Below are 576,716 nucleotides of genomic sequence, written 5' to 3' on the forward strand. Positions count from 1 at the left end.
CCTGTTCTTAGGAGATCATTTATGTGCAGATTTCTCTGAAGAAAATATAGATATAAATGACCATACTACTTACATTTATATAAATGTCTATTTTCTCAAAAATCATTCCCTAATGTGCTTCTCAGGAGCATTTCTGATAAAAAGAATTTTGATAATTATGAGCCAAAAAAAGGAGACATTAGGACAGATGACTAAACACATGGTCATACAACTAGATTTTGAAAGGTGTTTTAAAGGAAAGGTGTGAAGTGGAAAGACTAAGGGAGGAAATTCTTGAGTTTGGAGGCAAGGTAGCTGAAGATACAATATCAATGAGGGGTGAAGCAAGTTAGAGATGCACAAGAGAGCAGTATTGGAGGAAAGCTGTGTTCTCAGACGGTTGTCAGGCTGGATAAGTTTATAGACAAAAAGGAAGATGAGGGCAAGGAGGAATCTTAAATTCAAGGTGGACTGGGAGCCAAAGTTGCCAAGTACAAGGATGATGGGTAAATAGGACTCAGGAACGTTTTAGGATATGAACAATAGAGTTGTGTATGAACTCAAACATGTGGAGCATGGAAGGCCAGCAGGAAAACAATAGAAATGATGAGTCCGGAAGTAACAAAATTATAAATAAGGATTTCAGTAGCATGTGGGTTGAGGTCGGGGCAGAGACAGGCATTGTTACAGTGATGGGAGTCCACATAAAGCATAGTTAATGGTATTATCCATTTATTGACAAGATAAAGGTCCATGGTTGTATTCATTGTAATTCTGCATTTAGTAAAACATATTAGCTTCATAAGTGATGTTACATACTTTCATATTTTGTTTTGAAAATTGCTGATCAGGCATTCAGAGTAAGCAGCGGTGGAAGGACGGAAATGTAATGTTTCTTTACTAGGCTTACATCCAATTTTAAGAAGAATGGAGCAATTTAAACTTCACGTGCACATGAAATATAGAGAGACAGAAAATATTTGGGGAGGATGTACATCATGTAGCCAGATGCTTTGAAGGCAAACGGGTTATTATTTTACATGTTAAGAAAAAGGCTTTTTGGTTGTCTGTGTACACATCATAAACTGAGGACCTGGTTTCAATTAATGTTGTAAGAAGAGGGGAAATTGATACACTTGAGAACAAATTACAACAAACAGAGTTTATTTGAAAATATTCAATTTGTGGCTTTAAAAGTTGAGTTTATGTATTTCAGTTGTAATGCTTGTCATCAGGTGAGTAACTTATGGATATGGGTAAACAAGTTACTGTTTTAAGTTGAATCAGACATTTTCTGCACTCAGGCAAGCCAAAACACTGAAGGAAGAAATTAGTGGAAGGAAATCTTTTACAGCAGCATACTTTACAACAAGAAACATATCTGATAACAACTGCAAATAGACTGCCTGAGGTGGGTTCAGAAACCAGGGTAATAGAGTGATGGGAGACTGCAATAGGGTAGCCTTGGAATTGGAAGATTGGTTGAAATAGAGACTGTAAAGACAGGGAATTTGGAATTCAGAAGTGGGATCCCCTTACCAGTATAACTTTTTTGTTTGCAGTACCATGAAAGGAGTTACAATTAGTTACTAGTGGAATTATGGCTCTTTTTATCTCTGGTATTCCTAGTGAAAGTTGCTTCCCCACCTCTTAGCATTCTTCTCTTCCCTGATTGCAGTTTACATTCATTATCAGTTTATTGTTACCTTTTGTGATCTTAGAAATTCTCATCGAAAAAGCTACTTTTGCAGAAAGATGAGCAATAATATTCAATGTCAGTGGTCCAACTTTGACAAGGTAAGTACAATAACATTTGTGACATAAGGTGATTAAATGTGAGAGGGTCACATGTCACATGATAAAATGTGATGTGGCCAAATATCATGTGATCAGACAATGTGTGAGCAGGCATTGTGTCACATGATCAAACTGCTAAAAATTATTCCAAAGAACATTCCCTTATTTTCTTTAATGATTTATTTAACCACATACTCCCTTTAAAATAAAAGTTACACAGCTCTGCAGATGCAATGATTTAAAGGAACCAATTTATGTAGAACTTACACAGCTTAAAGATAACATTGCTTCCAGCTAGAATTTATAACTCTAGGTCATAGCTACATTTAGAGAAGTCAATAGCTACCTTGTGTGATGAAAATGTTCCTGCTGCACTATAAGCTAAACCAACAAATATAATGTGATTTTTGCTTGTTTGAAAAAAAAACATTATTTATAAATGGACAAAAAGGTGGGTGGCCATTTGAGAGGTGGGTGGCCCTGCAGGTATAACATTAGCTTTTCTGTGAAATAACTTTTTTTGCCCTTGAGACTATCACTTGACAGCTACTTTTCTTCAAGGCACAGTGTTTTCGACAGACTCTTTCTGTCTACTAAAATCACATCACTTTACAAGATAGACTGTGTCACTCAGATGAATTCAGCCAAGCCGTCATAGTCAAATGAGAACACTTCCACATTTACATGGGTTGAGTTGGTGGCCATTGTGTAGAGAGACAGGGGATGAGAAATCAAATGCTCTAGCACCATTGACGTCCAATTTAAACTATTTGTGTAATCAATTTTTGTTTCTTTCAATTAAGCATTAATCCATGCACCTCCCGTCACAAGCAGCGTACAACTGCTAAGACGAAAAAGCCTTGTATTGTGATAGATCTGAAGACAACCTGAACTCCAGTCCAGCCATTTATTTGCCTAGAGTCAATTTGAGTAGGGTCAGTAGGTTGACTGGACAGCAATAGCACTTTGAGAATTTGGCAAACTGAAACCAACTTGAAAACAAACAGCATTCATCAGCAGAGGTTTAATGTTTCTTGAACTTTTCTCAATCATTACGATAAGTTAAAGCTAAAATACATAGCACTGAATAAACAATAAATAATCATTCAGTTGGTATTAGCTTTTTGTATAACTAAATGAAAGTCACTTGTGAATTGGGGAGGTAAAGATGTAAGCTCAACATTTCTGAATAGCAGCGGATGTGGCATACATGAAAGGAAATCACCCTTAAACCGTACAGAGCATTGAGCTAATATTCATTGGCCTGCAATTTGTTTGGACCTGAAATAGGCAGCATGTTTGGAATATGTGCCAGAGACCAGCAGTAAGAAGCTCATTCGAAATGAGTTATTAAAACTTAGCAGCACACTATTAATAAGCTGCTATAATGTGGACGACAGAAGCAGATCACCAGTTTCACGTGGTCATTGTTGGTACACCCTCACTGCTGTTAGAAAGGGACAGTGAATAAACAGTGATATAGTTGTAAGTCTGTGACTTGGAGAAGAACTTGCAGCTGGTGATGATCTTATGTATCTGTTGCCCTTGTACTTCTTTGGCAGTAGAGTACTTGGGTTTGCAAGGTTCTATTGAAGGAGCCTGGGTGAGTTGCTGGAGTGCATCCTGTAAATGGTACACACTGAGAATCAATAGTGAAGGGACTGAGTGTTGAAGATGGTGACTATCAATTAAGCCAGTTGTTTTGTCCTGACCTGTGTCAAGCTTCTTGAGTGTTCTTGGAGCTGCACCCAGTTTAGGCAAGCATTAGGGTGAGCAGTAGAGAATGTGCAGTGGTCACACATTGGACAGCATGCATCTTATTTTATGTTTGTAAAATGGGCATAAACATATAATTAGACCATTGTTCCACAACTGAGAAAGTAAATCAAGGACTGACTAAAAACTTATCATTGTAGTCACGATTCTTCCTACATGTAACAATTTATTTTATTTCTGTAATATATTTACAAATGATTTGGCACAGGTCACAATCAATTTCCACATTTATAATATGTAAGGGACTTGTTAACCCAATTTATTCTAATGTTGCACAAATGATCTCGGAGAAAGAAAATCGATTTCTTCACTGACTGTAGAAGGAATGCTAAAGAATAAAGAAAGTAAAAAAGTTCACAGTGTTAAACATTAACTTTTACATCTAAGTCTTCAAGGGATTCCTGCTGAGCTGATCTCTCTGCCTCTGTAATCATTGCTAATAACAGATATTAAGTGAGGAGTTGACTGAAAGTGCAATGTCAGGAAATTCACAAAAAGGAGAATAAAGAGACGATCGAAGAAATGGAAACAGTGATACTAGTATCAATACGCAAATGAGCCCATTAATGCACTTCACAGGTTGTCACAGAATGCTAGAATCTGGGCTCAGATGCAACATTCAGCAGATGGAAAGTAAACTTTTTCCAACTCGGCTTAGTGTCCACTGTCACAAATTAAGGATTCCGCCAGTAACTGTCACGTTGCTATTGACATTGGCAAACAGAATGAGAGAATACATGATAAAGTTTGAGAAATGGCAATATAATATTACATGTGTAGACTGGATTAATGGCACAGTGAATGGATTACTCTATTCTGAGGCTGCCATTATTAAAAAGAACCATTGCAACATAATTACTGATGCTCAGTGCAATAACCCTAGTAAACAGAGATGTGTGCTGCTGATCATTCGTAGAGAGCACAAAGATGCAAAATCTCACCCTGAAGAGTTTTACTTATGGATACAGTAATAGTGTGATGTAGGGATGAGCAAAAAACTTAGTCCCAATTTTCACTCAGGGTCTGGGGTGCTGAGTTGGGACAATTCCCAGTTCCACAAATCCAGTAACGGGAAAAAAATAACCTGGAAGGTTAGATTTTCATTCTGGGTTTGTGGAATTGGTGATCAGGAATGAAAGCAGCAGATCTGTTTTGCTGTTTAATTGAAAACAAAGAATGAAATCAAGAACATCTCTCTTACCCTCCCTCCTCACACTCGCTTCCACACAAACATTATTGCAGGTCCCATGAATGTCAAACTCTCCATGCCACCCTATGCTTCTCCACCCATTCCCACTATCCCTTACACTCCAATGCCATCTGATCACTTCTACACAGTCCCATAGACAATCGTAACACCCCCATACCGTGAATAGCCATGTACCCACCACCCTGGCCCTTTCTTGACATCATGCTAACTTGTAGTCCTATATAAATTATTTTGACCATTTATCAGCCCTATGCCAACTCATGCCACCCTAAGTAAAGATCATGATAGGATGTTATCTCAAAAATGCATTTTCTGAAGTCAATATAGGTTTGTCTCCATTGCTCTCTCCCTAGGATCAAAATTCCTGTTGTCATCAAATTTTGTGAAGAAAAAGACAAGAATATGAAATAAACTGAGGGAATATAGGAAAATTCAATTTGTGAGAGTTGGCTTTTCTGCATGAATACCAAATAATTGTTGTGAGACTAACCATCATTAATATACTGTTTCTTTTTAATATAATTATCTGCATTGCAGTCTTTTGCACAAACGTTGCTTCACTGCTTGTCCCTCTATAATAGTGTCTTTCTCTGGCCATTCTTTTTATTTTGCTCAAAAACTTCATGAATCCATGTAAGATTCCGTAAATCCCTGTTTTAGATTAGAATCAGTCTGGCCATTGGGGCACAGACATCCTCACACAGAGCACCTCACACCTTCAATGCATTATCTTGGCCCAATATGGCACATATTGTTAAAGTTCACTTCAGAATGTAACTTTAAGAAAGTTATGGAATTACATATGAAAGAACTGAAACCAACATGCCCATTTAAAAAGATGAGAGACTTAACAAACAATCCAGGTCTTTTTCAATATATAATTTCAGTTACATCACACTGTAAATTTTTGCTATAAATTCTGTGTCCTACGATTTATACTCCACTACCACCTGAAGGAGCAGTGCTTCAAAACTAGCGCTTCCAAATAAATCTATTGGAATATAACCTGGTGTTGTGTGATTTTTAACATCAATCTACAGGATTTAATAAAGTTTCCTTTTGCTTCTTCCAAGTCATTCTGAACATCAATATTCTTTCCATGTCTTTTCAGATCCTTACTGCATACACAGGACAGTTGGCACATTAATTGTTCCATCTTTCAAGAGGCAGCAGCCTATAGGTAAATGGTGAGTCGGAATAGTTAGTTATTTTTCCATTCTGCATAACATTACTGCAAAAAAAGAGAGATGCTATCTTTTTAGAGTCTGGAGGTTTACTACTGTTGCACTGTTCACACAAAGGCTGCCCACTTGCCCAGAAGCCAATCAGAGAGATGTTGCCATGCTAATAACCCCAATCCACACAAGTGTCCTAATTGAAAAACCAATCAATAGCCAGTCTCCAGCAGAGCCGACCTGAACACACTCCACAGTGTCAGTGAGTTTCCAGCACCTTCCTCACTGCCTGAACAAGGTAACACCATCAATACAACTCACACTGAGTTACAGTAACTTGTTTTCAAATTGCAACATCTCCTTCCACAGTCCTTGGTTTAAAGCAGTATCCTTATCCATGGTCCAAAATAAAGAAAAATAAAAAGATAGAACGTAGAACATAGAACAATACAGCACAGAACAGGCCCTTCGGCCCACAATGTTGTGCCGAACATTTGTCCTAGCTTAAGCACTCATCCATGTACCTATCCAATTGCCGCTTAAAGGTCACCAAAGATTCTGACTCTACCACTCCCACAGGCAGCGCATTCCATGCCCCCACCACTCTCTGGGTAAAGAACCCACCCCTGACATCTCCCCTATACCTTCCACCCTTCACCTTAAATTTATGTCCCCTTGTAACACTCTGTTGTACCCGGGGAAAAAGTTTCTGACTGTCTACTCTATCTATTCCTCTGATCATCTTATAAACCTCTATCAAGTCACCCCTCATCCTTCGCCGTTCCAATGAGAAAAGGCCTAGCACTCTCAACCTATCCTCGTACGACCTATTCTCCATTCCAGGCAACATCCTGGTAAATCTTCTCTGCACCCTCTCCAAAGCTTCCACATCTTTCCTAAAGTGAGGCGACCAGAACTACACACAGTACTCCAAATGTGGCCTAAACAAAGTCCTGTACAGTTGCAACATCACTTCATGACTCTTGAATTCAATCCCTCTGCTAATGAACGCTAATACACCATAGGCCTTCTTACAAGCTCTATCCACCTGAGTGGCAACTTTCAAAGACCTATGAACATAGACCCCAAGATCCCTCTGCTTCTGCACCTCACTAAGAACCCTACCGTTAACCCTGTATTCCGCATTCTTATTTGTCTTTCCAAAATGGACAACCTCACACTTGGCAGGGTTGAACTCCATCTGCCACTCCTCAGTCCAGCTCTGCATCATATCCAAGTCCCTTTGCAGCCGACAAGAGCCCTCCTCACTATCCACAACTCCACCAATCTTCGTATCATCTGCAAATTTACTGACCCACCCTTCGACTCCCTCATCCAAGTCATTAATAAAAATTACAAACAGCAGAGGACCCAGAACTGATCCCTGCGGAACTCCACTTGTAACTGGGCTCCAAGCTGAATATTGACCATCTACCACCACTCTCTGACTTCGACCGGTTAGCCAGTTTTCTATCCAATTGGCCAAATTTCCCTCTATCCCATGCCTCCTGACTTTCCGCATAAGCCTACCATGGGGAACCTTATCAAATATCTTACTAAAATCCATGTATACTACATCCACTGCTCTACCCTCATCCACATGCTTGGTCACCTCCTCAAAGAATTCAATCAGACTTGTAAGGCAAGACCTACCCTTCACAAATCCGTGCTGGCTGTCCCTAATCAAGCAGTGCCTTTCCAGATACTCATAAATCCTATCCCTCAGTACCCTTTCCATTACTTTGCCTACCACCGAAGTAAGACTAACTGGCCTGTAATTCCCGGGGTTATCCCTATTCCCTTTTTTGAACACAACATTCGCCACTCTCCAGTCCCCTGGTACCACCCCCGTTGACAATGAAGATGAAAAGATCATTGCCAACGGTACTGCAATTTCCTCTCTTGCTTCCCACATAATCCTAGGATATATCCCATCAGGCCCGGGGGACTTGTCTATCCTCAAGTTGTTCAAAATATCCAACACATCTTCCTTCCTAACATGTATCTCCTCTAGCTTACCAGTCCGTTTCACACTCTCCTCTTCAACAATACGGTTCCTCTCAATCGTAAATACTGAAGAAAAGTACTCATTCAAGACCTCTCCTATCTCTTCCGACTCAATACACAGTCTCCCACTACTGTCCTTGACTGGACCTACCCTCGTTCTCGTCATTCTCATGTTTCTCACATACGCATAAAATGCCTTTGGGTTATCCTTGATCCTATCCGCCTGAGATTTTTCATGCCCTCTCTTGGCTCTCCTAATCCCTTTCTTCAGGTCCCTTCTGGCTATCCTGTATCCCTCCGCTGCTCTGTCTCAACCCTGTTTCCTCAACCTTATGTAAGCCTCCTTCTTCCTCTTTACAAGACATTCAACCTTCCTCGTCAACCAAGGTTCCCTCACACGACCATTTCTTTCCTGCCTGATAGGTACATACATATCAAGGACACGTCGTATCTGTTCCTTGAAAAAGTTCCACATTTCCACGACATCCTTCCCCGACAGCCTATGCTCCCAACTTATGCTCCTCAGATCCTGTCTTACAGCATCGTAATTACCCTTCCCCCAATTGTAAAACCTACCCTGTTGCACGCACCTATCTCTCTCCATAACCAAGGTGAAAGTCACAGAATTGTGGTCACCATCACCAAAATGTTCACCCACTAACAAGCCCATCACTTGCCCCGGTTCATTACCGAGTACCAAATCCAAAATGACCTCCCCTCTGGTCGGACAATCTACATTCTGTGTTAGAAAAGCTTCCTGGACACACTGCACAAACACCGCCCCATCCAATCTACTAGATCTAAAGAGCTTCCAATCAATATTTGGGAAGTTGAAATCGCCCATGACTACTACCCTGTGGCTTCTGCACCTTTCCAAAATCTGTTTCCCAATCTGTTTCTCCACATCTCTGCTGCTATTGGGGGGCCTACAGTAAACACCCAACAAGGTGACTGCACCTTTCCTATTTCTGACTTCAGCCCATACTACCTCTAAAGGCAGATCCCCCTCGAACTGCCTTTCTGCAGCTGTTATACCATTTCTAATTAGCAACGCCACCCCCCCTCCTTTTTTACCACCCTCCCTAATCCTACTGAAACATCTGTAACCAGGAACCTCCAACAACCATTCCTGTCCCTCTTCTATCCACGTTTCCGTGATGGCCACAACATCGTAGTCCCAGGTACCTATCCACGCCTTAAGTTCACCGACCTTATTTCTGATACTCCTTGCGTTGAAGTATACACACTTGAACCCATCTCTGTGTCCGCAAGTATTCCCTGTCAGTGCTACCTTCTTCACAGCCTCCCCACACACTTGGACATCCTGACAAACAGCTAGCCTACTTGCTGGACTACAAGTCCGGATCCCATCCCCCTGCCAAATTAGTTTAAACCCCCCCCGAAGATAGCTAGCAAACCTACCCCCCAGAATATTGGTGCCCTTCTGGTTCAGGTGCAACCCGTCCTGCTTGTACAGGTCCCACCTTCCCCAGAATGCAGTCCAATTGTCCAAATACCTGAAGCCCTCCCTCCTACACCATCCTTGCAGCCACGTGTTCAACTGCACTCTCTCCCTATTCCTTGCCTCACTGTCACGTGGCACCGGCAACAACCCAGAGATGACGACTCTGTCTGTCCTAGCTTTCAGCTTCCAGCCTAACTCCCTGAGCCTTGAATGACCTCCCCACCTCTCTTCCTACCTATGTCGTTGGTGCCAACGTGCACCACGACTTCTGGCTGCACACCCTCCCCTTTAAGGATTCTGAAGACACGGTCCGAGACATCTCGGACCCTGGCACCCGGGAGGCAACAAACCATCCGAGAGTCTCACCCTTGTCCACAGAACCGCCTGTCCGTCCCTCTAACTAGAGAGTCTCCTATAACTAGCGCTCTCCTCCTCTCCCCCTTTCCCTTCTGCAAAGATGTGATCTTTGCAAAAGTCATGAAAGTGTGCATCGCTCATTCAAAATTTTCAGTAGTGGAAATGTTCAATTTCTACATATAGATTATTTTTTCTCTTCAGCGGTTCATGAAGAAGAAAAATGCTTGCGAGAATTAAATGAATCTGATGAACCAGATTGTTGGGATATGAATAAATTACCAGTAGTTACTCCAACATAAATTATGTCTGAAATTAACTCAGATCCAAGTCAGAGACAGACAAACAGCCTGACAAAGTGAAAAATTCAGTTGAAGTCAAGGACAAGAACAGTCTTTGTCAGAGATATTGCTTTCTTAGATTCAGGCCTGGTTGGTCCAAAGTCTGAGTTGTGAAAGTTCAGGAAGAAAAGAGGTTTTCTGTTTGCAACAGGAAACTCGCAGTTATGTTTAATCTATGAATAAATGAAAGACAAGTTGCACAGAATAAATTGTGTGGAACTCAAATGTTATGATGTTTTTTCATGAAGGGAGAAAGGATGGTGTAATAACACCATTTTTAGCCATTTGTACCATAAACACATGCCATAAACACTTTTTCTTAATTCTACAACAATATCACGGCCTCCATCCTCTACATACTGAAGAATGATTGGATTAAATGAGTAAAAATTGCACATGGAGTTTTATCAGAGCAAGGCAAAAGTGGAAAATGCAGAGCTTAAGTATCAATATCCAGCAATCATAGAGGAATTGCAACTCCATACATTTGTAATACAAGGTTAGCAAGCCTTGAATACAAAAACAAATGGCAAAGATTCAAAGAGGTGGCAGGCAATCAAAGAAGTTCAATTGATAGATCAATATTGTACAGGAGGCCCCCTCAATTGTTGCACATGTACCAAGAAAGATGTAAACCAGATGTCTTGATCTACTTTATCGTCTTATTCAATGGGAAACACTAAACAGCGTTTGGCAAGTAAGTACTTGGGCTAATATCGCCCACCTGGAACTTTTTTAAATTAGTGTACAAGAGCATAAGTGAAGGATTTTCTCCCACAACAGAATCCAGATGATTTGGAAGTAGACAAAACAGTAAAATAAAGTGTTATTATAGCATTTGACTGTGCAAAGGGGACAAAGAAAATTAACTGACTGAATATAAAATATTGCAATGTTTTCATAAAAGAAAACCTAACCTTTAAATGTTAGTTTTTAAATTATGTCTTTATGAGAAAGTTAGAATGCTTTTCAATAAAATTACAAACCAGGGTAACAAATCTGGTGATATAATACCAGAACTGCCTGGATTGTGAATAGGGATAATCTCACTTTGCTCTGAAGAATGTTACAAAGTGGATTTATGAAACCACACATTTTTTCCTAAAGTCTGTCGAGAAGAAAATTACTCATGAAAGCTGTGTTTTTAAAAGAAATCCTCCACAGCTTTTCTGTATTGTCTGCATTGTGGTCATGTGTATGTCATCAGAGCAACCATATACAAGTTACTTACCAATATAAAACAAAGAATTGTGGATGTTGGAAATCTGAAATAAAAACAGAAAATGCTGGAGAACTGAGCAGGTTGGGCAACATCTGTAGAGAGATACAGAATTAACTATTCAAGTCCAGTGACCCTCAAGTACAAATTACATGTTGTTTGGATTGGATCTTTTTTTAAATTTGCAGACATATGTGAGAATAGGCTGGTTAAGGTACAAAAGAAATAATAATTGTTGATTAAAACAATTCTTTGTCAATGATATCTATTTTCAGTTCAATTAAGGCATCTCCAAATGTTTAAACTTTCATTATCAGAAGTAGTGTCCATTTCTTATATATCTTGCCAATTTTAGCACACTCCAAATTGATTAGCCAGTTAATGATAGTTATCGTGTCACCATTGTCTCATTACCATTAGTTGCAGTTAGAAAATGTAACAAAATCACTTACAGAGTACTTTGTATATTGAGCTGGAAGCACTGCTACTTTAAAAAGGGGCTGTCTCCAGTTGGATAACCTGATTATACTTATCTATTTACTTCTGACCCCCATTCTTAAATTAAAGCAAATAGTATGTTGAGAGGCTAATTGAGGATATTTGAAATTTCCCACAATTTAAGAAGTTGAACATGATAAAGGACCACAGAGTTATTAAATGTCAACAATGGTATGCCAGAAGCCTTATTACTTTCAGGTCAAACTACACAGCACCTACATCGATGGAGCTGAGGTATCATTAGGCTTCAGTTTAACACACAGCACAGCAATAGCTCTTGAGTATAATTTTCTGATGTCCAACTATGTTTGTCATCAATTCAAATTCAGCTGAATTAAATTACACATTGAAGCTCAACCCATTTGAATAGTTTTATAGAAAATTGCAGTGAGTTGTAAATTCTGAGTTTTCCTGTGTATGCGCAGGATGTGAATTATATATTTGAAATCTTATCAGCAACTATTTTGTAAAATGCAGTCTTTCCATAAAGTTTCATTACTGTTTAATTGCATAGAGTCATAGAGTCATACACTAAAGAAACAAGCCTTTCGGCCCACCAAGTCTATGTTGACTAACAAACACCAAACTACATTAATCCCATTTATTTGCCCTTGGTCCATAGCCTACTATGCCCTTGCATTTTAAGTACTCATCCAAATGCTTACTAAATGTTGTAAGACTACTTGTGTCCATCAGGCAACGTTTCATATATCTGCCACCATCTTTCTTCAGATCTCCTTTGAACCATTTACTCCTCACCATAAGCTTATGCTCTCTGGCCTTCAACACATCTGCCATGGGAAAGAAGTTCTCACAATCTACTCTGTCTGTACATCACATAATTTTGTACATCTCAATCTCAGGATCCCTCTCAGTCCTCTGGTCCAAGGAAAACAAACCCAGCCTATCCAATCTCTCTTCATAACTGAGACTTCTCATCTTAGGCAACATCCTGTGAATCTCCTCTGCACCCTCTCCAATCACGTCCTTCCAATAGTAACACGACCAGAACTGCATTCCACTGTGACCTAACCAATGTTTCTTAAAGTTCTTGTTAAAAATTCCTTGCTCCTATATTCTATCCGCTAGCTAATGAAGGCAAGCATCCCATATATCCTCTTCACCACCCTGTCCACCTGTGCTGACACTTTCAAGGATTTATGGACTTGTTCACCAAAGTCCCTTTGTTCCTCAGCACTCTCTCAGGATCTATCATCCTTTGTATACCATTCCATTATTAGACATCTCAAAATGTATCACCTCACACTTAACAGGATTTAATTCCATCTGCAATTCCTCTGCTCAGTTAACAGCTGCTCAATATCAGGCTGCAGCCTGAGACCATCCTCCTCACAATCAACGCCACTAATTTTCACATCATCTGCAAACGTATTAATTATACCTTCTATACTCACATCCAAATCGTTAATGTACATAACAAACAGTAAGGTCCCAGCACCAATCCCTGTGGTACACCACTGATCACCGTTACAAATTACAAAAGTAACCTGCCACTGTCACCCTTTGCCTCCTATTCATTAGGCAATTTAGGATCCAGTTTGTCAACTTGCCTTGGATCCCATAGTCTCTTATCTCTTGGACTCACCTTCCATGTGGGACCTTGTCAAAGGCCTTACTGAAGTCCATGTAAACCACAACAACTACACTATATACAAGCTATAATAGAAAAAAATTCACATGATTCCCTTTCCTAGAGCTACACAACAATCACTGCATTAAGAAATAATTTATTATGTTCAAACTAAGGTTTGAAATGTTTCTACAAGTTGAGCTGAGACACTATATGAATATGCCTTTCTTTCTGGGTTTGTTAGCATTTAACAACTACATGTATCTTCTCTTTTAGTCTTTCCAGTCTTGGTGCGGTTACCTATGGACCTTGACTTGTCATCAAAATTAATTAATTAAAAAAAATAAGATAACAAACCAACAAAACACTCTTCGGTATGACCATCAGTTTTGAGCTGATTGACTCAGCTAAGAGTGCTGTCCGCAAATTTGGAAAGTTGACCACTTACTAAGACTGTCCAAAAGGTTGACAGCGTCAGACAGTTACTTGGTGATTGTTTCTAAGTTCTAATCTCTTTTGCCCAGATGATAATTATTCACTCAGGCGATTACATTATTGTCGAGTAATTATTACCAGGTGCCCATTCATCTCTGGATAATGTAGAAACCTACAGTCTGGAGTTGCTAGCAATGTTAGTACTTGTGTTAATGATTTCAGCGATGAAAACCGATCTAGAAGGAATAATACAATGATTTGATGTATTATGAAAACTGAGCATCAAGGATCATTCAACAGCACACTCATTGGGACAAAACATGAAAATGAATCGAGCTCCCTGATGTCCAGATGTATGCTTAGTGATTGACACCTTGGTTATGTATTCGGATGGAATGTGTTACAGTAATTGGTGAGTTGTCCATGCCTACCCATTAATTTTGGGGAGGTTTTCTATTGTAGAGTAGAGCTGGACGGGACAAGAATTCAAGTCTGAAATCACCTAAAGATCAATACTTTACCATGATCCCAACTATTCCAGTGAACACATGGTAGTGAAGTTGCAAGCGCAAGTCTGTTTTAATGCTATGCAGGGATAGACGGTAAATATAAAACCGATGTAGTGATGAATGGGGAAATCACTTCCAAGTGCTGAACAGACTTGTTAATGAATCGGGAGACAGTAAGTATGAAAACTTTAGATCTATGATAGCATCATACTGAAATAATCTAAAATTAATTTCATGTGAATGTTAATAGTAAACTGCTGCTCATTTGGTGCTATTAATCACAACTCCATCAATATATGCTGTATAACAGAAAGCTTATATCCCAAGAAAAGTTCAAAGAAACCTTATGTTCCTTCAGATCTCAGTCATACAAAGAAAACTGTTTGTTTCTTAAATCATTCCAGGTGTTTCACCCCTGCTACTTTATCTAGAAGTCTATTTCATTTGAAAAAACATTTATTCCATACATTCAATACTCTTTTGGACAGAAAATTAGTATCAGTTTCCATCAGTGTGATTTAAATAATTGTTAGAGAGTGACTCAATCAAAATTGGGCCATCTGACTGAAACTGGTACGTGCTGTAAGACCTTAGAAATTACAATCAGCTCCAATGCAGAGCTGATCTGCCAACCGGTGGGTGGGTGGGGAGAGGGGAAGTCATTTTGTGGCATTTTTCCTTGAAATTATTCTGTAAAAATCAGGCATTACTTTTCTGTCATTAGCCATGGTGAGAGCAGCTGTAAAACATGAAGTATCTAGGCTCATTTGGATGTCCAGTTTGGAGTGAGAATCTCCAACCATCATTAGGATCCAACCGCTGCTGGCAAATGGGACAAGATTAGCTTAGGTTATCTGGTCAGCATGGACAAGTTGGACCAAAGGGTCTGTTTCTGTGCTGTATGACTCTATGGTGCATTCTATTTTTCTCAGGTGGGCACCTATCATGGCTTCCAATTTCCCAGCCCTCACATGTCTTGGCGGATAGGGTGAGGAGGAGACTGGACCTGGGACAGACTGACCGAAACCTAAGCAAAGTTAGCTCCCTAGCTTATAGGAAGCTTGGTATTTCTTTTTAAAATTGTTTCGACAATGCTGTTCTGTGGCTTTATGAGATGAAAATATTACAGCGTGTAGGAAAAAAAAATTGCTGTCTCTAATCAACACACATTGTAAATGCAAAAAATGGCATATATATAATACTTAGAAATAAGCAAAATTATTGTCAGATGGGTAAAAAATATTGAATTAAAATGAGCTTTTCAAAGCAATATTATTCCTTTTTGTCATGACAGTTATGCATTTTCTTTACAAGCCTTTATGTTCACATAAACTGGAAAGTAAAGTATTTGAAAATAGCACTGTCTGCTTTTGTAAGCTTGCACGGTGTTAAAGGAGGAAAAGAAGGGCAGAAATGAATATAGAATAAATTTAGGCAAATATTTTTAAAGATGGAATTTTGCCGAAAGAGACAAGGAAGGGACTGACAGGAGGAGAAAGCAGGATAGATATACAGAGACATAACACAAACACTCAAGCATACTAATTAGGAGAAAGGATAAGCATTTGTCCACTCTGGCTTGCTACATCACTCAACAGATCATGGCCGATCTAAATGCCGCCTCAACTCCGTATTTCTGTTTACCCTGATAATCATAAACTCCCCTGTTTGTCAAGAATATATGTATCTCTGTTTTAATTCAGTGATCCCACTACTCTCTGTGGAAGAAATTTCAAAAGAATCACAACCTTTTGATAGAAACAAATCTTCCCTATCTCCTTTTAAAATGGAACATCCCTGATTTTTAAACTGTGTTCCCTAGTTTCTCAGCTTCCATAGTTAGCCACAGATGGTGCCCTTCCAAACTATCTTTCCTCCTCACCAAAATCCATCTTTTGTGTTCAAAACGCCTCCTGAATGTCTGCAGCTATAGCTCTACCAATTCATCCCTTAAATTAGTTTCCCAATTCACTTGAGCCAATTCTGTCCCCATGTTCTCATAGTTGCATCATGTCAGTTTAAACATTAGTATTCGATCCAATATACTCTCTATCGGTGAAATTGAGCCCAATGGATCAGAGACCACAAAAGAGGATCGCGGTGAAATTGACAAGTTTAATTAAACAAAGCCATATCACAGAAGAGAAATTGACCAGGCTGACACAGAACTGATTCTCTGTACAGATGGCCAGATGCAGGCATGCTTTATAGGGGTGATAATTGTAAAGCAGTTAAAGTACAATGGTGAAAATTGTAAAGAGAGTAAAACATGAATAAACTGAATGGAAAATTAATCAAGCATCTGGCAGTAGCAATTCATTTGTAATTGACACAGGAAATTCCAGCCATCTCCGTGAGTGGGTTAGAATGTATTCTAGAGGATTCTTCATTATATTTCCCGTCCACGTGAAACGTGTAAATGTCCCTTCTCCTGGCTTTCAGGTGTGTCGATTGTGTTCCTCCTGCGAGCGAAGTCTTCCAGGGTCTCTCGGTCTGCCTCTTTGCTTATGCGGTATCAGTTTCAATGGGAAAGGAGCCTGCCCTTAAAGTGTTGGGACTGCAGTGCTAATCTGAACTGGGAGCTGATTGTGAAAGCTGTTATAGGAAGTGTATTCTCTGGTCTGGGGGTAGCTTGGCCATGTCTGGTTTCTATGTTAGCTTGTTTGGCCAAGACTGGAGCACTCTGGGTAGTTTCTGTATATGTTTGTAGGCTTGATATCTGTGTTTTGCAGGCCAGCTTCTGTGTGTTTTATGTGGCCATGCTGTGGGTGAACAGGGTGGCAGATTTTTTTCACACACTCTTTCTCAAACTGATTGCAACATTCAATCATACTCTGATCATTGCTACCTTGAGGCATCTTCTTTACGGGGTTATGAATTAATTCTTTCTCATTCTACATTGCCAGATATAGAAAAGCCTGCTCTCTAGTTGACTCCAGGACATGTCCTGAAAAGAATACAAACTCATCATCTAGGCTCCTCTTGCCAAACAGATTCATTCAATTGATATGTAGATTTAAATCATCCTTGATCATAGCCGTTTCTTGCTCACAAGGCTCAATTATTTCTTTCTGTAAACTGTGAGCTCAAGTGTGGTTGCTGTTTGGTACACTATAAACCACTCCCACAGCAATTTCCTACCTTTGCTATTTCTTATCCCAATTTAAAACCAATTCTATATCCTGATCCACTGAGTAACTAAGGTCATCTTTCTCTATGGCATTGACATCATCCTTACCTTAATGAGCCACTTCTCCCCATTGTCCTTGCTTCTTATTCTTTCTAAATGTCACACATCCTTCAAATATAATGTCCTAGTCTGACTCTACCCATCTAACTCTATAAAGAAAAACTTTGTAAGTACAAGAAAATATTTGCATGTCAAATCTTTAAAATTAATATTATCATTGGATCTTGTTCATAAACATGAGTGTTCATAAATCAATACATTCCCAGTAACTCCCCTCATTTGCTTGGTTTCATATATTATTGTCATGGTCATTTTGCTCATGTACCCTTCAGACATAACTTGCCTCCATTACAAGCAATTGTTGGATAGTTGCAAAGGCTGTCTGAAGCTCCTCCACCTTCATTATCTGATTTTCCATATTTGCTTTAATTAGTTATCTCATCCTGTACCTGACTACAGGCCAAATCAAAAATGCTCTATCCTAAAGGGGTGAGGGACAGAGGGTGGTCTGGAGAATTGTTTTTCAGACTGGAGGCCTGTAACCAGTGGTGTGCCGCAAGGATTGGTGCTGGGTCCTTTACTTTTCATCATTTATGTAAATGATTTGGATGTGAACATAGGAGGTGCAGTTAGTAAGTTTGCAGATGACACCAAAATTGGAGGTGTAGTGGACAGCAAAGAAGGTTACCTCAGATTACAACAGGATCTTGATCAGCTGGGCCAATGGGCTGAGGAGTAGAAGATGGATTTTAATTCAGATAAATGCGAGGTGTTGCATTTTGGGAAAGCAAATCTTAGCAGAACTTATACATGTATTGGTAAGGTCCTAGTGAGTGTTGCTGAACAAAGAGACCTTGGAGTGCAAGTTCATAGCCCCTTGAAAGTAGAGTTGCAGGTAGATGGGTTAGTGAAGAAAGTGTTTGGTATGCTTTTTTTTATTGGTCAGAGTGTTCAGTACAGGCGTTGGGAGGTCATGTTGTGGCTGTGCAGGACATTGGTTAGGCTACTTTTGGAATATTGCATGCAATTCTGGTCTCCTTCCTATCGGAAGGATGTTGTGAAACTTGAAAGGGTTCACAAAAGATTTACAAGGATGTTGCCAGGTTTGGAGGATTTCAGCTATAGGGAGAGGTTGAATAGGCTGGAGCTGTTTTCCCTGGAATGTCGGAGGTTGAGGGGTGACCTTATAGAGGTTTATAAAATAATGAGGGGCATGGATAGGGTAAATAGACAAAGTCTTTTCTCTGGGGTGGGGGAGTCCAAAACTAGAGGGCATAGGTTTAGGGTGAGAGGGGAAAGATATAAAAGAGACCTAAGAAGTAACGTTTTCACACAGAGGGTGGTACGTGTATGGAATGAGCTGCCAGAGGAAGTGATGGAGCCTAGTACAGTTGCAACATTTAAAAGGCATCTGGATGGGTATATGAATAGGAAGGATTTGGAGTGATATGGGTCAGGTGCTAGCAAGTGGGACTAGATTAGATTGGGATATCTGGTCAGCATGGACGAGTTGGACCGAAGGGTCTGTTTCCATGTTATACATCTCTATGACTCCATGACTATCTCCTGGAATAGTATCATGGTAACTTTCCCCCTCCTTGTTATATCACAGTGCCTGACGAATTAGAATTCAGAGAGAGTAAAGCCATAAAAGTACCAAGAAAGAAGAGGATCTCGTGAAAAGCTATTCAAATATTGAATTAGGAGAGAAGTTCTTTCGCAACATTTCAGGAGAGAAGTGCTGTGCCTTAAGAGTACAATGATAAACATGCAGGTAAATAGAAGCCCAGCGAGCAAAGTTGTGAATGAAATTACAGAGAATGGAAGACACTTTGAGTCCAAAAGCAGGCAAGTATTGTAATTAACAGGAGGAACACCACCACAAGCAGGTTCCTCTCAAAGTCACTCACCATCCTGACTTGGAACTACATCACCATTCCTTCACAGTAATTAGGTCAAAATCCTGGAACTCCCTCATAACACTGGAGGGAATAATAAAAAACAGAAAGTTCTAGAAAAACATGCTTCAAGAGGAAAATGGAACCTGAAGTTAAGCAGGAAGGGGCAATAGAGGGTGAGGAAATTCTCAGTTTGGTAATATGAGTAAACAAATTGAGCGTTCAGATTACTGTCCATTGAAGAAGTTGGGGGGGGATGGGTGAAAAACTGAAAGATTGTAGGAAATTTATCTTCAAACCCAAAGTAAATATCCAGGAGACTTAAAAAAACTAAAACAACTATTTGGTTAATTGAAGAGTCGTCATATTGGGCTTGAAATGTTAACTGTTTCTCTCTCTCTCTCCACAGATGCTTCCAGCACTGGTGAGGTTGTCCAACACTGTTTGACTTTATTTCTGATCTCCAGCATATACAATACTTTGCATTTATTTAAAGCGCTGCACGTGTCCCTACAGCCTGCAGTGGTTTATGGCAGCACATCGATTAGGGTTACATTGGCCCAGCTAGTGACATTCACATTACATATAAATAAACAAACCGAATTGCTTTTGCAGTCTCCTGGAGATTTATTTTAGGATTTGAAGATAAATCACTAAGAATCCTTCACTGCAACCCCACCTCCACCCGACTTGCCCCTTGGGCAGTAATCTGCACACTCTTGCATCAATTTGTTTACTCATTACCCTCTTTTTGTCCCTTGCTGCTAAACATTGGCCTCATGTTCCTCTTGGAGCAACTCAGGTGATTTCACCACTTGCAAAGTGTACTTCTGTTGTCTGTATAATGCTTGGGAGTTTTGCTTTTTCCGTGGGGTTGGCTTCACAGTGTTGTTTGAGAGTCAGAACTCTGTGCAATCAGGAGGCAGGTTGGTGAGTATGCTTGCCAGAGTTCTTGGCTCTTTACATTGTTCAAAGGCCCCTAAGTCTCTCTGTGCCCCCTTTGGCATCACCTCCATAGCGATTCAGTCAGTATCCACTTAATACAGCCTTTTGATTTCATGCAATGGTAAGAGAAAAAAATAACCCTTCTAGAGCATCAACCTTATCATCTAATAAAAGTCTCCATCAAACACATTAGGGTTGCTAATAGGAAAAACTGCATTATATCATGGAAAATAAATCTTATAATACTTGTAATCCTAAAAGTTTGTGTCAGCAAACCATAAAGCACAAGAATATAATCTGTTATTGCAGCATCTTAAAACTGTCAATTTATTCTCAGATTAATTTAACTCCAATCATGTGGAAACCTGTGAGCACTTGAAACTCATCCAAGCATTCTGTTACTGTCAATATCATATACTTGTAAAGCTTATTGGGAGTTGGAAAATTTGCTTCTAAAAAGCGACATGGAATATTGAAATTATACCTTAACAGAATGGACTCAAGAGATTCGGGTGACTTCTTTTGTGGTTTCTGTCGTGACAGACACATTTGAACATATCTCTGTAAACTTATTTAAAATGCAGATGGCCTTATTGACATGTCAGGTCATTTGACAAAACCAGTGATGACAATAATTCGAACATCGGTGGTGAAGGGAGTGGATGCTCGTGGATGTGCTATCAATCAGGCAGGATATCTTGTTCAGGATGGGGCCAAGCTTCTTGAGTGTTGTTGGACCTGCATCCAGCCAGGCATGTGAGGAGTACTTCAACTTACTCCTGACTCGTTTCTTGTACATGATGGGAAATCAGGAGGGAATTTACTTGCCACAGTATTCCTAGCCTCTGACCTGCTGATGTAACCATTTTTTTATGGCAAGTGCAGGATGTTGACAATTGAGAATTCAGTCAATCAGGGTCACCTGGTATGATAATCCACCCAGGCTAATACTAATTCTCCTCATCTCCTCATCTGCATAAAATACCTGAGGCCTTTCATGTGACCTTGCCAAGATGTATTAAAAACTAGTTCTTTTAAAAAGCAGTTCTTTTTCACAAAAGAAAATGGGGCTTGAAGAATACTGGTAAACATTGTTAGTATCAGTTCCAAATCACGGACAATGAAATGAAACACCCGGAAGCAAAATTTCTTGGCAATTTCTCATTAGAACTGATCCAGTTTTCCCTTGAGTGGGTTCTTGTACTTTCATTAAATTATAGCAGGTGCTCATATCATTCAGTTTCCCTTGGCTCGCAACTGTCCAGGAGTTTATACCAGGAAACAAGAGATCCTTAGGGATAGCAGCAAATGCAATACATTACATGTTACTTAAAAAGACAAAAACACTAAATATAAACTTGCCTGCATGAAGCTAATTTGTTCTCATGCATACACAAAGACCAAATACATCTTGAATATTTTAGGACATTTATCATATCTAGTACCAGAAATGCAAGACAGCAAAAAATTGGAAGATACCTAAAGTTCTTGCAGCATAGCATGATGAATTTGAAGAGTTAAATGAGGAAACTGGCAACTTATTTCCAAACTGACATAATTACCCTGTCACCAACACAGTGTGACAACCATGCATTTAGGCATTTAAACCTTTTCTAATCCTAAATGTCTTCCCTTGTTTTTTTCTGTGACATTGAAGCAAACTCAGAACACCATGGAATCAGAAGAATTCAGTTCCTGATAAAGATTTGAAACACAACCCTGCTTTCCCCCCACAGATGCTACCAGATCTGCTGAGTTACTCCAGCATTTTCTATTCTTGTTATGGAATCAGAGCAGCCAGTTTAGAAATTAATAAATGAGTTGGGAAAAATAAAATGCAGCCAGAATAATGGTGGTTGAAATGTAATAAGGATGGTAATGCTGCATGCTGTCAAATAAACAACTGCACAGAAGAAGTTGGTGCTGCACATAACAATGTGCTTGGTATTGAACTAATGAAAGACAAGGTTAAAAGTGATCTAGGAGTCCAATGTTATTTCAGAGGGCTTTTGATAAGTTCCCACATAAGAGATGAGCATGGAAGATTAAAACATTTGGGATTGGGAATAGTATTCTGTCAGCGATAATGAAATGGTTGGCAGACAGGAAACAAAGCGTAGAAATATTCCGAGTCATTTTCCGAGTGGTAGCCAGTGACCAGTGGGGTACTGCAAAAATCAGTGCTTGGGCCGCAGCTATTCATAATATATGAATGAATTGGATGAGGTAATTAAACGTAATATCTCCAAGTTTGCAGATGATACAAAGCTGGGGGGTGGGGGGGGGGTGAACTGTGTGGAGGATGCAGAGATGCTTTAGTGTGATTTCGGCAAGTTCAGTCAGTGGACAAAAGCTTAGCAGATGAAATTTAATGTGGATAGGTATGAGGTTATCCACTCTAGTATCAAAACCAGGAAGACAATTTATTATTTGAATCACAATAGATTGGGAAAGGGGGAGGTGCAACAAGACTTTGCTATCCAGTTGCTGAACATAAGCATGCAGGTGTAGCAGGCGGTGAAGAAGGCAAATAGTATGTGGGCCTTCAGAATGAGAAGGTTTGAGTAGCGGAGGCAGGATATCTTGCTGTAATTGTACAGGTGAGACCACACCTAGAGTGTTGTGTGTAAATACTGTCTCCTTATCTGAAAAAAGATATTCTGACTTTGGAGAGAATGCAGTGAAGGTTTTTCAGATTGATTCCTGGGATGGCAGGACTGACATATAAGGACAGTGGATCCCGAAGAAGTATTCATTGGAATTTAGAAGAATGAGTGGAGATCTCATAGAAACCTATAAAACTCTGACAGGATTAGATAGGGCAGAAAATGTGTTGCTGGAAAAGCGCAGCAGGTCAGGCAGCATCCTAGGAACAGAAGAATCGACATTTCGGGCATAAGCCCTTCTTCAGGAATGAGGAAAGTGTGTCCAGCAGGCTAAGATAAAAGGTAGGGAGGAGGGACTTGGGGGTGGGGCTTTGGAAATGCGATAGGTGGAAGGAGGTAAAGGTGAGGGTGATAGGCCAGAGTGGGGTGGGGGCGGAGAGGTCAGGAAGATGATTGCAGGTTAGGAAGGCGGTGCTGAGTTCGAGGGATTTGACTGAGACAAAGTGGGGGGAGGGGAAATGAGGAAACAGGAGAAATTTTCAGGAATGAGGAAAGGACAGGGTAACTGCAGGATGTTCTCAATGACCAGGGAATCTAGATCCAAGGGTCACAGTTTAAGAATAAGGGGTAGGCCATTTAGGACTGAGGTAGTGTCAAAATTTCTTCACCAAGACAGTGGTGAGTCTGTGGAATTCTCTGCCACAGAAACTGATTGAGAATGCTTTCAAGAAGGAATTTGATCCAATTTTTAGGACTAAAGGGATCAGAGGATATGGGGAGAAAGTGGGAACATGGTCCTGGCTAAGATCAGCCACAATGATATCAAAAGACAGTTTGCAAAATGTCCTACTACTGCTCCTATTTTCTATGTTTCTATGCAAGACAAAGCAGCATCAAAGTCAACAGAATGCTTAAATATGCAGTCCCAACAGGAGAATACAACACAGAGGAGCTTGTGATCAAACTGTGTGGGACTCTGGTTGGACCACGTACTCCCAGTGGCAGCTAGTATTCCAATTTTTGAGGTACTCTCAATACATCATTTCCATTCTCAAGAAGTTCAGGAGAAATATATTGTGACAATTTAACTTGTGGATGCAGCCACAACAGTAATCAAAAGGTCAGTGGTCCTTTCCTGGTGCATTATAAATGTTTTTAATCTACATGCTGAAACATGTTATGTCACACCTTTACTGTAGGTGGTATTTCAGATGATGTACTCCGGACCACAGTCAGCACCTTTACAGTGAGAGTATAGGTCTATCCCTGAACATCTCTATGATGATAGTCCTCTGCCAACCTGGCACAACATTGTAGAACAAATCTTCAATCATCAAGGTCCACAGGGAGGCCTTAGAGAACATTGACCACTTTCAATGTGTCCTGTCCGCGAAAGCAGCGATTGATGAAGAGGTCCAGCACTGCCTCCAGTGTGCTAGTGCAGCCTTCGGTCAGCCAAGGAAAACAGTGTTTGAGAACAACATCAGAACCATAGAGTCACAGTCATAGAGATGTACAGCATGGAAACAGACCCTTCTGTCCAACCCGTCCATGCCGACCAGATATCCCAACCTAATCTAGTCCCGATTCGGAGATGCCGGTGTTGGACTGGGGTGTACAAAGTTAAAAATCACACAACACCAGGTTATAGTCCAACAGGTTTGATTGGAAGCACACTAGCTTTCGGAGCGACGCTCCTTCATCAGGTGATTGTGGAGGCCCTCCACAATCACCTGATGAAGGAGCGTCGCTCCGAAAGCTAGTGTGCTTCCAATCAAACCTGTTGGATTATAACCTGGTGTGGTGTGATTTTTAACCTAATCTAGTCCCACATGCCATCACTCCAAACCCATATCCCTCCAAACCCTTCCTATTCACATACTCATCCAAATGCCTCTTAAATGTTGCAATTGTACCAGCCTCCACCACATCCTCTGGCAGTTCATTCCATACCTGTACCACCCTGTGTATGAAAAAGTTGCCCTGTAGTCTCTTTTATATCTTTCCCCTCTCACCCTAAACCTACACCCTCTAGTTCTGAACTCCCTGAACCCAGGGAAAAGACTTTGTCTATTTACCCTATCCATACCCCTCATACTTTTGTAAACCTCTTTAAGGTCACCTCTCAGCCTCCGACATTCCAGGGAAAGCAGCCCCAGCCTGTTTAGCCCTTCCTTGTAGCTCAAATCCTCCAACCCTGGCAACATCCTTGTAAATCTTTTCTGAACATCCTTCTGACAGGAAGGAGACCAGAATTGCATGCAATATTCCAAAACTGGCCTAACCAATGTCCTGTGCAGCCGCAACATGACCTCCCAACTCCTGTACTTAAAATGTGTTGCTGGAGAAGTGCAGCAGGTCAGGCAGCATCCAAGGAGTAGAAGAATTGACGTTTCGGGCATGAGGGCTCCTTGGATGCTGCCTGACCTGCTGCGCTTTTCCAGCAACACACTTTCAGCTCTGATCTCCAGCATCTGCAATCCTCACTTTCTCCTCCCAACTCCTGTACTCAATACTCTGACCAATAAAAGAAAGCATACCAAACTCCTTCTTCACTATCCTATCTACCTGCAACTCCACTTTCAAGGAGCTATGAGCCTGCACTCCAAGATCTCTTTGTTCAGCAACACTCCCTCAGACCTTACCATTAAATGTACAAGTCCTGCTAAGATTTGCTTTCCCAAAATGCAGCACCTCGCATTTATCTGAATTAAACTCCATCTGCCACTTCACAGCCCACTGGCCCATCTGGTCAAGATCCTGTTGTAATCTGAGGTAACCCTCTTCGCTGTCCACTACACCTCCAATTTTGGTGTCATCTGCAAACTTACTAACTGTACCTCTTATGCTCGCATCCCAATCATTTATTTAAATGACAAAATGTAGAGGACTCAACACCAATCCTTGTGGCACTCCACTGGTCACAGGCCTCGAGTCTGAAAAACAACCCTCCACTACTACCCTCTGTCTTCTACCTTTGAGCCAGCTCTGTATCCAACTGGCTAGTTCTCCCTGTATTCTATGAGATCTAACCTTGCTAATCTTTCTCCCATGGGGAACTTTATCAAATGCCTTACTGAAGTCCATCTAGATCACATCTACCGCTCTGCCCTCATCAATCCTCTTTGTTACTTCTTCAAAAAACTCAATCAACACAGAGATTATGGTTTTCAGAGCTGTGCTGGTTTCCGCCCTCCCAAATGGCTCTGGGATGTAGATTATCTAGACACCTTAAGGTACTGGTGCAGTACCACCAATGCTGCCTACGCAAAATCCTGTGAATTTGCTGGGGAGAAAGACACACCAAAACCAGTTTCTTCGATCAGGTGAGCATCAAGGCAATGACCACCCTCGATCGGGGTGCAATGAGCTGGGCATGTCATCTGCATGACCAACCCAAGACTCCCCAAACAGGTGCTCCACTTGTTATGAAGATGTGGGTGTACTGTACCTTCAAGAGAGTTAAAAGCTAGCAAAACAATTGACAGCACCAAGTGTCCTCAATAAGGTAACAATGTGACACTTGGTCAAAAGCTAGATTAGCTGGGTTGTCTGGAGACAATTAGGCCAATCAGCTTAAATTATACTCCCAAAAAATACCAAACTCCAGTCGAGTTTGAATTTAATATAATATCAATCATAAAAGCCGATGTTTTGAGGGTATAAGGGAAAATTTAACAGTTGGGAGGAAAACTGCCACACTACCAGCACGTAGAGACTGCCTGGAAAACAGTTCTCTTAAAGGTACCTTTATCGATCTGTAACCTTTGAAGCAGAATCCCCAAGAAGAAAAGAAGACAGGAATACAGAGAAGAACCAAAAGCGGCCTGGTTTTGAGATAAGAAGTTCTGTTTTGTGAATCTTAATCGGGAATTTTATCAGACCAGTATCGTAGAGGGAAAAGTAAAAGACAGAATAAAGGAAGGAGTTGTAAATAGTTGTTAGTTAATTATTCTCCCTTATACTTTAAGAAATAAAGTTGTTAATTTTTACTTTAAATGGTTCTTGGTCTATCGAATTTCACAGATTACTGCATGGGATAAATCGTTTCTGTGTTGCTGGTTTAGGTTAAGCAGGAGGGTTTATCCCATATTGTAACACACTCCCAGCTTTGAAATGGCAGGCGAGCCCCAGGTGTACAGAGGAAGCGTTTCAGTGATACGCTCAAGGACTCACTGGTGAAGTGCAGTATTCCCACAGATACCTGGGAATTACTAGTCCAAGACCATCCAAAGTGAAGGATGAGCATCCAGCAAGAGCCTTGCCATCAGTAAAAATTGGAAGCCAAGCAAAAATAGCTCAATGAGCCCGCTGCCACAGCAATGCCCCAAACACCCCTTCCCATGACCACCTTCTGACCCAAGTGTAATAGAGCCTGTGGAAGTTGCATCCATCTGTACAACTACCTACGGATCACCCTGAATGGAGAAGTGTCATCCTCATCTGTGAGAGACCGCAAATGATGATGCAGGTGGGACATGAATAAAAGCCGCCTGACCTAGAGATAGGAACGCTCCCACTGTGTCATAAGACCACCACTGGCCATTAAATGCTCTGTCCTCTTAACCACTTACCTGAAGTGTACAAATTTCCTGTTGACAGTAGAAGAAATAAAAGCCTAAGACACTAATTTAAAAGAAAACACGTGGCCTCAAGTGCTTTAATTGCTTTCTTTCTTCCAGCATCGAATCCTGCATTGCTCATAGCAGTTTCTCCTTGCACTGCATCTTCCTCTTCTCTCCAAGCCTCTTTTGGTATTTGCATTGCCAAAAGCAGTGAAGTTAATGGTTACAATATGAAGTAAAAGCAGACAGGAAAACAACTAGTTCTCAGGCTCCACAAACTCCATACTTTGGTGAGTTCCTGAAATTTGAGGAAATTGTGTTAACTATTAACAATAGAAAAATATGCAATTATCTTTTAAATTTTTATTTATATAAACTATTGACCAGATTGCTTGACTCCATGAGATTTCTTCAAAAGTGCAGCTCAAAATCTGGTAATGAGGCAAATGGGCATCCACTCCCTCGACCACCAATGCTCAGCAGTAGAGTGCGTACTACCTACAAGATGCACTGCAGAAATTCACCGAAAACCTTTAGACAGAAGAGTGATGATCACCAACAATCTGTCTTGGTCCATCCACATTGACATGACAGTCAAGAAAGCACAGCAACTTCTCTACTTCCTTAGGTATTATGGTTTCTTGACATTCAATTGCAGTGCTATCACAGAATTCCAACCACCAACATTCTGGGGTGACCAGGGACCAGAAACTTAACGGGACCAGCATATGACTTCTGAGTCTACAAATCAGGTCTGAGTAAGTCACCAGCAGACGTTTCAAAGCTTGTCCACCACCTACAAGACACAAGTGTGCGATGGAATACTCTATGCTAGTCTGGATCAGTACAGCTTCAACACGTTGAAGAAATCAATAATAACCAAAACAAATACGAGACACAATTGGCATCCCAATCATGCCTTCCACCATTGGTTTCCAATGGAAGCAATGTGAACTATATACAGATGCAGTGCAGCAACTTGCCAAGCATACTTCAAAAGCACCCTCTAAATCTATGATCACATCCACCTAGAAGGAAAACATCAGGAGTCAAATGGGAACACCACTATCTACATGTTCCTTTCCAAGTCACATGCTATCCTATTTCAAACTTTATCATTATTCTTTCATTGTCTCTGGGTTTAAAAGCTGGAAATCCCTTCCTAACAGCTTTGACGATGTACCTGCACAAGAGGTGCCTCAGTTAAGAATGTGGTGCGGGAAAAGTACAGCAGGTCAGGCAGTATCTGAGGAGCAGAATTAACATTTCGGGCATAAGCTCTTCATTAAGAGGTGCCTCAGTATTTTACAAATACAGAACACAGCAGCACCGATAAAGCAATCTCCAATGAGCTGACCTTGTCAGTGACGTTCACGAGAAAGAATAAAAAAGGTTGTAAATGGCAGCTAACCTGCAGTTTATGCTGGGATTTAAATCAACAAGAACTGTCTACTTGGACTTGGTATTTTAATTAGAGTCAAGGTTATATTTGCAATGTTATCTTTAATGTAACAGGCATCATGAATGCAGTTTTATTGTCTAATTGCCAATTCCCATCTTAAACAATGCTTTGATATTCATCCCCTTACATGCAAGACATGTGTGACATTTATAACATTTTTCAGCCTTTACACAAAAATTGATTTTACAGCAAATGAACTAAAATGTGCAATACCAGCATTATTTTTTAAGAATTCTTTTTATCTGTTCATTTGTGGGAATTAGGTGTCGCTAGCTGGCTAGCATTTATTGCCCATTCCTAGTTGCCCTCAAGAAGGTAGTGGTGGATTGTTTTCTTGAACTGCTTCAGTCCACTTGTTCTACGGAGGGAATTCCAGGATTTTGACCCAACGACAGTGAAGGAATGGCAATATATTTCCAAGTCAGGATGGTGAGTGGCTTGAAGGGGAACTTGAAGGTGATGGCGTTCCCACAAATCTATTGCCATTGTCCTTCAAGATGGAAGTGGACATGGGTTTGGAAAATGCTGTCTGAGGATCTTTGGGTGAATTTCTGCAGTGCATCTTGTAGATAGTACACACTGCTGCTGCTGAGCATCAGTGGTGGAGGGAGTGGATTCTTGTGATGAAGCGCCAATCAAGCGGGTTGCTTTGTGCTGGGTGGTGTCAAGCTTCTTAAGTGTTATTGGAGTGGCACCAATCCAGGCATTGGGGAGTATCCCATCACACTCCTGACTTGTGCCTTGCAGATGGTGGACCAACTTTGGGGACCCATGTGGTGTGTTAATCGCCACAGTATTCCTAGCCTCTGACCTGCTCTTGTAGCAACTGCATTTACGTGGTGACTCCAGTTGATCAATGATAACACTCAGGATGTTGACAGTGGGGGATTCAGTGATGGCAACACCATTGAGTGTCAAGACACAGTGGTTAGATTGTCTCTTGTTAATCACGCTCATAGCTTGGCATTTGTGTGGTGCAAATGTTACTTGTCACGTGTCAGCCCAACCCTGGATATTGTCCAGATTGTGTTGCATTTGGACATGGACTGTTTCAGTATCTGAGGAGTCGCGAATCATGTAGAACATTGTCCAATGATTGGCAAACATCCCCACTCCTGACCTTAGGCTGGAGGGAAAGTCACTGGTGAAGCAGCTGAATTTGGTTGGGCCTAGGACACTACCCCAAGGAACTCCTGTAGAGATGTCCTGGAGCTGAGAAGATCGATCTCTAATCACCATGACTATCTTCCTTTGTGTCAGGTATGACTCGAACCACTGGAGAGTTTGCCCCTGGATTCTCATTGATTGCAGGTTTGCCAGGGCTCCTTGATGCCACACTGGATCCAACACAGTCTTGATGGCAAGATCTGTCATTCTCACCTCACTGGAATTCCTCTCTGGAATTCATCTTTTGTTCATGTTTGAACCTAGGCTGTATGGAGGTCAGGAGCTGTGTGGTTCTGGTGGAACGCAAACTGGGTGTCACTGAGCAAGTTATTGCTGAGCAGGTGATGTTTGATAGCACTGCTGTTGACACCTTCCAACACTTTATGGATGATCAAGAGTGGACTGATGGGGTGGTAATTGATCAGGTTGGATTTGTTTTAGTTTTCATGTACAGGACATACTTGGACAATTTTCCACATTATCAGGTAGATGCCAGTGTTGTAACAGCTTGGCTGGTGGAGCGACAGGTTCTGGAGCACAGGTCGTCAGTACAATTGCTGGAATGTTTTCACAGCCCGTAGCCTTCACAGCATCTGGTGCGTTAAATTGTTTCTTGATATCACGAGGAGTAAATTGAAGTGATTGACGACAGGTATCTGTAATCATAGAATCCCTACAATGTGGAAACAGGCCATTTGGCCCAACAAGTCCACACTGACCCTCTGAAGAGTATCCCAACCCATTCTCCTATCCTATTACTCTACATTACCCCGATTAATGCACCTAGCCTACATATCACCTGACCTGCACATCTTTGGACTGTGGAAGGAAACCAGAGCATCCAGAGGAAACCCACACAGACACGGGGAGAATGTGCAAACTCCATACAGACAGTTGCCCAAGGCTGGACTTGAACCCGGGTCCCTGGCATTGTGAGTCAGCAGTGCTAACACTGAGCCACTGTGCCGCCCAAATACTGGAGATCACTGAAGGAGACTGAGATAGATCATCCACTCGACACTTTTGGCTGAAGACTGCTGTGAAAGCTTTAGCCTTATCTTTTGCACTGATGTACTGGGCCCTTCCATCACTGAGGATGGGGACATTTGTGGAGCCTTCTGCTCCAGTGAGTTGTTCAATCGTCCATCTCATGACTGGATGTTGCAGGAGCTTAGATCTGATGCTAGTTGTGGGATTACTTAGTGTTGTCTATCACTTGCTGCTTCTAGTATGCCTGGTGCTGGTCCTGGCATGCCTTCCCACACTCTCCACTGAACCAGGTTTGATTCCCTGGCTTGATGTTAATGGTCAAGTGGGGGATATGTTGGACTGTGTAGGCACAGATTGTGCTGGAGTACAATTCTGCTGCTGTTGATGGCCCATAGCACCTCACGGATGCCCAGTCTTGAGCTGCTAGATCTGTTTGAAGTCAGTCCCATTTAGCATGGTGATAGTGCCACACAACTCCCTCTTGACTGTATAGCACTGTGCTGCCACCTCTGCTGGGTCTGTCCTACTGGTGGGACAGGAAATATCCAGGGATGGTGATGGTGGTATCTCGGATATTGTCTGTAAAGTATGATTCCATGAGTATGATTATGTCAGGCTGTTGCTTGACTCGTCCCTATGAGACACCGCTCCCAATTCTGGCACTAGCCCCCAGATGTTAGTGAAGAGGACTTTGCAGGAATGACAGGGCTGTTTCTGCCATTGTCTTTTCCAGTGCCCAGGTCGATACCAGATGATCTGTCTGGTTTAATTGTTTTGAGACTTTGTTGCAATTGGTACAACTGAATGGCTTGTTAGGCCAATTCAGAAGGCAATTGAGAGTCAACCACATTGCTGTGGGTCTGGAAACACATGTAGGCTAGACCAGGTGCGGATGGCAGATTTCCTTCCCTGAAGGACATTAGTGAACCAGATGAGTTTTTCCAACAATGGACCATGAGGAAAGAAGACTCACACTTTATTTCAGAAACAGTGTAAGTACTTTTTTATTTTTGTTTGTGTAATAAAAGTCCCTTACATCACTACAATACTTGAAGGGCTATTAATATATTGGATGTACACCTTTCACATTCAAACCATAATCAATTTTGAAGAGTCAATACCAATACCATAGTGTGAAATACAGATAAATAATTGTATAAGTAACAATGGAAACATTTTGTTGCCTTGACACAATCTTAGTTTAAAGTTCAACCTCTGCCCTTTTAGATTAAATAGAAAAGTATAGGAATCAGGAACGCTGTAGCAGTGATACATTTCGGATCATCTCTGCTGTCCCAGGGAGCTCATCTTTTAGGTGATGATGATTGGTTTGGAGAAAATGGAGGCCTCTGAAAAGCCCTTTCCAGCCTTTATCCTCTAAAAAGGGAAAAGCAAATGACATAAATTCAGATAACTTTAACAACATCTCAATATAATTTCTTAAATTAAGTAGGTGCCAGCAATGCACTGCCTATTTTCTTTCCAGATAAAGTTAATACAAGGTATAAAAAATCTTGGCAACATTTAAATGGATCACACCCACATCCTATGACAAATGCCAAGGACACAAAAATATTGTATGTTAAATGATTTTTAAAATTCCAAAACACCAAGAAAGGAGATGTGATCAAACAAAGCTTCAAATGTTGGGAGAGAAACAAAAGTGCGTCATCTTCAAAAATTTAATATTTTTCAAAATGTCTGCTACCAATAAATCACAATGCTTCTAACTTTTATATTCATAGTTCTACCTGACATATCTTCCAGGTGAATATCAGAGTTGGTTTGGGAGGAGGTGGTTAGAAGTAACTTAGATAGATAAAGAGACTGCAAGTAACTGTATTCATAAATATTCTCATTCAATGTGTTCTCCAAATTATTTAAATTATGTGGTCCTTGCAAATGAATGGCTTCACAGTATATCAGACATGGGTACAATACTGTCCCACATTCATGGGAATAAGCATGGAATGATTTAGAGCAGATTCTGGTCCAAGGCTCTGTGCAATGGCGAAAGAGATTGAAGCAGAATAGTATCTATGCTGGGTTACTCCTCTTTCCCAAATGTGGGATTTAGCAATGGGAAACAGATTTTATCTATCATTCTGATCACAAGGCATTTTGTAATGGAAGGTGATGGCAATGGTGAAAACGTGGCTTATAGGGTTGTTGAGCAGCAAAGTAATTGTGCCAGAATTTGGCCTATATTTCCAAATATTTTAACAGGTTTAACAAGACTATAACAGATCAATTTAAATACTTGCAGATCTTGTCTCTTTCTGCTTGAGTAATGGAAAGTTTTCTCATCACAGAAATGCACAGTGAGAGTTGATTGGCATAAGAGTTGAGAATTCTCAGTAACTGGATCAATGGTGCTGGAAGAGCACAGCAGTTCAGGCAGCATCCGTGGAGCTTCAGCAAAATCAACGTTTCGGGCAAAAGCCCTTCATCAGGAATAAAGGCAGAGAGCCTGAAGCGTGGAGAGATAAGTTAGGGGAGGGTGGGGGTGGGGAGAAAGTAGCATAGAGTACAATAGGTGAGTGGGGGAGGAGATGAAGGTGATAGGTCAGGGAGGAGAGGGTGGAGTGGATAGGTGGAAAAGGAGCTAGGCAGGTCGGACAAGTCCGGACAAGTCAAGGGGACTGGAAGTTTGAAACTAGGATGAGGTGGGGGAAGGGAAAATGCGGAAGCTGTTGAAGTCCACACTGATGCCCTGGGGTTGAAGTGTTCCGAGGCAGAAGATGAGGGGTTCTTCCTCCAGGCGTCTGGTGGTGAGGGAGCGGCCGTGAAGGAGGCCCAGGACCTCCATGTCCTCGGCAGAGTGGGAGGGGGAGTTGAAAAGTTGGGCCATGGGGCGGTTTGGTTGATTGGTGCGGGTGTCTCGGAGATGTTCCCTAAAGCTCTCTGCTAGGAGGCGCCCAGTCTCCCCAATGTAGAGGAGACCGCATCGGGAGCAACGGATACAATAAATGATATTAGTGGATGTGCAGGTAAAATTTTGATGGATATGGAAGGCTCTTTTAGGGCCTTGGATAGAGGTGAGGGAGGAGGTGTGGGCACAGGTTTTTACAGTTTTTACCTATTCTCAGTAACTGTCAAGTAGGCCCATCAGGCATAAAGCTATGACATATTCACTGCAGTTTGTGATTTCTGTTCTCCAATGTTGCAGTTGTGGAAGAAGAGATTTTGTAGAGTCTACTGAGAAGGTAGTACAGTTCATGATGATTTTGAATTGGCTTTCTCATATCCAGCCATACTTCATTCTTATCCCATTGTTGCTAAGTCAATAGCAGCCTACAGTCTCTTTGCAAAGCCCTTTTCAGGATTACAATGCCACCCAGCAAACATGATACACAAAGAAACTGGTCTCACAGCCTTCTAATTTGGAAAAGTAAAGCTTTTAATAGGTACAATGGGATTCTGGGTAATCCATGATGGAGGACGGGAAATATTTCTGACTGTAAGAGCTGCTCCTTTTTTTGAGGTATTTTAGGTGCTGGAGGTGATTTCCTCAAATTCCAGGAGCAGTAATTACTGTTTTATTTGCTGCTGCATTGTTTTGGAACTTTGGAAAAAAAAGCCAAAACAACAGCAGTTTTAAAAGGGAGAAGAAAAGACAAAGGAAGCACATGGTGAGGACAGTGCAGGAGAAAGAGAGAGAGAGAGAGAACCTGTACAGTTACTGCCTTTGCTGTTTTTGAATTCATGTATCGCTGGACATCGGAGTGCATCTGGGAAAATTAACAAACAGTGAATTTCACAACTAATCTTGCAGGAACCGGTTTGGGCGAAGTTCACAACAAAGAATCAGATAAGTTAATCGTTGTTTTAAGTCTGTCCAAGAGAAAGGCTGCATTAGTGAGTACAGTGGATTCTTTCTTGATTATATGTTTTTGGAGATAAGTCTCTTGATTAAACTTAAAATATAAGCCATAGCTATTAATTTAACCTGGTGCAGTGTTTTGTAGAGGAATAAGACTGCGTTATTTTCTGGGTCTGTAGATTGTGGAGGAGCAAAAATGGTCTTTGCAGTGATATGTACTTCTTGTCAGATGTGGGAGTTTAAAGAGAGTTTAAGGGTTACTGCGGATTACATCTGCCGTAAATGCTGTTGGATGCGAATCTTATCAGATCGAGTGGAGCAGTTGGAGAGACAGATAGAAGTGATGAGGAATTTGCAACAGCAACGGTATGTGATGGATGGCAGTTATAGGAAGGGGGGAGAGTCTCAGGTACAGTCACATAGATGGGTTAACTCCAGGAAGGGTAAGAGAGGTAGGCACCTAGGGCAGGAGCCTTTTGTGAATATACCCATTCCAAACAGGTATGCTGTTTTGGAAAATGCAGGGGGTGATGGATTCTCAGGGGAACGTAGCACGAACAGCCAAGTTTCTGGTATTGAGACTGGCTCTAATGCAACGAGGGGTACGTCGGCTTCCAAGAGATCAATTGTGTTAGGGGATTCTGTAGTCAGAGGTACAGACGGACGTTTCTGTGGCCAGCACAGAAAAAGCAGAATGGTGTGTTGTTTCCCTGGTGCCAGGATCAAGGATGTCTCAGAGATGGTGCAGAATGTTCTCATGGGGGAGAGGGACCAGCAAGAGGTCATTGTCCACGTTGGAAACAACGACATTGGAAGGGAAAAGGTTGAGATTCTGAAGGGAGATTACAGAGAGTTAGGCAGAAATTTAAAAAGGAGGTCCTCAAGGGTAGTAATATCTGGATTACTCCCAGTGCTACGAGCTAGTGAGGGCAGGAATATGAGGATAGAGCAGATGAATGCATGGCTGAGGGGCTGGTGTATGGGACAAGGATTCACATTTTTGGATAATTGGAATCTCTTTTGGGGTAGAAGTGACCTGTACAAGAACGATGGATTGCACCTAAATTGAAAGGGGACTAATATACTGGCAGAGAAATTTGCTATAACTGCTTGGGAAGATTTAAACGAGTAAGGTGGGGGGTGGGACCCAGGGAGATAGTGAGGAAAAAGATCAATCTGAGACTGGTACAGTTGAGAACAGAAGTGAGTCAAACAGTCAGGGCAGGCAGGGACAAGGTAAGACTAATAAATTAAACTGCATTTATTTCAAGGAGAACGTGAGGTCTGCAGATGCTGGAGATCAAAGTTGAAACTTTATTGCTGGAACAGCATAGCAGGTCAGGCAGCATCCAGGGAACAGGAGATTCGACGTTTCGGGCACAGGCCCTTCTTCAGGAATGAGCAGAGAGTGTTCAGCAGGAGAAGATAAAAGGTAGGGAGGAGGGACTTGGAGGAGGGGAGTTGGAAATGTGATAGGTGGAAAGAGGTCAAGGTGAGGGTGATAGGTCGGAGTAGGGTGGAGGCGGAGAGGTCAAGAAGAAGACTGCAGGTCAGGAAGGCGGTGCCGGGCTGGAAGGATCCGGCTGAGACAAGGTGGGGGGAGGGGGGATGAAGAAACTGGTGAAGTCCAAGTTCATCCCCTGCGGTTGGAGGGTTCCCAGTCGGAAGATAAGACGCTCCTCCTCCGACCGTCGGGTTGTTGTGGTTTGGCGGTGGATGAGTCCAATGACCTGCATATCCTCGGTGGAGTGGGAGGGGGAGTTGAAATGCTGTGCCACAGGTTGGTTGGGTTGGTTCGTCCGGGTGGCCCAGAGGTGCTCTCTGAATCGCTCCGCAAGTAGGCGGCCTGTCTCCCCAATATAGAGGAGGCCACACCGGCTGCAGCGGATGCAGTAGATGATGTGGGTGGAGGTGCAGGTGAATCTGTGGCGGATATGGAAGTTTCCCTTGGGGCCTTGGAGAGAAGTGAGGGGGGAGGTGTGGGCGCAAGTGTTGCACCTCCTGCGGTTGCAAGGGAAGGTGCCGGGAGTGGTGGTTGGGTCGGTGGGGGGTGTGGATCTGACAAGGGAGTCGCGGAGGGAGTGGTCTCTACGGAAAGCTGATAGGGGAGGGGAGGGAAATATATCCTTGGTGCTGGGGTCTGTTTGGAGGTGGCGGAAGTGACGGCGGATGATGCGCTGTACATGGAGATTGGTGGGGTGGTAGGTGAGGACCAGTGGGGTTCTGTCCTGGTGGCGGTTGGAGGGGCGGGGCTCAAGGGCGGAGGAGCGGGAAGTGGAGGAGATGCGGTGGAGGGCACCGTCGACCACGTCGGGGGGGAAATTGCGGTCCTTGAAGAAGGAGGCCATCTGTGTTGTACGTATTTTGAACTGGTCCTCCTGGGAACAGATGCGGCGGAGACGAAGGAATTGGGAGAATGGGATGGCGTTTTTACAGGGGGCAGGATGGGAGGAGGTGTAGTCCAGGTAGCTGTGGGAGTCGGTAGGTTTGTAGTAGATGTCCGTGTTGATTCGGTCGCCTGAGATAGAAACAGAAAGGTCTAGGAAGGGGAGGGAGGAGTCCGAGACTGTCCAGGTGAATTTGAGGTCGGGGTGGAAGGTGTTGGTGTAGTGGATGAACTGTTCAACCTCCTCGTGGGAGCACGAGGTAGCGCCGATACAGTCATCAATGTAGCGAAGAAAAAGATGGGGGGTGGGGCCAGTGTAGTTGCGGAAGATGGATTGTTCCACATACCCTACGAAGAGGCAGGCATAGCTGGGGCCCATGCGGGTGCCCATGGCTACTCCTTTTGTTTGGAGAAAGTGGGAGGATTGGAAAGAAAAGTTGTTCAGGGTGAGGGATTGGAAAGAAAAGTTGTTCACCCTGAACAACTTTTCTTTCCAATCCTCCCACTTTCTCCAAACAAAAGGAGTAGCCATGGGCACCCGCATGGGCCCCAGCTATGCCTGCCTCTTCGTAGGGTATGTGGAACAATCCATCTTCCGCAACTACACTGGCCCCACCCCCCATCTTTTTCTTCGCTACATTGATGACTGTATCGGCGCTACCTCGTGCTCCCACGAGGAGGTTGAACAGTTCATCCACTACACCAACACCTTCCACCCCGACCTCAAATTCACCTGGACAGTCTCGGACTCCTCCCTCCCCTTCCTAGACCTTTCTGTTTCTATCTCAGGCGACCGAATCAACACGGACATCTACTACAAACCTACCGACTCCCACAGCTACCTGGACTACACCTCCTCCCATCCTGCCCCCTGTAAAAACGCCATCCCATTCTCCCAATTCCTTCGTCTCCGCCGCATCTGCTCCCAGGAGGACCAGTTCAAAATACGTACAACACAGATGGCCTCCTTCTTCAAGGACCGCAATTTCCCCCCCGACGTGGTCGACGGTGCCCTCCACCGCATCTCCTCCACTTCCCGCTCCTCTGCCCTTGAGCCCCGCCCCTCCAACCGCCACCAGGACAGAACCCCACTGGTCCTCACCTACCACCCCACCAATCTCCATGTACAGCGCATCATCCGCCGTCACTTCCGCCACCTCCAAACAGACCCCAGCACCAAGGATATATTTCCCTCCCCTCCCCTATCAGCTTTCCGTAGAGACCACTCCCTCCGCGACTCCCTTGTCAGATCCACACCCCCCACCGACCCAACCACCACTCCCGGCACCTTCCCTTGCAACCGCAGGAGGTGCAACACTTGCGCCCACACCTCCCCCCTCACTTCTCTCCAAGGCCCCAAGGGAAACTTCCATATCCGCCACAGATTCACCTGCACCTCCACCCACATCATCTACTGCATCCGCTGCAGCCGGTGTGGCCTCCTCTATATTGGGGAGACAGGCCGCCTACTTGCGGAGCGATTCAGAGAGCACCTCTGGGCCACCCGGACGAACCAACCCAACCAACCTGTGGCACAGCATTCCAACTCCCCCTCCCACTCCACCGAGGATATGCAGGTCATTGGACTCATCCACCGCCAAACCACAACAACCCGACGGTCGGAGGAGGAGCGTCTTATCTTCCGACTGGGAACCCTCCAACCGCAGGGGATGAACTTGGACTTCACCAGTTTCTTCATCCCCCCTCCCCCCACCTTGTCTCAGCCGGATCCTTCCAGCCCGGCACCGCCTTCCTGACCTGCAGTCTTCTTCTTGACCTCTCCGCCTCCACCCTACTCCGACCTATCACCCTCACCTTGACCTCTTTCCACCTATCACATTTCCAACTCCCCTCCTCCAAGTCCCTCCTCCCTACCTTTTATCTTCTCCTGCTGAACACTCTCTGCTCATTCCTGAAGAAGGGCCTGTGCCCGAAACGTCGAATCTCCTGTTCCCTGGATGCTGCCTGACCTGCTGTGCTGTTCCAGCAATAAAGTTTCAACTGCATTTATTTCAATGCAAGGGGCCTAACAGAAAAGGCAGATAAACTCAGGGCATGGTTAGGAACATGGGACTGGGATACCATAGCAATTACAGAAACATGGCTCAGGGATGGGCAGGACTGGCAGCTTAATGTTCCAGGATACAAATGCTACAGGAAGGATAGAAAGGGAAGTAAGAGAGGAGGGGGAGGGGCATTTTTGATAAGGGATAGCATTACAGCTATGCTGAGGGAGGATATTCCCGGAAATACATTTAGGGAAGTTATTTGGGTGGAACTGAGAAATAAGAAAGGGATGATAACCTTATTGGGAGTGTATTATAGACCCCCTAATAGTCAGAGGGGAATTGAGAAACAAACTTGTAAGGAGATCTCAGCTTTCTGTAAGAATAATAGGGTAGCTATGGTAGGGGATTTAAAGTTTCCAAACATCGACTGGGACTGCCATAGTGTTAAAGGTTCAGATGGAAAGGTATTTCTTAAGTGTGTACAAGACAATTTTCTGATTCAGTATGTGGATGTACCTACTAGAGAAGGTGCAAATCTTGACCTACTCTTGGGAAATAAGGCAGGGCAGGTGACTGAGGTGTCAGTGGGGGAGCACTTTGGGGCCAGTGACCATAATTCTATTCGTTTTAAAATAGTGATGGAAAAGGATAGACCAAGTCTAAAAGTTGAAGATCTAAATTGGAGAAAAGCCAATTTTGACGGCATTAGGCAAGAACTTTCGAAAGCTGATTGGAGGCAGATGTTCGCAGGTAAAGGGATGGCTGGAAAATGGGAAGCCTTCAGAAATAAGATAATGAGAATCCAGAGAAAGTATATTCCTGTCAGGGTGAAGGGGAAGGCTGGTAGGTATAAAGAATGCTGGATGACTAAAGAAATTGAGGGTTTGGTTAAGAAAAAGAAGGAAGCATATATAAGGTATAGACAGGATAGATCGAGTGAATCCTTAGAAGAGTATAAAGGAAGTAGGAGTATACTTAAGAGGGAAATCAGGAGGGCAAAAAGGGGGCATGAGATAGCTTTGGCAAATAGAGTTAAGGAGAGTCCAAAGGGTTTTTACAAATACATTAAGGACAAAAGAGTAACTAGGGAGAGAATAGGGCCCCTCAAAGATCAACAAGGCAGCTTTTGTGTGCAGCCACAGAAAATGGGGGAGGTACTAAATGAATATTTTGCATCAGTATTTACTGTGGAAAAGGAAATGGAAGATATAGATTGTAAGGAAATAGATGGTGACATCTTGCAAAATGTCCAGATGTCCAGGTAAGTCTAGGAAGAAATGCAAGATATTCCAAAAGTATATGTAGGAGAACAGGATAGCAAGGAAAGAATAGGGCCCATGACGGACTGAGAAGGCAATCTGTGTGTTGAACTGGAGGACACTGGTAGGGTTTTAAACAAGTACTTTGCATCTGCCCTCACTCAGGAAAACAGAATGTAAATAAGGGCAGCACGGTGGCACAGTGGTTAACACTGCTGCCTCACAGCACCAGAGACCTGGGTTCAATTCCCACCTCAGGCGACTGACCTTGTGGAGTTTGCACGTTCTCACCGTGTCTGCGTGGGTTTCCTCCGGGTGCTCCGGTTTCCTCCCACAGTCCAAAGATGTGCAGGTCAGGTGAATTGGCCATGCTAAATTGTCCGTAGTGTTAGGTAAGGGGTAAATGTAGGGGTATGGGTGGGTTGCGCTTCGGCGGGTCGGTGTGGACTTGTTGGGCCGAAGGGCCTGTTTCCACAGTGTAAAGTAATCTAATCTAATCTAATCTACAGAATATGGGGAGAAGGGCTGTAAGGTTCTTGAACAGTTTGACACAGGGGGCATTAGAGGTATTGGTGAGCTTAAACGTGAACAAATGCCCAGATTCCGTTCAGGTGCGTCTCAGGCTGCTTTGGGAGATGAAAGAAGAAATTGCAGAGGCTCAGATTTTTAAAATTTTTTTCTGGCTATGGGGAGCGCCAAAGGACAGGAAGACAGCTAATGTGGCTTGACTTCTCAAAAGGATATGAAGGATAAACCAGAGATTTGCAGACCAGAGGTAGGGAAACATCTCACTTCAGTGGTAGGGAAGGTACTGAAAATATTCTGAAGGAGAGAATTAATCTCCATTTGGAGAGGCAAGGTTTTATTGTGGGTAGTCAGCAATGTTTTGCCTGAGGGAGGTCATGCTTAACAAATTTAATTAAACAGATACAAAGGAGGTGATCAGGTGTGTCAAATGAGAGGAGTGCATTTAATGTAGTTTATAGAGATTTCAGCAAGGCCTTTGACATGGTCCTTCAAGTGAAACTGATAAAGATGGCAAAACATGTGGGACCCAGGGTAATTTGGCAAGATGGATTCAAAACGGGCTTACTGGTAGAAGTCTATTTGTGTGACCGTAGACCAGTGTCTGGTCACATACTGCAGGGATCAATGCTGTCCCTTATTGTCCATTTTATATATATAAAGAAAGGTATAGATGAGAATGTCAGGAGAGGGGGAGATGATTAGTAAGTTTGTAAATGACATGAAGATTGTGAGGTGGCTGCTAGTGAGGAAGAAGGTTTTAGATTACAGAAAGATTTAGGAGGATTAGTCAGATGGGCAGATCAAAGGCAAGTGAAATTTAACACGGAAATGTGAGAGGTGATGCACTTTGGAAGAAAGAAAGAAACAATGGAGTACTTTAGATTAGATTAGATTACTTACAGTGTGGAAACAGGCCCTTCAGCCCAACAAGTCCACACCGCCCCGCCGAAGCGCAACCCACCCATACCCCTACATTTACCCCTTACCTAACACTACGGGCAATTCAGCATGGCCAATTCACCTAACCTGCACATCTTTGGACTGTGGGAGGAAACCAGAGCACCCGGAGGAAACCCATGCAAACACGGGGAGAATGTGCAAACTCCACACAGTCAGTCGCCTGAGTCGGGAATTGAACCCGGGTCTCTGGTGCTGTAAGGCAGCAGTGCTAACCACTGTGCCACCGTGCCGCCCACAATGAATGGCAAGACACCAGGAAGCTCAGAGGAACAGGGATATCTTTGGGTGTTTATCCACACATCCCTGAAGCCAACAGAACAGTTATTAGGGTAATTAAGATGACACATGGGATGCATGCCTTTCTCAGCTATGGCACAGGGAGGTTATGTTGCAGCTGTCTAAAACTTTAGTCAGTCCACAACTGAAGCACTATGTGCAGTCTGGTCACTGCACTGTAGGAAGGATGTGATTGTACTGGAGGGAATGCAGAGGAGATTCATCAGGATATTGCTTTGGTTGCAGCAGGATAGCCATGAAGAAAGATTAGATGGGAGAGGTTGTGTTTTTTTTAGAGCAGAGAAAGCTAAGGGAGGACCTGATGAATATGTTGTATAAAAGCTGTATAAGATTATGAGGAGCACGGACAGGATAGATAGGAAGCAGCTGTTCCTCTTGGATGAAGGGTCAACAAGGGGACATAATTCTTAAGGTGAAGGGCCGGAGATTTAGAGGGAATATGAGGGAAGGCATTTCACTGAGAGGTTGGTGGGAATCTGGAATGCACTGCCTGAGAGGGAAGTAGGATGGAAAACATCACAGCCTTTAAAAAGTACAAGGATCAGGATTTATATGTTATATTATTCAAAGCAATGAGCCTAGTGCTGGAAAATGGGATCAATGTAGATAGGCCAGTGCAGACTCAATGGGCCAAAGGGCCTTTTCTTTGCTGTATAATTATTTTACTTTATACTCTGGAAGTGCAGCTGTGTCCTAAAGGTTTTGCCTGATTTGTAGTCTAGTAATTACCTCAAACCACTGTAACCTAAAATTCAGGTCTTTGAGAAATGTTATGACTGTATAAACAAAAGGACCATAAGACCAATGTATTTTATCAGATGTATTCCTCTGTGAAGTGCTTGAGATGACTTTAAGATGCTGTATAAATGTAAGTTGTTGCTTGCCCCAATAACAAGCTGCACAAGAATTCTGATGGTGAGTACAATGCATTGGCACTCAGTAGGTTAAAATAGTACCATTGAAATATAGGTATTTGCAATATTGCAGCAATGTCAACGACTTAATCTGGACATGGTGAGCACTAAACCATCTAAATTATGGAAAAAGCAACTTTGATATGAAGACTTATATGCTACATTATGAAATAAAGCAAGAAAACGTTTATTTACAGATAAATATACTAATTAGGCCAAGGAGGCACTTTGGCTCCTCAAGCCAATCAAGTTTTATCTGTTTGTGTTTGAGTTTAACATTCCCACTTTTAATTTTGTTGCTTAGCAAGAACCTATCTACTCGCTTAAAATTATTTAATGACCCTATCTCCGGCACCTTTTGAAGCAGTGTTCCAAAGTCACACAATCCTCAGAGATAAGGTTCTCCTCATCTCTGTCCTAAAAAGGACAGTCATGCCCCCTGGTTCTGGACTCAACCACAAGAGGAAATATCCTGTCCAGTTCTATCTTGTTAAGATTGTTCAGGACCTTATTTAGTTTAGCTATTTATTATTATGTTGCCAATTGTGAAAATAAACTAATACAACACTACTATTGTTCTTATTCGCCTCATATTCTCAATTCTGTTTTGGTGATTAATACTTAAGCAGATTGATACATGCAAAGTAAAAACCAAACTTGAATTTAAAGCGTACTCTGTCAGTCCTCAGGATACCACAAAAATCTCCATAGCCAAAGAATTAAGCACTTTTGAAATGTTCTCAATGTTGGAAAGTAAATATAAAGCAGCTTTTTCCAAAATAAATATTTAGTTGGCTGAACAGTTGAAATTGTGTCAATTCATTAGATGCATTAAGTTCATATTCAATGTGAACACAGCTTTTGATAATTCCAGCAATAGAAAGAATTTTTTGAAACACTCCAGTAATGGCAGCACAAATGATGCTCCTTTTTTTCTCTGAACGTTATGTACTTTTGGCAATAAGCTAGCCCATCAGATTGAAATTCAAGCTACTCTTTATGTTTCTCTCTTTTTTCAAATGATATAATTTTGACTGTTAAATTGAAACAGCACATATTACTTAAAACAAATAACAGGAGGTAAGTTAAAGGTAATTGATGCTGAAATACTCAAACATCAGCGTAACAATGTTTCCCAAATTTCTGGTTATGTGAATGCCTTGTAACTGACTTGCAGATTTAATCTACACACATTCACATTGTTAACATGTCCTTTTGATCCTGGGGTTTCTTACCTGTCACATTTAATAATTTATCATTTTCCGCACAGCATCAAAGCACTTCCATTTATCTGGTATGTAGAAGGGTTCAAAGATGTGCGGGAAAGGTGTGTCATATCCACAGACTCTACTGATCGGTGCCTCCAGATTAAGAAAGCATTCTTCCTGTAAATTGCAACAAAAAAGTAATATGAGCCAAAGGTTTCAGTAGCAATCAGATTTTGTTTACAAAAATTAACCTTCTAGGTGGTTCAGCTACACCCACAAAGCACAAAGTGTACTCTATTTAGTCCCTGCTCTATCTAGTACGCGTTTGTGTTAACAAATACTGTTTCTGATATAGTGTATTGTGCTCTGAGCACTTCTGGCCCAGAACTGATGTGGTAACATCATATCAACTGGTTTAGTTTTCAGTGTCTGACATTTCTTTTCTCCACATTGCAAATCCATCCATGTTCCCTTATCTGCATAACATTAATCTGACTCATGAAAGGCAGCTTTAGTTTACAGAAAAAATATGCAGCATGTCTCACAATGATATTATTGTTCCTTTTTGTGTTTAATAGGTCATATAATAAGAAAGGATTGACTTCAAAGCTTTGTTCATTGAGTTAAAGAATTCTCTCCAAGGGACATTGAAAGCATCTACTACAGCAGTGCTTCCTGGTATAATGTCCAAAGGTGAGAACACACATTTCTCACTTATGTAAAAATAATCTATGCAAGTTCTGCTTGTCATCACTCTATACATGTTCAGAAAGCAAACTGATCTCAACTATTGGGTCCCTATCCTCAACATTTTATCAAAAACACTGTAATATAGTAAGAAGAAAATATATTCTATGATTTTGCACTGCTTTTAAGCAATAATTTACATCTATACAGGTCAGCACGGGGGATAACAAGTTGCTATTTTGATTAAACAACAAGGATACAGAAAGTGGCACTTGTCATAATGCATGAATAGCATATTCCATTAATGGCAATTGCTGCTGATAATATCATGTTGACATTACTGATAGGATACATGATATTCCACAGTTCCAGAATTCTGCAGATCCTGAAGCAATCCACATTTATGAGCAGTAAAACCTGCACAACATCCAGGTATGGGTTGATAAGAGTCAAATAGCATTCACTTCACACCAAATGCCAGGCAAAGACTTTATCCAAGAGTGTTTAACTATCTCCACTTGATATGTATTCAATTATACTGCTATCATCAAATCCCATACTATCAACATCCTGTGGGTTACTATTGACTAGGAAAAAACTCAACTGTACCCACCATATAAATACTACAGTTACTATAAGATAGATGTTCTGTGGCAAGTGTTTCACTACCTGATTCACCAAGGCTTTTCCACCACTGAAATGGCCAAAATATGGTTGTGATTAAATACGTTTGGTTAAATGTATCTGTAACACATTCATAAAGCCCCGAAAAGGACAAAGGAATCCTTTCGATCAACATCCAATCCATAATTTTAAAATCCACTTCCCTAACTGCGTATCTGCAGTGTATATTATCTATAGGTTGTACTCAAGTGAGTATCTAAGGTTACTTTGGTAGAACCTTCCAAACCTATAGCCTGCATCACCTGGAAGGACAACAATAGGTGCACAGGAGCACCATTATATTCAGGTTTCCTCCAAGTCAAACACCATCCTTATTGTGGTATATGTCGCCCTTCCTTCACTGTAATGGAGTTAAGATCCTGAAATTTCCAACGTACCAATATTATCGAAGCAGGATCATGAGAAGATCTGCAATGACCAAAGAGGGCCCTGACCATAGTCTCAGTGCGCGTAAAGTTTAAAAAAGTGGACACTTAATTGCATTACAGTTATTGACCTGATAAGAAGGACATTTAAACCTTCAATTCCCTTTACTGCTGTCTGCAATTCAGTATGGTTTAACTTTTCAAAAGGTAAATGTATGTTTTTAAAGCTCCACTGCTGTGTCGTCAATTTAAAGATACTGACAGCAGACTTTCATGGGTTTAAGCTAAGAGGATTATTTATTCACATAATTGCCCAAAAGCTCTATGTCTGTCACACACCACACACTTGAGAAACATTCAATGTCAGAAGGTAGTACACATCAATATCTATTAAACAAAAATAACAGTTGACAGTTGATTTGTCCTAGTGCATCAGTGAAAAAGGAATATTTTATTCCATTTTTCATCTGAATTTAAGCTAAATTCAAATAACTGTAGATGCATATTCAGTTTAAGTATAGGGCTCCTTTGAAGAGATGACTGTCCAGCAGGTCAGATATAAAGGCATCCACAGCTGTTGTATTAGGTAAAGGTAAAGCTTGTACTAAAGTGTAGTACTGATGGTGTGCTGAACCATCAGTGGTCCCAACTTTTGAATGAGACATTAAATTAAACCCCTAGTTGTGCTCTCAGGTGCATTTACAATGTTCAAAAGCAGTACTTTGAGGAAGGATAGGGAAGTTTCCCTGATACTTTTTCCAATATTTGCTCATTAACATTAAAAAAATCAGGTTATTATCACAATGCCATTTATGGGAGCTTGCTATGTGCAAACTGGTTAGCATATTTTCTACTTCATAACAGTGGTCACATTTCAAGTGTACTTCATTGATTGTAAAGTCCATGCAGACATTCTGAATTTCAGTAAGGCATAACATTAGTGCAACTCTTTTTAAAGATAGACTTCAAAATTAATTTCACTGTGCTGTTCTTTTGCAAAGTATACTGATCTTTAAAATTCACTCTTCTTGTAAATGGTTAAACAAAACTTCAACTGCATAACATGATTGCACATCGAAAGGCACCACTGATAAAAACATTATTAACATGCATTCACTGTGAAAAATTATAAAAAATCTTGAATCAACTTTCTTCTTAGACCATATAGGAAGATGGTTATGGTTGCTCGAGGTCAGTCATCTCAGCTCCAGGACATCTTTGCAGGAGATTCTCAGGGTAATGTCCGAGATCCAACCATATTCAGCTGCTTCATCAATCCCTCTGTCATAGGTCAGAAGTGGGGATGTTCGCCAATTATTGCATAATGTTCAACACTATTCACGACTCCTCAGACATTGAAACTGTCCCATCTTCAATTATAACAAGATCTGGACAATATCCAGGTTTGGACAGACAAATGGTAAATAACATTCATGACAGAAAAACGCCAGGCAATGACAAGTGCAGTAAGAGACAATCTAAACATCACTCTTGACATTCAATGGTGTTATCATCACTGAATACCTCACTATCAACACCCTGAGAGTTTATCATTGATCAGAAAGTCAACTGGACTAGCCACAGAAACACAGTGGCTACAAGAGCAAATCAGAAGCTAGGAATACTACAGCAAGCAACTCAACTCTTGATTCACAAAAGTCTGTCCACCATCTACAAGGCATAAGTCAGGACTGTGATGGAATACTCCCCACTTGCTGAAATAAGGGCAGCTCCAAAAACATTCAAGAAGCTCGATAGCATCTAGGACAAAGCAGCTTGCTTGATTGGCATCACATTTACAACCATCCACTTCCTCCCCACTGATGGTCAGTAGCAGCGATATGTACTATCTACAAAACGCACTGCAGAAATTTGCCAAAGCTCCTTAGACATCATCTTTTAAACCCTAACGACTTCCATCTAGGATAAGGTCAGTAGATATATGGGAACAAGAACACCTGCAACTTCTCCCTCAAGCGACTCAATGTCCTAACTTGGAAATATATCAATTCCTTTACTGCCACTGGATCAAAATCCTGGAATTCCCTCCTTAACGGAATTGTGGATCTCCCTGTAACAAATGGACAGCAGCTGTTCAAGAAGCCAGCTCACTAGCAACTTCTCAATACCAACTCAGGACAGGTGATGAATGCCCATGTCCCATGAGTGAATTTAAGAAGTCCCCATGCATGACCTTTCAAAAGTCTAGCTGAAGTCCAAGTAGATTATATCAAATGCTTTGTCCTCATTTACTAACTCATTGAAGTATCACGATGAAATTCATCTGGACTCAGAATCTTTTCAGCATGCATCGCCATCAAATTACCGAGCGCTACTTCTCTCATGATTGCAATTCCTTTTCTCCCTTATGTGCTGTAAACAGTGGGATTGATATTAGGTACAAGATATAGGGACTCTAATATGAGTACTGTGGGAATGTTTTTTTTTAGTATTTCCAGGAGTGTGTATTGAGTACTATACAAATGCTGTTTCATCTCTTTTCAAGGTGTAAAGGATTGTTTGGGATTAAAGGGGTTATAGTTTTATTGTGTGTTTTAAAAATTATTGAATACCGAACGTGTGTTGATTTGGTTTATTCTGCTTTATCTTCATTTCTTTTGTTAATAGACTTCTGTTTTATTGTTAAAGCAAATTCTGCCACATTGCCTATATTTCATTGAGAATCCACTTTGTTATCAAAAATAAATCAAAACCTGATCAATCAAGCCATATTCCTGTCTGGAATCTGACATTTCCCACAATAACATCAACTGGGAGTATAACACTTGTACCTCCTGACTGAAAATCATTACTGGAATTTTTTAGTATCCTCTACAGTGAAAACAGAAACTAAATATTTGATCATTTCACCCATCATTTTCTTATTATTCACTCTTAAGATGACCAATACTTATTTTGCTTATTCTTTTCCTTTTTAAATACCTTTAGAATCTCTTGCTATCCCTATTTTTTACATTCATAGCCACCTTTCTCTTGTCCTCTAATTCTTTTTCCTTATTTATTATTTTGTCATTTGCTGCTGTTCTTTATATTCTGACCAATAACCCAGCCTGCCACTCAACTTTGAGCAGGTCCATGCTTCTTCATCGAGTTTAGTGCCATCCCTAACTTCTTTAGTTAACCACGGGTGGTAGATCCTCACTTAGGACTTGTGTTGAGGGAGGAATTTACTTATTCAAAGTATTCTGAAATAAATGTCTGCCATTGTATATCCACTGATCTATTCAATGGCCTAGTATGTCAGTTCACTTCAGCGAGATCCGCTTTCATGCCTACATGGTTGCTTTTATTCAGATCTAAAGTACCAGTCTTAGACCCGATTTTATCCCTTTCAAACCAAATGCAAAGTTAAGCATATTGTGGTTGTTGCGACCTGGGGCTGTCTTAATTGTGTGGTGATTATTTAATGCTGTCACATTACACAATACTAAGCCTAATACATGCTACCCTCTGAACAGTTCCCTAAATTAAATCAGATCATTCTCCTCAGTTTTCCTGAGAGGCTGATGGATGTTAGGAAATTTGTTTGAATTGAAGCAGCTCTTATGATGATTCTACTGGATATTGCAGAGGCTATGAATCTGCACAATATTCTGGTACACTGAAGACTTGTGTCCATGACTAACCGCATAGCTTTTCAAGCTGGGAGAATGGGTACAGTTATTGACAGCCAATCATTTCAAGACATGGCTGCTCGGGTGCCCCATGGTGAAGTCCAAGGCCAAACCACCTTCAGCTGTGTCATCAATTAATCCATCTTATGCAGATGTTTGCTTACTATTCATAGACCCTCAGGTACATAATCAGTCTAAGCATAGCAAAACCTGGACAGCGTTCAGTTTGATACGTACCAAGTAACATCTGTGCCACAGAGTTCAACGACCAGTGCCAAAAATACAGAATCTAACCATTCCCCCCAAGATACTCAAAGCTATTATCATTGCTGAAATCGCTATTATCAACATCCGAGAGGTTACCACTGACCAAATAGACTAGCCATATAAATGTGATCGCAAAAGTAGATCAGACATTGGGAATTCTGTGGCTATCATCTCCTGGTTAGGTGAGGTGCCGAAAGATTGGAGGTTGACTTAACATGGTGCCACTATTTAAGAACGGTGGTAAGGACAAGCCAGGGAACTATAGACCAGTGAGCCTGACGTGGGTGGTGGGCAAGTTGTTTTAGGGAATCCTAAGGGACAGGATGTATATGTATTTGGAAAGGCAAGGACTCATTAGGGATAGTCAACTTGACTTTGTGTGTGGGAAATCATGTCTCACACACTTGATTGAGTTTTTGAACAAGTAACAAAGAGGATTGATGAGGGCAGAGCGGTAGATAGGGTCTATGTGGCCTTCAGTAAGGCATTCGACAAGGTTCCCCATGGGAGACAGATTAGCAAGATTAGATCTCACGGAATACAGGGAGAACTAGCCATTTGGATACAGAACTGGCTCAAGGTAGAGGGCAGAGGGTGGTGGTGGAGGTAAAAACAATGACTGCAGATGCTGGAAACCAGATTCTGGATTAGTGGTGCTGGAAAAACACAGTTCAGGCAGCATCCGAGGAGCAGTAAAATCGACGTTTCGAGCAAAAGCCCTTCATCAGGAATACAGGCAGAGTGCCTGAAGGGTGGAGAGATAAATGAGAGGAGGGTGGGGGTGGGGAGAAAGTAGCATAGAGTACAATAGGTGAGTGGGGATGGGGATGAAGGTGATAGGTCAGGGAGGAGGGTGGAATGAATCGGTGGAAAAGAAGATAGGCAGGTAGGACAAGTCATGGGGACAGTGCTGAGCTGGAAGTTTGGAACTGGGATGAGGTGGGGAAAGTGGAAATGAGGAAACTGTTGAAGTCCACATTGATGCCCTGGGGTTGAAATGTTCCAAGGCGGAAGATAAAGCGTTCTTCTTCCAGGCGTTGGGTAGTGAGGGAGCGGCGGTGAAGGAGGCCCAGGACCTCCATGTCCTCGGCAGAGTGGGAGGGGGAGTTGAAATGTTGGGCCACAGGACTACCTGGTCAGGTCCACATCCCCCCTACAACCCACCCTCCCGTTCTGGCATCATCCCCTGCCACTGTTGGAATTGCAAAACCTGCACCCACACCTCCTCCCTCACCTCCATCCAAGGCCCTATTGGAGCCTTCCACATCCATCAAAGTTTTACCTGCATATCCACCAATATCATTTATTGTATCCGTTGCTCCCAATGCAGTCTCGTCTACATTGGGGAGACTGGACGCCTCCTAGCAGAGCGCTTTAGGGAACATCTTTGAGACACCCGCACCAATCAACCACACCGCCCTGTGGCTCAACATTTCAACTCCCCCTCCCACTCTGCCGAGGACATGGAGGTCCTGGGCTCTTCACTGCCGCTCCCTCACCACCCGACGCCTGGAGGAAGAATGCCTCATCTTCTGCCTCAGAACACTTCAACCCCAGGGCATCAATGTGGACTTCCTCATTTCCCCTTCCCCCACCTCATCCCAGTTCCAAACTTCCAGCTCAGCATTGTCCCCATGACTTATCCTACCTGCCTATCTTCTTTTCCACCTATCCACTCCACCCTCCTCCCTGACCTATCACCTGCATCCCCACCCCCACTCAACCTATTGTACTCTATGCTACTTTCTCCCCACCCCCACCCTCCTCTCATTTATCTCTCCACACTTCAGGCACTCTGCCTGTATTCCTGATGAAGGGCTTTTGCCTGAAACGTCAATTTTACTGCCCCTCAGGTGGTGGTGGAGGGTTGCTTTTCAGACTGGAGGCCTGTGACCAGTGGAGTGCCACAAGGATCGGTGCTGGGTCCACTGCTATTTGTCATTTACATAAATAATTTGGATGCGAGCATAAGAGGTACAGTTCGTAAGTTTGCAAATGACACCAAAATTGGAGGTGTAGTGGATAGCGAAGAGGGTTACCTCAGATTACAACGGGATCTGGACCAGATGGGCCAATGGGCTGAGAAGGGGCAGATTGAGTTTATTCAGATAAATGAGAGGTGCTGCATTTTGGGAAAGCAAATCAGAGCAGGACTTATACACTTAATGGTAAGGTCCTAGGGAGTGCTGCTGAACAAAGAGACCTTGGAGTGCAGGTTCATACCTCCTTGAAAGTGGAGTCACAGGTAGATAGAATAGTGAAGAAGGTGTTTGGTATGCTTTCCTTTATTGAGTACAGGAATTGGGAGGTCATGATGTGGCTGTACAGGTCTATTGGTTAGGCCACTGATGGAAATTGCATGCATTCCGTCTCCTTCCTATCGGAAGGAATTTGTGAAACTTGAAAGGGTTCAGAAAAGATTTACAAGGATGTTGGAGGATTTGAGCTATCGAGTGGCTGAACATGCTGGGGCTGTTTTCCCTGGAGCGTCGGAGGCTGAGGGGTGACCTTTTAGAGGTTTACAAAATTATGAGGGGCATAGACAGGGTAAATAGAAAAAGTCTTTTCCCTGGGGTCAGGGAGTCCAGAACTAGAGGGCAGAGGTTTAGGGGTGAGAGGGGAAAGATATAAAAGAGACCTACAGGGCAACGTTTTCACACAGAGAGCGGTACATGTATGGAATGAGCTGCCAGAGGAAGTGGTGGAGGCTGGTAGAATTGCAACACTTAAGAGGCATTTGGATGGGTATATGAATAGGAAGGGTTTGGAGGGATATGAGCCGGGTGCTGGCAGGTGGGACTAGATTGAGTTGGGATATCTGTTTGACATGGACGGGTGGGACAGAAGGGGTCTGTTTCCATGCTGTACATCTCTATGATTTTATCTAAGGCACAGGTCACATTTGTGATAGATTCCCTTAACTAGTCTGGATGAGCTTGTCTCCTACAATACTAAAGAACTTAACACAATCCAGGGCAAAGAAGCTCAGCTGGTTGTAACCCAATTTTACACATTAAACGTCCACTCCCTCCAACATCAGTACTGTGGCTCCACTGAATATTATCCACAAAGTTGCACTGCAGCAACACACCAAGGCTGTGTACCATTTTAGTCTCCTTATTTAAGGAAGGAAGTAAATGCATGGGAGATATTTCCAAGGATTAGATTGATACCTAAAATGTGAAGGTTATGTTATGAAGAAAATTTGGACATAGAGTGATAGAGATGTACAGCATGTAAACAGGCCCTTCAGTCCAACCCGTCCATGCTGACCAGATATCCCAACCCAATCTAGTCCCGTCTGCCAGCACCCGGCCCATATCCCTCCAAATCCTTCCTATTCATATATCCATCCAAATGCTTTTAAATGTTGCAAATGTACCAGCCTCCACCACATCCTCTGGCAGCTCATTCCATACACGTACCACCTCTGTGTGAAAAAGATGCCCCTTAGGTCTCTTTCATTTATTTCCCCTCTCACCCCAAACCTATGCCCTCTAGTTCTGGACTCCCCAACCCCAGGGAAAAGACTTTGTCTATTTACCCTGTCCATGCCCCTCATAATTTTGTAAACCTCTAAAAGGTCATCCCTCAGCCTCCGACGCTCCAGGGAAAACAGCCCCAGCCTGTTCAGCCTCTCCCTATAGCTCAAATCCTCCAAGCCTGGCAACAGCCTTGTAAATCTTTTCTGAACCCTTTCAAGTTTCACAACATCTTTCTGATGGGAAGGAGACCAGAATTGCACGCAATGTTCCAACATGGCCTAACCAATGACCTGTACAGCCGCAACATAACCTCCCAACTCCTGTATTCACTACTCTGACCAATAAAGGTAAGCATACCAAACGCCTTCTTCACTATACTATCTACCTGTGACTCCACTGTCAAGGAGCTATGAACCTGCACACTTTGTTCAGCAACACTCCCTAGGACCTTACCATTAAGTGTATAAGTCCTGCAAAGATTTGCTTTCCCAAAATGCAGCACCTCGCATTTATCTGAACTAAACTCCATCTGCCACTTCTCAGCCCATTGGCCCATCTGATCAAGATCCTGTTGTAATCTGAGGTAACCTTCTTCGCTGTCCACCACACCTCCAATTTTGGTGTCATCTACAAATTTATTAACCATAACTCTTATGCTCGTATCCAAATCATTTATGTAAATGACAAAAAGTACAAGACCCAGCAACGATCCTTGTGGCATTCCACTGGTCACAGGCCTCCAGTCTGAAAAACATCCCTCACCACTACCCTCTGTCTTCTACCTTTGAGCCAGTTCTGTATCCAAATGGCTCGTTCTTCCTGTATTCCATGAGATCTAACCTTGCTAATCAGTCTCCCATGAGGAACCTTGTCAAACGCCTTACTGAAGTCCATATAGATCACATCTACCGCTCTGCCCTCATCAATCCTCTTTGCTACTTCTTCAAAAACTCAATCAAGTTTGTGAGACATGATTTCCCACATACAAAGCCATGTTGACTATTCCTGATCAGTCCTTGCCTTTCCAAATACATGTACATCCTGTCCCTTAGGATTCCCTCCAACAACTTGCCCACCACTGACATCAGGCTGACTGGTCTATAGTTCCCTGGCTTGTCCTTACCACCCTTCTTAAAAAGTGGCACCACGTTAGCCAATCTTCAGTCTTCCGTCACCTCACATCGATGATACAAATATCTCAGCAAGAGCCCCAGCAGCTTCCCATAGAGTTCTAGGCTACACCTGATCAGGCCCTGGGATTTATCCACCTTCATGCGTTTCAAGACATTCAGCACTTCCTCCTCTGTAATATGGACCTTTTTCAAGGTGTAACCATCTATTTCCCTACATTCCATATCTTCCATATCCTTTTCTACAGTAAACACTGATGCAAAGTACTCGTTTAGTATCTCCCCCATTTTCTGTGGCTCCACACAAAGGCCACCTTGCTGATGTATGAGGGGTCCTATTCTCTCCCTAGTTACCCATTTGTCCTTAATGTCTTTGTAAAAATCTTTTGGATTCTCCTTAATTCTACTTGCCAAAGCTATCTCATGTCCCATTTTTGCCCTCCTGATTTCCATCTTAAGTATACCCCCACTGCCTTTACACTCTTTACTTCTACTGGAGTTTACAGGAATTAAGGATAACATCTTGAATGGTTACAGAAAGGATGTTCCCCTGTGGCATATCTAAACCAGGGGCATTGCTTAAAAACAGGCACACATTTGGGATAAACCTATGGCACTGAACCTGATATATTCATTACAACATTACAGACATTTTTAACATATGGTATCATACGCATTTTCCTACTTTTGATCATTTCAGAACAAAGAAAATGCTCAGCATCTGATCAAGGAAGGCTATGAGTGAAGAACATCAGGGATCTATAGTAATAAAGCAACAGTATGGAATCAGTGCAAGACAGAGAGAGTGAATGCGAATTGAAAGAGGATGCTGAGACCTGTTGCTTCCTGCTCCATGTGGGAACCAAGAACACATCATGTGCATTTGGGGACCAGGTGTTCAGGAAGTATCTTCAGCTGCTTGAGCTTAAACTTTGGATTTTAGATGGAAGGGCAGCTGGAGTCACTGGATCAGAATGGATGAGAGTTTTCTGGATTGTAATTTCCAGAAAGTGCTCATCCTATAGACAGGGAGAGTTCAAGATAGAGAATGAGAGACCGTTCAGAAGAATAGGAAGTGGCAAGAAGTGCAGGAGTCTTCGGGGTCGACGTCACTCTCAAACCAATACACATTTTTGCAAACTGCTGGTTTGCCGTCCCTGAACTGGTAGTTCAGAATCTAGGGTTAATGTTCTAGGGTGTGGAGGCGCCGGTGTTGGACTGGGTTAGACAAAAATCACATGACACCAGGTTTATTTGTGTGTGTGTGTGTGTGAGTGAGTGTGTGAGAGAGAGAGAGAGAGAGAGAGTGTGAGTGTGTATGTGTGTGATAGAGGGGAAGGGAGATAGAGAATGTGTGCATGCGTGTGGGTGAGAGAGACTGTGTGTGTGAGACACCTACCATGTGTACGACAGGTACTCATGTGACTCAGCCAATGTTGTCTACCTCATATGCTGCAGGCAAGGTTGCTCCAAGGCAAGGTATATTGGCTAAACCATCCAGACGCTACGGCAATGGATGAATGGATACAGCGCAACAATCACCAGACAAGGATGTTCCCTCCCTGTGGGGGACACTTCAGTGGTCAAGGACATTTGGCCTCGGATCTTCAGGCAAAAGTCCTCTAAGGTAGGTTTCAAGACACACAACAACAGAGTTGCCAAGCAGAAGCCAACAGGCATGAGGACAGGCCCAAACAGGATCTTAGGTTTATGTCGTACTACAGGTGACCCCATCACACTATATACTCTCACACACACATTCACATGCATATACTCCCTCACACTCAAACACACTCTCTCTCATGCCCTCTCGAACACAACACACACACACACTCGCTCACACTCACCCACTAGCTCACACATACTCTCTCTCAAACACACACACACACTCATACTCACTCACATACATTCACACACACACTCATATTCACTCACATACACACACTCCCACTCACACACACACTCAAATGCAAACACATACATACTCTCAAACTCACACACACCCTCGCACTCACACGTACACAGTCACACTATCATACTCTCATACACACACTCATGTGCACTCTCTCTCACACTCACACATATACACACTCTCACACGCACACAAACACAAACACATTCTCACATTCACACACACACTCACATGCAGACACTTTCTCACACACACTCTCAAGCACAATAGACACACATCTCTTAAGTACACACACACTCATACTCTCACACATACACACACAAATACACACACTCTCACTCATACATGCATACATATTCACTCCCATACACACACACATACACTCTCACTCACACACACACATACACTCTCACTCACACACACACACACACTCTCACACACACATTCTCACTCACATACACACACACATTCTCACTCACATACACACACACATTCTCACTCACATACACACACACACATACTGTCACACTATCACACTCGCACACATACATGCATACTCACTCCCACACACATACACTCACACACACATATATACTCTCACTCACAAACACTCTCACTCACACATGCATACACACACTCTCACACACATACTGTCACACTATCACACTCACACACATAACATGCATACTGACACTCACTCCCATACACACACACATATACACTCTCACTCACATGCATACACACTCTCACACACACATACTGTCACACTATTATACTCACACACATAACATGCATACTCACAATCACTCCCATACACACACACACACACACACACACACACACCCACGCATATAGACATACTATCACACTCACACACACCCACGCATACGGACACACTATCACACTCTCACACACCCACACATGCAGACACACTATCATACTCACATACCCACGCACACAGACACACCATCACACTCACACACACTCAAGCATACAGACACACTATCACACACTCACACACCCACGCATGCAGACACACTATCACAATCACACACACCCACGCATACAGACACACTATCACACTCACACACAAACCCACACATACAGACACACTATCACACTCACACCCACGCATACAGACACACTATCACACTCACAGACACACCCACGCATACAGACACACTATCACACACACACACATACAGACACACTATCACACACACACCCGCATTCAGACAAACTATCACACACACACCCACGCATACATACATACACATATGCATACAGACACACTATCACACACATACACACTATCACACACACACACCCACATATACAAACACACTACCTCACACACCCACGCATACAGACACACTATCACACACACCCACGCATACAGACACACTAGCACACACCCCCACGCATACAGACACACTATCACACACACCCACGCATACAGACACACTATCACACCCACCCACGCATACAGACACACTATCACACTCACACACACCCCCACGCATACAGACACACTATCACACTCACACCCACCCATACATGCAGACACACTATCATACTCACATACCCACGCACACAGACACACCATCACACTCACACACACTCACGCATACAGACACACTATCACACACTCACACACCCACACATACAGACACACTATCACACTCACACCCACGCATACAGACACACTATCACACTCACACACACACACCCACGCATACAAACACACTATCACACACACACACCCGCATTCAGACACTATCACACACACACCTGCATACAGACACACTATCGCACACACACACATCCGCATACAGACAAACTATCACACCCACACCCACGCATACATACATACACATATGCATACAGACACACTATCACACACATACACACTATCACACACACCCACCCACATATACAAACACACTACCTCACACACCCACGCCTACAGACACACTATCACACACACCCACGCATACAGACACACTAGCACACACACCCACGCATACAGACACACTATCACACACACCCACGCATACAGACACTATCACACACACACACCCACATATACAAACACACTACCTCACACACCCACGCATACAGACACACTATCACACACACCCACGCATACAGACACACTAGCACACACACCCACGCATACAGACACACTATCACATACACCCACGCATACAGACACACTATCACACACCCACCCACGCATACAGACACACTATCACACACCCACCCACGCATACAGACACACTATCACACACACTCACGCATACAGACAGACTATCACACACACTCACGCATACAGACACACTATCACACACACTCACGCATACAGACACACTATCACACACACTCACGCATACAGACACACTATCACACACACTCACGCATAGACACACTATCACACCCACCCACGCATACAGACACTATCACACACACACCCACGCATACAGACACACTATCACACACACCCCCACGCATACAGACACACTATCACACACACTCACGCATACAGACACACTATCACACACACTCACGCATACAGACACACTATCACACCCACCCACGCATACAGACACACTATCACACCCACCCACGCATACAGACACACTATCACACTCACACACACCCCCACACATACAGACACACTATCACACTCACACCCACCCACGCATACAGACACACTATCACACTCACACCCACCCACGCATACAGACACACTATCAAACTCACACCCACCCACGCATACAGACACAGTATCACACTCACACCCACCCACGCATACAGACACACTATCACACTCACACCCACCCACGCATACAGACACACTATCACGCTCACACCCACCCACGCATACAGACACACTATCACGCTCACACCCACCCACGCATACAGACACACTATCACGCTCACACCCACCCACGCATACAGACACACTATCACACTCACACATACACACTATCACACACACAGATCATCACACTCACACATACCCACGCATACAAACACATCATGCTCACACATACCCATGCATACACACTATCACACTCACACACACCCACGCATACAGACACACTATCACACTCACACACACACGCACGCATACAGACACACTATCACACTCACACACACGCACGCATATAGACACACCATCACACTCACACACCCATGCATACAGACACACTATCACACACACCCCCACGCATACAGACACACTATCACACACACCCCCACGCATACAGACACACTATCACACACACCCCCACGCATACAGACACACTATCACACTCACACACACACCCACGCATACAGACACACTATTACAATCACACCCACCCACGCATACAGACACACTATTACAATCACACCCACCCACGCATACAGACACACTATTACAATCACACCCACCCACGCATACAGACACACTATCACACTCACACCCACCCACGCATACAGACACACTATCACACTCACTCATACACACTATCACTCACACACACACCCACGCATACAGACAGATCATCACACTCACACATACCCACGCATACACACACATCACACTCACACACATGCACGCATACAGACACACTATCACACTCTCACACACCCACGCATACAGACAAACCATCACACTCACACACACCCCCACGCATACAGACACACTATCACACTCACACCCACCCACGCATACAGACACACTATCACACTCACTCATACACACTATCACTCACACACACACCCACGCATACAGACAGATCATCACACTCACACATACCCACGCATACACACACATCACACTCACACACATGCACGCATACAGACACACTATCACACTCTCACACACCCACGCATACAGACAAACCATCACACTCACACACACCCCCACGCATACAGACACACTATCACACTCACACACACCCCCACGCATACAGACACACTATCACACTCACACACACACCCACGCATACAGACACACTATCACACTCACACACACACCCACGCATACAGACACACTATCACACTCACACACACACCCACGCATACAGACACACTATCACACACACACACACCCACGCATACAGACACACTATCACACACACACACCCACGCATACAGACACACTATCACACTCACACACACACCCACGCATACAGACACACTATCACACACACACACACCCACGCATACAGACACACTATCACACACACACACACCCGCATTAAGACACACTATCACACACACACACCCGCATTCAGACACTATCACACACACACATCCCCCCGCATTCAGACACTATCACACACACACACACCCCCCGCATTCAGACACTATCACACACACACACACCCCATGCATTCAGACACTATCACACACACACACACCCCCGCATTCAGACACTATCACACACACACACCCCCGCATTCAGACACTATCACACACACACACCCCCGCATTCAGACACTATCACACACACACACACCCCGCATTCAGACACTATCACACACACACACACCCCGCATTCAGACACTATCACACACACGCACCCCCCGCATTCAGACACTATCACACACACGCACCCCCTGCATTCAGACACTATCACACACACGCACCCCCCGCATTCAGACACTATCACACACACGCACCCCCCGCATTCAGACACTATCACACACACGCACCCCCCACATTCAGACACTATCACACACACACACACACACCTGCATACAGGCACGCTATCGCACACACACATCCACATACAGACGCATACACACACACACCCACGCATACAGACACACATACATACACACGCATACAGACACACATACATACACACGCATACAGACACACATACACACCCATACAGACACACTATCACATGCATACAGGTTCGCATACAGACACGCTATCACACACATGCATACAGACACGCTATCACACTCACACCCACCCACGCATACAGACACACTATCACACTCACACCCACCCACGCATACAGACACACTATCACACTCACACCCACCCACGCATACAGACACACTATTACAATCACACCCACCCACGCATACAGACACACTATTACAATCACACCCACCCACGCATACAGACACACTATTACAATCACACCCACCCACGCATACAGACACACTATCACACTCACACCCACCCACGCATACAGACACACTATCACACTCACTCATACACACTATCACTCACACACACACCCACGCATACAGACAGATCATCACACTCACACATACCCACGCATACACACACATCACACTCACACACATGCACGCATACAGACACACTATCACACTCTCACACACCCACGCATACAGACAAACCATCACACTCACACACACCCCCACGCATACAGACACACTATCACACTCACACACACCCCCACGCATACAGACACACTATCACACTCACACACACACCCACGCATACAGACACTATCACACTCACACACACACCCACGCATACAGACACACTATCACACTCACACACACACCCACGCATACAGACACTATCACACTCACACACACCCCCACGCATACAGACAAACCATCACACTCACACACACACCCACGCATACAGACACACTATCACACACACACACACACCCACGCATACAGACACACTATCACACACACACACACACACCCGCATTAAGACACTATCACACACACACACCCCCCCGCATTCAGACACTATCACACACACACACACCCCATGCATTCAGACACTATCACACACACACACCCCACCGCATTCAGACACTATCACACACACACCCCCCGCATTCAGACACTATCACACACACACCCCCCGCATTCAGACACTATCACACACACACACCCCCCGCATTCAGACACTATCACACACACACACCCCATGCATTCAGACACTATCACACACACACACCCGCATTCAGACACTATCACACACACACACACCCCCGCATTCAGACACTATCACACACACACACACCCCGCATTCAGACACTATCACACACACACACACCCCGCATTCAGACACTATCACACACACACACACCCCCGCATTCAGACACTATCACACACACACACACCCCCGCATTCAGACACTATCACACACACACACACTATCACACACACGCACCCCCCGCATTCAGACACTATCACACACAGGCACCCCCCGCATTCAGACACTATCACACACACGCACCCCCCGCATTCAGACACTATCACACACACGCACCCCCCGCATTCAGACACTATCACACACACGCACCCCCCGCATTCAGACACTATCACACACACGCACCCCCCGCATTCAGACACTATCACACACACGCCCCCCCCGCATTCAGACACTATCGCACACACGCACCCCCCGCATTCAGACACTATCACACACACGCACACACACACACACACCTGCATACAGGCACACTATCGCACACACACATCCACATACAGACGCATACACACACACACCCACGCATACAGACACACATACATACACACGCATACAGACACACATACATACACACGCATACAGACACACATACATACACACGCATACAGACACACATACATACACACGCATACAGACACACTATCACATGCATACAGGTTCGCATACAGACACGCTATCACACACATGCATACAGACACGCTATCTCACACACACCCACCCACGCATACAGACACACTATCACACTCACACCCACCCACGCATACAGACACACTATCACACTCACACCCACCCACGCATACAGACACACTATCACACTCACACCCACCCACGCATACAGACACACTATCACACTCACACCCACCCACGCATACAGACACACTATCACACTCACACCCACCCACGCATACAGACACACTATCACACTCACACCCACCCACTCATACAGACACACTATCACACTCACACCCACCCACGCATACAGACACACTATCACACTCACACCCACCCACGCATACAGACACACTATCACACTCACACATACACACACACTATCACACTCACACATACACACTATCACACACACACACCCATGCATACACAGATCACACTCACACATACCCACGCATACACATACATCACACTCACACATACCCATGCATACAGACACACTATTTCACTCATACACACGCACGCATACAGACACCCTATCACACTCACACACACGCACGCATACAGACACACCATCACACTCACACACCATCACACACACACCCACGTATACAGACACACTATCACCCCCACCCCCACGCATACAGACACACTATCACACTCACACACACCCCCACGCATACACACTATCACAATCACACCCACCCACGCATACAGACACACTATCACACTCACACATACACACTATCACTCACACACACACCCACGCATACAGATCATCACACTCACACATACCCACGCATACACACACATCACACTCACACATACACACTATCACACTCACACACACCCACGCATACAGACACACTATCACACACACACACGCACGCATACAGACACACCATCACACTCACCCACACATACTGACAAACCATCACACACACACCCACGCATACAGACACACCATCACACTCACCCACACATACTGACAAACCATCACACACACACCCACGCATACAGACACACTATCACACACACACCCACGCATACAGACACACTATCACACTCACACACACCCCCACGCATACAGACACACTATCACACACACACACCCGCATTCAGACTCACTATCTCACACACACACCCGCATTCAGACACACTATCACACACACACACCCGCATTCAGACACACTATCACACACACACACGCACGCATTCAGACACACTATCACACACACACACGCACGCATTCAGACACTATCACACACACACACACACATCCCCCCGCATTCAGACACTATCACACACACACATACATCCCCCCGCATTCAGACACTATCACAGACACACATCCCCCCGCATTCAGACACTATCACACACACACACACATCCCCCTGTATTCAGACACTATCACACACACACATCCCCCCGCATTCAGACACTATCACACACACACATCCCCCCGCATTCAGACACTATCACACACACATCCCCCCGCATTCAGACACTATCACACACACATCCCCCTGCATTCAGACACTATCACACACACACACACCTCCGCATTCAGACACTATCACACACACACCCCCCCCCGCATTCAGACACTATCACACACACACCCCCCCCCGCATTCAGACACTATCACACACACACACACCCCCCGCATTCAGACACTATCACACACACACCTGCATAAAGGCACACTATCGCACACACACATCCACATACAGACGCATACACACACACACCCACGCATACAGACACACATACATACACACGCATACAGACACACATACATACACACGCATACAGACACACTATCACATGCATACAAGTTCGCATACAGACACGCTATCACACACATGCATACAGACACGCTATCTCACACACACTCGCACATACAGACATGCTATCACACACACTCTCACATACAGACACGCTATCACACACGCACTCTCACACAAACACACGCTCTCACACACGCACTCTCACACAAACTCACGCTCTCACACACATATAAACACACACTCACATATAAACACACACACTCACTCTCACACTCACACATATATACACACATACAGACACACTATCACACTTACACTCACTCTCTCACACACATACATACTCTCATACTCACACACAGAACCTCTCACATACATACACACTCTCATACTCACACTACTCTCACACCCACACGCATATACACACTCTCACACAAATACTCTACAAACCATCACACTCACACACACTCTCACACATACACACACTCCCACACCTTCTTCCACACATACTCTTTCAAGCTCACACACACACCTTCTCCCACACTCTCTTTCAAGCACATGCATACACTCTCCCATACACACACCCTCTTTCAAACACACATACTCTCTCCCTCACACTTACACACCCACGCCTGCGCATATCCTCTCCACCCACCCACACACACACACACAAATCCATGAGGTGACTTTGCATTTGCAGCTATGTATTTGCAAATACATTAGATTTTGTTCAAAAAGTGCACGATTTGTAGACAGTCAGGCAATTTGGCATTTTATAAATTCCTACTTTGTAAATAACTCCAGGTTAAGATAGAGACAGATTCTAAACAGGACCTCAGACTTAAAATGCATTGTCGGACCTGAGATGTCACCTCTTTGACACCGATAAAACCTTAAATTATCTCAGGGTAGTGACTTGAAAGAAATTCTGGGATTTGCATATTAATTGAAACCTGCACCTCCATTCTAACTGATCAAAGATTTGACAGCAATCTTAGGTTTGTTCAATTCAATTGCATCAGTTGTATGATCCTTTGATCTTTTACTTATAAATTCTGTGTCTGAGGCCTCCCTCTCTCACTAGCACCTGAAGGAGTAGCGAAGCTCTGAAAGCTTGTGTTTTCTAATAAACCTGATGGATTATAACCTGGTGTAGTGTGATTTTTGGCAATGTTCTGGGGACATGTGCTCAAAAATCGCACCTTGGTAGAAGCTGAATTTTAATTTAATAAATATCTGAAATAAAAAGCTAGCTTAATAACAGTTCACATGCACAATTTAAAGTGGCATATTTCATGCAAGTGCTGCTGTCAGTAAACACAGCCTAAAAACAATCAGCTTGAAGCAATGCAGTCTTGCCAAGGTACTAATGGGTAAGGGACTGCACAAAGGGAAACAACAAAGTGTAGTAATTAAATCATTTTCGCAGTTTCCTTAGTTCATGGGACACACAAGCATTTCTGTAACCATTACTGTGAATTCCACATAGTGTGTTGTCTGCTTGGTGTCATGGTAAATTATATCACAGGGAGGTTACAGAATATTCTGCAAGAGGAAGAGAGTAATATGGAAATTGTGGTACAATTGCTGACGAAGGCATAGAGCTGGCAGGTAGTAGGGTCCTATAGTCAGATTTTTCGGAACATATGAACATACATATGAATGTATAAAATTATATCAGAGGTAGGCTATTTGGCTTTTTAAACCAGTTCCAAACTTTCTTAAGATCATGGCTGAGTTACTTGTGCCTTGATTTCCACTTTCATATCCAAATCAAAGACCTTCGATTCTCTCCTGAACAAGATTTTGCCTTAAAAATAACGAATGGTCTCTCAGACGCAGTATTCTAAAGTTGTACATCCTTCAGAGAAGAAAATTCTTTTTATCTCTATCCGCAAAGGGTGACCCTAATATTCAAACAATGTCTCTTAGTTCTGCACACATGCACAGGAGGAAAAACCCTTTCCACATACACTTTACTAAGATCAATTGGATTATACTTCAACCAATACACTGCTTACTTTTCTAAACTTCAGTGGAAACAAGCCCAGTCTGTTCAACTTTTCTTTAAGTTAACCCAAACAATCCAGGAATCCAGCTTGTAAATGTCCTCTGAACTGCCTTCTTTAAATAAAGAGACTGAAACTGCATTTGAGATGTGGTGTCATCAATGCCCTACATAACTGAAGCATAACATTCTTACTATTGAAGAAGTTCGGAAGAAGGATCACTGAACATAAAATGTTAACTCTGATTCCTCCCCACAAATGCTGCAGACCTGCTGAGCTTTTCCAACAATTTCTGTTTTTGTCTCTGATTTCCAGCATCCACAATTCTTCTGGCTTTTTTATTCTTTTATGTTCAATTTCTCTTGTAATAGAGGTCAGTAATCCATTAAACCTTCTTAACGACTAACTATACCCGCATTCCAACTTTTGTGCACTAAAATATCTAGATATCTATGCTCCTCAGAATTTTGTCATGTTTTCCATTTAATAATACATTCCTTTGTTATTCTTTCTGCAAACGTGAACAATTTTACATTTTTCCACATTATCGTCAATCTCCCAGAGTTTTGCCTGTTCACTCAACTTAGCCGTATCTGGTTGCATCTTCATGTCCTCTTCACAATATACTTTCCTACAAATCATCTGCAAATTTAGCTAAACCATCTTCATTCCGCTCATCTAAGTCATTGATATAAATTGTAGAAGTCCCAGCATAGACCTCCGCGGACTCCAGTTGTTATATTGTGCCCATCAGATAAAGACCCATTTATGCTTACTCTGTTTACTGCCAATCTTCTATCCATGTTACTATGTGTTACCTCTGTACCACGAGCTCCTTCAATATGACAATAAGCTTTGATGTGGCACTTTGTCAAATGTCTTCTGGAAATCTAGGTAATCCAATTTAAGGCTGAGATGGATAGCTTCTTGATCAATAGAGAAATACGGGTTCTGGGGAAAGGGCAGGCAAGTGGACGTAAGGAATGTCAGATCAACCATGATTCTATGGAACAACAGCAGGCGTGAGGGAACAAACAGCCTACTCCTGTTCTTATTTCTGATGTCTGGAGGCACCATTTTAAGCACAGCTCGTGTTACACTATTGAAGAACTCCAGTAAATTAGTTAAACATGATTGACCATTCTCAAAACCATGCTGACTCTTCCTATATGCCCTATATTTTCTTAAGTGACCGGCTATAACCTCTGTGATGATCAATTCTAACACCTTCCATACAATTCTCATCAAGTTAGCTGGCCTGTAGTTTCTTGGCCACCTGCCCTTTTAGAAAAGAGGGATTAAATTTGCTGCTTCCCAGTCTGATGGAACCTTTCCAGAATCAAGCAAATGGAAGAAAAGTAAAACCAACATGTCTTTTACCTCAAACACAAACAGAAACTTGCTTGAAATACTCAGCAGGACTCGCAGCATCTGTGCAGAGAAAATGGAGTTAACATTTTGAATCCAGTGACATCTTTTAAGATCCTAGGTTGAAGTTCATGAATACATGTGGACTTGTCAGCCACAACTATATCAGTTTTGCTCATTGCCGGTTTGCTAGTGATTGTAATTTCACCAAGCTCCGCTTGATTTACAGCTAGTGGAATACTGTAATGTTTTCTGTATCCATAATCCAAAATGGAGGACGGGAAAAATTTCAGGCTATAACAAGTTGTTCCTTTTTTGAGGTGTTTTAGGTGTTGGCGGTGATTTTGTCAAATTCTAGGAACAGCAATTAGTGTTTTATATGCTGTTGCGTTGTTTTGGAACTTTGGCGAAAAGAAGTCAAAACAACAGCAGTTTTAAAAGGGAGAAGAACAGTCAAAGTAAGTGCATGGTGAGATCAGTGCAGGAGAGAGAGAGAGAAAAAGAAACCCACATTGCTAACTAACAGAGTTAGCAGTTACTGCCTTTACTGTTGAATTCATGTATCGCTGGACATGGGAGTGCATCTGGGAAAATTAACAAACAGTGAAATTCACAACTGATCTTGGAGGAACCTGTTGGGAGAGGTCACAGCACAGAAACAGATAAGTGGATGTTTTAAGCACGGGCCTTAAATAAGTGAGTAGAGAGGGTTCTTTCCTGATTATATGTTTTATTGAGCTATGTCTCTTGATTAAACTTAAAACATAAGCCATAAGTATTAATTTAAACCTGGAGCAGTGTTTTGTTGAGGAACAAGACTGTGCTGTTTTCTGGGTCTGTAAATTGAAAAAAGCAAAAATGGCCTTTCGTAGGGTGATATGCTCTTCTTGTCGGATGTCGGAGGTTAGGGAGGGTTTACAGGTTACTGAGGATTATATCTGCAATAAGTGCCATTGGTTGCGAATCCTATCAGATCAAATTGATCGGTTGAAGAGGCAATGAGGAATTTATAAGAGCAAGGGGATGTGATGGATGGCAGTTATAGGAAGGGGCAAAAGTCTCGGATACAGTCACATATAGATGGGTTAACTCCAGGAAAGGTAAGAGAGATAGACAGAAAGTGCAGGAGTCTTCTGTGGTTATCCCCATTTCAAACAAGTATGCTGTTTTGGAAAATGTAGGGGGTGATGTTTTCTCAGGGGAACATAGCACAAACCGCCAGGTTTCTGATATTGAGACTGGCTCTAATTTAATGAGAGGTACGTCAGGTTCCAAGCAATCGATTGTCTTAGGGGACTCTCTAGTCCGAGGCATAGACAGACGTTTCTGTGGCCAACAGTGAAAAATCAGAATGGCGTGTTGCTTCCCTGGTGCCAGGATCAAAAATGTCTCAGAGAGGGTGTAGAATGTTCTCAAAGAGGAGAAGGGCCAGCAGGAGGTACACATTGGAACCAATGACATAGGAAGGGAAAAGGTTGAGATTCTGAAGGGAGATTACAGAGAGTTAGGCAGGAATTTAAAAAGGAGGTCCTCAAGAGTAGTAATATCTGGATTACTCCCGGTGCTCCGAGCTAGTGAGGGCAGGAATTGGAGGATTGAGCAGATGAGTGCATGGCTGAGGAGCTGGTGCATGGAAGAAGGATTCACATTTTTGGATCATTGGAATCTCTTTTGGGGTATAAGTTACCTGTACCAGAAAGACGGATTGCACCTAAATTGGAACTGGACTAATAAAATGGCAGGGAGATTTGCTAGAGCTGCTTGGGAGGATTTAAACGATTAAGGTGTGTGTGTGTGTGTGTGTGTGGGGGGGGGGAGGGAGATACTGAGGAAAGATTTCAATCTGAGACTGGTACAGTTCAGAACAAAGGTGAGTCAAACAGTCAGGGACAAAGCAGAGAACAAGGTAGGACTGATAAATTAAACTGCATTTATTTCAATGCAGGAGGCCTAACAGGAAAGGCAGATGAACTCAGGGCATGGTTAGGAACATGGGACTGGGATATCATAGCAATTACAGAAACATAGCTCAGGGATGGACGGGACAGGCAGCTTAATGTTTCAGGTTACAAATGCTACAGGAAGGATAGAATGGGAGGCAACAGAGGAGGGGGAGTGGCGTTTTTGATAAGGGATAGCATTACAGCTATACTGAGGGAGGATATTCCCTGAAATACATCCGGGAAATTATTTGGGTGGAACTGAGAAATAAGAAAATTGAGAAACAAATTTGTAAGGAGATCTCAGTTATGTGTAACAATAATAGGATGGTTATGGTAGGGGATTTCCAAACATAAACTGGGACTGCCATAGTGTTAAAGATTTAGATGGAGAGGAATTTGTTAAGTATGCACAATAAAATTTTCTGATTCAGTATGTGGATGTACCTACTAGAGAAGGTACAAAACTTGACCTACTCTTAGGAAATAAGGCAGGGCAGGTGATTGAAGTGTCAGTGGGGGAGCACTTTGGGGCCAGCGACCATAATTCTATTAGATTTAAAATAATGATGGAAAAGGATAGACCAGATCTAAAACTTGAAGTTCTAAATTGGAGGAAGGCTAATTTTGATGGTATTAGGCAAGAACTTTCAAAGGCTGATCGGGGACAGATGTTCGCAGGTAAAGGAATGGCTGGAAAATGGGAAGCCTTTAGAAATGAGATAACAAGAGTCCAAAGAAAGTATATTCCTGTTAGGGTGAAAGGGAAGGCTGGTAGGTATAGGGAATGCTGGATGACTAAAGAATTTGAGGTTTTGGTTAAGAAAAAGAAGGAAGCATATGAAAGGTATAGACAGGAATGGCTGGAAAAGGTATAGACAGGAAAAGGTATAGACAGGAATGGCTGGAAAAGGTATAGACAGGAAAAGGTATAGACAGGAAAAGGTATAGACAGGAATGGCTGGAAAATGGGAAGCCTTTAGAAATGAGATAACAAGAGTCCAAAGAAAGTATATTCCTGTTAGGGTGAAAGGGAAGGCTGGTAGGTATAGGGAATGCTGGATGACTAAAGAATTTGAGGTTTTGGTTAAGAAAAAGAAGGAAGCATATGAAAGGTATAGACAAGATAGATCGAGCGAATCCTTAGAAGAGTATAAAGGTAGTAGGAATATACTTAATTGAGAGATCAGGAGGGCAAAAAGGGGACGTGAGATTGCTTTAGCAAACAGATTTAAGGAGAATCCAAACAGTTTTTACAAATACATTAAGGACAAAATGGTAACTAGGGAGAGAATAGGGCCCCTCGAAGATCAGCAAGGCAGCCTTTGTGTGGAGCCGTAGGAGATGGGGGAGATACTAAACAAGTATTTTGCATCAGTATTTACTGTGGAAAAGGACATGGAAGATATAGACTGTAGGGAAATAGATGGTGACATCTTAAAAAATGTCCATATTACAGAGGAGGAAGTGCTGGATGTCTTGAAACACATAAAAGTGGATAAATCCCCAGGACCTGATCAGGTGTACCCTAGAACTCTGTGGGAAGCTAGGGAAGTGATTGCTGGGCCTCTTACTATGATATTTGAATCATCGATATTCACAGGTGAGGTGCCAGATGACTGGGGGTTGACTAACGTGGTGCCACTGTTTAAGAAAGGAGGTAAGGACAAGCCAGGGAACTATAGACCATTGAGCCTGATGTCGGTGGTGGGCAAGTTGTTGGAGGGAATCCTGAGGGACAGGATGTACATGTACGTGGAAAGTCAACGAATGATTAGGGATAGTCAACATGGGTTTGTGCATGGGAAATCATGTCTCACAAACTTAATTAAGTTTTTTGATGAAGTAACAAAGAGGATCGATGAGGGCAGAACGATGGACGTGATCTATATGGACTTCAGTAAGGCATTTGACAAGGTTCCCCATGGGAGACTGGTTAATAAGGTTAGATCTCATGGAATACAATGAGAACTAGCCATTTGGATACACAACTGACTTAAAGGTAGAAGACAGAGGGTGGTGGTGGAGGGTTGTTTTTAAGACTGGAGGCCTGTGACTAATGAAGTGCCACAAGGATCTGTGCTGGGCCCTGTACTTTTTGTCATTTACATAAATGATTTGGATGCGAGCATAAGAGGTACAGTTAGTAAGTTTGCAGATAACACCAAAATTGGAGGTGTAGTGGACAGCGAAGAAGGTTGTCTCAGATTACAATGGGATCTTGATCAGATGGCTCAATGGGCTGCCAACAGGCAGATGGAGTTTAATTTAGATAAATGTGAGGTGCTGCATTTTGGAAAAGCAAATCAGAGCAGGACTTATACACTTAATGGTAAGGTCCTAGGGAGTGCTGCTGAACAAAGAGACCTTGGAGTGCAGGTTCATACCTCCTTGAAAGTGGAGTCACAGGTAGATAGAATAGTGAAGAAGGTGTTTGGTATGCTTTCCTTTATTGAGTACAGGAATTGGGAGGTCATGATGTGGCTGTACAGGTCTATTGGTTAGGCCACTGATGGAAATTGCATGCATTCCTGGTCTCCTTCCTATCGGAAGGATGTTGTGAAACTTGAAAGGGTTCAGAAAAGATTTACAAGGATGTTGCCAGGCTTGGAGGATCTGAGCTATCGAGTGGCTCAACATGCTGGAGCTGTTTTCCCTGGAGCGTCGGAGGCTGAGGGGTGACCTTATAGGGGTTTACAAAATTATGAGGGGCATGGATAGGGTAAATAGACAAAGTCTTTTCCCTGGGGTCAGGGAGTCCAGAACTAGAGGACATAATGAGTAGTAATTACCTGGAGGGGTTCGGTTAGCTCAGTGGCTGAATGGCTGATTTGTGATACAGAGTGATATCAAAAATGAGAGCTCAATTCCTGGACCAGCTAATGTTATCGTGAAGGAGTCTCCTTCTCAACCTCTCTCCTCCCCTAAGGCTTTGTGGCAGTCAGGTTAAACCATTTGTCGCCTCTCTCTAATGATGGTCTGCTAGCATTGGGAGATCAGAGAATATAGGGGCAGAAATATGCCATTTAGCCCATCAAATTTGACCATGGCTGATGTATTTGTAAACCCCATTCTCCTGCCTTCTGTCCATAATCCTTAATGCCCTTGCTAGTCAAGGACCTATCTATCTCTGTCTAAAATATACTCAATGACTTGGCCTCCACAGACTTTTGTGGCAATGAATTCCATTGATTAACCACCACCTGGCTGAACAAATTTCTCCTCATCTCAGTTCTAAAGGGTTGTCCCTTCACTCTGAGACTATGCCTTTGGGTCTTAGGCTCTCCTAGTAGTGGAAACATCTTCTCCCCTTTCACTCTATCCAGGCCATATTCTATGGCAATTTTACCTTTAATTACCTGGAACATGTAGAATTATGTGGATGGTGGAAGCAGAGATGCCATATGATTTCAAAAGAAAATTGGATGGACACATGAACTTGCAGGGCTACAGGGACAGAGCAGGGACTGTAACAAATTGGTTTGTTCCAAACAGTCAGCACGAACTCTGTGGGTTGAATGTTGGTGCTACAGTGCAATAATGACTCTAAAGCAAAGATTTCTTTTTTTTTTTAACTTGGCTGTATTATTCGTAAATAAAACACTCCTTAATTATTGTCACAAAACTATATGAATAGGAAGAGTTTGGAGGGATATGGGCCAGGTGCTGGCAAGTGGGACTAGATTGGGTTGGGATATCTGGTTGGCTTGGACGGGTTGGACCGAAGGGTCTGTTTCCATGCTGGACATCTCTATGACGCTATTATTGTTGCCAAATGGTTGGGGCCATAGATTCAAATCCCTTCATGGCTGCTGGTGAAATCTGAATTCAATTGATAATAATCCAAATCAAAAGTTACTCTCAATTTACGAATGTCAATAAGACTATCACCAATTGATGTAAAAACCCATCTGGTTCATTAACATCCGCTCGGGAAGAAAGTCTGCTGTCCCCTTTCCTGGTCTGATATACGCGTGACCCCACAGCAACATAGATGACTATTAATTGCTCTCTGAAATGACTGAGGAAGTCACTCACTTCAAGAACAGTTTCAGGAATGGGAAACAAATGCTGGCCTTGCCAAAAAAAGTATTCCATGAAAAAAGTTACAAAAAATTTCAGTATAGAAGTACATTGGCAAGACCACATTCACAGAGATACTGAAGTTCACATCAATGAGATGAATTGTTAAATATTGTAATTCTATATCAGATATCCTAAATAGCCCAGAAGTAGTTGTAATCAGAAACCAGTTCCCATCAATCACAACATGTATAATTTTAAGAAGTGTCACTGTTTATCTGCTTTGTTAATAATTATGGAAAACATATTTGTACTTGCTAGCAAAAGAAATATCAGTAGGCAGAGAATTTTTTTTATTATAAAGAAAATGGCATGAGCTGAAATAAAATATATGAACAAATAGATTGATCAGTATGTTAAAAAGGAAGATATGTATTAGGATGGCTTTTCATCAGAAGTGTATAACTTGCATGCTGCGGGTACATTTTGATGTTTTGATTAAAATCATGGTGCATGAATGAAGACTACTTTTGGATGCTTAACCATGTTTCTTACCATCAGTGGCTATTACCATACAAGGGTCATGCTGGCATAGTTTGAATATAGAAATGCATCTTGGTTAAATTAAAGGATTACATTTCACAGGAGACATGATTGATGGATAACTCTTTATAACTAAAATGTGCATATATTACATACTTTAATTGACATGTTTTGGACTTAGTCATAGAGTCACAGAGATGTACACCATGGAAACAGGCCCTTCGGTCCAACTTGTCCATGCCGACCAGATATCCCAATGCAATCTAGTCCCACCTGCCAGCACCTGGCCCATATCCGTCCAAACCCTTCCTATTCATATATACATCCATATGCCTTTTAAATGTTGCAATTGTACCAGCCTCCACCACTTCCTCTGGCAGCTTATTCCATATACATACCACCTTCTGAGTGAAAACGTTGCCCCTTAGGTCTCTTTTATATCTTTCCCCTCTCACCCTAAACCTATGCCCTCTAGTTCTGGACTTCCCCACCTCTGGGAAAAGACTTTGTCTATTTATGTTATCCAAGCACCTACGATTTTATAAACCTCTATAAGGCCACCCCTCAGGTTCAGACGCTCCAGGGAAAGCAGCCCTAGCCTGTTCAGCCTTTCCCTATAGCTCAAATCCTGGATCAGAGTGGTGCTGGAAAAGCACAGCAGTTCAGGCAGCAATCAAGGAGTAGGAAAATCGATGTTTTGGGCAAAAGCCCTTCATCAGGAATAGAGGCAGAGAGCCTGAAAGGTGGAGAGATAAATGAGAGGAGGGTGGGGGTGGGGAGAAAGTAGCATAAAGTACAATAGGTGAATGGGGGTGGGGATGGAGATGATAGGTCAGGGAGAAGGGTGGAGTGGATAGGTGGAAAAGAATATAGGCATGTAGGACAAGTCATGGGGACAGTACTGAGCTGGAAGTTTGGAACTGGGGTGAGGTGGGAGAAGGGGAAATGAGGAAACTGTTGAAGTCCACATTGATGCCCTGGGGTTGAAGTGTTCCGAGGCGGAAGATGAGGCGTTCTTCCTCCAGGTGTCGGGTGGTGAGGGAGCAGCGGTGAAGGTGTCCTCAGCAGAGTGGGAGGGGGAGTTGAAATGTTGGGCCACAGGGCGGTGTGGTTGATTGGTGCAGGTGTCCCGGAGATGTTCCCTAAAGCGCTCTGCTAGGAGGCATCCAGTCTCCCCAATATAGAGACCACCACATCGGTAGCAACGGATACAATAAATGATATTGGTGGATGTGCAGGTAAAACTTTGATGGATGTGGAAGGCTTCTTTGGGGCTTTGGATGGAGGTGAGGGAGGAGGTGTGGGCGCAGGTTTTGCAATTCCTGCGGTGGCAGGGGAAGGTGCCAGGATGGGAGGATGGATTGTTGGGGGGTGTGGACTTGACTAGGTAGTCATGGAGGGAATGGTCTTTGCGGAAGGCGGAAAGGGGTGCGGAGGTAAATATATCCCTGGTGTAGGGTCCGTTTGGAGGTGGCGGAAATGTCATCGGATGATTTGGTTTATGCGAAGGTTGTTGGGGTGGAAGGTGAGCACCAGGGGGGCTCTGTCCTTGTTACGGTCGGAGGGGTGGGGTCTGAGGGCGGAGGTGCGGGATGTGGACGAGATGTGTTGGAGGGCATCTTTAACCACATGGGGAGAGAAATTGCAGTCTCTAAAGATGGATGCCATCTGGTGTGTTCTGTGGTGGGACTGGTCCTCCTGGGAGCAGATACTGCGAAGGCAGAGGAATTGGGAATACGGGATGGCATTTTTGCAGGAGGTTCGGTGGGAACAGGTGTAATCCAGGTAGCTGTGGGAGTGGGTGGGTCTGTAAAAAATGTTAGTGTCAAGTCGGTCATCATGAATGGAGATGGAGAGATCCAGGAAGGGGAGGGAGGTGTCAGAGATGGTCCAGGTAAATTTAAGGTCAGGGTGAAATGTGTTGGTGAAGTTGATGAATTGCTCAACCTCCTCATGGGAGCACGAGATGGTGCCAATGCAGTCATCAATGTAGTGAAGGAAGAGGTGGGGAGTGGTGCCGATGTAACTACGGGAGATGGACTGTTCTACGTAGCCAACAAAGAGACAGACAGCTGGGGCCCATATGGGTGCCCATGGCTACCCCTTTGGTCTGGAGGAAGTGGGAGGATTCAAAGGAGAAATTGTTGAGGGAGAGGACTAGTTCAGCCAAACGAATGAGTGTGTCAGTGGAAGGGTACTGTTGGAGACGTCGGGAGAGGAAGAAACAGAGGGCTTGGAGGCCCTGGTTATGGCGGATGGAGGTTTAGAAGGATTTAATAACCATGGTGAAGATGAGGCGTTGAGGGCCGGGGAAACTGAAGTCTTGGAGGAGGTGGAGGGCATGGGTGGTGTCTCGAACCTATGTGGGGAGTTCCTGGACTAGGGGGATAGAACAGTGTCAAGGTAGGTAGAGATAGGTTCAGTGGGACAGGAGCATGCTGAGACAATGGGTCGTCACCTCGTGCCCCCGTGAGGAGATTGAGTAATTCATCAACTTCACCAACACATTTCACCCTGACCTTAAATTAACCTGGACCATCTCCAACACCTCCTCCCCTTCCTGGACCTTTGCCCGAAACGTCGATTTTCCTGCTCCTCGGATGCTGCCTGAACTGCTGTGCTTTTCCAGCACCACTCTAATCTAGAATCTGGTTTCCAGCATCTGCAGTCCTTGTTTTTACCTATAGCTCAAATCCTCCAACCCTGGCAACATCCTTGTAAATCCTTCCCGATTCCTTTCAACTTTCACAACATCTTTCCGATAGGAAGACTTCTTCTCTAAATAACAGATTTCTCTCCCACTTTTGTACTTGCCACAAGTTATGTTTTTGAAAATATCTTTTTAAATCTCTGACATCTGTGCATTTGGTGTTCACTACCATTCCTTATTTTCTTTGAGAAACTGATTATCTCAACAGCATATCACATTTATATAGCACCTTCAATGTATTAAGTGTCCACTGCTATGGAAACTCTGCTAAGGATAATGCTGGGAAAAGGCTGAAACTTTACCTTGTTGTTTACGTTAAAATCTTTCTCAATTGTTATCGCTAAAAGAAACACAGAAAATGCTGGAAAGACTCAGCAGGTCTGGAGCAATTGTAGAGAAAGAGTTTTGTTTCAAGTCCTATATAACTCTTCTTCAGACAGGAAAGGTGTTGGAAAACGTGCTTTAAATACTTTTTAAAGAGGCAGAGGAGGAACAGGAGGGCAGATGGTGTAGAGCCTCACTGTAAAAGACAAAGGGGTTGTTAATGGTGGTGAAAGAGAAAAAGAGACGCAAAATGGGTGTAAATTAACATGTGAAAGGGAAAGAATGGGTCGTCTCTTTCAACAGAAAAGTAAATGCACAAACAAGATAAAGATGTAGAGGATGGGGAGAGAATGTAAGAAAAGCAGAGAACAGGTATAATGCAGTCAGTATTTGAAGTTATAGAGTCATAGAGATGTACAGCATGGAAACAGTCCCTTCGGTCCAACGGGTCCATGCAGACCAGATATCCCAACCCAATCTAGTCCTACCTGCCAGCCTCCAAACCTTTCCTATTCATATACCCATCCAAATGCCTCTTAGATGTTGCAATTGTACCAGCCTCCACCACATCCTCTGGCAGCTCATTCCATACACGTACCACCCTCTGCGTGAAAAAGTTGCCCCTTAAGTCTCTTTTATATCTTTCCCCTCTCACCTTAAACCTTTGCCCTCTAGTTCTGGACTCCCTGACCCCAGGGAAAAGACTTTGTCTATTTATCCTATCCATGCCCCTCTTAATTTTGTAAACCTCTATAAGGTCACCCCTCAGCCTCCAATGCTCCAGGGAAAACAGCCCCAGCCTGTTCAGCTATGGAATTCAATGTTGAGACCTCAAGGCTATAAAGAGCCCAAGTGGTCAATGAGTTATTGCTCCTCCAGTTTTCGTTGTACTTCACTAAAAGATTGCAGTAGGTCTAGGACAGAAATGTTAGAATGAGAACAAGATGGTTTCTTGAAGTGACAAGCAACTGAGAGGTTAGAATCATTCCTATGGACAGAATGCAGGCGTTCCACAAAGTGATCTGCTTTTGGTCTCGTCAAACGTAAAGATGACCAGAACAATAGCTAATTTTTCTGCTTAAGCAGATTTCGAGCATTTGCAACACTTTACTTTTATATATACTTTAGCTCTATTCGTTTTTGTCTTTAGTCTTTTTCATGTCAAAGCTTCTTTCAATTAGAATCCAGGCACCAACAAGTCAGCACTCTTCTCTGATGTAGTATAAATGTTGATTTGCCCTTAAACTGTATGCCTGTAAAATGCCTTGATGAATGCCAGACAAAAATTTTTCTAGGCGAAAGTGAGGACTGTAGATGCTGGAGATCAGAGTCAAAATGTGTGGTGCTGGAAAAGCACAGCTGGTCAGGCAGCATCTGAGGAGCAGTTAACATTCCTGATGAAAGACTTATGCCGGAAACATGAATTTTCCTGCTCCTTGGATGCTGCCTGACCTGCTGTGCTTTTCCATCGCCACACTTTTCGACTTGAAAAAGATTTCTATGCAAGGACAGCAAACAGTCAAGTAATAATGGAATTACATTCTTTATTACAAGATGAATTGAAAATAAAATAAGGATGTTATGCTTCAGTAATGTAAGTCTGGAATAAAGGAAAACTGAAAGAAATGCATTGGAGATGCCAGTGTTGGACTGGGGTGGACAAAGTTAAAAATCACACAACATCAGGTTATAGTCCAAGAGGTTTATTTGGAAGCACTAGCTTTCGGAGCGCTGCTCCTTCCTAATGAAGGAACCACCTGATGAAGGAGCAATGCTCTGAAAGCTAATGCTTCCAAATAAACCCGTTGGATTATAACCTAGTGTTGTGTGATGTTTAACTTTGAAAGAACTGCAGATGCTGTAAAACAGAACAAAAACAGAAGTTTGCGGTAAAAGATCAGCAGGTGTGGTAGCATCTGTCAAGAGAAATCAAAGTTAACATTTCGGGTCCAGCAACCCTTCCACAGAACTGACAGATGCTGCCAGACCTGTTGCGCTCTTCCAGCAACTTCTGTTTTTGTTTCTAGAATAAAGTTGTTTTAGGATGAAAAGTTGGAGAGATTCGGCTTGTTTTCACTTGGACTTAGAAGAGTCGGGGGTGACTTGGTTACCTGAAGGGTGGCACGGTGGCACAGTGGTTAGCACTGCTGCCTCACAGCACCAGAGACCCGGGTTCAATTCCCACCTCAGGCAACTGTCTGTGTGGAGTTTGCACATTCTCCCCATGTCTGCGTGGGTTTCCTCCAGGTGCTCCGGTTTCCTCCCACAGTCCAAAGATGTACAGGTTAGGTGAATTGGCCATGCTAAATTGCCCGTAGTGTTAGTTGAAGGGGTAAATGTAGGGGAAAGGGTCTGGGTGGATTGATCTGTGGAGGGTCGGTGTGGATTTATTGTGCCGAAGGGCCTGTTTCCACACTGTAAGTAATCTAATCTAAACTGTCTCACCTTCTCAACCTTGCCCCTCACCTGAGGCGTGGTGACCCTCAGGTTAAACTCACCATCTGTCATCTCTCTCTCTCTACTAAGAAAATAGCCATATGGGACTATGGACACTTGACCATAAGGTGGTGAATAATGTTGACAAGGTGGAAGTTGAAAATATGTTTACTCTTGGGGTGAGGTCAGAACTGGGGGGACAATTTATAAAAAAAATAGTGAGTACCATTTTAAGACAGAGATAACGAGAAATTATTTAGACAAAATAGAAGCAGGCCATTCAGCCCCTTGAGCTTGTTCCACCATTCAATGCAATTTTGGCTGATCTGTAGTCTAACTTCAGATATCAGCCTTTGGCCCATCTCCCTTAATAACTTAATAACAAAATGTATCTATCTCTAATTTAAATTAACAACTGGTCTAGCATCTAACAGCGGCACGGTGGCTCAGTGGTTAGCAATGCTGCCTCACGGCACTAGGTGCTGAAGGTTCGATTCCAGCCTCGGGTGACTGTCTACGTGGAATTTGCACATTCTCCCCATGTCTGCGTTCATTTCCTCCGGGTGTCCAAAGATGTGCAGGTTAGGTGAATTGGCCATGCTAAATTGCCCATAGTGCTAAGTGCTTTAGTCAGAGAGAAATGGGTCTGGGTGAGTTACTCTACGGAAGGTCAGTGTGGACTGTTTAGGCCGAAGGGCCTGTTTCCGCACTATAAGGAATCTAATCTGATCTAATCCACTGCCGTTTGTGAAGGAGAGTTTTAAACATTTACCAATCTTTGTATGTAAAAGTGCTTCCCAACAGCCTGAATGGTCTAGTCCTAATTCTTTGACTATGCTCCCTAATTCTTGAATTCCCAACCCAATGAAATCTTTATCTAGCTTATCTTTATATATCCTGTCTTTTCTTGTTCACAACTTGAAGGTTTTGATCAGATCACCCCTTAACCTTCAAAATTCGAGAGAAAATAAGCCTAATTTGTATAATCTCTCCTCATAATTTACCCCTGATGTTCAGATATCATTCTTGTAAACCTAAGTTGTACACCCCCAAGGAGGGATCTGTGGAACTTTGGAACTCTGCCCCAGAAGGTGTTGACGGCAGGGTCATTTAATATTTTTAATGCATAGGTAGACTCACGATAAGCAATGGAATCAAAGATTATCAGGATAGTTGGGAATGTGAGAACTCAAAACACAAACTGATCAGCTTTGATCTGATTGGATGGTGAAGCAGGCTCGAGGGAATCAAATGGTCTACTTTCACTCTTAGTCATATGTCTGTCAGTGAAAAGATGTGAGTTAGGTTATGTGCAGCAGAGTTCTAGATGATCTCAAATTTACAGCGGGTAGCATGTGACAAGTCAGCCAGTGAGTTCCAATATTCAAGTCTTGATGTAACAAAGGTAACAATGAGGATTTCAGCAGCAGTGCAGTTGAGACAGGGGCAAAGTTAGTTAAATTCCAGTCCATTCAGAGCAATTGATTATGTCTCACTGAACACCACTCCCAAGCCTTTTCCTTTTTGATTGTATCAATCATATTAAAGCAATTTCAATGTAAAATTATGCAGAACTCTTTTTATTATTTCATTATATCTCAAAAACTCCTTCTGCTTATTCTGGTGTTGCAAATGATTCCTCCCACAGGTACCTTTTGCAATTTTTGTTTTTACCATTGCACATTAGCTAGAATTCATATCTATTATTACTGTCATGTAACCACAGATGAATTATTTTCCTAGAATTAGGATGTAGACTACAATCTGGTTAATGCGAACACCACGTTTTCTTGAAACAAGCACATTAGAATAAAATCCTGTAAAATCTGGGACATGGATTCAAATTTGCTTCATGTATAAAACAATTCTGTTATCCATCAGCAATATCAATTACTGCCTAAAAACTAGATGTGAATGTAATCAAGCAGAGGCACATTACACTAACTTGGGGAGGTGGTGGTGGAATATTGTTATCACTAGACTATTAAACCAGAGCCCTGGATAATACGCTGTCAGGACCCTGGTCCGAATCCTGCATGGCTGATGGTGGAATTTGAATTCAATAAAAACAAATCTGGAATTAAGAGCCAAATGAGCATGAATCAATTACTGAATGCTGGGAAAACTCATCACTAATATCTTTTGAAGAAGGAAAACTGCCATTTTTACTTGGTCTGGTCCACGTTATCCCAGAACCAAAGTAATGTGGTTGACTCTTCACTGCCGTCTGGGCAATTAGGGATGGGCAATAAATGCTGGCCCAGCCAGGAATGCTCAAACCTGGGAATAAATGAAACAAAAATAAATTATACTGACCACACAAGGTCTTATCTGAATATTGTATGAAGGAATCTGTTACACATATACCTATAGGATCTGAAAATGTAATCAACTTGGTGTCGACACTGCATTCTATGTCAACATTGTATTTTCATTGTCAGAAAAATCTTTTAGAAATAAGCATATTTGCTACTGCACATTTCTTCTTCATAGCATTTCAGACTTTATTACAAGTCCTGATAAGAACAAATTATAAACCGACAACAGTATTCCTATTTACAGTACAGCCTTAAATTAAACATAATTAGCATCGTGCCCTGTTTTAGGAAGTGGTGAGCAATTGCAGTTTTCAATGGGCTGAGCCAATGCCCCAGTGCCAACAGTTGAATAGGTTGTATGTATTGAAAAGAAAGACATTTACACAGCGCTTCTCATGACCAGTGGATGTTTTTAAATGTTTTACACCCAAAAACATATTTTATCAGTAAAGTTGTCACAGCAGCCAATTGACACATAGCAAACTCCCCCAAATAGCTTTACGATAACAATCTGTTTTTGCGAAGTTGATTGAGGGATAAATATTCCTGCTCTTTTTCAAATTAGTGGCACAGAATCTTTCACATTCATTGAGCAGGGAGATGAGCTCCAGTTTAATACCTTACCAACAGATGGCATACCACAGAAGGTTCCCACTTATTTCTGCACTTAAGCTTTGGAGCAGGATTCAAACCTGGAACCATGCATTAAGAATTCTAACATTAGTGGTGGGAAACTGCTGGAGTGCATAATCAGGAATCTATAATCAAGGATGGGATATGCTGTGTTCCTATGAAATTGCGTTTCAACTTAGACTAGCCCAACCTTCAACCTTCATGATAAAGGTATGGTCTTGCAACAGTGCCATGGAATGCAATAATCAGCTTTTTGTAGTTGTCTCTGGTCAGTGGCTATCCTTGTTGAACTACAACACAAGGAACAAATGGTCAAAATTTAGAAATAGGCAGAGGAGTAGACTACTCGGCCCTTCAAACCTGCTCCGCCATTTAATAGGATCATGGCTGAAAATCCCTGCATAAAGATGCATTATCCAGCAAAGATGAATCAAAGGTGAGGGAGGCAGAGTGAGGAGTGGGTTAAGGTGCACAGAGGAGTAAAGTGGAAAGAGCCTGAGAGTGGTGAGAACAGTCAGTCGAGGTAAGAAACTGATGAGCCTAAAGGGCAGTATCAATATTGCCCAAACATGGGTCCATGTCAGGTACTGGCTGTTGTGCACCAGAAGGTAACTCTACTTAATAGTGAAATCTACAGTTTTCTTGAGAGCTTTATTTCAGCTTACCACACATTATAAAATTTTCACACCACTAATTATTAGTTTTTTTAATTAGCCTGCTCAGGGAGCTATTATTGTGTGTTTCTGAAGCAACTGCGCCTCCTAGTTAAGAGGTAAAGACACTACCACAGTGCTACACGAACCCTCTATCACTGTTTATTTATAATACATATTTTCTAACTAACCTATTCAAAGGTGTTACCACACATGTCTGGAGGAGGGACTTGAATCCAGGAGTCTTGGCCCAGAACTTTGGACACTACCACTGCGCCACAATGTAGTTGTTCCCCACATTTATGCAACCCATTTACCCTGAAACTAACACGTCCATCACCTCTTTCTTCTAATTGATTAATATTCGGAACATAATAGCAAAATGGAAACTTGATTTGCACACAGAAATGGTTAGGTTGATGGTTAATCTTTCTAATTGGTCTCAGGCAATCCTTCAGACCATATTAGATGATGACTTTGGCTAGCATGATCTTCACAGGGTTTGAGTTCATCCATAATACTTCAGTTATCCCTGCTGAGTACGATCTTGGACAATTCCTTTACAATGCATGGAACAGAAAAGACAAGTTCAACCTGGAAGTTCAGTCATGTCCCACATAGTGGCGAGTATGGCACTGGACACTATTATTCAACAGTGAGCTTAAAAACACATGATTTCTTCGGAAATGAAGAAATGCATCCAACTTTCTTGTAGTTCTTAGTAAATGTTTACCATGAGGTATGCCAGGCCACACAATTCTCTTGACTAAACTGGTGTCAACAAATAGTGATGATGCATGAATAGACTGAAACTAATGTAACATGAAACATTTAGAAGTAAAATTTAAATTTGAAAATTACGTATGCGTTCTCAGTAAGCTTCATGTTAATAGAAAATGCAGTCGGACAGGAAAGTTGTGGCTGTGTTGCAGGGCCTTCCTGTTTGAACAGGGGATTCCTTTACAGCCTACCTGCACCTACTGGAATGTCAGCTGATGACAGGTCTCATTATGGAAAAGCTCACCTATACCAATCAAGTGGTTGCAGATATCTCCCCTGCACACCACCAGCACTTTAAATATTAATTGTAATCATGTGGGAACAGCAAAAAACAAGACAGCAGAAGTATGTGGATTCAGTATGTGGATGTACCTACCAGAGAAGTTGCAAAACTTGATCTACTCTTGGGAAATAAGGCAGGGCAGGTGACTGAGGTGTCAGTGGGGGAGCACTTTGGGGCCAGTGACCATAATTCTGTGCATTTTAAAATAGTGATGGAAAAGGATAGACCAGATCTAAAAGTTGAAGTTCTAAATTGGAGAAAGGCCAATTTTGACGGTATTAGGCAAGAACTTTCAAAAGCTGATTGGAGGCAGATGTTCGCAGGTAAAGGGACGGCCGGAAAATGGGAAGCCTTCAGAAATGAGATAACAAGAATCCAGAGAAAGTATATTCCTGTCAGGTTGATAGGAAAGGCTGGAAACTATAGGGAATGCTGGATGACTAAAGAAATTGAGGGTTTGGTTAAGAAAAAGAAGGAAGCATATGTCAGTTACAGACAGGATAGATCGAGTGAACCCTTAGAAGAGTATAAAGAAAGTAGGAGTATACTTAAGAGGGAAATCAGGAGGGCAAAACGGGGACATTAGATAGCTTTGGCAAATAGAATTAATGAGAATCCAAAGGGGTTTTACAAATATATTAAGGACAAAAGGGTAACTAGGGAGAGAATAGGGCCCCTCAAATATCAGCAAGGCAGCCTTTGTGTGGAGCCGCAGAAAATGGGGGAGATACTAAATGAATATTTTACATCAGTATTTACTGTGGAAAAGGATATGGAAGATATAGACTGTAGGGAAATAGATGGTGACATCTTGCAAAATGTCCAAATTACAGAGGAGAAAGTGCTGCATGTCTTGAAACGGTTAAAGCTGGATAAATCCCCAGGACCTGATCAGGTGTACCCGAGAACTCTGTGGGAAGCTAGAGAAATGATTGCTAGGCCTCTTGCTGAGATATTTGTATCATTGATAGTCACAGGTGAGACTGGAGGTTGGCAAACGTGGTGCCACTGTTTAAGAAGGGTGATAAGGACAAGCCAGGTATATAGACCAGTGAGCCTGACCTCGGTGGTGGGCAAGTTGTTGGAGGGAATCCTGAGGGACAGGATGTACATGTATTTGGAAAGGCAAGGACTGATTCGGGATCATCAACATGGCTTTGTGAGTGTGAAATCGTGTCTCACAAACTTGATTGAGTTTTTTGATGAAGTAACAAAGAAGAGTGATGAGGGCAGAGCAGTAGATGTGATCTATATGGACTTCAGTAAGGCGTTCGACAAGGTTTCCCATGGGAGACTGATTAGCAAGGTTAGACCTCATGGAATACAGGGAGAACTAGCCATTTGGATACAGAACTGGCTCAAAGGTAGAAGACAGAGGGTGGTGGTGGAAGGTTGTTTTTCAGACTGGAGGCTTGTGACCAGTGGAGTGCCACAAGGATCGGTGCTGGGTCCTGTACATTTTGTCATTTACATAAATGATTTGGATGCGAGCATAAGAGGTACAGTTAGTAAGTTTGCAGATGACACCAAAATTGGAGGTGTAGTGGACAGCGAAGAGGATTACCTCAGATTACAACAGGATCTTGACCAGATGGGTCAATGGGCTGAGAAGTGGCAGATGGAGTTTAATTCAGATAAATGCGAGGTGCTGCATTTTGGGAAAGCAAATCTTTGCAGGACTTATACACTTAATGGTAAGGTCCGAGGGAGTGTTGATGAACAAAGAGACCTTGGAGTGCAGGTTCTTAGCTCCTTGAAAGTGGAGTTGCAGGTAGATAGTATAGTGAAGAAGGTGTTTGGTATGCTTTCCTTTATTGGTCAGGGTATTGAGTACAGGAGTTGGGAGGTCATGTTGCAGCTGTACAGGACATTGGCTAGACCACTGTTGGAATACTGCGTGCAATTCTGGTCTCCTTCCTATCGGAAAGATGTTGTGAAACTTGAAAGGGTTCAGAAAAGATTTACAAGGATGTTGCCAGGGTTGGAGGATCTGAGTTACAGGGAGAGGCTGAACAGGCTGGGGCTGTTTTCCCTGGAGCGTCGGAGGCTGAGGGGTGACCTTATAGAGGTTTACAAAATTATGAAGGGCATAGATAGGATAAATAGACAAAGTCTTTTCCCTGGGGTTGGGGAGTCCAGAACTAGAGGGCATAGGTTTAGGGTGAGAGGGGAAAGATATAAAAGGGACCTAACGGCCAGCTTTTTCACGCAGAGGGTGGTACGTGTATGGAATAAGCTGCCAGAGAATGTGGTGGAGGCTGGTACAATTGCAACATTTAAGAGGCATTTGGATGGGTATATGAATAGGAAGGGTTTGGAGGGATATGGGCCGGGTGCTGGCAGGTGGGTCTAGATTGGGTCGGGAAATCTGGTCGGCATGGACGGGTTGGACCAAAGGGTCTGTTTCCATGCTGTACATCTCTATGACTCTAAGTGGCATCCATTTCCTGTGCACCTCAGGAATAGCATTCCAGTTAATATTCTACCTGTCACGATAATATGACTTCAACTATGATATTACTGACAATTAAAATAAACAACTATTTTCTATTTGAATACAATACATTATTTGATACAGATTAGCTACATTTTTTATTTCTTCAAAAAAAACCTTTTGAAAAGTTAACTAACATTCTAATACAATACAAAGATCACAGGTTCATTTAAATAATCATAGAATTCGTACATTCGGCCCATCAAGTCTGCACCAACCCTCCGAATAGTATCCCACCAAGACCCATACTACCAACGTATCCCCATAACCACGCATTCACCATGACAAATCCACCTGGTCTGCACATCCCTGGACACTACGGGCAATTCAGCATGGGCAAACCACCTAACCAGCACACCTCTGAATGTGGGAAGAAACCAGATACCCAGAGGAAACCCACACTGACATGGGGAGAATGTGCAGACTCCACACAGACATTCACCCGAGGTGGGAATCGAACCCAAGTCCCTGGCGCTGGGAGGCAGTAGCGCTTAATGAATGATGTAAAATGGGTACAACAATATGTTGTACAATTTCCTTTATGTGCATAAGAGCATTTGATTTGTCAGAGGATATAGACAGGTTGAAATGAGTGGGAAGAAAATTAGCAGCTTGAATTAATGTAGGAAAGTGAGATGTCGTGCCCTTTGGTAGGAAGAATAAAAAGCCAGAATTTTATTTAAACCACGAGATACTACAATAAAGACCAGCACAAAAGTAACTTTGTGTTTTTGTTCTTGAAGCACAAGAAGTTAACACGGACAGAAATTGCTGGAGAAACTCAGCAGATCTGGCATCACCTTTGAGGAGGAAGCAGCGTTAACATTTCGTGTCTCTTGACTCTTCTTCAGAAACCTCCATCAGAAAGCTGGCAAGCCTTGTCAAACTAACTTAGACATACTTCAGTAATGTTTCTGTACTGACAAAAAGCAGAACAAACCAAAGGTGAAATGGAACTTTTTAAATATATTTGATTCTGAGCAACGCAACAATGCTCATGTAGCTTTAATCATGACACTGCAGAGGAAATAGTCTACAGGAGATGATACAGAGTTAAGGCAAACAAAATATCATTCTAACTTACGGAGAGTTATGACATTTAGCTACTTAGCTCAATCAAGAGCAAACTTGACATTGTTTTAAAATAAGGAAAGATAAATTACAAAGTAAAAAATAATATATAGAATGGACATCAAAATTAGGAAACAAGCGATTAAGAAAGGAATGTGCTCCTCCGACCATAAATGTGAGAGATAAATTGCCATCTAGTGCAAGAAACGCATATATGGTTGATTCTTTTAAAAGGGATTTGGAGCAAATTCTATTATGGTTATTATATAAAATCTGAAGAAACGTGTTGACAAATGGAGCTGTGGTTTTTAAAGATGTGAATAAGAAAGCTACCTCAGTACGGGAGAAGTTTGATTAGTTGAATGTTTTTGTTTTCTGGTACATAAATCATAAAGAGACATTGTAAACTAAAGGGCACAACTCTGATGGTGGTGCAGGAGTAAAGGGACCTGGTATACAAGTATGTACTTAAGTCTAGATCAGAGTGGTGCTAGAAAAGCACAGCAGGTCAGGCAGCAGCCGAGGAGCAGGAAAATCAGCGTTTCGGGCAAAAGCCCTTCCCGAAACGTCGATTTTCCTGCTCCTCGGATGCTGCCTGACCTGCTGCGCTTTGCCAGCACCACTCCAATCTAGAGGAGAAAGTGAGGTCTGCAGACGCTGGAGATCAGAGCTGAAAATGTGTTGCTAGAAAAGCGCAGCAGGTCAGGCAGCATCCGAGGAGCAGGAAAATCGGGCTTATGCCCTGAAGAAGGGCTTATGCCCGACACGTCGATTCTCCTGTTCCCTGGATGCTGCCTGACCTGTTGCGCTTTTCCAGCAACACATTTTCAGCTCCACTCTAATCTAGACTCTGGTTTCCAGCATCTGCAGTCCTTGTTTTTACCAAGTATGTACATAAGTTACCGAAGGTAGTACAACCATTGAGTGTGTGTTAATAAAGCATGCAGCACTTTCGGCTTTATCATTTCAAGCACTGAGTACATGAATAAGGAGATTATGTCGACACTTGTTCAGCTTCTGCTGGAATACTGTGTCCAGTTCTAGACACCACACTTCAAAGGTGAAAAAGGTAAAGTTGTCATTGCCTTACCACACCATAGGGATGCTCTCCTGTGAAAGAGAAACAACTGCTACTGTTTTAACCTGAAGGTTACCGCCCCTCAGGCAATGGGATGGGTTTAGGAGGAGAGTCCTTCACGGTGACCTCAGAGGGTGCAGGAATTGAACCCACACAGTTGACATCACTATACCTCACAAACCAGTTATCCAACCCACTGAAAGATCTGATAGCATCGGAGAAAGTTCTGAAATATTCACAAGAATAGCTGCAAGGATGAGAAATATCAATCATGAAGACAGATTAGAGAACTTAAGAAAGTATTCCTTGAAAAAAATAATTTTGAAAGGCAACTTGATGAAGATGTTCAAAAATCATGAGAAGTCTGAATAGACTAGATGGAGAGAAACCATCCTCACTCATGAAAGTGTAAAGAAGGAGTTACTGATCTACTGGTGAAAGAAGCAAAGATGACTTGAGGAAAAGCTTTTTACAAAGCGAGTGGTTAAAATCTGGAATTCACTATCTGAGACTGAGAGAGAGGTGGGTACTGGATGTTTTTGATAATTGAATGCTGCAGGAAATAATAATTAATCTCACTTTTGATTTAAACTTACAAGCTAGCCTGTTGTGTATCGGCTCTTTAAAATTATTGCACTCAAGAGGATAAAACATTTGTTTTAAAATACATCCTGTTGTGGTCAGTTGAGAGGTGGGCAAGGGAGAAATTATCGCACAATCCCCCTGTTTGTAACAACATACATTCTAACTGGCAGACAGAGTTAAAGTTCAATCTGCCATCTCAATGTTTTGCTTTTTCCTTTAAAATTCAGGGTAAAATGTAAGGGATACAGAAGATAATCACATTTTCATCGGTATTATATTTTCATTAGAAGTACAGAAGTCAGTTGCATTTGTTGCACTAATGCTGCCTTTACTTGGCTGCTTTATCAAGTGTTCTTCAGATTCCAGATTGAGACTCTGTAATTGTACTCAGATAAGAGGATATCACATTGCTATAGCAACTACTTTCAGCACCCACATAACAACAATTTTGAAAGTTAATACTCTAAGATTTTTTAAAAAATGAAATGAATAAACCAATGATCGACGTATTCATTGATCCAATAAAAAGTTGATGAAAAGGAACTCCAGCTGTATATTTAAATATTTTCTTGTAAAAAAATACAGCATTTAAGTGTAAGAAGATTTTAAAAACAACTTCTATTATCAGAGAAGTGTTTTAATACTGGAAGAGTTTATCTGCACCTTCTCAGCCGTTGTAACACTGTATCCTGCACTCTTCTTGTATAGTACAGTCTGCTGTAAAGCACATAAGACAACACTTTTCACTGTAACTCGGTACAAGTGACTTTAATAAATCAAATCAAAAATCAGATGCCTGAATTTGAATGAATTTGCAATAGTCTCTTGCTTATAATGGCAAACCACTGGTGAATGATAAAAAACATTCTAAATCTCCTTTCTCATTATCCCCCACCCATTGATCCAACAGAGGGTGAGTTCAGCTTCTGCTTGTACGTATAAATACTTTGAACTTAAAATATTTCCAGTGAACATTTGATTTTTTAATGAAATAATATCAAATAAATGTAGAGATTTAGGAATCCAAACGGTGGGCACTCCATTAATGGGAGAACACTGCTGCTTCACAGTGCCAGTGACCCGGGTTCGATTCCAGCCTTCGGCAACTGTCTTTATGGGGTTTGCACATTCTCCCTGTTTCTGCATGAGCTTCCTCTGGGTGATCTAGTTTCCTCCCACAGTTCAAAGATGTGCAGGCTAGGTGGATTGGCCATGTTAGATTGTCCATTGTCTCCAGGGATGTGCAGGCTAGGTGGATTAACCATGGGAAATGCAGGGCTACAGGCAAAGGGTAGGGGTTGGGTCTGCGTGGGATGCTTTTCAGAGGGCTGGTGTGGACTCGATGGGCTGAATGACCAACCTCCACACTGCAGAGATTCTATAAATTGACTATGGCAGGGTACATAAAAGTTAGTCATTCTGCACAGAAACAGACCCTTCGGTTCAACATGTCCAGGCTGACCAAGTTTCCTGAACTAATCTCATGTCTGCCATTGGTTAGAATTTTTTAAAACCTAAAAGTCTGTGTCAAGTTCCTTTAAGTGGGAGCTGGTGTTGTTGCTAAAAAGGCAACAATGCATCTGGGAACTGAGCAAATAAAGCCAAAAACTGCGCATCTTCTTACCTTACACAGTTGGAGGATCGTCAAAGTAACAGCACATGGACTAAGAAGGAAGTGTAAATTAAAATTGGTGAATTCAACATGAGTCAGGCACAGAAACAGAGGTAGAGGGAAAGAAAAGATACATTAAGAGATGGAAAGTGGAACAAAGAGAGTCAGAAAAGAAAGATAAGACATTTTTAACTTTAAAAATCCTAAACAACTAAATCCTGATGGGGTGAAGCCTTGCACATGCAAGTTATTTTTCAAGAGGTTGACTGGCAGTATTTAATGTTTATCATGTAGACTTCTGTACTTACACTTGAAATTAGTTAAGTTTTGCAAATATCGCACTTCTGAGTGTACAGTGCCAAAGCAGGAAACAAATGCTGTTTTCACAAAGCTAATAGTATGGCATTGTTGCTTGGACTTCCAAGTTTAATTTTACATCGTCCATCAGCTAAAGTCACATTAGTGCTTAAATAACACTAAGTGTCTATAGTCTCACCATTCTGACAGCAAATTATGGATAGTTTTTTTCGTAGCTGAATGGGAAACTAATTTCATGTAAAGGTAATTAAAGTTAGCAAGCAGAAAGATGGACTGTTGTAAGAGGCTAGCATATTTTGCTAGACCTAGTCAGAGGCTGTTGATAAAACTGTTCATCAACAAGATCTACTTCAGGTGAAATGAACATTCTGCATTATATACCTCTATGAGTTTACCACTAGAATCTTGACGTACCCACAGACTATGAGCAAGTCCGTGATTTCTTACATACCTAATAAATCCTTCTTAATCAATACGTTCTGAAGCAGGGTCACTGGATCTGAACCATTAACTCTGTTTGCTTCCCATATATGCTGTCAGACCTGCTGAGCATTTTTCAGCAATTTCTGATTTGGTTCCTCAATCCATGCTGAACTTTCAACTCTACTTTATTCATTCAGTGGATGTAGACTTTATTAGTTCATCCAGCATTGATTGCCTATCCCAAACTGCCCTTGAGAATTTATTGCTCTATACTGTTGCTCTATACTGCAGAGTATTCACTGAAAATAAGATAGCCTATAAGGTGATTTTGTAAATGTTCCGCATGAATTCTATCAAATGGACCACCTCATGTAATGATCTGGAGCAGGTGCAGTCAATGTCAAATGGCATGTCAGAATGTGTTTTTGCCTTTATAATTCAGTTTTTATTTAATCAAAGTGAAAGAAGAGCCCAGTCAATCTAACTTCTTCATTAATCCCCTCACTGTTACATCAATTTTCCACACTCGCCTCCAACTTGCCTCTTGGTGCTAGCAGCCTCTATCACAGGAATTGAAGTTTATAAGATTGTGAACGGCGTTGATAGTGTGGAAAGTATGAAGCTTTTTCCCAGGATGGAGGGGGTCAATTACCAGGGGACATTGGTTCAAGGTGTGAGGGGGAAGTTGAAAAGATATGTGCAAGGGAAGATTTTCACACAAAGGTGAGTGCCTAGAACATGCTGCCTAAGGTAGTAGTAGAAGCAGACACAATAACAGCATTCAAGACGCACCTGGACAAATACATGAATAGGAAGAGAATAGAAGGGTATGGATCCTGTAAGTGAAGACAGTTTTATATGGAAAGGCAAAATGTATTGATGCAGGCATGGAGGGCTGAAGGGTTTGTTCCTGTGCTGTGTTGTTCTTTGTTCTCTTTGTTCTTATCAAGCCCTTTATGTCTGTTCCACTATTCAATTAGATATGGCTGATCTACACGTTAACTTTCTCCATCTGTCTCAGTTCTATAACTCTTAATTTCTTTGCCATACAAGTATCTATCAAACTCAGTTCTTACGTTTCAATTGATCTAACTTTAAACTCAGAAATTTCTACTGCCATTTGCGTGAGAAAGGACTTCCTTAAATAATCTTTACACTTTTTTCTCAACAACTCATAATCACATAAGACTTGCTCTCCTGCTTTTTGATCTTTCAGATATACTTCAGATCTTTATCCTTAGAGTTCAAAGTCTACATTGCAAATAAGGATTTTGCCTTTTCTTTGTTAATTTGGATTTCAGGAAGTAGAGCACGGTATCTCAGACACAGGATTTTCCACCAAACTTTATGCCTAGGTCACATGATTATAATTGTTCTGACAATACGTAAAATTAGTTGGGCACCTATGACAAGATGATGAATTGTTTAACATTTATAATCTTGGTTAACGGGCTTGGGTTGAGACAAAGGTTTGAGCTTAAATCTCCCAGACTTTACTAGGTCTATGGACCGATTCTGGTATCAATTACTGTACTGCCAGAAGTGCTATCTTCTGGATGTGATAATACACCAATGGTCTTTCTGACCTCTGAAGTTGACGTAAAGTATCACGCAGCACTTCTCAGGGCGGAGGATTCCTAGCTAATACTTATCCCACAACCAATATCAATAAAACAGACTGATTATTTATTTAATTGTTTCTTGGGGAACCTTCTGGGCACTTAAATTGTCTGCTACCAATTCCCATATTACAAAAGTGGCTATACTTGATTAGATAAGGACTGGCGCAGTCTCAGAGAACTGGCAGATAGCAAACATTATATTTACAATTAAGAAGAGAGCTATTACTGGTCCAAAAAAAATCACAGGTATGCCATCTTAGCATTGGTAATAGGAAAAAAATAGAATCCCGCTAAAGGAGGACATAAGAAACGTACATCTAAAAATGTAACAGTGAACTCCCAGAATGAATTTTAAAAGCGTTAGTCTTGTTTACTCAACCTTATTTAATTCTTTGAAGAGATAACAGAGAGATTAGACAAGGATGTACATGTAATTAATCTAAAATTCCAAAAGATCCTTGAAAGGCCACAAAATAAACTAATGAATACGTTTCAAGTATGAAGCAATGGGGGACATTATCAGAATGGATAGCTAATGGAATGAAAGACAAAGTAGAGCACAGCTTTTCCAGCACCACACTCTCGACTTTGACCTCCAGCATCTGCAGTCCTCACTTTCTCCCTATTCAAAGTGGGAACTGGTGGGTCACTATTAGGATCAGTGCTAAGACCACACTTACTCACAATTAATATCAATAATTTAGAGTTTGGAATTAAAAATATTCTAAATTTATAGATCATTCCAAGTTGAGAAGAATTGTCAATACTGAGGTGGACAGTGACAAATTATGAGACAAACAAGTCACGGATTTCAAAACATTTGAACGTGGGCAGTATTGCATTTTGATAATAGTAAGAAACACACATATTACTTTATCAACACACACTCATTGATTTCAGCACTGACATCACGTTGCTTTTTAGCACAGTTCCTTCAGTTTCAGTTAGAGGCTACCAGCTGAGGTTCGCACTGCTTTCTAGCACAGAAAGAGAGGCAAGCAGATTGCCACAACAGAGCACACTGAACAGTAAAGGGAGTGGGCATGTTGCTGTGCAGGTCATGTGCGAGTAGTTTATGTGATAAACACACTACATGTGCTTCAAGCAAATGACGACATGTGAAAGTCCAATGGGAGTAGTCCTTAGTGGGGTGAAAGGGGTCTACAGGAGGTGCTGCTATACTCAATCAACCATTCATCCAAAACAGCATGTAGCATTCTTGGTCCTACCAGAGTCCAGGGATACATGTCCGTGCAGACCAGGGATGAGCCTCAGTCAGTCCTGTAGATCTAGTGCAAGCAATCGGGGAATACAAGCTAGATTATTCGCTGCTGCTGACACATCAATCCGAGAGCTGGACTGGAGTTAGTTGAAGCAGGTTGCTAGGGCCAACTGCAGTGATCATATCTTCACTGATCCAGTAATACCACCTATCTAGCTTCAAATTGCATTTCATCAACAGGTCATTCATTGCAAGAATGCACATTTCTGAATTATGGCTTTAAGCAACCACGTCCATTACACTGTGTGCACTATTTACCTCCTTGTCATATTTGCTGAGCAAATTTAGTCAGCAAAAGCACTTAAAAGCTGCTTCGCAGCTTCCCATGTCAGGCACTGAAGGATGATACTTCGCAGTTCATGTGCATAATGAACTGTTAGTCTGCAAGGACATGGTTCTCAATGTGGAAAGAAGCCTTTTTTTGGGGTTGGGTTGGTGGGGGAGGGGGTATTATCACATTGGCTTTCTGGCAGAATTCTACTCCCCAAGCATAGCATGAAAACTTTGGTTCTGCAACATACATTTAGATACAATTACATACTATGTGTTATGAAGCAGAAGTTGAGCCCCCCTCTGATAACTAAAACTGAAATACCCAGAGAGGCTTGTCTTGCCTCATAATCTGTTAAAAGAAATGTGACCAGTGGTATAACCTACCTCTCACCCGCCAATCTGTTATAAATGAGTGGTTAAAAGAAATGAAATCCTTTCACTCACTCTATAATCAGCAAGTAACAATTTATTTATCTAATTCCAACAGTGAACAAATTAACAGAACCACTAACAAACCAAACAATTCCCCTCTAAAATAATAACTATTCCCTAATAAAACAAAATTCTAATGGTAAGCTGTCCCAATGAAATGGAAGTTCTTAGTGAGTGAGTAGCAAGTACAAAGGGCAGGAAGGGTTAACAATTTGGGAAGAAGAGGTGGGAGAAAGCCATGGAGTAAACATGATGCACGTGACAGTGAGATTTGTTGTCCATGAACTTTAGTGAGATGTGTGTGCAGTGGCCGAGTTAAGAGTAAATGGTGGCCCTGTGGGTGAGGTAGTAGGAAAAAGATGGTGACACATACCATTGCAGAATGCAAAATGATCATTAACCATTCTCCTGTACTGTATGGCATCCCATCTGACTCAGGGCATTACACTGACCTGGGTTGCTATCTGGATCTGGGCTGGCTTCACCTGGTGGTGTTGTAGCTGTGACAATCCACAGAGAAACTGGATGGTGTTCCTCTCTACCACAGTCCGTCTAACTCCGTCTCCAAAACTGGGAGTGAGCTGCTTTTCCTTTGTGCTGTAATGGTGTCAAGCACTACATTGTGAGGGCCAGTTCCTGGCTTAGCTTGGCGTGTCTGAAATCATGTGTATCCAGGCTTTAAATATGGCAATGAGGAGAAAGTGAGGTTTGCAGATGCTGGAGATCAGAGCTGAAAATATGTTGCTGGAAAAGCGCAGCAGGTCAGGCAGCATCCAAGGAGCAGGAGAATCGACGTTTCGGGCATGAAGGGCTCGTACCCGAAACATCGATTCTCCTGCTCCTTGGATGCTGCCTGACCTGCTGCGCTTTTCCAGCAACACATTTTCAGCTTTAAATATGGCATCACCAGTGTGAACGCCTGAGAGAAAACAGAACTACCTCCTCTCCTGCCACACAATTCTATACAAAGGGGACCCAAATAATTAATCATGTGAAGAGCGGAAGATTACTTGAGAAGAATTGCTCTGAGCCATGCCCAGCCAGGCAGCATGTATCTCATTCACCAAAACACTAAATGTAAGTGGGAAAATTCCACCCCAGATGTTCAAGTACCTCTTTGCAGCAAGAGAATAACAAATGTGAAATAACCCAAAAAATGCTGCAGACTATTTGTTTTGGATTGTAAGTACATATAATCCAAGAATGATACAGAGAAGGTTTCCTCCGGGTGGTCCGGTTTCCTCCCACAGTCCAAAGATCTGCAGGTCAGGTGAATTGACCATGCTAAATTGCCCATAGTATTAGGTGCATTAGTCAGAGGGAAATGGGTCTGGGTGGGTTTCTCTTCAAAGGGTCGGTGTGGACTTGGTGGGCCGAAGGTCCTGTTTCCATACTATATGGAATCTAATCTAAGGAGGTCATTCTGTCCATCAGGTCTGTGCTGTTCCTTGGTAGAGCTATTCAAATTAACCCCATTCCTCAGGTTTTATAACCATATAGCTTTTATTCCCACGTCAGATATTTGTTCAGTAACTTATTGAAATGAAGTCTGCTTCCAACACTATTTCAGGCAGTGCATTCTTGATCACATCAACCTACTATATATGATAAACAATTCCTCTGATTCTTTTGCCAATCATTTAAAATCCAATCCTTCCATCTCTAAATGCAGTGATTTTGAAAATCTCTATAAATTCACCTTAAACCTTCTTTGATCCAAGGAGGATAATCCAACTTTGCCAGATAATTGATGTCTTGCATCCCTTGGATTATTCTAACATCTCTATTCTGCAACATTGCTAAGGCCATGACTGAAATGCAATGCCTAGAACTGAATACAATCCTCCAGCCATGTCCAAGAGTATGTCATAAAAGTTCAACATGCCTTCCTTACTTCTGCACTCTATGGCTATATTGATAAAGTCATCTCAATTGGTTTTGTTGCCTTCAAAGATTTCTGTTTCTGTGCCCCATTAAAAAACACACCATTAGCTTATGTTGCTTCCCCATATTCTTCCCACCATAATGAACCATTTCACATTTCTCTGCATTACTGTCATCTGCCACATCTGTCTTCTTCACCAATCTGTATCCTCCTCTACTGTTATTTTTCCAAGTTTTCAAGTTAAATTAATTAAGCTAGAAACTCCAATTGAAATACTTCCATCTTGATATAAAGTCTGTAAATGCATTTGTCTTGGTGAGGACAGTAAATGTGAGCAGCTATATCCAAAATGCTTTGATTGCTGTCCTCTTGGTTAGAAGAATATGGTTTTAATATGAACTGGGCCACAATTTTCTGGCAAATAGACAGTTTATTGTGTGCTGCTGCTGTTAGCATGTAAAATGCTCAGCAATTTGTGCTGAGGAAAACATAATCCATAAGATGATATCTTATTTATTGTAAACTACTCAACAATGTGAGCTGTTCCACCATTAGGCTAACAAATTCTAGAGTTCAACATTAATTTCCACATTATCCGCAAGAGATTGTTGAGTTACCTATTAAACATTGAAATAACTGCACAGAGGCCAGTAGCCATTACCAAGTTACCGTTTATTTACATGTGTACTATACATAGGCTATGACCAGCCAGCTCAAAGCCAGTCACTAGCCTGGGGAGATCTTCTAAATCGCGTGGTTAAATCTGTCAGCCAGAACTCCCCGATTGGCCTCGGGTAACAACGCATAGTGAGTGGCCCTCATTCCAATCACTACAAACATGCTACAGCAAATAAGAGCTGGTACAACATGGGGGCTATTTAAGTGATGAGATTTATGTTGCTGCAATGCCATTCAACCTCTTACACCTGGAAAAAAACCTTAAACAGTGGAATCTCATTCCTGTAGATAATAATAGCTCTTCAAAAGGATCCTTAAAGTTTTTATGATTTTTTTCTTACATTTCCTTTCTGAATCCAGTATTTGTTACTATTTTTCATTGGTTTAAATTGGTATGTCTACAGGGAAGGACACTGAATTTCTTCGACCAGAGGTTAGTGAATTTATGGAACTCATTGCCGCAGAGGGTATGGAAGCCAAGTCATTGAGTGCATTTAAGATAGAGATTGATAGTTTCTTGATTAGCAAGGGGATCAAAGGATAAGGGAAAAGGCAGGAAAATGGAGTTAAGAAATGTCTCAGCCATGATCAAAAGGCTGAGCAGACTCAGTGGGCCAAATGGCTGAATCCCATGACTAATCCACCTAGCCAACACATCCCTGGACATAAGGGAAATTTAGTACAACCAATTCACCTGACTTGCACATCTTTGAAATGTGGGAGGAAACTGAAGCACTAGGAGGAAACCCACACAGACACGGGGAGAATGTGCAAACTCCACTCAGCCAGTCGTCCGAGGTAGAATTGAACCCGGGTCCTTGGCGCTGTGAGGCAGCAGTGCTAAGTCAAAAGCTATTGGCTGCAATTCAAGGAAGACCTGACAAAATGCAAATATAGATTCTCCCAGAGAAAAAAAAATGGTTCCGAGCAGTTTAGGAAATAATTTAATACAATGAAAGAATTTAGTTTGTGAAACTTTGACATCAGAAGTGTTTCGTTAGAACTCTATAGGCTATTAAAAAAGCAGAGAAAGTCTAAGATCTCAATGACATGCAAAGTCAAACAAAAAGACTTCACATATCATAAAACCAAACTTAGAAACAGTTCAGTAAAACTTACAGATTTGATAGGGAAGGAATTTCTCTTGATTCTGATTAATGGTAAAGGGATTACTTTGGGTAATAGATGGGATCTTGATTTGTCATGTGTTTTGAAATCTCTCGAACTGTATTATATATAGATAGCTTAGTTTATTTTACTTTTATTTTCTTTTGTATTAAACTTCTGTTTTATTTTTAAAACAAAATCTCCAATCCTGTACGTTTATGTTTCAGAAAAAGACTGCCACTTTTAAAAAATAACAAACCATGGTCTATCAAGTGGAAGTTTATTTTGGAACCTGACTTGTCAGTAGTCACATCAGTTGGGATCACAATAATACAAAGCAAGTCGCCTTGCTTTATTTAAAGTCTCATCTGCAAAGACCTTTTTCCAAAAAAATCTACACATGCCCTAAACCAGCTGACCCTTTCTGATTCTTTAGAATACAATACAAATTTGTTCCAACTATCTAATCCCTTTTGTTATACATGTTGTGTTAATTTATCCTTTAGTTTACTGATAGCACTCAGAAATTCACCAGCAGGAGCACCTCTGTTTCTTGTCCAATTTCAAGACTGCTTCATAGACTTTCTTTCACTGTTCAATCTATTTAAGCTATACCCACTACTTGTACTTTGATGCTTTTTGGGACTACTACATTAAGATCTCTGCCTCACATGGTCAATTTTATTTTCCCCCAGCAGGTTATTGTTTCCTAACACAGAGTCAGTCTTGGACACATTATTAGAACTTGCACTATCCTCTCTTTTATTTCATTTCTTTATTCAATTCAGCTAGCTGTAAGGTTCATCCCCCTTACTGGTACAGAACCAGATGAGACAAAGAAAATTTGATGGTGAAGTTCTGTTATTCAGCCAAAGACAGAACAGCTTATATTTCTTAAAACAGAGACATTGCAGTACTGGAGAAATAAAATGTTTCAGAGGGGGAAAAGGACAAAATCAATTCAATTAGAGTTAAGGAATAAGAAGGATGTAATTACTTTGCTCAGTGTAATCTGTAGACCACGAGCTAGTGAAAAGTATATAAAGGAACAAATCTGCAAGGAAATTACAGAGAGGTGTAAACATCACAGAATGGGGTACATGACAGTGGGGTTACATACAACAGACAGTGATCATTATGTCACAAGGTTTAGGATGATGGTGGAAAATGATATTGGTCAATCCAAAATAAGAATAATCAATCAGTGAAGATTACACTTCAATGGGCAAGTACAGAGCTGAGCTAGACTAGATCAAACATAGAAATGTTAACACTGTTTATCATCCTGGTTTCTTTTGAGTTTCCCAAGTAATTTCTGTGTCTGTTTCAGATCTCCATCATTCTCAGTTCTTTGCTTTATATTAGACTAGATTAACGGTTGGCAGGACAAACAGCAGCTTGTTTCAGCAGCAGGTAGAGCAGGAGCATCGACCAGGGGGCTGATGGGAAGGTGAATCACTGATTTCAAAACTTACTTTGAGCGCGAGGCCCTCCATTTTTGTTTTAGGAGCAGGAAAAGCAGAAGTGTCGACCGGGGGCTGACAAAAAGGTGAGTCACTGATTAAAAAACTTACCTCGTGAATAGGCGGTGCGCGCGCTGAGCAGGAGTGGACACTGGAATGCAGAGTAAGTGAAATAATATATCTGGGTGGTTGTGTTACCCAAAATACTACAGGTGTCCCACCCATCCTCCTCCTCCTCTAACCAATAAAAAAGGTTCTGTGCGCTGGATTGGTAAGTTTTTCTTAATATTCTTTATTTTTCTACAGTCTCTTTGGGAATTTAGAATAGAGAGAATGGCGGTTAGGGCAGCTGAATGTTCCTCCTGCAGAATGTGGGAGGTAAGGTTCATCACCAGTGTCCCTGCTGACTTCATCTGTGGGAAGTGCACCTAATTCCAGCCCCTTGAAAACCACATTAGGAAACTGGAGCTGGATGAACTTTGAATCATTCGGGAGGTGGAGGGGGTTATTGAGAGGAGTTACCGGGAGATAGTTATATCTCAGGTAAAAGAAAAAGGTAGATGGATTACAGACAGGGGACAGAAAGGGAACCGGCAGGCTGTGCAGGGAACCCCTGTAGCCGTTGCCCTCAATAACAAGTATACCGTTTTGGATATTGTTGGGGGGGGGGGGTGACAACTTACCAGGGGTAAGCCATGAGGTACAGATCTCTGGCACAGAGTCTGTCCCTGTTGCTCAGAAGGGACGGAGGGAGATGAGCAGAGCATTAGTCATTGGGGACTCCATAGTTAGGGGTACAGAAGGAGGTTCTGTGGGAATGAGAGAGAGTCAGGTTGGTGTGGTGCCTCCCAGGTACCAGGGTTCATGATGTCTCAGATCATGTTTTCTAGGGGGAGAGAGAGCAGCCCCAAGTTGTAGTCCACATAGGCACTAACGACATAGGTAGGAAAAGGGTTGGGGATTTAAGGCAGTAATTTAGGGAGTTAGGGTGGAAGCTTAGTGCTAGAACAAACAGATTTGCTATCTCTGGTTTGTTGCCCGTGCCACGTGCTAGCAAGGCGAGGAATAGGGAGAGAGAGGAGTTGAACACGTGACTACAGGGATGGTGCAAGAGGGAGGGTCTCAGATACTTGGATTGTTAGGGCTCATTCTAGAGTAGGTGAGACCTCTACAACCAGGATGGTCTACACCTGAAGCAGAGGGGTACCAATATCCTGGGAGGGACATTTGCTAATGCTCTTCGGGAGGGTTTAAACTAATTCAGCAGGGGGATGGGAACTGAAATTGTAGTTCCAGTCTCCAGGAAGTTGAGAGTGGTGAAGTCAGAAATGAGGTTTCAAGGGAACAAGAGTTAACTGGCAAGCAGGAAGGTGGATTGAAGTGTGTCTACTTCAATGCCAGGAGCACTCGAAATAAGCTAGGTGAACTTGCAGCATGGGTTGGTACCTGGGACTTCAATGTTATGGCCATTTTGGAGACATGGATAGAGCAGGGACAGGAATGGTTGTTGCAGGTTCTGGGATTTAGATGTTTCAGTAAGAATAGAGATGGTAAAAGAGGGGGAGATGTGGCAGTGTTAGTCAAGGACAGTATTACAGAGGCAGAAAGAACTACTGAGGTAGTATGGGCTGAGGTTAGAAATAGGAAAGCAGAGGTCACCCTATGGGAAGTTTTCTATAGGCCTCCAAATAGTTCCAGAGACGTGGAGGAAAGGATAGCAAAGATAATTCCAGATAGGAGCAAGAGTAACAGGGTAGTTGTTATGGGGTCTTTAACTTTCCAAATATTGACTGGAAATACTATAGTTTGAGTACTTTAGATAAGTCCGTTTTTGTCCAATGTGCGAGGGATGGTTTCCTGACACAGTATTAGACAGGCCAACAAGGGACGAGGCCACATTGGATTTGGTACTGGGTAATGAACCCAGCCAGGTGTTAGATTTGGATGTAGGTGAGCACTTTGGTGATAGTGACCACAATTCAGTTATGTTTACTTTAGCAATGGAAAGGGATAGGTCTATACTGCAGGGCAAGAGTTATTGCTGAGGAAAAGGCAATTACAATGCAAATAGGCAAGATTTAGGATGGGGAGGGAAAGTGCAGGGGATGGGCACAATTGAAATGTGGCGCTTGTTAAAGGAACAGCTACTGTGGGTCCTTGATAAGTATGTACCTGTCAGGCAGGGCGGAAGTGGTCAAGTGAGGGAGCTATGCTTTACTAAAGAAGTTGAATCTCTTGTGAAGAGGAAGAAGAAGGCTTATGTTAAGGATGAGATGTGAAGATTCAGTTAGGGTGCTTGAAAGTTACAAGTTAGCCAGGAAAGACCTAAAGAGAGAGCTAAGAAGAGCCAGGAGGGGAACATGAGAAGTCATTGGTAGGTAGGATCAAGAAAACCCTCAAGCCCTCTATTGGTATGTCAGGAATAAAAGAATGACTAGAGAAAGGTTAGGGACAATCAAGAATAATAGTGGGAAGTTATGTGTGGAATCTGAGGAGATAGGGGAAGCACAATATTTTTTGTCAGTATTCACACTGGAAAAAAAAGAATGTTGTCGAGGAGAATACTGAGATACAGGCTACTAGATAGACGGGATTGAGGTTCCCAAGAAGGAGGTGTTAGCAATTCTGGAAAGTGCGAAAATAAGTAAATCCCCTTGGCTGGATGGGATTTATCCTAGGATTCTCTGGGAAGCCAGGGAGGAGATTGCCGAGCCGTTGGCTTTGATCTTTATGTCATCATTTCTGGCACTATTCCTGCAGACAGAGTGGAGGGCAGCAATGTTCAAAAATGGGAGTAGAGACAACTCTAATAACTACAGACCAATAAGCCTTACTTCAGTTGTGGGTAAATTGTTGGAAAAACTTATAAGAGTTAGGATTTATAATCATCCAGAGAGGAATAAGTTGCTTGAGGATAGTCAACATGGTTTTGTGAAGGGTAGGTCATGCCTCACAAACCTTAGTGAGTTCTTTGAGAAGGTGACCAAACAGGTCGATGAGGACAAAATGGTTGATGTAGTGTAAATGGATTTCAGTAAGGCTTGTGATAAGGTGCCCCACAGTAGGGTATTGTACAAATTATGGAGGCATGGGATTGAGGGTGATTTAGCAGTTTGGATCAGAAATTGGCTAGCTAAAAGAAGACAGAGGGTGGTGGTTGATGGGAAATGTTCATCCTGGAGTTCAGTTACTAGTGGTATACCACAAGGATCTGTTTTGGGTCCACTACTGTTTGTCATTTTTATAAATGATCTGGATGACAAGGATGGGTTAGAAGGATGGGTTAATAAATTTGCAGATGAGATTAAGGTTGGCAGAGTTGTGGATAGTGCAGAAGGATGTTGCAGGTTACAGAAGGACATAGACAAGCTGGGCTGAGAGATTGCAAATGGAGTTTAATGCGGAAAAGTGTAAGGTGATTTACTTTGGAAGGAGCAACAGGAATGCAGGGTACTGGGCTAATGGTAAGATTCTTGGCAGTGCAGATGAGCAGAGAAATCTCAGTGTCCTGGTACATAAATCCCTAAATGTTGCCACCCAGGTTGATAGGGTTATTAAGGCAGATGGTGTGCTAGCTTTTAGTGGTAGAGGGATTGAGTTTCGGAGTCACGAAGTCATGCTGCAGCTGTACAAAATCTGGTGTGGTTGCACTTGGAGTATTGCATACAGTTCTGGTCACTGCATTATAGGAAGGATGTGGAAGCTTTGGAAAGGATTCAGTGGAGATTTACTCGGATGTTGCCTGGTATGGAGGGAAGGTCTTACAAGGTAAGGCTGAGAGACTTGAGGCTGTTTTCATTAGAGACAAGAAGGTTGAGAGGAGATTTAATTGAGACATATAACATAATCAGAGGGTTAGATAGGGTGGACACTGAGAGCCTTTATCCTCAGATGGTGATGGCTAGCACAGGGGACATAGTTTTAAATTGAGGGGTGATAGATATCAGACAGATGTCAGAGGTAGTTTCTTTACTCAGACAGTAGTAAGGGCGTGGAACACTCTAGTAGACTCGCCAACTTTAAGGGCATTTAAATAGTCATTGGATAAGGATATGAATGACAATAGAATAGTGTAGGATAGATAGGCTTCAGATTGCTTCCACAGGTTGACGCAACATCAAGGGCTGACAGGCCTGTACTGCGCTATAATGTTCTATGAAATAATGAGTTACCTTCAAAGAGGAGATGGCTTGGGCACAGTAAAGGTATATTCCCTCAAAATGGAATTATTGAACAAACAAATCAAAGATAAATTAAATTAAAGAAGAAAAATGTCCTTATGATAAATGTCAGATAGCGAATATAGCTGAGAACCAAGCTGAACAAAGGAGGTTCAGAACAGAGGGCTGATAGAAAATACAAGAAGCAGAGACAGATTATGACAAAAAAAAGTGTCAGCTAACATAAAAGGAAACCCTAAAGTCTTCAATAAGCAACATCAATAGTAAAAGGGTAACAAAAGTAAGTGGACTAAAAAGAGCATTTACACTTGAATTCAAGAGGTGTGGCTAAGGAGTCAAATGAATGCTTTGCATCTGTCTTTACCCATGGGCAGATACTGCCCTGTGAATTTTAATGAAATTCAGTCACTAGAAGTTTTTAAAGTTGAGAAAGGAGATACTGAATAAACTGTCAGAACTTAAAGCTAATAAAACACCAGGAACTGATCAGATATATCCAACAAAATTGAAGTAAATGAGAGTGGAAATTGCACAGACACTGGTAATAATCTTTCAACCTTCCCTGTATTCAGGATGGTGTCATAGGATTAGGCAATTGTAAACATTACATTCTTATTGAAAAAAAGGTTTTAAAAATCGGCCCAGTAATCACAGACCAGTCAGTTTAACTTCGGAACTGGATAAGCTTATTCAGTTAACGTTAATAGGTACATGGAAAAATGCGGATTAATTTGGAAGAGTGAACACAAATTTGTTAAGGAAAAATCCTGTCTAACTAACTTGCTGGAGATTTTTGAAGAGGTAATGTGACAGGATTGATGAGAAGGCTGTTGATGTAGTTTATATAGATTTCCAAAAGGCAACTGATACAGTGTCACACAACAGACTTGTGAGGAAAGCGACAGATTATAGAACACAAGGGTCAACAGCAACATCATTACAAAATTAGCTGAAGGAAATGGAGAGTAATGGCATTTTAATAATGGTACTTTTGGGCTGCAAGAAGATTTATCGTAGAGTCCCTTGTTTTGGCACATTTGCTTCTCCAGATATATAAAAGGTCTTGATCTTAGTATGCAGAGGACAACATCAAAGTTTGCAAAGAAATTGCAGAACTTCAAAAGGACATTGACATGTTCATGAAGTGGGTGGACAGATGACAAACGAACTTCAAAGTGGAGAAGTGTGACGTGATGCACTTTGGTATAAAGAACATAGCAAGACAATATGATCAAAAACATACTATTCTAAAGAGTACGGAGAGCAGAAGAGACTGAGGTTCATATGTACATATAAGTCATTAAACTGGCAGTACAGGTCGAGAGAGCTGTTAATAAAGCGCACAGTAGTCTAGGCTTCATAGTTAGGAGCATAGAGTATAACAGCAAAGAGTTATAATGAACCTGTACAAGACACTAGTTAGATCTGAGCTGAAGTATTGCATACAGTTCCGGATACCACACTATAGGAAGGATGTGAATACACTGGAGAGGATGCAGAAGATGTTTATAAGCACGGTCCCAGGGATGAGACACTTCAATTATGAGGAGAGACTAAGGAAGTTGAGATTGCTTTCCTTGGAGAGGAGGAGGATAGGAGATTTGATAGTTTTTCAAAATCAATGGGATCTAGTTAGATGGATAAAGAGAAACTGTTCCTACATGTGAACAGATCGAGAACCATAAATTTAAGTGCTTTATATAGAATGAAATGTGAGATGAGAAAAATACTTTTCACACAGCAGGTGGGTTGGTTATGGAATGCACTGCCTGGAAGGGTACTGGAGGAAGATTCAGTTGAGGCATTCAAGAAGGCATTTGAATGTTATTTAAACAATATGCAGGGGAAATGGGGAAATAACAGGTGATTGGCACTTAGTTAAAATTCTGTGTTGACACAACAGGCCAAACAGTACTCCTCTGCATTTTAATGATTCTGTGGTTTATGTTGCAGAGGGTGGTTAATCATGGAACTAAATGTTGCAGAGATCAGTGGAAGCCAAGCCAATGAGTGTATTTAAGACACTCACAGATACCAATAGGATCAACGATAGCAGGGAGAATGGGTTTGAGAAACATACACTTGATAATCGAATGGCGAAGCAGACTCGATGGGCTGGCTGGCCTCATTCTACTCTTATGTCTGATGGTCACTAAAGTTTTTCCCCTCCTGTTTGTCAGAACATATGCAAGAATGACAAATTTCAAAGAGTCACAATTCATACCATTGCACAAATGAATGCAAGTGACCAACACTTCAACTCCGATTAGCGGAGATCTTGCCTCTGAGAAATCAATGTCGACTATTAGGTCACCAAAGTATAAATCAGAATGGTTACAGATTTGTTTAAACTTGCATTATTAAACTGATTCTTAATGTAGCCATTAGTGATATACATTCACATGAATGTATCAGTTCTTTGCAAACAAAATGAATATGCTCAATGTTCAGACATGTACTTTTTTTGGAATGCCTTGGATCCTTGGGACATACTGTCTAAAAACAAAAAATGCTGGAGATCACAACGGGTCAGGCAGCATCCATGGAGAGAAAGGAGAAAGAGAGGACTGCAGATGCTGGAGATCAGAGCTGGAAAAGCGCATCTTTTTCATCATACCAAATGCATCTTACATGTAATTTGATCTACCCATTGTCCAGCAACATCTTGTATTTAAAACAGTCATCTTGTTTATAAGTTCCTCACTCCTTTCTATCACTGGATTTTAAGTCGAGACTTTTTTTTAACACAGTCGGTTTGAATATAACGCGATACTTCCAGTCTTGTGCGATCTCGCAGAAATCACGCAGTAACTGCCATTTGAGCTAAGGGGGCCTGAATCGCATTATAGCCAATACAGGTATGGAAAATTTGCATTCTATAAATAATGGTCTAAATTCTTTAATCGGGTTAAAGCCAATTCATGTTGAAGAAACACGCATTATAGGAGAACCGACTGTGTATTTGTTCATGGAATTTGGGTGACACTGGATAGGCCAGCATTTATTACCCATTCCTTAATGCCCAGAGGATAGTTAAGAGTCAACAGGTCTGAGTCAAACATAAGCTGAACTAAGTATTCCAGATTATCGAATTCAAATTTCACCTTCTGCCCTGGTAGGATTGGAACCCACGTTCCTCGAGCATCAGCTTCTCATTGAATTACTAGTCAGTTAAATTAGCACTATGCCACCGCCTCATGACATCCTCAGAGAAATCTGTGTTCCTCAGGTAATAGTCCTATACTCTCAAATTTCTTCTGTAAACATCCAGATTCCTCATGCTTCCTTTAAGGCATGTATTTAAGCCTATCCATCGCACCATTCTAATATACCCTTTAGTGGTTTGGTATCAAATTTCGCCTACTAATGCTCCAGTGAAGTACTTCAGGGTATTGTACTACAGTAACAGTGCTATATAAATGCTAGTCATTCTTCTTTCAATTAAGCACTTTAGAGTCATCTGCACTCAAAATGTAGGTCAACAATTTTAAACCATGATTTCTATATTCTTTCAACTTTTAGAAGCATAGAGAGCTTGTTAAGCAGAAAAAGTTACAAAGTTTTTCTATGACTAAATGTCAATGCTTTTTACTTCTCTTTGCTGTACAAAGTCAGGCTGGTGACATTGTGCTGCCAAGATGGATTTGGTCATCAGTAGCTCAGCACAGGAAACTGCAGACATGTGACAAGTCTTTTTGAAAACATTAAATGGTGTCACTAGACAGAAACATCAATAAACTCACTTCATCCATTTTTAATTATCTAAATGCAGTATGACATACAAACATTGTTAGAGCCAGCAACAAATTGAGTTCAGAAGCAGTCATAGGATTCAAAATGTTGACTTGGTTCTCTCTCCACAGGATCCTGCCAGACCTATTGGATTTCTCCAGCGATTTCTGTTTTTGTTTATTTCATATGTCCAGCATCCACAGTTCTTTGTTTTATTTTTAAAAACATACTGTTTCATGGCCAGAGTGTAAAAACCCAAAATTTCTCTAGCTCACTGAATGGCCAACCCATTAATTGGAGACAGTCCACTCTCAATTTCTCTATTCTCTTTAGAAAAAGTGATAACTAAATTGTGCGTAGATCTAAATAATTCGAAGGAATGCAAACTTTCTTTTTTATAAAAAGATTTTTATTTCTTTCCTTAATTTTTAACTTATAGAAAAGACGCTTTTTAAGTTGAAGATGTGACTAATTCAAATTCATTTCTGAAAATAAAATTCTGTGTAATACTTCCAATGATAATGTAATCCTCATTAAACTTAAATAGTCAATAATACACCATGTAGCACCAAACACCCAAAGGGCTCAGCCAAGATTTAATTAAATTAGGTTGATAGATAACACAAAGTGAGCATCAGGCAGAAAAGCAGAGGTTTGATCACATGCAACACACACAATCTGACAAAACGTTTAGTTCAAATCCCAATATTTTCCTTAGTGTGACAAGAATTACACCATTTCAAGGATTAAAGGAGCTTTAAAAAGTCTGCAGTCACATTTGTATTTCATGGTGTGAATACACAATCAGTTAATTGCCTGGGAATGCATACAGTATAAATATTTAACAGATTTATTTCTGTTTTCTCCAAACAGCACAGGATTAAATTCAATAATTAAACACAACATTTAACTGGTAAAAGTCTTCAAAAACATTTGACACCTCGAAGGTGTTTAATAATTTGGATTGCCATGTTGTCTTTTTATTCAGTTAGGCTCACAAGAACTGCTTGGTTTATTTACTAAATAGTTTTCTTTTAGAAATTGTTCGACTTATTTTAAGAGTCAAGAAGTTGTTTTTCACCAGTTTCAGATGTAGGCTTACATAGCCACATTATTGTTGCATGGTGGCAATGCACCACAGCTAAGGGGCAAACAACAGATATGATAGTGAGTACTGCAATTGTTTCTGGGCGGCATTATTGACAAGGAGGTTCAGAGTGGAACGTTTCTAATTATGTCAACAGCATTTATACCTGAAGGAACAGTCCTTATCATTACAGCCCTGCCACTCTTCTTCCTCCCATCTTGTGCACCAGAACCATCCATCATGCCACAGGCCTCATCCTGAGATGTTGCCACCCCAAAAGTATCCAAAGCAATACATCTGCTTGAGAAGGAGATGGCCACAGTGGTCCTCCTGCACTACCTGACTTCCTCTACTCTGCATGGTGATCAGCCATCCTCTTCATGCCTGTTCAGTTTTCACCTGTTATGTGACAACATTGAAAGTGTTGTCCATGATAATTTCAGTCTCCTGGGTGCCCCATAGTGAGTCTACCCATGGATCCAGTTCTGAAATCTCGTTGCCAGTAGTTACAGATTGACATAATTTCTTCACACAGGGTTAGCCAGTAGTTATAGAACAATATAACGTTTTCACACAAGGTAGGCTAATAGTAATGATCAATACAATTACTTCACACAGGGTCATCAGGTTCACTGGAAGTGTCCACGACTTCCCAAGAGAAGCTTAAGAAGAACATAAGACAACCCTTCATTAGAAAGCTGCTGGAAAATGGTGGCATTGTACCAATGACAACAGGTGGGGAGGGAGTGAAATGCTGACAAAGGGCTACTGAACTCGAAACGTTAATTCTGTTTTTCTTTCCATAGATGCTGCCAGATCTGCTGAGCTATCCAGCACTTTCTGTTTTTGCTCCAGATCTACAGCATCCACAGTTTTTTTGCTTTATTATATTGTTCTGCATCCTTCTTATGTCATCCTCACAACATACCTTTCTATCATTATGTCATCTGCAAATTTAGCCACCGTGCCTTTGTTCCCCTCATTTAAGCCATAGATATAAATTGAGTACAGGCACCTATTGTACCCCACCTGTCTCAATCTGCCAACCTCAAAAAAACCCATTTGTATTTAGCTTAATTTATTATCTACCATTAACTCTTCATTCTCACCTCCAGAAGACTAACATTCAGTTTTTCTTTTGCTCTTTACACACCTACAGAAACTCTTGCTATCTGTTTTTACTTTTCTAGCTAATTAGCTTCCTCTCATGTTCTATTTATTCTGATTAACCCTTTAAACATTGTCATTCTTTATTTTCTGAATGGTTATCTAAGCTGCCGATCTTTGTATAACTATATGCTTCTTCCTTACATTTATTTACCTTAACTTCCTTTCATAAATATCAAGAATAAAAGGTTAGCCTCTGTAATGATAATCACAAAACTCCCAGATTACCATAAAAACACATTGTTTTAAATAATTTTCCAAGGGAAGGAAATCTGCCATTCTTACCTGGCCTTTGCCTACATTTGATTCCAGATAAGCATCTACTCATTGTGGTTGACTCTTAACTGCTCTCTGAAATGTGGGGACCGTGGAGATAATGAGGGAGTCATGGAGGGAATGGTCTCTGCGGAATGCTGGAAAGGGTGGGGAGGTAAATATATCTCTGGAAGTGGGGTCTGGCTTTAGGTGGCAGAAATGGCGGAGGATATTGCCACTAACCCACCCTCCACTCCTAGCACCTTCCCTTGCCATCACAAGAGGTGTGAAATCTGCGTCCACAACTCCCCTTTCACTTCCACCCAAGGCCCCAAAGGTTCCTTCCACATCCAGCAGAGATTTTCCTGCACTTCCAAATACCTCATCTACTGTGTTCGTTGCTCTCGATGTGATCTCATCTACATCAGGAAGACAGGATGCCAACTTGCTGAACATTTCAGAGAACATCTCCGGGACACACGCACTAAACAATCCCACCGGCCTGTGGCCGACTGCATCAACTCCCCCTCCCACTCTGCCAAGGACATGCAACTCCTCGGCCTCCTCCACCACCAAATCCTAGCCAACTGACAACTGAAGGAAGAACACATCATCTTCCACATTGGGACCCTCTAACCACATAGAATTAATGCCAATTTCACCAGTTTCCTCATCACCTCTCCCCCCACCAACTCGGGACTGCCCTCTTGAACTGTCTAACCTGCCCATCTTCCTTCCCACCTATCTGCTCTGATCTATCACCATCACCCCATCTTCATCTACTTATCCCATTCCTAGCTGCCCCCAGACCCATCCCTCTCCCATTTATCTCTCAGCCCATTTGGGCCCTCCCCCACACATTCCTGATGAAGAGCTTATGCTTGAAACGTCGCCTTTCCTGCTCCTCAGATACTGCCTGACGTGCTGTGCTTTTCCAGCGCTACACGTTTTGACTCTGTTTTCCAACGTCTGCAGGTCTCACTTTCTCCTGCCCTCTGGAATGGCCTAATGAGCAATTAGGTTGTGCCAAACAATTACAGCCAAATCCTGAGAGAATAAAATTTGATGGAACTCTAGCATGGACCTAGAGGTCATAAGTAACACAGGCATACTCTACTCAGTCTACCCTGCAAAGTCTTCCTCTTCAACATCAGGGCTTCACTTAGAAGGTGAGAAATGAAATAGTTCCTCAGTACATACAGTTACCATGTCCTAGAGTTGTAATCTAATGCTTAATTACCTTCACATACTTTGAATTGTAAAACAATTACTCCTATGAAGTGCATCAGCAATAATGTTATAAAGCTGAAACCAAAGTTTTTCAAAAATACAACAATGTGTGACTATGAGCAATGTTCTTTTTGAACAACTTCATTTTTTTTCTCTTGTATTAATTCTACATGGTTTAGGAGAATGCAGTAGATTATTTGCACAAATTACATTTCTAAATGAACAGTTCATTAAAGTTGCACTGACTGTCTTTAAGAGGCTTATATTTAAATAAATGAATGAATTGACAGTGTGTTAAAATTCAATTACTTCACAACAGTCCAGCTCTACTAAAATGTATTAATTATGAGGAGTGGAGTTTTGAAGCAGGGTTGAACAGATGTACTTTAAAACCTACAATGTTTACACAAGACAGGAGACATAGGCTGCTTAACCCTGTCTTCATTACTGGCTGAAAGCAGTTTTATTTACCATTTCCTATATACCATTATGTGTGCATGTCATTTGCTACAAACGTCAATCTATCTCAATAACTTTAGTAGCTAATGTGACCTATGTCTGAAATCTAGATATTACTAATAATTGATTTTTAGTTTACATGATGATATGTCACAAACCATAGGTTGCAGTCCGTCAGCAAAACATCTTGGAGTTTCAACTCGAATTGCTGTGATGACATTCTACAATTACTGTCAGTCAAATTAAGAAAATATTTAAAAGAAATCAAGTAAAATGTCAAACTGATGAAAATGACACGTTGATCTATCATGCCAAAAACAAATTGCATCACGTTCATTCACACCGTTTTCAATGATTAAGAAAGTTGATTTGGGAAAAGATGCTACTGCTGGACCCGAAAAAGAATAAAACTCTGGAGGAAATGGAATCCCTGTGAAAATTCTGAAACTTCACAAGTATCGTCCAAGTCGAACACCAGTCACAGTTAAAGATTTAACTGTTTTTTAACTGCTGCTAGACAAATTGGACAATGTCTAAACAGCACTATGCTCCCACCTTCATCACATGGAGTATCATGGTTGACTAACGCAAATATCATCATTGCCTTCTCTTAGGCAACTTGGAACAGTTAATAAATGCATAGCCAAAAATGCGCAATTCCACTGAATGATTTTTTTAAAAAAGCGGAGGCATCTGGATCACAAACAAAATTGAAGAGAAATCACACTTGGAAACGAGATTAACTGCAGATGCAATGAAACTCCAGTTAAACAAATATAAACAAAGTTAACAGCTTGCTGCTAAGTAAACTGCTTTGATTGAGTACTGTAATCTGGATCATCTGTTATTTTTATAAAGGGAGAATTCAAAGAGTTTCTTAAAATACACAGAAAACGACAGGAAAATAGAATTACTGTAAAGAGGATTGTTTGAGGACCAGACAGCATGTCAGGGAACAGACTACAAATCTATAATTTTATGAATAGCTAGTAAAATAAAATTGTGTGAATGAAAGATTGAAAATAGAATAAAAACAAAGGCAGATTTACAGATCAAGCACAGTCTTCATCTTAAGTTTTGCTGGCAAAAGAATGGAAGAGAGGTCATGATTAGAAACATCTTAAATTTAAAACATTTGAGATAAACAAAAGCCACATTTTAGTGGGTTTAACTTATTCCACACACACACACACCCACAAGATCATGCAATTTCATAATGTAATGCTTGACCAATGCTGGATACGCCTTTAATATGCAATATCAATATTTTACACGGTTATGGAACAAAGCCCACTTAGGCAAAAGCTTAATAGAGTAAATATAGCTCTGTACATGGTTTAGGCTTATTTAATTTAGCTTGCCTTCTTGTGTGTCCTCTACAAACACACATACTCATTCAATCTTGCATTTAACCATTTAATTAAATCTCATACCTGCACGAGTTATTCAAGTTACTGCCAAACTGGTAGCGGAGTAGCAGCGCTGCATTCGAACTCCTGGGTCGGAGCTCATCTACTTTCATCTGATTTCTTTGTTTTTTTTTAAACTTTTGCTCTTTTTCATTTTTCCATTTTTGAAAGATTTTCTTGACATCTTCGGCAGGGTGCCAGCAGGCCCTGCCTCCCAAATGTGTGTGGCAGCAGCAGCAACAGAGTCAACTCCTCCCAGTACCAGCAGCAGCAAGACTCATGGAAGAGGATATTGTGCCTGGCGTGGAGTGGGGGACCAAGCGCAGCTTGGAAAGGAAACCGAGTCCAGCGGGGGGTGGGGGAGACAGAGCCCAATGTGGAGGGGAGAGCGAGCCCAGTGTGGAGGGGAGAGCGAGCTCAGTGCGGAAAAGAGAGCGAGCTCAGTGCGCGGTCGGAAAGAGCAAGCCCAGTGTGAAGTGGGAGAACACGAGCCCAGTGCGGAGTGGGGGAGAGTGAACACAGTGCGGGTGGGAGGGGAGAGCGAGCCCAGTCCGGGGTTGGGGAGACCGAGCCCAGCTTGGGGTGGGGCAGACCGAGCCCAGCGTGGGATGGGAGAGACCGAGTCCAATGCGGGGTGGGGGAGAGCGAGCCCAGCGTGAGGTGGGAGAGAGCGAGCCCAGCGCGAGGTGGGAGAGAGTGAGCCCAGTGCAGGGTGGGGAAGAGTGAACACATCATGGAAGAGTGGGAGGAGAGAGCAAGATCAGCACAGAGTAGTGGGAGGGGAGAGCGAGCCCAGTGTGGAGGAGTGGGAGGGGAGAGCGATCCCAGAATGGGGCAGTGGGAGGGGAGAGCGAGCCCAGCATGGGGCAGTGGGAAGGGAGAGTGAGCCCAGTGGCAGGGGAGAGCAAGCATAGCGTGGGGAGGTGGGAAAGCGAGCCCAGCAAATGGAGGTGGGAGGGGAGAGTAAGGACAGCACAGGGGTGACAGTGAGCCCTGAAGTGATGTGAACAAGGTCGACCCAGAGTTTAAAAATGTCACCTGCGGATCACTGAAGTTGTTGCTGGCTGGCTCCAGTGCTGGTGATGGCAGGAGGGCACTATGGCAACATCAACCACGGTGATAGTCTCTGACATTGGTCGGCCCAGCGTCTAAAGGTGGCACCAGAGATTCGGTGACATCATCATTAATTGGGTCTGGTGAGGCAGTGGTGGTTGTGAGCCAGCTCAGATCTAGTATGTAGCTGTGTAGCTGGACTTCTGTTTAAACTATATCTTTTCATTTTTATTCATTCAAGTGCTGTAATCAGTCAAGAACTCCACTATCATGGAACCACCAGGAAGGTACAAGGTGAGCTACAAAGACATTGCCCATTTCCAAATGGATGAAACAACTCAGCCTCTTCCAGAGGCTCCCAGCATTACTGATAACAGTCCTCAGTCCATGCGATTCTACTGCACATTATCAAGTTATGGCTGAGCCACAATTAGACAGCATCAGCCAAGTTGTTGTAATACAGATAAAACACTGCCACCTAACTGACAGTATGGAAAATTGTCCAGTTATGTTGCACCCACAAAAAAGTGACAAAATATAATCTGGCCAATTACTCTGCTACATCCTCAATCCCACAACAACATGGTCGCTCTTTCTAGCGTTTCGCTCCAAAGTGCAATTTTTCCTTCCATATTGATCACTGCAATCATGTTTCTCAGTTCTTGTGTTTTATTACCTTACACTCAACAGGACAAACTAAGAATGTCAAATTTATAATACACAAGGAAAAGGTTTTGATGAGTTTCCAAGTCAACTCTGATTGGCCAAGTAATGGCTATGGAGGAAATAACTGGGAATTATGGGTTCCCAAAGCTCTGGGGTATTCATTAAAAGCATGAGCCCTTCTCTTTGCACATGAACACACAGAAAATTCAGTCACTTAAAGGATTTAAAGCTGATAAAAGGAGGGCTTAAAGTTGATAAGGCACCAGAACTGGGTGAGATGAATCCAAGGAAACTAAAGGAAGTGAAAGAAGAAATGGCAGAGGATCTGGCAATAATCATTCAATTTTCCCTGGATTTGGGCTGGTGCTGGATGTTTGGAGAATTGCAAACATTGGGCCGTTGCTCAAGAAAAGGTTTTAAAGATTGGCCCAATAATCACAGACAAGTTAGTTTAACTTTCATGGTAGAAAAACTTCTAGAAATAATTATTCGAGATAAAATTAATAGATACATGGAGAAAGGTGAACCAATCAGAAGAATCAGCATGGATTTGTTAAGGGAAAATCATGTTGAACTAACTTGCTCAAGCTGGCTGAAGAACTAATAGATAGCATTGATAAGGTAATACAGGAGGTTTATGTGGTGCATGTACATTTCCAAAAGGCATTCAATATTGCACCACATAACAGATTTGTGAAACAAAATTAGAGGAAGACACGAGACAGTTACTAGGAGTAAGTTACTACATGTACAAAACTGACTGTGGGATAGAAAAATGAGAGTAATGGTTAATGGCTATTTTTCAGACTGGCAGAAGATTGGTCAGGTCAGGTATAGGTATTGGGACTTGTGAAAGTATTTCCCTCAAATCCCCTCTAAACCTCTTTTTGCCGATCTTGGTTGTGAATCTCTCTACCAAGGGGGAAAGTTTCTCCTTATCGATCCTGTCCTCCATCCTTCATAATCCTTCAGCTTCGTCCATTCTAAGCTTTTATAAACTGTGGCATTGTTTTGGAACTTTGGGGGAGAAAGATCTAAACAGCAGCACTTTAAAAAAAGAGAAAGAGAGACAAAGGCAGGGATCACATGGCAAGTCAGCAAAATGAGAAAGAAACCTATGCTGCTATCTGACCCAGCAGTGAATCCACACAGCTACTGCCTCTCCTATTTGAGTCAAATATCTTTGGACATCGGAGTTTGTCTAAGAAAAATGAACAAACAGCGAAACTGACGGCTGACCTTAGAGAAACCTGTATGGGAGAGCTCATAGCAGGGGAGCAGCTAAGTGAATAATTTTAAGAGTAATCCTACTGTTCTTTTTTTGTAAATCTACAATAGTGAATGGAATGGGTTCGTACTTCATCATATGTTTTATTGAGAACTGTCTCGATAGAATGTAAGAAGTGTAAGACAGGGGTATTAAGTTAGCCTGGTGCAGTGCTTTTTGGAGTAGTACGACTGTGCTATTTTCTGGGTCTGTCGATTGTTAAGGTGGGAATATGGCCTTTAGTAGAGTGATGTGCTCTTCCTGTCGAATGTGGGAGATGAGAGAGAACTTCCATGTTGCTCAGATTATGTCTGCAGCAAGTGTGCTTGGTTACGAATCCTATCAGATTGCATGGATCAGTTGGAGCAGCAGTTAAAGGCAAAGAGAAATTTATAAAAGCTAGGGGGTGTGATCGATGACAGTGTAGGATGAGAGAAAAACCACAGACACAGTCAGATAGACACATTATCCCCTAGAAAAGCTAGGAGACGCAGACAGGTTATGCAGGAGTACTCTGTGGCTGTCCCCAGCTCAAACAGGCTTTGGAAAAGGTAGGAGTTGATGGACTCTCAGGGAACGTGCACAGACAGCCAGGTTTCTGGTACTGAGACTGGCTCTCAAGTAACAAGGGTCAGGTTCCAAGCGATCAATTCTCATAACGATTCTCTGGTCAGAAGCACAGACAGATATTTCTGCTGCTGACAGCAAAAAATCAGAACAGTGCGTTGCTTCCCCGAGGCCAGGATCAAGGATAGCACAGAGAAGGTGCAGAACATTCTCAAAGGGGAGAAGGACCAGCAGGGAGTCGTTGTACACACTGGAATTAATGACATTGGGAGAGAGAAAGATGAGATTCTGAGGAGAGAATATGGGAAGTAAGGCAGGAATTAAAAAAGGAGGCCCTTGAGAGTAGTAATTCCAAATGCCACACACCTGTAAGAGTAGGAATGGGAGGATAAAGCAGATGAATGCATGGCTGAGGAGCTGGTGCAAGGAGAAGGGTTCACATTTTTGGATCATTTGAAGTTCTTCTGGGATAAAAGTGACCTGTATAAGAAGGATGAATTGCACCTGAGTTGGAAGTGGACTAATATACTGGTGGGGAGATTTGCTAGAACTGCTCAGGAGGATTTAAATTAATAAGAAGAGGGAGGGGGTGGGACCCAGGGAGAGAGTGAGGAAAGTGATCAGTCTGAGACTCGTACAGTTGGGAAAAAGAGTAAGTCAATCAGACAGGGCAGCAGGAACAAAGCAGAGAACAAGGTAAGAATGATAAATTAAACAGCAGTTGTTTCAATGACGTCTAACAAGGAAGACTGGTGAACTCAGGGTGTGGTTAGGAACATGAGCCTGGGATATCATAGCAATGATAGAGACGTGGCTCAGAGATGGACAGGACTGGCAGCTTTATGTTCCAGAATATAGATGCTATAGGAAGGATCGAAAGGGGGACAAAAGAGGAGGGATAGTGGCGTTTTGATTAGGGATAACATTACAGCTGTACTTAGGGAGGACATTCCTGGGAATATGTCCAGGGAAGTAACTTCAGAGGAACTGAAAAATAAGAAACGGATGATCACCTTACTAAGATTGTACTATAGTCAGCAGGATATGTAGAAACAAATTTGTAAGGAGAGCTCAGTTGTCTGTGCGTGTAATATGGTGGTTATGGTAGGGGACTTTAACTTTCCAAACGTAGACTGGGACTGCCATTGTATTAAGGGTTTGTATGGAGAGGAACTTGTTAAGTGTGCACAAGAACATTTTCTGATTCAGTATATGGATGTACCTACTAGAGAAGGTGCAAAACCTGACCTACTCTTGGGACATAAGGCAGGGCAGGTGACTGAGGTTCAGTGGGGGAGTACTTAGAGGTTACAGACTATAAATCTATTAGTTTTAAAATGGTGATGGAAAAGGATAGACTAGATCTAAAAGTTATCGTTCCAAATTGGAGGAAGGCCAATTTTGACGGTACAGGTACACAATACTTTATCTGAAATTCTGAAATCCAAAATTATTTTCGTGGAATGTGGAGCGTCATTTTCGACCCAACTCCACATCCACTTGAACCACGTCACTCAGATGTGACGTGGTGGCATGGCCCAGTGCTGGCAGGCATCAGTTGTGTCTCAGCACTCTTACTATTCACTTCCGAGCTCTGTGGGAAGCTATGGAAGAGATTGCTAGACCCCTCTCCCTATAGCTCAAATCCTCCAACCCTGGCAATATCCTTGTAAATCTTTTCTGAACCCTTTCAAGTTTCATAACATCTTTCCGATACGAAGGAGACCAGAATTGTAAGCAATATTCCAACAGTGGCCTAACCAAGGTCCAATACAACCACAACATGACCTCCCAACTCCTGTACTCAATACTCTGACCAATAAAGGAAAACATACCGAACGCCTTCTTCACTATCTACCTGCGACTCCACTTTCAAGGAGCTATGAACCTGCACTCCAAGGTCTCTTTGTTCATCAACACTCCCTAGGACCTTACGATTAAGTGTATAAGTCAACTTAAGACATCTTGTTGGACTTGTAATGTGATATTTATATAATTGATAGCCACAGGTGAGGTGCTGGAAGACTGGAGGTTGGCTAACATGCCACATTTAAGAAAGGTGGTAAGGAGAAGCCAGGGAACTATCAACTGGTGAGTATGACATCAGTCGGTGTGCAAGTTGTTGGAGGGAATCCTGGGGAATAGGATTTACATGTACTTGGAAAGACAAGGACTGATTAGGGATAGTCAAAACAGCTTCATGTCTCACTAATTTAACTGAGTTTTTGAAGAAGTAGTGAAGAGAATTGATGAAGGCAGAGTGGTGGATGTGATCTATAAAGTGTTCGACAATGTTCATCATGGTACACTGGTTAGCAGGGTTAGACCACATGGATTACAGGGAGAACCAGCCATTTGTATACAGAACTGGCTTGAAGGAGACCTGGTGGTAGAGGGTTGTTTTTTAAACTAGAGGCCTGTGACGAGTAGAATGCCACAAGGATCAGTGCTGGATGCACTGCCTTTTGTTATTTATTTAAATGATTTGGATGTGAACATAGCAGATAAGATTAGTAGGTTTGCAGACACCACTAAAATTGGAGGTGTAGTGGACAGCGAATAAGGTTACCTCAGAGAACAACGGGATCTTGATCAGATGAGCTAATGGGCTGAGGAATGGCAGATGGAGTTTAATTTACATAAATATGAGGTACTGCATTTTGGACAGGCAGAACAGGGCAAAACTTATACACTTAATGGGAAGGCCTTGGGGAGTGTTGCTAAACAAAGAGGCCATGCAGTGCAGGTTCATAGTTCCTTAAAAGTGGAGGCGCAGGTAGACAAGGTGGTAAAGAAGGCATTTGATATGCTTGCTTTTATTGGTCACTGCATTGAGTGTAAGAGTTAGGAAGTCATGGTATGACTATTCAGAATATTAGTTAGGCCACTTTTGGAATACTGTGTGCAATTCTGGTCACCTGCTAAAGAAAGGAGGTTGTGAAACTTAAAAGGGTTCAGAAAAAGTTTACAAGGATGTGGCCAGAGTTGGAAGATTTGAGCTATAGGGAAACGCCAAATAGGTTGGGGCTATTTCCCCGGAACGTTGGAGGTTGAAGGATGACCTTATTGAGGTTTATAAAACCATGAAGGACATGGATTAGGTCAATAGACAAGATATTTTTCCCAGAGTGGAACAGTCCAAAATTAAAGGCCACATGTTTAAGGTGAGAAGGGAAAGATTTAAAGGGGACATAAGGGGAAATTTTTTCAGGCAGAGGATGGTGTGTGTATGGAATGAGCTGCCAGAAGGAGTGGTGGAGGCTGATACAATTACAAAATTTAAAAGGCATCTGGTTGGGTATATGAATTAGAAGGGTCTAGAGGGATATGGGTCAAATGCTGGCAAATGGGACTAGATTAATTTAGGATATCAGGTCGGCATGGACGAGTTGGACCAAAGGCTCTGTTTTCATGCTATTCATCCCTATAACAACATCACCAGCCTATATCATCATAGCTGAATTGCTCCAGCACAGATAACATTCTGGTGAATTTCTTCTGCACCCTTTCTTGAGCTGTCAGATCAATCATGCAGTCTGACAATCAAAACCACAAACAGTACTCCAGCTCTGGCTTCATTGAAGTTCCATCAAAACCTCCTTGTTCTTGCTTCCTATCTTAATCCTTCCACTGTCACCATGGTTTTGCATGCTTCTCTGAGATCCTGACGGTTTGTGACAGGATGGCTTCTAAAAAGACCCTTCCCCTTGTAAGAAAGACTAGCGCTAGGAACGCATGGTTAAGAATAAGAAGCTTGCTTTTAAGACAGAGATTAGGAGAATGCCTTTTCTCTTAAACAGTATGTAGAATTCTCTTCTCCAGAAGTAGTAGAGGCTGGACCTTTAAATTTATTTATGGCTAAATTAAAGTTTTGATAAGCACGAGAGTCAAGTACTTTGGGGGCAAGCAGGAAGTGGAATTGTAACCACGATCAGATATGCCACGACCTTACTGATTGACAGAGTCAGTGTGAAGGGCTAAATATGGCTGACTCCTGCTCCTAGGCCCTATGTTCCTATGTAGTTTAATTAGTTAAACTATATGTTAAATGCAGCATGTGTGTCTTTTTAGCACTGGTCTAAAAAACTGCAGCTCAAGAACCTATCTACTTTGCTAGCTCACCAGTTATAGCAGCTGAGAAAAAAAGCAGGAATTCCTTGTCCCCTGCTCTGAACTCCCATCTGAGCACTCTTTCCTCCTTGCATTAAGTCTTTGTCATCTCTACCCTTTGTCCAGTTACAACCCTGTCTGGCTATAGAAGGCTGGTTAATCACACCCAAATTACAACTGCTAAATCAGCTATTCTTACAGTAATTAACATCTATTCATATCGCCATTGTTGATTGCTGGACAAATACTGCCACTGACACGCAACTTTAATTAAAACAACCTTTTCAACTAGTTCATTGTTTATAAGTTTTAAATTTGTCTCGAGAAATTATCTGCCAGAGGTTACACCAGAATTTTAATTTATCACTCATCCTTGATGTGCTCCCATTCTCATGGGAGAATGGGAGCACATCAAGGATGAATGATAATTCCTTCTTCTTTGGAAGAATAAATATATATGTACTGGCACAATTCCAGGTAGGTAAGCTGCATGTCCCAACAAATAACTGACTGATTCAAAAAGGTGTTCCTTCTGTTGGCAATATATTGTACTCAACCATACAACACTTCAAAAACCCAAAATAAAAAAAACTGATGTTCAGAATACTGCAGCGAGTAAACTCACCTCCTGACTTCCCAAAACCAGTCTACCATTCTCAAGGTATATGTTAGGAATGTGATGGAATGCTCCTGAAGGCAGCTCACCATCACCTTCTCAAGGGCAGATAGGGACAGGCAATAAGTGCTGCTAGCCAGAAATCCACATGTCCCACAAAAGAATTTTAAAAATGCAATTCTATTATGTAGCAGCATGTGCTAATTAATCTCGAGTTCACTAATAACACATTAACAGTCATAGAGTCATGGAGATGTACAGCATGAAAAAAGATCCTTCGGTTCAACCCATCCATGTTGACCAGATATCCTAACCCAATCTAGTCCCACCTGCTAACAAACAGCTCATATCCCTCCAAACCCTTCCTATTCATAAACTCATCCAGTTACCTTTTAAATATTGCAATTGTACTAGCGTCCACCACTTCCTCTCATTCTGTACACTTACCACCCTCTGTGTGAAAAAGTTGCCCCTTAGGTCCCTTTTATATCTTTCCCCTCTCACCCAAAACTTATGCCCTCCCCCACCCCAGGGAAAAGACTTTGCCTATTTATCCTAATAATTTTGTAAACCTTGACAAGATCACCCCTCAGCCTCCAATGCTCCAGGGAAAACAACCCCAGCCAGTTCAACCTCTCCCTATAGCTCAAATCCTCCAACCCTGGCAATATCCTTGTAAATCTTTTCTGAACCCTTTCAAGTTTCACAACATCTTTCCGATACGAAGGAGACCAGAATTGCAAGCCATATTCCTACAGTGGCCTAACCAATGTCCAATACAACCGCAACATGACCTCCCAACTCCCGTACTCAATACTCTGACCAATAAAGGAAAACATACCGAACGCCTTCTTCACTATCTTATCTACCTGCGACTCCACTTTCAAGGAGCTATGAACCTGCACTCCAAGGTCTCTTTGTTCATCAACACTCCCTAGGACCTTACCATTAAGTGTATAAGTCAACTTAAGACATCTTGTTGGGCTTGTAATGTGAATCATTTACACTTGCAAGAAGCAACATATATTCACAGAATAGCAGAATTGTTACAGTGCAGGAGTCGGCCTCTTGTCCCACTACATCTGCACCAACCTGAGTATTTTAAGTTAATGCTAATCTCTTGCCTTTTCCCCATAACCCAGTGCATCTTTCCTCAAAACTGAAATGTCACATTCCTGAAAGCATGGTTGTAAACAGCTTCTGCATCATTCACAACGTATTCACAACCCTCCAATAGTGTGGCATCTTGACTTCTAACCAGTGTCACATATAAGACCATCAAAACCTCCTGACTCTTGTACTTCACGTCCTCAGTTATGAAGCCTATAATACTGTGTGCCTCTTAACAGCTTCTCCATCTGTTCTACCATGTTTTTTGATGACTTATACACATATACATCAATGTCTGTTTGCTTCTGCATATCCTTTAGAATAGTACTCTTCATTTTATAACATCCTGCTAGCTTCTTTGTACCAAAGAGCATCATCTGCCTTGAACTTCATTTGCCAACTATCTGCCCACCCCACCAATGCGTCGCTGTTCTTCTGAAATTTTACACTGTCCTCTTCAGTTTCCAATTCCCCCAAGTTTGGTGCTATCTGAAAACTCTGAAGTTGATCCTGCATACTAAGATCTAGATCGTTTACATATATCAGGAAAAACAGGAGTTCCAAAACCGATCCCCAAAATCTCAACTACAAATCTTCTACCAGTTCCAAGAAATAACCATTAAAGAATATTCTATTTTTTCCTATCCCTCAGACACTTTTGTGTCCACATTGCAACTCTCTCTTGTATTTCTATAACTTACTTCACAGGTCTATTGTGTGGCAGTATATCAAACATCTTGTTGAATTGCTTGTGCATCACATGAACAGCCATCTTTATTAATCCTTTCTATTATTGCTCTCAGACCAATGTTCACATCAACTCATTATCTTTTGAAATAACTTATGCACTCATGCTATCTTTTTAAATATTTCTAGCTAGCTTACTGACACATTACTATTACCATCTTGGTGCAGTCAGGCATTATGTAAATACTTTGGTCATTCAGTAGTATAGTGAAGAGCAGAGATGGTGAGGATATATAACACTGATTCAGCCTCAGTTAGATTATTCTGTCTGGTTCTGGGCACTACACGTTCGGAAATTTACAGAAGTGTAAGAGATAGTGCAGAAAAGAATCACACAACTGTTTCCAGTGATGAGCAACTTCAGTTACATGGATAGATTGAAGAAGCTGAGGTTTTTTCTCTTGGGAAAGATTAAAAGGAGAATAGAGGTGTTCAAAATGATGGCAATCTGGATAAAGGAGATAGGGATATACGATTCCCTTCAACAGAAGGATCAAAAAAGGTGACTGACGAAAGAAGCAACAGTAATGCAATAAAAAACAATTTACTATGCAGCAAGTGGATAGGATCTAAAATCTCCATCTTGAGAACATGGGGGAGACAGGTCCAAGAAAGACATATAACTACAAAGAAACCTTGATTATTCAAAGGACACAGGTGAGAAGTATTTCGTTCAGTTAATCAAATTCCGGATAACTGAATGCCAGATAACAATTTAGCCAAGCATCGGGATCTTGAGATCTTGACGGATAATCCAATATTCAGATAATTGAATGCCGGATAATCGAGGTTCCTCTGTATTTAAGAACCAGAGTGTAGGGTTACAGGGTAAAGACAAGGGAGTGGGACTGGAGGAATTGCTTATACAGAGAGCCAGCTTCAACAAGACAGGCTGAATGGCCTCCTGGTGTGTTACAATTAATCTATGGTTCTAACTGTAGGCTCTGCTTTGTAGTGTAGCAAGCTAGAGCTCCAGCTTGTCCTGCCATATTTCCACTGCAATTTTATTTTGAAATGTTTGCGTGAAAACTGTTTCAATCTTTAAACAAACTTGAACACAAACTTGAAGGAATGCCTCCCTCTTGCAAGGCAAAGCACTTCCTCAACCATTACATCCCCCATACTTCTACTGGCCAAACCAAAAACCACAAACTTTTGAAATTACTATCCCTCCCTAAGAAAACTTAACACTATTTAAACAACTGCTTTCCTAGAATCCTATTGGAGTTGCAAAGTCAACACACTAAAGAGGCAGGAACACAAAATACTTAGACTTAAATTGATGTTCCATCTGTTTTGTATATACATATAGTTTACGAGGAAACAATATCTCAAGGGTTATTCCTGACAGCCCTGAATAGAACTAGCTAACCTACAACTGATTCTTCAGAAAGTTTCCTTCACATTCAATTGAAAAATATTGCAGATATATAGAATACTGGCTAGTATATGAACAGAAAAACATTGGTTAAGATTTCCAGCTGACCAGTATTCTCAAGTTCTGACAAAAGATCACATTTGAAAATCTGGCACATTTTTTATCTGCTTCCACATTGAATTAGAGAGACCATGGGCTAGATTTTCCCTCGTGAGGATAGGAAAGAGATTTCGGGACAGCTTCTAGGTTCTAGAATGCTTAGGGTCAGGTGATTAGGTTTTGGACAAATTATTGACCCATGATTTCCTTTCTCTGCATATTATCTCTGCTTTTGAAAGGAGGCTATACTATTTCTTTAATTGACTGTGCTAGGTGCAGTAATCCTAAGCAAGCTTCCCCTACGACTCTAAGGTGATCTTGAAACTCTTAAGAAAAGCTTTCAAAGTTTCTTTGCAGCAATTCCTTTGTCCATCACGAGAATTCACCCCAAGACAAACTTCTTCTGGAGAAGGATAATACATTACTACATGCTGGATGTATTGGGCTTAATTTATTCCTAATAAACGTAAACAATTATTCTGCTAAACCCCCAACCTGCCTCTGCAAAAATGGCCTAGAGGCAAGAGAAAGCAAGGGAACCAGCACTACAGGATGTTACTGATCTTGGCTCCACCAGGCAAATGATCCAGCACTGGGAACATTTCAGAATCATTAGATACTATACTAGATGACCAATAGATGTGCTATGTATAAATATAAAGAAAAGAAAGACTAGACCATGCACTCCTTTATGCCTGCTCTGTCATTTGATATGATCAGAATTGATCCTCGACAATTCCACTTACCTGCCCAAGCCCATACTCTTTGACCGCAACAACATATTAACAGTTCTCAGGTATAGAAAATTCCACAGATTCCCAACTCTTTGGGGAAAAGCACTTTGTTCTTATCTCAGTCTTAAATGACTATCCCCTTTTCCTTAAGTTTTATTCCATCAGTTCTAGGTGCACCAGCCAATGGAAATATCACCTTCACAACTACTTTATCAACCCTGTTAGAATCTTGTGTTTTAATTATTCTAAACTCCAATTTAGCTATGGTCAGTGAGGAAAGTCCTTGGTTATCTAACAATCAGAAAAAGAAAATTTGCTTTTATTTAGAACCCCTCAGGATCTTAAAGCACTTCACATTCAACAGATACTTTTAAATTATGGGGAGATTCCAGTGAAGTTTAACACAGAGAAATCTCAAAAAACACTCAGGTAAATGGTTATTTCATTGATTCATTCATTAGTGACGTCAATAAAGTATAAATGCTGGCCAGGACTATGGAAGAGCTTCTCTACAATAGAGAAAGGATGGAATATAGGATAGTTTGGCAGCCAAAATCACACTGAACCCTAACTACTCCTCCTATAGCTAAAAAAAACTATTGAAGCTAGAAGTAGCAACATGAACAAAAACAAAAAGACAGAAAGCCAAATTTCAGATTGGTAAAGCTGCCAAATGATTGCCAGAGGCGAGAGCTGGAATGCTAGCTTTAGTGTAAACCTTGAACGCTTTCAACAGATGTCAGTCCCCTTGGCAATGTGGAACCTGTGTAAAGAAGATTTGAAAGTGAACAACCAGGTATACCTTCATAACTGTACGCATGTACATGCAACTTGAAAAGTTGCTTCTTCACAGCAGACAACTGATGAGGAAGAAGTAATTTCACCAACTGCACAAGGAACTGAACATCAGCCTTAGAGGTCGACTCTTCCTCAATCAAGGATCTGCAGCAATAATGATCACTTAGAAAGATCAGCAACTGCTTTTAAGAGTACAAAAATTCATTTCACGTAAAGCCATTAGAATCAACAAAGTAATATATTTATCGTATCAGCTTGAGATGAATTTGAATTTGAGTCAAGGGTGGCAGAAGAGGACAAGTTTTTTAAAAATGCCAAATATTTACCTAGTTCGCTGGCAGATATCTCACTTCCTCAGGGCACATCGATCAAAAGGTAAAAAAACATTGAGAAGGTAAATTTGTAAAGTCAATTTCTTCCTCTTATTTCTATGCTTTACAGAGTGGAAACCTCAAATTACTAATGATTTGAATAAATTTTTATCCGTTCCAAAGCAAACAAAAAAAAGGCCACGATTCCATCTACTACCCAGCTTCAATCCTCCTCTGTCTGGTTTTGAAACTAGCAAACAGGTGGCAAGCCAAGCACACTCCTAAAATAAGCATCAGGTTCAATACTTCCACTCACAGATAACTTTATAACTCCAAACTTCAACACTCAGAATCCAGAATAAATTGTCGAAGCTTCAAACCCTATATCTATACCTTGGACAGACACAAAATGTATGATGGCTTTGGAATCTAAAACATCCATAGGATTTGAAAAGCATTTTTCACGTTTTCGAAAATGAAAATAATATGAGTGCAGAAAAGCAAAATCTCATTCAAAATACAAATTTATACATTTGATTGTTAAAAATAATCAAAAGCTTGGGATGAAACATATTTAAAGACCAGGAACATAGTAAAACCACTTCACAATACATATTAGGATGGAATAACCAGATTTCAAAAGAGATACATAACAAATCCAGTAAGCAAATAAACTTATTTGCTATAAATTATTCAGTTAGCCATAACAAGTAAAATTTAATATGCTTTAATTTTGTAGAGTACTTATTTTTCCTCAAAAGACTGGCATATTTTTGCACATTCACAAGAATTTGTGGTAAGCAGCAGGAGAATAGCCAGGAATTTAATCCAATGAGACCTCTAAATTTAATTGTGATACACGTAGAAACAATAAAATTGCTACGACAAGTAACCAGTTTGAGGAAAATTTTCCAAACTTGAAAGATCACCATAGGGAAAAACAACATGGTGAAACAGAAATGGACATAAACACATAAAATATAAACTCTAGATGCAACATTTTCTATCTTAAGTGGAACAGTTGCACTACCATCAAATAGAGTGGTGCTGGAAAAGCAGGCAGCATCCAAGGAGCAGGAGAAGTGACCTTTCAGGCATAAGCCCTTCATCAGGCACTATGGCAGTATAACCACTATGGCAGTATAGGTATGAATAGCCACCACACAGTTAAAGACCTGCCTTCATATTAAGGATATCTTCCATCTGGTCATTTAACCAATTAAAGTGTTTCCATTAAAATTTGTCATGTGAAGGCCCTCTTGTCGCAAAGCAGTAGTGTCCCTATCCCTGGTCCCAGAAGCCTGTGTTCAAGTCACACCTGCTCCAGAGATGTGTTATAGCAACTGTGAACAGGTTGACAAAAATACCTTTTTTTAAGAACTTGTCATTGATGCACCTTAATTATGCACAGGAGTTTAATAAGACAGGAGAAGGTAAATAGCCTGGTTTAAATACGATATACCAAGTGTAACAAACCACACTGGATATTACTGAAAGTTGTTCTTTCACTTAAGTCAGTTTTGCATTTTTAGAAACAAATTTTTTTTTCAGAAACTTTGAGGACTGAATATAAATTAAAATTTGCGAACAATGGAGGTTCAGTTTGAATCCAGGTAAAGGTTTTTGATGCAGAAAGACTGTGGATACTATCATCTTCATCAGAAGGATGGAATAATTCAGCACAAGGTTATTTTCACAGATGCAGTTAATACTAATGAACAACGGAAACATCATCATTCATCAAAATATACTTAAGTGGCAATGGAAAATGATCTTCCCTCAACTGCTTATTACTTTACTTCACCCAGTGAGACTAATGAAATTAACCTCTATGAGAAATATGAACATGAGGGTAAGGTTGCAAATCATGTGTCCATAATTCCAGTACTCCTGTTAAACTCCTAAAGAAAGGAACTATTTGATCCACTGGTCAAAATGCAGTCAACAATAGTTACCAGTTGAAATGATTTGAACTACAGCGCAAGCAATTTGTAAAACCTTTAAATAATAAAAAATTGATCATTCATTCATTTAAAACCAAAATACTGCAGATTCTCAAATAAAAACACGAAGTGTTGGAAAATTCAGCAAATCTGGCAGCAGAGATATCGACTTAATGTTTCAAGCTAAGTATCATTCTTCTTCAGAATATCCGAGAAGTCATATTGGAGCCGAAAGATTAACTCTGTTTCTCTTTCCACAGATGCTGCCAAATCTTTTCATACTATGGTTGTTAGCAGGTGTGTGCATGTGTATTATTAGGTCTGTGGACTACATAAAATCATCAGAATATCAGACACTGCTATATAATGTTTTTCAATTACAGCTCTGCCAAAATTCACTGGAAATTCTCACATTCTAAACTACAGGAATACAGAATCAAAAGCCATGAATCAATTCATGAGAGTCTTGAAATTAACAAAACAATTTGCTGCAAGCATTTTCTTGTGAAATCCTCAATAAATATCCAAATGGTTTGTAGCTAAACAACATTATACAGAATCATAAATCATTCTCAGAAGAGCAATTAATTAGAAAAATGAAAATATATCCTGAAATTTGTAAGACCACTGAAAGTATAGGTTAGATATGAACCATAATCATAGCCTTTCATAAAAAGAATTATGTTGGCAAAGTACACCGGAAAAATTTGATCATCTTGGCTCAAGTTTGGCTATGAGTTTCTATGCAGGACTTTCATGCATATTATGGCTTTAACACTGGTTGCTTCTGAGGATTTTGTTTGCACACTTGAATTGAAGTTCCCCAAGGAAAGCAGAGCAATGGTGAACAATCAAGCTTGTAGTTCAGTGATGAAAGGGTCAAGTGTATTCGAATCCACAAAATGGTCTAGTTAGATACAGGCTTTATGAACAACAAAACTGAATGAGATGTAAGACATGATGGTATGCACCTGCCTCTCACCTGAAAGTTTAGGCTTAAATTACTTTATGCAAAATCTCAATCTTAACTGTGAAATTTCCAGTTTTGATCTCTGGTCAGTGCCAAGTTTGAAGATTTCAGACAGAACTGACCACTGGCTGTTTTTATCCTGACAGTACAGAAAACTGTCCAAGATGTCCACTTGCAATTTTTGCTCAGTACAGTGGCCCCATCTTAGCAGAAATGCATTCATATGGATATCTTAGAGAGGATCTGGAGTCCAGTTGTAAACTTACCTATGTTCAGATAATATGCCTGCTCACTCACTGTCAAGGATGATTCTCAAGCCAATTAGTCATTTGGGCAAGGTTTAAGAAACTAACAGCAGACTGAATCAGCACCTTCAGGGCAAGATGGTATAGAAGAATAATGGAGGTAGTGATTTAGAAATAAATTGACAAAAATGAAATGTGGAATTGATACTTGTTGAAATGGTTAAACACAAATTTGCCATTTTTAGAGACACTCAGAAGTTGCATCATGTCTTCAAATTTCATGATGTTTGCTAATAAATTCCCAATTTCAACCACTCTATTGAGTGGTGTTGTACCTTTCAGCTAACCTTCCCTCAAGGAGAGTATCATTTTCGTACTATTCTCCACTACTGGGAGTCCAGTCAGCGCAGCCCTCATGGAAGCTTCCAAAGAAGTTGCACATCTATTGTTAAAATGTAGTTGATGTATAGTATGGGGCAGAAGACAAAACCTGTACCAAACATTGGAAACACGATGTCATCTTTTAAAATAAATTACAAGATGTGTGACAGATCACATTTTGCTAGGTTGATAACTTGCTCTTTCCCTTCAAAGTGTTCAATTTAGTTATGTCTTACTTCAGTATAATGTGGAAAAATAACACCTTTCCAACTTTTTTAAAAAAACAAATGAAACCAAATCAGATTTTTTTAACTTTCAGTGGATTGACAGACTTTGGAATTCTCTGCCTCAGATGGAAATGGAAGCAGGGTCAGAGAGTATTTTTAAGGCAAAGGTAGAAGGATTCTTGATAGGCAAGGAGATCAAAGGTGATACATGGGAATGTGGAATTCAAAACAGAAATAGATCAATCACAACCTTATTAACTGGTGCAGCAGGCTCAAAGGACTGAATGGTCTACTTCGACTCCTATGCTGTTTACTCATATTGTGTTTGTATGATTTCACAACACTCTGTACTATGTACTATGTACTGGTGTCCATAAAGTAAATCAAAGCAATTAAATACCTTCATTCATTTATTGTGCAACCACAGATATTTACTCACACACCTGAACAGTGGAACTGATCTCTGCAGCAAATCCTCCTGTTACTGGAGCTTCATGGCTAATCAGCAACCTTCCAGTTTTCGCCACAGACTAAAACAGAAGCAAAAGAAGGGTGATTCAACACACAAATACAATGCTTTGACTGTTATGTTGGTACATGTGAGACAATATAGATGCATTTCCCAAGAATGTTTATGGAGGTGCAGTTCTCAGACCAATTTAAGTGAATATTGCAAAGATAATTTATTTTTCCAAATGCAATACTATTAAAGTATGGCACCTAAATTCATAACAGCTAGTATGGCTCTGACAAATCACAATCTAGTAGCTAAATTATTATTTACTTTCACCACAGCTTGAAAATTTTACTGATACCGCAGAGTAATGTTATTTGAAGATCCAATATGTAATTTTAAATGCTGACTTTTGCCTTTTAAGTTTGGCAATGACAGTAAAGGCCAACTTTACAGTTCTAAGAAAACAGTTTTAAAATGTTAACTTTTCACCCTGTATGATGATGAGACACACACACTGGTTATTATTCATTTAAAAATGTCAAGCATCACAAATACAATTTAAAAATAAATATTAAAAGTATGTGGAACCTCAGCTTCTTGCAGAAAAGGAAAATGTAAAATGTACAACAGATTCCCAACGTAATTCTACAAGATGCAGAATAGTTGACTAACTTTTTAAATAACTACTCTATGTCAAGATGTGAGCATTGTTGGAAAAGCCAATATTTATTGCTTGACCTAAAATTGCCTTTAAAAAGATGGTGAGATACAGTGTTTTGTTGCTGTCCATGGCGTATACTCACAGTACTTTTAGGGAATGGAATTTGATTCAGCGCCAGCGAAGGAATATCAGCTATACAGTTCCAAGTCACAAAGGTATGTCGCTTGGACGAGGACGTGAAGATAGTATTGCTACCATAAATTTGCTCCCCTTGTACTTCTAGGTGGTAGAGATTGCAGGTTTGCAAAATGTTATCACACGAGCCTTGGTAAGTTGCTTTTCTGCATCGAAAAGATGCTAACACTATATACTGGAGGTGGAGGAATTAACGCTGAAGTAGGTGAATGGTTATGAATCAAGTGAGCTGTTTTTCCCTGGTTGGTGCCAAATATGAGCATTGTCAGAGTCACTCTTATTGAAACAAGTGGAGCGTACGTCATCACATTTGTGGCTTATGCCTTGCAGACTTTGGACATTCTCAGAAGCTAGAATACAAGTTACATATTGTAAAAATTCCCAGCCTTTGATCTGCTCTTCTGGTCAGTTTTTATGTGGCTGGTCCAGTTCAATTTCTGGTTGATAGTATCCACCAGGATGCTGCTAGTTGGGGAATCAGTTACAATTCCCTTGACTATTAATGTCAAGGAATGGTCAGATTCTCCGGTATTGGAATTGGTCATTACCTGACAATAGTTTAGGATGACTGTCACCTATCATTTATCATCCCAAATTTGAAGATATTGCACAAATCTTGCTGCACATGCATATGCACTCCTTCAAGAGTAAACAGCCAACATGAATTTACGAAAGGGAAATCATGCTTGACAGATGTACTGGAACTTTTTGAGCAAGTAACTAATATGAGTTGATAAGGAGAAGCCACTGGCTGTGGCTTGCTACAACTTTCAGAAAACTTTCAAGAAGGTCACACATATGAGATTAGTGTGTAAATTTAAAGTGCATGGGATTGGGAATGGAATACTGACATGGAGAGAATTGGATGGCAGACAGGAAACAAAAAGTAGGAACAAATGGATCATTTTCCAAGTGGAAGCCAGCAACTAATGAAGTACCAAAGGGATCACTGCTGGACTCCAGTTATTCACAATATATATTACTGGTTTAGATGAGGAAACTAAATGTAAAATCGCCACGTTTGCAGATGACACAAAGCTGTGTGAGAGGCGGAACTGTGAAGAGGATGTAGAGATGTTATGCATAGCTTAGACAAATTAAGTTAGTGGGAAAATGTATGACAGATGAAGTACAATGTGGAAAAATGTGGGGTTATCCATTTTGGCAGCCCACAGCCCAGAAAATTCAACAGTGAGTTCTCCAATTTCAAATAACCTCTCTTTCCATCTCTCAACTCCCTTTCCAGCCCCTCTCCCTCCCTTCCAACCGTTCCTTCCAGATACCAACTGGATTCATTTCTTCCATCAACCAACCAGGTCATACCCCCTCCCTGTGTTCACCTATCCTACCTCACCACCCAGCAAGGCTCCCCAACCAAAACCCTCTCCCATCACCATCCCCTTTTTCTGCAGCTCCCCTTATATCCACCCCAAATCCTGAAGAAGGGTTACACCCAAAACATTGACTTCTCTACCTCCTAATGCTGCCTGGCTTGCTGTGTTCTTCCAGCCTCCTGCATGTCTACCTTGGATTCCAGCATCTGCAGTCTTTTTTGTCTCTATCCATTTTGGTGGCAAAAACAAGGAGACACATTGCTATCTGAATGGTGATAGATTGGGAAATGGGAAAGTGCAATGAGACCTGGGTATCCATGTACACCATTGATGAATGTAAGCATGGAGGTGCTGAAGACAACAAATGGTATGTTGGCCTCAAAGTGAGATGATCTGAGTATAGGAGCAAGGATGACTTGCTGCAATTATACGGGTCTTGGTGAGACTATTGTGAGCAGTTCTGGTCTCCTTATCTAAGGAAGGATGTTTAGCTATGAAGAGAGGACAACATGGTTCACCAAACAAATTTCTGGGATGGCAGGACTGATGCATGAACAGATACTACATTGGTTAGGGCTATATTCACTTGTGTTTAGAAGAACAAGAGGAATTCTCACTGAAATTGATAAAATTCTAACAGGACTAGACAGGGTAAATGCAGGAAAGGTGGTCCAGATGTCTCCAAAGTCGAGAACTAGGGGTCACAGTCTAAAGATACAGCGTAAGTCATTTAGGACTGAGATGAGGAGAAATTTCTTCATCAGAGAGGGTGAGCCTACAGAATTCTCTGCCACAGCAAGCCATTCAGGCTAAAACACTGAATGTTTCCAAGGAAGAGTTTGAAATGTAGTTCTAAGGACTAAACAGATCAAAGGGGAGAGCATATTACATTGAATCTGATGATAAGCCACAATCTTACTGAATGGAATAGCAGGCTCAAAGAGCTTAATGGCCTATTCCTGTTCATTTTTTTCTATGTTTCAGTATCTGAAGGATCATGAATGGTGCTGAACATGGTGTAAACTTCATTAAACATGGCCACTTTTGGCCCTATTTCAGCAAGAAAGATCATTGATGAAGATTGCTGGGCTTAGGAAGTGCTCTTGCAGCCATGTTCTGAAACTGAGATGATTGATTTCCAAAAACCATGACCACATTCCTTTATGCTGGGTTTGACTCCTGTCAGTAGAGACTTGATCTACTGCTTCCCATTGACTTCAGTTTTGCTAGAGTTCCTTAATGCCAAACCTGGTTAAAAGCTGCCTGGATATCAAGTGCAGTCACTCTCATCTCACCACTTAAGCTCAATTCTTTTGTCTATGCTTTGACCAAGGCTGTAATGAATTCAGAGACAAAAAGTTTTGGCTGAACACAAAAAGAGAGTCAGTAAGCAGACAATTCCTGCACATGATAGCATTCAATGACACCTTCCATCACTTTTCTGATAGACTGTAGGCTATTGGGACAGAAAGTAGATTTGTCCTTTTTTTGGACAGAACGTACCTGTACCTGCCAGTGTTGTAGCTGTACTAGCTAGCAGCATGACACAGGTGCCCGAATTTTGTAAGGACCCTTTGCATTTGCAGCATCCAATGCCTTCAGCCATATCACATTAAATAAATCAAATTGGCTGAAGACCTGTACCTGTGACATTGATGATCTCAAGAAGACGCCAAGATGGTCATCTACTTGACACTTCTGGCTAAATAGGGATACACATGTTTTGGCATCATCTTATGCACTGATGTGTTGGGATCCCACATCATTGTCGGTAGAGATATTAATGGACCATCCCACCTTGGTTAATTGTTCACCACAAATGGATGCAGCAGGACTGAAAAGTTTACATTTGACCCATTGATTGCTTAGCTCTATTGCATGCTGCACCCACTGTTTGGCATGCAAATAGTTCTGTCTTGTAGCTTAACCAGATTGCCACCAATTTTTTCATTATACTTGTGCTACTCCTAGCAAACTTTGTTGAAAATCACCATTAAAGTAGAATTGATTCCTGGTTTGACGGTAATTGTAGCGTGGGAATAATGCTGGGTCACAAGGTTACAAATTACTTATATGAATGGGTAGAACTTTTATATATAGAGGTTGGTGTGTATATGGAATGAACTGCCAGAGAAAGTGGTGGAGGCTGGTACAATTATAATATTTAAAAGGCACCTGAATAGGAAGGGTTTAGGGGGATTAATTTAGGATATCTGGTTGGCATGGACGAGTTGAACTGAAGGGTCTGTTTCCATGCTGTATATTATATGACTCTAATACAAGGACAGGTAACTGAACTCAGGTCTGTCCTGATGTTTTCTTCCTTATGAGCCACCAAGTTAAAACCCACTTGTTCATTCGCTGTAGTCTACTTCTTTTTTCCAAATTCATTATGTAATTCCCCTTCAAAACAAAAAGCATAATATTTGCTTCAAACATTATTTGTGGTTAAGAATTTTACGTTCTAATAATCCTCCAGGTGAAGAGGATTTTCATCAACTCACTTTATTTTATTGTGACTGTCTTTAATTTGTTTCTTTGGATTATTGCCCAACTAAACAGATTAAATAATGCAAGTTTATTTCACAAATTTTTCATAAGATGTGAAAATGATAAAAAAAACGTGGAATAGGAGTGGTGAATCAGAAAGAAAAACTGGATGAGGTCTTGTTAGCAGCTGTCTGTGAAGTATTTTATGCATTTTTTTCATGTGCGCTTATAATTAGTAGCAGTCTGTGGTCTCTTTGCATGTTCAACTTGACGGAATTATGATGAGAATCCATTCTGAACGAAAGCAGAGACAAGCAACTTTTTAGAAAAAGGAAAATGTTGTGATATATATTTTAAAAGGCATTCACCTTTTGACCATCTCCAATGATAGTGAGTAATTATTTTTGTTACAGATAATTAGTCCAATGCAATTCAATCACATGAAATGAAGCACTGGTTCAGGCGATCATATGTACATATTATCCTGTGTATAAGTACATCAAAATTGTTAAAAATCACACAACACCAGGTTATAGTCCAACAGGTTTAACTGGAAGCACACTAGCTTTCGGAGCATCCTGGTGTTGTGTGATTTTTTAACTTCGTACACCCCAGTCCAACACCAGCATCTCCAAATCATCAAAATTGTTGGTTTTTCTAATGGATTCTATTGACTACCACTTCAAGATTAAAACTGAAAACATTAGAAATTCACCAGGGTCTAGCAGCTTCTGTGAAGGGAAACTTAAAGTTAACATTTGTGTGTGGGAAATCATGTCTCACAAACTGCACGCAATATTCCAACAGTGGCCTAACCAATGTACTGGACAGCCGCAACATGACCTCCTAACTCCTGTACTCAGTACTCTAACCAATAAAGGAAAGCATACCAAATGCCTTCTTCACTATCCTATCTACCTGCAACTCCACTTTCAAGGAGCTATGAACCTGCACTCCAAGGTCTCTTTGTTCATCAACATGCCCTAGGAACTTACCATTAAGTGTATAAGTCCTGCTAAGATTTGCTTGCCCAAAATGCAGCACCTCCATTTATCTGAATTAAACTCCATCTGCCACTTCACAGCCCATTGGCCCATCTGGTCAAGATCCTGTTGTAATCTGAGGTAACCCTCTTCGCTGTCCACTACACCTCCAATTTTGGTGTCATCTGCAAACTTACTAACTGTACCTCTTATGCTCGCATCCAAATCATTTATGTAAATGACAAAAAGTACAGGACCCAGCACCGATCCTTGTGGCACTCCACTGGTCACAGGCCTCCAGGTTGAAAAACAACCCTCCATCACCATCCTCTGTGTTCTACCTTTGAGCCAGTTCTGTATCCAAATGGCTAGTTCTCCCTGTATTCCATGAGATCTAACCTTGCTAATCAGTCTCCCATGGGGAACCTTGTTGAACGCCTTACTGAAGTCCATATAGATCACATCTACTGCTCTGCCCTCATCAATCTTCTTTGTTACCTCTTCAAGTTTGAGAGACATGATTTCCCACACACGAAGCCATGTTGACTATCCCAAATCAGTCCGTGCCTTTCCAAATACATGTACATCCTGTCCCTCAGGATTCCCTCCAACAACTTGCCCACCACCAAGGTCAGGCTCACCGATCTATAGTTCCCTGGCTTGTCTTTACCGCCCTTCTTAAACAGTGACGTTATAGAGGTTTATAAAATCATGAGGGGCATGGATAGGAAAAATAGATAAAGTCTTTTCCCTGGGGTGTGGGAGTCCAGAACTAGTGGGTATAAATTTAGGGTGAGAGGGCAAAGACATAAAACAGACCTAAGGGGGCAACGTTTTCACACAGAGGGTGGTACATGTATGAAATGGGCTGCCAGGGGAAATGGTGGAAGCTAGTACAATTGCAACATTTAAATGGCATCTGGATGGGTATATGAATAAGAAGGGTTCGGAGGGATATGGGCTGGGTGCTGGTATGTGGGACTAGATTGGGTTGGGACATCTGGTCGGCATGGACATGTTGGACCGAAGGATCTCTTTTCGTGCCGTACATCTCTCTGACTCTATGACTCAATAACACTTTAGATCTCTAACCTTTCAATAGAAAAGTTACAGAAGTAATAGATTTGGAGCAATTGAAAGAATGAGCAAGTGAAAAACAACTAAAAGGAAGGCCTGAGAGAGACAGGAGGCAGAGGAGATCAAATGACAAAATGGTTCATGGCGCAGGTTAAGGGAATGGAAGTGAAGCAAGTAAAGCAACAAGAAGCAAATGGGGATGGTTATGAAATGTGATATTGCCAGTGAATCTCAGATCCCAAGACTGATCCCAAGTGTCTTGCAGAGGCATTGATAGAAGGATCCTAAATAGTTGCTGTCTAAATCACAAGGGATGGAAATGAGAGAAAAATGTTAGAAATAAGCTATCAAAGGAACATTAGACAAAAAATGGAGGGAGGGGAAGTGTTTTAAAACCGCTGAACACAATGTTCTGTCCCATAAAATGCCCTGCGCCTTGAGCTACATCAGAAAATGTGGCAGGCCAAGGTCAGAGTGGGAGCAAGGTGGAGAACTAAAACTTCAACTCAACATTCTATCTTGACGTGTATCTCAAACAATATAAAACAATGCTCAAGTCTCCACCTTGCTCCCACTCTGGCCTTGGTGTCTTTGATCTGTAATAAAGCTCACGCTAGTTCAAGGTAAGGCACCTAATTTCTTGTGGGAGTACTTTACAGCCTTCTGAACTCAGTGCTGAGTTCAACAACCTTGCAACATAACTTCTGCTCACCATTTTGTTCAATGTTTCTTTGCGGGGTTGAGTCTTTTTTTTCTCTCATTTCTCCCTTATTTCTTTTTATCTGCATTCGATTAGATCTGCCACTCATATCTCCTCCAGAATGAATGCTTTTACTTGGTCTATTATCACTCCCTTTGGCCTGCAACCAGCATTTCTGCCAGTTAATCTGCCATTTGATATTTTCTTTTTCCAATCTTTCCTGTTTTCACTAGTTCTAAACTGATTACAATTCCAATTTTCCCAGTTCAGATGATAGGTCACAGACCTGAACAATAACTTTGTGTCTCATTTCACAGATAAAACCCGACCTGGTTAAGAATTATCAGCTTTTCTGTTTTTTTAAATCCTCAGAATGGTGTGTGAAAGGAGGCCATTCAGTCCATCAAGTCCACACCGACCCTCTGAAGAGCATCTCATCCAGACCCACCCCATCCTTGTAACCCTGCATTTCCCATGGATAATCCACCTAATTTGCACGTCATTGGACTGTGGGAGGAAACCCACACAGACACAGATAGTCGTCCAAGGGTGGAATCAAACTCCGGTCTCTGGTACTGTGAGGCAGCAGTGCTAACTACTGAGACACTGTGCCATCCCTGTACTTATATTCGTGTCATTATTACCATAGGTTGAAACAGGTTACACTTCATTTTAATATCTATGATTGTGATTTGAAATAAATAAGTTTGAAAGTCATTAGACTTTTAAAATAATACTTACAAATCCATACAGAAATTTGTGATCCAAATATTAAATTCCACTTAAATATGGATATGAACTTCAAACTTTCCTGCTTGAATTCAATTTTAACACAGAAGTAGTCACTTAATGCCTCTTTTAATCCTCTTTCCCACTTAAAAATTAAATTACTTGAATATGTGCAAGAATTAACAGCATCTGAAATATAGAACGATAGTCTGTTTGGCTGTTTTTTTAAAACAAAGCAAAAGCATGATAACAAATCAATGAGCATGTTTAGAACAAATGGGCATATCTATTTCATAACAGACATTGATTGGAAACACTTCATTATTTATCCAAGACGATATATGCAGATTTGCTAAGATTCCTTTCTGATAAAATACCCGTCTGCCAGCTGCTGCAAATGTGGATGCAAATATCTTCCTGCATTATTTGTGGGTTTCCAGAAATTAACAGATAGAAATGGGGAAAAGGCTACTCAATACATGAAGATGGAAAGAGAGAAAAACAAAACAAAACTGGAATTCAAGGAAACTGAGAAGACAAAAAATAATTAAACAAGAAGTGACTGAGAAATTAAGACATAAAATAAGGAGTGAGCAATGGAAAAGAAAGAAACAGAGCATGGGTAGAGGAATTGCAGTGTAAAGGTTATCTCTGATGACTCTGATGGCATTCAGCTTTCAGAATTGCAAATGTAAATGATGTAACAAGGTATAACAATTGCAACTATGAACTGTTGAACAAGCACACCATGACTAAGGTGTCTCCTACTTATATACTGCAATGTAGCACAAGGATTCTTCAGCATCACTTTCTGAATCCAGGACTTCTCTTACGTTGGAAGAGAATGGGAGGAACTGCAAGGATGCATGATCATCTCGAGGCTCCCTTTTAAATCACACAACATGTAAATATGGATATATAGTGCTGTCATTGTTATTAGATCAATTTTTTTCAACAGCATTCTGGCGCTACCTTCACATGGACTGCAGCGGTTCAATATAGTGGCTCACCATGACCATCTCAAGGTAATCTGTAATAGTCAACAAGCACTGACTTTGCAACTGTACCTACATCCCAAGATTGTATTTGCAAGTTGTTCCCTCAAGGGAGAAGGTTGCTGAACAAAACAAAAATTGACAGGAAGGTGGCAGAAAAGTACAAAGCTGGGAGGTAGACTGAAAACATTAAAATATATTTCAGTTACCAGAGTTATTGAGTTTTTACAGCAGAGAATGAGGACTTTCAGCCCATCCACAATGGTCATTAAACATCTATCTATTCTAATCCATTTTCTAGCACTTTGGCCTGTAACCTTACATATTATGGTGTATCAAGTATTCACTGTTTCATTTTTGCTATTTTAATAGTCACATTTGAACTTGAGACCTAAATGGCATAAACAATTTTTTTCTCTACTAATTTCCACTCCCTCGCTGCTGAAAGGTTCGTTATTCTGTTATACTTCCGTGAGAACAATACATTTTTCCATGCCATGCTAAATGGCCATTATTTATATACAGGTACTGACAGAAAGTGTGGGCAGGTTGTCCAAATATAGTGGATAACAGATCTTAGCATAATTGGCCTTTTATTTGATATTCAATCAGGGTCACGATAAGTAATTTTTGTCTTTAACTAATCATCTCCAAGCCTACATGGCTGAGCATTCAATTACACCAATTGTTGCACCCTTCCTAATTGAGGAAGCCAATGACAGAGACCAAGGATTAAAGTTGGATTTCAAAAAATTCCATCATAAAGCAAAATATTGCTGGCAAAACCATCGATTGTTGCCCTTCCAAAATTCCGCTCAAGAAGTTGTTGGTTCTCCTAATATATTTTGCTTGGTTAACAATTGAAAAGTACAGTGAGACAGTTCTACTGTTTTATTAATGTATATTCAGCTTTTTTGTTAATGTCTGCATGTAATAGCTATAAAACAAGCTGCACATTAAAAATTGAATCCTAAACCATAGGGATTAAATTCTCATTATGCCATTTGGGAGTTAAATGTAACAAATCACTTCTTCCAAATGACAGAAATAAAACCTAAATACTTGCGTATATGTCACGCGATACTTCAGTAAAAGCAATTTCTCTCTTTGTATATACAAGGGAGACTAAATAATATTTTATTACCCTGTGGAACTTTCAACACAGAGATCAGACAGATCCAAGAAGTGCAAGCCTTTAAATCCAGGATAAAGTAAGCATTTCCATTTCAGTACTTGGAGTGAACAGCTCATTTCATCATTTCTTCCAATAGCACAATTGCTGTATGAGTTTAACGTGACTTACTTTACTGTTCCAATAAAGACAAACGGTGGGACCAATAAATCCTGTGAACCCTGAATATCAAGGCATATACAGAATTAGTTAAAGACAAAAATGGCAGATATCAAAGGTTGAAAACAGCAGAAGTCCTAGAGAAATACAGAATGTGCAAGGGGAAACTTAAAAAGGAAATTAGGAGAGCACAAAATGTAAAGGAAAAATGAAGGTAAAATAAAACAAAATCCTAATTTATTTTATCAGTCCTTTAATGGTAACTAAGCAAAGAGTAGGGCCCATTATGGACCACTGTGGTAATTTGTGTATGGAACCAGTGGAGTTAGTGCTCACTAGTGAGAGGGAGGTTGTCGGTATAGAAATCAGGGAGACTGACTGTGATATAGTCATAGAGGCATACAGCAAGGAAGTAGACTTTTCAGTCCAACTCATACATGCCAACAAAGTTACACAAACTAAACTAGTCTCATTTGCCTGCATTTGGCCAATATGCCTCTAACCATTTCCTATTCATGTACATGTCCAAATATCTTTTAAACATTGTAACTGTACTTGCAACTACCACTTACTCTTGCACTTCATTCCATACATGAACCATCCTGTGTGTGAAATAGTTGCCCTTCAGGTCCCTTTTAAATATTTCTCCTCTCACCTTAAAAATATCGTCCCTAGTTTTGGACTGCCCTATCCCAAGGCAAAGGCTTTGTTATTCACCTTGTCTTCCAGCAGCCATCTTTGTAAGGCACCCAGTCCTTAAAGTGGAAATCTGTGAATTATCAAGGATAGAAGCATCATGGCAGCCACAAGGATACTTGATGGAGACCTCTACGATGCAGTGCTGATAATTACAGATGACTTGTATATTGACTGAATGGACATGCTTTCCATTGAAGAAGTCAGCTGTGTTCTCATATGACACTCTTAATGCACTACGTATACATTCTACAGTGTTCTGCACCTGAAAGAAGTCAGTCATATTAGTAAAGCTTATTGCCTAGGTTGCAACACTGACCTCATCATGGGAAAAACAAATGAAGTGGCATGATCCTGTACAATTGCATCATTAACAGCCTTGGTATAAATATGGGTTGAGGATTGAGAGATCCTCACAAAATTTCATTGGAACTGTAATAAATGGATCCAATCGCAGCAGTAAAGTGCATTCAAACCACACACAAACATCAGTTCAGGATAGTCCTTGAAGCAGTGGGGCACAGAGATCCTGACAAGGAGGGCCATGGGATATCTGTACATGAACCTTTACCTAGAAGCATGCAGCAGAAATCATGTTGCTCAAAGTGGCCAGTGGCAGCCTGGGACTCCTTTCAGCAGCTTCGGTGACAGTTTTCGTCAGCATTGGTCTGGATCTCCTTATGGTGGCTTCGACATCTTTGACTCAATGTGGCTTTTCTTCGGCATCATGGAGGTCCAGTCCAGGATTCCTACAGAGGGGCTGTGTCCTCGGGTCCACAGCCGTGAAAAGAACTAATTTCTCTTTATTTTTAAATTTCATTTTTTAAATTATACTATTGTGGAAGGACTAGTATTCTGAACATTTTACTTTCATTTTATTTCCAAATTATGACTGTGACTTTATACTTTTGAAGCTCTATAATGCTGCGTTTTTATTTCTTTATTTTTCTATTTTAGTTTCCTAAGAATTTGTACCTTGGTACCAAAGATGGTGCCATGAGTGGTGTCTTGTAAACTTTTCACTGTATTCATGGGAGTACATTACAATAGAGCTAATTCTAATACAGAAGGAAATTGCAAGTGCAGTAGGTTTAATGAAACATAACTCCACTTCCTTGATGTTGCCTAAGAAAGGCAGCATTGCATCTAAGAGTATGTTGTCAAACACTTACAATAAAAGGTGAGAGGAAATCAGCTCCGTGTCCTTGTGCAGCCCAAGACCTTGGACTGCCTTTGTGAATTGCAGACAGCCCATTACATATTTAAGGTCACCCGTGATTACTGTTGCCTCACAGAGAGGAGTATGACCAATTTGCAAAGTAATGGTCACATAATTGCCTGTGGCCTAGATTTTTATTCCATATAGTTGGTCACTGCATGCAGTTCCAATGCAGAATCATCTGATTACAGTCTTCAACCTGTACTATGTAAGTGCTTGATTAGTTCAATTGTCTCTTGAAGGGCGTCTCACATGTCCACTTCCTCACAGAAAGAAGGCTGGCATTAGCATTTGTCATCTTCTAGATGGGGACAGAAAGCATCATGGGGAGAATTACTTAGAGAGTTCTCAATCTGGTAACTTAGGTGATGTTCTTTGTGCTCCATGTTGATTCGATCAGGTCTGAGCTTCCACATATTCCCTCACAACTCTTTTGTTTGAGACTTCATCTACCAACATTAGATTTGAAAAATTTGTCGTATCGGACTCAAAACATTAACTCTGTTTTCTCTTCACAGATACTACCAGATGTGCTCAGTTTCTCCAACATTTTCCGTGCTTATTTCAGATTTCTAGCATCCACAGTATTTAGCTTTTATTACCTCCAAACCCCGTTCCTACAGCTTTGCTACGCCCACCATTCTAATGCACTATCACCCAAAGGCAGCTTTGGTGGTGACCATTGATGACACCTCCCAAAGAAATTTGTGCTCTCCAATGCTCTTTTGTCTCTCAAGACAGTTTAAGATAGTTGAGTTGCTCTCACTTACCATTCTCAATGGATGCAGGATGCTAGGATACAATCTCCACAATAGACTTTCCAACTTGCCCAGTATATAAGTGGCTCCTGATAACCTTTCTTGAATTTCACTGAACAAAGCCCCATTGCAAACCATGGCACACCTCCCTGACTTGGAATGTCAGCTCTGACTAATATGCGACCAGACCCCAGACTGAAGCTTCCTAACTGAATTAGTGGGACTGGTGGCAGTGGACACAGTCTGGCCTGTGTCCTACTTCCAACTGTAATGATACAGATCCCTGACCTTGAATGGTCCACTACGTCCAAGCACGGAACTGAGATTGAGCAGTGTGCTTGACTGACTCATGGCAGAACATCTGAACTGATGATAGTTCCCTTTGATTTTATTGAGGACTTCTCCCTGTTAACATTTTTCCAGGGACATTTGGTTTGAAAATATTCAGTCTGTTTACTGTGAAGGCTACAGTTACAGACATGACATTCACACAGCATGGTCTCATACAGTAACATGTCCACCTCATTGACTGATCACTGCTGCCTACCTTGGCAAGAACAGCAGAAGTGTGAGGCTACAAGTTCTGAAGGATGTGACAATACACATAATGGCAAGGCAAGGATAAGATGTATGAGCATTCAAATAGATACAAAGTGAATGAGTGCTTAAGAGAGTGAAGTTAGAGCCCTGACATGCATTATGTTTTGATTGTACCTACATACAATGCGGCCTGCTGCAGCATTGCAATGAAAGGAGTTAATGAGTTCCAAAGTGCAGAATTAAAGTAGTGAACTGTGCTATAAGTGAGTTGGAAATGTGTTGCTGGAAAAGCGCAGCAAGTCAGGCAGCATCCAGGGAACAGGAGAATCGACATTTCGGGCATAAGCCCTTCTTCAGGAATCACGATTCCTGAAGAAGAGCTTATGCCCGAAATGTCGATTCTCCTGTTCCCTGGATGCTGCCTGACCTGCTGCGCTTTTCCAGCAACACATTTCCAGCTCTGATCTCCAGCATCTGCAAACCTCACTTTCTCCTGTGCTATAAGTGAATCAGACATAGAATCACAGAATCCCTACAGTGTGGAAACAGGCCCTTTGGGCCAACAAGTCCACACCGACCCTCCGAAGAGTATTCCACCCAGACCTTTCTCCTATTACTCTACATTTACACACAACTAATGCACTAACCTACACATCTCTGAACACTATGGGAAATTTAGCATGGCCAATTCACCTAACCTGCACATCTTTGGATTATAGGAGGCAACCGGAGCACCTGGAGGAAACCCATGCAGACACAGGGAGAACGTGCAAACTTCACACAGGCAGTCAACTGAGGCTGGAATCGAACCTGGGTCCCTGGCACTGTGAGGGAGTAGTGTTAATCACTGAGCCACCGTGTCGCCCCATGTGCCATGAGGGTGTGGTGAGGCTTTTGCTTTGCTGATGCCAACTCCATGTCCCAAGATTTTGGGCAATTCTGCCCTGGTGGGTGCCTAGAGGAGCAGGCAGTGAGCTGAAGTTATCAGGTACCCACTTACAGCATCTACTTTCTATCCATGAAAATACTGCCAAACGTTGCAGATGCTCGAAATCTGAAACAGAAATAAAACTACTGGAGAAACTCAGCAGGTTTGGCAGCATCTATGGAGAGAAAAGCAGGGTTAGTTCTTTAAAAGAGTCAGTGGATCCAAAACGTTAACTCTTTTCTCTCCACAGATGTCACCAGATCTGCTGGGTTTCTCCAGCAATTTATTTTTCTGATCTCCAGCATATGCAGTTCTTTATTTCATTCTACATAAATTTCCTAGCCTCATTTGGGAAGTAAGAAGTTGCTTTTACTTTGATAAATTCCCTGCAACTCAGTCTCTTGTTTACTTTCCCTGTGCTCACAACAGTTTTCATCTTTGGTCTCTCAGCTCCACTCACAGCTACAGTTCTACTACATTTTCAACCAAGTCTCCTTTCTCTGTAACTTGTGACAAGAACATCACTTCCAAACTCAGCATTTTCCTTTTTGCTGTACACTTGTACTAACGGAAGGAGTAATTTTTAATTTCTTCCAAGAAAATTGTTTCTCTAAGGTTCTCATTTATTGTTTCAATCCTATATTTCACACATCCAAAATCAAAGGTATTTTACTTTACCATCTCAAATTCTTTGCAGGTCTGCCCAGACTGTTTCCAGATATGCTGTTTGTAAGCCTCAGAAATCAGCTTGTGTACACTGAGAATAGCCCTCTTTGCCACAACATAATCTGTTGGGAAACTCCTCAGAAAGTATGACATGAGTTTCAAAGTCTCTTCCTATCAATGTGTTTTGCATGAGCAATGTCAAGCTTTCTTTTCTCTGCCTCACTTGCTTAGCTATCTTTTCAAAATTAACTTAAAAATGCCTCAATATCCATTTCATCAAGTTTTAGCAGGAGCTCAAACTTAATGGCTCCCCATTGGATCATGGATTAACCTTGAGTATTCAAGCAATTATGTTGCCTCACCAATATCTGGCACAGAACTAACCAATGACAGAAGCCAGATCTCCTGCAATGATATCTGGAAACTGAGATTAGCCTTCCACCAGCTTCCTTTGTACTAGGTGTGATTTCAACCAGTGGAGATTTACATCCCAGCATACAAGGTAGGAGCAAAGTAGATCATTTGATCCTCAGGCCCTCTGTGCCACTCAATGAGATGACAGTGTTTCGAATTCTACATTCACAGTTACGACTATGCTTGATTCCTGTGCCTAACCATCTAGCTACCTTATCCTTAAAAATATACAATGACCCTGTCTGCGTCAGCTTTGAGGCAGAGAATTCCAATGTTATCCAATTCTCAGAGAAGAAAAATTTCCTCATCTCTCTCCTAAAATGGTAACCTAGGAGAAAATGAAGAAGGGCTTATGCCCGAAACATTGATTCTCCTGCTTCTCGGATGCTGCCTGACCTGCTGTGCTTTTCCAGCACCACAATCTCAACTAAAATGGTAAATCTCAAGCTTAAAACAGTGCTTTCTTGAATTCATTTTCATATCCTTCATGTCAAGACCATTCAGGAGAGAAACATAAAAAATGTGATCAGGAGTATCCCTTAGCCCTTTGAGCCTGTTTCACCATTCATTATGATCATGGCTGATTCTCTCTCTCAATGCCATATTCCCACTTTCTCTGCAAACACATTGATGCCTTTAACATAAATAAATTCCCTTCTCTCTCTTGAATATTTTAAGTAGCTTGGTCTCCACAGCCTTCTGTGGTAGAGAATTCCACAGGTTTGCTACTCTTTGAGCAAAGAAACTTTTCCTCATCCCAGTCCTAAATGGTCTACTCTATTTCCTGAGATTATGTCCCTTGGTTCAAGACTCCCAACCAGGGAAAGTATTTTCCCTGCATCCAGTCTGTCTAGCTGTTTTAACTTTTTAGGCTTCAATAAGATCTCCTTTCATCACAGAGTCATAGAGATGTACAGCATGGAAACAGACCCTTCAGTCCAACTTGTCCATGCCGACCAAATATCCCAAATTAATCTAGTCCCATTTGCCAGCATTTGGCACATATCCCTCTAAACCATATATTCATTCATATGCCTTTTAAATGTTCTAATTCTACCAGCCTCCACCACTTCCTCTGGCAGCTCATTCCATATACACACCACCCTCTGCATGAAACATTGCCCCTTAGGTCCCTTTTAAATCTTTCCTCGCACACCTTAAATCTAGGCACTCCAGTTTTGAATGCCCCTACCCTCGGGGAAAAAACTTTGACTATTCACCTTATCCATGGCCCTCATGATTTTACAAACCTCTAGAAGGTCACCCCTTAGCCTCTGATGCTCCAGGGAAATTAGCCCTACCTATTCAGCCTCTTCATATAGCTCAAAATCTCCAACCCTGGCAACATCCTTGTAAATCTTTTCTGAACTCTTTCAAGCTTCACAAAATCTTTCTTTTAGCAGGGACACAAGAATTGAACACAATATTCCAAAAGTGGCTTAAACAATATCAAGTACAGCCACAACATGACACTCCAACTCCTATACTCAATGCACTGACCAATGAAGACAAGCATATCAAACACCTTCTTCACTGTCCTGTTCACCTGCGATTCCACTTCCAAGGATCTATGAACTTGCACTCCAAGATTTCTTTGTTGGGTACATTCCCCAGCACTTTACCATTAAGTGCATAGGTGCTGCTCTGATTTGCCCTACCAAAATGTAGCACCTCACATTTATCTATATAAACCTCAGCCCTTTGGCCCATCTGACAAAGGTCCTGCTGTACTTTAAGGTGTCCTTCTTCACTGTCTACTACTCCTCCATCAGCAAATTTACGAACCATATTTCCTATATTTTCATTCAAATCATTTATATAAATGACACAAAGAAGTGCACCCAGCACCGATCCTTGTGGCACACTGCTGGTCACAGGCCTCCAGTCCAAAAGTATTCCTCCACCACTACCCTCCGTCTCCTACCTTCAAGCCAATTTTGAAAGCAATTGGTTAGTTCTCCCTGTATTCCATGTGATCAAACCTTGCTAACCAGTCTACCAGAAGAAACCTTGTTGAATGCTTTATGAAATCCAAATAGACAATGTCTACTGCTCTGCTTTTATCAATCTTCTTTGTTACTTCTTCAAAAAACCAAATCAAGTTAGTGAAATATGATTTCACAAGCACAAAGCCATATTGACTATCCCTAATCAGTCCTTGCCTTTCTAAACACATGTAAACCCTGTCCCTTCCAACAACTTGTCGACCAATAATGTCAGGCTCATTGGTCTACAGTTCTCTGTTTTTTCCTAACCACGTTTCCTAAACAACAGCACCACGTTAGCCAACCTCCATTCTTCCAGCACCACACCCATGGCTATTGATGATACAAATAGCTCAGCAAGGGGCCCAGCAATCACCTCCCTAGCTTGCCACAGAGTTCTATGGTACACCTGATCAAGTCCTAAGGATTAATCCACCTTTATGCATTTTAAGATGTTCATCACCTTCTCCTCTGTAGTATGGACATTTGTCAAGATATCACTATTTATTTCTCCAAGTTCTCGAGCTTCCATATCCTTCTCCACAGTAAAGCCTGCAGGATCCTCTGACTCAATTTCTTAACATGTCTTGGTAAAGGAGCTCATGAATTTTGAGTAAGCAGATTGAGGAGAAGCTGGCCCCGAATCTATCATGCTGCAGAAGCATGAACAGCAGCTCGGAGACCAGGAGCAAAGGACAGCTGAGGTAGAACACAGAGTCGCAGTAGTGGAAGCTGATACCGGTTCCTCCAAGGATAGGATCCAAGCCCTGGATAGGCAGTCTTTAATTTGCTTGACCAAGTTGATGACCTCGAGAACAGGGACAGGTGAAAAAATATTCGGCTCATTAGTCTGCTGGAGGATAGGGAAGGTGAGTGGCCAGCAGAACTTATTGAGGACTGGTTGCCAAAATTCCTTAACTTGGAGGCTGGAATGAGAGGCTTGAAGATCAAGAGGGTCACTGGGTCACGGCGCAGAGGTCAGGTCTCGATCAATGTCCTCATCCTATCTTGGTGCTGTTTCATCATTGCAGAGATAAGGAGAGAATCGTGGAAGCTTCCAGAATCCAGGGAAGGATCCGAAGGCCCTAGTTTACGAGGACTCTAAGATCATGCTCTTCCAGGACTTCTCAGTGGCGGTGATCCAGAAAAGGAAATCCTATGATGGCGTCAAGAGAAGACTGAGGGAGCTTGGGACCCAGTACTCTCTGAGGTATCCGGGAGTGCTTCGGGTCACCTTAGATGATCTGTACATCTCTTTGACACGTCAGAGAAGGCAAGAGACTTTGTGGACGAATTAACTTAATATGAACAATTTAGTATGTACAAATAGTAGTATTGTTTGGGTATGTCTTCATTTTTGTTCTTGTTAAAAAAAAGCAAGTCTGGTCTGGGCTTTCTTTTCCTATTTTTTTCATTGGTAATAATCTTGGCTAAACTACATTTGGTGGTGGTTTAGATGTGTACTTTCAATTTCTCAGTTAAATTATACCAAAGGATGGGTGGGGTACCTACCTTTTTGTTTCAAAATTTCTTTATTCACATTGCTATTTCATGGTGTATTTTCTTTCTTTTCTGCTTGTGTTTACGGTGCGGCTCTAGCTAGAATTACGGAAAATGGTTGGGATGGCTAGATGCCTACTAACAGGCAGTTTATGCCCAGTTCAGGTATTTAAAAGTCCGGGCTGCAGTATTGGCAGCAGGATGGGAAGTTGAGTTTTGGGACGTGTAGTTGCCCCCTTTGGGCAGGGGGTGAGTTCCCCTATTCAGTGCCGTTGGCACTTTATATGTTGGTTTGTTTTGGGGTTTTTGTTGTATATAGTCTTTGATAGCTTTGTAGATTTGATAACTGTAGTCGTTTTAGTTTGTATATTCGATAGATCTTGCAACATTAAGGCTCAGCGATTTGTGGTTCGAGTCCCACCTCTTTGGAATCTAAATGTTATTGCTGAAGGTTATGGCGAATGACTTGATCAAATGGTGTACCTGGAACATCAAAGGGAGTCACTCACCAATTAAGTGGAAAAAGGTACTCTCAAGTCTTAGAAAGGAAAATGTGGATATTGCTTTATTACAGGAGATACACTTGGATGATAGGGAGCATTTGAAACTACAGCAAAATGGCTTTGATCAGGTTCACCCTTCATCTTTTAATACCAGAAATAGGGGAGTGGCTATATTGGTTAGGAGGAATCTCCCATTTAAGTTACTGGAATGTGTTAAAGATACACATGGGAGGTTTGTAATTCTCAAAGACCTGAAAAACAGGGAAGAATAAGGTGTTTTAAATGTTTATTGCCCTCCAGCCTATCCCCTCAAATTTCTGGTAGATGCATTTTCTAAACTGATCAGTCTTGAATCCTGGCATAACATACCAGGGAGAGATTTTAATTGTCTCATGGATCCCATGGTAGACAGGTTGCCCAAAGGCCCCCCGATTACCCTCTGTACAAACTAAACAATTAGTGGATCTGTGTGTGGAGTTAGGGTTGGTGGACGTCTCCACCCTACAGGCAGGGATTTTATGTTGTTTTCAACTGCACAGATGTCACACCAGGATTGATTTTTTTCTGACTCCCGTGGCAACCCTGGACTTGGTAGCATCTTGTATGATTGTAATATTACCAATTTTACGCCCATGTACCTGTTAGTTAAGATTAAGGATGTTACAGTGAGCCTGAGGCACAGGCGAATGGATCCCTTTATCTTTAAGGAAAATAAGTTTGTGGAGTACTTTTCTGGGGAATTTCAGGCACTCCTTGACATTAACTCAGCCTAGGTTAGTAGTCCATCCATCCTTCGGGAAACTGCCAAAGCCTATGCTGGGGGTTAGTTATTTCCTACTCTGCCACTCGGAAACGAATAGCAACATCTCCTCGAAGCACGGTTGAAGGCAGCTGAGTAGACTTACTTTGACAGGCCCTCGTTGGTCAAGCTAGAGAGGATTACGGCGCTGCAGTCTGCATTGAATTCCGTGCTCACGCAGACAGCAAAGAAGGAGCTTACTTCCGCAAAGCAAAGGTTATATGAGCATTGTGACAAACCGGGCAAATACCTAGCATATCTCGACAGGAAAAGGAGCGCCCTTCGAGCCATTAGATCGATTATGGAAGGGTCTGGGAACCTAACATGCGATTTCAAAAAGATTAATGTGGCATTCCAGAGTCTTTACTCTACGTTATACCAATCTGAGGGCTGTGAGGAGGGGCACACCAAGATGGAGTCCCTTTTCAAGTATCTGGAGCTCCTAGGCGTGATTCTCGAACAAGAGTTTTTTCTCAATCCCCTTTATCAGAGCAAGAGGTGCAGGAGGCTGTGCCCAGTCCTGATGGACTTCCCAGCAAAATCTATACGGAATTTATAAACACATTGTCAGGCCCAATGCTCAACATGTTCAATGACTCATACAGCCATGATCGTCTCCCGCCATCTCTAAGAGAGGTCAATATTTCACTTATACTTAAAAAAGGGAAGGTCCAGGAGGACTGTGCTTCATACAGGCCCATTTCACTCTCAAATGTAGACTTCAAAATCCTCTCTAAAACTCTTGCATTAAGGCTGGAGACTGTGTTACCTTCTATTGTTAAGGAGAACCAGATGGGCTTCATGAAGGGCCACAGATCCTCCACTAATTGTAGGAGGCCACTTCATGTAATTCAATGTAATGTAATTCAAGTGTGTCAACAACAGTCAATACAGGAATTGGTGATTTCTCGAGATGCAGAGAAGGCATTTGACAGAGTTGAGTGACTGTATCTTTTTTATACTCTGGAGCAGTTTGGCTTGGGCGAAGAATTTATAAGTTGGGTAAAGGTTCTCCACAGTGACCATCTCGCTGCGGTCATCATCAATGGGGTACGATCAAGCAACTTTAACATTTTCAGGGACATCCGGCTGTCCACTTCACCACTGTTTTTTACGTTGGTGATTGAACCATTGGCGGAGGCTATTCGTAGGGATCCTAATATATCGCCTCCAGAAGTGGGGCCAAAATTACATAAGATTTTGTTGTACACAGACAATGTCCTTTTTTTTGCCAAATTCAGCAGTTTCGGTGCCTCACCTGATACAATGCATCAGTTCGTTTGACACCTTTTCTGGGTACAAGATTAATTTTGCAAAATCAGAGACTATGCCTGTGGGTGGTCTTACGAAGGTGCTAGGTCTTAAGGGAGACCCATTTAAGTGGTCACGGGGGGTTTTGTGTATTTGGGCATATTCATCACTCCAGTTCTGGATCGGTAATTCTGTTCAATTATTCGACAAAATCAAACAAGACCTTCAAAGATTGGAGGTGCTACCGGTTTCATGGTTAGGTCGGATTGGCATATTAAAATAAATATTCTCCTCTGTATTTTGTACCCTATATGGATGCTCCCCCTAATTTTCTGCACAAGAAAAAAATATCTTGTTAGGTTAGGCATCTGAAAATCCCCCAGCCCTGTCGGGTTGGCGCAAGATTGTTATGGAGCATATCCCCTTGGATTTTCTCACAAGTATGGTACACCACAAGACTGAGAATTTTTATAAGACATGGCGGCCCTTTTTGGAATACCTGGACAGAGATTTGTCTGCCACACTAATAAGGGCTTTTATAAAGCCATAACAATTGTGCTTTACAAGTCCAATATCCAGACAGGGGGAACTAAGAACGTATGGCGATGTGAAAACTAATGCTCTCGATATTCGAGAGTTGAGCGTTTTGTTTGGCTGAGCTGAGTTATTATTATTTATTAGCTTGTTATTGGTTATTATTTACTTAGTTAAGGAGTTAATTGGAGTTTTTCTTATATTTGTATTTTTCTATACATATTTATACATTTGTACATGAGGGCAATTTGGGTTTTTTTATTTGTTTTGGTGTTCTTTCTTTGTATTGTTTTGAATTATGTTGTTTTGTATTTGTTGTAATATTAAAAAATCTATTTTTCAATAAAAACATATTTTAAAACAAAAAGGAAGAAAGCAGAAAAGTAAATGTAAGCCCCTTAGAGAATGAGGCTGGGAAAATAATAATGGGGAAACCAAGAAATGGCAAAAGAGTTGAGTAAATACTTTGCATCGCTACTCACAGAAGAGGACATTAATAGCATTTCAAAAATATTAAACAAAGGGTCAGAAGGTAAGGTGGAATTAAATATAATAACAATCACTAGACAAAAACGTAATATCAGCACTAATAGGGCTAAAGACTGATAAGTTCCTGAGACAAAATGTGTTGCTTAACATTCTAAAGGAAGTAGTTAGAGCAATAGCATATGCACTAGTAACAATTTTCTAAGAATCCTTAGATTCTGGTAAATCACAGAGAATTGGGAAACCGTGTTAGCATCTGTTAACCTGACATCTGTCATGGGAAAATGTTACTGTCTGAAGTAGAGATACATCAGGCTATTTAACAGGATAATATGATACGGGGTAGTACAGGAACATAGAAATTAGGAGTGGGAGGAGGCAATTCAACCTTTTCAGCCTGCTCTGCCAATTAACATGATCATGGCTAATCTTATCTTGGTTTCAACTCCACACTTCTGCCTGCTCCCAATCGTCCTTTATCCCACCTTTCATCAGAAACATATTTATTTATTTCTTGAAGCTGTTGATTGATTCTGCCTCCACTGCACTCTGGCAGTGAGTTCTGAGATTCACAAATGAATCTCATGCTGATTGACTATAGTATGGTAACATGGATAGAGGATTGGCTAACTAATAGAAGATAAAGGGTTGGCATAAAAGGGAATTTTCAGTACTACAACCTGTAACTAGTGAAATGCCAAAGGGAAGAGTGCTGCGGACCACAATTATGTACAATATATACTCATGACTTTAATGAGAAAAATGAATGTACTGTTGTCAACTTTGCAAATGACACAAATGTAAGTGGGAAGGCAAATGGTGAGAATAATGCAAACAATCTACAGATGGATATAGACAGGTTATGAGAATGAACAAAACACTGACAGTTGGAATACGACATAGGAAAATGTGAGGTTTAGCAGGAACAGAGAAGCCAAATATTTAAATGGAGAAGAATCCAGAAAGTTGTAGCACCAAGGGATTTGGGAGTCCTCATACATGAATCACAAAAAAGCTAGCACGCAAGTTCAGCGGGTAACAGGAAAGGCAAATAGAATATTGTCCTTTATTTTAAAGAGAACAGAGTATAAAAGTTGTAAAGTATTGCTAATAACAATAAAAAAGCACTAGTCAGACTACACCCAGAATACTGTACATAGGTTCGGTCACTTTATCTAAGGAAAGATATTAGAGACAGTCCAGTGAAGGTTCCCTATGCTGCTTCAAGGTATGGATGGATTTTCTTATAAGGAAAGGTTGAGTAGGTTGGGCCTGTTCTAATTGATGACTAGGAAGACCAGAACCATGGCCACAGTTTAAAGATATGTAGTAGGAGATTTAGGACGGAGTTCAGGAGAAATTTCTTCACCCAGAAAATAGTGGCCTGTGGAATTCCCTGCCAAGAAAGTGGCTGAGGTCAAAACATTGAATGATGTTCTCAAAAAGGTGTTAAACTATAGCTCATAGGACTGAATGGATCAAAGGTATGCCGTGGTCATTAGTATGTTCGCCGAGTGGGAAGTCGATTTGCAGAAGAAGTAGAACACCTTTATAGAGTCTTCACTAAGAACTGATATCCCCACAACTTTATCCGCAGATACCTAGCCAACAAACAACATGGCGAGGACATGCCATGACCCACTAGCCATGCTACCTTTCTGACTATTTGGATTCATGACAGCCTCGCTCAGACAACAACTTATCAGAACAAAAGATCCTATACCCATCATGTGCAAGACAAACTTAATTGACAAGATTCCATGCAAAGACTGCTTGAAACACTTCATCGGGCAAACAGGCAGACAACAAGTGATCTGCATCCACTAACACCAACTCGCCACTAAACGCCACAACCAGCTGTTCCTGGTAGCTATAATCACAGATGACAAGGACCACAAATTCGACTGGGAACCATAGGACAAGCTGAACAGAGGACAGCCAGAGAATTTCCAGAGGAATGGACTCACCCACAGACTCCATCAACAAACACGTAGATCTAGAACCAATATATCAGCCACTACAACAAACAACCAAAAACAGCAACCGGAAGCAGCAGGGACGAAATCAAGTAAATTCCAGAAGACACAATACAGCAGTGCTTCACGATGCTCCAAAGCACTGAAGATGTCACCTAGACATGGGACAAAATATCTGAAAATCAACTTCCTCATCCAACATACCCACAACTACAGCAACTAGCATCCGAGCTACAAATCTGTGCACAAACCTTGGATCAAAGATATAAGAAAAGCAGGAACAGGAGTTACTGAGTTGGATAATCAGTCATGATCATACTGAATGATGCAGCAGACATGAAGGGCTGAATGACCTACACCTGTTCCCATATTCAATGTTTCTGTGAAGCATATCAGATTCTTACAGCGCTTCACAGGATATATACATATAGATTGTTCCACTTTGCGGGAGAGTTTCAGATGAGAAGGGATAATTTCAGAGTAGAGAATCCTCCATTTAAGACAGAGGTGAGAAAACGTTTCTTCTCCCAGAGAATACTGCATCAGTGGAATTATTTTATTGAGGTTTGGTCATTAATATTCAAGGCTGAGATAGACAGATTTTTAATCAGGAAGACAATGAAAGGGTACAGAAAAAGGCAGGAAAGAAAAGCTGAGGATTATCACATCAGCCAGGATTTCACTGAATGGTGGATCACAATGGCACCCTTCTGCTCCTCTGCTTTATAATCTTTCATATATTTATGGATTTTATCTTGTAATAACCATTGTTAAATATAATTTTGATAAAGCATCAAAGCCTTAAGTCCCTCTACTGCTGAACTATCCATCAAGCATAAGAGAAAGTTGAACTGTCGCTAGCATCCAATCTGGCTATTCTAACTAACAGTGCAGGTTGATTTGTCCAATATGATTGATTACCCTGCATCTGGTACTTATTTCCACCTTCTTCAATAATTCATTTAGAATCTGTGCATTTTAGTCACCATGTTTCCAACATAACAACAGTGATTGCATCACAATATCTAGTGAAACTTGACTAATTGGAGATTGTACTTTATTAGATACAATTTTCTTCAAATAACAAAAGCAAATTAATATGAATACTGTAAATCTGAGTTCAAAACAAAGTGCTGGTCAGGCAGGTCAACCATTAAACATGGAGAGAGAAACAAAGTTAAGATTTCGGCTGTCAGGCTTGAAGACTTGACTCTTTTCTCGCTACAAATTCTACCAGACCTGCTCAGCGTTTTTACATTCTTTTTGCTTCAAATAAATTGTGACTGAAACATGGATGTCAATAACTCAGCATCCATATATATACTTTAAGCAGGTTAACATGCCTTACAGATCAAATATCACACAGACAAATGAAAGAAACCAGATTGTTGAATAAAACAGTTCATCAAAGTGTGTAGAATACATTAAAATCCAATTGTAAGGCAGTAACTCAACTGAGCAATTTGCACAATGTTACAAAAGCAAAGATAACATCATACCCATAAACTTCCAAGCAGGTGAGTCGTAGTTCTCACTAAACTGTTTGCTACACTGATAACTTGCCTGAACATTTCAGGGTGCAACATTTTAGTGATATTACCACAGATAATATTTAGTGGAATAGTGAATTTAAGACACAGGAAGGAGAAAGTGAAGACCGCAGATGCTGGAGATCAGAGTCAAGCGTGTGGTGCTGGAAAAGCACAGCAGGTCAGGCAGAATCCGAGGAGCAGGAGAATTGGCGCTTCGGGCATATGCCCTTCATCAGGAATTAGGCTTGTGGGCGGGGGACTGAGAGTTAAATGGGAGGGGGTTGGGGCTGGGTGGGAGCTGAGAATGCAATAGGTAGATGAAGGTGGGAAGGTGATAGGTTGGAGAGGAGGGTGGAATGGATAGATGGGAAAGACGGTGGACAGGTCAAGAGGGCGGTGCGAGTTAGAGGCTTGAGACTGAGTTGGTAGTGGGGGAATGAGGAAACTGGTGAAATCCACATTAATCCCATGTGGTTGCAGGGTCCCAAGGCAGAAGATGAGGCGTTCTTCCTCCAGGCGCCGGTTGGTTAAGAGTTTGGCAGTGGAGGAGGCCCAAGACCTGTATGTCCTTGGTGGAGTGGGAGGGGGAGTTGAAGTGTTCAGCCACAGGGCGGTGGGGTTGGTTGGTGCGGGCGTCCCAGAGATGTTCTCTAAAACGATCCGCAATTTGGCATCCTGTCTCCCCGATGCAGTGGAGACCATATCAGGTGCAACGGATACAGATGACATTAGTGGAGTTACAAGTAAATTTCCATCAGATGTGGAAGGATCCTTTGGGGCCTTGGATGCAGAAGAAGGCGCAGGTTTTGCACTTCCTGCGGTGAGAGGGGAAGGTGCTGAGAGTGGGGTGAGGGCTGTTTGGGGGGGGCGTGGATCTGACAAGGGAGTCAAGGAGGGAATGCTGATAGGGCTGGGGAGGGAAATATATCCCTACTGCTGGGGTCTGTTGGTCAGAGGATGATGCCATTTCCAGAAGTTGCTCAGGTGGAAGGTTTTTATCAGAGGGGTTTTATCAGAGAGACCATTTCCTCCGTGACTCACTTGTTAGATCCACGCTCCCCCCCACCCCACCAGCCCACCAGCCCTCACCCCACTCGCGGCACCTTCCCCTCCCACAGCAGGAAGTGCAAAACCTGCACTGACACCTCTCCCCTCATCTGTGTCCAAGGCCCCAAAGGATCCTTCTACATCTGATGGAAATTTACCTGTAACTCCACTAATGTCATTCACTGTATCCGTAGCACCCGATATGGTCTCCTCTACATGGGGGAGACAGGACGCCAACTTGCAGATTGTTTCAGAGAACATCTCCGAGACACCCGCACCAACCAACCCCACTGCCCTGTTGCTGATCACTTCAATTCCCCCTCCCACTCCACTAAGGACATGCAGATCCTAGGCATCCTCCACTGCCAAACTCTAACCACCCGATGCTTGAAGGAAGAACACCTCATCTTCTCCCTTGGGACCCTGCAACCACACGGGATTAATGTGGATTTCACCAGTTTCCTCATTTCCCCTCCCCCCCACCTTGGCACCACCCTCTTGACCTGTCCACCGTCTTTCCCATCTATCCACTCTACCCTCCTCTCCGACCTATCACCTTCCTACCCACCTTCATCTACCTACTGCATCCTCAGCTACCTTTCCCCAGCCCCATGCCCCTCCCATTTATCTCTCAGCCCGGCCAGCAGGCCTCATTCCTGATAAAGGGCATATGCCTGAATCGTCGATTCTCCCGCTCCTCAGATGCTACCTGACCTGATGCGCATTTCCAGCACCACACGCTCAAACTTATGATACAGGACATACAAACTTTATTTCAAAGGCTAATAATGTATATATGTCTTTTAAAGTTACTGCCACTTTACAAGTAACCCAACCCTAATTTATGCACTATTTTGCAAAACAGTGGTCCAAGCATGAATAGGAAGGGTTTGGAGGGATATGGGCCAGGCACTGGCAGGTGGGACTAGACTGGGTTGGGATATCTGGTCGGCATGGACAGGTTGGACCGAAGGGTCTGTTTCCACACTGTACATCTCAATGACTCTAAGTATATAATTTTGACTCTATACAAAAGATTTATTCAACAGTTGCTAATTTTAGTGATCTCATCTTTTATTCAAGGTATAAGTTTGATAAATATATTTTTTGTGTTATTTGAAACTGAATTTTTACAAAGAACCAAAAAATAGGTTCTTTGACTTCCAAGCCTGCGCCGACACATTTTGCCCCTCAATACTAAAACTGTCTTCACTTACAGAATCCGTATTCCTCTATTCTCTTCCTATTCATGCATTTGTTCAGGTGCTTCTTGAATGCTGCTATTATGTCTACTTTTTGAATGATTAAAATGAGGCGTGATAGACTACTTATGAATATTCTCTTTTAATATGTCATAGAATTCCTTAGCATAATATATTGCACATCTTGTGCTATGCAGGCACACATCTGTAATAAATCAGGTAAGTTTCCAGTAGTTAGTTCAATTTCAATAAGAATTTGCACTTGATACAAATTAAACAAAATCAAGAGCTCCATCTTGGTTGATTAAAGCAAGTGATCTGCTCCTTTGGCACTAGCCACAGCTCCAGTGCAAAATAAAAGTCACTGAGCCCTGCTGCATTGGACTGTCAGGCTAGAAAATCCTGAAGATATGACTTAATACTAACTGCACTGCCTGCAACTTTCACAATCCATGTATTCCTTCCCAATTTCCACAATTACAGGCTTCTTGCTGTTAACTGGTACAATTACAATAGGAAGATTAAATATATCATATTGTGAACAGTATAGTCCCCTTATCTACGAAAAGACTTGAGACAATCCACAGAAGGTTCATTAGGTTGTTCACGGCTATAGTTAGTCTTAAGTTTGGGTCATTAACTACATTTAAGGTTAGGAATAAGCAATTTTTAATTAGTAAGGAATCAAGGGTTTTGGGGAAAAGGCAAGAAAGTGGAGTCGAGGATAATCAGATCAGCCATGATCCTATTGAATGGAGGAGGTAACTCAATATGCTGAACAACCTTCTTCTGCTCTTAGGTTTGATGGTCTCACAACATTTTTATTGATTATTACCAGACGTGTTAATAATGTGCACTGCCTGGTATCAACTCTGGAACTTCTCTAAAAACAAATATCCAACTATGAGAAAGTCATTGATGACTTCATTTCCCCTGCCTCTAGTGGTATCAGGGTTAACCAGACATGCAAAATGTCACCATAATTAGCCACAATATTTTATAATTGGTTACAAAAGTATATTAACATTTCAAAAAGTCATAAATTGTTCAATGGAAAGAAGCAAGTTCACTTCACTGCAGTAGCAGGCAGCAATGAAAGCCCTAGTAGAAAGAACAAAGTTGTAGACTATTATTTAAATGGGAAACAGCTTAAAAATATATAGCACAATGGGACTTGGGTCTCCTAATTCAGGACTTTCTTAAAGTTAACATGAGGTTCAATTGACAGTTAGGAAGACAAATATAACGTTAGCTTTCATTTTAAGAGGGGTAGAATACAAGGGCATTTCTGCCTGGTAGTCGGTGGTGAGTGGTGTTCCACAGGGCTCTGTCCTTGGGCCTCTATTGTTTGTAATTTTATTAATACTTGGATGAGGGGATTGAAAGATGGGTCAGCAAGTTTGCAGATGACACAAAGGTTGGAGGTGTCGCTGACAGTATAGGGGGCTGTTGTAGGCTGCAGCGGAACATTGACAGGATGCAGAGATGGGCTGAGAGGTGGCAGATGGTGTTCAACCTGGATAAATGCGAGGTGATGCATTTTGGAAGGTCGAATTTGAAAGCTGAGTACAGGATTAAGGATAGGATTCTTGGCAGTGTGGAGGAACAGAGGGATCTTGGGGTGCAGGTACATAGATCCCTTAAAAGGGCCACCCAAGTGGATAGGGTTTTTAAGAAAGCATATGGTGTTTTGGCTTTCATTAACAGGGGAATTGAGTTTAAGAGTCGTGAGATCTTGTTGCAGCTCTATAAAACTTTGGTTAGACCGCACTTGGAATACTGCGTCCAGTTCTGGTCACCCTATTATAAGAAAGATGTGGATGCTTTGGAACGGGTTCAGAGGAGGTTTACCAGGATGCTGCCTGGACTGGAGGGCTTATCTTATGAGCTCGGACTTTTTTCATTGGAGAAAAGGAGAAGAGGGGACCTAATTGAGGTATACAAAATAATGAGAGGCATAGATAGAGTCGATAGCCAGAGACTATTTCCCAGGGCAGAAATGACTAACACGATGGGTCATAGTTTTAAGCTGGTTGGAGGAAAGTATAGAGGGGATGTCAGAGGCGGGTTCTTTACACAGAGAGTTGTTAGAACATGGAATGCGTTGCCAGCAGCAGTTGTGGAGGCAGGGTCATTGGGGACATTTAAGAGACTCCTGGACATGCATATGGTGACAGAAATTTGAGGGTGCATACATGAGGATCAGTGGTCGGCACAACATCGTGGGCTGAAGGGCCTGTTCTGTGCTGTACTGTTCTATGTTCTATGTGTTATTGAGTCTGGATCTGGACCCAAATGAGTCATTGTTGTAGAGCACCATCATAGAATATAAGACTCAAATGTATTGCAACTTTCTGTACTGCAACCATACAGTGGTTCTAACTAGTTTAACCACTTACTCACTGCAGCAATACAAGAACACTACACATATTACTCAGTGAAGTTTCATAAAGGCTGCCGTTTTACAACTGCTCTGCTACCAGATCATTTGTCACTGCAGAAAATACATTCATGAGATTATAAGCTTATTAATGCGAATAAGGATAATGTTCAAACAAAAATTCTATCTACTCCGATGCAAGGTCAATGACATTTGACATCAACTGCAATTTGCTGTCCAAAGATGTTAAATGTACCAAGCATTTTCATTTCAAATTACTAGCATCCACAGTAGCTCGGCTTTTGTACTTTCACTATTTTCTGCCTCAAGAAAACAGAACATTAAAATGAACAACTCGACTAATCATATCAGAATGGTAAAAGCAATGTGCCCAATCTGCATCAAAATGAAACTAATAAAGTACAATTATAAATGACAGCCTGGAACATGCTTTTCTGCCTCTTTTTCACCTGAAGGTGTTACTTATCGATTGCACTCTCTTCCAACACTGGACAGATTTTGTTTTCCAAACAAATGTGTCTATCTGAGACATGGCTTTAAAGCAACACAGGCTGTAGAAATTTAAATGCAAAATGACAAACTGACCTTTATATGAAATCCCATTGAAATTCAGCTGCTCAAGTGAATTCATAAAACAATGAATCACTCCATGGTACACTCAGGGATTCAGTCAGTAAACATTTCATTTTAACAGCTGTGAATTTAAATAGCAAATAAATCCCATGAAATATAATTACAGGAAAAAGTAAATATTCCGAATAAAAAGCATTGGAGTAATTGTCAAAACGGAAAGATATTGACAATTACTTTGAATACTGGATGGGAAAATAGCTTCACAAAGGGGAAGCCTATGCTTACAAAGGCAGTTGATTATAATAGTCAAATCTCATTCACATACTATTGTTTGACTTTTGAAACTTTGAGATGGCAAACATGTTGGAGGGGAGTGATGAAAGTCAAACATGCTGCTGTGCTAAAGTAGCAAGGCAACAAGAGATTCCAGTTTGTCAAAAGTTGGGGGGAAGGGGTTGCTGAGGACAAGGGGTTTATGGAGAGAATTCCAGAACTTAGGGCATTGATGCTGAGAATGTGGCTGTTGACCAATGGTGGGACAAGTTAAATCTGAGAGCTTCAGAACACCAGAAATGGAGGCGTGCAGATATTTGAGCAAGTGACGGGGGGGCGGGGGGGGGGGGGGGGGGGGGGGGGGGTTACACTTGATATTTCCATATATGCAATGCTAGATATGGTTCTTTTGGCATCAAATCAAAGGTTGGAGTCGGCTTCATATCTGAAATCATTTAGAAGTTTAAGTCATTTTCAATACTGCAGATAAACATATATTCAAAATATCATTGTTAAACCTTATATAAAGAGTACACTTCTCTTCAGCTGCAAAAGGTTTCAAAGAAGAGGTTCTTCAAGCATTTCCCTGTTTTTTTTTATCATTTACGCGATGACGTGTCACTGGCTAGGCCAGCATTTATTGCCCATCTATTAGTGCCTTGGGGGCAGTTAAGAGTTAACCACATTGCAGTAGGTCTGGAGTCACATGTAGGCCAGACAAGGTCAGGATGGCTGGGTTCTTCCCTAAATGGGGTTATATCCAAAAATCAGCAATGAATTTATGTCATCATTAGACTCTTAATTCCAGATTTTATTTTAACTGAATGCAAATCCCACCATCTTTTGTGCCAAGATTTGAACCCAGGGTCCCCAGAACATCATGTGGGTATTAGGATTTAGAGTCCAGCAATATTATCACTAAGCCGTCGTTTCCCCCAGTTAGATTCAGTGAGGTACAATACATTATAAATCTCACCACTGAACTAGGTCAATATGAAGTTACTTAAAGGGTGAAAAACTGAACACGAATGAGTTGTTTTGTCAGAAAGGGGCAAATATAAATTTTGAGTTAACATTTTTTAAAAACCTGCCCCCAAGCTTCTCCGAGGAATGACCACCGAGTAGAGGGGATAAAGCACTCTTTGAGAGTCATTCTGAGAAACTGTTTAACTGGTCACCTTCCCAGCCTACAACAATAAAAGATACAATCTCTTCTTACTCATAAACACAGTGTGAAAGGCAATTAAACAAAGTCCTTAGGGCTAAGTAGGAGGAATCAACCTACACACTCGATCTTTGACAAACTGCTCCGCTGAGTAAACATAGCTATTATGAACACAAGCTTTTCAGGTCATCCAAAAGCCACCCACAACCATGCATCTCTTACCAAATTGAGCCAGATAAATATACAATATATCAGAGTTATTTGCACAGCAACACCTCACATTTACCAAGCGGTATAATCTATTGACTATCTCACTGCATATAAATCCTTTTTTCGCATGTTTTTTCTACTTTCATATTATCTTCAAGTCTTACAATTTTGCACTTTAGCTAAGTGGCCTAGCAATAAGTGGAGGGTCAAGCAATTCAGTTTCATTTAACTCAACGTTTCCATCTGCAGTCGCCTGAGCAGGTTGGAGGTAACATACTAACACGGATAGATGACTAGCTGGCTGGTAATGTTCTCTGTAAATTGCATACGTGTAGTCTCTCCGATGGCCCATGCTTGGCGATCAGCGTGCCCGAGTCGTTCGCAACATTGATTTCCAATTCTGAAAGTCAGGGCCTTGGAAGGATGTGAGGTCTGTGCGGAATAAAATTAGGGTAATGCTGCTGGCTGGTGCAAAACAGGGAACATACAAAAATGGGTCTTAGTTTATCTGATTGGCAGGATGGGATAAGTGCATCCCCATAATGGTCTGTACTGGGGCTTCAGCATTTTAACAATTTATATCACTGATTTAGATGAGGGTAGAGAGACTCTTACAGTGCAGCTGCAATGTCCTTACTTGCAAGTTAGAAGGGCTGTCAGTCAATTCTCCTGCTCCTTGGATGCTGTGGTGCTGTGTTTTCCAGCATCACACTCTCAATTTCTCCTTGCAAGTTAGAAGGTCCAGGTTCAAGTTCACCTGTTTGAGCTGAACAGGTTGATTAGAATATATATTACAAAAGATGAAGGTAGCAAGGCAATGGCAGTTACATCTACAGATGACACAGAGATAGGTAGGAAAGTATGTTGTGAAGATGACACAAGGTTGCAAAGAAATATAAAAAAATTGAGTAAGTGAGCAAAAATACGGCAGATGGTGTATAATATGAGAAAATGAGAAGTCCATGTTGGCAGGAAGAATATTGAAAAATATTACTTGAATTGAGAATTACAGCAGAGTTCCAAGGAATTGAGGGATTTAGGAATCCTGGCATACATGTCAGAAAATGTTAGTATGCAGATGCATCAACTGATTAAGGCCAGTGGAATGGTGCTCTTTATTACCATAGGAATTAAACATAAATATAAGGAGGATATGCTTCTGTTCTACAGGGCATTGATGAGATCACATTTCAAATAATGTGTGCAGTTTTGGCCTCTTTATTTAACAAAGGTTGTAAATGCATTGGAGGCATTCAAGAAGGCTTACGGGATTGATACCTGGAATGAGCCGGTTACCTTATAAGGAAACACGAGATAGAAAGGGCTTCACTGGAGTTTGGAAGAGCATAGGACAACTTCAATGAAGTATATAAGGACCCAAATTATCTTGAAACGTGGAAACAAGAGGCCTTTTCCTCTTCTGGTTGAGTGCAGAACCAGAAACAATGCTTAAACATGAGGGGTTGTTTTAGGAGAGCCGAGAATTTTGGAGCACTCTACGAAGAAAGTAGAGACAGTGCCTTTGAATATTTTAAAGGCAGAGTTCAATTAAATGTGGAATTCAAAACAAAAACAGATCAGCCATGATCTTATTGAAAGGCGGAGCAAGTTTGAAGGGTTGAATGGCATACTTCTGCTCCTAATTTGTACATTCATATACTAATTAAGAGGAAAACAGTCTTCATCTTTTGCATTTTGCAAAGCATTAAATGCTTAATTCCTAAACCCTGTAAAAAATTTGAATAAGCTTATAGTCAACTAATAAAAAGTGCATTTTGTGACATGCTTGGAAGAATGGTCAATAAAAAGTAATTGTCAGAGGTAGTTGAAATATATAATTTAAGTGCGATTCGAAAAGAGAACTGCATGAAAAATCAAAATAATCAGTGGAAGAAAAATAATTAAAGGCGAAGGAAAGGCAAGTGCATTTCCATTATCACTCTGGAATCTGTAAAGTGATACATACAGAGTAATATCTAAGGAGAGGAAAAGGTTTGTGTCCTGCTTGCAGTAGAAGTTTTAGGAACGCCTAAAGATAATTAACACCAAACAAAAGTCAGTTTTCCAAGTCAGGAGAATTTTTTCCAAATTTAGTTATAGATGTCTCCAACTCAGAAAGCAGTTCAGTTGTGGACTTGCAAAATCTAAATAGATGGGCAATATCCTTCACAAATTAACCAATTCAATAGCATACAACACTCTTTAAATTACAGCAAGGCAAGCTTTTTGTAAAATGTCTTGGAAAAAAAGTCAGTTTTGATGATCTTATAATCTGGTTGAAAAAATATATAGACTTTAGGGAGCCTGCCTCTCCGGTTAAGAAATCTACAAAGAAATCTACATCTGTTTGGTGAATACAAGTAAAGCATTCTTCATGTGGCTTTGAGCACCTTGAGAGACCAAAAATGACATGATATTTATAAAGAAAACAGTTGGTTAATATCCAGTAATATTCACTACAGAAATATTTAATTATATTATATCCAGTTGATCAAAGCATAACAATAATTGACTAGCTCACTGGAAATAGCTGCCTTCAAAGTTGATTGAGTGCAATCATGAATGCTATTTTGTGAATCCAAGGTTATCATTATGAGTGGCTGATGGCAAGTGTACTCAGTTGCTTAAGTGGTTCCAGAACCACCTATACTCTATTCATATACACTCCCACATTAGCACATGTTCTCTAACTGTAATGAACATTTAACATCCATTTTGCTGAAATGTTTTACTGGTTACTTCAATTTGCATCACAAATTTATGCATAAGAGATCTTCCAATAGCTAAAAAAAATTCAAATGGATATACTGCAATTTTAAAATAAAATTACATTGTACCTTTACTATTGCTCACTGCAACCATTGGTGAATTGCTTAAAACTGCTAATCACATTTAGATTGAACACACTCTGTGATAACACAGCAAACTATGAGCGAAAGGTATGTAAATTTTCTATTACATGTATACCAATCCAGATCAGTGTACCCAAAGTTGCTAAAGTAGGTGAGGCATACTTGCAAAGGAGCTGGCCACAATTTTCACATTCTCTTTTGACACAGGGATGAAGCCAGCTCTAAAGATTTGCAGGCATTGCTCCCTTATTCAAAAAAGGAAGGGTGATCCCAGAGACCATAGGTTAATCAATTTAATGTCGCTGACAGGTAACCTTTAGAAACAGTGACAGATCATAGAACAGTACAGCACAGATACAGGTATAAACCCTTTGGCCTACCATGTATGTGCCAACCATTATGCCTTCTAAACTAATTCCGTCTGCCTGCACATGATCCATATCTCTCTATTCCTGCCTGCTCATTTATCCATCTAAATGCTTCTTAAATGTTGTTATTGTACCTGATTCTACCAGCTCCCTTGGCAGCACGCGACAGGCACCTATGACCTTCTGTGTTAAACACTTACCTTGCACATCTCCTTTAAACATTCCCCCTCCCCTTAAACATATGCCCCCTTTCCCACCCTGGGAAAAGGACTCTGGCTATCCACCCCATTCGTGCCTCTCATAATTTTATGTATTTCTATCAGATCGTCTCTCAGCCTTCAACATTTTAGTGAAAACAATCCATCACATCTTCTTATAGCTAATACTTCCCAATCCAGACAAATCCCAGTAAATTTCTCTTGCAGCCTCTGAAAAGCCTCCACATCCTTCCTATAGTGTTGCAATCAGAACTGCATACAACATTCAAAATGCAGCCTAACTAAAGTTTTACACAGCTGCAATGTGACTTGGTAACCAACAAAGGAAAGTATGCCTTACGCCTTCACTTCATCCATTTGTATAGCCACTTTCAAGCTGCTATGGACTTGCACCCCAAGATCTGTCTGTGTATCAATGTCCCTGAGGATCCTCCTATTTCCTGCATACTTTCAGCTTCCATTGGACCTCCCAAAATGCATCATCTCACACCTGTCTGAACTAAATCACACCTCCATTTCTCTGTCCAATTTCCAACTGATCTATATCCTGCTGCATCCTTTGACACCTTTCTCACTATCCATGACTTCCTGATTTTTCACGTAATTTGCAAACTTACTTATCAGACCATCTACACTTTCAGCCAAATCATTTACACAGCACTGATCCTTGTGGAACACCACTGGTCAAAGACCTTCAGTCAGTAAAATACCTTTCTACAACTACTTTCTGTCTTCTATAACCAAGTCATCTTGTAATTCCACTTACCAAACTCTCTGTGGATTCCATGAGACTTAATCTTATGAACCAGTCTACCAGAAGGAACCTTGTTGAATGCTATAGTAAAGTCCATGTAAACAATACCTACTGTCCTACCCTCATCAATCATCTTTGTCACTTCCTTGAAAAACTCAATCAAATCTGTGAAGCAAGACCTTCCCTGCAATAGCCTTAATGATTATTCCTAATAAGTCAAGTTGCTGACTATCCCCAATAGCTCCATGATCTGCAAGAAAATTAGTTTGTTATACAAGCATGGACCAACAGACAGTAAAGCTGGACTTGTGAAGGGAATAATCTTTAAATAATGAGATAAAGATTTTTGATGACATAGCAGAGAAAATGAAGGACAGCAAAGTAGTTGTTAAAATGCTACAGAGTTTTAAAAGTCATTTGATGAAGTAACACATTTGTTAACAACATTAAAGTTCATGGAATAAAAGGGGCAGGAGCAAGAAAGAAAAATAGCTATGGAATGGAAGACAGATTTGTAGACCAGGGCTGTTTTTCTGACTCAAGGACATGTTATACACATCAGTGCTCCTCAGGGTTCAGAACAGGGACCACTGTTGTTTTTGATATACATTCATAATTTGGATTCAAGGGTTCAGGGCACAATTCTGAAATGTGCCTATCACACAATACTTGCAAACATTAACAGTTAGGAGAATAAAATAGACACGGGCAGGCTGAGTGAATGAGCAGACATGTGACAGATCAAATTCAGTGCACAGGGGAACCAGAGTTGAATTATGCTAAAAATCAGCAAGATGTCAATTTCAGGGTGTTTCATGGAGCATTTCCCTTAATGAATTTCAGCAAGTTCTCTCATGTAATTCTCCTCCATTCACCTCCTTATGTATGCACTTGTACTACCGTGTGTTCACCAGCAGAAATACCACCACCAGGACCTGCAATCTCTGTGGCTGGCACCATATTCAAATCTCACCTATGGACCTGGTCCATTGCTGGCAGCTATGAATAGTTCTTCATGGTGCAGCAGGGAGAGGGAAAAGAAGAATAGGTTCTGAGGGTACATAAGTAGCATGGGTGACTCTTCTCTGGTAACAGAAGCTTATCTTCATAGATGCCTTGCCATTCTATATCACCACCTGCCTGATAATCATTGAAATTTCAGCTTTAAAAATCAAACCACAAAGGCAAACCATCCTTAATGCTATAGCATGTAAAATCATGTTTGAGGAAGTCCTACAATTTCTCTAAAGCCCAGACAACATCTTGGTAAACCTTTTCTGTACCCCATCAAAAGCCTCCAAAGAACTGTGGCAAGAACTGTAAGCAATACCCCTGTATTCCAAATGTGGCCTAATTGAAGTTCTATACAGCTGTAACACGATTTGCCAATTTTTGCACTCTGTGACCCAACCAATGAAGGTAAGTATGCCATATGCCTTCTTGACCATATTATTCACTTGTGTTGCCACTTTCAGAGAACTGTGGACCTGTATGCCCAGATCCTTCTGTATGATATCAAAGAGTTCTGTTGTTTACTCTATATTTTCCTTCTGCATTAGATCTTCCAAAATGCATCACCTTGCATTTTTCCATCTGTTATTTCTTCATCCAAGTCTCTAGCTTACCTATATCCTCTGGCAATTCTCCTCACTATCTGCAGCTGCCCAAATCTTTGTAGAGGCTTTTAGTTGACAAAGGTGTTGTGTGTCAGTGCAGGTTTAGTGGGTCAGAAGACCTGTCCAAATGCTGTACGTTTTTGTTCTTCAATTGTGTTTCATTGAGATTGCTACTATCACTTTGTAATGACCAATGACATTGCTAAGTTTGCATGTGGCTAGAAAATCCATCCCAAATAGTTGATTACTCCATACATTTCACATACAGAAATCTTTCACTTGTATTATGCATGTGCTTGATGAAATTGTTTCTTGAAGGGTCTCACATCACTTGCAAGTAGAATGTGTGTTCTCAGACAGCCAAAACTATGTTTCATTTCCATTTTGCATTTGCAGTTTGATGAGAAAGTAAAACAACCCAGGTTGCACTTTGCAGAATGTGTTATTGACTCTCTCTGGTAATCTAGGAGACCCAACAAGCCTTCATGTTCTTTTCTTCTTTGCATTTCTTTTGGCCCCATCAATTCTGAGCTTCCACACGTTCCCAACCTACTCTTTTCACTGAAGCTTTCCTCTTCCAACATTACGCTCTGAGGCCTGGGCCTACGGCCTAGTCATCCCAAGTACTGTTCCACCACAACCCCATTCCCATTGAAGCAAGGTGGTTGTGACCTTCAAATGACCCTCCAAAAATAACCCATGCTCTAGAATGTATGATCTTCTCCCACCTTTATATACTGAGTTGCCAGCCATCTCAATAATTGTTAGCTCTTATATCAATATGTTGCCTCCAATCTTCATAATACTGATTTCACTAAATTCCCGGCCATAGCAGTAGCCCGAAAAACCCATCCTGACTTTCAACAAATATAACCTTCAGGGCTGACAATGATCTACTCACTGACTGATGAGTGAGAAGACCCCTGAACAATTTCTGCGTAGCTCTCCAAGTGACTTATCACTAATCTGAACCAGTTGCACCGGAACCGTAGAACTGACCATTCCCCAGTGTGTTTTGATACAACCCATGAATATGACAAGCCCAAGTGGCTAACTGATCACAACCAAGTCCCTGGAGTGAGATCAGACAATGCCTTTGACTTACTGTGCCAGAATCCTCTTACTGACCATTGTCCCCATTGACTTGACCAGGGATTACTTCTCTTAAGCTTTGAGGCCAGTTATTGAAGCACATGCAATATGTTGTCACCTAAGTGGCTGGTGTGTGCTGCAAGTGTGAGATTAATGTAGCTTGATGCCATACAGCAACACTTCACCCTCCTGATTATTCCTTGTTGGCTTTGTATCTGTGTTAAAAAGCAAGGCAGAAAAGAATACTGAGATTCTGTACATTCTAAATGAGGCAGCAAAGTACAAAAAGGCAAGGCAAGAGAAGGCAGAGATGCTGTGAGCATTCATGCAGGTGCAAAATGAGTAAAAGTACAAAGGATCCTTGATTATCCGAATACCAATTATCTGAAAATTGGATTATCCAAAAGAGATCTCGAGGTCCCGATAGAAACATTACATCAAAGACGTGTTTATAACACTGATCATGTCTCTTGTTTACAGTGATCAAACAGGCATCGTCTCCAAATGACTGACTGCCCACCCTCTCTCTCTCTCTCTCTCTCTCCCCCCCCACACTTTCCCTGGAGTTCTACACAAGGGTGTACCCTAAACCCCTCTTCTCCAGATAAAGTCGCTAACATTGGCCTGTACAGGGCAGAGGTGGAACCTGTCAAAATGTTGCAGTAAAAAGTTGTGCGTGTGTGTGCGCGCGCGCACGTGCAGTGCACACTGTTTGAAGACTTACCCCACATATGCAGTAGCAGTCTTGTTGTTGATGCACAGTCCGGCTGCCCCGGGGGGTACAGTGTTGGGGGTGGGCGGGTTTTGACGTGTTTGGGGGGTGGTGTTGGACAGGGGGGGGGGGGGTGGTGTTGGGGGCGGGGGGGCAGGCAGGCAGCAGTGTTGGATGGGGGAGGGGGGGGAGCTCATACGCGGTGTGCTGCTGCAGTCTCCTGAACGGGGAGCAGACTTTAAAAACTCCGAGCCCCAGAGGAAAGGCATTTAATTAACCGAATAATCGATTATCTGAACGAAATATTGCCCACCCATCATGTTCAGATAATTGAGGTTTCCCTGTAAATGATAAAGTCACCATAGTCCGAGTCGACTATAGGGCTGCTATCTCATTACAGAGAGATGACTTGTGGTGATTTAACCTGAAGGTCACCACAAGTCAGGCGAAAGGAGAGTTGATAATGAGAGTCCTTTATGGTAACTTCAGTCAGCGCAGAAAATGAACCTATACTGATGGTATCACTCAGCACTGCAAATCAGCCATCCAGCTAACTGAGCTAACCGACCTCCAAAGTCAGTAAGCACTCTGAAAACAAGTGGAGAGTTTTGAGTCACATCCTGCTCCAATGAATGAATTGGGTGTCCGTCCCGTGCGCAAAGGAACCTAGTAGCAGTATTACTATGCAAAATACTGGTGCATCCAAAGTGCAAAACTGCAGTGGAAAAATGCATTCTAAGTGAGGTAGAGGTGTGCCATGATGGTGTGATGTGGCTAATGTATGCCTGATGCCAACCTCCAGCATGCAGGCAGTCACTGTTCTTCAAGCATGTCCTGAGGTGCCGGGAACTGCTGGTCAAATGGGAGGCCCAGAGGAAAATGTGGCTTACTAGTGCCATCAGATGTCCACTGTGATTATCAGGTTGGGAATCACTGCCATATTGAATTCTCTCTGGCACATGGGAGGAGAGCAAATTACAAATACATTCGGTGAGAATGATATGCAAATTCGTGCAAATTAGCCTCTCCTGCTCACTTGTGAGATTCTCAGCTTGCTGTTCAAATCTTGGGTGGAAGATCAGACTCCTCAGACTATATCTTTCTAAATTGACTCAATTGCCCACATTGTTCAGGGGCTGGGTAAATTCTGCCCATACTGAAGAACAACATATAAGAGTATAATTTTAAATAGAATTCAAAACCAAAAAGACCTGGGATACGTGTGCATAAATCTTTATAAGTGACAGAGGTGATTAATAAAGTACAAGGGATTTACATAGAGACAGAGTATGAACATTCACAAGTTATGCCTCACTTACAATAACTCATCACACATCAATTATTAGAGGGCACAGATTTAAAACAATGAGCAATAAAATTTGATGATACGAAAAAGTATTTTCACAACAAGTGGCATGGGTTTGGAATACACTGCCTAAGAAGTTGATGGATACTGACACAAATGCAGTCTTTGAAAGGAAAACAGAAAATTCATGAAGGAGATTACACTGAAGGGATAAAGAGTGTTGGGAATAATTGGCTTTCTCTTCTAAACAGTTATGAACATCTATGGGATCAAATGTCTTTTTCTTTTCTATGCCATATTAACTGACTTCACATAGAACATAGAAAGGTATAGCACAGAACAGGCCCTTTGGCCCACGATGTTGTGCCAAGGGTTAATCCTAATGTAAAATAAAATAACTTAACCTATGCAGTCCTCAACTCACTGCTATCCATGTGCATATCCAGCATTCGCTTAAATGTCCCTAATGACTCTGCTTCCACCACCACCACTGGTAACGTATTCCAAACATTCACAACTCTCCGCATAAAGAACCTTGCTCTGACATCCCCTCGACATCTTTTTCCGAATATCTTAAAACTATGACCCCTTGTTCCAGTCAATCCTGCCCTGGGGAAAAGTCTCAGCTTATTGACTCCATCCATTCCTCTCATTATCTTGTATACCTCGATCAGGTCACGTCTCTTCCTCCTTCTCTCCAGAGAGAAAAGTCCAAGCTTATTCAACCTTTCTTCATAAGGCAAGCCCTCCAGTCCAGGCAGCATCCAGATACAAAAATTTCTGTATCTTTCCTATAGTAGAGCAACCACAACTGGACACAATATTCCAAGTGGTCTCACGAGGGACTTGTAGAGCTGTAACAACACCTCGCGGGTCTTAAACATAATCCCCAGTTAATGAAAGCCAAAACACCATATGCTTTCTTAACAACCCTATCCACTTGGGTAGCAACTTTGAGGGATCTATGTACTTGCACACCAAGATCCCTCTGTTCCTCCACACTGCCAAGAATCCTGCCTTCAATCCGATTTTCAGCATTTGTGTTCAATCTTCCAAAATGCATCATTTCACATTTATCCAAGTTGAACTCCATCTGCCATTTCCCAGCCCAGCTCTGCACACTGTCTATGTCACGCAGCAGCCTGCAATAGTCCTCAATACTATTGTTGGCATCTGCAAATTTACTAACCCACCCCTCAATCTCCTCATCCAAGTCATTTATAAAAACTAGCCACGAAACGCCACGACCAGCTATCCTTAGTAGCCACACACGCAGACGACATGCAACATGAATTCGACTGGGACAACACTACCATTATAGGGCAAGCCAAACAAAGAACAGCCAGGGAATTCCTAGAAGCATGGCACTCATCCACAAACTCCATCAACAAACTCCATCAACAAACACATCGATCTGGACCCAATATACCGGCCACTACAGCGGACAGCTGAAACTGACAACCGGAAGCGGCAGGGACAGACCACTATAAATGCTGGAGGAAACACCACAGAAGCGCTTCACAGAAGGCTCCCAAGCACTGAGGATGTCACCTAGACAGGGGACGAAACGTTTGCAACAAAAATTTCCAGCTCGGCGAACAGAACCACAACAACGAGCACCCGAGCTACAAATCTTCACCCAAACTTTGATCATTTATAAAAACTAGGAAAAGCAGAGGTCCAAGAACAGAGCCCTGCAGGACCCCACTCAACACTAACCTCCAGGCAGAATACTTTCCATCTACAACCACTCTCTGCCTTCTGTCAGCCCCAATTTTGAAACCAGATAGCCAAATCTCCCTGTATCCCATACTTCCTGACTTTATGAATGAGACTACCATGGGGAACCTTATCAAATGCCTTACTGAAATCCATATACACCACGTCCATTGCTCGGCCTTTGTCAACCTGTCTTGTCACCTTCTCAAAGAACTCAATAAGGTTTGTGAGGCATAACCTGCCCCTCACAAAGCCATGCTGATTGCCTTTAATCATGCAACGCTTTGCCAAATAGTCATAAATCCTATCCCTCAGACTTCTTTCCAAAACTTTGCTGACCACAGATGTAAGACCGACTGGTCTATAATTGCCAGGGGTTTCCCTATTAGAGTCAAAGAGATGTACAGCACCGAAACAGACCCTTCAGTCTAACGCGTCCATGCCAACCAGATAATCCAACCCAATCTAGTCCCACCTGCCAGCACCCGGCCCATATACCTCCAAACCCTTTCTATTTATATACCCATCCAAATGCCTCTAAAATGTTGCAATTGTACCAGCCTCCACCACTTCCTCTGGCAGCTCATTCCATATACGTACCACCCTCTGTGTGAAAACGTTGCCCCTTAGGTCTCTTTTATATCGTTCCCATCTCACCCTAAACCTATGCCCTCTCTAGTTCTGGACTCCCTGACCGCAGGGAAAAGACTTTGTCTATTTATCATATCCATGCCCATCATAATTTTGTAAACCTCTATAAGGTCACCCCTCAGCCTCCGACGCTCCAGGGAAAACAGCCCCAGCCTGTTCAGCCTCTGCCTGTAGCTCAAATCCTCCAACCCTGGCAACATCCTTGTAAATCTTTTCTGAACCCTTTCAAGTTTCACAACATCTTTCCAATAGGAAGGAGACAGGAATTGCACACAATATTCCAATAGTGGCCTAACCAATGTCCTGTACAGCTGCAACATAACCTCCCAACTCCTGTACTCAATACTCTGACCAATAAAGGAAAGCATACCAAACACCTTCTTCACTATCCTATCTACCTGTGACTCCACTTTCAAGGAGCTATGAACTTGCACTCCAAAGTCTCTTTGTTCAGCAACACTCCCGAGGACCTTACCATTAAGTGTATAAGTCCTGCTAAGATTTGCTTTCTCAAAATGCACCACCTCACATTTATCTAAATTAAACTCCATCTACCACCTCACAGCCTATTGGCCCATCTGGTCAAGATCCTGTTGTAATCTGAGGTGACCCTCTTTGCTGTCCACTACACCTCCAATTTTGGTGTCATCTGCAAACTTACTAACTGTACCTCTTATGCTCGCATCCAAATCATTTATATAAATGACAAAAAGTAGAGGGCCTAGCATCGATCCTTGTGGCACTCCACTGGTCACAGATCTCCAGTCTGAAAGACAACCCTCCACCACCACCCTCTGTCTTCTACCTCCGAGCAAGTTCCATATCCAAATGGCTAGTTCTCCCTGTATTCCATGAGATATAACCTTGCTAATCAGTCTCCCATGGGGAACCTTGTCGAACGCCTTACTGAAGTCCAAATAGATCACATCTACTGCTCTACCCTCATCAATCTTTTTTGTTACTTCTTCAAAAAACTCAATCAAATTTGTGAGACATGATTTCCCACCCACAAAGCCATGTTGACTATCCCTAATCAGTCCTTGCCTTTCCAAACACATGTACATCCTGTCCCTCAGGATTCCCTCCAACAACTTGCCCACCACCGACATCAGGCTCACTGGTCTATAGTTCCCTGGCTTGTCCTTACCACACTTCTTAAACAATTTCACCACGTTACCCAACCTCCAAGTCTTCTGGCACCTCACCTGTGACTATCGATGATACAAATATCTCAGCAAGAGGCCCAGCAATCAGTTCTCTAGCTTCCCACAGAGTTCTTGGGTATACCTGATCAGGTCCTGGGGATTTATCCACCTTTATTACCCTTCTTGAAAAGAGGAACAACATTCGCCTCCTTCCAATCCTCCGGTATTACTCCCGTGGAGAGTGAGGAGGAAAAGATCTTCGCCAGCGGCTTAACAACCTCCTTTCTTGCTTCCCGGAGCAGCACAGGATAACTCTGGTCTGGCCCTGGGAACTTATCAATCTTAAAGTTTTCCAAAATTTCCAGCACATCAACTTCATCAATCTTGATCTGGTCAAGCCTGTATCCCAGCTTCACAGTATAAATCCAGTTGGCTATTCATTTCAAACCAGACTCATGAACTGACTATTCCAGGCATCTAAGATCAAACTTGAGGCCACTGAATTTAATGATGCATAACATCATGTGTCATTAGTAGGCCTTCCATAGCATAATTGATGAGTAGTTCAGGATTGAGTACAGTTTCTGACAGTTTCTGACAGTCTCAATACAGTTTAAATTTGATACTTGTTCATGAATTACATGAATGTAAAATATGTACTAAGATATATGTGAAGCCATAGCCACACTCAGTTCTGGTCACACATAGCTGAAATGCCTGGGAACTCACCAATGTTACAAACAATGGAGAATACAGTCATGACAAATATCAAAGAAACCCACACAATCAACCAATACAAAGCTCAGGCAATTCCACACCAGTTGACGGCACAAAGTCACAACCACTAATAACAGGGGGCTGGCTCCAATTGGGAATAATGTCTCAAATAACTGCCTGAGCTAATTGTACTTACTCTATATACAAACCAACATCCAAAAAACTTCATTTACAATTGCATTATATGGCAGGTTTCACCTATAAATAAAGTTAATGAACAAGCAAAGAATGCTTACAGCACAAAGGGCACGCTAATTGACCCATTCTATTTGTGCTAATTCTCTGAGACTAACCCAGCAAGTCTCACACGTCCACCCGTTCTTCAAGTCCTGCACGTGTTTTCCTCTTCAGGTGCTTATCCAATTTCTTCTGAAAGATATGATTGCATATGCCTCTAACTAATCAGTCAGTGCACTCCATAGCAACCAATCACTGTGTGAAAAGGTTTTTGCTTGTATTACTGCTAAAATGATTCACTTGCCAAACACCCAAATCAATATCCTCTGATTCTCAATCTTATGTAAGGTTCTATCTGCATTGTCTGGACCTCTTATGATTTAATGTCAAATCTTCCCTCAATGTTTTCTTTTCCAAGTTTCTCTAATCAATCCATGTAAGTGAAATGCCTCAGTGCTGGAGTCATTTTCATCAATCTTCACTGTACCCTTTCCACGGTCACAACATCATTCCTAAAATGCTGTACCCAGGATTGTATATAATATTCCAGTTGAAGGTAAAGCAAAGTTTCAAAAAGATTAATCCTTGATTTTGTACTCTCAATGTCTAAAAAGTAAAGGATTTCATAAGCTTTTTTTAACAACTGTCTCAACCTACCTTACTAAATTTATAAGGAGAAAGTGAGGTCTGCAGATGCTGGAGATCAGAGCCGGAGATGTGTTGCTGGAAAAGCGCAGCAGGTCAGGCAGCATCCAGGGAACAGGAGAATCGACGTTTCGGGCATAAGCCCTTCTTCAGGAATGAGGAAAGTTTGTCCAGCAGGCTAAGATAAAAGGTAGGGAGGAGGGACTTGGGGGAGGGGGGTCGGAAATGTGATAGGTGGAAAGAGGTCAAGGTGAGGGTGATAGGTCAGACTGGGGTGGGGGCGGAGAGGTCGGGAAGAAGATCTCAGGTTAGGAAGGCGGTGCTGAATTTGATGGATTTGACTGAGACAGGGTGGGGGGAGGGGAAATGAGGAAACTGGTGAAATCCGAGTTCATCCCTTGTGGTTGGAGGGTTCCTAGCTGGAAGATGGCCTCCTTCAAGGACCGCAATTTCCCCCCCCGACGTGGTCGACGATGCCCTCCACCGCATCTCTTCCACTTCCCGCTCCTCCGCCCTTGAACCCCGCCCCTCCAACCGCCACCAGGACAGAACCCCACTGGTCCTCACCGACCACCCCACCAATCTCCATGTACAGCGCATCATCCGCCGTCATTTCCGCTACCTCCAAACGGACCCCACCACCAAGGATATATTTCCCTCCCCTCCCCTATCAGCATTCCGTAAAGACCACTCCCTCCGTGACTTCCTCGTCAGATCCACACCCCCCACCAACCCAACCTCCACTCCCGGCACCTTCCCCTGCAACCGCAGGAGGTGCAAGACTTGCGCCCACACCTCCCCCCTCACCTCCCTCCAAGGCCCCAAAGGAAACTTCCATATCCGCCACAGATTCACCTGCACCTCCACACATATCATCTATTGCATCCTCTGCACCCGATGTGGCCTCCTCTATAGTGGGGAGACAGGCCGCCTACTTGCGGAGCGTTTCAGAGAACACCTCTGGGACACCCGGACCAACCAACCCAACCACCTTGTAGCTCAACATTTCAATTCCCCCTCCCACTCCACCAAGGATATGCAGGTCTTTGGACTCCTCCATCGTCAGACCACAACAAAACGACGGTTGGAGGAAGAACGCCTCATCTTCCGGCTAGGAACCCTCCAACCACAAGGGATGAACTCGGATTTCACCAGTTTCCTCATTTCCCCTCCCCCCACCCTGTCTCAGTCAAATCCATCAAATTCAGCACCGCCTTCCTAACCTGAGATCTTCTTCCCGACCTCTCCGCCCCCACCCCAGTCTGACCTATCACCCTCACCTTGACCTCTTTCCACCTATCACATTTCCGACGCCCCTCCCCCAAGTCCCTCCTCCCTACCTTTTATCTTAGCCTGCTGGACAAACTTTCCTCATTCCTGAAGAAGGGCTTACTAAATTTATATACTAACTTTATTCCTGCGTCTTTAGAATTGGATCTTTGATATTGCATCTCATTATTTTTCCACTTAAAATGTATCCGTTCACAATTCTGTACATTAAATTCCATCTGCCATGTGCTCATCCATTCCACCATGCTACTTGCTCTTGATTGTCACCAACAAAAGCATGATGGCCAATATTTTTGTGCTGCATTTGCCATGTCAACGCTTCATCCAAAGGTTTAATTTGCTAATTGTTAAGCACACTTTTCTCACGTAATATAAACTGACACTCCCTTTACAATGTGACATTCTAGCATCTGTCCTCATAGGTGCATGATAAAAAGACCGTAAGACATGGCAGCAGAAGCAGGCCATCGGTCTGCTCTGTCATTTAATGAACATATGGCCGATCTGATAACCCTTAACTTCACTTTCCTGCTGTATCTCCATAATCCTTGACCCCCTTACTAATTAAAAATCTACCCATCTCAGCTTCTAGTGCACTGTCGGCATTGACAAATTGACCTAAGGGTCTGTTTTGGTGCTGCACATCTCTATGACTCTATGAATGAACTAGCCTTGACAACACTTTGCAGTAAAGACATTCACACATTCATTACACTCAGAGAAGTTTCTCATTTGTATTAAATGCATGATCCATTTTTCTAAAATTATGCCATACAATACTAGAATCTCTCACAAGGGAGGAACAAGCCTATCTGCACCCACACTGTCAAGCCTCCTAAGTGTCCTATATGTTTCAGTAAGTTTTCTCTCATTCTCCTAAATTCCAATGAGTACAAGCCCATATGACTCAACCTCTCCTCATATAAAAATCTCTCCATACCCAGAATTACGCTAGAAAACCTTCTCAGGACTGATTCTAACACCAGTATATCTGTCCTCAGATAATGGACCCAAAACTGCTCATACTATTCCAGCTGTGATCTGTTTGGGCCTTGCGTAGTTTTAGCAAAACTTCCCTACTTTTATCTTCCATTCCCTTTGAAATAGAGGCGAACATTCCTTTTGTCTTTCCTTTTACACAATGAATTTTAATGTTAGCATTTTGTGATTGATGGATAAGGACTCCAAACACTATATTGTTCTATAACGTTCTGCAGTATTTCTCCACATAAATAATATTCAGCTCCTCTGTTCTTCCTGCCAAAATGCATAACTTCACATCATTCTCATAAAGCTTAAGACTATAAGAAACAGAAACAGAAGACCACCATTTGGCCCCTTAAACCTGTTCTGCCATTTAATAGAATCACAGCTCATCCAACATTCCTCAGATCCACTTTCCTCCCCTTTCCCATAACACCTAATTCCCCTACTGATCAAGAATCTATCTATCTCAGTTTTAAATATGAACAAGAACTCTGCTTCCACAATTCCTTGTGACAAGGAGTTCCAATGACTCTCAGTCCTCAAAGAAAATATTGTTCCTTACTTCACTCTTATATTGACACTGCTTTATTCTGAGATCATGCCCTCTGATTCTAGATTCTCCCATAAAGAGAAATATCAGCTCCATAAGAATTCTATAAGTTTCAATGAGATCACCTTATATTCTTCTCAAATGAGTAGAGTCCCAACCCTGTATAACCTTTGGTCATAAGACAATCCCTCCATACTGGGAACATCCTAGTAAACTTTCTCTGAACTGCCTCCAATGAAATAATATCTTTCCTTAAATCAGGATCATAGCTTCTCAAAGTACACCAGATGTGGTCTTACCAGTATTGTATACAGTTGCAGCAAGACTTCCCTTCAAAACCCTCTTGTTGATAATTAGTTATAAAGCTATACAGCATGAAAACAGACCCTTCAGTCCAACTCATCCATGCCAACCAGATATCCACCATAAGCCTATGATCTCTAGTTCTGGACTCCACTTGGCCCAGGGAAAAGACCCTATCCATGTCCCACATGATTTTATAAACCTGTATAAAGTCACCTCTCAGCCTCTGATGCTCCAGGGAAAATAGCTCCAGCTTGTTCAGCTTCTCCCTGAAGCTCATTCCCTCTCCCTAAAGCTCAAACCCTCCGAACCTGGCAACAACATTCAAATTTTATAGTATTCCAGAAGTAGCCTAACCAATATCCTGTATTGTCGCAAAATGATCTCTCAACTCCTATACTCAATGCACTGACCAATAAAGGCAAACATACCAAATGCCTTCCTCACTACCCTGTCTACCTCCAACTCCACTCCCAAGGAACGATGAACCTGCACTCCAAGGTCTCTTTATTCAGCAATACTCCCCAGGACCTTACGATTTATTTTTTATTCTCTTCAACTTGTCCAAGTTGAAATATTTTACGGTTGAAATGAAACCATGATATAATAATTGGTAGAGCCAATTCAACGGGTCAAAATGGTCCCCATAAATGATTCAGATTGCCAACTGCAGATGAAGTAATTAATCCAGACAGGTGCCATTTTGTAAAAGCAATATTATCAAAGCACAGTTGATTCACAACTTTTAATTTTGTACACATATAAGGTTCAATACTTCACATGTTATCTCGATAAATAATCTCCTAACTCTTAATAGCATTGGCATAAAATCCATTGTGATATTCTGGATCACACAGATCAGCAATATCTTAATTTCATATTTTTGTTTAGTGGAATATTTCTTTAAGGCCATGACAAAAATCTTATATTTTCAGGTGGGATAAGTGCTTTCCTTTGCATGACTTAGTATGTTGAGGTTTCATGTGGCACACATTTATATAGCCATGAACATACACTGCTAAAAATAACTCCTCAGTTACCATGGAACCATGCAAGAGTCTAGGAGTATTGGATGACTCAAGTCTCCCAGACAATTTTAGTGGCTGTCAACTTAATTATATATCAAAAAACTTTTCCTCTGCAATGGAAGGTTGAGCTTGAGACTCAGCGGTGATGCGGTGGCCACCACAGTCTAAAAAGCTACTCTGGTTTTTGCAAATATGTACAAAAGAATGCAAACTCCCCTCCCTCCAGAAAGTGGGCTCCATTGACTTGACATCTTCCAATTTTAATTCTTCAGATAATTGCCAGGAATTTTATATTTTGTATCAAACATAATGCAATAAGTATAAACAAAGAATTGGAAAGAGGGAGGAGGGGAGGAAATTATTCAAAGATGTTGCCTTGGTTAAAAGTAGATTTCATTCTATCTTCCTTCAAAATGTCCAGCTGTTAACAGCTAAGAAATGTAAAAATTAAACATCTTGAAATCTGTCTATCCTCAGAACTGTCTGAAATTGAATCTCTTTGAAGGGGGGGTCCTGCAATAACTAATGCAGAAACTTCTTAATTATGACATGAGAGACCGTTGTTGACAAAATTTGATAAAATACTAAGAGGTATTGATCTATGGTAAAACAGTATTTGTACGCAATGCTATTCCAAAGAAATAAGTAACATCTCCTAGGTTAACATAAAGCCACTGATAGGTCACCAATGCTGACAAGAACCTTTTCAACATTCTGGTTGAAATGACTCCAACTGCAAGAACCTGTAATTAATTTCCTCCATTTGAACATCAAAAACTTTCAATACAATGCTTCAATGTTAATTAGAAAGCACATATTTTGAAGTTCTACAAACCCCATTGGCATTGTTTGAATAAATCTGCTGTCATGTTAACATCTTGAAAGAATCCATCAATACCAGGATTTTAATATCTTTTGTTCCATGATGACAATAATATTCCAACCCAGGAACAAAACGGCAATATCTTCTCCTCAAGCAATAAGAAAAAAAAACTTAGAGAAAATACTACATGAATAATATAGGTCTTATCAATAGTCTCCTTTATCCAGCTAAAGTCTTCAGTCATAGAATTTTACAGCATAGGAGGCCATTCAGCCCACTGCAACTGTGAAAACTCTGAAAAATCTATTATGCTCATCTTTGCTCTATAGTTCCTCATACACAATTAAGATTTGCTTCTTCAAAAATTTGTTCTCTTTTTTGAAAGTAATTCTGAGTGTTGCTTTTACTCTGGTTGTTAGCAAATGTCCTAACAAACCATACCATACAACAATATTTAACATTTCCTTTTGTTCTTTGCTGATGTTAATACATTTTTTATTCTTAAGTTAACATCTGGATAACAAAGATACTATGTCAGGCTCCTACGTATTGACTAAAGCTCCACCTTCAACACCACGTACGAAACAAACTCATCTCCAAACTGCAAGACCTAGGTCTCAACTCCCCGCTTTGAAACTGGATCTTCGACTCCCTGATCCAGAGATCACAATCACTAAGAATAGGCAACAACACCTCTTCCACCATAATTCATAACACAGGCTGCATACTGAGCCCCTTACCATACTCCTCATACACTCTTCACTGTGTGGCCAAATTCCACCCCAACTCTATTTACAAGTTTAATGCCAACACCACCATTGTAGGTCGGATCTCAAACCACGATGAGATAGAATACAGGAAACAGATTGAGTGCTTAACAGCATGGTGTAAAGGCAATAACCTCTCCAGCAATATTAGCAAAATGAAGGAGCTAGTCACTGACTTTATAGACGGAGTGGACAGCATGTCCCTGCCTACCTCAATGGTGCTGAGATGGAGATGGTTAAGTGAGTTACGCTCCTGGGAATGTTGATCACCAACAATATACCTTGGTCCACCCACGGTGATATAACGGTCAAGAAAGCACAACAACATCTCTAATTCCTGAGATGGCAAAGGAAATTCAGCATGTCCACAAAGGCTCTTACCAATGCACCATAGAAAGCATCCTATGTGTGGCATGGCAACTGCTCTTCCCAAGATCACAAGAAACCACACAGAGTCATGAACATAAGCCAATCCATCATCATACCAGCCTTCGATCTGTTGACTTCACCTATACTTCCCGCTGCCTCATGAAAGCCACCAAGCTAATCAAAGATCCCTCCCACCCCGGTTATACTCTCTTCCACTCTCTGCCATCAGGCAGATATAAAAGCTTGATTACACATATGAACAGATTCAAGAACCGCTTCCTCCCCACTGTTATCAGACTTTTGAATGGACTGCTCAAATGTTAATGCTGATCTTTCTCTCTGCACCTTTTCTGTGGCTATAACACTATATTAGGCATTCTATTCCACTACTTTGATGCACTTTGTATGGTACGATCTGCCTGTACAGCACATAAAACAATACTTTTCATTGTATCTTGGTACATGTGGCAATAATAAATCAAACTCAAACAAGTCGATAGGCAGTGGAAATGTCATTCCATATTCATCTCAGCAAAATCTCTCATAATATTGTACACATCTATCAGATGTCCTCAGCACGCTGTTGTAGTGAAAAGAATGCAGTTTCCTTGCTCTCTCATTAAAGTCTCATCACGAGCATCAATACCAATCTCAAGCATGCTGACAGTCTTCCAGAAGTAACAGACTAAATCTAGACAATATTCTACCAGCGATCAAGGTAGTAATGCCTAAGAAAATGATCATTGATTTAGACAGAACTGACAAAACAAGAAGTGATATAAACTAAAGGCAACAATTTCAAAATGTATATCGGAGCAGATGAAGCCTTTTCTTTAACTGCTGCAGTCCTTGGATGTCTATTAGAAAGGGTGTTCCAGGATTTTTAAGTCAAATTTCAGTGAGACTTGAGAGGGAAACATTTAGATGGTGGCACTCACTTGACCTTCTACATGGCAGAGGTTGCAAGGTGCTGCCAAAGAAGGTTTGGTGATCTTATCAGTGGTGCAGGGAGTGAACGCTGAAAATGATGACTGAGGTATCAATCAAGCAGGCTGTTTCATCTTGTACAGATTCAAGGTTATTGAGTGCCACTGGGGCAAGTGGGGAGTATATCATCACATTCTTCACTTGCACCTTGCAAATGATGGACAAGCTTTGGAAAGATAGGCAGAGAATTACTTTCTGCAGGATTCCTATCCTCTAACTTGCTATTTGTACCCATATTGCCGGGTCTATTTTAGTTTCTCGTCAATAATATTCCCCAGGTTGTTGATAATGGAGTATACAGTAAATTCTTAAAAGGAGTCATGCTTAGATTTTATATTTTTGGAGCTGGACATTGCCTGGTACTGTATGGTGTAAACATCACTTGCGTGAGCATGAGCGTGGAATTGGGTGTCCAGGTCTTGTTGCAGATGGACACAGAATGTTTCAGAAACCGAGTTGCCATGAATGGCGATGAACATTATGCAATTAGAAAAATGTCACTTCTGACTTCATCATGAAGGGAAGGTCATTGATAAAGCAGTGAAAATGGTTGGGCCAAGGACACCACCCTGAGAAACACCTGCAGTGATGTCCTGGGACTGAGATGACAGTTGTTTGTGATGTACATAAATGATCTGGAGGAAGGTATAGGTGGTCTGATTAGCAAGTTTGCAGGTGACACAAAGATTGATAGAGTAGCAGATAGTGAAGGGGAATGTCAGAGAACTCAGCAGAATATAGATAGATTGGAGCATTGAGCGGAGAAATAGCAGATGTAGCTCAATCCGGGCAAATGAGAGGTGATGTGTTTTGTAAGACACAATTCTAGAGTGAACTATACCGTGAATGGAAAAGTCCTGGGGAAAATTGATGTACAGAGAGATCTGGGTGTTCGGGTTCATTGTATCCTGAAGGTGGCAACACAGATTTATAGAGTGGTCAAGAAAACATACAGTATGCTTTCCTTCATTGGATGGAGTATAGAGTACAAGAGTTGGCAGGTTATGCTACAGTTGCATAGGACTTTGGTTTGGCCGCATTTAGAATACTGTGTACAGTTCTGGTCGCCACATTACCAGAAGGATGTGGATGCTTTGGAGAGGGTGCAGAGGAGGTTCATCAGGTATGGAAAGTGCTAGCTATGAAGAGAGGTTGCCTGGTATGTAGGGTGCTAGTTATGAAGACCAGTTGAGTAGATTAAGATTATTTTCATTAAAAGATGGAGGTTAAGGGGGAGACCTGATTGAAGTCCACAAAATTATAAGATATAGACAGGTTAGATAGCAAGAAGCTTTTTTCCCCAGATTGGGAAACTCAATTACTAGGGGTCACGAGTTCAATGTGCATGTAAAGTTCTTTACGCAGAGGATGGTGGGTTCCTGGAATACGTTGCCAGCGAAGGTGGCAGAGGCGGGCATGATAGCGTCACTTAAGGTATTTCTAGACAGGTAAATGAATGGGCAGGGAGCAGAGGGGTACAGATCCTTGGAAAATAGGTGACAGGTTTAGATAGAGGATCTGGATTGATGCAGGCTTGAAGGGCCAAAGGGCCTGTTCCTGTGCTGTAATTTTCTTTGTTCTTTGTTTCTACTCCAACAATCATAACCAACTTGCTTTGTGCTTTATACCAGCAAAGAGTTTGCTCTCGACTCCAGCAATGTTAATACTCCTTGGTGCTATATGTGGTCAAACACTGCCTTAATGCTATAGGCAGTCGTTCTCACCTCCCCTCTGGAGTCCAGGTCTATTGTCCATATTTGGACAAAGGCTGCAATGAGTCAGGAGTTGACTGGCCCTTGCAGAACTCAAATTGAGCATAAGTGTAAAATTTTAGCTCTGCAAGCACTGCTTTATATTGATACTGATGGCCCCTTCCATTACTTCATTAATGATTCAGAGTAAAACAATGGAGTGATATTTGGCTAACTTGCATTTGTCCTATTGTGGGCAGAATATATCTGGGCAATTTTGCACATGGTCAGGTAGATGCCAGTGTTGAGGCTGGAATGAAACAGCTTAGCTAAGGTGTGGCTAGTACTGGAGCACAGGCCTTCAGTAGAATTGCCAGAATGTTTTACAGCTTAGAGACTTCATAGTATTCAGTAACTTCAACCATTTCTTTGTAGCATGTGGAGTGAATGAAAATTGTTGAAGACTGACATCTGTAATGCTGGATATGTCAGCTGGGTGTCAAAATGGATCATTCACTTGGTACTTCTGGCTGAAATTTGATGCAAATATTTTAGCTTTATAAATGATGTACCCATTCACCTATCATTGAGAATGGGGATATTTATGAAGACCTATTAGTCGGTTAATTGCCCAACATCTTCAAGGTTTCTTTTGGTAAGTGCAGAGCTTACGTCTAATTTGCTGGTTGTGGGATCACATTGCCCTGATTCCAGGGTTTTGCATTAAAGTAGTCCTGTTTGACAGCTTACCAGGTTGAATCCTACCTTAGCTATGCGTGTTGCTGCTCCTGGCTCAGCCTCCTGGACTTTCATTGAGGCAAAGATGATTTCCTGACTTGGTGGCAAATGTAGAGAGAGGGACATATGCTGGATAATGAGATTGCTTATAATGGTTGAATATAATTATGCTGCTGATGGTGGCCCACAGCAGGTCACTTGTGTTAGTTGCTACATCTGTCAAAGTCTGTCCCATTCAGTATGTTGACAGTGCCACATAACACTGGAGGGTAGCCTCAATATGAAGATGGGACTTTGTCTCTTCAATATTTGTATGGTGGTCACTCTTGCTGATGTTCCAAAGGACGGAAATGTATGTGACAGATAGACGAGTGACAACAAAGTCAAGTAAGCATTTTGCTCTTGTTGATCCCCTTACTACTTGCTGTAGACCCAGTATAGAAGCTACATCCTTCATGACTTAGACACTCAGTAATTAGTGGTGCTGCAAACCTCTCTTGGTGATGGCTTTAAAGTCCCCCATCCAGAATACATTCTGTACTCTTGCCACCCTCAGTGCTTGCTCTAAGAAGTATTCAACATGAAAAACTATTAATTGATCACCAAGGGATGTGGGTGGTATGTGGTAATCAGCAGGAAGTTGTTCTTTCAAGGTTTAAATTGTTTCAGTCTTATTTTAGACATTAGCACTGATGGTACACTTATGAACACACTTGCGTCTTCAATTCAATAGTTACTCAAGCGGACCCAAGTCTTTTCTCGTTGAATTCTTTTTGAGTTTGAGTTGCCTTTCTATCTTTTTTCTCACATGAAGAGAAAAAGGGTGGGGGTGGGAGGGTTGAATGCTTTCAGTTTGCAGGCTTTGGATGTTTCTCTCTACTGTCCTCTGGCAGTTACAGTTTTCACACTCTGCAGCTGAAAGCAATCAGAGGGCTACCATCAGGCAGAATCTCCTCAATCGCCATTCAATCGTGAAAGCTACCCCTCACTTCTTAAAAACAAAGTGCATGGCACAGCTCAAAAATATGATGCACTTGACTTGCAATTTGCAAAACTCTCCTGGAATTTCAGTTAAATGCAGTCCAGCTTCCATTTCAGTTTATACCCCAAAAAAGAAAAAGTACGAGGCCTCTTACAGGATAGATTGAAGAAGGTGGGGCAGCTCTCCTTGGAGAAGAAAGGCTTAAGAAGTTTGATTGAAGTAATGAAATTCACAACAGGTCTGAGCAGAGTAGTGGGTATGAACTGTTTCCATTGGGAGAACAGTTGAGAACCAGAGATCACTAAATTTAAGGTGATTTCCAGAAGAAACAATGACAGCATGAGAAAGATATTTCATACAGGGCATGATTAGATTTTTAAAAATCTGTTTGACAGGGGGACCATGGCAGATTCTTTGTGGCCCTTCAGAAAGAGTTGTACTTTGTAGGGCTGTGCAAAAATGTGGGGAAGTGAGTCTTGATGAGTTGCTCTTGTACAGAACCCACATGGGCAGAGAGAGGCCACATGTCTCCTTCTGTGCTGAAATCATTCTATAGTTCCACAAGGACCTGGGAGGTGAACTCAAACCAAGTATCAAATTCATGGGACCAGGCAACTCAAAGTCAGTTCTACATGCACATAATTATTATTTAACTGATTCGTCCCATTTGGATTTAATTAGCATGAATAATTTAAAATGACTGGCTGTCAGCAACAGATAGATAAATTCTAAATCAGAACACAAGATGCTAACCCAAGTTAGCATCCACAGCTTGAGATACACACAAATTAACTGGAACAGGAAATTAATCTTGGCATGGTGGGTTCATGCTATGCACCCGGGTTGCTCACAAAATCAAAAAGCCTGGAAACTCCTCAACCAGCTTTTCACTCCACAGGGAATGCATTTGAAATTTCTGTATATTACACTATTAGTCTTTTTTTAAATCAGAACCAACAAACTGTTTTCCTATTGCCAATTTTTAACTTCATGCATATATGTGAAAATGTTACAATCATATGCTTGCTTGCCTCATTTTAGCATCTGTTTGGCAGTTGCTTTAAGAGCTCAAGCTGCTGAACTGTATACAGTGGATTCCATTCAACTCATTATCAAAAATCATGTTGATTTTAAACTGGAATTAACTTTCAAGATACCAATAAAGGGTTATACACAATCATTATGCATGTTACTTGCAATGTTCCTTCAAGACAAATTCACAGCAAATTAGCAAACCAATGTGAAAGTAAATGTGGTTCAAATGTTGATGACTATAACATCTCCTAAGGAACACGGAACAAGATATCGGTTTTATTTCATTGTTTGTTAACGTAGCAGAAAATGGCAATTGGTACTACAAACCTTGAATATTGCAAAAGTTGCAGATTTTCTAAGTTTTCTTGATCTTGCATTCTTTAGAACAATTTGAAAGAATAAGTGGAATCTAAGAGGAAAACCAACATTTATAATGCATGTTAGTAGAGTGCTGAACGGCTCGCATTTGGAATCTAAATGGTAGAGGTGTTGCCATGGGAAATGTAAGGAGTCTGTTATTTTATTTTGTAGTCTTAAAACCTGTGAACTGATATGAGAAACTGCTGTTTTAAAAAAATGCTTGAAAGAGCCGCTGCAATTTTGGAAATAAGTAACCTTATTGTCAATTATCTCAAGAGGGTTGGAATATAAAAGCACTGTTGTGCTATTGAGACTTTATAAAGCTCTGGTTAGGCCCCATTTGGAGTACTGTGTCCAATTTTGGTCCCCACACCTCAGGAAGGACATACTGGCACTGGAGCGTGTCCAGCGGAGATTCACACGGATGATCCCTGGAATGGTAGGTCTAACATATGAGGAACGGCTGAGGATCCTGGGATTGTATTCATTGGAGTTTAGAAGATTAAGGGGAGATCTAATAGAAACTTACAAGATAATACATGGCTTGGGGAGGTGGATGCTAGGAAATTGTTTCCGTTAGGCAAGGAGACTAGGACCCGTGGACACAGCCTTAGAATTAGAGGGGGTAAATTCAGAACAGAAATGCGGAGACATTTCTTCAGCCAGAGACTGGTGGGCCTGTGGAATTCATTGCCACGGAGTGCAGTGGTGGCTGGGACGCTGAATGTCTTCAAGGCAGAAATTGATAAATTCTTGATGTCACAAGGAATTAAGGGCTACGGGGAGAATGCGGGTAAGTGGAGCTGAAATGCCCATCAGCCATGATTGAATGGCGGAGTGGACTCGATGGGCTGAATGGCCTTACTTCCACTCCTATGTCTTATGGTCTAACCTGTCATCCATGGTAGGCATGACGTAAACAATGTTTGAACAAGAAATACAGCAATTGGAATTTAAACTGCAGATAATTTGAAGCCAAGGAGATGTAAAAATGCAGTTTTTGCTGGCAAAAGTTGTTTGGTCTATAGACTAGTGACTAACAATGACAGATACCTATTTGCCTGTCAATAACAGTGTGACAGTTTCTCAGGTAACTGAACAGCTTGAAGTTGTCAAAGTTACAGAAAGGGAGAAATATTCAGTTCTTCCTCAGCTCAGAAGCAGTTTCTCTGTTTTCTGCAGTCAAAATTCACTGTAAAGCTGAAGAACACTATTTATCTTTCTGTATGTTATATTCTGTAATTTCTAACTGATAGGTTAGATCATTTTTATAGGCGTGCCAGCTACCTTGTGTCTACCAACCAGTGGAATAAACTGGAGAAAGATGATTGAAGCAACATGCTGGCCAGCATAAAAATTATAAGCATTGACAAAGGGTCAGATAGACTCGAAATGTCCGCTCTTTTCTCTCCTTACAGATGATGCCAGACCTGCTGAGATTTTCCAGCATTTTCTCTCTTGGGGTTAAAAATTATAAGGCTCATTTCCAACAACAGAACCTGAAGACAAAGATTAGTGAACTGTCTTTCCAGGTTTTCCTTTCTGTCCATGATCTATTTTACCCTGTCCATGCTTTTTATAAATCTGGGTCTAAAATTTCAGTAAATTGTGTAGGTTTGCATATTTATAAAATCTTTAACTTTTGTGGTCACTCAAGCAATAGTGGGACTTGGTTTCCCACAAAAAATTAAAACAGATAAGTTGTCTCTAATTGGTCACAGTTTTGCCCTAGAAAATGAGCCAACATTTGGCATCTTTTATTTGAGCTGAAATAAGCGCAGTGTGTGTAAATGTTCTTTCTGTCTGCAAAGAACAGATGTATTGACGTAGTTAGCTTCCAGTACACATCATGTGCAACATGCCAAGAGTCAGCCTCATGATCCCAAAATTGGCTGTCAGTGTAATTGTTCACACACCAAAGACAGTCAGTAAAAATGTTATGCAACAGTGGAATCACATCTAATGTTTGATGCAATGTTGCAGGTTTATTAACCTAAGGCTTTAATGAGGTAATATCAATCCCTTGCCTATTGTGAACAGGATGTTGTTATCAAGTCAAAAAGAAAAATTCTGTTCGTCACACAAATTAGTGATATGGTATGTGAATTTTAGCACCAATGTGATACCAGGTATGTAAGGCTATGCATGCAAAGACTGGCAGTTCATAACGAACAGCATATCCCTTCAGCTGTTCACAATGAACAAGCTACTGGTTGCAGACAGAGATGTTAGGGATATATTTCTATTCTTCTTCTTTGCCAGCCCAGTAACCTTTCTTTTAATACACAGGACGAGGGCATCGCTGGCTAGGCAACATTTATTGCCCATCCCTAATTGCCCAGAGGGCAGTTAAGAGTGAACCACATTGCGGTGGGTCTGGAGTCACATGTAGGCCAGACCAGGTAAGGTTGGCAGTTTCCTTCCCTGAACAACATTAGTGACTCAGATGGGTTTTTCCAACAATTGACAATGGATTCACGGTCATGATTAGAGTCTTAATTCCAGATTTTATTGAATTCAAATTCCACTGTCTGCCATGGCTGGATTCAAATCCGGGTCCCTAGGAAATTATCTGGGTCTCTGGATTAACAGTTCAGCGATAATACCACTATCCTTCAAGAGCAGTGTTATTCATGGTGATCTATCCTCTAGCACTAACTAAACAATTTTTTTCCAGCCTCTCTTCAAATTCTCATGAATTTTTTTCTTTTTGAATCAAGCAACTGTTCCCACCTTTGCTCCTGCATGATGAATGAGAGATTTGGGGTCTCTAGTTGCTCCCTTTTCCCTGAGCAGAATGTCTCTAACTGAGGGTTCTCAGGGATATCTAAGAGACCTTTCCCTTCTGAATGACCATCGTCATGGCAACATGCATCCAGGTAGAAATACTGACTTTGCTCAAGACACCATATTCTTTCATAGTCGAAGTAAACAAACACATAAAAGTACAACTGTTTATAATATATATTGTTAATTCATTTACTGCATTCTAAATACTGCACACATTTAAGCAAAGAGCCATTAAACGAACTACACCTTCCTAGCCCCTGAATGACATAGGCAATGGTGAGTCAATTGGGAGAATAGAAAAATGAGTTTCTTGATGCTGAGAAAAAGATCTGATTGTTCACTCAAAGTTTAAACAGTGAAACAAGAATTCGGCTTGTCAGTAGCAAGTAGCCAATTTGCATGCATTAATATTTTATTATCTGCTATTCTCACCTAATGTATATCCAGTTTCCTGTTCTTCAAAGCGGTAGAGAGAAAGTAGATAGAGTCATAGAGATATTCAGCATGGAAATAGACCCTCTGATCCAACCAGTCCATGCCAACCAGATATCCCAACCCAATCTAGTCCCAACTGAAAGCACCCGGCCAATATCCCTCCAAACCCTTTTTATTCATATACCCATCCAAATGCCTTTTAAATATTGCAATTGTACCAGCCTCCACCACTTCCTCTGCCAGCTCATTCCATACCTGATACTCTTTGGAGGGAATTTTGAAGACAGCAATTATCAACAAAGTAGTAGTCTGAGCAGGTACCAGGTGACAAGAGCTCACCAATTGCTCCTCCAGGCCTCACCCAGATGTAATCTATAGCATTTCTTCACATCTGCAAAGCATGCGACAGCGAAGGACATTGGGTACATGTATACATAAAGTGTGGGTTCAAAAGTGGCATGATGAGTTCTAGAAAAACTGGAGTCAATGGGAATCAGGGGAAAATTTCTGCTGGTTGGAATTACATTAGGCACAGGAATTTTACCAGTTCCAGGAGATCCTCAGGGTAATGCTCAAGGAGAACAATCTTCAGCTACTACAAAGACCTTCCCTCCATCATAAAATCAGAAGTGGGGATGTTTGTTGATGATTAGACATGGTGTGAGTGTGTCTGACACTCTTGATCACCTGCACAGACTTATTATTCAGCCTGTCAACACTCCATTCACACTACTTGTATGATCTTTTGATCTCTCTGATTATAAATTCTGCGCCTGTGCACTTCACTTCACCTGACGAAGGAACAGTGCTTCGAAAGCTTGTGATTTCAAATAAACCTGTTGGACTATAACCTGGTGTTATGTGACTTCTGACCTTATCTTCTTTATGATCTTGATACTTAAATTAGATGCAAGTTCATTAAACTTGAAGACTATGTTAAAATATATAAAACAAAAGGATTTTGGAAGGACAATGGATGTCATTGATATATTGTGGTTTGACCATTTAATATTTAATATGAGCAAATGTAAGCTATTGTACATTGGAAGAAAGAATTCCACGAGTATATAATTAACAGAATTAGCCATGCAAACACTGTGAAAGACCAAATATTTGGCAAGTGGGTAATTTTCAAAGGTCATTTAATGTGAATAAACAATTTAAAAAGCAAGTAGCATTTTTAGGATCTATCGTCAGCCACAATACTGGAGGATAGGTTTACAAAGATTATACTGAGGTTTTACAATGTAGTGTACAATTCTGGTGACCTTATTTCAAATCCTATATTAGATGGAGGGCAGAATTTAGAAACAAAAGTGAATCTACATTTAAAGGATAAACTATGTATAAAGGTTATGAAGTTTAAGGTCAATATGTTAAACATATTAAAGATATTTAAAGTATTAAGTGGCTCAGATGATATGACTCCATTTACTACATAATGAGCAGGAATTTCTTCTCTCAGAGATTAGTGAATATGTGAAATTCTGTACTGCAGAGGACTGTCAAGTCTGTATCATTAAGAATATTCAAGGCTGAGGTAAAGAGATTTTTAATCAGTAAGGGGATCAAGGGTTATGGTGAACAAACAGGAAAGCGGATTTGAAATTAGCATCTCATTGAATGGTGGAGCAGACTTGATGGGTCAAATGGCCCATTTCTGTTTCTACATATCATGGTATTATGATACATCACAAACAACCCTAAGAAGCAAATGTGGGTGATGCACTTCGCATCCAAAGGTTGATCTCACTTATATCTGTTGCCATTCTTAACTTATTGTTCAGCATGTCGATTTGGTTTCCCCCTGTACTTCAATATAATGTGCCTTCTCTCAAATCCACTTCTTGGATAAATTGAACTAACTGATTTGTTGCAAAGCACTGAAACCATTTAGTTTGGCACTTGGAAGTAGCTTTCCAAGGTACATCTGTGCATTTTATAATCCAGCTCAGCCTTATACAATATGTACAACTAAATATTTGTTTGTATAGACATAAATGGCATGCATACTTTGAAATCTAAATGGATTCTGAATGAAAAAATATTCAAAAAATATCTGTGCATTTACAGCAAAATTAATTGTAATTTTCAGACATTTACAAACCTTTCAATATTTTGATAAGTTCTTCAAGCATTTCCAAATTTTAAAACTGCTTTGAATAGCATGAAATTTTAACTTAATACAAATTTGCCTTCCAACATGAAATTTAACAGTTAATCTGCAGAACTGATCTAAAATATCCATAACTCATATTCAAAACACTATAAGCATTTTCCAGCCACCATTTATGCCATCAACTGTTTTTGGGTCTGTTTATATGCTGTTTGATCTTTTTAAACTTTCCATACACGGCACATCACAATCCACATAACTTCAAAAGCAAAACTTGCAAGGAATTCCCTCAAGGGCTCAGGATTATACACAGATGGGGAAAATAGTGTAACTGTTGATAATCCTCAGCATTCAAATCTGCTATCATTCCCAAATTATTTCACCACAAATCAACCTTTTAGTGACCTGTGAATTTTCTGATTTTAAGTAGATCATAGAATTTTTCATTTCTAATACAGTGAGAAGACCAACATGCAATCCCAAAAATTTAAGATTTATTATAGATAAAAGATTTACAAGGATGTTGCCAGGATTGGAGAGTTTGAGTGGTCAGGAGAGTTGAATAGGCTGGGGCTGTTTTCCCTGGAGCATCAGAGGCTGAGGGGTGACTGCATAGAGGTTTATAAAATCATAAGGGGCATGGATAGGGTAAACAGACAAAGTTGTTTCCTTGATTTGGGGAGTCCAGAACTAGAGGGCATAGGTTTAGGGTGAGAGGGAAAAGACTTAAAAAGGAACCTAAGAGACAACTTTTTTCACGCAAAAGGTGGTGCATGTATTTGATGAGCTGCCACAGGAAGTGGTGGAGACTGGTCCAATTAGAGTATTTAAAAGGCATCTGGATGGGTACATAATTGGGAAGGGTTTAGAGGGATATGGGCCAAATACTGGCAAATGGGACTAGATTAATTTAGGATATCTGGTAGGCATGAACAAGTTGGACCAAAGGCTCTGCTTCCATGCTGTAGCTCTCTATGACTCCATATGATGTTTCTTAAATTTATAATTAGTTGGAGAATAATTCATAAGTCATTCACCAATTCCGTGGGCTTTGTTTCAATACAAATCCCAGTCATGACTATCAACTGAGAGAAACGGAGATTAACTGAATCAAAACTGTGCATCAATTACAAGAAATTTACATAGAATAAAATATAATAGGGAAGAGAGATGAGGAGACAGATTAAATTATTAACACAATTTCAATCAAAGAAAGGTTTAAAGGGACCTGGAGCATAAAAAGGGGTTTTAAAACCTCTATATATTTTTCACATATCAAAAGACAAGTTTAAAGTCAAAAATAAAATGCAACAGTTGAATCCCCCACTATCATCAGTCTGGGGGCTGTGAGTGACCAGAAACTCAACTGGACTTATCATATAAATATAGTGGTTGCAACAGCAGATCTGAGACTAGGAATACTGCAGCATGTAACATATCTCCTGATATGTTCACTATATACAAGGCACAAGTCATTGGTGATGCAACATTCCACACTTGCTTGGGTGAGTGCAGCTCCAACAACCATAAGATGTTGGAAACCATCCAGGATAAAGCAGCATGCTTGATTGACACCACACTCACAAACATCCAATCCTTCCACCACCAATACTCAACAGCAAAACTATAGACTACTTATAAGATGCACTGCAGAAATTCACCAAAGGTCCTCAGACAGCACCTTCCAAACCCACAATCACTTCCATCTGAAGGACAAGAACAGAAGATAGATGGGACCACCTCCACCTGCAGGTTCCCAAACAAGCCAGTCACCATCCTGACTTGAAAGATATCATTGCTCACTGTGTCAAAATCCTGGAATTCCCTCCTTAAGAGCACTGTGGGCCAATCAACACCACAAGAATGCAGCTCATCACCACTTTCCCAAGGGCAAATCAGGATGGGCAGTAAATGTTGGCTAGCCAGCAATGTGGGTATTGTGATGGCAAAGAGAAGGACTAATGATGTTAGAAATTAGTATTTTGTATTTGTACATTTGGCTACATTGATCAGTCTGTCTACAGAGTGTCTTGAAGATGGCACAGAGAGGATTTAAGGTTGGAGATTATAGAGTAGTGAACCATTAGGAATCAGAGGTGCTTCTGATTTGGAGTCACTTCAGGCATTTACAAGTGAGCCTCTTCTTTAGGCTGGGGAAATCCGAATTCGTTAAGAACTGGGAAGATCCACCTAGCCAAATACTGGTGGGATAATGTGAGAAACACCTCATTGCGCAAGATAACTGGGAAACGAAGGAAAAGCTGAGAAAATTCCAAGGAGCTGTGACACATACTGATCTATTTCAAGGAGATTTGAATGGACTCTGAAAGAACTATACCATAAAAAAAAGAATTTTTAAGTTGAAACTTAAAAGAGAATGGTGAGAACTGTTTGGAATTTTGGTTTTAAAGTTCTTATGAAATACTCTTGTTGGCTTTTCTTTCCCTCTTTAAAATGTGAAATCTTATTGCATGGTATTTTCAGTTGCATGTAAGCCAAAGACATAGTTGGGAAAATATAAAAATGGAAATGTTACGAAATGAACTGGTTCCATGGAAAATTAAGTCTACACTGCATATCCAGATTGTGTTGAAGCTATTGCTATTTCTTTAGTTCAATGTGGCATCACTGGCAATGCCAGTATTTGCTGCCCATGCCTAACTGCTTTTTAGAAGGCTGTCTGGGACATTTCAGAGGGCAGTTAAAAGTCAACCACATTATTGTGGCTCTGGAATCACATGTAGACTTGATTAAGCAAGATTTGGAAGTGCCGGTGTTGCACTGGGGTGTACAAAATTAACAATCACACAACACCAGAGTATAGTCCAACAGGTTTATTTGGAAACACTAGCTTTCGGAGCACTGTTCCTTCATCCAACCACCTGATGAAAGAGCTGCGCTCCAAAAGCTAGTGCTTTCAAATAAACCTATTGGACTATAACCTGGTGTTGTGCGATTGTTAACTTTGATTAAGCAAGGGGAATTACTGCAGGACATTAGTGAACCAAATTAATTTTCACAGCAATTGATCATAGCTTCAGGGTCACCATTATTGAGAATAGCTCACAATTCCATATTAATTTACTGAATTTAGATTCTACCAGGTGCCAGTTCACTAACACTGACATTTTGCCATCATCTCCCTGTGGTTGCTTATTGGACAATAAAAGCAACTTCTACTACTAGTTTTTCAGATTCTAGTTTTGATGAAGGGTCACTGGACATGAAATGGTGAATCTGATTTCTCTCCACGGATGCTGCCAGACCTCCTAAGTTTCTCCAGAAATTCTGTTTTAATTCAGATTTCATCTAGTTTATTTTAGTGATTAACTCACTGCCACATCTCTTCCAAGTATGCCAACCTTGAAGAAGTTTTGCTCCTCTCTCCAACAGGATTTCCACTCTAATCTTTCTTCTTGTTCACCGTCATTACTTTCATTGTTGCTCTTGGTGTTTGACTAGGTATTTGCCAAAACTTACTTTCACAGCCAACATCTCATTGCCATATCCTGAGACCATACTTGGTTCCATGCATCACTATATGCACACTCTCAACTTTTCTCTCCATCAGTGCCTCCTCACACCATCTCATAACTCCCCAGACCCCGCGCCTGCACCCCCTCCCCTCAAACCATTCCTCTTTATTCTCCAGTTGGTTCAATGTTCGAACTTTTTTTCTTCTATTCAGGCATTGAGGAATACAAGTTGCAATGACTCAGAGGTATCCATGCCTCTCTGGATCCTTCTTGCCCTTCCCTTCCCACTGTTTCCATTCCCCCTCCCAACCCTACTGCAACAGGTATGTACTATCTATTCTGACCTTCTGCTCTCTGATGCTGAACTATAATCAGCAACGGAGTTATTTTTAATCCCTCTGCGCCTCCACCTCAATAGATTATAGGCACCACATGATGGTGAAATCTTCTTCTGTTGCCTTCTCCCCCGTGTCCCATTTCTTTGGACAAGAGGCCTCTCCCTGTCCCACAGACAAAATGCTGCAACACTCTGCCATCTCAAGTCTTTTACCTGCATTCAACCTGTTCATTGAGAGAGCTCCTGCTGATAGGACACCAGTTGCCTTAATTTCTCTGCCCCTCTCACCCATTCAATCTCCCTCTGAACTGACTATACTCTGTTGTCTCAGCTCCAACCCTGGACATTGTAATCAAGCCTGCCGACGGTAATGCTGTTGTTGGCTGATGTATTGACCTCTACATTGTGGAGGCTGAGCGCCAGATCTCAGACACCATCTTATGTCCCTTTGGACCATCATCGAACATCAGGCTATTGTATCCACAACAGTTACTGAATTACAAGGTATCTGGGAATCTCCCCCCAACAGCCTCTGAATTCAGTCCCCCAACTCCATACAGCCCACTTCTACCTTCTTCCCAAAATCTACAAACTGGACAACCCAGACTGACCCACTGTTGCTGCCTGTTTCTTCTCATAGAACTTATCTCTTCCCAACTTGACTAAACTTTTTTCTCTCTTTATCTAGTCTTTTCCAGTTACATCCCTGATTCTTCTGAAGCTTTATGTCAGTTTCAGATATTTCAACTGACATGCACCAGCTGCCTCCTCTTTACCATGGGCATGCAATCCCTTTACATGTACATCTCCCATCAGAACGGTCTCAGGGTTTTATACTTCTTCCTGGAAAAAAGACCTGAACTGTCCCCATCCACAACCACCCTCCTCCAACTGGCCAAGCTTATCTGGTTCCAATGAAGGGTCACTAGACCAAAAACATTGACTCCGTTTTCTCTCCACAGATGCTGCCAGAACTGCAGAGTCTCTCCTGCAATTTCTGTTTTTCTTCCAATTTCTGTTACTATTGACACGTGTTACAAAATGCTAAGAAAACCAAAAACTTGCAAATGAATTGGGACTGTACTGAGGTCTCTAGATTACTGTTCACTACAAACAAATCAAGAAGAACGAAACGCACACCAGCGTATTAATTTAATCAACTCTACAGGAGATTTCTCTAGGACTGACTGGATACAAAGACCTTCATCAAAATATAGGAAAACTCAATCAATTAAAACTAGAGCAGATACTAGCAAAAGAAACAAATGTCCTTCTATTTTATTTAATTTGGAATTGTCACTGATGTTAGAGTGCAGTAAGGAAGAATTTGATATGCAGGTGGCAGACCTGCACTCTGTTTCAACCCAGTGTGTTGCTGACCCTGACATTACCTCAAAAAGCAGACAATGTTTTAACATATATACTAAATACGTACTGTGATGGCAAATGTAAAATAAAGCATAATATCAACCTTGCTCAATAGTAGCACTCAAACTGAAGCTCCATGTAAAGTTTGCATACAGAATCTAGTTTGAGATACTGTTAGAAGGGTCTTTCATCTTAAAAGATATTAAAACAAACTTCACCTTCCTTTAAAATTGCTCACAGTAGTATTTAAAGAGCAAGCATTTATTCCATGAAACTAACAAACATTCCTTTTTAAAATAAATACAGATTATCTGGTTGTTGTAAAAGCTAGAACAACATGATTGCTACATTTACCTATATAAAAGGACTATGCACATTTTTTCAGGGGGCTCTGAAGTGGGTCAGATGAAATATTCTTTGGAGGGTCAGTGCAGACACGATGGGTCGAATGGCCTCTTTCCTCACTGTAGGGACTCTATGCTTTCTTCTGTTTTATTAGTGGAATCTCCAGTTTGGCGTTAATCATGATACAATATAATCTTACAGGATAGAAATATCACAAAATAATTTATGACATCAGCTAAGTCTTAAGTACTTCTAAGTCTGAAGAGTCCTTTGATTCCCTTTTGCTTTTGCGCTGTGAATTGAAACTTGTTTCTGATCTAAAATTGAAACTTTTTAGTTCTCCATTAAATAGCAAATGCATGACGAATCTGGAACATATGTTCCTCAAATTTCTGATCAAAAGCAGAGACAATTTTGGATTTTGGGGAGTGATCTCATACTCTGGGATCTTTGCTTGATGTACAAGTGAGTAATAATTAATTGGTGATCCAGTTTATTTCATTACAATAAATGTACATATGTTTCCACTTAATCCTGTTGACAAAATGTTGCCTTTTGAAACGACACTGACAGAACATTTGAGTTCAACTTACTTGCAGACTCATTAAAATTAAGTAAATGCAATAGTGAATTCAAAATGACTAATTATTGAAAGGCAGAATACTCCTTAAATTGCTCATGTTGATCAAACAACTCAATTTGCTGGACAGCTGGTCCCTGAGGCAGAGTAGCACCAACAGCATGGGTTCAACTCCTATTTGAGCTGAGGTTACCGTGAAAGAATTTCCTTCTCAAATCCTCCCCTCACCGGAGGCGTGGAGACCCTCATGTTAAACCAGCACCAGTCACCTTTCCCTCTAATGGGAGAGCAGACCTATGGTCTGGTACTACTATGGTGACTTTACTAGATGTGACAGTTGAATGTACAGTTAACGGAGAGCTTCAAACCAGTGTCTACAGAAAAACAACACACACGGACCAAATACTAAACTTCAAAAGCAATCACCCCAACATCCATAAAGCTGCATCAAGACATTATTTCAATGAGCTACATCACACTGCAGCACCCAAGAACTACAAAAAGCAGAAGAAAAATATCTACACAATGTTTTCAAGAAAAACGGATACCCAATCAACACAATCCATCAATTCCCCAAAATCAAACCCAAACAAGCAGACACAATGCAACAAAAAACTATAGCCACATTACCTTACATCAAAGACATATCAGAAATGACTTCCAGACTACTCAGACCCCTTGGCATCATGGAACCTAATAACATACTTAAACAGCAACTAATGAACCTAATGGATCCATCAGATATTACCAGCAAAACTAACTTCATTTACAAGATACCATGCAAGAACTGTAAAAAAAAACCTATATCAGACAAACGAGCAGGAAACTTGCCACCAGGATACATGAGGAACAACACATATATCCCAGGACAGACGAAACAAAGACACACGCGAGAATTCTTAGAAGCATTCTAAGCAGAACTCCATCAATAAACTTAACGACTTGGATTCAATCTACCTTCCCTTGAAAAAGAGAATCGGAAATGACATTACCCACTTTAAAAAACCAAGACCTATAAATAGAGGCGGGACATACCACCAGCCTTTCACCAGAGTCTTTCACTGATGCTGTTGCTTAGTATAGTGATGAAACATCTGAAAACAAACCTTCAAGCTCAGCGAGCTAACTTACAGGCTTATCATCAACCTGAGCTACAAATCTTCTCAAAAAAGGTGAGTTTACCTTTATTACTTCAATTAGAAATTCAATTAGATTCAGGTCAGGTCATAAAACCGTTTCCAGACTTCAAATCATTGAAATGAGCAACTTTGGGTACATCAGGAAAACCAGGTATGCATGAAGAAAGGTACGGTGAAAGGTACGGTGGTATGTGAAGAATTTCCATAAGCATATAGGAGACCCCACAGACTGACTGTGAAGTCGCAACTGAAACTTGGTTAAATATCTAAATATTTATATTAAATAATCTAATTATTTATCTAAATATCTAACAACTGATACTGCCTCCTTCACACTTTCATTCTAACCAATTCCAACCAATCGCTGTATAAGAAGATTTCCTCATGTCACCTTTTGTAGTTTGGGCAATCACCTTGTATCAGTATCTTTTGGTTATTGAGCCTTCTGCCAATTATTTTGCTTTAAAATATGAAACCACTTCTTCAATGTTTTTACAGTCGATATAAGACCACAAATACCCTTCCGGAAGTAAGCATAATTATATGTTCCTACAATATAATTCATCCTATCCAAGTTTAGGCATTTTAATAACATGTTTGTTGCATTTCATCTCAGAATTCCACCTCAAAAGCTAAACTAAAGACAGAATTGGTCTTTCACTTCATTTTCATTCCTGATTGAGAAAACTAAATCAGCTAGTAAACAAACATACAGTACATTCTATGGACCTAATAATAGCTAGAATCAATTAAATACTAGCCACAGCTATAACGTTATTTCATACTGCAATTGCTAGTCCAAGTTTAATTACCAGTTTTTACATAAACAACCCTGAGTTCACCCTACCATTTATATGTTCACAAGGAAGAAGTAGTTAACTTATTTTTCGTTGGATATATTCATATGGACAAAAGACAGTTGGCTAGTTTGAAAGATACTGGCAAAACACCAATTTGGTGTAACAACTCAAATAAAAAGATTGTACTCTTCATCTCACTTTTGACAATTCATTCCTGTAATCCATATCCCACGTATCATGACAGAAAAAATGAGCGAGATATCCAGTAAGGAAAAAAAAATTCAAGGTAACAACTATGTCCTATAACTGCACATTACCTGCAATGGTTCTCCTCTCATTCCTGCAACATTATCTGCCAGTATTAACTGAAAGTATGTAAGGTTTGTGTGCTTAGAGTTTTCTTCCAACTAGTTATGAGAAAGACACAAGCTGTTATCCAGAGCTTACTTGATGACAAAAGAGATAGAAATTAGTACAAAAAAGTAACAAGTCTGTTTATGACAGATGTCAGAAAATACAATTGACAACAAGAAGCAAGATCAAGAATATGCAGTTTATAAAGTCCTAAGAGTACTTGAGGTGTTATGTGTTTACCTGATACTGGATAACAAAGAGCTGGGAAGCATTTTCGGGAGCTGGTAAAGATATGATGGGCCAAATGATCGCCTCCTGTATTATAAGATTTTATTATTCTACTCAATGAAACCAAAGTTACCTAATTGTATCATCAGTAGTAGCAAAATTAGCTGATATCTTTGAGTTCACAGTCACTGAATGCTTTTTATTTCCAACTTGCTTTATCAGTGGGCATTGTCCTTCAAGACAGGAACGGGGAGAAAGTAAGCATTCCAGTTCAAGTGTCACAAATTCATCATTTCTGCTCAAAAGCACATCCTAGAACACAGCACACTTGTGTATCTCCATGTTCGACAAGGTTCCCCATGGGAGACTGGTTAGCAAGGTTAGATCTCATGGAATACAGGGAGAACTAGCCATTTGGATACAGAACTGGCTCAAAGGTAAAAGACAGAGGGTGGTGGTGGTGGAGGGTTGTTTTTCAGACTGGAGGCCTGTGACCAGTGGAGTGCCACAAGGATCGGTGCTGGGCCCTCTACTTTTTGTCATTTACATAAATGATTTGGATGCAAGCATAAGAGGTACAGATAGTACGTTTGCAGATGACACCAAAATTGGAGCTGTAGTGGACAGCGAAGAGGGTTACCTCAGATTACAACAGGATCTGGACCAGATGGGCCAATGGGCTGAGAAGTAGCAGATGGAATTTAATTCAGATAAATGTGAGGTGGTGCATTTTGGGAAAGCAAATCTTAGCAGGACTTATACACTTGATGGTAAGGTCCTAGGGAGTGTTGCTGAACAAAGAAACCTTGGCGTGCAGGTTCATAACTCCTTGAAAGTGGAGTCACAGGTAGCTAGGATAGTGAAGAAGGCGTTTGGTATGCTTTCCTTTATTGGTCAGAGTATTGAGTACAGGAGTTGGGAGGTCATGTTGCGGCTGTACAGGACATTGGTTAGGCCACTGTTGGAATATTGCATGCAATTCTGGTCTCCTTCCTATTGGAAAGATGTTGTGAAATTTGAAAGGATTCAGAAAAGATTTACAAGGATGTTGCCAGGGTTGGAGGATCTGAGTTACAGGGAGAGGCTTAACAGGCTGGGACTGTTTTCCCTGGAGCGTCGGAGGCTGAGGGGTGACCTTATAGAGGTTTACAAAATTATGAAGGGCATGGATAGGATAAATAGACAAAGTCTTTTCCCTGGGATCAGGGAGTCCAGAACTAGAGGGCATAGGTTTAGGGTGAGAGGGGAAAGATATAAAAGAGACCTAAGGGGCAACTTTTTCACGCAGAGGGTGGTACATGTATAGAATGAGCTGCCAGAGGTTGTGGTGGAGGCTCGTACAATTGCAACATTTAAGAGGTATCTGGATCGGTATATGAATAGGAAGGGTTTGGAGGGATATGGGCCAGGTGCTGGCAGGTGGGACTAGATTGGGTTGTGATATCTGGTCGGCAAGGACGGGTTGGACCGAAGGGTCTGTTTCCATGCTGTACATCTCTATGACTCTATGTATGGTTTTATTCTTTTTTCCAACATGGATAATCACAGGTGACTGTTCCATCCTAATACGTGGTCATCTGATTGACAGGTTTCAGTCATTTGACAACATACTAATTTCGGTTCAGAATAAGTATTCCTTATTGATGCTTTAATGAGCTAAACGCAGCCCAATGATTGTAGCCATCTTAAATCAATTCTTTTCCTTCTTTTAAAACCATTTTAGTCCATAAAAAGTCCATGGTATAAAAGTCAAATAATGAAAGTGAAAAATGGAGAGTCCATTTTTATCACTATTGAAAAAAGTTCTAACTCCCAGAATTACTATGAATTAAATATTGAGTCTAGATAAGGTTATGGCCAAACAATCCACAGAATACCTCAAGTAATATGTTTTTAAGACAGCTCCCACAAGTTTCTTAATTAACTGTCTGAGCATTAATGACACGGCAGGCCATCAAATACCATTAAAAATTGATAAACAGTTCAAATTTTTTAATTTTGATGATCTGGCCCTGAAACTCCCACTAAAGCAACTCCATTGTGGACCACCTCAGCCATTGCTTATATTTTGACATTTCATCCTCATTTCTTGGGAAATACTCCCCTGAATTCGAGAAACTGCACTCCACATTCTCAGCTTTACTGAACTATTAATTGTACATGGACTTCTCTCAAGCAACACCATGTCCCCCAAGCACTTTCGCAGCATTTCTGAGCCCAAACTCCAATGACTATCTGCACCAACTGTCTCCTAGGATTTCTCTGAATCCTAACTAAAATACCAGTGGTTTTCTCAGTAACAAACCTTAACAGCAACACTTTTCTGCATGAAGCTAGTTTCTGGTGCTCCCTCTCATACTGTCTCACCCTTCAACCACTAATAACCCTGAACTGTTCTTTACTTCTCACCGAACTATATGGACTAGCCAACCAAAAACCTCTCAACAATCCTAACCTTGCTCCTAGATGGCACTAAACATAACTAATATTTTGGAACAGTCATGAGATTTTTTTTAACATTCATCAGGGAAAATGGACCAACAGAACTCTTCTGATTTCCCAATTGTGCCATGGGACCTTTCAAATCCACCTGAACAGACACAAAAGTTTACCAAAGAATACTGACCGTTAGGAATAAAATAATCAAACTATAACTAAAACATTATTTCGTTCAAGCCTGACTTCAAACCATCACATTGCTGAACTTGGATGAACTTTGCAGAATGCTTTGCGATATCCAGCGTATTCTGAATGAAGCACTAGGATCCAACATTTTGGAATAGTTTGGCTATGGCCACAGGTAATTCTGCTGCATAAATCGTCAGTATTATTACTGGAATGTTGCCAGGGCCTATAGCTTTTGCAGCATCCCTTCAGCCATTTCCTGGTATATCTTTTGAAGTGAGTCAAAATGGCGAAAGACTGGCATCCAATACTGGGGAACTGAGGAGGAGGCTAAGATGGATCATCCAGCTGACATTCCTGGCTGATAACTGCAAATGCTTTAGCTTTGTCTTTTGCAGTGGAAAGATGGCCTCTCCATTTGTCCCATGTCAGTCTTTGAACCACATATTTATCTCTCAAATCAGATTTTTTTATGCTAATTTAGGTGTGGGTCAGATAATAATGCAGACATGACCACCTTTGAGGATCCAATTCTTAATTTGACACCTATCTCCTCATAATGACTATTCAGAACCTCATTTGCTGCCTTGCCTTTATCACATACAACCACCACATTCCTTTGTACACCTTCTCCTACCTCTCACCCCCAACAAATCCTTAATCGATTTCCTATGCCATGGTCAATTAACCCTCCATCCTTCAACTCTCTCTCTTATCCAGAAATCTGAAAGGAACTCAAACCTGTTGAACAATTGAATGGCTAAGACTCCTGCACTCTCAGTCCCCTTACCTATTCATTTATGCATTCACTCTCTATCTCTGAACACTGACCAATCAGACAATCGAAGCCGAGGGGAAGCAACCACCTTCTGGTGCAAAGAAACCAGGTTATTTTCACACCTCCTTAATGTGTCGCAGTGTCTATAGTTCAGATCCCATCTCAAACTCTTAGAGGATGCTGCTCAAACTTCAAATTTTTGCTTAAGATGTGTTTTCTCTGGACCAAACCATGAACCATGAACTCTCAGGTGCTGCAACTGTCGGAGATTACTTGCCCTGCCATCCTTTACTGTCTTACAAGGAGGATTTGAATATATGCTGTGTGGTAAACATCAACATTGTGTCATATAGCTGCACAGCATGGAAACACTCTTTGGTCCAACTCATCCATGCCAACTGGATACCCTAAATATATGTGATCCCATTTGGCCCATAACCATCTAACCCATTCCTATTCATGTCCCCATGCAGGTGCCTTTTAAATGTTGCAATTGTACCAGCCTCCACCACTTCCTCTGGCAGCTCATTCCATAAACAGATTACCATCTGCATGAAAACGTTGCCCTTTAGGTCCCTTTTAAATCTTCCCCCTCTCACCTTAAAACTATGCCCTCTAGTTTTGGACTCCCAAAATCCAGGAGAAAGATCTTAGCCATTCACCCTATCCATGCCCCTCATAATTTTATAACCTCTATAAAATCACCTCACAGCTTCCGACACTCAAGGGAAAAAAAGCCCCAGCCTAATCATCCGTTCCCTATAGCTCAAACCCTCCAACCCTGGCAACATCTCTGTTAATCTTTTCTGAAATCTTTCAAGTTTCACATCCTTTCTATAGCAGGGAGACCAGAATTGCATGCAGTATTCCAATAGTGGCCTAACAAATCTCCTGTACAGCCGCATCATGACCTCTCAACGTCTATACTCAATGCACTGACCAATAAAGCGAGCATATCAAATGCCTTCTTCACTATCCTGTCTACCTGCAACTCTATTTTCAAGGAACTATGAACCTGCACTCCAAGGTCTCTTTCTTCAGTAACACTCACCAGGATCTCATCATTAAGTGCATAAGTCCTGCCCTGATTTGCCTTTCCAAAATGCAGCACCTCATATTTGTCTAAGTTAAACTCCATCTGCCACTCCTCCCTCCATTGTTCCCAGCTGATCAAGACCCCGTGGTTATGATGAACAGGATTTAGATTCAGGCTATAATTCTATGATAATATCAAATAAAGATACATTAAAAACAAAACGGTGCAATAAAGATCAGAAACAAAAATACCAAGTAGATTGCCAGAATTTACTTAATAAGCGGAAAGGGAAAAATTAAACTAAAAGAATGAGAAAAAAAAGAGAAAATAAAATATGTAATTAAGAGAAGAAAGTTTAATTGTAACACATCCAAAAAAACAATATGTTGTTTGTGGAGCAGTAGACTTTAGAGTTAAGGCAGAATAAAAATAAATTAATCTAAAAGAATTAAATAGATCCGTGCATAGTGTCTGGCAAGCCAAATGGTGTTAAAATTGAGAGAGACAAACTATATTGCTCATCATGAGAGATGGTGAACAACAATGTAGCAAAGAAAAAGAATAATTAATTATATAGCAGTAATTTGTTCTAACTTAGCCTTACATGACAAACTAAAATCTTTGAATGAGATTAGATCATGACTGGGATTAAGCAAACTGTAAACTTTTGCAGCACCACAGCACATAAGTAGCTTTATAAAACTGACATCTCATTTTCAGGTATGCCTGGTGACGCTCCTGGTCTTGTCACTGAACCAGGGTTAATCCTCTCGGTTAGCGGTAATGGTAAAGCAGAGATATGAGTCAAGATTTGAATGGTGCTGGAAAAGCACAGTCGGTTAGGCAAAATCCAAGGAGCAGGAAAATCGACATTCGGGCAGGAGCCCTTCAAAAGGAATGCTGATTTTCCTGCTCCTCGGATACTGCCTGACTTGCTGTGCTTTTCCAGCATCACTCTAATCTTGACTCTGATCTCCAGCATTTGCAGTCCTCACTTTTGCCCTGCAGCAGAGATATGCTGAGCCATAAACTCAGTTTGTGGCTGAATAAAATTCTGGGTTTTTTTTGATAACTCACAACACTTCTTCATTGCCCATTTCTGAGTTTGGAGAAATGCTCAAAATCTATCCAAATCAGTACGGTGGTAATGACTCAGAATATAATAGAAGATAATCTCAATGGGAAGGTGATGCTTCATATCACAAAGACATTGCAGTCATGCCTATAAATACTTCAATGGACAAGCCCATCTGCTACAAATTGATTAGTGAGGACGAGGTAAAGTATAATTTTCCCTCTTGTTGATTCCCTCAGCAGTTGACTTAGGCTTGATTCATCAGGGAAAATGACTTAAGGCATTGATGATTTAGCAAAAGGGAAAATGGGCAAGTGTGCTAAACGAGTTACAACTGTACAAAATTTGAAGCTTTTACAAAGAATTTGTGACAGATTTGAATTTGTAATTCAGTCATATAGAGAAAGTTCATACAAAGCAAAACAAGCCAGATGTACTTCAATACAAATTACCATCAATAACTGCAACATTGACCCTGGAATGAAACAGGGGTTCTAAAAGGACCCAAATATACCTCTTGTCTAGGAATTAATAGAACTTAAGTGAAATGGAACAAGCAAACTTAGAAAGGACTACTCATGCAATGATCATGTAAAAGTCACATAACAGATTGCTAAAATTGGTTCTTGCAACCAGCAAAGAGGATTTTTGGCATTTATAACCAGGTTCTGCTTCTCCAACTGATCCTTTGGTTGCTTGCTTCATTTAGAAATTTGTTATGATGCCTCTTTATTAGTCAGTTTTGTATGATATTCAAAATACCATCAGAATTCCTAAGAACCTTAACCTAACTACATGCAGAACAGACCCAGACAGATTTAGGTACTTGAATCAAGCCTTCAAAATGCCAACACTGTGGCCCATGATGTCTCAGTGGTACAATGCTAACACAAAGCGATGTCATCAACATGACTGTAAATCATACCTTTGGTCTCTTAGGATCTAAAGATTTGCCTCTCTGGGGTTAAAAATTACAGGCAAAGTATTGTGCTTTAAAATGAAGGCAGAACTGACAAGTCCTACTGATTACAATAAACTATATGATGCAAGAGTGAAATCCTTTTCTCCTGATGTGAACGATAAAATCACTCAAGAGTATACATAGTTATATGGCTATAATCAAATATACTTTGGCCTCAAATCCTCTTTATAAACTACATGTCTGATCATCTTGCTGTCAATTGTCCTTAGGGAAGTGGATGAAATGGCTTCACTTTTTTCTTAAATAATACGTCAGTGACTTCTTTTATATACCAGGGATACAATGTTCCATTCCCTTGAACGAAGTGGGTAGTGGTGAGAAACATGGGAAGATGTAGTATAAATGAAAAACTCAGAAGTTCAGTATTGTGAAAAAAAGACCTTCTGAATTGCTTCTTGTGGCTTAAACATTAAATGTCAGAATGCTGCTAATGATTGGCAATTACCTTATTTGACACATTTGCATTCATTACTAGCCCACCTCACTTCTATATAGCTTCTAATTCTCTTGTCCCCAGGGAAACTAAAAACACCAATTCCCGACATGAAAGTCTGAGTGGTTACCTGATGGCAGCAGTTTGCCATTTGTTTCTCTGGGCATTTATCAACTCTGTCTTTATCACCACATCCCTGCATACCATGAGCACTGTCCTGCTCCACCTTTCATCCACAAAACTCGGCACCAGCAAACTACCAGTCTCACCACATCATCATCATTATCATCATCATCAAGGGGCTTTCAGACACATCACTTCAACCCTTCCACGAGTTTACTTTGAACTTCAAGAACACTTCCAACTTGCAAGCTAATAGCAGGTGGCTTATGCAGGAGAACGCATCATCTCATGTGCTGGATGCATCACAGGGCACTTAGCTCACTTTACATTTACTTGGAGGCCACCAGCCTTTGTGGCTTTTCAGTACAGAGGGAGAGATAGACAGGTAGTCACAGTTAGAGCACTAAACAGTAAAAGATATAGACATGTTGTTATACGACACTGTGTTCTGTGATTGTCACAGCTACAGCATGTGACAGTAGCTTCAGTGGTGAACACATTGCTTCAACCAAATGGTCATGACTGAAATTCAAAGGGATCCAGTCCTTAGTAAAGTATGATCAATCAGGGGATACTGCCACATTCATTCAAGGGTAATCCAAATGTTTCCCTAGTTACAGAAACTTCTGAATAATTCTGATGAATAAAATTAGAAACATTTCACACATGCAATGATAGCTGTAATTGCTGTCAAACCAAAGTAAACAGATTATTTGCAAAGCATAAAACATATACACTTGTAGGTACAAATGGACACATGTCAAATTTTATCATCATCCTTTTGTTTCTTCCTGCGTTGCTGATTTTAAAATAAATATTCCACTTTAAACAGTAAGTACAAATATCTGGACAACAGGATAAGAAAATCTGCTGGCTAAAAGATTAGATTAGATTAGATTAGATTAGATTAGATTAGATTAGATTACTTACAGTATGGAAACAGGCCCTTCGGCCCAACAAGTCCACACCGCCCCGCCGAAGCGCAACCCACCCATACATTTACCCCTTACCTAACACTACGGGCAATTTAGCATGGCCAATTCACCTGACCTGCACATCTTTGGACTGTGGGAGGAAACCGGAGCACCCGGAGGAAACCCACGCAGACACGGGGAGAATGTGCAAACTCCACACAGTCAGTCGCCTGAGGCGGGAATTGAACCCGGGTCTCTAGCGCTGTGAGGCAGCAGTGCTAACCACTGTGCCACCGTGCCGCCCACAAAGTTAAATACAAGGATTTTTACAATGCTCCCTGCTGAGCAAGGACGTATAGATACCGTTATGGATACAGGATATTATGGAAAATTGGAAGAAATACTGTCTGTTTATGCTCTTCATTAAAATGTGAATAGATAAAATATATTGAGAAACACATTAGCCTAGTTTGTAGTTAAAACAGCAGCAAAGCCTGGGAAGCAGTACAGTCTAGGATCTGGCTACCATCTTAAAATCCTCACAAACGTATTTTGAAAAGTTTCTGTTGCAATAATCAATGATCTGAAAGTATAGGCCACCAAGCCCTACCTTACAAACAGTCTCAGCATCCCAGGGTAGAATTGTTCTTAAGTCAATTACTTCACATGACACTCCCAGCTTCTCCTGAGCCATGCTGGCCACCTCTCTCATCACATGAACCTACAAACAGAAACAGTCAGTTTAGAATTACCGTAAACAAATTTATTTCCTGTTGTAGTTTGAACGTTTGTCAGTTATACAGGCCATAAGGAAAAATTTAAAGCAACAAACTTAATTTTCTTCACTCTCTTATTTTTGATATTTTTAATTGTTTTCTTTTCAAGAAGCCAATTGTGGGATTTAGATGCCTTTTCTCATCCAGCTGAAGCCGTAACTTTTTAAGTCAGAAACTTACCACCATTTAAATAATAGAAAAAAATACTGACAAAACTATTCACTTTAAAATTCAAATATTGCTTTGGACACTAGGATTGTAAATCCTACAAATGTTACTGAATTCGCTTGCTCTTATTAGGAAAGAGGTGAGAATGAGGTTCTTATGAGGATAAAATCTTCAGGTCAAGAGCAGGAGACCTCAATCTCCTGTACAAGAATTCCATCAAATGCAGAAAAGTTGACAGATTTACACTTGACTGAACATGCCAAGAAGATCCATTTTGTGAATTACATTTTTCTAGTATGAATACATCTCCATAGAATTAAGCCCTACTTAAAGGACATGATAAATTAAAACCTAAATTGAAGTTTAAAGTACCCAATTCAAACTAATGCCATGTTTGCTGCAGCTGAACTTTAAAATACCAAATTACAGGTATGAAGTGCTTCTCTCTTTTTTCCTAGCAACGTAAATCATGGAGGACAATGCCAGCTGTGCCAATGAGGTACTTTCAGTTTCTATATTTATCTCAATATGTAACTATTTTGATTGAGATTCATAACTTATTGCCATTTGCTTTTTTACTGAAACCATTGCAGTATTGTTCTATGAACTCCGATCCAACAAAAAATGAACTAATGTCTTTCAAATTCATTGTACTTTTGACCCTGGATACAAATTAAGATAGAATGACTGGGTTTATATCCCTTATGTCAAAACATTGTTTCAGCATATTGAGCCACCAAGGTCTTTATTTTTAAGTTAAAGAAAGTTACATTAATTATTAATCTTCTTCACAGACCAGATAATTGCATTTTTAACTACAATACCTCTCAAATTAGTGACTTTTCTTCATCTCTGCCCCACCTCTCCTCCAAATACTAATCAACATGGTTATCATTGTATAATAAGAATCCACAAATACCTTTGTGGTCAGCATCCCCACTTGCACTATTGACCATATTATAAGGAACACCAGTCTGTAACTGCACATGATCTCTGACCTGCAGACACAACATACACTACTTACACATCCCACAGAAATAGCTGAAAGGCTGTTGCCACAACTTGATTTTTTTCCACAACTGTGCATGCTGCACCTACTTCTGTAATCATATCCAGTTATTTCCTGAGCAACTATCAGCCATCCAATACTGCCATACTTCTCACCATTGCAAGTTGCTCCTTTATTCAACTTTTCACTCTTAAAGTCTATCCCCTGTCATCACTGCTTTGCTACCTCCTTCCCTGCCTTCAAAATCCACTTTCTGAGCTTCCATTCAAACTGATTATCCGCTTCCTTCAAACTCCTGCTAGGTAATCAGTGACCATACACTGTTCACTGCCCTATAAAATGGTTTGATGTCTCATGGTATGGAATAAGGACCAAAGAAATGTTATTAACTGTTGTTCTATTAACAAGCCTTTTGCAATTTCTTTTAACTTATTCAAAAAATACAAAGAACCAAAAGTATGTTACAGTCATCATTCATTTATTCCTACTTCAAAGCATTTGAAAAGATGAAAATTAATTTTGTAGCTATATTACAAAGTGCAAATGATATTTAAGACTTAACATATTGTGTGTGTGTGAGACTTTTGTTGATGAAACATTTTTAACATATTTTCAGGATGGAAATGAGGCGAACAGATACTCAGTAATTAGACAGCAACCCATGAATTTGCATGTAATGCTAGTCTTGAAACCATATGAGCCACAATAATTAAAAGCAAAGATCAGAAAGTGTACTCAAAGGAACATTGAAGGGTTAGCAATTACTATAAAGTAGCTGATGGTCTAAACACACTTAACGAATAAGGTTCTCACTTAAAATCAGAACTCACTTTTTTTAACTGCTAATCATCCACATGTAAGTTCTAACACATTTTTATTCACTTGCTAGATGTGTCAGCTGTAGCTATCACTCATCCCCCAACTGCAAACAGTTTGTGGATTAAACATTGCAAGGAATGCAAGGGATTAAACAGAACAAGCAACCAAAACTTGCTCATTAATAGCAAGCACGGTATTTCTCAATAGACATTACTTCCAGTATTTCAGAGGGTTTATGAGGAAAGCAGGAAAACTTTTAATTGTCATATACCACTCCAATGTTATTTGAAGAAATACATCTAACTCTAAGGTCAGGTTCTGCTCTCAAATTTTGTAAAACACTGGTCTCAGTAACTCCTAAGGACATTCTAAACCACAGTACCCATTTGAATGCAAAGAGTTCAAACTGACTTTCAGATTTCTTCTAAAGTTCTTCTGACGCATCTTAACCATACTTGTTGATGTAATAGCTTCCAGCAGCATCACAATGGCTGCCCTATCAACAACTCCATTTCAAGGAGGATTGCCTGCTTTTCCTGTCACTGCTCCAGCTGAAAGAAGTTGCCATCTGAAAATGTCAGAGCTGTTCTCTGACTCCTGACCTCTGATCTACTATTCCAAAACACAAGGCTTGATTTCAATTCAGTAAGGGGTTGATTCCACAGCAATGAAGATTATCAGTCACATGGTTCAAATCTCATCTCAAGAAAGATAAAACAATGAATGCACTGTGCTTTCTGATAGGGGACTCGGCTTTACTTAAATGGACTAATGCTTTATATTTGTCCTATGAAGTTTGAGGGACCATTTAACAAAACTTAGGAGAATGAGATGTGACCTCATTGACACATTCATGGTGCTTGACAGGGTAGAAGCAGAGAGGCTGTTTCCCCTTGTAAGAGAGTCTACGATCGGGGACATAATCTCAAAATAAGGAGTTGCATGTTTAAGGCAGGGATGAGAAAGAACTTCTCCTCTCAGAGGGCTGTGAATCTGTGGAATTCTTTATTGCAATGGGCTGTTCAGGCTGGGTGATTAGTAAGGAAATTAAGAGCTACATAGAAAAAGGCAGAAAAGTGGAGGTGACAATTATCAGATCGGCCATGATCCCACTGAACAGTGAAGAACTATGATGGGTTGAATGACCAACCTCTGACATCTTGTGGTCTTATAGTACAACATAAAACAGAGCCACTCCAAGCAGCAAGGTGCTACCTTTTCAAGCTGCTTGTGCCATTTTAGAGTCATAGAGTCATAGAGATGTACAGCTCTTCGGTCCAACCTGTCCATGCTGACCAGATATCCCATCCCAATCTAGTCCTACCTGCCAGCACACGGCCCATATCCCTTCAAACCCTTCCTATTCATATACCCATCCAAATGCCTCTAAAATGTTGCAATAGTACCAGCCTCCACCACATCCTCTGGCAGCTCATTCCATACACGTACCACCCTCTGCGTGAAAACGTTGCCCCTTATGTCCCTTTTATATCTTTCCCCTCTCACCCTAAACCTATGCCCTCCCCCACCCCCAGGGAAAAGACTTTGCCTATTTATCCTATCCATGCCCTTCGTAATTTTGTAAACCTCTATAAGGTCACCCCTCAGCCTCCGACGCTCCAGGGAAAACAGCCCCAGCCTGCTCAGCCTCTCCCTATAGCTCAAATCCTCTAACCCTGGCAACATCCTTGTAAATCTTTTCTGAACCCTTTCAAGTTTCACAACATCTTTCCAATAGGAAGGAGACAGGAATTGCACACAATATTCCAATAGTGGCCTAACCAATGTCCTGCGCAGCTGCAACATAACCTCCCAACTCCTGTACTCAATACTCTGACCAATAAAGGAAAGCATACAAAACGCCTTCTTCACTATCCTATCTACCTGTGACTCCACTTTCAAGGAGCTATGAACCTGCACTCCAAGGTCTCTTTGTTCAGCAACACTCCCTAGGACCTTACCATTAAGTGTATAAGTCCTGCTAAGATTTGCTTTCCCAAAATGCACCACCTTGCATTTATCTGAATTAAACTCCATCTGCCACCTCACAGGCCATTGGCCCATCTGGTCAAGATCCTATTGCAATCTGAGGTGACCCTCTTCGCTGTCCATTACACCTCCAATTTTGGTGTCATCTGCAAACGTGCTAACTGTACCTCTTATGCTCGCATCCAAATCATTTATGTAAATGACAAAAAGTAGATGGCCCAGCAACGATCTTTGTGGCACTCCACTGGTCACAGGCCTCCAGTCTGAAAAACAACCCTCCACCACCACCTGCTACTTTTGAGCCAGTTCTGTATCCAAATGGCTAGTTCTCCCTGTATTCCATGAGATCTAACCTTGCTAATCAGTATCCCATGGGGAACCTTGTCGAACACCTTACTGAACTCCATATCGATCACATCTACTGCTCTGCCCTCATCAATCTTCATTGTTACTTCTTCAAAAAACTCAAACAAGTTTGTTAGACATGATTTCACACGCACAAAGCCATGTTGACTATCCCAAACCAGTCCTTGCCTTTCCAAATACATGTTCATCCTGCCCCTCAGGATTCCCTCCAACAACTTGCCCACTACTGAGGTCAGGCTCACTGGTCTATAGTTCCCTGGCTTGTCTTTACCACTTGTCTTCTTAAACAGTGGCACCACGTTTGCCAATCTCCAGTCTTCCGGCGCCTCACCTGTGACAATCAGTGATACAAATATCTCAGAAAGAGGCCCAGTATTCACTTCTCCAGCTTCCCACAGAGTTCTCAGGTACACCTGATTTTGTTGCTTGAAAACCTCTGCTATTTTTAAACAAAGTGAGCATGTGAAGTCAATGTGGTAGAGGAATGATGGAATTTAATAGATTTTTCTGCAGCATACAATATCTCCACCAAACAGAATCTGTTTAATCAGAATCTCTACTGACTGAAATAAACAATACATATGACCAAAACTGTAATAATGTCTCCGAGTTATTTCTCCAGCAAAATGTAGTGATTGGAGGATAGATACATGACACAAAATTGCACGTCTGATATGAATCATATTGATTCTCAGAAGTACATTCTCCAGGTAAGACTGATGGTGCCACTAGTCATCACCTTCATTCTGCCCTGAATTTATGGTGTCACTATAAGCTGCCATTTTTAAACACTGCTCAATGCGTCAAAAAAACCCTCTTCATCGTCCAACAGAGATTAAATAATTTTCTAACATAATGTAGAAAGATACCTTACCCAACCAAATATCTTACTGATAAAGATCTCGGAGAAGTTTTCTCACTGATATGAATGTGTATAGCTTTTAAAACTACACTACTCAAAGCAACTGTGTAAAAGGGCCAACAAATCGAGACACAGTGGTCATTAACAACAATTTTAGCACCTAAAATCATACACATTAATTATCTTTGACCTCTAAATGCAGCACTCAAGATGGATATTCGCATGTAGCGTCTTCACTATGTTGGTCCTCTAGGGACTATTTCAACCTACTTCCAAACCTATGCTATGCAGTAGTGGTAGCACCACGGCCTCTGCAGAAGGTCCAGGTTTGCCTTAGGATGGTGATGGCCACTGGGAGTGTTTCTCTCTGACCAGGCTTAAAAAGCATTTCAAAGTCCACCTTTTTCAATTGTGCATTTCAATTGTTCAACTTTCCCAACACACTTATTCCTACACACAATCACTTATAGGAAATTGCCACTTAGCTTTTTGTTAAACTGTTCATAACAAGGACAGCACGGTGGCTCAGTGGCTAGCACTGCTGCCTCACAGACCAGGGTCTCAGGTTCAATTCCATCCTCGGGCAACTGTCCGTGTGGAGTTTGTACATTCTCCCTGTGTCTGCGTGGGTTTCCTCCAGGTGCTCCGGTTTTCTCCCACAGTCCAAAGATGTGCAGGGCAGGTGAATTGACCATGCTTAACTGCATAGGTTAGGTGCGTTAGTCAGAGGAAAATGGGTCTGGGTGGGTTACTCTTCAGAGGGTCGGTGTGGGCTTGTTGGGCCGAACGGCCTGTTTCCTCACTGTAGGGAATCTAATCTAACCCTATGTAAATATAGCCTGTTACATTTTAATTCCAAGAATGGCTCAGTATTATTCTGTGGGCACAGAAACAAACACTTCTGGAAATGTAATTAAACATTTGAAGCTGTGGTTAAGTATCCCCTGATATAATATAGTTTGAGTCATAATCAAGAGCTTGATGAACTGCAGATTGGCTCAATAGAAAGTAAACTTTTAGAAACATATGTCATAAAACAAGGGCGAGTAAGATATGGATATTAAGAGCCACAATACCTCCCACTTTCTCCCTGCCCCCCCCCAAAAAATCCTAAGGAATTTGATTTTTACAATATATCCATTCTTAGACTGTTAAAATAGTGGTGTTTACACTAGCAATTAGTACATAATACTAGCAATGAATCTTTCAATTTCTATCACAAAAGTGTCATAAACATTTTGAGGTAATTGCAAAGTTTTTTTTGAGAATGTAAACTGGAAACATCACCACATTGAAAAAACATTCATACGGCTTTAACAGGTGTATTTTGTCCCTTTTTTCAGAAGAAAGGTTGAGACAGAGGCTGGAATCGAACCCGGGTCTCTGGCACTGGAAGGCAACAGTGCTAACCACTGAGCCACCATGCCACCTGTTGAGCCATCACCTGTAATGAGTTTATTATTTCGAGTATCTTGATCGAGTTACAGATAAGCCATTTTTTTTTGTCTATTTGTTAACTATAGTGTATGAATAAATGGTTATTTGTTTCAAGCCTGAGAGTGTGACCAATCGAATTGCATCCAGAATGCAATGCTTTATAAAATAAGAAAACCTTAAGGTCTTGGCTAACTCCTTGACATATTTTGAAATGATTTGGTCTGGGTATAGAGTCACTGAATCCTACAGCACAGAAACAGACCCTTCAGTCCAACCAGTCCATGCTGACCATAATCCCAAACTAAACTAGTCCCACCAGCCTGGGCTTAGCTCATATCCCTCCAAACCTTTCCTATTCAAGTACTTATCCAAATATCTTTTAAACATTGTAAATGTACCGGCAATCACCAGTTCCCCTGGAAATTCATTCCTCACAGAAACTCTGCCTAAATAAATTCCCATCATGTCTTTTTTATATCTTTCTCCTCTCACCTTAAAAATATACACTCTAATCTTGAAATGTCCCATCTTAGGGAAAGACACCTGCCATTCACTTTATCTAAACCCCTCATGACTGTATAAACCTTGATAAGGTCACCCCTCAACCTCCTATGCTCCAGTGAAAGACGTCCCAGCCTATCCAGCCTCTCTTTTTAACTCAAACCCTCCTTTCCCAACAACATTCTGGTAAATCTCTTCTGAACCCTCTCCAGCCTAATAATATTTGGGCGGCACGATGGCACAGTGGTTAGCATTGCTGCCTCACAGTGCCAGAGACCCGGGTTCAATTCCCGCCTCAGGCGACTGACTGTGTGGAGTTTGCACGTTCTCCTCGTGTCTGCGTGGGTTTCCTCCGGGTGCTCCGGTTTCCTCCCACAGTCCAAAGATGTGCAGGTCAGGTGAATTGGCCATGCTAAATTGTCCGTATTGTTAGGTAAGGGGTAAATGTAGGGGTATGGGTGGTTTGCGCTTCGGCGGGTCGGTGTGGACTTGTTGGGCCGAAGGGCCTGTTTCCATACTGTAAAGTAATCTAATCCAATCTAATTCTTCCTAAATCCTGGTGACAAGGAATGGACACTTCACTCCAGAAGATGCTTCATCAACATCCTATACAACCTCAACATAATGTCCCAATTCCTATACTCAAGAATCTGAGCAATGAAGACAAGTGTGTTAAACGTCTTCTTAACCACCCTGTTTCTCTGTTCAACACCACTACTCACTGTCCTATGGTTAACTGTAAAAGTCCTGCCCTTGTTTGTTTTACTAAAACGCAACACCTTGCATTTATCCAATTGAAATTCCATCTGACACTCTTCAGCCCATTGGCCTAGTCGATCAAGGTCCTTAACACCATCAAATACCTTAATCAGTGCAATCACAATACAAAGGAACACAAGTTAATTTGAAAACTTCAGATCTAGATAAGTTAAATACATTGTTAAGTGCAAGAATTTTTAAACATAACATTTTTAAGCAAGGTTAAAAATCAACAACTCCACATTATAGTCCAAAAGGTTTTTGGAAGCACTAGCTTTTGGAGCACTGCTCCTTTGAAGGAGCAGTGTTCCGAAAGCTAGTGCTTCCAAATAAACCTATTGGATTATAATCCAATAGGTTTATTTGGAAGCACTAGCTTTGATTGTGTGATTTTTAACTTTGAACACCCCAGTTTAACACCAGGATCTCCAAATAATTTTTAAGCAAGCAGGTTAGAACAAAGAATGAAATACATAAAAGATGCCAATGACAAACTGACAAAATAAGTATCAGATCAGACATGAGCTCAGTGAATGGTGGAACTGACCTGATGGATTGAATGGCCTACTTCTGTTTCTATTTTTATGGTCTTATCCTGGGACAAAAAGTGTACATCAGAACTGAAAATGATCATTTATTCATTTTGTAGCAGGAAACTACATATTAAACTAATACTACACACTAAGGGTGGAAGATATGAATTTGGGATCACCAAGATACTAATAATGCACACTAAGGATGGAAAATATGAATTCAGGATCACCAAGATAATTGACCTATTAAAATTTTCAACAACCATCAAAATTTGAAATCAACAATTCAAAAATATTGCAGATATTAAAGAGAATGGAGAAATGCAATCCAATTCACAAACAAGCCAGATGTCAGTATTAAAATATATAATAGCAAAGCAAAACTTTACTACACAAAAAACAATATTACTAAATAGAAACAATTTTTAAAAAATAGAGTCCGACAGCTGTTTTTTTGTTTGCTATTCAAAATGACAAACAAATATATCCCAATCCTGTAAAGTAAGGTCATGTGCATAACCCAGGCAATCCTATTAGAGTCAGAGAGGTACAGCATGTAAACAAACCCTTCAGTCCAACTCATCCATGCCGACCAAATTAATCTAGCCCCACTTGCCAGCATTTGGCCCATATGCCTCTAAATCCTTGCTTTTAAATATTGTACCAGCCTCCACCATTTCCTGTGGCAGCTCATTCCGTATACACACCACCCTCTGAGTGAAAAGGGACCCTTTTAAATCTTTCCCCTCTCACCTTAAAACTATGCTCTCTAGTTTTGGACTTCCCCCAATCCAGAGGAAAGACCTTAGCCATTCACCCTATCCATGCCCCTCATAATTTTATAAACCTCTATAAGGTCATCCCTCAGCTCCGATGCTCCAAGGAAAAAAGGTCCCAGCCTAATCAGCCTCGCCCTAAAGTCCAAACCCTGCAAACCTGGCAACATCATTGTACATCTTTCCTGAGCCCTTTCAAGTTTCACAACATTCTTTCTATAACAGGGAGTCCAGATTTGCATGTAGTATTCCAATAGTGGCCAAACCAATCTCCTGTACAGCCACAGCATGACCTCCCAACTCCTATACTCAATGCACTGACCAATAAAGGTGAGCGTACCAAAAACCTTCTTCATTATCCTGTCTACTTGGGACTCCACTTTCAAGGAACAATGAACCTGCACTCCAAGGTCTCTTTATTCAGCAACACTCTCCAGGACCTTACCTGATTTGCCTTTCCAAAATTCTGCACTTCATATTTATCTCAATTAAACTCCATCTGCCACTCCTCGGCCCATTGGCCCATCTGATCAAGGTCCCATTATACTCGAAGGTAACCTTCTTCGTTGTTCACTACACCTCTAATTTGTTGTGTCATCTATAAACTTACAAACCATACTTCCTATGTTCTCACCCAAACCCTTTATATAAATGATGATTATTATTACATTTTATCAGAAAGAAGATCACAATAATTTGAAGCTAGTGTGGATTTATGGAGTCCAGTTCTGTTCAATTAGACTGGTTCTCGTTCTTGATTCTGAAACTTAATAGGTAAGTTTAATTATGTAAATATTTGATCTTTCAGATAAGGTAATTCACAAGAGTCTTCAGAAAAAACCACAGCTCTCAGAAATTAATCGTAAATTGTAAATATTTGAAACAGTGAGACAAAAATAACTAGGAACTAATCTTCTACAATATTATTTTTAATTAAGCATCAGCAATTAGGAATATCACTTTTGTAACCTCTGTTGTTCGTGTTAAGTAATGAGATTCCCAAGAACACTGCAAACAGATCATGTAAATTTGCAAATTATACAAATCATTGTAGGCATACTAGAATTTTTTATTTTATAGCTCAAAGACATCTATAAAGACTTAGTCATAGGGTAAATGGAAAGTAGATTATATTTAATGTGGAGAACTGCAATGTTCTGCGTACCAATGAAAGATCAAAAACAATTTAATGGAACAATGAAAGCAAAAACAACTTTTTAAACATGCTAAATCTATGTGTGATGGTTGTGTCATTTGAAATATTATTGCCCTGTAAGACAATGTCTGCCAAGATGAGTAGAATATTAGTTTATGAACTATTCACAAATCCAAGACATTGCAAAGGTTACTGCTAGTTTATAAAATATTAGTGAAATGATAAATGCATTTTCAAAGGGACATTACAAAGCACAGTTCAAAAGAGCAGCAGGAATGATTCATATTTTTTGAATCAGTAACAATAGAAAGGTTAACTGAAACATCATGTGTCAAGAACATCCCACATAGCTACTGCAATGATGCTTTCACAGGAAGCACCAATGAAGTATTTTTGACTACACACAGAGGTTCTTATTGTCCAGATGATAGCATTGAAAAAATACTGACAAAGGATGCCTCTATCTTAACAACTGTCTATGTTCAACAGCTACAATGTCAACTAAAAGCAATGCAGCTCCAAAAAATTACAATGTCCAAGTGAGAGTCCATAGAGAGTTTGCCAATGTCTTTTAGAGTCATTAGAGCCCTTAACTTTGGAGACACTGGCTCCTTACAGTCTGCAATGAGACATCGCCTTAATCACAATGTATATTATATAATTGCATTAAGCTATTCATCAATGCTCTATTTGCCATAACTAAAATGTCTATCACCTATCATGAGAAGGTGTTGAGTAGCTTAGGCTTGTAATCATTTGGGTTTAGAAAAATGAGAGGAAATCTTACTGATACATATATTATTTCTTGAAGGTTTGAAAGGATAGATGTGGAAAGGCTTTTTCCCACTGTGAGACAGTCTAGAACCCAGAGACTATAATTTCAGAAAAAAGGTAGTCCTTTTAAGACAGGGATGAGGAGGAATTTCTTCCCTCAGTGAGTAGTGAATCTGTCTACCACAGAGGACCTTTGAGCCTGAGTCATTAAGCATATTCAAGGCTGAGACAGACAGATGTTTAATGAGTAAGGGAATCAAGGGAATAAGACAGCAAAATAGAGTCATAGAGATGTACAGCACAGAAACAGACCCTTCAGTCCAACTTGTCCATGCCACTCAGATATCCTCGGTTAGAGAAAGTGAAGACTGCAGATGCTGGAGATCAGAGTCGAGAGTGTGGTGCTGAAAAAGCATAGCAGATCCGGCAGCATCCGAGGAGCATACGAATTGACGTTTCAGGCAAAAGTCCTTCATCAGGAACGCTCATTCCTGATTAAGGCTTATGCCCGAAACGTTGATTCTCCTGCTGCTCAGATGCTGCCTAACTTGCTGTGCTTTTACAGTACCACACTCTTGACTCAGATATCCTAGATAAATCAAGTCCCAATTGTCACCATTTGACCCATAAGCCACTAAACCCTTTCTATTCATATACCCATCTGTCTGCCTTTTAAATGATGTGATTGTACTTGTATCCACCATTTCCTCTGGCAGACAGTAAGGTTACACTTTAAAAAGTTGAGGAACATCACATCAGTCATGAACTCAGGGAGTAGCAGAGCAGATGTGATGGGTTGAGTGACCTATTGCTGCTCCTATGTCTTGTGGTCTGATGTGGAGCATGGAATTGGAACATACATCCATGTACTTGATTAAGTAAAATTACTTATTTTACTCCTATAAAATTTGAAGATTGAGATCCATTTGAATATCCATCTGGATACAGATTCACACATCACTCTTCTCAAACTGAGTGATATCAAGGGCAGAGCAAAGGCACCAAGATGCATTATTTTTCACAGGCGGATATTAAACAGGAGAGATCAATTTCACAAAACGTCAGAATTAATACAGTACAGGAGGTAAACATTTAACTCACTGTGTCTGCACTGACTTTCCATGTAAATAAGTACCATTCTCCTACCTTTTCCCCAAACCCTGTACAATGTTTCTACTCAAATAACGATCCAATACTTGTAATCAAACTGTCACCACTACACTGCCAGGTAGTGAATTCCAGATCTATTTTCTAAGAAATGAACACTTGCTCACATCACATCGACTTATTTTGCAAATTACTTTAAATCTGTGCCGTCTCATTCTCAATTCTTTTCGGAATAGTGTTACAAAAGAGCCTTCATATTCAATATTTTCTGAAGGATTTAATTTTTGAAGGATTGTGGAAAGTTGAATTTATTCAAAAACTTTGTGGAAAGACCTGGAATGGTTTAAAGGATACTGTGAAGATTAACTTTTCACTAAATAAAGCTTCCTAAGAATTACATGACTTTTTTTTTTCACATGACTGGTGATCACTGTCCAAATACCATGTGATGTTGAAGACTTTTATCTAATATCCTCTTAAAGGAAATCACTGGTAAATTTCCAGTCTATCGTCATTAATGAAATTTCTCAACCCAGAACTTCCAGCTTTATTTCTATATTTTCTACTTAAAACTAACAGGTTTCTTAGATAAGTTCAGTGTAACGTCTTTGCTCTTGTATTGTCTGCCCTGGTTAATAAAGTCTAGAATACTGCATACTTTAGAAGATGCTCTATTCTTCTGTCCTGCCACCTGAAAGACTTATACACATACACATCCATGTCTCCCTGCTTCTTCAGAATAGTTAGTTAACAAATTAATTAACATAACATGTACTGTACTCCATCTCTGCTTTTCAAAGCCACTTTATTTTAACTTGATTTTATGTCAAATACAGAACACCATCTATCTTGCTTCAGAATACAATATGCACAAATACTGACCTGAGTTCCCCAGGCAACAAGGGTAACATCATTTCCCTCCTCGAGAACCTCTGCTTGCGAAAGAGGGATTTGATAAGCTTCTACAGGAACTTGCTCCACTGAGTAAATGTAGATAAATAAAAGAAAATAAATATATTAATTTGTATATTATCATACAAACAGAAAATACTGTAAATACTCGCACTTCACAGGTCACAGATCTGAAATGTTAACTCTTGTTTCACTCTACTGGTCCCACTTGATCTATTGAGTATCTCCAGAATTTTGTTCTTACTTCAGATTTCCAGCCTTCACAGCTTCTAGCATTCACAATATTTCAGATTCTATTAGTTTGTGTACTGTTCACTAGTATGATTAGCACTTTATAATGAAGTTCACTTTTACAAAAGCATTCAAAGAAAGTACTTTTTCCTAATAAACAAAAACATTTTATAAGTGCATTAATAGAAATTTTTAAACAATCATATGTTCCATAAGAATAAGAACCTCCCTCATCTGGAATACATGTTACCAAGTCACTCCTGGATTCCGGAACTGTCTGTGTACAGAAATGACATCTCACACAAAAGTAATACAGTCAACTCTGACATAACACGATAGTTCCATTCTCGTGCGATCTTGCATTATAAGAAAAATGCACAATAGCCACACCATTTAAACTTATGGGACCAGAATCACATTATAGCCAATACAGATAAGGAAATTTTGTGTTCTACAAATAACGGTCTAAAGTTTTCAACTGCGTTAAAGTTAACTCACGTTGAAGAAACACACATTACAGCAGAAATGACTGTACATCTGTAAATTTTGATCACTGAAGCAACAAGAATGCATGTAACCCAAAACTGACTGCATCACCTTTTTGTTTGAGTAAATCCTCATAATTAAGATGAGAATTTCTTTCCTGGTTCTCAAAATATCTACAGTTACATATAAATACAGGTTCTAGTCGCCAGGGAAATAGGGATTAAGAGAACATTCCATCAAGGATATCCATTCCATCCGAAAGCGACTTCTTGAAAGAAACATTCAAGCAAGGTCACCGGGATTTCATTTGTGATAAAATCTCTCTCTGTCTGATGCTATCTCAGGATGACCCTGAGGTATTTACAATTTTTATTTAAAAAGCCTCCACAAATATAGAAGTGTTAACAGTACATAGGCACTAGATTCACTGCTAAGTGTTCTCCACAACCTTTCTTTGTGCAAATTAAATTACATTTTCTGTAAATACATTCCAAGTAAACTGAAATTGTATTGTTATTCTAGAGAACGCACTGCACAGCAATTTTACTTTCTGTTGATTCAGTTAACAAAAATCAAAACAATTCAGAAGAACAAAAAGATAAGCTATATACAATACTGCATAAACAATAATTCATATTGCAAACTGATTGGTCAGCTATGCAGAATGAACAATTTTGTCACATTGCATCCATACATGAGTTCGCCAACTGGCAGATTTAGCTCTGAAAATGTGGCAGGTGAAAAGTTCCATGACTTGTACTCCTCTCAGAGACAGCACAAGTTGCTTTCCAACAATGCTCCTCACTGGATTGAGAAATTGGCAGAAAGTGAGGATGGGCTGACAGCCATTGTACAATTGGCTCCAGATGTTTCAGACATTGGATTACCCTCTGTTAAGAAAAGCCAGGCTACAAGCATCTCAACACGGTTGCTACCATAATTGCTCTTTCTACATTTGCAGGTTTTTAATCAGCCTCAGAGTGACCTGTTGTCAAACAGAAGGATTAGAACAAACGCATCATATAAGGAGAATTATGAGCATAGGTGATGGAAAACTGGGATACACATGAGGAAACATTCATTTTATTTTAATCACTGATTACATTTTGTGTGATTAGATTAGATTACATTACAGTGTAGAAACAGGCCCTTCGGCCCAACAAGTCCACACCGACCCGCCGAAGCGAAACCCACCCATACCCCTACATTTACCCCTTACCTAACACTACGGGCAATTTTAGCATGGCCAATTCACCTGACCCTGCACATCTTTTGGATGAAAAAAAAAGTCCACACCGACCCGCCGAAGCGAAACCCACCCATACCCCTACATTTACCCCTTACCTAACACTACGGGCAATTTTAGCATGGCCAATTCACCTGACCCTGCACATCTTTTGGACTGTGGGAGGAAACCGGAGCACCCGGAGGAAACCCACGCAGACACGGGGAGAACGTGCAAACTCCACACAGTCAGTCGCCTGAGGCGAGAATTGAACCCGGGTCTCCGGCGCTGTGAGGCAGCAGTGCTAACCACTGTGCCACCGTGCCGCCCACAATGTTGGATGTTGGTAAGATTCTTGCTAGAGCTATAGAACAATACCAAGACAAATCAATTTGAATGGATGGAATGTGTGCTGCTGGCTCCACAAGAAGCAGAATTTGAAGAAGCTTATCGTTAATTGCATGGTGCAAAGTTATCATTTACTGGAAATGAATGTTTCAATCAACATCAGAGCTAAGTTAAAAACAGCAACGGTTGGAGAAACTCAGCAGGTCCAGCAGCATCTGTGAACAGAGAAACAGAGTTAACATTTCTTTGAAACTCACTGCTAAATCATTGTTCACCTACACTTCAAGAATGCCATTGGTTTCTTGATATGAATTTGGATCACACAATGATGCAGCACAAAACATATTACAGTCACTTCAGTCCTGGTGTACAGAATCAGCCCTCCGAAGTAGTCCAAACAGCAAAAACAACAGTTTACATTTAGATCATGTCTTTAATAAAATAAAGAATGCAGGACACTTTATACCAATGTTAAGAAGTCAAAACTTCATGTCAACCAACAAAAGCCAATATTAAGGTGAGTGGAAACAAACATGGTCAAAGATTTTGGTATTAACACACAGTAAAATGGCGAGGGAGGTAAAGAGGTTCAAATAATTGCTAAATGAGTTCCATTTGCAAATATAAGTTCCTGATATACACAGTAGATGCTTGTTTGCTTCATAAGAACAGAAGAATTAGAAGCAGGAGTAGGCAACACAGACCACTGAGCCTGCTCCACCATTTAATGTGATAATGGCTGATCTCATCTCAGCCTCTGTTCCACTTGCCTACTTGACTTTTCAACTCATTACTAATTAAAAATCAGACTATCTCTGGATATGTAGGAAGATGCTACCCTGACAAAAGTGGTGGCACACCTGTGAACATGAGCAGACGCCCTCTTTTGCTGTGGCATTTTTGAAGATTAAAAGTGCAGGTAGTGCCTTGGTGTTCCTGATAGTGCCTGGCAGAACAGCCTGCAGCACAGTGCCTCACCAACGTATTCTACTAACAAAAACACATCATATTGCTATCTCAGCTCTCAAGATGCAAGCAAGAAAAAATACAGTTATTTGAAGGTTTCAATGTTCGGGTCATTTGGAGCAGCCAAACAGAATTCCTTCTATATAAAGCCAAAAGAAATGCAGATGCTATAAATCAGGAACAAAAACAGAATTTGCTGGAAAAGCTCAGCAGGTCTGGCAGCATATGTGGAGACAAATCAGATTTAATGTTTCAGGCCCTCAGAACTGTTCTGAAGAAGGGTCACAGGACCCAAAATGTTAACGCTGATTTTTCTTCACAAATGTTGCCAGACCTGCTGAGCTTTTCCAACAACTTCTGTTTTTGTTCCAGAATTCCTTCCAGCTTCCTTTTCTGCATTTAAGACAATATAAAGCTATTGACTATTGTGACTTGAGAGCATTTCCCATTGCTGCCAAATTTAACACTTCACAAACATTGAAAGATGACCAAAACTGACTATCAAAAAAGAACAGAAATTACAATTAAGTCACAACAATGGAGACTACAGCAAATCACTTTGCTGGGAAATTCAGCTTTGCCAGAAGTCATTTTATACTTTTTAGGTAAAGGTTCTAAACAGATAAGCGTGGCCTACTGATGAAAAACACTCTGCGAAATCAGGTGAAAGAAGAATGCAATTTATGAGATCAGCAATACAATTTTGCAACACAAGTATATTCTTTTCTCATATTTACTCATGAGATTTTGTCATCAATTGAAGAAAAATTTATCTCCACAATATGTTAATCGTCACCATGGAAGTTAGCAAACATTAGCACTCTCACATTATCTGTCATCTAGAATTTTGCAAATAATCTATTTGCTAAGAGATTACATAGTAGATCTGTGGTGGTAATGATATTAAACATCAAGAGGATGTGACTAGAGTCTCTTATTGGAGGATGATAATTGCGTGGCGCTATGAGATGCAAATAGAACTCATCATTTATCAGTTAACTATCATATTATCCATGCCTTTTTACAATCTGGCACAGACTGCTCCATTATCTGAGGAAATGAGAATGCAGTTGCATTGCATACCACTGCAACAGTCAGCAACCAGTATGAATTCTTCTCACAACATAGGGCATGTCATTGATAAAGCAACTGATTTGAGTTGGACTGCTCTGAAGAACTTCCACAGAATGGTGTGGGGTCGAGATGACTGATCTCCAACAATCATAAACATCTTCCCAGGTTTTACCTCTAGCTCCTCCATCAAGTTTAATGGAATTCTGCCTTGGTGCCAATGGCAGTCACTTACATCTCTGGAATTCAACTCGTGCATTCTTGGACTAAGGCTAGTTAAATTTATGGTATGCTGAGGATGGTACTGCTGAGACACAAAGTGAGCACTGTTGAGCAGGTTAGTGATACGTAAATACCAAGTTGGTGGTCATGTGGTCATTTTGTTGATGATTATGAATAGAATTATGAAGAGTCCTACTAGGCCCAAAGTGTTAACTCTGCTTTTCTATCCATAGATTCTGCCAGAGTTGCTGTGTTTTTCTGTATTTGTCTCAGAATCTACAGTATTTTGCTTTTAATATATTATTATGATGAATAGTTTGATGGGATAGAAAGCAATTTGCCTTCCTTTTTTCAAATTTCACAGGTAATTGATGCTAGTGCCGTAGCTGTACTGGAATATCTTGACTGAATAGAACACAAGTCTTCAGCACTACTGCCGGGATGTTGAAGGGACCAGTATAGCACTGAAGGTGATGTTACATGGAGTAAGTATTAATCAAATGGCCAAAGACTGGAAGCTGTGATGCAGGGAATCTCAGGAGAATCATCAAACTTAAGAATCATCCACTCTGCACTTCTGTTTTTTATATCATGCCGTGTTCCGCAGACATTCACAATGGGAACTTCTTTTTCATTTTTATTCATTTTCTTATCAGATCCTTCTTTTTTAAAAAATGGGATGGCACTTATTGTTGATTTTGAATTGCTCAGAGGGCAGCTGAGAGTCAATCACATTGCTTTAGATCTGGAGTCATATATAAATGTGTCTGACCAGTTAAGGAGGACATTAGTTAACCAGCTGGAGTTTCATGATAATCAATGGTGGTCACAGGGTCACCATTAGGGCAGCATTTAATTGAATTCAGATTCGGTATCTGCCATATTAGGATTCGAACTCATGTCTTCAGAATATTAAACAAAAACAAAGTCTTGGAGAACCTCAGCACAACTGGCAGCCACAGTCAAGAGAAAAACAGAGTTAACGCTTTGAGTCCAGTGACCCTTCACCAGGATTTTCAGATCTCCTGCATCCACAGCTCTTTGTTTTGTTTTTCCTCACAATATCAGTGAGAGGTTCTGGATTGCCACTCTCAGGTCATTACCACTGCCACTATACTACTGCCTCGTCTGAGATGTACAGGAAGCAGTCTCCTCCTATTAAACTAAAACAAAGAGCTGCGGACCCTGGAGATCTGGAAATAGACAAGCAGAAATTGCTGGAGAAATTCAGTGGGTCTGGTCTGGTGGTATCTGTAGGTCCAGTTCTGATGAAGAGTCACTAAACTCAAAATGTTAATTCTGCTTTATTCCCACAGATGCTGTCAGACCTGCTGAGTTCAGCCAGCAATGTTTGCTTTTGTTTCAGATCTCCTCCTTTTTCTCATTTAATTGTCTATCACTACTCACAGCTGAATGGAACAAGACTGCAGAGATGTGACCCAAACCATTAGTCACGGAATCAAACAACTCTATCCAATGCTGCATCCATTTTATTAGCACACTGCATCTTCATTATAGTGAAGAACAGAATAGTGGTGGTAGCATTGGAATATACGTTTACCTGCAAATAATTGGCTCAGTCAGCGATGTCGAAGGAGGCCTGTCAGAATATAGTAAACCAAGATTGATACTGAGATGCTTACAGACAATTCTCGGCACTGCACAAAATGTCCAAAATGCTGGAACATTTAAAAAAATTGCTTTCAAACATTTTTAGAAAGTACTGGAAAATTAATGCGTCCTAGTGGGAAGGAGGGATAGGATGTCAGTCATTGAAGGAAAGCACCTGGAAATGTGGAGAGGTACCGTCTCAACTTGTAATTCATCCCAATGGTTTTTCCAGCATCAGCCTTATAGTATGAATTCTGGCAGGCTCATGGTGGTGATTTGTCTAGGGTCTGATTGAGTGCTTTCAGAGGGAAAAGGATGAGAAAGAAAAAGGACGGCTGCTACAAGGCTCATCACACACAAATCTGGGTCAGCAGTTGCAGCGTCTAGCAGAATCGCCCCAAAAGACTGGCATGGATCTAGATATAGGTGTGAACCCTGTAGTGCAAATTACTGCTTGACTTCCACTGAATCCTAACTCAATGGGAAAATCCTAATATAGGCAAATATTATTTTAATGCCTTCATCAATGCTGAAACAAGATTGATTTCAGAAATTATATTAAACATGACTTTTTTATATTATTTCTTAAGCTGAACATATTAATCTTAAAAGTTATCAATTAAAAAACTGAACTTTACAAAGCATTACCTTATTTACTCGCAACTCAACTATTTGTCATTCTAAATGCATACAATACTGCCACCACCTGTTAACAGTAGGAATAGTCTCTGGAAAGCAGAGTTTATTGTAAATTTCAGTCAAAAAACTGTGGCGCTGGAAAAGCACAGCAGGTCAGGCAGCATCCCAGAATGAGGAGAATCGACATTTTAAGCATAAGCTCTTCATAAGAAATGTGGGGTGAACGGTGGGGGCAAGGGGGCTGAGAGAAAAATGGGAGCGAGGTGCGGCTGGGGGGCGTGTAGCTAGGAATGCAACAGGCAGATGAAGGTGAGGTGATGGTGATAGATCAGAGAAGGAGGGTGGAGTGGATAGGTTGGAAGGAAGATGGACAGGTAGGATAGTTCAAGAGAGTGGTGCCAAGTTGGAGGGTTGGATCTGGGATAAGGTGGGGGGGAGGGGAAATGAGGAAACTGGTGAAATTGACATTGATTCCGTTTGTTTGGAGGGTCCCAAGGCCAAAGATGAGGTGTTATTCCTCCAGTTGTTAGGTGGCTAGGATTTGGCAATGGAGACGGCCCCGGACTTGCATGTCCTTGGCAGAGTGGGAGAGGGAGTTGAAGTGGTCGGCCACAGGGCGTTGGGGTTGTTTAGAGCTTGACCCAGAGATGTTGTCCCACATTGAGATGTACTGGAGGTTATTGTTAAACACATGGAAGGGAAAATTGCAGTCATTGAAATAGGAGGCCATCTGGGATGTTCTGGAGTGGAAATGATCCTCCTGGGAGCAGATGCGGCGGAAGCGGAGGAATTGAGACTAAGGGATAGCGTTTTTACAGGACAGGGTGGGTGTGAGGGAGCTGTAGTCCAGGCAACTGTGGGAGTCAGTGGGTTTGAAGTAGATGTTTGCGTTGAGCTGGTCGCTGGAAATGGAGATGGAGAGGTCTAGCAAGTGTAGGGAGGTGTCTGAGTTAGTCCAGATGAACTTGAGGTCAGGGTAGAAAGGGTTCATGAAGTTGATTAACTGTTCAACCTACCCGTGGGAGCACGAGGTGGCACCAATACAGTCATCAGCATAGCTGAGGTAAAGGTGGAGAATAGTGCCGGTATAGCTGTGGATGATGGACTGTTCCATGCATCCGACAAAGAGGCAGGCATAACTCAGGCCCTTACTTTCAATTCCTCTATCTCTGACGCATCTGCTCCCAAGAGGATCAATTCCATTCCAGTACATCCAAGGTGGCATCCTACTTCAAGGACCGCAATTTCTCCTCCCACATGGTCCAGAATGCCCTCCAGCGCATCTTCTTCACCCTTCACCCTTCAACCCCACCCCTCCAATTTCAACAAGGATAGAACCTCCCCGGTCCTCACTTTCCACCCCACCAATCTCCAGATACAACGCATTACCCTCTGCCATTTCTGCCACCTACAGTCAGACCCTATCACCAGAGATATACTTCCTTCCCCAACCCTTTGAGCACTCCACAGAGAACATTCTCTGCGCGACTCCCTCATTAAGTCCACGCCAACGCCAGCCCCACCAACCCACCTTCCACTCCTGGCATCTTCCCTTACCACCGCAAGAGGTGCAAAACCTGCTCCCACAACTCCCCCCTCACCTCCACCCAAGGCCTCAAAGGATCCTTCTACATCCAGCAGAAATTTTCTTGCACATCCAAACACCTCATCTTCTACATCAGTTTCTCTCGATGTGGCCTCCTCTACATCGGGGAGACAGGACACCAACTTGGAACATTTCAGAGAACATCTGTGGGGACATACGCACTAAACAACCCGACCAGCCTGTGGCCGTCCACTTCAACTCCACCCTCCTCTCCGACCCATCACCTACATCCCCCCCCTCCTTCATCTACCTGTCGCATTCCTCGCTACCTTCCCACCAGCCCCAGTATTACTTTCTTTCACCTTGTTTATATGCACACGAAAGGATAAAGATCCCTTAGCTTTTAAGAGGAGCATCCTACTCCATGTAGAAAAATAATGAGCTCTTATTTTATTGAATAGAATTTATTCTACAATATTTTATTGTAGAATTCTACAGAAGGTACTGTGATATCCCAGCCTATTAATATATTAGCTGGGTATATTGAAAGCAATTAATATATTATCAACTATAAACATATGGCATTGTATGTACTTTGCATTTAGTGCTCCCACCTATTGGTTTACATAAGTCACACTCTGAATATTATATTTCCATGAACAGGCCTTGCAAATTAGAATCTGAAACCAATTAGCATTGGGTCAATCTGTAGGTGTAGATCAACTAAAATAGTTCAACTACCAAAAAATTGAGACTCTTCATGTATTTTAAAGCCATGTGGTGAGAACTGGCATGGTTCCTGCAGATCTATAAAACTTATATTTATGAGTCAGAGGAACAGAATGTACCACTTCAAGACTGTAACTGTTAAAGCTAAGGAAAATACTTACTCAGTCGCAACAGTAACCAACCCACCAGTAGCAGCTTTAATTTCACACTGAGTTGGAACATATTTCACAGTAGCCTGGACACTAAATATTTTGAAATGCCGACACATTCACAGTTCTATCAAAATCATCTCTTAGCATTAAATATCAGTTCTTATATAAATCAGTTTTCTCAATTTCCAGGAAGTCATCCATTTTATCCCGTCCTGTAATAACCAATTTATAGTGCTGAAATGCTTCTAGTTGAAATTGTGCCACAACATGGTGCAGCCAACAACTTTTTAGATTCTTCAATTTATTCTCAAGGACCTACAACAACATCTGAATCGTATATACATCACATGCAAGTCACAAAATAAATCACCACATCCAAGCTCCATGCCAAGTCCCCTCCTAAAAAAACTAAAACCTTACATTGACATACATTGCTGTTCATTCAGTGTTGCTTGAATTTCACGTTACACCACTGTGGGAGCAACTATAAGAGTACTGCAGAAGTTCAAGAAGTGTCACCATTGGTAGTGCTGTGCAATACATGCAGCTTTAGCAGCATTACTCAAATCCTGAAGAACAGTTATTTGTCTTTCTGCATTTATGCAGACATATATATATATATGAGAGATCTATATATATGCACGCGCACACACACATACATATACATGCATATACATGCATCAAGCCACATAAATCCTCATACATGTGCATGCAAGCATACACACATACACATGTGCATATGCACATGTACTCAAATACATATTTTGTATAACAAAACAGAAATTGCAGGAGAAACTCAGGTCTGGCAGCATCTGTGGACAGAAAGCTGAGTTAACGTTTCAAATGCAGTGACCCTTCTTCAGAACTGAAGTAGTATTCATCACAAGTCTTTTTTTTAGATCACTGCTGAACTGTGCATTATCCTTTGATACTTTTATCCAAATATTTATCAGTCCCAACCCAGGATAGAGCAGAAAGATCAAGGCTAGCCCTCAAAAGTCTATAGAGAGCTGGCAGAGGGGGCAGACTTTACAACGGAGGCACCATCTTCCCTCTCAGATGGATATAAAAGATCTAATTATACAGTTTCAAAAAGGAGAGTTGCCCTGACTGTTCTTTTTCTGCCAATATTTATCAGTCAGCATCACAGAACAGATTATCTTATTATTATTATATTGCTGTTTGTGCAAGCTTGAAAATTGGCTGCTGCTTTTTCTCACATTACAGTGGAGATGGTTCACTAATTGTAAAGCATTTTGAAATATCCTATTGTAACAAAAGATACCGCATAATGGAAGTTTTTTCTAGTCTTGAATATATTAATTGACGAAGCATACATCTTTTGATGAAATTTCTCCAAATTTCCATCATATTCTTTTGGTGAAAAATGATTCCTGACTTTACTCCAAAATACTCAGTTTTAATTTGAAGATTATGCTACTTGTTCACAAGCCCCCCCATCAAAAAGTATAGGTTCTCTGTAGCAATTCTAATGAATTACAATCTTCCTTAAATATTTCAATTAGATTTCGACTCAACTTTTTAAACACTGTATTTGTACAAGGTCTCCTCCTAATTTAATACTTAAAGGCCTAGAGTTATTCAACTGATTCTAAGCTATAACCTTTTCAAGGACATTTCTGGGAGGCTGTCTTGCGCTGCAGTGATGGTGTCGCTATCGCTGAACCAAGAGTCCTGGGTTCAGGTCTCACCTGTTCCAGATGTATGTAATAACATTGCTGAACAGGGTTAATTAGGAAAATAGGTTAAATAAAAAAGGACACATCTTCTTTGATGACAGTCAATCCTCAAAACTGAAAGCAATACTTCAGGTTAAGCATGGCCAAGGCTCTATATAACTCAAGTATCATTTCCTCACTTCCATAGTCCATCTAGACTAAGATAAAGATTAACATCCTATTTAATTTTTGGCTACTTTTTTTGCACCTGTGTACTAAATGGTAATGATCTACGCACACATATGCTTAAAATACATCAGTTCTTCTGAAAATCAGTCTTTATCAAATGCAAAGTAGATGCTCTCATAAATCCACATTGAATGCCATCTCCCATAGCTTTGCCTACATATGTCATCTATTTATACCCCTTTATAACATCCTATTGCAACATACAGGACTTGCTGCAACTGCTCAATTTGTACATTCAAATTTGCAGGTGGCACAACTCTATTCCTTCGTTCAAGCACTAACATATCAGGAATAACTGAGTACAGGTTCCCTGGAAAACCACTGGCTGCCACATCCCAGTAATCAGAAAATGTATATCCCAGTGCTATTTTCTATCTCTGAGCCAATTTCCAATGCGTGATTAAAACAAATCTTTACTGCTGTGAATTTAACTACTTAAACAATTTTGGATGTCAATTGTACACTTCTATTTTCATTGTTCTTGTCATCTGAAAATTGTGATTTTTGAATTCATGGCTTGTGTTACTTGATTACTCTTCCTCCCTTAACACATCTTTTCCTTTCAGTGTAAACAGCATAGAAGGATTTCAAATCTAACTCAACATATTAAAAAAGCAGAAAATAATTTCCTTAATTAAAATAATGCCAGGCTTTTACAAGTGCACCATAGAATTAGTGGACATAGTTGAATTCAAGCAGAAAGCTAATATAAACATCAGAAAAGATGACAAAAAGGAACGTCTTATTTGAGCTCCAGCTTAAGTAAATTTCTGGTTTTGACATCTGCCAAATACATCTGTATTTTCCAATGAATTCGAACATTAAATTTTTCAACTTATAAATTTGCAATTATTCCAACAAAATTAGTAAATGTAGTCTCTGGTAATCTTGTACTAGAAACACAGAACATCCTACTCTTGGAAACTTACCAGCAGCTCTATATAGAATTTTAGGTTCAAAGAAGATACAAGGATTTTTGTCTTCGATGCATGATAGTAATAATCCCTTGGCTTGAATGGGACTTCTTGGAATAACCACCTGTAACACAAAATTATTTTAATAATTTTTCTCACATTAGTACAATAGGAACAACCTGTCTACTAGTCATGTTCCAGACATGGCTCCAGTAATTACTTGTGCTAACTTCACACTGAGGCTTTTTTTTTCCAGAATATCTATTGCTCAATTTTCAGATTAAAGTTTAATTAATGGCCAGCTCATGATTGTAGGCATTAAGTAAATTTCACACATTGAAAAGATAATATCAGAATACTGTTAAAACACAAAGTATTTTTTTCTAAAGTCATCATTTCTAGACTGCTTTGAAAACAAGTGGATTTACAGTTTACACATCTTGACTGGTAGCATTCCTTTAATGTGATCTAACATCATGAATCAAAATACGAACCAGGTGTCACTGACACTGGGAAACTGGGGTTTAAAGGAAAAAAAAGGTTAATTATCTTACAATTATACTGGCAGCTCATCCATTTCCTCACAGGCTAAAACATCATACCACAGGCGCAGGAGTTAGGAATGACGAGAATACTAAATTTTCAGCAGAGATTAATATACATGATATATTAATTTGGAAATACAAGAGACTACAACAAAGTTAAAGCAATTAACTTGAAGATATAAGGTTTGAAAAAAAAATTCTAATTTTGCACTTCATATATGGCAAATAGATTTGGTAAGTCCATAATGTGTAGAAGTGTTGCCATGGAGAATTCACCAGCTCGATGTTAACCAGCAGTTAACTGCCGAACATTTTTAAATTTTAAACCAGGTAGGCTGACCTTTAACTAATCGAGGCATTGCCCCTGAGAAATAAACCTCAGCCTGTCACTGGCTTGTTGAGTTGAAAGCAGAGCAGCGAACAGACAATTTTGTTCTGTCTGTATAAATTATACACAGCCTCCAGTACACACAAATGCACTAAGAGCCTGACTGACAACCTTAGCCACACACAGCTGTCACGGAACCTTTTCAGAAACTGGTCATTTAAGAACTGCTGAGAGAAGGTTTTCCAGAAGCTTCTTAGGAGAAAATCAGGTTTTCAGTTTTCACACCAGATTCCCAGATTTTCAAAAGAGGTGAAGAGGAAGAGTTGACTCAACAGGTTACACATGAAATGAACTCCAAACACTTAAAAATAAGCCACAACTGCTGATAGTCATAAACTCAACAGTTTAAAGACAAGGCATAAAGACACCAATCTGTCCATTACGTCAGCAAAATGAAGGAGCTGATCATCAACTTCCAGAAAGTGGAGTGGAGGGTATGCCTCTGTCCATATCAATGGTGCTGAGGTAAGGTGGTCAAAAGCATCAAGTTCCTGGGAGCAATGATTACCAACAATCTGTCCTGGTCCAGCCCTGTTGACACAGTGGTCCAGAAAGCACAACATCGTCTTTACTTCCTCAGGAGGCTAAGGAAATTTGGCATATCCACACCAATTTTTATAGGTGCACCATAGAAAGCTTTCAGTCTGGATGCATCACAGCATGATATGGCAACCGCTCTTCCAAGACCACAAGAAACTACAGAGTTGTGAACACAGCCCAGACCATTACAAAAACCAGCTTTTCATCCATTGACCCCCCTCTATACTTCCTGCTGCCTGGGAAAAGCAACCAACACAATCAAAGACCTTTCCCAACCAGTTGTACTCTCTTCCACCTTCTTCCATTTGGCAGAATATATAAAAGTTTCTATACACATGTGAAATGATTCAAGAACTGCTTCTTCCCCAATGTTATCAGATTTCTGAGTGGAACTCTCAAATGTTGTATTTAATGTTGATTTCACTCTCCTTGCACCTTATCAGCAGCCATAACCTTCACTCTGTTCTATTACCCTAATGCACTTTGTATGATATGATCTGCCCATACTGCACGCAAAACAAAACTCTTCACTGTACCTAGGTACATGTGACAATAATAAATCAAATTAAATCAAATCAGACATGTATCATTGAGATAGCACAGGAAATCAAACGTCACTCTTCCCAGCAGTGAGAGTCCAGTCCAATAAAAAAAGAGAGGCACTACAAGACTTGGGGCTTAGCAATGAGGTGGGCAAATTAGATCAAGTGTTCGTGGGGGAACTGTCAATGGACAGTGATCACCATATTGTAAGGTTCAGTATAATTGCGAAGAACAGTGAACAATCCAGAGTAGGAGTAATTAACTATTTCAGTGGGGCAAGAACAGAGAATAAAATCGCTAGAGTGTGGAATCAGGCCATTCGGCCTAACAAGTCTACACCAACTCTCTGAAAAGCATCCCACCCAGTTTCAGCTCACGATCCTATCCACATAATCCCCATGGCTAATCCACTTAACCTAAATATCCCCAGACACTATGGGCAATTTAGCATGACCAATTCACCTAACATGCACATCTCTGGACTATAAGAGGAAACCAGAGCTCCTGAGGAAACTCACACAGACACAAGGAGAATGTGAAAACTCCACAGAGACAGTCGCTCAAGGCTGGAATTGAACGCAGGTTCCTGGCACTGTGAGGCAGCAGTGCTAACCACTGAGCCACCATACCACCCCAGACTACAACCAAGGACGGGCAAGAAAGACAGTAGCTGAATAATGGGCTTCCTTCAAAGAAAAGATGGATCGGGCACAGTCAAGGCAGATTCCCTCAAAAGGGAAAATAGGGCAAACAAATTGCAAGTTCTCTGGATTATAAAGGGGATTTAAATTAAGATAAAGATGTGACAGTGTCATAAGCCAGGTGTCAGGTAGAAAATGCAACTGAGTATCAAGCTAAACGTTCAGAAGGGAGGAGTAAAATCAAATAAAAGAAGAAATCAGGGAACATGAAAATCCCACAGTCATTCATAGGCACATCAATCGTAAATGGGTGGTAAAAGAGGAGGGGTATCATTTAAGAACAAAAATGCGGATTTATACGTGGCATCAAAGGCATGTCTTCATTTACAAAACAGATGCGGCCCAGAAAAAGGAGGAAACTCAATCACACAGCAGTTTTAAAGTTGACATAGAGGTGGCACTGGCTCAGCTGTCAATGCTTAAAGTTGGTAGGATACTAAGATGAGTTGCATCCGAGGGTACTGAAGGAAGTAAAACTGGAAATTACAGAGGCAATAAAAACAATCTTCCATGGAGTCAGGTGTGAAGCTACAGAATTGCAAACATTACATCTTTGGTCACAAAAAAGATTATAAAGATAAACCTAAAGTTAAACTTTGGGTTTGGAAACTTACAAAAACATTTATTTGGAATAGGGTTAATAGTCTTGTGAAAAAATGTGGGTGAATTAGAGTCATAGAGTCATAGAGATGTACAGCATGGAAACAGACCCTTCAGTCCAACCCGTCCATGCCGACCAGATATCCCAAACCAATCTAGTCACACCTGCCAGCACCCGGCCCATATCCCTCCAAACCCTTCCTATTCATATACCCATCCAAATGCCTCTTAAATGTTGCAATTGTACCAGCCTCCATCACATCCTCTGGCAGCTCATTCCATACACGCACCAACCTCTGCATGAAACGTTGCCCCTTAGGTCTCTTTTATGTCTTTCCTATTTCACCCTAAACCTATGCCTCTGGTTCTGGACTCCCTGATCCCAGGGAAAAGACTTTGTCTATTTATCCTATCCATGCCCCTCATAATTTTGTAAACCTCTAGAAGGTCACCCCTCAGCCTCCGACGCTCCAGGGAAAACAGCCCCAGCCTGTTCAGCCCCTCCCTGTAGCTCAAATCCTCCAACCCTGGCAACATCCTTGTAAATCTTTTCTGAACCCTTTCAGGTTTCACAACATCTTTCCGATACGAAGGAGACCAGAATTGTACGCAATATTTCAGCCGCAACATAACCTCCCAACTCCTGTACTCAATACTCTGACCAATAAAGGAAAGCATACCAAACGCCTTCTTCACTATCCTATCTACCTGCAACTCCACTTTCAAGGAGCTATGAACCTGCACTCCAAGGTCTCTTTGTTCAGCAACACTCCCTAGGACCTTACCATTAAGTATATAAGTCCTGCTAAGATTTGCTTTCCCAAAATGCAGCACCTCAAATTTATCTGAATTAAACTCCATCTGCCACTTCTCAGCCCATTAACCCATCTGGTCCAGATCCTGTGGTAATCTGAGGTAACCCTCTTCGTTGTCCACTACACCTCCAATTTTGGTGTCATTTGTAAACTTACTAACTGTACCTCTTATGCTTGCATCCAAATCATTTATGTAAATGACAAAAAGTAAAGAGCCCAGCACCGATCCTTGTGGCACTCCACTGGTCACAGGCCTCCAGTCTGAAAAACAACCCTCCACCACCACCCTCTGTCTTCTACCTTTGAGCCAGTTCTGTATCCAAATGGCTAGTTCTCCCTGTATTCCATGAGATTTAACCTTACTAATCAGTCTCCCAAGGGGAACCTTGTCGGACGCCTTACTGAAGTCCATATAGATCACACCTACTGCTCTACCCTCATCAATCTTCTTTGTTACTTATTCAAAAAACTCAATCCAGTTTGAGAGACATGATTTCCAACGCACAAAGCCATGTTGACTATCCCGAATCAGTCCTTGCCTTTCCAAACACATGTACATCCTGTCCCTCAGGATTCCCTCCAACAACTTGCCCACCACCAACTTCAGGTTCACCGGTCTATAGTCCCCTGGCTTGTCCTTACCATCCTTCTTAAACAGTGGCAATCTGCATTCTTCCAACACCTCACCTGTGACTATCGATGATACAAATATCTCAGCAAGAGACCCAGCAATCACTTCTCTAGCTTCCCACATAGTGCTCGAGTACACCTAATCAGGTCCTGGGGATTTATCCACTTTTAACCATTTCAAGACATCCAGCACTTCCTCCTCTGTAATCTGGACATTTTGCAAGATGGCACCATCTATTTCCCTACAGTCTATATCTTCCATATCCTTTTCCACAGTAAATACTGATGCAAAATATTCATTTAGTATCTCCCCCATTTTCTGTGGCTCCACACAAAGGCCGCCTTGATGATCTTTGAGGAGCCCTATTCTCTCCCTGGTTACCCTTTTGTCCTTAGTATATTTGTAAAAACCCTTTGGATTCTCCTTAATTCTATTAATAAGAACCAGCATGGGTTTCTAAGGGGAAATCATGTCTAACTAATTTACTGGCTTATTTTGAGGTAACAGAGAGGCCTGATGAAGGAGATGGTATCGAAGTGGTGGACACTGACTTCCAAGAGACACTCACATGATATACTTGTGAGCAAAGTTACAGGTCAGAGAATAAAAGGGAAGTAACAACCTTGATAACAAATTGATGGATGGATACAAAATAGAGCATAATGATTAATGGGGTTTGTTTGGGTTAGAGGAAGATTTGCAGTCCAACAAAACTTGAGAGTATTGCAAACAGTGAGGAGAACACTGTATAAACTCAACAGGGCATTAAGAAGTTGGTGGAGTGGGTGGATTAGTAGCAAATAAAGTTTAATGCAGAGAAGTGTGAAGTGACACACTTTGGTACAAAAACATAATAAACACAGAATACCAATTTAAAGGGTGCGCAAGAGCAGGAAGATCTGGGTGTATAAGTCATTAAACGTAACAAGTCAAGTAGACAAAAAAGTTAATAAAGCATAACGTAATTTCATAGGAAGGACAAAGAGCACAAACAGAATGATTGTGCTGAACTTGTACAATCCATTAGTTACACATCAACTGAAGCACTACATCCAGTTCCTGTAGCCACACTTCAGGAAGGATATGAATGAATTGGAGAGTGCCACAAAAGTGCCCTAGGCCCAAATATTTTCAGCAGTTTCATTAGTGAACCTCCCTCTGTCATAAAGTCAGATGTGTGTGGAGGTTCACTGACGATTACATAATGCTCAGCACCATTCATAACTCCTGAGACACTGAAGCAGTCCATATACAAATGCAGCAAGATCAGGACAATATCCAGGCATCTGCAGAGAATAGCATTTGTGCCACACAAGTGCTAGGCAATAACCATCTCCAACAAAAGAGACATATAAACATTGCCCCTTGACATTCAATAGTGTTACCATTGCTGAATCACCCTCTAATCAACATCTTGGGAATTACCATTTATCTGGAACTGAATTGGATCAGGAATATCAATGCTGTGACTACAAGAACATGTCAGAGGCTAGTAATCCTGCAATGAGTAACTCAATTCCTAACTCCCATTGTCTATCCATCATCTCGCACAAGATATCAGTCAGGACTGTGATGGAATATCTACACTTGCCTGCATGAGTGCTGTTCCAACATTACTCAAGTTGCTTGACACAATCCAGGACAATGCATGCAACTTGTTAACTGGCACCTCATTCACAAAATATACATTCCCAACATCACTGATGCGCAGGAGCAGCAGCTTACACCATCTACAAAATGTAATGTAGAAGTTCACCTAAGCTCTTTAGACAGTACATTCAACCCACAAATATTACCATATAGAACAACACATGGGAACATAAACCAAGCAACCCATCAACCTGACTTGGAAATATATCACCACTCCTTCAGTGTCACGGAGTCAAAATCCTGGAACTCTCTCCTCAATAGTATTTTGGATGCACCTACACTAATTATATTGCATTAGTTCAAGAAAGTAGCTCATCACAGTACTCTGGAGAAATTGTGCAGAATGGTCCTGAGCACAGGATGATATTGTGATACTTCCTCTTACTACAACTATACATAATTCCTGAAATGGCGTCTTTGAGAGTGATGACCACATTCTATCACTTCCAAAGGACATCAGCTTCCTTTTTCTGTTACTAAGTAGTGTCATTTGAGTCATTCACAGCCTATTGTTATATAAGGCATCAAGAAACAAGGAAGACCATCAAACTCATAAGCTGATGTAGAGAAGAACCATCAGCTCAATCCCTACATTCAGATGACTGATCCATGAAGAATCAAAAATTTGATTTCTTTTAACCCGTGGAGGCAAATGGCTAATCACATTAGCGTTATAATTTCAAGCTTTTCCCTGACAGTTGATAGATAAAAGGGCACAAATTCAACAACTTAAATGAAGTTTGAGACTATTGCCAGGCATTTTTCCAATGAACAAGTAATGCATATGGCCCTTCAAAACAATGGATCCAATGAGCCCAAGCAAAACAGAAAAAAATGCAAATCAAGAGAGTAAAGTGCTTACATGTTGCAAGATCTAAAAGAAAAGCTCAAGGCCAAGATTTGTAAGTGGAAGTCGCATTCATGAGGCACAAGTACCAGGAAATGAAATTTCGAACAAGGCAGCAAAGTAACATACACTCGACACTCAATGGCATCACCAGTGTCAGGATCCATCAGTAACTATCAGAACTTAACTGGGCTACATGCGGTAGCAAACCAGAGGCTGAGCATTCTGCAGCTAACTCACCTATGGACTCTTAAAACTTCTCCTCCACATAAATGGTACAATTCTGCACAGATCAATCAAATCCAATCCCTGTTGTCCTGCTCAACCCCTGTGGTTGTCTACCTTTACCTTCTTCAATTGCCCATTTATTTTCCTTTTCAAATAACTGACTGTTTTTCACTTTTATTACCTTATGGGCAGCACAGTCAAAGTCATTAACACTGAGGAACAAAAAGTTGGGGGCTCCGCACATTCCCCCTGAATCTTTTGTCCAAAAGCTTAAATTAATGTCCAGGTTTTGTATTATTAGCTAATGGAAGCAATGTAATAATCTTACATATTTATATTAAGCATCCCTTCAATTTCCTTTGCTCTAAGGAGAACAAACCCAGCTTTGCCGATTTAACCTTGTAACTAAAATCCACAATCCTTGGAACTAATCAGTCAAATCTCTTCTGAAGTCTCACATTTTACCTAATGTGCGCTGGCCAGGACTGGACACAATACTCTACTTGGGGACTAACCGGTCATTTATAAAGGTTCAGCATTAACTTCACTTAGCAGGCAATGCCTCCATTTATGAAACTAAAAATCCCACATGCTTTGACCATTCTTTCAAGGTTCTGGCTTAGTGGTGCTGGAAGAGCACATCAACGTTTCAGGCAAAAGCCCTTCATCAGAGAATACAGGCAGAGAGCCTGAAGGGTGGAGATTTTACTGCTCCTCGGATGCTGCCTGAACTGCTGTGCTCTTCCAGCACCACTAATCCAGAATCTGGTTTCCAGCATCTGCAGTCATTGTTTTTACCCATTCTTTCATGGTGTCCCATCACCTTTGAAGATCTTTGCATATATACTGCCAAAATGTGCATACTCTTTATGCTGGCTGTTTATGGAGTTTTGATACCTCTGTGCAGGGGTGAAAATGGCAGCTGGGAGCCAATTAATGAGTACATTTCGGGGGCTTCTCATTTTCACTGGAGCTATTTAAGGTGTGGGCTAGTTCAGTAAAAGAGCTCACACCTTGCATTATTGACCTGCTCAGCTCCATTGCGAGACAGGCTCGTTTTATGAACCTTACTTTTTTCATGAGTCAGGCTGACTTTGAAAGGACTCATGGTTCACAGCACCTCAGAGGTGTTGTAAACCATACTGTAGATTAGGGAACCTTTTGAAAGGTTACGTTGAAATGAGGCCAAGCCTTATTGCGTAATCTGACAGCCCAAAATCCAATAGTGTGTTGAAACAGCTGAGTCCCAGGGAAAACATTGCTTGACAACTGCCTGATCTATTCAGCCTATTTTGTAGTCTTCATTTACACAAAATAAATAAGTTTAAAAGCTTGCAGCTTCTGCTATTGATATTTTAAGGGTTCTCGACAATGAACTCTTTATTAGACTGTAACAACAGGAGTTTTTGTTTCATAAGGTGGCAATTTATGAATGAAGTATACTTTTTCCTTAAGAAAACAATTTCTACAGTTGCTATAGGGATGATTTGTTCCATCCAGTAGGTGAATGGGCACAGAAGAGCCATAACTTGGCAGGGAAAGTCTGATCAGTCATAGGGATGAATGGGGGCATAGCTTGGAGTGAAGGATATTTCGGACCATGGGTGGGCAGTGGGGAATATCTTGGCATGAATGGCCTTGGGTCTATTTGGGTAAAAACAATGACTGCAGATGCTGGAAACCAGAATTTAGATGAGAGTGGTGCTGGAAAAGCACAGCAGTTCAGGCAGCATCCGAGGAGCAGTAAAATCGACGTTTCAGGACAGTATTCCTGATGAAGGGCTTTTGCCCAAAACGTCGATTTTACTGTTCCTCGGATGCTGTCTGAACTGCTGTGCTTTTCCAGCACCACTCTAATCTAAACTTGGGCCTATTTGGGGTAGGTTGGGAGGCATGGCTTAGCATGGAGTGTATAAGGGGTTATGGGGTCACACAAATGGGTCACAAGAGTATGGAGCGAGGAATGGAGGACTTTATAATTATTATAAAAGGGATGAAGTCCCATAACAGCTTAACAGGTGGTAGCCCCATATCTGCCTCTAAACTCCCTCCAAGGTTACAGCCCACAATTACATCCTTCCCCACCTCAATCCTGAAATGAAATCTAATTTTTGCTGGTACTTTCTCCTTGGGCAGACACCAAGCCTGGAAGTATCTAGTCACCCAGTACCTGCCTCCAACCTGAAAATTTGAACTGCGTCAGTAAGTCTATACTGCATTGCCCTATTCTTTCTGCTCAAAACATACCACTTCAAATTCCATCTGCCATTTGTCAAGCACTTCTCTTTTGCGACACTCCTTAACAATAACTTGGTCACTGTCCTAATAATGATCTGTCCCAAAAACTTCAACAAATTTTTAAACAGTAACAAATAGGTATCAAATGGGTATGAATCTCTCCATTAGATTTTAATTCCTACTAGTGTTCAGTAATTGGACACAGAACTTTGATGTTTCTAATATCATGTAGCACAATGTTGCTTACAGAAATATGAGAGTTTTAGTACAGCATTTCTCAGCTTTTCACTGGATCACAACTCTAAATGTGCTGGATATAATTTGGTAAAGAGAAGGAAGTAATACCGATATTTTCCTTCAAAATAAAGCTTGTTCCTATGAACAACAACCAAATCTAATTTAACTACTCTGGTAATACTTGCTTTGGAACACACACTGTTTTTCTTGGCGCACTGTTACCATTTATTTTTTCAAATGAATTGCCTAGAGAAATAATGATCTGGTGTAAATTGTACAAATGTGCAACTGTACGCAGAGTTTGGCATACAAATACAATACTAATCATCATTTCCCTCAATTTATAAATAGAAACTCACTCAGACTCACCTTCAGTTCATTTCTAATTTCCACTAAATAAGTTCAATGTTAATAAAGAGTGTGTTAGACTGCACTTAAGTTCAATGTTCTCATTAATCACCAAATTTGTACAGATACTTGGTGTTAGGTCTTCTGATCAATGGCTGAACCATTGAAAATGAATGGTGGATATGGCTTCTAAAAATTTCAACACTTTATAACTATTTGGAATTTACTTGTATTCCCAAAGGGAACATCCTTAAATGTTCAACAAATTAATTTTGCAAAGCTCTGCATACACCTTATCCTATTGGGTAACTCCATTTGATTTCAACAAGTCAATGAGCATACTGAAAACAGCAAAGGGTACGGACCCTGACAATATCACAGTGCTGAAGGCTCGTGTTCCAGAACTAGTCATGTCTCTCGCCAAGTTGTTCAGATACAACACAACATTGGCAGGCACCCAAAGTGGAAAGGTCCACAGATACCTTCACAAAAATCGAGACAAATTCAAAGGACAAACTAACATCACATTACCATAATTTCAACATGACTCTGACAAAGTTATGGAAGGTGTTATTGACAATGCTGTCACATGGAAATGACCAATAATCAGCTCACCAATGCTCAGGCTGAGTTCTAATAAGGTTGATTTGCTATTGACCTCATTTCAGCCTTAGTGCAAATGTGTGTGTGTGTGTGGGGGGGGGGGAATACTGCATTCCAATATTATATGAATGATAGTCATATAGCACAGAAATAGACCCTTCGATCCAACTCGTCCACACCGACCAGACATCCCAATCTGACCTAGTTCCATTTGTCAGCATTTGGTCCATATACCTCTAAACCCTTTCTACTTATATACTCATTTAGATGCCTTTTAAGTTTTGTAATTGTACCAGCCCCGCACCACCCCCCATTCCATCACTTCCTCTGGCAGCTCATTCTATACACACACTACCCTTTGCATGAAAAAGTTTCCTCAGATCTTTTATAAATCTTTCCCCTCTCACCCTAAACCCATGCCCTCTAGTTTTGGACTCCCTCCACCCTAAGTAAAAGACCCTGGCTATTCACTCAATCCATACCCTTCATGACTTTATAACTCCCTACAAGGTTACCCCTCAGCCTCTGACACTTCAGGGAAAATAGTCCCAATCTATTCAGCTGCTTCCAGTAGCTCAAATCCTCCAATCCCAGTAACATCATTGTAAACCTTCTCCGCATCCCCTCAAGTTTAACTACATATTAAATCTGTCTCAGTGTGACATTATATTTCCCTCAGAAGTCAATGGGAATGGGTGGTACATTTCACTAGCTGGATTTGTAGACATATTTTCTGAAAGGATGGCAATAGCTATTGCAGACAAATCAATTCAGTCTCTGGACATTAATGCAGGAGATCCTGAGGGCAGTTTACAAGGTCCAAGTATGAGTAGCTGCTTCATCAATAACCTACCCTTCATCATAAACTCTGAAGTGCAGATGTTTACCAATGTCTGTATGAAGTTGGAAATCACACACGACCAGGTTATAGTCCAACAGGTTTAACTGGAAGCACTAGCTTTCGGAGCGCTGCTCCTTCATCAGGTGGTCGTGAGGTATAAGGTTGTAAGACTCAGAATTTATAGCAAAAGTTTACAGTATGATATAACTGAAATTAGATGTTGAGAAGATCTGGATTGTTTGTTAAGTCTCTCAACTTTTAGAATGACCATGTTGGTTTCAGGTCTTTCATATGTAAATCACAAAACATTTTTTAAAAGTTACATTCTCAAGTGAACTTTAACAATTGGTATCTGTCAGCCCAGATAATGTATTGAAGGTTTGGGGTCCCCTATGTGACACTGTCTGTGCCAAATGTTTAGACTGATTCAAATCTAAAAAAATGTATTTACAGAATCTTACATCGATTCATGCACATGTTGGCGGGGGGGGGGGGTATGCTTGTGAGTGTCTGTGAGAGAGTGGGTCTGTGTGTGTGAGTGTGACTATAAACAGGTATGTTTGTGAGAGGGTATGTGTGTGGGTGTGTGTAGGAGTGTGTGTCTGTGCGTGTAAAGGAGTGTCTGTGTGTGTGTATAGTGCAATGGAGTCACCTGTAGTGTGACATGAACCCAAGGTATCCATGAGGCCATCCCCATGGATACCGAACTTAGCTATCAGCCTCTGCTTGGCCACGTTTTGCTGCTGCCTGCCCCGAAGTCTGCCTTGGAGGATGGTCACCCGAAGATCTGAGGTCGAATGTCCTGGACCACTGAAGTGTTCTCCAACTGGGAAGAAACACGCCTGTCTGTTGATTGTTGTGCGGTGCCCACTCATCTGTTACCGTAGCCTCTGCTCAATCTCACCAATGTAACACACCTCAGGGCATCCTTGCTTGCAGTGTATGAGAAGGACAACATTGGCTAGGTCGCATGTGTACCTGCCACTTACATGGTGGGAGGTGCCCCACACGTAATGGTGGTATCCACGTCCACACACACACACCCTCTCACAGACTTATACCCATTTTACAGATACACTCAAATACATGCACCCACTCTCTCACAGACACTCACAACCCTCCCCCCCACCCACACACACATCCCTCCCCTCAACCCACACACACATCCCTCCCCTCAACCCACACACACATACATATAAAAGTTTATGGGATGAATTTGTACTTGCAGAGTTACATTTTACTTCGCTCAAGAACTGTATGAATCCATATAAGATTCTGTAAATTCACTATTTTAGATTAGAATCAGTATGAACATTGTGGTACAGATAGTATCACACAAGGGAACTCACACCTTCAATACATTATCTGGGCTGACAGACACCAATTGTTAAAGTTCACTTGAGAATATAACTTTTTAAAAAAGGTTTTGCGATTTACGTATGAAAGAACTGTACCAACGTGGTCATTCTAACAGATGAGAGACTTAACAAACAAACCAGGTATTTTTCAATATATAATTTCAGTTACATCACACTGTAAACTTTTGCTATAAATTCTATGTCTTACAATCTTATACTCCACAACCACCTGATGAAGGAGCAGTGCTCCGAAAGCTAGTGCTTCCAATTAAACCTTTTGGACTATAACCTGGTGTTGTGTGATTTTTAACTTTGTACACCTCAGTCCAACACCAGTATCTCCAAATAATGTCTGAATGAGCAGTGTCCACCATCATTCGCAGCTCCTCAGATAAAGCAGTCCATTTCCACATGGACCAAGATCTGAGCAAAATTCATTCTGGAGCTGAGAAACGGCAAGAGACATCTGCAACACAAAAGTACTCAGGAAGGAAGAGAGACAATTAAAAGAATTACTTAGTAACAATTAAGTCCATATACCCCTTGCAGTTGTCTGAGGTAAAAGGTAGGAAGACTGGGGAAGAGAAGTTTTAAAATGCTATTTTAATTGAGTTGGGATTATTTTTCCCAGAGCAAACACAGAAAGAGAGGAAATGTTCTAGTTATAATTTAGTTACGGTTCAGAGGAAGATTTTTCAGCACAACATGCGTAGTGCAAAGGGGGAGAAAAAATACTGCATTCCATTAGTAGGTGAATCATAGAGTAATACAGCACAGAAACAGACCCTTCACTCTAACTCGTCCAAGCTGACCAGACATCCCAATCTGACCTAGTCCCAGGTTACTTTTTCCCTGGGTTACGTTTTTCTGGAGTAATTAACCCAGAGCAAAGATTGTGCAAAAAAAACTTTTATTTATATAGTGTCTTTAGCGCATTAAAATGCCTCAAGATGCTTCACCAATGCATCACAATGGTTAGAATTTTCTAGTTTGCATTAGTCATAGCATTCTCTTCCTGTACAACGATCTCCAAAAATGATAACATTTGGGCAAAATCCACCATTTACAAAAGACAGCCATCTTAGCTATTTATGTACTGGTACTTCCCATGGATCCATTTCTTGTGCTGGATCACTTGCAGTGGGGTGCAGATCAGTCAGGTTTCCAAGAGTCATTATGATTGGCAGCATTTGCTGCTTCAGTTGCTACCTCCCAGCAGGTTATCCCTGCATAGCATTCCAGGGCCAGAGTAGGCGGTCTCATACTGGATTCACCATATACAGATCATTCCATGATTCATTACCACTATCTGAATCCAACTCACTCACGCCATTACACACTGACATTTCAGGTTCCACAATACTCTGAGAGGGCTGCTTACTCCACACATCACCAGACTTTGGGAGCCCAACAACTCCGTTCTGCAAACCATTTTCCAAAGCTCTCTGCCAGCTACCAGTTTAACAACATAAATGTGGTCACCTATGAGGAGCTGCTTGCTGACTCTCAAGGATCCAGGATCCGAGATGCCCTGTACCATATTCTAACCTCTGATATTCTGAATCTGACGAAATGCCTTTAAGCTGATTGGAAGGTCAATCCTGTCAGCCTTGTGATCATTCAACATTTTCCTTCTCAGCGGTTTTCTCTCTTCTAGATGCCTAGTTTAACCTCGTGAGATGCTTGATTCAGTGACACAGCCATTTCCACTGGAAGGTATGGTGAGTACCAGACTGTCATAAGTGTAGGGTTATATGATAAGCATAAACCAGCACCAGAAAGTAACTCAGGCCACTTTTGTTTAATCTTGGAGATGGGAGAGGGGGGTGGGGAGTTAAACCAATGGTCTGGAGATTGCGGGTGAATCAATGATACTGTATAGCATCCTCCAGATGAACAATGCCATAAACCATGCAAATCTCTGTAGGATCTTGCTCCTGAAGTTCATATCATTGATGATCACTCATGATCCTGATCACTGTGAATCCACAATGGAATACAGTAACAGACAAGCCAACCATATACTAATACTCTGGCTATTGTAAAGGCCTTTTGGTCATGGGTGGAAATAGCCAACATGAATTTGACAAAGTCATTTGTAAGATGAAGAAAGTTCAAAACGAAAGCACGTGGGATTAGTTAAAATATACTGGCACGGATTGAGAATTTGTTAGCAGATAGTAAACAGAGATTAAGAATAAATGGGTAGCTATTCAAAAAAAATAGTAACATTATGGATGAATAATATTTCCAAGTTTGCTGATGATACAAAATGAGATGGGAATGTGAGTGGTGAGCAGGATATGAAAAGACTTCAGGACAATTTAAACAAGTTGAGTGAATGGGCGACTACATGGCAGATGAAGCATAACATAGATAAATGTAAAGTTATCCAGATCAGTAAGAAAAACAAAATAGCAAGCATATTAGTCAAATGGTGATGGATTGGGAAAGGTTGGTGTACAAAGGGACCGGGGTGTCTTTGTACACTGGTCATTGGAAGTAAGCAGGTTCCACAGTCAGATGGAGATGACTGGCTTGAGCCTTCAAGAACTGCGATGGTGCAGGAAGATAAAAGAACAACCTAATTCTCTCCCTCTCAAATACCATAAGGGTCCTATACGCGCTGACACACCTCCAGTGCATGGAAAGTCATAGCACTCAAAGATATAGGCAAAGTTGAAAAAAGTGTAGTGAGGCTGATACAGATTTGATGGGCCGAAAGGCCTTGTCAGTGCTATAGACTCTACAACTTTATGACTCTAACAAGGTCCAGGAATCCTGAGCCCATTTGCCAATCTTGTAATGTGTTTCTCATACTGGCCACTGCATTTGCTTTCTACGTCACCCAGATACCTCTTAACATTTTTGACTCCAATACCAGTGATATCTTCAATTTTATTTCACTGGAATATCAATCAAGTCATCATCTATTAGAAACCCCAGTCTGTGAAAAGTAAGACTGATGACAGATCTTAATGAACATGCTAATCAAGAAAGAGACAATGATCAACTTACTCAGCTCAGCAACATGTTCTGGGAAAAACCGTGGAGTAACACTTGACACACCCACTCCTGTGTCAAATAGGCGTGATGCTTCTACACTGCTATATATCAAGCTGATTCTTTGGCAAAAGCCCCACTGCTGTACATAAGACTGAGGCCCTTCCTAAAGGAGCTCCTCCTGACCTTCCACCTCATCAACATCCACCCCAACTTAGCTCACAGCAGGAAGTCCAAGTAGTTCAACATTTGGTGAGAAAGGAAGACTATTGCACTGGATGGGATTTTTGCCTGACAACAGCCGTGGCTGCGGTTGTTCAGGGCAGAATTCTTCACAGTGCCTAGCTTTGTCACAATTCCAACAAATGTGAGACTTACCCTCGGGAAAACTCAGGTACACAGCTTATCACAAAGTAAGAACAGCTTGGATTGGAATTGCACTTGCTGTGCAGCCTGCTGATCCATGTCCCTCATCAGCCAGAGGTCTACATCCCCTTCTGTACCAATAATCACCTGCCTGATGGCAATTTCGTTCCTGGTCTTCAGAGTCCCAGCTTTCCCCATGATCCAGATGCTGTGATCGAACACTTCAAAAAGGACAATTGAAGTTTTCCATTATTAAGCTTCCAAAATTCCATTTGAAGATTCTCAGTCCTTACCACATCAGTTAAGCAGCCCTTCAGCTACATGTCCGTGGTTGGTTTGAAGGAGGTTCAACATCTTCACTAATTCCAGGCTAATGGAGACCAGGACTTTTCCTTTGTCTTGCATATGGTCTTAAAATCTTTGCTGCAGCATTCTCCAGAAAGGTTAATCAGTACCTCAAAAACTTACTTCTTTGAACATTTGCCAATATTCCTCGACTGACTTTTCCACAAAAATGTTATATCATGAACAACTCTCACTCTAAGCTGCTTGGGTCTGTCCACAGCAATTAGCACGCCAATTCCATTCACAAATTGTCTTCCAGTTATAGAGTCATAGAGATGTACAGCATGGAAACAGACCCTTCAGTCCAACCTGTCCATGCCAACCAGATATCCCAACCCAATCTAGTCCCACCTGCCAGCACACGGCGCATATCGCTCCAAACCCTTCCTATTCATATACCCATCCAAATGCCTCTTAAATGTTGCAATTGTACCAGCCTCGACCACATCCTCTGGCAGCTCATTCCATACACGTACCACCCTCTGATGAAAACATTGCCCCTTAGGTCTCTTTTATATCTTTCCCCTCTCACCCTAAATCTATGCCCTCTAGTTCTGGACCCCCTGACCCCAGGGAAAAGACTTTGTCTATTTATCCTATCCATGTCCCTCATAATTTTATAAATCTGTATATGGTCACCCCTCAGCTTCTGATGCTCTGAGGAAAACAGTCACAGCCTGTTCAGCCCCTCCCCATTGCTCAAATCCTCCAATCCTGGCAACATCCTTGTAAATCTTTTCTGAACCCTTTCAAGTTTCACAACATCTTTCAGATACGAAGGAGACCAGAAATGCATGCAATATTCCAACAGTGGCCTAACCAATGTCCTGTACAGCCGCAACATGACCTCCCAACTCCTGTACTCAATACTCTGACCAATAAAGGAAAGCATACCAAACGCCTTCTTCACTATCCTATCTACCTGCGACTCCACTTTCAAGGAGCTATGAACCTGCACTCCAAGGTCTCTTTGTTCAGCAACACTCCCTAGGACCTTACCATTAAGTGTAAAGTCCTGCTAAGGTTTGCTTTCCCAAAATGCAGCACCTCGCATTTATCGGAATTAAACTCCATCTGCCACTTCTCAGCCCATTGGCCCATCTGGTCCAGGTCCTGTTGTAATCTGAGGTAACCCTCTTCGTTGTCCACTACACCTCCAATGTTGGTGTCATCTGCAAACTTACTAACTGTACTTCTTATGCTCGCACCCAAATCATTTATGTAAATGATAAAAAGTAGAGGGCCCAGCACTGATCCTTGTGGCACTCCACTGGTCACAGGCCTCCAGTCTGAAAAACAACCCTCCACCACCACCCTCTGTCTTCTACCTTTGAGCCAGTTCTGTATCCAAATGGCTAGTTCTCCCTGTATTCCATGAGATCTAACCTTGCTAATCAGTTTCCCATGGGGAACCTTGTCAACCGCCTTACTGAAGTCCATATAGATCACATCTATTGCTCTGCCCTCATCAATCTTCTTTGTTACTTCTTCAAAAAGTTCAATCAAATTTGTGAGACATGATTTCCCACGCACAAAGCCATGTTGACTATCCCCAATCGGTTAGGAGAAAGTGAGGACTGCAGATGCTGGAGATCAGAGCTGAAAAATGTGTTGCTGGAAAAGCACAGCAGGTGAGGCAGCATCCAAGGAGCAGGAGAATTGACGTTTCGGGCATAAGCCCTTCTTCAGGAATTCCTGCAACACATTTTTCAGCTTATCCCTAATCAGTCCTTGCCTTTCTAAATACATGTACATCCTGTCCCTCAGGATTCCCTCCAACAACGTGCCCACCACTGAGGTCAGGCTCACCAGTCTACAATTCCCTGGCTTGTCCTTACCGCCCTTCTTAAACTGTGGCACCACGTTTGCAAACCTCCAGTCTTCCGGCAACTCACCTGTGACTATCGATGATACAAATATCTAAGCAAGAGGCCCAGCAATCACTTCTCTAGCTTCTCACATAGTTCTCGGGTACACCTGATCAGGTCCTGGGATTTATCCACCTTTAACCGTTTCAAGACATCCAGCACTTCCTCCTCTGTAATCTGGACATTTTGCAAGATGTCACCATCTATTTCCCTACAGTCGATATCTTCCAAATCCTTTTCCACAGTAAATACTGATGCAAAATATTCATTTAGTATCTCCCACATTTTCTGTGGCTCCACACAAAGGCCGCCTTGCTGATCTTTGAGGGGCCCTAATCTCTCCCTAGATATCCTTTTGTCCTTAATATATTTGTAAAAACCCTTTAGATTCTCCTTAATTCAATATGCCAAAGCTATCTCATATCCCCTTTTTGCCCTCCTGATTTCCCTCTTCGGTATACTCCTACTTCCTGTGTACTCTTCTAAGGGTTAACTCGATCTATCCTGTCTATACCTTACATATGCTTCCTTCTTTTTCTTAACCAAACCCAGCATCCAGCATTCCCTATACCTACCAGCCTTCCCTTTCACCCTGACAGGAATATACTTTCTCTGGATTCTTGTTATCTCATTTCTGAAGGCTTCCCATTTTCCAGCCATCCCTTTACCTGCGAACATCTGCCTCCAATCAGCTTTTGAAAGTTCTTGCTTAATACCATCAAAATTGGCCTTTCTCCAATTTAGAACTTCAACTTTTAGATCTGGTCATCTTTTTCCATCACTATTTTAAAACGAATAGAATTATGGTTGCTGGCCCCAAAGTGCTCCCCCACTGACACCTCAGTCACCTGCCCTGCCTTATTTCCCAAGAGTAGGTCAAGTTTTGCACCTTCTCTAGTAGGTACATCCACATACTGAATTAGAAAATTGTCTTGTACAGACTTCGGACGTTCATGCAGAAGAAAACAAAGTTTAGTGGGAATGCTGATCATGAATGACACCTGCTCACACACATAACCAACTGTGTATTCTCAATATGGTCTTCAATCAAGAGCTTCTGTTCTTCCCCTGAAGCTGCTCAGCTTCCTACTCACTGGCAAGATCAGAAGCACCTCTTTTTTCCTCTGTAGTTTCAAGCAAATGCATATGTGGTGTCTCTGTCTATGTTTGGTCTAAAAGCCTCAAATCATAACTGTACCAGCTTCAGCCTCCCTCATGGACATTGCCCTCTTTCAGCCTTGCTCCCCAAGACTTGATGCCTTATCTGTGGAGTCTGCCAACTATGCCAGAAATGTAACAAGAGATTTTAACATATGGACGGCCCAAAAGTCATGAAGCACAGATTCTTTATTCCATTGGCATCAGGTCTTTACATACATCAAGGGAAATTATGGGCACTTTCTGGCAAACATCCTTCCCTCCAGAGAGAATCCACTTGAATGCTTGAGCTCCTTTGCTTGGTGCCCTCCCTCACTATCACCACCTTGTGCTGGAGGTCCTACACTATAAGCAGGAATAAGATTAATGACTTGATTATTTGTTTTAGTATTTTTGCTTGAACAATAAATATTGCCCATTACTCCAGGCAAGCATCATGTCTTTCTTATAAAAGAACTACTGCATTTATAGCTTCTGCTGGCGTAGGCAATTTTTTAAAACATGCTGATGGTCAGAGGGTTATAAGTGGTTGCAGATTGGGTAGAAAGACTGAGCTCCAAGACATATCAGCAAAATATTGCAGACGCTGGAAATTTAAAATTAAAAATACAAGATGCTGACACTTCACAGAGGCTGCAAGATCTGCTGAATATTTCCGAATATTCGGTTTTCATCCAAGATTTCGCAGTCTGGTAAGCAATTGCAGGTATATTTGTGATACTGACCTGTTCCAAGCATGGCAAGACGAAAAGGTGTACTTTAGTGCCGTGCATGATGGGGTGCCAATAGCTAAAGCCAGTTGCCTCAGCCTAATGCAAACTTATATCTAATTCAATTCAGTTGCTACTAGCTATTCAAGTTTTCAAAACTCAACTATACTAGTTTTGCATTTTATACAAAGGTAACCTTTTGGTCAGGAATTTGAAATAGAATATTTGGGGAAGGTGATAGAACAGAGGCAAACACAAGTAATTAGGGGAGTGAAAATAATCTGAATGGCAATATGCGATCCACAAACCTAGTCTAAATGCAGCCCAAAGCTAAACATGGTCCCTTTTCTTGCTACATCTCACCATTTCCCAAAACGCAAGGAAAATACACAAAACAGCAGGGAGACAAACCTAAACATGAAAAGCAACAAAAAGTCTTTAGTCTGTATTACTATATGCATCATGTGGAGAATCATGTTAAAAAATCTTACAACCAGTACGCAGTTCTTGTTTGTAACACTTACCTCATGAAGAAGTTACAATCATGACACATCTGAATCAGCAGACAGTAGACTTGGAATTGTCTTTAGATTTTAGCATTTGTTCAGTTCTATATTTACCATAATTTGCTTTTCAGACCACACAATGCTAGATGTCATTTCTACATGTTCATTCTCGGTAATAATGCAGATACATTCAACTTTTACTCAAGTTTTACAAGTTAGCTTCACTTCCTCAGTCAGGCAAGTTTTGGTTCCATTTTACTCCCTACATGTCAATATATTCCAACATATAATTAATTTTACACCTTGGTTCCTTTTGCCCTCAGAGATTACAGCAGAAGTCTGAAGTTCAAAGAAAATGCATTCCATTGCTATCTAAGAAAGTTCAACCTAAACTTCAATCAGTGATCTAATGAAAATTACATAGGTTTCTGTTCAAACTCTGGAGATCACTAGCAGATATTTTGTAGTTAAAGTCACTGCACAAAAAGTAACGTGGTTATGTAGATTATAAATGCTTACATGAACTTTCACGTTTTAGCTTTAACTCTTAGTCTTTATTATTAAATGTGGATAATAACAATACATAAGCAAGGCAATATTCTTTGTACTACTTGTAAGAACTGCATTGTAAGGTGTGGGTTTTTTGCCCCTTTATTATTTATTTTTGAGTTTAGATTTTTTAAGTTGAATTTTCTGTGTGTTTGAAAGATTTTAATGATTAATTTTTAAGTACTTCTGTAATCATGGTGATTTATTTAAAAAAACACTCAGACATTTTAGAGACTAAGGAGAATTTACTTACATTGGAAGAGGCTATGAGAGAATAAAGTAAACAGTATTGTGCATTAAGCTTTCAGATGGAATTTTTTGAGCTTAAAGGAAGTCTGTAACTTGAAAAAAAAGGTTTTCTTTGGTTTCAGTTTGGGCAATTCTGCAAGGTACTTTTGTATGTGTGAAGCAATTGATCTTGATGAAAGAATAAGATAGGGATATCTCTTGAAGAAGAGAGACAGTTTAGATTTGTTAATAATAGGATACCTTAGATTAAGGAATGCAGTAAAGTTCCAGGCTAGGAGGAGTTACTTCAACCTCAGCAAGTTTATACTGATATTTTACATCTAAAGATATTTATAAAGATATCTACTTATTTGACAAATCAAGCAAGAGGATATCAGATTCTCAGAACTGGGAGTCAAAGTCACAGTTAAATTAAGCCCGACAAAAGGGATAAAGAAAGAAAGAAAGAAAGAAATGATCTCTGATGTGAGTACAGGTAGTTCTTCTATAATGCAATGGTTGTGTTCTTGCGCAACCCCACATTACAGAAAAATCGCACTTTAGAAAAGCGTTTAAAGTGCTGGCGATATAATCTCATTACAGCCAACACATGTCTTAAAAGTTTGCTCTTTAGAAACAGTGTCCTCAATTCATCAACTGCATTACAGCGAATTGATATTAACAAAACATATGTTATAACAGAACAACCTGTACTGCAAAAGGTTGCTTTTGGATTAATGAGAGTATTTTTTTGCTGTGTGTTTCCAAATCTTTGTGTGTTATACTTAAAATTTATAATTTTTCTTCATTTTTCATAATAATTTTCTTTTATTGTTAAAACCAAATCTGCAGTATTAGCAACAGTTAGAGACCACCTCCTTAAAAACAAAACAAAATATGATTTCAGTCTGGAACGTAATGTGTCCAGTACTACCTTCAAGCAGGCATCATAACATAATCAAGCATGCCTTCTGAGCCTATACTTTTTACATTGCAATTTGTGCTAAGAGCGACCATATATACTCAAGTAAAAGTCGATCTCATGTACAAGTCAACCCCCTATTTTTAGCCAAAAATCTGGAATTTTCCACATTTTGCATGTAAAACTTGATCCTGGTTCTTCACAGATAACGGATCAACATTTATGAGTCAGTGTGCCGGTCAGTGTACTCCGGTCCAGGTTTCCAATCTGCCGGTCATCCTGCTCTGATATGGGTCTTCCACTCTGCCAGCTGTTGTGTTTTGCTCCGGGCTTTCAGAATGACTGTAATTCATTGTGGTTTTTTTCTTTACTCATTTAGAGAACAATTGGGCTTCTGCTAATGATGGCACGAATTTTGATGGGCACAAAGTTTAGCCACTCAAAAGTAATATACATGTAATAGTCAATCCCATAAATTTAACCTTTAAAAATAGTCAAAAAAGTAACTATTACTCAAATATATATGGTCTTCACTTTTAACTTCCACAGAAGTGGGTGACTACACAATCTACAGCATTTCAAACATCTGAGACACAAATCAATTAGGCATTTCTATTTAAGATTCACAGAAGAAAAATCTGTTTTAGAAAGGATTTAGAGATTTTACTAATGTTAATCATCAGTATTAAACATTCCATCACACTAGGTTGGTGAAAAATGAGCATGCACCAATTTTCTGGACTAATTCCTACCCCTTAATTGCATCTTGGTATTTTCATGACTTGTGTATGCACCCATGATCAGTAAGAAATTCTGCGGGAATTTCTAACCAGTCCAAACGCAAAAGAGACAGACATTTTCCAACAAATACAGTATGGCAAACTGCCAAATTTAGTGAAGATAGAAGTAAGTGAAAGGCTTATGAGGCCAGTAATTAAGCACATCAAAGAATATTAAATGGTTTTTTCATGTACTCAAGAAAGGTAGAAACTTTGGAACTTGGTTTGAAAAATAATAGCAACTTCAGCAAAGTAATTCATGGGTGATAGCATCTATGCTATCAAACAGTATTTACTCATCATTAACCTTATCATCAAGTTCAGTTGGCCCCAGACCTCATTAGAGTCTTGGTTTGAACATAGACAGGTGAGAAGAGAGTCACTGCCTCTAAAATTAAGGCAGCATAGTATCTAATATGACATTAAGGGTTTGCCCTAAAACTAGAAAAGTCATCAACAGGCTCTTGTCATATCTAGCTCAAAAGTTTATTGTTGTTGATCATCTGAGCCCCAGGAAATCATTGCAGCTGCTCCCCAAGGGCAATGTACTAGATACAACCATCTTCAGTTGCTTCATCAATGTTACTGTATCAATAACCATCCTTCCATCAAAAAAAATCTGAAGTTGGCATATTCACTGATGACTACACAATGTTCTGTTCCATTCACATCTCTAGTAGCTAACCAGTCCAGGCTCATCAGATTTTGACTGATAAACAGCAAGTAATATTCACGCCACAAATGTGCCAGGTAATGGCCATCTCAACAAAAGTTTCACAAGCTTTCATCATTACTCAGCAGGATTACCATGAATGTTTGCTCCACCATCAACTTTCTAGGCATCTTTGTTGACCAATAACGGAACAGGACCAGAAACACAAAAGCTGTGGTTACAAAAGTAGGTGTAAAGATCGCAACTTTTTCTATCCCCCACTTTTAGATTGTGCAATAAAGAAAGGAAGCTATTGCTTTAAACCAATATAGGTCTGTGTAAAGAGATGGCTACAGTTTTAAAATCATGCTTGTTGTAGAATATTGAAAGTTGTATGCAGTGTTGCCTTTCCTGGAACAGTGAATGCAAAAGTAGATAGAACAAATCTAACGGGTTATGAACGAAGGCACAAATGCTTGGCAACAACATTTTGACTGAATCCTGAGTACAAGAGTGTCTGTTCTACCAGTGCTCAGCAACATCCAACCTACAAAGAGAAAGCACCAAAAATCTCTCTCTCTCTCTCTCGGTCTGTCCTGTGTGTAGATATTAGATGTCTTTAGTAACAGAAAGGTGACTTCCTCTGATGTTCTTTGGCAAATTGTCCATCAAAAGAATAAAAATGCCTTTGAAGATATCGATGATAAATAATTATCTGAACAAGCCCCAATATTATTCCATTATGTGTGGTGACCAGAGCAATGGCTAAACATGCCCCATAATCTGAGGTTAAAGTAATACCACAAGCAGATGTGAAACTAGCCAAAACTTTTCTTCAAGGATGAGGATAACTCAAAGGAGGTATTTGGCATGTCTTCACTGATGAAAGCTCAGAAAGCAGATCCTGCATTAAACAAGTTACCACAGTCAACTCACATTGAACAAAGGCTGAAGGATTCCCAGAGTGCAATTATATTTTAAAGGATATGGAGGCACCCATGTTATAAGAAGATATTGCAAGTAACGCATGAAATTCCTGTGGCAGCACATTTAGGAAAACAGAAAGTATTGATAAATAGGCATTTTGCCTGGTCAAAACTTTCTAAGGATGTAGTACAATTTGGAAAACATGTTAAACATGTTTTCTAGGTTGCTTGAGAATCTCAACATTAATTAAACCAGTATCTTCCATAGTTAGACTAGTTGTTGAAGGACCATTCAGTCAAGTGTTATTAGATTGTGTAGGACCATTACTAAAACCAAAACAGGACACCTATATATCCTTACAATTATGAATACGACAACCTAAGGTAGTAGGAAGAAAATTAACTTTTTTTTACTCATTATGGCTTATCCACTAATGGACAGTACAGCAGGTGCATGGAACACCATTATCTGCACTTTTTTCTCTAAGTCCTGTGCACCGTCCTGACTTGGAAAAAAATTGCCATTTCTGCAACATGGCTAGATCAATATCCTGGAACTACATGGAGATCTCAAAATACAAATATCAAACCCACCCAAAGTCTAGGGTTGCCTATACAGGAGCGAAGAAAATCATACTGTACTTACTTTTGGATCGTAACTTGAACTGAACCTTCAACTGGACAGTAGATATTCACCGTTCCTCCTCCATTGACTTTGATTTCTCAATGATTTTCTAAAACTGCCCATAACTTTTGCTATGGGTCTGTATCAATACATGGAAGCTGATCAAATGAATTTTAACTAGTTAATTTACAAAACTAAAAATTAAGCTGGCCATGGACACTCACCTTAACTCCAGGAATATGGGAAAAGAAAGCCTCAGGACTCTGCGAATGATAGAGCGATCCATGACCAACACAGCCCCAAGGTGCACGAATTGTTAAACTTCCACAGTCAAATAAGTTGCCAGAGCGATATCGATACTTAGCAGCTTCATTAACAATCTGAAAAGAAATCAGAAAACAGTGAAACTACAGTTTTATTTCAATGCCTTAGGTAATCTTCTCTGGAATGTATTTTATCTGTACACATGCAACAGGGAAATAGAAGCCATCCTATTGTAAAACGGCCGAAAGATTCAATACTTAATATTCAAGCGATTCACAAATCGTTCAGTTTATGTTAAAATACAAGGCACATAGCAAGTGAACAAAATCAGTAGATCTGTCAACATCTGTGGAGAGGGAAAAAAAAAGAGTTAATGTTTCAAGTCTAATGAATCTTCTTTGTAACTGAAAAGAACTGGAAAACTATGGCTTTTATGCTGTCGATAAAGGGGGATGGAATGCAGCACCTTCCACTGGGGTGCCTCCAACATTTTCCTTATTCCTCAACTGAGGATTTACCCCCATCATTTACTGAGAGGGCCCTAAGCCATCCCCAACTCACTTTCCACACATCTGCCCTCACCCCTTTTCCTCCCTCTCAGAATGTTAAGCTTCCCCTATCATCACTTTCCATTCCACCAGTCTCCTCAGTCAAAGGGTCATCCACTGTTATTTCACAAATTCCAAATATATAAAGTCATAGTTACAAAGTCATACAGCACAGAAACAAATCCTTCGATCCAACCAGTCCATGCCAAACATAATCTCAAACTAAACTAGTCCCACCTGTGCTTGGCCCATATCCTTCCAAACATTTCTTATTCATGTACCTATCCAAATATTTTTTTAAAGAACTAAAACTGAATCAAAGTAAAAATCTTATACAACTAAAACATAATAACTGTAATAAGTCTAGAAGTAAATCTTGAAATAAGCCTGAATCTCGGGAGCAGCTGCAAGATCCACGCTACTCTCAGTCCACTATTTTAGAATCATATCTTCCCTTCTAGTCCATTGTCAGCATTCCTCAGGCACCACTCCCTCCATTACATCCTGGTCCATTCCTTGCGCTTTCTCAACCCTATGTGAAATATTCCCAAGTAATGGCAGAAGGTGTAACACTTGCTCTATTACATCTTCCCTTCTCATAATCCAAAAACCTCTCCCAATAAAGCAGCAGTTTACTTGAACTTGTTTGAAACGTGTCTGCTGTACTTACTGCACATAATGCACTCTACTCTTCATTGGCAAGTATAAACACAGAATGGGTGATCACATTCTAAAACACCTCCAATCTGCCTGAAGAACAATCTCACCCTTTCAATTATTTATCATTTAAATGCACCATCTGGCTCTCATGCTAACTGAGCCGGCTAAAATTCTCCAACGAAGCCAAAAGGAAGCTGGTACAACAGCGCCTCATTTTGTGCTCAGGCATTTTACAATCTCTGGGACTCAAAATCAAGTTTAACAACTTCAGAGTATGAGTACTATTCTCAATTGAATGCCACACATAGTTCTCCCAATGTCTTGATGGCTTACCACAGCTGATTCTCACCACAGCTGATCTATTTTCTACTATTTGTACCTACTATGAACAAAGATTTTGCATCTAGAATTAGAGTTAGGTTCAATGTCTACATCTCTCCGATGATACTATTACTTTCTCTGTCTTTTGCTCTGGGCATGCTCAACTCGCTCCTCCTCCCCTTTGACAACAGCATTAAAACGATCACCCTCAGGTCTCCTTCAGTTCAATTAAGTGTCAATGGCCTTGAAATTTGTTTTTCTCTCTCTCCACAGACGCCATCAGCACTTGCTTCAGATCTCCTAGATATGCAGTATTTTCCCATGGCAGATAGACTTCAGCTCGATTCCCTACAAGAGAAGTAATAAATGCAAAGGTAAAATTCAAAGAAAACTTAATTTAGGTTACCTTTTAAATAAATCACAAAAGCTTTTTCCAAGTTAACAAAAATGTACCAACAGCAAACTTCTGCACATATATGCTCCTGATTAGAGTACAATGATTAGAATACCTAAAGTGTGGAAACAAGTCCACATCGACCCTTCAAAGAGTAACCCACAAAATCCCATTTCCCTCTGACTGATGTACCTAACACAATGGGCAATTTAGCATGGCCAATTCACCTGATCTGCACATCTTTGGACTGTGGGAGAAAAAGGGAGCACCCGGAGGAAACCCACGCAGACACCGAATGTGCAAACTCCACACAGACAGTCGCCCGAGGATGAAATCGAACCTGGGACCCTGGTGCTGTGAGGCAACAGTGCTAACCACTGAGCCACCATTCTGATCTGTAAAACAGCATATGTAAAAGGAATAGACTGGCAAAAAAAATTAAAGAAGCGCAAGTATTGCTGGGTTTCTTTCAGAATCAAGAATGTAGTGCTGGAAAAGCACGACAGGTCAGGCAGCATCCGAGGAGCAGCTTATGCCCAAAACATCGATTCTCCTGCTCTTCAGATGTTGCCTGACCTGCTGTGCTTTACCAGCACTACACTCTCGACGCTGAGCTCCAGCATCCGCTGTCCTTACTTTCTCCTGGGTTTCTTTCAGAAAACAACATCTTGAAATTAGTTTATGAATATTTGAGGTAAGGGTACCAAACCCAAGAGGAAATGGTAAATTTGAAACTATGGTTCACAAAGCTTTCCATGGTAAGGTATTTTCTTATGTTATGTAGTAGATTAACTGATAGAGAATGATCCTGTGATTAAGCAAAAACTCAATCATCAACGTATCATGTGTCTCATGACAAAGCAAAAATGGCACCAAATCTTGAATGCTTGTTTCCAAATCAAATATGTGTAGTTCAAGACTATCAAAAACAAATGCAGGAATAACAGTACAAAAAGCATAAATGGGAAGAAATGACTGGATAAAGAAAGAAAATGTTTTTGCAATATAATTGACGCCAGAATTACAGCAGAACATAACCAAGTGCCACCTGGTCTCAGAATTTGCATCTCAGTATCCCCTCTCACCACGTCCACGGCTTTGAGAGAAAGCATGCTGGAAAATCATCAGAATTGACAGAAATTGCATTAAATATTGAGGTAATGTCTATCTGGCATAGTTTAAAAAGTAATATGATTAACATCATTATAGTCTTGGTAGTTTGTTGGAACATAAAGAAAATCAGTAAATCTACAGGAATTCAGTCATTCTTTTTGATAGGAATAACATACCTGGTCAAAAGCTGGAAAGATATAGTCTGCAAATTGTATTTCTGCAATGGCTGTGGCTCCTGTAACTGCTATACCAATTCCAAATCCCACAATGCCTTGCTCACAGAGAGGTGTATTGAACACACGCTCTTTTCCTAAGATAAAGAACATTTTGTGACTACAACAAAAAACTGTAAAGAAACACTAAAAATGTCAGAAGCTCAATTAAAAACAACTGTGATAATATAATTGAAGTTTTTAAAAATCTATATAATCTTAAAGATTTAATGTGAACCCATTCAGAAAACATTTTCAAACAGATTTTGTTAGCTTAGAGTCATAGAAATGTATTGCAAGGAAACAGACCCTTCGGTCAACTCGTCCATGCCAACCAGATATCTAAACCCAATCTAGTCCCACCTGCCAGCAACTGGCATACAAAATATCCCTCCAAACCCTTCCTATTCATATACCCATTCAAATGCAGTTGTATCAGCCTCCACCACATCCTCTCGCAGCTCATTCCAATCACATACCACCCTCTGCGTGAAAAAGTTACCCCTTAGGTCTCTATCATATCTTTCCCCTCTCACCCTAAAACGATGCCCTCTATTCCTGGACTCTCCGACCCCAGGGAAAAGACTTCGTCTACTTATCTTATCCATGCCACTCATGATTTTGTAAACCTCTATAAGGTCACCCCTCAGCCTCCGACGCTACAGGCAAAAAAAGCCCCAGCCTGTTCAGCCTCTCCCCGTAGCTCAAATCCTCCAACCCTGGCAACATCCTTGTAAATCTTTTCTGAACCCTTTCAAATTTCATAACAACTTTCCGGTAGGAAGGAGACCAGAATTGGACGCAATATTCCAACAGTGGCCTAACCAATGACTTGTACAGCCGCAACATGACCTCCCAACTCCTGTACACAATAAGGTAAAAACAATGACTGCAGATGCTGGAAACCAGATTCTGGATTAGTGGTGCTGGAAGAGCACAGCAGTTCAGGCAGCATCCAAGGAGCAGCGAAATCGACGTTTCGGGCAAAAGCCCTTCATCAAGTCACAATACTCTGACCAATAAAAGAAAGCATACAAAATGTCGCCTTCACTATCCTATTTACCTCTGAATCCACTTTCAAGGAGCTATGAACTTGCCCTCCAAGGTCTCTTTGTTCAGCAACACTCCCTAGGACTTTGCCATTAAGTGTATAGGTCCTGCTAAGATTTGCTTTCCCAAAATGCAGCACCTCGCATTTATCTGAATTAAACACCATCTGCCACTTCTCAGCCCATTGGCCTATCTGGTCAAGATCCTGTTGTAATCTTCGGTGTCCACTACACCTACAATTTTGGTGCCAACTGCAAACTTACTAACTATACCTCTCATGCTCACATCCAAATCATTTATGTAAATGATAAAAAGTAGAGGACCCAGCACTGATCCTTGTGGCACTCTACTGGTCACAGGCCTCCAGTCTAAAAAACAACCCTCCACCACCACCCTCTGTCTACTACCTTTGAGTCAGTTCTGTATCCAAATGGCTAGTTCTCCCTGTATTCCATGAGATCTAACCTTGCTAACCAGTCTCCCATGGGGAACCTTGTCAAACGCCTTACTGAAGTCCATATAGATCACATCTATTGCTCTGCCCTCATCAATCGTCTTTGTTGCTTCCTCAAAAAACTCAAGCAAGTTTGTGAGACATGATTTCCCATGCACAAAGCCATGCTGACTATCCCTAATCAGTCCTTGCCTTTCCAAACACATGTACATTCTGTCCCTCAGGATTCTCTCCAACAACTTGCCCACCACCGACGTCAGGCTCACCGGTCTACAGTTCCCTGGCTTGTCCCTACTACCCTTCTTAAAGAGTGGCACCACGTTAGCCAACCTCCAGTCTTCCGACACCTCACCTGTGACTACCAATGATACAAATACCTGAGCAAGAGGCCCAGCAATCACTTCCCTAGCTTCCCACAGAGTTCTAGGGTACACCTGATCAGATCTTGGGGATTTATCCACCTTTATGTATTTCAGGACATTCAGCACTTCCTCCTCTGTAATATGGGCCATTTTGCAAGATGTCACCATCTATTTCTCTACTTTCTATATCTTCCATATCCTTTTCCACATTAAATATTGATGCAAAATACTCGTTTAGTATCTCCCCATTTTCTGCAGCTCCACACAAAGGCCACCTTGCTGATCTTTGAGGGGCCCTATTCTCTCCCTAGTTACAAAGCCATGCTGACTATCCCTAAGCAGTCCTTGCCTTTCCAAACACATGTACATTCTGTCCCTCAGGATTCTCTCCAACAACTTGCCCACCACCGACGTGGTGGATTCTCCTTAAATTTATTTGCCAAAGCTATTTCATGTCCCCGTTTTACCTTCCTGATTTCCCTCTTAAGTATACTGGCAGTTTCCTTCTCTAAAGTACCCCACTGTTCCTAGGTGAACTAGATAGGTTGTTACATCAGTGGTTAGACTGGCTCTTTCTTCCAGAATTTCACTAAATTCAAATTTCATTATCTGCCATGGTGGTATTCAAACCCACGTCCTCACAGCATTAATCTACAGTTGTGGATTGCTAGTCCACATTACCACTGCAGCACAGTATCCCCCCAAAAGCCAAATAAGAATAATAATTTGTTTAAATGGGAGAAAAACAGGAAATGAAATAAAACAAAACATTATTTAATTTATACAGCATGTTATTTTTAAATGGGAGAAAGTGAGGACTGCAAATGCTGGAGATGAGAGCTGAAAATGTGTTGTTGGAAAAGCACAGCAGGTCAGGCAGCATCCAAGGAGCAGGAGAATCGACGTTTCGGGCATGAGCCCTTCTTCAGGAAGCCCTTCTTCACCTTATCACCCTCGCCTTAACCTCTTTCCACCTATCGCATTTCCAACGCCCCTTCCCCAAGTCCCTCCTCCCTGCCTTTTATCTTAGCCTGCTTGGCACACTTTCCTCATTCCTGAAGAAGGGCTCATGCCCGAAATGTCGATTCTCTTGCTCCTTGGATGCTGTCTGACCTGCTGCACTTTTCCAGCAACGCATTTTCAGCTGTTATTTTTAAATGACTACAACTCTCAAATACATTCAACATTAATGTAGTTCACAATGGTGTGATTCTGCTATCTCACCATTCCAAACAAATTCCACAAATAGCATATGGCACTGATTCATTCCACTTTTCACACTTTAGTCGGACCACAGTGTGCCTAAACATGATGTGCAGAACTTTATTCGTCTACATTGCTGGAAATTATTTGTATCATAATTTAGAAAGGGCATGATTTACAAAGTGTACTTTCAGGAGACTTAAGGCACACAAGTACATCAGTACAAGATGATTTTGCACCACGCCAGCACTGCAGTTCTAATCTAAATTCAGGCTGAAACAAAAATTACGGCTGGACAGGGCACCAATGCAAAGTATTAAATGTCCTAGCGGAGGAAGTCTTACTCTTTAAAAAAAGCCAAAGAACTGCGGATGCTGGAAATCAGGAACAAAAGCAGAAATTGTTAGAAAAACTCAGCAGGTCTGGCAGCATCTGCAGAAACAAAGCAGAGGTAATGTTTCAGGTCCAGTGATCCTTCTTCAGAAATCTAACAACTAATTGCAATATACAAATTTAGTAATGGTATAAAGCTGACATTATATATCAGCAATAAACTTATAATGTAGACATGGACTTAAAGTGTAGTTATACTGATTTGATAACTGTATTCATCTCACTAGCAGGGGCTGCAATTCTGATGCTAGCCACAGTTGAAAAGTGTGGCGCTGGAAAAGCATAGCAGATCAGGCAGCATCCGAGAAGCAGGAGAATCGATGTTTCGGGCAAAAGCCTTTCATCAGGAACAATTCTCGTTTCCCTCCTTCTCTAGCCAATGCCTCCCAGTTCCAATTTGGATACTCTCTGTCCCAGCTCCAGCTCCAGCTCCAACTCCTGGATAGAGTGAAATCACTTGTGTTGTGTTCCTCTGCCAATCACAGACTGTTTCTCTCACTTTTCCTGCTAAACGTCTCAGGTTTATGCCTGAAATGTCAATTCTCCTGCTCCCCGAATGCTGCCTGACCTGCTGTGCTTTTCCAGTGCCACACTTTTTGACTCTGATCGCCAGCATTTGCAGTCTTCACTTTCTACCTGATGCTCGCCACAGACCAAACTAGGCCTGTCCAACAGGCAATCCTTAAGCAACCATGTGACCCACCAGTGAGTTCTTTGTAGCCTCCAGAGCCTTTCGTTATAATCCAGGTATGTGAAACCACAAGGTTTCAAATAAAGCTGCTCCCTTAATTAGAGACAATCTCTCTCTTCTGTTTCTGCTGAGAGGTTTAGCACGAAAAGTGAGAGAAACAGTCAGTGACTGGCAGAACACAAGTGATTTCACTCTATCCAGGAGTTGGAGCTGGAGCTGAGAGGCACTGGCTAGAGAAGGAGGCGAACGAGAATCAGTTTGTTGAGCAGAGTCTCCATTTTGTGGGTGTTAGATTGTTATCTGAAAAGGAGGAATGACAGTCAAGCCTCCATTAAGGATCTGGGAATGAGACAAAAATTGGAACCGTCAAATTTGGGAGCATGGACATGACAGTTGGACCATAATGAAAGAGGTGGTGGAATGAGAGTGGCCTTAGTGAAGCAGCATTAACAGGAGCTTGATTTATTTATTTGTCCACCTTCTAAGGCAGTCAGCTAAGGGGATAATTTTATCAATGGTGGGACTAGCTTCAGGCAGGCTTCCCTGTTTCTCCAGGCATCAACATTTTGCCAACGGCAGATCAACCATCCACCAGGGCAGGGCAGCCTTCCAGCAGCAGAGAAGGGTTGCATTTTTTACTTCTAAGGGGAGACTATAGGCAGGAAAGGCAGGACCTGGAGCCCCATTGATAAATCCAGAGGATAGAAAAGGTAGCAATGAACAGCACAGACCAGGAAAGCTGGCTGACCAGGAGGGTATATCAATGGCTCGCTGGGCAAGATTTTTCCCCTTCCTTCCCCAAAAAGGTATCCACAAAGCAGGCTTGGAGGTAAATAAACCCCAGTCCAAAAGGCAACCAGTTTCAAATCTCCATTTTCATGTGAATCCCAATGAGGCTAGTGCAGAATGTGCCCCATCAGACGCAAACCAAAGTAAGTGTTAATTAAACCCAACTCCTTTCCTTGGCCTTGGCTTCATCCTCTTGGCAGCTGATCAGGGCGTGGGGCCTAGTCTTTTGCTCTAACTCTGATTCTTAGCCAAGAAGGTAAAATAGAATTTTGTTAATCAGCCACAAGACTAACTTCCCTTTTAAATTCCAGATCTACGGAACTCAAATGTTACCATCTGCCATGGCAGGATTTAAAAGTCCCGTGGCAATACCAAAACTCAGTCAGCTGCCCTCTATTCCGTTGCTTTGCACTATTTAATGATTTTTTAAAAAATTAATTATTCATTACATTATCAATTTATTACTTTGGACTTTTCCTCCTTGAAATTCATGTTTACTGTTTCTGAAAGCCTGATCTCTCTGAAATGTGCACACTGGCCCCTCCCAAGAACAGAAAAATTGCAATGTCCACCACTCCATGCAAATAGGTTGGACAATACTACAGGTCATTCTGCTATAATGCAACCTCTACAACCTCGTGCTGTAGAAAATCACGCTATAGAAGATCGCTAATAGAAAATTATGATATGGAGGTGCCAGTGTTGGACTGGGGTGTACAAAGTTAAAAATCTCACAACACGAGGTTATAGTCCAACAGGTTTATTTGGAAGCACTAGCTTTCGGAGCGCTGCTCCTTCATCAAGTGGTTGTGGAGTATAAGATCATAAGACATTCTGCAAGAATTATATTTTATTTTGCTCAAAAAACTGCATGAATCCACGCAAGATTCTGTAAATCACTTTTTTTAGAAATAGAATTAGTCTGAACATTGGGGCACAGACGGCCTCACACATGGCTCACACCTTCAATGCATTATCTGAGACAACTTGGCACCTATTGCTAAAGTTCACTCGAGAATGTAACTTCAAAACAAATTTGGAATTTACATATGAAAGAACTGAAACCAACATGGTCATTTTAACAGATTAGACACTTAACAAACAGTCTAGGTCTTTTTCATTATATAATTTTAGTTGCATCATACTGTAAAATTTTTCTATAAATTCTGTGTCTCACTATCTTATACTCCACAACTACCTGATGAAGGAGTGTCGCTCCGAAAGCCAGTGCTTCCAAATAAAACTGTTGGACTATAACCTGGTGTTGTGTGATTTTTAACCTAATAGAAAATCACTATACGCATTCAGTAGAAAGTTTGCATTATCCAAACAACATCCACAATTCGTCAATCACGTTATAGCCAATTTGTGCTGCCAAAATATGCGTAATTGCAGAACAACCTGTATACTAAACCCAGTCCAGTAAACACATTAACAAAGTTCTGTTCACTGGTCTCCAGTTGCTGGTGACATAAAAGAACAGCTAACTGGCCCATCACTCTCTCACAATTAAAATATCTGAGATTAAATCAGATATTTGAGACTAGGGGTCACAATCTAAGAATAAGGGGTAAGCCATTCAGGACTGTGATAAGGAAGAATTTCTTCTCTCAAAGTTGCAAACCTATGGAATTCACTACCACAGAAAGCTGTTGGGGCCAGTTCGTTAGATATGTTCAAGAGGGAGCTGGACATGGCCCTTGCGCCTATAGGATCGATGGGTAGGGAGAGAAAGCAGGAATGGGATACTGCAATTGCATAATCAGCCATGATCATATTGGATGGTGGTGCAGGTTCCAAGGGCCGAATGGCCTACTCCTGCACCTATTTTTGTAACGTTCCTAAATCTCAAACAACTTCTTACACCACTATATCATTGATGCAAAGCAAGATCACAATCACTCAGCACATGAATTGCCTAAACATCAGTGAAATTTCTCCTCAGTGAAATGTCCTGTCCTTCAGTGGAATCACAAAAAGCAAGGAAGATAATTGCTTCAACACGAGTACTTGCTAACATACCCAGTTTCCCAAAGGCACATAACTGATACATTTTTCTTTCAATATAAATAGACTTTAAAAACCACCCAAAACGCAAATATAAGCTCCATTGTAATATGTTTCAAAACCACAAACCACATTTTATTATGTCTTCCTTGGTAGACAGCAGAGCAGTTGAGAAAAAAAAAATGAAAAATGATCAGACTCTGCAATTTTAATCTGCCTCAAAACCAATAAAGCTTGATTTTATTTCTGTGAGGTCGGGATATTTTCATATTTTCTAAAATATCAAAAAAGTAAATCCCTTCTTAATGTTCTGAACCCATCTGAATTCAGAAAATATATACCATAATATTTGCAATGGATTTGTCTTTTTATAGACCAATCATTTATTTGGTGATCAAAAGATGCATTACTCTTCCACACCAAACTCAACTGCGTTGTCAGCGATTCAAAAGCACTTTTAAGATCACTTGTGAAAACAATACACATTAACTACATCATTTTGTCAATTACTCAGAAGCTTATTATCTGCTGACATTACACTAATAATTAATCTCCAATGACGCTATTAAGAATCTCAAAGGCATAACATATTGCAGTGTCAGGCAAAGGATTTTAAAACTAACAATTCTCAAAAACATGCAATATAAAATATCTTGCGCAAAATAATGGCCAATACTGGTAAAGCCACATTTATTGCCCGTCCTTAGCTGTACTAAGTAGTACTGCCTTCTCCTTAAATGTGCCCAATCCTTTTAGTTGCATAATGGCATTATGTACAGAAGTCCAGGCTAGTCTTCCAATTACAGAGAGTGAAGTGATATCCAAGTCAATGATATGGAATTTTGAATGGAACTTTGCAAGTGTCAGATATTGGCGCTTTTCTATGGTAGAGGTTGGTAGAGGGGAATGCTATCTTGGTGCAATTCTACTTACAGCAGCCACAATGCTGATCAGTCAGTGAACGTGGATATTGAATCCAATGCCAGGGCTAAATCAATATTGTTGAATTTGTCTTGAGTGTTGGTGCAGCTACATCCACCCAAGATCAGCTATTATAGTATTAATTGGTGAAGCAGGCCCAAGGGCTAATGTGTCATACTCTATTTCAATTCAGTTCTTGTGTTCAAACATCTCAAAGCACTTCACATACCATGAATTACCAATTAAGCAGAAGAATGGGTCCTACGGATAAATGCAAAAAAATTGTATGCAGCATTTTGAAAGCCTCTCACATCTTTTTTTTATATTGCTATCCTCCTACTCTGTTCCTGCGCTGCATTATCAATTTTGCATTTATCAAAGCATCTCTTACAATCTCTACACAAAAATTCTTCTCAAATTTGAATGTTTTCTCTTCCAAGTACTACACACACAACAGCTTCTTAAGAAATGGCCATCCTATGAAACCCACAACAAGTCTGAGGTCGTTCCTGGAAGATAGACCAGAATCTAATTTCTACATTTTAAGAGTTCTAGGTTGGGTTACATAAAAATACATTTATGACATGATGTGTATTTATGTGTTTAAGCCCAATAGTCAAACAGAAGCAACAGAAAAATTTTTACAGGAATGAAAGACTAAGGCATGTAAAGTAGGGGTGGAGGGATGGAGGGTGCCTAAATAAGACATGAATATAAAACAAAGGCTTTACATATGAATCTCTGAACCATAAGAGGAATTTACTGATTCCACATATAAAACTTAAATAGAAACAAGCCAGCCACTGGTGTTTATTCCCTAAAGACGACTTCGTGGATGGTGCCTAAGACTTTTTCATTATTTCTATTTTCTTCTATCATGGGATAAAACAATTTCTTTTTCTGTTCCCACATTGTTTTCTTTCATGAGTGTGTGCCACTCTTAGGATTCCCTGTCCCTACTTCCAAAGTCTATATTTACAGGAAGTAATTAGGAACATGCAAAGATTCATCTAGACAGAAAAGTTGGAAAAACATCTTTTTCGAGCACCAGTTATGTCAAAACAAGAAGAATACAAATTGTAAGAAAATTGAACGAAAGAAAACAAAAGAACAATCCAATGAAAAGCATTTAATGAACATGAAAAATGCCACTGCTAAGGAGCCCTGAAGAAATTGATAATAGTTTCAGAAAAAAATTGAACTTCTATTTATTAGCTGAAAGGACAACGCAAGCAGATTTCAAGTTTAAAAATAACATTTACTGCTCCAATCACTAACGACAAAACACTTCTTAATTAAAACAATGGGTTGAATTGTGCAGGTGTTTTTGTCTAGTTGCAGGTTTCAAGGTTTTTGGGACGTATTTCACTGTGAAGCGAAACATAATTTCTCACCATATTTTACCAAATGCACTTTATTACCTACCTTCCTGTGCTTATGGTATCCCTCTTGTCCAATTCTATCCCCATCCTGCCACCCACCATTCCAAAAACAACTCAGCCTTGGAGAAACATGACAATGCAGAATTGCTGGGTAGAAACTAATAGCCAAGTTCCATATTCATGAGGACAGCATCAACTGTGATCTTGGATTCACGTTGCACTACATGTAACCCCACCATAATGGTTCAGTGTTTGTAAAATCTTCCTTCCTGTTCGGTTTTGACACCACTACCTTAATTACTTGTTATTATCTCTCTACCTTAATTATACAGTTTTTGATTATTTGTTACTTTGGTTAGATCCTCATCATGCGATTCTGATACCTACTCATGTTATTCCAGGCACTTGGTTTGTTTCTACCACCAACTTTTATTTTTGATTATTTGTAATTATTTCCCTGCCTTAATTAATCGGTTCATAGGTCAACCCTTCACTTGTTATTCAGCTATTGACACTTTACTCACACTGTTTGTACTTATCTGTTGACAAACTTCATTACCTGGAATTATAGAACATAGAAGAATACAGCGCAGTACAGGCCCTCGATAATCTTGCCATTATCTCTCCACCTCTATATTCTGTGCCTGCGTGCTTCCCCCCAACTTCACCTGACAAGGAGAACTACTCTGAAAGCTTATGATTTTAAATAAACCTGACGGACTATAACCTGATGTCATGAAACTTCTGACTTTGTCCACCCCCGTCCAACACCAGCATTTCCACATCTGTCCACTGTATGTCACGGATCCCATATTTGTGTTGTTTTCCTTTCCCAATATGATCTCACATGGTGCTGGATTTCCTTCTAGCTTCAGCTAGGCATACCTCCTAGCTTTGTTTTAGCTATTCATAAACTAGATTTTTCAAATTGGCTTCCACTTACATTTCACATGATAACTGATAACTGGTGGTATTTCACTGTTTAAGATAGATGTCTATCCAAAATCTCTTTCTTTCATTTTTCGAGTTCACTGAAGATCACTCAAGACTATAAACTGTAACTTCCTAATATCACAAAAGTGTTACAATGTAGAAGGCCATTCACCCTATCAGTCCTGCACTTTAACCAAACATCATGGCTTAGTTCCATTCGCTTACCTTTTCTTGCAATCCTGAATATTATTTCTATTAGAATAATCTTCCAATGCCCTCTTGAATGGGGTTACACCGGCATCTCTAACTCTTGACTGGGCGAATTGAACAGCCTGCACCAGGTTTTCAGGCAGTGCATTCCAGATCCAAACCTTTTGCATAGTGAATAAGCTTTGATTTCTCATCTTTGTTTTGCATATTACTTTAAATCTATGCTCTCTCATTCTTTCATTCTTTATCCTTTCACCAGTGGAAATATTTTTTCCCTGTCAACTCTGTTCAAACCATTCATGATATTGAAAACTTCAATCAAACCGCCCCTTAGCCTTTGCCTCTTTAATCACATATGGTATACAATGGTCAAGTGGTACTATGACTTGATTATTAATCCAGAAATTTAGGTAAAATGGTGGAATAATTATCTGGAATTAAGAGTCTAACAATTACCATAAAACCACCATCAATCGTTAGAAAAACTCATCTCGCTCACTAATGTTCTTCAAGGAAAGAAACCTACCATCTTTACCTGATCTGGCTTACAGATGACTCCACACCCACAGCAATATGGTTGACTCTCTTAAAATGCTGAAAAATGTGTTGCTGGAAAAGCGCAGCAGGTCAGGCAGCATCAAAGGAGCAGGAGAATCGACATTTCGGGCATAAGCCCTTCTTCAGGAATCATTTCTGAAGAAGGGCTTATGCCCGAAACGTCGATTCTCCTGTTCCTTTGATGCTGCCTGACCTGCTGCGTTTTCCAGCAACACATTTTTCAGCTCTGATCTCCAGCATCTGCAGTCCTCACTTTCTCCTCTCAATTAAAATGATCTGGTAAACCAGTGAGTTCTATCAATCATTATGAAGACTCAAAAAACACATGACTCCACCAATTCAAGAAGATAGCTCACCACCACATTCTCAAGAACAACCAGGGACAATAGTCACAACCCACAACTGAGTTTTAGAAAATCCTTCCTAGAGTTGATGCTTCTTGGTTTACTTCAAAGCCTGTAATTCGCATGGCAAAATGGGCTTTCTCTCCCCTCCTCTCAATGGCAACGAGAAACACACTAATCTTGAATACGAGTGAAATGCTCATCAGATATGTGTGAATACAACTGCTTTTCAGCTTAAACACAAAGGGATAGGCTCAAGCACAGCCCAAGATCATGAAGGGTCTTAAGAAAATGAGGGTTTTTTGCTCAGGGACTCAGAAACAACTGCTCTTGTCTCCATGTGTTTACATTCAGCACTTGTAGTTCAAGAAAATAATCTGACTCTCTCTTCAACTTTTATCAGTGAAACCATCCAAAAAGGCTCCAACGTAGGTCCATGATACCTTTCATTCAATCTATATTTAAATGGCAATGTATAGTGTTAAAACATCATAATCTTATAAGCTTCTCACTTGTAACATAACAAACTAATCAAAACTACTGCGAAAATAAAACTGCATCTTGTTCACATCCTTGCCTTTCAGTGACTAGAACCAGATATAGCACACAGTGTAACCAAATCTTTATGCTACTTAAATATTACTGTCTCTAACAACTCTTCCTTATGGTCATCCAGTTCACTATTCTTAAATCCTGCTGTGTGTTGATTCCGCTTGGTTCCATTCACCATTGCCACTTCATCATTAAACTATTTCAACAACCCATGGAGGTCAGGACATTTTTTTAACCTCATGCGGTAATTGTCCATATTAAAATCTGCCATTGCCCCATTCAATTACAAATTTTGTAGATTGTGCACTGTTTCTTTGAAGTCAACCATCCATCCTATTTTGATAAAATCTCAAATTTAGCAATGTACTTTAACTTTCAGCATTTAAGTTACTAACGCAAATTAGGAATAATAGCCATCCAAATAGGACAACTTACTCAGATTTCCACAACACCAAGATATAACTCTGCAATAGAACAGAACTTTCTAATGCTTATCCAATTTTTAATCCACTTTCCAAACTTCCAATAGCTTCCAGTGTCATGAGTCTTTTACATGGAATTTTGTTGTCAAAAGCTTTCTGAACATCTTGGCATGCTAATTATCGGATCTTCCAAAGTTCATTTGAATGCCACTATCTCAAAATATATAGAAAAATTGGTCAGGTAAAAATATACTTTCCTTAATTTAAACTGAATGTTCTTTACATTATTTTTGTAATAACAACTTATAGCACCATAATATAATGAAACATCCCTTTGCTGGACCCCTTGCTGAGATATTTGTATCATTGATACCCATAGGTGAGAGGCCAGTAGACTGGAAGTTGGCTAACATGGTGCACTATTTAAGATGATATGGAAAAGCTAGGGAACTATCGATCAGTGATCCTGACATTGGTGGTGGGAAGTTTTTGAAGGGAGTCCTGAGGGACAGAATTTACATGTATTTGGAAAGGCAAGGACTGTTGAAGGATAGTAAACATGGCTTTGTGCATGGGAAATCATGTCTCACTAGCTTTGATTGAATTTTTTGAAGTAAAAAAAGAGGATTGATGAGGGCAGAGCAGTGGATGTGATCTATATGGACTTCAATAAGGCGATGAACAAGATTCCTCATGGTTGACTGGTTAGCAAGGTCAGATCACAAGGAATACAGGGAGAACTAACCATTTGAATACAGAACTGACTCAAAGGTAGAAGACAGAGGGCGGTGGTGGAGGGTTGTTTTACGACTGCAGGCCTGTAACAGGGGTGTGCCACAAGGATCGGTGCTGGGTACACTGCTTTTTATCATTTATATAAATGAGTTGGATGTGAACATAGGAGGTAAGTGGCACCAAAATTGGAGGTTTAATGGACAGCAAAGAAGGTTATCTCAAAGTGCAATGTGACTTTGATCAGGTGGGCCAATGGGCCAAGTAGTGGCAGATGGAATTTAGCTTTGGTAAATGTGAGGTGTTGCATTTTGGAAAGGCAAATCAGGGTAGGGCTTATAGACTTAATGGTATAAGTGGAGTCCTGGGAGTGTTGCTGAATAAAGAGATCTCGGAGTCCAGCTTTACAGTTCCTTGAAAGTGGAGTCGTAGGTAGATAGGATAGTGAAGGCAGCTTTTAGTATGCTTGCCTTTACTGGTCAGTGCATATAGGTCACATTGCAGTTGTATAGGACATTGGTGAGGCTATTTTTGGAATACTGTATGTAATTCTAGTCTCCCTGCTACAGGAAGGATGTCGTGAAACCTGAAAGGGTCCAGAAAAGACTTACAAGGATGATGCCAGGGTTAGAGGCCGAATAGGCTGGTACATTTTTCCCTGGAGCATCGGAAACTGAGGGGTGACCTTATGGAGGTTTATAAAATCATGAGGGGAATGGATAGGGTAATGAGACAAGGTCTTTTCCCAGGGTAGTGGAGTCAAAAACTAGAGGGCATAAGTTTATGGTGAGAGGGGAAAGATTTAAAATGGACCTAAGGGGCAACGTTTTCACACAGAGGGTGGTGCACGTTTGGAATGAGCTGCCAGAGGGAGTGGTGGAGGCTGGTACAATTACAACATTTAAAAGGCATCTGGATGGATATATGAACAGGGTTTAAAGGGATAAGGGCCAATTGCTGGCAAATGAGATTTAATCAATTTAGGATATCTGGTCAGCATGGACAGGTTGGACTGAAGGATCTGTTTCCATGCTGTATATCTATATGCCTCTTCACAGGAGTGTTAACAAGCCACATAACAATCCATTTGATCGGAAAACAAAAAATAGTCCAAGAGGGAGGTTTTACAAGTGTCTCCAAAGAGGAAAGAGTATTACTAATTCTACTGCTAATTTTAGTGTTCATTTCAATATAATTTATAAAATAATGTAAACAGTTATATTATTTTATGAAAAAATGTGTCCTGGCCAAAGTCTGTTTTAATACCGACTTGAAAATAGGTACCATATTACCCACTAATGTCTTCTGATACTTCCAAAATCAATAGCTCCACCTTAACGATGTTCAAGGTATTAAAAATCTGATCTCCCTTCTCTTCGAACATTAGTTTGATCTGGTCTATGAAGTTCTTTTTTTATTTGGGGCTTCAATGCAGTCTGGCTGGAAATTCACTTCACTTTTCTAATCATTTATGCTACTTGGGTTATCCAAGGAATGCTGCCTGATGCTCAATAGGTTATTGTTTCATCTCTGGAAATATCACATTCCCCATAGTTAAGAGCTGTTCAAGGGTACACTGGCTGCAATTTTGTGCAAGTGCATATAAAGCAATGGATATCTATTGCCATCTATTGGTCAGAGAGCTCTTTACGGTGCAAGTGACAAAAGTCTTCAAAACAAGCTACCCATCTCATTAACTAAAATTCCATAACCTTATCAGAAACCATAAAGCACGAGGAACAATCCTGAGTATCGGCTTCAAACTAATTTTCCATGCTTCAACTTGAGTTTCCCACTGTAGGGATCTATGTGAAACACAATTGTTTTTATTTCAAAAATATACTTTATTCATAAATTTATTTTGATATCTATACAATTGGTGATGCCATTCATACGTATACATTCCATTTCTTTACATACAGAGATCGGAATTAATCATTCGTATATACAAGTTTGTACATTGACCATCCAGATATTTTGATGGGGCGTCAGTGGGGCCCAATTTCTGAGTGGGCCCCCTTGTTCTTAGGCAGCCAGACTTTACACGGTGGTCTTTCCCCACCGGCGGCAGCTGCCCCAAGCTTCAGCACGTCCCTCAATACGTAGTCCTGGACCTTAGAATGTACCAGTCTGCAACACTCAGTCAGGGTCAGTTCCTTCAGCTGGAAGATCAACAGGTTTCGGTCAGACCAAAGCGCGTCTTTGACCAACCTGATGATCCTCTAGGCACAGTCATAGAGTCACAGAGTCATAGAGATGTACAGCATGGAAACAGACCCTTCAGTCCAACCCGTCCATGCTGACCAGATATCCCAACCCAATCTAGTCCCACCTGCCAGTACCCAGCCCATATCGCTCCAAACCCTTCCTATTCATATACCCATCCAAATGCCTCTTAAATGTTGCAATTGTACCAGCCTCCACCACATCCTCTGGTAGCTCATTCCATACACGTACCACCCTCTGCGTGAAAAGGTTGCCCCTTAGGTCTCTATCATATCTTTCCCCTCTCACCCTAAACCTATGCCCTCTAGTTCTGGACTCCCCAACCCCAGGGAAAAGACTTTGCCTATTTATTCTATCCATGCCCCTCATAATTTTGTAAACCTCTAGAAGGTCACCCCATAGCCTCCGACGCTCCAGGGAAAACAGCCCCAGCCAGTTCAGCCTCTCCCTGTAGCTCAGATCCTCCAACCCTGGCAACATCCTTGTAAATCTTTTCTGAACTCTTTCAAGTTTCACAACATCTTTCCGATAGGAAGGAGACCAGAATTGCAAGCAATATTCCAATAGTGGCCTAACCAATGTCCTGTAATGCCGCAACATAACCTCCCAACTCCTGTGCTCAATACTCTGACCAATAAAGGAAAGCATACCAAACACCTTCTTCACTATCCTATCTACCTGCAACTCCACTTTCAAGGAGTTATGAACCTGCACGCCAAGATCTCTTTGTTCAGCAACACTCCCTAGGACCTTACCATTAAGTGTATAAGTCCTGCTAAGATTTGCTTTCCCAAAATGCAGCACCTCGAATTTATCGGAATTAAACTCCATCTGCCACTTCTCAGCCCATTGGCCCATCTGGTCAAGATCCTGTTGTAATCTGAGGTAACCCTCTTCGCTATCCACTACACCTACAATTTTGGTGTCATCTGCAAACTTACTAACTGTACCTCTTTTGCTCGCATCCAAATCATTTATGTAAATGACAAAAAGTAGAGGGCCCAGCACCGATCCTTGTGGCACTCTACTGGTCACAGGCCTCCAGTCTGAAAAACAACCCTCCACCAACACCCTCTGTCTTCTATCTTTGAGCCAGTTCTGTATCCAACTGGCTAGTTCTCCCTATATTCCATGAGATATAACCTTGCTAATCAGTCTCCCATGGGGAACCTTGTCGAACGCCTTACTGAAGTCCATATAGATCACATCTACTGCTCTGCCCTCATCAATCTTCTTTGTTACTTCTTCAAAAAACTCAATCCAGTTTGTGAGACATGATCTCCCACGCACAAAGCCATGTTGATGGTCCCAAATCAGTCCTTCCTTTTCCAAATACATGTACATCCTGTCCCTCAGGATTCCCACCAACTTGCCCACCACCGAGGTCAGGCTCACTGGTCTATAGTTCCCTGGCTTGTCCTTACCACCCTTCTTAAACAGTGGCACCACGTTTGCCAACCTCCAGTCTTCCGGCACCTCACCTGTGACTATCGGATTATACAAATATCTCAGCAAGAGGCCCAGCAATCACTTTTCTAGCTTCCCACAGAGTTCTCGGGTTGATGTGCGTCTTGGTGTGTGTCCCTAGGAACAGACCGTAGAGCACAGACTCCTGCGTCACGGAGCTGCTTGGGACGAACCTCCACAAACACCACTGCATTCTTCTCTAAATTTCCTTTGCGATTATTACCAATCCTTCAAAGTATCAATGTTCCCACCAATCCACTGTCAATTCAGAGAAAGCTTACTTCTTGGGATCAGTTTTCAAATGTGGTTACAACTGTGCAATGTGAGATATTTGAACAATGCTACCCTTCAATCTAAAAAGGTTTGAACAATGTTCAAAAAAAATGTCCTGGCCATGCGCTCTCAATGATTTAAGTAAATGCATTCATTAGTGTAGCACCAAGTCATGAATATAAAAATTCCCAATGGTCTATGCATGTATACCTAACTTCAACCAAGACAGCAGAAGGGGTGATGTGACTGGACTCTATGTCCTCTGGAAAGAAAGAAAGAAAGTTCATCACTCCTCCTAATGGTCACCCCATATTCTTTGATGGAAAACATTGAGCGTATCATATTGGATTTTGGCAACGATCTAGATAAAAGAGCTGAATAATATTCAACACCCAGGCTCATATCTGAAGTATGGTTGCTTCAATAAGTTAACAGAAGAAAGCCAGTGCCTGAGTAAATTAGTGTGGAAACAGGCCCTACAGTGTGGAAACAGGCCCTTCGGTCCAACAAGTCCACACTGACCCTCCCAAGAGCAACCCACCCAGACTCATTCCCCTATATTTACCCCTTCACCTAACACTACAGGCAATTTAGCATGGCCAATTCACCAAACCTGCACGTTTTTTGGACTGTGGGAGGAAACCAGAGTACCCGGAGTAAACCCACGCAGACAAGGGGAGAACGTGCAAACTCCACACAGACAGTTGCCCGAGGCGGGAATTGAACCCAGGTCCCTGGTGCTGTGAGGCAGCAGTGCTAACTACTGAGCCACCATGCCGCCCATAATTGTATCACAACAGTGATTTTAAGACATGAATAGTAAAGGATAGAGATTATGTGCTGCACTGTATTAACTTGGAACTGTGCACCATAACATTGAGCTCTTTTTTTTTTAATTTGTCGAGCAGCTATCTAAATTAATCCAAAATAATGCAAAATCCATCACATATGGGCTTAAAGACCAGAGGTTAACATTAATAATATTGAACAGTAAAGAAATTGGTGAAGCAGGTAATAAATGGTGATTTATGCATAATACATAATACAACATAGAAAATGTGAGAATGGATATATTCACTCTGACAACGTACAAACTGGCTCCTGACTAACTCAAGGTATTTCAACCACAGAATTCCTAATAACATTTTTTTGAAATTCGATAAAAATGCAATTCTCTTAACTACATTATAAGGGAAGCAATTCATTATTAATTGCAAATGATGTTTGGAATTGAATCATATACGTTTAATTTGCTACTTTTGGCTGAGTCCAATGAATACCAGCAATGGTTAGTAATTAGCACATATAACAAGCTATCAAAGGCTCTATTCAACAGATTGAGTCTGTATTCAATTATCATTGGCATATTACACTCTCTTGTTTAACAGAAACTAAAATTGAAACACAGCAATTGACTTCAGGCTATCAGATTCAAAGTGCATTTGCTTGTAACTTGCTTAGACATACAGCAGAAATCAATTTTAAAAATTAAATTAAATTGAAAAACAAACATGTTTCTTTTTTGTCAGCAATTCCACATATTTGCAAACAACAATATGCCTCATTACAAACTTCTGTTTGTAGTAGATTTTGTCTCAGGATTAGCACCTATCCTGATCTCTGGGCCGCTTACAACCTGAAAAGCAACTTTACTGTCCATTTGTAGTACCATTCGATTCGAAGATAGCAACTATAACTCCTTTATTGGGTGCAGGTGGTATAAACCAAGAAATTATAGACCAGTTAGTTTAACTTCTGTCATATGCAAAACATTAGAAGCTATAACAGCGCACTTGGATAACATAGGCCACACAGCTAGGTAAGAAAGTAAGTTATGAAGAGGATATATTGGTGGTTACAAAGAAATATTGATAGGTGAACGAAGAACTGGCAAACTGAGCATAATGTAATAAAATGTGAAATTGGCAATTTTTGGCAGGAGGAATTTAAAAAATGCAAATTACCTGGATGGTGAGAAATTACAAAGCTCTAAGATGCAGAAGTGACTGGGAACCTTTGTCCATGAGTTACAAAAGATCACTATGAATGTACAGCAAGAATAAAGAAAGCTAATACAGGTAGAATGTTATTTATTGCAAGGAGAATTGAAGACAAAAGTGTGGAGATAATGCTTCAATTGTATAGAGGACTGGTGAGACAACAACTGAAGCACTGTATATAGTACAGCTTATTTAAGGAAAGATGTGTTGGACGCAGTTCAAAAATATTTATTAGACAAATAGACAAATACTTGGAATGAGAAAGATTTCCTCATGAGGAAAAGTTGAACAAGACAGAATTATATTCACTGGAGCTTAGAACAGTAAGAGATAAGTTGATTTGAAATTTGAAATCCTGACGGGTTGTGACAGGGTAGATGTAAAGAGGATGTTTCCTCTTATGGGAGAATCGCGAACTATGTCACTGTGCAAAAGTCAAGGTTTTAAGATTAAGATATATTTTAAGATAGATTCTTGCTCAGGAGGGATTGGAGGATTTTATGGGATAGACAGGGCAATGTGAATTTGAGGTTACTATCAGATCAGCCATGATTTTATTGAATGGCAGGGCAGTATACAGGAGCTCAATGGCCGATTCCTGTCTTGTGTGCTTATGTATGTTTGTACAGCAAACTACAAGGGTCTGGAAGAGAGGGGGAGACGGCAAGGGGGCTTAAGGAGTTGGGAGATAAGGAGATTAGAAGGGAAGAGGGGAAATGGAAGATACAAAGGAGTAGGAACAGTTTCAAACATCTCAGCAAATGAGCCAACGTTGAAGGAAGAGCTTGAAAATAAGAAACCACAGTAATGAATTGTTTGCAAATTAATTCAGAATCTCTAGCTTAAAGCTGCATTTGTTGAGAGCTAAAAAAATGGAGAAAACAGAGGGCATACTTTTGCCTTGATCAGTATGGAAATTATTGAATGAAACTTTGAAATTGATGTCTGAAATGCCGTGAAAAGGAAGAAAACTATTCCAGCTTTGAAAATACGTGATGGAGTGGGAAGATGTTTTAAGGTCATGGCATTTGGCATATAGAAGTATATACAACAATTAGGACAGGTCATGAGGACAGTGCTGAGCTGGAAGATTGGAACTGAGATAAGGTGGGGTAGGGGAAATGAGAAAACTGGTGAAGTTCACATTGATGCCCTGGGGTTGAAGTGTTCCGAGGTGGAAGATGAGGCATTCTTCCTCCAGGCATCAGGTGGTGAGGGAGTGGCGGTGGAGGAAACCCAGGACTTGCATGTCCTCGGCAGAGTGGGAGGGGGAGTTGAAATATTGGATGATGGTAAGTGAGAACTATGGGGACCCTATCGCTGTTGTGGGAGTGAAGAGAGGGAATGAGGGCTGAAGTGCAGGGGATGGGTCAGTCAGAATAGAAATTGTTCAGCCTCTTTTCTGATAGCTGTAAGTCATCCATTTTCACAGCCATACATCAAGATTCTGAGAATATCTATGAGTGAGAAGATGATTACATACCAAAACGTCATTTTCCATGATGATGTAGCTAGAGGCGGTTGGGAGGAAAGGCACTCAAAGTTTGACTTCAGCGATGCTTGCAAGTGCAACACAGAAGTGCTAGAAACCTATTACTGCACACTGTAGCCACTAGTTGAAGAAGTAGGAAAATGGTGAACCTTCTGTGGACCAGTATGCATCATTACGATAACCAATAGCTATAAGATTGCAATAGATGCCATCACATAAAACAACATATAACAAGGCCCCTTCGTAGTTTCACATGCCTGCCTCTCAAGGAGTGGTCTCTAGCAAAGAGGCATCATTTGAAGACAGCCTTTTCCATCTGAAGTGGATTGTTGGCTGTATGTCTACCAGCTTTCAAAAATGGAAGGATGCCAATAAAAAAGTGACTGAATAGGGGCTTGATTTTGCAGTGCTTCGGTGCCAGCCTCTACTCAAGAAATAACTATTGTACATAAGTTTCCTGAACACAGTGTTAAAAGCATATGAGGCTGGTGTGTGTGAAGGTGACAGTTGTGGAGCAAAGTCAATTCTTTCAAACAAGAACCTTGCTTTACTTTTGGCAATAAGTTATTTGCATTTCTTTAGTTACAATTGGAAAGAAAAATAAGACCACCTTTTCATAGCTGAGGCAAGATTCCTACAAGTTTATGTGGTAAGTTTAAATCTCCAAGAGACTAGTCAATTAGCAACTCACATTGTAAACTTGTCCACAATAGCTGCCTTTATTATTGGTCTGTAATATGCATGGCGTAGCTAAATTGAACAGGAATCTCTTTTCAGCACATTTTTTTTGTCTTTGCATTTTAACCATGGAGAGGTTCCTTTGCAAATTTTCTCACATTCCAGATTCTCCAAAATGCATTCTACTGAAATATTCAAAATAAGTACTAATTTTTCCTCACACAAGAATATGAAAAAGAGAATTGTAGGACATTCAGCCCTTAAACCTGCCTACACTATTCAACAAGATCATGGCTTATCTGTCCCAGTCTTCAATTCTTTGTGCCAGCTCCTCATAGCCCTCAACTCCTCACAATTTCAATATTCTACCTACCTCCTCCTTAAATACATTTGATGATCCAGCCTTCACCATTCTCCATGGGGAGAGAATCCCAGACATTCACTACTATCCGATGGAAGAAGAAATTCCTTTACATCTGTTTTAAATGAGTGACTCTTCACTCTGGAACTATACCCCCTAGTTCGAGACTGCCCCATTAGTGCACATTACAGAAGAGGAAGCGCTGGAGGTCTTAGAAAACATAAAGGTGGATAAACCTCTGGGACCTGATCGAGTGTATCCCAAGACTTTGTGGCAAGTTAGGGAAAAGAAATTGCAGGACCCATTAGCAGAAATATTTGTATCATCTATAACCACAGGTGAGGCACTAGATGACTGGAGGGTGGCTAATATTGTGCCTTTATTTAAGAAAGGTTGTAAGGAGAAGCCTGGGAACTATAAACCACTGAGCCTGACTTTCGCGGGGCAACTTTGAAAGATAGGGTTTACTCGCATTTGAGAGGCAAGGAATGATTAGGATAGTCAGCGTGGTTGTTTGAGAGGGAAATCATGTCACACAAACCTAGTCGAATTGTCTGAGGAAATAACCAAAACCAATAACCAAACAGAGTTGAGGAGAAACTTCTTCACCCAGAGAGTGGTAGGTATATGGTGGCCAAGTCTCTGGATACTTTCAAGAAAGAGTTGGATAGAGCTCTTAAGGATAGTGGAATCAAGGGTATGGGGATAAGGCAGGAATAGGATACTGACTGAGGATGATCAGCCATGATCATAATGAATGGTGGTGCTGGCTCAAAGGGCAGAATGACCTACTCCTGCACCTATTGTATATTGATGAAGGCAAAATTGCAGACTTTGCTTAAACGGACTTTAATAAAGCCTTTGAGAAGGTTCCACATGTAGACTAATTAATAAAGTTTGATCACACGGGATTCAGTGTGAGCTTGCCAATTGGATACAAAATTGACTTGACAGTAGGAGACAGAGTGTGGTGGTGGAAGGTTTTTTTGGACTGGAAGTCTGTGGCTAGTGGTGTTCTACAGAGATCAGTGCTGGTTCCACTTTTGTTTGTATTTTATATAAACAATTTGGATAAGAATATAGGAGGCATTGTTAGTAAGTTTGCAGATGACTCCAAAATTGGTGATATAGTGGACAATGAATGCTGTCTAAGATTACAAAAAAATCTTGACCAATTGAGTCAATGGGCTGAGGAGTGGCAGATGGAGTTTAATTTGGATAAATGAGAGGTTTTGCACTTTGGTAACAAACAGGTGCAAAATTTATACAATGAATGGTCGAGCCATGGGCACTGTTGTAGAACAGAGACACCTCGGGGTTCAGGTACATAATGTTTTGGAATTTGTATCACAGATAGACAGGATGGTTAGGAAGGGATTTAGCCTGCTTGCCTTCATTGCTCAGACCTTTGGGTATAGGAGTTTGGATGTTACATTGTGGTTGTATAGTGTGTGGGTCTCTTCTGGAGTACTGTGTACAGTTCCAGTCCCCCTGCTATAGTAAGATGTGGAGGGCCTGGTGTTGGACTGAGGTGGATAAGGTTAAAAATCACACAACACCAGGTTACAGTCCAACAGGTGTATTTGGAAGCATTAGCTTTTGGAACACTGCTCCTTCATCAGGTAGTTGATGCCACCTAATGAAGGAGCAGCACTCCGAAAGCTAGTGCTTCCAAATAAACCTGCTGCAGTATAACCTGGCGGTGTGTGATTTTTAACTCTGCAGTAGTAAGGATATTATTAAATTTGAGAAGGTTCAATAAAGATTAACCAGTATGTTAGCAGGAATGGAGGGTTTGAGTTATAAAAATAGGTTGAGACTTTTTCCACTGGAACACAGGAGGTTGAGGGGTATTCTTATAGAGATTTATAAAATAATAAGGGCCATAGATAAGCTGAATAGCAAGGGTCTCTTCCATAGAATAGGGGAGTTCAAAACTAGGGGGAATATTTTTAAAGTGAGAGGAGAAAGGTTTAAAAAGGACACAAGAGGCAACTTTTTTTTAAACACAGAGATTGGTTCATGTGTGGAATAAACTGCCAAAGGAAGTGATGAATGCAGGTACCGTTACAACATTTAAATAACATTTGGATAAGTACATGATTAGGAATGATTTGGAGGGATATGTGCCAAGCACAAGCAAATGGGACTAATTTAGTTTGGGAACATGGTCAGCGTGGACTGGTTGGACCAAAGGGTCTGTTCCCATTCTCTATGATTCTAGTGGAAGCATCCTTTGAACATCTCCCATGTCACAATTTTCCTTATTTCATTAACATCACCCTTATGAATACAGGCCTAACCTGTTTAGTTGGTCTTGAAAAATAAACCCCTTCATCCTGGAATCAGCTGAATGAATCACCTTTAAACTGCCTCTAATGCAATGTATCCTGGCAGTATTGTGAATAGCACTGTTGCCACACAGCGCCAGGGACCTGGGTTCCATTCCAGCCTTGGGTGGCTGTCTATATGGAGCTCACACGTTCTCCCACTATCTGCGTGGGTTTCCTCAAGTGCTCTGTTTTCCTCTATCAGTCCAGGGATGTGCAGGTTTGGTGGGTTAGCCATGGTAAAAACCCCATGCGGAGTTACGGGGATGGGGTTGAGATCTGGGTCTGGGTTGAATGCTCTTTAGAGGGTTGTTATAGACTCGATGGGTTGAATGACCTCTTTCCGCACTATAAGGATTCTATGATTCTATCCTTTATTAAATACTATACATTCTCCAAAACCGCAGTTGGAACAACATTCCTTGCCTTTAAATTCCTAGCAATAAAGGCAAAAATTTTATTGATCTTCTTAATCACTTGCTGCACCTGCGTAACATTTGTGTTTCATGTACAAGAACATCCAGATCCTTCTATGCTATATACTTTTGAAGTCTTTCACCATTTAAATAATTGCCTGTCTTTAGATACTTCCTAAGTGCATGACCTCACACTTTTCTATATTAAATTCCATCAGCCAAGTGTTTGCTCACTTGCTTAACCTACGTCTACTTCCTTCAGATTCCTTATGTCTTCATCACAACTTCCATCTAATTTTGTACTGTTAGCAAATCTGAATTCATTAAATTCTGAACCTTACCCCAAGTCATTAACATACCTGGTAAATAATTGAGGTCCTGGGACTGATCCTTTTGGCACTCCACTAGCTACATTGACAAACTGAACAAGACCCATGAATGCTGACTGTCTTCAGAGTGTTAACCAATCTTCAATCCATGCTAATACATTTTAAATCAATTTATATTTATTATCACATATATTACAAATACAGTGAAAAGTGTTGTTTAGTGTTGCCATTCTTTGACACCATCTTAAAACACATAAAATAAGGCAAAATACAGAATATAAAGCAGAATACATTACTCCCAATACAGTGTGCACAACTTGTACAATATCCTTTTATGTGAACTTTATCAAATGCCTCTGGAAACCAACAGACACTACTGGTACTCCATTGCAAATGTCTTTGTTATATCCTCAAAGAACTCAAGCAAAATTGTCAACTATGATTTGCCTTTCACAAAACCAAGTTGCGCCTGTGTGATTATGTTAAGCTTTTCTACATATCCTATGATTTGGTAAGGCATTTGATAAGGTACCTCATGGCAAGCTGATATAAAAGGTCGAGTCTCACGGGATTCAGGGTCTGCTGGCTAGATGGATATAAACTGGCTTGTCTTAGAAAACAATGGGTGGTCAAAGAGTGCTTTTCGGAATGGAGATCAGTAACTAGTGGTGTTCTGCAGGGATAAGTGATGGGACCTTGGTTGTATGCAAAGTATATAAATGATCTGGAAGTAAAATGTAGGTGGTCTGTTTAGTAAGTTGCAGAAGACACCAAAAGTGGCGGAGTTGCACATAGTGAGGAGGATTGTCAAAGGACACAGCGGGATGCAGATAGAATGCAGATTTGGGCAGAGAAATAGCAGATGGAGTTTAATCCAGGCAAATGCGAGATGACTCATTTTGGAAAATCAAATTCACGTCCTAATTGTACAATAAATGGCAGAACCCTTAAGAACACTGATATGATTAGATTAGATTAGATTCCCTGCAGTATTGAAACAGGCCCTTCGGCCCAACCAGTCCACACCGACTCTCCGAAGAGTAACCCACCTAGACCCATTTCCCTCTGACTAATGCACCTAACACTATAGGCTATTTAGCATGGCCAATTCACCTGGCCTGCACATCTTTGGACTGTGGCAGGAAACCCATGCAGACACTGGGAGAATGTGCAAACTCTACACAGACAGATGCCCGAGGCTAGAATCAAACCTGGGACCTGGTGCTGTGAGGCAGCAGTGCTAACCACTGAGTCACCATGATACAGAGAGATCTATATATAAAGCTCCACACATCCCTGAAAGTGACAACCCTTGTGATAATGTGGTCAAGAAGGCATAAAGCATGCTTGTCTTCATTGGCCAGTACATCCATTATAGAAGGTGGCAAGTTATTATACATCTGTACAAAATTTTAGCTGAAAATGTGTTGCTGGAACAGCGCAGCAGGTCAGGCAGCATCCAGGGAATTCCTGAAGAAGGGCTTATGCCCGAAACGTCGATTCTCCTGTTCCCTGGATGCTGCCTGACCTGCTGCGCTGTTCCAGCAACACATTTTCAGCTCTGATCTCCAGCATCTGCAGACCTCACTTTCTCCTGTACAAAATTTTAGTTTGGCCACATTTGGAATACTGCATGCAGTACTGGTTGCCACACTACAAGATGGACATGGATGCTTTGAGTGAAAGGAAGTTTACAATGATGCTGCCTGGGTTGTAGGGGTTTAGGTATGAGGAGGGGTTGGATAGATTCAGATTGTTTTCACTGGAAAGACTGAAGCTAAGGGTCATGCAGAGAGACAAGAGAAGCTAGCACTGTTCGCCGAAGAGAAGCAGAAGTTAAAGAGATGTCAAAATACATCTGGAATTACAAAATTGAATTTCAGGATGGCTTTTCCTGTAAACGGTGTAAAAAGATTGTTTTAATTTATTTGCTCCTGGAATGTGGATGATAATAATGATAAAGCTACATTTTTATTATCTATCTCAAGTCATCGTGAAAAACTATATGTGGGTCTTCTCCTTGAACTGTCCTTAAGTTAATGGTGGTCTACAATGAGTAGAAGTGGTCATGGAACTCGGAAACACAGTCAAATTGAGTTTGATCAATTGCTTAATCCTGTCGTGCGATGATTTTCTCTTGACCATAAGAAATAGGAAGAGAGGTAGGCCATTCGGTCCCTCAAGCCTGCTTCACCATTCAATAAGATCATGGCTGATCCGATACTCCTCACTTCCATTTTAGGAGTGGCACAATGGCTCAGTAGTTAGCACTGCTGCCTCACAGGACACAGGTTCAATCCAGCCTTATGTGATTGTCTCTCTGGGAATTTTCACATTGTCCGCTTGTCTGCGTAGTTTCTTCCAGCTGCTCCCCAATCCAAAGATTTGCAGGTTAGGTGGATTGACTGTGTTAAATTCCCCATTGTGTTGAGGTTAAGTGGATTAGCCTTGTTAGACGTAAGGTTACAGGATGGGTTGTGTGCCTCGGTCTGGGAGGGATGCTCTTCGGAGGATTAATGCAGACTCCATGGGCTGAATTGCCTCTTTCCACACTACAGGGATTCAATGATAAACCTGCCCTTTCGCTATAACCCTTGATTCTTCTACTGATGAAGAATCTATGTTCCTGGATCAAGGTGCCAGACACTGTGATCAGTCAGAAAATAATGTTTACTAACATTGAAACTAATGAAACAAGTTGTCAAATTTGTGTCTGCCTAAATTAAATGCACACTAAGTAGATTTCCAGCCCATTAGGTTTACCTGAAAAAGGTACAGAATGTCAAGACTGAGGGACACTTGCCCATACCCAAAATACAGCTGGAGTTTAATCTTCTCAAACCATACTTAGCTTAATTTATACAGAATATCTATAAACTTTTCATGGCTTATATGGCTATAACCTCCAATATCCTCCAGGCACTGGCCAACACAAGTCAGCTGGGGGGAAAAAAAAATCACAACATCCTGTTATTCACATAATACTCCCAAGTCCCATTAATGAGCCAGATCAGATTGTTTCTTTGTGGCAAACTTGGCAGTCTTGATTTCATTTTTCCAATTTTTTCTTCTACTTGATGGGAAAAGGTATTCCTCTATTAATTGTTCTCCCAAATTTCTAGTTTAAATTTACAATCTCTTTAATGGTTCACACCTTAGGTTCCCATTCACAATCAGACAACAAAGTTGTGCACTGCCCCATAATGTTCCAGCTTAAGAAATAATAGTCATTATTTTAAAGATAGATAATTGAGAAGGGGAAGCCATGTACATACATTGATTCAACTAAGGCTCATAAATCCAGCAAAACAATGCTGATGTGTTACTTTCAATTTTCCTACAATTTTGCATCACAAATACAAAGTTAGCCCCTTACTATATCAAGTATATAACACTTTCATATCCAGTAAGAAGCCCAAGAAAATAGCACCCACAAAACAAATTAGCGAGATGCAGCAATCTCTAACTGTTTGAAAACCACTGAACAAAAACAATTAACCATTTAGTCATTGTTCATCCAAAGTGTTCGCTGAAATATAGCAGTGACTTAGGCTGAAAAACTCACTTAGTTTAGAGCAAATTGCACACCCACAATTTGGCCATTGGCAGTAAATTGCCTCACAAAACTAAACAAGTCAACTAATATTAAGAAAACTGTACACAGTGTTCACGCAAAATATTTAATAGATATATTCCAACAAAATAACCACTCCCAACACAAATGTTTCAAAGGAAATGTAGAGGACAAAGAAAGAAAAGCCAAATTATTTTATATTTTTCAGCACGGAGCTCAGCCAACAAAAATTTCTGTACGAGAAAACAAAGAACTGCAGATGCTGGAAATCGGAAACAAAAACAGAAATCGCCAGAGAAATTGCTGCAGAACACAGTTCTGTAAGATGGATTACTGAACCTAAAATGTTGACTCTGGTTCTTTCTTCAGCTAACATGCCCAGTATCATTGCCCTACAAACTGGCTTTTTCTTTTAAAATCATCTTAGATTCACAAAATGCAAATTAAATTCATAATATTCCTGGATCTCGAGCTCCAGGGAACAACACACAAACATTCAATCCATGACAAGCAAGTGTACACTCAAATCAGACCACAAAGAGTTTCCACCAGCTTCCATCTTCTCTCCCTCACTCTCTGTGTATCCCTTGAACCCTTGGGCCAGTGAATGTAATTTATAGAAGAGTGTTTCCTCTCTCTCTCACACACACATGAACATAGAGTCATAGAGATGTACAGCATGGAAACAGACCCTTCAGTCCAACACGTCCATGCTGACCAGATATCCCAACCCAATCTAGTCCCACCTGCCAGCACCCAGCCCATATCCCTCCAAACCCTTCCTAATCATACACCCATCCAAATGCACCACTTCCTCTGGCAGCTCATTCCATTCATGTACCAGCCTCTGCGCGAAAAAGTTGCCCATTATGTCTCTTTTATATTTTTCCTCTCTCACCCTAAACCTGTCCCCTCTAGTTCTGGACTCCCTGACCCCAGGGAAAAGACTTTGTCTATTTATCCTAACCATGCCCCTCATGATTTTGTCAACCTCTATAAGGTCACCCCTCAGCCTCAGACGGTCCAGGGAAAACAGCCCCAGCCTGTTCAGCTTCCCCCTATACTCAATTCCTCCAACCCTGGCAACATCCTTGTAAATCTTTTCTGAACCCTTTCAAGTTTCACAACATAGAACATAGAACAATACAGCGCAGTACAGGCCCTTTGGCCCTCGATGTTGCGCCGATCCAAGCCCACCTAACCTATACTAACCCACTATCCTCCATATACCTATCCAATGCCCGCTTAAATGCCCATAAAGAGGGAGAGTCCACCACTGCTACTGGCAGGGCATTCCATGAACTTACAACTCGCTGAGTGAAGAACCTACCCCTAACTTCAGTCCTATATCTACCCCCGCTTAATTTAAAGCTATGCCCCCTAGTAATACCCGACTCCATACGCGGGAAAAGGTTCACACTGTCAACCCTATCTAACCCCCTAATCATCTTGTACACCTCAATCAAGTCACCCCTAAACCTTCTTTTCTCTAATGAAAACAGCCCTAAGTGTCTCAGTCTTTCCTCATACGATCTTCCTTCCATACCAGGCAACATCCTGGTAAACCTCCTCTGCACCCGTTCCAGTGCCTCCACATCCTTCCTATAGTATGGCGACCAAAACTGCACACAATATTCCAGATGCGGCCGCACCAGAGTCTTATACAACTGCATCATGACCTCAGGACTCCGGAACTCAATTCCTCTACCAATAAAAGCCAGACAACATAGAGTCATAGCGAAGAATAGCATGGAAACATATCCTCCAGTCCAACCCGTCCATGCTGACTAGGTATCCCAACCCAATCTAGTCCCACCTGCCAGCACCCGGCCCATATCCCTCCAAATCCTTCCTATAGGAAGGAATCAGAATTGCACGCAATATTCCAGTGGCCTATCCAATGTCCTGTACAGCTGCAACATGACGTCCCGACTCCTGTACTCAATACTCTGATCAATAAAGGAAGGCATACCAACATCTTCCAAGTTTTTTACAATATCAGTTTCAGCCTGTGTTTTCCTAGCTTGTAAGGGTAATGAGACATTCACATTCCAGAACAGTTAAGATTAGTGAGCCAAGCTTCATAAATTCAAATCTGTTCAGTGTGGTACACATGAAAATGTAACAGGATCGTTCTATTACTTGAATATTCCACTCAGCTTATTAAATTACATGTCATTTTCCTACTGAGTATGAGTTTCGTTAAGGGTCTTCAATATAAACCAGAAACTCAGTAATCCAACATCCCACTGTGAAATATGCGCAGCTTCCAGCCCTCGGGGAAAGAAGGAAGTACTGCCACACATTCCACAAGTGACCAAATGTTTTCACCTTATTTATACCATTGACACTAAGAACAGATGTCCTTAATTCTTCTGAGCAAATGCCACCCTCCCACCCCACCCTCTGTGATCAAGCGCTTTTCCGTATTTCCTGTAGCAGATGTGTAAGGCTACAATCCTTCTCAATGTTACATGCCACATTTCAGTCCAAGCCTGGATATTGTCCAGATCTTGCTGCATTTAGACATGGACTGCTTTAGTATCTGAAGAGTTGCGAATAATTTGGCCAAACTAACACACAACAGAGAGGACACCACAATACACAGTTGCGAATAATGTTGAACATTGCGAAATCATCGGCAAACATTCCCACTTCTGACATTACGATGGATGGAAGATCATTGACAAAACAGCTGAAGATGAATGGATCTCAGACACTAACTCCAGAAACTCTTGCAGAGATGTCCTGGAGCTGAGATGACTAACCACCAACAGCCACAACCATCTTTTTATATGCCGGATGTGACTCCAACCAGTGGTGAGTTTTCCTTTAATTCCCATTGATTTCAGTATAGCTAGGGTTCCTTGATGTCAAAGGCTGTCATTCTGCCCTCACATCTGCAATTTAGCTCTATTGGCCATGTTTAAACTAAGGCTGTGATGAGGTCAGGGGCTGATTGGCCCTGGCGGAACCCAAACTGGGTATTACTGAGCAGGTTTTGGCTGAGCAGGTGCTGTTTGATAGCACTGTTGATGATACCTACCGTCACTGTACTGATAATTGAGAGTAGATAGAAAGGGCAGTAATTGACTGGGTTGGATGGTCCTGCTTTTTGTGTTTAGGACATATCTGGGCAATTTTCCACATTGTTGGGTAGATGTTAGTGTTGTAACTGTACTGGAAGATATTGACCATAGGAGTAGCAAGTTCTGGAACACCATTCTTCAGTACTATTGCTGGAATGTTATCGGGCCCATAGTCTTTGTAGTATCCAGTGTCTCCAACCATTTCTTGATGTCACATGGAGAGAATCGAATTGGCTGAAGACTGATATCTGTAATGCTGGGGACCAATGGAGAAGGCCAATATATATTATCCACTTGATACTTCTAGCTGAAGATTGCTGCAAATACTTCAGCCTTATCTTTTGCATTGATGTGTTGGGCTCTTCCATTACTGAGGATAAGGATATTTGTGGTGCTTCCTCCTCCAGTGCATTGTTTAATTGTCCATCATTCATTCACGAATGGATATAACAGATCCGCAGATCACTTCGTTCTCTCTATCACTTGATGCTTATGCTGTTTGATAGTTTCACCAAGGTGACACCTCATTTTTAAGTATGCCTGGTGCTGCTCCTGGCATACCCTCCTATAGTCTCCATTGAACCAGGGTTGATCCCCTGGCATAATGGTAATGGCTCAGTGGGAGATATGCGGGCCATAGTTGCAGAGTTTTTTGGAGTATAATATGCCTTTGAAGGGCCATAGAACCTCGTGGGTTCCCTGGTCTTGAGTTGTTTTATTTGCTCAAAGTCTGTCCCATTTAGTATGGTGATAGTGCCACACAATACAATGGGGGATTTTCTCAATGTGAAGGTGGGACTTTGCCACCCACTTGAATTGCCCTACCTGTCCACCTGTCTTCCCACCTAATTGTTCCACCCTCCCCTCCAATCTACCACTATCAGCCCTCCACTTGCATCTGCCTATCGCCTTCCCAGCTACCTTTCCCTCATCCCCACTCTCCTATTTATCTCTCAGCCCACTTCCACACCTCTACCACATTCCCGATGAATGGCTTATACTCAAAATGTCGACTCTCCTGTTCCTCGGAAGCTGCCTGACCTGCTGTGCTTTTCCAGCACCACAGCTTTTGACTCTATTGACTAATCGACCTAGAAGCAATCATTTACATCACTTAACGTTTTACATACCTCAGGAAGTCAGCCCTTAACCACAAGAGGTGTTATCTGAAATATTAATTTAGGATACCATTGACTGGACATATATTTAAATGTTCAATTGTTTTGAAAAAACACTTAAAGGAGACTCACTGCAATGGCAAAATTGTTGCATTTTCAAAGAAGGCAAGTTGCTCAACAGGAGTCACGAAGTGTACAATACTTTCAGACAGAGGTCATATTCATCAGTTTTGGAATATAATAAAGCTATTAGATTTTGAACACAGACAGAGATAACTTGCCTGGAACAACAATCTAGTTCTCTCTCATGAGACAGTCAAAAACCTATTGGAAGATTTATTCACTATAAGATACTTAAGGGAGAATTCCAAATCAAGTGTACTGTCTCCTGAAAATAATTCAGCTAGCCATAACTGGTCCAAAAGACAGTCCAGTCTAAAATGACTAATTACAGAGCAACATTTGGACAAATCAGTAACTGGTTACTTTCCCCGAATTTAACTATGCTTGGCCAAAATAACTTTAAGGAAACACTCTGTAATACTGTATGTTTATATTTTTCAAACTAGACTTGGAGAGGGTGGGAGCATGCACATGTGTAGGTGTCAAGATGTGCATGCATGTTACTGTGCGTGAACGTGTATGTTAGTTTTCCTGAAGGGTAGTTCCATATATTTGAGCAGTTTAAAACCTTTTGTTAATAATGTTTTTACATCTATGGTCAAGTAACTTTAATTTGCAATAAACTAGTTCCTCACTTGTTACTTCATAAACTTGGCTTACTTGTTTCTGCTACTAAGCTATTGTTGGGAATATTATTTATGTGGTTCTTTGTCTTTACTGGAAAACCTGGCTTTGAAAAGATCAGGGGACCTCTATACTAATGATTGCCTAGGGAATCTGCAAGCTGCAAGTCTCTCTCCTGAAATCCTTTTCTGAGTAGAAATTTCCAAATGTCTGCATTTCTGACTATTCAATAAATGTGGATAAGTGTGGACTAAATTTTCTTCTCACTGGCAATAAATTCACAAGTAGTTAGGAATAAACTTGAATTATACAGCTTCCATCACAACTTCAGAGTATCCAAAACCAATAACTAATCAACTACTTTTGAAGTGTAATTATCATTATACTGAAGGTCAATCGAACTAGTGAATTATGGATCTAGCATTACTTCTGTAAATTTCAGATATTCAATGGTCCTAACAAACTAAATGCACCCTAACAAACTAAATGCAAAATAACAATCAGATCCACAATATTTTGACACATAAGTGATAAACTGACTGTCACTTCAAGTCCTTTCAATTAAATTTTGTTATTTGACTTCTGAATTGAAAAATCAATCCGAATCTAATGCAAAGCCTTACATCAATCACATATTGTGCATCCCATTTAAAACGTGAATCAAATTAAATAGAGTTACACAATAAATATGCAGGTGAGCTTTCAACTACATGAACAGGCCAGTGGAACACAGATGCTAACTGCTTGATTGTTCCAATGGAGAAGACTGAACCAAGTCAACGTAGACCCCGTCAGCACAGGGACAACAGACTGAGAAGGAAATCAGCTCTTTGTACAGCTGTTAATCCAAGGTCATCTATAAGGTGGCCCAGTCAACAATCCAGACTAGAAAAAGTTTGATGAGCAGAAAAGGGAGCTCACAAGAGAAGAACAGGAAGAAGGAATTCAACAAAGGTCCAGGTTCTTTTATTCAAGCACAGACTACTGATTCAGGTCTAAATTGCCAATCAATGACAACCCGCCATTTCAAAAGTAAATTATCTCCATGCAGACAAAGATATGGCCAGGTAAATCATTAATAGGATTGGAACTCAAAACTTCTTCCATAGTACTGTAATTTAGTCCATCAACTATTCCTATCAAGTTTGCTCAAATAATTCTAACTCTGAATGTTAGAAAATGTATTATCATTAATGATGATTCAAATGGAGCAACAGTCTTTTTTGTAGCTGTGATGTTAGCTGAATTCCTTAATGGGTTACTAGAGATGTTAACAACTTATGCCCTCAGTTAAAGTATTTGGGTTCCTGAAAATCATGTTTTTAAAGTGAATCAGCTTGAAGGAATCAATGATAAATCCAGAATTAGGTTCCTTCAAACAGTTCTCACCTAGAAAAATCAATGCAGTAGTTGAATTACATGTGCAGCAATGTTCCTTCCTTGCCGATAAAACTTGCGTAATAAAATGCACCAATATGCAGTACAAAATATTTTAACAAGTGCAGTAATTTTAAATATGCTAGCCTTCTTCTAGTAGCAGAAAGGTGCTGTTGCAGTTAGCAATTCAATTCCCAGGTCTATCTACACCACTTTCTGCGACCAGACAAACCTCAGAAGTTCAGTGAGAGTTCAAAATGGGAGCAGAGCAGCTGAAGAACACACTTCCAACCAAGGTACAATATTAAAGCAAATCAAAACTGAACAAAGACTTACTGTAATATAGAAAGCTCATAACTTACCATATTTATCCCTGAGTCCAACTGTACACCGAAAAACTCCACCAAAGGCAACGTCTTCTCCAAAGATCACTTTAAAAGCAATTAAAAATTTGTTAAAGATGTAATGCTCAATAATATATGCAAAATTATGAAAAAGGTTTGGACAAATGAAAACAAAACCACAAATATCGGTAAAGTGATTCAAAGTTGAATCAATGCACATAGGACTTGCTCTCCAATAAATGAGATGCCTCATCTAATTATATCTTTCAGACACTTTTCTGTTTGTGCTTATGAAATGTATACACATATATTATGTTCTGATACTGCCCAATTCCTGGTTGAGCAGTAGCACTCTTGTCTAAGTCAGAAAGTAGTAGATTCAAGTACTACTCCAGTCAAAATTGCAGCTAACATAATAATACAGTAGGGGGAGATGTTGATTTTCAGATGCAAGCTTCAACAAAACAGTTGTAAAAGATTCAAAAATACATGTCAAAAAGTATAGGGAGGGGAGCTCTATTCTAACGGTGATGAAGGTTCATAATGTATCATTATTTAGTTTCTGGAGTAACTGAACAGTATTTAATTTCAGTTCTATGAAGGTCTGACTTTCTTTTATAAAAAAGGTCACAAAATTATAAATGCAAGTTAAAATGGTTCACAGGTAAAGGGACAGCTGGAAAATGGGAAGCCTTCAGAAATGAGATAACGAGAATCCAAAGAAAGTATATTCCTGTTAGGCTGAACGGAAAGGCTGGTAAATATAGGGAATGCTGGATGACTAACAAAATTGAGGTGAACATGTGTTGCTGGAAAAGCGCAGCAGGTCAGGCAGCATCCAAGGAACAGGAGAATCGACATTTCGGGCATAAGTGCTTTTCCAGCAACACATTTTCAGCTCTCATCTCCAGCATCTGCAGCCCTCACTTTCTCCTAAAAAAACTGAGGGTTTGGTTAAGAAAAAGAAGGAAGCATATGTAAGGTACAGACAGGATAGATCGAGTGAATCCTTAGAAGAGTATAAAGGAAGTAGGAGTATACTTAAGAGAGAAATCAGGAGGGCAAAAAGGGAATGTGAGATAGCTTTGGCAAATAGAATTAAGGAGAATCCAAAGAGTTTTCACAAATGCATTAAGGACAAAAGGATAACTAGAGAGAGAATATGGCCCTGAAAATGTGTTGCTGGAAAAGCGCAGCATGTCAGGCAGCATCCAAGGAGCAGGAGAATCGACATTTCGGGCACGAGCCCTTCTTCAGGAATGAGGAGTGTGGGTCAAGCAAGCTAAGATAAAAGGTAGAGAGGAGGGACTTGGGGGAGGGGCATTGGAAATACGATAGATGGAAGGAGGTTAAGTGAAGGTAATAGGCCGGAGTGGGAGTGGGGGCGGAGAGGTCAGGAAGAAGATTGCAGGTTAGGAAAGTGGTACTGAGTTTGAGGGTTGGGACTGAGACAAGGTGGGGGAGGGGAAATGAGGAAACTGGAGAAATCTGAGTTCATTCCTTGTGGTTGGAGAGTTCCTAGGCAGAAGATGAGGCGCTCTTCCTCCAGCCGACGTGTTGCTATGGTCTGGCGATGGAGGAGTCCAAGGACCTGCATGTCCTTTGTGGAGTGGGAAGGGGAGTTGAAGTGTTGAGCCATGGGGTGGTTAGGTTGGTTTGTCCGGGTGTCCCAGAGGCGTTCTCTGAAACGTTCCGCATGTAGGCGGCCTGTCTCCCCAATATAGAGGAGGCCACATTGGGTGCAGCGGATGCAGTAAATGATGTGTGTGGAGGTGCAGGTGAATTTGTTGGGGATATGGAAGGATCCCTTGGGGCCTTGGAGGGAAGTAAGGGGGGAGGTGTGGGCGCAAGTTTTACATTTCTTGCGGTAGCAGGGGAAGGTGCCGGGAGTGGAGGTTGGGTTGGTGGGGGTGTGGACCTGACAAGGGAGTTACGGAGGGAGTGGTCTTTTCGGAATGCTGATAGGGAGGGGAGGGAAATATATGGTGGGGTCCGTTTGGAGGTGGCGGAAATGATGACGGATGATATGATGTATATGGAGGTTGGTGAGGTGGTAGGTGAGGACCAGTGGGGTTCTGTCCTGGTGGCGATTGGAGGGGCGGGGCTCAAGGGCGGAGGAGCGGGAAGTGGAGGAGATGCGGTGGAGAGCTCTGATCTCCAGCATCTGCGGTCCTCACTTTCTCCTAGAGAATATGGCCCCTCAAAGATCAGCAAGGCGGCTTTTGTGTAGAGCCACAGAAAATGGGGGAGATACTAAACGAGTATTTTGCATCAATATTTAATGTGGAAAAGGATATGGAAGATATAGAAAGCAGGAAAATAGATGATGACACCATGTAAAATGTCCACGTTACAGAGGAAGAAGTGCTGAATGTCTTGAAACACAAAGGTGGATAAATCCCCAGGACCTGATCAGGTGTACCCGAGAACTCTGTGGGAAGCTAGGAAAGTGATTGCTGGGCCTCTTGCTGAGATATTTGTATCATTGGTAGTCACAGGTGAGGTGCCGGATGACTGGAGGTTGGCTAATGTGGTGCCACTCTTTAAGAAGGGTAGTAAGGACAAGCCAGGGAACTATAGACCAGTGAGCCTGACGTCGGTGGTGGGCACGTTGTTGGAGAAAATCTTGAGGGACAGAATTTACAGGTATTTGGAAAAGCAAGGATTGATTAGGGATAGTCAACATGGCTTTGTGCGCGGGAAATCATGTCTCAAAAACTTGAGTGAGTTTTTTGAGGAAGTAACAAAGAGGATTGATGAGTGCAGAGAGGTCGATGTGATCTATATGGACTTCAGTAAGGCGTTCAACAAGGTTCCACATGGGAGACTGATTAGCAAGGTTATACTTCATGAAATACAGGGAGAACTAGCCATTTGGATACAGAACTGGCTCAAAGGTAGAAGACAGAGGGTGGTGATGGACGGTTGTTTTTCAGATTGGAGGCCTGTGACCAATGGAGTGCCACAAGGATCGGTGATGGATCCTCTACTTTTGGTTATCTACATAAATGATTTGGATGTGAGCATGAGAGGTATAGTTAGTAAGTTTGCAGATTACACCAAAATTGGAGGTGGAGTGGAGAGAGAAGAAGATTACCTCAGATTACAACAGGATCTTGACCAGATGAGCAAATGGGCAGAGAAGTGGCAGATAAATGTGAGGTGCTGCATTTTGGGAAAGCAAATCTTAGCAGGACTTATACACTTAATGGTAAGGTCCTAGGGAGTGTTGCTGAACAAAGAGACCTTGGAGTGCAAGTTCATAGCTCCTTGAAAGTGGATTCGCAGGTAAATAGGATAGTGAAGGTGACATTTTGTATGCTTTCTTTTATTGGTCAGAGTATTGAGTACAGGAGTTGGGAGGTCATGTTGCGACTATACAAGACATTCATTAGGCCACTGTTGGAATATTGCGCGCAATTCTGGTCTCTTTCCTGCCGGAAAGATGTTATGAAATTTGAAAGGGTTCAGAAAAGATTTACAAGGATGTTGTCAGATTTGGAGGATTTGAGCTATGGGGAGAGGCTGAACAGGCTGGGGCTGTTTTCCCTGAAGCGTCGGAGGCTGAGGGGTGACCTTATAGAGGTTTACAAAATTATGAGGGGCATAAATAGGATAAATAGGGAGTCCAGAACTAGAGGGCATAGGTTTAGGTGAGAAGGGAAAAATATAAAAAGGACCTAAGAGGTACCTTTTTCACATAGAGAGTGGTACGTGTATGGAATGGCTGCCAGAGGAAGTGGTGGAGGCTGTTACAATTGCAAAATTTAAAAGGCATTTTGGATGGGTACATGAATAGGAAGGGTCTGGAGGGATATGGGCCGGGTGCTAGCAAATGGGACTGAAAAGGAAACCAATTTTAACTGAGCCAGATGAACAAGAAATTTTAGCATAAAGATAGATGTGATTGTTCATGGAAGTCTGGTTATCTGCAACATTATTGCTGGAGTTGAAAAGAATAAGTTTTTTTTATAACATCTGTAATTCCACTATTTCTTGTATAGTATAACTTAATATATTTTTCCCTTCCATAAAATGTTTGGTCTTTTGAATAAAGACCTTATTTTGGGATCACAACACAATGCACAATTTTCTCTCAAATCAATTTCACTAAGCAGATTATCTGGTCTTTATTGATATTTGAGGAATCTATATTGTTTGCTAATTAGCTGCTACATTTTTGTAACGTTTCAACAATGATTGTAGACTTACTTTATGACTGTAAAATCTTGTTAATTTTTCAATGATTTCCAATACTAGCAACTTCCATCATCACTAAAATTTTGTCAGAAATAGCTAACAAGATACACACTCTGAAAATGCAAATAGACTAGTTCAGCCTGAGTCAGTGACGTGTGAAGAGGTTAGACAATATACAATAGACAATAGGTGCAGGAGTAGGCCATTCTGCCCTTCGAGCCTGCACCACCATTCAATATGATCATGGCTGATCATCCTGAATCAGTATCCTGTTCCTGCCTTATCTCCATAACATCCATAAAGGGGTTAGGAGAGCTAAGAGAGGGCATGAAAAATCTTTGGCGGGCAGGATCAAGGATAATCCCAAGGCCTTTTATGTATATGTGAGAAACATGAGAATGACGAGAATGAGGGTAGGTCCAATCAAGGACAGTAAGGGGAGACTGTGTATTGAGTCGGAAGAGATAGGAGAGGTCTTGAATGAGTACTTTTCTTCAGTATTTACAAATGAGAGGGACCGTATTGTTGAAGAGGAGAGTATGAAATGGACTGGTAAGCTAGAGGAGATACTTTTTAGGAAGGAAGATGTGTTGGGCATTTTGAAAAACATGAGGATAGACAAGTCACCCGGGCCTGACGGGATATATCCTAGGATTATGTGGGAGGCAACAGAGGAAATTGCAGAACCGTTGGCAATGATCTTTTCGTCTTCACTGTCAATGGGGGTGGTGCCAGGGGACTGGAGAGTGGCGAACGTTGTGACCCCGTCAAAAAAGGGAATAGGGATAACCCCAGGAATTGCTGGCCAGTTAGTCTTACTTCGGTGGTAGGCAAAGTAATGGAAAGGGTACTGAGGGATAGGATTTATGAATATCTGGAAAGACACTGCTTGATTAGGGACAGCCAGCACGGATTTGTGAGGGGTAGGTCTTGCCTTACAAGTCTTATTGAATTCTTTGAGGAGGGGACCAAGCATATGGATGAGGGTAGAGCAGTGGATGTATTGTACATGGATTTTAGTAAGGCATTTGATAAAGTTCCCCATGGTAGGCTTATGCGGAAAGTCAGGAGGCATGGGATAGTGGGAAGTTTGGCCAATTGGATAGAGAACTGGCTAAACGGAGGAAGTCTGAGAGTAGTGGTAGATGGTAAATATTCAGCCTGGAGCCCAGTTACAAGTGGAGTTCCTCAGGGATCAGTTCTGGGTCCTCTGCTGTTTGTAATTTTTATTAATGACTTGGAAGAGGGAGTCGAAGGGTGAGTCAGTAAATTTGCAGACGATACGAAGATTGGTGGAGTTGTGGATAGTGAGGAGGGCTGTTGTCGGCTGCAAAGGGACTTAGATATGATGCAGAGCTGGGCTGAGGAGTGGCAGATGGAGTTCAACCATGTCAAGTGTGAGGTTGTCCATTTTGGAAGGACAAATAAGAATGCGGAATACAGGGTTAACAGTAGGGTTCTTAGTAAGGTGGAGGAGCAGAGGGATCTTGGGGTCTATGTTCATAGATCTTTGAAAGTTGCCACTCAGGCGGATAGAGCTTGTAAGAAGGCCTATGGTGTATTAGCGTTCATTAGCAGAGGGATTGAATTCAAGAGTCGTGAGGTGATGTTGCAGCTGTATAGGACCTTGGTAAGGCCACATTTGGAGTACTGTGTGCGGTTCTGGTCGCCTCATTTTAGGAAAGATGTGGAAGCTTTGGAGAGGGTGCAGAGGAGATTTACCAGGATGTTGCCTGGAATGGAGAATAGGTCGTATGAGGATAGGTTGAGAGTTCTCGGCCTTTTCTCATTGGAATGGCGAAGGATGAGGGGTGACTTAATAGAGGTTTATAAGATGATCAGGGGAACAGATAGAGTAGACAGTCAGAAACTTTTTCCCCAGGTACAACAGAGTGTTACAAGGGGACATAAATTTAAGGTGAAGGGTGGAAGGTATAGGGGGGACGTCAGGGGTAGGGAGTGGTGGGGGCATGGAATGCACTGCCTGTGGGAGTGGCAGAGTCAGAATCATTGTTGACCTTTAAGCGGCAATTGGATAGGTACATGGATAGGTGCTTAAGCTAGGACAAATGTTCGGCACAACCGTGGGCCGAAGGGCCTGTTCTGTGCTGTATTGTTTTATGTTCTATGTTCTAACCCTTGATTCCACTATCCTTGAGAGCTCTATCCAACTCTTTCTTAAATGAATCCAGAGACTGGGCCTCCACTGCCCTCTGGGGAAGAGCATTCCACACAGCCACCACTCTCTGGGTGAAGAAGTTTCTCCTCATCTCTGTCCTTAATGGTCTACCCCGTATTTTTAAGCTGTGTCCTCTGGTTCGGCACTCACCCATCAGCGGAAACATGTTTCCTGCCTCCAGAGTGTCCAATCCTTTAATAATCTTATATGTCTCAATCAGATCCTCTCTCAGTCTTCTAAAGGTTAGAGTTGATGGTGAGGATTTGGAAAATGTGAAGCCGATAATGATCCAGGATCAAGATGGCACACTCAAGTCTGGCCAACCTTGTAGATGAGATTCGGAAAGCTCCTCAAATTCAATGCTACAAGTAAAAATGTTAGCAGTTGCTTAGATAGTTTGTCATTGTAGATATAAAATGTTTAGCAGAAGTAAGCCATTCAGTCTATTTAGTCTGCTCTCCCATTCAATGAGGTCATGGCTTATCTGAAAATCCTCAACTCCATTTTCCTTCGCCATCAGCCTTGATTCCCTTACTGGTTAAAAATCTGTCCATTTCAGTCTTGAATATACTGAACAACACAGTCTCAACAGTCCATAGAAGAGAAGAAGCCAGATAAATCTATTTGAAGGCCTAAACCAAAAATAAGATACTGCTCAGAGCAAAAGGGCAAGGGTAATGGGAGAAAAGAAATTCAGACAAGTAATACAGATAAATTTAGGAAAATAATGCACAATAAAAAATTATGAAGGAGAACTGACGGAAACAGTAGGGCATAAAGTGGCATGTAGGAGAAGGTAACAGAAGAGAAAGTGCGTAGATCAAGATAAGGTCTAACAATGAGAGCTTGAAGGTTACTCATAATACTTAATGTTGATCAGCTTCACTAGAATCAAATAGGATTTTTTAAAAAACAGAAATACAGCATAACATGACTGAGTGGTTTCCAACTATAAAAACTTTTATTAGCTTTGAAGTATAATGGAGCATTTTAAGAGATCTAATCGGCAAACTCTTTCTTTCATTGCACTATTTAAGAATGAGTATCTTTCACTTTTTTTTTAAATTGTTAAATGCCTGAAAACCTACTTCAATGTTTACTATTCGAATCTGTAACTGAAGAGGTGTCAATCTCCAAACCACATATTTAAAATACAGGCTTCTTCTCAATGCTCAAATATAAATGCTACTTTGTATCCTACTCGAATCAAACACAACTTGATTTTACAGGAATAAAAATTGGAAAGGTTTTAGAAAAGAATTGTTCCACAATTTAATAGCTCAGGGGCAAAGCTAAAAATTACCCCACATTCACTTCAGCTTACAATTTTACAAAGAGAACCATTTAAGTAGGATTTTATTCACATTTTAATTGAGGTTTTTAAACTTTAGATTTTGTGAAAGCTAGTTGAGAGTGAGTGAGCAAGAAACAGACTGTCCCATTGTTTACATATGATTCCCTTCATGTAAATTGCCTTTAATACAGCCCCTGAATTACTGAGTGAAACAATCGTCTTCTTTTCAGTTACAGTTCCCAGGTATGAGATACGAAATGCACATTTCAAGGAGTTTGGAAGGAAATTAAAAGGACCTCAAAAGCAGTGATCTCATTTAATCTTTGTGTCACTTATTAGTGAGGACAAAAAAAACAGAAGGATTGCTTAATAGAGCAGGTAGCTGGAGAATTGGTTGGTACAGGATGGCTGGTATAAGGGAGATAGAGTCAGATTTCTGAGAACTTGAAACCGGTTCTTGGGCAGGTGGAATCCTGTACAAGTCAAAAAGGTTACACCTTAGTGAGATTGGGACTGATTTCCTTGAACAGAGATTTGTTACTATCAATGGGTTCACTTTAAAGTTGCTCGTCAGAGAGATGACTACCTGAGGGGTAACACAAATTGGAAGGAGGTAAACCTGGTTACGTTAAGCTGAAAAGATAGTTACGGAGACTAAAAGAGTGGAGAAATAAAGCTGAACATCAAGTATGCTTCCAATGTGGAATGCTGTCAAGAAGACAAAGTTAAGGTCGCTCTTCCCGAATGTACATAGCATTCACAATAAAGATGATTGAATGTGAAAACAGAGATACAGAAAATCCCCAAGTTACAAATGGTCTATAGTCTTGAGTAATTTCATAAGTCCATTTGTACGTAAGTCAAAACACAACACAATACAATATAAAATAGCCATTCATATGTATAAGAAAATATTCAATCTTTAAAATTAATACTAATTTGGGATTTCATTCAAAAATTAGAGTAACACAGCATAGAAACAGGCCCTTCAGCCCACCATATATATGCCGGGCAGCATACATCAAGCTACACAAACTACATTTACCTGCACTTGGTTCACAGTTCATTATGCCCTGGCATTTTCAGTACTTATCCAGATGTTTTTTAAATGTTGCAAAGGTATCTGCCTCCACCACCCTCTCAGGCAGTACATTCATATATCTACCACTCTCTTGAGTGAAAACATATCCTCTCATATCGCCTCTAAATCACCTGTCTCTCGCCTTCAAGTTATGCCTTCTGGTCTTAGACACACCTGCCATGGGGAAGAGATTCTCTCAAACTATCTTATAATTTTGTGTACCTCAATCATATCCCTCCTCTCACCACCACCTTCAGCCTTGTCTTCTCCAAGGAAAGCAAACCCAGTCTATCCAGTTTCTCTTCATAACAGAGATTCTGCATCCCAGCAACAGCCTGGTGAATCTCCTAAACACCCTCACTTCAGTGCAATCACGTCCTTCCAATAGTGTGGCAACCTGAACTGCCTGTATTCCATCTGTGGCCTTACCAAAGGTTTTATAAAATTGTAACAGGATTTCATTGCTCTTGTATTCTGCACCCTGGCTAATGAAGGCAAGCATCCCATATGCCTTCTTCACCATCATTACCTTTGTTACGACCTTAAGGGATCTCCAGACTTGTAATTAGATTAGATTAGATTACATTAGATTAGATATCATTACAGTGTGGAAACAGGCCCTTCGGCCCAACAAGTCCACACCGACCCGCCGAAGCACAACCCACCCACACCCCTACATGTACCCCTTACCTAACACTACGGGCAATTTAGTATGGCCAATTCACCTGACCTGCACATCTTTGGACTGTGGGAGGAAACCGGAGCACCCGGAGGAAACCCACGCAGACACGGGGAAAACGTGCAAACTCCACAGTCACTCACCTATGGTCCCTTGTTCCTCAGTACTCCTTAGGGACCTACCATGCATTGGTTATGCTCCTCCCTTATTAGATCTCCCAAAATGCATCACCTCACACTTATTAGGATTAAACTCCATCTGCCATTGCTTTGCCCAATTTACCAGCTGATCAATATCAGACTTTAACCATCTTTGTCACTATTCACATCACTACTAATTTTCGTGTCATCTGCAAACATACTAACCATATCTTCTGCATTCACACGCAAGTATTAATGTCAGTAATAAACAGCAAGGATCCCAGCACTGATCCCAGTGGTTCACAAGCTTTCAATTACAAAATCAACCCAGCATCAGCGCCCTCCGTTTCCTATTTGCAAGCCAATTTTGGATCCAGTTTGCCAACTTGCCTTGAATCCCATTGGCTCTTAACTTCTGGATCAGTCTTTCATGCAAGTTAAGACATTCATAAATTGGGGACCACTGTCCATGGGTATGACCTAATTACCATTTCAGAAACATGGCTGCATGGCCACCAGAACTGAGAACTGAATGTGTTATTTAATGGGTAGGAAGTTCGGACAAAAAGGAATAGGAGGTGGATCTGCAGCAATAATGAAGTTCTAGTAGAGTTGATGCGAGGGGGAAGCAGTGGGTGCAATTTATTTGGACTTCAGGTTTTCAACAAAGTCCCATATGAGAAATTAATGTGTAAAATTAAAGTGCATGGGATGAGGTAGTGTATTGAGATGGATAGTAAAGTAGCTGGCAGACAGCAAACAAAGGATAGGACTAAATGAATCTGTTTTCCAAACAGCAGGCAAGACCAGTGGGGTAAATCTGGGATCAATGCTTGGATCCCAGCTATGTACAATGTATGTTGGTTTAAATGAGGAAACTAAATGTAATATCTCCATATTTGCAGACAACACAAAGCTATGTAAGGTAAATTGTGAGGATGTTGCAGAGATGTGATTTTGACAAGCAAGTGGGCAAATGCATGGTAGATGCAGTATAATATGGATAAATATCAGGTTATCCATTATGGCAGCAAAAACAGGAAGTCAGATTAACTGAATGGCTATAAATAAAGAGATGGAAACATGAAATGAGATTGCAGAATCTTCATACACCAGCTGGTGAAGAGAAGCATGCAGGTACAGCAGCATTAACAGCGGCATAAAGTATGGTGGCCTACATAGCGAAAGAATTCAAGTACCGGAGCAGGAATGTCTTACAGCAATTATACAGGGCCTTAGTGAGACCACACCTCCAATACTGTGTATAGTTTTGGTCTCCTTATCCGAGGAAGGATGTTCTTGCTATAAAAACAGTGCAGTGAAGGTTCACCAAACTGATTTTGTTTTCATTCATTCGTGGGACGTGGGAGACACTGGTTGGCCAACAATTAATTGCCCTTCCCTACCTTGCCCTTGAGGTGATGGTTCTGGATTAGTGGTGCTGGAAGAGCACAGCAGTTCAGGCAGCATCCAAGGAGCAGTGAAATCGACGTTTCGGGCAAAAGCCCTTCATTTTATCCTGATGAAAGGCTTTTGCCCGAAACGTCGATTTCACTGCTCCTTGGATGCTGCCTGAACTGCTGTGCTCTTCCAGCACCACTAATCCAGAACCTAGTTTCCAGCATCTGCAGTCATTGATTTTACCTTGAGGTGATGGTGACCTGCCTTCCTGAACCGCTGCTCTCCACCTGCTGTGGGTTGACTCTTAGTGCCATTAGAGATGAAATTCCAGGATTTTGATGGTCACAGTGAAGGAACAGTGATACATTTCCAAATCAGGATGGTTAGTGGCTTGGAGGGGAACTTGCACGTCGTGGTGCCTTCATGTATCTGCTACCCTTGTCTTTATAGATGGAAGTGGTTGTGGGTTTTCAAAGTGTTGTCTGAGGATCTTTGATAAATTTTTCAGTGTATCTTGAAGATAGTATACACTGCTGCTACTAAAAGTCATTGGTGGAGGAGTGGATGCTTGTGAATGTGGTGGTAATCAAGTCGGCTTTGTCCGAGATGATGTCAAGGCTTTTTTTGAGTGTTTTTGGAGCAGCACTCATCCAGGCGAGTGCAGGTTATTCTACCACTCTCCTCACTTATGCCTTCTAGATCAAGGATGGGTTTTGGGGAGTCGAGAGGTAAGTTACTCACCGCAATATTCCTCACTTCTGACCTGTTTATATGATAAGTTCAGTTAGGTTTCTGATCAATGGTAACTCCCAGGATGTTGATAGTGTAGGAATTCAGTGATGCTAACACCACTGAATGTCATGGGCCAGGGGTTAGATTGTCTCTTATTCCTAGGTTAGCAGGATTTGCATGTGAGAAGAGGTTGAATCGGTTAGAATTATATTCATCATAGTTCAAAAGAATGGAGGTGGAGGTGGTTATCTTATATAAACATAAAATTCTAACAGGACCAGATGGGGTAGATGCAGGAAAGATGTTGCCAATGCGAAATCCAGGAGTCAAAGTCTAAGGATATGGGAAAAATAATTTAGGATTGGACAGGTAGGGTGGAGGGGGAGAATAATTTTTCAAACAAAGAGTGGTGAATCTGTGGAATTTGGCATCACAGAAAGTAGCTGAGGACAAAAAAACTGTATGATTTCAAGGAGCAGTCAGATATAGCACTTGGGCTAAAAGTTGGGGGCGGTGGGGGGGTTTGGAGGGGAAAGAGGAGGTTACATTGGAACTGTACAAAATGTTGTGGTTCTGATCGCCAAGCTGGGAATTTGTGTTGCAGACGTTTCGTCCCCTGTCTAGGTGACATCCTCAGTGCTTGGGAGCCTCCTGTAAAGCGCTTCTGTGATCTTTCCTCCAGCATTTGTAGTGGTTTGAATCTGCCACTTCCGGTTGTCAGTTCCAGCTGTCCGCTGCAGTGGTCGGTATATTGGGTCCAGGTCGATGTGCTTATTGATTGAATCTGTGGATGAGTGCCATGCCTCTAGGAATTCCCTGGCTGTTCTCTGTTTGGCTTGTCTTGTCATAGTAGTGTTGTCCCAGTCGAATTGACAGCTGGAACTGACAACCGGAAGCGGCAGAGACAAACCACTACAAATGCTGGAGGAAAGATCACAGATGCGCTTCACAGGAGGCTCCCAAGCACTGAGGATGTCACCTAGACAGGGGACGAAACGTCTGCAACACAAATTCCCAGCTCGGCGAACACAACCACAACAACGAGCACCCGAGCCACAAATCTTCTCACAGACTTTGAACTGTACAAAATATTGGTGAGACCACAGCGACAGCATTGTGTACAGTTCTGAAATCTACATTATATAAGGCTGAGATTGCATTGAGATGGTGCACAGGAAACTTACCAGGATGGTGGGAAAGATGGAGAGTTTTAGTAATAAGGAGAGATTGGACAGGCTGGATAAGGCTTGGTTAGACTTAGAGTACTCTGCAGTTTTGGTCTCTTTATCGTAGGAATAATATTATTGCCATAGAGATGGTACAATAAAGACTCACCAGACTTGCTCAGAGGATGGCAGCACTGTCCCATAACAAGAGTTTGGGCAAACTGGACCTGTATACTGTAGCGTTTCGGAGAATGAGAGGTGATCTCATCGAAGTTTACAAAATGCTTATAGAAATATACAGGGTAGATGCGGGAAAGCTGTTTCTCCTAGTTGGAGAGCCCAGAACCAAGGAGCACAATCTTAAAAAAAGGAGGACATCATTTAGGACTGAGATAAGCATTTTATTTACTTCAGTATTCTCTATTACAGAGGGCTATGGAAGTTCAGTCTTTGAATATATTTAAGGCAGAGATTGTTAGATTTCTCCTTACCAATTACTTATAGTGTATTATGGATGGTGTACATAAATGATATTGAAATGTTTGATCAGCCATGATCGTATTGAATAGGAGGTCAAGCCGAATGGACTGAATGGCCTGTTTCTGTTCCTTTGTAAAACATCAACTATTTTGAATGGACTTTAAATAACATTTTGTTAGGAATCTGGGAGCATTTCCAATCACAGGAAGTGCTTGTCTAAAAATGTACATACATTCCATTGAGAAACTGGAATGTGGAACTGTGGATTATCTGTTGCTGACCGGAAAAGCAAATAATTGTGGATAAAGTCCAATTTTAGGAGACATGGGTGAATTTCATGATCCTTAATTACTGGACAACAGACTTGGAAAAAACACTGGGATCTGTCCTATTCAATGCCCAGCAGATGTTTCTGGGATTAAGTTGTTGTTTGTTTTCACAGATCTGAGGTGTGAGTTGTTGAAGAATATTGCAACAGAAAACCAGTCTCTCTGAACGTCTGTTGCTATGCTCTACATCTCTATGAGAGAAAGTGAGGGCTGCAGATGCTGGAGATCAGAGCTGAAAATGTGTTGCTGGAAAAGCGCAGCAGGTCAGGCAGCATCCAAAGAACAGGAGAATCGACTTTTCGGGCATAAGCCCTTCTTCCTGAAGAAGGGCTTATGCCCGAAACTTCGATTCTCCTGTTCCTTGGATGCTGCCTGACCTGCTGCGCTTTTCCAGCAACACATTTTCAGCTCTGTACATCTCTATGACAATGACTCTATGACACATAAGGTGAAACGATCATAAGCTCTCTCTCTGTGAAATAGTTTGAATCCCAGATAAAGTTTTAAACATCATAACTCCTGTTTCCCATTTGAATTTGAAATTTCACTGAAGATCTTCCATTGTTCTATTACTGTCAGCATGTTGTTCCTTTCTTTGATTATTTTTTCTAAATTCATAATAGCTTCACAGTGCCATGTTGTCTTGTTTGTTCATGAATGTGTGAGATGGGAACTAAGGGGACTTAGTTTAATTCGGTATTGTAGCTTAGTTGATAACCAGTTTTGCCGCTTGTACGAAGAATAAGTTTATTTATAATGAGTTCTTTTTGAACTTATTGAATAAACCTGGTGAAGGTCTCACTTGCAGTAAAAAGGAGAAACAAATAAACAAGTTTGCTGATTAAGATAACAGTTAGATTTTAATACAGCTCATGGGGTACTGACGGTGGATTTCCATTGCACTCCTCCCCTCATTCAAAGCAGAAGGCTGGCCATTTAAAGGATATTGCATGAAATATTCATTTCAACAAATCATTTTAAGAGGTTTTAAAATTGTAGATTGACTTGTCCAGATTACAATTGACAACATTATTAAAATAGCCACCATGCACTGACTCAGGTTGAGAGACAGGGCCTGTGCATTTATTTATACAGCTCCAATATTTAATTATCTAAGAAAACAGTAATTTTTCAGGAAACAACAAAAAAATTGAGTCTTTGCTGAGATCTATTAGAAACATACAATATATGGTACCACTAGAATCTGCCTTTGCCCTGTGGAAAGCCCACAAGGATCTATCAGTGAATAATATCTTACAATCCATCCCTGCCCTCGTATTGTCAAACGTCATGGCGCTGAGACTTCACAAGATTTATGTTGCAATCCTAAAGCTGTTCCTACAATGTGAACAAAATCCAAAATAGCACCCATTATACTAAACTATATGGAAATCCCCAAAATATTAAGTAAAAGTATCACAGAACATATGCATGCTAATATTTTGAAAAATTAATAGGATAAAAAGTAAAAGATAAATAAATTAAAGGTTATCAGCTTTTGCATACAAGCATGTATACCTCAAATGATTTCACAAAATATATTTTGCCAAATTTAATGTCAAATCCAATTAAAACAGAAAAATCTCAAAATATAAAGTGATGAAACATTTGACTTTTTTATTCACTATAAATCAGTGACCCCCCCGCCAAAGCAACCTTTTATAAAATGACATGTTCCCCAACTCAGCATATGCAACACAACGGAGATCTGCTAGTTTATAGCATAATTTTGAGCATTAGAGATGCATGCACGAGTTGTTACACTGACAAAATGTGCCACTGTGGTATTTTGATCAAAAACTGTGAAAGGTTAATTCAATAATTTTTTGCACAAAAATGAAACAAAGTTGTGCAGCTTCCTTTACCATATTTTATTTGATGAACAGGTTTCTCATTGACGTGATAAAATATCAGTTTCTCTTTAATTATTCCAGAAGCACAAGCAGCATCCAGATCCGAACATGTAAAACTGAATTACCAAATAAAATATGCTAAGTATCAGCATTACACTGTTCTAACAAAGTGCCAAATTCCTATTACTGTATAAAGTGTGATAGACTTCACAGCAAAACTCCAGAAGGTGCAAAAGAAAAACACCACTGGCCGAATACAACAGGCTCTGCAAACTTTAAGTTACTTTTATTGAAACTGTTCTTCCTCTGTCAAATAAAAAGTAGTGGGCAGAACCAAAATACTAATCAAAATGATATATCAATATAATCTGTAAGTGCACACTGTGTGACATGTATGCAGATTTTTTTATATGACCTTAAAGTGATTTGGTATGCCAAGAGATACAAGTACAGAAGAGGGAACATGGGAGGTAGTCTTTTGTCCTCTTGTTTGTAAAGTCCTTTGAGTACAAAGGAATTGCAATTCTAATTAGGAGGAAATGGTTACTGGGAATGGCTTTAAATAAATAGAATTTCAGAAAGTAATTATTTTGTTTTCCTGTAATACTTTTTTATACATTGCTACAAAATAGAGAAATGTGCAACCAATCACATCACAAAACATAATCAACTTTTACTCCTTTCAACTGATTGATGGGAGTGTCCTACTTTTTTGTTTTAATTAGCTAACAAGAAACATTTCAGGTAGATCTGCTCCATCTGTAGCACATGCACTATTTAGAAGACTACAGAATACCCCAGTTGCACGATCGTGTCTTTATGGCTTTTCAACTCTAACTAACTGAACTCTGTCCTTGTCCTCTCAAGGACACTACATTATTATAACTATGTAACCACAGTTTCATTTGTTCTTCATCTTTCCTTAGCGCATGGTATCCTTAAGCATTAAGTAGCTTACCTTCACCATTTTTGTGATCTCCACAATCCTTCGAGCACGTTCCTACCTGATACTACTTCATTCTGGAGTACTATGCAATACTCTCACATGTCTTATTCCACTTTTCTACTTCTATATACTAGTGCTCATCTCCCTAAATATTTAGTTTAAATCCTACTCAACTATATTTCCTGCAAGGGCATTAGTCCTGGTTGAGATGTACCGCGTCCTTTTGGAATCAGTGCCTCTTCCTCAGAGCTGGTCCAAATGTTCTAAAAACATAAATGCCTCCCTCACCCGTGCAATGCATCCACCCAAGGATCGATTCTCCATCTTTTTAATTCTATTCTCACTAGCATGTGGCACAGGGTTGAAGTGGCACTTCTCAGACATCAGGTTTTGGATATCCATGTTAACCACACATCAGTCTTCTTCCCAAGTTGTTGTACCATTTGTGCACAAGTAACAAGGTCCAAAATTCTTGTTATAATTTTGACAGCAAACTTGGTCATATTATTTTTAGCATGTTGTTTAGGTGAGAGCCGTACAAGAATGACAACGATGAGGGTGTTTCACAATTTTCACTAAGCACAGGAAACAAACTAAAGGTTTCTGTAAGACAACAGTTGGTAATGGAAGAGGGAAGAAGTTGTAATTTGACAAACCAGTTTTTCCTGTAACACCAGAAGCATGCAATAGCTAGTTATCAATAGTACCCATTGTAAGAGACAGGACACATAAATGCAATTAACCATGTCCAGTTTCAAAATTAATTCATCTTTAGCCTAGATCATATTTTTGATCTTACTTTGAAGAAAACCAGCAAATAAATTCACAGATAAAATGCATAAATGAAAACATACATTGTAAGTATCATAGCTATTTTCTTTATCTAAAAATTGTAGCTTCCTACTGTATTTATTTTTATAGCTGGCCTGCAATATAAGCCAACACCATGAAAACGACCACCTCCCACTTCCGCAAACCCTACTAAAGAAAAACAACCCAAAGAGTTGTATTTTCATGCGGGTTGGTAGTGTTCCCCAAGACGTGAGCCTGACAATCTCAGATGACAGCAGAGGCCTCAAGCTGCAAACACGTGCTGGATGCAAAGCCTGCCTCCATGCACCAATGCTCCTGTGGAAAATTAATTTAAAAAAACAAGTGAAACTAAATACAGCCCTCCAGCCATTCCTCATATGCCTCTCTCTCTCCCTCACACATTCATGCTAATCCATGCCACCTTATTAATCACTACCTACCCAAATACCACCTCTTACTCACAGTACCACACTAATACAATCTGTTTTCCCCATACACTTCTCGCCACCTAATGCCCTGTACCTATCTGCATAACTGTTCATATTCACCATGCCATCCTGAGCTCCTGTATCCAATCAATGATCCTCACAAGATGAATGCAAACCTATGCCTCTATACTCACGCCTATGTTCCATGTCAGCTTTGGCAGTTCTAAATATGTGCACAAACCTTTTAAGCATATTCATCGATAGTTTTAACAATCCCACAGGGTACCGGGTCTGCAAATCTCCTCTAAATCCACCCACTTACCACCCCACCTCTTCCAAGAACATAACATCTCAGCAGCCTTATCTGGAGGAATACCTTAGCTCCCCAAAAGCCACCCAAGAAAATGCACAAATAAAAAGGTATGGTCTGCTTTGCTCATTCTGGATAGTGGTAATAGCAAAATGGGATTTAAATGTCGACAGCTGTTTGCTAGCCATTTTAACTATTTCCATGAATTATTGTCATGAAACCTGAGCTGACCACAACACGGGCAGGACTTCCAAATTCCAGAGATTTTTACTGTGGAAGTCTGGGTCTATCAATTTATATCTTAATACGGCATGGCAGAAAAAGTTGGAGTAAATGGGTCTGGGTGGTTGCTCTTTGGAGGGTCGGAGTGGATTTGTTGGGCCGAAGGGCCTGTTTCCACACTGTACGGAATCTAATTTAATCACACATAAATAATTAATTAAATAAATAAATAGATACAGGACTTCTTCCCCCTCTCATAAAATGGGTTACATCTCAAATTAACCTATTTAAAGTATCACTATCTCCATGGGCTTGAAGAGGAAGACACAAACATAATGTCCTATAATAGCCCACTATTTGCTTCAGAGCCAATGCTGGATTGCATTAATGCATGAACGATCCACCAGAAACCACTTAAAAAAGCAGGGGATAGATATAGATGATCTAATGAAGAACATTTCCTGATTTCACTTCCATCTCTCAACCAGTCACACCCCACAACCTAATAAAGACAACAAAAGAGAAGTTACATACTTGCAGTTGGATCTTTTGCCAAAATGTTGTCCAAGGCACTTGTAATGGATTGAAAAAGGTTCATCTTCTGAGTTGGACCTTCAGAAAAAATACAATTTGGTTTCATTACAAACTTCAACACTGAATAATGACTTTAGATTACATTGTTCATAAATTTAAGTTTTTCAACAAACTTTTATTATCCTAAGGCAGAAGAAAATATTAAATATTGTCATTTTATATTTCCAGCATATCATTTCAGAAATGCACTTATACTTTCACACCCATTTCTTGATCATGGACCAATAGATCAGTAAGCTGATGCGAAAGTTTTTGATTTGTCAATAAAAGTTCTTGAAAAAAATATCAATTTGTCACTTTCATTTATGCAATGACTGGTTTATGCAGATTGTCAACTACTTCTTTCGAAATATAGAAAGGCATCTGTAATAAAGTATGAAAACTGGCAAACACAAATAGTAATGAATCAAATTTTGGTGGACAAGTAAGAGCACATTCATTACAGCAAATTAATTGATTAATTGATTTATTGTCCAGTGAAGAACAGTGAAAAGGTTTTGTTTATGAGCAGTACAGGCAGATCATAGTAGGCAAGAATGTTCAGATCAAAAAGACTTGCACAGAGGCATACAGGTTATATTGCACAGAGCGTGCGCTGGGCAAGATCAACATTAGCAAAATCAACGATATTTGAATCTAGAAAGTTCATTCATCAGTCTAATAATGACCAGGAAGAAGCTGTTCCTGAATGTGTTGGTGCCAGTTCAGCCTTCTGTATCTTCTATTTGACAGAAGCAGTTGTAGGAGATCAATACCGGGGTGTGATGGGTCTTTGATGATGTTGGTCCAGCCTTTCCGCAGCCATGAGTCATGTAAATGGAGTCCATGGATGAAAGGTTAGTTTCCATGATAGTTTCGGCTGTGTACACCACCTTCTGTAGTTTCTTACGGTCCTGGGCAAAGAAGTTACCATATCAACCCATTATGCACCCAGATAGTATGTTTTTAATTGTGTTTCTGTAGAAATTGGGTGAGGGCCCTTATGGACATGTCAAATTTCCTGAGCTGCCTAAGGAAGAAGAGATGTTGTTGTGCCTTCTTGACTGCTGTATCCACGTGGTAAGTCTAAGACAGCTTGTAGGTATCGTCAATCTGAGGAACTTGATGCTCTCCACCTTCTCAACTTCAGTTCCTTTGATATAGATGGGGGCATGTTCTCATCCTTTGTTTCTGAAGTCGATGATCAGTTCTTTAGTTTTGCCGATGTTGAGAGAGGTTTTTCTCATTGCACCACATCACCAAGCCCTCTACTTCCCTTCTGTATTCAGAACATGAAAAGATATAAACTACTGGTCAATTTACCTGCTTGTCTAATATCTCCCACTGATATCTTGCACCACTGATCTCCCTGATATCTTTAAAAGACTTACCGGATTTGCATACTATTCCATGTCACAAAATTCACATTTGCAGCTCCACTCTAAATTATCTGTTAGTGGTCACACTGGACTAAAGTCTTCTGGAGGGAGGAAAGGAGAAGTAAATAATAAAAAGAGGAAAAAATAAGTATAGGCTTTTGGATATGTTTCAAAGTCATTATTCTTAAACCAATTTTAAATTCTGCAACATGTCATCACTAGCCTACTACTCCATGTTGTTCAGAAGTACACTTATACTTTCACACCCATTTCTTGTTCATGGAACAATAGATCTGTGAGCTGATGCTTCACATCTGGGATCTAAGTCCAGAACTGTATTATTAGTTTGCTATTTTTTCTTGGTTATTTAGTGGGGAATCGTAAACCTTTCAAGTTATCATTTAATTTTTTGAATAATAAAATAAAGTTAGTTAGGTATAATAGATGCCCTTTTGCATAATGGCCAATAATTATAATTAAAATACAAGAAAAACAATATAATTGTTAATATCAACTAAAACTACATAGAAAGGAATTCGAGAGCATGGAACTTGAGTTCGTTGCCAGTGATATAGGTGGAATACACAAGAGATTATTGTTGCAACAATATGGAATCTGGGGACTATAAGACTATAGATAATGGTTTAAAAAAAAAAGAGGAGCAAGATCATGAATTAATTTAAGCGTAAGGATTACACTTTCACATTTTATACATTGAGAAACTGGAAGCCAATGCAGATTGGCATGACAGAGATATCAGTGAGCTGAATTTAGGCAGGGTATGATACAGGCAGTGATTTGAACAAACTGAAACGCTTGAAGTGGAGACTGGTTAGGTGAGCATTGAAATGGATGAGTTTGGAGCGAACAAAGTACACTGAAAACTCTGACATACTAGGGGGATCTCGACTTACAAACACTCACTTATAAATGTGATCCCATTCAGGGAGGTAATTTTAAATATTCAACATACAAAAATTTCCTTTACTTATGAGCAGCTGCTTTATATTGTCCTACACTGTGCGCCAGCTTGCATACAAATCAACTTGCAAATGGAATCAGGAACAGAATCCATTCACAACCCGTGTGCTGGTTGTCTTTATATGAGGAGTTTCAACATCTCATTGATTTGAAAACAATCCATGTCATCTAATGGTTTTAATTACAGCATGGAAACACACTCCTAAAGTTAAACTATCATCCTTGACCTCGTCAGCAGTAGCGGCAGCATCCTTCCAACTAAGCAAACAATCTATTTCAAATGAGATGCCTTCATATGTACCTGCTAATTGCTAAAGATGCCAGTTCTTATGCAGCAGGTTCTGTCACAATTGCTGCACGTGAAGCTATCAAGTGTGGTTGATAATTGTTTTCAGCACTGGTGTCTGACACCAAGCTCATGTAACACCTGGTCCTGGTGGTGGCACATAAATTTTCCTCTGATGTCAGCTAGAGACGCCCAGGTGCAATATTTAGGGTGTTCACATCACACTGGCTAGTATCCTTGAAGTGGAGCTTTGGACTACCCTAACAGTCATCTGGCTTTGGCTACCTCACCATACAATACCTTGGATGCATGACTGTCTTAGAACATAGAAAAGTACAGCATAGAACAGGCCCTTTGGCCCACAATGTTGTGCCGAGATTTAATCCTAATGTAAAATATAGTAACTTAACCTATGCACTCCTCAACTCACTGCTATCCATGTGCATGTCCAGCAATCGCTTAAATGTCCCCAATAACTCTGCTTCCGCCACTACAGCTGGCAACGTATTCCATGCATTCACAACTCTCTGCGTAAAGAATCTACCTCTGACATCTCCTTTATACATTCCTCCTAATATCTTCAAACTATAACTTCTCGTACCAGTCAATCCTACCCTGGGGGAAAGTCTCTGGCTATTGACTCTATCTATTCCTCTCATTATTTTGTACACCTCGATCAGGTTTCCTCTCTTCCTCCTTCTCTCCAGAGAGAAAAGTCCGAGCTTATTCAACCTTTCTTCATAAGGCAAGCCCTCCAGTCCAGGCAGCATCCTGGTAAACCTTCTTTGCACCCTCTCCAAAGCCTCTGTATCTTTCCTATAGTAGGGCGACCAGAACTTAACACAATATTCCAAGTGTGGTCTCACCAGGGACTTGTAGAGCTGCAGCAAAACCTTGCGACTCTTAAACTCGATTCCCCCTGTTAATGAAAGCCAAAACACCATATGCTTTCTTAACAATCCTATCCACTTGGATGGCAACTTTGAGGGATCTATGTACCTGCACACCCAGATCCCTCTGTTCCTCCACACTGCCAAGAATGCTGTCTTTAATCCTATATTCAGCATTCAAGTTCGACCTTCCAAAATGCATCACTTTGCATTTATCCAGGTTGAACTCCATCTGCCATTTCTCACCCCAGTTCTGCATCCTGTCTATGTCACGCTGCAGCCTGCAGTAGCCCTCTATACTATCGACGACACCTCCAACCTTTGTGTCATCTGCAAATTTACTAAACCACCCCTCAACCTCCTCATCCAAGTAATTTATAAAATCTACAAAGAGCAGAGGCACAAGAACTGAGCCCTGCAGGACCCTACTCAACATTGTCCTCCAGGCAGAATAGTTTCCATCTACAACCACTCTCTGCCTTCTGTCAGCCAGCCAATTCCGAATCCTGATAGCCAAATTTCCCTGTATCCCATACTTCCTGACTTTGTGAATGAGCCTAACATGGGGAACCCTATCAAATGCCTTTCTGAAGTCCATATACACCAAATCCACTGCTCGACCATCATTGACCTGTCTTGACACCTCCTCAAAGAACTCAATAAGATTTGTGAGGCATGACCTGCCCCTCACAAAGCCATGCTGACTGCCTTTAATCACACTATGCTTTGCCAAGTAGTCATAAATCTTATCCCTCAAAATTCTTTCCAAAACTTTGCTAACTACAGACATAAGACTAACTGACCTGTAATTGCAAGGGAATTCCCTACTAGCCTTCTTGAAAAGAGGAACAACATTCGCCTCCTTCCAATCCTCCGGTATGACTCCTGTGGAGAGGGAGGAGGCAAATATCCTCACCAGCGACTTAGCAACCTCCTTTCTCGCTTCTCGGAGCAGCCTAGGATAAATCTGGTCTGGCCCTGGGGACTTATCAATCTTAGTGTTTTCCAAAATTTCTAGCCCCCAAAAGTTCCCTTTCCTTTGTGAAAACTAAAGCAAAAAACTCATTTAGGGCTTCCTTGATCTGCTCAGATTCCACGCACAAGTTCCCTCCACTATTCCTGATCAGGCCCTACCTGATCATTCTCTTTTTACTCATATGAGAGGAATATGTCTTTGGGTTCTCCCTAATCCTTCTTGCCAAGCCTTTTTCATCTCCCCTGCTGACTCTCCTCAGTCCATTTCTGAGCTCCTTTCTCGCAAGCCTGTAATCCTCTAAAGCTGTGCTAGACCCTTGCTTCCTACACCTTACGTAAACTGCCTTCTTCCTTTTGACAAGAAGTTCCTCTGTTCTCGTCACCCAAGGTTCCTTAATCTTAACCCTTCTTACCTGTCTCAGAGGAACAAATTTGTGCATCACTCGCAACAACTGCTCCTTAAACAGTCTCTACATGTCTGCTGTGCCCTTTCTGTAGAACAATTGCTCCCAGTCTGTACTTCCCAACTCCTGTCTGATAGCATCACAATTTCCTTTTCCCCAATTAAATATCTTCCCTCGGTAACTGCTCCTTTCACTCTCCAAGGTTATGCTAAATGTGAGGCAGTTGTGATCACTTTCACCAAAGTGCTCTCCCACCATGAGATCTGACACCTGTCCTGGCTCGTTGCTGAGCACCAAATCCAAAATGGCTCTCTCTTAGTCGGTCTGTCTACATACTGAGTAAGGAAACCCTCCTGAACACAGCTAATAAAAACGGCTCCATCCAAACCATCGGCACTCAGGGAGGTTCCAGTCGATATTGGGAAAGTCGAAATCACCCATAACAACAACCCTGCTACTTTTGCATTTTTCTCGAATCTGCCCGCCTATGAGATCTTCAATCTCTCTACTGCTATTAGGTGGTCTGTAGAAAACCCCCAATGCGGTGTCTGTTCGCTTGCTGTTCCTAACTTCCACCCATACTGACTCAGTAGACAAACCTTCCTCAACAACCTTTATTTCTGTAGTTGTTATGCACTCTCTAATTAGCAATGCTACACCTCCTCCTCTTTTTCCACTCTCCGTGTTCTTTTTAAACGTTCTAAACCCTGGAACATCAAGCAACCATCCCTGCCCATGTGAAACCCACGTCTTCATTATGGCCACAACATCGTATCCTCAAGTACTGATCAATGCTCTAAGTTCGTCACTCTTATTTCAGACACTTCCAGTCTGTATACGTGCCAAGACCAATCTAGCAACCTTTATTTGACAAGTGCTCCCAAATTTGGGAGCCCTGTCTTCAAAATGACTGCCGCATCCATGATTTTGACCTGCAAGGATATATACCACAGACAGCAACTTTTACATTGTTCAGCATCTTTTCTTAATAGCTGCGTAGTCACTGTTTCACAACCATACAAGAAGGAGCTGAGAACACAGGGATAACAAATCATCAACTTTATCCTAAGCATCACCAGATGTTACTCTGTATGCATTTTAAGAGTCAGCTAACAATAGTTGCCAAGTGTGTATCAAGTCTTGCATCAAGGGACGGATCGTCTGTCACCATGGGCCTGAGATGGCTGAATTTGCTGACCACTTCCAGCAGGGTGTTATTTAGTAAGACCAGGGTGGAGGTTCAAGACCTCATTCCATGATCAGTTTTTATGATGCTTATAATCAAGAACAAATCCAGACACATGAGAGACTGTCCATCAGTCCTGGTCTCTCAGTTTCCATCTGAGAGTCTAGCACAGTAACAGTGTAGAGGAGTTCTCTTGATCAGGCCACAATGTACTTAGTCTTCATTTTCAGTCTCGATAGATTGTAGAGCTTACTGAGTTGATGCAAGTGGACTCCCTCCATAATCACAGGGAAAGCAAAGATTAGGAGCACAGAGAAGAGAGCTAGAAGCAGCCCGATTTCACTCCATTCTTCACTCAAGTTGTTAGAAGTGAAAACAAAACATACAGTACAATGTACATTGGCATAGAACACACAGTTGAGACAGAGGTTCCATGGTTAGCCAAAACCACATAGAGTTCTGTCCTGTTGATGGCATTAAATGTCTTCCTGAGATCACAGAAAGTACATTCAAGATGTACATCCTGTGCCCTACAATTCTCTTGTAACTGGGACATAACGTTTGTGCCCACAGTATACTTGCCAGTGCAGAAACCACAATGTGTTTAACTAAACATCAGCGTAACATATTGGAATCTCACCTATGAAGCAAAGATGATACAATCTGGACTGCACTGGAACTTCACCAACCTCAGGAATGCTGTGCCGTCAAAGATTATTTTTATTTTAAAATGAGACATTAAACTAAGATCTGATCTTCTATCTCAGGTGGGTACACGGAGGTTGCACAGAAGTTAAAGGGGACCTCAAAACCAGCAAAATCAGAGATTGGTTCATTGCACTTTACTACGAGAGAGTGTTCTTGCGTTCCCTTACATTGTAATATTTACGTAAATAATGTTTGCATTGATTGTGCGGCACTTTCCGAGAGTGAAGGCTTATATCACAGTACAATCATCATACACACAATAAGTCACTACCACAGGGTTACACTCCTGCTGGGGAGGGTCATATTAACAGTTGTTTTGGAAGTACCGAACTTGATGAAAAGAGAGGCGTGCTGCCGAATTTCCGCCCGATCAGTTTGGCAGCAGCTCTCTCCTTTCATAAATATTGTGGGACCATACTGTCAATGGAGCAGGGGTGGGTTTAAAAGCTGCAAAGAAGGAAACGTTCAGCTTCCACAGAAAGAGCCAACAGAGTCTCGAGTAGACCGAACTTTCACCGGGATGCAGTGGGCATTGCGCGTCGTGCACTGTCAAAAACTCCTTTCCTGCATGTCACTGTCTCCCCTGTGTTGCTAAAGGGGACCCCTGCCCTATCATCATTGTCATTGATTCGATGCAGTGAGGTGAGTCGGAGCTGTGTCCTCCTCTCAACCCCGGCTGGTAGGACAGACCAGCCCCTGTTCCCCCCTCCCTCAGTCCCTCCCCTCCGCTCTCACCATACTGAGCGGGCTCGGGCTCCGGCACGAAGGTGAAATGCGCCACCGACCGTTGGGCCGTTGTCGTCACTGCCGCTCGCACCAGCCTCGCGCCGTTGCGGTGAAGCGCCACTCGTGCCAGCCCCAGCGCAGCCATAGCCGCCATCTTCCGCCTCGTCCAGCAGACGGTGCCACAGCCGCGGCCTCACCATTGGCTGGTGGCACCCCTCCGCCGTCATCGACGCAGGATATAGAACTTTGTTTTGGCCGCGATGCATTCTGGTCATTGTAGTTCCTCAAGGGAAAAGTGTAGGCAAGAGACGAATGGGAGGCAGAGAGAGTACATGGAGGCAAAAGTGTACAAGGGCAGGTAGGTGAGGTTGACCTTGTACAAGACACCTGTTCGGCCTCAACTGGGGTATTGTCTACAGTTGTGGGCGCCACCCTATAGGAAGGATGTGAATGCATTGAAGAAAGTGCTGAAGAGATTGACATAAATGAGAAACTTCACTATTAAGGATATATTAAAGAGGTCAGGATTGTTCTTCTTGGAAAGATGAGGGTGAGAGGAGATTTAGTAGAGATTTTTTTACAACGTGCAGCAAGCTGGACAGTGTGGATAGGGTGAAGTTGTTCCCACTTGTAAAAGAAACAAGACGGAAGGGACACACATTTATAGTTATGTGCAAATGAAGCAAGGGTGATGTCAAGAAAAAAAAGTTTCCACACAGTGAGCACTTATGGTATGGGACGGCACTGCCCGGAAATGTGGGTGGAGGCAGTTTCAGTTGAGGAATTCAAGAGAGCAATATATAATTTCTTTTGATAGAAATTATGCATAAGGATATGGCAAAAAGGAAAGAGGCACTAGGGAATAGTCAAAGGTGGAAGACAGAGGGTGGTGGTGGTGGAGGGTTGCTTTTCAGATTGGAGGCCTGTAACCAGTGGAGTGCCACAAGGGTCGGTGCTGGCTCCACTACTTCTTGTCATTTATATAAACGATTTGGATGTGAACATAGGAGGTATAAGTGAGTAAGTTTGCAGATGACACCAAAATTGGAAGAGTAATGCACAGTGAAGAAGGTTACCTCAGAGTACACTGGGATCTTGATCAGATGGGCCAATGGGGCTGAGGAGTGGCAGATGGAGTTTAATTTAGATAATGCAAGATGCTGCATTTTGAAAAAGGAAATCAGAGCAGGACTTATACACTTTAGTGATAAGATCCTGGGGAGTGTTGCTGAACAAAGAACCTTGGAGTGCAGGTTCATAGTTCCTTGAAAGTAGAGTCGCAGCTAGATAGGATAGTGAAGAAGGTATTTGGTATACTTTCTTTTATTGGTCAGAGTATTGAGTATAGGAGTTGGGAGGTCATGTTGCGGCCATACAGGACGTTGGTTAGGCCACTTTTGGAGTATTGCGCACAGTTCTGGTCTCTCTCTTATAAGAAGGATGTTGTGAAACTTGAAAGGGTTCAGAAAAGATTTACAAGGATGTTGCCAGGGTTAGAGGATTTGAGCTATAGGGAGAGGCTGAATATGCTGGGGCTGTTTTCCCTGAGAGTTGGAGGCTGAGAGGTGATCTTATAGATGTTTATAAAAGCATGAGGGGCATGAATAGATAAATAGACAATGTCTTTTCCCTGGGTGGGGGAGTCTAGAAGTAGTTTAGGGTGAGAGGGGAAAGATATAAAAGAGACCTGAGGGGGCAACTTTTTCACGCAGAAGGGGTGCATGTATGGAATGAACTGCCAGAGGAAGTGTTGGAGGTTGGTACAATTACAGCATTTAAAAGCATCTGGATGGGTAGATGAATAGGAAGAGTTTAGACAGATATTGGCCAAGTGCTGGCAAATTGGACTAGATTAGGTTAGGATATCTGGTTGGCATGGACAAGTTGGACCGAAGGGTCTGTTTCCGTGCTGTACATCTCTATGTCTCTATAACTGGTGCACGCACAATGAGTTGAATGGCCTCCTTCTGCACCGTAAAAATTCTGTGAAAGGGGTGGAGAGAGGAGTAGTGGAAACACAGAAGGGTGAGGAGGGGGAGAGAGAGAGAGAGAGGATCAGGACAGGGTGAATAATGTAGTGAATAATTTTGAAAATCAGCTATAACTCTTTCTCCCCATCCCCACTAAATATGACTTTCTAATTTCCCTTTTCCGGGCCTCTTCAAGTTCATCATCTTTGCAGGAAATATGATTGTGTGGGCTCAGGCTAGCTTTCTGTAGACTCCAACGTTAATTATCCCCTTGGAGCATGGGTGGTAACCAAATCAAGATGCATAGAGAAAAGAGGAGAAAGAATGTGTGTCTGCAAACATGACCAAGTCACAAGGCATAGGAACATTCAGAACTGATATGGTTTCAAGGGCATGTAGATGAGAGTGATTCATTAGAAATCATTTTCTGTGATGAACCCAACTTTAACAGCCTTCCGCTTAACAGGAGAAAGTGCAGATTTTAGCTAGGGGATATTGTCCATATTGGCAAAGTGGGCACAAAGCCTTCCATGGATGGACCTTTTTCACAATATCTCGGAGCTGCAACCAGCATTGTCTATGGAGGTTTTGTTGCAACAGGAGATAAAAACAGAAAGGTTTTTATTCTCTTCCTACCTTGATGGTGCACCTGGATCTGAATGAAATAAAGCTGTAATTGATATTTTTGGCATTAAAACATTTACACAGTGATTTGTTCAGAGCGGCTTCTGGAGGAGGTATTTGAGATACTGCAGCTGGTACATTCTACTTTATTGGTAAAGATTATGGTTGTGACATTCTGCAACTCGAATCAAGGACTCAACCTTCTGCTCCAGTGTTTGTTTCTCATCTGCCTCGATACATAGGGACATTGCTCTTGCCTCCAAATCAGGCGAGAGCACTGTTATTGGAGAGAGTATCTCATTCACAAGCCACTCACACATAGAGGTCTACTGCTGTGAACCACAGCTGGGAAGCCCTGATGTGGCACTGTCTGTCAGACTCTGGAGTTCTTTGTTCTTCTCCATCAGGCCTCTCTTGTGCAAAGACAAATTGAAGATTCCATTTTTGGCACTGATAAGTAAACTTTGCCGCATTTTCTGAGTAATACATGCCACTATACAGATTTATCTCAGTTCTGAGGGACTATACCTGTGGCAAGGTCAAGACTATAGCATGGTTTCCTGAGTGTAATTGTCCATGTGCCTAATGGCCAGCTGAAACAATGCACCAGATCCTCTCCAGGCAGTCTAAGGGCCATGTACCCAGCTGAAGCTAACCTACCACATGCCTGAAACTAACCTGAGCAGCATCCATTGTGGCCTACGCCTTGCTCATTGCTTGCACATGCCTATTAATACCTGATCACCCCAATAAACCCTAATGCTGCAACAAAGAGAGAGCTGGCATTTAATACAGTTTGCTTTTAATGCACGTATGTGGGCCAGTTGATCACTAATCTCTGAAGAAACAAGGGGATTTAAATGAAGCAGCAAAACAATTTCATGCAGATTAAAATACTGGATATGAGGTTGAGATGATGCTAGCTGTGGGAAAGTGCATTCAACTTTTGGTGCCTTGCTCATCCTTCACTGCAGGTTCAAATCTGAAGCTCTGCCCAGCTTTCATTCTGATTCATCAGTAGCACTCCCAACTGTTCAATGCACATATGTTGTATATAATAGTTGTGAATTTGTCACTTCCAAAGGGCCCCAAAAAATTAGGATGCTGTAGTTAGTTTCAACCAGGCATTGGGCATGTGGCTAGTCATATTTAGCTAGGAAAGGCCAGTTGTGACCAGTTTCAATGGAGCAGTGGAACAGCCTGTGGCCAGTTACATTAATCCAGGCTTGAGTCATCCAGTTCCACACTGTACTCTATAAGAAGGAGAACAAATGATCATCTGGCCATAGAGAGAACACAGGTGAACATCAACAGTGGGAATTGTCAGCAACTAGAACAGGTTGAACCAAGAACAGCAGTGTGAGGAGTTTCCAGATAACACACCAGAGCAAACTGCGGAGGTCCAGTGGTACCTCGATTGCAAGAGGGAGCCTCATACTGCATCATTGGTGGGATGAGACTATCAAGTGAGGTGCTAGATTGGGATGTTGGAAACTCCGAGCCATTTTCTTCTGAGTCATAAGGGAGCAAAAAGCAGGAAAAATATAGAAACAATGAGATGCTGATCCTTTTAGGGCAAGTGAATGAGTTCGCAGTGCTCCTCCTGGAGTGTTAGACCTCTGCAACTGAGAGTGGACTGCATGTTATCATCTGCTGAGAAGTCATGACAAATTATGCTTCAATTATTCCCCTCAGCAAGAATCTGTCAAAGTGGGTGGTTGGAATCCTGGATGACCACAGATGTGAAGTTACAAACAGAGGACCATAATGCAGGTATAATATTGCATACTGCGTTGTTTTGTGGCAACTGGAAGTAATTGCACATGCACATGCAACAGCTGTGCATGCATGCTGCTGGCAAATCCTAACCAGCCATGGCTCTGTGATCAGGAGAAAGTGAGGACTGCAGATCAGAGATCATGCTGGAGATCAAAGTCAAGATTGTGTTGCTGGAAAAGCACAGTAGGTCAGGCAGCATCCGAGGAGCAGGAAAATCGACATTTCTGTCATAAGCCCTTCATTAGAAATGACTCCTGATGAAGGTCTTATGCCTGAAACATCGATTCTCCTGGTCCTCGGATGCTGCCTGGTCTGCTGTGCTTTCCCAGCAACACACTCTTGACTCATGGCTCTGTGATCGATGTTATGTATGTAGTTGGGAGTATGTGCTGCCCCTTTAGGAGAGTGAGTCAGGTGACCTGGAGGGGAGCTTGTGGGGGGCAGTCTAACTCCTACAGTGTAGCTGTAAAGACATGTAATAAACTGTTCCTGATTCAATTTCTACAGTCCTACTTCATGATCTTTATATAACTCATAATTAGACCCACATATGAACTGATGATGATATCGAGTCACAGCCTAATAATTGTGTGCTTCCGCAATTTTTAGAAGGAAGGGAAGAATGTCGCCAGTCTTTGAAAACAGCATGGGATTGAGGAGGTAGCATGGTAGACTTACTGTGAGACAGAACAAAACATCTATGGAAGTAGTTGTGAGGAGAATTGGACTGCAGTTGATGCTGGGGAAGAAGAGTACTCACCAGAGAGTGGGCCAGGCACGGCAGTTGTGAGGGGACTTAGGCTGCTGCCAATGGCTGAAGAGGGGAGCACTCACCCAGGAGTTTACCGCAAGCAGTATGGAGAGTGTCCACCAAGAGGACTCGGACTGCATGTGGCTCCACCAATTTAGACTCCAGTGGCGGGAAAATTTTCCACTGGCAGGAAAACAAAATGTTGGGCCAACCTGGAGCAATGGGACTGTTTAATGAAGCGATGGAAAGTTGGATTCTGTACACCAAATGTTTTAATACATATTTGAAGGGAAGCAGAGTGGCTGAAGATTTAACAGTACCAGTTTGCTTGAGCACCATTGGGTCCAACCAGAGAAATCAGTGGAGAAGATCTGTATCGAGCTATATAGAGTGTTGGAAAGTCAGTTTGTACCAAAGTACTGAAAATAACGGAACGTTCAGTTTTTATAAAGAAGTACAACATGAAGGAGAGTCATTGCCCAATTCTTGGCTGCCTTAAAGAGGTAAGCAGAATATTGCAACTTGTAGGGTTCCTCCAGGATGCTTTACTGGACTGGTTGATTTGTGGCTTCTGCCATGAAGCCATTCAACAGAAGCTGCCAACAAAGAGAGACCTAGATTTCTAGGCAAGCTTCAAAATCACTATCTTAATGGAGTTGACAGTCAGCAAAACAATGCAGTTGTGTGTCGCTTCCCAGGAGCATAAAGCGGAAGCTCAGCAAAGTGTGTACCAACCACAGAATGATGTCGATGAGCCAAGTTTGGCCATTAGAAGCTGAATAAATATTATATTTGTCCAGGATCTTTTGGAAACTCATGGTTGAATCTGCCAGCCTATTAACCATTCCTCAATTCAATTTTAATTTTTGTAACCAGGATCATTCAAATAATGCAGGGTAGTCATGTTTTACCCACATATAGTGGTAATTCTGCACACTTGTCCCTTAACTGTACTTTCACCAGTATATAGTTCTTTCCTGTATGTCTTCAAGGAAACCCTGGGTGAAATGAAAGAAGTCGAAATTAAAATACAGCTGAAGACAGAGACTCATCCACGGAGTCTGAAGGTGTGTCCAGTATCATATGAATCTGGGAACCTTGAAATCAGGGGCCACCAGTGAATGGGCCACTCCAATTTTTCTGGTCTTAAAAACAGATGTCACGGTGAGGATTTAAGGTCACAGTCCTTGCTGTGAGTGCAGATCAATACCTCCTTCCAATCATAGAAGGCCAATTCAGTGGACTGGTATGGGGAAAGAAATTCTCAAAAATGGATTTGTCACAGGTCTACTTGCGGATGGGGTTTGCAAAGGAGTCTCAGCCACTCTGATGATATTGATACACAGGGGGACTTTCAACTACAAGCTACTCCCTTTTGGCATCACTGGCACTATTCCAGAGGGCCATGGAGCACATTTTAAGTGGATTGTCAAGAATCCAGTATTATCTGGATGGTAATTTGGTTACTGGCTGCTCCAAAGAGGAGCATCTGAGAAATCTAGAAGAAATCCTAAAAAAAGGTTGCAGGAGCACAGTTTGCAAGTAGAAGTGGAGAAATGTGAGTTGTTTAGGGCTTCTAACCATTACCTGGGCCATGTAATCAATGGCAAGGAACTACAAAAGGAACCCAAGAAAATGGGGGCCATCTTGAAGGCCCCTAGATTGTGTCACAACTGAAATCGTTATTGGGACTTGTCAATTATTATGGTAAATTTGTCTTGGATTTTGCAACCATGCTAAAGTTCTTGCATCAATTGCTGAAGAAAGGGCAACTGTGGATGTGGATCCCAGGGAGACGCAGGGTCACAGTGCTTAGCACTGCTGCCTTACAGCACCAGACATCTAGGTTCAATTCCAGCCTTGGCCGACTGTCTGTGTGAAGTATGCACATTCTCCCCATGTCTGTGTGGGTGTTTCCCAGGTACCCCAGTTTCCTCCCACAGTCCAGAGATGTGCAGGCTAGGTAGATTGGCCATGCTAAAAATAATTGTCCCATGTTGTCCAAGGATGAGCAGGTGAAGTGGGTTAGCCTTGCAGGATTACGTGGATGGGGAGGAGTTCTATGATTTTATGTCAAGAGGCTTACCAGGAGTTGAAGCAAACCTTAACTATATCAGAAGCGTTCATTCATTTGATATCAAGTTACCTGTACAGTTATCGTGTGATGCCTCACCTTGTAAGGTTGGTGTTGTACTTTCACACATCTTACTGAATGGAGAGGAAAGACCCATTGGGTTTGCATCAACATCACTAACAAAGTGGGAGAAAAATTAAGCACAAAAAGAAGGATTTGGCATCTTTTCAGTGTTAAGAAGTTCACTCATTTCCTTTACGACAGGTACTTTATGCTGCTGACTGACCACAGGTCACTAAACATCATTTTTGGCCCTTATACAGAGTTACTTTAAATGGTGGCAGCACGCTTGCAGAGCTGGGCACTGGCTCTGTCATTATCCTCGTGAAATCAGATACCGACAGGCAGAGAAGCAAGGCAATGCAAATGGCTTGGTAAGGCTGCCACTTCGGGGGGGATACAGATCTTCCTGAATGATAACTGAAAGTTATGTGCCCTTCCTAGGCAGACAGGTTTCGGTGTCAGTGAGCCAGGTGTAGAATGCTGGAAATAGCTGGAAATATCACAGAGTCAGAGATTGGCGCGATTCCATCCGTCAACAAATGGCCAGGTGGAGAGATTTGTACAAACCCTGAAGCAGGCCTTAATGGCCTCACAAGGAGAGGGTTCACTGGGACAGATAATCAATGAGTTCCTCAGCAAGCATTGGAACACACCACACACGATGACCCAATGCTCCGGTGTCCTTAATGTTCAATCATCAACTGAGAACCATGTTTGTTTAAACTGTAGCTGGAAAGACCACAGAGACGGTAGAGGGAAATCAAGAAGGATAATTGGCCAGAAGGGCAAGAACCCCAAAGTTGAAGATAACCAAAGAGAAGAGATTGGTTTGGCCAGAAATTATACGTCTGTGGAGAAATGAATTCCAGTGAGGGTAGTGGCACAAACAGGATCGTTGTTGTATATGGTGCAGACCAGGAATGAGCAGATCTGGAAGAGACACATGGACCAGCTGGCCACTGCATCTCACTACAAGAGGATATCCCACATAATTCAGAGCTCTTCTGGATGGAGCCAGTGCTCTTGACAAGTCACATGTCTTCAAGCCAGCATTAGCCATACCCAGTGAGGATACAGCAGCTACATCACAGGACAACGGCAGTCAAACAGAGAGGGACACATCTGCTGAATGGCAGAGGCTTCCAGAAGTCTGGGAGACTACACCAGAAAGGACTGCTGAGACCAGGAGACGATTTTCGAGAACCCACTGTCACCCTGAGAGATTAACCATATTGATGTCGACTAAGGAAGGGACGGCTTGCAGCGAGAGCAGGAATGGTCATTCTCCCACGTTTTGCATGCTTTCGTAAATATTCCTGACTATGGACATATGTTGGCTACGATGTCTATAAAATATTTACAATTGTGGTGTATATAAGTTCATTAATGTGAGATTTTGAAACAAAGGGGAAGGGAGGGGAAACCTTGGGGAGCATTCTAGGACCAAATATGTAACTGTAAAAATATATAATAAACTGATCCTGGTTCAATTTTACAGGCCTACTTTGTGGTCTTTTTATTACTCATAATTAGTTCCAGATAGTCAGCAATTGAACACGGTGACTGACCTTGCAAGGAAACAATTGAAAACACTGGTGCAGCATTGGTCTGTAATTGCCGAGTTCAGTTCAGAAGAAAAGGCTGTCCCACTATGTTCCCCTCAGTAAGGTCCTACGTAACTCTCATGCACTGACCCTCTGTATAGATGCTGCACATGAACTCAACTGCGATGTTGAAGAGGATGCTGTGACCAGTGAGGGAGCAGTGGGAAATGTTTTTGATGAAACATTCAATGAGCTACAACATGGGGACTGTTGGCATTCATGTCATAAATTTTCATGCGTAGTATGGACATAGAAGACAATTTGAAGTTACAAAGGCACTTTTAGAAACCAGAAAATAGTGGTAGCTGTTATATATGGATCTGAAAGGGTTAATACCGAGGGCTGCCAGAAGCACCATACAGTATAATGGTGTCATGTGCACTTGTGGGCAGAACATCATGGATAATACATTTAGCAAAATTTTCAATTTTAATCAAAATTAAAATTAATTTTTGAGGAAAAGATATGTGTTAATATATGTGAACAAAGCTAGACTTACTGAACTAAGTTATAGCCCAGCAATTGTCAGTTTCTGTGTTAGTAAATAAAGGATAATTTTCAGCTCATTCTATCCTCCAGTATCTTTGCCAGCCTGTTGCCCAAAACTTAAAGGTGTACCATTTCTGAACCATTTTATTGCTTACAAACTCTCCATGTCTGGACCTTCTGCCCCTGCTGGGAGAAGAGCTAAATAAACTGGGGTCACAGCCCATTCTTCCATTGTCCTGGGGCATTGAGACATGCCATGTCTGTTTTTACCCAACCAGGACAGCAAACATTCAAGGGGATCCCATCTGCTGCTCTCTCCTTACTTAGCTTTCGAGCATGGATCCTGGGATGGACAGTAACACCGATCTTTGAAAACCCGCAGGCAGTAAGCAAGCCACCCCTTTTCTTTGTGGACCCCTAATTAGCATCTTCATCAGTTCCGCCATTTCTTCCTGTGTGATGGTAGATCTGCGGAATTTCTTTTGGAATTCTTGGCTCACTGTTGCAAAGCTATGGAGCCAGATACACTGGATACATTCACCATTCTCCCTTGGAGTTTACATCCTATTTATAGACACTATGCCATTCCTGGACAGTTAATAATCTACAAGGTACCCAGGTCAAAAAATGAGTGATGTCAGAATGGGGATGGCTGGGTGGAGTCGTGGGGAAGGGGCTACAGGCTCAACGGGGCCAGGATGAAGCTTTGAACACCCCTCATCAAATGTCATATCCCTCAATTAGAGTGTTGAATGAAGGGCTCCTCAGAACTCTGCAAGCAACACTAGAATGCTTGATTTTCAAGTTTCTCACATAATGAGTCCTATTGCTTACTTTGCCCAGTTATGTACTTAATTGGTAGTGGAGTGGGGAGAGTTTTCTGGACAGAAGCAAGAAGCTGAAAATGTTCACACCCATTGTCTCCCTGTCCAATTACATTTCCATGAACATCGAACCCACGTTAGGGTGGCATGATGGCTCAGTGGTTAGCACTGCAGCCTCACAGCACCAGGGACCCAGGTTTGATTTCAGCCTTGAGTGACTGTCTGTGTGGAGTTTGTACATTCTCCCCATGTCTGTGTGGGTTTCCTCCCACAGTCCAAAGATATGCAATCAGGTGAATTGGCCACACTAAATTGCCCATAATGTTATGTGCATTAGTCAGAGGGAAATGGATCTGGGTGGGTTGCTCTTCGAAGGGTTGGTGTGGACTTGTGGGGCCTAAGGGCCTGTTTCCACACTGCAGGGAATCTAAAAAAAAAAGAATGTTCTGAAACTTGAAAGGGTTCTGAAAAGATTTACAAAGATGTTACCAGGGTTGGAGGGCCTTGGCTGTAGGAAGGAGCTGATTTTTTCCTGGAGCATTGGAAGCTGAGGGGTGACCTTACAGTGTTTATGACATCTTGGGTGGCACAGTGGCTCAGTGGTTAGCACTGCTGCCTTACAGTCCCAGGTTCAATTCCAGCCTTGGGAGACTGTCTGTGTGGAGTTTGCATATTCTCCCCGTGTCTGTGTGGGTTTCCTCCAGTTTCTTCCCACAGTCCAAAAATGTGCAGGTTAGATGAATTGGCCATGCTAAATGGCCCATAGTGTTAGGTGCATTAGTCAGAGGGAAATGGATCTGGGTGGGAGGGTCGGTGTGGGCTTGTTGGGCCGAAGGGCCTGTTTCCACGCTGTAGGGAATCTAATCTTAGTAAAGGATATTTAATTCTGGATTGTCTCTCCAATCTCTTCATTAGAGGAAAATTATAACATGGCATTATGACCATCTCCATTGCACTTTTCCCAAATTTCTTTGTTAATATGCTTACTGATTATGTTTGATAAATTTATTAGAGCCCTTTGAGGATTTTCTTTTAGATTACTTACAGTGTGGAAGCAGGCCCTTCGACCCAATAAGTCCACACCGCCCCGCCGAAGCGCAACCCACCCATACCCCTACATTTACCCCTTACCTAACACTATGGGCAATTTAGCATGGCCAATTCACCTAACCTGCACATCTTTGGACTGTGGGAGGAAACCGGAGCACCCGGAGGAAACCCACGCAGACACGGGGAGAACGTGCAAACTCCACACAGTCAGTCGCCTGAGGCAGGGATTGAACCCAGGTCTCTGGCGCTGTGAGGCAGCAGTGCTAACCACTGTGCCACCGTGCCGCCCAATGTAACAAGCATGTGTAGCCTTATAAATGCCCAGTCAGGTGTAGCAAGATTTCCGTACTTTTATGCTCGAGAGCCCTTGCAACAATGGCTACCATTCCAATTTCCTTCCTAATTATTTGTTGTACTTTGTATGCAAATCTTTTGTGCACAAATATGCCCAGATCCCATTGTTCTGTATTATGCAATAGATGGAATATATTTGGATATCCAGAAGCATTCAATAAGATGCCATATAAATAGTTATGACACAAAATAAAACTGCATGGTATTGGACTTGACATATTAGCATAGATAGGTGATTAGCTAATTAACAAGAAACATGAAGGCATGATAAATGAATTATTTGTCAACCTATAGGGGAGTGCCACAGGGATCAATTCTGGGGCCTCAATTGTGCAAAATCTCTATTTATAACGTTGATTAAGTTACTTTACTCAGAGAGTAGTAGGGGCTTGGGATGGCCTGCCTGCAACAGTAGTAGACTCGCTGATATTAAGGGTATTTAAATGATCATTGGACATGCATATGGATAATAATGGAACAGTGTAGGTTAGATGTCGCAGGTTAGGTGTCGCAGATTGGTGCAACATCGAGGGCCGAAGGGCCTGTACTGCGCTCTAACGGTCTATGTTCTATGAATGTATTGTAGCCAAATTTACTAATGATGCTAGGATAGGTAGGCAAGCAAGGTGTGAGGAGGCTGCAAAAGTCTAATAAGTGTCACAATAGTGGCAGGCTATAGGCTTTATATTTGAATTCTATCATCTGATCTTGATGCCTGAGACTTTAATGGACTGAAATAGTTTTAAAAGAAAAGTTCTGATTTAAGACAGCCATAATGACCACCTGACCACAGGTTGTGCTAAGCTTCAGAAAATCCTTGTCGGAGTAACCAAAATTATCTGAAATGAAATTAACTCTTTTATCAAAAGAGACTGAAACCAGTCAGTTATGAAGAAACATTTACCTCTTATTTTTAATTTTCAACCATGTGAAACATTTCACATATTGGAGATGAAATACTTGCCTGTGATTATTCAGCTTGGGTGAAAGATCCCAGACATGAAAATACTTAAATAAGATATACTTCAAACAATGCCTTTGGCAGAGGATTGAAGATAGATTTGTAATAGCACTGGAAAAAGCTGTGTCATTCCCTCTACTCTCAGGAAGGACAAAGTAACCGCTGACAATACAACTTAAAGAAACATCGAAACATGGACATCTGTGGTTAAAAGCTCACACCTCCAGGATATCCCTAAGGACTCAAAACTACATATTCTTTTATCTTTCCCCTATTGAATTGGATACTGTCTCCTTTCTAACTTTGTATGTTTGTATGTGTACTCTTTATTAATTTTCTTGCAGTTAGTAAGTAATAAAACTTCTTTTCAAGAGAACATTGCAATTAGCTCCTTAGAACTATATTTTAATTAAAGTGAGGTGTAGCTGCATGGTAAAAAGATCATTATATCTTTGTTACAGTCAACCAAGAAAGTTGAAAAGGGGGAACCTGAGTGAGTGGATAGAGAATTGGAAGATTGAGTGTATTGTAAGAAATTTGAACTTGACCGTTATGGCAGGAAGATGAGAATGATTAATTGGAGAAATAGTGCAGAATGCTGCAGAACAAAGGGATCTCAGATACCATTCCACACAAATGATTAACATTAAAGTACAGCAATACATTAGGAAGGCAAATGGAATGTTGGCCATTATTGCAAGGAGTATGAAAGTGCATAACTCTTACTACAACTGTGCTGAGCACTAATGGTACACCTTGTTATTGTTTTGCTCACCTTACTCAAGATGGCCTAACTTCCATTGAGAAGGTTCATCCAACTGATTCTGAAATGATGAGGTCATTTTATGAGATTGAGTAGGTTAGACCTATATAAATTGATGCTTACAAGAATGAGAGGTGACCTTATTAAAATATCAAAGCTTCTGAGGGTTCCTGACAAGATAGATGCTGAGGGGATTTTTCCTCTCATGGATAATCTAGAACTAAGGAACTGTTTGGAATTTCCTTCCCCAGTGAGTGCTAGAATATGTTTGAGGCTGAGTTAGAAAGATTATTGATAATCAAGGGAGTCAAAGGTTATAGGAGACAGTAGAAAAGTGGAATAAGGCTGCAGAATGATCTTGTTGGCTGGTGTAGCAGGGGGTTGTTGGGAGGGCGGGGGGGGTTCAAATGGTCTATTTCTATTCCATTTCTTGTGTTCTTATTACATGTTTAAACAACTTGAGGAAATTAATAGTATTTCATGTAGGTTGATTCACAACTTCAGTTTTATTAAACAAAACACATAAATAAGCACTTGTTAATGACATGCCTCTATGTACATACACAAAGGTAGTTACTATACATATTGCACAGGTAGCTGCTACAGGTTTGCTACATACAAAAATTACATTCACAAGTTACACAAGTATTGAGACAATTCAAGTGTGTCAGATAACATTCTTGCAATTCAATTCAATTTCACACAGAGCATCTCGAAGAGTAGTTCATTCATGTTCACTTTGCCCAGGACTGGTCTGAAAAACAGTTCCGTTACAGAAGTAGTGCTGACCGTTCTGAGAGTGGAGAGAATCAGTAGAATTTGAGCAAACCTGGCCTGATCTCCATTGTTCACCATTGTGATAAATTCATTCAGGGTGTGCTGAGCTTCCTGCTGCAGAGCCAGGATATATTGAGGCATCCTTAGGCTGGGAACATCTGTAAAATAGGATGATTAAGGGTAATTTAAGATGGAAACAAAATTCACAGGTGTTCCCTGTTCTGTTTTGAAACATTGGTAGTACAAAACAAGTAGTATTGTATGATTGCCTTCATGCTCCCTGCCAGTATTGAAACTTTAGCAGTCGTTGGGACTACAATTCAAGACATAACAGACAATTGATATGACATATAATACTACTCCTATCCAAGGCAAATTTTTATCCCATGCACAGTCAACTTATCACTATTAGCCTAATTTCTCGTGACCTGACTGAGTTTGGGAATTAGTCATATCAACAGGCATGAAGATGAATCTACACTCTGTTATTAAATGATCAATGTTTCTTACCTGCAAGTGAAATTAGTTTAAAATTTATTTAGTTTAAGTCTTTTATAAAACTGAAATGTGAAATATGTTCAAACATTTCATGTAATAAATAGAGTTATAAACAATGCAACTGGTAACTGGGCAAGAACTTTCACTGAGCATGCCCCATAATGAGGAGATACCAAATAGAGACTAGGCACTTCACCACGAGGAATCAGTGAAAATATTGAAGATTCAGATACCACACGCTTCTCGTAATTTCCCGGTGGTTGGAGCATTAGCAGAGACTAGCACAGAAATATTGGACTGTTCACCTTTATATTATATGAATAGTACATTGGAATGGAGTCAAGAGATTTGTGCGTGGGAAATCATGTCTCACAAACTTGATTGAGTTTTTTGAAGAAGTAACAAAGACGATTGATGAGGGCAAAGCAGTAGATGTGATCTATATGGACTTCAGTAAGGCATTTGACAAGGATCCCCATGGGAGACTGATTAGCAAGGTTAGATCTCATGGAATACAGGGAGAACTAGCCATTTGGATACAGAACTGGCTCAAAGGTAGAAGACAGAGGGTGGTGGTGGAGGGTTGTTTTTCAGACTGGAGGCCTGTGACCAGTGGAGTGCCACAAGGATCGGTGCTGGGCCATCTACTTTTTGTCATTTACATAAATGATTTTGGATGCGAGCATAAGAGATACAGTTAGTAAGTTTTCAGATGACACCAAAAATGGAAGTGTAGTGGACAGCAAAGAGGTTACCTCAGATTACAACAGGATCTTGACCAGATAGGTCAATAGGCTGAGAAGTGGCAGATGGAGTTTAATTCAGATAAATGCGAGGTGCTGCATTTTGGGAAAGCAAATCTTAGCAGGACTTATACACTTAATGGTAAGGTCCTAGGGAGTGTTGCTGAACAAAGAGACCTTGGAGTGCAGGTTCTTAGCTCCTTGAAAGTGAAGTCGCAGGTAGATAGGATAGTGAAGAAGGTGTTTGGTATGCTTTCGTTTATTGGTCAGTGTATTGAGTACAGGAGTTGGGAGGTCTTGTTGCGGCTGTACAGGACATTGGTTAGGCCACTGTTGGAATATTGCATGCAATTCTGGTCTCCTTCCTATCGGAAAGATGTTGTGAAACTTGAAAGGATTCAGAAAAGATTTACAAGGATGTTGCCAGGGTTGGAGGATCTGAGCTACAGGGAGAGGCTGAACAGGCTGGGGCTGTTTTCCCTGGAGCGTCGGAGGCTGAGAGGTGACCTTATAGAGGTTTACAAAATTATGAGGGGCATGGATAAGACAAGTAGACAAAGTCTTTTCCCTGGGGTCGGGGAGTCCAGAACTAGAGGGCATAGGTTTAGGGTGAGAGAGGAAAGATATAAAAGAGCCCTAAGGGGTAACTTTTTCACGCAGACAGTGCTACGTGTATGGAATGAGCTGCCAGAGGATATGGTGGAGGCTGGTACAATTGCAACATTTAAGAGGCATTTGGATGGGTATATGAATAGGGTTTGAAGGGATATGGGCCGGTTGCTGGCTGGTGGGACTAGATTGGATTGGGATATCTGGTCAGCATGGACGGGTTGGACTGAAGGGTCTGTTTCCATGCTGTACATCTCTATGACTCTAAGAGAAAATGTACAGAGAAAAAGGAAGAAAAACATTCTGGTTGGATCATCTAGGATATCTTTCTCCACATAAAAGTATCCAGCCTTCACTGAAAAATGTTAAAAATTAATTACTGAACTTTTATGGCATGATGAGGTAGATAGTTATTTGTGACTATTTTAATCAATTGATTGAACGTTTCAATAGGTCAGTATGAAATTAATAGATTTTTATATGATAACGAGCATTCATTTTTACATTAAAGGGTTAATAAATTAATTTTTTTAAAAACACGTAAATATTTCTGTGCATAAAGTGACAAATGAGCTGGTAGAGGACCACCATCCTTATTATCACTTTTTATTTTAATGGTGAAAACTTGCAGAACATCTTTTCCTGAATTATGATCTTTCTACAAACACACTTCTACAGTTATAAGAAGATTTTTCATAGACTTGAAGTTATATATGAGAGCACAAATTTCTTCTCTTTTTCTGACTCCCACCCTGTCGCCCCCCCTTTACTGTTCCTCCCTGAATCATGCATCTTCTGTGTGTGAAAGGAACCCCATCATCAGCATTCACCATGAATGAGTGATCAGTTTGTGCAAAGAATAATCTAACTGTTCTCCTCCCACTGTACTGGAAACTCAGCAGAAGGAAGTCAAACTTGTCGCCTATTTCTTGGAAGCAGAATGTGTCCCTAAAGGACATTAGTGAACCAGATGAGTTTTTCCTGACAATTGACAATGGATTCATGGTCATCATTAGATTCTTAATTCCAGGTTTATTTTTTTGAAATCAAGTTCCACCATCTGCCGTGGCAGAATTTGAACCCGGCTACCCAGGACATTACCTGGGTCTCTGGCTTAACAATCCAGTGATAAGACCACTAGGCCGTTGCCTTCCCTATATTTCTGAGCTATTACATTTTTCCCCATTACACACACCCCAGGCCTCTATCAGTAACACTTTAAGATATCTGCTGGAGGGCAGGCAATATTCACTATCTCCTCCAGCTCCACAATCCACCAAGCTATCTCCACTTCTCCCATTCTAGCCTTTTGAGCATTCCTGATTTTAATCATTCCAGCGCTGGCAGTTATACCTTCAGTTGTCCAGGTCCCTCACTTGTTCTATCTTAAATCGTCTCACAACATGATACTTAGCAATATGTGTAGCCCATTCAGCCTTTCATGTCTGTTTCACCAATCAATGAGATCATGGCCAATTGGGTTGTGGTCTCAATTCCACTTTCTTGTCTGCCCCCATAACCCTTAACTCCCCTCTCTGTCAACAATATATCGAAGTCTGCATTAAGTAAATTCAATGACCTAGCCTCCACTGCTTTCTGGGGAAGAGACATCCACAAACTAACAACCCTTTGACAAAAAGAAAAAATCTCCTCCTCTGCACTTATTTTTGTGTCCCTGAACCCCACTAGAATTGTGTTCTAGTCTCCATCAACAAGAAGGAACATCCTTCCAGTATCCACCCTTTCTATTCCCCTTAGGACATTATATGTTTCAATAAAATCACTTTATTCTGATAAACTCCAATAGGTATACACCAAACCTGTTCAATATTTCTTCATAAAATAATCCCTTAATCGCAGGAATGAGTCAAATAAATCTTCTCCGAGCTATTCTTTCAAATGTAATGATATTGCTTTTTCAAATAAGGAAGCAAAACTACACACATTACCTCTGATATAGTCTCACCAAGGACCTGTCCAGCTGCAGTGAATCTTCCCTTTTTTTATATTACATTCCCCTACAACAAACTTGAACATTCATTTGCTTTTGATCCTGACACCAATGATCTTAGTTTGTGCAGAAATCTTTGACGTGGCATCTTATAAAATGTTCAGAACCCAAGTACACCCTCTGTACAGATTTCTTTTCATCCTCTCTTCCTCACTTTCTGGTTTAAAGACATTCCTTAAAAGGGAAAAAGGAAAATTTTGGCCAATATTTTAATTTGCACCCTATGACTTCCCTAAGTGACTTAGTGTCAAATGTTTGTTGGTAATGCTCCTGTGACTCACTTTAGGAAGTTTTACTATATTAATGGTGCTATATAAATACTGGTCATTATTATTGTTGTAGCTAAGGAATTAATATATTCCTCTTTTCTGAACCACTGCTGATGTGGCACAAGCTGCAATCTAATGAGAACACACTAGAATTAGCAGGATTTCCTCTGACTTTGGCTGTTTTGGTTATATGTCAGAATTTAATTTGTGTTGTTTAAGAGAATCATAAAAGTTGTGCATTGGAAGAGGCCATTCAATCTGTTGCAGTAATAATGATGTTATTTCTTGACCCAGAGCTATGTCCTGTACTTTCATTTTTCTGCGTTATCTCCATGTCTTACTATTATTTTATTCCTTGTAGGTTGCCTGAGTTTGAATCTCAGCCTCAACTGATATTAAGCCGTTTGATTCCACTCAACCATTCATTAACATCACTCTGGTTTGCACTGCAAGCCTAGTAACTTTTCCTTCCACTCCCCCATATGTTGCCCACACAAGAAGGAACCAACTTGCCAAATTAAGAGGTTCCCCCACAAGCTGAAGGTTGGTACAATAAATAGTTGTGAGCCTGAATTACTACAGAACTTCTCATGGAAGAACCAGGAATGTTGTCAATTGTTCTGTAGAAAACCATCGGATGCAATACAACTCTCTGCAATTAGAAGGAATTTTCTGAGTGCAGAGGTTTTAACCAGACAAGGAATAACATGAGGAAGAATTGCAAAATTACCTTGTGAAAAACTTGAGAATTATCTATTTTGTGGTAAGTAATTATAAAGTCAAGTCAGCATCGTTAATGAAATTCTGTTTCTTTCTTACCTGGATTGAAAAGTGTAATGCCTTTGAGATATGCATATTCTTTGTTGCTGACATCCATGTTCCAGAGCTTCATAAGAAATATCTTCACTTTTTGAACTTCTGCTAGAGAAGTGGCATTCAAGACTGTCTCCGAGTTCTGCCCATCTATCACTTTCTGATTCAAGAGAATCTTTCTCAGCAAGCTGGGTGCCACAGCCTCAGCCACCTCAAAGTCTACTCTTTCCTGAGCTAACCCCAAGACAAAGAGTGGAGCCCAGCAATTCTGCACCAGCAGGACCTGATCCCCTTCAGGTAGTTGGCAAAAAGAGGGCAAGTTCTTAATGAAATTCAAAGTCTTTAGAAGCACCTCTGAGGCTCGTCTGCAAGTGAGTTCTGGCGTTTTGAGAACAACTTTTCTTCTAAACTCACAGGAGCATCCAGGAGCTGAGGAGTGATGGTGATGTCGATAGTGGCACAAGCTTGATTCGCTGGGATGATCTTTGTTGAGAATGCTGTATAGTATGCTGCTCTGTGATCTCTGCCCACAGTGGCATTTATCAAAACTCACTGACTGGGATACACAAGCCATTGTTAACTGCCTGCAATCTCACTGAAGCTTATCTGCCTTCACAGTCACTGAACTCTGTTTTATAGGCTCAGTGAAGCCCCTGCTGTAAAAGTACCTTGAACTTCACCTGCCCTCGACTACCATTTATAGACAAGTGAGGCGTGGCTGATTATTACATTTCTTTTTCAATGTTGATTGGTTGCCCAATTTCTCTGAATGACAGAAATAGTGAGAGCTTTATCTCCACAAGGCTAATAGAGGATATATTATTGGTCATCATGTATGCTGCTGTGAAGGAGACATCCGTACCTTGGTACCAACAACCTCTTCATGCTGCCAAATAAGGTGATGTAATTCTTTTACAATCATAAGAGTTTTATCAAATTCATGCTGTCCTTGAAAACAACCAAGCCAAAAACGCAACGTTTAGCTGTCAGTTCCATTTCCTATGGAAGTACTTAAATTATCTTGGTGTCAATGTTAAAGTTAAGATTTAATTGATGTGTGTCTGAAAACCTGGCAGTCAGTAGTGCAACGCACTGACATGCTGTATTTTACAATTGGGTAACGTGGGTTCACATCCACAACGCCCCAAAGGGGAAACTTCAGATTTATTTCGACCAGCAGGGGTCAGCTCTGGAGCGAAGGTCAAGAGCTTCCCCAAAAGAATGAAAAATCACAGGGTCAAAAAGCAAAGCCTTTCCTGACAGCTTGCAAAAAGCATTCATATGATATGGAAGCAAGTCAGCTGCCTGTTGAGACAACATTTTCAAAGTTTAACAGGGCAGTCATGCCACTGTGGCTCAGTTCATAAAGCAGATTGATCCACACAGACTATGTAATACCTTTATTTCATTCCCTCATAATTGATCTCTAAAATTAAAGTGCCAGTAACATTGTCACTCCCTCATTTAGACTTTTCTTTTAATTCATTCACCGGATATGGATATTGCTGGCTCGGCAGCATTTATTGCCCATGTCTAATTGCACAAAAGATTGTTAAGAGTCAGTCACCTTGTGAGCCTGGAGTTACATATAGATCTGACCAGGTAAGGACAGCAGTTTCTTTCCCTAAAGGACTTTAGTGAACCGAATGAGTTCTTCTCCTAACAACAACAATTTCATGGTCATCATTAGAATTTTCATTCCAGATTTTATTGAATTCAAATTCCATGATCTGTCAGGGTGGAATTTGTACCAGGCTTCCAAAATACTTCCTGGGTCTCTGAATCAATAATCTAATACCACAAGACCATTGTCTTCCCTGGCGGGACAAACAAGATGGTCGAGTGCTCACGACAGACATCTGTTCAATAAAACTGGGCATGAAACAACGATTTATGTAGGTAAGCGTAAAATAATTTTCATACTTTATGAAGATTGCATACAAATAATTTCTGTCTGTCACACTGTGGTCCTCCTCATCCATGTGAGGTTAAAAACCCACTTGAACATCTCCTGACTATGTACACAAGGGCTGATAGTCAAACCCTAGAGAGCTGCCTCAAGCCAATTGTTCCAAGTGGGCAGCTCATCATTTATATGTGAATGTGATCTGTCCATTAAAATAGCAACAACCCAGCAGAAATAGATTACCAATTCTGGTTGGGTATATTTCTGAAGATTTCATATGAATCCCTGACTGGCAAACATAAAGCAGAGTTGGAATAAATGGGTCCTTTTCAGAGTATTGTGGACCAGGCGAGAGCCCTTCAAAATATTTTAGGAAGGTAGCCTAGCCCTAACGTTTTCTTATTTTAAAGGCAGATGTGAAGTGGGTATTCCAGATGTGATGCAACTCGTCAAACCACTTGACTTTAAGCAAACACAGTTTACTAAAAAACTACAGTTAAAACCTGAGCATAGGAAAGCGGAATTTAGAATAACGCGACCATTGGAAAACTCAACCAACCCGATCCAGTAGCTTACTAATTAACTGTTCCAAAACAGTAAAATCCCATAAACACACTCCTTGCCAAAAGGTAAGTTCAAACACAGATTCTCACAGGCAGGAGGGAACAACATCCAGAGAGAGATTTCAAAGTAAGTCAAAGGAATCCTTTACTGAAGTTAGGCTCTCTCCTGGAATCACATGTCTTGTGACTGCTACAGCTAAAAACAAACTAGAAAAAGACTTGAACTGAGAGAACTGGTCACTCCACTTCCATTCCTGATGAAGGGCTTTTGCCCGAAATGTCGATTTTCCTGCTCCTCAGATGCTGCCTGACCTGCTGTGTTTTTCCAGCACCACTCTAATCTAGACTCTGGTTTCCAGCGTCTGCAGTCCTTGTTCTTACCCACACCCCTTCCATTGTTAAATTAGCACCTCTGCTTTTACGACCTCTCTTCAAAAAAACCAAGGACAAAATAACCTTTTTAAAGTGACAGCATTGTCACAATAGTGGTGGGCAGTGACGAGCAGGGTGCCGTAGGGTTCAGTGCTGGGACCTCAGCTGTTCGCCATATACATTATCGATTTGGACAAGAGAATTGAATGCAACATCTCCCAACTTGTAGACGACATTAAGGTGGGTAGCCGTGTGTGCTGTGAGGAGGATGCTAAAAGACTGTAGGGTGACTTGGACATTCTAGCTGAGTGAGCAAATACATAATGTTGATAAATGTGAGGTTATCCACTTTGACTATAAAAATAGGAAAAGCTGATTATTATTTGAATGGCGGCAGTTTAGGAAAAGGTGAAGTACAATGAGACCTGGGTGGCATGCTGGCCTTCATAGGCAGAGAATTTGAGTGTCAAGTAAGGATGTCTTGTTGCAACTATATAGGGTCTTGGTAAAGCCACACCTTTAGTATTGTGTGTAGTTTTGGTCTCCTTGTCTGAGAAAGGACATTGAGGGAGTTCATTAAGGGTTCACCAGACTGCTTCCCGAGATGGCAGGACTGACATTTGAAGAAAGACTGGATCGACTGGGCTTGTACTTGCTGGAATTTGGAAGAATGAGGGAGGATCTCATAGAAACTTGTAAAATCTTGATGGGACTGGACAGGTTAGATGCAGGAAGCATGTTCCCGATTCTGAGGAAATCCGGAACTGGAGGTCACAGTCTAAGAATAAGGAGTAAACGATTCAGGTCTGAGTTGAGGAAGAATTTCTTCACTCAGAGGGTTGTAAACCAGTGGAATTCTCTTCCATAAGAAGCTGTTGGGGCTAATTCATTAGATATACTCAAGAGGGAGCTGGACATGGCCCTTGTGGCTAAAGGGACAAAGGGTATGGGGAGAAAGTGGGAATGGGATACTGAGATTGCATGATCAGCCATGATCATATTGAATGGTGATGCAGGCTCGAAGAGCCAAATGGCCTACCCCTGCACCTATTTTCTATGTTTCTATGTAACACCCACATTGAATACCTCATCCCGGATACTCCTAGCATTGTTCCATCTTCTAGGTGCACACTGCCTTTCTGTGCCAATTCGACAATAAACAGACTCTGTGGATCTGATATTCACATGGAGGCCATAATTTGTCAAAGAAGCCAGCAAAGCATGTGATAAGTAGACCTTGCTGATTTCAATGGCTAAATGTCATCTGAGAGCTGGAGACTATACCTCACAGTTAGTGGGGAATTGGGACCATGATATAGTGAAGAGTGGGGGTGAGGAGCTAAGGGGAGCTTGGAATAGACCATGACTGGGATGGTTGTGGCATTGATCAGGCTATAACCCAAGTAGTGGTGGTGGTGGGGTTTATGTAGCCTGTTCAAGGAGCACTCCTGATGCTCATGGCCCACAAAAGCTGAAATTTTGTTAAAAATTCAACTTACCTGCTCGGCCTTTTCTAGAAATGGATTTGACTTGTGGCAGGTTTGACCATCCTAATTCCCTTAATTCAGATCTCTGGTCGCTTAATAAAGGTTGGGTACTTCTGGGATAACTGAAGCAATTGTTGACTTCTGTGTCATCACCAGGACCACCTGTTTTCATCTCCATAATATCAGAAAACTTTGTCCCTGACTCATCTACTACTGAAATCCTCAGTCATGCTTTTGCAACTTCAAGACCTGACTATTCAAAGCATTTCTTCGGTTTTCCACATACTGCTCTCAGTAAACTTGAAGTTGTCTAACTGTCTGCTGTCCCATGTCTTATGTACGAAGTCCTTTCAGCCCTATCCTAGGTTCTACATCCTCATCTCCTGAACCAAAGTAATCTCCAACTACTGCACAATAGTTTCATTCATGATGCTACCCACTCAGCTTTATGTAGTTTTCTATTTTTCTTGAATGCCGTCTACCTCTCAATATTCAAGTTCCAATTCTTGACCTCCTGCGACCATGTCTCTGTAATAACTATTATCTCAAACTTATTTACTTCGATGTGCACATTCAGATATAGAACCTTTAGTTTTTTTTTCCTTAATGTTATTATCTTTGTGATGTATTGTCTTGATTGTTCATGCATTCCTAGGTTTATTTTTCTAAATATTCATGCTAATCTTTCACCCACATTTCCCATATTACTCTCACACCATTTCACGACTCTTTGATATATCACAACTTTCCACATCCTTCCAGATTGATCCCTTGCCTCCATGATTTAATTTAAAACAATATCAATTACCTGGGGGCCAAAAATTATAGATTGAAGATAAGAACATAAGAGATAAGAGCAGGAATGGGCCATTTGGCCCCCCGACCACCTTAACAATTAAACAATATTGTGGGGCAACTGATAATGATTTAATTTCATTTTCCATAAGATCATAAGAATGCAGGATGAAAGGGGCAGAAGTAAGCCATTCAGCCCATCAAGTCTGCTCTGCCATTCAATGAGATTATGACTGATTCAACAATCCTCAAAATCACTTCCCTACCTTTTTCCCATAACCTGATTCCCTTACTCATTAAAAGTATGTCTACCTCAGCCTTAAAAATACTTAACGGTTCAGCCTCAACATTCTCTGTGATAAAGATTCCACAGATTCACACCCTCTTGAGAGAAGTAATTCTGCTTAACTCTGCCTTGAAAGGGTGACTTTTATTCTGAGATTATAGCCTGTATTCCTAGACTCTTCCACAAGGGGAAACAATCTTTCCTCATCGAACCTGTCAAATCTTCTAAGAATTTTGTATGTTTCAGCAAAGTCACCTCTTATTCTTCTAAACTTCAATGAGTACTGACCCAACCTACTGAACTTTTCATAAGAAAGTCCATCAGACTAATGGACCTTCTCTGGACTGTCTCCAATGGAATTATATCTTGTCTTAGGTAATGTTCCAGTTATGGTTTGATTAGTGCCTTGTATAGTTTTAGCAAGACTTTCGACTATAAAAGCAAAGAACTGTGGATGCTGGAAATCTGAAACAAAAATAGGAAGTGCAAGAAACGCAATAGGTTTGGTAGCATCTGCAGAGAGAAAAACTGAATTAATGTTTCGGGTTTGGTGACCATTAGTCAGAACTGAGCTGTGAAAGGGTGATATTATGCTGATGAGGGATTGGGGAGTAAGTAAACTACATGGAGGTGAGGCCCAAAGAAAGAGAGAAAATATGGATAGGAAAACAGATTGCCAATGCTAGCCTAAGAGAGACATAAATATTAGGTAGGGTGCTAATGAGAATTTTTAACAGTTGAAAATGGCTTAGCTGTTCTGGGAGCAACCCATATAAAACAGGACCTGGTGTTGGGATGGGATGGGGGCTGTGGTGACAGACATAGAGGAAGAAGGTGTTTGCATATGAAATTGCTAAACTCAATGTTGTAGAGCCGTGCTGCGTAGAAACAGGCCCTTCGGCTCACCATGTCTGTACCCACCAACAAACACCAAAGTATGCTATCCCATTTACCTGCACTTGGTCCATAGCCTTCTATGCCCTAGCACTTTAAGAACTAACCCAGATGCTTCTTAAGTGTTGCAAGGTTTCCTACCTCCACCATCCTCTTAGGCAGCACATTTCATATTTCTACTATTCTCTGGGTAATTGTTTTTCTCAGATCTCCTCTAAACCACTTCTCACCTTAAACTTAAGCCCTCTGGGCCTAGGGAAAAGATTCTTATGATTCTGTCCATACCTCTCATAATTTTGTATATCTCAATCAGATCACCCCTCTACTCCTCTGCTCCAAGTAAAACAAACCCAGCCCATCCAGTCTCTCTTGATAATTGGGATTTCTCATCCCAAGCAACGTCCTGGTGAATCTCCTCTGCTTCATCTTCATTGTACAGAACAATCTCGATTATCCGAATGAGACGGGCAGGGTGTATTTTGTTCAGATAACTGGTTGTTTGGATAACTGATCTGATCGTAAACAAAGGAAGCCATACTGAACATAATTACATAAAAAAGCCTGTTTACAGAGTTTTTTCATTCAATCGATAAAATGTGTACCAACACTGGATATTGCTTAAAATTCATATTTTACGAATAAAATCACTTTTTGGCTAGAGTTTGACTGAAATCTGTGAAATTTTGTACCAACATTTTCCTCGGTTTTATCCATGTCCTCGATAGCAGCCAGCATCTTTCTGTTTGGTGTTGGCCTGCCATCCAGAGGAACTAAGTGTTGGCCCCCCCTCCTTAGCGACTGCCAAGCCCTGAGAGAGAGAGGTGCAAAATACAGGGGGAACACAAGAGAGAAGGAAGATTTTTTCACTGACTTCTGTTGCCAGCCTCTCATTAACTTTTTTAAGGGGGGGTAATCTTCGTGTTTCCTCCCATCAACTTTTCCTCCTGTTTATTTTCACATGTGCTAACTCACTATGATTTGCCTTCCCCCATCAAAAAATACTACATTAAATTTTCTTGTCAGCTGAAAGATATTGAACTACTTATTGTTTGGAAAAAAAGAGTTGTCATGGGAAACAGGAGGAAAAAGCAATAGAAATGAGAAGTGCAAACGCATTTTTTAACTTAACTCTCCCGAGAATGAGCTAAGGAAACAAATTGTTGGGTTTGCAAAATGGAGCGAGTCAATGTTGAGAGGGAATCTTGCTGTTCGAACGCACAGCTCAGGCTTGTGTGTCCACAGTCACAAACCTTTGTCCTCAGGGAGAATATGTATCGGAGAGCCTTTTTATAAAAGTGTAAGACTTAACTCTAACATCGCATCTCGAGTATATATTTGAAGTTAATTATTTATTAAATCAATTAATGGCACAAAGCTCCTCTGTTCTCATCATCCAACACTCCTTAATCTTACCCCTTCTTGCCTGTCTAGAGGAACAAATTTATGCATCACTCGCAACAACTCCTTGAACACTGTTGTGCCCTTTCTGTGGAACAATTGCTACCAATCTGTACTTCCCAACTCCTGTCTGTTAGCATCATAATTTCCTTTTCCCGAGTTAAATATTTTCCCATGGTAACTGCTCCTTTCCCTCACCATGGCTGTGGTAAGTGTGAGGCTGTTGTGGTCACTGTCACCAAAGTGTTCTCCCACCGCGAGATCTGACACCTGTCCTGGCTCATTGTCGAGCACCAAATCCAAAGTGGCCTCTCCGCTCGTTGGCCTGTCTACATACTGAGTAAGGAAACCCTCCTGAACACATCTAACAAAAACAGCTCCATCCAAACCATCGGCACTAAGGAGGTTCCAATCAATATTGGGAAAGTTGGTGTCACCCATAACAACAACCCTGCTACGTCTGCGCTTTTCCAAAATCTGCCAGCCTATGAGTTCTTCGATCTGCCTACTGCTATTAAGGGGTCTGTTCCCTAATGAGGTGACTGCTCCCTTACTGTTCCTAATCTCTACTCATACTGACTCAGTAGACAAACCTCCCTTGGCAAGCTTCAATTCTGTAGCTGTGATACATTCTCTGATTAGCAATGCTACATGCCCTCCTCTTTTCCCTCCTCCTGTTTTTTTTTAAATGTTCTAAGACCTGGAACATCCAGCAACCATTCCTGCCCCTGTGAAACCCATGTCTCTGTTATGGCCACAACATCATATTCCCAAGTACTGATCCATGCTCTAAGTTCGTCCCTCTTATTTCTGACACCAGGCTTTCCCCTGGTAGGCTGTCCCCACCAGCAGTTTCCAAAACGGTATACTTATTGCTGAGGGGAACGGCCACAGGGATCCCTGCTCTGTCTGTCGGTTCCCTTTCCGCCTCCTGACTGTAACCCAGCTGTCCTTATCCTGCACCTGAGGAGTAATCACCTCCCTGTATATCCTCCCAGTTTCCCCCTCAGCCTCCCGGATGATCCGCAGTTCATCCAGTTCCAGTTCCCTAACTCGCTTTTCAAGGAGCTGGAGTTGTGTGCACTTGCTGCAGATTTGGCCGGCAGAGAATTCTCATGTCTCTCATCTGCCACATTCTGCAGGAGGGACATGCAACTGCCCTAACATCCATATCCCGCTACTCTGAAAGCCTACACAGTACTAAACAAGGAAGAGAAAATAAAACCTGAAAAACTTACCGTGTGTACAGATTCTTATTAAGGCTAGAGGAGGTGGGTGGGAGGGAAGCCCTATGGTGTAGAGTCTCGGTTTAGATCACACCCACTTAAAAAACAATCACTGACCTTCCCAGCAGGCTCTGCTTCTTCCGCTCTCTGCTCCCACCACCCAAACTCGAAACGTTTCGATAACCGAGGTTGTTCTGTAATCACATCCTTCCAATGGTGTGGTGACCAGAACTGCATACTGTATTCATCTGTGGCCTAGCCAATGTTTTATAAAGTTATATTCGACGTTTCGGGCAGCCTGTGCCCGAAACGTCGAATCTCCTGTTCCCTGGATGCTGCCTGACCTGCTGTGCTGTTCCAGCAATAAAGTTTCAACTTTGATCTCCAGCATCTGCAGACCTCACTTTCTCCTTTATAAAGTTATAACAAGGCTTCCTTGCTCTTTTATTCTACATCCCAGCTCACGAAGGCAAGCATCCTGTATGCTTTCTTCACCACCCTGTCTATGTGTGCCAACACCTTCAGGGGTCTATAGACTTGAACACCAAGATCCCCTAGTTCCTTAGTACTCCTTAGGGACCTACCAATCAGAGTGTATATTCATCCCTTACTAGACGGGTGGAGAGTATTTTGTTCGGATAATCGAATGCCAGATAACACAGTTTAACCAAGCATTGGGACCTTGCGATCTTACCAGATAATCCGAAAGTCAAATAATTGAATGCTGGATAATCAAGGTTCCTCTGTACCAAGTTCATCTGTGTGTGGCCAAAGAGACCAACAGAGTAGGACTAAAAGATTAATCAGCAGAAAGAAATTACAGTATGAGAGGAAGCTGGTTAGAAATGTAAAAATGGACAGTAAGATTTTTTACAGGGATCTTAAAAAGAAAAGAGGAAATAAAGTGAATGTTGGTCCTCTAAGAATGAGAATGGGGAATAGTAGATTTTAAGGAAATGGCAGACAAATGAATAACTAGTTTGCCTCTGTATTCACTGTGAAGGATACAAAGAAATCTCAGTAACAGCTGTATATTAGGAGGTTTAAGGAGATAGGAATTTGGTGAAATGACCATCACTAGAAAAGTACTAATAAACAAACTAATGGGGTTGCCCAGATGGGCATCATTCTTAAGGTCTTAGAAGAGGTGGCTACTGGGGTTGGTTAGCTAAGCTAACTAGATGGATGGTTTGTGGTGTAGAGTGATTCCAAAAGAATGGCTTCAATTCCAGCACCATTTGAGCTTATCTTGATACAGTCTCCTACTCACACTCTCCCTTGCATGAGGTTTGGTGATCCAGTTCTCTTTCTCAGAGAACAGCCAGCCCTATTGTCCAGTATGACTGTGGCAACTTTACTTTAAATTAGCTAACAGATACATTCACAAAATTCTAAGGATTCTGGAGAGGTTCCATTAGATTAGAAAGTAACAATTATAGCCCCCTATTTAAGCATGGAGACAGGCAGAAAACAGGAAACTATAGGCCAGTTAGTATGTTGTGTATTGTGGGGAATGAATTGGAATTGCTCACTAAGGAGATTATAGCTGGGCACTCAAAAACCTATGGTAGTCTGTAAATCAGAATGGTTTTGTGAAATGAAAATCCTTTTGAACCAATTTGAGGAGTAATATGCACTGTGGATATTTATCTGTGTGTGTGGTAGGAATTGACACACTGTAATTGGATTCCCAAACTTGTGACAAAGTGTCACATCAAAGGCTATTGATAGAGCAGAAGCTTATGATATAGGAGTAACATTTTAGCATGGATAGAAGGTTGGCTGACTGGCTGGGAGAAAAGAGAGGTATACATGGGTCTTTTTTAATTGGCACTGGTGCCTCAATCTTTTACAATTTGTGTCAATGACTTAGCTAAGAAGAATAAAGGCATGGCAGCTAACTTTTCAGATGACCACAAGGGTAGGTAGGAAAGTATGAAGTGAGGATATTCACAGATGATTGCACAATTGTGACTCCTCAGATACTGAAGCAGTCCATGTTCAAAAGCAACAAGATCTGGACAATATTCAGGTTTGGGCTGACAAAGTGGGAAACAATATTTGCACCACACAAATGCCAGCAATGACCATTTCCACTAACAGTCAATCTAACCACTACTCCTCAACTTTCATGATGTTACCATCACTGAATTCCTACTATCAACATCCTGGAAGCTACCATTGATCAAAAACTCAAGTGGACTAGCCACATAAACACTGTGGCTACAAGAGCAGGTCAGAGGCTGGGAATACTGCCAGCCTCCTGACTCCCCAAAACCTATCCACCATCTCCAAAACATAAACCAGGAGTGTGGTGAAATATTCCCCATTTGTCCAGATGAGTGCAGCTCTAACAACACTCAAGAAGATTGACACCATCCAAGACAAGGGCTTTTGCCCGAAACATCGATTTTCCTGCTCCTTGGATGCTGTTTGAACTGCTTGCTTTTCCAGCACCACTCTAATCCAGGATCTGGTTTCCAGCATCTGCAGTCATTATTTTTATCTCCAAGACAAAGCAGCTTGTTTGATGGGTGGCACAGTGGCTCAGTGGTTAGCACTGCTGCCTCACATTACTAGGGTCCCAGATTCAATTCCAGCCTAGGACAACTGTCTGTGTGGAGTTTGCACATTCTCCCTGCGTCTGTGTGGGTTTCCTCCAGATGCTCCGGTTTCCTCCCACAGTCCAAAGATGTGCAGGTCAGGTGAATTGGCCATGCTAAATTGCCCATAGTGTGAGGTGCATTTGTCAGAGAGAAATGTGTTTGGGTGTGTTACTCTTCGGAGGGTCGGTGTGGAATTGTTGGGCTGAAGGGCCTGTTTCCACACTGTAGGGAATCTAATCTAATCTAAACATCCACTCCTTCTCCACCAATGAAGTTTGGTAGCAGCAGTGAGTACTATCTGCAGAAATTCACTTTTGATCCTTAACACTATCCAAAGTCATGACCAGTACCATTTAGAAAAGCAGCAGATACATGGAAACACCATGACCTTCAAGTTCCCCTCCAAGCTACACACCATCCTGACTTGGAAATAGATCCCTGTTCCTTCACTGGGTCAAAGTCCTGGAATTCCCTACCTACGGACATTACGGGTCTGCCCACAGCACATGGACTGCAGCAGTTCAAGAAGGCAGCTCATACCACCTTCTCATGGGCAGCTAGGAATAGGTAATAAATGTCGACAAGCTTGTGACACCCACGTGCCACAAGTGAATTTAAAAAAACATTTTTTCTGTCTCAGAGAGTTGTCTGACTTTAGATCCCTCTGCCTCAGAAGGGAATGTAAGCAGTGTCGTTAGATATATGTAAGATGGAAGTAGAGTCATAGATGTCTGCAGCACAAAGAAAAGGCCCTTTGGCCTACCAAATCTGCGCCAATCAAAAACAACTCCCGAAACTATCCAAATCCCATTTTCCAGCCCTTGGCCCGTAGCTTTGTATGCCTTGACATTGCAATTGAACATCTAAATACTTAAATGTTATGAGTGTGTCTCCCTTAAAATCATAGAGTTTCAGATTCAACTCTGGGTGAAAAGAAAATTATCACATCCCCTCTAAACTTTTTATTCTGGGTATGAAAAACTGAGCTTCTTCCCTCCAGAGAAGATAGGTCTGGTTAAAGACAGTATGAAATAGTTTACTTTCTTAACTTAAATTACCTGGCTTGTTGAACTAAGACCTGGCTCAATTGTCTCTGCCTGTTAAAAGAGGATGACGTGCAATGTTGAAGGGCCCCTGAAGATGGGAAAGGGAAATAAGCAAGAGAAAGCTTTTTCTGTTAAAAAAAAAGTTACTTTGTTTGTGTAACTCAAAGAAGACTCTGCAATTTGGCATTCCACAATATCTGATTGTGTGTGCAGTATACAGCCCTCTCCTTTATTTGTCATTTCACCATGGGCAAAGTCCAAGATCAATATATGTTTGCTTTGGCTTCCTATTGGAAGCATTGAACATATTTATTTCCTAAAAGGCAGAGCAGGTTCTGGCTAAAGATAAGCTACTGTGTCTGACCTGCAATGCACTTTAGTACGTGCATCCTTGCTCACTGCAAGTAGCTTTTTATCACTGATGTCCATCAGCTAACATTTATAATGATCCCATAAAAGGAAATGTGATCTCCTTTCTGAAGGCTGCTATTTTCTGATAAAACTGTCATATCATATTATAAATTTCCATCTACAGTGAGAAGCATGAATTGTGAGATCGAAGTAAATTAAACTTACAAATTGTTTTGCAAATTGTTCAATTTTTTTTTTGGAACTTAACTTCAGAATTTTCCAATGTGGAAATTGGTGGCATTTTAAAGCCAAAGTCAATAATCATTCTAAGGGCACAAAATATTTATCATCTTGGCAATAATACAAAAATCATAGTAAGTTCCAGATGGTGGAGGTTGTGGAGAGGGAAGCACTGCTAAAGGACAGTCTGATGGCAGCCAGCAAAAATGATGTAAGGCCAAGAACCTTGGCCCCTAGTCACTCCATATTCAAAAAAGTGCAGATTTTGCATAACCTTTTGTGGGGTAGTTTGTTTCGAGGCTACATGGGCAGCAGAAAAATTGGAGCGAGCAAGTGTTCTTTCCAGAGCAGTTCACAATACCTGAAGAGAACAATAAGAGACATGGTAGCTCCTCTTTAATGTAGAGGGGCCTAATGCTAATTTTGCATAACCACAATTGATGGTGGCAATAGATCCAAGGAAAATGAGTCATTCCATTTTTTAGGTAAATTTGGGACCCCAGAAGTCCCTGAAACAGGTCCATTTTGCCTCAGTGTTCTCACTTTAAAATAAGGCTAGTAATAAACCATTTCCACCCAACCATTTCTGCACAGAACCCTATACATCTCCATAGACACTCCCCGCCACCTCACCGACTGCCATTGACATCCCTCCAACAAGTCCTAGCCTTCACTTTTCACCCTATGCAGACTACTCCCCTAATGACCCCAATTTGACTTAGCTTGTTCCAAGTGTGTTGTCTGTGCTCCTTCTTTACGCTGGGTACATTCCCAGCAGTGGCTAACACATTATAGTCTTGGCCCACTGATTGTCCAGCATCTCCTGGAGATGTGACCTTGCCCCTTAAAGAAATGGAAGCCCCAGTTTATTGTTTGCTTAATGGAAGTAAAATCAAGTTAGTGGATCCCAAAAAACTGGATTGCTGCAGTTTTCAAGCCTGTCACTGGGGTCAGTGCCACCTGAACAATATCCCAGTCTAAACATTTCACACATCTACTTTGCCGTTCATTCATTCATTAACTTCTCAAGGACCAACATGTCAATTTCCAACACACAACTGGATTACAAAGTCCGTTTTCTCTGCTTGTTCTTTTCATAAGTTTTCTTATTTTAACAACTTTGTCTTTCTGTCTCTGTCTCTCTTCACCCTCTTAATTCACTCTCCTTCTTTTAACACTGACATCATTGTGCCATTATTCCTTCAACATTCCAGCAATTTTCACAAATGTAGTGTGATGTGGAAAATGAATTAAAAAGGCTAACTAATGTTACTTGCTTTACGATGCCCATTAAGAGTTTCTAAGCCAGAGAATCTTTCTGTGATGTCTTTACAAGTTAATGATCTTAAGAAGAGTTTGGGAGGTGACACAAGACATAAGAATGTAGTTTAATTGGTTTACACCTCTCATTTAAATTCTGAGATGAGATTGTTGTCCTGAACTTTCTTTTCCAGGGCATACATTCCTTAATCTGTACATATTGCAGAGTTCATGCAATAGCTTTATTTTTATTTTGTGTTCATTATATTTATTATATTACAAACATTTCTAAACAAACTTACATTATCTTTTGTTTTGTAAAAAGGTGAAAATCTATATTTTAAAGTAGAATGTACTAGGATTGTTTGCTTGTTTAAATCATTGGTTTGCAATTCTGTTTGCCATAATAGACAATTTGGACTTGTACATGGACTATGCTATGTCTCCTGATCAAATGAGTCACAATCTATTCTTCAATATAAGGACCAATGGATATGACTTCAAATCAGTACTTCTGATAATGATTGAAAACAAAAGCAGTAGGAATAAGCAAAGAAAAGAAGAATACAGAATTCTGGAATGAAGGCATTTGACCCTGACTCTTACACAAAATAATCCAATGCATCTCATTTTCCCACTTTTTCCCAATGCCCTCTATTTTTTTATGTTCTTCAATATTTAATGCCATGTTTGTCACTATAATATAGACCAGGGCAGGAACAATGGGAAGAAAAGACAGGCAACTTGCAAAGGTGAGAATGGACAGCTGAATAATGAACCATAGCTGAATATTGCCAGTCTCTGAAAGTGGACTGGGAGGAAGGATACTTCATAAAATGGGGGAAGAGTGCTGACCATGTTCTCACTCCCATGGGATATTACCAATGCTGCAAAATTCAGTAAAGTTGCTCCTAATAACTAATTAAATGGTCAAGCAATGACCAATTCCCACCCTAACTAGTATTTTACATGAGGAGAACAACATGTCAACCAAGCAAATTTCTTGGAGGAAAGAGGAAGGATGAGGAGTCCTCCTTTATGGAACCCAAAGCAACCGGTTGGCAATGTCTGTCCTTTTAGCTATAGTGTTGCCACTACAGGTTACATATGTTTGATTGTCAGGGCATTCTTGACTGGCCCCTTCATGACACCTAAATAAATTTACATTGCATTCATATAGAATTGCCCTCTCTTCTCCCTGCAATCTCAGTCCAGGATATGACAATCAGGAATGCTGCTGAGGTTACCAAGTTTCCAGTTATTTGATTGACTTGACAGCTCTGCAAGATGGACCACTGTCTTAAATTGGTGGCTTCACCCGTATGGTGCCAAATCCACATTTGTTTCCAGTGATAGGACTATGTACCTGCTGTGAAAATTCCTTGGAGTGGAAAGAATAGAAGGACTGAAATTGGGAGCATCAGGCAATATGTCTAAGTAATTGGAGGAAGAAACTTCCAGGCCCAATTTTCTGGTAATTTAGATTCCCTGGTTTAAGTAGAATAGGATCAAGTTTTCCAGTTCCTGCATTTTCTGAGGAACTCATCATCAGGTGTTCAAGCAGTCTATTCAAGACATGTTATAAGGCTCATTTATGAAACTGAACAAAACAAACTCATCCAATTCCTTGACTGTCACTGAGTCAAAATCCCGGAATTCTTCCCGAACAACATTATGGATCTACCTACAGCAAATGGACTGCCGCAGGTGAACAAGGCAGCCCACCGCCATTTTCTCAAGAGCAACTAGGGAGGGCAATACGTTCTGGCACAGCCAACAACACCCACATCCCATGAGTGAATAAAAAAGACAGGGATTAGTGCTGGGGCCATAATTATTAACAATGTGTGCAATCATAGACTCAGATTCATACTGATCTTCAGCCCAGATTTACCTGGACCGTCTCAGACTCCTCCCTCCCCTTCCTAGACCTCTCCATTTCTATCTCGGGCGACCGACTCAATACAGACATTTACTATAAACTGACCGACTCCCATAGCTACCTAGATTAGATTAGATTAGATTTTTAGATTACATTACAGTGTGGAAACAGGCCCTTCGGCCCAACAAGTCCACACCGACCCGCGGAAGCGCAACCCACCCATACCCCTACATTTACCCCTTACCTAACACTACGGGCAATTTAGCATGGCCAATTCACCTAACCTACACATATTTGGATTGTGGGAGGAAACCGGAGCACCCGGAAGAAACCCACGCAGACATGGGGAGAATGTGCAAACTCCACACAGTCAGTCGCCTGAGGCGGGAATTGAACCCGGGTCTCTGGTGCTGTGAGGCAGCAGTGCTTACCACTGGGCCACCGTGCTGCCCAAACCTCCTCCCACCCTGCCCCTGTAAAAACGCCATCCCATATTCCCAATTCCTTCGCCTCCGCCGCATCTGCTCCCAGGAGGACCAATTCCAATATCGAACAACCCAGATGGCCTCCTTCTTCAAAGATCGCAATTTCCCCTCAGACGTGGTTGATGATGGTCTCCACCGCATCTCCTCCACTTCCCGCTCCTCCGCCCTTGAACCCCCCCCCCTCCAATCGCCATGAGGACAGCACCCCACTGATCTTCACCTACCACCCCACCAAACTCCAGATACATCGTATCATCCTTCGTCATTTCTGCCACCTCCAAACAGACCCCATCACCAAGGATATATTTCCCTTCCCTCCCCTATCAACATTCCAAAAAGACCACTCTCTCCGCGACTCCCTTGTCAGGTCCACACCACCCACCAACCCAACTTCCACTCCCGGCACCTTCCCCTGCAACCACAAGAAATGCAAAACTTGCGCCCACACCTCCCCCCTCATTATTCATCCTCTTTGTGAAAAAGTTGCCCCCCAGGTCCCTTTTAAATGTTTCCCTACTCACCTTAAACCTATGCCCTCTAATTTTGAACTGGAGAAAAGACCTTGACTATTCACCTTGTCTATCCCCCTCATAATTTTATAAACCTCTGTAAGGTTGACCCTCACTTTCCAATACTCCAGGGAAAAAAGTACCAGCCTCTCGTTATAATTTAAACTGGTCATCCTTATAAATCATTTGTACCCTTTCCAGTTTAACAATGCCCTTTCTATAGCAGGGCAATCAGGCGCAGTACTCTAAATGTGGCTTTACCAATGTCTTGTACAGCTGTAACATGATGACACAATCCTGTACGCAATGCTCTGACCGATAAAAGTAAGCATGCCAAATGTTTTCTTCACCAACGGTCTACTCGTATCTCTATTTTCAAGGAACTGCACCCCATGTCTCTGTGTTAGACAACACTCCACAGGGCCCTACCATGAATTGTATAAGTCCTACCCTGGTTTATCTTACCAAAATGCAATACCTCATGTTTAATTGAATTAAACTCCACCTGCCATTCCTCATCCCATTGGCCCAGTTGATCAAGATTCCATTATGGTCTTAGATAACCTGCTTCACTTTCCAGCATAACACTAATTTTGGTGTCATCCACAAACGTACTAACATTATTTCATTTTTCTCATCCAGAACATTTATATAAATGATGAACAACACTGTATTGAGCACCAATCCTTATAAGTGCATTGCTGGTCACAGGCCTCCAGTCTGAACAACAACCTTCTACCACCATAATCTACCTCCTACTGTCAAGCCAATTTTGTATCCAATTGGTTGGCTCTTCCTGGATCCCATGTGATCTAACCTTACTCACCAGTCTAACATGCAGAACTTTGATGAAGGCCTTGCTAAAGTCCATGTAAACAATGTCTACCACTCTCCCTTCATCCATCCTTTTGGTCACCTCTTCAAAACGCCCAATCAAATTTATAAGACACAATTTCCCACGCACAAAGTCATACTGACTATCCCAAATCAGTCCTTTCCAAATGCACATAGATCCCATCTCTCAGAATCGCCTCTAATGACTCACCTGCCAACATTAGGCTCCTTGGTCTATAGTTTCCTAGCTTTTCCTTGCAGCCTTTCTTAAATAATGACAGAACATTAGCCATCCTCCAGTTTTCTGGCATCTCATCTATTCATGATTTGGATGAAAGAAGTGAGTGAACTGTTGCCAAGATTATTGATGACACAAAAATAGGTGCAAAGGCAAGTGCTGAGGATGACACAGAGTCCACAGAGGGATGTAAACAGCGTAAGCAAGTAGTCAAAAACTTGGTAGACGAGTATATTGTGGTAATGCACTTTGTCAGGAATATAAAGAACTGAAATTCAAATGGATAAAAGATTGTATAACATTAAAACAAATTAAATTAAAGATCAAAAATGTCATTCAACAAAGGCAATGGAGTAGGAACGGTTGTAGAAAAGAAAGAAAGCATTAGTCCAGAGTAGGTGTTAATGGCAAAATTATGAACAGTTCTATCTGAAATCAAAAACATAAAAACAAGATAGACTGGCCTTGGCTAAAAGAAAACATCCAAATGGAGGACAAAGTTCATGTCAGAAGTTGTTTAACTGAACGTTGAGTCCAAAAGGCTGCAAAGAACCGAACTGGATGATGAGGTGCTGTACCTGCAGCTTGTGTCAGTAGCTAGAAGACAACAAAGTGATCTTGAGAGCAAGGTGCTGAATTAAAATAGCAATATCTATCACATTTCTACTTCCCTTCAGTTGCTAAGATGAATCATATTTGATTTGAAATGCTAACTGTTTCTCTTAACTGATAGCGCCAGACCTGCTGAGTTGTTCCAGCACTTCCTGTCTTTATTGGCAGACAAGTTTCTGGGCTGATGCGCATTTTATGAAGATGACTTGGACTAGAATCTGCTTAATCAATTCTATGTGGTTGTCTAGAATTTAAAGAAACAAATTATTCAAGGAAGGAGATAGACTGTCATTGTGTATACGAAAGTAAGGAGGACTAATGTTTAAAACTGGTTGTAAGTCCTTGTGATAGTGGCGGTGTGCCTACAGTGGTGTTAAATTTGAATTTTCACAATACTGATCTAATGAATCAGATACAGTAATACAAGTCCTTAATTGCCAGGATGATGTATGACTCAGAGAAGCAATCGGACCAAGCAGTTGTTACCACAATATTGCCGCTCTTGTTTTTCTTAGTAGTGAAATTTGCAGTGGACCAGGAAACCATTAAAGTTAATTTAGTGAGATATAACTATTGCACCTTGTTTCTTTTGCAGCCACAATATTTTGGTGGTGAAAAGATCAGATACTGATCCAGTGGCAGAGACAGTATGGCAGGATGGTTCCACTAGTAGATGAGACAAGGACTCAAGGACACACCATCAGAGTGAAGGGACGACCCTTTAGAACTGTGATGAGGAGGAATTTCTTCAGCCAGAGGGTGGTGAAGCTGTGGAACTCACTGCCACAGAAGGCTGTAGAGGTCAAGTCATTGAGTGTCTTTAGATAGATATATTCTTGATTAATAATGAGATCAGGGGTTGCAGGGATAGGGCTGGAGAATGGGGTTGAGAAACATGAGCCATGAACAATAGTAGAGTAAGCATGATTGGATGAATGGCCTAATTGTGCTGCTATGTTTTGTGGTCTTATGATAGGATGTTGTTCAGATTTGTGAGTGTTGTCGTGGCTCCACTCGTCCAGGGAAGTAACGATCACAAATAATCACATTCCTAACAAATTTTGCACATGTTGGAAAGCTTCTGAGTTACAACATTCACATGCTGTACACTGTCCTAATACTGGTGTGAATGAAGATTTTAAAAATTCATTTTGAGGGACGTGAGCATCGCTGGCTGGCCAGCATTTATTGCCCATCCCTATCCGCCCTTGAGAAGGCAGCAGTGAGCAATTCACCTGCTGTGGTTGACTCACAATGCCATTAGGCAAGGAATTCCAGGATTTTGATCCAGTGACAGTGAAGGAAATGCGATTTTTTTACAAGTCAGGATGTTGAATGGCTTGGAGGGGAACTAGAAGGCGGTGGTGTTCCCAATTATCTGCTGCCCTTGTCCTTCTAGTCAGAAGTGGTCGTGGGTTTGAAGGGTGAAATCTGAGGATCTTTGCTGAATTTCTGCAGTAAATCTTGTAAAAATAATACACAACACTGCTACTGAGCATTGGTAGTGGACAGAATGAATGCTTATGAATGTGGTGCTAATCAAGTGGGCTGCTTTGTCCTGGATGGGGTCAAGCTTCTTGTGTGTTGTTGGGGTTGCACTTATCCAGGCAAGTGGGGAGTATAATACATTGAAAAAAATTCTTTAACTAAATGACAAAGAATAGGTGACATGATGGCACAGTGGTTAGCACTGCTGTCTCACAGCGCCAGAGACCTGGGTTCAATTCCCGTCTCAGGCGACTGACTGTGTGGAGTTTGCACATTCTCCCCGTTTCTGCGTGGGTTTCCTCCGGGTGCTCCAGTTTCCTCTCACAGTCCAAAAATGTGCAGGTTAGGTGAACTGGCCACGCTAAATTGCCCGTAGTGTTAAATGTAGGGGAATGGGTTTGGGTGTTTTGCGCTTCAGCGGGTCGGTGTGGACTTGTTGGGCCGAAGGGCCTGTTTCCACACTGTAAGTAATCTAATCTAAAAAAAAGAGGCAATGGAGAGAATTTTGTCTGTACTGTACCACCAACAACTGGATTGGAACTGTGTGCGACTTCCATTCTCTTGCTTTTCCCATTTCCACGTGATTACAATTAACATTTAAAGTGATAGCAATATGCAGAGCAGGTATAATTCTGCAGTAAGGGATGCTTTCCCTTGGAGAAACCCACTGATACCTGATGATGCTGCAGCTAGAATTGGATCTTAAATGAGCCTTTGGGTCAAACAGGAAGAGAGGCTGCACCACGGCCAGAATTATCCTGCCGACCCAGTTGCCATTGACATAAAAGTTGAGAACCCAAAATTGTCTTAGGTATTTTTTTAAATTAAATCACTTACAAGTATTTTACACTACTTTAGTTTTATTTATTCATGTGTGCATCATTGTTATTTGCTGATACCAGCTTAGTCAGAGAGCTCAATGTACCAATATACCTTGAGAGTTGCAAGGAGGTAGGGACCTTCTTTAGCTATGGAAGGATCAATGCTGTGATTCTTTATTCACTTGTTATTGAATACTCTTGTCGATGTCCAATATTATATTCACCAATCTGTGGGATTTGGCTGAACTGCAGGCTAATCCTCCCTTCTACACATTTTAAAAGGACATTGTCTGAGATCATTGTCTGTGAATTTGAAATGTTAGAAGTGAATTCAAAGCCCTGTAAGGATTCTGTCAAGTAATGCTCTGAAGGAGATCCACATTTGATAGGTCCGTGTTTGAACAGTGCGAATATTGCCTTTTAGACCACTAATTTTCTACAAACAATAAGTTGTTCATTATAGAGGAAACAGACACACTTCTACATTTCAACTAAAAAAAATGTTGTTATGCTTGCATCTATATGTATTAGTTGTCTATGATTGAAATAGTGTATTGCAGTCATTCAGCTCCAGCAACCTTTTTCCAACTGTACAAGGATGTCACAAATTTGGCGAGGATGTTCTTTTTATCACACTTCATCCAGTCCCTTGCCCTTGATGTAATTATAATTCCATATTTAAATGATAAGGAGAGCTATGTATCACAATGCACCTGTGTGTTTTATAACACATCTCTTGTGCCAACAGACTGCAGTTTAAACACTAACAGTTTAGTTTCTTTGGCATTGTAAGTGGGCCTTGCACATAATGTTAGAAGACAAATGAGTTATATTAATCTTTAATGAAAGTATTACAAAATTGCATTTAAAAATGCATATGCAACTTCAAAGTGTCCACATGTCCTGGATTACCAATAGTAAACTTTACCGTCAACATAGACTGCAGTAAATCAAGGAGACAGCTCACCTCTACCTTTTCAAGGGCAATTAGAAATGGTAATGAATGACCCAGCTAAAAATGGCCTCATCTCACGCATGAATTTTAAAAAAAACTCCAGTGCTATATCATGAGAGGCATGGATAGGGTGAATGCACTCAGTCTTTTTCCCAGAGTTGGGGAATCAAGGAGTAGAGGGCATCAGTTTAGGGGAAAGAATAAAAAGGAACCTGGTGGGCTCCTTTTTTACACAGAGGGTGGTACGTGCATGGAATGAGCTGCCAGTGGAAGTGTTTGAGGCGTGTACATTAACAACATTTAAAAGGCATTTGGACAAGTACATTGATAGGAAATAAGAAGGATAATAAGAGCCAAGTGCAGGAAAATGGGATTAGTGTGGATGGACATTTTGGTTGGTATGGAACAATTTGAGCCAAAGAGCCTGTCTCCGTACTGTAGGACTCTATAACTCAATGACTCTATTATTTTTGGTGCACTATTTATTATATCTGCTGTCCTCTTTGGATTAATTATATCATTTACTATTACTCTACAATGGGAAGGTGAAATATGCTAACTTCTGTCATAAATACCTTTGCAATGACCCCTCAGTTCAAGGGCAATAGATGGAGATCATTGACATAATTTCTAATGAAAGTTGGTGAATGGAAAAATCCAAATATTTTCTCTACTTATAGAATCATACAGCACGGAAACAGTCCGTTTGGTCCAATCAGTCCACGCCAAACATAATCCCAAAGTAAACTAGTCCTACCTGTCTGCTCCTGGTCCATATCCCTCCAAATCCCCTGTTCATGTACTTATTTAAATGTCTTTTAAATGCTGTGATGATGCCTGCATCCACCACTTCCTCAGGAGGTTCATTCCTCACATGAACCATCCTCTGTGTAAAACATTTACCCCCCATGTCCTTTTAAAATCTCTTTCCTCTCACTTTAAAAGTATGCCCCCTTGTCTTGCTAGGGAAAGACATGCACCCACATTAATCCTATCTATACACCTCATGATTTTATAAACCTCTATAAGGTCACCTCTCAACCTCCTATGCTCCCGTGAAAAAAGTCCCAGCCTATCCAACCTTTCTTTATCATCAAACCTTCCAAACCCAGCAACATCCTAGTAAATCTCTTCTGAACTCACTCGAGCTTAATAAGATATTTGTATAACAGGGCGACCAGAACTGGACACAGTATTCCAGGAGAGGTTTCACCAATGTCCTGTGTAACCCCAACATGACTTTCAATTTCTTTACTCAAAGGACTGGGCAATGAAGGCAAGCCTGCTAACCACCTTTTCAACCACACTGTGACGCAAACTTCAAGGATTTATGTACTTGAATCGTTGGGTCCCTTTGTTCTACGACACTACCCAATGCTCTACCATTAATTATATGAGCTCTATCCTTGCTTATTGTACCAAAATGCAACACCTCATATTTATCCAAACTGAACTCCATTTGTAATTTTTCAGCCCATTGACCCATTTGATCAAGATCCCTTTATAATCTTAGAAAGCCTTCTTCACTATCTACTATGCCCACAATTCTCAAATCTTTCATTGAGAATAATTGATGCAAATAAATTTGGTGATATAGTCATAGAAATATACAGCACAGAAACAAACACTTCAGTCCAACTCATCCATGTTGACCAGATATCCTATATAAATCTAGTCCCATTTGCCAGCCTTTGGTCCATATCCCTCTAAACCTTTCCTATTCAAATATCCATCCAGATGTCTTTTAAACGTAATTATACCAGCCTCCACCACTTCCTCTGGCAGCTCATTCCATGCACATACCATGCTCTGTGTGAAAAAGTTATACCTAAGGTCCCTTTTAAATCCTTCCCCTCTCAGCTTAAAACCTTTGCCCTCTAGTTTTGAACTCCCCCACCCAGGAGTCTTCCATATCCCTCTTCACAAAAAGCGCTGATGCAAAATAAGCGTTTAGTATCATCACCATCTCCTGCGGTTCCACACATAGGTTACCTAGCCGATCTTTAAGGCTCCCTAGTCTCTCCCTAGTTACCCTTTTATTCTTAATGTATTTGTAGAATCACTTTGGATTCTCCTTAACCCTATTTGCCAAAGCTATCCCATGTCCCCTTTTTGCCCTCCTGATTTCCCTCCTAATTATACTCCTACTTCCTTTATACTCTTCTAGGGAATCACTCGATTTCTGCTGTCTATACCTGGCTTACGTTTCCTTCTTATTCTTGACCAAAACCTCAATTTCCCTCGTCATCTAACATTCCCTATACCTACCAGCCTTGCTCTTCACCCAAACAGGTACATACTTTCTCTGGATTCTCATTATCTCATTTTTGAAGGCTTCCCATTTTCTAACCATTCTTTTACGTGTAAACACCTGCCCCCAGTCAACTTTTGAAAGTTCTTGCCTAATACCATCAAAATTGGCCTTCCTCCAACTGAGAATAGTAAGTTTTAGATCTGGTTTATCCTTTTCCCCCATCACTATTTTAAAACTAATAGAATTCTGGTCACTGGCCCCAAATTGCACCCACTGACACCTCAGTGACCTGCCCTGCCTTATTTCCCAAGAAAGTTTTGCACTTTCTCTAGTAAATGCATCCACATACTGGATCAGAAAAATTTCTTGGGCACACTTATTAAATTCCTCTCCATTCAAGCCCTTCACACTATGGCAATCCCAGTCTGTTTGGAAAGTTAAAATCCCTTACCATAATCACCTTCCAGATAACTGAGATTTCCTTACAAATTTGTTTCTCAGTTTGCTACTGACTATTGGTGGGTCTATAGTACAATCACAGGAAGGTGATCATCCCTTTCTTATTTCTCAGTTCCACCCAAATAACTTCCCTGAACATATTCCCAGGAATATCCTCCCTAACTACAGCCATAATGTTAACCTTAATCAAAAATGCCACTTGCTTTCCTCTTTTGCCTCCCTTTCAATCCTTCCTATAGTATCTATACCCTGGAACATTAAGCTGTCAGTCCTGTCCATCTCAAGCCATATCTCTGTAATTGCTATGATATTCCAGTCTCATGTTCCTAACCATGCCCTGAATTCATCTGCCTTACTTATTAGGCCTCTTGCATTGAAATAAATTCTGTTTGATTTGTCAGTCCTACCTCGTTCTCTGCTTTGTTCCTACCTTCCCTGTCTGTTTGACTTACTCTTTTTCCCAACTGTACGAGTCTCAGACTGATCACTTTCCTCACTATATCTCTGAGTCCCATCCCTCTCCCCCTTCTTACTAGTTTAAATCCTCCCAAGCAGCTCCCAAGCAAACCTCCCCACCAGTATATTAGTCCACTTCCAATTCAGGTGAAATCATTCTTATCCAGGCGACTTCTACCTCAGAAGACATTCCAATGATCCAAAAATGTGAATTCTTTTCCTCTACATCAGCTCCTCAGCCATGCATTCATCTGGGTAAAAACAATGACTGCAGATGCTGGAAACCAGATTTTGGATCAATGGTGCTGGAAGAGCACAGCAATTCAGGCAGCATCGAGGAGCTTCATCTGCTCTATCCTCCCATTCCTACCCTCACTAACTCGTGGCACCAGCAGTAATCCAGATATTACTACTCTTGAGGACCTCCTTTCTAAATTCCTGCCTAATTTCCTAAGTTCTCTCCTCAGAATCTGATCCTTTCTTCTTCCTATGTCATTAGTTCCAATATGTACAACAACCTCCTGCTGGTCCCTCTCCCCTTAGAGAATATTCTGCATTTCCTCCGAGATATCCTTGATCCTGGCACCAGGGAGGCAATACACCATTCTACTGTCTCATTGCCAGTTTCAGAAACATCCATCTCTGCCTCTGAGTAGAGAGTCCCCGATCACAATTGATCACTTGGAACCTGGTGTACCTCTCATTACATTAGAACCAGTCTTAATACCAGAATCCTGGCTGTCAGGATTATCTGAGAGTCCATTACTTCCTCTATTTTCCAAAAGACCAAACTTGTTTGAGATGTGGATAGCCACAGGAAACTCCTGTACTCTCTGCCTTCCTCTCCCACTTTTCCTGGAGGTCACCCATCTATCTGACTGCATCTTCAGTTTATCTCCCTCCCTTTAACTGCCAACCATCACATCCCCTACCTACTGTTAACTCCTCATTGCCTCCAACTGCCAATCCAACCAATCCATGTGATCTGATAGGATTCACAACAAAACACACTCCCTGCAGACATAATCATCAGTAACATGGAAATTCTCCCTTAACACCCACATCCAACAGGAAGAGCACATATTTCCAGATGTACATGTTAACACACTTTGTGACTTAAGTTTCTGAATAATTTTGGATTAATATGTGTTTTATCTATTAGTTAAAAATCACACAACACCAGGTTATAGTCCAACCAGTTGGACTGTAGCCTGGTGTTGTGTGATTTTTATCTTTGTCCACCCCAAACAAACACAGACACCTCCACATCTTGTCTATTAGTGACTGTGTATTGATGAAAATTACATTCTTTCTGTCACCTGGTGGGAATATATTGTAACTCAATGGGCTCAATTTTACTAAATTTTTAATTATTACTGCTTTTCATTATATGGCCATGGAACCTTAAGAAAATGGTTATAGTTTAGGTATACAATATTGCAAGTATACTTGCATTATACAACTTTGTTCAACATTATATTGTGTTTAGATCTTTGATCATTAACATGACACCATTAAACATATTGTGGCTATGCTAATGACAATCTTCAATGAAGATATCAACTGTCATAATTATCAAATTCATATTCACAATAATATTATGGCAGTAACACCCCACTGCATGTACATTTGCTCTTCTTGATAACCCTCCATGTCAACCTAGTAAGCTTTGTACTTCCTGAAGTTCCTACACAAACCTATCCATCAGAGTCTACATTTCCCACTTTACACCACCAGATCTATAGAAAGTAAACATGCTAGGTCAGTTAGTGGATTGTTCCCCTATGGAAGCTAGAGTTCTGCACATCATTGAAGACCCCTGTCTGCCACATGAACCATTTTTCGCCCATGCTTCATTATTGCCCCTTCTTTATATGTTGAGTTGTCCTTCTTCAGTATTGCAATACTCTGTGCACCCCAGTTTTCTAACTCCAGTCCACAATTAAGTTACTCAGTCTTCATTCAGCAGCATTAGTCACCTCATAACATCCCTTGAGAGACCACCTAGACTGTCCTTGGCCCACCTCTTTTGAATGACTTAGTCAGACAGCTCCAAGTGATGACCGACCTTGCAGCTGACTGAAATCTGTACAACTCCCTGACTGTGATCCTGTGACTCCCTGAACTGGTTGCAATGGACCCTCAGGGCTGACCATGATCCACGTCTTGGACTGTGGTGATGCACACCCTCTGACCATGACCATCTCAATTGGCTGCCTGACTGTGCTCAATTCTCTGGACTGATATTGGAGGCTGTCTTTGAGTTTTTCCCCTGACTTGACTGAAGACTACTTCCTTTAGACTTTGTGAAATATCCATTTCCTTAAAGCATATGTAGTGTGTTTGGTGCATACGTGGCTGACGCGTAGTACAGGTGAGAGATTGATGTAATATGGAGTCACCCAGCAAGATGTTCACCCACTTGAGTGATCAATGCTGACAACAATGTCAAGCTACTGACTATGTGTCTACACTAAAATGCATGTCAATATTGGTACATTGTGTGCTTTTTAAGCTCCAGCTGAGAAGCAATGCCAAAGCAGGGTGATGCAGGGATGGTGTGATCACCCAGGTAGATTCTAAGTAAGGGAGCACTAAGATTACAGACAAGGAGCCCTGAGATGACCTCTGATCAAATCCATGAGCTGGTTGTCTGACCCTGTGCACAAAGTGTCCTTGCAACAGCATTGCAATGAGAGGTGCTCCTGTGTTCCAAGGATCAACAGTAAAATCCATAGAAATACTGTAAGTAGGTTGAAAATGTGCCAAGATTGTGTGGAGAGGCTGTTACATTTTGGATGTCAGTCACTGTCCGTGGATTGTATCCTGAAAGATTGGTACTAGTTGTGCAAAATGGAGGTTCAGAGGAGCAAGAGGCCAGCTGGATTCATCAGTTACCCATTCTGACATTCATGTCAGGAGTTCTCGGCATCTAGCTTCTACCCAGAAGATTGTAAAATGGAAACCTGCATGTGATGAAGTGAGATGCCATTGCAACGAGGATGATAATGAGGGTACTAATCTCTATTAATAGGCCTCTTGCCAGTCAAAAATGGGAATCTCATCTTTTTGTCCAGAACTTTGTTTGAAACTATGACCCATTGCTCCCATGATCAAGAAAGGCTCTGCTCAACTTCTCAAACACTTCTCCAAAATTTCTGATGATAGTCCACATTGTTCAAGGCCTGGGAAGATTCCAATTTAAGTGTATCCCTGAGGTGAAGTAAGAGGACTCCGACAATGAATCTGTCATGTCCACAATTGTAAGATGCCTTAGGACAAATGGAGGGCTGCTTGATTGAATGTTACAGTTCAAGAAAGCTCATATCTTGGAGGATAGTGGAAACATAGAGTTTTGGAGAGTTGTAGCACTGTGGTTTGTTCCTAGGAAGTGGAAGAAGCATCAAGGTTTTGATAAGTAAAGACTTTCTCAGGAAAGTCATAAGAAAAAAAGAGGAGGTGCAGTAAACCTGTCCACAGGAACTCCATCTTCACATTGCCCGAGAGTTACCACTCATGGACACGGTGGGTTAAAGCATTCCGTGTGTTTACACAGACTTTGGGCAAGCAATCGTCAAAGTACCACAGCGCAAACTCTGAAAGTTCTCAAAGAACTGCAATAAATAGTTTTGCTGATTGTAGGCATAAGCTCTGTATCCCCATAAAGTATAAATCATCTGCCCTTTAGCAGAGTCTCTCTCTCTGTCTCTCTCTCTCTCTGTTTCTCTCTGGTGTTACTTCTAATTCTAGCTCCTTTATATTTGTGCTTTTTGGTTCTCTCTTTCAGAAACTCCAACAATTGATTAACATGAGTTGGTGAGGTGCTGAATGCTGACGTATGTCCAGCATGTGAAGCAGTTAGGAAATGAAGTTGTGAAGTGGTCACATTAGTCTGTATAGTGATGGGCAGAGATCTGACAAAAGGAGTATAATGTAGGAAAATGTGAAAATTTCCATTTCAACAGAAAGAATAAAATGTTTTGCAAATGGTAAGAATTTGCAGAGCTCTGAGATGTAGAGGGATCTAAATGCCCCAGTGCATGAATCACAAAAGGTTAGGTTAGTATGCAGGTACTGCAAGTAATAAGGAAAGCTGACAGAATGTTGTTACTTATTGAAGTGAACTTGAAAACAACAGTAGGGAGTTATACAGGGCATTGATGAGGTCATATCTGGAGTACTATGTATCGTATTAGATTCCTTATGTAAGGAAAGATGAAATGAGTTGGGGACAGTTGGGAGAAGGTTTATTTAACTGGACTGAGCTGGGTTTCTCATGAGGTGAGGTCGGACAGGCTATCTTTGTATCTGCTGGAGTTTTGATGCATCAGAAGAGATTGATTGAAATATATGAGATCCCGAGGGTGGATGTGAAAGGAATGTGAGAGAGTCTAGATCTAGAATTCACTACTTCAAACTCAAGGGTCACCCTTTTAAGACAGTTTTTTTTCTTACAGAACATTGTGAGTCTTTGGAACTCTGTCCCTCAAAAGGTGGTGAAAGCAGAATCTTTGATTTTTTTCAAGGCAGTGGTAGATAAATTCTTGTTAAGCAAGAGGGTGAAAGGTGATTCAGGATAAGTGGGAACTTGGAGTAGTCAGAACAACCATGATCTATTTGAATGGTGGCTTGAGGAACTGTAAGGTCTGTCCTCTCTCTCTGTTTTCAGAAAAATTGTCTTGAAAGAAGCATAAACAAAAAGGAAAGAAACGGTTGCTAGTACAAGGTATGCAGTTAAAGGCTTCTGTGAAAAGAATAATGACCCTCCTGTCCAAAAAACTCACTTTGATTCTTACAAATTCACACTGCAAAGGACACTCAGCAAAGGTCTAATCATTGTTTTATGTTGCTTATATTTGATTATTATTGTATTTCATCAAGAACCTGAGCTATGAATAACCAGAATTGCTTGTATGTTTAAACATTTTTTGTGTTTACTGCCACAGTTTATAGCCACTTTATCTGTTGCATGTTGGATTTTACAGCAGGACTGCAGGATTTGAATTATTGCCAGCTCACTTTGCTGTGATATCTGATCCACGTGACACTATCGTTACAACAGCTATAGATTTACTTATGTCATAAACAGAAAGTTCAGGGTCGTGAACAAACAGTCAAAAAGTCCCACTCATTTGGGCTTTTTGTGACGAAGAGAAGGAAATTATAACTTCCAGGCCTTGTGTAGCAGAATCACAGTAAAATTATTTTAACCTGAAGTCTGCAAGAACAGTCAAAACCACCTTATGTTCAACACAGCAAGCTGCCATGAGCAGCTGGTTTCCCAGACAAATTTTATAAGGAAAATAAACTTAGGCAATAAGCTGTATGTCTTAGTGTTTATTTTATACAGACGGCTGTTTTGTATCCGTTCCAAAGTATTTCCTTCCCTTATTGAAGATATAACCTGCACCATGCTAATCTGACTAAGATAATGTCAGCCATTTCCAAAACGTTGTACAGTGATTGTGAGAAAGCATATTAATCAATTAAGTTGTGATGTGGACCTCACATAAAATATACAAAGTCTTTTTGTGCTGAAGTTTCCCTTCCCTGGTGAGGTGAGGCAAGAATGAAAAATCCAAATTATGACATTGAGAAAAACGTTTCTGATTTTCCCTTAAGCCTTGAGTGCGACTCCAAAAAAACACCATTCAGTGTTAGCTATCTTATTTGCACACACTTGCATCTTATTAAAGTCCAAACTTGACTTGTTTAAAAGTCACTTCCAATTTTCCTCCTTTCCCTGGGAAACTATATGACACAAATTCCAGGCAGGTAACTCAAAGCAGGGACTCGATGGCTGCAGTTCACCAAATGCTTGCTCTTGTCATTATCCAACTGGTTCTTCACAATAATGGGCCTACATATTCTGTAGCCACCATCTTCCTTTGCCCTTTATCCACACAAGTCAGTCTTGGCAAACCACCAATTGTACCATATCATTATTTCTGCTGTTCAACCAACTCTCACCACTTCAGCCTTTCAACACTTCGTTATGGAGCTCAAGGTCATAGACAACTTGTATGTTTCTGTCAAGTTATTTTTCATGCAAGGACATCGATGCACTTCATGCATCTACACATGATGCTTCTTAGTGTGCTTCCTTAGTGATCACTTACCTTGAGCTTACTTGGAGGCTGCCAGTCTCTTATAGAACATAGAACATAGAAGAATACAGCGCAGTACAGGCCCTTTGGCCCTCGATGTTGCGCCGATCCAAACCCACCTAACCTACACTAGCCCACTATCCTCCATAAGCCTATCCAATGCCCGCTTAAATGCCCATAAAGAGGGAGAATCCACCACTGCTACTGGCAGGGCATTCCATGAACTCACGACTCGCTGAGTAAAGAACCTACCCCTAACATCTGTCCTATACCTACCACCCCTTAATTTAAAGCTATGCCCCCTTGTAATAGCTGACTCCATACGTGGAAAAAGGTTCTCACGGTCAACCCTATCTAAACCCCTAATCATCTTGTACACCTCTATCAAGTCACCCCTAAACCTTCTTTTCTCCAATGAAAACAACCCCAAGTGCCTCAGCCTTTCCTCATACGATCTTCCTACCATACCAGGCAACATCCTGGTAAACCTCCTCTGCACCCGTTCCAGTGCCTCCACATCCTTCCTATAGTATGGGGACCAAAACTGCAGAGTCTTATACAACTGCAACATGATCTCAGGACTCCGGAACTCAATTCCTCTACCAATAAAAGCCAGTACGCCATATGCCTTCTTCACCGCACTATTTACCTGGGTGGCAATTTTCAAAAATCTGTGTACATGGACACCAAGATCCCTCTGCTCATCCACACTACCAAGTATCTGACCATTAGCCCAGTACCCCATCTTTTTGTTACTCTTACCAAAGTGAATCACCTCACACTTAGCTACATTGAACTCCATTTGCCACCTTTCTGCCCCGTTCTGAAGCTTATCTATATCCAGCTGTAACCTGCCACATCCTTCCTCACTGTCAACAACTCCTCCGACTTTCGTATCATCCGCAAACTTGCTCATCCAACCTTCTAGCCCCTCCTCCAGGTCATTTATAAAAATGACAAACAGCAATGGTCCCAAAACAGATCCTTGCAGAACACCGCTAGTAACGGCACTCCAAGATGAACCTTTACCATCAACTACTGCCCTCTGTCTTCTTCCAGCCAGCCAATTCCTAATCCAAACCTCCAACTCACCCTCAATGCCATACCTCCGTATTTTTTGAAGTAGCCTACCATGAAGAACCTTATCAAATGCCTTACTAAAATCCATATACACCACATCCACCGCTTTCCCCTCGTCCACCTCCTTAGTCACCTTCTCAAAGAATTCAATAAGGTTTGTGAGGCACGACCTGCCCTTCACAAAACCATGCTGACTATCCTTGATCACATTATTCCTATCCAGATGTTCATAAATCCTATCCCTTACAATTCTCTCTAAGACTTTGCCCACAACAGAAGTGAGACTCACCGGCCTATAGTTACTAGGGTTATCCCTACTCCCCTTCTTGAACAAGGGAACCACATTTGCTAGCCTCCAGTCTTCTGGCACTACTCCTGTAGACAACGAGGACATAAAAATAAGAAGGGCTTATGCCCGAAACGTCGATTCTCCTGTTCCCTGGATGCTGCCTGACCTGCTGCGCTTTTCCAGCAACACATTTTCAGCTCTGATCTCCAGCATCTGCAGACCTCACTTTCTCCTCAAAGATTTCAACCTACTGCGAATCCTCTTACAAGGATGCCTTCCTTGAAGAAGCTCTCTTCCTCCCTCTACAAAGATTTCAGTGAGTCCCTCTCTCACTGCACCCCCCAGGTCATCTCCTCTGCACAGAAGCTCTTCAGCCACATTCTCAAACAGACTCGCTACCACAGCTATATCTCCTTCCTCAGCACCTGCCTACGGAACTGACTGATCCCGCACGGACTCCGGACTACGTTCCGACCAACAAAACTTGGACCCAACCAGGACAACCAGTACCTACAACAAATCCAAAGCCTCCAGCAACAGACCTCCCTCCGGATCCTCTGCTCCACGCTTGCAGCCATGCGCCGCTACCTACATTCCCTGCAACTCGACCTACCCCAGCTCAGGACAACAGTCATTCCTGAAGAAGGGCTTATGCCCGAAACGTCGATTCTCCTGTTCCCTGGATGCTGCCTGACCTACTGCGCTTTTCCAGCAACACATTTTCAGCTCTGATCTCCAGCATCTGCAGACCTCACTTTCTCCACATAAAAATCAAGCTCTGCAATCTCCTCCCTTGCCTCCCAGAGAATCCTAGGATAAATGCCATCAGGGCCAGGGGACTTATCTATTTTCACCCTTTCCAGAATTTCCAACACCTCTTCCCTACATACCTCAAAGCCATTCATTCTACTTAATTGTGACTCAGTATTCACATCGGCAACAATGTCCTGTTCCTGAATGAATACTGACGAAAAGTATTCATTCAGTGTCTCCCCAATCTCTTCAGTCTCCACACGCATATGCTTCACATTGCTTCCTTAGTGCACACTCACTGAGCTCAGCACTGATTTATGGTCTCAGTCTCCATGTGGGTCACATTGCTTTCTTATTGGTCATGCTCTTTAATGCACTGTTTCAGACTGCCATCCTTTGTGGCTTGCATTGATTTTTAACACAAAGCGAGAGGCAGGTAGCTTCTCAACAATGCTAAACAGTCAAATGTTGAACATGTCACTGTGTGACATTATGTTGTGCTAGTGTTACACTTGTGCCATGTGCTAACAGTTTATATGACAAGCACACTGCATGTACTTCAAGCACAATTGTGAAATTTAAAGGGGAACAGTCCTTGGTGGAGTCTATAGTCAGTCAGGGTTAATGGCACAGTCAGCCAAGGTGGTCACTGATTCTAATCCTGGGGGGTTTGGCCATGATTAGTCAAGCACTTGGTCCTATCAAACTCCTCAGATCTGTATTCTTACAGTCTAGGGACTGGGCCATGATCAAGTGCAACTACTCATCTGGGGGGGTGGACCAATTTTTCTTGCAATGAGACAAAGGGAGGGATTGAGGATAATGAAAAGGAATTTCATTGGTTGTAAATTACTTTTGGATGCCTGAAATTGTGGTAAGCACTATATAAATACAAGTTTTTCTTCTTTTGTGAGACAATTATAACAGCAAATATGTTTCTAAAATATTATTAATATATATAACATACATTATATATTCTATATGCCATGTATAATAAAGCATAATATATGTTAGGTATATGTCTATATATAAACATAAATATGCTGCAAGAGAAGCAAGGGTGAAGTGAGGAAGAATTTTTTCACTCAGCGAGCAGTTACGATACGAAAATCACTGTCTGGAAGTGTGGTGTAGACAGGTTCACTGAAGGCTTTAAAGAGGGGATTGGATGATTTCTTAGATAGAAATAATGTGCAAGGATATGAGGATAAAGCATAGTATTGTCATTGGTAATGATGTTCAGTTAACAAGCTGATGCAGGCACAATAGGCCAAATGGCCTCCTTTGGCACCTTAAATTCTGTGATTCTGCGATTAAATTACCAAGAGTAGCAGTGATTACCTTGGTTGCAGTGATGATGGGATAATCCAGAATTACTTGATTATTGTCATTGACCCAATCAGTCTCAATCTGCTTGGTTACAAATACATGAAAATGTCAGTTCCAGCTCCATCTCAGAGTTGTACATGGAGATCCAGAGGCATATGGAGAATTCAGTTTGAACCAAGGCTATACTGAGGTCAGGAACTGAGTGGCCCTGGTAAAACCCAAGCTGTGAGTGAGCAGATTATTGTTAATGATACCTTCCATCACTTCACTGATGATTGAGAGTAGACCAATGGAGTGATAATTGGCCAAGTGAATTTGTCCTGCTTTCTGGGTACAGGGTATACCTGGGTAATTTTCCACATTATTGGATACATGTCAACATTGTAATTGTATTGGATCAGCTTGGCTGGGGGAGCAGCAAATTGTGAAGCACATTTCTTCCGTACTATTGCCGAAATATTGTCAGGATCCCACAGCCTTTACCACATCCAGTGCCTCCAATTATTTCTTCATATCATGTGGAGAGAATTGAATTGGCTATGTAGGATGTGAAATGATGTCTGTAGATTGGGAGTTTACATAAAATGTGAGAATTTATTTCCCCCAGATGAACAGTCTTCAAGATGGTTTATTTGACCTGAAGTAGGCTTGGTTATTAGTCTGAGTTCTGGCTATTATCTCAGCAGCTTGTTAGATTCTTAGTAGGCTGAGGTAAAAGGATCAGAAATGTATAATTCAAACTTTTTCCTAAGACTGTGGAAGTTTTGGTCATGTCAATGAATGGGTCAGTATTAATTTATCGTTCAGTTTCTCCCCCTCTAATCAAGGATGCATTTTTCACCATAGAGTGTATATGGGGCTCCTAACAGTCTCTTTATTATCAGCTCCTTGTCAGCAGCCATACCGTGTGCTGTTCTTTTTATGTTTGTTAACTGCAAAGTCCACACAATGAGGGTGTGAGATTCCAGGAAGATGGTGTTTATTCTCTGCTCTGGTAGTTGTTGGTGGTACTTTCCAGAATTGTAAACAGCTTGGAGTATGTGAGCAGCTGTGACCATATTTTAATCCAACACAGTCCATTTAAAAATTAAGCAAGAGCTTTTTTTTTAAATGATGAGTTATTTTGTGGACCTGACAATACAGTTACGTGGACGCATTCGGCTGAATCTTCTTGTTTTAGGCTGTGTACAGGTTACTTTGAGCTGTTTTCTTTGCTGGAGTTCTAGTCATGAGACTCAGTGTGATTTCTCACCATATCTTACCCTATTTCTAAGTTCTAGAAGCTTACACCTTCTCAAAAGCACTTACCTAAGCATCAAGAAATGACTGAATTTGTGTTTTAAATTGGAATGAATCTTACCAAGGAGCTAGAGCTGCTATTTCATGTTGTAAGCACTTATTAATTAATGCTTCTGCAAGGCCCAAAAGGGGAATAATTTAAATTATGCAGTTTCACTTCTGCACTTCTAAACTGTATACTTATGAACTATTTTTTCGTTTTACCTTTATATTCCTTCTTTTCTCTTATGGTAAATTATTTTTCCCTTTATCTTTCTTTATCTAATTTGACTATAATTCATCCTGCCTCTTTTTTTTAATTCTCTAATTCTTTTTCTCTACCCTTAGATTTCATTGGTTAAAGTGCTTGAGGAGAGAGATCTGCCATTCAGGTGCTTCCAGATTGCCTGCTCGCACCACCGAAATCAAAATGCACATCCTACAATTTGCACAATGACAACACTGAAGGTTCTCGCTTCAAGTAGCCCTCTTTAACTTGATCGATTTAAAGTTTTCAGTTGATGGGGTGGTAATAAATTCCAAATAAGATTTTTATTGAATTCAAATGTTAACTTTGTTTTCTCTCCACAGATGCTTCCAGACTTGCTGTCCAGCATGACCTGTTTTTAATTTGGATCTTTAGCATCCGCAATTCTTTGCTTTTATTTTAATGGGGGGGGGGGTTGTATTTAGTGTCAAGAGCTTTGTTTGAACTTTTTTTTATTATTCACTCCCAGGATGTGCATGTCAGAGCCAATATTGATTACCTGTCCCTGGTTGCTCTTGAGGAGATGTTGGTGAGCTGCCTTCGACTGCTGCAGTCCATTTTTACAAATTATAGAATCTTAGTGTGGAATCAGGCCATTTGGCCCAATGAGTCAAAACCAACCCTCCGATAGCATCTCACACCCACCTCCTCTACCCTATCCCTGTAACCCTGCATTTCCCATGGACTGTGGGAGGAAACCCACGCAGACATGGGGAGAATGTGCAAACTCAAACGGGCAGTCACCTGAGAGTGGAAACTAACCCAGGACACTGGTGCTGTGAGGCAGCAGTGCTAACCACTGAACCACAGTGTATGTTTCTCACTGAGTATGTGATAGGGTAGCATAAAAATATTGGTGCCATTTTGGAATAAAAACAGTATAGGTCAAAAGATAAAATGCTGGAGAAAGTTATCTGGCCTGGCAGCATCTGTGGAAAGAGAAACAGAGTTAACATTTCAAGTCCAGTACAACTTTTCTTCAGAACTGAAACGTACTGGAGTTGGTGGCTATAAACTGCCGAAAGAGGGGAAAAGGAGCGAGTGGACCAAATGGTGAGGATGCTCAGAGCAAAAGAGAAAGAAAATGAGCATTGTGTAAAAGAGGGACAGAGATATAATATAGGTGTAAATGATAGGTGTGAACAGGAGAAAATGGGAATTCTCTGTTGAGAACAAAACAAGCAAGACACAAACAAGAGGCACAGTGGGGTCTGGGGGGAGTGGTGTTGTAATCAGAACTAGAAGAGGCTGGAATTGGTGGGTGTAAGGCTGCTGACAGAGGGGGAGGAGTGTTGTGGAGGGAATAGTCCTGGAGAATGCTGACAGTGGAGGGGAAGTCATCTTTGATGGTAGTGTCCTGCTGAAGGTGGGAGAATTTAGCAGAGGTTGATCCTTTGAATGTTTTGAAACTGATGCAGTGGAAAATGAGGACAAGGGAATCCTAGTATTGTTCTGGGAAAGTGGTGAAGGGATAAGGGCACAGGGTGAGGAAATTGAGTTGATAGGGTTAGGGTTCTGGCAACTCAGTGGGGTTGGGATGGGGCCGAAGAATTGGAGAACTAGAAGAATGGTATGAGGAAGTGTAGTCAAGTAGAAGTGCCATTTTGGGACAATCTCTTATTCTCTCTAGCCACTGCCAAACTGATGGCAAGTTCTCCTATGCACTGCCTCTCCTGCTTGCTGTTAATGACCCTCAAACTTGAAACAGCTCTCACTGTACAGGTTGCTACCTGTCACTTACCAATCATGCACAGACTATCACTCACAAGGACTCGGGAGGGTCAGCAGTAGCCAGGAGAGTTGGGGAGCACAATTAATGGTGAGCAGAATGGTCAAGATGTGGCAGAGGTTGTGGGAAGGTTGTAACATAGGAGCTCAGGAACTAGGCAATTCAGCCCTTCGAGCCTGCTCCACCATTTAACATGATCTTGGCTGATTTTATCTTGGTCTCAACTCTGCTTTCTGCCATTGGAAACATATCTATTTCTTTCTTGAATGAGAGGGGTGAGGAGCAGATGAGGTACCAAGCAGGTGGCAAGTAGAAAGAGTTAGTATTTTTGTGTTTTGTAAATTTATTTTAGTTTTAAAAATAATTTCATTTCTAAATATAGTAATTTAAGTGTGAAATTCATAAATGATGATGTTTAAATGTATTTCTAATGATAAAGGTGCTGCAGGTGCTTTTACATTGGTGGGAGTAGGAAAAAGTGATTTGTGAATGCTGTTGTTTTAAATTGCACTTTTCTGGAACACAACTACCAATGTTAAGCGAAGAGTTGCCATAATATGGTTTAACAAATAAGGGGAAAAGCTCACATGGTGCTTGCTGTGAGATCTGCCACTCCGGCAAATTCCGAGCCATTAATGTGTTCGAGTGTGAATCAGCAGCTATTACAAACTCAGATCAACAAGATGGAAGGTCACTGTACTAACACATGCACAAAAAAAGTCCAAAAGTTAAAAAGGTTTCTTTGGCTTTATGCTGACATTGGTCAGATGCCATAAAAATATCCATCAACAAGGAGATGTAAAATAAATGAAACATTTCCAAACCTATTATTGCTACTTCTGGTTGCTTGAGTAAGTCAACTTGATCAAAATGAGGCTACTTATGTATAATCACTATCACCACGTTGCTCTATCTTTATGGTGCAGAAAGCTGTTCAAACTGAAAGGAAACTCGTTGCAATAAAATATCTTGAGAGATATTTTGCAATATTAATTAGTATGGCAGGCATGGTGAAGTTATTGACCTTTCAAGCACAATTCCAATTGCAGCTTTTAGAATGAATGTTGTTTTGTTCAAGTTAAAAGAATAGGATTTGAATGGTAGCAGATTAAAGCATTGTTATGTGAGTTATTCCTTAGGACCAATATGTACAGCTAATGATGCCTTGGAAATCCAACCAGTGCAGCAGATCCTCAATCTCTCACTTTATAGAACCATGGAAGGGCTATAGTACAGAAGGAGGAGGCCATTTGGTCCATCATATCTGTGCTGGCTCTCTGCAGTAACTCAGCTTGTCCCACTCTCCCACCCTTTTTTTTCATATACAGCCCCACAACATTTCTCTTCAGATAAAGATCTAAACTCCTTTAAAAGCCATGATTGAATCTATATCCATTAAACTCTCAGGCCTCCATTCCAGATCCTAACCATTTGCTGCATAATATAGTTTTTCCTCTGTCGCCTTTGTAATCTTTTGTCAATTATCTTCAATTACTTTTCTCTATTCCCAATTGTTCAGCCAGGAAAAACATATTCTCCCTATTTACTCTGTCCAGATCCATCATGATTTTGAAAATCTTTATCGAACTTCTTCTCAACAAGGCAAGTAGGATTTGGGAGGTCCAGGGTAGGGAGGCGGGAGAGGTATGGATTCGGGGCTTCATTGAGCACTGGTGACACTATGCAGTTGTTACTGTTAGGGAATCTGGAATGACCAGAAAATAGGATCCTCCCAACTGATAGTCTTTCCACATGGCTGGGCCTGTATAGGCAGAATGGGTAAATGGTCCTTAATTGGATATCAAAGTCACAGTTGGCCTCCAAGTGGGTCAGCCAATGGCCATCAGGCATTTAACTTTTAAGATCCTAACTCCATTCAGGGAGAGGTGGGTGCCGCAGGGAGTGGAGTGCATCATTTCTCCCTCCAACTCTATTTTGATTTAGTCCCTACCCTCCCCTTCACTGTTTTTGATCACACAGCACTGCCCTCTGATGTGAAGGGCAGTGTTTATCACTGGCTACCCGGGTGTTTTCCTTTCTTCCTGGTGGTGGAAATTGAATAAAGATTCGTGCACTTTGTGTCTTTCACTGTGTCTCAAAGAAAGGAAAAAAAAAAGATCCTAACTCCAACATAATTTGAGGTATGAAAAATTGCTGCCCACAAATGTCCGATAAAGTGTGTCTGCTGAGACCCAGCACAATCCAACACTTCTGTTTTTGGGCTATGTATTTTTTTTCTCTCTCTTGTTAAGGGCAAGTCCCTGTTTTCTACATTTTTCTTTTCAAAAATATATTTTATTTATATAAAAAAAAGATCCTAACTCCAACAGTTGCTGGCCATTCGGAGGCCAGGAATGGTGGCCACTGCTGGGACTGCAGCCAGACCAGACCAATGAAGGTGAAGAAGGCCTTGAATTAAGTAAATTTATGGGCCAGTACACCAATACTGAGCGAAGGGGAGAGAAGGAGGTCAGTGTTGCAAGGGTTAAAATCTCACAGAAAATTGTAATTTACCATTTGAGTTCTCAGTGGAAAGCATTAATGAAATAGTGAAATATAAACAGAAAATGCTGCAAAAATAAACTCAGCATAATACCATCTGTGTAAAAAGACAAACGGAGTTAATATTTTAGATTTGTGATAATTCATCAGGAAATAAAATAGAGTGCACTGAGATGCCTGAAAAGGCAACTCTTGAAAGGGAGATTCTCTTTCTTGGAGTTTTCAATAAATATCATTTCCCTCAAGCAAATGGTCTGTTTTGCAACAATAACTACATTTCAAAAATACTTCATTGGCTGAAACATTCTGAGATATTCAGTTGCCATGGAAAGTGCTGTATAAATGAATGTCTTTTTCTCTTGGATGGTAGCTGTAACCTGATTAATGTGCCTGTAATAACAGCAGAATGTGTACAAGACTGTCATTTTCACAATAGTTTGCATGAATAAACCTGATGCACTTCATATAGAAAGCAACAGATGTTTATAGGGTTCAAATGGGAGTAAAGTCCAAACTAAATCGCCATGTACCAGATGGTGCAAATTGTCTTATCCATACATAATGTCAATTAATGAGCCATGGAGATACAGAGCAGCATTGTATTGCTCACACTTTCAGGGGCCGTTATCGAGCTTAGGACCGCCTGATACAGTAAACAAGATCCAGGCATTGCGTAGGAGACTGTGATCGTACTACAGTATATTGTAAAATCTGATAGCCGTTCAAAAGAAAACTGCATTTATTCAACATCAGTTTATGAGAAATAACAATAAAAATAGACTAAAGGAGAATAAGAAAGTAAGTTTAGAAAAGGAAAGCTAAGAAAAGTGTGGTTAGCACTGCTGCCTCACAGCACCGAGACCTGTTTTTGATTCCAGCCTTGGGTGATTCTAAAAGATTCTATGATTTTAAAAGATGTGCAAAACAACTCTCAAACAGAAAAAGGAACAGAAAGTATTTTGGACCGTAAGACAGAGGCGTAGAAATTAGGCCATTCAGCTCATCGAGTCCGCTCCACTATTCAATCATGAATGATCATTTCTCAACCCCATTCTTCTGCTTTCTCCTCATAACCCTTGATCCCCTTTACAATCAAGCTCCTATGTATTACCCTCTTAAATATACTCAATGACCTGGCCTCTACAGCCTTCTGTGGCAGTGAATTCCATCGATTCATCACTCTCTGGCTGAAAAAGTTTCTCCCTATCCCTGTTCTAAAAGGTCTTCCCTTCACTCTAAAGCTGTGTCCTTGGATCCTAGCCTCTCCTACTAATGGAAACATCTTCCCAACATCCACTTCGTCCAGCCAATTCAGTATCCTGTAAGTTTTAACTCAATCCCCCATCATCCTTCTAAACTCCATTGAGTATAGACCCAAAATCCTCAAACATTCCTCATACAATTCTTGTGAATCTCCTCTGAACAAGCTGCAGAGTTAGTATACCCTTCCTTAAGAAATATTATTGAAATTAGGAGAATTATTCAAGATGAGGTAAGAGGATTTTCAATTTTGACAGGATAATCAAAACATAATGGAGCTAAATGCTTTATCTTTACACAAGAGTACGATATCACAGAGAAGGATTTAAATGCAAAATAGGTGACATAGTAATGTATATTTCAGCTGTGGGAAAACCAATCTGACAGGGTATATCCTAGAATCCTGAATGTATTGAGGGAGAAAATGACAGTGGCTTTAGAATTGATGGCCTATAAATTTAGCCACTCAGTGTCCATTTTTCAGGCACTAACTGGTCTACTAAGTCCTCAGAATGGAGCTCAGGAAGTGGATGCATATATCTGGTTGACGTATGGCATTTGCCTTATTGGTGGAAGAAAGAAAACTGTCACACAGAGTCCATGTCTCAGACAGGTATTCAGTTCCTTGAGTGTTAAATAATGAGGGTTCATATGTGTTTGAGATTCCCATTGCAATATTGCTATCCCCTAAGGCATCTTACACCAACATTTAATAATGCCAGACTTTGTGATCACCTGCAACCTTCAGCATAGCTTTTTCAAATTTACCAACTTCAGTGTTGCTACGGGGCCTAGCTGTACCTGTTATTTTGTGGGTTATATGTGGGTTATTCCTTGTTTAAGTTTAACTCGGAGCACTTTGATCAAATCTTTTCCAATTTCATGAAAGAATATTAGTTCCATTCTCTAGTCTCTCAATTAATGGAAATCAAATTTTCTTCCAATGTCTACCTTCTCATGTCTTTGGATGGTCCATCATTGACTCTTTTTTTCCCTTCCATGACTTCTATATCTTCATTACTGGCATAGGCATTCCATTTAAGCCCAGTGGATCCTGTATGAACATACAAGTGAGGAGCAAGAACAGGCCACTCATCTCCTTAAGCTTGTTCCTCCATTCAATAAGATCTTAGATGATCTGATTATGGTCTCAACTTAATGTTCCTGCCTGACCCCAGAACCCTCTGAGTGTCGTTTGGTCAAGAATCTATTTACTCCTGCCTGAAATATATTAAGTGACTCCCCTCCCCCCGTCCTCTGGGAAAGACAGGTTCGCAGACTCATGATCTTTTAAGATAAAACATTTCTCCTCATTCTCTATCATAAATAAAGTGACCCTTTATTTTATACTGTGTGCCCTGTTCTAGACTCTCACACAACAGGAAACATCTTTTCAGCTTATAGAACATAGAACATAGAAGAATACAGCGCAGTACAGGCCCTTTGGCCCTCGATGTTGCGCCGATCCAAGCCCACCTAACCTACACTAGCCCACTATCCTCCATATGCCTATCCAATGCACGTTTAAATGCCCATAATGAAGGAGAGTCCACCACTGCTACTGGCAGGGCATTCCATGAACTCACAACTCACTGAGTAAAGAATCTACCCCTAACATCTGTCCTATACCTACCCCCCTTAATTTAAAGCTATGCCCCCTTGTAATAGCTGACTCCATACGTGGAAAAAGATTCTCACTGTCGACCCTATCTAAACCCCTAATCATCTTGTACACCTCTATCAAGTCACCCCTAAACCTTCTTTTCTCCAATGAAAACAGCCCCAAGTGCCTCAGCCTTTCCTCATACGATCTTCCTACCATACCAGGCAACATCCTGGTAAACCTCCTCTGCACCCGTTCCAGTGCCTCCACATCCTTCCTATAGTATGGGGACCAAAACTGCACACAATACTCCAGATGCGGCCGCACCAGAGTCTTATACAACTGCAACATTACTTCAGTACTCCGGAACTCAATTCCTCTACCAATAAAAGCCAGTACGCCATATGCCTTCTTCACCGCACTATTTACCTGGGTGGCAACTTTCAAAGATTTGTGTACATGGACACCAAGATCTTTCTGCTCATCCACACTACCAAGTATCCGACCGTTAGCCCAGTACCCCATCTTTTTATTACTCTTACCAAAATGAATCACCTCACACTTAGCTACATTGAACTCCATTTGCCACCTTTCTGCCCAGTTCTGCAGCTTATCAATATCCCGCTGTAACCTGCCACATCCTTCCTCACTGTCTACCACTCCTCCGACTTTCGTATCATCCGCAAACTTGCTCACCCAACCTTCTAACCCCTCCTCCAGGTCATTTATAAAAATGACAAACAGCAATGGTCCCAAAACAGATCCTTGCGGAACACCGCTAGTGACAGCACTCCAAGATGAACCTTTGCCATCAACTACTACCCTCTGTCTTCTTCCAGCCAGCCAACTCCTAATCCAAACCTCCAACTCACCCTCAATGCCATACCTCCGTATTTTTTGCAGTAGTCTACCATGGGGAACCTTATCAAACGCCTTACTAAAATCCATATACACCACATCTACTGCTTTCCCCTCATCCACCTCCTTAGTCACCTTCTCAAAGAATTCAATAAGATTTGTGAGGCACGACTTGCCCTTCACAAAACCATGCTGACTATCCTTGATCACATTATTCCTATCCAGATGTTCATAAATCCTATCCCTTACAATTCTCTCTAAGATTTTACCCACAACAGAAGTGAGACTCACCGGCCTATAGTTACTAGGGTTATCCCTACTCCCCTTCTTAAACAAGGGAACCACATTTGCTAGCCTCCAATCTTCTGGCACTACTCCTGTAGACAACGAGGACATAAAAATCAAGGCCAATGGCTCTGCAATCTCCTCCCTTGCTTCCCAGAGAATCCTAGGATAAATGCCATCAGGCCCAGGGGACTTATCTATTTTCACCCTTTCCAGGATTTCCAACACCTCTTCTCTACATACCTCAAAGCCATCCATTCTACTTAATTGTGACTCGGTACTCACATCGACAACAATGTCCTGTTCCTGAGTGAATACTGACGAAAAGTATTCATTCAGTGTCTCCCCAATCTCTTCAGCCTCCACACACAACTTCCCACTACTATCCTTGACTGGACCTATTCCTACCCTAGTCATTCTTTTATTCCTGACATACCTATAGAAAGCCTTAGGGTTTTCCCTAATCCTACCAACTAAGGACCTTTCATGTCCCCTCCTTGCTGCTCTTAGCTCTCTCTTCAGGTCCTTCCTGGCTACCTTATAACTCTCAATCGCCCCAATTGAACCTTCACGCCTCATCTTTACATAGGCCGCCCTCTTCCATTTAACAAGGGATTCCAATTCCTTATTAAACCACGGCTCCCTCACACGACCCTTTCCTCCCTGCCTGACGGGTACATACTTATCAAGGACACTCAATAGTTGCTCCTTGAACAAGCTCCACATATCAATTACACCCTTGCCTTGAAGCTTACTTTTCCAGGCCACACATCCTAAGTCATGCCTCACCGCATCATAATTTCCCTGCCCCCAGCTATAACTCTTGCCCTGTAGTGCACTCTTATCCCTCCCCATCACTCGAGTAAAAGTCACCGAATTGTGGTCACTGTCCCCAAAGTGCTCACCTACCTCTAATTCTAACACCTGGCCTAGTTCATTACCCAGAACCAAATCCAGTATGGCCTCACCTCTTGTTGGCCTATCTACATATTGTGTCAGGAAACCCTCCTGCACACATTGGACAAACACTGACCCATCTAACGAACTTGAGCTATAGCTTTCCCAATCAATATCAGGAAAGGTAAAGTCCCCCATAACAACCACCCTATTACTTTCACTCTTCTCTTGAATCATCCTCGCAATCCTTTCTTCTACGTTTCTAGGACTATTAGGGGGCCTGTAAAAAGCTCCTAACAGGGTGACCTCACCTTTCCTATTCCTAACCTCAGCCCAAACTACCTCTGATGGCGAGTCTTCATCCATCGTCCTTTCCACAGCTGTAATACTATCTTTGACAAGCAATGCCACACCTCCCCCTCTTTTGCCCCCACCTCTGACCCTACTAAAAGATTTAAACCCTGGAACTTGCAACAGCCAATCCTGTCCCTGTTCTACCCATGTCTCCGTAATAGCCACAACATCGAAGTCCCAGGTACCAACCCACGCTGCAAGTTCACCTACCTTATTTCGTATACTTCTTGCATTGAAGTATACACATTTCAAGCCACCTTGGCAAGTTCCTTCAGGATCTTATATATTTCAATAAGATCAATAATCATTCTTCTAAACTCTGATGGCTAAAGACACATGTCTAACTTTCCTTAGAGAAAATTCCCCTCAACCCAGAAATCAGTTAAATGAACCTTCTCTGACTTGCTTCTCATGAAACCATCCCTCACATTTCTCATTTAGCCAAACCCTATAAGATTCAGCTCAGAGTCACTTCTGAACCTCAAGTTAGATCGGAGAAGATGTAGAGATTATTTTTAAACTACATAGAACTTAGCACTGAATTTGCAATCTTGACCAACCAAGAGTGAGTCAGCTCCCATCAGGAACAATCTTTTATACTTTGATGGATGAAGCTTATTGCTTGATTTTAGTTAAATGCTTTCGGATACTAACCCCGTTATACATCGCTCTGCATTTCACAGTTTTGCAACCTTTCATCATTACCTTAACAGTAAACATTTAGTGATCAATGGTGATGGGCTGCCCAGGATGTGCCACATTCAAAGGGACCTGATAGTTTGGCTTGCAGTGGGTGAGGGGAGTATGGATAACAAGCCTGATCCTGGGACTCATAATGCCTAATGCACCCTGTATCACCTTTAGTGCTGTCTCATTTCAGAGTGCACGTTCCAAATGGTTATTGTCTGACATGATCAGACAGATATCACCCAGAGTGGATAGAGTCAGTGCTTTTTATTCCAGACCACAATGTGTTGAATGGTCTGGATGTCTTTAGAAGGTCAAAAGCATCAGTCACACACTCACAGAGTACAGGATAAGTCATCTGCAATAATTACATTGTGCAAATGAAGTGCATGTAGTGGGGTGTTTGGGAGGCAAATGCTGGTCACAAGTAATCTTGACCATGTCAGCAATCATTGCAGATTGAACATGGTCAGCTTTGTGAAGCAGAAGTAATCACAGGTGACCTTTAAAGAGGCACCATCAGGACAGGAAGCACAAAACCAATGCAAGATGTCACAAACTGCAGAGGGGTACTTGATCTCTATTGATCTATAAGTATGAGAAATCACTTGTCATGGGTGATGTGGGGCCAGCAGGAGAACAGTCCAGTACTCATGCAGCACTTGTGGTGTTCAACTGTCTTTTTGCCAAATAACTGTTGGTCTTTTCACTGGAATAAGGTCTAATGTCAAAGTTCCATATTGTGTCATTACATGATCCTCCCTGTCAGAGGGCTCCACATCTCACAGTATGGAAGACTATGCAAAGCTGTCATTGTGCACAATGCGAATGCTGACTGTCCACATTACATTCTCCGGTTCCTTATATTCCCCACAGAGATTCCTTGTAAGTGTGACTGATGGATCCATCTACAGCCAGGTTGATTACCACAGTTATTGCATTGCTGAGAATTCATAGGTTCATAGAATCCTTACAAAATGGAAACAGGCCCTTTGGCCCAACAAGTTCACACTGACCCTCTGAAGAATAACTCATCCAGACCCATTCCCCTACGCTATTATCCTACATTTACCCATGATTAGTGCACCTAATCTACACATCCCTAAACTCTATGGGCAATTTAGCATGGCCAATTCACCTAACCTGCACATCTTTGGATTGTGGGAGGAAACTGGAGCAGCTGGAGGAAACTCACACAGATACGGGGAGAATATGCAAACTCCATACAGACAGTACCCGAGGCCGGAATCGAACCTGGCGCTGTGAGGCAATAGTGCTAACCACTGACCCACCATGTCACCCCAAGTGGAACCTCTAGCTGCTGCTGAGGAACCTGCACAATGAGAGCAGCCGAATGTCCCCTCAGGATGCAAGGAAGTACAGGAGAGCCTGAGTCTATCATCCTCGATAACATTTCCTCATTTCCACTGCGAGGTAAGATATTGGGCAGGCTGAGAATATCCGGGGACACTGTCACAGAGCTATGTTAACTGCTGCATTGGGACATGCAACCCAAAGCAGCATGTGGCCATCCTATCCTGGTGACTATCACAATGACAGCTGCATTGAACTCTTATGTGTCTGCCTTCTTTCAAAGAGCTACTGGGGACCTGTGAAGCCTCTCTCAATCCTTAGTTCACAAGTGTATGCATGCTGTTACTGATGTAATTGGTACCTGGTCACAGCACTTTATCTCATTCCCCCACTGCTGCAGCCTGCGCTGGAACCTTTGGCACAACATAGCTGGCACCCCCCATGGGTTAGAGTGTGATAAACTGGATACATATTGTTCAGAGAGGGCTAAATCTGAGCTGGTCAGTGGAAAATGCTTCCTTTCCATCAACATGCAAGTGATCTGTGATCATTCGGTTGAGCTTAGGAACTTGTCCACAGTACTCTGGGAGCTGCTACAATGTCTATATCCTTGAGAGTTCTTGTGCCCCCTCTGCATTTGAGGAGCCAGATGCGTTACTGGGGCACAAGGGGTATCCATTGCAATTATGGCTGGTGACTCCATTACACAACTTCAGGCCGAGCATAGATTCAACCACCAGGGGAAGATTGGACATAAGGTTCTGCTGCTTGGTTCAGTCTGGTGAGGAACTGTTTAATACATTCTAGACAGACTGTGCCGCATAATGCTCTGCACAACAGGTACTGGCAAAAAGGACAATTGATGGAGGCCAATGAGCTGAGAGCAGTCTTCCAGGAAGGAAAAACTCAAGAGAGTTGAACAGAACTAATACCACCTTCTGTAGCAATGGACACTACAAGCCAGGCAGGACTTAATTGTCACACTGAGCTGGCTGCACTGATCATTCATTAACTATAAAACTGTGAGATTTTGACATCAGGTAGATCATTTCTGTTCCAAGACGCAAATGCAACTTCTGATTGTTTATTTTCTTGTTACTGTTGGTGCATAAAGGTGAATGCTTCCAAAGTCTTCCCTGTCAGTGATGGTCTCATATTGAACATAGATAGGATATTACGCTCCAGTGAGTATTGGGAAAGTTTTGCAGAGATTTAGAGGGTTGTAAAAGAGAATGTGGCTAAGGAAAAGTAATTTGTGTGGCTTATTGCTTACATCACAATAGGAGTAGGAATGGGAAAGGAAGTATTGGCTGTGCCCTTAGAAGAGTTGGTTTGTGAATACTGGGTAAAACAAGGACTGCAGATGCTGGAAACCAGAGTCTAGATTAGAGTGGTGCTGGAAAAGCAAAGCAGGTCAGGCAGCATCCAAGGAGCAGAAAAATCTACGTTTCGGGCAAAAGCCCTTCATCAGGAATAGAGGCAGGGTGCATGCAGAGTGGAGATATAAATGAGAGGGGGTGGGGGTGGGGGGAAAGTAGCATAGAGTACAATAGGTGAATTAGGGTGGGGATGGAGGTGATAGGTCAGAGAGGAGGGTGGGGAAGGTAACAAAGAGTACAATGGGTGAATGGGGGTGGGGATGAAGGTGATAAGTCAGAGAGGAGGGTGGGGGAATACTGTCCCACATGAAGTATAAAGGTCAACTGCAGTCTGCCAGAGTATGACTGGTTGCATGACGGAGGGTCAAAAATGGCACCAGCAACAGGCAATCCAAGGATATGACAGCGGTGATGAGTATTACTGCCTACAATTTATTGGAGAATTAGGCTTGCATCAAATGAGAGGGGGAGGTTAGTTGTTAATAAATTGAGTTTGGGATGATCACATGAGAATACTGACTAGGCCAAAAGTGCCAATATATATTAAGGTTCAGTCTTGTATTTCTCTTGCCACAGATTCTACCAGGCCTGCTGATTATTTTTAGTATTTTCTTTTATTTCAAGAGATTTTACATTTTTGTGGGTGGCACGGTGGCACAGTGGTTAGCACTGCTGCCTCACAGCGCCAGAAACCCGGGTTCAATTCCCGCCTCAGGCGACTGACTGTGTGGAGTTTGCAAGTTCTCCGGGTGCTCCGGTTTCCTCCCACAGTCCAAAGATGTGCAGGTCAGGTGAATTGGCTATGCTAAATTGCCCGTAGTGTTAGGTAAGGGGTAAATGTAGGGATATGGGTGGGTTGCGCTTCCGCAGGTCGGTGTGGACTTGTTGGGCCGAAGGGCCTGTTTCCACACTGTAATGTAATCTAAAAAATCTAATCTAATGCGTCACAGAATCATATAATGCAGCCAATTTGAAGCAAAGCTAAACAAGAAAATTGAACCATTCACTGTATTTATAAGCAGTTCATTCTGCTGTTCTGAAGTCAGTGTGTTTTTTACTGTCAGAGCTGGAGGAAACCCGCACCAATGACATCTGTGAGTAATGACTGAGAGTGCTGGTGGCCCTCAGGTTAAACCACCACCAGTCATCTCTCCCTAATGATTGTGGTGATTGCACCTTTTTTTTGCTTAAGATCAGGTCCGACTCAATTTATTCACAGAGCAAATCTGATCTGACTTGGGAATATTTGCTGCTAACCCAGACTGCCAGAAAAAGGGAAGGTGTTCCATTCTTAAAATGATTTGCTTCAAAGAAGGCTAAAAGATCAACAATTTTAAGATAAATCAGGATAGCAAATACTTAACCATTGTGACTTAATCTTGGGGGTGTTGGAGATAGTGCAGTATCACAGGGCACTGGAACATTAGGCCACGTCAGGCTATTGATTGGTAGGTTTATGTCTGAAATTGACCAGGTGCTCAATTTCTTATCTCAATCACTCTGTTACATCGAGATATTGAATGAAGGCCATTTTTTTTTTATCTGCCAGGAAAGGAAGAGTGAATTAAGAGTCAGTAATTGGCCATGTATCTCAATAACCCATTTCAGAGGGCAATGCTGGAGACCATGCTACAGGCAGCCTGCCTACATCTTCAGAGAAATACTGCACGTTGAATATTTCTTAATGTCTTGCCATTTTTCTTCAAGAAGCTGACATTTGTAAATTGCTTTAGTAGTTTATTATAATTGATGAAATTCCAGATAAAATTAGAGACCTGTCACTTACCTCCATTACAGACCCTCCCAGAATTTAGCTGAAAAGTAAAGAAAATTGGCTCATAATAATTTCATGAAATAATGAAAACAAAGCAGACCCGGTACTGTGAAGAGTTTAATTCAGCATCAGTTAATTTTTTCATCAGGAATGAGCATGCCTGATGAAGGGCTTTTGACCGAAGTGTCGATTCTCCTTGCTCCTCACATGCTGCCTGATCGCCTGTGCTTTTCCAGCAGCACACTCTCAATTCTGATTTCCAGCATCTGCAGTCCTCACTTTCCTATCAGTTAAAGTTTGCCTATTCTAAGGTTTAATGTACTTTTACATGCCAGATGAGGAAATCAGCATATCAATGTATTAAAAGTGTGTAATGTGAGAGTCCCAGTTATATTTAAAAAATACTCGTGACTTAATGCAGTTAATTGGTTGTGAATACTTCCCTCTCATGGTCATTGAAGAGACAAACCGATAACTTTCAATAAGCAAACCGTAAATGTGATCATTTAAAAACAATTAGAAAGTTTAATCCCAAAGGTTATGAATAATAATCTTGAATTTGCCCAAGAACCAAATTGATGGCATATTTAACTTGTGTTGTGTTAACATAGTCCTACCAGACAAGAGGGGCTGCTATCTCATTAGAGCAAGAAGCAACTGGTGGTGATTTAACCTGAGGGCCACCAGACCTCAGGCAAGGGAAAAGAGTGAGAAGGAGAGTCCTTCATGGCAACCTCCAACTGGTGATAGGAATTGAACCCACACTGTTGGTATCATACTGCTCTATAAACCAACAATCCAGCCAACTGAGCTAAACCAACTCTTGCATATTTAACAAAGCATCTAATTACATAGATCTTATAGAATAGAAACAGGATATTCAGCTCAACTTATTAATTCTAGACCTTGAACTTGACATGAGCCTCCCGCGAGTCAAAACTTTTCCTGCTGGCCTAGCCCCACATCCCTCATTCCATGCTCCCTTCAAGTGTGTATTGGGTCTTCCCTTTAATATATGACAACTATCTGTTGCGACCATTCCACATTCTCACTATTCCACCTGTTAACAAATTTCTCCAACATTCTTTATTTGATCTGTTCATATCTTCTTGTTCACCGTCAGATGTAAACAGCTTACATTCATAATTTTAAGTACTTTCTATTGAGTGTCTTCTTGCCTAAGCATAGTATACTCACCTTTTTTCTGATGGTTGCACTCTTGTTCATTTTTCCTGCACTTTCTCCACAGCTCTAATATCATTTTTGTAATATTCAGACCAGTACCACACACTGTGCTTCAGGTGTGATCTAACCAAGGTTCTATCTTCTTACTTTTATAAACCATTCCTGCACAAATGAACCTAATACTTTGCTCGCATCCTTTGTGGCTCTATCAACTACAGTGTGACATTTATTCATTCACTCTGTAAATCTGTTTGTGTCTTCTTTGCTTTTGTGTATTTCGACACATTAGATTTACCTACAATTTGCTATAATCTGCAAATGTTAACAATATATCTCCATAATCAAGACTATTGACATGTTAGCTGAATTTGAAAGTAAATAATTGGAGTATGTTCCAACGTGTGCTGACAATACCCACCTTTCATCAAATTTTTAAACTTAAGATGGAGAAAGAATCGAGGCAGTCTTTTTCTTTAACCATTGTTCAAGGTAGGGCTTCATGCTTCAGGACTACATCTCCAAAAACTGGAGACAAATCCCAGGTTTTTCTGTCCATTGAAATAAATCAATACGAAAATATTGGGAAGCTCGACATTAGCAGGCCAATGTCAGGAGCAATAACAATGATTGGTCCCATATCTTTTGTTGAAAGTAACTGCAAAAGGACGTCTGCTCAGGGCTGGATGGAAGTTACAGTGTGTAGGGGAAAAGCTACTCCACATGGGTACGACTGACAGAGACAGGACCGTAAAAGAGGTTCAGCCCAGTTAGCATAAGGAGCTGGGCACAACATAAAGAAGCAGTACCTCAAAGCTAATAACCTCTGGATGATAATTACCTGAGCCACATGCAAATTGGCACATTGCCAATGAGATCAGAGAAATTAATAAATGACTCAAAGACTGGCTGGGTGTGACGATGCTGCTCCCTTAACAAAGTTGTGTTGTCATTGGTTTTTCTTTTCAGGGGGTCGTAAAGACAGAGGTTATGATATGTCTAAAATATCTACTTGAAAAAGCTTTTAGATTAAAAAAAACACTTCTACGATGAAAGGGGAGCGGCCAGTTCTTCCAGTTCAGGGTTAGGTTTGGTTTTAGCAAGCTGTTTTGTCTCCAACTGCTGGTCAAGTCTTAGCTGGGAACCCAGGGAAACTGCTGGGAACCCAGAGAAGCTGCTGGAGATCCAGAGAAGCTGCTCCATGCTGATCCTCTCTCTGTCTCTCTCTGACACCTCTCCTGTAAGAACTTATATTTGAATTTTCCGTTTTGCCAAGTGGTATTTATGGGATGTTGCAAGTATTTGGAACAGCATCATTAAGTTGAGATGGAGTCGATCAGGTGTTCAAATAGTTATGTTATTCTAAATTTGGTTTTCTTTTGTTCATATGTAAATAAATTCTGTTTTGTTTAAAACTAAGTGGTTGGGTCAGCTGCATCACTCCAGGAAAATCCACTGTACACCTACTTCAAACAATTAGAACAGTTAGGGTCTTGGCTACTTTCTTAAACTAATTTGAGGGGGTCTGACCTGATCCATTACATGGGGTAGAAGATGGTTCCTGTTCAGGGGCACTAACACTACCACTGGGGAAATTAGAGTCTATATCATTGAGATGATCTACATTTGAACCATGCTGGAGCCATTGGCCTCGGGAGATGTTTAACAAGGAAAGCGTGGGTTTTAAAGAAAATAGTGGGTGTAAGGAATCAAATTTGGGAAGTAATAACTAATCAAACAGTAGAGGCTACAAAATAGAGAAAAGTAATCAGGCATGATAAATTGTAACAGGAAGAAATAGACAGTATGAATCCAGAAAAAGGCTAGAGTTACAAAAACACTGAAAGACAGAGTCATAGCGTAATATAGCACAGAAACAGGCCCTTCAGCCCAACGTGTCCATGCTGACTAGATTTCCTAAACTAAACTAGTCCCATTTGCCTGCATTTGGCCCATATCTCTCTAAACCTTTCTTATCCATGAGCCTAGATGAAGGGCTTATGCCCAAAACGTCGACTCTCATGCTCCTCAGATACTGCCTGACCGGCTGGGATTTCCAGGGTCACACTTTCTAACTCTGATCTCCAGCATCTGCAGTCCTCACTTTCTTCTATTCATGCACTTGTCCAAATGTTTTTGAAACATTGTAATTGTACCTACCTGCATCTACTATCTCCTCTGACAGCTCGTTCCATCTATGCACCATACTGTGTGGAAACATTGCCCCTCAAGTCCCTGTTAAATCTTTCCCTTCTCACCATAAACCTACACCCCATAGTTTTAAGTTGTGGGATAAAGAACTTGGCTATTCACCTTAAACCTATGCCCTCACAATTTTATAAACCTCTAAGAGGTCACCCCTAAGCATCCGCGCTCCTGCAGAAAAAGTTCCAACCTTTCCTGAAAACACAAACATTCCAGACTCAATAACCTTGTAAATCTTTTTTGCATCCTTTCCAGTTTAATAACATCCTCCTATAGCAGGATGACCAGAATTGTACTCACTGATCCAAATGTGGCTGAATCAATTTCTTGTATGGCTGCAATACGACTTCCCAACTCTGGTAACCAATGTTATGACCGATGGAAGCAAGCATGCCATCTTCACCACCCTGTCTATCTGTGACACCAATTCCAAGGATCTGTATCTGAATCTGAATAAGTTGGCATGGTGGCTCAGTGGTTAGCACTGCTGCCTCACAGCACTAGTGATCTAGGTTCAGTTCCAGCCTTGGATGACTGTCTGTATGGAGCTTGTACATTCTCCCCCTGTCTGTGTTGGTTTCCTCTGGGTGCTCTGGTTTCCTGCAGATCAAAGATGTGCAGGTCAGGTGAATTAGCTATGGGAAATGCTGGATAATAGGGTATGGGGGTGCGTCTGGGTTGGACACAGATTGGAGAGTCAGTGTGGACTCGATGGGCTGAATGGCCTTCTTCCAAAATACAGGGATCCTGTTACATTTTCATGTGTACCACACTGAGCAGATTTGAATTTATGAAGCTCGGCTCCCTAATCTTAACTGTTCTGGAATGTGAATGTCTCATTACCCTTACAAGCTAGGAAAACACAGGCTGAAACTGATATTGTAAAAAACTTGGAAGATGTTGGTATGCCTTCCTTTATTGATCAGAGTACTGAGTACAGGAGTCGGGACGTCATGTTGCAGCTGTACAGGACATTGGTTAGGCCACTCTTGGAATATTGCGTGCAATTCTGATTCCTTCCTATAGGAAGGATTTGGAGGGATATGGGCCGGGTGCTGGCAGGTGGGACTAGATTGGGTTGGGATACCTAGTCAGCGTGGACGGGTTGGACTGGAGGATATGTTTCCATGCTATTCTTCGCTATGACTCTATGTTGTGAAACTTGAAAGGGTTCAGAAAAGATTTACAAGGATGTTGCTAGGATTGGAGGAATTGAGTATCGGGGGAAGCTGAACAGGCTGGGGCTGTTTTCCCTGGACCGTCTGAGGCTGAGGGGTGACCTTATAGAGGTTGACAAAATCATGAGGGGCATGGTTAGGGTAAATAGACAAAGTCTTTTCCCTGGGGTCAGGGAGTCCAGAACTAGAGGGCACAGGTTTGGGGTGAGAGGGGAAAAATATAAAAGAGACTTAAGGGGCAACTTTTTCACGCACTCCGTTATCTCACTTTTTAGATTAGAATCAATCTAAACATCATGGCATAGACAGAGAACACAGGGGGCCAACATCTTCAACATATTGTCTAGCTATCACCATTGTTAACAGCTAACCCAAGAATGCAACTTTTTTAAAAAAAGGTTTTGTGATTTACACATGAAAGAAGTGAAACTATCACTGTATTCTAACAGATGAAAGGCTTAACAGACAATCAATTTTTCAATGTATAATTTCATTTACATCACATTGTAAATTTTTGCTATAATTCTGTGTGTTAGAATTGAGCCCTCCACCATCACCTGATGAAGGAGCGTCACTCCGAAAGCTAGTGTGCTTCCAATTAAACCTGTTGGACTATAACCTGGTGTTGTGTGATTTTTAACTTTGTCCACCCCAGTCCAACACTGGCAGATCCAAATCATGTACTGACTGACTTATGCCACTAGATGGAGACTATGGCCTCAGATTGAATTTAGGAAAGCAACAAGGATCTGGAGTGGAATAGAGTTAGAGGGGAAGGAAGAGCAGATCTGGAGTCTAATGGGCAGGAACAGTAGCACCTAACGGAGAGGACAAGGCTGGGAAGTGAGACAGGCCCAGACTGGAGCAATCTGGGATACCAGGCTGGGTGATGAGACTGGGAAGCAGACAGTGCCCCTTGTACACAGTTTAAAGGAAAGAGAGAGAGGTTCTGGGATGTAGGTGGTGCAACATTGGATGCTGATTTGTGTTGGCAATACATGCTGACAAACCACACACAAAAGAAATGCTATAAGAAGGCATCTGGGGTAACATTCTGGGTTATAGATGCTATAGGAAGGATAGAAGGGGAGGCAAGAAAGGAATGGCAGTGGTGTTTTGATTAGGGAAAATATTGTGACAGTACTTGGAGAGAATATTCCTGAGGGATTGTCCAGTGAGGCTATATGAGTGGAACTGAGAAATAATAAGGGGGTGTTCGCTTTGGTGAGATTGTACTATGGTTTCCACCACCCCTGCCTCTTCCCAGTGCACCTGTATATTGAAGTCTCCCAAGACCTTATGAGGAGTGCCTTTCTTACATGCCTTATCTAACGCCTGATTTATTTTCTGCTCCACATCATCACTACTGTTGTTAGGAGGTCTGTACACAACTTCCATCGAGGTCTTTTTCCTTTGTAGTTCCTCAACTCTACGCAAACAGATTCGATAACTTTCGACTCTCTATCATTTTTTGTTATTGATTTAAGTTCATTTCTTAGTAACGAGGCAACCTCACCCCCTCTACCTATCTGCCTGCCCTTCCAATAGGACATGTATCCTTGGATATTTAGTTCCCAGCCCTGAGACTTGCAGCCAAGTCTCTGTGATACCCACACCATACCTGCCAAATCAATCTATGCTACAAGCTCATTTACCTTGTTTCATATACTGTGTGCACTGAAGTACAACACCCTTAGTCCTGTGTTGACTGCTCCTCTTGCCATAGTTGTCCCCTTATCTGCTGTGCCTAAATTTAGATTCCTGACCATTTCCACACTCTCTGTCCTATTATTTGTTCTGGAAACATTAATCGCTGCTGAATCCTTCCCCCTCCCTGTTTTAACTTCTTCCATTAGTTTCCAACCGAAACCCCCACCACATCACCTGTTTAATTTAAAGCACTATCCACATGCGTGTTTATGCAATTTGCCAGGATTCTGGTCCCAGTATGATTCAGGTGGAGCTTGTCCCATTGGAACAGCTCCCTCTTTCCCCAGGACTGGTGTCAATGTCCCATGAATTCAAACCTGTTTCTCCCACATAAATCTTTAGCCATGTGTTCACCTCTTTAACCTTGTTGACCCTGTGCCAGTTAATTGATGGTTCAGGTAATCCAGAGCTTATTACCTTTTTGGTTCTGCTTTTCGATTTAGTCCATAACAGCTCATATTCCCTCAGCAGAACCTCTTTCTACCTCTCAGCATTGGAAACTATGTGGACCAAGACAACTGGATCTTTCCCCTCCCACTCCAAGTTCCAGCCCAGATGAGGTATCCTACACCTGGGCACCAGCAGAAAACACAGCTTCAGGACTCTATCCTGGCCACAGAGAACAGTGTCTATTCCCCTGACTATACTATCCCAGATTACAATTCCATTTCTCTTTTCTCCCCTCTTGTATGGCTCCCTGTACCACAGTGCTACGGTCAGTTTGCTCATCCTCCCTACTACCCAAACTTTCAGCTACACACGGAGCAAGAATTTCAAACCCATTGGACAAGCTCAAGGGCTAAGCCTCCTTTAGCCTTATCTCCTAGATGTCTCTACCTGCGTCACTCAATCTCACGCCCTCCTGTCCCTGACCACATTTGAGGGGGTTAATCTAAGTGATGTGACTGCCTCCTGAATTGTAGCATCCAGATAACTCTACCCTCTCCTTGATATGTCTCAACTGTTGAAGCTCAGATTCCAGCTCATCAACTCTGAGCCAGAGTTCCTCAAACAACCAACACTTGAACGACGATGGAGTTTATCAGCTCCCACATTATGCAGGCACAGCACATCAGTTGGTCCTGCAACTCCATTTTAATTATTTAGTTCATAATTTGATTTTTAAAAATTACCTAATAGTCTTTTAGTTTGTAACCTGTACAACATTTCTCCTATTTACCTTCAGTCAAAAAGTAACCTGTAATAGAGTCTAATTAGTAACTATCACCAACTAATGAACCTATGGTTTTTCTGCAGTATTGTTGTTTTGTGCTAGGTCCCTGATCCTGGGCTTCAAGTTATCCTGTTAAAAACACAAAAAACACTTTGCAAACCATGAGCTAGAAAAAAAGCCAGTAAATAGCACCTCTTTCCATCTGCACCAACTTCCCAAGGTTGCCTCCAAATTTCCTCAGTTATATCCTCACTTGGAATGTGTCTCACTCTGGACAGGATTTCTCCTTCCTGACTGTGTGAAGCTTACTGATTCAGGTGGCTTTGTTAGTCTGTACAGCATGGGCAGGATCCTAACATTCACAAAGCAATGTGCCTTCTTGGATTTTCCCACTACAGGAAGCAGTAGCCTTTTGATGACATCTATGTTGCTGCAGACCATAGCAGCAACATATTATTTGCTTCACTTTCCAACGTTACATGTTTTATCTTTAACCATCAAAGACTGGCCTGATAAAGGATGGTAAAAGAGTCCCATTTCAGGATGCGGGTGAGACTGTTTTCTAGCCAATCATCTTTCTTTATTGTCAGAGCAGCCTCATCCTCACTGTGGATCACACAGAAGACAACGCCATGGCTTAAAATCAGTCAAGCTATTCATCATCACAGATGAACTCTTATTGACCAGCCACTTTGCCAGGGTGATTTTCCTTCTTATAGAATTGAATGGAGATCAGAAGATGCTTTGCACAAGCTGCCCTGAACTATATGGAGCCAACTGCTCTCATTTACTTTCTTACTGGAACATCTAATTGTCAAATTATTCCAAGTTGTTCGTATTTTCTTTCAAAATGGCCAACAAACTTGTTGGTAGAAGAGGCATTTGGATGGGTATATGAATAGGAAGGGTTTCGAGGGATATGGGCCCTGGCAGGTGCTGGTAGGTGGGACTAGATTGGGTTGGGATATCTGGTCGTCATGGACAGGTTGGACCGAAGGGTCTGTTTCCATGCTGTACATCTCTGTGACTCTATGACTTTGATGTTGCTGGCTGGTCAGAATTTATTGCCCATCCCTTGTTGTTCTTGAGAAGGTTATAGTGAGCTGCCTTATTGAATCGCTGAAGTCTTCGTGCTGTAGTTTGACCCACAATACCTCAGAGAAAGAATTCCAGGATTTTGACTCAGGCACAGTGAAGGAATGGTGAGTCGTGATGGCTTGGAGAGGAACTTGCAAGTGGTGGAGTTCCCATATATCTGCAGTCTTTGTCCTTCTAGATGGAATGTCGTGGATTTGGAAAGTGCATTCTAATGATCTTTGGTGAATTACTGCAGTGCACCTTATAGATAGTACACACTATCTACAAGCTTCTGACCTGCTCTTGTAACCACTGTGTTTACTTTGCAAGCCCAGTTGTTTTTGGTCTATAGTAGCTCCCAGGATATTGATAGTAGGGGACTTAGTGATGTTAACACCTTTGAAAGTCATGGGATAGTGGTTGGATTGATACTTATTGGAAATGGTCATTGCCTGGCATTTGTGTGAACCTAATGTTACTTGTCACTTGTTAGCCCAAACCTGGATATTGGTGTAATTGACCATGGACTGCTTCAGTATCTGCGGAGTCATGAATAACGGTAAACATTATTCAATCATCAGCGAACATCCTCTCTTGTGACATCATGAGGAGATGATGGCCTAGTGGAATTATTGCTAGACTGATAGCCCAGAGACCGAGATAATGTTCTGGGGAACTGGGTTTGAATCCTGGTATGGCACGTGGTGGAATTGAATTCAATAAAAAACTGGAATTAAGGGTCTAATGATGACCATAAATCCATTGTCAATTGTCAGGAAAATCCCATCTGGTTCACTAATGTCCTTTAGGTAAGGAAATTACTACCATTACCTGGTCTGGTCAACAGGTCACTCCAGACCCTCAGCAACGTGGTTGACTCTTAACTGCCCTCAGGCATTTAGGGATGGGCAATAAATGCTGCCAGGTCAGTGACATCCTTATCCTGTGATTGAATAAAAAAAATGGAGGGTAAGTCATTGATGAAGAAGCTGAAGATGGTTGGGCAAAAGGACACTACCCTGAAGAACTCCTGCAGAGATAGCCTGGAGCTGAGATGACTGACCTCCAACGAACACAAATGTCTTTCTATGTGCCAGGTATGACTTCAACCAGTGAAGATTTTGCTTCCTGATACACATTGGTCCCAGTTTTGCTAACACTCCTTGATGCCACACAGTTGAATGCAGCCTTGATATCAAGGGCTGTCATTCTCAGCTCACCTCTGGAATTCAGCTCTTTTGTCCAATCTGAACCCAAGGCTGTAATGAGGTCAGGAGCCAAGTGGCCCTGGCAGGCCTCAAACTGGGCATCGCTGAGCAGGTTATTGCTGAGCAGGTGCTGCTTGATAGTACTGTTGATGACATCTTCTATCACTTACTGATGAGCAACAGAGGACTGTTGGGACGATTAATGCCTGGGTTGGATTGTCCTGCTTTTTTGTGTATAGGACTCACTAGAATAGTTTTCCACATTGTCGGGCAGATGCCAGTGTTGTACTCTACTGGAAGAGCTTGGCTAGGGGAGCATTAAGTTCTGGAATAGTCTTCAGTACTTTTGCCAGAATATTGTCAGGTCCCATAGCCTGTGAAGTAGCCAACCATTTCTTGACATCACAAGGAGATGAATCAAATTGGCTAAAGACTGATATCTGTAATGCTGGGAACCACTGCAGGAAGCTGAGATGGATCATCCACTCAGCATTTCTGGCTGAAGATTGCTGCAAAAGCTTTACCCTCATCTTTTGCACTGATATGCTAGTCTTTTCCATCATTAAGGATGCGGATATTTGTGGAGCCTCCTCCTTCAATGAGTTAATTGTCCACCATTATTCACGACTGGAAATGGCAGGACTGCACAACTTAGATCTGGTCAGTTTTTTTGTGGGATCGCTTAGCTATTGCCAGGATCACTTGCTGCTTATATTGTTTGGCATTCAAGTTGTCCTGTTTGAGAGTCACAGGATTGATACCTCATCTTCAGATATGCCTGATCCCCTGGCTTGATGGTCATAATTGAATGATGGGATATTCCAGGCCATAATTTTACAGATTGTGTAGGAATATAATTCTGCAGTTGTTGGTGGCCCACAGTACCTTGTGAATGTCCAGGATTGACTTGCTAGATCTGTTCAAACTCTGTCCCATTTAGCAGTGATCGTGCCGCACAATACAGTAGAGGGTATTCTCAATGAGAAGACGGGACTTCATCTCCACATGCATGTTCTCTGCAAGGTCTGTGCAGTAATCATTCTTAACGGTACTGTCATGGACAGATCCATCTTCAGCTGGCAGATAGATGAGGATGAGGTCAAATATTTATTTCCTCGCTTTGACAAAGGGTCACTTAGACTTGAAACGTCAGCTCTTTTCTCTCCTTACAGATGCTGCCAGACCTGCTGAGATTTTCCAACATTTTCTCTTTTTTGATTTATTTCTTCCTGTTGGTTCCCTCACCACCTACTGCAGAGCTAGTCTAACAGTGATGTCCTTTAAGACCTGACCAGCTCGATTAGTAGTATTGCTGCAGTCACTCTTGGTGGTGGACATTGAAATCCCATACCCAGAGAGCATTTTGCACCCTTGCCACCTTCAGTCCTTCCTCCAAGTATTAATCAACTTAGAGAAGTACAGATTCATCGGCCGAGGGAAGATGTACGTGGTAAAAAGCTGGGGGGTTACCTTGCCTATGAGACTTCACGTTGAATACACCCAGGGCAAGTCCCTCCTAACTGTATACCACAGTGTTACCACCTCTGCTGGGACTGCCCTGCCAATAGCGATAGTGGTACCTGGGACATCATTTCAAAGGTATAATTCACAAATACATATATGTCAGGCTATTGCTTGACCTATTTGGGAGAGAGTGCTCCCAATTTTGGCATTAGTCCCCAGATGTTGGTAGAGTCGAAAGGGCCAATTCTGCTGATGTCTATTCCGATATCTCGGTCTGTCCAGTTTCATTGCTTTGTTGAGACTGTGCGATGGTTGTTACAGCTGAGAAACTTTTGGCCATTTCACTTGCAAACCAGACCGGGTGATTATGTCAGATTTCCTTCCCTGAAGGACATTAGTGAACAAGGTGGGTTTTTCTGAGAATTGACAATGATTCCATGTCATCCAGATTTTGTTCTTTAAAAATGGAATTCAAACTCCACTGTCTACCATGACAGGATTCAGACCCAGGTCCCCAGAACATTACCCAAAGTTTCTTGATTAATAGACTAGCAATGATACCACTTGGATATCATCTGCCCTAAGTGAATCCCCTAGATTCACTCGGAATCATTTTGCTCCTTATTATCTGCTTTCTGCTTCATTCCATGATTTTCCACTTGCTGGATCAACTTCACCTTCTCTCCCATTGATGGTACACTTAATGTTTTCCACAGGTTCAGCCATACTGTCAGTTTTTGCACAACCTTTTACAGAGAAACCTCAATATCAAATGATGGCTTACCTAGCACTCCGTGATTTTACACTTTACTGTGATTGATCAGCATGGTCATCATCACATACAAACTTTCAGTTAATGGAGAGCTTTCTGTATCGAATTTCAGTTAATCACAGCTATCATTCTAGTAGTTTTGCTATTCTTCCAATAAGACAGCCTCAACACAGCTGACATTTCATATCATGCCAATTTGATTCATTGGAATACCAGTGGGTATGACTGACCCATTTCAGTTTATGTACAATGGTGAATCTCAGGATGGAGATGGAGAAAAATCAGAAATGGAAATGCCATTGAACATCAAGGGAAGATTATTAGAGATGATCATTGCATGGCATGTATGCTACTTGTCACCCCAAAGTTTGCTGGATTCGAAGACAGATTGTTTCAGTTTCTAAAGAGTTATGGATAATAATTGCACTTCATCATTCTGACCTTAGAAGGAAAGAAGTTGGTGAAGCATCTGATGACATTTAGGCCTAGGACACTCCCCCTGAGGAGCTCCTGTAGATATCCTGGAGCTGAGATGATTAACCTCATACAATCTCTGGGCCAGGTACAAATCCAACAAATGGAAAGATTTTCCCCAAATCCCATTAACTGAAGTTTTGCTTGGGCTCCTCGATGCCACACTTCGTCAAATGCTGCTTTAATGTCAACAGCAGTCACTCTCACCTTACCTCTGGAATTCATTTTTGTAACAAGGCTGTAATGAAGTTGGGTGCTGAGCAACCTTGGCAAAACTAAGTTGAGCAAATCATTATCAAGTAGGTGCCACTTGAGAACACTGCAAATAACATCTGCCATCAATCTTCTAAAAATTAAGAACAGACTAATTGGAAAGTAATATTATGAGGTTAGGTGGCCTGGTTGGATTTATCCTACTGTTTGCAAAGGGCAAATCTACTTAATTCTTCACATTGCTGGGTAGATACCAGTGTTATAAATGTATTGGAACAGCTTGGCTAGGGAATTTAAAATTCTGTGGTTCTCTTTAACTTTAATTGAGAGATTGAAAGCCCAAACTAAAGCTTACCAGTCCCAATTAGTTATAAGACCATTAAAAAGTAGTTTGCAGTCTAGTCACGTTGGGATGCCAGTTGTAATACTTGTTGACTGAGCACAGGTCTGTTGTTCTGCTGACTGAAGTTTTTTATGGCTTTGATCTTCTTTGTGCACCAAACCATTAAAACTTTGGCTTTATTAACCTTGCTAGCCACTAGCCTCTGTGCATGATCAAATGCATCCTGAACTGTAATTGTTTCTTTGTTCATGAATAGTTTGTGGTCAATCCTTGGCCAATTTCGAATTGGTTTCTCTACAAGTAATAGTGATCTTATTGATATCACTTCTAAATGTTTCATTCTTTCACATGTGAAATCATTCTTCTACGATCATTCCCCTTTTTATAGGTCAACACTGTTATTTAGTTCTGTAGAAATTTATCATAAGATAGCATTATTGAACATGTACTTAACTAGAATATTTTGAGTTACCCAGTGATTAGCTATCACCAACTGTCTCAAATTAATTTCTAGACGTTTCGTTACCTTACTGGATAACATCTTCAGTGGGCCTCAGGTGAAGCAATGCTGAAAATTCCTGCTTTCTATTTATGTTTGGGTTTCTTTGGGTTGGTGATGTGATTTCCTGTGGTGAAGTCACTTCCTGTTCCTTTTCTCAGGGGGTGATAGATGGGGTCTAACTCGATGTGTTTGTTGGTGGTGTTCCGGTTGAAATGCTATGCTTCTAGGAATTCTCGTGTGTGTATTTGTTTGGCTGGTCCTAGGATGGATGTGTTGTCCCAGTCGAAGTGGTGTCCTTTCTCATCCGTATTAAGCTAATGTACCAGGATACATGAATACCAACAAGCCACAAAAAGACATGACCCTGTCTCACTAGTATCCTCACATCCTACCACCCCCTGAGAAAAGGAACCGGAAGTGACTTCACCACAGGAAATAACACCACCACAGGAAATGACATCACCAATCCAAAGAAACCCAAATATATAAATAGAAAGCAGGAATTTTCAGCATTGCTTCGCCTGAGGCCCACTGAAGATGTTACCTAGTAAGGTAATGAAACATCTGGAAATGAACCTTGCAGCTCAGCAAGCAAACCTACATCCAAAACCTCAAGTTGAGCTACAAATCTTCTCAAAACTCGCTGTTGCAAATTAACTAAGAAAATGAAAACAAATGGCTCTATGGTTAGCACTGCTGCTTCACAGCACCAAGGACCCAGGTTCGATTCCAGCCTCAGGCAACTGTCTGCGTGGATCTTGCACATTCTCCTTGCATCTGCATGCATTTCCTCCCATAGTCTAAAAATGTGCAGGTCAGATGACTTGCCCATAGTGTTAGGTGCATTAGTCAGAGGGAAATGGTTCTGGGTGAGTTACTCTTCAGAAGTTCGGTGTGGACTTGTTGGGCCAAAGGATCTGTTTCTACACTGTAGGGAATCTAATCTAATCTAAAAACTACTACACCTATATGTATATACACAGACCCATTACTTATTTTGTCACAAAACCAATTCATTTTAAAACATAGTTGTGTTTGAGTTAAAACTGTATGCACTTCAAAAAACATTAATACGTGTTGGTGAAAAGTGTACATTAGCTTAAACCATAAAACAACAATAACATATTATTTTGGGCCATATGGTTTCTTCCTCACAGGAATGGTTTTACAACTAAACATTTAACAGAATACAAGTAGGAACATATAACCAGAAGGATGCCATTTAGGCCCTCAAGCCTGTTCCACCATTCAATGAGGTTATGACTGACTTGTGACCTGAAACCATATACCTGCCTTTGGCCCATATCTCTTAATATCTCATACTTTGCATAATAAAAACTTAACTTTGATTTAAAATTTACAACTGTTCTAGCATCCACTATACTGTGTTGTAGAAATGCTTCCAAACATCTCTCCTGAACAGTCTAGTCTGAACTCAGACTATGCCCACTAGTTCTCAAGTCCCCAACAAATGGAAATAATATATCTTACCTGTCTTTTCCTGTCACCCCTTAACATTCGAAATTCTAGAGAAAATGGGTCTAATTTGTGTAATCGCTTCTCATTATTTAACCTTTGAAGTCCAGGGATCATTCTTGTGAACTAACATTGCATTCCCTTCAAGTCCAATATATCCTTCCTCAGGTGTGGTGCCCAGATCTGTTCATAGTACTCCAAGTGAATTCTAACGCGTGTTTTGTATAGTTGCAGAAAAACCCGTGTTCTTGTATGCCAGTGCTATAGATATAATGGTCAGTATTCCATTAGCCTTCTTAATTTTTTGCACCTGTTTGTAGCATTTTAAAGATTTATTCACCTGAATTCCCAAGTCTCTTTGGAAATCCACTGTATTTAACTTTATACCATCTAGAAAATATCCTGAACTATCCTTCTTCAGTCCATAATCTCACACTTGTTTTCATTTAACTCGATCTGCCATAGTTTTGCCCATTCACTTAGTCTATAAATATCCCTCTCTAATTTTATGCAGTCATCTACAGTCTATAATGTCATCAAGTGTGGATATGTGACTTTCTATCATTTATCCAAGTCACTAGTAAATAATATGAATAATTGAGGTCCTAATGCATCCTTGTGGGACACCACTGGCCACATCCTGCTTATTTGAGTACTTACCCATTATCCCTATGTTCTGTCACCTGCCACTCCACCAATTGTTAGTACTTTGCTCTTACTTCTGTGGGCTTCAACCTTTGTTATGTAGGATTTTATATCAAACTTTATCAAATACCTTCTGAAAGTTCACAACATTATAAACATTCCCCTGTCCACTGCCTGAGTTACTGTTTAAACAATTCAATGAGATTCGTCAGCATGGCCTGTGATGAATTTATGTCAGCTATCCCTGATTAATTTAAAATTTTCAAGGTGTTTAGTTACCCCATCCTTGATCATGGACTCCAATAATTTCCCCACCACAGATGTTAGGCTAACTGGTGTGTAATTCCCGAGTTTTCCTCTTTCACCCTTAAAAAGCAGAGTGATGAGCAACTTTCCAATCCAGAGGGACAACTTCTGTGTGGAGAGAGCTCTCAAAGGTTATGATTAAGTATATACAATGTGCTCTCCTAGTTCCTTTACCTCTCCAGTGCCTGTTCATCATCTACAAGGCACACTTTGAGAGCGTGATGGAATACTTTTCCACATGTGCGGATGGGTGCATTTCCAGCAACACTCAAGAACTCAGCATCATTCAGAACAAAACAATCTACTCGATTGGCATGCTGTTCATCATCACATTCAACATTCACTACTGTCAACAATGAAAAAGAGGAGTTGCATTCTTCCAGAAGAGGGTACAGCAGGTGAAAGTACAATAGGTTGCATCTCAACTGCCCATTACTTTCAAAATAGTTTTAGTTTTAGTAAATGGAATAAAAAAGCAAAATTCAATGAAACAGCAATCATATATGCTTTACTTAAAACATTGAAGAAAATATCTGATTGCAAGAGATTCATGGACAGATGCATGTGTTGGACAACAAATATTTTAGGGGCAGCAACTGACGTTCCTCAACAAGGTGCACTGCAGTAATTCACCAAAGTCCCTCCAATCAACATCTTATAAATCTACAACCCCTATGATCTAAAAGGACAAGAGCAGCAGATGCATGGGAATAACACCACCTTCCAATTCTCTTCCAAACCACATACCATCTTGACTTGGAATAATATCACTGTTGTTGGGTCAAACTTATTTCTAACAGCAATGTGAATCTCATTACACCTCAAGGACTGCAGCTGTTTAAAAAAGCAAGGCTCCATCACCTTCTGGAGGCCAGCTGGGTTTAGGTAATAAATGGTGGCTTAACTAACAACACCTACAAATTTAAAAAACAATATAAACTTCAGTGGACCAAATGACAAAAGCTCCTTCCACAGAAGCTCCTAAATCTAAAATTTTGACAACCTAGAAAGAGGATTACAGCAAATATATTGGAACATCACCAACTGTAAATTCTAAGGTGCACCATCATGTAATCATTACATGATTAAAAAAGTTAATGAGGAGATTCAAGATGGCGGTCACCCAGCAGGTCTGAGTCTGGAGTGCTCTGCCTAAGATTCGGGCAAAGTGGGGCACCTGCCTTCACCACACCCTTTAAATCATTTAAAATAGCTTTTGTCTAGCATAGATAGTCATTTTACATCAAACTTGGACAGTTTGGTGTTGTTTTAAAATGACTAAGGGCAAACATTCCTGCAGTTCAAAACAGGCAGGGGCCCCTCCCCCACCCCCTCCCACAGCAGCAGGGACCCTCCCCCACCCCCCTTCCACAGCAGCAGGGACCCTCCCCCAACCCCTCCAGCAGCAGCAGGGACGTCCGCGGCCACCTCAGAGGACTTACCTGCAGAGGCGAGCCTGATCTCCGGGATCAACAAGATGCAGGAGAGGATCGACGCCTTCATTGAAGAGTCCAGGTCCAGGTGAGAGTCGTTCTCGGTTGTGCTGCAGAAGCATGACTGAGAATTCGAAAAACTTGAACAGCACGTCAGGGGGTCGGAGCAACAGACCACAGCCTCGGAGACTGCTGCTGAGTCGTCTGTGGGTCGGGTATGGGCTTTCGAGCAGCGAATCTGGACCTTGGAGGAGCATATCAACGACCTCGACAATCGGGGCCATCAAAAAAAGATTCGATTGCTGGGTCTTCCCGAACGGGAAGAGGAAGGCCGGCTTGTAGACTTTCTGGAGCAATGGCTCCCACAAATATTAAAGTTGGAGTTGGGACTGGGCCATGGTGTGGGTGGAGTGGGCCCACAGGGTTGCTGTACATGGGCCCAGGTTGGACCAGCGCCCCTGCCCGGTTCTATTCCAACTCCGATGTTATAGAGAAAAACAACTGCTCCTGGAAGCCTCCAGAGTCCTGGGGAAAGATCCCCAGGCCATGATGCACAAGGGTTCCAGGATAATGTTATTTCAGAACTTCTCTCCAGACATGATCTGCAAGAGGAGGGCATTCGATGAGGCGAAAAGGCGTCTAAGAGACCTAAATATCCAATACTCCATGCGCTACCTGCCAACGCTGCACTGCAGCCATGAAGGATCTGTATATAACTTTGGATCACCGAAAAAAGCTATTGTTTACCCTTTTTTCCTTCTTCATCTCTTTTCCATTATCTTTCCCTGGGGGTGGGGGAGCATGGGGGAGCTTATTCCTTACTGTATCTTTGGTTTCTTTTTTACAGGTCGTGTGGATTATTCGATTTGTGTGGGAGGGGGGGCTTGTTTTGTTCTACCTCTCTTTAGAGTGGGATTTTCTTCTTTTGCCATTTTACTTAGTTACTTAATACTTGCTGGGATTGTAACTTTGTAGTTTTATATATTTATATTTTGTATTATGCTTGCTAAAAGCACCTAGGTGTTGGTGTTGGGGGGTGGGAGTCACTCACTTTTAACTTTGGTTTTATAGAATACTTGAATTTGTCTACTCCATTGTATAACGCCTGGGCCGAGGGCGGGGCACTAGTTAGGAGAGGTTATGGTAGGGTTATTGACAGGTAGTCACGTCCTCTGGGAGCAAGGGGGAAAAGTCTCCTTTCAAACGTGTATTTTTTTTTACTTGGGAATAGTTTTTAATTGTATTGGTGTAAATGTTTTAAAGGATTTTTGCATTTGTGAATTTTCCATGGTCTTTATTCAAGGTGTTTTGGGTCGGGTTCTTCCTCCTGGGGGGTCTCGGGCTTGACTGGATGATTATGGCTAGCCATTCGCTTAGGTGGTGCACCTAGAATGTCAAGGGGAGTAATTCACCAATCAAAAGGAAGGAGATATTATCAAACCTCAAAAAAGAATGGGTTGATATAGTTCTCTTACAGGAGACACATCTACTTGACAAAGACCACTTAAAGCTACAACAGGGTGGATTTGATCAGGCTTTTTTCTCATCTTTCAGTTCAAAAAGTAGGGGAGTAGTCATTCTCATTCAGAAGAATCTTCCTTTCCAGATCTTGAGCCAGATAAAAGATGAGTCTGGACAGTATATACTGATCAAAGCCCTAATATATGGAGAGGAATATGGAATTTTGAAGCTTTATTGCCCCCCCGTGCACCCCTTTAAATTTGTACCAGAAGCGTTCTCTAAGTTGATGACTTTTGGGATCCGCCATACAATTATAGGAGGAGTTTTTAAACTGGATTATGGACCCAGGAACAGATAGGATACCGAAGAGTACTATGGGTATATCTCTGAGATCTCGACAACTGGCAGATCTGAATAAGGAGCGAGGGCTAGATGATGTGCCTTCACCCCCAGGGTAGAGACTTTACTTTCTACTCTAACCCACACAAGTGACATAGCAGGATTGATATGTTTTTTGCTCCTTCGACCCTTTTGAATTCCATATTTTCTTGCAAAATAGGTAATATAGCTATTTCTGATCATGCTGCAGTATATATGGAAGTCAAGACTAGGGACGATAGGATAGGCCCTCGACATTGGCGTATGGATCCTTTCTTATTGAAGGAAAGCAAATTTATAAAATATTTTTCTCAGGAATTCAAAACCTTATTGGAAATTAATTCAGGTACGGTCAGTAACCTGTCGACGATGTGGGAGATCATTAAGGCTTATGCGCGAGGTTTGGTCATCTCATATTCTGCGACTCTGAAACAACAAAAGGGAGAACAACAGTGCCTGCTCAAGGCTCGCTTGAAGGCAGCTGAGACAGCGTATGTTAATAGGCCCTCTATTACTCAGCTACAAAGGATCACAGCCCTTAGGGCAGCCTTGAATACCGTACTTACCCAAACAGCAAAGAGGAAAATATTATTCGCAAAGCAGAGATTATATGAATATGGCGACAAGCCCGGCAGATACTTAGCGTATCTTGCTAATGAAAAAAAATGCTCAAGTTATCACGTCCATTAGGGAAAGTGCTGGTACACTGATTTCTGATTGTAAAAAGAGCATACAGCCTTTAGAAAGTTCTATTTTGAACTGTATAAATTGCAGGACTGTGAGGATAGAACTAAGAAGATGGAGTCCTTCTTTAAGAACTTGGCATTTTCCGGCTTAACCTCAGAGCAGGTATCGATCTTGAATGCCCCCCCCCCCCCCCAACAACTCAGGAAGTACTCAACGCAATTAGACAGCTTCAGAGTGGCAAAATACCTGGACCAGACAGATTCCAAATTGTTTTATAAAGAATTATTGGGGAACTGGCTGGGCCACTTAAAGACATATATAATTACATGACCCTCACATAGTCAGGGCTGCCACCTGTCTTCATTGCAGGCAAATATATGTCTCATTCTTAAAAAAGGAAAGGCCCCAGAAGATTGCTCATCATATCGACCAACATCCTTGCTAAATGTGGATTTTAAACTTCTTTCTAAAATGTTAGCATTAAGATTAGAGAGGGTCTTATCATACATCATAAAAGAGGACCAGACGGGGTTTATTAAGGGCCGCAGATCAACTAATAATATTAGAAGGGTCTTAAACATGATACAAGCCTGTCAACAGGGAAGAATACCGGAGTTAGTTGTCTCCTTGGATGCAGAGAAGGCATTTGATCGTGTAGAATGGTCATATCTTTTTTATACACTGGAAAGGTTCGGTGTCAGAGAGGTATTTTCTAAATGGGTCTCAGTATTATACAATGACCCCAAAACAGCTGTGATCACCAATGGTTTAGGTTCAGATAGCTGCAGTGTTGGTAGGAGCTGTCATCAGGGATGTCCTTTTTCACCATTACTATTCACATTAGTAATCGAACCATTAGCAGAAGCTATACGAACTGACCCTAACATAGCGGTTCCTAGGGTTGGTTCGGGAAACATAAAATCACTCTCTATGCAGATGATGTCCTCCTTTTCTTAAGTGATCCTTAGATATCTGTGCCCCGCCTAATTCAAGTGGTCAATCTATTTAGTATGTTCTCAGGCTTGACAGAGATCTTGGGTAAGGAGATTAGATTGAATCCAGCGTCTCTACTCTTGGGCTTGCACAGGAGGAAACTATTTTCAATTCTCTCCTTTTGTGCAAGGAAAGATATCTTAGTGAATTGGGCAGCTGAAGGCCCTCCAGGACTTTAGAACTGGCACAGTTAATCATGGAATATATGCCCCTTGACTTCCTCTCAAATATGGTGCACCAAAAACTATTGTACTATTGTATAAAACTATTGTATACAATATTGTATAAAATATGACAGCCCTTTTTGAACTATATCGACACGGATATTTCGGCCATGTTTTCCAGGGTTTTTGGCTGGCTGTGGTAATGGTTCTGGCTGGTCCATAGACCCCCGGGAGGAGGAAACCGGTATAAATACGGGTGTAATCATGACCTGATGTAAATCCATTTTGAACATGGACTTAGTTATTTAATTATTCTGTTGTTTATCGCTAGTAATGTATGATATCCTATTTTATGTTTTGGTTGTTTGTAGGATAGATCATTAGTTAGTTGGGTTTTCTCTTTTTGTTTTTGTTATTATTATTAATTTATTTTCTTTTTACTTATTTATTTAATTTTATATTGGTGTTTATATTGTGTATTACTTTTGTAAAACAAATTTTTAAAAGTTTCTTTTCAATAAAAATATCTATTAAATAAAGCTAATTTGGTGAAAAACCTGAATTGAAAAGGAAGACTATAGCAAGTTTTATTCACCATTATTTAAACAACATGTTTCAAGTGAGCAATAAACAATATATGAAACTACATATAATCTATTCAATAATTACCATATAGTTTCTGATGTTAACTGATATGTTTAGTGTGTGAGCATGAATGGGTTATATTTTTTACAAAAGTACTTTTCACACTATAACATTGTCGTAACTTAAACCTTAGAATTTCACAAATTGTCAGTCAACTTCAACTTTCCCTCAGTTAAAGCAAGACAACTAGATTTACATTTGAATACTCTTTTCCCCTCCTCTCAATAAAAGGTATCCGTTTGAACATATTATCGAACAAACTCAAATTCTTCAATGACCAACTCATGTTTTTCATAGTTTTTGTACAAATCTCGAATTTGAGAGGGGAGAAAATACAATCAGGTATATCTATTAGAGGAACAAACAAATATTACCCTATCCAGATATTTGTGGTGAATTAACCACAGGCTACTATTTCGGGTGAAGAATAGTGTATTTTCTGACAGGATATTTTTATTTGCATTTACAAATTAGGCCTTACATGTTCATGACAATTACAATCGGATGATTATATCTTATTGCCTTTAACAGACAAGAGTATTTGTATACTTAGACCAAGTTTTATGTCTGCTTCAGTTCAAAATATTCTACGTGATCAAGATGATGTATATGCAGGTAGCTGGGTGATGCAATACATTGCCCTACCAATAAGGCTAAGCATAAAGGTTCTCTGCAAAAGATAAGGAAACCTTGAGCTTGACACCTCAAAATTTTAATTGAATAATCAATTAAATACAAATTTAAGGCTTTAACGTTTAAAAAAATAAAAGGGGCAGAATAGGTTAAACTCTTCCTTTTGACCTTCGATACCCATGTTTGATTTCAACCTGAAAAGGGTCAGAGTAAAAATCTTTGAATACAAGCTGACAACAAATTAATTTAAATGGTCTCCATTTAGCTCATAGGTCTAGATAATGTAGGGGAAGACAGCGAGAAAGATTTGACAATCTCACACACCAATAAATGATAAAGCTAAATGCAGAAAGATCAGACTGTACAATGTTGGCCAGTCTTCCAAGCTTGGCTAAATTTAGAGGCAGCTATGGTTTGCCTCTAACCTCTGAACATGACATGAAGAAAAATATTGTTATCTCACAATGAGGAAACCTTTACTCTTTAAAAACAGTCCCAAGTTCTTAGGGCAAACCTCTTTTTGTAAATCAGTAGAACATTACTGCTATTGGTTGGATGGCAAGATGACATGATACTACACAGGATGCATGTTATAAACACAGATAAGAGCACAGACATCCACAAGACAATTTTCAAATAATTAAATTGGTTTTCCATCTCTCTAAGTCAAAGAGACATTGTCCACTCCCATTCCTTGGTGTCCGCGATTCTCTGCCTTGATTCACAGGTTTCAGACGAATGTATCATTATATTTGTTATACATTGTGCTGGGATGACTTTCTAAAAGCAGACATATCGAGATCATGGCCATTGTTGCACTGCTCCCACAAAGTCTACAAAAAGTTGGGAAAAGGTTAGGATGCTATAGCATTGCTATTTTGACACTTAAAACCATGAAATCTTAGTTGTGTTGATATATTGTACAAAATAAACCTTACCTTTTCAACAAATAAAGGAGAATAGAAATGTAGTTTGAGTAAACAGGCAGCCCAAATTGTTTGCTGCACTTCGATAAAGTGTTAACTTTAAAGTAAACAAATTACTCCATGCAGAAGCATCGATAATTCTAATGCAACTATACCACTTAATTACTTTATTTAAAAAGTATTGTTCTGAACAAAAGAAACATGATCAGTATTTAAGAAACCATTTCTACCAATCCACAAGACAACCCCATTACTGTATTGAGCTTTACTTTTGACAATGAGCACTGTAACATGAAATACACTGTAAAATCAGATCATGGCCTTAGTTAGGAGTTTAAAAAAAAAATCCTAGCAACCATTAGTTAAATATACTGGTTTGTGCACTGACTTGTGGAACATAATAAACATTCAAGACTATTATCAATTAATATTTCAGTTAAAGCAAATTTAGCAGACAAGAAATTTCAGTCAATTACAGTACTCCAAAATACCACCAGCTATGGCACATTGTACAAAAAATATTTTTTGGCACAAACAGAAACCAAATAATTTTAAGATACACTAAAACATCTCTATAAACAGAAATCTGTACAACAGATAAATTTCCTTAGCTTAGTTCAGCTGTTAGCGAAAGTGAAAAGGTTATGAATTGTGACTCTCCTCAGAATTTAAGCATATAATCTACAGTGTGGTACAGTAGTAATGTTCCCCTATCTCTGAGCCTGGAAGCCTATATCCAAATCCCACCTGCTCCAGAAGTGTATAATAACATCTCTGAGCAGGTTGATTAGGAAGAACTTCCAACTTACAAACACCTGTACTTTTGAGTCGGATTCCATGTGGGGTGTAATTTTAAAGATCCGAAATACAAACATTTCCTATACTTATGAATGGCTCCTTTATATTGTCCTGCATTGTGTTCTGATTCACGTACAAATTGTTTTGTGAATGAACTTGAGAATGCAACCCATTCACAATTCAGGGACTGTCTGTATCTATAATCTGCAGGCTTAGGGCTTTTGTGGCATAGCAGTAATGTCTCTACCTCTTGGCTAAATGGCCCGGGTTCAAGTCCCACCTATTCTAGAGGTGTGCCAAAACTGCACACAATATTCCAGGTGTGGTCTCACTAATGCCCTATATAATTGCAGTAAGTCATTCCTGCTCCTCGCACACATGGGACACCAATTTCTCACTGACCCCACGCCAACCTTTTCCAATTCAGATAATAATCTGTTTGCCTGTTTTTGCTACCAAAGTGGATGATCGCATTTATCCACATTATACTGCTTCTGCCACATATTTGCCCACTTGCTTGTTCAACTCACAGTGAAGCTTCTCCGCTGCCTCCTGATAGCAAAACCTCCCACCCTATGTGTCACCTGCTAATTTGGAGATATGATGATATGCAGTTTCCACATCTAAATCATTCATATATATTATGAATAGCTGGAGTTCAAACACTGATCCCTGCAGTAGCCCACCAGTCACTGCCACCCACTCAGAAAAAGGCCCATTTATTCCTATTGAGTTTCTTGACTGTTCTCAATCCATTGCAGAGACACAATCTGCAAACTAGGTACTTTAATTTCACACGTGAATCTCTTACACGGAACCTTGTTGAAAGGCAATTTATTTACCACAAAATTCCAAGACTCTGACCTTTTATTGTAGCCACAGTATTATGTGGCAGGTCTAGTTCAGGTCCTAAGTTTCTGATCAATGGTGGCAGGAGATTCAGTCATTGCAATACTGTTAAGTGTCTCAGGAAGACAAGTTAGAATCTCTACTGTTAAGGGGGCTATACACCGCTCATACAAGTGGGCTCATCATTCATAGAATTTCTGATCTGTTACTAAGCCACCTTTACATCTTGATTTTCTGAACATAGGGCAGCTCTCGCTATATTGTATTAATACAACATAGCCATCCTCCCACTTTTTCATAGTTTCCTGTCCTTTCTAAATGCCCTGTACCTTTCAATATTCAGGTCCAAATTGATATCATCTAGTAGTTATATTTCTGTAGATGCTATCAGATATCTATTTGTACGACTAGTTCATCACTGTTTTCCAATACAGTGCAATCCAATACAGAGCCTTTCATTTAGTCTTTTGTATGCTGATAAGTTTTTTTTTTAAGCTTTCCTTCTTGCACTCATCAGTTGATTAACAAGAATGATGAAGTCACACACAAAAGGGAAAACAATTAAATAACACGTGGTATGATAGCACTGATTGGTCGGCAAGTGGCTTCTGATTAATCAAGGCATTGCCAAAAGGTACTGCATCCATTAATACCGATTGACAGTTAACTGCCAGTCTTTGTTCAAGTTATAAAACTGGGCAAGTTAACTAATTGCTAGGGTATTGCCTTGAGAAATGACCAGCAAATATCTGAGACAAAAACAGAAATTGCTGGAACATCTCACCACATCTGGCAGCAACCGTAGAGAGAAAGTGTCAACATTTCAGGTCCAGTGACCGTCCTTCAGAACACAGCAAACGTCTGTCATTTGTTGAGTTCAAGCAGGTGCAAAAAACAAACAGGACCTAAATATTAACATACATAGCTTCCAGCAACTGCAAATATGCGCCATATCAAGCCCACATAGTAATCTAAATTGTTTGAGTGTAATTCTTTGTACATGCACTTGTATTAATGCGATATCTAATCTTATCTGATGATTTATTCTTAGAATTGTACTCGCTATTCCATCATGTCAGAGTGACCTTATAGAGGTTTATAAAATCACGAAGAGCACGGATAGGATGAATAGACAAGGTGTTTTCCCTGGGGTGGGGGGAGTCCAGAATTAGAGAGCATAGGTTTAGGGTGAGAGGGGAAAGATGTAAAAGAGATTTAAGGGGCAACGTTTTCACGCAGAGAGAGTGGTGTGTGTATAGACTGAGCTGCCAGAGCTGGTACAATTACAACATTTAAAAGGCATCGGGATGGGTATATGAATAGGAAGGGTTTGGAGGGATATGGGCCGGGTGCTGGCAAGTGGGACTAGATTGGGTTGGGATATCTGGTCGGCATGGAAAAGTTGGACCGAAGGGTCTGTTTCCGTGCTGTACATCTCTATGACTCTATGTCACCGTCACTTTATAAAAACTACCATATTAATACTCTCCTCTGTTGAGTTGTCTCTGCACTATCTGACCTCATCTCCCTAGATTTGATCCCTTCCCCTGTTTAATGAAAAACTCTCACAACTTCCCTAGTTATGTGGCTCACTAAACCACTGATCCCAGCATGGTTTGTGTAGATTATCTGAATAGTACAGCCCCCTCATTATCTCCTACACTACTGCCAATACCCTACAAGTTCAAACTACATCTACTCAATCAGCCTTTGAACCACATATTCACTTCTCTCATTGAAGTAACAACTACCTCATGTTGACAATGCAGATCTTCTTTCCTCATCCTGCCTTTGTCTTTGGTGCCCATATGAGCAATGGAGACTGGATCCTCCTATTTCACTCTAGAAATCTCCCTAGTCCTGAGCTGGTACCCCAAAAACCCTAGCAGCAGGTAAAGTGCCGATTCCTTGCACCATGCTATCACCCGCTACTACTAAATTCCTTTTTGCTCGCCTTATTTGAATGGCTGCTTGCATTGGGAGGATAATTTCTCGGGAGGAGATCACAATGTAGGAACCAAGTTTTTTTAAAAAAGACGTTTCATTCTGAAAACAGAAGTGAGGAGAACTTATTTTCTCTCGTCGGGCCATTGAATTCTTTGCCACAACAAGCAGTATTCTATAGATTTTTAATTGGCAAGTGAGTTGGGGCATTAGGGGATGGAGGAAGCAGAGGCACGAGGGATAATATGTTTGGACATTTCCCATTAAATGTGGCTTTGAAAACTAAAGAGAGAAAAAGATTCCAGCTGAGCAGATGTTCTTGTAAATGTTTCAAGTAATATGAAACAGTCAGGATAAAGTATTTTATAAACGAACATTTCCCCATCTACAGAAAAACAGCATTTTCTAATTTAGATAAATGTTATAAAACTATTGCATACAATCCCAAAATTGAAACAAAAGTCAGTATATGACTTACTTTAGTTGCCCTTGTGATGCTGTTTGGAGAATTCAGAGCTACCAGCTGGCTTAAGATGTGATGCATTTCTTTTCTAGATGTCTTGCTGGGTTCATCTACCATGTGAAATAAAATAGTATTCATTGTTATCTCCAACACAAACATTTTCAAACAGTTCAGTAAGATAGAGGAACACCATTTTTAAAAAGCTACCCTCAAATACAAATTGAACTCAAATCAGAAACCAATGTTTGGGAGAAGATTTGTAGCTCGGGTGCTTGTTGTTGTGGTTCTGTTCGCCGAGCTGGGAATTTGTGTTGCAGACGTTTCGTCCCCTGTCTAGGTGACATCCTCAGTGCTTGGGAGCCTCCTGTGAAGCGCTTCTGTGATGTTTCCTCTGGCATTTATAGTGATTTGTACCTGCCGCTTCCAGTTGTCAGTTCCAGCTGTCCGCTGCAGCGGCCGGTATATTGGGTCCAGGTCGATGTGCTTATTGATTGAATCTGTGGATGATTGCCATGCCTCTAGGAATTCCCTGGCTGTTCTCTGTTTGGCTTGTCCTATAATAGTAGTGTTGTCCCAATTGAACTCATGTTGCTTGTCATCTGAGTGTGTGTCTACTAAGGATAGGTGGTCATGTTGTTTCGTGGCTAGTTGGTGTTCATGGATGCGGACCGTTAGCTGTCTTCCTGTTTGTCCTATGTGGTGTTTTGTGCAGTCCTTGCATGGGATTTTGTACACTACATTTGTTTTGCTCATGCTGGGTATCGGGTCCTTCGTCCTGGTGAGTTGTTGTCTGAGAGTGGCTGTTGATTTGTGTGCTGTTATGAGTCTTAATGGTCGCAGTAGTCTGGCTGTCAGTTCAGAAATGTTTTTGATGTATGGTAGTGTGGCTAGTCCTTTGGGTTGTGGCATGTCTTTCCCTTAGGCACCTGTTGATGAAATTGCGGGGGTATCCGTTTTTGGCGAATATATTGTATAGGTGTTCTTCTTCCCCAATACCCTGAAAGAAAGACTTTTCTGTTTCAAGGATATATCTAATTCCCTTTTAAAAGTTACCACTGAATCCTCTTCTCTCAATTTTTCAGGTAGTGCTTTGCAAATCGTGACAAGTTTGCTGTGCCAAAATAACTCTACGCTATATTTTACGATAAAACAGTTAAGTGTTAGCTCTAGCAAGGTTCTCAGTGATCTTGAGCAGGTTTTCTTGGACTAATCTTCCAAAACTCGCTTCATTATCTAAGCACTATGCTCATGTGGGCCCTGGCTCATCATTTTCTCCCACTGTCCATAGGCTGAGGTTCTGGTCTATGAGGGGACCTGGCAGCGCTGCCATCTTTAATGCCCAGCCATGCATCCAGTCAAGCACAAAGCTGACCTGTATTGTTTATTTTAATTGCTATGGTCATATCGATTGGCATGCAGTTCCTGCCTGAGCAACGTGCCCCACATTTTAATGACATAATGAAGGAGAAGGCAGCTAGCTGGAGTGATTACGTTATTTCTCACTCTTTCATGTTGGGAATTGTTGATGAATAGCTCCGATTGCACATGTATGCAAATAGGCTTCTTTCCACTCACTAGCAGGAATCGCACCTCACCATTTCAATCCTTATCTGGAAAATGACACTCTTGCTCTTGATGGTAGGAAGCTATCACTGGCCTTTTCTCAACTTTCTCACAATGCCCATGTCATGCAGGGACTGAAATATTGCCATCCTTTGTTTTTTTTTCTTTGTTAATTATCCTAAAAACCATGTCAACAACTTATTGCAAGATTAAATGACTTACCTGCCTGTTGCCGAACTTGGAGGTGGACGTAAGGATGATCAAGCAATGCAGCGATCGAAATCCTTTCCTTCGGATTCCTTATCAAGCATTTCTATTGATATAAAACAAGTTTTGATTCATGTAAATATTTAGTTGTATTACATAGTTTCGTTTTCCAATTAAAAGTTAGACATCAAATTCCAATCTCAAAAGACTTGGTGCAGTTTAACACCTAGTGCAGTGAATTAAAGAATGACTATAATATTTCTGTTTTGGAGGTACCGATATTGGACTGGGGTGTACAAAGTTAAAAATTCCACAACACCAGGTTAATAGTCCAACTGGTTTAATTGGAAGCACTAGCTTTCGGAGCGCTACTCCTTCATCAGGTGGGTGTGGAAAACACAATTGTAAGACACAGAATTCATAACAAAAGTTTACAGTGTGATGTAACTGAAACTATACATTAAAAAATATCTTGATTGTTTGTTAATTCTTTCATCTGTTAGAATGACCATGTTAGTTTCACTTCTTTCATATGTAAATCACAAAACTTTTTCAAAACGTTACATTCTCAGTTCCGTACCTCAACCGGGACCTTGGGTGCATGTCACACTACAGGTGATCACCATTGCACTATACACACACACACACACATTTGTGAGGTGAATTTGTACTTTGCTCAAAAACTGCATCAATCCATGTAAGGTTCTGTTAATTCATTTTTTTAGATTAGAATCAGTCTAAACATTATGGTACAGACAGGGGGCTAACACCTTCAACACATTATCTGGGTTGACACCAATTCTTAAAGTTAACCTGAGAATGTAACTTTAAAAAAAAGTTTTGTGATTTACATATGAAAGAAGTGAAACTAACATGGTCATTTTAACAGATGAGAGAATTAACAAACAATCAAGATATTTTTTAATGTATAGTTTCAGTTACATCATACTGTAAACTTTTGTTATGAATTCTGTGTCTTACAATTGTGTTTTCCACAACCACCTGATGAAGGAGCAGTGCTCTGAAAGCTAGTGCTTCCAATTAAACCTGTTGGACTATAACTTGGTGTTGTGTGATTTTTAACTTTATAATATTTTTACTTTCTTAATTGATTAAATTACACTATTTAAACATGGAATTTTATTGCAAAATTCAAGAATGTGCACATACTGAAGTATGAAGTCAGATTTACTTTTTCCTTTTCTCTCCACCAAACAGATGAGAATCAAAACCAGACAGTTGCACCTTAGAGCTCAAGTCTTTACAGCTCAGAAGCAGGCAAACTTATCCAAGCTTTGGTGCTGAATCTTTATTAGATTTAAAACAAACATACCACTGCTTAGAATTTCAATAGATTTGTGTCTTCATCTACTTCAAATATTTTTTTACTTATCCTGTAACAGATGCAACCATCTCCCCTTTAACTATTGCTAGTGGTACATCATTCCAAGCTTCAAAAACAAATTGCATGATGAAATGCTTCCAAATTACATCCTCGCAGTTTGAGAATTCTCTCAAAATAGAATTTTCCTGTTCACCAGGTAAATATTTTCTACTTTAAAAAGCAGTTAAATTTCCACAGTTTCTTATCGATGAATGGAAACCTCACTGTCTCCTCAACTATTCATTCCTCAGGTCTTTTATGGGAAATCTATGCCGTAAGCTCTCAATAATTTTGGAGGTTCTTATAATAATGAGGAACAAAAAACTAAAATACTCAATCACTTTTTAGGAGATGGGGAAAGGAACACGATAACATGCAAGCATATTAGGATTATTGCTACATGGTGACTAAACAATATGGATTCACTGGTCTGAATAGCCTGTTGTCACTTTGTATTTTCTAAGTGTAAGGCAAACATTTATAAAAGTTCTAAGACTTAGCACTTCAGTTACTAGTCAGAAAATAAGTTGAACTTTCCACCACTTGAGTGTAGTGTGGAGTGGTGTCAATTTTCTTTTGCCTGTAAATCCAACTCTGTTAGCCATGGCACTTTTCATTTGACGGGAAAACAAGTTTCTCTGTTTCTAAAACGGGAAAACATTTCTAAAGTTTCTCTGCTGTCCTGCTTCTACTTCCACACCTTTCATTATGCTTACTATGATGATGCTGCTCCTTTAACAAGATTATGTTGTCCTTGGGATTTTTCAGGTTGTAGAAGCACAGGTCCTGAAGTGTCTGGAGTTGAACAGTTTTAGAGCCAGTTTGATTATAGCCAACAGATACTGCCGTAGGAAAAAGGCTTTCAAGTTTTAAAAAAGACACTTGTACAATGAAAGAGGAGTGGCCAGTTAGTTCAGCTTTTCTCTGATTTAATTTGGTTTTTGGCAGTGTGGCTATTCACTGAAACTTGCTGGACCCAAAGAAGCAGGTCTGATTCTCCCCTCTCTCTGATATCTCTCCTGTAAGACCGTGTGTTTGATTTTACCTTTTGTGCCAAGGGGTATTCAATGGGTATTGTTGCAAGTATTGGGAACAGCAACATTAAGTTGGGATAGTCTGTTGGATCTTCAGATAGGTTACGTTATTCGGTATTCTGTTCTCTTTTGTGCTTCATTCAGTAATTTTGTAAATAAATTCTCTTTTATATAAAACCACGTGGTTTGACCAACTGCATCCCTCCTGGAATACCCACATTACAGATTCTTAAAACAATTAGCAAAGTAAGGGTCTGGGCCACTTTCTTAAAATGTTTTGAGGGAGTCTGGCCTGGTCCATAGGTAAGATTTTCTCCCACTCCAGTATCTTTTCTAACCCATCACATCAAATTCATGGGCTCTAATCCAGATGACTGGATTGCCTGCTGTCAGGCATAAAGATGTTTCCATCTTAGCACTGCTGCCTCACAGCGCCAGAGACCCAGGTTCAGTTCCCGCCTCAAGCGATTCTTCTGTGTGGAGTTTGCACATTCTCCCTGTGTCTGCGTGGGTTTCCTCCGGGTGTTCCGGTTTCCTCCCACAATCCAAAAAATGTGCAGGTTAGATGAATTGGCCATGCTAAATTGCCCGTAGTGTTAGGTGAAGGGGCAAATGTAGGGGAATGGGTCTGGGTGAGTTGCGCTTCAGCAGGTCGGTGTGGATTTGTTGGGCCGAAAGGCCTGTTTCCACATTGAGTAATCTAATCTAATCCAATCCAACATTTTCTCCTTTACTCAAGTTTGATTTTTGAGATATTTTAAAATTAAGTGTGGTTTTAAAAGGTTGCTTGGCCGAACATTGCATACCTTCAGTACATCAAGAAGATCTGTTTCTAGAATACTGGGGAACTTTATTTCATAGTTTGGATCTGTAATAGCCTGCAGTTTGGTGATATGGTTTGTAAGGTGCTGAAATGGAGTCTTCCCGTAAGTCATGTAATACAAGATACAGCCAAGGGACCATACATCACTCTTTGGACTGATCTGCAGTAAAAAACACAATGAAATTTTAGGCATTATACAATGCAGTGGCCCAATAATTTTACTATGGCATCAATTAGAGATGAGATTTCAGAATCCAGCACGTTTTCTGTCAAGTTTTTGGGGAAAAAGAAATTGAGCTTAAATATTCAGTACTTTCTAAATTATTTTTATCGTCAAGTATTGTAGCTTAAAGAATAACATAACATCCAGAATAACAGTGTAGCTTATTAACTATCTAGAAAATAACCCAACAGCTATTTCTATTCTACTTCTGATGAAAGATCTGAAATGTTAACTTGGTTTTTCACTCCACAGATACTTGATTTACTATTTTCAGCATTTAATCCTAATTACCCACACCCTTCAACAAGCATGCTGCTCTGTATAACTTTAAGCCTCATTTCACACCTTGCCCAGGTATGAAATGTTCAGAGCATTTCCATTCATTATTTAAATTTTTATCTTTACTAGATTTAAAGTGAGAATGTGCAGGAAGATGGTACACAAGGCACATTAGTTGGAGTCAGGCAATTACTGAGAATTTCCTCAGGACTACTTTCACTCTGATGCAGTAATTTTAACAGGGTAAGAGGAGGTACACCTAAAACACCCAATGCTGTTACTTAATAACTACCCATAATACATTTGCTCCAGATGCCTATTTGCCATTTCTGCTTAGCATCACTATCTTGGCCCATACTCTCTGCTGCTTTCCATCTGCTCACATCACTTTATTTGTTACTAGATATCCCTGTGTCCCAAATGCTGTTAACTGCCACCAAATTGATCTTGTGCTGTTACCTACTCCCATGCTCTCATATCACAAGTTTTTCTAACCCTGGCACCACTTCTTCCTTCCCTACACACCTCCCTTCCACCCCAGCATGTGCACTCTCATTAAATTCCTCCCCCTTTTAACAAACCCACAAAATGCCCCATTACACTAAACTAATCCTCATTGTTTTCCCTGCATTGCTCTCAAACCACTATGACAGACGAGAGTATGCTGTCTGTCAGCATAACCTTCCAATGGTGTCGCCTGTGATATTTCTCAACTCTTATCTGTTCTTTTCTCAAATGGTAAACCAGCAGTTCAATTTCAAAACATTCGGAGGACAACAGATTCTATCAGTAGTGACAATATAGCAAAATTTCAAATAACCATTTTAATATATAATCACACTGGAGAAATCGTTCTGACCTTGGACTTCGATCTGTTTTCACCATTAGAAAATGTATCTTTAATCGTCTCGGGGGCCATGAAATTCAATGTGCCGACCTGAGAGACAAATAGGTTAGTATACAGAGATTGGTATGTGGATCAAGTTTAAAAATATCAGTATATTGCTATCAAAATCTAAAAGTTAATTTTTTGACTTAGAAATTCCTTCATATAGCACTAAAAGTGAACTGCATATAACTTGTCACTAACTTCCCTCAATTCAGATTAGTTTTGATTGGAGGTAGAGCTTGTGTTTGTGGCTAAAAAAGATAGATCTTGCATACTAATTACAAAAACATCCTATAACCAGATAAAATTTGTAATGAATTAAAAGAGCACAAATGCTGTTTCTAGCCTCACCAGATCAGATTGATTTGGAGAGAAGCTCACACTTGGTTACTATGCGTTAAAAAGATGAAGGGCTACCTAGAAGTTATTATGATCAATCACCTATTCTAAAGCACAAATATGATAGTAGGTGAAGGCCTCCATCTTCAGATTGACTTCTGACACAGCAATGTAAAATACTTAAGTCAATAAAATTTCATGAAAAAGCACACAGCTAGTGGCAGCACACTTACTGATTGCTTTAAGGTTATAGGAGAAAAAAAATAAAAGGGAATCAAAAGGGCATCTTTTTTTTTTAAAATACAGAGGGTGGTATGCATATGGAATGAGCTGCCAGCAGAAGTGGTTGAGGTGGGAAACAACATTTAGAGTCAAAATCATAGTTAAAAGGCATTTAGACAGATATTTGGATAGGAAAGGTTTAGAAGGATATGGGTCAAGTACAGGGAAATGGGATCAGCGTGGAATGAACATTTTGGTCAGCATGGACCAGCATGGATCAGGTACACCTCATCCATGCTCAATTGCACAAAAAACACCCCTTTCAGGACAAACAGTCCTACAGCATGGAGACGGGCTCTATGACTAAGACTTAACAAATTTTAGTCAGTCTCTCTCTTTCTGTATGATTCAATAAATCTTTTGCAATTTCTACATAAAAAGGAAACAAAAAAGTTCAAGGGTCATTTCTAGTGGAATGACTACAAGAATCGAGGCACACATTCTAGAAAGAAAACATATCAGCTAGATCTGCAATACATATTCTAAAAATAAGGATGGTTTGCTATGAAGGTGTAGATTTCTTTTAAACCCTCAGATTTATTGGAAGTAACTATTTTACACAGTTTTAATTGACACTTCACACTCTCAGATTAATTGAATTACTTTTACTATTTTTGCCAGTTCCGGTCAGATATCCACGAGAAGGGACACTTGGTATTGTGGAAGGATGTTGTTCATGGATTGCTGCTGCAGCTTAGATGCATCAGAAGTTTCAATTCCTTGGTTAAAAGAACTTGGCAGTTATGATAAAAGATTGGAATTTTAAGGCTTGCAGAAGGCTTAGTTCTCACTTATAACCAAAATAAATATTGTTGTAACCACTGGATGCATTCTAGCCAAAATAAATTACTTTTAGTGGTTAATGTAAGCTCACGAATTGTATGTCCCAATAGCATACAGCCTGTGTTATTAGTCTGTTTTTCTCAACAAACCAAAAATCTAACTATGGATAAAGATTCTTTTAACATCAGAAGCTTGATCAAACTATTTAGATTTTTTCTGAAGTCAGTATAACACAACACATCTTTCACTTACCAAAGCATCTTTACTTATACTGGTTACATCCGGCTGTATCTCATTAGCAATACCAAAATCTATCAATTTCAACATTCCATCAACCACCAAAAAATTGGCTGGTTTCAAATCACTGTGAATAATGCCTAAGAAAAAAAAGATATCCATTATGCTTTCTCATGGAATAGGAAAAAATTGCAAAGACTACATATTCCTAACATTCAATACATTTGTAATATAAGAAAAATAAAATATAGCCTTGACTAAATGCAAATCAAATGATGTTGGTCATTGGTTGGTAATAATCTTCAACAAATTAATATTCATTCAGTAGTGTATTTTTGTACAATTGAGAAATTCCCAAGAGGATTTACTTATTGTTGGAGCTATGTCTTGTTTTGCACTTGAAAGGCTCAGATTTCTTCATGGCTGTAGTCAGGAAAATATTTTCAGTTGGGTTTCTCACATCTTAGTTCAGTAGTAATGAAAATGATATAATCAGGTACACCTCATCCATGCTCAATTGCACAAAAAACACCCCTTTCAGCTCATACATGAAAAGCAGCCATTTAGGTGTGATAACAACATTATTAGCATTTTCAACATTTTTCAAAAGTTGATTCATTTCAATAAAAATAGTATTAAGTACTTACCATGCTGATGAATTGTGTGAACAGCTTCCAACATGTTTTCCCAGTACAATTTGCGCTCTAGTGGCTTGATAATCTTTTTCCTTCGGAGCAGTGTGTTTAAATCTACATTTCCCAATTCCATTACCATGTAGATATAATTTTCTGTGATCTCACTGAAAAAAATTATAGAGCCATATTATCTGAAGGCATTGCAGATATTAAATGGTGTTAGCTTCACATACACACTGTCTGATTGATATATTTTCAGTTTTTAATTTAAGAGGACACTTCTGGCATTTGCAGTTTTTTTAATGAGAAGGCAGTGTTTATCTTTGCTGTAAAGAGATCCTGGAGTAGCAGGCTTTCTTAATAGAGAAGTAAAACATTTAGAATACTATGTCCAGTTTTGGGCCCCACACCTCAGGAAGGACATACTGGCACTGGAGCACGTCCAGCGGAGACTCACATGGATGATCCCTGGAATGGTAGGCCTAACATACGAAGAACGGCTGAGGATCCTGAGATTGTACTCATTACAGTTTAGAAGGTTGAGGGGAGATCTAATAGAAACTTACATGGCTTAGAAAGGGTGGATGCTGGGAATCTGTTGCCGTCAGGCAGGGATACTAGGATCCATGGGCACAGCCTTAGAAATAGCAGGGGTCAATTTAAAGCGGAAATGAGGAGACATTTCTTCAGCCAGAGAGTGGTGGGCATGTGGAATTCATTGCCACGGTGCGCAGTGGACGCCGGGACGTTAAATATCTTCAAGGCAGAGACTGATAAATTCTTGATCTTGCAAGAAATTAAGGGATACGGGCAGAGTGCGGGTAAGTGGTGTTGAATTGCCCATCAGCCATAATAGAATGTCGGAGTGGACTCGATGGGTCGAATGGCCTTACTTACACGCCTATATCTTATGGCCTTAAACACCCCTTGATATAATTAAGTCCAGCCAAATGTAACAGATGTCTATATTAGTCATGTTAAGTTAAACAATTACACAAAGTTAAACAGTTGGCCATGAATGAGAGAGTGAATTTATGGATGGGCAATGAATTCCTCAACACTAGAGCCTAGAATTCTTTTGAAACTCTCCTACTCTATGAGCTTGTCAAAGAAGAGGAAGCAACGGTAGGAAAATGGGGTTGAGGAATATATCAGACAAGATCTAATTCCCCATGGCACAACATATAACTGGTCAAACCAATCAAAACCTAGAACCCAAAACGTCAGGGAGAGGACAACTCCTGTCCCATGGCAAAACAGCTACGGAAATCTCAAAGTTATAAAAAAAGACAAACTTCCTTTCCAAAGCGTGCTTAAATGACACTGAAGTCAGTGGAGTAGTGGACAGTTTGGAAGAATGTCACAGGTTGCAGGGGGACTTGAATAAACTACAGAATTGGTCTGAGAGGTGGCAAATGGAGTCAATGCAGCTAAATGTGAGGTGATGCACTTTGGGAAGAATAACAGGAAGGCAGAGTTCTGGGTCAATGGAAAGATTCGTGGTAGCGTGGATGTGTAGAGGGATCTTGGAGTCCATGTCCATGGATCCCTGAAAGTTGCCACCCAGGTTGATAGTGCTGTTAAGGCGGCATACGGTGTGTTAGGTTTCATTGGTAGAGGGATTGAGTTCCAGAGCCGCAATATCATGCTGCAATTACACAAAATACTAGTGCGGCTGTACTTGGAATATTGTGTACAGTTCTGGTCGCCATATTCCGGGAAGGATGTGGAAGCATTGGAAAAGGTGCAGAGGAGATTTACCAGGATGTTGCCTGGTCTGGAGGGAAGTCTTCTAAGGAAATGCAGAGAGACTTAAGTCTGTTCTCATTGGAAAGAAGGCTAAGAGGGGATTTTACAAAGACATACAAGACGATCAGAGGATTAGATAGGGTAGACAGTGAAAGTCTTTTTCCTAGGATGATGACGTCAGCTTGTACGAGGGGCCATAACTACAAATTGAGGGGTGATAGATTTAAGACAAATGTCAGAGGCAGGTTCTTTACTCAGAGTGGTAAGAGCGTGGAATGCCCTACCTGCCAATGTAGTTAACTCAGCCACATTAGGGAGATTTAAACTATCCTTGGATAAGCACATGCATGATGATAGGATAGTGTAGGGAGAATAGTTCACAGGTCGGAACAACATCGAGGGCCGAAGGTCCTGTTCTGCGCTGCATTGTTCTATGTTCTTTGGAGACTGAAACCATTGAGTATGTTGTGTTGCACAGTACAGAAGTTGAGGGAAGATATGCTGGTGAAACAGGATGGTGTTGGGAGAGAAAAACTTAAGGAAAAGCACGGGCTGCTTGAAAGTGCCAGAGGAAACGGGAAGTTTGAACCAGTAATCATGTATCATAACTCCATTTATCTGTCACTGCTCTATATCCTTTGTTATCCTTGAATTATAAAAATAAGTGAACATAAATTATAATGCTAAAAATCTCAGAGATCAAGATTCAAGAGATATTTTAGATCAATTGGTGGAGGCATTGGAAGGGAGTTGATTCTTAATATTTGTACCTATTAGTAGAATTTGCTGTCTGAAAGGATGGTAGAGGTAAAACTATTATCACATTTTAAAAATTACTTCAATGTGCTCTTGCAATGCAGTAACCTAAAAGATTATGACCAAGAGCTGGAAAGTGGAATTAAGTTGGATAGATTTCAGACATAATAAACATAATGGGCTGAATGGTTTCCTACATTATGTAAATTTCTATGATTATATGATTCCCTTGAGGGATACAAGAGTGAATCCTATTACACCAAGATAAATTAATGCAACAGAGATGAGGTTTTTCATCAAATAGCTCAGTAATATACAAGGGAAGAGGTATAAACTGACATTTGCAAACTTCATTGCAGTTTAAATATTAAGAGAACCTCAGAGTACAATGGCACCTGGATGAGATGGGCTATTGGGCCGAGGAGTGGTTGATGTAGTTTAATAAAGATAAATGTAAGGTGTTGCATGTTGGTAAGGAAAACAGCATACTTGTTTGAAATGGGGATAGCCATAGAAGACCCCTGCACTAACAGCCTATCTCTCTTACCTTTCTTGGAGTTAACCCATCTATGTGACTGTATCTGCAACTTTTCCCCCTTCCTATAACTGCCATCCATCACATCGCCTTGCTCTTGTAAATTCCTCATTGGAGAGACAGTTAGAGGCAACCAATTCATTTGATCTGATAGGATTTGCAACCAATGACATTTATTGCTGATATAATCCTCAGTAACCCATAAACTCTCCCTAAACTCCCACATCCGACAAGAAGAGCATATCACTCTACTAAAGGCCATTGTTGCTTCTTTCAATCTACAGACCCAGAAACAAGCACTGTCTTATTCCTCTACAAAATACTGCTCCAGGTTAAATTAATACTTATGGCTTTTTTTTAAGTTTAATCAAGAGACATACCCCAATGTAACATATAATCAAGAAAGAACCCACGCTAGTCACTACTACAAGCTTACTGTAAGGCCACACTTAAAATGTTCACTAATCTGTTTCTGTGCTGTGACCATTCCCAGACAGGTTCTTCCAAGATCAGTTGTGAATTTCACTGTTTGTTAATTTTCCCAGATGTACTCCATTGTCCAGTGATACATGAATTCAAACAGCAAAGGCAGTAACTGTGCACATTCACTATTCTGTGGGTTTCTCTCTCTCCTGCACTGACCTCATCAATGTGCTTCCTTTGTCTGTTCCTCTCCCTTTTAAAAGTGCTGCTGTTTTGACTTTTCTTTCCTCTAAAGTTCCAAAACAATGCAACAGCGTATAAAACAATAATTGCTGCTCCTAGAATTCCAGGAAATCACCTCCAACACCTAAAATACCTTTTAAAAAAAAAAGGAGCAACTATTACAGACAGAAAGCTTTCCTGTCCTCCAAATTGGATTTTCTGTCCTGGATTTTTTCTAAAAAATGAAGAGAGGTTGAGACAGAGGTGGCGAGCAGATGTTTCCACCCAAAAAAGTAAACAGCTTGGGATTTTTATTAAACAAAGAAAGGTTGAAACAAAAGTGGTATGAAGGGATAGGGTCAAGCTCCCATAGAACTATGATTTTAGTTTAACTTTCAGTAGCTCTTGGGGTTTGGTAGCTGCTACACATTTCTCCCTGCTATGACAAAACATTCGAGTTCTCTTGCTCTCTCACTCAGTTTTTTTTGATGTTCTTTCCTCATGCACTGGAGAATCGCATGGGATGCAATCTGTTTTCCTAAATATTTGCCTTGGCAAAGGATGTACTTATGAGATGTTACTATACTGGAACAGTTGATGTCTAGTAGTTAAATAATCTTTTATTCTGTTAAGTTTTCCAGAGTTAAATTATTCCAATTCTTCTTTATTTTCTTTGCATTTTTAACTATAGTGTAAGAATAAAGTGAGTTTTGTTTCAAGTTCAGTACTTTGACCAATCAAATTGCATCCAAAACACATGCCTTATATTTGCCCTTTAAAACGAGAAAAAGTTAGGGTCTGTGGTATCTTCTTAATGTATTTTGAGGGGCTTGATCTGGTGCATAACAATGGTGAAGACAATGCTTGGCTCGCTTGCCTTCATTGGTCAAAACATTGAGTGTAGGTTTTGGGGTGTTACATTGTGACTGTACAGGACATTGGATAGGCCACTTTTAGAATACTGCATACAATTCTGATTGCCCTTCTAATCAGAAGAATGTTGTTAAACTGGAGCGGGTGCAGCAAAGATTTACAAGGATGCTGCCGGAACTGGAGAGTTTGAATAGGCTGGTGCTTCTTTCCCTGGAGCATCAGAGGCAGAGGGTGATCTTACAGAGGATTTTAAAATAATGAGGGGCATGGATAGGGTGAGTAACTAAGATCTTTTTTCCTAGGGAGGGAGATTGTCCAAAACTAGAGGACATATATTTAAGGTGAGGGGGGTATGGAACAATCTGCCAGAGGAAGTGGTAGAGATGGGTACAATTACAACTTTGAAAAGGCATCTGGATGGATACCTGAATAGGAAAGGTTTTGGCAGGATGGGAGGCAACATTTGGTCAAGCATGTTCTTGGCTCCAATATGAAGAATATTGAGTTACAGCAACATTAATTCATGTTAATCAAGTAGCTAGTCACTAAGGGAAATAGAGTAACCTGGTTAAAAACAACTTACTAGTCAAAAAGCCTGATTATCTTGTCACTGTGTTGCTGCAGACGTTTCAGGTATTCAATTTCGCCTTTGTAGCCTGCAACTGCAAACTCATCTGCATCCTGCAGATTAACTTGCTTAATAGCATACAATTGTTTCTTCTGGTCAAGTACTTGGAATACCTGGTGAAAAGAGAACACATTACTTTTAGATATAAATATTTCTCATTGCTCTAATTAAACTCTTCTCTATCCATGCCCAAATTCAAGGAGAAAGAGTGGAGTGGTAGTATCCAAACTACTGGGGTGGATTCAATCCCCAGCTGCCTCAGATAACATATCCAAACTGGGAAGGATTTAGACATGTTGAAAAAATTCAGTCAATTTCCTTTGTCTTCTCATTACACAGCATATGTATGGGTGTGTAGGATGGAGAGATAGAAAATAATGAAACATTAACTAAGTTTTGTTTTTTTAAAAAATAAGAATCTCTTGCATTACTCAAATGGTACTACCTGATCAGGAAAGATACAAGTTTGCTTCTTTTTAAAAATATGGAAAAAATATTCAATATGTATTCAGAAAGGCAAGGATTGATTAGGAATAGTCAACATGGCTTTACGTGTGGTAAATCATGTCTCACAAACTTGATTGAGTCTTTTTGAAGACGTAACAAAGAGGATTGATGAGGGCAGAGTGGTAGATGTGATCTATATAGACTTCAGTAAGGCATTTGACAAGGTTCCCCATTGGAGACTGGTGAGCAAGATTAAATCTCATGGAATACAGAGAAAATTCACCATTTGTTTACAGAACTGGCTCAAAGGTAGAAGACAGAGGGTGGTGGTGGAGGGTTGTTTTTTAGACTGGAGGCCTGTGACCAGTGGAGTGCCACAAGGATCGGTGCTGGGTCCACTACTTTTCATCATTTATGTAAATGATTTGGATGGGAGCATAAGAGGTATAGTTAGTAAGTTTGCAGATGACACCAAAATTGGAGGTGTAGTGGACAGCAAAGAGGGTTACCTCAGATTACAACAGGATCTTTACCAAATGGACCAATGGGCTGAGAAGTGGCTGATGGAGTTTAATTCAGATAAATGTAAGGTGCTACAGTTTGGGAAAGCAAATCTTAGCAGAACTTATACACATAATGGGAAGATCCTAGAGAGTGTTGCTGAACAGAGAGATCTTGGAGTGCAGGTTCATAGCTCCTTGAAAGTGGAATCGCAGGTAGATTGGATAATGAAGAAGGTGTTTGCTATGCTTTCATTTATTGGTCAGAATATTGAATACAGGAGTTGGGAGGTCATGTTGCGGCTGAACAGGACATTGGTTAGGCCACTGTTGGAATATTGCATGCAATTTTGATCTCCTTCCTATCGGAAAGATGTTGTGAAACTTGAAAGGGTTCAGAAAAGATTTACAAGGATGTTGCCAGGGTTGGAGGATTTGAGATTCAGGGAGAGGCTGAATAGGCTAGGGCTGTTTTCCCTGGAGCGTCGGAGGCTAAGGGGTGACCTTATAGAGGTTTATAAAATCATTAGGAGCATGGATAGCATAAATAGACAAAGTCTTTTTCCTGAGATGGGGGAGTCCAGAACTAGACAGCATAGGTTGAGGGTGAGAAGGGAAAGATATAAAAGAGACCCAAGAGGCAACGTTTTCACTCAGAGGGTAGTGCGTGTATGGAATGAGCTGCCAGAGGAAGTGGTGGAGGCTGGTACAATTGCAACATTTAAAAGGCATCTGGATGGGTATGTGAATAGGAAGTGTTTGGAGGGATCGGGCCAGGGGCTGGCAGGTGGGACTAGATTGGGTTGGAATATCTGGTCAGCATAGACGAGTTGGACCAAAGGGTCTGTTTCCGTGCTGTACATCTCTATAGTTCTATGACTCTAATCAGAAAGGGTTTTAACTTCATTTCAAGTCAGCCTTGGCTGTTCAATGTGAGCTCAGGGAACAAAGGAAGCACAGGCAGTCTAAAAATAGCTAGCTTCAGAGAGGCACAGAACTATACCATTAGTGTGATTGTTTAATCACAAACTATTCTGCCAGCCCATAATATTTTTCAAACATTTGCTTTATTATGAGTCATTTGTTGTTACCAGATGGCTGATTGAATATTTTGAACAACAATAATTTGAATTCATATAGTATTTTTGACATAGGAAAAGATTTACCAAAGAATCTAAGGTGTTGCAATCAGACAAAAAAAATGGGTTGATACGGATTAGGTACTTGAGACTGGGGTAGAGTGGTCAAGCTGGTGATGTAAAACAGAAATCAAAAAGACTGATTTTTAAAGGAACTCATAAGTGGGGGCGGGGAGAGTGAGAGAGCAAAAGAGAAGTTTATCAAGCATATTCTAAAGCATGGAACAGAAGCTGCACAGCTAAGACATTGCCCAAGATATTTGTTGAATCAATGCACAAGATCTGAAGTCTATCTTCAGGATCCAAAAACAATCAATCTAGGACACATTCCATCCTTTCCAAGTAACTTGTCTGTTTTAAGAACTACGATTATTTAAATATCTCCCTTTATGTAATTTTAATCAATTCACTGTCGCTACTGCTAGTTCATTTATTCCTACATTTGCAGGGAGTATTAAAATAGTAACTAAGGTAAACCTACTGTGAAAGTAATTATGGAGAGAATGGTCCCAAAACCCAATTCCAGCAGTAAATTAGCTGTTCAATTATTCCATAGCTTTTACTGCCCCTGCAATGAGTGTTTAATCCATGCTTTGGTCACTCTGAAGAGAAAGCTTTCATTATTGGCCCTAATCCGAATTTTAATTATTTTGAATTTGCGTTCTTAAACTCCTTTTGGAATTTAATAATTGTTATCCAGGTTTACCTTTCCCCTGCAGTTGTCTTTTGAAGAAAAACCCATAGAATTTCACCTTCATGAATGTTACAAGATTTAACTTAATTTGGAACAAGTTCTTCAATTTGAGCTTATGGTTTTGTGCTGCTTTAAAGATTTTCCATACTTTGTATTATTCCTATTAATTGGTTTAAAATAACAATTCATAGTGAAGGAATTAAATGTCATAGTATTACCTTACTTGATCCTCCGGTTCCAAGCAATTTTATTACAGAATAGACTCTCTCCTTAATCATGAAAGTTTCATTGGCAGCAAAAGTACCTGGAATCTAAAAATAGATCTCAAATGTAAAGTAAAACTTAATGTTCAAATTCATAACATGCCTAAAACGGTTATGTTGTATCAAAATTTCAAGTTGGAATCAATTACCCCCAATTGTGGCAGAAGCTGAGAAGATCCATATTGTTGGAGCTGATTGTAATGCTGTTGTGGTGTTGCTGGAGTAGGTGGAAAACTGGTGTGAAATTGGGAAGCTGGTATAAAATTGTGTGGAGTTGAAACCTGCACCAGTACAGATTTGTTCACAACTGGAGTCTGTGAACTTGCAAAGAAAAAGCACTCAAATAGTTTCAAGATTACATTCAAGAAAACTATAACAAAATACTTTAAAGAAGGGTTAACATATTTCTTAAATGAGTCTTCAATAGAAATGATTATTACCTGCATGAGGAGTGATTAGACATCTTGGTGCTAGGTGTCTGACAAGTAGATGCTATTGGAACTGCACTTTTACTAACACTAGTAGTGGATGGAATTTTCTTTGGAGCAAGCATCGCACCAGCCTTATTAAATATTGGTACATTAGCCTGTGTGAACAAAATAACACTGTCAAAGAATGAAAAATAGCTGATCCAGAATTCATGTGGCCTAAATGGGATTGTGACATTTACAACTACGTGCATACTCGTGAAACTATTTTTAGCACCAGGAGAACTGGGAGAGAGAAGCTACTGGACAATGAAACCCAACTTTCACTGGTGGTCCAGTTAAGTTTAGATTATGACTATTAACAAACATTTGAATTTGATTGTGACTAGTAGGAGTGGCTCAATCTCAACAGAAAGGATGGAGAGATTTTAATTATTAGTGTTTTTGATATCACAGAAATGTTATATAATGCAATAGTTGGCCATTGAGCCGATCATGTCCACAAGGCTTTGAGCATTTTAACTAAGTGGCAATTTCCAAGATTTACATAAGAATTAGGCAATTCAATTCCTTGAGTCTGTTTTGCCATTTGATATGATTATAGCTGATGTCCTCTTAGTCTCAATTCCACCTTCCTGCTTCACTCAATAACTCTTCAACTCATTTAACTTCTCCTTAAATTTAATCACGTCCAGCATCCACACACGCTGGCTGGTGAATTCTAGATTTACAACCTATTTACAGAAGTAGTTTCTCCTCATCTATGTTTTAGATCTGCTACCCCACAGCCGCTCATTCTAGATTGTACCACATGAGGAAACATCCTTTCCACATTGTCAATTCCTTTAGCATCTTCTATACCTCAGTTAGATATCCTCTCATTCTTCTAAACACCAGAAAGCATAGACCTAAATTGCTCGATCTCTCTTCATAAGACAAACACACTCATCTCAGGAATCAATCTCGAGGACCTCCTCTCAATTGCCTCCAATACAACCACATCCCCCCTCAAGTATGGGCAGCATGGTGGCTCAATGGTTAGCATTGCTTTCTCACAGCACCAGGGGCCCAGATTCAATTCCATCTTCGGACAACTGTGGAGTTTGCACATTCTCCCTGTGCCTGCATGGGTTTCCTTCAGGTGCTCCTGTTTCTTCCCACAGTCCAAAAATGCACAGGTAAGGTGAATTGGCCATAGCATCCACGGAAGTGGAGTCTAGGTGGATTAACAATGGGAAAGGCAAGGTTGCAGGAATAGAGGGCAGGGGGAGGGGATGACTCTGGGTGGGATGCTGTTCTGAGGATTGGAGTAGACTCAATGGGCCAAATGGGCTGTTTCCACACTGTAGGGATTCTAAGGGGAGAAACATTATACGCACTATTCCAGGTGGGGTCTCACTAATGTATTGCATAATTTCAGCAGCATTTCCCCACTTTTCTACTCTATGCCTTGAGCACTAAATGCCAAAATTCCATTTGCCTGCCTTAACATCTGCTGAACATGCAGAATAGTTTTCTACAATTCATGCATGAGGACACCAAAGCACTATGAACTTTCCCTTCATTTAGATGAGTTGCCATTGTATTCCTCTGATCAAATGAATAATCTCACACTTATTGCACCTCTCATCATATCTACATCATACCCTTGCACATTACTTCTATTGAAAAAAATCATCCAATGTCCTCTTGAATGGCTCAATTGAACATACCTTCACCACTCCTCCAGGCAGCTCTCACCTCACATTTACTTATTTTACAAACTATTTTCAAACATTGACATTTCAAAGAGCTATAAAAATACAATTTGACTGGAAACTAGCAATTGAGAATTCTGGTCAGCAACGGCCGAACAGGCATACATTTGACTGTGTGTATAAACTATAAAGTTCCTTCTAGGAAGTGGCTCTGTATATACAGTGTATCATTGTATTCAAAGTAAAGTTACCACTCTTAAAAGGTATCCTTTCTGGATTGAATGGAATAACTGACTTTAAAATGAAAACAATGAAAAATATGGCCATGGAGGTAAATGCTAAAGAATCAAGACGGATTTAATATCACCACCGTCAAGTTTCCCTCCAAACCATGAATCATCCTGATCTGGATATATATCACTATTTCTTCACTGTCACTGGGTCAAAATCTTGGAATTCCCTCCCTAATGGCACTGTGGGTCAACCAACAGCAGGTGGACTGCAGCAGTTCAAGGAGGCAGCTCAGCGCCACCTTCCCAAGGACAATTAGGAACAGACAATAAACGCTGACCAGCCGGCAATGCTCATGTCCACAAATTAATATAAAACCAGGATTGTAAAGAGCTACCAGTAATTTAAAAAATTGTAACTGCATTTAGAAAGAAATAGAAACAAACCAGGATGAGAAGTAGGCCATTCGGCCCTTTCAACTTACTCCACCATATGATCATAGCTGGCCCTCTATTTCAGTGCTATATCCCATTTTCCCCCAATATCACTTGATGCTATTAAAATATAAAATATCTATCACTTTCTTGAAAACATATTTAGTGACTTATCCTTCACAACCTTCTGTCATAGAGAATTCTAAATAGTTTACTACCCTTTGAGTCAATAAAATTCAGTCCTATGGGTCTACCCCATATTCCAAGACTTTGTCCCCTAGTGTTTGGTTCCCCAATCAGAGAAAACCTCTTCCTAACATCCAGGTTGTCATGTTGTGCTAGAATTGTATACACATCAACAGATCCTTTGTCACTCTGATGAGAGTAGGGTCAGTCAAATCAAATTCTCAACATACAACATCCGGCCACCCCAAGTATCAGTCTCAAACCTCCACTACACTCACCCAATGGGAAGTATATCCTTTCTTTGGTAGGAGACCAAAAACTGCACAATGCTTCAGATGGGAAATGAAATGTAAGTTAATTGGAAGTTTAATATACTAATACAAAGAAAGGCACAAGGAAGAATAGAGCCACTTTAAAGCAAGATCACCTTGCAAGAGCATGACAAGGGGAGTTTTTGCTTCTATTAATGTGAGACTGATTCACTTAGTAAAGGATTAAAGAGGATATGGAAGGAAGTGTCCTTAATGAACTTAAGAAATTTCTCATCTCAAGTCCTAAAGATTTACCCCTTACATTTAAACTATGATCCCTGGTTCTGGACTCTCCCATCATCAGGAACATCCTTCCTGCATCTAACCTGTCTAGGTCCGGTTAGAATTTTATTAGGTTTCTACAAGATCTCCACTCATTATTCCAATCTCCTTCAAATGCAACACTAACTGACTCAATCTCTCCTCTTGTGTCAGTCCTGCCATCCAGCAACTAATTTGATAAACCTTCACTGCATTCTGTGTACGGAAAGAACATCTTTCTACAGACAAGGAGACCAAAACTGTACACAATATTCCAGATGTGGCCTCAATGCCCAGTATAATTACAGCAAGGCATTCCTGTTCCTGTACTCAAAATGAAGGCCAACATATACTGTGTCTTCTTTACTGCCTGCAGCACCTATGCACTAACTTGCAGCAACTGGTGCATCAGGACACCCAGGTCTCATTGAGCATATCCTCTCTCAACTTCAGCCATTCAAATAATAATCTCTCTTCCTTATTTTGGTAGCAAAATAAAGAATCTCATTTGTGCACATTATATTGCCAATTACTGCATTATCCACTAAGCCTATACAAATCACACTGCGGCATCTCTACACCCTCCTCACAGCTCACTTTTCAACCCAGCTGTGTGTCATCTACAAGTTTGAGATATTACATTTATTTCACTCATCTAAATTATTAACACATATCGTAACTAGCTGGGATCCTGGTTACTATTTTTCATTAAGGTTGTGACAAAGGAGCTTGACAGATATGAAACAATGATTGCACAGTGTCAAGACCAGGAGGTCTTAGATACAATTCAACAGAAAAGAAATATACTGTACAGAAGGTTAGAGCTGGTGCAAATACTTTATAATGAATCTCTAAAAGCTGACAATAGAACTCAGTGATGTTACAGGCATTGTCATCTTGGGAGACTATTGCACAACATTCCAGTAGTTAATTTTGAAAATTCATTTGTTTAATGATCTCATAAATGGTCTTGGACTTAGTGTCACAAACACAGGTGCCTATATTTCCAGATGACAAAACTAATCAAGGTGGTTGATTTTTGCAGGGAAAACAACAAGAGAATTGGTATGTTCATGAGTATTGAGTAGGGGTGAAATTTTAGTTACAATTGTAGAGAAATACTTCAAAAATACCACTTGAGAAAAGAACGTTACCTCAGGCGAAACGTGAGCAAAAGCACCTCCTAATACTTCTTTTCCTTTGACAGCTTCTGCGGCAAAACAACCTGGCTTCTTCATCATATCAACAGTACGAGTCTTGGATTCCTTTAAACTGTTTTTCTTCAGGTTAGCAGATTTTAGTTCACAATTGTCTTGGTTAATATAATCAGGAACAGCTGCAAGACAAAAAGGTCAAATTTCTTACCTTTATCGTTATTCAAAGATTGCTAGGTGATTTGGAAAGAGACTAATGAAAGCAGTTCAGTAGAAAAGGGAAAATGAAAAAGCTGAGAGTGTGGTGCTGGAAAAGTACAGCAGGTCAGGCAGCAGCCAAGGAGCAGGAGAATAGACATTTGAGGCATAAGCCCTTCATCAGGAACTTTTCCAGCACTACACTCTCGACTTTGATCTCCAGCATCTGCAATCCTCACTTTCTCCACCAAAGTGAAAAGGCCTGCCAATTTAACCTTCAAATAGGTTTTACTTACAAGTTGATATCAACGCAGCCAGATTCTCAGTAAGGACATTTTGATATTGTACCCCCAAATGCTATATGTAATGCAAATATCGATTGCACACCAAACTCAAAGTCTCTTTAGACTTCCAAACCCACGACTACCAGCTTCTAGAAGAACAGCAGCAGCAACTGTTTGGGAACATGACCAACTGAACGTTCCCCTTCAAGCCACATCTTGACTGAAAAATATATAGCCATTCCTTTAGAGTTGTTGGGTCAAAATCCTGGAACAGTATTGTGGCTATGAATGGTTATTCAGCCAATGAAACCCACGTTCCATGAATGCATTAGAAAAAAATCTACGGAAAAGGTAGGACCAAGGGAACAACCTGGTGTGAAACACTATTAAGTTCAGATTGTATTAAAGAAAGAGGATTTAGTTAACACTTTTTCAAGATTACTTGAAAATTTTGAAAAGCTTGATAACACTGATCCAGACAAATTTGTCACACTGATAAGGCCTCATGAAAACATTGAAGAATTTAAGGAAAATTACATCAAAGCACAATAAGACTCAGTTTATTAAACCAAATAATACGAACTGTGTACGAGTGGAGGGAATTGTGATTAATATCATGCTGCATTTTCATATTGACCACAGCCAGCAAAGAGACACTATGGAAAAACTACGAGATTTTCCCCACTTTTCGTATACATCTTCAACAAGTGCCATCATCCATATTATTCCTGTTATTCATAGTTATTGATAGTTCATGAGAACAGCCTGTTCTTATTGATGAGCCAAAATGACTAACAGCTGTACAAGGATACAAATCAAAATGATGCAAGTGAAACACCAACTTGTACCAGCAAATCTCTCTCAAGTGGAATAAAATTAGGGTAGAAGTGGAACATAGAAATAGAAAAACAGATACAGGTGTTTAAAATATGCAAATCCAAACAACACGGGCAGCACTGTGGCACAGTGGTTAGCACTGCTGTCTCACAGCGCCAGAGGTTCAATTCCAGCCTTGGGCAACTGTCTGTGTGGAGTTTGCACATTCTCCCAGTGTCTGTGTGGGTTTCCTCCGGGTGCTCCGGTTTCCTCCCACAGTCCAAAGATGTGCAGGTTAGATGAATTGGCCATGCTAAATTGCCCGTAGTGTCAGGTGAAGGGGTAAAAGTAGGGGAATGGGTCTGGGTGGGTTGTTCTTCTGAGGGTCGGTGAGGCGTGGTCTTCTTTGGTCTGTTTCCACACTGTAAGTAATCTAATCTAAACTGTGCAGGCCTATCATAGTACTCCTACGCTCATAACCGACTATATAAAAATGGAAGCTAATAGCCTCCATTAAGCAGAATTAGGACAGTTTATGTTTAAAAAAACAGATCAGCAAATAATGGGGAAGGATGGTGAAGAGGAGAAGTGCGCTAGCCAGGAAAGCTGGGAAGGCAGGAAAGGTGGATGTCTGGCCGGATATTGAACAGGAAGACCTCTGCTGGAAGCTGCAGAGTGAAGATGCAGCAGAGGCAAATTGGATCATGGGTTGACCTTGAGCTCAGGTCATGGACTATGGCATATAAAGATGGTTCCAGCAGTTCACACCTCCCTATAGTTTAAAAGAAACCCCACGAGCCAGCCAGTAATTATAAAAGACTATTACATTGGGACTAACAGCTTCATTAGTTTTCTATTCCCCATTCCATCTCAGTTTTATCAAAATTAAGACAGACATCACCAAGCTCACATTATTGCAAATGGTGATGAAAGAGAATGTGCAGCAATGAAGAGAGAGAACTGAGCAAAGAAACCAAATCTTTCTCTGCAGGTTAACTGTTAATGTCTGGGAAGAAAGTTAAAATTCTACTACCCAATAACTTTCTTTTTCAGTGAAAACTAGATTTGAAAGTGAGCAGAAAGTAGCATTTTCTTTACTTAGTTCTAACTCTTGATTGCTTAATGGGGAAACAGTAGCATAGAAGTAATGCTCAAAGACTGGTAATCCAGAATCGCATGTTAATGTTCTGTGGAGATAGGTTCAAATCACACCATAGTAGATGATGAAATTCAATGAAAATATGGTTTTTGAAAAAAAAAAGCAGCCAGCCCAATGGTGACCAAATAACCACTGTTGATTGCCATTAAAAAAACCCATCTAATTTACTAATGCTCTATATGGAAAGAAATCTGGTCTCCTTACCTGGTTGAGCCTATACGTAACTCTAGATCTATAGAAGCTGCTCTCTGGGCAAAGAGGGATGGGTAATAAATGCTGGCATAGCTAGCAATGCCTTAATCCCATCAACAAATTAAAAAATCACCTTTAAAAGGTAATCGTTATATCACCAACACAAGACATGACATTTGCAATTATAACTTTCAAAGATAGCAATGTACAAGAGGAGGCACATACAGTATACAACTTAAACAACAATTGGAGCAAATTCTCACTTGTTGCTCTATTGAGTGAAATATGGCTGCACCCTCCAGCATTTGTGTTCCAGGCTTAAAATACAATCACAACTCTCAGAGAGGTTCACGTTGAATTCTAGTGTTTTTTGGTGTATAATTTAAAGGGAGTACGGGGAATAGAGTAACGCTCAAAGATTCTGGTACAGATACTTGGATGTCTTATTGCAATTGTACAGGCTTTACTTAGACCACATCTGGGGCTGGGAACGATTGGGATGGGAGAACTATAAATTCTAGCAGAGCTAGACAGGGTAATCACAGAAAGGATGCTTACAATAACTTGGGAGTTCAGGGGTCACAGTCTAATGATAAGAGGTTAGGTTAGTTAGGGCTGAGATTATAAGAAATTTCTTCACCCAGACAACGGTAAGCCTGTGGAAGTCTTTGTCATAGACAGCAGTAGAAGCCAAAAACTAAATGTTTTCAAGGAGTAAGAAATAGTTCTTAGGCCTAAATGGATTAAAGGGTATGGAAAGAAAGCAGAAACAAGGTACTAAGTTGGATGATCAGCCACGATCGTTTTGAATGGTGGAACAGGCTCAAAGGGCTGAATGGCCTACTCTTGCTCCTATTCTCTATAATTTTCCCAGACTGAAAAAAAGAAATAAGCCCTCATTTAGCAATCTTTAGCTTTCATGTTGGTCATCACGGGATTCACTTTAAAGTAATTTCCAGTCAATCCAATGTGAGACCATGTCCCAGTTGATGCCATTTTGGAGTGGCTTCTCCCATTACCTATTCACTCATCAATTCTTGCTTTGTCAAGCCTCCAGTTCCCTCTTCTTCACTTTCTATTTTCCATCTAAATTTTGATCAGATCGTAACATACAGCTCTGGAGTTGGGAAAATGCAGATCCCATCAGTGCAGAAATGCTGAGTTAGGACTGTCCTTATTGCTGAGCAGATTGTCCAGGAACCATAATCATTGGCTAGTGAGAGGCAGTTAGAAAGCTACCAAATTTTTCATATTGTAAGATTTATTTTAATTTAAAAATTATTGCATTTAATATTATGAGACTTTAGCCAAGTATTTCAATTTACAGGGTTCAAACATAATCACAACTTCTATGTTGGTTTTAATGTGAAAACCTGATTCATTTAATGTCATTCAAATATCAAAATATTCAGAAATGCAGTTATAACTAAGTGGTAACTTACTGTACGGTGTTAATTTTGCAAGTTCACCAATGGACAATAAAGTCAGTTAAATTAAAACTCAGCTGTTTTTAAGCAGGAGGTTAGATAATAGTTCAATGAGCTTACCTCCTCGTTTTTTTAAATCCCGCAATCCACTGCCAGTAAAGATGGGGGAAGCATTCACATTTTCACTATCCTCATTTGAGCTTTGCAAATTTGGGGAACTGGTGATAGTTGAATGGCACTGAAAGTATAAATGCAAACCTGAGAACTCCATTTCTGGTTGAAATTTACTGGAAACATTTCAGTATAGGATACTAGCCACAGATAGATCATACTAAATTAAAATAAACCTGGTGAATATATTATTTGATGTCAACAAATGCAAAATTTAATTTTTCAGATTCCCTTTACTGAAGTCAACTCAACAACTTCAGCTGCAAATCAAGGCCATTTAAAATGACGGAATGTATGATTCAAAAATTGAAAAATCTTAAATGAAATAAGTTTACCTAATGCCATTCCAATTTATATGCTTGAAATGATTAAAAAATTCAAATTAATGAACAAAACAGCAGTTTTGCATGTTTAATCAAGCAGAGCATACACGTTTAAACATAGCACATCCCATGTAACGGCATTGTTGAAAGGAGCCACAGGCACCAGATACGCCCTCACATGAACAATTAATTATACAAGCAGCAGTTTTGGAATAAATATTAGCCTCTATTGATTGCCTAGCTACAGAGGTGTTTCAGAAGATTAAACAAATTACCTTCAAGTCTTGGGCACACAAATCTGATTGAGGCAATGCTGAAGCTAATACATTCATTGCTTTGGATGAGCAAGTTTGCCTGAAGATTTAAAAAGAGAAATTGCCCACATTAGATACCAATAGTACATTTCAAAGTCTGTAGTACCCCTGTAGCATTTTCATTATTGCAAATAGTTAATATTCTATATTACAGTGTTTACCATCTCCAATTTGCACACTTTCCATCTCCTGAACCTCTGCCATCTAAAAAGGAGAAGGGGCAGTAAGCATTGGGATCACACCTGCCAGCAAGTTAACCTGAAAGTCACACCATCCTGACTTCGAATTATATTGCCATTCCTTCACTGTCATAGAGTCAAATCCAGGAATTCAGCAAGATTGTGGGTGCCCCTACATTACATGTACTGCAATAGTTCTTGGCGGCAGCTCACCACCTTAAGAGCAATGAGGAACGGACAATAAATGCATGTTACGTCCAAGTTCCATGAACAAATAAGTTTTAGACAGACGACAAAATTAAACTTATCTCTGTCATTCAGAATATCACAAGTTGGGTCCATAAAAGATTTGCCATAGTTAATTAGTGTCCACCCACTAATAATCCCTTACTTTAAAATGAACACAAGCTACACAATTACAAATGTGTTTAAGGCTTACATCTTCACAGAGGGAATATCCATCTTCTTTAAGCCACACACTGCTTCATTCATTGTTGGCTGAAAGGGAACTTTGCCTGCTTGCAAGACCTACAAAGAAAATAAAAGATTTAATTGTGCTTCAACAAGACAAAAATGACTTCTTTGTGGCAGTGAAAAAGATAATCTTGCTGAACAGTTTGCTTTCACTTTAAATTCAAACCTGCCTCATTTGTTCAATAATGACTTTTATTTAACTTAATAGTTATTGCATGCTTAAGTGCAGATAAAACAATTAGCACGGAATTTGCATAGATAATGATTAATCGACTAATAGTGTCATCTGCAAACTTTGAAATTGTCTCCTGCACACCAAGATCCAGATCAGAAAAAGCAAGTATCCCAGTACCAACCCCAAGAGAACTCCTTTAAAAACTTTCCTCAAACCTGAAAAATATTCATTGACTATTACTCTATCACTCAGCCAATTTTGAAGGTAAACTTCTGTTATGCAGATGGAATACTGCTCTCTTTGGAGAGAGGAAGGCTGAGAGGAGACTTGACAGAGGTTTCCAAAATCATAAGCAGGCTGGGCAGAGTAAATAGGAAGAAGCTGTTCCCGTTTGTAATAGAAAATACAGGAATGCATAGATTTAAAGTGATGTGCAAACAAAACACAGTAAAGAAAAAACTTCTTCACACAGCATGTTGTTGGGGTATGGAATGCACTACCTGGAAATATGGCACTTTATTAAATGATTTTTGGGAAATTAGAATAGACATTTGATGACTTGCGCCCATCCATTGAACATGAATTTTTTTTCTCGCCAATTATTATTTCAAGCCAGCAAGATCAATCAATTTTCTACATTCACCAAGTATCACCCAGTTAGTCTTCAATACCACCCACAATTAGCCTTCTTTAGCTTCAAATCAAATTTGCAAGGACTTTATAAGTACACTTCTATGAAAAGACTGGCTGCATCAAGTACCTCAGACAAAACGCCAAACTCTGTCTACATATTTAATTCCCTTTATTTCCCTATTTTTATACTCCGGTTTACTGCCATCTACCAAACCTTAATTTTGACAGGACTTCTGTTTCTGATTCAGTTCTAATGCTATTCTCTGATCGTTATCATTTCTAATTCATGCAAGCTACGGCTTGTACTTTCACTTTTATTTGTTACCGCAAGTTCTTGTATCAGCAAAGGCTTTTTCCCTCGCACAAGATTATTTTCTAAGGCAAGACTAAATTCCAGACACACTATCAATGCTTGCACTGTGGTACCATACTACCCACTCTAGTCAGTCAGTCTATAGATCTCAGTTTGTGGCCATCATAATGGATTTCAATCAATTGTTAATACTTACCAGGAGCTTTCCCCGCATGGGCTGCAATTATCAGATCATTCATTGGACTAGCAGAAATATGCAACATCCTAGTCTGGGCAGTTGGTTTTTGGATGCAATAGTTCTGTCATGTATTACAGTCAGCCAAGTTACCATGATTCAGCAATGGTGCATTTAGTTCCTCCGAACTTTCACAAAATAATGAGCAGTTAAGGTACAAAGCACTTAGTTGTCAATATTGTCATTAATTCCCATTAATTATTTTATGCAACATAAGAACACACTAATTTTCTTAATGACTTCTACCATATTAAAAGACTGTCTCACTTCTTTTTAATTATTCAAATGTGAAGTTCATCCAAAACTCTGGTGCCGATGTCATAAGCCACTGTAGGTTCTAACCCTTGAACACTGTTACACTGGCTGACCTGTATTGGTTCTTAGTCAAGCATTATCAATACATTTTTTAAAATGTTGTCTTTGTTATCAAATCCTTCCATTTATTCACCCCTCCTTACTTCCAGAAGTTTCTCCTGCCCCACAACTATCACATAGTTTAGCTCATCTAATTCAAGCTAGAATATCTCAGATTTTAATTGCTCCAACATTGATGGCCTTGCTTTTAATTTCCTAAGCCACGTGCTTGGAGTATACTCCCTTGTTTTCCTCTTCCAAGACATTCCTGAAAAACTACTTCCATGAATAAGCTGTTGGGTCATCTGCCCAAATAGATTAATAGTGATAGAGTCATACAGCACAGAAACAGACGTCATAACAGTCGAACTTATCCACGCTGGCATTCCCAATCTGACCGGTTCCCATTTACCAGCATTTAATCCATATCCATCTAAACCTTTCCTATTCATAGATCCATCCAGATGCCTTTGCAACGTTTTAATCATATCTGCCTTCACCACTTCCTCTGGTAGCTCGCTCCATTTACACATCAACCTCTTAAAAAAGTTGTCCCTTCAGTCCCTTTTAAATCTTTCTCCTCACCTTAAATCTAGTTTTGGACTCCCCCCACCCTAGGAAAATCTCCTCAATATCATCACTTGCTACCACATTTTCCAGAAAACCAGGTGAATAGAACAGGAGAAAGTGAGGACTGCAGATGCTGGAGATCAGAGCTGAAAATGTGTTGCTGGAAAAGCGCAGGTCAGGCAGCATTCAAGGAGCAGGAGAATCGACGTTTCAGGCATTCCTGAAGAAGGACTCCTGCCCAAAACGTCGATTCTCCTGCTCCTTGGATGCTGCCTGACCTGCTGCGCTTTTCCAGCAACACATTTTCAGCTCTGAATAGAACAGGAGCCAATTTTTATATGCAATAATTTACAAAGTTACATATTGCAGGCATGCAGCTGCTATCCCAAAAGCCATTTTCAGATTGTCTATTCTTCATGGGGCTCAAAAGAGGACTCAACACTTGAATACAATTCAACAATTATTATATAATTAACAGTCAGCAATATGACTAGCAATATATTAAGATTTTTACGTGGAATCTTCTACCTGGCTATTAGCACTGCTTTTCAGCTTCTTGACAGTTATCTGCTCTGGGAGTGATACATCATTCTCTCTGGCCAAGCTGCTCATGTCAGCCCTAATGAGAGAAAGTAATAATTGGTGACATGAGCCTAGGTAAAATGAATGAAAACTCAAAATAGTGCAGAATAGTACTAACCTTTTGTAAGAGGCAGTAAACCTTAATTAATATTAAGCACTTAATTTAGAGTTCAGCAAAAACTACCCATAATGAAGCTATTGCGTCATTAAGTCTTACCTGCACAATATTTTAATCAGCTAGTTAAAAGCAGAATGAAAACAAGTGAAATTATAGACCAGTTTTCTTAACATCTGTTGTCAGGAATTTACTAGAGATATTGAGAAGGAAGCAGGAACATGGTACTCCACAAGGATCAGAATTAGGACAATAGCTGTTCAACACTTATACTAATAATTCAGAATCAAAAACAGTTTCGATATTTGCAATGATATTATAATGGCATGCACCAGAGATTAGCAAGATCATAAAAAAAAGCAAATACTAGGTTGTATTGATAGAGGGATAGAATATAACATAAGGAAGTTATGTTAAACCAGTTTTGAATGGAATCCAGTGTAATCATGGTTTGTGACAAGGTGAAGTGGCTCTCATCTCATCTGTGGAATTCAGCTGTTTTGTTTATACGTGGATCTAGACTGCAAAGAAGTCAGGATTTACATCGTCCCAGCGGAATGCAAATGGAGCATCGGTGAGTGAGTTACTGATGAGCAAGTGTGACTTAATTTAACCCCTCTCCCCAGCTCACCAGAACATCACCCCAGCACAGTTCAGGTAAATATAGATTGTGATAAATTCCGATATTCTCCACTATTGCTGATCTAAATTGAAACCTATTTCAGCTACACAATCTTGCAACCACACATTTACCTCTCTAATCTTATTCACTAAATATCAATTTTAGATTTTCTAATCCAGTTATTATTATGTTTGAAGTTCTGTTACATAATTCAGCCTCAAGTAGCTGACATGCTCTGAATAAAACCTCTTTCCTCATCCTCTGTGTCATTGAAATGTGTTTTACCACTATATACCTATTAAAACTATCACTTGAACTGTTTCAGGTAGCACATTGCTCGATTCACTTCACTCTTCTATTTTGCGGCTTTCTTCCATAAAAACCTTGAACCTGTATGATAATTGCTAAAGCAAAGGTCCTTCTCACTTCGATATTATCAACCCCTATGGCAGACTCATTCACAGTCACAGCTTCTTATGCTTAAGCAGCTTACATGAGCCTTGATAATTTTTTTTTTTTAAAAAGTTAAAACAACCGAAGCAACCTGAACAGGTGGGGCCAAACTCCCACAGAATCGGGATTTTAGTTTAGCTTTCAATAGCTGTTGGGGTTAGGAAGCTTCAATACATCTGTCCTTGCTACAACAAAATGCTTGAGTTCGCTCAGTCTCATGTGTAATTTTCCAGTCCAGGAGGAACTAACATCAAGAAAAAAAACAATCTTTTTTTTCTAAATTTGCCTTTGCCAAGGGCGTTTTATCATGTTAAATTTTGGAATAGTTGCTGTTTAGTAGTTAAATCATCTATTATTCTGTTATATTTTGTAATAGAACTCAGTTATTCCAATCCTTCTTTCTTCTGTTTGTATTTTAACTGCAGTGTATGAATAAAGTATGTTTTGCTTCAAGTCTAGGAGTTTGACCAATCAAATTGCATCAGGAACACAACAGCAGGGATTGCCTTTAAAATAAGTTTCAACTATTTCCTTTGAGGGGGTTTGATCTGGTCCATAATAGATGAAGACCTCAACAGTTACGTCAAGCCCACTGGACTTTTCATGTAAAATCCAAAGTTCCAATCCGCTTCTAAAAACAAAAATGGAAGTCTAGTTCACCTGAAAGATGAAACAGCATCAATTTGGAATTCTTCAGAACTATCGCTGTTTTTTCTGTTCTTGTTCAATGAAACAATGTCGGTTGATAAAACACTTGGTATTGTTTTACACATTGTCACTAGCGAAAGAGGGAAAAATATAAAGTTAAAAGCATATAAATATGCTTACATATTTTGGTCAGAGGGACTAAAGGAGCCATATTCCATGTTAACTCAGCTATCAGGATTTTTAACCTTCCCAAAATATATGCAATATGCAGAAGTTTTAAGAACAAATTAATCTTCTAGCCTACAACTGCATGAATTCTTACAATGAATGTGGAATTTATTGTCAGAACTGAAGATAATTAAGAGTCAACCATGGTGCGGTCAGTCTAGACTAGACTAGGTTAGGGTGATAAATCTCTCTCTAAAGGATAGTGAATCAGATGGGTTTTTATGACAATCAACGTCTCATGGTAACTCTTACTGGTACCAGCTTGAAATTCCTGGTATGTTTAAGATAAAAAAATCTTAAGGCAACAAGTTCCCATTTTATCAAAAGACACACACACATATGTATACACAAAGGCCAATGCAAATACATTTCGTTTTTCCACTTTAACCTAAAACAATGTCTCACAAGTTCTTTCTTTCTCCATGGTTTCCAAGCTCATGTACTATTAGCTTCAGATGATATTGTGAACTACATAACTATGGCATTTTGTCCTCAGGTTTGTAAAATTCTAGAATTCGAGTGTTTATAGATTTGAATTGAACAGCAATGTAATATTTTTACTAGTAAGTAATTGTGGATAATTATACAGACAAATTGCTCAGAACACTTCCTATTTCTCTCTCATAAAATGTAGTGTAACATTTAATATAAATTAGAAGCTATTTATATTACACTATGTCTCAGTTCCTTTTCTTTTTAAAAAAAAAACTTTCCCTCTCCCAAATTCCTCCTCCCTAAACAGCCATTTCTAAGTACTTACTCACCAGGTAGATTTTCTTGATCTCCATCTTCAGGTAATAAGAGCTGCTTATTTCCCTGATTTAAATTTTGAAAAGCAATCTCCAAGAGCTCGATGGGCTTTGCTTTGATATCCAGTGCTTTCTGAAGAATGTTTCTGCATTTCCTTACAGATCCTGTTCAAAGTTAACAACATACTTATTTTCCACAAATATAGAACAGCACTGTATTAAAGGATTTCAATAATAAAATTGGAATACACCTTATACAAACCTCGATTAAGCTCAAATTGTGCACATGCTATGTGTACAAAGGCAAATCTCTTGCAGTTCACTCTAGCCAAGTTGAATTGCTCCTGTGCTTCATCTGCATCTACAAAACTGAGGATGACAAGTCATTAGAATCACATTGTAGCCTTCTTAAAGATATAAACATAAGGAGTTTGAATATTGTGGCAAGGAGATATGGTGCCAAAGGTTTTTGAACTTGCACTCAATTGGGTCAACCAATTTCAAATGACAACAATTTAAACAATCGCAAAAATTCTACCAACTGGTTAGCAATTCAGCTGATTGGCTGAGACACTGGCATGGAGAAAGTAAAGAAAAACACTCAGCTCCCCAAAATCCTAGTAGTTCAAAACAGAAGAGTGGAAAATATTCCTTTGTTTCTTTTACAGAAAAGTGGCTCTGGTACATGAATGTATGGTGCTTCGACAAGTATGACTCATTTTACAAACTTGATTATTTGATGATTTGGAGATGCCAGTGTTGGACTGGGGTGTACAAAGTTAAAAATCGCACAACACCAGGTTATCGTCCAACAGGTTTAATTGGAAGCACTAGCTTTCAGAGTGCTGCACCTTCATCAGGCGGTCCTTCATTGGGACACAACCACCTGATGAAGGAGCAGCGCTCTGAAAGCTAGTGCTTCCAATTAAACCTGTTGGACTATAACTTGGTGTTGTGCAATTTTTAACTTTGATTATTTTAAATTTTCTTATTAATGTAGCTATCAGTGCACTGTACCATTGGATACAATTGTTCAGCAGTTATAATCACACAATTGAGCATGATATCGCTAATGTAGAAAAAGACAGGTCAAGATAATTCAGCATTCCTTAATCAGGAAATCATTAACTGTTCATTTTTATATTTAAAAAAGGAAGCTCATACAACAGTGACATAGAATATTCCAAGTTAACTACCAAAATAGCTTTTTGAAACCATCTACAAATCTAAGATACGCCATAACACCACAACTTATAGGAGCAGAATTTGGTCATTTGGCCCATCGAGTCTGTTCTGCAATTCAATTATTGCTGATATGTTTCTCAACCCCATTTCTCATCCCTTCGCCCCATAACCGTTGATCCCCTTACTAATCAAGAATCTATCTATCTCAATCTTAAGTATACTCAATGATTTGGCCTCAATCATCTTTTGTAACAATGAGTTCCACAAGTTACTACCCGCTGGCTGAAGAAATTCCTCAATCAGTTCTAAAGGGTCATCCCTTTACTAATCCTAGTCTGGCCTACTAGTGAAACCATCTTCTCTATATCCACTCTATCTAGGCTTCACAGATCCTGTAAGTTTCAATAAGATCTCCTCTTCTTCATTCGAAACTCCATACAGTACAGACCCAGTTATAACCTCATAATAAGCCCTACATCTTTGGGATCATTCTTGTAAACATTCTCTAAAGCCCTTCCTGTGTCAGTATGTCCTTCCTTAAATACAGGGCCCAAAGCCGCTCACAATATTCCAAATGCAGTCCAACTAGAGCCTTTACAGCCTTTGCGGTACAGCTGTTCTAGCATTCTAGTCCTCTTGAAATAATGCTAACATTGCAGTTGCCTTCCTAACTGCCAAATGAACCTCCATCAAACCTGAAGGGAATCCTGAACTGGGACTCCTAAGTCTCTTTGTGCTCCAGATTTCTGAAGCCTTTTCCCATTTAGAAAATAGTCTACACCTCTATTCTTTCTATCAAAGTGCATAATCTCACATTTTTCCACATTGTATTCCACCTGGCACATCGTTGCTCTTCTCCTAGCCTGTCCAAGCCTTTCTATAGCCTTCCTGCTAACTCAACGCTACTTGTCACTCCACTTATCTTTGTGTCATCTGCAATATTAGCAACAATGCCCTCAGTTCCTACATTCAGATCGTTAACATACACATGAAAAGGTGTGGTCCCAACACTGACCCCTATGGAATTCCACTAATCACTGGCTAACATCCTGAAAAAGACCCCTTTATCCCCCCCTTTTTGCCTTCTGCCAGTCAGCCAATCTTCTACCTTGTCCCTAACATCATGGGCTCTTATCTTATGTGCAGCACCTTGTCAGTCTTCTGGAAATTCAAATATATCATGCCCACTGGATCTCATTTGTCTAACTTGCTCATTACCTCCTCAAAGAATTCTAACAAATTTGTAAGGTATGGCCTCCCCTTGGCAAAACTGCACTGACTCCACCCTATTTTACCATGCACTTCCAAGTACTCTGCAATCTCATCCTAAATAATGGACTCTAAAATTTTATCAACAACCAAGTTCAGGCTAACCAGCCTATTGTTCCCATCTTCTGCCTCCCTCCCTTCTTAAACAGGAGTGTTACTCTCACCATTTTCCAGAAATCTGGAGCACAAAGAGACTTAGGAGTCCCAGTTCAGGATTCCCTTCAGGTTTGATGGAGGTTCATTTAGCAGTTAGGAAGGCAAATGCAATGTTAGCATTATTTCAAGAGGACTAGAAGAGGACCAGTGATTCCCAAAAGTTCATTATCAATGCTTCTATAATCTCTTCAGCTATCTCCTGCTAAATTCTGGGTTGTAGTCCATCTGGTCCAGGAATATTTATCTGCCTTTGAGCTTTCAGCTTCCCAGCACTTTCTCCTCAAGTGATGAGCACTACTCTCACTTCTGCCCCCAGAGGTTTTAGTACGCCGTTGGTGTATTCCGCTATGAAAAATGATACACAGTACCTATTTAGCTCCTCCACCATTTCTCTGTTCCGCATTACCACTTCTCCAGCCTCAACTTCCAGTGGTCCAATGTCCACTCTTGCCCCTCTCTTACCTTTGAGATATCAAAATATATACAAGGTGTATTCTTTCCTGAAGGGATCACTACACAGATGTCAAAATGTTATAACTTTGGCATTTAATTCTCTGATGAAATCATGCATTCAGTTAAACTAAATGTCAATTGCCATGATTTGTGCCATTTATGTGCCACATACAACCAGTAGCTGGCAGACATCAAGGTTTACTGTCATTTATAGATTATTTCCGTTTCTAGATTGTGATATTGAATCCAGTGATTAACAGATTTAAATCAGAAGCTAACTTGCATCACTCAACAATATTAGGTTATACCACAGCCCCATAAGTAGCAACCACATCCTGCATCACTGAACAGAAGGCATGTAACACCTTAGTATACAAGTATACAACTTAACTCTAAAACTTTAGATGGAAAACAAGTCAACATGTCATGTAAGTGCTCTCAACCTCAATGTGAATTCAAATTAAAGAACAAACAATTTTATCATTCTGTGTATGGACTGCTCTCTTTGCCAGAAATGTTTCTTCAAAAGGACAAACTTGAATTTGTTCATATTAGAAATTGCATTCTGTAGCAAAGAAAACTCAAATACTTGCACCCAAATACTTTTATTGTAAAACAGGAGGATAAAAAGATACGTACACTTTAAGTTCTGCAAAACGTGTCAAGATACGAGCATAGCATTCATTTGTATAATGCTTCTCAACCGATAGGGCAGCAACTGTGTCATTGTAGAGGTCTATAAGCCTGTTCAATAGGGTTTCGTTAGTTTGAGGATCACCCAAGTTTTCCACTTTTTGAAGGTAGACAAACCAGTCTTCTGGAAAGTTTCCATCAGCCATAATTTGCCTGATAGTAGCAGTGTGATCTATTGTAAAAGCAGAATAAGTACAAGATAAGCATTCCTAGCAAAAATTAAAATATGGGGAAAGAGGATATAATCACACTAGCAAAAATGTTTTGGTCAATTCAGTATTTTAAGCTACTTATACTTTTTGCACCCTAAATAAGCATCCCCTTTACTCTGAAGAAAAAGTTTTTGATTCACTTCCTAAACTGCCTCTTACTTTTGGAAGTTCCTCAAACCTAACCAGGTTTAGTTTTAAGAATCTAAAACATCTATAATAAAACATGAGTGAGTTGTGAAAAGTAATTAATTTCAATTAGCATTTCAAGACTTTTCGGGTTAAGGATATAAACTAATTCAAAAAATTGAAAAATGTACTACGCCATACCTGTAACATCAGAGTTACATTTCAGCTCTTCAGTTTTGTTTGCTTCCTCCTGTTTTGTTCGAAGGTATGCTAATCGGTTTGTAAGGCGAGCCAATCGCATCCTTGACTCATTCATATTCTCCTCCATCACTGCAAACAAAAAAAGGTGAGAAACACAAAAGTACTGTACTTAGAAGTTCATCAATACTTTAAAAACATAACATCCCATTAGCAATTTTATTTTTTAGACAGACCACATCATAGAAATATATCTAATTTCTGACTGGAATATAGCCTCAGATTGAGTTTCTACAGCACTCTAGAGTAGAGAATTCTAAGATTCATGACCCTTTGAGTGAAGCCCAAAATGGTCTGCTTCTTATTCGGATTTGTCCCGTGGTTCCAGACCTCTCTACAGCCAGGGAAAACATCCTGACTGAATCCACCCCATCGAGCTGCACAAGAATTTCATGAGAATCCAACATAAGAACACTCATACCTGCAAATGTGATCCTATTCAGGGGTGTAATTTTAAAGATGCAACTTGCAAAGTTTCCTGTATTTACAAATGGCTATTTTGTATCATGCTGCATGCTGTTCCAACTTGCATACAAATCAATTTGTAAACGAACTTGAGAACAGAACTTGCTCTCAACCCTTTACTTCCAATTTTGATCACTAACCTGTGTGGGACCTTGTCGAAAGGCGACTGCCAATTGAAACAAACTACAGCCACTGATTCCAGCTTATCTATTCTGCCAGCTGCATCCTCAAAAAACTCCAACAGATTTGTCAAACATGATTTTCTTTTCATAAATTCACAGGAAAAGTAACAGTAGGATTGGGCAGAGTCAAAGTATCCAGATGTCACATAAGTTATGATATATTTCTGCATTTTCCCTATTACTGATGGCAGGCAGATAGATCTGTTGTTCTTCCTTTTCTCTCTCACCTTGCTTAAAAGAAAGGATTATATTTGCATATATTGGTAATTAGTGAAATACGTTGTTAGACATTGATTTGAATACTCAGGCCTGAGGTGATGGCATTAGGAAATAAAAGCTCAGCTGAAGGAAAAAGGATGAGGTTTCAGAAGCTCCACTGCGCAAAGTAGAAAAAAAGTGCAATTGCTGGATAAGCCACAAGAAATGCAACACTGAAAGCAGAAACAAGACAGATATGGGAAACTTTGGGTTTGTAAGATATGATTTATTACAAACATTAAAAAAAACATTGTTTGAAAGAAATCAGGAAGATAAGTCAAGAAGTGGAACATGTAAAAATGAAAGATCTGCAAAGTGAATTATATATAACTTCACAGATCAGAAACCAAAGAATATAAATTAAAAAGCCAATGAAACAGCAAAAAGTCAGAAAAATCCCAAGCAAATCAACCAGGGTTTAATCGACTAAGGTTAGAGAAGGACAAATATACAAATAAATACATGAATAGGTGCCTCCAGCCTGCTCCACTATTTAAAAAAAAGTTCACCTGATCTGATTATGGTCAAGTCAGGATGGTGAGTAGCTTGGGAGGAATTGGTGTAATAGTCAGCAAGAGGTTTCATTGTCCATATTTGATATGAGGACAATTGATTTTGAGAGGTTCAGCAACAACTGAAATCTCCAAAAACAACTCAGTCCGGATTGTATACCTGTGTACCACCACTTCTGCTAGGTCTGTCTTGCCAGTGGGACAGGAATAGGGATGGTGTCATCTGTGGTGTGTAAGGAATGACTATGTTCAGCTATTGTTTGACTACTCTACCAGACAGCTCCCATACGTTGGTAGGAGAAAATCTGCAATGTTAACAGGATTGAGTGCTGCTGTCATTTCTGGTGCCTAGATCAATAGTGGTGTGCCAGTTCACTCCATTTTTGGAAACCTTGTAGCAGCTCATATAATGGGATGGCTTGCTTGGCCATTTCAGAGAGCAGTTACAAGTCAACCACATTGCTGTAGGTCTGGAGTCACATGTAGGCCAGACCAGGTAAGGATGGCACTTGTCCTTCTCTAAAAAAGATTAGTAAACATTAGCTGGATCTTTACAACAATTAACAATGATCTCACAATCAATATTAGACTTTTAATTCTAGAATTACTGAGCTTTACTTTTTGCTTAGATTTCACTAACTGCCATAATGAATAATATTATGTCCCTGCAAAGTATCAGTCATATGAACCTTCAAACTGCACCATTTCTCAAATAATAAAAAGGAAACCAAAACGGTACCCAGTACTGTATTCGAAATGTGATCTCATCCATATCTACACAACTATAGCAAAACACCTACTTCTTAGATTACTTTCACCTTGCAATGTACAATACTTTCGAAGTTGAGGGTCACCCGATCTGAAGGGTTAACTTTGATTTATCTCCACTGATACTGCCAGGTCTTTTCTAGCAATTTCTGTTGTGAATAACTTTGCATTTGACGTCCTATCATATGCTCTCCCTACACACATATTTTAAAGGCTCGCGAAACAAGAAAAAGAACTTTCTGTATCTCCGAAGTTCTACAATCTTCTTTTAATACATTGCTTTTCTGTTTGTCCTGTCCAAGTGAACAAATTCTCATCACATACAACTTGGTTTCCTATCACTGAAAAATGTGTTGCTGGAAAAGCGCAGCAGGTCAAGCAGCATCCAGGGAGCAGGAGAATCGATGTTTCGGACATAAGCCCTTCTTCAGGAATCTGAAGAAGGATTCCTGAAGAAGGGCTTATGCCCGAAACATCAATTCTCCTGCTCCCTGGATGCTGCCTGACCTGCTGCGCTTTTCCAGCAACACATTTTTCAGCTCTGATCCCCAGCATCTGCAGTCCTCACTTTCTCCTAGTTGGTTTCCTATCGACCTTGGTATTCTCAGCAAATTTAGCAAGTGCATATTCACTCTTTTAATCATTAATCAGAAAACATTGTTAATAATTGAGGCCCAACACGGATCCCTACAGGAGATCGTCACATCCTATCAACCCAAAACCGGCCTATTTACACCGAACTTTGTTTCTGATTGAACAACCAATCAGTGATTCGTGCAAATGTTACCCCACCCCCCCAAAACACACACATATCACGAACCCTAATTTTACACTATAAACCTTGACATGGCACTTTCTCAAACGTCTTCGAGCTTTTAAGCTTAAGGAACGCTACCAACACCCACGGTTTATAGAATGAAACCCACAAATGTAGGGCATAAAACTTAAGGGCATGTCTAATGGATCAGAGCACTCAGCTAAAAAAAAAGCTAAGGCTCTAAATTGGAAAGAAGGGAAGGACAAGATCCGAGGTCGAAGCGCGCAGGCAGGGAAGAGGAGGTGATGCAGGAGAAAACGGAGTCATCAAATGATGTGCTCGGCGGTACTTCAGGATGTTTCATCACCTCACCTGGTTCCAAACAAACCAGCAGCCTCCACCCACTCCCTGAGGCTGGGCATCGCCTGGATAAGGGACTGCAGCATTCTCAAGTGACAGCGTTATCTTTACAGAGTACATTATTGTAGTAAAAGGACGTTCGCAAGATATTTAACCAACATTACACATAACCGCTTGACCAAAGCGTTGCATGTTTCAGGAGCATTTAGACAGGGGGTGGGGCGAGAGGGTAAAAAAATGGAAAGAAATGCACCATTATTTTTATTTGGTTACTCGGTCCGATGTCATGCCTCCGTCTCGAAAGTGGGATTCGACCGGTTAAATCTGCATCCCGAACAAATCCACAACAAGCGGCCGCACTTACCGAGTTCAGAGCCACCGCTTTAACAACAAACGCAGCCACGACCAACCGACCCACATTCAAAATTCCCGCACCATCCAACAAACCGTGGCTGGATTGGCTGAACGGACGGTAGGAGATTCTGATTGGTTGCTGGCTGCCTTTCTCCCCCCCCCCCCTGCCGACGACCGAGGAAGGCTTGCAGTGAGGGGTTGCGGCCATTGCTCCCGTCAATTAAACAGGCCGACCGCCCCATTGGGCAGTTGTGAACGTGGAAGGGGCGGGACTCCTGAGCCGTTGCCTGGGACGCCGTGGTTGCGAATCGAGGGACGCATGCGTCGGGCCAAACAAGTGCAGAAATCACGCAAGGAGTCGCCTCTTCGTTAACGCGATGGTTCCGTTCTCGTGCGTCACAGCTAACTCATGTTTTAAAAGTTCGCGCTTTAGAAACGGACACCCCTGAATTGGTCGATCGCGCTGTAGTATAATGGTTTGTATTCAGGCCTGTTCATTTACCTTTTTTCCGTTTTTACTTCGAGGTTGCTAATTAGCAGCAGAAAACAAAATACTGGGGTGGGGTGGAAAGGTTTAGAAAATTTTAGAAATGGGTACACCAAGTCATGCACTACATGTATTGAATAAATTTCAATGAGATGTCTGAAATGCAAAATTCTCAAATCTGTCCTCTTTGTTAGCAAGTATATATATTCATTGTCTCCACTCTTTTCAAGCTCCTCTACTGCACCACCTGAACGAATCAATTGAATTCTGAAATAAAAACAAAAAGGATAGGAGATATTCAGCAAAAGTGGTGGCAACTGTGGAGAGAACAATTAACATTTTTCTTACCGGTGGGAAGTAGCTGTGTCCTAGGTAAAAACAACTCTTCCTCTTCCTCCGCCTCCGAGATTACTTTCACAATCAGAACTCCCGCCCACCTCCAACACACTGCATCCACCTGGACACCCCGCGCTGGCCTATTACCGCCCTCAACCTCTTCATTTCCAACTGCCGCCGGGACCTTAACCTGTCTACCTCCCTCCCCCACTCCAACCTCTCACCCTCAACACGCAGCCCTCCAATCCTGACCTCACCATCAAGCCAGCAGATAAAGGGGGCGCAGTGGTAGTCTGGCACACTGACCTCTACACCACTGAAGCCATACGCCAACTCGAGAACACCTCTTTCTACTGCCCCCTCGACCATGACCCCACTCCCCATCACCAAACCATCATATCCCAGACCATACAGAACCTCATCCGCTCAGGAGTTCTCCCACCCACAGCTTCCAACCTCATATTCCGGGAACCCCGCACTGCCAGGTTCTACCTCCTTCCCAAGATCCACAAGCCTGACCACTCTGGCCGACCCATTATCTCAGCATGCTCCTGCCCAACTGAACTAATTTTTCCCTACCTCGACACTGTCCTATCCCCCCAGTCCAGGAACTCCCCACATACTTTTGAGACACCACCCACGCCTCCACCTCCTCCAAGACTTCCGTTTCTCCGGCCCCCAACGCCTCATCTTCACCGTGGATATCCAATCCCTCTACATCTCCATCCGCCATGACCAGGGCCTCCAAGCCCTCCGTTTCTTCCTCTCCCGATGTCCACCTCCACTCTCATTCGTTTGGCCAAACTGGTCCTCACCCTTAACAATTTCGCCTTCGAATCCTCCCACTTCCTCCAGACCAAAGGCGTAGCCATGGGCACCTGTATGGGCCCCAGCTATGCCTGTCTCTTTATTGGCTACATAGAACAGTCGATCTTCCGTAATTACACCGGCACCACTCCCCACCTCTTCCTCCACTATATTGATGACTGCATTGGCGCCATCTCGTGTGGAGGTTGAGCAATTCATAAACTTCACCAACACATTCCACCCTGACCTTAAATGTACCTGGACCATCTCTGACACCTCCCTCCCCTTCCAGGACCTCTCCATCTCCATCAATGACAACCGACTTGATACCGTCATTTTTTACAAACCCACTGACTCCCACAGCTACCTGGATTACAGCTCTTCCCACCCTACCTCCTGCAAAAATGCCATCCCGTATTCCCAATCCCTCCGCCTCTGCCGTATCTGCTCCCAGGAGGACCAGTTCCACCATACCAGATGGCCTCCTTCTTTAGAGATCGCCATTTCCCTTCCCACGTGGTTAAAGATGCCCTCCAATGCATCTCATCCACATCCCGCACCTCCGCCCTCAGACCCCACCCCTCCAACCGTAACAAGGACAGAACGGCCCTGTTGCTCAACTTCCACCCCACCAACCTTCTCATAAACCAAATCATCCTCTGACTTTTCCGCCACCTCCAAACAGACCCCACCACCAGGGATATATTTGCCTCCCCACCCCTTTCCGCCTTCCGCAAATACCGTTCCCTCCGTGACTACCTGGTCAGGTCCATGCCCCCCTTCAACCCACCCTCCCATCCTGGCACTTTCTCCTGCCACCGCAGGAATTGTAAAATCTGCGCCCACACCTCCTCCCTCACCTCAATCCAAGGCCCTAAAGGAGCCTTCCACATCCATCAAGGTTTTACCTGCACATCCACCAATATCATTTATTGTATCCATTGCTCCCGATGCGGTCTCCTCAACATTGGGGAGACTGGACGCCTCCTAGCAGAGCGCTTTAGGGAACATCTCAGGGACACCCGCACCAATCATCCACACTGCCCTGTGGTCCAACATTTCAACTCTCCTTCCCACTCTGCCGAGGACATGGAGGTCCTGGGCCTCCTTCACCGCTGCTCCCTCACCAGCAGACGCCTGGAGGAAGAACGCCTCATCTTCCGCCTCGGAACACTTCAACCCCAAGGCATCAATGTGGACTTTAACAGTTTCCTCATTTCCCCTTCTCCCACCTCACCCCAGTTCCAAACTTCCAGCTTAGCACTGTCCCCATGACCTGTCCTACCTGCCTATTTTCTTTTCCACCTATCCACTCCACCCCCCTCACCCCCGACCTATCACCTTCATCCCCTCCCCCACTCACCTATTGTACTCTATGCTACTTTCTCCCCACCCCCACCCTCCTCTCACTTATCTCTCCACCCTTCAGACTCTCTGCCTGTATTCCTGATGAAGGGCTTTTGCCCGAAACGTCGATTTTACTGCTCCTCGGATGCTGCCTGAACTGCTGTGCTCTTCCAGCACCACTATTCCAGTAGCTGTGTCCTGCTAACCAGCATTTATTGCTCATCCCTAGTCCTTGAGAAGGTGGTAATGCATTGCCTTCTTAAGTGCTGCAGTCCAGATGCTTAAGGTGACCTAGCATGCCCTTAAGAAGGAATATCTTGGAAGCTGATGAAGCCACATGAGGGAATTGTGATATATTTCCAAGTTAGGATGGTGAGTGGTTTGGAGGGAAACTTGCAGGTGATGGGGTTTTCCCATATATCATATCTAAGGATTTGGTGAATTTCTGTAGTGCATCTTGTAGATAGTACATACTGCTGCTATGGAATATCAATGTTGGAGGGAGTGAATACTTGTGGAGTTGGTGCCAATTGAGCAGGCTGCTTTGTCCTAGTTGAAATCAACCTTCTTGAGTGTTGCTAGAGCTGAACCCATCCGGTGAAGTGAGGAGTATTCCATCACACTCCTGACTTCTGCCTTGTAGATGGTGGTCAAGCTTTGGAGAACGAGGAGGTGAGTTTTTTGCTGTGGTATTCCTCATTTCTGACCTGTTATTGTAACCACTGTATTTGGATGTTGTTAACCTTGAGATACTGCAGAAAAGATTTACAAGGATGTTGCCAGGACTGAGGAGTTTGAGCTTTAGGGAGAGACTGAATAGGCTGGGTTTTTTTTTCTTGGAGCATCACAGGCTGAAGGGTGACTGTATAGAGTTTTATAAAATCATAAGCAGCATAGATAGGGTGAATAGCCAATGTCTTTTTCCTAGGATGGGTGAATTGAAAACTAGAGGGTACAGGTTTAAGGTGAGAGGGGAAAGATTTAAAAAGGACCTGAGGGATAGCTTTTTCATGCAGAGGATGGTACATGCATGGAACAAGCTGCCAGAGGAAGTGTTGGAGGTGAATGTAATTACAACATTTAAAAGACACCTGGATGTGTATAAGAATAGGAAGGGTTGAGAGGAATGTGGGCCAAATACTGGCAAATGGGACTAGGTCAGAGTGGACTGTCTGGTTGGTCTGGATGAGTTGGATCAAAGGGTCTATTTCCCTGCTGTTCGATTCTATATGGGAAGTCAGTGGTTAGCACTGCTGCCTCACAGTGCCTGAGACCCGGGTTCAATTCCCGCCTCAGGCGACCGACTGTGTGGAGTTTGCACGTTCTCCCCGTGTCTACGTGGGTTTCCTCCGGGTGCTCCGGTTTCCTCCCACAGTCCAAAGATGTGCAGGTCAGGTGAATTGGCCATGCTAAATTGCCCATAGTGTTAGATAAGGGGTAAATGTAGGGGTATGGGTGGGTTGCACTTCGGCGGGTTGGTGTGGACTTGTTGGGCCGAAGGGCCTGTTTCCACATCTAATCTAATCTAGTTGAGCTTCTGGTTGATGGTAACCCCAAGGATATTGGTAGTGGGGTTACTATTTCTACAGAACCTAGATGCTTATTCACTAAATAGTACACTCAACTTCAGGGTTTTGTTCTTATTAGAATAAATTTTTTATGTTGTCTTTTTGTATTTTGAGAGCAATTTTTATGCTTTTGCTTTTCATATTTGCCATCCTTACTTTGTTTGGATCTATTGTATATGATTCCAGTCCCATACAAACATGAATGTCTTGTAACTGCTCACTGCTATCTTCACTTCAGTGGATCTACAATTGCTAACCTTCCAGAATTATTTTGATTTTCTAGGATTTAAAATTTAATCTGGAAATTACTGCAACAAATCCCAAAGGAGAATGATGTGGTCATAGAAACCTTAAATTGAATATGGTTTTCACTTTATTTTAATGTCTTATTTGAACACTTTCTAACTAATAAATTGGAGATGGGATCAAAGATTGTTTGACCAAGCAAGGCATAGTATGATATAGGAGACCATAGAAATATGGCTAATTACAGTGGGCCACCTCAGCTGCATCAAATCATTTTCATCAAACGCCATCTTCTCAAGCAACTATGGATGGTCTTTAATGCCAGACTTGCCAGTGATGGCAACGGAATAATGGCATCCTATTAAAAGGAATAAAATGAAGGGAAAAGGAGGAATGTTATTGACGTAAATATTAAGACCAAATGACTACAAAGGTCCCAGCTGTTAATTGATTTGCATGGCATTGTATTGTCGTTGGAAACAGATGATACAAATTGGGAAATCTTGCAACGTTGAGACAGACAAAGGGATGACAGGCTTTAAAATTTTGTATTAGAACTTAAGACATAATATTTTTGAAGGGGACTTTTGTATAAACTTACCTGAATATATTAAGTTACATAACAAGAGGCCTGGTTACAGAACAACAGAAATATCCAAACATTTCGAGATGCTAGTCTGAAGGTGTTGGTTGAGCAGCATGATCATATTTAGAAAGCAGAACCATAATAGGTCTCACAAAACTAATGCCTGAAATTCCGAAAAGGAGGAATCAAACAATGTTAACTCTGATTTTAAAAAAAGCTGGACGTTAGAGAGAAAGAATATTAGAGAACTTCCAATATTTGAAAGTCCGGAATGACTTCTTTTACAGAATGCTTAACATTAAATGTTCCAAAGTACTTCATAGAAGTATAACAAATAGTAGACATGGGGTTTTATAAAAGTAAAAGCAAAATCGTGCTGCTGCTGGAATTCTTGAACAAACACAAATGCTGGAGAAACTCAGGAAGTCTTACAGCATCTCTGGATAGAAAAACAGAGTTAATGTTTTGAGTCTGAAATGGCTTTTCTTCAGAACAGAAGTGTTTTATAGATTAGGTCATAAAATATCAGAATAAACATTCAAAGTAATGGATGTACCATGGTTGTGTTATACTTAGCATGTCCCTTTATAGAAATGGCATTGACACCACAGAGAATGCACAGATTATTATACAAGGATGATACCACTGATGAAAAGCATAAGTTATATTGTTGAATTTTTTTAAAACGAAATTTTAATGGGATGGCTCCAGAAAGTCTACAGTCTTTCTTCTAAGTAAGAATTAGTAATGAAAAAAAATCAAATTGAGGCAATAGATTAAGATAGAGATTCAGATAAAGCTATTTGTTCAATAATTAAAGTATGCAGTGCTTTGCAACAGACAATTGTACCTCCCAAAGGACATGTGAATAAGGAATTGAACCAATGAGATTAGTTTTGTATTGGTCTAGCAAAGAGCTAGCACAGTTAAACTTCTTTTTTTTAAACTGTCCATAGGATATGGATGTCACTCGCTCGGCCAGCACTTATTACCCATCCCAAATTGAATTGGAGAAGTTGGTGGTGAACTATCTTCTTGCACAATAAGTTAGAGTTCATGTAGGGACAGCCGCAATGCTGTTAGGAAGGGAATTCATGATACTGACTCAATGACAATGAAGACAGAAAGCTATGTAGCTTTGAGGGAAATTTGCAGGTGATTGTGGTGTTCCCAAGCATCTTTGTCCTTGGCCTTCTGGATGGTAGTGGCCATGGGTTTGAAATGTGGTGTCACTGGAGGCTGAGTAAGTTTCTGAAGTGTATCTTATACATGATACACACTATGCTTTGTCCTTTCATGTTAAAAATCACACAACAGCAGGTTATAGTCCAACAGGTTTATTTGGAAGCACTAGCACTAGTGTTATGCAACTAAAATGATATATTGAACAAAACTAGGTTGCTGTTAAGTCTTTCATCTTTTAGAGTGGGTTGCAGGTTTCAGTTCATTAATATGTAAATCCCAGAACTACTTTTAAATCACTTTCTTGAGATAACTGAAGGTTTTATAACAAAAGGTGACATCTCAGCTCAGACAATGCATTAAAGGTGTAAGGTTAGAGTCTGTCTATATCCCAATATTGAGTCAGACTGATTCTGTTTCCAAAGTAGGAATTTATAAAATGTTGATTGGATTGACTGCCTGCAGGTTGTGTGCTTCTTGAGCAAAAATAAAATGTATCGGCAAATACAATTCCACAAATGCAAACTCGCCCCATAGACTTGTGTGTGTGTGTGCATGTGTGTGAGAGAGAGAATGAGTGTGAGTGCACATAAGAGTGTACGTGTATGCTTGGTGGAGTGTATGCTTGAGTGTGACGGAGTATAAGCCTTTCAGAGGGTGTGTGGGGGATGTGTGTGTGTATATGAGAGACAGCGTGTGTGAGAGATGGTCTGCATGAGTATGTGAGTATGCAAAAAGTTTGTGTGTGTGAGTGTATAGTGCAGTGGGGTCACCTGTAGTTTGACATAAACCCAAGGTGCCGGTTGAGGCCGTCTTTATGGGTACCAATCTTGGCTATCAGCATCTGCTCGGCCACTCTACGTTGATGCATATCCCAAAGTCCTCCTTGGAGGATGATCATCCGAAGCCGAATGTTCCTGACCACTGAAGTATTCCCCGGCTGGGAAGGAACATCCCTGTCTGGCAATTGTTACATGGTGTTCATTTATCTGTTGTTGTAGCATCTGTTTGATCTCACCAATGTACCATGCTTTGGGGCATCTTTGCCTACAGCGTATGAGACAGACAACATTGGCCGAGTCACATGAGTACTTGCTGCATACATCGTGAGTGGTGTCCCTACATGTAATGGTGGTATCCATATTGACACTCTGACATATCTTGAGATGAGATGTCACCTTTTTTTTATAAAACTTTTAAGTTATCTCGAGAATATGAATTAAAAGAAGTTCTTGGATTTACATATTAATGAATCAAAAACCTGCAACCCATTCTAGAAGATGGAAGCTAACAGCAATCTAGGTTTATTCAATATATCATTACAATTACATGTGTTATGGACTAGGCCAGACTACTCAAAACATTCTTTTCATTTTGTAAATATATTTATTAGCAAAAAAAACATTTTTTTGACTTTACAAAAATATAAAATATTTTGACTTTACAAAAATATGGAAAACTAGGGCAACATGGTGGCTTAGTGATGAGCACTGATGCCTCACAGTGCCAGGGACCTGGGTTCAATTCCGGCCTCTGGCGACTGTGTGTGGAGTTTGCACGTTCTCCCCGTGTTTGCATGGGTTACCTCCGGGTGCTCTGGTTTCCTCCCACAGTCCACAAGATGTACAGGTCAGGTGAACACATAGTGTTAGGTGCCTTAGTCAGGGGTAAACGTAGGGAAATGGATCTGGATGGTTTACTCTTGGGAGGATTATTGTGGACTTGTTGGGCCGAACAAAATTGACAAATACCTGTTTAATTTAAAAAAACGCAAATTGCAATACAACTACTGTCTACTAAATACTAACCTACCCTACAAAACAAAACTAAACCAAACACTGCAAAACAACATCAATAAATAAGTAAGTGCCTAAAGAAAAACAATCCAAAACATAAGAACATGAAATAAACAAAATAACAATGCTTGGCACAGAGCTCCCAAACAAAAAGCTCCCCAGTTAAGATAGCAGACAAATCTGTGTCCAAATAACTCTAAAAGGGCTGCCATTCCTTATTTTAAAAAAAGTCTGTTGTATGGTGCACCATATTTGTGAAAAAATCCAAGGGAATGTGCACCATAATTAATTTTCGTCATCCCAGTAAGCCAACTGGGTTCTCCGACACCCAATGACATCAGAATATTTCTTCCCAAGCCCTTCAGAAAATGGTAAATTCAGTAGATCGAGAAGGAGAGATGTCGGGTCTACTTTAACTTCGGTCCCTATCTGTCCTGCCACAACGCTCCAATAAACATGGAACCTGTGGCATGTCCAGAAGCAAACAGTAAGAGTACCTACACTTATTTTTACATTTGGGGCACATTGGAGATGCCCCTTTTTAAAACTTTGTCTGACAGTCCGGTGCCAAATGAATCCTGTGCAGAACTGAGAACTGTTAACTGCATTGCGTATGCCCTATTACAGATTGAGATCTTTTGCGTGTTCTCCCATATGTCATCCCACGATTCAGAAGAGATCTCCACTCCTAGCTCTTACTCCCAGACTTTAATATCCTACCACGCCGTACCACCTAAGAGGTGATAGAGGGCACCAACTGAAAGGGTGCTTGTGGATCGTAACAACAACCTCTCTGTATCAGGTTTAAAGGGCTTAGTAAGAAACGTGTTGTCTTCTGGATGAAATCCCTAACCTGAAAAAAATGGAAAGGATCTCTACTGGGCAACCTGTATTTTCCGTTCATTTGCTCGAAAGACATCATAACCTCCCCCTCAAATAAGTCTCCAAAACCGGAAACTCCTCTTAATGCCCACAGCTTGAACCCTGAGTCCATCATCCCTGGTCTGAACCCGGGCATACCAACTATGGGGGTGAGTGAAGTCTTGGATAAGCAACCCTCACTCTGACACATTGCCCTCCATGTCTTGACTGTATTAATCACAATGGGGTTCCGGTAGTGGTCCGTAACTATCCTCATCTTATCCGTGAACAACAGGTTAATAAGAGGGCACTTTGCAAAAGAACTAAACCAACCCATAAGTTTTCGTGATGTTGCCCTGGGAAACATTATAGGGAGCACACGCATGGGATAAAGCAAACCAGGAAGGCCAATCATTTTAATAAGGGCCATTTGGCCTAACCACGAAATTGGAAGAGCCTCCCATCTCTGAAGATCCCGCCTAATATTGTCGAGCAGGTAACTTTGTCGAACGAAGTTAGTCCGAAATAACTGATCAAAGATGGGGTAACAAAAATACCTAGATATCAGACCACTTAAAGGGAGACCTGGAGCCACCTTCAACCTCTGGCACTTCCATATGGTCCCCCCAAAAAAATAGCCTCCGACTTTGCAAAGTTGATCTTATATACTGAAAAAGTCCCAAATTGTATCAGATGGGATACGGAGATCATCGGGTTCGATTAAAAATAGAAGGATGTCATCCTCATACAGTGAATCTTGTATACCCTCAATCACACTTCCGGAGCGGTTTTGTGGACGTTCTGACGAATAGCCTCTGCCAGCGGCTCTATCACCAACGTAAACAACAACGGTGAGGGGGGTAGCCTTGACGACTACTCCTGGGGTAAAAACAATGACTGCAAATGCTGGAAACCAGATTCTGGATTAGTGATGCTGGAAGAGCAGCAGTTCAGGCAGCATCCAAGGAGCTTTGTAATTGACGTTTCGGGCAAAAGCCCTTCAGGAATAAAGGCAGTGAGCCTGGAGCGTGGAGAGATATGCTAGAGGAGGGTGGGGCTGGGGAGAAAGTAGCATAGAGTACAATGGGTGAGTGGGGGAGGGGATGAAGGTGATAGGTCAGGGAGGAGAGGGTGGAGTGGATAGTGGAAAAGGAGATAGGCAGGTAGGACAAGTCATGGGGACAGTGCTGAGCTGCAAGTTTAGAACTAGGGTGAGGTTGGGGAAGGGGAAATGAGGAAACTGTTGAAGTCCACATTGATGCCCTGGGGTTGAAGTGTTCCGAGGCGGAAGATGAGGCGTTCTTCCTCCAGGCGTCTGCTGGTGAGGGAGTGGCGGTGAAGGAGGCCCAGGACCTCCATGTCTTCGGCAGAGTGGGAGGGGGAGTTGAAATGTTGGGCCACGGGGCGGTGTGGTTGATTGGCCCGGGTGTCTCAGAGATGTTCCCTAAAATGCTCTGCCAGGAGGCGCCCAGTCTCCCCAATGTAGAGGAGACCGCTTTGGGAGCAACGGATACAATAAATGATATTAGTGGATGTGCAAGTAAAACTTTGATGGATGTGGAAGGCTCCTTTAGGGCCTTGGATAGAGGTGAGGGAGGAGGTGGGGCGCAGGTTTTACAGTTCCTGCGGTAGCAGGGGAAAGTGCCAGGATGGGAGGGTGGGTTGTAGGGGGGCGTGGACCTGACCAGGTAGTCACGGAGGGAACGGTCTTTGCGGAAAGGGGTGGGGAGGGAAATATATCCCTGGTGGTGGGGTCTGTTTGGAGGTTGCAGAAATGTCGGCGGATGATTTGGTTTATGCGAAGGTTGGTAGGGTGGAAGGTGAGCACCAGGGGCGTTCTGTCCTTGTTACGGTTGGAGGGGTGGAGTCTGAGGGCGGAGGTGCGGGATGTGGACGAGATGCGTTGGAGGGCATCTTTAACCACATGGGAAGGGAAATTGCGGTCTCTAAAGAAGGAGGCCATCTGGTGTGTTCTGTGGTGGAACTGGTCCTCCTGGGAGCAGATCCGGCGGAGGCAGAGGAATTTGGAATACAGGATGGCATTTTTGCAAGAGGTAGGGTGGGAAGAGGTGTAATCCAGGTAGCTGTGGGAGTCGGTGGATTTGTAAAAAATGTCACTGTCAAGTCGGTCGTCATTAATGGAGATGGAGAGGTCCAGGAAGGGGAGGGAGGTGTCAGAGATGGTCCAGGTAAATTTAAGGTCAGGGTGGAATGTGTTGGTGAAGTTGATGAATTGCTCAACCTCCTCGCTGGAGCACGAGGTGGCGCCAATGCAGTCATCAATGTAGCGGAGGAAGAGGTGGGGAGTGGTGCCGGCGTAATTACGGAAGATCAACTGCTCTACGTAGCCAACAAAGAGACAGGCATAGCTGGGGCCCATACGTGTGCCCATGGCTACCCCTTTGGTCTGGAGGAAGTGGGAGGATTCAAAGGAGAAACTGTTAAGGGTGAGGACCAGTTCGGCCAAACGAATGAGAGTGTCAGTGGAAGGGTACTGTTGGGGACGTCTGGAGAGGAAAAAACGGAGGGCTTGAAGGCCCTGGTCATGGCGGATGGAGGTGTAGAGGGATTGGATATCCATGGTGAAGATGAGGCGTTGGGGGCCGGGGAAACGGACGTCTTGGAGGAGGTGGAGGGTGTGGGTGGTGTCTCGAACATATGTGGGGAGTTCCTGGACTAGGGGGGATAGGACAGTGTCGAGGTAGGTAGAGATGAGTTCAGTGGGGCAGGAGCATGCTGAGACAATGGGTCGGCCAGGGTGGTCAGGCTTGTGGATCTTGGGAAGGAGATAGAACCGGGCAGTGCGGGGTTCCCGGACTATGAGGGTGGAAGCTGTAGGTGGGAGATCTCCTGAGCTGATGTGGTTCTGCATGGTCTGGGAGATGATGGTTTGGTGATGGGGGGTGGGGTCATGGGCGAGCAGGCAGTAGGAAGAGGTGTCCTCGAGTTGACGTTTGGCTTCAGCGGTGTAGAGGTCAGTGCGCCAGACTACCACTGTGCCCCCTTTATCCGCTGGCTTGATGGTCAGGTTGGGATTGGAGCAGAGGGATTGGAGGGCTGCGCGTTGTGAGGGTGAGAGGTTGTAGTGGGGGATGGGGGTAGACAGGTTGAGGCGGTTAATGTCCCGGCTGCAGTTGGAAATGAAGAGGTTGAGGGCAGGTAATAGGCCAGCGCGGGGTGTCCAAGTGGATGCAGTGTGTTGGAGGTGGGCGAAGGGGTCCTCGGAAGGTGGGCGGGAATCCTGATTGTGAAAGTAAGCTCGGAGGCGACGGAAGAATTGTTCGACGTCACGGCATGTATTAAATTCATTGATGCGTGGACGGAGGGGGGATGAAGCTGAGTCCTTTGCTGAGGACTGATCGTTCGTCCTCAGTGAGGGGGAGGTCTGGAGGGATGGTGAAAACTCGGCAGGGCTGTGAGCTGGGATCTGGTGTGGGTGTAGCGCTGGGAGTGGGGGCAGAACCTGTAACTGGAGTGGGTGTGATGGTGGGGGGGAATGGGGGTGGAGTCATGAGCAGGGGTAGTGTTCCCCTCGGGGTTCTTGGGGGTGGGGATAGTGACAGTGGGGTCTAGGGGGGCATGTCAGCAGAATGCAGGTGAGTGCCGCTAGTGGGGGTGGAAGTGGTGGTGACAACGGCAGTAGGGGTGGCGGAAGTCACTGAGCATGTGGCATCAGCGGTGATGTGAGGGAGAAAGTGATGTCACGTGTGATGCATGAGTAATTGTGAGGGGTGGAAGTGGTTGTGGGAGTGGCTATGATGGGGGCGGCAGTGACATCATCAATCAGCGTGGGGGTGGCAGTTGTATTAGCCGCGTGGTTAATGGCGGAATAGGTTCCGAGGCCAGGGGAATCTTCTGGAATGTTTGAGGAGCACTGGTTATGGAGGTGGGTGGATAAAAGTTTATTGTACTTACAGTTTTTGATGTTTGAGATGGAATTGAAATACTGTTTGTTGAGAGTATGAATTCTCCTGAGGATGTAGTACAGAGTGGCTCCTTTGCAAATCTGAGAGAGTGTGGCCCTCAGCTGAGGCAGGGCTGACTGTAGAGAGGTTAGGTGCTGGCGCATTGCTGCAAGTGTGGAGTGGAGGGTCTTGAAGGAGAACTGTTGCTGGTGTTTTTGAATCTGTAGTCTGTACTGTTTTCCTGTTCGGGTCCGAACTCTCTGGTTTTTACTTCGTTTGACGACTACTCCTGCCAATCCTAACATTCCCAGACTTCACTCTGTTGGTGATGACCATAGCCATAGGGTGGCGATATATAACCTCCGGCCACCCCACAAAGATCCACCCAGCCCAAACCGCACTAAGACATAAAAGAGATACGGCTATCCCACCCGGTCAAATGCTTTCTCTGCGTCTAAGGAAATTGCTAACCCCTGGATCAATCATTGCTGACATACTTGGACCATATTCAGCAACCATCTGATGAAGAAGTGGCACTCTGAAAGCTAGTGTGCTTCCAATTAAACCTGTTGGACTATAACCTGTTGTTGTGTGATTTGTAACTTTGTACATCCCAGTCCTACACCGGCATCTCCAAATCATAGCAACCTTCTGTATTATTAGAGGACCTTCAGCCCCTTATAAAAGCTGTCTGGTCCTCTTTGACAATAGGGGGCAACATCTTCTCCAATCTCACCGCCAAAATATTAGGCAGAATCTTAAAATCTGAATTTAATAGAGAGATGGGCCTGTATGAGGCACAAACCTCAGAAACCTTCCCTTTCTTAAGAATGAGGGAAATATTAGCTTTTATCAAAAATGACGGTAGGCATTCATGCATAAAGAAATGATTGTACATTTCCAGCATCGGCCCTGACAGAATCCCTATAAACTTCTTATAAAACTCACCCGGGAGACCACCCGGGAGAAGTTGCCTAACTGCCTCCTGTGTTTCCTGAACTGTCAGAGGGGCATTGAGGAGTGAGGCCTGTTCCAAGTTTATCCCTGGAAGGTTCAGGCTCTTAAAAAAGGTTTCCACCTTGGCCCACCCATCCTCGCAATCTTCAAACTAATACAATTCTGAGCAAAAACTCTGAAAAGCCTCATTAATCCTTTTGGCATCGTATGCAAGGACTCTGTCGCTGTCTGTAACTGCAGTATTGAATTGAGAAGCACACTTCTTCCTATCAGATACATTAAATACTTCCCTGGCCAATCCCCATACTCGAACAACCTTTGTCTCACAAAAGCAAGTTCTTTCTTCGCAGTTTGTGTAAGTACGGCCCAGAGGGCCATGATCCATTCGAGCTTGGTCACTGAAGGCTTCGCAAAATGTGCCGCCTCAGTGGCTTTCAGCCACATCTCAAGTCGATGCTGCTGTTCCCCCTTCTGTCATTTCCAGCTAGCCAAATAGGAATTGGTAATCCCCTAGCAAAGGCATTAGCAGTCTCCCATAGCATAGGTGGACTACTAATTGTGCCTGAGTTGATAGTCAAAAACTCCTGAACCCCCTCAAAAAGTATTCCACAAATTTGGAATCCTTGAGGAGGAAAGGATCCAGCCACCAGTGCCGTGAACTTAACCCCTCACTCTTGGCCTTAACCCTCAAACATATCTCAACGTGATCAGAAATAGCTATGTTCCCAATTTTACAACCCATAATCGAATCCAGAAGGTCGAAGGAGCCAGAAAAAGATCAATCTTCATGTGACATTTATGCGTGTTTGAAAAAAAAAAGGTGAAGTCCCTGCCGGTAGGGTGAAGACACCTCCAAATGTCCACCAACCCGAACTCCTCGCATAAGTGAGTCACCTGCTTGGCCTGCAAAGAAATAGTTGGGGGCATCCTGTCCACTGTCGGATGAAAAAGGCAATTGAAATTTTCCCCTATAGTAATGTGCCATGTTCCAAAGGCACTCATCTTAGACAAGGCACTAATCAAAAATTTGAGGGGATATTGCCACGGTACAGTAGACATTTAAGATGCCATATTCCTCCCCATGTATCAGAGCGTGAAGTATCATAAACCATCCTTGCTCATCTTTCACTTGCTCTGATTTGGAGATGCTAGTGTTAGACTGGGGTGTACAAATTTAAAAATTACACAACACCAGGTTATAGTCCAACAGGTTTATGCAGAAGCACGAGCTTTCACAGCGTTGCTCCCACCTGATGAAGGAGCAGTGCTCCGAAAGCTAGTGCTTCCAATTAAAACTGTTGAACTATAACCTGGTGTTGTGTGATTTTTAACTTTGTTCACCTGCTCGAATAATGTGAATGGAAAATTTTTCTGGATAAGTATAGCCACTCCCCTACTTTTAGTAGTAAAGGATGAAAAGAATACCTGGTCATAACCTCCCTGTCGTAACTTCAGGTCTTCCCCATCATCAAGATGGGTTTCCTGCAACAGGATGATATCAACTCTTTCCCTCTTAAGGCTGGAAAGCACCTTTTTCCTTTTAACAGGTGAATTACTTCCCTTGTTGTTCCAGGTGCACCATTTAATAAGACACTTAGCCATATACCCTTTCAGAGACCCTTGAACCCCGGGGAGGGAGAACCCTGCTTGCAATGCACTGAGCACGAGTAAATGGGGACTCAGTTGTAAAATTGTGTATACACAAACTACCATAACGTAACTACAAACAAGTATTGCTACCAAAAAACTACAAAGAAAATCAACGGGAAAACCTTGAATGGGAGACTCTTTCCCCTGTCCATAGGGGGCACTCACCCTACCGAGCCCCCCCTTCACAGCTCCTTCAAGCCCAGACTGTGCTGCAGCCTTACGCAAAAATAAATAAGCAAACAAGTAGATGATCCTCAAACCAACAAGAGAAGACAAAGACAGGATAAGCACTCGGCTCATCCCCGGCTCCATGTCAGCCCCAAGTATGACTAAAAGAGAAAAGGGAAAAAAAAGAAAATAACAAAAGGCATCCATAAAATTTCCCATGATAAAATCCAGTTATAAAAATATAATAGGAACAACATATTCCAATTTTTTTTTGAAAAGAAAAAAGGGAAAATACAGGGAAAGAAGGAAAAGAGGACAAACATTAACCATACTTTTCAGATCAGTTGGACTATTTTAAAGTGTCCACCAAGTTCTCCGCCGAGTCAAACATATAAACTGTATCCTCATGGCTGAAACGAAGCACCACCGGGTATCTCATGGAGTAGTGGATGCCCAGGTTCCTTAGCCTTTTCTTAACTTCATAGAAGGGCTTCCTCTTTCGAATTACAGCTGCAGAGAAATCTTGAAAGAACATAATTTTTGACCCCTTGTGCAGCAGTGCCTGGGATGTTTCCCCAGTGATCTGGAGGCTTCTATCACTCTTTGCTTATGTGTGGAAGTGCAGGGGCACTGCACCGGCCCAAACCTGCGCACCGCCACCCGATAGGCCCTTTCAGTGTGCAGCCAGCTGGATTCGATTTGAAGTCTCAGGAGCTGCAGCTGCCAGCATTCAAAGAAGCTGACTTGCTGCCCACCTTTTTCACCCTCCGGGAGCGCGACAATTCGTAGATTCGACCTCCGACCTCGATTTTCAAGGTCGTCAACCTGATCTCACAAGACCCGCACTTGCTGTTCCAGGACCTAGATCTGTCTGGATGAGGACGATCACCGCTTCCAAGGCTGTGGTTCGACCCTCCACCTCCACCATCCACCTCCCAAGGACCTGGAGCTCCCGTTCATGCATTTGCAGTACGGACGCGATGGATTGGATCTGGGCACAGATCTCCTCAATCGCAGGCTCAACCTTTGCTGCTTCGGCCTCTGGCATGCCCGGTGCTGCAGGGGAGTGTCCTCCCTGCTGCTGTTTGCTCGTTCCCTTTCCCTTTGCCATCCTTTCCACTTCCAAATATTAACGAATATGTGTTCCCAAAGCTTTAAATGAATAACTCTCTCATAGGAGTTGGCCAGGGATGGCATGAAACATCAATATGCCTTGGCTCTTAGGCAGAGCCAGGCAAAAGTAAGGACTGCATATGCTGGAAACCAGAGTTTAGATCAGAGTGGCACTGAAAAAGCAGTCAGGCAGCTTTCAAGGAGCAGGAAAATTGACGTTTCGGGCAAAAGTCCTTCATCAGGAATAGAGGCACGAAGCCTGCAGGGTGGAGAGATAAATGGGGGAGGGGGGAGCTGGGGAGAAGGTAGCAAAGAGTACAATAGATGGATGGGGATGGGGATGGATGTGATAGGTCAGAAAGGAGGGTGGGGGAAGGTAGCAAAGAGTACAATAGGTGAGTGGGGGTGGGGATGGAGGTGATAGATCAAAGGGGTGGAGCGGATAGGTGGGAAGGGAGATTGGCAGGTAGGATAGGTTATGAGGACAGTGCTGAGCTGGAAGGTTGGCACTGAGGTAAGATGGGGGGTAGGGAAATGAGGAAACTGGTGAAGTCCACATTGATGCGCTGGGGTTGAAGTGTTCTGCCTCGGTTCCAACCCTCCAGCACTTTCCTCATGACCTGTCCTACCTGCCAATCTCTCTTTCCACCTATCCGCTCCACCTCTTTGACCTATCACCTCCATCCCCACCCCCACTCACCTATTGTACTCTTTGCTACCTTCCCCCACCCTCCTTTCTGACCTATCACATCCATCCCCATTCCCATTCACCTATTGTACTCTTTGCTAACTTCCTCCACCCTCCTCTCTGACCTACCACCTCCATCCCACCCCCATTCACTTATTGTACTCTTTGCTACCTTCTCCCCACCCCCCTCCCAGCCCCCCATTTATCTCCCCACCCTGGAGGCTTCCTGCCTCCATTCCTGATGAAGGGCTTTTGCCCAGAATGTCGATTTTCCTGCTCCTTGGATGCTGCCTGACCTGCTGTGCTTTTCCAGCACCACTCTGATCTAAACAATTGTTAGGCAGAGCCGTCCACTGCAGTTCTACTGAATTGCTGCCACCTTGCCGAGTTCTGCTCCAAGCATTCTTAAGCAAGCAGCCCAGACCATAACTTTGCAATTTGTTTTGGTAAGTGTACAGTGAAAAGTACCCAGAGTAAGGTAGCTAGGATGACACCCAGGTTTTAAAACAGACAAAAATGTATTCACAAAATTACACAATTGAACACAAAGAACAGATAAAGAATGCCTACAGAACTCAGTCTATCCAAACTAGACTTAATTATGCTGTTCCAAATATACACAACAGTCCAAATAAGCAAACCTTAAAACACAGTAAAACAAATGGAACAGATGCTTTCAGGTTGAAGTTAGAAGGGCGGAAAGAGAGAGTTTAGCAAACTGTTTCCACACAACTCACTGTTGAACTCCTAACTAGTTCTGGATTGAACTGCTCAGCTAGAGAGCTGACCACTCCCCTTTCATTATCCAGGTCACTTCTAAAACATGACCACTTTGGCTTGAAGTCTCATCTGTTTACAGATACAAAAAGGTCTCTCAATACCCTTTAATCTCTGTACCAAACCAGTCTACTTGGCACCCAGAGCGGTTTACAATCCCTCTGAATAAACACAGTACCTTGAGAAAAGGCAAACCTTTAGAAAAACAGAACCAGCTTTGTGGCACATGACACTGTAATCTTTTGCTCTAAAAATGTGTGTTTTATGATCCTGCTCCAAAGCTACCTGATGAAGGAACAGCGCTCCGAAAGCTAGTGCTTCCGAATAAACCTGTTGGACTATAACCTAGTGTTATGTGATTTTGAACTTTGTCCACCCCAATTCAACATCAGCAACTCCACATCCTTTGATGTTGAGCCTCTTGAATGTTCGCCATGACTTGGAGATGCTGATGTTGGACTGGAGTGGACAAAGTTCAAAATCACACAATACTAGGTTATAGTCCAACAGGTTTATTTGGAAGCATTAGCGTTTGGAGCGCCGCTGCTTCATGAAACCACCTGATATCAGAGTTCTTGAATGTTGATAGAGTTGCATGCATCCATGTCAGTAGAGTATTCCATTACACTTCTGTGTTGTGCCTTATAGATGGTGATAAGCATCTGAAGGTAGTGTTTCTGCATGTTGAGAGGTGCAGATAAAAGCAGCAATTGGACAGTTTATAAAATGTGCCTTCTGAAAATGTTGAAATCCCTGTTTCAGGAAGAATACCAAATGGGAGGGTGATATACAGAAGCCAGTTTTGGAAGAAATCTAGTGGAGACTTAAGCTATGACAGTTGTTAGAAAATAATTCTGAGTTCATTAAAATTGGAGAGGAAACCAGAGGCTGAATACAGAGGGAGTCAAATCAGTTTAATGTAGTACAATATATGGGCAAGTATTGAACAAGTTCAAGATGGGCAAAGGGGGGAATTTAAGGCACTAGTGAAGTGAGGGATCTAGCGTGTTTGGTCAATATCAAAAGATTTTCAATGGTTGTAGCGATATTATACGTGAAGGATTGCTTTAAATGTATGTCAATTAAAATGGAGTCAGTATCCGGCGGAATTCAAAGAAGACACTTTTCATAATTGAACAGAATCTTTATTAGGGTACAGAAATATTCATGAATTAATTTCCTACTGCTCATCGAGGAGGTCTTAATGAATCACTATATTTATTAAGGACTTAGAATGGTCCGCATCTAAACTTGTTTACGGCAGAAAGATATACAGCACGGCCTGTGATGCAGAGTTAAATAACATTTTTGAAAAGAGTTGCTGATAGATCGAGTGAATGCGCAAGCTGTCAATTAGATGTCAACGTTAGCAAACCAAAAAAAAATCGTCTGCTTTCTCCTTGGCGAGCTTATTGCTTAAGTTAGCACCTTTCCGCCTGTTTGCATTGAATGGCAGGTCCCGGTATGCTGCACGCGCAGGTGGTCGCAGGGTGGTTGAGTGACAGGTGCAGCCGCATGCGCAGTGGAGGCGATGTGCGGTCCGGACAGTGATGGAGAGAGGAGAGTGAGTGACAGGCGCTGGCCGGACCCGACCGGATTAAGCCGGGTCTGCAAGCATCCAAGTTGTCAAAGGAAAACATCTCCGATTTCCCAAACCCTTTACCCCGCCGCAACCTCAAAAACAAAATTCAAATACGCCGAAAGCTCGCCAGGTACCCGTCGGTAATCACTCTTATAATAACCGCTTTTCGAGCCGGCGTTCTTTCTTTGGAAACAGGTTTGTGCGAGACTCTCGGCCCCGTGGAGCTCGAGCGCGCGCAGCTGTGGGGCGAGGGCGCGCGAGTCAGCGCAACCGTCGTGTGGGAGGAGGAGGAGGAGGAGCCGATCGAGGCCGCGGCGAAGCAGGCACGGGGGAGCGCGCGGGGTGACGCTGACCTTGGAGTGAATGTGCGACAAGAGGAGCTCGAGCTCACACTCGATCAAGGTAAGAACGACAACAGCGTTAAATATCGCCCACAAGAGTTAGGGAGGGAGTCACATGTTTCCCTGGGCTGTCGTGGCCAGAAACATCCGTGCATTATCAGTTGTCCCCCGCAATGATCGTGATAAATGGGTGATGGGTTTGGATACCATGCGATTATTGAGCTTGATCAGACGGAGGAGGATTTGAAGTAAGCGATGGGCTTGGTTTGCCTGCCCGTGGATTTGCTGAACAGTTTGCAGGATTAAGTATCCATTTCCCCCACGTTTGTATTTCCAATCCACCTTCGTGCACAAGAGATTATATTTCGAAAATGGTTTTCCCTGTCATGGTGTTTCGATCTTGTGCTTCACCAATTTGATTTGTTCATCTAACGGTCTTATCAGCCGAAAGGATGTTTTCAGAAATTTAACGCCGAGGCAGTGCAGTCTGATGACATGGGGCTCACGTTAATTATTTTAGAAAAGATAAGGAATCGTAGAGTCGCAGTTTTTTTTCAAAATGAAATACTCGTTTGATTTGGGCTGCTTTTTGACTTTTTTTTCATGTGGAGAAAATACATGGTGACCTCAGCCGTTTTTGCCACACATTAATTATTTCAGTGATGGTTCTGAAGTTTTCGCTTATTATTTCAAATAAACTGACAGGGTATTATAAGCCATTAAGCCTATTTTGTTTTTACTAAGCTAATTCGATTGTTTGCTTAGAGATCAGTCCTCAGTTTAATCCAGGTATGATCGATATTTGAGGATAGAAATCGATAAGTTTTCGGTCTCAGCCTGGTAATGACGAAAGGAATTGTATTGCCGATTGTTTTTAATGTGCCACTTTCTAAGAGTTCACTAATGAAAAAGAAATCGGGTCTGCCTGTAATATCCCTGTCAGTAAATTTTGTTAAATATGCAGAGGTCGTTACTTTATACTTCAACCTAAATGTGGTATATTTGACTTACCCAGGGAAAAGAACCAATATTGCTTCAGATAAATATTGGAAGTATTTATGACCAATTAATTCATGTTTTAGTATAACTTATTTTGAAAATGGAAAAGTGTATAATTCAGAAGTAACTCTTTCTAAATATATATTTAACAGCTGATGTGTTTGATATTTCTAGTTAAAATAGAAATTATTAGACTAGATGTCTTTTCAATATATAAGTAGAAATAAAAACAAACCAGTCAATGCGGTATTAAAAATATGTCATTAATTTTAATAAATAAACTACAGAAGTGGTGCAAATTATGCAGACAGTGTTTTAAGGTCATTTAGTATGCTAGTGAGCATTTTTGTCCCAAATTATTATTCAGCCCATAGGCTACTGAATATAGTGACTCATGCTGCTGCACAATTTCACATGAACTGGCTGCCATCCTGGACTTTACTGTTCTTCAGCTATGAAGTTGAAAACCAGCAACCATAGTTTACTTTTATATATTTGCATTTATTTTGTAAAGCATCTCCAAGTGCTTTCCTATGTTAATCAGATGAATGGGTGCTGGCCAAAGAAGGAAATATTGGGAGAAATGATGCAGCCTGAATAAAGAACATTGACTTTAGCTGACCATCCACCAAATGAAACATTGCAGCAAGTCTGGATTAGTGCAGTATTTATGCTTTGCTTCAGATGGATCTTGGTTAACATTCAAATTTGAGAATCCTTACAATGAATCCAGAATGTTTGAGGTCTATTTTAGTGCACCACTGCCACCCTATTATGAGGTCTGCTAGGTCAACATGGATAAGGAACCTCATTATATTATTGTGATTTATGGGCCATCCCTAATTGCCTTGGAAAAGGTGGTGTTGAACTGTCTTCTTGAACAATAAGTTATGATTCATGGGATGGAGGGACATCCACAGTGTTGTTAGGAAGGGAATTCATGATTTTGATTCAGTAGTAGTGAAGACAGAGATGTATGTAGCTTTGAGTGGAATTTGCAGGTGGTGGTGTTCCCAACATCTGCTATCCTCGTCCTTCTGGGTGGTATTGATCATTGTTTGGAATGTGATGTTGATGGAGGCTGACTAAGTTTCTATAGTATATCTTAGATGATATACACTGTCTCATTATTGATATATGTTACATCACTTCACTTGATGAAGCAACAGTGCTCTGAAAGCTTGTGATTTTAAATAAACCTGTTGGACTATAACCTGGTGTCATGTGGTTTCTGACTTTGTCCACCCCCAGTCCAACACCAGCATCTCCCATTATATTATAGCTTTGACAGGCAAGGTAAGACATTGTGACATGTTTATAGAAACATAGCAACAGGAATGAGCTGTTAAACCCCTTGAGCCTGTTCTACCATTCAATTACATCATGGCTGACCTGTTGCCTAACTCCATATACCAGTCTTTGGCCGATATCCCTTATTACCTTTGCTTAACGAAAACTTACCTCTGACTTAAAATTAACCACTGGTCTAACATATGCAGTTTTTGTGTAGAAATGCTTCCTAACATCTCGATGGTCTAGCTCTAACTCTCAGACTATGCCCCCTAGTTCTAGAATCCCAAACCAGTTAAAATAGTTTATCTACTCTGTCTTTTCCTCTTAATATTCTTAAAGACTTTGTTGAGATCACTTAGTGCCAGAAACATGAATGTAATGTAACCAAATTTCATTTTAAATACTGGAAGACTAAACAATTACTTTCTCACAGAGTAAAAACTTCAAATGCACTCCGCTTCCGCTCTAAAATTATATGACATTTGTTTTAAAATTCAAATTTAATAATGAAGACTAGAAGATTCAGTCATAGTTGTTTTCCTTGATCCAAGAAATTGATTAAAATTCAGTCTTTAATCTCTCTCAGCTATATAAAGATCGAAATTTAAATTATTCTGCATACTTCATAATGGATATGATGCCATACTAACTACTTAACCTTCTAAATTCTAGAGAAAACAGGCCTAATTTCTATAATCGCTCCTCATAACTTAACTCCTGAAATAATACTTTACATAAACCTCCTTCCAGCACCTACCAAGCGTAGTCAGAAATCCTATATCACTTGGCAGAAGAAGTTAGTATGGAGTCATATCCGTTAGGAAGTGGGTAAAATAATTTGAATTTCAATCTTTATATAGCTGAGAGAGATTAGAAGCTCAATTTTAATCCCTTAAATACTTTTGCTTAACAAAAAAGAATCTCAGATTTAAAATTAACAATTGATCCAACATCCACTGCTGTTATGGAAGAGAATTCCAAACGTCTATGGCCTTTTGTATGTAAAAGTGCTTTCAAACATCTCTCCTGAATGGGGATTCTAGAAATTAGGGCAAAACCAATCAGTCAAAATATTTATCTTTACTCTGTCTTTTCCAATTAATATCTTGAAGACTTCGATTAGATTAGCCCTTAACCTTCTAAATTCTAGAGATAACAGGCCTAATTTCTGTAATCTCTCCTTGTAATTTAACTCGTGAAGTAATTCAAGGAGACATAGGAAGTTCAAAGTTATATGAATCTTCTAAATGAGAGAAAATTGCAATTTGAAAAAAATTCAAACTTTTGTTAAGGAAAATGGGACTTTTTTTATTTGAAGATGACACTCCATTTTAAGATTCCACTTCTTTACACGGGCTTCCTTCTGGCACCTACCAAACATAGTTAGGAGTCCAGTATCACTTGGCAGAAGTAGTCAGTGTGGAGTCATATCTGTTAAGAAGTGTGCAGAATAATTTGAATTTCAATCTTTATATAGCTGAGAGAGATTGGAGACTGAATTTTAATCCATGTTTCAGAAACAGAAAGACTGTCCAGAACGAGAGGGCATAAGTTTAAGGTGAGAGGGGAAAGATTTAAAAGGGACCTAAAGAGCAGCTTTTTCACGCAGTGGGTGGTGTGTGTCTGGATTGATCTGCCAGAGGAAGTGGTGGAGGCTGGTACAATTACAACATGTAAAAGATATCTGGATGGGTATATGAATAGGAAGGGTTTAGAGGGATATGGGCCAAATGCTGGCAAATGGGACTGGATGAGGTGAGGATATCTGGTTATTTTTGTGCTGTACATCTGACTATGAACTATGACTGCATCTTCTAGTCTTTATTATTAAATTTGAATTTTAAAACAACTGGCATATGATTTTAGAGAAGATGCAGAGTACAGTTGAAGTTTTTACTCTGGGAAAGTAATTAGTCTTCCAGTATTTGAACTGAAATTTGATTACATTCTGTTCATGTACTAAATGATCCATCAATTTTTCTAATATTACATGATCCTTAAAATTGTAGCATTTTAATTGACTATCAAGAAGTTGTTGGCTTGTTGATACAGCTCAAAGGTCAATTTTGAGATCATCAGTTTGTTTTTAGTTATTCTTCTAGCATTCTTATTATGACACAATATTTAATCAAGAAAAATTGCTCAGGCGCAAGATACCAGAAGACACTCGGGTTGCATTAATAACATACAATGACAGTCAGAGGTACTACAGTTCTTTCATTTGTAGATGTGGGAGTTGCTCTCAAAGTGACTCGCAGTCAGTGTTTATCTCTAACTATTCTTATTGTTAATGAAGAGTTCTGTATTTGGGTAGCTGCAATCTGCCTTATAAGTATACCACAGTGCTGTTAGATAACTTGTTTCAGGATCTTTATCCAAGAAATTATGATGTGTGACTTGGATAGGAACTTGCAAATGTTTGCATGCAATGTCTGCTGTTGTTTTTATGGACAGCAGAAATTGTGGGTTTAGAAGGTGTTGTCAAAGGATACTTAGTGAGTTGCACGTAGCGGATCTCACAGATGGCACATATTCCTGTCACTGTGCACTAGTGGTGAAGGGAGTGAATGTGAAGGTGCTGGATAGGTTGCCATTCAAACAGGCTACTTTTCCTGGATGCATTTGTCAAACCTCCTGAAAACTTTTGAGACTGAATACATACAGGCAAGAGGGTCACAGTCCTAACATGTGCCTCATTAGCTTTGGAAAGTCAGCAAATGGGTTATTCGCTGCAGAATGCCCTGTCTTTGCCTGGATTTTGTGATCACAGTATTTAAGATTATGGCTTTGTTCAAGAATGTTGTAAGGATTGTCCCAGCAATTACAGACCAGTCACTTTAGCTTGAGTGGGAAAGTTTCTAGAAACAGATATTTAGGATGGAATGAGTAGTCACATGGGAAAAGGTGGGTTGGTTCAGAAGAGTCAACATGGATTTCTAAAGGGAAAATCATGTTTAGCTAACTTGCTGGGGTGTTTTGAAGAAGTGGTAAGCTCAATGAGGATATCACTGTTGATGTGATATGCATGAATTTCCAGAAGGTGTTTGATACAGTGCCAAGCTTGAGAAAAACTACAGGTCGTAATATAAAAGGAAAGTATAAACACATATAAAATGTGTTGAGTGATAGCAAACCAATGGTCAATGGATATTTTTCAGGCTGGCAAAAGATCTGAAGTGGAATTTCCCAGGGGTCAGGATTTAAATCCAATTATAAGTTCCTGGTGTATATTAATGGTCTGGATCTTGCTGTGAGAGGCAATTTCCAGGTTTGCAGATGACACTTAGAAGAACTGTGAACTGAGAGATGGACAGTGTTACAGACTGTTGGGTGATTTTATTGAAATGCGCCAAATAATAAAATCTGTCAACTTTGTACATCTGTAGTGTAACTAGGAATTTTCAGTTTAAATGTGAATTAAAGAATATTATAAATTAATTGGTGTTCGAAACACGGTGCAAAGAAAATTTGCAGAAAATAGTTGGCTTGAAAATATCAAAAGCTGAGTGAAGTGAAGTAGGCACAATTTAATGTGATGACATTAGAATTAGAAGAGCCAAACTGCAATACAGTTTTGCACATACAGATATTCATACAAGCTGTTGGTGGAACGGAAACTGCCCAGAGTATCTCTCTGAAAGCCTCCCATTTGGTCATTTGACCAGTGTACCACAATGGAGCAGCATTGTTGCTCTCTGGGTACATTCCATAATTAAGTTGGACAGAAAACATACAACCATAGTAAAGACCATTTGGTCAATGGAAATACATTCCATTAATGTATATAGAATCCAAATATCTATTTGGGCATTACTTTTGGTCGACTATTCTGCCTGGCAGATCATTTCAAATAAGATCCTGTGGCTGATTTAAATTTACATTCTGCTATTTTTCATTTATACCCTAGGGTTCTATATTCCTAGTTCTCTTATTTACACCGTTTTATACATTTTTAATTCTGAAGCTTCTCTTAATTGTCTTTCCAGACTAAAGCTGAGCTTCTCTAATCTTTCTTCCTAGCTCATCGCATTATACTTGAGGTTAGTCATGTCCTCTAATGAATCCATTCACAGGTTTATTTCATTATTGAGGTTTGTTAACTAAAACTCAACACTACTCTGAGCAGAGTATTATAAAACCTAAATAATGTGTATTCTGAAATTCTTAAATTTACTTGTATATAGTTTGAACTTTGAAAGTGAAAACTTGCTCTACTAATTCAATTCTATTTGTACAATTACACTTCATGATTTCTGACAGATAGTACTTTCCATCTATCGGGGTGAAAATATTGTAAAATCATACAGAATAGGCCTTTTAGTTCATCAAGTCTGCACTGACAAAAAACCCACTAAATCTTAGCCCAAAGTCTTCAAAGATATGAAATTTCAAGTGCTCATCAAAGTAATCTTTAAATATGGTGAGGTTTTTCACCTCAACTACCCTCCCAGGCAGCACATTACAGATTTTCAACAACCTTTGGGTGACAACATTTTCCTCAAATCCTTTCTAAACCTTTAAGCCTTTCGCCTTAAAATTATGTCCCCTTGTTGTGGTTCTGTTCACCGAGCTGGGAATTTGTGTTGCACACGTTTTGTCCCCTGTCTAGGTGACATCCTCAGTGATTGGGAGCCGCTTATGAAGTGCTTCTGTGATGTTTCCTCCGGCATTTACAGTGGTTTGTCTCTGCCGCTTCCGGTTGTCAGTTCCAGCTGTCCGCTGCAGTGGCCGGTATATTGGGTCCAGGTCGATGTGTTTGTTGATAGAATCTGTGGATGAGTGCCATGCATCTCGGAATTCCCTGGCTGCTGCCTCACAGCACCAGGGATCCGGGTTTGGTTCCCACCTCAGATGACCGTCTGTGTGGAATTTGCACATTCTCCCCGTGTCTACTTGGGTTTCCTCCGGGTAGTCCAGTTTCCTCCCAAAATCCAAAGATGTGCGGGTCAGGTGAATTGGCCATGCTAAACTGCTCATAGTGTCTGGGGTAAATATAGGGTAGAGGAATGGGTATGGGTGGGTTACCTTTTGGAGGGTCGGTGTGGACTTGTTGGGCCAAAGGGCCTGTTTCCATACTGTAGGGAATCTAATCTAATCAATTTCCCTCTGACAAAGCCATACTGAGCATCCCTGATCAAACTAGCCTCTCGAAGTAGAGATTAATTATTTCCTTCAAAATTTTCTCCCATAGTTTCCTTATCACTGATGTGAGATTCACTAGTCCACGATTCCCTTGATTATCTTTACCACCCTTCATGAAAAGTGGAACCACATTAGCTATCCTCTGGTGTTCTTGCATCTCCCCTGTGGCCAGAGAGGAATTAAGAATTTGGGTCAGAGCCTTTGTAATTTCCTCTCATCTGCTGCAGCCTGGAATGAAACTGATCCAAATCTGGTGATTTTTCCACTTTTAAGCTTGACAGTACTTCCATTGCTGCCTCATTCCCTATGTCAAGAACTTCACAATCCTCCTTTCTGACTTCTGTACCAATGTCCTTCTCCAAAGTAAAGACGGATGTGAAAATCTCATTTAACACCCTAGTCTACTTGCTCCATATACAGATTGCTTCCTTCGTTCTGATTGGACCTTTCTCTTTCCCTGGTTATCTCTTGCCCTTGATATGCAAGTAGAATGTTTTGGGATTCTTCCTAATCTTATCCTCCAGCATTTTTCATGAGCCCTCTTTTCCCTCCTAATTGCTTTCTTAAGTTCATTCCTGCACTTTATATATTCCATTCATTCATTTTCTCCTGATGTTGAAAGCCTCACTGTTCCTTCTTATCCAGTCTGAATATTCCTCGAGATCCAGGATTCTCTGGGATTGTTGCTTCTACATTTCATCCTAAACAGAACATGTACTCTATTTCCTTTTCACCCCTGCACCTGCTATAAATCTGCTATAGATTTACCCAGAAGTAGCTGTTTTCAGTCTATTTTGGCTACACCTTGCCTTATTTTAATTAAACATACCTTCCCCAATCCAAAACCTTTTTTATGACAACCCATATTTTTCTTTTTCTAGCAATTTCAAATGTACGGTGTTGGAGTTGCTATCACGAAAATACTCTCCCGACTGCCACCTCGAACATCAAAATGGCTTGGTTCCTCAGAATTAGGTCCAGCAATGCAGCATCCCTTGTTAGACCTTCTGAATGTTGTCATAAAAACCTCTCCTGAACACATTTTTAAAAAAATCTGCCCTCTCTAACCCTTTACACTATGACTATTCTAATTAAAATTGGAAAAGTTGAAAACGCCCAACATAGTTATCCTGTTATTGTTTCCTCACCTCAACAAACAGTCGACATATCTGTTGTATTGTCTGCTGACTATTTCAGAGTCAGTGGTATAGTCCCAGCAGTGTGTCTGCCCCCTTTTTATTCAGCTACCCTCCTTTGAAGACACTCGAGAATATCATCCATTCCTATTGCAGTAACTTACTCCTTAATTAATAAAGTGAACCATGTCTTCTACACCTTTCCCTGTCCTACTTGAAGGTCCTATATCATGGAATGTTGAGTTGCCTGTCTTTTCCCTCCCTCAGCAATGTCTCTGAGGGCAACATCGCAATTCCACAACTCAGTTCACACCCTTAACTTTTCTATCTTACCTAGAAACTCCAAGCATTAAAATAGAGGCTATCCAGCCTCACCTTACTCCCTCAAGTATCATGGCTGAACTGCCTCTTCCTTTACTAAAGTATGTTGTTTCTCTATTGTAACAAACAATCTTTATCTCCTTCCCTGCTGAGTAAGTTTAATATCTTCCAACAGCACTAGCAAACCCTACCTACAGGGTTGTTGGACACATTCCAATTCAGGTGCAGACCGTCCTGCTTGTACAAGTCCCACTTTACCCAGAAACTGTCCCAATGATCCAGGACTGGATTTTCTCATTTGTAAACTTAATTGATTAAACAATTAAATCAATTTGCACAACACTTGCATTTGTTTCTGTACTGCTGTCATTGCATTAGTTAGCTTTATTATTAGGTGATTAATTTGCATCAGAATTAACACTTTTTTAAGTCTTACATCCATTCATCACTTCTTCTCGCCTTAACCACAAAGTTGAACCTCAAACGCCATTTCGATTATTATTGAATTAGTCTTGAGTCCAAATTTTCACTTCACTTGACTTTTTTTAATCACTATTAGCTGAATCAAAGATTTTTTTAAAAATTCACACACAGCACTGCACTTGTAGCCCCACCATTTATATAATGAGTCCAGTTCAATTTCTGGTCATTGGTAAATCCCCAGGATGTCGATAGTGGGGATTCAGTTATAGTAATACCATTAAATGTAAGGGGCAATGGTTACATTCTCTCTTGTCAGAAATGTTCATTGCCTAGCATTTGTATGGTTCAAATGTTACTTGCAATTTGTCAGCTCCAGCCTGAATATCTTTTGTTAACATTATTTTCTAGCAGAGGTGATACATTGAGTGAGGCATCTGTCCCTGAGATGAGAAAATCTACAAATTAACTTGTAAGATATCTCCAAATGTTCAAATAGAAGTTGACATTTACAGAAGCAAATTGCTTGTTTATCCTATCAATGAAAATAACTTAATGACTCTGAAATAACAAAAGACAATGAAAAACAGTGATGCCATTAGCTAGAATGCAATGGTATTGGATGGTGGGTGGCTTGAGTTATTCATTTTAATGAAAGAAAAGTGTTTGATTTTTTTGCAGTGTGTTTAACACATTCCCAAAGATGTAGATGGAGAATTTCAAAAGAATCCCAAAATGGCAATGAAATAAATAAATGACCAAATAAATCTGCTTTCCATGTTAGTTGAATAAATGTTGGCACTTATGACACTATCTGTAGAAAATCAGAGTGTTCTAAGATCTTTACCTGCCAGGAAGATGGTAGCCTTGGTTTCACTTCTCTTCCAGAATACAGCATTTTCCCCTTGGATTGAAGTGTCATTCTAGAGTATGTACTGAAATATTTATTCTGGAGCATTAATGCACAACATTCTGACTCAAGTGAGCTAAACTGTTCACCTAAGTTCATAGTTTTAATCTTGAAGTTAATACTTGAAGTTAATACCTGAAGTAGATAACATGAATTTTATTGGATTTTGCTAGGCCTTATTATATGTTATGAATATCTTATAGTCGACAAGGTGAAGTAAGGTATAAAAATATCATGTGATTGGGATAATTTATGAAACATGCCAAGATTTATTTTGATATTTTTCATAGGTTTGTAGAGATAATTGCTTTTGGGTGAAATCATGGATGCAGTCGTCCACCTCATTAATGATTCTCTGGAATTCTATCGTTGGAGCCTTATCATTGCAGGTACTTGTCAATATTATGTTTAGAATACTATATTACTGTACTTTCTGTATTCTGTACACCACTTCATCTACAGTGTGTTCATTTTACTCAGTACAGTTAATTCTCCTATAATGCCGAAGTCGGGTTCCAGTGAAACCTCCTTTAATAGAAAATCGCTTAATAGAAATAATGGAGCTTATGGGAAAAGTGGGGTTGGGGCAGACCAGCAAAAAAGTATCACTCATGATTGCTCAAAAATCACCCAAAAATCTAAAGCAAAGTATAGCACAACCTGAATGAAGGTTGAAAAAATATTTATTAACAAAAGTAAATTTAACGCAAGACATTTTTAAAAATATCAGAAAGCTGCTTTCTGTACTGTACCTCTCACAGAAAGCTGCTCTATTGGCAGCTGACATCGGCACATGCACAGAACAGTATGAAAACGAGTGCACATGGCACAGAGCAACACAGACTTCGGTGCTGATATTGCACATACACAGAACAGTACATGCACGGACACCAGCACATGCGCAAAACTGCAAGAGCACCAATGCATGTGGAGAATAGCAGAGATTTCAGTGTGCAAGTCGGTGCATGCGCAGAACACAACATGTGTACCAATTCCTGCTGGAGTCGCAGTATTACTAATGTAGGTAAGCATTTTCCAAAATATTATTTCCTAATTCTTCAGCGACATTATAGCCAAATCACACTGCCAAAACACACGTTATCCCAGAACTACTTGTATGTACTTTTCTATGTTAAGCCTCAGCTTGGGTAGAAAAGAGCCTTTCTTGTAAATTTGTCTTCTTCCAAACAATTATTTCAAACCAACATCTGATTCTGGATACAGATCATAATCCTAATGAAGTGTCATATGTATGTGAGATGATACAAATGAAAAGGACAGCAATTTTAATCTGTTAAAGCATTATGAGGTCTAAACAAGAAATGGCAGTGATGTGAGAATGTTAAGAATGGTGACTGAAAGTAGGTCAAAGATTTAAGTTGTGTAGACCTAGAAAGGCAAAGTGGAAATAATTGGAGCAAGGATTCAAAATGTGGTTTGGAGTTGACTGTAAACCAATTGTGTAGATTCACAGAAGTTCTGAGTTGTTAAGAGATGGATAATGGTTGATGATAGCACCGATGATTTATAATTGGACTGAATATGATAGATTGCATAAGTTTTGGAGGATTTGCAGTTTCTGAAAGGAAACTGCAAGAGACTGGTAAGAAGAACACTCGAGTAACTAAGTCTTGAAATGACAAAGAAAATAAGTTGTAAGAGCAGACATAAGCCATTTGGCCCATCAAGTCTGCTCCACCATTCAATGAGATCATGGCTGATCTGATAATCCTTAACTTCACTTTTCTGCCTTTTCCCCATAACCCCTGATTCCATTACTGATTAAAAGACTCCATACCCACAAAATGCAGGATTAATGTGATACCATGAAAGCAACTGTGAGAAACATTACATGGGCAGGAATTTCATCACCAGAATACGCAAGCATCAGCTTGCAACAAAACAACAGGACCAATCTTCTCTTCTCTCAATCCACACCGACAATGAAGGACACCAATTCAACTGGGACAGCATTACAATACTGTGACAGGCTAAACAAAGACGAGCTTGGGAATTCCTGGAGGTCTGGTATTCATCCAGTTTCCATAAACAAACACATTGAAATAGACCACATCTACAGGTCACTACAGTACAAGACTAGAAGTAGAACCATCCGCCACAACAGACAGAACCATATAGATTTAAAGCAGATCACAACAACAGCCCTTCATTAGGAGGCTACATAGTACTGAAGGTGTCATCCAGGAGGGAGGCAAAACCTTTGCAAGAAAATCGACCAGCTTGGCGAGCCAACCATCAACTTCATGCACAACCTGAGCTCCAGATCTTCACAAAAGATCAAAAATCTGTCTTTCTCAGCCTTGAATATACTTGATGACCTACCTTCTACAGTCCTGTATTGTAAAGCATTCCACACATTCAATACCTTCTGAAAGAAGCAATTCATCCTTATTTCTGTCTTAAATGGGCAATCTCTTACTCTTAGATTATACTTTCCAGTTCTGGTCTCTTCTACACTGGGAAACAACCTCTCATCTACCCTGCCAAGCCCCCAAACAATTTTTGTTTCGATGGAGGTCACCTGCAATTATTCTAAACTCCAGTGAGTATAGGCCCATCTTCCTCGTAAGGAAATCCATTCTGTGGTCAACCAAGTGAACCTTCTCTGAACTGTCTCCAATATCAGTACATCTCTTCTTAAATAAAGGGATCAAAAACGTTCAGTGACCTATTGCTGTGGTGACTTCCCTATTTTAATGCTCCACTCCATTTGAAATAAAGACCAACATTCCATTTTCTTTTACTTGTATGCTCGCTTTTTGTGATTCACAAAATCCAAACGTTGCAGCATTCTTTAAATTGATTTATCTTCTCTATTCTTCTTGCCAAGATGCATCACCTCACATTTTCCCAAATTATATTCCATCATCAAATTTTTGCCCATTCATTTAACCTGCCTATTATCCCAAAGCCAGTATATAGAAAACCATACAAGAGTTGGACTGGTCCTAGACTTAATTTTGGGTTATGAAGCTGGGCAAGTGGTTGAAGTATCAGTGGCGGAGCATTTTGCAGACAGAAGTCATAATTCAGTTTGATTCAAAATTATTAAGTAAAAGGACAAGATGAGTTTCCCCCAGAATTGGGGGAAGGCCAATTTTAATAAGGTCGGCTATGATTTGATCAGAGTCAACTGGGAGTTGATTTTGTTTTGGATTAGTCTATGTCCGAGCAGTGTGACACACTCCGGAAGAGAATAGGAAGAGTACAGGGCCAACATGTTGTAGTAAGGGAAAGGATGGGATCAACAATTTCAAATGAACCTTGGATATTGAAGAATATGCACCATTGGATATAGAGAAAAAAATGGAGTATTTTGTCAAATACTGAGGACTCAAAACAGTTAAAGCCCTAGAGGAGTACAGAATAACTTGAAACTAGAAGATTAAAAAGGTGACATGAAAGGATCATAGCATTTAGATAAAGGAAAATCATAAATTATTTTACAAATACATTAAGGATAAAAGAATAACTCAGGAAAGACCACAAGAAATGGAACAAGAGTAGCAATATGTTGAATACTGCAGGGAGATCAAGGAAAGTTGCTTGGAATAGCCATATTGAATGCCTTTAGAAATTTTGAGTAGCCTTAATGCTGTCAGTGGGATCGAAACTAAATTGGACAAATTCACATCGTAAGTACCGTCCAACTTTAACTTCTCAAGTTATTGAAATTTTTGGGATTTCAAAATGATAAAGGATTTGTAAAAATGGAAATGGTCACTGCCTACAGTTAATGGAGAAACCCAGTAGGGCCTTTGAAGAGGGGTAATGATAGCATCTGTAAAAAGATACAAAAGTAGAACCTGAAGAGAAATAGTTGACTGAAAATGACTGGTGGAGGTCACAGATGATGGCTGAACAGAAAATTTTCAAAATGATATGGGATCAGTTCAGAGAGATAGTTATGGAGGTGTTTTAGGAAAGTGAAGATATGAATTTGATCTTGAAGACATGGAAATGATATCCTGACATCTGGTGTTAGAAGTAAGCCACTATAGGAGGCTTAGTGATAGGAAGTTCTAACTTAAGGACTCTGGATTGTTTGTGACATTCTTCGAACAGTGGGAGGATTTGTGGTAAGGAGAGCGAAATTCAGTATTGTTTAGGGAATCAGGTAGAGCTAACAGTGAACATGACACTGAAACCAATCATGCACCAAAATATAAGCAAAATACTGTGAATGCTGGAAATCTGAAACAAACACAGACAATGCTATAGAAACTCAACAGGTCTGACTGTATTTGGAGAGAGAGAGAGACACCCAGATTTTGAGTCTGGGTACGACTTCTTCATAACTTATGGAGACGGTGGAGTAGTGGTAATGTCATAGGATTTGCAAACCAGATCCGCAGACCAATGTTCCAACCATTGCAGATTTAAATTAATTTAAAAATCTGGGATCTGAAGAAGCTGGTCTAATGGCAATCATGTAATTCATGTTGGTCATGGGAAAAACATATCTGGTTCACTTATGTCCTTTAGGGAAGGAAATCTCTATCCTTACCTGGTCTGGCCTACATGTGACTCCAGTGGGTTGACTTAACTGTTCTCTGGGCAATTAGGCATGGGAAATGATATCCACATCCTCTGAATGAATTCTTAAAAAATACCTCGAAGAACTCCTGTCTGCTTTTCTGCCTAACTGAAAAACTGACTTCTAGAGTGATTTACTTCATCTCGTCACAAGAATTCAGTGTGTTTCTCTTTCTGTCTCTGTCTGTGTCTCCTTTATCTTTGTCTGCATTTGAATCTTCATCCTCCATCCAGCTTTTCTGCTTGTATCTCTCCTTTGTGTCTGTAGCTCTCTTTTATCTGCCAGTCACACAACTTCTTCCTCAGTGTCCTTCTGTTGATACTGCTTCCAGACCACATAGACCATGTTTCTTATTGTCCAAAAAAAAATTCCCTTTCACACTGATGCAAACTCAAAACAATCCTTGCAGATTTTTTTTTTTAAAAAGTGACAGGTTCCACAAACCTTTGAAAGAAATTACACATTTTCCTTGATGTACTGTTTCTGGGTCAGACTTCATCATGATACATAATCATATCAACAAGAAGGAAGTCAAATTCAGCCTATTCCAAATTATCAGCATAGCTATAGAAGGATGAAGGAACGTCCCCTGATGACTTGAGTCATAGCAGAAAATGAAAATTGTTATTGCCACCGAAGACCAGTTATCACTGCCTGAAGGCATTGCAGCAGGAGCCGATGAACTTGATGCTGTTTGTCAAGAATTATTTTGATGAAAATGTATTTGTTATGTTCTCATGCGTAGCTGAAAAACAAAATATCTCCTGAAAAGTTTAGAAGACATTTCAAATGAATTGATTGGCTGATGTTTGATCGCTTTTAATTGTTTATTTGCCTAATCAGTTGACAGTGGGCTTTTTGCACTTTTCTCAATTTCTCTTGAGGCCTTCCCTTTTGTACAGGTTAATGATCCTATCTTCTGCACGTTTCCATACTTTCTCCTTTACACCATTTTCATCCGTTTTTTCCTTCAATGCAGTCCTACTTCCTTCATCTTGACTTGAACATGGACTTTGACACAAATGTTGGTTTTGCACTTTTTGGATCTACAGCCCATCAGTACAAAATTCTTGTGAACCAGCAACACTGACTGAAGCAAACTAAGCTAATATTTGAAAGCCTGCATTTTATTAGGAAGAGTTCAGTTCCAGGGAAGGTTAAATCATTTGCTGTCCTTTTTATGTGGCTTGGTGCAACAAAATGCAGTGTTTTGATTCTTTTGGTGGATGGGGTTGTTGCAGGCTGGGCCTGAATTATTTAGACCAACCAACCCAACCACCCTGTGGCTCAACATTTCAATTCCCCCTCCCACTCCACCATGGATATGCAGGTCTTTGGACTCCTCCATCGTCAGACCACAACAAAACGACGGTTGGAGGAAGAACGCCTCATCTTCCGCCTAGGAACCCTCCAACCACAAGGGATGAACTCGGATTTCACCAGTTTCCTCATTTCCCCTCCCCCCACCCTGTCTCAGTCAAATCCATCGAATTCAGCACCGCCTTCCTAACCTGCAATCTTCTTCCCGACTTCTCCGCCCCCACCCCAGTCTGACCTATCACCCTCACCTTGACCTCTTTCCACCTATCACATTTCCGACGCCCCTCCCCCAAGTCCCTCCTCCCTACCTTTTATCTTAGCCTGCTGGACAAACTTTCCTCATTCCTGAAGAAGGGCTTATGCCCGAAACTTCGATTCTCCTGTTCCCTGGATGCTGCCTGACCTGCTGCGCTTTTCCAGCAACACATTTCCAGCTCTGAATTATTTATTGTCCATCCCTAATTGCCCATGAGAAGGTGATGGTGGTGATGAGCTGCTTTCTTGAACTGTTGCAGACTATTTGGTATGGATAAGTCCACAGTGTTGTTAGGGAGGCAATCCCAGGACTTTAACCGAGGGACAGATCTAATTCTAAATCAGGATGACCAGTGGCTTGTAGGGCAACTTGCAGATGCTGGTCTTTTACTATCTTTGAGCTTCTAAATGATAATGGTCGTGCATTAGGAAGTTGCTAATGACCCTTCGTAAATTTCTGCTCTGCACTCATCTTGTAGATGGTACACACAACTACTACTGTGTCGATGGTGGAGGGAGTGAATATTTATAGATGTGATGCCAATAAAGCAGGTTGCTTTGACCTAGATGCTGTCAAGCCTCTTGACTGTTGTTGGAGCTGCATTCATCCAGGAAAGTGGAGAGCATTCCATCAAGTTCCTGACTTGTGCCTTGTAAATGAAGGAAATGCTTTGGAGAATCGGAAGGTTACTCACTGCAGGTTTTCCATCCTCTGACGTGCTTTCGTAAACATTGTATTTATACTAGCTTTTGCATCCAGTTCAGTTCCTGATCACTGGTGACTCTCAAGTTGGGAGTAGATAGTGAGGGATTCAGCAATGGTAATATCATTGAATATCAAGAGGCATTTGTTAGGTTCTAATCAACGAGGTAAAAACAATGACAGCAGATGCTGGAAACCAGATTCTGGATTAGTGGTGCTGGAAGAGCACAGCAGTTCAGGCAGCATCCAAGGAGCTTCGAAATCGACGTTTCGGGCAAAAGCCCTTCATCAGGAATAAAGGCAGTGAGCCTGAAGCGTGGAGAGATAAGCTAGAGGAGGGTAGGGATGGGGAGAAAGTAGCATAGAGTACAATGGGTGAGTGGGGGAGGGGATGAAGGTGATAGGTCAGGGAGGAGAGGGTGGAGTGGATAGGTGGAAAAGGAGATAGGCAGGTAGGACAAGTCCGGACAAGTCACGGGGACAGTGCTGAGCTGGAAGTTTGGAACTAGGGTGAGGTTGGGGAAGGGGAAATGAGGAAACTGTTGAAGTCCACATTGATGCCCTGGGGTTGAAGTGTTCCGAGGCGGAAGATGAGGCGTTCTTCCTCCAGGCGTCTGGTGGTGAGGGAGCGGCGGTGAAGGAAGCACAGGACCTCCATGTCATCGGTAGAGTGGGAGGGGGAGTTGAAATGTTGGGCCACGGGGCGGTGTGGTTGATTGGTGCGGGTGTCCGGGAGATGTTCCCTAAAGCGCTCTGCCAGGAGGCGCCCAGTCTCCCCAATGTAGAGGAGACCGCATCGGGAGCAACGGATACAATAAATGATATTAGTGGATGTGCAGGTAAAACTTTGATGGATGTGGAAGGCTCCTTTAGGGCCTTGGATAGAGGCGAGGGAGGAGGTGTGGGCACAGGTTTTACAGTTCCTGCGGTGGCAGGGGAAGGTGCCAGGATGGGAGGGTGGGTTGTAGGGGGGCGTGGACCTGACCAGGTAGTCACGGAGGGAACGGTCTTTGCGGAAGGCGGAAAGGAGTGGGGAGGGAAATATATTCCTCGTAGTGGGGTCTGTTTGGAGGTGGCGGAAATGTCAGCGGATGATTTGGTTTATGCGAAGGTTGGTAGAGTGGAAGGTGAGCACCAGGGGCGTTCTGTCCTTGTTACGGTTGGAGGGGTGGGGTCTGAGGGCGGAGGTGCGGGATGTGGACAAGATGCGTTGGAGGGCATCTTTAACCACGTGGGAAGGGAAATTGCGATCTCTAAAGAAGGAGGCCATCTGGTGTGTTCTGTGGTGGAACTGGTCCTCCTGGGAGCAGATACGGCGGAGGCGGAGGAATTGGGAATACAGGATGGCATTTTTTGCAAGAGGTGTAATCCAGGTAGCTGTGGGAGTCGGTGGATTTGTAAAAAATGTCACTGTCAAGTCGGTCGTCATTCATGGAGATGGAGAGGTTTTTCCAGGAAGGGGAGGGAGGTGTCAGAGATGGTCCAGGTAAATTTAAGGTCAGGGTTCTTGTTATCTGGCACTTGTGTGGCATGAAGGTTATTTGTCTCTTTTTAGATCAAGCCTGGATATTGTTCAGGATTCGTTGCATTTGAGGATAGACTCATTTTGATGATAGGGCTTATGGTCTAGGCCATTATAAAATAGTGTTGGGCTCAAAATCTAACACTATCAGATTTAAATCCTATCTATATGCCATTAGGCTTCAGCATGCTTCACCTTTCAAGATACCACCAAGATTTCACACACTATTCATTGTATGTTTTTTAGCCCATCATCCCTGCGATCAAAATGCTTACAGTTCCAGCTGTAAATTTTATGACCGTACCTATTTTTTTGTTGCTATTAGTCACTCTTGAGAGCTAGTTTTCACAATCAAATTTTCATGAATTACAAACCATTCAACTTCTGTTCCCCTTCTCTCCCATTTGCCAACCTTACCCCCCCCAAATTCCCACCTGACCTCAGTCATAATATTCAATTTCTCTGTCAGTTACATGTATGTGTCTCATCAGTTCATGCAATACCTATTCATTAATGTTGCATCATATTATTCTGATAACCTTGAATCTTAGAATTCATTGTTAGAGGCCCAGGGAGAAAATGATTGGTCAAAATGAAATTCAGTAAAACATGTGCCTTTTTGTCTTGCATTGTCTTGTCTTGAGCTTGTCATATGAGGAGCTGTTGAGGACTCTGGATCTGTACTCGATGGAATTAAGAAGGATGAGGAAGGATCTCATTGAAACTTACAGAACACTGAGAGACCTGGATGCGGTGGACATGGAGAATATGTCTCCAGTAGGAGAAACTAGGATCTGAGGGCACAGTCTCAGATTGAAGGGGCAACCCTTTAGAACTGAGATGTAGAGGAATTTCTCCACCTAGAGGATGGATAATCTGTAGAACTTATTACCAAGGCCAAGCATCGAGTGTATTTGAGACAGATAAATAGGTTCTGATTGGTAAGGGGATCAAGGGTTATAGGGAGAAGGTAGGAGACTGGAGTTGAGAAACATATCAGCCATGATTGAATGGCGGAACAGACTCAATGGGCCGACTGGCCAAATTATGCTCCTATATCTTATGGTCTGTAATTCATTCCTCACACTTTAATGTCATCTGATGTAGAAATCTTAATGTTTATCATATTTTTAAGATGTATCTGCAGGATGTGCTGATGTGCTTTACAATCAGTTAAGGAGAACGTGCTTATTATGTAGGTAAGTGTTTGCCCGCACATCCCACAAAAGAAAAACAAGGGGAAATAGGATGGGATGATTTTAAAATGAAAGGTGCTTCACCAAAAGTTGTTACTGGCATTATCTGAGGGCATGCTGAACATATTCTGATGGTGCCCTATTTTACCTTTTCAGCTCCTCCATAAACTTTCTGAATTGTTCTTCTACCTCATTAACATCCAGTACTGATGAGCAGGAATTTCTTCAAGCTAAATTTTAACAAGACTGAAGTCATTGACTTTGGCCCATGCCTCAAACTTAGCTCCCTTTCCACCATCTTTGTCTGAGGATGAATCATATGTTCTTGGTTTTGTATTTCAGTCCGAAATAAGCTTCCAACCATATATTGATGCTATCACCAAAATTATCTATTTCCAGCTCCATAACATATCTTGACTGCAATTGTCCATAACCTTGAAGTCATCTAGAATTCAACCCATATCCTAACTCCTACCAAGCCCAGTTTGCACACATCTCTGTGCTGACTGACCACCATTAGCTCCCAGTGTGGAAACCCATCAATTTTAAAATTCCCATTCTTGTTTTCAAATCATTCCTTGGCTTTATCGCTCCCTTCTTCTATAGCCTGTTCCAACCTAAAAGTGCCTTGCAAAGCTCTAATATTTCTTCACTTTTAACCTGTTGTGTATTTACTGTCTAATTGCAACATCATTTATGGTAATACTTTCAGCTGCCTATCCCCAAACTCTGAACTGCCTGTCTTAACCCCCTTGCCTCTGTACCTCTCATCCTTTGCAAAGAATTGTTTAAAAAAATTTTAGCCAGTATTTGGTCTTTTTTTTCATGATATCTCATTTTGTGGCTTAGTGTTGAGTTGTTTGATTCTGCTCCTATTAGAGCAGAATTATGCCATTCGGACATTTCAGTCTGCTCTGCCATTTGATCATCGCTGATGTGTTTTTCAAGCCCATTCTCCTGCCTTCCCCCTATTTCCTTGATCCCCTTATTAATCAAGAACATTTCTATCTCTGTTTCCTGTAAATTGCATAGCATATCTTACGACATTCAACTCTCTCAGCATTTAACCTGTGAAGCTCCTTAAGAATCCTATATATTTCAATTAGATCACCTCTCGTTCTTCTAAACTCCAGTGAGTAGAGTCCCAACTTGTTTAGCCTTTGCTGATACTGAGATCAGCCTATTGAACATTCTCTGAACTGGGTCCAATGAAATAATATCTTTTCCTTAAGATATACCAGTGCAAATTACTGTTTAATTGTGGAAAGCAAATTTCAAAGTTACACGCAACCAATTGACATGCTGCAAATTTCCATACGTTGCCTATAATTGTCGTTGCTGCAGGAGGAAAAAGAAATGTGTACTCTGTAACTCTTGGCTTGGATTAAACTTATGAAAGCTAACTGATATTATCCCAAATGAATTAGTTTTATAGTTTCATTCAGCACTAAGTCTGGCAACTGAATTACGTTAATCATGTAGTTGTTTGTTGTCGCGTCATCCAAAATGACACATTAGCAAGATCTGAGTACATTAATTTAAATACCACATCAATTTGTTGACTGTGAAACAACTTAATCTTAACCTCCAACAAGTCTACTTCTGATTGTTAATTCACAATGCTAATTAAGATCCACAGCAGATTTTTAAAAAATTCTTTTGTGGGATGTGGGCATCTCTGGATGGTCAGCATTTATTGTTTGTTCCTAATTGCCCTTCAGACAGTGGTGCTAAGCTGCCACCTTGAACGACTACTGCCCATGAGCTGTAGGTTGACCCTTAGGGAGGGAATTCCAGGATTTTGACCCGGCAACAGTGAAGGAAAGGTGATATATTTCCAAGTCAGGATGTTGAGTGGCTTGGAGAGATATTGCAGGCAGCAGTGTTCCCATGTATCTGCTGCTCATGTCCTTCTAGATGCCAGTTATTGTGGGTTCAGAAGATGCTGTCTAAGGACCTTTCGGTGAAATTCTGCATTGCATCTTGTAGAGAGTACATGCTCCTGCTCCTGAGTGTCAGTGATGCAGGAAGTGGGTGCTTTTGGATGTGATGCCAATCAAGCGGACTGCTTTGTTCTGGATGGTATCAAGCTTCTTGAGTGTTCTTGGAGCCGCACGCATCCAGGCAAGTGGGGAATATCCCATCACTCTCTTTCCATGTATATGGTGGGCACTATTTCTAGCCTTTGACCTTTTCTAGTAGCTACTGTGTTTATGTGGTGAGTCCAATTGAGTTTCAGGTCAATGGTAATCCCAAGGATGTTGATATTGGTAATACCAGTACCCTGAGAAACACCTGGAGCTGAGGTGACTGACCTCAAACAACCACAACCATCTTCCTTTGTGCCAGGTATGATTCTAACCAGTGGAGCATTTGCCCCCAATACCATTGATTCCAGGTTTGATAGGGCTCTTTGATGCCACTCTGTCAAATATGGCCTTGATGTAAAGGGCTGTAACTCTCACTTCACTTCTGAAATTCAGCTGTTTTATCCATGTTTGAACCAAGGCTGTAATGAAGTCAGGTGCTGAGTGGCTCTTGCAGAACCTATAACCCAAACCAAAGGTTATATATAGTAGAAAGTGAGGACTGCAGATGCTGGAGATCAGAGTTGAAAGTGTGGTACTGGAAAAGTGTGGTTCCTGATGAAGGGCTTATGCACAAAACGTCTTTCTCCTACTCCTTGGATGCTGCCTGATCTGCTGTACTTTTCCAGTAACACACTCTCTGCAAAGGTTATATGAATGATTTGTCTAATGGATGTGTTTTTTTTAATAGTTCAAGTTTCTGAAGTGAAACAATTTGAAAAATGCCTCAATTGCTAAATGTTTAGAAAAATTGGGCTCTGGCTTTTGTTTTCATTATGTCCACATTTGTCTAAATATTTAACCTTGCTGGTGGGAAGTGCTGAAGAGTGTGAACAAAACGTTCCTGTCACCCTTTGGAAAACATTTCTGTCCTGCTGAACACTTCCACACTCTGGTAGCAGGAGTGGATGTTTAAAATTAGTTGTGAGTCTGCTGACTTATTTTCTAGAATGATCTCTTGCGTTTGAGTGCTATTCTGACTCATTAAGGTTGTTGGAATGTGTTAAGATTTTGGTAGGAACCAGTACTTTTTTTTTTTGATAAATGGATGAAATTGAAAGCCATGCAATTCCAAGGTTTGAAACCAGCAGTAATTAAGACCATAAGATTTAGAAGTTGAAGTAGGCCATTCAGCCTATAGATTCCGCTCTGCCATTCAATTAGATCAAGGCTGATCTGATAATCCTCCACTCCACTTTCCTGCCTTTTCCCCATACCCCTTGATTCCCTTCCTGATTAAATATCTGTCGGCTTTGATGATGCTGAACAATCCAGCCTCTAAAGCCCTCTGTGGTAAAGCATGTCACAGATTGACTTCCTCTGAGAAGATCATCTGTGCCCTAAAGAAGATCACCCTTTATTGTGAGATTATGTCCTTTGGTCCTCGAGTCACCTATGCAGGGAAACAACCTTTCCATATCTATCTTGTCAAGTCCTCTGAGAACCTTCTATTTCAATCTTCATAAGTGGGACTCAGAATCATGCATAGTAGGGAGTTTGGAGGAAGTGGCTAAAAATGGAGCTGAAAAGCACACTTTGAGAATGCTTTTCAAAGTGAATGCCATAATTGTAAGGTGAAACAAATTGAGTAAAATGTGAGTCTGAGAGCAAGATGCCCAAAATGACCAGAGAAGGTGCAGATGAAGAAAATACATAGTTATCCACTTTCTAAATCAGTGTTTCCCAAACTATTGTCCTGTTGTAACCCCTTTTTGTGGCTTGAAATTGTTGTGATGTTTTGTTGCATGAAGAAGGCAGAGAAGACCTACAAGAGGAGGTGAAGGAAGATTGACCATTGTTACCTCTAGAGTTGTGACTCTACTTTGGGAAAACCCTGTTCTAAATCCTATGTCTACCATCACAAGACACTGGTGTGCTGTGTACAATTGTAGACAATGCCTAAAAATGACTTGTAAAGGTTTTTTCTTCCTTACTTTTGCACATCAAGCCACTATATGTAAAGCCAGCAAATACTGACTTGTGTTTTTGGAAATATATGGTGCTTTTCTTTGAAAAATAAATATCACAGATTGACAATACTACTCTTACTGTCTGGATCAGGCTAGATTTTGCTGTCCTTAACTATCTAGTTTTAAATGATAACATTATGGGCAGAAGAACAATATAATTGAGGAACAGAATTGTCAATTGATTGTTGTGACTTATATCTTCCAGAGATGGAAGTGGGGAACTGTAGTCATATTTTCCTTCATTGATATTTTAGCAATGGCGAATGTTAGGGTTACTTTCGCTGTCCTGCATCCAGGTAAGAAGGTGGAATGGGCTTCATTCTAAGGACAAGATTATATGGTGTTAACTGGATAAAAGGTTTTTTTCAATTGGACTTTCTCTGGCTCTTTGCATTGGCAGTTTATTATAATATATGAAAGTAAGCCTTTTTCAAAAGGAACGTAGAATGGTTTTAATTTAATGAATTGTCCATATTATTATGTGGTTCACCAGTTTTGCAGTTAGAGGATGTTAGATGAGAGGGCATGGGGGACTATGAGCATTAGTTAGGGTGTGACAGCTGGAGGACTGACTATGAAAAGAACTGGACCAGAGTTGGCTGAGCTAGTTTTTGAGAGAGTGGTGCATACTTGTGTAAATGTAAACATGAAATGGACAAAAACATGACAACTTTGTTGGTTTAATTTGATATCTTGACATTTGTTCATGGATAGCTTTGCATTTACCGTTTATGTAGACACTAGTTTGTGATTAATATAAAATATTAGAAACCTTCAGTTTCCTCTTTGGGATGCCTACTTCCTGTTGATAAGATTCAGTCATGCTTTCATAATGCTACTTCTCCACAATCGGTAAGAATATGTAACAGAAAATTCTATGCTGCAGCCAAATCAGTATTCTCCTAAGACAAATGAAAAGCTATTTCAAGCCCAAGTGAGATCTCTTGCCCCATTTATCACCTAAAATGCACAGCCCTGTCACAATGGGTATTTGGAGATTGAATATTATCAGTTAGACTTTTTGAAAACAATTGTTTATGATCAAACGCCAAGTGTGGATATGTGGGGAATGACAATCATTTCAACAGTTTGGGAACGATAATTAGCAATATAGCAGTTCTGAGATGGCATAATTGTCAGATGAACTAAATATTATTCTGACTACATGCAGCCCAGAAGATGCTTTGGTCATGCTGAATTCTTCTTCAGGAGTTTGCTTTGGAGATCCTTCTACCAAAGAAGACTCTACTTCCATTTCAGCCTGTTTGCTGGGATATACAATCTACTTAACATTGACATGCATGCACCTGTTCAAGGAATTAAATATAATAGCAATATAATGTAGTACTATTATAGCAGCTTGAATTAAAAATTGTTTATTCATGCAGCTATCTTTTTAAATCATAAAAGCACATTTATAACTTGTCCATTATTTTAACAGACAAGCGAGTGGAAAACTGGACTTTGATGCAGTCACCCCTGCCGACATTGGCAGTGAGCAGTCTTTACCTTCTCTTTGTTTGGCTGGGTCCAAAATGGATGAAGAACAGGGAGCCTTTTCAGCTACGCTCACTGCTTATTTTCTACAACTTTGGAATGGTGATACTAAATTTCTACATCTTTAAAGAGGTTAGTCTTATCAGACCTAAATATTCTGCTTCATTTGGCTCTTTCTACTGGGTCCTTGGAGGTATGCTATTTTCATTTGTGTGTGTTGAGATTTTAAAGAAAACATTATGTAACATTTACCAAACCATAACAAAACACTCTGACCAATGTTAGTTGTTGGTGTTTATGCATCACACTATCTTCTCCAATCTTCTTCCCATCCTGTAAACATATCCTCCTTGTATTTCCTTTGTCATGTTTTTCTAGATTCCCCTTAATTGCATCTACACTATTAGCCTAAATTACTCCTAGCTAACCATCCTCTGGGTAAAGGATTTTCTCCTAAATTCTTTAGTTGGTGATTCTGATAATTATGGCCCAATATTTTGCACTGTGCCACCATGGTAACATTTGTTACATTTACTTTTACACTGAACCTCTTCATAATTTTAAACACCTCTACTAGGTCACCTTTTAGTTTTTTATTGTAAAAGACAAGGAGCTGGTTCAATCTGTTGAATTTAGAGAATATTCCATTTAGATCTAAAAGTAGAAATCATCAGTCTTGGCCACACTATCATGCAGAGATGCTAAGTGAAAGTTGAAGAGATTGGAAGGATAAATTCATTGCAAGCTCCTGAAAAGTAGGTGAGCACTACAGCATAAATTGACAAGTAGGTGACTTAGCTACCCTTATCCTTTACTTGGTTCTTAAATGAAAAAGAGAAAAGAAAATAAAGAATCTCACAATTTTCTTGTTTTAAATCGCACCATTCTTCCTGACACCTGAGGCTGAATTTAGCAGCAGTTGTGTTGTCTGGTCAATAATTTACCTCATTGCCATTTCATTCAAGTGCAGTTGTGACTGCACTTAAAAAATGCATTATTCAATGTGGTGCACTTTGGCATTTCCTGAGGTTGTGAAACTATCTAAGTGAAAATTCTTCCCTTCCCATTCGTTCCCTTTTTTTCATTTCTCCAATTGTGTAATTGTGGGCATTATAAAGAGGACTCCGTATACTGACCAGACTGTTGTCAAACCACTTAGCCAAAAGGTACTACATTGGCCTCAAATTCAAAACCTGGGATGCCAATATGGGCAAACAAATGATCACTGACATGAAATAGGCTTCAGACTACTGAAATCGCCAAATAATGACTTCTGTACGTTTGGGAATGAATGAGAAAATGTATAAATTTGTCTGTAAATTATAGAAATAAGGAAATTTCATTAATTTATTTTCATAATCCTGGGACCTTCTAAAATGCTTAATCAGGCAGTGAATACTTTTGAACTATAATCAAAGCTGTAGTGTAGAAAATGTAAAATGATTGCTTATAGCAAAATTTAGTGCTCTTAAGATACCTCTATTAATTGCTGATTAATTACATGTGAAAAGCTGATAATCAGCCTTGTAACAGAAACACTAACCAATACCTTAAATGCATTTTTAATCAAGACCTTTTTTCTCTTCCTTAAAATGGGCATTTTTGTACATTTTCAGGCACAGATGTAAAATATTTAGCAGTCTTTCCTTGTTATTCATCACTATTGACACTGTTGATTTATTGTTCCTTACAGCTCTTCTTTGCTGCAAGAGCAGCAGGATACAGTTATATTTGCCAGACTGTCAACTACACAGATGATGTCAATGAAGTACGGGTAGGTACTTTCATTATTTATGCAATTCATGAGAACTAACACGTAATAGGTAAGTGATGGACATGAACCTTCTTGTTTTCTAGCTGGCATTGAAGATAAATGTACTTTTGCATCCTGGCATATCCCGCAAGGAGTAAGGTGTATTCATAAGGGCAAAACACACAAGTCTTTTCAGATACTTTTGATATCCATGATGTCAGGCACTTGACCCATGTAATTTTGCTTTCCTGCACTGTTATGCATCAAATGATGTATCACTTCTTTTATCTCCGTGCACAGTGTTCAAATTATATTGATGGAAATGTGTCAAGATAGGTCAGCTTACAGTGCTTAATTGGAAATAATTTTTGCTTATAGGAAAGATGTATTACATAGCATAGCTTAAATTTGGCCTGAATTTTCACTCCCATGATGGGCTGTACAAGCCTGACTTAGGGAAAAGTTTGAATTTAGTTCCTTGAATGCTGCTCCAGCAGATGTTTGGGCTGTTGGGTACAGAGTTCGTCTGGAAAGAAGGTTAGCCTTAGTGATTTGGCTCTTGTTGAAGTTTTGGGAGATAAAATAAAATACAGCCCTCTACTCTCATCTTCTCATACCTTTCCCTCCCCACCCCCTAAAACTCTTCCCATGCCACTTCATTCCCCCAATTCATTTCTTGGTGCAGGAGCTATAAAAGACCCCAACTTGGTGACAGCACATTCTCCCCCCTCCATTCACCATTCTTTGCCCGTACAACCTACATGGTAACTGTCAGTTTCCCCATGGGCAGAACTCAGAGCCCGTGCTGAGTAAATAAAATGCTTGAGTGTTCGATGCTTGATTTTCATTTTGTTTAAACCTTATTGATAAAGACCCATTTATTTTCTTATAATCTCTAATGAGAATGGCATAGTCCCACTTCAGAGACTTTATAGACACTTGGAGCTGTCAATCAAACTGAACTGACAGGCATCTTATTGATGATTGATTGTGATCTCGTATTGCAGCAGATAACCTTCAGGCTTATTTTAGAATTAGAATCCCTACAGTGTGGAAACAGGCTCTTTGGCCCAACAAGTCCACACCGACCCTCCGAAGAGCAACCCACCCAGACCTATTTCCCTCGACTAATGCACCTAACACTATGGGCAATTTAACATGGCCAATTCACCTAACTTGCGCATTTTTGGACTGTGGGAGGAAACCGGAGCACCTGGAGAAAACCCATGCAGACACTGGGAGAATGTGCAAACTCCACACAGACAGTTGCTCGATTCCCCTGGAATCAAACCTGGGACCCTGGTGCTGTGAGGCAGCATTGCTAACCACTGGGCCACCGTGCCACCACAAAGGTAAATACCAAACTGAATTTCTGTAAATTACTTTCAGTTTGTTTTCAAGTATTTAAAAAGGCAGGAAACTTGAATAGCTGTACAGCTCTTTCTAGTGATTCCAATTGGCTTGGCCATTTTAATGTGTTTATCCACTTTTTGAATACTTCTGTATCTACTGCTACCAATCACAGAGGGATCTTGATTTTTCACAAATGGCACTTGACGTCCATGAATAGTTACTGAAAGGGTGCTGTGTCTCTCCAAGACACTCAAGTAAGTTTAACCCTTCTACCAGTCATATTTTGTATAGCCCCAGTAGCAAGCCATCTCTGTTCTCCCCTCACCAAACTGTGAAGATAATGGGGACTAGATTTGGGAGCAGAACTTTCAGATTTGTGACTCTGACACCAAAAGTTAATGCTATTTTCTCTCGTTTATGTTGTCTTTCCACCTTACTGTTCTTTCCTCCTTTCCATTATTTTTGTTTTAAAAATGTTTATATGCAACAATTTGTAGTAATGGAACGATGCATCATTCTTTAAATATATAATTATTGGTATATGGGTGCTGCTGGAAAAAAACAGCATTTATTCCCCGTCATTAGTTCCCTTAGAATGTGTTTATTGGATTTCTTGCTGGAACATTTTAAAGGATGTCAACCACTTTGTGTGAAACTAGCGTTACAGACCAGGTAAGAACAGTGAAGAATGTTAGTGAACTGTTATTTCCAATAATAGAATAGTTTCATATCATTTCAAATGGTAGCAGCTTTTATGGAGTCTCACTCATTGATCTGAAGGAGACAAGTACTTCAACTAGTTTTGAGTATTGCTAATATTTTCTTCAGATTCTCAGCATTTGCAATTTTTGTTTTACAGAGGAACCTCAATTATCTGAATGAGATGGGCGGACACTATTTCGTTCAGATAATTGATTATTCGGATAATTTTACCTTAAACAAGGGAAGCCATACTGATCTAATGCTGTGTTCTACCAGAGAATTTGTCTAAATCAATAATTTTAATGAGTCTGCTATTAAAACAAACTACTCTTTGCATTCTGCAAATTACCGGTTAAACTAAACCTTTACTATCACATAAATACTGTACATGAAATCTCAGCATTAATCAAGATCCTGAACAGCTTCTATGATCGCAAGAACATTTGTCAGTTTCCAGGAACTCAGTGTCATAATAGAAAGACAGAAGCGCCGCCTTGTGCATGTGTTAACTTTCTAAGCCATTTTTTTCACGAATGGCCCAATAAAGTGATGGGAATAATGTAAAACATCTAGCTTTGCAAAGATCTGTGTAACTAACCCTTACCGAAACAATATCCAGTCGCTGATGCTTGAGGTGCTTGTGTTTCTTTGTTTTTGCCAGCGTTTTCACGTGTTCCTCAGTACAGGAAAATCGAATACACGTACCTCTTTGATGTAACGTTTTGGCGAGATCTTGAGATCTTCTTCGGATTACCCGAAATTCGAATAATTGATATTCAGATAATCGAGGTTCCTCTGTACATTGCAAAAATATCAGTCATGAAATGTGCATGTTTTGAAAGTTAATCTTTTATATAACTGATGAAGTAATTCTTGTCTTATGCATTTTTTTTTGTTATCACAGATAGCGTCAGCCTTGTGGTGGTATTATGTTTCAAAAGGGATTGAATACTTGGACACTGTATTTTTTATATTGAGGAAGAAATTTAACCAGGTCAGCTTTCTGCACGTATATCATCACTTCACAATGTTTACTCTCTGGTGGATCGGAATCAAATGGGTAGCAGGAGGGCAATGTGAGTACAAAAAGAGAATTGCCTACAAAATGTTAGACACCTGATTAACAGGTGATCTAAATATGTATCATCATCGTTATAAAATGCGAAGTTTTGCTGAGGAAGAATGTAGTCTGTGGTGGTGTGAATCATGTCTATTCTGATCCTGCTAAAGTAAATTAGAAACATGATAAAATAGCAATGAGAGGAAACCATAAGGTACAGTCAGTTCTGCTGTAACATGGTAGGTCCATTCTTGTGCAATCCTGTGCTATAAGAAAATAATTTAATCGCAGCACCATTTAAACTAATGGGGCCGGAATCATATTATAACCAATACATGCTTTAAAACTTTACGCTTTAGAAACAGTGTCCTCAATTCATCAGTTGTGTTATAGCGATTGGTATTTAGAAAACACGTGTTTTAGCAGGCCGACTGTACTGCATCAAAAACAAAAAGAGATGATGCTGTGAAAACTCAACAGATCTGGCAGCATGTCTGGAAAGAAAATAGAGTTAATGTTTTGGGTCCAGTGACCATTGTTCAGAACAGAAGAGCATTAACTCTGCTTTCTCAGGTACTGCCAGACCTGCTGAGTTTTCCCAGCAATTTTTTTTTGCTTCTGATTTCAAGCATCTGCAGTTCTTTGGGTTTTTATCCAGAAACTACTTTTGTAAAATAAATTTTTCATTTATAGTTGTCTATGGAATTTGGTCTCATGAGAGTAAGCACCAAAATGTTAAGGTATTCTTATATCTTTTAATTGGTTGGTGTTCTCAGCTCTTATCATAAGAGGTTACTTAGAACATGAGAAAATCTTTACATAGATTTCTGGATATGTGGTTACTTTGCCCAAAATTCTGTACTTAGTTTATTTGATTCTAAATTGTCGATGGAAGAAAAGAAAGTCAATTTTCACAGTTGCTAGTAAAACAATGGTGCTCTCTGATGACCGCGAAGAAAGCTGCATACAGAGGTCCAGGAATTGTTATTGCATGGATTTTCTTTTTCCTAATGTTAGTTTGAATTAGGCACTAATTCAAAGGACCTTCAAATGTTAAGCAACCATGATGTCACCAAAGAGGGTAAGCAGCCAGTCGCACCAAAGAGCTTCCATAGACAGCACATCAAGCAGAGAGAGGGGAAATAAAGATTGGCACCTAGTTCGATATATAATCAAATGTAATGAATTCTTTCAAAACATTTATTTAAAATTATAGAGGTTTAGCACATTATTTGGCATATACAAATATAAAGTTTAATGTTCCAGGTCCAGAGAAGTTGTTTAGAGTAGTTATGTTTTTCTATTTAAAAATTCATTTATATTTCAGCACAATTGCAGATACTTCCAATATTGATACTACAACATAAAATTGAAAGTTCTAGACAGTTCAGTAATTTCAAAAGATTGCTACCTGCGAGGAACTCAATGAAACCAGCATGTGGAAGAATAGGAAGTCAGTGATTTAGAAGTAGCAACTTCTTCATTTCAAAGTTGAACTATGCATATAACTGTTCTTACAGTTGGACAGTTGGGGAGCAATTGTTAATCCTATGAGGATATCATTCATTTGGAGCCTTTAAATAGAATTCACAATGTTGCAATATGTCATTGTTCATGCTTGCCAATTGGTCTTGTTAGCCTTGAGGGGAAATCCCCAGGAGAATTAAGGTAATTTAAATTTTATCATCCTCGTAATGTAATATTTTGATAGAATTAATGTGCATGAATTAATGTGGCTTGGATTGCAAGCTGCTCTATAAACAACATTTGTCATCTATCAAAACAAGGTTATGATGCATGAAAAAGCACACAATAGACTTCTAGATAGATGGGACTTGTTGAATTGTGTTATGGACCAGGCCAGACCTCAAAACATTTCAGGAAGGTCGCCCAGACGTTAACTTTTCTAGTTGCTTTAAGCAGGTGTAAGTGGATTTTCCAGGAGTGATGCAGCTGGCCCAACTACTTCGTTTTAAACAAAACTATTTATTTATAGACTACTGAATGAAACATGAACAAAAGCGACCCACGATTAGAATAATTTAACCTATCTGAAAACTCAGTCAACTCTATCTCAACTTAAGATGCTGTTCCAAGTACTTGCAACATCCCTAAAACATCCCCTTGGCAAAACAAAAGGTGAAATCAAACACAAGTTTTTACAGGAGAGAGAGGGAGGGAGGGTGGGGGGGGGGTCAGCATGGAGCTGTTTCCAGCAAAAACTTGACCAGCAACTTCAAACAGATCGCTTGCTAAAACCAAACCAAATCAAACGAAAAAAACCCTGAACTGGGAGAACTGGCCGTTTCATTGTACAAGCTTTTTTAAAAAAAACACTTAAAAAAGCTTTTTCAAGTATATATTCCAGACATATTGGAACCTCTGCCTTAACAACATCTCTGGAAAAAAAGAACAAAGACAACATTACCTTGCCAAAGGAGCAGCATTGTCATAATTGCAAGGAAGTATATAGTGTTAGTTTTCAGTGTAACTATAAGGAAGAGAACTGAAATTACAGTCGAGTTAGATTCACCTTGAGATACTAGAGGAACGTTCCCCACTTTTGCATTCTGAGACTCTCAACATTTCTCATTATGACTTGACTGAGTACCGGCAGCTGTTCTGTTAGTCTTCCCCTAACAACTTCTGGGTGCCTCGTATTCTCTTTTCCACCAACCAGCCAGTTGCTATTTCCCATAGAGGTGAGAGGATTTTATTGCTTTTCTCAGCCTGCACATGCTCATAATTCTGGGTGAAAATCAAGCCTTTGTGTTGGAAGCAAATAGCGAATCTTTTAAGAGTTCAGAACATTGTGTGTAGGATTGCTATGTCTACTGTGAGGTTATAAAAAGTAATCTCAGTTTTAAATTGTCCAAGCAAATAGGCATTCTCTCTAAGCAGAATTTTCAATAGTTGTTTCTTTCCCTTATTCATTTATAAAGAAAAACTGAACTAATTCAAAAATGGCAAAGGTCATGCAAAAGATAGGTGACACTGAAGTCTATCTTGTAATGAAGTTTAGCATTTAAGATGGGGTCATTTAGCTTTGGTAGTTCTGAAAAGATTTTTTAAAATTGTGCCTTTCAAATCTAATTTTATTGAAGTCCCAAGTTTTTATTTGTTTCCTTGAGACTATTCAGCATTCTGTCCACTACTCACCTTCATAGTTATAGATAATGTATTAAACAACTGTGGACACTGGGAAGAATGTATTGTAGAGAATCATTATTACAAAGTGTCAAAGAAGAAAATATCCCTAACTGAAGCAGTTATGGGCTATGAACCAGCGTGAGTCAACCTTTGGCAAGTGGGATTGCTTTGTAGTAATATCTATTGTAAAAAGCCAAATATGTGATCTAGATTTTTCACAAATTATTAACATTGTCAGTGACTAAATTTGAAGAATGTATTTCAGTGAGGTCAATAACACCTTTTTTTTTTTGCAATTCCAGCTTTTTTTGGAGCACATATGAATGCCGTTATCCATATTGTTATGTATCTATACTATGGATTAGCAGCTTGTGGCCCACAGTTTCAAAAATATCTCTGGTGGAAACGATATTTGACCATCCTGCAACTGGTAAATTGAAGTTTTGAAACTATTTGAGTTCAATTTCAACAGAAAAATTAAGAGTGCATTAGAGAGTTCTCGATGTTGTGATTAGAGAGTATTTGCACATTCTTCTCTACAACTTGATTCAGATGCAACCCAGGCATATTAATTTAGTTGCCTTCTACTGTTTGGCTGATTGACATAAGATCTTTACAATGCTAAATTGAACTGACCTCAATCTTGCAGTTACATAGGTCCAAAAATATATCTCAACCATTCAGTCATACCACTCTTTCCTCAGTGGAAAAAAGTCACTAACAATATTGTGTCAACCTGTAATTGAAAAAAAGATAGAGAAGAAAGACTTGGATTTATAGAGTCCTTTTCAGGACCACAATGTCTCAAAGTGCTTTCTAGCCAATAAAGTACATATGACGTCACCATTGTAATATAGGAAACACAGCAGCTAATTTGCACTTGGCAAACTTCCACAAACAGCAATATATTAATGACCAGGTCTGCTGTTTCTTAAGTTAGGCAAAAGTGAGGACTGCAGATGCTGGAAATCAAAGTCTAGATTACAGTGGTGCTGGAAAAGCACAGCTGGTCAGGCAGCATCTGAGGAGCAGGAACATTGATGTTTAGGACAAAAGCCCTTTATCACTTCTGTTTCTTAAGTTGTTGATTGCAGGATGAATGTTTACCAGGACAGGAGAGATGAATACTCTTCTTCAGAATAGTAGCTTGGAATATTGTACACTCACTCAAATAGGTAGATGGAGACTTGGTTTAATATCTATTCTGAAAGACAATACCTCCAACAGTGCAAAGGTTCCTCATTACTACAGTAGAGTGGCAACCTTGTTTATTTCACTTGTGTTCAGGCTCTGCAGTGGGTCTTGAACTCAGAAGCTTACAATTTAGAGGTGAGAGGCAGGAAGACAAAAAACCCATTTTAAACAGTGCAGTGTAGAAGTGTCAAATGCCAAAACAGGATGCATTTCTAAGCTAAAATGGATGGTTGGCTGAACTGATTCTTGCAAGGATGCCTGCCTTGAAGAAGTTTTCCTCCTCTCTCTACAAGAATCTCAGGGAGTCCCCCTCCCACTGCAACTCCCAGGTCATTTCCTCTGCCCTGAAGCTCTTCAACCATGTCGTGAAACAAACTCGCTACCACAGTGACATTTGCTTCCTCAGTGCCTGCCTCCGTAACCAACTCATCCCACATGGACTCCGGACCATCTTTAAACCAGCAGAGTTCGGAACCGAACAGGACAAACAGTACAGACTACAGATTCAAAAACACCACCAAGATCCTCCGCTCCACACTTGCAGCAATGCGCTGGCACCTAACCTCTCTACAGTCAGCCCTGCCTCAGCTGAGGGCCACACTCTCTCAGAATTGCAAAGGACCCATTCTGTACTACATCCTCAGGAGAATTCATACTCTCAACAAACAGTATTTCAATTCCATCTCAAACATCAAAAACTGTAAGTACAACAAACTTTTATCTACCCACCTCCATAACCAGTGCTTCTCAAACATTCCAGAAGATTCCCCTGGCCTCAGAATCTACTCCAACGCCATTAGCCATGTGGCTGATGCAGCTGCCACCATCACGCTGATTGATGATGTCACTTCCACCCCCATCATGGCCACTCCCACAACCACTTCCACCCCTCACAATTCCTCATGCATCACACGTGACATCACTTCCGCCCCTCACATCATCATTGATGCCACATGTTCAGTGACTTCCGCCACCCCTACTGCCGTGGTCACCACCACTTCCGCCCCCACCAACGCCACTCACCTGCATTCTGCTGACATGCCCCCCACAGACCCCACTGTCACTATCCCCACCCCCCAGAATCCCGAGGGGAACACTACCCCTGCTCATGACTCCACCCCCATTCCCCCCCACCATCACACCCACTCCAGTTACAGGTTCTGCCCCCACTCCCAGCGCTACACCCACACCAGATCCCAGCTCACAGCCCTGCCGAGTTTTCACCATCCCTCCAGACCTCCCCCTCACTGAGGACGAACGATCAGTCCTCAGCAAAGGACTCAGCTTCATCCCCCCCTCCGTCCACGCATCAATGAATTTAATACATGCCGTGACGTCGAACAATTCTTCCATCGCCTCCGCCTCCGAGCTTACTTTCACAATCAGGATTCCCACCCAACTTCCGAGTTCCCCTTCGCCCACCTCCAACACACTGCATCCACTTGGACACCCCACGCTGGCCTATTACCTGCCCTCGACCTCTTCATTTCCAACTACCGCTGGGACATTAACCGCCTCAATCTGTCTACCCCCATCCCCCACGCCAACCTCTCACCCTCACAACGCGCAGCCCTCCAATCCCTCTGCTCCAATCCCAACCTCACCATCAAGCCAGCGGATAAAGGGGGCGCAGTGGTAGTCTGGCGCACTGACCTCTACACCGCTGAAGCCAAACGCCAACTCGAGAACACCTCTTCTTACTGCCCCCTCGACCATGACCCCATCCCCATCACCAAACCATCATCTCCCAGACCATACAGAACCTCATCACCTCAGCAGATCTCCCACCCACAGCTTCCAACCTCATAGTCCGGGAACCCCGCACTGCCCAGTTCTACCTCCTTCCCAAGATCCACAAGCCTGACCACCCCTGGCCGACCCATTGTCTCAGCATGCTCCTGCCCCACTGTACTCATCTCTACCTACCTCGACACTGTCCTATCCCCCCTAGTCCAGGTACTCCCCACATACGTTCGAGACACCACCCACGCCCTCCACCTCCTCCAAGACCTCCGTTTCCCCGGCCCCCAACGCCTCATCTTCACCATGGATATCCAATCCCTCTACACCTCCATCCGCCATGACCAGGGCCTCCAAGCCCTCCGTTTTTTCCTCTCCAGACGTCCCCAACAGTACCCTTCCACCGACACTCTCATTCATTTGGCCGAACTGGTCCTCACCCTTAACAGTTTCTCCTCTGAATCCTCCCACTTCCTCCAGACCAAAGGGGTAGCCATGGGCACACGTATGGGCCCCAGCTATGCCTGTCTCTTTGTTGGCTACGTAGAGCAGTTGATCTTCCGTAATTACACCGGTACCACTCCCCACCTCTTCCTCCGCTACATTGATGACTGCATTGGCGCCACCTCGTGCTCCAGCGAGGAGGTTGAGCAATTCATCAACTTCACCAACACATTCCACCCTGACCTTAAATTTACCTGGACCATCTCTGACACCTCCCTCCCCTTCCTGGACCTCTCCATCTCCATTAATGACAACCGACTTGACAGTGACATTTTTTTACAAACCCACCGACTCCCACAGCTACCTGGATTACACTTCTTCCCACCTTACCTCTTGCAAAAATGCCATCCCGTATTCCCAATTCCTCCGCCTCTGCCGTATCTGCTCCCAAGAGGACCTGTTCCACCACAGAACGCACCAGATGGCCTCCTCCTTTAGAGACTGCAATTTCCCTTCCCAGGTGGTTAAAGATGCCCTCCAATGCATCTTGTCCACATCCCGCACCTCCGCCCTCAGATCCCACCCCTCCAACCGTAACAAGGACAGAATGCCCCTGGTGCTCACCTTCCACCCTACCAACCTTCGCATAAACCAAATCGTCCGCTGACATTTCCGCCACCTCCAAACAGACCCCACTACCAGGAATATATTTCCCTCCCCACCCCTTTCCGCCTTCCGCAAAGACCGTTCCCTCCGTGACTACCTGGTCAGGTCCACGCCCCCCTACAATCCACCCTCCCATCCTGGCACCTTCCCCTGCCACCGCAGGAACTGTAAAACCTCCATCCACACCTCCTCCCTCACCTCTATCCAAGGCCCTAAAGGAGCCTTCCACATCCATCAAAGTTTTACTTGCACATCCACTAATATCATTTATTGTACCCGTTGCTCCCGATGCGGTCTCCTCTACATTGGGGAGACTGGGCGCCTCCTGGCAGAGCGCTTTAGGGAACATCTCCCGGACACCCGCACCAATCAACCACACCGCCCCGTGGCCCAACATTTCAACTCCCCCTCCCACTCTGCCGATGACATGGAGATCCTGGGCCTCCTTCACCGCTGCTCCCTCACCACCAGACGCCTGGAGGAAGAACGCCTCATCTTCCGCCTCGGAACACTTCAACCCCAGGGCATCAATGTGGACTTCAACAGTTTCCTCATTTCCCCTTCCCCCACCTCACCCTAGTTCCAAACTTCCAGCTCAGCACTGTCCCCGTGACTTGTCTGGAGTTGTCCTACCTGCCTATCTCCTTTTCCACCTATCCACTCCACCCTCTCCTCCCTGACCTATCACCTTCATCCCCTCCGCCCACTCACCCATTGTACTCTATGCTACGTTCTCCCCACCCCCACCCTCCTCTAGCTTATCTCTCCATGTTTCAGGCTCACTGCCTTTATTCCTGATGAAGGGCTTTTGCCCAAAACGTCAATTTCGCTGCTCCTCGGATGCTGCCTGAACTGCTGTGCACTTCCAGCACCACTAATCCATGAACTGATTCATGGTATAGTTGAATAGGTTTTTCAATAAAGGGCATTTTTGCTTCCAAATGGGGAATCTTGAGATGTAGAGGCTAGCAGAGAGCATTTAACTTTAGACTTTCACAACAAAATGCAAAATTCCTTCAAAGGAGAGCATTTACTTCCCACTAACCTATAAACTCTACTTTTACTGTCACTTAATTTGACAAAGAGAAAGGAAATTACTGCACAGAAAAATCAGGAAATATTTTCAAAATTATCGTGCAGTAAAATTTAAAATCATTGTTTAACTTACCTTCTGTGATTTAGGCTAATAGATATTTTAGTTATATAATGTGTTACATTCTTCACATATTGACTCGCTACTAGTGAGTTTTGAAAAGATTTGTAGCTCAGGTTGAGGTTCTGGATGTAGGTTTGCTCGCTAAGCTGGAAGGTTCAATTTCAGATGTTACGTCACATGCTCGGTAACATCTTCATTGAGCCTCTGGATGAAGCATTGGTGGTGTAGCCCGCTTTCTATTTATGTGTTTGGGTTTCCTTGGGTTTGTGACGTCATTTCCTATGGTGATGTCATTTCCTTTTCATTTTCTCAGGTGCTGGTAAATGAGATCCAAGTCAACGTGTTTGTTTATAGAGTTCCGATTGGAATGCCATGCTTCAAGGAATTCTCATGCATGTCTCTCTTTGTCTTGTCCTAGGATGGATTTGTTGTCCCAGTCAAAGTGGTGTCTTTCCACATCCGTATGTAAGGATACTAGTGAGAGTGGGCCATGTCTTTTTGTGGCTAGTTAATGTTCACATATCGTGGTGGTTGGTTTTCTGTCTGTTTGTCCAATGTAGTGTTTGTTACAGTTCTTGCAAGGTATTTTGTAAATGACATTAGTTTTACTTGTTGTCTGTATAGGGTCTTTAACATTCATTAGTTGCTGTTTTAGTGTGTTGGTGGGTTTGTGGGCTACCATGCTGCCAAGGGGACTGAGTAGTCTGGCAGTCTTTTCCGAGATGTCTTTGATGTAGGAGAGGGTGGTTAGGGTTTTTGGACATGATTTGTCTACTTGTTTAGTTTGATGCTGAGACATGTGTTCATTGGGTACCGATTCTTTTTGAATACACTGTATAAGTGATTTTCCTTTGCTCTTCATAGTTCCTGTATGCTGCAGTATGTGGTGGCTCGTTGTAATAATGTTCTAATGCAGCTTTTTTGGGGATGTAGGGATGATTACTTCTGTAGTTCAATATTTGTTCCGTCTGTGTTTTTTTCCTGTAGACGCTGGTTTGAAGTTCCCCATTGGCTGTTTGCTCTACTGCAACGTCTAGAAATGGCAGTTTGTTGTTGTTGTTTTTCCTCCTCTTTAGTGAATTTTATGCCGGTAAGAGTGTTATTGATGGTCTTGAAGGTTTCCTCTAATTTGTTTCATTTAGTGATGACAAAGGTGTCACCCACATAGCAGACCCAAAGTTTGGGTTGGATGGTTAGCAGAGCTGTTTGTTCGAGTCTCTGCATTACTACCTCTGCTAAGAACCCTGATATCTGAGATCCCCTGGGTGTTCCGTTGGTTTGTCTGTAGGTTTTGCTGTTGAAGGTGACATGGGTGGTAAGGCATAGGTCCACTAGCTTGACGATATTGTGCTTGCTGATAAAGTTGGTGGTGTTTGGTATATGTGTCTTTGGTTCTTCTAATAGTGTAGTCAGTGTTTCTTTGTCCAGGTTGATGTTCATGGATGTGAATAAGGCTGTTAAATCAAAGGAGGCCATTATTTCATCCTCTTCTATCTTGGTGTCTTTGATCTTCAGGAATTCTTGGGTGGAGTGGATGGAATGGTGTGAATCTTCTACTAAATGTTTGAGTCTATGGTGTAGATCCTTGGCCAATCTATGCATTGGTGTTCCAGGTAGCGAGACTATGGGTTTGAGGGGGGCTCCTGGTTTGTGAATTTTGGGTAATCTGTAGAAGCATGGTGTGTTGGATCCATCTGGTTTCATTTTTTGGATGTTGGTCTTATTGATTTCTCCAGATTTGTAAGGTGTTTTGAATAGAGCTGTGATTCGATTCTCTAGTTGTCGGGTCGGGTCAGTTGCCACTTGTTGGTCAGTGTTGGTATCTGCAAGAAGTGCGTTCGTTTTTTCAATGTAGTCTCTTTGACTTAAAATGACTGTCAAGCGTCCTTCGCAGGTAGGATAACAATTTTGTTTTGTCTTTCTAGTGCTTTCCTTTCTTGTGTGTTGAGTAGTGCTTTCCGAGGAAGGAAGGAAACACAGAAAGACTACAAAAAATTAAAACTATTGTTATCCTACCTGCAGACAAAGGACGCTTGACAGTCATTTTAAGTCAAAGAGACTAATTGAAAAAGCGAACGCAGTACTGGCAGATACCAACACTTACCAACAAGTGGTGATAGACCCGACCCCATAACTAGAAAATAGAATCACAGCCCTAACTAAAAAAAACTTCAGAAATCTGGAGAAATAAATAAGACTGACTTCCAAAAAATGACACCAGACAGATCCAATACATCCCGCTTTCAAGGATTACCCAAAATTCACAAACCTGGAACCCCCCCTCAGACCATAGTCTCTCTACCTGGAACACCAATGCACAGATTGACCAAGGAACTACACCAAAGACTAAAACACATACACCCAAACACCACTAACTTTATTAGCAAGAACAATATCGTCAAGCTAGTGGACCTATGCCTTACCACCCACTTCACCACCTTCAACAACAAAACCTACAGACAAACCAACGGAACACCAAGGGGTTCTCAGATATCAGGGTTCTTTGCAGAGGCAGTAATGCAGAGACTCGAACAAACAGCTCTGCTAACCAACCAACCCAAACTTTGGGTCCGCTATATGGATGACACCTTTGTCATCACTAAATGAAATAAATTAGAGGAAACCTTCAAGACCATCAATAATATGCTTACTGGCATAAAATTCACTAAAGAGGAGGAAAACAACAACAAACTGCCATTCCTAGATGTTGCAGTAGAGCGAACTTCAAACCCAGCGTCTACAGGAAAACAACACATACAGACCAAATATTGAACTACAGAAGCAATCATCCCAAGATCCACAAACAAAGCTGCATTAGAACATTATTTCAACAAGCCACCACACACTGCAGTGCAGAGGAAAATCACCTCTACAGTGTATTCAAAAAGAATGGGTACCAAATGAACACAATCCACTGATTTCTTAGCAACAAACCCAAACAAGCAGATAAAACATGTCCAGAAGCCCTAGTCACCCTCCCCTACATCAAAGACATCTCGGACATAACTGCCAGACTACTCAGACCCCTTGGCAGCATGGTAGTCCACAAAATGAACTTGAAAGACCCTATACAGACAATAAACAAAACTAATGTTATTTACAAAATACCTTGCAAGAACTGTAACAAACACTACATTGGACAAACAGGCAGAAAACTAGCTACCAGGATACGTGAACATCAACTAGCCACAAAAAGACATGACCCACTGTCACTAGTATCTATACATATGGATGAGGAAGGTCGCCACTTCAACTGGGATAACACATCCATCCCAGGACAGCCAAACAGAGATGCACAAGAATTCCTAGAAGCACGGGATTCCAACTGGACCGCTATCAACAAACAGATTGACTTGGATCTCATTTACCACCGCCTGAGAAAAAGAACAGGAAACGACGTCACCATAGGAAATGACATCACCAACCTAAGGAAACCCAAACACATAAATAGAAAGCTGGCTACACCATTAGTGCTTCATCCGGAGGCTCATTGAAGATGTTACCTAGTATGGTGACGAAACATCTGAAATCGAACCTTCCAGCTCAGCGAGCAAACCTACATCCAGACTCACTAATGTTAACAACTTTTAATTTTGTAGAACTCAATTTCAAGATTTGAATCTTTATTCCATACAATATATGGATAGGCGTTTCATTTCACATTACTAGACAGGATACCGATAATTGATAGTGGTTTCTTTGTTTACTCTTGGCAGCCAAATGTCTCTTTTCCATTACAGTGTTTTGTTTAATAAATGTACTGGTTGGTCAGTAGTTTCTAAACTGCACCTTTTTCTTTTGAAAAAATCATTTCTCTACTTTTTTGTGCTTTCTTTCAAAATATTTTTCTGTCTTCAGAAACATTTATAAACTTCACACCCTGTTTGAGTTATTTTCAATATAGAGTTGAAGTTCAGAAAGTAAAATGTTCCCAAAACAAAAGAGGAGAAAGTAAAAGTATGAAAATACATGGGCTGAATAAAGAGAAAGAAAGTGCCAAAATTTTCAATTAACATCTGGACAACATTTTTAAGCAATGTTTTTTCTTTTAAAAAATGTTATTCTTTTAACACAGGTGCAGTTTCATGTTACGATAGGCCACACAGCTTATTCTTTGTACATTGATTGCCCTTTCCCAAGATGGATGCACTGGGCACTGATAGCTTACGCCATTTCTTTCATCATCCTCTTCGCCAACTTTTATTACCAGACTTACAGGGAGCCAAAGAAAGAGCTCATAAAGAATGGAAAAATAGTTGTGAATGGCAATGGAATTGTTAATGGAATAATCAAATCAGAAAACAAGCTGATAGTAGAAAATGGGAAAAAGAAGAAGAAAGGAAAAGCTAAGCGTGAATAAGATAAATGGGCAAGATGAAAAACAAAAGGTTGTGTTTTAAAGCCAAATATCGAGTCAGCAAAAGATGACTGCATGTGTTTCAGCTGGCTTTCAACCAATCTGTTGTATTTTTTGCTGTCTTTGTAACTTATTGTATTTACTTTGTAAATGATATTTGTGATCAATACAATAGTATTGACGTGATGATAGACAAGAAAATTCACCATTAAATAAATTGCACTGAATAGGTTTTATGATAGAGGAATCTGGTCATTTACCCTTTTTCAAATCTATCCCTTAGTTTTTTTATATTTAGTTATGTTTCCTGTTTTGCGTTTCTGTGAATTCTTGCTAAATAGCTTTTACTTTACCACTACCTCAGTTTTAATGCTGCTTTTTGTGGTTCTATTTTCTACCACATGCAAACATTGGTGAATCCCATGTTGCCAGCCCAGGGGTCTACAAATCCAATGCTAGTTTTGATTGCAGGTTATCAATTATCAGTTACAGGAATGTGGTAGAAACAGTTTGTGTTTGTTACATCTGATGTTTCTCTCTGTATGGAAGGCCCTAAGATAAAAAGTAGAATGACAATTCTAATCATTATCTGGACCCATGTAAACCAATGAATATTGTTTGGGATACATTAAAATTTTACCTTGAGCCCAGAACAGGTCTCAAATCTCAGATTTATGATTTGCAGCAAAGATCATAATTCTATTTTGTTGATTTTATGTAATCAGGTTTGTATGAATAATGCATGTATTTCAACATCCCCTCTGCCCATCCAGACTCCATTTTCTTCCAAGTTTTTAAGTGACAAGTAGTGTACAGTCTTCTGAGTGATAGTTGTATTCTACCCACTGCAATATTATTTTTGCATGAGCCTAGGCAATAAGTATTAATGGTCTATTTGACCTACTGAGGGGAATTTGGAATCAACATTAAGGACATTCCTGCTTTGCTTTGATCCACATACATGCATTCTCCATCATCCCTTGTTCAAATAGCTCTTTAAAGGAACCCTAATTGATCTTCCCTCCGTAACATGACTAAAGCCAAGTGAAGTCTTCTGGCTGCAAATGTTGAGGCTGACCTTAGTCAATTTTGCATAAACCAGCACCTTTTGATATTGTGGCTTAATATCAACTCAAATTAAGTCACTGAACCACTGGGACAGCCTGTGAATGTAACTTTTAAGATGGGGATCATAAAATCACACTGCAATTTATATTGAGTATCAGAAACGTTAAAGTATAAGGATCTGCAATGAATTGTCCATTGCTGTTACAGTATATATCTATATGCCCAGCAATTTATACCAGACTGGAGTGCATGCTTTAAATGGGGATTGTTTCCAAATTTAAAAAAATGGAATACTAGAAATGCACATGTGTATGGCAATGGCAACAAAATGGTTGCAAAACCAGACCTGTTGGCATCAGCTTTTTAAAGGCTAGATTTTTTTTCACATCCACAGAAAAGCACTTCAAAGTGATGTTTAAAAATTTTAAGCAATTGACTTTCCCTCTTTTGTGCTGATAATCATCAAGTTTAGACACCGACACCAATATACAGAGAAGTTAAAAGAAAGTTGCACTTTCTGTACACATCTTAAGCTAACACATTTGCATTATAAAAATCTTCAATGATGATAAAAGATTTATATATTTTAAGAGATGTAAAGGTACAGCACAGGTTGGGACTAATTGTCACAATTATGATTCAAGTTGACTGCACAGCTTTATTTCTCACAGGTTGAGAGTCAAGTCAAACTGGTCCATCTTTAATCAGGGTGAAATAATCTAGTTTCAAACAAAGTTTTCCTTTTTATAGGGCTGATTTGCTGCATTGATAGTGCAAGCACATTGATGCTGCAAACCTTTCTTTGTGTGCAGCAAAATACTCCTGGCAGAAGAGTTTACAAATTCATTATGTATAAGAAGAGCTCGCATCCTTTGCAATTATCACAATGGATAAATCTGTTTGTACATGCCTGATCTGATTTTAAGTTCCTTTTCTGACTAAGGTTTTTTTACATACATTTATTTGTCCTTCACTCATACATTCAAAACTTCTATAATAAATGAAGTCCATGAAAGAAGTTTTACAATTTAAATTTCTAATATGCTTGTAGACAGTCTATCAATGTCATGGATTATATTTGTAATGAGTGCCAACACTGTCTTGCTAGATTAGGAGTCTGCAACAGGATAAAACTGCAGCATAAAATTAGAACAATATATTTAAAATGTCCAAGAATAATTTGAAGACAATAGCTTTTGATTTTTGAGTTCAGAATGATTCAGCTACATTTATTGACTTGTAATCAGGTATATCCGAAATTCAGTAAAACTCTGATACAGTGTAATTATACCTCTTTAAATATTTTGAATCAGTAATGAAATAGTAGAAAACCCTTTTCATTTTTGAGTTGAGTAGCTTTATTAGTCTGAGTAGACTATTCCTAATACTAAATCTGTGTTTATGGAAAACCAGTCTTGACCGATGAGACAATATCATCTGAACTATCTGGATTTTTGAAATGGATTTGATTTGTGTGGCATTACAGGACCAATTTATTTTGAAGGCTTGAGGTAGGCTTGGACATTAGGCTGTCTAAATAGGATAATGCTTAAGCTTCTTAATTCAGTGGCTGCTGATGTGTGAGAAGGCATGGATAAGCTTGAGCAGCATCTTGCCTTGGTTTAATTTTACTACCGATTTAAATTGATGACATTCCAATTGACATCTATGTGTCATTCTACTGAGTTGCTGAAGACTAGTCTTAACGTTAATAGCTTTAGACTTCTGTACTTGGGTAACCTTATGAAATTGTAAACCCTCAATCCAAACATCCAGTTTTGGAGTATGAGTAATTCAGAAAGGATTTGATTAAATACTAAATATAACAGATTTAAGTTCTTTGAATGTGAGCTACCTCTTAAAATATCAGTGATAGAAACATTCTGCTAAATGTTTGTTTTAAACAAAATTGTCATACGTTGCAATTTTAATCCTTGGCCATTTTGTGCACACTTGAAATAATATATTGGTTATTGATTTAATTAGTGTTTAACTGCAATTGATGTGACCCTGATGCTTGTTCTGGCTGATGGTTATACATGGAGGGGGGGGGGGGTTAAGTGGCAACTTACAATGCATTTAATATTGTATGGAACCTGAGAATTTTAAATTGCAGATACTGTTGGTTTTATTTTAGAATACTGGATCCAACAGTAAAGTACTTTCTGAATTCTTCCTTTCTCAGCATAAAATTATTTGAAAACTCTGCAGGGAGTCCGACTCCTAAAAACACAATTACATAATTGTTGTTCCCATGGATTAAGTTCTAATGTGAAACCTACTATGAGTAACAATGGTCAGTGAACCAAGTCAGTTTAAAGCTTTCTTTAAAGTGATTAAAGCCGACAATTTGTTGGGGAATAATTTGCAAAATATACTTCAATTGGATTTGCAGTGATAATTAACTTAGAAAGTTTCACGAGTCAAGATTTTTAATACTCTTTAAGTATGAAAATGGTGGTAGAAATCTGAACTAGTCATTATAGTTCAACTGTTTTTAAATGTAAAGCATAACTTATCCCTCCCTTAAGTAATTTTCAGGTCATTCAAAATGCTACTTTTTTGAAAGGACACAAAAGCATGCATGTACAAAAACAAAATAATTATCCTACCCATTTTACTGTGAAGGAGTTTTTTTTTCTTGATTTTGCTTTCTTTTTGTCTGCTGTACATTTGTGTGTCAGGACAGAACTTGAATAGTGGTGAAAATAGAGACATATTGCCAAAGTATTTTGTCTGGTACACATCAAGTCAAAGGATAGAAAGCCAAATTTCAAACAATCACAACAATTTATGTTGATTGGCAAGTTGAGTTTGACTGGCTGAGATTGAAGAAAGCAATAAATTGCTATCAGCTTCCAAAGTTCCTGGTTAACTCAATTTTGAATAACTAAAGAAACATGCTGCTGATTTGATCAGACATTCACTGCTTGTATGAGGCATTGTACTGGCATTGAAGCTAACACACTTCACGTTCAATTGTGTGGTAGGCAAAATAGTTGTTCTTAATAGGCAGAGAATAGGACATACAGACACAGTATGTGGTTGTAAAATCCAAAACATAATGTCAATGCTATATGTGATTCCACTATTGGGGAGCACATTTTAAATAATCTTGAGTCCATTAAAAGGTACATTAACCAATTTAAATAACCAGGCAAGCTTGCAACATAAATTATTTATCATTACTAGAAGCAAAATGCATTCATATGAAGAGATCTCTATGCTGCAAACAAGAAAAATGCTCAGGTTTTGCAGGATTTTTACCAAGGAGCTTGTGAGCCTGTAGTTCCCCATTTTTGTCTCTATTGCAATGCCTTATCCAATCAGCATATACTTGTTAATAAATCAGCATTCTTTTCTCAGTGTCATATAAATTATTGTGATCATGAGAGATATGTTTGCAAAACTTTATCGATATGTCACTACTTTCAGCAGAATTCAAATGAGCACATTATTCATTTTCATGTGGAAACAAAGTCTGATGTTTCCATTTATTGATACTAATGTTTTCTCTTCTGGATGTATGAAATGCATGTTGCTAGAATTGGTTAATTTACATTAATTCTACAATCCTTCATCTTCACGTTTCTGTCAACAAGCTAAACCTTTCAAATAGCATTGCACTGTTCACTAATTAATTTGAATAATTAATTAATTAATTATAATTAATTAATTTAGGTGGAAAATGTTGATGTTTTCGTTGTTCCATTTGAAAAGAATGCAGTTAGTTATTTTTGAGATGGATGGACTACTGTATTTAAAAAAAACTGCATATGTTATCAGATAAGTAGATCTAGAATAAGCAACAATTATCCATGGCTTAGTTAACACATTGTCAATTGATGAAGGTGCATCTTGGTTATAGTGATTGCAACGAAACTACTTGACAAACTATTACAAGCATAATGTCTGCAGTCTTTTAAAGCATTAGAGTATTTTCTGGATAGAATTGTTAGAATTGATATTCAGATGATAGTTATAAATGAACCTGAGGTTTGTTAGTGATTTTTGATACTGTTATCTGAAATCACTGAAAGGCATATCCAGGACAAGTATCAAGAACTATTTCCTTACAGAGGAGATGATAACAGCCAGAGTAAATTATCAGGAATGGAGATCAGGAGAGAGTACTGATCAAATGAAAACGTGTAGTTGAGTGGGCTGACGGGCTTCCTTATTTAGATAAATCTGTAACCATCCGTCAACAGCAAGTGTTCTCGGGGATATAACTGAAACTACCCATAGTGTAGAAGGTGATACCATTTACTCATATATTTTTTACCAGAACATTACTTAACTCAGTGACTTCCAAGTTGAAAATTAAACTTCTTTTACTATTTGTCTCTGTTAGGTGAGCAGCAAAATTTAAATGTGAAATCCAAAATCACTCGACCAATATTGATTGTACTTAGTACCATTTCATTATAGGATAGTACTGGAAGTAGCCTTTGAGATGTCTCCTGGCCCTATGTACATTATATAATAGAATATTTGTCTATTTTTCTCTAATGTTATATTGAAATGTTGCATTTTTATATGTGTAAATGCATATGTGTTCAAGTATACAATACCTGTAAATAATATAAACTTGAATTTTGAATCACTTGTTATTTTTGATCATAATATTATATCTGTATGGCTTCCCTGCAGTTACTTGTGAATATTTTGAAAGAATTGTAATCATTTTCATTTAAGAATGTAACTTAAGTTTTGAAGTGGCCAGGAGTTCCATTGGATCGGTGAGTGTTAAATGAAATGGCGCTGCATTGTAGTTATGTCCCATATGTTGGATAGTAAGTAATGTGTGATGGGTATTCTAAGAGTTTTCATATCCTAACTCCAAACGTTGATCAGAACTCGTTTCGAGACATGATCAAAAATAACATAAAATAGTGAAAAAAACTTTCCAGGTATGGGAGAAATTGGACGGTCCATGGGCCTGAGGCATTAACTCCATTGCTGCCTCCACAGATGCTGTCTGACCTATTAAGTATTTTGAGCAGTTTGTGATTTTACTTAAGATTCCAGCATCCACTGTATTTTGCCATTGTATTCAGAATTGTACTATCACAATTGTGAATCAGAACCTTTATAGTAATGGAAATGTAACAGTTTAACAGCATCTATAAATGTATTTCTAATATAAAGCATGCACATAATGATGACTAATTTGTTTCTAATATTTTTACACTAATATTTTACCTCTATTTTGCACAAATATTACTTTATCTGGTTCACTGGCATGCAAATAATGAAGTCATAACTGGGCTGTTTTCAATAATTTCTGCATAATAATCAAACCTGAATGAGTTGAAACATAATCCAAAAGAGATGTTGAGTAAATATTGCATGACTTAAGAATATAAAAGTGGAATTGCTGGCAGTTTTATGCTTTCAGTTTACACTATTTGTTTATTTCTAGTTTACACTCTTTATGCTGCTGTTTTAAATTTGCAACTTGGAAAGTATTGCTATTTCATGGAACATAATGTTTCAGTATATCACGCATGCATTATATGTAAGTTGATTAAATGTTAGTGTAAGTATCTTTGATGTTGAGCAATTGGTGCATGGAATTGTCTATAAACTTTAATGGTTACCAGTGGTCAAATATCGGTAACTCACCTTATGGTGACTTAACCATTTATAGCGATAAGGTACAGCATTTTCTCATCTCTAAAAATTGAGTGCTCCACCACTTACAATTGTTTCTCCATTTTGAATGAAAATTTATATAAATGAATGCATTGAAAGTGTGTGGTAACCAAAATGTTAGAATTTGGGGAAGAATCCTGAGATGCTGTATGGAGATCTAAGTTTGACTTGATGTGTATTGACTTGGTTCTGTTGTGTTGTACTGTTCCACTATACATAAGTTGAGTGATTTTGCTGTTAGAAGTTAATAAGTTCACATAAATGTGTAAACTTGAAAGTGTGCAGTATTATAAAGGCTAAGGCCAACAATCAGAGATTTTATGTAATAATGTACACAGTCTTTCTGTACATAAGCACTTTGCTGAAATTGCTATGGAAATAAAGTAGAAAATAGCTACTTGTGTTTGACTCCTTCATAATTTATTGTGTAAAACATCCACTTGTTATTTGAGATGGTAGGACAGTTCCTATCTAACACAGGATATGTTTCAGACAGAGTTTACCTTAGAAGATGCCAAATGCAAAGTATTTCTTAACCACAATCCAGAAATGTTTCATATCACGTATTTGAATAGCTGAAGTTGGAACTTATATTTCCAAGACCTTTAGAACAATTTTGAAGAGAACTATTTCATCTTTGGTATTAATTGAGTAATACAACTAGCAATGTCGCAATGTGAGGTTTTTAATGATCTGTATCAAAATGACAGTGTAAATATTGTTCAAGAAATCTAAGGGGTTACAGGAAAACAAATTACCATTAGTTACTCTAAAATGTGGCAGGGCATCATTATGTAAAAAAGCATTATATTCCATATATTTCCTCTTTATTAGTGTTAATACTGCCATCAAGATTTAAAGATTATTCATATAAATTCTTCTCAGTTATAATGTTAGGAATTTGTAGAAATAAAAGGATAAAAGTTGGGTAGATTAGCGTTACTATTTCTCTGCTGTCAGCCTGCACTGGGCTAATGCGCTAGAAATCCAGCCCAGCTACTCCTGTAGTTGTCACAAACAAAATTGTCCATATTGCCTGTTAGGTCGAGGTTGACAATGCAGGGATTAAGTTTCTGGATTTGAGAATTTTTTTTAACAAATAGATTTCAGGTATGGTGTAAACAATAATGAACTGCTGACATATAAGTTAGAGTTTTAACTGGAGTTATAAAATTCACTCTAAACACACCACAGACAGAAACAAAAAAATGGAAATAAATTAGCTTGTTTCAGCATTGAGGCTTTTTTACTGCAGAAAACAGGACAGGACCTTTCCTGTTGGAGCTTAAATTGTTCCAGTCCAAATATTCACACCCACGAGCTGTTCAGTTGCCTGGAAGCCAATCGCATCATTGCTGGTGAGCAAAAAGCCTTTGTTATTGACTACAGGTTACTATATTCGGACCTATTTGTTGCAAGCCAAATCTCCCTTCGGGCAAGCCCCCAGCTCTAGCTGCTGTGTAGAAATCTCCACCGCTTGAACAAACTGTAATGTAAATGGCACTTACATTAACTGGCTTTTGAAAAGTGCAGCAATCCTTTCCACCACTCTATTTTCAAATATTCCTATTTCAGTCCACAATCAAAAGTACAGAAAAATAGAAATGTACAGATTGTTGAATTGCAACAGTAGTGATGATGACCCATACTTTGGCTGGATCCATCAATCACACTTACAATGAATCTGTGTGACAAACATAAGGAAGAAAACAGGTATTGAGTAAAATGAGCGCTCAGCATTCTCAACACTCAGATTGCAATTTAACATACTTCTCCATAAAGTAGGATGTGGAATGGCTATTCATGGCACTTTGACATTGGTCTTTTGTGCATTGAGTGTAGCATCCGTCATAGAACATAGAACAATACAGCACAGAACAGGCCCTTCGGCCCACAATGTTGTGCCGAACTTCTAACCTAGATTAAGTACCCATCCATGTACCTATCCAAATGCCGCTTAAAGGTCGCCAATGATTCCGACTCTACCACTCCCACGGGCAGCGCATTCCATGCCCCCACCACTCTCTGGGTAAACAACCCACCCCTGACATCTCCCCTATAGCTTCCACCCTTCACCTTAAATTTATGTCCCCTTGTAACACTCTGTTGTACCCAGGGAAAAAGTTTCTGACTGTCTACTCTATCTATTCCTCTGATCATCTTATAAACCTCTATCAAGTCACCCCTCATCCTTCGCCGTTCCAACGAGAAAAGGCCGAGAACTCTCAACCTATCCTCGTATGACTTCCTCTCCATTCCAGGCAACATCCTGGTAAATCTTCTCTGCACCCTCTCCAAAGCTTCCACATCTTTCCTAAAGTGAGGCGACCAGAACTGCACACAGTACTCCAACTGTGGCCTAACCAAAGTCCTGTACAGCTGCAACATCACTTCACGACTCTTGAATTCAATCCCTCTGCTAATGAACGATAATACTCCACAGGCCTTCTTACAAACTCTATCCACCTGAGTGGCAACTTTCAAAGACCTATGAACATAGACCCCAAGATCCCTCTGTTCCTCCACCTGACTAAGAACCCTACCATTAACCCTGTATTCCGCATTCTTATTTGTTCTTCCAAAATGGACAACCTCACACTTGGCAGGGTTGAACTCCATCTGCCACTCCTCAGCCCAGCTCTGCATCATATCTAAGTCCCTCTGCAGCCGACAACAGCCCTCCTCACTGTCCACAACTCCACCTATCTTCGTATCATCTGCAAATTTACTGACCCACCCTTCGACTCTCTCATCTAAGTCATTAATAAAAATTACAAACAGCAGAGGACCCAGAACTGATCCCTGAGGAACTCCACTTGTAACTGGGCTCCAGGCTGAATATTTACCATCTACCACCACTCTCTGCCTTCGACCGGTTAGCCAGTTTTCTATCCAATTGGCCAAATTTCCCTCTATCCCATGCCTCCTGACTTTCCGCATAAGCCTACCATGGGGAACCTTATCAAATGCCTTACTAAAATCCATGTACACTACATCCACTGCTCTACCCTCATCCACATGCTTGGTCACCTCCTCGAAGAATTCAATAAGACTTGTAAGGCAAGACCTACCCTTCACAAATCCGTGCTGGCTGTCCCTAATCAAGCAGTGTCTTTCCAGATACTCATAAATCCTATCCCTCAGTACCCTTTCCATTACTTTGCCTACCACAGAAGTAAGACTAACAGGCCTGTAATTCCCGGGGTTATCCCTATTCCCTTTTTTGAACAGGGGCACAACATTCGCTACTCTCCAGTCCCCTGGTACCACCCCCGTTGCCAGTGAAGACGAGAAGATCATTGCCAACGGTACTGCAATTTCCTCTCTTGCTTCCCACATAATCCTAGGATATATCCCGTCAGGCCCGGGGGACTTGTCTATCCTCAAGTTGTTCAAAATGTCCAACACATCTTCCTTCCTAACAGGTATCTCTTCTAGCTTACCAGTCCATTTCACACTCTCCTCTTCTACAATACGGTCCCTCTCGTTCGTAAATACTGAAGAGAAGTACTTGTTCAAGACCTCTCCTATCTCTTCCGACTCAATACACAGTCTCCCACTACTGTCCTTGATCGGACCTACCCTCGTTCTCGTCATTCTCAGGTTTCTCACATACGCATAAAATGCCTTGGGGTTATCCTTGATCCTATCCGCCAACGATTTTTCATGCCCTCTCTTAGCTCTCCTAATCCCTTTCTTCAGGTCCCTTCTGGCTATCCTGTATCCCTCCACTGCTCTGTCTGAATCCTGTTTCCTCAACCTTATGTAAGCCTCCTTCTTCCTCTTTACCAGACATTCAACCTCTCTCGTCAACCAAGGCTCCCTCACACGACCATTTCTTTCCTGCCTGATAGGTACATACATATCATGGACACGTCGTATCTGCTCTTTGAAAAAGTTCCACATTTCCACCACATCCTTCCCTGACAGCCTATGCTCCCAACGTATGCTCCTCAAATCCTGCCTTACAGCATCGTAATTTCCCTTCCCTCAATTATAAAATCTACCTTGTTGTGCGCACCTATCTCTCTCCATAACCAAGGTGAAAGTCACAGAATTGTGGTCACCATCACCAAAATGTTCACCCACTAACAAGCCCACCACTTGTCCCGGTTCATTACCGAGTACCAAATCCAATATGGCCTCCCCTCTGGTTGGACAATCTACATACTGCGTTAGAAAAGCTTCCTGGACACACTGCACAAACACCGCCCCATCCAATCTACTTGATCTAAAGAGCTTCCAATCAATATTTGGGAAGTTGAAGTCGCCCATGACTACGACCCTGTGGCTTCTGCACCTTTCCAAAATCTGTTTCCCAATCTGTTTCTCCACATCTCTGCTGCTATTGGGGGGCCTATAGTAAACACCCAACAAGGTGACTGCACCTTTCCTATTTCTGACTTCAGCCCATACTACCTCCAGAGGCAGATCCCCCTCAAACTTCCTTCCTGCAGCCGTTATACCATTTCTAATTAGCAATGCCACCCCCCCCCCTCCTTTTTTCCCACCCTCCCTAATCTTACTGAAACACCTGTAACCAGGAACCTCCCAACAGCCATTCCTGTCCCTCATCTATCCACGTTTCCGTGATGGCCACAACATCGTAGTCCCAGGTACCGATCCACGCCTTAAGTTCACCCACCTTATTTCTGATACTCCTTGCGTTGAAGTATACGCACTTGAGCCCATCTCTGTGTCCGCAAGTAGTCCCTGTCAGTGCTACCTTCTCCACAGCCTCCCTACAGTCTTGGGCATCCTGACACACAGCTAGCTTACTTGCTGGACTACAAGTCCGGATCCCATCCCCCTGCCAAATTAGTTTAAACCCCCCCGAAGAGTGCTAGCAAACCTACCCCCCAGGATATTGGTGCCCTTCTGGTTCAGGTGCAACCCGTCCTGTTTGTACAGGTCCCACCTTCCCCAGAATGCAGTCCAATTGTCCAAATATCTGAAGCCCTCCCTCCTACACCAGCCTTGCAGCCACATGTTCAACTGCACTCTCTCCCTATTCTTTGCCTCACTGTCACGTGGCACCGGCAACAACCCAGAGATGCCGACTCTGTCTGTCCTAGCTTTTAGCTTCCAGCCTAACTCCTTGAGCTCTTGAATGACCTCCCCACCCCTCTTCCTACCTATGTCGTTGGTGCCAATGTGTACCACGACTTCTGGCTGCACACCCTCCCCCTTAAGGATTCTGAAGACACGGTCTGAGACGTCTCGGACTCTAGCACCCGGGAGGCAACAAACCATCCGTGAGTCTCGCCCATGTCCACAGAACCGCCTGTCCGTCCCTCTAACTAGAGAGTCCCCTATAACTAGCGCTCTCCTCCTCTCCCCCTTTCCCTTCTGAGTCTCAGAGCCACAGACCCCTTCCATGCAGCTTACACCTGCAACGCTGTCCCCCCCAACAGTTTCCAAAGCTGTATACTTATTTTTTAGGGGAACGACCACAGGGGAACCCTGCACTGCCTGCTTCTTCCCCTTCCCACCTCTAACTGTTACCCAGCTACCTCTGTTCTCCGGCGTAACCATGTCCCTGTAGCTTCTATCAATCACCCTCTCAGCCTCTCGAATAATCCTCAGTTCATCCAACTCCAGTTCCAGTTCCCTAACTCGTTCGGTGAGGATCAGGATCTGACTGCATTTCCTGCAGACGAAGTCGGCAGGAGTATCGGTGGTCACCCCTACCTCAAACATCCTGCAGGAGGAACATTCCACCGCCTGCGCTGCCATGACTGTACACTTTCTCCAAAAACAAGAACACTGAGTCAATAACACTGAGTCACTAACCTGGGGTCTAGAACACACCCACTCAAATACTAATCACTTACCTTCCCGCCCAGCTATGCGCTCCAACCTCACTTCCGCTGCTCCCACTCAAATGACCGTTGGTGATTAAAGGGTGAGTATTTATACTCACAGTTCTCCTTCCCGGCTGCCCCTCTGTTTGCCGTCACTTCCTCTGCTGCTCCCGCTTTTTTTGTGAAGAGAGAAAAAAAACACCGCTGCCCGCTACAGGTAAGTAATTTTGAAACAAACTGTCTTACCTTAGCTGTAGTCTCCCGGGTTCGCCTTTACTCGGCCGCTGCTCCCACTCAAAAAAAAAAATTGCAATGCGATAGTAGGAGATTGTATGTGCTGTATAGGTACTGAGACCTTGTATTCCCAACAGCTCCCACCACCTCCAGTCACTCAAGAAAGGGTCACCTAATGTCTCTCAGGAAGTTTGCAATCCTTACCTGATCTGGCATACATGCGATTCCAAACCCACGGTAATGTGGTTGATTCTCGCCTGCTTTCTAGGCAGTTAGGGATGAACAATAAATCCTGGCTCGGCCTGTGAATGAATGAAAAAAAGGAACCTGTACTATGCAGTGCATAATTATTGTAATTGTCCTTGAAGGATGTCACATCACAGATAAATAGAGCTCTCATGTGGAAATGAGTAAAAAAAAATAACTCAGTCCACCTACTCCAGGTGTGGTTGCAGCCATTTTCATTCATAATCCGTATTTAGGAATCAAGTGAAAATGGCAGGAAATGTAGAATGAACTTAGCAGACTCAGCCTAGTAAAAGATTTGAACCTCTCCTCCACGCCCCCCCCCCCCCCCACCATTCCCCATGAAAAACACTTTCTTTTCTTGGCACTCCCAGGGTGACCTTCATTACTGATCCCTCACACGCTTCCATACACTACTTGGAAATATCACTGCATAACTCATCTTTACTTGTGAACCTTCCAGTCCCTACAGTTTAGTCCTACTCACTGGGGAGCAAATATCCTACGTCTTGCTATCATCTCACCCCTTTTATATGCTGAATTTCCTGCCTTTTGCAGTCAATCCTGCCTCAAATCTCGAGCATTGGATCTCCCACTTCCATTTCACAGCTGTATCTGCTGATAACCCCTTTGACTTTCATTCTTCTCACCCCCCAGGACTGAATGTGGCCATTCTCCTTAGCAACTTGGGTAGGTAGCCCTGACTGATGATTACCAGACACGACTTAATCCATGCAGCCTCCCAACTGGTGTTCTGCAAATCCCTTCACTACACTGAATCTGCCGTACCGACTGCAGTCTAGTTCCCAGACAATACAGAACCCTGCCCCCCACTACCTTTGTTCAAGTCCCTGGACTATGACTAATCATACTGCAACCCTTGGCTTGACTGAGGACTGCTCCTCTTCAATTTTGTGACATGGCTGTTTGGTTGCAATGCATGCAGTGTGTTTGCTGTTTTGGTTGCTGGTGCACATTGCACATGTATGATTGGACATAGTGTGGTCCCATACAGCAACATGGCCTCTCCCTTGACTGCTGACAACTATCTTGGCTTTGTGTTTGCGCTAAGCACCAAGACAAGACAAAAGTATTGTGTGCCTTCAAGGTTCATCTCGAAGGGGAGGGATTTCAAAATGCCAAAAGGTCAGGCAGGGATTCTGTAAGCATCAAAGCAGGTGGAAAGTAAATGTGCACTAAGACAGCAAGCCAGCAACTTCTGAAATGCAGACTCATCTAATCCATGAGATGGGTTTTCTTTGTTGTTTACAAATTGTCCCTGCAACAGCATTCCAAGAAAGGTGCCAATGTGCTCCAAAGTGCAGCATTGAAGGTAGAAGTAGAACTAGAGGTAATGTGCCATGAAGAGCTGATGAGGCTAGTATGTGTCAGATGCCAAGGTCAGTGATTCTGTGGTGTGTGTCAGTGGCCAATGCCCATGGAGTGGCCCGTGAGATGTTGGCGCTGGCCTTTCATGACAGAGGCTCTCAGGAGCAAGAAGCAATTAGAGTCACCAGGCAACTGCACTGACTTCCATTGTTGCCATCTAGTTTCGATCTGACAAGTGAGAGGTTGGGGGAACTATGTATGAATGTGACAAGATTAAGTAATAATGAAATGCTAATGTATCCAAACAGGCCTCTTAACAGTGAGAATCTCATCTTGCCATTCAACACCTATTTGGAAAAATGGAACTTCTTGCCCTCCACATTTTAAAGTTCATATGATGTGATTTTCCTAATTTCCTCGCCATGGTCTTCATCGTTCAGATGCTGGGAATATTTTGCACAGCGCCTCCACAAATGCTGCCTGACCCATTGAATATTTATGGTATTTTCTGCTTTGCTTGCTTACAAAATTTTGGTTAGGCCACACTTAGAGTATTGCATTCAATTCTGGTTGCTTCATTACATGAAGGCTTAGAAGCTTTAAAGGGGGTGCAGGAGACTTTGCCAGGATGCTGCCTGGATTAGAGTGTATGAACTATAAGGAGAGGCTAGAAAAACTCGGGTTGTTTTCTCCAGACTGGCAGAGGCTGACGGGACACTTGATAGAAGTTTTTAAAATTATTAGATGCATAGATAGGGTTGATGATCAGAATCTTTCTTCCAGACTTAAAATGTCTAAAACCAGGGGGCATGCATTTAAGGTGAGAGGGGTAAAGTTCAAAAGAGATATAATGGGCAAGTTTTTTTACATAAAGTGATAGGAGTCAGGAAGGTGCTGCCAGGAGTAATGGTGGAGCCAGAGACAATAGGGGGGTTTAAGAGACTTTTAGATAAGCACATGGATATGCAAGGAACGGAGGGATATGGACGAATGGCAGGCAGAAAATTTTAGTTTAATTTGATGTCATGTTCATCACAACATGGTGGGCCAAAGGGCCCGTTCCTGTGCTGTACAGTTCTATGTTCTTTCTTCTGTGTAAAATTGCTTCTTTCTGCCTAACAGCTCAGCCATTGAAACAATCATCTGTGCTTTTCTCTTCCACTCTCCAAGTTGACCTAACTTCTTCCACAGCATACAAAGAATGAGTCCTGAAGGATTAGGGAATCGCTCATGTCAAAATATTAAAACATTCATGTAAATCAATTGGTTATTGATTACCCAATGCAGTCTTTGCCCTGTCTTTGGAAATCTATGGAACAGTACTAACTAATTTGTTTCAGAAAAATGTCTGCTTAACAATATACCACAGTCAATGTCTGAAGAAAAATAACAAAGGATGTGCAAAATTAATAAATCGTATTTTGGTATTATTTTAAAATTGCCTTCACCAGACAATGGTTTTGTCCACTATCAGATGAAACACTCTGTGCTGTCATAAGCTAGTGTCCTTTAATATTGTTACCATCCCAGCATTCAGTGCTGAACTTACATTTTATCATTTCACAACCTTTCCTCACACTGCTGGAACTGACCAGGACGAGCACCAATGGCAAAGGGCGAAGGCTCTCAAATGCCACTCATTAGTACTCATCACCTTTCTGCCTGATTAAATGCCTTCTGCCACAAACATTTCATGAAGAGGGCATGAAATTCTGCCCTACATTTGTAACTCATGATGATTCATGATGATGACAATGAGGATGGACAATAAACGTTGCCTTGCAGCTCCCAAAAATGAATTACCAAGTGGACGTTATGGAATACATGTGTAATTCAAGGGCAACATTCAAATTAAAATGTATTTATTTATAACCAGTCAAAGTATTGAGATCAGAATTTTGTGGGATCTCTGTACCCAGGTCTGAAAGTGAGAAGATTGTCCTTGCAGCCACACTCCCACCTCTCCCCAGAGTGTCTACAATTTCAGAGGGTGTGAGTGAAGCTTAGGGTACGCTGCTCGCCTTTAATAATTGAGGCCCTTAAGGGTCCAGGTTGGTGACCCTATTTGATCCTGAAGTGGGAAGAGACATCTGCAAATGGGTCGCTTTACAAATGGGTCAAAACCAACTTCCAAGGTGACAAGCTCCCTTTGCTGGTGCTCCCTCCCTATCTGGGTCTCCACCACAACCCCCATACCCGCCTCGTTATACCCATGAGCCTCACCTCCCTGGGTAGCCATGAGACCATTCCCCCCAACATGCACGTACTAGATCCTGGAGTCTGGAACTTAGAAACTGGATGTAGGAGTAGGAGGAGGCAGTCATCAATCTGAGTGAAACCCTTCACTCCAGCCAATTAACATTAAGTTATTCAGTTACATTAATGTTAAAGATTTGCAGCAAACCCAATTCTTCAAACATGCTTCACTATAGATTTGGGACTTTTTAAAAAAAATGCTGGACCTGCATTTATTTTCAATTAATAATTGCCCTTGAGGAGCTGGTGGTGAGCTGCCACCTTTTTGTGAAATTCTGCAACCTTTGGGATGTTGCTATAGGGATAATGCTATAAGGAAGGGCATTCCAGTATTTTGATCCAGAGTTATTGAAGGAATGGCAATATTGTTCCAAGTTAGAATGATGCATGGTTTGGAAGGACGCTTACACATGGTGGCATTCTCATGTATTTGCTGCTTATGTGTTTCTAAGTGGGAGGGGTCTCTGTCAGGACTGCTCCACAACCATCCTGCCCAGAACATGCAAACCAATGGTCTTTTTCCCAATCAGCAGGAGAACTCATGCCTTCCATTTTGAATCTCACACATTACGCAACACAGTAGGACACAAATAAAGGACTTAATAATTTTTGAGAAAACACTGTATCTCTGCACTGTGGTGCTACAGATTTTAAACCATGCATTATTGTTTTGTGGAAGTGGTGAACTTATTTTTTATTACTGTTGTTAACCGAATCATTACTTTTACTTCTTTCATGCAATTCTTATCCCCAATATTTCCATGGATAACTTGCCACCTGGGTGCATAGCAAAAGAAAACATCAATATGACAGGGGAATGATTGTGTATATGTGATTTCTAAGTTCATTTATGGTTTATGAATAATTGTGGTTCATGAATTGAAGAAATCAATCCTTGTCAGGTAAGTCTCTCATCATACACTTTTAAAAAAATTATTTTGATTCATTCATAAAATTCAATCATTGGATAACAAGGCCAGAAATTATTGCTCATTCCTTCACTTCCCTTCAGAAGGTGATGGTGAACCATCGTCTTGAATCATTGAAATCCATGTGAAGTCGGGACACCCGCAGAGCTGCTGGTGTGGAGCTCCGGGATATTGCCTCAGGGAAGTTGAAAGATTGGTGGCTTGGTTCCAACTCTGGAGACTGTGTTTGAAGAGGAACTTCCAGGTATTATCATACAATATAATAAAATACAGCACAGGAACTGGTTCTCTGGCCCACCAAATCTGCACCAATTCCTAGTCCTTACTTAGACCCCCTACTTACTAGCCATGATTATTTCATTCCTTCTGTGCACCTCCTATTCATACATCTCTCAAGATATGCCTTAAATGTTGCTAATATGCCTGCTCCACCACCTCCACTGGCAGAGCGTTCCAGGCACCCACCACCCTCTGTGTGAAAAAGCTCCCCTGCACTTCTCCCCTAAACTTTCCCCCTCTCTACTTGAACCTGTGCTCACTTGTATTTGACCTTTTCACCCTGGGAAAAAAACCTTTGACTGTCCACCCTAACTCTGCCTCTCATAATTTTCTAGACCTCTATCAGGTTGGTCCTCAGCTTCCATCTCTCCAGTGAAAACAATTGGAGTTTATCCAAGCTCTCCTCATACCTAAAACCGTTCAGCCCATGCAACATCCTGGTAAACCTTCCCTGTACCCTCTCTGAAGCATCCAAGTCCAGTAGTGTGGTGACCAGTACTGCAGGCAATATTCCAAAAGTGGCCTAACTGCAATTTTATGCAGCTGAAACATGCCAATTTTCATATTCAATGCCCCATGGATGAAGGCATGTGTGCTGTATGTCATCTGGATCACCTTATCCATCTGGGGCTGGTGGCAGCAGCAGCAAAGTGATTCTCCAGCCATTCAGGGCCATTGACAGCGAGGCCTTCTACTGGAGTCCAGGGCTGGACGCAGCAGTGGCAAAGCTCCTTCAACGATTGAGATGAAAGTGCTCATGGAAGCAGATTCTTCAAGATGACAGCGCCAGCAAGGCGATATCTGCAGGTGAAGCGGGAAGATCTCCCTTGGGGCTGGGTGTCAGCATGGACTGGATCAGAAATACTGATGTTTCGAACGTCATACTACTTTATTTTTCCAATTTATTCAATGACCTATAATACTGGATTTTTTTTAACTTTTCTAATTTCTTTTTTATTTCCAAAACATTTGATTTTCAGAATATGTCCCTAGGTTCCTTTGTACCTGAGATGGTGCTGTAATGCGGTGACTAAATTTTTCTCTGTACTTAATTCTAATTCTAATGCATCTGTGTCACCACTTTCAGAGATCTTTGGATTTGTATGCCCAGATTTCTCTGTATGTCAATGCTCCTAAGGGTTCTGCCATTTATGGAGGAACCTCGATTATCCAAAGGGCACAGGCGGGAGTATTTCGTTAGGTTAATCGAATGTCGGATAACATAGTATACTGTATAATTCGTACCTGAATTTGATCTTCCAAAATGCATCACCTCGCATTTGTCTAGATTAAAGACCATCTGCCAATTCTCTGCCCAAATCTGCAATCTACCTATATTGTGCTGTATACTTTTACAATCCTCCTCACTATCTGCAACTCCGAAAATGTTGGTGTCATTCACAAACTTACTAATCAGACCATCTACATTTCCCTCTAGATCATTCATATACATTACATACAACAAAGGTCCCAGAACAGATCCTCGCAGAACACCACTAGTTACTGACATCCATTTCAAAAAGTTAGTCTCTGTCTTCTACGACCAAGCCAGTTTTGCATCAATCTAGCCAGCTCATCCCATGAGATTCTATCTTCTGTATCAAATGCCTTACTAAAGTCCATGTAGACAACGCCCACTGCCCTTCCTTCAACAATCATTCTTGTCATTTCCTCAAAAAACTCAATCAAGTTGGTGAGGTATGACCTTCCCTGTACAAATCCATGCTGCCTATCACTGACAAGTCCATTTGCTTCCAGATGTGAATAATTCCTGTCTCTTAGTATCTTCTCCAACACTTCCCTTCCATTGATGTCAGGCTCACTGGGCTATAATTCCCTAGACTATCTGTAATCTTCCTACACAAAGGAACAACATTGGCCATTCTCCAGTTCTCTGGAACCTCATCTGAGGCTAAAGATATCTGTTAGCCCCAGCTATTTTCTCCCTTGCCTCCAACAGTATCCTGGGATAGATCACGTCTGACCCTAGGGACTTGTCTATCTTAATATATTTCAATACATCCAATACTTCCTCTTTAATTATGTTGACATGCGCAAGACTATTCACACACCTTACTCTAACCTCAACATCTCTCATGTCCCTCTCTTTGGTGAATACCAATGTAAAGTACTCATTGGTATCTCACCCATTTACTCTGGCTCCACAGATAATTACCCTTATTTATCCTACAGCAGTTGAAGTTAACATGTGCTTGCCTGTCCTTCTTGTAGATAGCACAAGCCAGCAGTTTGGAAAGAAATAAGCATATGGTTAAGACTTATATAAATCTGGACATAAATAAAATAGACAACTCATTGCTTTCTATATTCAATTAAAGACTGCATGTCTCTAAAACTACCACCCATCGGAAGAGCAAATAGAGGAAAAATATATGCAAGCACATTTTTAACATGCAAACTTGCATTTACAAATAAAAATGAACTACAAGTAAAGATGTAAACAAGTTTCATTTTTGATGTGTCCATTAATAAGTGCAACAGTTTCACAGAATTACCCTAAACAAAGGAAGTACCAACATTTTATGACATTTTTAATACTTATTATCTTTTAAATCATATCACTCTTCTTTACTAATGATGTTATCATAAAATCACAGAAATATAGAATGGTTACAGAACAGAAAGCGGGATTTGACCACTTATATCATTATTGGTCAGCCCAAGGAACAACTGATCTAAGGCTCCCCCTTCCTTTTGTCCATAGCCCTAAAATACTTCTTTTTCAGATAATGACTCAATTCATTTCAGAAAGCCTCAATTGAACCGGCCTCGACCACCACCCTCTCAGACAATACATTGTACATCCTGAACACTCGTGTTAAAATGATTTTATAATTATGGGATGTGGGTGACTGGACCAGCATTTATTGCCTGTCCTTAGTTGCCCTTGAGCAGGTAGTGGTGAGCTGCCTTCTTGGACTGTTGCATTCCGGTCGGTAGACGAGTAATGACCTTAGGGAGGGAATTCCAGAATTTTGAGCCTGCAACACTGAAAGCAAGGGAATGTATTTCAAAGCCAGGATGGTTAGTGGTTTAGAGGGGAACTTGTAAGTGGTGGCGGTCTCATGTATCTACTGCCTTGTCCTTCTCGATGGTAGTGGTCATGGATTTGGAACATGCTATCTAAGGATCTTTGGTGAATTTCTGCAGTGTACCTTGTAGATCTACCTGCTGCTGCTAACCGTCAGTGGTGGAGGGAGCGGATGCTTGTGGATGGAGTGCCAATCAAGCAGGCTGTTTTGTCCTGGATGATGTCAACTTTATGGGTGTTGTTGGAGCTGCATTCATCCAAGCAAGCAGGAATATTCCATCACACTCCCATTTTGTCCCTTGCAGATGGCGGACAGGCTTTGAGCAATCTACAATATTCCTCATGTCTGACCTGCTCTTGCAACCATTGTATTTATATGAGGAAGCCAGTTGAGCTTCTGGTCGATGGTAATTCCCAGGATATTGTTAATGAGGAATTCAGTGATGATAATGTCATTGAATATCAAGGGATGGTAGTTAGATTATCCTTATTGCGATGGTGTCACAAAGCTGGCCCCTTTATTTGCTAAAAGCTGTTCCTTTTATCAAGGATACTGTGTCCTTGGTTTTTTTTTCAGAGGGGTCATAAACAGCTCCCTGCTCTAAGGTGACTAGTCTGGCGTAGAGATTAAATATGTAAACTTGGCCTGAGACTTCAGGCCAAAGTGGTCATGTTTTAAAAGTGACCTGTATAATGAAAGGGAAATGGTCAGCTCTCTCGCTGAGCAGTTCAGTCCAGAACTAGTTAGAAGTTCATCAGTGGTCTGTGTGAAAAGCTGCAAAAGCTCTCTCTCCTTCTGCCCTTCTAACTTCAACTTGTAACCATTTGTTCCATTTTTACTGTTGTTTTTAAGGAGGTTTGCTTATTGGGACTGTTATGTATATTCGGAACAGCATAATTAAGTCTAGTTTGGATAGACTGAGTTCTGTAGTGGTCTTTTATTCTGTTCTTTGTGTTTCATTGTGTAATTTTGTGAATAAATTTTTGTCTGTTTTAAAACCTGGTAGTCAACTTCGCTAACTTACTTCGGGTAATGTTCACTGTATACTTACCGAAACAAATTGCAAAACTATAATCTGGGGTGCCTGCTTAAGAATGTTTTGAGTGGTCTGGCTTAGTTCCATAACAATGGTCAATGCCTGGTATTTACGTGCTGCAAATATTACTTGCCACTTTTCAACCTTAGCCTGAATATTGCCCAGATCTTATCGTGTTTCAACGTGGACAGCTTCAATAATTGAGGAGTCACGAATGGTGTTGGACATTGTGAAATCATTGGCAAACATCCCCACTTCTGACCTTATAATGGAGGGGAAAGTCACGGATGAAGCAGCTGAACAAGTTTGGACCCAAAACACTACCCTGAGGAATACCTGCAGAGATGTCCTGGAGCTGAGGTGACTTTCCTCCAACAACTACAACCATCTTCCTATGTGCCAAGTTTGATTCCAACCAGTGAAGACTTTTGTAGGAGAAAATTACTGCAGATGCTGGAAAACAAAAAAATGCTGGCGATCACAGTGGGTCAGGCAACATCCATGGAGAGCGAGCAAGCTAACGTTTCGAGTCTAGATGACTCTTCATCAGAGCTTCCAGAGCTAATTTATGGAAGTATGGGACTTCATATATTGTGCATTGTCACCCTTTCTAACAAAGTGCCCTGACATTCAGAGAAAGGGTCTCTAGACTTGAAACAGTAACTCAGTTTTCTCTCTACAAATGATGCTAGACCTACTGAGTTTCTCTCTGCTTTGGTTTTATTTTAAATATGGCATTGGTGCCAGGGATTTTGGTGTTTTGACAGATATCCAGTGTTTGAAGAATTGAACCAGGATTGGCGTGTGGCAAGATGGGAAGAAAATCAGACATGAGTGATTCCATCGGGATTGGGAACATAATTAATAGGATATGTTTGGAAAGTGGTAAACATTGTTCCACTTGTTGTGAAACTGAAGAGATTCAGAGTTATAAATGTGCCAAAATTTCTAGTTTTGAGAAGTACATTGGGTAAGATTTCTCTCTTGCACATGCCCACAATTACTGTCCACTTAAGCATGCTTGCCACATGAGAAGGATGGCAATTAAGCAAGTATTATCCTGTTTGTTTACTGGATTCTGGCATTGTGGTGGATCTCACTCAAAGGATCCAGAGGCACAGTACCTTGATTGAGGAGTCTGGCATTGGGATGTCAGGTGCCTGGCAGCTCTTGGCAAGCGAGGATCCAGCCCCAGGAGGTAATCTTGTGGGAAGGCCTGCTGCTGGCTCGGCAAGCGCCTGACTGACAGAGATGCATTTGGTCTTCCCAGAAGTGATAATGCAGTGGTCATACTGCCTTCCTGCTGGCGATCAACACTTGTCTCATCTTACTTAACATTCTCGAGTGAATGAGCTAAAACCCCACGGAAGTAGCTGGAGAATTTAAATTAATTCAATTAAATAAATCTGGAATTAAAAGCTCATCACAATAATAGTGACCCTGATCAAAGTTTTATGAAAATCTATCTGGTTAATTCTAAAATATTTTGTTGCTATTTGATATTGGGTGGCTTACACATATTTTCATTCAGTGCTGGTGCAAAGTTCTTTATGAAAATATATCCTGCAACGGGTCTTTACAATTCTACATTTGATAGATGTCACACAATTTACTTCCAAAATTTAATCATTATTTATGGAAAACTGTCCACACTGAATAAATCTCAGTACTGTACCAGATTATTTTCCTTAGGTACGTCTAACAAATGATGTAAATATTGAGAAAAATAAAACATTTTTCATTGACTTTCACCTTGTATAAATCTTGTTCCAGTAACAATCAAACACCAACTTGTGTGCCACTATTTCAAGTGCATTGTCTTAACAGCTGCAGGGAGGTAACTTGCTGTCACAATGTGAAAGAATATGGAAGCTCAGTGTTGGAGGTGGAGATTGGCATTAAGAATATGTTTATACACAAGCCTAAAAACTCCACAGCAAGTTCCCCTGGGAATTCTCACTTGCTGAAAGTGTTTCCATGTAACGCATGACAACACAGACTTGCAATAATTTATCACTTAAGTGCAGTGAATGAAAAATAGTCAATAAACTACAAGAAGTAATTTCTTCAAAAGTCCCTGTTTGTTATGCAAATAGTCTGCTGTACCATGTTCGAATGGAGAACAAATAATAAATCATGACGTCAAGCTTACTGATATACATAGAAAGCAATTAATATGTGGATTACAAGGTAGCAATCTCCTCAATGGGATTTAGAGTGTGTTGTAAACAACGAGACTGAAATTTAAGTGTTGTGCAATTTTATAAAACATTATCATAGAAGAATACAGTACAGAAGGTGGCCATTCAGCCCATTATGACTGTGATGTATATTATACCTCCCTCTGCTCTTTGGTACAATTATCAAATTAATAACTTATTTAAATTTTTTGTATGTTCTATTAAATATCCAATTCTCTTTTGTAAGTTAATATCAAATTTACTTCAAATAGCATTTCAGCCAGTGTGTCCCACACCATATCAACTGACTGCACAAGGAATTTTCACCTCCCTTCTTTGCTTTTTGCCAAGTATATTGAATTCATCTTCTCTGATTACTGAGCTTTGGGCCAATTGAAGCAACTTCTGCTTAGTTATTATCTGAAAACCTTTGTAAAATTACTTTGAAATAGAACATTGACCTATGTTGTACAAGAAATGATGGCACGGTGTTGCCGTGAAACATGGACATACATTGCAGCCACGATATGTTAGTGGTGGAGGAGGTTTTGACCAAGCAAGCTGCTTTGTCCTGGATGGTGTTAAGCTTCTTGAGTGTTCCATTACATTGTATAATGCAGCTGGTTCTTAAATGACCACAATCTAATATCCAGCAAAACACTTTCCTTGACTTTTTTTTCAGACCGTAGTAATCCACGTCGGCTGTTGCAAATCTTATGACAATCTATGTTCAGGGTCTCAAAATTTGATAAAAGATTTCTAAAAAGTTTCAATGTCACAGGGATGCAAAAGTGTATTAATGGTGGAAAACAATGTGCAGTGGTTAGAAGAGTAATATTAGCATCTGAGTGTTATGCCCCATGTCTCAATGTTGGAATAACCACTGACGTGGGGCCAAATTTTCCACAGAGACAGCAGCCCTGCCCTGGGGCCACATTTGGGGTCACGCTGTGCAGGTACAGGTAAGAAGCTCCCCCCACTTCACCTGATGAAGGAGCAGTGCTCCAAAAGCTTGTGATTGAAAATAAACCTGTTGGACTCTAACCTGACGTTATTGGCTTCTGACCTTGACCAAAATTGGTGAATTGGCCATGCTAAATTGCCCGTAGTGTTAGGTAAGGGGTAAATGTAGGGGTATGGGTGGGTTTCGCTTCGGCGGGTCGGTGTGGACTTGTTGGGCCGAAGGGCCTGTTTCCACACTGTAATCTAATCTAATCTAATCTAAAATCTACCCCCCCCCCCCCAGTGCTACCGGCCTATTCAGATATCTATCAGCTCATGGGGCTGCGTGCTGGGAGGGCATGCTCCCAGACTGGTGAATGGCTTTGGAAAGGCAACACTGCTGGAAGTATAGGAGCTGCTGACTAATTCAATTCGCAGTCAAGCTCCAAAAACAGGAGTTCCTGTTGCTGAAGGACAGTAGTCTCACTATCAAGTAAATAAAACTATCTCCAGTGTTATTGCTGGTGAACTGCCAGACTTAAGCCACTGACTGACTTTTCAAATGGTAGTGGTGACAGGTGTTGAAGTGCCAAGGAAAGTAACCCCGATAAAATTCATCCCTAATGTGTAGTTGAATCAAAGCAAAGTGATTTGGGCAATCTTACCTAATTTCTATCATCTGATGCCTCTCCAGAAATTTACATTGTGCAATAAGTAATTCTTGGAGGAGAAGAAGCAATTCGCAGTCTATCTACTCAATCTAACATGCAAAATTACATCATTTTATGCAGTTAAAGAATGTGTTAGCTCTAAACTTAGGGTAATATTAGAACCACATCATTCACTTTCCAAATGAATGAAAGTTGCCATTATCCCAGAGACTGTTCTCTTGTTTGAGGGGTTGATGGTGAGCTTAACCTAAGAGTCATGAGGCCTTAGGCAAGGCATGGGGTTGAGGCCGTCGGACCTTTCTGATGGCCTCAGCTGTACAGGGATTGAACTGGCAATACTGACATCACACTGTTTCACAAACCTACCATCCAACGGAACATACCAAACGTCTTCCCACAAAATTGTAGAGAACAGACAATCTAATTAAGTTTGTGATTCCATAGCAAATGATGGATAGGATGACTGATCAACGAGTTCCCCAAAATAGATGCTCAGATCAAGGCCAAGCTTACCTACAGAGACATTATGTTTGTTCACACAGCTGCATGGACAAGTTATACCCTGAGTCCGAATTCTAGAGGTTGTCTTAAGAAATCATCTATCAGAAATAATTAAAAACTAGAAGTAGTTAATATTTATAAACTGAATAATGCATGCAGTTTAGTAAATAGGTGTAATTAATAAGTGAAATGATATATGAGCTAGTCTGGCAGGTCCGATCCTTTTTGCATGCTTTCATCATTGCAAAATTAAAATTCTTCAAACCAGCAGGTGCCATCAAGCAAGCTCTGATCAGACTTAACACAGAATTCATCTCGTGAAGAATATACTCACAAGTAGTTGCCAGGAGAGTACTGATTATTGCAAAACCTTTCCTTAATTAGAGAATTTGAGCCACTTGCTAGACAAGAGCGACATCAACTGGTTGTTGAGAAGATTACCAGCAAAAACATGAGAGACAAAAACAGAACTTCCCGGAGAAGCTGGACGGATCTGGCAGCATCTGGAGAGAGAATGATGAGTTCACCAGAACAGTTCCAAACAAGGATCACCTGACTTGAAACTTCACCCTGCTTTATCCCTACCGATGCTGCCAGATCTGCTTAGTTTCTCCAGCAATTTCTGTCTTTGTTTCAGGTTTCCAGCATCTACAGTCTTTTTTAACTGTGAGGAATTTTGAGGAACTGTGAGGAGCTTTGAGCATTGCATTATTATTTTTAGCTTAAATGACACTTTCCTGCAAATCAATCATAGCCATAGGGAGTGGAGGATGGCAAAGAGGAGGAAGTTAATGATGACAAGAAGCAGGAGCAGAAAATACACTTTCTGGTGGTGTCTGCCGATGATGATGAGAAGAAGTTTAATTAGAATTCACTGCAGTAATATGCTGCATCATATTCCTGTGGTCCAACTCACTCATTCAATATTATCTCCTGATTACCCGCTTACTCACTTCTGTACACCAGTTCAGAAACTTGCAACTGGGGAAATTAGATAGACCTGGTAAGGATGTACAACTGAATTATTCACGGAGTTAGACGACCACTAGGCAATTGCGAAACTCTATCTCAACATTAGTATCATACTACTTGGAACGGAAAAGCTAAATATATAAAAAGCAGCTGGAGAAATTGAAGGAAGGTGACAAGGAAGTCATCTATTCGTACCCTCATCGTAATAAAATCATTTCAACCAGGATCACTACAGCACAGCAACTGGGATCAGACAGTTAATTCTTACTTAGGAAAGTTGTGAAACAAAAGTAAAATAGTATTAGTGCCATAAATGCAGCGTACTTGGTGATGACTCCAGTACTCTGGAGATTATTGTTATTGCTTTAAAATACAAAACGTTGCAGGCCTTTGCCATAACCGGGTTCCCTTTAACTGCATTGGTCAACAATAATTGGTTGATTAGTGCCCACTTAACCAATCATCACAAAACTTTGTTTTTTTGTTTCGGATCTTTCCTTGGAGGGCAAGTCAGGATGGTGATTGGCTCGGGGGTAACTTGCAGATGGTGATGTTCCTGTGCACATAGTCCCCTTATCTTTCTAGGTGATAAGAGTTTATGCGCCTGCAATTTCTTGGCCTGTGTGCGATAGAACCTCTTGGGGCCCATATCAGCTGAACACCCCACCAAACACCCAGGTGATAAATACTGACATTCTTGTCTTGGATGATAAGCAGAGGAGAAACAAAATCTTTAAATAGGAGAGAAACAGAATCCTATTTCCCTTGAGGTGAAGTGTCAAGTGGATGTTAACAAAGAAAGTTTACTGAGTTACTGCACTATAATTTGTAAATAGTACAAACTGCTGCCACTGTATGTCGGTGGACTGAGAATCATAGAATTCATACAGTGTGAAAAGAGACCATTTAGGTAATTGAGTTTGCACTAACCTTCTGAAAAGCATTCCACACAGAGTTATCCCCAGCCTATCCCCGCAACCCTATATTTATCATGACTAATCTACCTAACCTGCACATCTTTGGACTGTGGAAAGAAACCAGAGCATCCACCAGAAACCCATGCAGACACAGGGAGAACGTGCAAACTGCACACAGACAGTCACTCGAAATTGGAATGGAATCCAGGTCTGTGGTACTGTGAGGCAGCAGTGCTAATCATTAGAACATAGAACATTACATCGGCCTCGATGTTGCACCAACCTGTGAAATCGGCCTGAAGCCCATCTATCTCACAGTATTCCATTTGATCCATATGTTTATCCAATGACCATTTAAATGCCCTTAAAATTGGTGAGTCTACCACTGTTGCAGGCAGTTCGTTCCACGCCCTGACTACTCTCTGAGTAAAGGAACTACCTCTGACATCTGTCCTATATCCATCATAAGACTTTCCCTCCATACCAGGCAACATCCTAGTAAATCTCCACTGAACCCTTTCCAAAGCTTCCACATCCTTCCGATAATGCGGTGACCAGAACTGTATGCAATATTCCAAGTGCGGTTGTACCAAAGTTTTGTACAGCTGCAGGATGACCTCGTGGCTGCAAAACTCAATCCCTCTACCAATAAAAGCTAACAGACCGTATGCCTTCTTAACAACCCTATCGACCTGGGTGGCAACTTTCTGGGATCTATGTACATGAGCACCGAGATCTCTCTGCTCATCTACACTGCCAAGAATCTTACCATTAGCTCAGTACTCTGTATTCCTGTTGCTCCTTCCAAAGTGAATCACCTCACACTTTTCCACATTAAACTCCATTTGCCACCTCTCAGCCCAGCTTTTCAGCTTATTAATGTCCCTCTGTAACCTGCAACACTATCCACAACTCCACCAACCTTAGTGTCATCCGCAAATTTACAAACCCATCCATCTACACTATCATCTAGGTCTTTTATAAAAATAACAAACAGCATTGGCCCCAAAACAGATCCTTATGGCACACCCCTAGTAACTGAATTCCAGGATGAACATCTCCCATAAACCACCACCCTCTGTCTTCTTGCAGCTAGCCAATTTCTGATTCAAACCACTAAATTACCCTCAATCCCATGCCTCCGTATTTTGTGCAATAGCCTACTGTGGGGAACCTTATTAAATGCCTCACTGAAATCCATATTCACCACATCAACCACTTTACTCTCATCCACCTGTTTGATGACTATCTCAAAGAACTCAATAAGGTTTGTGAGGCACGATTTACCCTTCACAAAACTGTATTGACTATCCCTAATCAACTTATTCCTCTCTGGATGATTATAAATCCTACCTCTTATAAACCTATCCAATACTTTACCCACAATTGAAGTAAGGCTCACTGGTCTATAATTACCAGGGTTGCTATTACATTATTTATATGACTATTCTAGTTCAGAATGAGGTCAATTGTAACTTCCAGGGCATTGATGGTAAGGAATTTAACAACGGCCATATAATTAAACATCAAGGGGTGATGATCAGCCTCTCTCTTGTTGGAGATGGCTTTGCCTACCACATTTGTTGCATGATTTTACTTGCTACTTTTCAGCCCATTTCTGGATGTTGCCCAGGTCTTGCTGTAGTTGGACATGGACTGCTTCAGTATCTGAGGAGCTGTGAGTGGGCAGCAGAGTGGCTCAGTGGTTAGCATTGCTGCCTCACAGCATCAGGGTCCCAGGTTCGATTCCAGCCTCGGGTGACTGTCTGTGTGGAGTTTGCACGTTCTCCCTGTGTCTGCGTGTGTTTCCTCCGTGTGCTCCTGTTTCCTCCCACAGTCCAAAGATATGCAGATCAGGTGAATTGGCCATGCTAAATTGCCCCATAGTGTTAGGTCAATTAGTCAGAAGGAAATGGGTCTGGGTAGGTTACTCTTCGGAGGGTCGGTGTGGACTTGTTGAACCGAAGGGCCTGTTTCCACACTGTAGGGAATCTAATCTAATCATGAACATTATTCAATCAGCGGTGAACATTCCCATTTCTTACCTTCGGGAAGGTTATTGATGAAGCAGATAAAGATGGTTGGGCCTAGGATACGTCCCTGAGGAACTCCTGCAGAGATGTCCAAAGCTACATTCATCCTTTGAATGCCAGTCTGCTGCCATTTCCCTGTGGCTCTACAAGTTTTACTCAGTCAGGAATCATGCTTAAAGCTGATGAAGTGGTTGCTTTAAACAATTTTACTATTGCAGTGAGCATTCGGACCTGTTTTTGATTAATTAGATTCTACCCTGCCATGAAATGCCCTGAATTTTATCTTGATTTCCCAGATCCATTCAGGTTTTTTGCAAACAGCTGATGGAGTCATTTCTTTATAGGATCCATTATTGCTCAATGAAAATTCATAACAGCCAAAATGAAAAGAAAAGCCCAGCTGCAGCTGGTACAGCTGGAAGTAAGAGAAAATCTATTTAAGAAATTAATAGCTGATTTAGGCAAAGGGCTGACAAAATATTGCCTTTAAATAACAGGTATATAGAAAACATAATCACCATCTGATTATTATGCAATTAGTCAGAAAAATGCACTTGTACTGAGTAATATGATCTGGGACGTTCTGTGAGAGCACCTCATGAGTTGAATTCCTGTCTTGGGTAGGTCTAAGTTCATTTTAATTGATGCTTATCCCACTTTTGTAAGAGTAGAAACAGTGTTCCTACGCAATCCTTTCAAAAAATAGCACAGGAATATGCCAATGACACAGGGCTGAGAATGCAAGCTGGAAATTAAATACTTCTTTGGAATATCTGCAATTACAGCTCGTTGGGTGATGCTGTGGGAATCTTAAAATGCTCATAAGTTTCCTTTGAAGGCAGTGATGATCAGCAGAAGAAAATTGACAGATCTTATTGCTAAAAGAAATAATGCATTTATACAGCATAAGAATGGATCACAAGACCATAGATGTAGGAGCAGAAGAAGGACATACAGCCCATCAAGTCTGTTTTGCCATTCAATGAGATCATGGGGCCAATCAGATCAACCTTAACCCCGCATACTTTCTTTTTCCCATATCACTTGATCCCCTTCTGATCTGGAATGTGCCAACTGAAAGAGTAGTGCAAGCAGACTCAACAAATCTTATAAAATGGAATTGAATACATGGTTAAACAAAGAAACTTTGTAAGATGATAGGGAAAGAAGTGGGAAGTGGGACTAATTGGGCAACACAAGCCCACAATTGGTGAAATGGCCTCCTTCCTGTTGTATCAAGCAGAGATTCCAGATGTACATCTATCTATGCAATTGACGTGTTTGTATCCAACCAGGACCTGTAGAAAGTAGGAAACATTGCATGGGCTAAACATTTTGATTGGCTTAAATATTCCTTTGGTGGTCGTGTTGCAGCTGTATAGGACATTGGTTAGGCCACTTTTGGAATACTGCATGCAATTCTGGTCTTCTTCCTATCAGAAGGATATTGTGAAACTTGAAAGGGTTCAGAAAAGATTTACAAGGATTTTGCCAAGGTTGGAGGATTTGAGCTGTAGGGAGAGGTTGAATAGGTTGGGGCTGTTTTCCCTGGAGCATCAGAAGCTGAGGGGTGACCTTAGAGATTTATAAAATCATGAGGAGCATGGATAGGGTAAATAGACAAAGTCTTTTCCCTAACGTGAGGGAGTCCAGAACTAGAGGGCATAGGTTTAGGGTGAGAGGGGAAAGATATAAAAGAGACATTAGGGGCAACTTTTTCATGCAGAGGGTGGTACCTGTATGGAATGAGTTGCCAGAGGAAGTGGTGGAAGCTAGTATAATTGCAACATTTAAAGGGCATCTGGAAGAGTATGTGAAAAGGAGGGATTTGGAGGGATATGGGCCGGGTGCTGGCAGGTGGGACTAGATTAGGTTAGGATATCTGGTCAGCATGGAGAGTTGGACCAAAAGGTCTGTTTCCATGCTGTACATCTCTATGACTCTATGACTCTTCCTTTTAAACCTTTCTACACCACCGAAAACAACTCAATTTTAGAGGTCTTCATGACTGCAGTAATTAATTCCTTGGATTATTTCAATGTATCTTCACTGAACGGTTCGTTAGCTCCAATTTGTTTTCTGTAGTTTTAAATTTTTTAAATCAGTTCATGAGATGAGGGAGTTGTTGCCTGGGCCATCCCGAGCTGCTTTTGAGAAGGTAGAGGTGAGCTGCCTTCTTTCACCACAACAGTCCATATAGTGTAAGGTTGAATTACTCTCACCATACATTTTTCAGTGATCTTACAGACTAAAATTAAATACACAAAATATAAAGAGTGTTGTGGAAGCATAACCATAAGATCAGGATTAGAGAAAAGAGACAGACAATTGACAATAACAATCAACTGAATCAAAGTTTTTCAGAGTCCATCAAGGTAATCCACTCACTTCAGAGATTTTGTTCCCACGGAAATTAAGAAACAGATTTTTTTTCTGTATTTGAATCACACAAACCATCTGATGTATTTTATTTCCTGTTGTTGAAAATATTTAAATTATGCCATTATTAGACTGGAAGCCTACATCAGTCAGTGAGTACAGGAGTGAGAGGTGAATACAGCTGGGTGTCAGTAAAGATAAAGGGAGCAGAGTTTAGGATGTGCTGAAGTATATGAAAAATGGCAAACCAGTTGATTGAAAAGATTGAGTTAAGAGAATATAAAGACACGGTAATGGGCTTGAATGAGTCACGAGCTCAAACAGTTGTATCCATACATATCCAGTAAAAACTTCTACCGCAACAAGTTCCCCTCCACATCACTCTACATCCTGGCTTGGAAATATATCACTCTTCCTTCAGTGCTACTTGGTCAAAATCCTATAGCTGTTCTAGACATCAGCGCACCATTGCCTCCTCAAGAGCAAGTAGGGAGCAACAATAAATGCTGGTCCAGCCTGGAGGGGAATGGCCTAGTGGTATTATCACTGGTATTATCACTGGACTGTTAATCCAGAGACCCAGGTAATGTTCTGGGGACCCAAAGTTGAATCCCACCATGGTAGATGCTGGAATTGAAATCAATAAATATCTGGAATTAAGAGTCTAATGTTGACCATAAACTATTGCTGATTATCAGAAAAACTCATCTTGTTCACAAATGCTCTATAGGGAAGGAAACTTCCAACCTTAACTGTCTGGGCTACATGTAACTCCAATTTAGAATGGTGCTGGAAAAGCACAAAAGGTCAGGCATCATCTGAGGAGCAGGAAAATCAACGTTTCCTTTGGGCCTTTGCCTGAAACATCGAATTTGCTGCCCCTCTGATGCTGCTGACCTGCTGTGCATTTCCAGCACCACTCTAATCTTGACTCTAATCCCCAGCATCTGCAGTAACCACTTCCGCCTACATGTGACTCCAGACCCACAGCCCTCTGGGCAATTAGGGATGGGCAATAAATGCTGGCCTAATCAGTGACACCGTTATCCCATGAATGAATCGAAAATCTCCACATCCTACAAGAGAGTTAAAAAAGATTGAAACAGGGATTTCTCCTGTGTCAACTCTGTAAAAGAGAGCAATATTTCAGATGGTTAAAAATCTGGAACTTACACAAAATGAATGACTGGGTATCCTTTTATTTTTACCAAGTTTCTCCAGTGTAACAGTGATATTTTCATTATTAAGGCCCAAATTGGACCCATCACTCATTAGTTTACTCGATGACAGCAATTTAAATAGGCTTTGTCTTGAGGGATTCAAGATGGTGGCAACCTGGTAGGTCTGCTTTGCTGAGCTCTGCACCAGAACCCAGTCAAAGTGGGGCACTCACCCTCCCTTTACTACTTAATGTGCTGAAAATAACCATTTCTTAACCCCTAGAACTATCTAGTATTAGTTTGAAATTGTTAAGAAAATGACCAAAGGGAAAGGAGCATAAGGATTGCATTAGGCAGGGACGCCCCCTCCCCCCTAACCCCCGCAACAACGGACACACCCGTGGCCGTAGCGTCGGCCTCTGTTAGCACCCCAGGGGACTCACCGATGGAGCAGAGCCTGATCTCGGAGTTCATGAAACTCCGAGAGACATTGATTCGTTGATGGAGGAGACCAGGGTCAGACTTGAATCGACCTCGGTCATGCTGCAGAGGCATGACCAAGAGATCCAACGCCTCGGGTAGTGTGTCAGGGAGGCAGAGCAACGGGCCATGGCCTCTGAAACAGTGGTGGAATCCTCGACAGGTCACACCCAGGCCCTGGAACAGCTTGTGTGGGCCTTAGAGGAGCAGGTCAATGCCCTCAAAAATCAAGATCGTCGGAAGAACATCCGTTTGGTGAGGCTTCCTGAATGGGAGGAAGAAGGCCAGCTCATCAACTTCTTGGAGCAATGGCTCACACAGTTTCTGAAGCTGGAAGTTGAGGTAGGCTGAGTGCAGGTCGAGGGGACCCACTGGATCACAGTGCGCAGGCCCCGGATCGGACCAGCGCCCCCGCCCGCTCCTTGTGCGACTCCAGCATTATAGAGACAAACAAATGATGCTGGAAGCCTGGAGAGCACTGGGGAAGGATCCTCAGGCTCTAATATATAAAGGCTCATGAATTATGCTTGTCCAAAACTTCTCTCTGGTCATGATTCATAAGAGGAAGGCCTTTGATGAAGTAAAAAGGCGGCTGAGGAACTTGAATATCCAGTATTCCGGTCGATATCCGGCAATACTGCGTTTCAGCCACAGAGGGTGTGTGTTTGGCTTTGATTCACCAGAAAAAGCAAAGGACTTCTTGGATACTTTAAAATAGACTGACTGGCTTGAATAATATGGACAATTATGTTTATTTCATTTTGTCTCTATAATTTGCCTGATTTACCGGGTTGTTGGGGGTGGTCTTGTTTTTTTTAATATATGTTGGGATCAAAATTATTTACCTTTTTTTCTCGCCTGTTCCTTCTCCCTCCGTTCCTCTCATCTATTGTTTTCCTGTTTTTTGTTTCTTATTATTTCCTTTCGTTCTTCTTTTCTGGTTTGGGATGTGGTGGTAGTGGGAGGAAGTGGGGAGAGGTTATTTATTTTTTAACGTTCTACCAGGAGTGCCTAGGGTACAGTGTGGAGGGGGTGGGTTGAGTGCCCACTTTTAACTTTTTTTTTAAGATGTTTGTATTTTCTTCTTACTTTGTGCAATCTGGGGCAGGGGCATGGCTTCAGCTGGAAGGAGTCATGGTGAGGCTAATGGGTGGTATGAGCACTCCCTGTGGACAAGGGGAAAAGTCTCCTTTCATTTATGTTATATGTTGGTATGTTGTAGAAGTAGCTATTAGAAGTTTTGATTTGGTAGTTACACAAGTTGCATTTTTAAATTTATACGAACTGTTTATGGTTTTCACTTGGTGTGTTATGAATGGGGTTCTTCATCCCGGGGGTTCATGGACTGTTTTGGATGTTCATGGCTCACCATTCGATTAAATGGTGCACCTGGAATATTAAGGAAAGTCATTCACCAATTAAGAGAAAGAAAACGCTATCAAACCTTCGAAAAGAGAAGGTCGATGTAGCCTTGTTGCAAGAAATGCATCTAACAGATAAGGAGCATTTGAAGTTGCAACAGGGAGGATTCGACCAGGTGTTTTTCTCATCCTTTAATTCGAAAAGTAGAGGAGTTGCTATTCTTATCTGGAAGAACCTCCCATTTCAAATGCTAGGCCAAATTAAGAATGTGTGCGGGTGATTCATAATTCTTAAAGTTTTAATACTTGGAGAGGAATATGGGATCTTGAATGTATATTGCCCCCCCGGCACACCCCCTTAAGTTCTTAACAGATGTGTTTTCTAGATTGATGGCCCTTGGGGCACGTCATACAATTATAGGGGGAGACTTTAATCATATTATTGACCCCAAGGTGAACAGGATGCCTAGGGGTCTTGTGGGTCTGTCCCTGCAATCCAGGCAGTTGGTGAACCTGAACAGGGAGCTGGGGTTGGTGGATGTGTGGAGATGTCTTCACCTCGAAGGTAGGGATTTCACCTTTTTCTCTAATCCACATAAGTGCTATACTGGGATTGACATGTATTTTGTCCCACTGACCTTTTTGAACTCGGTGCTGTCTTGCAGAATAGGGAACATAACCGTTTCCGATCATGTGGCAGTGTACATGGAGGTCAATGCTGGTGGTAGCGGGACAGGCTCCCGGCACTGGCGTATGGATCCTTTCCTCCTGAAAGATAGCAAGTTTATAGAGTATTTTTCAGGGGAGTTTAAAATCTTTTGGAATATTAATTTTGGTACAGCCAGTAATCCATCGGTGCTGTGGGAGACTGCCAAGGCCTATACACAGCGTTTGGTTACTTCTTACTCGGCGACCTGGACGCGGCAGAGGGAGAGCAGCAGCGTTTGCTCAAGCTCGCCTGAAGGCAGCTGAGTTAGCATACTTTGACAGACTGTCTATAACCAAATTGCAGTGGATTACAGCCCTTAGGGCTACTTTGAATGCTCCTCTCACCCAAACAGCAAAGAGGGAAATTTCTTTTGTGAAACAGAGATTATTTTTGTGTATGGTGATAAACCGGGTAGATAGCTAGTGCACTTGGACAGAAAGGAGAAGGCCCGCCAATCCATTACATCCATCAGAGAGAGTACTCTTCCTTGCAATGCTAAAAAGATTAATGCAGCAATTAGAAAGTTTTACTTTGAGCTGTACCGCTCGGAGGGTTGTGAGGACAGAATGATGAAGATGGAATCCTTTTTTAAGACACTGGACCTTCCAAGTGTAACCTCAGAGCAGGCTTCCTTTCTGAATGCCCCCCTGACAATTCAGGAAATACAGGAAGCGGTGAGGCTGCTCCAGAGTGGTAAAGAGACTGGCCCAGATGGATTTCAAAGTGAGCTTTATAAGGAGTTTATAGACAAGCTGGCCGGGCCACTCTTGGATATGTACAATTATTCATACAGTCAGGGCTGCCTCCCATCCTCTTTGAGAGAAGCAAATATTCATCTTATTCTTAAGAAAGGAAAGGCCTGAGAGGATTGCATTTCGTACAGGCCCATATCGTTACTGTACGTGGATTTTAAACTTCTGTCGAAAATGCTAGCATTAAGGCTAGAGAGGGTATTGCCTATTATCGTAAAGGAGAACCAGACAGGTTTTATTTAGGGTCGTAGGTCTACCAACAATATTAGAAGAGTACTAAAAATGGTCCAAATTTTTTTTATTTCAAAAATATACTTTATTCATAAAAGTACTTTGATACCTATACAATTGGTGATGCCATTTATATGTATACATTCCATTTCTTTACATACAGTGATCGGATTTAATCATTCGTATATACAAGTCTGTACATTGACCATCCAGATATTTAGCTGAGGCATCAGCACAGCCCAATTACTGAGTGGGCTCCCTGTTCTTCTTTGGTGGGCAGACCTTACATGGTGGTCTTTCCCCACCTCTGTGGCCTACCTCTACATGCCTGCCTTGAGCCCATAATCCTTGACGCCCTCATGTAATAAAAGTTTGACTATCTCAGATATAAATTTAACAATTGAATTGGCATCAACTGCCATTTGAGGAAGAGAATTCCAAACCATCAATACTCTTTGCATGTAGAGGTACTTTCTAATATCTCTCCTGAATGGCCTAGCCCTAATTCTTATACTATGCCCCCGATTCTAGAATCTTTGAACAGTGGTAATCGTTTATCTTTATCTACCCTGCCTTTATCTGTTAATGTCCTGAAGACCTCAATTAGGTCACCCCTTCACTTTATAAATTCTGTAGAATAAAGGCCTAATTTGTCTAATCTCTCCTCATGATTTAACCACTGAAGTCCAAGTATCGCTCCTGTAAACCTGCATTGAACTCACTCCTGGGCCAAAACCTCCTTCTCAAGATGTGATACCCAGAACTGTTCACAGTGTTCTAAGTGGGGTTGAAGTAGGGTTTTATATAACTGTAGCATAATGTCTGCATCCTTGTACTCCAATTAGATGTGAGGGCCAGCATTCCGTAGCCTTCTTGACTATTTTCTGCAAATGTTTGTGGCATTTCAAATAGCTATGCACCTGAACCTCCAAATCCTGTTGGACATCCATTGTACCTAACTTTATGTCTTCTAAAAATATCCTAATCTATCATTCTCAGTCTGAGGTGATCAGTTACCCTATCCTTGATTATAGACTCCAATTTCTCCATCACAGACGTGAGGCTAATTGGTCTGTAATTCCCTGGTTTCCCTCTCTCAAACTTCTTAATGAGCAGAGTGCCGTGAGCAAATTTCCAATCCAGGGGCACAACTCCTGAATCCAAGCAACTCTGAAAGATTATGGTTAGGGCATCGGCAATGTGCTCTCCTACCTCCTTTCATACCCATACCTGGAAATCATTAAGTCCTGGAGATTTGTCACTCTTCAGTTCCATTGATTTCCCCATTATTAATGATTTAATTAAACTAATCTTATTTAGAGCTGAAAATGTGTTGCTGGAAAAGCGCAGCAGGTCAGGCAGCATCCAAGGAGCAGGAGAATCGATGTTTCGGGCATGAGCCCTTCTTCAGGAATGAGGAAAGTGTGCCAAGCAGGCTCAGATAGGTGGAAGGAGGGACTTGGGGAGGGGCGTTGGAAATGCGATAGGTGGAAGGAGGTTAAGGTGAGGGTGATAGGCCAGAGTGGGGGTGGGGGCCGGAGAGGTCAGGAAGAAGATTGCAGGTTAGGAAGGTGGTGCTGAGTTCGAGGGTTGGGACTGAGACCAGGTGGGGGGAGGGGAAATGAGGAAACAGGATAAATCTGAGTTCATCCCTTGTGGTTGGAGGGTTCCTAGGCGGAAGATGAGGCGCTCTTCCTCCAGCTGTCGTGTTGCTATGGTCTGGCGATGGAGGAGTCCAAGGACCTGCATGTCCTTGGTGCAGTGGGAGGGGGAGTTGAAGTGTTGAGCCACGGGGTGGTTGGGTTGGTTGGTCCGGGTGTCCCAGAGGTGTTCTCTGAAACGTTCTGCAAGTAGGCGGCCTGTCTCCCCAAAATAGAGGAGGCCACATCGGGTGCAACGGATGCAATAAATGATGTGTGTGGAGGTGCAGGTGAATTTGTGGCGGATATGGAAGGATCCCTTGAGGCCTTGGAGGGAAGTAAGGGGGGAGGTGTGGGCGCAAGTTTTGCATTTCTTGCGATTGCAGGAGAAGGTGCCGGGTGGAGGTTGGGTTAGTGGGGGGTGTGGACCTGGCAAGGGAGTAACGGAGGGAGTGGTCTTTTCGGAATGCTGATAGGGAAGGGGAGGTGGGGTCCGTTTGGAGATGGCGGAAATGACAAAGGATGATATGATGTATATGGAGGTTGGTGGGGTGGTAGGTGAGGACTAGTGGGGTTCTGTCCTGGTGGCGATTGGAGGGGTGTGGCTCAAGGGCGGAGGAGCAGGAAGTGGAGGAGATGCGGTTCAGGAATGAGGAGAGTGTGCCAAGCAGGCTCATGCCCAAAACGTTGATAGAAGGGCTCGTGCCCGAAACGTCGATTCTCCTGCTCCTTGGATGCTGCCTGACCTGCTGTGCTTTTCCAGCAACACATTTTCAGCTCTGATCTCCAGCATCTGCAGTCCTCACTTTCTCCTAATCTTATTTAGACCTTGTCCCAGAGCTTCTGTTAATTTCTTTGGGCCTTCTGGCAAACTATCCTCCTTTTCTGCTGTGAATACTAAAGCACAATAGTCAGTATGTCTGCCATTTCCCTATAATTATTGAGAATATCCCCAGTCTCAGGCTTAGGTGGGTAAATAGTATTCTTAACCAGCCACTTTCCCTTTAAGTAACCATAAAATCTCTTCATATTGTCTTTTGTGTCTCTTGCAATATACGGTCTGCTTAATTTGGTAACTAATTGCACTGTCAAGGAAAATTACTCATCCAAGTTTGGTTGTAAAATGTTTCTTCTAAATGCACACAATGCAGAATTAAAAATGCGATGGCAATGATTACATATAGACTAATATCCCTTCTGAAGGGATATACTCTGCCTGAACAATCTCCTTGACTTTTGAAGAAATTGAATCCGTGGATTGTTTGAAATATTAATTACAAATGGACAGAAATTGACAAATGCAATTGTATAAAAGCATGTTTATATCAAATTTCTTTCTTCACCATTCTAATGGCAACAGTCAAGAGTTTACCAACAGTGATGGAGAAAATCTGTAAGTGTGCAGGACAATAGCTTGTGAAATTCAACAAGGATAAATGATAGGTACTGCAACTTTAAATAGATGACATACTGAATACAAGGTGTTGAAATGGGATGTGTACAAGCAAAAGAGATTGAAACATAACAGAATATTATGTTGATCAGGTTGGATGAAGTGGACGAGGAAGTGGATTGTGTACAACACAAACAGGAACATGGGCCAACTGTGCAGAATGACTTCTGTTTTTGCCTAGTTGCGTTAACATCACAGGCTATTATTGTCCCAAAATTTTTTATGGATAGAGTGAGCTAAACCTGCTGATAATGAAAACTCTTAAGTAGAAATAATCTAGACAGGGCTTTAAACTAATTGGGGTGGGTGTGGGGGGGTGCATGGTGGAGGGCATTGGGGAAATGTAGGTTAACAAAGCAAAAAGATACAGCAGCATTACAGGGCAGCGATTTAGAGATACATACTCAAAATGAGACAGGAAAGGAGAAAGCATGTAAACATAGAAAAGCAACAGTAATTAGGCCCCAAAGGGGAATAAAGTTGTAAAAAGGCAAAATTAATGGGGGTGCTTTTGCTAACACTGTTGGGGAGGGTTTAAACTAATGTGGGAGGGGGATAGAAACCAAATGAGAAGGTTAGTGGACACCAAGGAAGTAGTAACTAAAGCCTGTAAAGAACTAGATCATGAAGTCAGCGTGACTAAAGGGAATTGTAGGCAGGGAGCAGATGATGAATGCAAAGGGCCTGTGGTCTGAGATGCATTTGTTTTAATGAAAGAAGTGTAGTAGGTAAGACAAATGAATTTAAGGCTTGCATTAGTACCCGGGAGTATGATGTTATTGCTATTACTGAGACTTGGTTGAGGGAATGGGATGATTGGCAATGAAACATCCCAGAATTAGATATTTCAGGCAGGATAGAGAGGAAAAAGGGGTGGAGGAGTTGCATTACTGGTTAGAGAGGATATCACATCTGTGCTGAAGGAGGGCAGTGTGGAGGACTCGAGCAGTGAGGCAATATGGCAGAGCTCAGAAATTGGAAGGATGTGGTAACAATGTTGGGGCTGTACTACAGGCCTCCCAACAGCGAACAGCGAACAGCTGGAGATACAAATATGTAAACAGATTATGGAAAGATATAGGAACAACAGGCTGGTGATGATAGGAATTTTAGTTTTCCCAACATTGAATGGGATTCACTTAGTCTTAGAGGTCTAGATGGAGCAGAATTTGTAAGGAGCATCCAGGAGGGTTTTCTAGAGCAGTATGTAAACAGTCTGACTCGGGAAAGTGCCATACTGGACCTGATATTGGGGAATTAGCATGGCTAGGTGGTTGAAGCTTCCCCAGGTAGGGGATTACTTTGGCAATAGTGATCGCAATTTTGTAAATTTTAGAATAATCATGAACAAAGATCAGCATGGCCCTAAAAGAAGAGTGTTAAACTGGGGAAAGGCCAACTATACCAAAATTCAGCAGAAGCTGGAGAATGTGGATTGGGAGCAGCTGTTTGAAGGTAAATTCACATTTAATATATGGGAGGCTTTAAAGAGAGGTTGTTTAGAGTGCAGGACAGACCTGAGGGATAGAAATGGCAAGATTAGGGAACCATGGTTGACAGGTGAAATTGTAAGACTAGCTAAGAAAAAAGGAAGCTTACATAAGGTCTAGGTGATTGAAGACAGATGAAGCTTTGGAACAATATCAGGAATGTAGGACCAATCTGACATGAGGAATTAAGAGGGCTAAAAGTGTCATGAATTATCTTTAGCAAACTGGGCTAAGGAAAATCCCAAATCCTTATATTCATACATAAGGAGCAAGAGGATAACTAGAGAAAGGATTGGCCCAATCAACGACAAAGGAAGAAAGTTATGCGTGAAGTCAGAGAAAATGGGAGAGATTCTTAACAAGTACTTTGCATCAGTATTCACAGAATTTATAGCAAAAATTTACAGTGCGATGCAACTGAAATTATACATTGAAAAATACCTTGATTGTTTGTTGAGTCTTTCATCTGTTCAAATACCATGATAGTTTCACTTCTTTCATATGTAAATCACAAAACTTTTTTTTTAAAAGTTACATTCTCAGGTTAACTATAACAATTGGTGTTAGCCAGATAATGTTGAAGGTATTCGCCCCCTGTGTTCTCTGTCAGTACGTTTGTGGGGTGAATGTGTACTTGCAGAGTTACATTGTACTTTGCTCAAAACTGCATGAATCCATGTAAGACTCTGTTAACTCACTTTTTAGATAAGAATCAGTCTAAACATTATGGTACAGACAGAGAACACAGGGGGCTAACACCTTCAACATTATCTGGCTTACACCAATTGTTACAGTTAACCTGAGAATGTAACTTTTAAAAACAGTTTTGTGATTTACATATGAAAGAAGTGAAACTATCATGGTATTCCAACAGCTGAGAGACTTAACAAACAATCAAGGTCTTATTCAATGTATAATTTCGGTTGCATCACACTGTAAACTTTTGCTATAAATTCTGTGGCTTACAATTGTGTACTCCATAACCACCTGGTGAAGGAGCAGCGCTCCGAAACCTAGTGTGCTTCCAATTAAACCTGTTGGACTATAACATGATGTTGTTTGATTTTTAACTTAGTTTTTATGTGACTTCTGAAATGGCATAGGAGTTGATGAAATAATTTGCATCAGTCTTCACAGTAGAAGACACTAATAGCTTTGCAAAATTACTAAATAATCAAAGGATAAAAGGAAGACAGGCAATCAATACAACAACTGCCATGAAGAGAGGATCCAGAAGAGATTTACCAGAATGTTGCCAGTTATGGAAGGTTTGAGTCAGAAAGAAAGGCTGGATAGGCCTTCACTGGAACGTAGGAAGTTGAGAAGTGACCCTTATAGAGGTTTATAAAATCATGGAGGTCTCGATAGGCTTAATGGTGGGTGTCTTTTTCCTAAGATGGGGGATTTCAAGATGAGGGGGATATTTTTAAGGTGTGAGGGGAGAGATTTAAAAAAAGACATGGGGGACAATTATTTTACACACGGGGTGGGTTGTATGTGGAATGAACCTCCTGAGGAAGTGGTGGATGTGGACACAGTTACAATGTTTAAAGGACACTTTGGACCTGAATAGGAAGAACCTGAATAGGAAAGGTTTGGAGGGATATGGGCCAGGAGCGGGCAGGTGGGGTTAGTTTAGTTTCAGATTATGTTCGGCATGGACTGGTTGGACCAAAGGGTCTGTTTCTGTGCTGTACTCTGTTTCTATGTCTCTGGAAGAAAAAATGCTACTGAAACTAATATTTCACCTTTGGCTTGATGTGATGTATTAAAGGAAGTAGCTACAGCGATTGTAAATGCACTGGTAATAATCTTCCAAAAACCTTTGATTTTGGGAGTGTTCCAGACGATTGGAAAATTGCCAATGCAACACTTTAATTTAGAAAGGGACAGAGACAAAAAAAAAGGTACATATAGATCAGTTAACTTTACATCTGTTATTGGGAAAATATTAGAGGCTATCAGAGAGGATGTTATAACAGAGCATTAAGAACAGAGCATTATGATCAATTAAAATCAGCGTAGCTTCACAAAGGGGAACTCATACCTGTCAAATTTATTAGAGTGTTTGGAGGAGTTAACAAGTAGGTTAAAGGAAAAGTAATGGATAGAATCTATTTGGATTTTCAAAAGGCACTTGATAAGGTACCACATATTAGGTTATTTACAGAGTCATTGAGTCCTGCAGCATGGAAACAGACCCTTCGATCCAACTCATCTGCGTCAACCAAACATTCCAATCTGACCTAGTCCCATTTGTCAGCATTTGCCCCATATCCTCTAATTCAGATGCCTTTTACATGTTGTAGTTGTACTCTAGATTTTATAAAACTTTACAAGTTCACCCTCAGCCTCTGACGCTCCTGGGAAGAAAGCCCCAGCCTATTAAGCCTCTCCCTATAACTCAAACCCTCCAGTCTCGGTAGCATCCTTGTAAATCTTTTCTGCACTGTACTTGGGGTGGCACGGTGGCTCAGTGGTTAGCACTGCTGCCTCACAGCACCAGGGTCCCAGGTTTGATTCCAGCCTTGGGGTAACTGTCTGTGTGGAGTTTGCACATTCTCCCCGTGTCTGCGTGAGTTTCCTCTGGGTGCTCCTGTTTACTCCCACAGTCCAAAGATATGCAAGCCAGGTAGCCATGCTAAATTGCCCAATGTGCTAGGTGCATTAGTCAGAGGGAAATGGGTCTGCGTGGGTTACTCTTCGGAGGGTGGTTTTGGACTGGTTGGGCCGAATGGCCTGTTTCCACACTGTAGGGAATCTAATCTTAAATAAGCTAAGAGCCCAAGGTGTTGGAGGTTGTATATTAGCATGGATAGAGGATTGGCTAGTGAATAGACGATAAAGGTAAACTATTCTTCATGTCTTCCCTGTGTGATGTGGGTGGAACAATACATCTGATAGAAAAACATACTTATAGATTAATGCTGTATCTTCCAGTGAAGCTGACAGTGTGTGATTGGTTTAACAGTTGATTGAAATCTATTTTCCAGTACATGATTCTGCTCACTGGCACATCTTCTGGGACTTGCATTTAAACATAAATGAGTGAGAACTATCCACATTCCCTTTGTATACATTTTTATTTTTTCAAATCTTAATCCATTTTTTTAAAAAAAGATTAATGAATTCTATTTGCACTTTGTTTCTATTTTCTA

The 576,716-nt window shown here is 41.1% G+C and overlaps 4 protein-coding genes, 2 long non-coding RNA genes and 1 pseudogene across 9 annotated transcripts; 3 read left to right on the plus strand and 4 right to left on the minus strand.

The window, feature by feature from the left end:
* Positions 1 to 32,165: 32,165 nt before the first annotated feature.
* bckdhb (branched chain keto acid dehydrogenase E1 subunit beta) lies at positions 32,166 to 330,340 on the minus strand. Its single transcript, XM_043686954.2, has 11 exons — positions 330,175 to 330,340; positions 322,592 to 322,669; positions 303,823 to 303,891; positions 268,945 to 269,078; positions 265,693 to 265,848; positions 239,734 to 239,842; positions 227,621 to 227,718; positions 214,317 to 214,427; positions 132,704 to 132,790; positions 44,591 to 44,740; positions 32,166 to 32,556 (listed from the first exon to the last, which is right to left on the minus strand). The coding sequence occupies exons 1-10, from the start codon at positions 330,317 to 330,319 to the stop codon at positions 44,600 to 44,602; spliced, it is 1,128 nt and encodes a 375-aa protein (XP_043542889.1). The 5' UTR covers positions 330,320 to 330,340; the 3' UTR covers positions 32,166 to 32,556; positions 44,591 to 44,599.
* Positions 192,182 to 199,616, plus strand: LOC148150638 (uncharacterized). Its single transcript, XR_015751942.1, has 3 exons — positions 192,182 to 192,211; positions 194,062 to 194,174; positions 199,263 to 199,616. It is a non-coding gene; the product is annotated as an uncharacterized LOC148150638 (long non-coding RNA).
* Positions 330,341 to 343,962: 13,622 nt separating the features above from the next.
* On the minus strand, positions 343,963 to 349,860 carry LOC122548667 (nuclear receptor subfamily 0 group B member 2-like). Its single transcript, XM_043687500.2, has 2 exons — positions 349,198 to 349,860; positions 343,963 to 344,406 (listed from the first exon to the last, which is right to left on the minus strand). Exons 1-2 carry the CDS (start codon positions 349,763 to 349,765, stop codon positions 344,159 to 344,161), a joined length of 816 nt encoding a protein of 271 aa, XP_043543435.1. The 5' UTR covers positions 349,766 to 349,860; the 3' UTR covers positions 343,963 to 344,158.
* A 72,113-nt stretch (positions 349,861 to 421,973) lies between these two features.
* Positions 421,974 to 468,632, minus strand: ttk (ttk protein kinase). Of its 2 annotated transcripts, none has more exons than XM_043686959.2 (22): positions 468,505 to 468,632; positions 464,782 to 464,910; positions 464,189 to 464,414; positions 460,749 to 460,855; positions 460,502 to 460,651; positions 459,522 to 459,639; positions 457,618 to 457,708; positions 454,775 to 454,863; positions 454,118 to 454,196; positions 453,469 to 453,586; positions 449,273 to 449,454; positions 445,011 to 445,156; positions 444,720 to 444,891; positions 444,526 to 444,618; positions 441,483 to 441,640; positions 436,354 to 436,505; positions 435,722 to 435,846; positions 434,036 to 434,113; positions 432,658 to 432,834; positions 429,449 to 429,539; positions 427,679 to 427,773; positions 421,974 to 423,516 (listed from the first exon to the last, which is right to left on the minus strand). In XM_043686959.2, exons 2-22 carry the CDS (start codon positions 464,906 to 464,908, stop codon positions 423,439 to 423,441), a joined length of 2,652 nt encoding a protein of 883 aa, XP_043542894.2. In that variant the 5' UTR covers positions 464,909 to 464,910; positions 468,505 to 468,632; the 3' UTR covers positions 421,974 to 423,438. The 2 variants fall into 2 exon arrangements, with proteins under 2 accessions (XP_043542894.2, XP_043542893.2); XM_043686958.2 differs by lacking the exon at positions 468,505 to 468,632 and adding an exon at positions 468,394 to 468,504.
* Positions 433,327 to 453,903, plus strand: LOC122548386 (uncharacterized). The gene is made up of 3 exons (XR_015754258.1): positions 433,327 to 433,419; positions 449,326 to 449,404; positions 453,746 to 453,903. It is a non-coding gene; the product is annotated as an uncharacterized LOC122548386 (long non-coding RNA).
* Positions 468,633 to 488,105: 19,473 nt separating the features above from the next.
* Positions 488,106 to 538,922, plus strand: elovl4a (ELOVL fatty acid elongase 4a). Of its 3 annotated transcripts, none has more exons than XM_043686960.2 (7): positions 488,106 to 488,952; positions 499,403 to 499,501; positions 514,165 to 514,352; positions 515,914 to 515,994; positions 518,933 to 519,104; positions 522,541 to 522,668; positions 531,514 to 538,922. In XM_043686960.2, the coding sequence occupies exons 2-7, from the start codon at positions 499,435 to 499,437 to the stop codon at positions 531,796 to 531,798; spliced, it is 921 nt and encodes a 306-aa protein (XP_043542895.1). In that variant the 5' UTR covers positions 488,106 to 488,952; positions 499,403 to 499,434; the 3' UTR covers positions 531,799 to 538,922. The 3 variants fall into 3 exon arrangements, with proteins under 3 accessions (XP_043542895.1, XP_087838541.1, XP_043542896.1); XM_087982415.1 differs by having other exon boundaries at positions 488,106 to 488,680; XM_043686961.2 differs by lacking the exon at positions 488,106 to 488,952 and adding an exon at positions 489,020 to 489,139.
* LOC148150639 (uncharacterized) lies at positions 528,563 to 531,173 on the minus strand (annotated as a pseudogene).
* Positions 538,923 to 576,716: the final 37,794 nt, after the last annotated feature.

Source organism: Chiloscyllium plagiosum, unplaced genomic scaffold (assembly GCF_037043375.1).
Source record: "Chiloscyllium plagiosum isolate Xiang-an unplaced genomic scaffold, Cpla_swu_hap1 HiC_scaffold_3, whole genome shotgun sequence".
NCBI lineage: Eukaryota > Metazoa > Chordata > Chondrichthyes > Orectolobiformes > Hemiscylliidae > Chiloscyllium > Chiloscyllium plagiosum.

Excerpts from the sequence above, each read along its gene's own strand:
- bckdhb (XM_043686954.2), bottom strand. The coding sequence starts at position 330,319 with ATGGCGGCTATGGCTGCGCTGGGGCTGGCACGAGTGGCGCTTCACCGC. Across the intron at positions 322,670-330,174 it reads GCCCGAGCCCGCTCAGTATG|GTCCAACTCAGAAGATGAAC; the intron begins GTGAGAGCGGAG and ends TTTTTTCTGAAG. Across the intron at positions 303,892-322,591 it reads GGCAAAAGATCCAACTGCAA|TGATCTTTGGAGAAGACGTT; the intron begins GTATGTAACTTC and ends TTGCTTTTAAAG.
- LOC122548667 (XM_043687500.2), bottom strand. The coding sequence starts at position 349,765 with ATGGCTTGTGTATCCCAGTCAGTGAGTTTTGATAAATGCCACTGTGGG. Across the intron at positions 344,407-349,197 it reads CATTACACTTTTCAATCCAG|ATGTTCCCAGCCTAAGGATG; the intron begins GTAAGAAAGAAA and ends CCTATTTTACAG.
- ttk (XM_043686959.2), bottom strand. The coding sequence starts at position 464,908 with ATGGAGGAGAATATGAATGAGTCAAGGATGCGATTGGCTCGCCTTACA. Across the intron at positions 449,455-453,468 it reads GGATTTAAAAAAACGAGGAG|CTGTTCCTGATTATATTAAC; the intron begins GTAAGCTCATTG and ends TTTGTCTTGCAG. Across the intron at positions 444,892-445,010 it reads TCTAATCACTCCTCATGCAG|TTCACAGACTCCAGTTGTGA; the intron begins GTAATAATCATT and ends TTTCTTTGCAAG.
- elovl4a (XM_043686960.2), top strand. The coding sequence starts at position 499,435 with ATGGATGCAGTCGTCCACCTCATTAATGATTCTCTGGAATTCTATCGT. Across the intron at positions 499,502-514,164 it reads TTGGAGCCTTATCATTGCAG|ACAAGCGAGTGGAAAACTGG; the intron begins GTACTTGTCAAT and ends TTATTTTAACAG. Across the intron at positions 515,995-518,932 it reads ATGATGTCAATGAAGTACGG|ATAGCGTCAGCCTTGTGGTG; the intron begins GTAGGTACTTTC and ends TTGTTATCACAG.